The sequence below is a fragment of the Protopterus annectens genome, chromosome 1.part1 (assembly GCF_019279795.1).
Source record: "Protopterus annectens isolate FY-2018-M chromosome 1.part1, PAN1.0, whole genome shotgun sequence".
Lineage (NCBI taxonomy): Eukaryota > Metazoa > Chordata > Ceratodontiformes > Protopteridae > Protopterus > Protopterus annectens.
The window spans coordinates 955,337,209-955,913,924 of record NC_056726.1 but is presented as its reverse complement, the minus strand read 5'-3'; the positions used below and the strand labels follow the sequence as shown (position 1 = coordinate 955,913,924).

General features: G+C 43.9%; 1 protein-coding gene across 3 annotated transcripts; it reads right to left on the bottom strand.

Annotated features, from left to right (window-relative positions):
* Positions 1 to 116,546: 116,546 nt before the first annotated feature.
* Positions 116,547 to 382,551, bottom strand: YWHAQ (tyrosine 3-monooxygenase/tryptophan 5-monooxygenase activation protein theta). Of its 3 annotated transcripts, none has more exons than XM_044079179.1 (6): positions 382,529 to 382,551; positions 381,230 to 381,616; positions 290,852 to 290,975; positions 258,048 to 258,211; positions 189,237 to 189,332; positions 116,547 to 117,522 (listed from the first exon to the last, which is right to left on the bottom strand). In XM_044079179.1, exons 2-6 carry the CDS (start codon positions 381,527 to 381,529, stop codon positions 117,457 to 117,459), a joined length of 750 nt encoding a protein of 249 aa, XP_043935114.1. In that variant the 5' UTR covers positions 381,530 to 381,616; positions 382,529 to 382,551; the 3' UTR covers positions 116,547 to 117,456. The 3 variants fall into 3 exon arrangements, with proteins under 3 accessions (XP_043935114.1, XP_043935119.1, XP_043935126.1); XM_044079184.1 differs by lacking the exon at positions 382,529 to 382,551 and adding an exon at positions 382,348 to 382,480; XM_044079191.1 differs by lacking the exon at positions 382,529 to 382,551 and adding an exon at positions 382,414 to 382,472.
* Positions 382,552 to 576,716: the final 194,165 nt, after the last annotated feature.

The following is a 576,716-nucleotide window of genomic DNA, read 5'->3' as shown; positions in this document are numbered from 1 at the left end:
TCGAACAACTACATTTATGGTAAGTGTATAGAACTGTACTATGTTCTTCAGTGTTTCACTGCTGCAGTCACCACACTTGAGTTGATTCCCAAAGCTGAGGAAGGGTGGAGGCAGTCAAGAAGTATTAGGGCTGGCTAGCAGGCCTTGTAAGACTGCTGTGGCAAATCCAGCTCTGGATTTAGAAAAGATAGGCAAGTGGTAATGCTTGGTGAAGGCGTGTACAAAACTCCAGGTTGCAGCTTCCAGGATGCCTCTGGTAGGACCCCCCCCCAGAGAAATGCTGTAGAGGTTGAGGTAGCCCAAGTGAAATGAGTTTTGATCTCTTGTGGGGTAGGTTTTCCATGGTGTTTGTAGTAGAAATAGATGCAGTGTGCTATCCATTTGGAAATGGCCTTGCCCTTTGCCCCTGTAGCAAAGCTGATTAGCAGCTGGTCATTTTCTGAAAGGTTTAGTCCTGCCAAGGTAGAACCGGAGCTGCCTGTGCACGTCCAAAGAGTGCAGGATCCATTCCCCTTTATTCTGAGGATTAGCAAAAAAAAAGGTTGGTAAATGGATGGATTGGTTTAAGAGCCATACTAGATACCACCTTAGGCATAAACGATGGGTTAGTCCTGAGGGAAACCCTGTCCGCATGGAAGATAATGAAGGGTTCCACAGCCAAAAGGGCCTGTAACTAAAGACACTCTTCTTGCTGAAGTGATGGCTAGAAGTAAGGTTGTTTTCCAGGAGAGGAATATTAACTACTGTAGCAGCAGGCTCAAAAGGAGGAAGCGTGAACTTCTCTAATACAAAGAGAAGGTCCCAGGCAAGAGTGGGAGCTCTCCTCAGTGGCCTTAAATTGTTAGTTCCTCTCAGGAACTGATCAGAGGGTGAGAGAAGAGGGGTAAGCTTAGTATTGCAATGAGCAGAGATGGCAGAGGCATGAATCTTAGTTGAGGATAGACCTTTGCGGAGCAGCTCTGTTAGATAATCCAGGATTTGAGGCAAGGTGGGCACAGCTGTGTCGTTTACTTGAGACTGGCTCCAAGAACAGCATCTTTTCTACTTTTTCTGAATAAGATTTCCTATGGCTAGCCTTCCTGGCCTCAAGGATGACATCCAGCACCTGTTTGCTGAGGATTGCTGGTGATGTCACTCAAGGAATAAGCCAGGCTGCCAGGTTCAGGGTTTGCAGCTGAGGATTCAAGATATGTCCCTCCTGCTAGGACAGCAGAGAGGGAGTCTGATGTAGGTGCCAGGGTGGCACTGCTGCCAGACTGCATAGGAGCGGGTACCAGTGCTGGTGTGGCCAGTCTGGTGCAAAAAGGATTGTCCTTGGCCTACCTGTTTTATCTCGAGTAGTACTTTGGAGAGGAGGGGTAGAGAGGGAAGGCATAGATTGAAAGGCTCTCATGTAAAAGGATAGGGCATCCCACTTCCCATGCTTGGCTGTGGGGAGTTCTGGTGCAAAATTTGCTCAATTGATGGCTTTGAGGGGGAAGCAAAGAGGTCTACCTCTGGTGTCCCACACTTGGGGGTTAGAAGCTTGAATGAGTTGGGTTCTAGTTTCCACTCGTGTGGGTCCACCCCTTTCAATCCATCCTGCACTCATTCCCCATGCATAACACAAGGAAAGAAAGAACAAACCAAGAATGAAGGGAGCTCTAAAACCAGACCTAACCTCCAGATCCTCCAGGACGGGGGAAGGAGGGGGTAAGTAAGAATGTGAGGCGAGATGGACAACATATATCGAACGTTATGGTGAGTACATAACTTCTTGATGTTATGTAGTCCAATCTCGCCTACATTTTTACCCGTGGGACAGCATCCTTAGCACCTAAATCCTGGGAGGCTCAGTGGAATACTCCTGAGCACTGTGGAACCAAAGGAAGACCTGCCCCTAGATACCACATCCAACTTGTAATGAGTAACAAAAGGTGTAAGGAGATGCCCAAGTCGCCGCAGCACAAATATCATCCATAGACAATCTGCCTGAAAAGCTGTAGATGTAGACCGAGCAGAGTGAGCCTTCACCCGAAACGGTAAATCTTTAGCCCCTGAGGAATAAATGAAAGAAATATAGCTGGAATTCCACCTGGACAACGTGACTTTGGAGACAGGAGACCCAATTCTGTTTTCCGAAAAGGAAACAACTGATCAGATTTTCTGAGGTCTTTTGTTCCGTGCAAATAAAAATGTAATTGTCTGTGCACATCCAGTTGATGAAATTTGAGTACTGCCTTGTTTGAGAACTGGGGAAAGAAAGTACAGTTTTGTACCTACCATAAAATGTAGATGTCCGATAGATATGCAACTGCAGTCCTTACATATGGGTTGTCCTGCCTCAGGCAGCCCTTCGGTCAGCCGGATTCCAAAGTCTGGGTCCAGCGTCGGCTGATGCCTCCTCCCCGACGTCAGAGCGGCTGGGGTATAAAAGCATCAGCTGACACCATCTTCCTCAGTGTTTCTTGCCCCAGATGCCAGGTGCCCCTCCAAGGAAGGCTAAATTTAGAAACTGGATAAAAAATTCCAGACATACACAACAGTAATAAACAGATACACCATAACAGATATCCCCAGCTAATTAGAAAAGGAGGGAAGTGGACCCAATATACAGAGGGGTAGGAGGGAGGGAAAACCTGACTGCAGTTGCATATCTGTCGGACATCTACATTTATGGTAGGTACAAAACTGTACTATGTCCAAGAATGCAACTGCAGTCCTTACCATATGGGTTGAATACCGTAGCCAAGCTGGGGGTGGTAGGCTCTAAGATAAGGATGGTGTAGCTAAAATGCCCTGCAGGACTGCCGAAGCAAAGCCTGCTCGGGATCTGGAATATAAAGGCAGGTTGTAGTGCTTGGAAAATGTATGCACGGAGCTCCATGTAACAGCTTCTAGAATGTCCTTTGTAGCCACCCCTCTTAGAAAGGCTGTGGAGGTGGCTGTAGCTCTGGAGTATGGCCTGATATTGGCTGGCACACCCTTTCCATGGAAAAAATAATAGAATCTGATGCAATGTCCAATCCATTTTGAAATTGTTTGTTTGGAGATTGCCTTTCCTTGCACTCCAGCAGCGTATGCTACAAATAGTTGGTCAGACTTTCTGTTGGCCTTTGTTCTGTCCAAGTAGTAGCGCCGTTGTCTGTGTATGTCCAAAGTGTGCAGCAGCTTTTCCCCTTTATTTTGAGGGTTGGGGAAGAAGGTAGGGAGGTGAATTGCTTGATTTAGAGACACCCTGGATATCACTTTTGGCATAAAAGAAGGATTGGTTCTTAAAGAAACTCTGTCCTGATGAAAAATGAGAAATGGAGGTACTGCCATGAGGGCCTGTATCTCCGATACTCTTCTTGCTGAGGTAATTGCCAACAGGAAAACTGATTTCCAGGAGAGAAATTGCAATTCTGAAGATGCTGCTGGCTCAAAAGGAGGAAGAGTTAATTTTTCCAACACAAAGTTGAGGTCCCATGCAGGCACTGGTGGTTTTCTGGGAGGTTTGATATTCTTTATCCCTCTTAGAAATTGTCTTAGCAAAGGATGTGAGAACACAGGTGGATCAGTTTTGTATTTTGCTGAAATTGCTGAAGCGTGTATTTTTATGGAAGAATAGGAAAGTCCATTATGCAGCATTTCTGCCAAGTATTCTAGTATCTGTGGGATGCTCATTACTGATGCATCCTGACCCTTGTTGGCATTCCAGATGTTGAATCTCTTCCATTTGGCTGAATAGGTTTTTCTGGTGGAAGGTCTGCGTGCTTCCAATAAGATCTGTTGAACTTCCTTGGAGAGCGAGAAATGGGGAGAAATCATGGAACCCTCCATGCTGTCAGCTGCAGAGTTTGCAGGTTGGGATGAACCGCCCTGTAATTGTGCTGGGTCAAAAGCAGAGGCCATTGAGGCAGGGGCCACGGCTTGGTGCAAGTTATGCTCCTTAGTAATGGATACCAGTGCTGTCTTGGCCAATCTGGAGCTATTAAGATGCCTTTCGGTTGTTCTGCTTTGATCTTCAGTAACACCTTGGTCATTAATGGTAGAGGTGGGAATGCATAGATTGTTAGAGAGTTCCAGCTGAATGAGAGAGCATCCATTCTCCAGGCTTGTGGATGGTGTGTCCTCGAGCAGAACTTTTTCAGATGATGATTGAGGTGTGAGGCAAAGAGATCTATGCCCGCCTCCCCCATGCAGGAGTTATTTGTGCAAAAATGCAACATCCATTCGTGCGGGTCCAGGATGTTTCTGCTTAGACTGTCCGCCAGAACATTGTCCTTGCCCGGAACAAACTGGGATTGCATCTGTATGTTCAGTTTCAGGGACTTTTCCCAAAGAGCCATTGTTAGTCTGCAGAGGGGGTAAGAATGAGTACCTCCCTGTTTATGTACCACATAACAGTGGTGTTGTCTATCTTTATTAGTAGTTGACCTTGTTGAAGATATTTTCCGAAGGCCTCGATTGCATGAATTACTGCTAACTTCTCTTTTTGATTGATGTGTAGATGCACTTCCCGGGGGACACATTGCCCTTGAATGCATCTGCCCTCCATGTGCGCCCCCCATCCATGGTCCGAGGTGTCTGTTGTAATGGTTTGGCTCGTTTGAGGTTTGTTGAAAGGCATACCTTTGTTTAACTGGCTTGCTTGGGCCCACCACAAGAATTCCCTTTGTAGACATGGAATGAGTGGGATAATTGCTTCTAAGTTGTGGCTGTGTTGAGACCATAAACTTTTTAGGTACCATTGTAGCTTTCTCATGTGTAGTCTTGCCAGTGGAATCAATAGAATGCAAGATGCCATGAAACCCAGGGCCTGCAGGATTTCCCTTGCAGTCATCTGGGTGAGCTTTGCTAGGCTTTTGAAGTAATCTGGTAATTGTTCTTGCTTCTCTTCTGTGAGGAAAGCCATTTGTGATTTTGTGTCTAGTTTGGCTCCTAGAAAAATTATTTGTTGGGATGGCAGTAGTCTTGATTTTTGAATTTTGACTGTGTATCCCAAAGCCTGTAGTAAGTGAATGACATAATTCAAGTTTTTTGTCAAGGCTTGCTTGCTGCCCGCTTGTATAAGGCAGTCGTCCAGGTAAGGGTATATTTGTATCCCCTGGAGTCTGCAGTGTGCAATTACTGATGCCAGGCATTTCGTGAATACTCTGGGCGCAGTAGATAAGCCAAAAGGCAATGCTGAGAATTGATAATGCTCTGACCCTGCAAGAAATCTGAGGTATCTTCTGCAACTGTGTCTAATTGGGACATGCAGGTATGCCTCCTTGAGGTCCAGAGTAACCAGCCAAGACCCCTTGCGCAGCATGGGAAGGAGTTGCTGTAGTGTCAGCATTTTGAATTTTGGCACAATGAGAAAAGTGTTTAGAGCGGACAAGTCCAGTATAGGTCTCCATTGCTTTTCTTTTCTTGGAACAAGGAACAGTCTTGAGTAGAATCCCTGGCCTTGTTCCTGAGGAGGTACCTTTTTCTATTGCTTTGATTTGTAGCAGCTTTGAAACTTGTACGAGTACCTCTGCCCTTTGATTTTGTGGCAGGTTTGGCATGCTTTGTCTTGTTGGTAAAGTATGGAAGTGGAACCTGTAGCCTTGGTCTATTATGTCCAGAATCCATTTGTCCCTTGTTAAAACGTGCCAATTTTTTGAAAATAAGGATAATTTTCCACCTAAAGGTGCTTCTCTTTGAGCCTTGGTCGGTGGTGTCAAAGTCAAGTCATTATGATTGTCCCTGTGGAGCAGTAGAAGTCCCTGCGCCACTTCTATGATTAGTCGGTTGCCATTGGCGTCCCCTGTAGGAGCCTCGGTATTGCCCTCTCCCTCGGGCAAGCCTGTTTTCTCCCCTTTGGAACTTGTCAGTGTCTGGAAAGGACCAATTCTTCGAAGGCCAATTCCTGCTGAACCTGGAGGAAATCTTTGACTGTTTGCACTGATTTAGCCTTTTCTTCAGTTGATTTCAACACATCCTGAGCATTAGCACCAAATAGCTTGTGTTTTTCCAGAGGTGCATCGAGAAGCTTTACTTTAACATGATCTGGCAATGCCTGTTCTTTCAACCAAGCATGTCTACGTATGACGGCCCCTGTCATAGCTGCCCTACATGAAGCTTCCAATGCATCAGAACCACACTGAATGATTGTTAACCTGCTGTGTATTATGAACGAAATCCTGCAAGGCCTTTCTATCTAAAGGCTCAGGAGAGGCTAACTTTTTCTGCAAATCATCCATCAAGAAATCCTGATACTGAAACATGAAAAAGGCAATTAAGGGCCCTCATGGCAAGGGTGGTTGAGGTATAAACTTTTTTGCCCCACCTCTCCAGGGACCTAGATTCCCTGTCTGCGGGCAAAGGATTTTTGGCCGTGGAAGTGGCCACCCCTTTGGGCCCCTGGGAAATAGTTTCTAGATCAACAGAATGGGCCTTAAAGAGATGTTTATGAGTTTCAGGAACCCTGTAATATCTGTCTGGCTTGACAGGAGCAGGAGGGAGAGAATCAGGAGAAGCACTCGAATCTGAGTACACATCATCCAATACATCTAACACTGGAGGGATAGCTAAAGGCCTGTGCTGGGGAAGCTTAAGGAAGGTACGAAGCAGTTTCCTGGAGTCAGAGAATTCCTGGCCCTGCCACTGAAAATGCTCTCTCATGGAGTGGAGAATTTCCCCAAAAGAAATATCCTCAGGAGGAGAGGCAGTAGGAATAGATTCCTCAGCATCAGAATCCTCATAGGCCTAGAAGGACTCTTCCTGGGTATCTGAGTGATCAGAGTCACCAGAGGCTTCATCTGAGGAAAGGGTATCTGTCTGCTCAACCCTGGGCCTTTTGTCTGAAGGCGGCTGAGAACCTCTGTCAGGATGAGCCTGGGAACCTCTGATTAAGGAAATCAGATCTGCAGCTAAAGTCATGATCTGTTTATCAGAAGTGGGACCCTGAGGAAAAGATTTAGGAGGGTGAGACTTAGCCTGGCTGGCAGCCTTAGCACGTGTGTAGGCCTTGATTGACATGGACACCGGAGGCCTAGCTGCCCCACGTGCTTGAGTAACTTTGTCCACCGGTATGGTCTCAGGCAAATCTTGGGCTTCAGCTTCTGGAGGAAAATCAACAACCGGCACCGGCGGAGGCTCTGGGGCCGAAGTGAACGATAAAGCGGTGTCGTCGGTCTGGAGCGGTGGAATAACCGCCTCAGAAGAGACCGATGCACTCACGGTAGGTTTTGGCGTGGTGTTTGTGGAAGTCGCAGGCCGAGAATGTCGGTCCCGGTCCTTCCGTTTTTTGGAAATGTGTTGTCGGTTGTTCTGACGGCATGATATAGGAGTATTTTTCACCAAAAAAGTCTTCAGTAAATTCTGCCCGGCGCCTGAGTGTGCGCTTATTGAAGCAAGCACAGGCAGCACAGGCCGAGACGTCGTGGTCTGGGCCAAGGCAGGGAAGGCAGTAAGAATGGAAGTCCTTATGAGGTATTTGTTTACCACAAGACAAACAGTTATTAACTTTTGCAGTTTTATCTGACATCAGCTGAGGCAAGAAAAGGTTCCCCAACGGGGTACTTAGCTTTTTGATGACTTCGGTTACTGAAAACACAGGAGCTGGCCGACCGGCACTTGCGAACTGCTTCTGCTTTGGGCACTGCGCGGCAAGAAAGACTGGGGAAGATTGGTGTCGGCTGATGCTTTTATACCCCAGCCACTCTGATGTCGGGGAGGAGGCGACATCAGCCGACGCCGGACCCAGACTTTGGAATCCGGCCGACTGAAGGGCTGCCTGAGGCAGGACAAACCATATGTAAGGACTGCAGTTGCATTCTTGAAGGACATCACTGGTAATTCAATAGATTGGTTAAGGTTATTGACTTGATGCCACTTTGGGAAGAAAAGGGGTTCGGTCAGAGAAACCCTGTCCTTATGAAAAAACAAATAAGGGGGTTTGATTGATAAAGCTTGAAGCTCCGAAACACGTCTGGCTGACATGATGGCTACTAAAGACAGTCTTCCAAGTTAAGAATTTTAAATCACAAGTGGCTGCAGGCTCAAAGGGGGGTGAAGTAAGACCCTGTAGAACAAAGTTTAAGTCTCAAGGCATAACAGGTTCCGATACCAGAGGATGAAGTAACAAAGTACCCTTCAGGAAAGCCTTAGAGAGTCTGTGTGCCATCAGGCTAGGCTCATCTGCGACATGAAAGTTAGAAATTACTGCCAATTGGACTTTAATGGTTGCGGCAGCTGAACCCTGGTTAAAGAGCATAGACAAGAACTCCAATACAGATGAAATTGGAGCTGTGTAAGGGTCAATCTTTTTGGTATGCGCCCAGACTGAAAACCTCTTCCATTTGCTGAAATAAATCTTCCTGGTTGAGGGCTTATGAGAGGAAGATAAAATATGAACCACCTCCGGCAAAAAAGGATGAAGCCTAATGACAGAAGTGGAGTACCCATGCTGTCAACCGGAGGGTCCAGAGAGAGGGATGGAGCTGCCCTGACATGTGTCAGTAAGTCTGGTTGTGGGTCCAGAATCCAAGGAGCATCTGAGATGGGGATGGAGAAAGGGGAACCAAACTTGACTAGGCCAATGTGGGGCAATCAGAATCATTCTGCTTCCCAAGGATTGCACTTTCTGAATAACCTTTGACAGAAAGGGAACCGGAGGGAAGGCATATAGTAGACCGGAGGGCCAATCGATGACTAGAGCGTCCCTGGGTGACTCCCCTTGAGGGGGGATCAACTTGAAGTAGCTGCGGCATTTGGCATAGAGGGGGCTGGCAAAAAGGTCACAGCAAGGCTGACCCCACCTGCGGAAGATCTGTTTCGCAACTTGACAGTTCAGGGACCACTCGTAAGGCATCAGAATAGGTCTGCTTAGCCTGTCTGCGATCACATTGGACTTCCCCAGAATATGCGTTGCCACCAGAAAACATTGGGAAGACACTGCCCACTGCCACACCCGCATGGCCTCTCTGCAAAGGGGGTAAAGACTTGGTTCCTCCCTGCTTGTTCAGATACCACACCACTGACATATTGTCTGAGTGGACTGCAATAATCCTGAGAGGAAGAAAACTCTGAAATGCTTGCAAAGCTAGTAGCGCAGCTCTCATTTCCAGGACATTGATATGCAGATGCATCTCATGTTCTTGCCACGTGCCTTGGACTGTCCTGCCTAGATAATGCCCCCCACCCCATCTGGGAGGCATCCGTGGTCACCATGGCAATCAGGGGCACAGGAATGAAGGGCTTTCCTGCATCGAGGTTGTCGGTGCGAAGCTACCAACTGAGATCCTGTTTGTACCTGTCTTGAGTAGAATAGGGTGAGAAAGTGGAAGACGCTGAAGAGACCACTGAGCAAAGAGAAGCCACTGAAGGAGCCTCATATTTAACCTTGCCAGAGAGACTAAATCATAGCAGCCATCATCCCCAACAGTTGGAGGACCCATCTTGCCTTCGCTCTTCTCAGAGGGAGCAAGGCATGAACTTGTTTGTTGCAGGACCCTGATTCTTTCCTGTGGTAAAAACGCCCGCATGAGGACGGTGTCTAGTTTGGCGCCTATAAAAGTGACATGCTGTGAGGGCAACAAGGCAGATTTTTCCCAGTTCAATGTGATGCCCAACTGCTGACATAGGTTGATAGTAGCGTCCCTGGTCTGAAATATTAGATGCCTGGTGGTGGCAGTAATGAGCCAGTCGTCCAGATAAGGAAACACTTGGAACCCCTGACGTCTCAAGTGAGCAGTCACTACTGCCATGCATTTGGTAAACACCCTGGGGGCTGTGGTGAGACCAAAGGGCAGGACTCAAAACTGAAAATGACTGGCTTTCAGCTGGAAGCGTAGGTGACTTCTGGATGCCCTGTCCATCTATGTGGTAGTATGCATCCTTGAGGACGATGGAGCACATCCACACTTTTCCCAACAATGGGAGAATAGACTGCAATGTGACCATTCGGAACTTGGACATTTGCACGTGGGTGTTCAATCAGCGGAGATCCAATATGGGCCTCAGGTCCACTGTCCTTTTCAGCACCAAAAAGAATCTGGTGCAAGTCCCTAATCCGATCTGGTCTGAGGGGACATGTTGGATGGCTCCTTTTTCTAGCAGCTTTGAAACTTCTGAATTGCGTAATCCCTTTGACTGGGTGGAATATCCGGGATTTTCTTGATTGGAGGGGGATTTGACGAGAAGGGGGTGACATATCCTCCGGAAATTATCCATAAAACCCATCGGTCCTGGGTGATGTCTTGCCAGGCCTCCGGGTGTAATGAGATTCGACCCCCGACTGGCTCCGGAAACGCAGTCAGGCCTCCCATCAAGAGCGGGGGTAGGGAAAACCATGAAAGGAATAGTGGTCTCCTGAGTTGTGGGGGCCTCCTCTGCCCCTAGGGTGGCATCTCCCTGAATAACCACCCCCCGCCTCTGGAGGGGAACTCACCTTGTGCACCAGGGAAAAACCTGATTTCTTGAACCACATTTTGTCCCCCCTCTGGGCCTTGGGATAAGGCATAGAGGGAAGGGAAAAATGGACTCCGGCAGACAGAGTTTTGCCCTCCTGCTTGCACCTGGTGAGTGTGTCTTTCACCTTGGTTCCGAACAAAGAGGAACCATCAAAAGGGGCGGTGAATGAAGACTTGAAGGCCTCCGCAAAATGACAAAGGTGCATCCAGGCCTGCCTCCTAAGAGCACCCCCTGAACTTGCTGCCCTACTCGCTCCTTCGGCTGCATACGAGATTAGCCTCATGGAGGAGTTCGCAATGGAAATGAGGGTAGACATCTGAGCGTTAACAGTCTGGCCACCGCCTCAGAAACGTTACCCATGAGAGCATCTCCAAGCTCCCTGAGATCTCTCTGGAGCCATGTAAAGTGTGATAAATAATTCAGTGACCGTAAGTTAAACACTTCCCGTACTGGTCCATGGTCCTAGACTCCTTGTTAGGGGGATGGACGGTGGAAGAAGTCTCGGTTAATTCCTTCTGAGTAGCAGCTGCCACCATGATGGCATCCACAGGGACTCCCTTGGACAGAAATTCCTTATCAGGAGAAGCAGACAAATTTGAGTCTCCTGGGGACTGCTTCCACAGAGTCAGGGGTTTCTCACACCCCTCGACAAACCAAATCCAGAAGCTTGAAGGGTGGAGATACCCAGGAGGCAGAGGGCTGAGCACTAAAGGCCTTCAGGAAGTGACTCCTCCTTGGAGGGGGCTTTGGATGGTCAGTCACCTCTGTTTCAAACTCTCTAGGTTGTCAGAGAAAGAAACCTCCTCAGAGGATGACTTGGGTGACCCCTCAGATTCCTCGAGGTTGGTGTCGGATGGGAGAGACTCATCCTGGGAGTCTATGTGCTTCCTCTTGCATGTCTTCTTTCTGGGTGGTTCCTCAGGCAAAAACTGAGGGGCCCTCAGAAACATGGGTACCACTCATGGGGGTACTCTGAGGCCTTGGGGCTCTGCTGTCTAGAGATAGATGGCAATCAGAGACCTGCACCGGTGTAGTAGGGGACAGAATGACCGACCCACATGATGCCACTGACAACCTGGCCAGCGCGCTCCGCATGGCCTTGAAGGCTGCCCCCCCCCCCCAAAAGAACAACCAGCCTCTGAAGCCATGATAGGAGTCAAACTTCCCCGTGTCGAAGCACAGAGAGGGAGACTAGGAGCAGAGCTGTGTCCCGAAGCCTCTCTTGGGTATGACCGAAGAATCTTGAGTCCTGAACCCCGTGGACGGGGCCGACTGGATTGGGAGCCAACGTTGGCGCCGATAAGCCAGGAGGGGCTGTCGGAAACAACCTAGGGACATCACGCGGAGCAGAGCGCTCCGGCTCTGAAAGCTGAGGTGTGCTCAGAGGAGGAAGTATTGAAGCAGGTTGAGAGACCGGCTCCGGAGCTGATGGTCAGAGCAGAGAACAATTTTGCCGACTGAAGGAGTCTCTGCACCACTCTTATCGACGTCCACATCTGATAAGGTCCTGGAGGATTTAGAGGATAGAAAAGGAGATAGAGACCTCCTCTCCTAAGGGGACCTGCGAGGAGGGGATACTGGCCTAATGCTAGGTGATCAGCTCCGAACAGGTTCCAAGAAAATTGGAGCCGAAGCAGGTTCCATAACAGACAGTTCCTGTGGCCCCAAAGACAATGGAGCCAAGGATGCCGAAGCAGACTTTGCTATTTTCTCCGGTGGCTCCAAGGAGACTGATGGAGCCGGAGATCTTTTTTGATTTAGAAGATTTAGCCTTAGAGCTGGAAGCACTCTCCAGACCCTCCTCGAAGGAGGGTTTCAGAAGTCCCTTCAAAAATCAATTTATTCTTCCTTTCCTGAAGAACTTGCGGACTAAAAACATGACAGAAGCTGCACGACTCCTGGAGATGAATGGCTCCCAGACAATATACAGACGGAGTTGTCCATCGGTAATGGACATTTTGTAACTGCACCTAGAGCACTTCTTGAAGCCTGAGGGCTTGTGCTCCTTAGTATCTTTGGACATAGTTAATAACAAGGCACCAAGACAAACAATGAATAAAGGACCAACACGGTCAGTCACAAAGCAGGAAAAAACAACACACAAATACCACAAGATCTCCAAGTTAAACTATCCTTAGACACAAGCAAGGGAGAAAGGACTAATACCTCTAATTTAAACGGTACTTAGTCCCGGTAAACTTTAATGATGCAAGGAAAGCAAGGGGACAGACTAGGTCCTCTAACTGAAAATGGGCCTAGCCCATTGGAAACAGCTAGTGGGATACCACAGAACTATCCAAAACACAATTTTTTCACAAGACAAGAACACCCAATAGCTATTAAAATAGTTTTGTTTGCAACAAATTTCTCTGATAAGGAAGAAAAAGGGTACTTGGCCACAGCCAAGAGCGAGACCACGTCCGAGCTACACGAGCGGCAAATGAGATCTGGGGATAGAGAGCAGTGCAGCATGGGATACCATCTTAGCCCAGCCAAAAGAAAGACTTTGAGCTAAAAAAGTTGGCAGAGTCAGAGCAGACATTCGGCTCCGAACCCACAGGTAAGAATGTAGACGAGATTGAACTACATAACGTTCACTGTTTCCAGGTCCTGAGAAAGTTGACAGACTTAAGTACCATTGAAGTTTCCTCATATGCAGTCTTGCATATGGAATTAGGATGCATAAGGCCATGAACCCTAGTGCTTGCAGAATTTTCCTTGCAGATAGTTGGGTTTGGGTGGCCAGTATTTTGAAGTAATTTGTCAAATAAACCTGCTTTTCTGGAGTGAGGAATGCCATCTGGGAAGTTGTGTTCAAGCTTGCTCCCAGAAATACAATCTTTAGGCTGGGTACCAGATGTGATTTATTTTTTGTTGATGGTATACCCCAGAGAAGTTAGGAGTCTCTTTACAAACATCAGGTGCTGATGTAGCAATTCCTGACTGTCCACCTGAATCAGGCAATCATCCAAGTTATTGGTAAATTTGAATGTTTGACTGCAGTATGCAATGGCTGGAGCCAGGCATTTTGAGAGTACTCTGGGCGCAGCAGATAAGCCAAAGGGAAGTGCAGAGAACTGCATACAGCCTGCCCTGAAACGTAAATATTTCCTGCAAGAGTCCCTTATGGGGATGTGTAGATAAGCTTCTAAGTCTAGGGTGACCAGCCAGGAGTCCTTACCTAGCATAGGGAGCATCTGCTGTAGTGTAAGCATTTTGAATTTTGGTACCACCAGAAAGGTGTTGAGAATTGACAGATCCAGGATAGGGCAGCAAGAATTCTCTTCTCTGGGCACCAAGGACAGTCTGGAGTGGAAAAGTACAGTTTTGTACCTACCATAAATGTAGATGTCCGATAGGTATGCATTTGCAGTCATCACATATGGGTTGTCCTGCCTCAGGCAGCCCTTCAGTCGGCCGGATTCCAAAGTCTGGGTCCGGCGTCGGCTGATGTCGCCCTTTCCCCGATGTCAGAGTGCCTGGGGTATAACAGAGTCAGCCGACGCCATCTTCCTCAGTTTTTCTTGCCCCAGATGCCAGGTGCCCTCAAAGGAAGGCTAAATTTGGAGAAATGCAATAAATTCCAAACATGCACAGAATTTTATATACATATATATACATATACATACATATATATATATATATATATATATATATATATATATATATATATATATATATATATAAAACAAATACACCATAATAGATAACCCCAGCTAGCTAGGAGAGGGAAAAGTACCCAATAAATACCAGAGGGGAAGGAGGGAGGGTAAACCTGACTGCAGATGCATACCTATCGGACATCTACATTTATGGTAGGTACAAAACTGTACTATGTCCTTCAAGGATGCATCTGCAGTCATCACATATGGGTAGAATACCATAGCCAATCTGGGGGTGGAGGATCTATGTAAAGGATGGTGTAGCTAAAATGCCCTGCAGGACTGCCGTAGCAAAGCCTGCTCTGGATCTGGAATATAAAGGTAAATTGTAATGCTTGGAAAATGTATGCACGGAGCTCCATGTAGCAGCTTCTAAAATGTCCTTGGTAGCCACCCCTCTTAAGAAGGCTGTGGAGGTGGCTGTGGCTCTGGTGAAATGAGGTCTAATGTTAGCTGGCACAGTTTTCCCATGAAAGGAGTAACAAAAGCGAATGCAATTCCCTATCCATTTTGAAACTGTCTGTTTGGAAATTGCTTTTCCTTGTGCACCAGCAGCATATGCTACCAACAGCTGGTCAGTTTTTCTGCAACTTTTAGTTCTGTCCAAGTAGTAGCGCAACTGTCTGTGTATGTCCAGGGTGTGCAGAAGTTTCTCCCCTTTGTTTTGTGGATTTGGAAAGAAGGCAGGTGAATAGCTTGGTTTAATGAGACCCTGGATACCACCTTTGGCATAAATTAAGGATTGGCTCTCAATGAGACTCTGTCCTGATGAAAAGTAAGAAATGGCTGTACTGCCATGAGGGCCTGTAACTCAGATACTCTTCTTGCTGAGGTTATGGCCAGAAGGAAGGCAGTCTTCCAAGACAGGAACTGTAGTTCTACAGATGCTGCTGGTTCAAAGGGAGGCAGTGTTAGTTTTTCCAACACGAAGTTAAGGTCTCAAGTAGGCACTGGTGGTTTCCTTGGAGGATTGATGTTTTTAATTCCTCTTAGAAACTGTTTTAGGAGAGGATGAGAGAAGACAGGTGGATCAGTATTGTACTCTGCTGAAATTGCTGAAGCATGAATTTTAATGGAAGAGTAAGACAGGCCATTGTGGAGCATTTCTGCCAAGTATTCCAGGATATGTGCCATGTTCATCACTGTCGCATCTAGGCCCTTTGTGGTGCTCCAAGTATGAAATCTTTTCCATTTTGCTGAATATGCCTTTCTAGTGGAAGGCCGGCGAGCTTCCATGATGATATCCTTCACTCTCTTGGATAGCTTATCCTGAGGAGGAGTCAAGGTATTTTCCAGGCTGTTAGTTGCAAGGTTTTCAGGTTGGAATGCAGAGTTTTGTAATTCTGCTGTGTCAGGAGAAGTGGCCATTGAGGAAGAGGCCATGGTTTCGTGCGTGACATGCTCGAACAGTGTGTACCAGTGCTGTCTTGGCCAGTCCGGAGCTATCAGAATCACTTTTGGCTTCTCTGTCCTGATCTTCAGTAAGACCTTGGTCATTAATGGGAGAGGTGGAAATGCATACACTGTTAGAGCTCTCCAGCTGAAAGAGAGGGCATCCACTTTCCATGCTTGTGGGTGGTATGTCCTTGAGCAGAATTTCTTCAGCTGATTGTGGGGGGAGGCAAAAAGATCTATGTCCGGCCTCCCCCATGATTGTGTTATCTGTAGGAAGATGTCTGGGTGCAGCATCCACTCGTGTGCATCCATGATATTTCTGCTTAAGCTGTCCACCAGTATATTGTCTTTTCCTGGCACAAACTGGGATTGCAGCTCTATATTGAGTTTCAAGGAAAGTTCCCATAGATTCATTGCCAGTCTGCAAAGAGGGTAGGAATGGGTGCCTCCTTGCTTGTTTATGTACCACATAACTGTGGTGTTGTCTGTCCTTATTAGCAGGTGGCCTTGATGCAGAAAGAGTTTGAAGGCTTCAATTGCATGCATCACTGCCAGCATTTCCTTTTGGTTTATGTGCATGCGTAGCTCTTTTTGTGACCATAGTCCTTGAATGCATCTGCCCTCCATGTGCGCTCCCCATCCGTGATCTGAAGCGTCCGTTGTAATGGTTTGGCTGGCTATTGGTTTGCTGAAGGTCAGACCCCTGTTTGACTGGCTTGCTTGAGCCCACCACAGAAATTCCTTTTGAAGGCATGGAATGAGTGGTATCAAAGTTTCTAAGCTGTGACTGTGCTGAGTCTATAAACTCCTTAGGTACCATTGTAGTTTTCTCATATGTAGCCTTGCTTGTGGAATCAAAAGGATGCAAGAAGCCATGTAACCCAGGGCTTGCAGGATTTTCCTTGCAGTCAGCTGAGTTTGTCTTGTCAGATTTTTTAAGTAATCCGGTAGTTGACTGTTTTTCTTCTGTGAGGAAAGCCATTTGGGTGGTTGTGTCTAGATTTGCACCCAGAAAAGTTGTTCTTTGTGATTGAACAAGTCTTGATTTTTGAATGTTGACTGTATATCCCAAGGCCTGAAGTAGGTGGATGGCATAATTCAAGTGTTTTACCAAAGTTTGTTGGCTGTCCGCTTGTATAAGGCAGTTGTCCAGATATGGGTATATTTGAATCCCCTGAAGTCTGCAGTGTGCAATTACTGATGCCAGGCATTTCGTGAATACTCTGGGCGCAGTAGATAAGCCAAAAGGCAATGCTGAGAATTGATAATGCTCTGAACCTGCAAGAAATCTGAGGTGTCTTCTGCAACTTTGTCTGATAGGGACATGCAGGTATGCCTCCTTGAGGTCTAGAGTTACCAGCAAATACCCCTTGCCCAGCATGGGAAGGAGTTGCTGTAGAGTCAGCATTTTGAATTTTGGCACAATGAGATAAGTATTTAGTGCGGACAAGTCGAGAATAGGCCTCCATTGCTTTTCTTTTCTTGGAACAAGGAATAGTCTGGAATAAAATCCTTGGCCTTGTTCTGAGAGAGGAACCTTTTCTATAGCTTTCATTTGCATTAAGTTGGAGATTTGTTTCAAAGCCTCTGCCTTTTGATTCGGTGGCAGGTCTGGCATGCCTTTTCTTTTTGGTAATGTGTGAAAATGGAACCTGTATCCTTTGTCTATTATTTGTAGTGTCCATTTGTCCCTTGTAATACTGTGCCAATTTTTTGAGAATAAAGAAAGCTTTCCGCCCAAGGGTGCTTCCAATTGAGCCCTGGTTGGCGGTGTCAAAGTAAAGTCATTCAGTCTGTCCTTGTGCAGCAGTTGTAGGTCCTGCACTACCTCTCTGGTTGGGAGGCTGCGATTGACGTCCTCTGTAGGAGCCTCTAGCTTGCCCTCTACCTCTGCCATGCCTGTTCTTGCCTCTCTGAAACCTCTCTGTTTGGAAAGGACCAATTCTTGGAAGGCCAATTTCTGCTGAATCTTGGTGGTTGGACTTGGAGAAAATCTTTGACTGTTTGTACAGATTTTGCCTTTTCTTCAAATTTCTTTAAGACCTCCTGAGCAGTGGAGCCAAATAACTTTTGTTTTTCCAGTGGAGCATCCAGAAGCTTTGCTTTAACATGGTCTGGCAGAGATTGTTCCTTCAGCCAAGCATGCCTACACGTATGACTGCACCTGTCATAGCTGACCTACATGAAGCTTCCAATGCATCATAACCACACTGCAAGAAATGGTTGCTAACCTGTTGGGAGTTATGTACCAGATCCTGAAGTGATTTGCGATCTAGGGGTTCAGGTGAAGACAGTTTTTTATGCAATTCATCTAACAAATACTCTTGGGTACTGTATCATATGAAATTGACAATTTAATGCCCTCATAGAAAGAGTAGCAGAAGTATACACTTTTTTACCCCATCTCTCTAAAGCTCTGGACTCCCTTTCAGAGGGGAGAGGATTTTTAGTAGTGGCAGCTGCAACCCCTTTAGGGCCCTGGGAAATAGTTTCTGGATCAGCAGAGTGGGCCTTGAAAAGGAAAAGATGCGAGTCCGGGACCCTGTAGTACCTATCGGGTTTGACAGGAGCCGGAGGGAGAGTCAGGGGTTGTGCTGGACTCAGAGTACACATCATCAATGACATTCAAAATAGGAGGAATTGCCAAAGGTCTATGCTGAGGCAAATGCAAGAAAGTCCTTAATCTCTTCCTGGAATCAATTCCTGGCCCTGCCATTGGAAATGCTCTCTCATAGTGTGAAGTGTCTCCCCGAAGGACAGCTCTTCAGGAGGGGAGGCCGAGGGGATAGATTTCTCTGCATCAGAATCCTCGTAGGCTGAAAAAGCCTCCTCCTGGAAGTCCGAGAGAGCAGAGCCATCAGAGGAGTGGGGATCAGAGGGCTCAACCCTGGGCCTTTTTTCTGGAGGAGGTTGAGAGCCCCTGTCCGGATGAGGCTGTGAGCCCCTAATTAAGGAAATAAGGTCCTCTGCTAAACTAAGAATCTGTGAACCTGTAGTGGGTCCCTGAGGGATAACCTTGGGAGGCAAAGCTTTTGAGAGTTTAGCAGCTTTAGCCCTAGAGAATGCCTTTATGGACATGGATGCAGTAGGCCTGGCTGCCCCACGTGCTGGTGGTTTTGTCTAGAGGAATGGTGTCGGAAGGTTCCAGGACACCAGTTTCTGATGGAAATTCAATAACCGACTCAGCAGGGGCCTCCGGGGCCGAGGTTGTCGGTTGAGCGGATTCGGTGGTTGGAAGTACCAAGGACTCTGTTTCAGCAGAGGCCGAGAGAGACCCTCGCGGTAGGCCTGGCCGTGGTTTCAGCCGAAACCGCGGCCCGCATGTGTCAGTCCTTAAAATTCCGTTTCTTTGTTAAATGTAAAGTTGGAGTCTCCGACGGCATATTGTACAAAAAACTAGCCCCAAAAAATTCCTCTGCAAACTCCGCCCGACATCTAAGTGCGTGTCGGTTGAAGGAAGCACAGGCTGAACAGGCCGAGACGTTGTGGTCTGGGCCTAGGCAGGGGAGGCAGTAAGAGTGGAAATCCTTATGAGGTATTTGTTTCCCACAAGTTAAGCAATTATTAACTTTATCTGACATTGGCTGAGGCAAGAAAGAGTCCCCAACGGGTACCAGCTTTGAAGTCTTTGGTAGCTGAATTACAGGAGCTGGCCGACCGGCACTTGCGAACTGCTTCTGCTTCGGGCACCACGCGGCAAGAAAGACTGAGGAAGATGGTGTCGGCTGACTCTTATACCCCAGGCGCTCTGACGTCGGGGAAAGGGCGACATCAGCCGATGCCGGACCCAGACTTTGGAATCCGGCCGACCGAAGGGCTGCCTAAGGCAGGACAACCCATATGTGATGACTGCAGATGCATCCTTGAAGGACATCAGTCCTCTTTGCTCTGTTGGAACAGGTTGAATAGCCCTGATACTGAGGAGAGAAAGGGCTTGCTTTTGGACCTCTGCCCACTGGTTTGGAGGAGGTCTGGCAACCTGTTTGGGGTTGGCAGTGAGTGGAAGAATCTGAAGAATCTGTATCCCTGGGATATAATGTTTAAGATCCATCGGCCCTGGGTAATATACACCCAGTTTTTTTGCATGCAGGGTGAGTTTTCCTCCTAGGTGTGCAAGTACTTGGGCATGGCTAGGCAGGATGAAGGACAAGTCATTGTGAATTTTTTTCCATATAAGGGTGGCTTACCACTCCCTGTTTTTGAGGTGGGAGCACTCCATTGTTTAGATCTGTGCATACCCTGAGACTGTAGTCTTGGTGGTCTGTTGCCCCTGGGTTTGGACTGAGGTGGTCTGGGAGGGACTAGAAAGGACCAGTTTTTAGAAGGCCAATGCCTACTGAATCTAGGTGGCTACACCACATAGGTCGTAGAAGATAAAGGAAAGAAAATCCAGAATGATGGGGAATGGCAGGAGGGTAACCTGGATTGCAACAGTAACATCTACATTTATGGCAAGTGTACACAACTGTACTATGTTCTTTGTGCTTCACTGTTGTAGTCATTACATTTGGGTAGAATCCCAAAGCTATGGTTGGGGGGGCTGGAGCTAAACAGCATTAGGAGCAGCTATAAGGCCTTGCAGAAAGTACAGTTGTGTACCTACCATAAATGTAGATGTTAGAGTGTATTCACTGTTGCAGTCATTACACTTGGGTTATCCTGCTGGCAGGTGACCTGCAGTCGGCCCAAGTTCCAAAATCTTGGTCCGGCGTTGCAGTCGCCTCTTCCCTGACGTCAGTGCACCAGGGCTATAAAGATTGCAACCAATGCCATTTTCTTCAGTTTTTCATGCCCCAGATGTCAGGTGCCCCCAGATAGGAAGGCAGAAAAGATAAAAATATGCCAAAGAACCATGCATATATTACTATAAACATTTCCTTCATCTACAAGCAAATACACCACATAGGTTGTATAGAGTTGAGAAGTACAGAAAAGTCCCAGCAAAGAAAAGGGGGATGGTGGGAGGGTAACCTGGACTGCAACAGTGAATACACTCCAACATCTACATTTATGGTAGGTACACAACTATACTATGTTCATCGTGTTTCACTGTTGCAATCATTACACTTGGGTAGAATCCCAAAGCTGAGGTTGGGTGGCTGGGTCTAAATTGGATTTGGCGAGGCTAACAAGCCTTGCAGAACTGCAGTGGCAAAGCCTGCTCTGGATTTAGAGTAGAGAGGTAAGTGGTAGTGCTTGGTGAAAGTGTGCACTGAGCTCCAGGTTGCAGCTTCTAATATGTCTTTGGTTGGTACTCCTCTGAGGAAAGCTGCTGAAGTGGCTGCTGCTCTGGTAGAATGCCCTTAGGCACCGATTTGCCATGTGCATAACAGAAGCGGATGTAGTGTCCTATCCATTTGGAGACTGTCTGCTTTGCAATAGGCTTTTCCTTGTGATCCTGCAGCATATGCTACAAACAGTTGCTCAGTTTTTCTGAAAGCTTTTGTTTCGGAATCGTAGCTGCCTGTGTATATCCAAAGCATGCAGAAGTCTTTCCCCTTTATTCTGGGGATTTGGGTAGAAAGTAGGTAAATGAATGGTTTGGTTTAAGGCCACATTGGAGACCACTTTTGGCATGAATGTTGGGTTTGTCCTAAGAGAAACCCTGTCCTGATGAAAAATGAGGAAAGGTTCCACAGCCATCAATGCTTGTAACAGACTCTTCTTGCTGAAGTTATTGCTAGGAGCAGAGCAGTTTTCCATGACAAGAATTTTAGATCAGCTTTGCTGGCTGGTTCAAAAGGAAGCAGTGTTAGTTTTTCCAAAACAAAATTGAGGTCCCAAGTAGGTACTGGTGCTCTCCTTGGGGGTCTTATATTTTTTGCCTCTCTGAGGTACTGTCGTAGTAGAGCATGTGAAATAAATAGGAGGATCCGTATTGTAATGAGCTGAAATGGCAGAGGCATGGATTTTAATAGATGAAAAAGATAGGCCTTTGTCCAACATCTCAGTTAAGTATTGCAAAATTTGAGGTATATTAGGGACAAGTGGTTTGAGCCCTTGTGCCTGGTTCCAAGCACAGAATCTCTTCCATTTTTCTGCATAAGATTTCCTAGTGCTGGGCCTCCTGGCTTCCAAAATGACATCCATAACAGCTTTAGTGAGGGTGCAGTCTGAATGGCTACATTTATCTGCCATGCTGCCAGGTTCAAGGTTCTGAGTTGACTGCGCAGAATCTGATTGTTTTGCTGTGTCAGAAGATGAGGGATTTGAGGTAGAGGCCAAGGTGGGCCTTGGGACAAACTCTTTAGGATTGGGTACCAGTGCTGGCATGGCCAGTCTGGTGCAATCAGGATCATTTTTGGCCTGTCTGACTTAGTAGCACCTTGGTGAGAAGAGGCATCGGAGGGAAGGCATAGACTGTCGGGCCTTTCCAGCTGAATGATAGAGCATCCACTTTCCATCCTTGAGAGTGACAAGTTCTTGTGCAAAATTTCTGTATTTGGCAATTGTGCGGGGAGGCAAAAAGATCTATGTCTGGGCGTCCCCATTTCCTTATCATACTGAACACTTCTGGATTTAGCTTCCATTCGTGAGGATCCATGAGATTTCTGCTTAGTCTGCCAGTGTATTTTTTATTCCTGGCAGGAATTGAGCTTGCAGATGTACTTGGTAGGTCAGTGCTGTGTTCCACAAAGTCATGACTTGTCTGCATAGGGGTTAGGAATATGTGCCCCCTTACTTATGTACCACATAACTGTGGTATCAGTCTATTAATAATTGTCCAGGATGTATTAGGTCCTTGAAGGCAGTCAGGGCATTCTGTACAGCTAGCATCTTTTTGATTGATGTGAAGATGCATTTGTTCCTTGGGCCACGTGCCCTGAATACATTTTCCTGCCATATGTGCTCCCCAGGTATAATCCAATGCATCCGTTGTCTCCCTGGCTGTAGGTAAGGTGAAAGGCTGTCTTGTTGTGGTGACAGGCCTGGGACCACCATCGAAACTCCTTTTGTAGGGAGGGAATCAAAGTTGACTGTCTCTAGGCTGTTACAATGCTGAGTCCAAACACTTTTTAAGATACCATTGTAGTTTCCTCATATGCTGTTTTGCATATAGAATTAGTAGAATGTGGGATGCCATGAAGCCCAGGGCCTGCAGAATTTTTCTTGCAGGGCACTTGGGTTTTTGTTGCCATCATTTGAAAGTAATGAGTCAGCTGCCTTTGTCTGGCATGAGATAAGCCATCTGGACAGTTGTATTTAAGCTTGCACCCAGGAATATTTTCTCTTGACAGGGCACTAGTTTTGATTTCTTTTCGTTTACTGTGTACCCTAGGCAAATTAGCAATCTTTTTACAAACGCCAGGTGCTTTACAAGTGTCCTTGCTCTCTGCTTGAATAAGGCAGTCGTCCAAGTAGGGATATATTTGAATTCCTTTTTGTCTGCAAAATGCAACTACTGGTGCCAGGCATTTTGTGAAGACCCTAGGCACAGTAGATAAGCCAAAGGGCAGTGCAGAGAATTGGTAATGCATTGAGCCTGCTATGAATCTGAGGTATCTTCTGCATGATTGTCTGATTGGGACATGCAGGTATGCCTCCTTGAGATCCAAAGTAACTAGCCAAGCCTCCTTGCCCAGCATGGGCAGAAGTTGTTGGAGTGTTAACATTTTGAATTTTGGAACATCCAGGAAAGTATTTAGGATTGACAGGTCCAGTATTGGTCTCCAGGCTTTGTCTTTCCTGGGTACTAAGAAAAGTCTCGAGTAAAATCCTTGTCCCTGTTCTTGTGGAACTTTTTGAATAGATCCCATGTCCATAAGAGCAGCAATCTGTTTTTGTGCCTCTGCCCATTGGTTGTGTGGCAGGTCTGGCATACCTTTTGATTTTGGAAGCGTGTGGAAGTGGAACCTGTAACCCTGAGAAACAATATTCAGCACCCATTGGTCCTGGGTGATCATGTGCCAATTTTTTGAGAAAAGTTCTAGCTTTCCCCCTAGGGGTGCTGTCAACAGGTAAAAGCTTTGCATTTGCAGAGGGAAGTCATTGTGACAGTTTTCTATAAGGTTGTGATTTGTCTTCTCCTTTGGGGGCTGAAGCACCCCATTGTTTAGGTCTGTAGGAGCCTTGCCTTGAGGCTGAGATCGGCTTCTTGGGCGTCTGTATCTGCCTCTTTGTGGCCTGACACTGGAAAGGACCAATTTTTTGAAGGCCAGTTTCTGCTAAATCTAGGTGGTTGAACCTGTAAGAAATCTTTCACTGTCTGCATTGACTTTGCTTTATCCTCAATTTTCTTTAACACCTCTTCTGCCTTAACACCAAACAAAGTATCATGCTGTAATGGAGCATCCAATAATTTTACTTTAACATGGTCAGGTAAACCTTGTTCTTTCAACCAAGCATGTCTTTGAACAGAGCTTGTAACTGTGGCTCTACAAGAAGCCTCTAATGAATCAAAACCACATTGCAGAGTATGCTTTCCCACTTGTTCAACTGCATGCAATAAATCCTGCATTTTACTGTCAGGACTTTCTGTATTTGAAACCATTTTCTGCTTTAACAATGACATGAGGTACTGTTGATATTTAAGCATGTGAAACTGACAGTTTAAAGCTCTTACAGCTAAAGTAGCAGAAGTGTAAACTTTTTTTCCCCCATCTGTCCAGAGCTCTGGAATCCCTATCTGAGGGGACAGGATTTTTGGCAGTGGAAGCCTTAACCCCTGTAGGACCCTGAGAAATTGTTTCTGGGTCTGCAGCGGGGTTTTTGTAAAGAAATATATGAGAGTCAGGGACCCTGTAGTACTAGTCTGGCTTGACTGGTGCAGGGGGTAAAGAATCAGGAGACAGACTGGATTAAAAAAACATCTACAATATCAAGCACAGGGGGATAGCCAGGGGCCTGTGCTGATGCAATAAAAGGAAATCTGAGCCTTTTCTTGGATTCTGAATAATCCTGGCTCTCCCAAAGGAAATGCTCCCTCATGGTGTGCAGGGTTTCCCCAAAAGAATAATCCTCAGGCAGTGAGGCTGAAGGAATGGACTCTTCTGCATCAGAGTCCTCATAGGGAGGGAGAGAAGAGGAATCATAATCAGGGTCTTGCCTAGGCCTTTTGTCAGGAGGGGGGTGGGAACCCCTGATTAAAGTAATTAGGTCTTTGGCCATTTTAAGCATCTGTTTCTTTGGCATGGATGACTGTTCTGGAGAATGCTGCACTTGTTTCCTTGTCTTTAATGGTGTTTTTGACTTTACCTTTGCAGCTGTAATAGCCTTAATTGTAAGCTGTGAAGGTCAACATCCTCAGAAGCCTGCTCAGTGGTTCCGGACCCATCTGAGGGAATAATTTCCGTAGGCCCAATACCTTGAGTTTCCACAGGCCTCGGTGTCTCCACGTGGCTGTCGGTTACGGCCTGTGGCTTTGAGGTAGTGGGTGTCAGGGGCTGTGAAAGCGCCTCACTGAGAACCTGCGACTGGCCTAGAAGAGGCTTTGTCTGTTTTGGACCTCTGATGCCTGTCTTGTCTTTGCATTCTTTATATATTCCAGTCCGTTTCCTACGGCATTATATAATTAAACCTTCAGCCAAAATAATGTAAAGCAAAATCAAACTGACGTTTAATAGTGCGTTTATTGAATCTAGCACAAAACTGACAACTGGTAACGTCATGGTCAGGGCCTAGGCAAGGAATACAGCAACAGTGTAAGCCCTTATGAGGTATTTGCTTCCCACAAGAAATACAATTAACTTTTACCGACATTGGTCTGGAGCAAGAAAAAGTTTCCCCAAAGGGGTACTTAGCTTTATTGAAGGCTTTGGTTCTGAAACTCAATTTTGAAAATCTCAGGAGTCGGCTGACCGGCACTTGCGAACTGCTTTTGCTTCAGGCATCGTGCGGTAAGAAAGACTGAAGAAAATGGCATTGGTCGCACCCTTTATACCCCTGGCACACTGACGTCAGGGAAAAGGTGACCGCAACCAACGCCGGACCAAGACTTTGGAACTCGGGGCGACTGCGGGTCACCTGCCAGCAGGATAACCCAAGTGTAATGACTGCAACAGTGAAACACGATTAACATCTGCAGTTGCAAAGCCTGCTCTGGATTTAGAGTAAAGAGGCAAATGATAATGCTTTGTAAAAGTGTGAACAGAACTCCAAGTAGCAGCCTCTAGAATGCCTTTGGTTGGTACTCCCTTTAGAAAGGCTGCTAAAGTAGCTGCAGCTCTGATGTAATGAGACCCAATGCCCTTGGGCACAGGTTTACCATGGTGTAAGTAGCAAAAACTGATGCAGTGGCTTATCCACTTTGAAATGGTCTGCTTTGAAATAGCCTTGCCCTCTGATCCTGCAGCATATGTTGCTAGTAATTGCTCAGTTTTTCTTAGAGCTTTAGTCCTGCTTAAGTAGAATCTTAGTTGTCTGTGTACGTCCAAGGAATGCAGAATTCTCTTCCCCCTTGTTCTGCGGATTTGGATAAAAGGTTGGCAGATGAATTGTTTGGTTAAGAGCCACACTGGAAACCAACTTAGGCATAAAAGTAGGATTTTGTCCTCAGATACCCTTGTCTGGGTAAAATATAATAAAAGGCTCTATAGCCATGAGGGCTTGTAGCTCTGAAACTCTTCTTGCTGAAGTAATTGCTAGAAGCAAAGCTGTTTTCCATAAGAACTTTATATCAGCAGTAGCAGCTGGTTCAAATGGAGGCAGGGTGAGCTTTTCCAACACATAATTGAGGTCCCATGCAGGCAATGGCAATCTAGGAGGCCTTAAATTTGTTTCCTCCAAGATACTGCTTTAGTAAAGGATATGAAAATACTGGTGGCTCTATTGTAATGAGCCGAAATGGCAGAGGAATGTATTTTAATTTATGAGAAAGATAGGCCTTTGTCAAGCATCAGTTAAGTATTGCAATATCAGAGGAATAGTTGGTTCAGCTGCATCAGTTCCTTGTACTCTATTCCAAGCACATAATCTCTTCCATTTGTCAGCATAAGATTTTCTAGTGCTAGGCCTTCTGGCTTCCAAAAATGACATCCATCAATGCTTTACTGACAGGTGTTTGACTACATGATCAGCCATGCTGCCAGGTTCAGTGTTTGTAGTTGATTGTGCAGGATCCGATTGTTTTGCTGGGACAGTAGTTGTGGTCTTTGAGGCAAGGTCCAAGCTGGGTATTGAGACCAGTTCCTTAGGACTGGGTACCAGTATTGGCGGGGCCAGTCTGGAGCAATTAGTATCATCTTTGGTTTCTCTTGTCTGACTTTTAGGACCACCTTGGGGAGAAGAGGCAGAGGAAGAAAGAAACTGATAATAGGGCATCCACTTTCCATGCTTATCTGATAGGTCCTTGTGCGGAATCTTTTCAATTGATAATTTTGAGGCAAATAGATCTATGTCTGGGCTCCGCCAATTCTCTGTTATGCTGAAGACTTGTGGATTTAGTTTCCACTTGTGAGGATCCATAAAGTTTCTGCTTAAATCATCTGCCAGAGTGTTTTGTTTTCCTGGCAGGAATCGAGCTTGAAGATTTGATAGGTCAAAGCCATGTTCCACAGTGCCATGGCTAATCTTCAAAAGGGGTATGTGTGCCCCCGTTTATATACTACATGACTGGTGTTGTCCATCAGTAGTTGTCCTGGATGAAGGCTGTTAGGGCATTTTGAACAGCTAGCATCTTTCTGGTTGACATGTAGATTCACTTGTTTTGGTTCCATATGCCTCAAATGAATCTTCCTGCCATGTGGGCCCCCAGGCATAATCTGATGCGTCTGTTGTCATGGTTTGGCTGGCAGAGGGTAGAGTGAATGGCTGTCCCATGTGGTGACATGCCTTTGCCCACCATAGAAACTCCTGTTGCAGGCAGGGAATGAGAGGAATCATTGTTACCAGACTGAGAATGTTGACTCCATAAACTTTAGGCATCATTGAAGTTTCCTCATATGCAGTCTTGCATATGGAATCAGTAGGATGCAGGATGCCATGAAGCCCAGAGCCTGCAGAATTTGTCTTGCAGAAGACTGGGTTTTTGTTGCCATCAGTCTGAAGTAGTCAGTTGCCTTTGCTTGTCTGGCGTGAGGTAAGCAATCTGGGCAGTTCTATTCAAGCTTGCACCCAGGAATGTTATCGTTTGAGAGGGGTAACGATTGTGATTTATTTTCGTTTGTGTACCCTAGGCATGTTAGAAGCCATTTCACAAACGCCAGGTGTCGAATGTCCTTGAGTTTGAGAGAGTCGTCCAAGGATATATTTGTATACTTTTGTCTGCAAAAAGCAATTACTGGTGCCAGGCACTTTGTAAAGACTCTTGGCGCAGTAGATAAGCCAATGGGCAGTGCAGAGAATTAGTAATGCATTAAGCCAGCCTTAAAACCAGAGGCATCTTCTGCACGATTGTCTTACTGGGACATGCAGGTATGCCTCTTTTAGGTCTAAAGTCACCAGCCAAGCATTCTTGCCCAGCATGGGCAGAAGCTGCTGCAAACTCAGCATTCTGAATTTTGGAATGTCCAGGTATGTGTTCAAAATAGATAAATCCAGTATTGGCCACCAGGCCTAGTCCTTTCTGGGTACCAAGAAAGTACAGTTGTGTACACTTACCATTAATGTAGATGTTAGTGTATTCATTGTTGCAGTCATTACATTTGGGTAATCCTGCTGGCAGGTTGCCCTCAGCCAGCCTGAATTCCAAAGTCTTGGGCCCTGCTTCGGCTGCTGTCACCCCTTCCCTGACGTCAGGTCGTCAGGGGTATATAAAAAGAAGCAGCAGATGCCATTTTCTTCAGTTTTTCTTGCCGCAGATGTCAGGTGCCTCCAAAAAAGATAGCCAAATTTTATATATATATATATATATATATATATATATATATATAATTTCAGGAATACACCAATATAAATTTTACCTTCATCTATAAGCAAATACACCACATAGGTAGTATAAATCAGAGAAGGAAGGATACAATCCAAAAGAAAAAAGGGGGAAGGCGGATGGATAACCTGGACTGCAACAGTGAATATACTCCAACATCTGCATACAACTGTACTATCGTCTTCGTGTTTCACTGTTGCAGTCATTACATTTGGGTAGAGTCCCAAAGCTATGGTTGGGAGGCTGGAACTAGACAGCAGTACGAGCAGCTATGAGGCCCTGCAGAACTGTAGTGGCAAAGCCTGCCCTGGATTTAGAGTAGAGTGGCAGATAATGCTTTGTAAAGGTGTGCACTGAACTCCAAGTAGCCACCTCTAAAATGTCTGCGGTTGGAACTCCCCTGAGAAAGGCTGCTGAGGTGGCTGCAGCTCTGCTGGAATAAGGCCTAATGCCCTTAGGCACTGGCTTGCCATGGTGTTAAGTAGCAGAAACGAATGCAGTGGCCTAACCACTTATAGTCTGCTTTAAGATAGGCTTTCCTTGTGATCCTGCAGCATACGCCACTAGTAATTACTCTTGTCTTCCTGAAAGCTTTGGTTCTGTCCAAGTAGAATCTAAGCTGTGTACGTCCAAAGAATGCAGAATTCTCTCCCCCATGTTCTGTGGATTTGGGTAAAAGGTTGGCAGATAGATGGCTTGGTTAAGAGCCACACTGGACACTACTTTAGGCATAAATGTTGTTTGTCCTCAGGGAGACCTAGTCTGGATGAAAAATTATGAAAGGTTCCACCGCCATGAGTGCCTGTAGCTCTGAGACTCATCTTGCAGAAGTAATTGCTAAGAGCAGAGCTGTTTTCCAAGATAAAAATGCCATATCAGCAGTAGCAGCTGTCTCAGAAAAAGGCAGGGTGAGCTTTTCCAAGACATAGTTGAGGTCCCATGCAGAGTCTCCTTGGGGGCCTTAAATTTTTGGCTCCTCTGAATTACTGTCTTAATAAAGGGTGAGAAAAAAGTGGTGGCTCTGTATTGTAATGTGCCAAAATGGCAGATGCATGAATTTTTATTGATGAAAAAGATAGGCCTTTGTCCAGCATCTCAGTTGAGTATCGCAAAATCTGAGGAATATTTGGTACCGCTGTATCAGTTCCTTGTGCCTGGTTCCAGGCACAATCTCTTCCATTTTCCAGCATAAGACTTTCTAGTACTAGGCCTTCTGGCTTCCAGAATGACATCCATCACAGCTTTACTGAGAGGTGTTTTTTTGTGCGACTACATTATTCACCATGCTGCCAAGTTTAATGTCCCGAGTTGGCTGTGCATGATCTGATTGTCTTAGTAGTAGAGGTATTTGAGGCAAGGTCCAAGCTGGGTATAGAAATAAGTTTTAGTACTGGATACCAGTACTGGCATGGCCAGTCTGGGGCAATCGGTATCATCTTTGGCTTGTCCAGTCTGACCTTTAGGAGCACCTTGGGAAGGAGAGGCAGTGGCGGAAAGGCATATACTGATAGGGTGTCCACTTTCCATGCTTGTCTGTGATAAGTCCTTGTGCAGAATGGTAATTGAGGGGGGAGGCAAATAGATCTATGCCCGGGCATCCCCATTTCCTTGTTATCAAGCTGAAGACTTGTGGATCCAGCTTCCACTCATAGGGATCCATGAGGTTTCTGCTTAGTTCGTCTGCCAGAGTATTTTCCTTTCCTGGCAGGAATTGTGCCTGCAGATGTACTTGGTAAGTCAAAGCTGTGTCCCACAAAGCCATGGCTAGTCTGCAAAGGGGGTAAGTGTGTGCCTGTGTTGTCTATCAGTAGTTGTCCCGGATGAAGTAGGTCCTTGAAGGCTGTCAGGGCATTTTGAACAGCCATCTCTTTTTGATTGATATGTAGATAGATGCATTTGGTTTGAGGACCATGTGCCCTGAATGCATATTCCTGCCATGTGTGCTACCCAGGCATAGTCTGCTGCATCCGTTGTTAGTGTCTGCCTGGAGGTAATATGAATGGCTTTGTCCCTTGCTCTGGTGAGAAGCCTTTGCCCACCATCAAAACTCCCATTGCAGGCAGGGTATGAGATTAATGACAGTTTCCAGGCTGTGGCAATGTTGAGTCCAAACACTTTTTAGGTACCATTGAAGTTTCCTCATATGCAGTCTTGCATATGGAATTAGTAGGATGCCATGAAGCTTTCTTGCAGATAACTGGACCTTTGTTGCCAACATTTTGAAATAGGTAGTCAGTTGCCTTTGTCTGGTATGAGATAAGCCATCTGGGCAGTTGTATTCAAGCTTGCACCCAGGAATATTATCTCGTGAGGGTACTAGTTTTGATTTCTTTTTGTTGACTGTGTACCCTAGGCATGTTAGAAGTCTTCACAAACACCAGATGTTGAAGAAAAATGTCCTTGTTCTCTGCTTGAGACAGTCATCCAAGTAAGGATATATTTGTATTACTCTGTCTGCAGAATGCAATTACTGGTGCCAGGCACTTTGTAAAGACCCTGGGTGCAGTAGATAAGCCAAAGGGCAGTGCAGAGAATTGGTAATGCATTGAACCAGCCTTGAATCTTGGGCATCTTCTGCATGATTGCCTGATTGGTACATGCAGGTAAGTCTCTTTTAGGTCTAAAGTCCAAGCCAAGCATTCTTGCCCAGCATGGGCAGAAGCTGCTGCAAAGTCAACATTTTGGAATAGCCAGGAAAGTGTTCAAAATAGATTGGTCCAGTATCTGCCTCCAGGCCTCGTCCTTTCTGGGTACCAAGAAAGTACAGTTGTGAACACTTACCATAAAAGTAGATGTTAGAGTGTATTCACTGTTGCAGTCATCACATTTGGGTAATCCTGCTGGCAGGTTGCCCTCAGCCAGCCTGAATTCCAAAGTCCTGGGTCCTGCATCGGCTGTGGTCGCCCCTTCCCCGACACCAGGGGGTATATATAAAAGATGCAGCAGACAATTTTCTTTAGTTTTTCTTGCCCCAGATGTCAGGTGCCCCCTACAAGGGTAGCCAAAATATATATTTATACACATGCACCAATATAAACTTTACCTTCATCTACAAGCAAATACACCACATAGGTTCCATCAGAATAAAGGGGACGGCGGGTGGGTAACCTGGAATGCAGCGAATACACTAACATCTACATTTATGGTAAGTGTACACAACTGTACTATCGTCTTAGTGTTTCACTGTTGGTCATTACATTTGGGTAGAGTCCCAAAGCCAAGGTTGGGAGGCTGGAGCTAAACAGCATTAGGAGCAGCTATGAGGCCTTGCAGAACTGCAGTGGCAAAGTCTGCCCTGGATTTAGAGTAGAATGGCAGATGATGGCGCTTTGTAAAGGTGTGCACTGAACTCCAAGTAGCAGCCTCTAAAATGTCCTTTGTAGGTACTCCCCTGAGAAAGGCTGAAGTGGCTGCAGCTCTGGTTGAGTGTGGCCTAATGCCCTTAGGTACTGGCTTGCCACAGTGTACATAGCAGAAACGAATGCAGTGGCCTATCCACTTTGAAATAGTCTGCTTTGAGATGGCCTTTCCTTGTGATGCTGCAGCATATGCCACTAGTAGTCTTTCTGAAAACTTTGGTTCTGTCCAAGTAGAATCTAAGCTGTGTACATCCAAAGAATGCAGAATTCTCTCCCCCTTGTTCTGTGGATTTGGGTAAAAGGTTGGCAGGTGAATAGTTTGGTTGAGAGCCACACTGGACACCACCTTAGGCATAAATGTTGGGTTTGTCCTCAGAGACCCTGTCTGGATAAAAAAATAAGGTTCCACAGCCATAAGAGCCTGTAGCTCTGAAACTCATTTTGCAGAAGTTATTGCTAGGAGCAGAGCTGTTTTCCCAGATAAAAACTTTATATCAGCAGTAGCCGCTGGCTCAAAAGGAGGCAGGGTGAGTTTTTCCAAGACATACTTGAGGTCCCATGCAGGCATTGGTGACCACATTGGAGGTCTTACATTTTTGGCTCCTCGGGGGTACTGCTTTAATAAGGGATGAGAAAAGATTGGTGGCTCTACACTGTAATGAGCCAAAATTGCAGAGGCATGAATTTTAATAGATGAAAGATAGGCCTTTGTCCAGCATCTCATTTTGCAAAATCTGAGGAATATTTGGCACAGCTGTATCAGTTCCATGTGCCTGGTTCCAAGCACAGAATCTCTTCCATTTTCCAGCATAAGATTTTCTAGTACTAGGCCTTCTGACTTCCAAAATGACATCCATCACAGCTTTACTGAGGTTTGTTTTGTATTGCTACATTATTAGCCATGCTGTCAGTTTTAAAGTTCTGAGTTGGCTGTGTAGGATCTGTTTTGCTGGGACAGTAGCAGTGGTATTTGAGGTAAGGTCCAAACTGGACACTGAGACTAGCTCCTTAGTATTGGACACCAGTGCTGGCGGGGCCAGTCTGGGGCAATCCGTATCATCCTTGGTTTCTCCTGTCTGACCTTTAGGAGTACTTTGGGGAGGAGAAGCAGAGGGGAAAATGCATATACTGAGAGGGCGTCCACTTTCCATGCTTGTCTGTGATAAATCCTTGTGCACAATCTTTTTAGTTGGTAGTTGTGAAGGGAGGCAATAGATATCCGTGCATCCCCATTTTCTTGTTATGCTGAAGACTTGTGGGTCCAGGTGCCACTCATGGGGATCCATGAGATTTCTGCTTAAGTTTCTCTGCCAGAGTATTTTTCCTTCCTGGCAGGAATTGTGCCTGCAGATTTACTTGGTAAGTACGTGCTGCGTCCCACAAAGTCATTGCTAGTCTGCAAAGGGGGTAAGAATGTGCACCCCCCTTGCTTGCTTTATATACCACATGACCGTGGTGTTCTATCAGTAGTTGTCCTGGATGAAATTGGTCCTTGAAGGCTGTCAGGGCATTTTGAACTGCTAGCATCTCTCTGATATGTATATGCATTTGGTTTGAGTTCCATGTGCCCTGAATGCATTTTCCTGCCATGTGGGCCCCCCAGGCATAATCCGATGCACCCGTTATTAGTGTTTGCCTGGCGGTAATGTGAATGGCTGTCCCTTGTTTTGGTAACGAGCCTTTGCCCAGCATCAAAACTCCTGTTGCAGGCAGGAAATGAGTAATCATAGTTTCCAGGCTGGGGCAATGTTGAGTCCAAACACTTTTTATGTACCATTGAGGTTTCCTCATATGCAGTCTTGCATATGGAATTAGGATGCAGGATGCCATGAAGCCCAAAGCCTGCAGAATTTTTCTTGCAGATAACTGGGCCTTTGTTGCAAACATTTTGAAATGGGTAGTCAGTTGCCTTTGTCTAGCATGAGATAAGCCATCTGGGCAGTTGTATTTAAGCTTGCACCCAGGAATATTATCTCGAGAGGGTACTAGTTTTGATTTTTCATTAACTGTGTACCCTAGGCATGTTAGAAGTCTTTTCACAAATGCCAAATGCTGTAGAAGAATGTCAGTCGACCAAGTAAGGATATATTTGTATTCCTCTGTCTGCAGAACACAATTACCGGTGCCAGGCACTTTGTAAAGACCCTGGGCGCAATAGATAAGCCAAAGGGCAGGTGCAGAGAATTGGTAATGCATTGAGCCAGCCTTGAATGAGGTATCTTCTGCATATTCATTTGATTAGGATATGCAGGTATGCCTCTTTTAGGCCTAAAGTCACAAGCCAAGCGTTCTTGCCCAGCATGGGCAGTAGCTGCTGCAAAGTCAACATCTTGCATTTTGGTATATCCAGGAAAGTGTTTAAAATAGACAGGTCCAGTATTGGCCTCCTGGCATTGTCCTTTCTGGGTATAAAGAACAGTTAAGTAAAATCCTTGTCCCTGCTCTTGCTCTGGTACTTGTTGAATGGCCCCATGTCCATGAGGGATGAGACTTGTTTTTGTGTCTCTGCCCATTGATTTTTTGGCAGATCTGGCCAGCCATTTGCCTTTGGCAGGGTATGGAAATGGAACTTGTAGCCTTGTGACATGATATCTAGGACCCATTTGCCCTGGGTTATAATGTGCCAATTTTGCGAAAAAAGTGCTAATTTTCCCCTTAAGGATGCTGCCAGCTTGGTGCAGGCTGGGGGAAGTCATTGGGACCGTTTTCTGTATGGTTGTGATTTTTAATATCCAACTTTGGAGGTAGAAGCCCCCCCCATTGCTTTGCGCAGTATGAACCTTGCGCCTGGGATCTGCGTCTGGATCTGCCCCTTTGAGGTCAGACAGAAAAGGACCAATTCTTTGTTGGCCAGTGTCTACTAAATCTAGATGGCTACACTTGTAAAAACAGTGAGTGACCATTTGCATAGATTTAGCTTTGTCCTCCATTTTCTTTAACATCTCTTCTGCCTTAACACCAAATTATGCTGTAAAGGTGCAACTAGTAATTTAACATGACCAGGCAGATTTTGTTCCTTTAACAAAGCATGCCTCCTAATTACAGAACCCATAACTGCGGCCCTGCAGGAGGCCTCCAAGAATCAAAACCACATTGCAAAGCAGGTTTTCCAACTTGTTCTGCTGCATATAATAAATCCTGCATTTACCTTGTTTTCTGCACATTCAAAATTTAACATTTTCTGTTTAAGCAATCCCATGACATGTTGCTGATACTGAAGCATATGAAATAGACAGTTTAAGGCCCTTGTAGCCAAAGTTGGAAGTGTAAACCTTTTTCCCCATCTATCCAGTGCCCTTGAGTCTGTCAGAGGGGTTTTTTTTTGCAGTGGAAGCCTTAACCCCCTTTGGACCCAGAGAGTTTCTGGGTCAGCAGCAGGGTTTTTAAAAAGAAATGTGCGAGTCAGGAACCCTGTAATATCTGTCAGGCTTAACAGGAGCTGGGGGGTAAGGAGTTAGGGGGTCAAACTAGACTCCGTAAACACATCTACAATGTCTAACAGGTGAAATGGCTAGAGGTCTGTGCTGAGGTAGTAATAGAAAATCCCTGAGCCTCTTTAGATTCTGAAAAATCTTTGCTCTCCCAGTGAAATGCTCCCTCATGGTGTGCAAGGTTTACCCAAAGGAATAGTCAAGAGGAGACGCTGAAGGTATAGATTCGTCAGAATCAGAATCCTCATGGGGGGGATATCCCCGATCAGAAAAATCAGAAGAAATAGAAACCTGATCGGAAGATTCATAGTCAGTGTCTTGCCTAGGCCTCTTAACAGGAGGGGGATGGGAACCCCTGATCAAGGTAATCAAGTCTTCGGCCATCTTGAACATATGTTTTTTGGGCAGAGAGGCCTGTGCAAGTGGCTCGAGTGTTTCCTTGCTTTAGAAAGTGCTTTAGTCTTTGAAGCAGAGGTTGTTTTAATGTAAAGATGTTTAGGTCTGAATACACCCTCAGAAGCCAGTACCTGCTCAACAGCTCGACCCATCTGAGGGATTAGCGTCCACAGCTCCAATACTTTGAGTATCCAGCGGCATGGCCGACTCCATGTGGGAATCTTTAGCAGCCTGCGACTAAAGTAGCGGGCATCAAGGGCTGCAAAAGTGCCGCACTGAGAACCGGCGACTGGCTTAGAAGTTTCGGTTTTGGGCATCTGTGGTTTTTCTCTATCCTTTTATTTGCGTTTTTTGTAAACTCCGGTAGATGGATGGGTATCAGACGACATTTCAGGATAATGAAACTGGCGTCCAAAATAGTTTAAAAGCAAAATCATACACGCTTAATAGTGCATTGGTTAAATCTAGCACAAAACAGACGACCAGAAACGTGATCAGGGCCTAGGCAAGGAATACAGTAAGAGTGAAAATCCTTGAGGTATTTTCTTCCAACTTTTTTCTGACATCGGTCTGGAGCAAGAAAAAAAAAAGTTTCCCCAATGGGGTACTTAGCTTTATTGAAGACTTCGGATCTGAAAACTCATACGAAAATCTCAGGAGTCGGCTGACCGGCACTTGCGAACCGCTTCTGCTTCAGGCACCACGCAGCAAGAAAGACTTAAGAAAATGGCGTCAGCTGCTTCTTTTATACCCCTGACGACAGGGAAGTGGCAACAGCAGCCGATGCAGGACCCAAGACTTTGGAATTCAGGCCGGCTGAGGGCAACCTGCCAGCAGGATTACCCAAATGTAATGAATGCAACAGTGAAACACGGCCTTGTCCTTTCCTGTTCTGGTACTATCCGACTGGCCCACGTCCAGATTTTGGCAGATCTGGCCAACCATTGGCAGAGTGTGGAAATGGAATCAGTATCCCTGTGATACGATGTTTAGTACCCACTTGTCCTGGGTTAACTGCCAGTTTTGAGCAAAAAGTGCTAATTTTCCCCCTTATGGGTGCTGCCAAAAGGCAAGTGCTTGGTGAAGGCAGAGGGAAGTCATTGGGATTGCTTTCTGTAGGTATGCGCTTCATCTCCTCCAGATTTGGAGGTGGAAGCACCCCTTTGCTTTGATCTGTATGAATCTTGTGCCTGGTATCTGGAACCCTTAGGGCATCTGGATTTGCCCCTTTGAGCTGACACAGGAAAGGACCAATTTTTGGTAGGCCAATGTCTACTGAATCTTGGTGGCTGCACTTGTAAGAAGTCACAGTTTGCATAGGCTTAACTTTCTCTTCCATTTTCTTTAAAACCTCTTCTTCCTTAATACCAAACAGAGACTTATGCTGTAAAGGTGAATCTAGCAATTTAGCTTTAACATGATCAGGTACATTTTGTTCCTTTAACCAGGCATGCCTCCTAATCACTGATCCAGTAACTGTGGCCCTGCAAGAGGCCTCTAAGGAATAAAAACCACATTGCAAAGTATGCTTTCCAACTTGTTCAGCTGCATGCAATAATTCCTGCAATTCTTTATTTTCTGCACATTCTGAAATAATCATTTTCTGTTGCAGCAATCACATAACATGTTGTTGGTACTTAAGCATACAAAATTGACATTAAGGCCCCGATTGCCAAACTTGCAGATGTATAAACCTTCCCCCCATCTGTCCAGTGCCCTTTAATCTGTCAGAGGGGGTAGGATTTTTTGCTGATGAGGCCTTAACGCCCTTTGGACCTTTGGACCCTGTAAAATAGTTTCAGGATCAGCAGCAGGGATTCTAAATAAAAATTTAGAAATCAGGGACCCGGTCAGGCTTACTGGGAGCTGGAGGTAAGGAGTCAGGGGACAAGCGACTCCGAAAATACATCATCCACAATGTCTAAAACGGGGGAATGGCTAAAGGCCTGTGCTGAGGGAGAAGGAAATCTAAGCTTCTTCGATTGAGAAGTCTTGACTCTCCCAGTGAAAATGCTCCCTCAAAGTATGCATGGTTTCTGCAAATGAATAATCCTCAGGAGGAGATGCAGATGGAATAGACTCCTCTGCATCAGAATCCTCATAGGGAGGTATAAATAATTCCTGATCAGAAGAAATAGAAACCTGATCTGAAGATTCATAAGTGTCTTGCCTAGTGCCTCTTATCAGGTGGGGAATGGGTACCCCTGATCAAGGTAATAAGGTCTTCGGCTATTTTGATCATTTTTTTTTAGGCACAGAGGCCTGTGCATGTGGCTCATGTGTCAGTTTTTTTTATAGTTTTAGAAGTTGCTTTTGTCTTTGGTTTTGCAGCTGTCTGTTTGATATACAAATGCTGAGGTCTGAATACACCCTCAGAAGCCGGTGCTTGCTCAGCGGCTCCAGACCCATCAGAGGGAGATAAATCTGTCGGTCCAATACCTTGAGTATCTTGTGGCATGCCGGACTCCACATGGCCGTCAGTAGAGGCCTATGACTTGAAGGTAGCGGGTATAGTACAGTTTTGTACCTACCATAAATGTAGATGTTAGTGTATACCCTGCTGCAGTCATTACACTTGGGTTATCCTAGTCAGGCGGTCCCGCAGTCTGCCTGAATTCCAAAGTCTTGGTCCGGCGTCGGTTGCTGTCGCTTCTTCCCTGACCGTGCACCAGGTGTATACAAGAGGCATCAGACACCATTTTCTTCAGTTTTTCTTGCCCCAGATGTCAGGTACCCCCCCCCCCAAAAGGTAGTCAGGAGATAGTACCAATAATAAAAGTTTAGCACAAACAAAACATCCCTCCAGCTATAAGCAAATACACCACAAAGGTTGTATCAGATTTTAAGGAATTGAAAGGTTTCAGTTAGGTCAGAGGGGATGGAGGGAGGGTAACCTGGACTGCAGCAGGGTATACACTCAAACATCTACATTTATGGTAGGTACAAAACTGTACTATGTTCATCGTGTTACCCTGCTGCAGTCATCACACTTGGGTTGAATCCCAAAGCTAAGGATGGAAGTGGAGTCAAACAGGGTTAAAGGAGGCTAGAAGGCCCTGCAAAACTGCAGTGGTGAAGCCAGCTCTAGACTGAAGTGATAGTGTTTGGTGAAGGTGTGTACTGAACTCCAAGTTGCAGCTTCCAGACTATCCTTGGTTGGCACCCCCCTGAGGAAGGCTATAGATTTAGCTGCTGCCCTAGTGGAGTGGGGCCTTATGCTAGCAGGAACTGGTTTTCCATGATGGGTGTAGCAAAAACGTATGCAATGTCCTATCCATATGGAAATGGTCTGCGAGATAGCCTTTCCTTGTGATGCTGTAACATAGGATACAAAAAGCTGGTCAGATTTTCCGAAAACCTTAGTTTTATCCAAGTAGTAACGTAGTTGCCTGTGAATGTCAGAGTGCAGGAGTCTCCTTTGTTCTGTGGATTTGGGAAGAAGGTGGGTAAATGGATGGCTTGATTTAGAGCCACACTGGATACCACCTTTGGCATAAAGGAGGGGTTAGTTCGTAGAGAAACTCTGTCTTGATGAAAAACGAGAAAAGGCTCTACTGCCATTAGTGCCTGTACCTCCGAGACTCTTCTGGCTGAAGTAATTGCTAGTAGCAGGGCAGTCTTCCATGATATAAACTTTAAATCAGCTGAGAAAGCTGGCTCAAAAGGTGGCAGCGTAAGTTTCCAGAACAAAGTTGAGGTCCCAAGTTTGCATTGGTGCTGTCCTAGGAGGCCTCTGAGGTACAGTCTTAGAAGTGGATGTGAAAATAAGGGAGGATCAGTGTTGTAGTGAGCTGAAATAGCTGAGGTGTGGATTTTAATAGATGAAAAAGAAAGTCCTTTGTGTAACATCTCAGTTAAATATTGTACAATCTAAGGTATGTCCGGCTCGAGTATTTTGGCCTTTAGCTTGGTTCCAGGCGCAAAATCTTTTGCATTTGTCTGAGTAGGCTTTCCTGGTGCTGGGCCTCCTGGCCTCCAGAATGACATCCATAACAGCTTGTGAAAGAGGAGCTGGCTGGTTGCTTAGGTGATTTGCCATGCAGCCAAATTTAAGGTTTTGAGCTGGCTGTGTAGAATCTGACTGTGCTGTGTGAGCAGATGAGGAATTTGTGGTAAAATTCATGGTGGGCCGTGGGCCATGTTCCTTAGTAGTGGGTACCAGTGCTGGCGTGGCCAGTCTGGGGCAATGAGCATCATCCGGGGTCTCTCCATCCTGACTTTCAGCAGCACCTTTGTGAGAAGGGGCAATGGAGGAAAGGCATATACTATCAGCATTTTCCAACTGAATGAGAGCACGTCCACTTTCCAAGCTTGACTGTGAAATGTCCTGGCGCAAAATTTTGATAGCTGATAGAACTGTTTGCCAACCCCCAAAACTGTCTGGGCACCCCCATTTTTGAGTTATTGCAAATACTTGTGGATCCAGTTACCACTCATGGGGATCCATGGATGTTCCTGCTTAGGTGGTCTGCCAATGTGTTCTTTTTTCCTGGCAGGAATTGAGCTTGTAATTGAACTTGGTAAGCCAGTGCTGCATTCCACAAGGCCACTGTTTGCCTGCATAGAGGGTAGGAGTGTGTACCCCCTTGCTTGTTTATGTACCACATTATTGTGGTGCTGTCTGTCCTTATTATAAGGTGTCCTGGATGCAAGAGGTCCTTGAAGGCTGTCAGAACATTCTGTACAGCTAGCATTTCTTTTTGATTGATGTGCAGATTTCTTTGATCTGCAGTCCATATGCCTTGAACGCACTGTCCTGCCATGTGTGCCCCCCAGGCATAGTCCGATGCATCTGTTGTCAGTTTGCCTGGCTGGGGGTAAGGTGAAAGGCTGACCCTTGAGGTGACATGCCTGTGACCACCATAGAAACTCCTGTTGAAGGCAGGGAATGAGAGGTATCATTGTTTCCAAGCTGTGGCTATGTTGAGTCCATACACTTTTCAGGTACCATTGTAATTTCCTCATATGCAGTTTTGCAAATAGTATTAGTATGCAAGATGCCATGAAGCCCAAGGCCTGAAGAATTTTTCTTGCAGGGAGTTGGGTCTTTGTTGCCATTATTCTGAAGTATTGAGTTAGTTGTAGTTGTCTGGCGTCAGATAAGCCATCTGGGCCATTGTATTCAAGCTGGCACCCAGGAATGTCATTTTGTGAGGGCACTAGTTTTGATTTTGTTTACTGTGTACCCCAGGCAACTTAGGTGTTTTACAAAAGCCAGATGTAAGAATGTCCTTGCTTTCTGCTTGGATGAGGCAGTTGTCCAGGTATGGGTATATTTGAATTCCTCTGTCTGCAGTATGCAATTACTGGTGCCAGGCATTTTGTGAAGACCCTGGGCACAGTAGATAAGCCAAAGGGTAGTGCAGAGAATTGGTAATGGGTTGAACCTGCAATGAAACTGAGGTATCTTTTGCAATTTTGTTGGATAGGGACATGCAGGTATGCCTCCTTGAGGTCCAACGTTACTAGCCAAGCTTTCTTGCCCAACATCGGAAGCTGCTGCTGTAGTATTAGCATCTTGAATTTGGGTACTTGCAAGAAGGTGTTTAGAATCGAAAGGTCCAGAATGGGTCTCCAAGCATTGTCCTTTCTGGGGACTAGAAAGAGCCTAGAGTAAAATCCTTGGCCTTGCTCCTGTGTAGGTACCAGTTGAATGGCTCTCATGTCCATGAGAGCTGTAATTTGTTTTTGTGCCTCTACCCATTGATTGTGGCAGGTTTGGCATTCTTTTTATCCTTGGCAAGGTGTGGAAATAGAATCTGTATCCTTGTGAGATGATGTCTAGGACCCATTTGTCCTTTGTGATGATGCACCAGTTGTCTGCAAAAAGTGCTAATTTTCCTCCCAAGGGAGCTGCCAAGAGAGCTTTGCTTGGCAGTTTGAGGTTTAAGTCATTGTGTTTGTCTAGTAGTTTGGGACCAGTCTTCTCCTACCTTCTGTGTTGCACTGCCCCATTGGCGAGGTTTGTAAGGGATTTGTGCTTGACCTCTGCCCCTTGGGCATCTGTATTTCCCCTCTATGGTCTGTCAGAAGCTGGAAAGGACCAATTGTTTGTTGGCCAATTTCTGCTGAAGCGTGGGGGTTGTACCTATAAGAAATCTTTGACAGTCTGCATAGATTTTGCCTTATCCTCCATTTTCTTTAAAACCTCTTCTGCTTTAACTCCAAATAAGACATCCTGCTGTAAAGGTGCATCTAGTAATTGCTTTAACATGATTAGGCAGAGTTTGTTCCTTTAAACAAGCATGCCTACGTATAACAGACCTAGTAACAGCTGCTCTACAGGAAGCTTCCAAGGAATCAAATCCACATTGTAAAGTATGTTTGCCCACCTGTTCAGCTGCATGCAATAGATCCTGCATTTCCTTGAATTCAGACTGTTGAGGGTGCGTGCTCATCTTTTGTTTTATTTGAGACATTAGGAATTTCTGGTATTTCAGCATGTGAAATTGACAATTTAGTGCTCATAGCTAGAGTAGCTGAGGTGTAAACCTTCTTCCCCCACCTATCTAGTGCTCTGAGTCCCTTTCAGAGGGTACAGGATTTTTAGCCATAGAAGCCTTAGCCTCTTGGGTACCCTGGGAGATCAGCAACAGGGCTTTTGTAAAGGAATTTGTGCAAGTCAGGCACTCTAATATTGGAATCTTCAGCATCAGAATCTTCATAAGGGGGAAGGAGTAATCCTGTTCCTCAGAGGAGCCTGAGGAAATAGACACTTGATCAGAGGAGACAATCCTCTTGTCTAGGCCTTTTGTCTGGGGGGGGGGGGGGGTTGGGAACCTCTGATTAAAGAAATCAAATCTTCAGCCATTTTAAGCATCTGTTTCTTAGGAATGGGGCCTTGAACTGGAGACTGATGTGCAGTCTTTTTTTTAGAGGAGTCTTGAGCTTAGCATAAGACTTTATGGTGAGTGCAGTCTGAAGACACCTTCTGTAACCGAAGGTGTTTCCACAGCACCGGCTTCTTCTGCAATGTTGTCGGTAGGGCCTAACGAAAATGGCGGCGCCAGCCTAGAACTCTGAGAATCCGAAGCGGTCTGGGGTTGCAATTCTGCGGTCGCCAGGGGCTGTGTAGGAGCCTCACTGAAAACCAGAGAACCGGCGACCAGCCCAGCCGAGGCCTCTGAGTCTAGCTTGGATCTAGGCTGCCTATCTTTGCATTTTTTATGCACGCCAGTAGTCTGTTGCTTCGACGGCATAGTGTAATTAAATTTCCTACCGTAGTGTCGTGCAAAATCAAAGCGTCGCTTTATAGTTCGCTTATTGAACCTAGCACAAAACAGACAACCATTGACGTCGTTGGTCTGGGCCTAGGCAAGGTATACAATAAGAATGAAAGTCCTTAAGAGGTATTTGCTTCCCACAAGAAATGCAATTAACTGACATCGGACTGAGGCAAGAAAAGTTTCCCCAACGGGGTACTTAGCTTTGAAGACTTCGGACTGAAATTCGATTTGAAAATCTTGGGTGTTGGCCGACCGGCACATGCGAACTGCTTCTGCTTCGGGCACCGCGTGGCAAGAAAGTCTGGAGAAAATGGCGTCAGATGCCTCATATACCCCTGGCGCACTGACATCAGGGAAGAAGCGACAGCAACCGACGCCGGACCAAGACTTTGGAATTCAGGCCGACTGCAGGACCGCCTGACGAGGATAACCCAAGTGTGATGACTGCAGCAGGGTAACACTATGAACATCAGGGGCTGTGAAAGCACCAGAGTGGTACCAGCGAACCAGCGACTGGCTTAGAAGCTTAGTCTGTTTTGATCTCTGCCTTTCTCTGTCCTTTGCTTTGCGTTTATGTACTCAGGTAGTCTGATTGCTATCACACGACATTTCTGGGTAGTTAAATCAGTTTCCAAAACACTGATGCAAAAATATACAGATGCTCAGTGCGTTGGTTAAATCTAGCACAAAACAGCCAGGCACGTTGTGATCAGGGCTTAGGCAAGGAACACAGTATAAATGGAAATCCTTTGCTTCCCACAAGTAACACAATTAACAAAAGCAAGAAAAACAAGTTTCCCCAACGGGATACTTGGCTTTAGTGAAAACTTCGGTTCTGAAACTCAAACCTTGAAAATTTCAGTAGACTGCCGACCAGCACTTGCTAAATGCTTCTGCTTCGGGCACCATGCAGCAAGACAGACTGAAGAAAATGGAGTATGCTGCATGTTTTACACCCCTGATGACCTGACATCATGGAAGAGGAGACAGCAACTGACGCAGGACCCAAGACTTTGGAATTCAGGCTGACTGAGGGCAACCTGCCAGCAGATTACTCAAATGTAATGGCTGCAACAGTGAAACACATAGTACAGTTGTGTACCTACCATAAATGTAGATGTTAGAGTGTATTCACTGTTGCAGTCATTACACTGCCGGCAGGCGACCCGCAGTCGGCTCGAGTTCCAAAGTCTTGGTCCGGCATCGGTTGCAGTCACCTCTTCCCTGACGTCAGTGCACCAGGGGTATAAAAGTTGTAATGGATGACATTTTCTTCAGTTTTTCTTGCCCCAGATGTCAGGTGCCCCTAGATATGAAGGCTGAAAAGAAAAATATGCCAAACAACCATGCATATATTACTATAAACATTTCCTTCATCTACAAGCAAATACACCACATAGGTTGTATAGAGTTGAGAAGTACAGAATAGTCCCAAAGACGGGGATGGTGGGTGGGTAACCAGGACTGCAACAGTGAATACACTCCTACATTTATGATAGGTACACAAAGTACAGTTTTGTATCTACCATAAATGTAGAGTGTATTCACTGCTGCAGTCATTACACTTGGGTTATCCTGCTGGCAGGCGGTCCCGCAGTTGGCCAGGAGTTCCAAAGTCTTGGTCCGGCGTCAGTTGCTGTCGCTTTTGACGTCAGTGCACCAGGAGTATGAGGCCCTGCAGCACTGCAGTGGCAAAGCCAGCTCTGGATTTAGAGTAAAGTGTCAAGTGGTAATGCTTGGTAAAGGTATGTACTGAACTCCAAGTTGCAGCTTCTAAAATATCCTTTGTAGGTACTCCTCTAAGATAGGCAGTTGAAGTGGTGGCTGTTGCCCTGTGGAATGTGGCCTAATGTTGCTAGGAATAGTTTTTCCATGCTGTGTGTAGCAGAAACGGATACAGTGTCATATCCACTTTGAAATGGTCTGCTTTGAAATAGCCTTTCCCTGTGATCCTGCAGCATATGCAACAAATTGCTCAGTTTTCCTAAAAGCTTTTTTGTCCAAGTAGAAGTGTAACTGTGCATGTCCAATGAGTGCAGAAGTCTTTCCCCTTTATTCTGGGGAATTGGATAGAATGTTGGCAAGTGAATCGTTTGGTTAAGAGCAACACTGGATACCACCTTTGGCAACTCCCAGATATGCTCAGAACTAGTTCAAAATGATGTGAAGATTACTGATCCTACAGACATTGCCAACATACTGGCTGACAGGTTCAGTGCAAACTTCTCCCCCCCCCTCCCCCCCAAAAGGAGAGATATCTAGAGCAAGCGATTGCAGCCCCCCAAACATCTCCAACGCCCAAGTGAGAACTGCTCTCTCCAAAGCAAAAAACACAGCATCCATGGGACCTGATGGTGTCCCCGGCTGTGTGCTCCACGAACTCAACGAGGAATTAAACCCACAGCTAGGACAGCTGTTTAATCATAGTCTTACCTCTGGATATGTACCCAGGAAGTGGCGCACTGCAACTGTGGTCCCACTTCACAAAGGCGGTGCCTCCACCGACCCTGGAAATTACCGGCCCATTAGCTTGACAAGCCTTATCTGCAAAGCCATGGAGAGGATCATAATGGACCTCATAAATAAAGACATAGGGAATTTGCAGACTTTGGATCCATCCCAGTTTGGCTTTGTCAAAGGCAGATCATGCCTTCTAAACTTGGTTGACTTTTTCGAAACAGTCACCAAAGCCATTGATGAGGAAAGGCAGTCCATACAGCCTACCTCGATCTGGCGAAGGCCTTGATACAATACCCCACTCGGGTATCATTGAAAAACTCATCAGCTTAAATGTTAACCCATACATCACAAGATGGGTTGCAAACTGGCTGAGTGACAGAACCCACAGGGTCAGAGTTGCTGGCGCCATGTCAGACTCAAAGCCTGTCACAAGTGGTGTACCACAGGGCTCAGTCCTGGGCCCACTCTTGTTTGGCATCTACTTTTCCAAGTACAAGCAAACACAGGAGGGTTATGGCTGACAAAGTTTGCAGATGACTGCAAACTGGGCCATAGTAGAAAACACATCTGACACAGATATCCTTCAGAAGGGTCTCACAGAAACGGATAACTGGTGCCAGAGCCATGGCCTAAAGTTAAATGCCAAAAAATGCATAGTCATACCCTTCGGGAAAAACAGGGTTACCCCTAGCTACCAAATAGGTGGCAATCCACTGAGCACAGTAGAAGTTATCAGGGACCTGGGGACCCAGGTTGATAGTAGTCTGTCATTCGACACCCATGTAGCTAAAGTAGTTAGGAAGACCTTCTACATTGCCCACCTTATCATGAAGGGATTCTCATCTAGATCAAGGGAGGTCATAGTCTCCCTATACTCATCACTCAGACCAATGATTGAGTACAATGCCCCATTCGGAATGTATCTGACCCGACACTTGCAGCAGCTGAAGAGGCCACAAAAGTTCCTCACCAAAAGGATAAAGGGTCTCAAACATCTGTCCTATGCTGCCCGACTGAAAGAACTCCAGCTCTATTCAGTCGCCACCGCTTGCTCAGAGGTGACCTTTGCCTAACATACAAGGCCATGTCAAACCCAGATTTGATGAATATGCTTCACCTCAAAAATCTAGATCCGTCAGAGCCACAAGGCGGGAGACTTAAACCTCGACACGCTATTAATAGGGCGTGCTGGAGGGATAGATTCATCACCCAAAGACTCCCTATGCTGTGGAATAAAATCCCGGTATATGTGAGGCAGAGCACCTCGCTGGCCTTGTTCAAGAGAAATCTTGACCAATGGATGGGAGATCGCAGATATACCCCAGGGATTACCTCAGTGTCACTGCTCGACAGAGGCACAGCAAAATAATGGGTATAGTTCCCCATACTAAAGGGGTGGCGTAAGCCACAAAACTATGGGCTAGGCTTGTAAATGCCCTCTGGCAGATAGCCTAGTATGAACCTATGAACCTATGAACCTATAAATGTAGGGTTTGTTATTAAAGAAACCCTGTCCTGATGAAAAATGATGAAAGATTCCACTGCCATTAGTGCCTGTAACAGACTCTTCGTGCTGAGGTTAGCACAGCAGTTTTCCATGACACATTTTAATTCTGCTGTATTGGCTGGCTCAAAAGGAGGTAAAGTTAGTTTTCCCAAGACAAAGTTGAGGTCCCAAGTTGGTGTTGGTGCTCTGCGGGGCAGTCTTATGTTTTAGCCCCTCTGAGGTACTGTTTTAATAATGGATGAGAAAATTGGAGGATCCGTGTTGTAATGAGTTGAGATGGCAGAGGCGTGGATCTTAATGGATGAAAAGGATAGGCCTTTGTCCAGCATCTCAGTTAAGTATTGTAATAGCAGAGGAATATTTGACCAAGAGGGTCAAAGCTTTGAGCCTGGTTCCAGGCGCAGAATCTCTTCCACTTTTCTGTATAGGATTTCCTGGTGCTGGGCCTCGGTCTCCAAAATAACATTCATAACAGCTTTAGAGAGGTGTTGGTTGCTTGGCCAAGTAATCTGCCATACAGCCAGGTTTAAGGTTTTGAGCTGGCTGTGCAGGATCGGATTGTTTTGTGGAGTCAGAAGTTGAGGAATTTGAGGTAAAATCCATGCTGGGCTTTGAACCAAATTCTTTAAGATTGGGTACCAGTGCTGGCGTGGCCAGTCTGGGGCAATCAAGATAATTTTTGGCCTTTGTCTGGCTTTTAGGAGTACCTTTGAAAGGAGAGGCAGCACTGGGAAGGCAAACGTTTAGGGTTTTCCAGCTGAACGAGAGAGCATCCACTTTCTATGCTTGTGAGTGGTAAGTCCTTGTGCAGAATTTCTGCAGTTGGCAGTTGAGGGGAGGCAAATAGATCTAGGTCTGGGCACTCCCATTTTTGTGTCATCATGCTGAATACTTGCGGATTTAATTTCCACTCGTGAGGATCCATGTTTCTGCTTAAATCGTCTGCCAGAGTATTTTTCTTTCCTGGCAGGAATTGTGCTTGCAGATTAACTTAATAGGTCAGTGCTGTGTTCCACAAAATCATGGCTTGTCTGCAGAGGGGATAGGAATGAGTGCCCCCTTGCTTGTTTTTGTACCACAACTGTGGTGTTGTCAGTCTTTAGTAATAGTTGTCCTGGATGCAGAAGGTCCTTTAAAGCGGTTAGGGCATTTTGTACAGCTAGCATCTCTTTGATTGATGTAAAGATGCATTTTGTCTGCAAGCCACTTGCCACAAATACATTTTCCTGCCATGTGTGCTCCCCAGGCATAATCCGAAGCATCTGTTAGTGTCTGCCTGGTGCCTGGCTGTGGGTAAAGTGAAAGGCTGTCCCTTGTTGTGGTGACATGCCTATGCCCACCATCAAAACTCCTGTTGTAGGCAGGGAATAAGTGGTATTACTGTTTCCAAACTGTGACAGTGTTGAGTCCAAACACTTTTTAGGTACCATTGTAATTTCCTCATACGCAGTCTGGCATATGGTATTAGTAGTATGCAGGACGCAATGAACCCAAAGGCCTGCAAATTTTTTCTTGCAGGGAGTTGGGTTTTTGTTGCCATCAATTGAAAGTACTGAGTCAGTTGTCTTTGCTTGTCTGGCATGAGATAAGCCATCTGGACTATTGTATTTAAGCTGGCACCCAGGAATATTATCTCTTGAGGGCACTAGTTTTGACTTTTCATTTAGTGTGTACCCTAGGCAAATTAGCAAACTTTTTACAAACCAGATGCTTTAGAAGAATGCCCTTGCACTCTGCTTGAATAAGACAGTCCAAGTAGGGATATATTTGAATTCTTTTGTCTGCAAAAAGCAATTACTGGTGCCAGGCATTTTGGGAAGACCCTCGGCGCAGTAGATAAGTCAAGGGCAGTGCAGAGAATTGGTAATGCATTGAGCCTTATATAAATCTGAGGTATCTTCTGCAATTTTGTCCGATTGGGACATGCAGGTATGCCTCAGAGGTCCAAGGTAACTAGCAGAGCCTTCTTGCCCAGCATGGGAAGAAGCTGCTGTAGTGGCAACATTTTGAAACATCCAGGTAAGTATTTAGAGTAGATAGGTCCAGTATGGGTCTCCAGGCTTTGTCCTTTCTGGGGACCAAGAGTAAAATCCCTGTCCTTGTTCCTGTTGTGGCACTGTTTGAATAGCTCTCATGTCCATGAGGCTGTAATTTTTGTGCCTCTGCCAATTGATATTTTGGCAGGTCTGGCATTCCTTTTGGCCTTGGTAGAGTGTAAAAGTGGAACCTGTAACCTTGAGACAATATTTAGCATCCATTTTGTCTTGGGTTATTAGCCAATTTTGTGAAAAAAGTGCTAGTTTCCCCCCTAAGGGAGCGGCCAAAAGGTAAGTGCTTGGCATTTGAAGGGGGAAGTCATTGGGACAGTACTTGTCTTCTCCATTTTGGGTTGAAGCACTGTGTAAGAGCCTTGGGGTTGAGATCTGCCTCTTGGGCGTTTATCTGCCTTTGTGGCCTGACACAGGAAAGGACCAATCTTTAGAAGGCCAATTTCTGCTAAATTGAGGTGGCTGTACCTGTAAGAAATCCTTCACCGTTTGCAAAGATTTTGCCTTATCCTCCATTTTCTTTAATACCTCTTCTGCCTCAACACCAAACAAATATCATGCTGTAAAGGAGCATCCAATAATTTTGCCTTATGATCAGGTAAACCTTGTTCTTTTAACCAAGCATGCCTTCGAATCACAGATCCTGTAACTGTGGCTCTACAAGAAGCCTCTAAAGAATCAAAACCACATTGCAGAGTATGTTTTCCCACTTGTTCAGCTGCATGCAATAAATCCTGCATTTCCTTATAATTAGGACATTCTGAGCTTGTAAACATTATTTTAATAGAGACATTAAATATTGTTGGTATTTAAGCATGTGGAACTGGCAGTTTAAAGCCCTTACTGCCAAAGTTGCAGAAGTGTAAACTTTCTTCCCCCATCTGTCTAATGCTCTAGAATCCAGTCAGAGGGAATTGGATTTTTAGCAGTGGAAGCCTTTACCCCTTTGGGACCCTGGGAAATGGTTTCTGGGTCAGCAGCAGGGTTTTTAAAGAAATTTGAGAGAGTCAGGGGCTCTGTAGTACCCATCTGGCTTGACTGCTGCTGGAGGCAAATCAGGGGTTAAACTGGCTTCGGAGAACACATGATCCACAATATCCAACACAGGCGGAATAGCAAGGGGCCTGTGTTGAAGCAATAAAAGAAAATGAGCCTTTTCTTGAATTCTGAATAATCCTGGCTCTCCCAATGGAAATGCTCCCTCATGGAATGCAAAGTTTCCCCAAAAGAGTAATCCTCAGGAGGAGAGGCTGAAGGGATTGATTCTTCTGAAGAGGAATCAGAAGAAATGGAAACCTGGTCAGAAGAATCAGTCTGTATCCTGCCTAGGCCTTTTATCAGGAGGGGGATGGGAACCCCTGATCAAAGTAATTAGGACTTCGGTCATTTTGAGCATCTGTTTTTTTAGACATGGAGGCCTGTCCAGGTGAACGCTATACTTGTCTTTAATGGAGTTTTAGACTTAATTGTTTTGATGGTAATCTGTGAAGGTCTGAAAACACCCTCAGAAGCAGATGCCTGCTCAGCGGCTTCGGACCATCTGAGGGGTTAATTTCCGTAGGTCCAATACCTAGAGTTTCCAGAGGCCTAGTAATCTCCACGTGGGAATCTAAGGCAGCCTGTGGTTCTGAGGTAGCAGGTGTCAGGGGCTGCAAAAGCACCTCACTGAGAACCAGCGAGCGGGCGACTGGCCTAGAAGAGGCTTCATAGTTTGTTTTGGACCTCTGATGCCTGTCCTTGTGTCTTTGCGTTTGTGTATTCCAGTCGGTTGTTCCGACGGCATGGTATAATTGAACCTTCAGCCAAAATAAAAGCGAGCAAAATCAGACACTTAATAGTGCGCTCGTTAAATCTAACACAGACTAGTGATGTCGTGGTCTTGGCCTAGGCATGGAATACAAGAATGAAAATCCTTATGAGGTATTTGCTTCCCACAAGAAATGCAATTAACTTTTACTGACATCGGTCTGAGGCAAGAAAAAGTTTCCCCAATGGGGTACTTAGCTTTATTGAAGACTTCGGTTCTGAAATTAGACTTCGAAAATCTCAGGAGTCGGCTGACCGGCACTTGCAAACTGCTTTTGCTTCAGGCACTGTGCAGCAAGAAAGACTGAAGAAAATGGCATCGGCTGCATCTTATATACCCCTGGTGCACTGATGTCAGGGAAGAAGAGACAGCAACCAACGCTGGACCAAGACTTTGGAACTCTGGCCGACTGCGGGACCACCTGATGGCAGGATAACCCAAGTGTAATAACTGCAGCAGTGAAACACGAACATCTGTACTATGTTCATAGTGTTTCACTGTTGGTCATTACACTTGGGTAGAATCCCAAAACTGAGGTTGGGTGGCTGGGTCTAGATTGGATTTGGTGAGGCTGAAGCCCTGCAGAACTGCAGTGGCAAAACCTGCTCTGGATTTGGAGTAGAGGGGGCTCCACCTGGTAGTGCTTGGTAAGTGTACACTGAGCTCCAGGTTGCAGCTTCTAATAAGTCTTTGGTTGGAACCCCTCTGAAGAAAGCTGCTTAAGTGGCTGCTGCTCTGGTAGAATGAGGCCTAATGCCCTTAGGCACAGATTTGCCATGATGCACATAACAGAAGTGGATGCAGTGTCCTATCCATTTGGAGATGGTCTAGCTTTGTAATAGGTTTTCCTTCTGATCCTGCAGCATATGCTACAAACAGTTGCGCAGTTTTTCTGAAAGCTTTTGTTTTGTCCAAGTAAAATCGTAGCTGCCTGTGTATATCCAAAGCATGCAGAAGTCTCTCCCCTTTATTCTGGGGATTTGGGTAGAAAGTAGGCAAATTAAGAAGTTATGTAATCACCATAACGTTCCATCTGAGTAGGTATCTTCATTTGTCTGCAACCTTTGGGATCAGAGCCGGCAACTTCTACCACAGCATAGATCCGAGCTCCTAGCTCCTCCCTTTACCCATAATCCCCTACCAACCCTGACTGACCTCAGATCAAGTTTGCCTGATATAACCATTGTTACTGTGCCCCGGAAGGGGCTTATCTAAGATAGACCCCTAAACAGAATCCTATAGGTCAGGGGGAAGGAGGGGGAATGGTTGCAGACAAATGAAGATACCTACTCAGATGGAACGTTATGGTGAGTACATAACTTCTTAATCTGAAGTAGGAACTTCATTTGTCAGCAACCTTTGGGACAGAGTCCCCAGCTACCTGAATCCTGGGTGGCCTTTATGGAAGAATATTCTGTAGCACTGCAGAGCCAAAGGACGCCCTACCTCTGGAGACATCCAGTTTGTAATGGCTGATAAAGGTATGAGATGAGGCCCAAGTGGCTGCAGAACAAATATCATCCAAGGGAACCCTAGATTTAAAAGCAGCCGAAGTAGCGACGGCCCTAGTAGAATGAGCTCGGACTCCCTGAGGTGCAGACCTTCCCGAACTCTGATATGCCAAGAGGATACAACTAGCTAGCCACCGTGACAGGGTAACTTTAGAAATTGACTTGCCTAAATTTGTTTTGGCAAAGGAGACAAACTGGTCAGATTGCCTATGACCAGCAGTTCGATGAATATAAAAGTGTAATTGTCTGTGCACATCCAAGGAATGCAGTTTGTACTCTCCTTTGTTCTGGTAATTGGGAAAGAACATGGGAAGATTAAGATATTAGCTTCCGAAGTTACCTTGGGCAGAAAGGACGGATTGATCCTGAGGTAAACTATCCTGATGGAAGGCTAAGTACGGTGGTTTAACAGAGCCTGAAGCTCAGAGACCCTTTTAGCTAAAGTAATGGCCACCAAGAAGGCAGTCTTCCAAGAGAGGTATTTAAGATCAACCGTAGCAACCGGCTCGAAAGGGGGGCTTGTCAAGGCCTGTAGAACCAAAGATAAATCCTATGGGGGTACTACCTCCCTGACCGGAGGTCTGAGAAGGAAGGTACCCTTGAGGAAAGCTTTACAAAGCTTGGAAGTAATTAGAGGGCCCGATTCATGCCCTACTTGATAATGCGAAATCGCTGCTAGTTGTACCTTGACTGTAGAGCAGCTAGCCCCTTGATGAAAGAGTAGTTAGAAAATCCAAAACCGACGTAAGAGGTGCCGTGAAAGGATCTAAGTGATGGTGCTCCGCCCAAATGGAGAAACATTTCCACTTCGACAGACCCTTCTGGTGGAAGGTTTATGTGCTGTTACTAGGATGGCTTTGACTGGTGAGGAGATTCTGGGAGTCCTTATCAGGAGTGGAACTGGAGCAACCAAGCAGTCAGCTTGAAGTTGACCAGGTTGGGGGTCGGAAGACCCAGAGAGTGAGTAATGAGATCTGGGAAGGGATCCAAAATCCAGGGTGGATGAATCAAATGAGACCACAGGTACGGGAACCACGTTTGACGAGGCCAGAATGGGGCAATGAGGATCATTTTGCTCCCCAGCTGACTGGCTTTCTGTAAGTTTTAGCATCATGGGCAATGGAGGGTAAGCGTAAAGGAGACCGGGAGGCCAAGCATGTACTAGAGTCTCTCTCTGGGACTCCCCGAGGGGGGATTAAGAGCGAAGTAACTGTTGCATTTGGTATTTGAAGGAGAGGCAAAAAGATCGCAACAGGGTTGCCACCATTGGGCAAATATTTGTTTTGCTACTAGAGGACTGAGAGAACATTCGTATGGGGTCAGAATCGGACTGAGCCTGTGCTAAGATTTTGGACCGTCCTGGAATGTGCGTCGCAATGAGAAAGCGATTGGTGGATATAGCCCATTCCCACAATCTCATGGCCTCGCGACAAAGAGGATAAGACCTGGTCCCCCCGTTTGTTGATGTACCAGACAACTGACGTTGTCAGTTTGTACCGCAATCGTCCCAATCGGAAGGCGGCTGTGAAATGCCTGCAATGTCAAAAGCACTGCCCTCATCACTAGGACATTGATATGCAAGGAGGTCTGTCGTTCCACATGCCTTGGACCGTTCTGCCTGAATAGTGCCCCCCCCACCCCATGCGAGAGGCATCCGTGGTCACTGTGGCGATGGGGGAAGGCATAGAGAATGGTCGTCCCATGTGAAGACTCTGGGACTGGAGCCACCACATGAGCAACCCTCTGCAAGCCCTGCTTAGGGGAATAGGATGGGGCAGGGGCTTGCGAGACAGGGACCATTGTACCTGGAGGGTCCACTGCAGGGCCCTCATATTTAGATGGGTTAGGGGCAGCAGAGGAATTGCTGCTGCCATGGACGCTAGAGCCCTCAGGATCAATTCCACCAGTGGAGCAAGAAGCTGGAGAATGGCCTGAACATGCAACCTCAGGTTCTGAAGCCGATCGGGAGTCAGGAAGGCAAGCATCAGTCTGGAATCCAATCTCGCCCCTATGAAATCTATTACCTGTGTAGGAGCCAGAGAGGATTTGGCCATGTTGACAGTCAACCCGTAGGCGTGGAGCAAGACTGAGGAAATAATCCCTGCCTGAACAGAGCAGATGCCTTGTTGGGGCGATGAGCCAGTCGTAGAGGTATGGAAAGACCTGAAAGATCTGAATTCCCTGAAGCCTCAGGTGGGCTGCTATAACCGCCAAGACTTTGGTGAACACCCTGGGGGCTGAGGTGAGACCGAAGGGGAGGGCCCTGAACTGAAAGTGACTGGCTCCCAGCCAGAAGCGGAGGAACCTCCTGGAACGTCTGTCCACAAGAATGTGGTAGTACGCATCCTTGAGATCTATCGAGCACATCCAGTCATTCTCCCTAATGGGGAGAATAGATTGTAGCGTGACCATTCGGAACTTTTCTTTGGGTACTGCCAGGTTCAAGAGAGAGGTCGAGGATGGACCTAAAGTCCATCTTTTTTGGCACCAGAAAAAACCTGGAGTAAAACCCTGATCTGAACTGATCTGGGGGGACGGGTTGGATGGCTCTTTTGTAAAAGCTGCTGAATTTCTGTAGCAGCCGCCTCCTTCTGATTGGGTGGTACGTCGGGGAGGCTTCTGGTTTTGGGGGTTACAATAAAGGAATTTGGTAGCCTCTGGATATGATGCGAAGCACCCAGCAAACTTATGGACTTGCACATTTCTAGGTGTTTTGAAAAACGCCCCCCCCCCCCGACTGCCTCCAGAGTGGAGCAGCCAGGCAACCCCTCAGGAGTTCTGCGTGGGCCTCTCAGAGAAGGGTTCTCTGGGCCCAAAATTTCTGGGACCCCCTCTGCCTCTTGAGCGGCATCCTCCCTGTCCTCCTCTGCCACGAGAGGACTGGTTGTCCAGAGCAGACTGGGACTGATGCGATTTCCGGAACCACATCTTCTGACCCTTTTGGTTATTAGAAAAGGACCTCTGGGGAGCAGAGAAGCGGACTCCGACGGCAGACGTCTTCCTCGCTCTGGACTAAAGTGTCACGGTTTTGCCAAACAGTGCAGAACCATCAAAGGGGCATTCGCAAATGACGCCTTAAAGGGTTCCGAGAAGTCAATGTCGGAGCCAGGCTTGGCGCCTCATTACCAGGCCGGCTCCGCCAGCTCTAGCAGCTCCTTCCGTGGTGTGAGACAAGAGCCACAGAGGTGTTGGAAACTGAATGTAGAGTGGACATTTAGGAGTACAGCTGCTTGTCCCCTTCCGACATGGACTCTGGGGGGGGTGGGGGGCAGCGTATTCTTTTTAGATCTCGCTACATCTGGATGGTGTGTGCCATATAGTTCAGCACCCTCATGGAGAAGGTTGCTGAACTAAAGACCTGCTTCCCAAGCCGGTCCATCGCTCGAGACTCCTTGCTCGGCAGGTGGACCGTGGAGCTCTCGAGCCAACTCCCTCTCAGTGGCCGCCACCAACATGGCATCCACAGGGGGACCTCTGCTCTAGTGGGTTCTTTTTGCAGGGGGACTCAGGATCCTAGCTTGGGGACTGACTACAGTGTCCGGCTCCTTCCAAGATCTGGTGGAAATAAGGTCCACCAGGGGGTCGGGGGAGGGGACACCCAAGAGGTAGACGGCCCTGCTTCGAACGCCTCTAGGAATACAGACTAATCGGAGGAAGCCTTGGGGGCAGACCACCCTCCCCTAATCCTGAGCATTTCCATGTCGTCTCCAAAGGAGACATCCTCAGGGGGGGGTGACCTTGGGGAGCCTTCCCCTTCATCTAAGTCCGTATCTTCTGTAAGGGACTCTGGGGAGTCCACGCGTCTCCTCTTGCACTTAGCTTTGTGAGGGACCTCCTCGGGGGGGGCTGTCAGAGGAAGACTCACCAGCAATGTCACGTTCCAAAGGAACACCGAGGCGCTGAAGCAGGCTGCCCCGAAGGCCGGGTGATGGGAGCCTGGACCAGCTGAGGGAGTGCAGGGGGGGCTGAAGCCAGGACCGGAGGCCCGGATGCACTCAATGCCCTCTCCACCACCGCAAAAGCTGAGGGGGAGCCACTTGATAGGATCCGAGAGTAGACTCCCACTCAGATCCGAAGCGGGGACCGGATCTGGGGCAGAGACCCTCTGATCCGAAGGACCCATGTGCTCCGACCAGGACAGAGCCGAAGTCACACCGAATCCCTTGGATCCGGAGCTTAGCCCACGGCTCCGAGAGGTCGGATCCAACAAACTCAAGGGACCAGTCGGAGCCGAAGTAACCAGTACTATCTGCTCCGACCCACCCCCCGGATCCAACACGGCTCGGCTCCGAACCTGGAAAGCGGGTCAGAGGAAGAGCGATTGGAGCAAAAAATGGGGTCAAGCTTCCCTCCGGAGGGAGGGGGGCGCAAGAGCACTCCCATCTGCAGCTGGGCCTGGATGAACCTCACCATCCAGTCCATGTCTGCATCTGACATGCTAAAGGTGGACCTCGAAGAGGCCACCGAGGCAGACGTAGAGTGTAACCTCTATGACCTCGATGGGGACTGGGTCCCCTCCTCCCTGGGTCCCGGTGAGAAACAAGAGGACTGGAGCCGATGAGAAGGCGATCCAGAAGCTCTGGATGGAGAAGTCAGTTTGGTGGGCGGGGCCGAGGATTCCTCGGCCCGTCGCTTTTGGTGCTTTCCCGGCCTCCCTCTCCTCCGGAGCCGAAGCAGGAGGTTGAGTCCTGACCGGAGGGAGACAGGGGTGGCTACCACCAAGGGCTGGGTAGTGGCCACAGAAGTACCGGAGGCCGGAGCCAAATCCGGGGGCAAAAGGCCCGCCAGAATCAGCTTCAACCTCCGGTCCTCAAGTGCCCTGGGGTTGTACGCTGCACAAATTGCGCATCCCGAGGAGAGGTGTTCAACCCCAAGCCACCTAACACACCGGGTGTGGCCATCGGCCGGTGAAAGCTTATGGCCACACTCGGTGCACTTTGAAAAGATGGCTTTAGGGGCCTCCGACATAGTAATACAGAAAACACACTCACTAGGCCCCTACACACAAACACACTATGACCAGCGAGGGCAGGGAGGAAAAATAAACACAAAATAAGTTAAATAAGTTAAATATAGGATACCTAAACACTCGTTCACACTCACACAAGAAAAGGGAAGAAAAAATGTAAAGTTTTTCTCTCAAAACTTATCCAAATAGGAGCTCGAAATCCAGCTTGTAGCTTGAAGCATGGCAAACTAGATCTGAGGTCAGTCAGGGTTGGCAGGGGATTATGGGTAAAGGGAGGAGCTAGGAGCTCAGATCTATGCTGTGGTACAAGTTGCCGGCTCTGATCAGAGATCGGATCCGTATCCCAAAGGTTGCTGGACAAATGAAGTTCCTACTTCAGATTAATGGTTTGGTTTAAGGCCACATTGGAGACCACTTTTGGCATGAATGTTGGGTTCGTCCTTAGAGAAACCCTGTCCTGGTGAAAAATGAGGAAAGGTTCCACAGCCATTAATGCCTGTAACTTAGAATCTTCTTGATGAAGTTATTGCTAGGAGCAGAGCAGTTTTCCATGACAAGAATTTTAGATCAGCTGTGCTGGCTGGTTAAAATGGAGGCAGTGTTAGTTTTTCTAAAGCAAAACTGAGGTCCCAAGTAGGTACTTGTGCTCTCCTAGGGGGTCTTATATTCTTTGCCCCTCTGAGATACTGTTGCAGTAAAGGATGTGAAAAAAATAGGAGGATCCATATTGTAATGAGCTGAAATGGCAGAGGCATGGAATTTAACAGATGAAAAATAGGCCTTTGTCCAACATCTCAGGTATTGCAAAATCTGAGGTATATTAGGGACCAGTGGGGCGAGCCCTTGTGCCTGGTTCCAAGCACAGAATCTCTTCCATTTTCTGCATAAGATTTCCTAGTGCTGGGTCTCCTGGCTTCCAAAAAGTACAGTTTTGTACCTACCATAAATGTAGATGTCCGATAGATATGCAACTGCAGTCATAACATGGGTTGTCCTGCCTCAGGCAGCCCTCGGTCAGCCGGATTCCAAAGTCTGGGTCCGGCGTCGGCCGGTGTCGCCTCCTCTCCGACGTCAGAACGGCTGGAGTATAAAGGCATCGGCCGATGCCATCTTCTTCAGTGTTTCTTGCCCCAGATGCCAGGTGCCCTCCTAGGAAGGCTAAATTTGGTGAATGGATAAACAATTCCAAACATGCACAACAGTAACAAACAGATACACCATAGGAGATACCCCCAGCCAATAGAAAAAGGGGGTAGTGGACCCAAAAAGAAGGTTGCAGAGGGGTAGGAGGGTGGGAAAATCCGACTGCAGTTGCATATCTATCGGACATCTACATTTATGGTAGGTACAAAACTGTACTATGTCCTTCAAGAATGCAACTGCAGTCATAACATATGGGTTGAATACCAAAGCCAAGCTGGGGGTGGATGGAACTAAGAAAGGGATGGTGTACCTAAAAAGCCCTGCAGGACAGCCGAAGCAAAGCCTGCTCGGGATCTGGAGTATAAAGGCAGGTTGTAGTGCCTGGTAAATGTATGCACGGAGCTCCATGTAGCAGCCTCTAGAATGTCCTTTGTAGCCACTCCTCTTAGGAAAGCTGTGGATGTGGCTATAGCTCTGGTGGAATGTGGCCTAATATTGGCTGGCACACCTTTTCCGTGGAAAGAATAGCAGAATTTGATGCAGTGTCCAATCCATTTTGAAATTGTTTGCTTGGAGATTGCTTTCCCTTGTACTCCAGCAGCATAGGCTACAAACAGTTGGTCAGACTTCCTGGTGGCCTTAGTTCTGCCCAAGTAGTACCGCAGTTGCCTGTGTATGTGCAAAGTATGCAGTAGTTTTTCCCCCTTGTTTTGAGGATTGGGGAAGTAGGCAGGTGTATAGCTTGATTCAGAAACACCCTGGAAATCACTTTTGGCATGAATGAAGGATTGGTTCTTAGAGAGACTCTGTCCTGATGAAAAATGAGGAAGGGAGGTACTGCCATGAGTGCATGTATCTCCGAGACTCTTCTTGCTGATGTGACTGCCAATTTTCCATGATAGAAATTGCATTTCTGAAGTTGCTGCTGGCTCAAAGGGAGGAAGAGTTAGTTTTTCCAAAACGAAATTGAGGTCCCATGCAGGTACTGGCTGTTTTCTGTGAGGTTTGATATTCTTTATCCCTCTTGGGAACTGTCTTAGCAAAGGATGTGAAAACACCGGTGGATCACAATTGTATTTTGTTGAGATTGCTGAGGCGTGAATCTTTATGGAAGAATGAGAGAGACCGATATGAAACATTTCTGCCAAGTATTCCAATATCTGGGGTATATACTCAGTACTTTTGTATCCTGACCCCTGTTGGCATTCCAGATGCTGAATCTCTTCCATTTGGCTGAATAGGCTTTTCTGGTGGAAGGTCTGCGTGCTTCCAGTAAGATCTCGAACTGTTTTGGAAGGAGAGATAGTGGAAGGAGCTATGGTAACCTCCAGGCCGTCAGATGTAGTGTTTTCAGGCTTTGATGAACAGTCCTGTAATTGTGTTGTGTTAGAAGCAGGGGGCAGAGGCCACGGTTTGGTCAGAGTTATGCTCAACAGCAATGGGTACCAGTGCTGCCTTGGCCAGTCTGGAGCTATCAAAATGCCTGTTGGTTGTTCTGCTTTGATCTTCAGTATCATCTTGGTCAGCAGTGGCAGAGGGAATGCATAAATTTTTAGGGAATTCCAGCTGAAGGAGAGAGCATCCGTTTTCCAGGCTAGAGGATGGTGGGTCCTTGTACAGAACTTTTCCAGGTGATGATTCATGTGAGAAGCAAAGAGATCTATGTCCGGCTTTCCCCATGTCTTTGTGAGAAAATGTGAGGATGCAGCCTCCATTCATGTGGATCCAAGAAATTTCTGCTCAGCTTGTCCACCAGCACATTGTCCTTGCCTGGCACAAACTGGGATTGCAAATGTATCTTCAGACTCAGGGATTTTTCCCAGAGAATCATTGTTAGTCTGCAGAGGGGATAAGAATGAGTGCCTCCCTGCTTGTTTATATACCACATGACCGTGGTGTTGTCTGTCCTTATTAGCAAATGTCCTTGTAGTGATTTTTTGAAAGTCTCTATTGCATACATCACTGCCAACATCTCTTTTTGGTTTATGTGCAGATGCCTTTCCCTTGGTGTCCATTGACCCTGAATGCATCTGCCGTCCATGTGCACCCCCCATCCATGATCTGAGGCGTCTGTTGTAATCATTTGGCCTGCTTGAGGTCTGATGAAAGACATGCCTTTGTTTAACTGGCTTGCTTGAGCCCACCACAAAATTTCTTTTTTCAGACATGGAATGAGTGGGATTACGTCCTCTAGGCTTTGGCTGTGTTGGGACCATAAGCTTTTTAAGTACCATTGCAGCTTTCTCATATGAAGTCTTGCCAAGGGTACCAGAAGAATGCAAGATGCCATGAACCCCAGGGCCTGCAGGATTTTCCTTGCAGTCAGCTGGGAGAGCTTTGCTAGGCCTTTGAAGTACTCTGGTAACTGCTGTTTTTCCTCTGAGGTAGGCCATTTGTGTTTGTGTCCAGTTTGGCTCCTAGGAAAATAATCTGTTGGGATGGCAGTAGTCTTGATTTCTGAATGTTGACTGCGTATCCCAAGGCCTGAAGTAATTGAATGACATAGTCCAAGTTGATGCCAGGCATTTCGTGAACACTCTGGGCGCAGTAGATAAGCCAAACGGCAATGCTGAGAATTGATAATGCTCTGTCCCTGCAAGAAATCTGAGGTATCTTCTGCAGCTTTGTCTGATTGGGACATGCAGGTATGCCTCCTTGAGGTCCAGAGTGACCAGCAAAGACCCCTTGCCCAGCATGGGAAGGAGCTGCTGCAACGTCAGCATTTTGAACTTTGGCACAATGAGAAAAGTATTTAGAGTAGACAAGTCCAGTATAGGCCTCCATTTGTTTTCTTTTCTTGGAACAAGGAACAGTCTTGAATAAAATCCCTGGCCTTGTTCGTGAGGAGGATCCTTTTCTATTGTTTTTATACTTAACTGCCACATAACACATGCACTCAAGTCACTCCACAAGTACAAATATGACTGTCATTGTCCATGTTGGAGTGAATGACTTGAGACGTACCTCCCTGGACTACATGAAGAGACATGGAAGAGCTCTCGGATCATGTGGCCCAGGCAGGTATGACCCTAGCCCTGAGTAGCATCCTGCCTTCGCCCACAAAGATACCACAATATAAGGATAAAATGATTGACTTCAACAATTGGCTAAGCTTATGGTGTCATTCAAAGGGGATCCAGTATCCGTCTGCCTGGGATGACATGATTGACAGACCACGATGCTTTGCCAGAGATGGTCTGCACCTGTCACCCCTGGGATTCAGGTTACTGGCTAAGGCTCTTGCCACCCCTATAGTGCCTTTTTTAGGCAAACTTCAAAGGACAAAACCACCACCGTAACAGGTACAAGCATGCAAAATCTGAAGGTAATGCTACTCAATGCTAGAAGTCTAAACCTCAAAATACACTCTCTCGAGGCACTCCTAAAAATGGAGAACATCGATATCTGTGCAGTAACTGAGACCTGGTTCAAGGCTCCAGAGAGCACCCCTGCAATAACAGGCTACAACTCTTACCACACTTTTCGACCACCAAACCAGGACCGAAACACTAAAGGTGGAGGAGTGTCAATATTCACCAAGGATATTCACACCACCAGGCTAGTTGGCCAACACAATGTGTCTGAAATTCTCCAAGTGCAACTAACACTAGGTAAGACTGCAATCCAAATTGTAGCTTGCTACAGATCCCACACCATACCCCAAGATTCTCACTACACCTTTCTAAACATACTGGAAAATATTAAGATAGAACCAAACACCCTAATACTGGGTGATTTTAACTACCCTGCCATTAACTGGGAAAAAGTACAGTTTTGTACCTACCATAAATGTAGATGTCCGAACTGGATAGCATCTGCAGTCATAACAAATGGGTTGTCCTGTCGTCAGGCAGCCCTTCGGTCGGCCGGATTCCAAAGTCTGGGTCTGGCTTCGGCTGATGTCGCACTTCACCCGACGTCATCTCTGCTGGTCTTTGGGTATAAAGGCATCAGCCGACGCCATTTTCCTCTGTTTCTTGCCCCAGATGCCAGTTGCCCTCTTGGAAGGCTAAATTTTGGATAAATGCCAATGTTTCCAAAAAGATAGAAGGCAAACAAAAAATAAGCATGTATGTACATATATACAAACAAATACACCATAAGAGACTCCCCCAGCTAGCTATTAGGAGGGTAAATACCCTAGGAGTACCACAGAGGGGAAGGAGGGAGGGTAATCCTGACTGCAGATGCTATCCAGTTCGGACATCTACATTTATGGTAGGTACAAAACTGTACTATGTCCTTCATGGATGCATCTGCAGTCATAACAAATGGGTAGAATACCATAGCCAACTAGGGAGGAGGAAGAAAAATTATGGTGTGGTTAGGATCCCTTGCAGTACAGCAGTGGCAAACCCTGCTCGGGATCTAGAATACAGAGGTAAATTATAATGCTTGGCAAATGTATGCACGGAGGTCCAAGTAGCCGCCTCAATAATGTCCTTGGTTGCCACTCCTCGTAAGAAAGCTGTGGTAGTGGCTGTAGCCCTTGTAGAATGAGGCCTTATGTTCTGTGGAATTGGTTTTCCATGGTAGGAGTAACAGAATCTTATGCAATTTCCTATCCATTTGGAGATTGTCTGTTTGGAAATTGCTTTTCCTTCCCTTCCTGTTGCATAGGCTACAAAAAGCTGGTCAGTTTTTCTGTTACTTTTGGTTCTGTCCAGGTAGTAGCGTAGCTGTCTATGTACATCCAAGGTATGCAGCATTCTTTCCCTCTGTTTTGTGGATTGGGGAAGAAGGTAGGTAGGTGGATTGCCTGGTTTAAAGACACTCTGGATACCACCTTAGGCATAAATGTAGGATTAGTTCTCATGGACACCCTATCTTGATGGAAGATTAGGAAGGGTTGTACTGCCATTAAGGCCTGTAGTTCAGAAACCCTCCTTGCTGAGGTAATTGCCAGTAGGAAAGCAGTTTTCCATGACAGGTGCTGTAGATCTGCTGTTGCTGCTGGTTCAAACGGAGGGAGCGTCAACTTTTCTAGCACAAAGTTCAAGTCCCATGCTGGTAATGGTGGTTTCCTAGGAGGTTTTACATTCTTGATCCCTCTGAGGAACTGCCTGAGTAGAGGATGTGAAAAGACTGGTGGATCAAAGCTGTATTCTGCTGAAATAGATGATGCATGTATCTTGATGGAGGAATAGGACAGGCCTGTATGTAGAAGCTCTGCCAAATACTCCAGAATGTTAGCAATATCTATATTCGACACATCTTTTCCTCTTTCAGCACTCCAGACGACAAACCTTTTCCATTTTCCTGCATAGTTCCTTCTTGTTGAAGGTCTGCGGGCTTCAAAGATAATGTCTAACCCTTTGGGAAAGATCTGGATTAGTTGCTGCTATGTGATGTTCCAGGCAGTCAGTTGCAAAGTTTTTAGGTTTGGATGCATGATGCTGTAGTTGTTCTGAGTTAACATCAAAGGCATCAGGGGTATTGACCACATTTTCTCCCGAGACATGCTCCTCAGCAATGGGTACCAGTGTTGTCTTGGCCAGTTCGGAGCTATCAGGATTATCCTTGGACATTCCTCTTTGATTTTCAGTAATACCTTGTGTATCAAGGGAAGAGGTGGAAATGCATATGCTGTCAGACCTTTCCAGCTGAAGGAGAGAGAATCCACCTTCCATGCAAGTGGGTGGAATGTCCTTGTGCAGAATTTTTTGAGCTGGTGATTGAGAGGGGAAGCGAATAGATCTATTTGTGGCATTCCCCATTTCTTTGTGATGGTCTTGAAGATGTCTGGGTGTAGCATCCATTCGTGAGCATCCGAGGTGGTTCTGCTTAACATGTCTGCTAGGGTGTTCTTTTCCCGGTACAAATATTGCCTGTAACTGGATGTTGTAGCTGAGTGTCAGATTCCAAAGGTCCAAAGTCATTCTGCATAGGGGGTATGAATGAGTGCCTCCCTGTTTGTTGATGTACCACATGACTGTGGTGTTGTCTGTCCTTATCATCTAATGGCCTTCTTTGAGGAATGGTCTGAATTTTTGGATTGCCAGTTTTACTGCCAGCATTTCTTTTTGGTTTATGTGCAGGTGCAGCTGGTCCTGAGTCCACAATCCTTGTACGCATTTGTCCAGCATGTGCGCCCCCTATCCTAGGTCTGAGGCGTCTGTTGTGATGGTTTGGCTTGTTCGAAAGTTGTGGAAGGGTAGGCCTGGGTTTGACTGGCATGCTTGAGCCCACCATAGGAACTCCTGTTTTAGGCATGGGATTAGTGGTATTTCTGCTTCTAGGCTGTGCCTGTGTTGAGACCATAAATTCTTTAGGTACCACTGTAGTTTTCTCATATGCAGTCTGGCATGTGGGACCAAGATTATGCATGATGCCATGAAGCCCAAGGCCTACAGAACTTTTCTTGCTGTTAGTTTGTTCTGTTTTGTTAATGCCAAGAAGTAAAGAGGGAGTTCTTTTTGTTTTTCTGCAGTTAGGAATGCCATTTATTTTACTGTGTCCAATTCCGCCCAAGAATGTTCTTGTTTGGGATGGTATCAGCCTTGACTTTTGTAAATTGACTGTGTATCCCAGGGCTTGTAGCAAGTAAATGACCCTTTGTAAATCTGTTGTCAGCTTGCTTTTGTTGTCTGCTTGTAGCAGGCAGTCGTCCAGGTATGGATAAATTTGGATTCCCTGTAGTCTGCAGTGAGCGATTACTGATGCCAGGCATTTTGTGAATACTCTGGGCGCAGTAGATAAGCCAAAGGGCAATGCTGAGAATTGATAATGCTCTGATCCTGCAAGAAATCTGAGGTATCTTCTGCAATTTGGTCGAATGGGGACGTGCAGGTATGCCTCCTTGAGATCTAGAGTTACCAGCCAACACTCCTTGCCCAGCATGAGAAGTTGCTGTAGGGTCAGCATTTTGAATTTTGGGACAATGATATATGTGTTTAAGATGGACAGGTCGAGAATAGGTCTCCAACTTTTTTCTTTTCTTGGTACTAGGAAGAGTCTGGAGTAGAATCCTTTGCCCTGTTCTGTCATTGGTACTCTTTCCACAGCTCTCATCTTTGTTAATTCCGTTATCTGCTGTAGAGCTTCTATTTTTTTATTTGGAGGCAGGTTTGGCATTCCTCTTTTTACTGGTAAGGTGTGGAAGTGGAACCGGTAGCCTTGGTCTATGGTTTGCAAAATCCACTTGTCTTTTGTGATATAGTGCCAATTTTTCGAAAATAAGGCTAACTTTCCGCCTAATGGTGCTGCTATTTGCTCCCTGGTAGGCGGAGTTAGAGCCAAGTCACTGTGATTGTCCTGTTGCAGTGGTAGTGGTTGTGTCTGTGCCTCTTATTACCTTGCCACTGTCGTCCTCTGTAGGCACCTCCTCTGGATTGATTTCTGCCTCTGGAGCGTCTATTCCTGCCCCTTTGGGATCTTGTGGAGCCAGGAAAGGACCAATTTTTGGCAGGCCAGTTCCTGCTAAACCTTGGGGGCTGAACCTGTAAGAAATCTTTAACTGTTTGTACAGATTTTGCCTTTTCTTCCATTTTCTTCATTACCTGCTGGGCAGGTGTACCAAATAAACTGGCCTTATCCATAGGAGCATCTAATAGCTTTGCTTTAACATGATCCGGTAAGACCTGTTCTTTCAACCATGCATGTCTTCTTATCACTGTGCCAGTCATGGCTGATCTAAATGAAGCCTCCAGTGCATCATAGCCACATTTTAAGGAATGGTTACTAACCTGTTGTATGTTATTCACCATTTCTAATACATATTTCTTATCTAAAGATTCATCAGAGGATACTTTTTTAGTTAACTGATCAAGCATAAACTCTTGGTATTGGATCATGTGAAACTGACAGTTTAAAGCTCTAGCTGAGAGAGTAGCAGAGGTGTAAACTTTTTTCCCCCATCTGTCTAAGGACCTAGATTCCCTTTCTGAAGGAAAAGGGTTTTTTGCTGTGGTCGAGGCTACTGCCTTAGGCCCCTGGGAAATAGTTTCGGGGTCTGCCAGTGGGGCCTTGTATAGGTGGTGATGAGTGTCTGGTACCCTGTAAAATCTATCAGGTTTGGCAGGGGCTGGAGGTAAAGAATCAGGAGCAGTGCAGACATCATTAAATGCATCATCCACAACAGGCAAAACAGGAGGTATAGCTAAGGGCCTATGTTGTGGTAAGTGCAGAAAAGTCCTAAGCCTTTTTCTTGAATCTGAGAAATCTTGTCCCTGCCATTGAAATTGTTCTCTCATGGCATGTAAGGTTTCCCCAAAGGAAAATTCCTCTGGTGGAGAGGCAGCTGGAATGGATTCTTCAGCATCGGAGTCTTAAGTAGAAAAAGGATCCTCTGGCTGTTCTGTAATGTCGGAGTCATCCGCAGAATCATCAGGACACTGGCTCGGGGGGCTCTGTCCTAGGTCTCTTTTCTGGGGGCTGGGAGGCCCTGTCTGGGAGAGATTGGGATCCCCTAATTAAGGATATTAAATCTTCTGCCAGAGTAAGCATTTGTGAACTAGAAGTGGGTCTGTGTGAGGGAGGTTTAACAGGCACTGACTTAGCAGATTTGGCTGCTTTAGCCCTGGCAAAGGCCTTGATAGACATGGCTGCAGGGGGTCTAGCAGCACCACGTGCTGGGGTAGAGACATCCAAAGGGATGGTGTCTGATAACTCACTAGAAAGCACAGTTGTAGGCAAAATTTCTGAGGCCGATTCAGGTAAGGTAGCAGGAGCCTCAGTAGTAGCCATGGATTCGGCTGAAGATTGACCAGTTTTCTCGGTTTCGGCCGAAACAGAGACACTCGCGGCTTGCTTAACTGTGGTTTCGGCCGAAACCGCGGACCGCGAGTGTCGGTCTTTTTCCTTGCGTTTTTTAACAATTTGGGTAGTCGGAGGATCCGACGGCATAATGTACGCAAAGTCTGAGCCGAAAAACTGTTCAGCAAACTCCGACCGACGCCTTAGCGTTCGTCGGTTGAAGGAAGCGCAGGCCGAACAGGCTGCGCCGTCGTGGTCTGGGCCTAAGCAAGGCAGACAGTAAGAGTGGAAATCTTTATGAGGTATTTGTTTCCCACAAGTTAAACAGTTATTGACTTTTTCTGACATCGGCTGAGGCAAGAAAGAGTCCCCAACGGGGTACTTAGCTTTTAGAAGTCTTCGAAGTAGTATTCGGTAGTAGTAATCTCTGGATCTGACCGACCGGCACTTGCGAACAGCTTCTGCTTCGGGCGCCACTCGGCAAGAAAGACTGAGGAAAATGGCGTCGGCTGATGCCTTTATACCCGAAGACCAGCAGAGATGACGTCGGGTGAAGTGCGACATCAGCCGAAGCCGGACCCAGACTTTGGAATCCGGCCGACCGAAGGGCTGCCTGACGACAGGACAACCCATTTGTTACGACTGCAGATGCATCCATGAAGGACATCCTACTCATGTCCCAACACTTTTGCACAACGGTTCTTGGAATTCATAAATTCCAATGCTCTGGATCAACTAATCCATAGTCCCACCAGGGGCTCCAATATCCTAGACCTGGTCATTACCAACATGGGAAATCAATGCTCCATACCTATGGTCACCCCCTCGTTAGTCAGGTCTGACCATAAGCTAATCACCCTTAACATCCACATCCCACCTCCACCCCCCAGTAAAGAAACCACCATAAAAAAACTTCTCCAAAGCCAACTTCATGCTACTCAAGTCAGAAGTGACAAACTTCGTAACACCCATGCAGATGGGAACTGAAAGTTCAACTGCTGAATCCTACACTAAGGCACTGTACGAGCACATCCACTCATGCATGAATCGTGCCATCCCAAATAGAACCAAAATGCTCTCATCCAAAAAAAGGAAGCCGATCTGGTGGTCCCCTGCTATAAACAAACTTTACAACAAAAGGAAGAAACTATTGCAGAAAAGAGGAAAATCCCAGGATGCAAAAAACTCCCTTACTAGCCTCAGTAAGAAACAGATGCCTCAAAATCCTCCAAAGCTAGTTACGAAAATAAAATTGCCAAAGATTCCAAAGACAACCACAAAGCATTCTATAACTATGTCAAGAATCTAAATGGCAATGCTCAGATCTGCTCTGAGCTAAAACAGAATGGCATTAAATATACTGATCCAAAGGATATTGCCAATATCCTGGCAGATAGATTCAGTGCCAACTTCACCCCCCTCTCACCCCCTAAATGGCCCATCTCAATACCGGAAGATTGCCAAATTCCAGTAATAACGGCCACACAGGTACAAACGCACTCTCTAAAGCCAAGAATACAGCATCCATGGGACCAGATGACATCCCGGGCTGTGTACTACATGAACTACAATATGAACTGGCACCTCACCTAAGTGTCATGTTTAATCATAGCCTCACCTCAGGTTTCGTGCCCACTGAGTGGCGCAGAGCTACAGTTATCCCAATCCACAAGGGGGGATCCACCTTGGATCCCGGAAACTACCGTCCCATCAGTCTGACAAGCCTTATCTGCAAGGCCATGGAGCGTATTAACATGGAACTTATAAACAAAGACATTGGCAACCTTCAAACACTGGACCCCACCCAGTTTGGGTTTGTGAAGGGCCGATCTAGTCTCCTGAACCTGATTGACTTCTTTGAATCAGTCTCCAGAGCCATGGACAAGGGTAAGGTGGTCCACACAGCCTATCTAGACCTTGCAAAGGCCTTTGATACCATCCCCCACTCTGGAATCAGATAAACTTACTAAGTTGGGCATTAATCCCTATGTCACCCAATGGGTTGCTAAACGGCTTACTGATAGAACCCACACTGTAAAAGTAGCCGACTCCAAACCCAGCTCCAGACAAGTGACAAGTGGAGTACCTCAGGGTTCAGTCCTGGGGCCGCTCTTGTTTGGCATCTACTTCTCTAAGGGACTCTGGCTAACAAAGTTTGCAGATGACTGCAAACTGGGAGCAATTATTGAATCCCCAAATGATGTGGATACTCTACAAAAGGGCCTTACAGAAACAGATGTTTGGTGCCAGAGCCATGGGCTCAAGCTCAATGCCAAGAAATGTATTATCCCCTTTGGGAAAAAACATGTATCCATGAATTACCATATAGGTGGCAGTACACTAAACACAGAAAGTGTGAGAAGAGTCTTAGGGACACAGGTGGACAGTGGTCTCACCTTCGATAACCACATCGCCACAACAGTCAGGAAATTCTTCTATGTGGCACACCTCATCACGAAGGGCTTTTCATCCAGAAAAAAGGAGGTCATTGTCCCACTGTACTCATCACTCATTAGACCCATTATAGAATACAACGCCCCATTTGGTATGTACCTCTCAAGACATCTGCAACTGGAAAGGCCTCAGAAATACCTCACGAAAAGAATCACAGGCCTAAAGCAGATTGCCCTACGCTGACCGCCTTAAAAAAACTCCAGCTATACTCTGTTGCATATCATCTATTCAGAGGCGATCTCTGCTCAACATACAAGGCCATGTCAAACCCAGAGCTGTTGGACATGCTACACAAAGAAATCCCAATCCCTCAGAGCTACACGCTTCAGGGATCTAAACCTTGTCATCACAATAAACAAAACCTGCTGGAGGGATAAGTTCCTGACCCAGAGACTCCCCAGACTCTGGAATAGATTGCCCATACATGTCAGAGTGCCTCTTTATACCTCTTCAAGAGGAACCTTGACGATTGGATGGGAGAAAGGAAATTCACCCCAGGGATCACGTCAGTCGCCCTGCTAGACCGGGGTCCAGGAAAGTAAATAATGTGGGGAAGAAATAGCCAGGAATTGTTAAGGCTAGGCTTGTATAGGCCCTAGGGCTGATAGCCTAGTACCAACCTATGAACTTGAATGAGGGCCTCTGCCCTTTGATGTGGCAGGCCTGGCATGCCTTGTCTTATTGGCAAAGTATGGAAGTGGAATCTGTAGCCCTTGTCTATTAAATCCGGAATCCAGTTGTCGTTGGTTAAGATATGCCAGCTTTTTGAGAAGGATAATTTTCTGCCCAAAGGTGCTTCTTTTTGAGCCTTTGTAGGTGGTATGAAAGTCAAGTCATTGTAATTGTCCTTGTGGTGCAGCAGGGCTGCCTGCGCCACTTCTTTGATTTGGAGGTTGCCATTGGCGGCCCCTGTAGGAGCCTCGGTATTGCCCTCTACCTTGGGCACGCCTGCTTTTTCCCCTTTGAAACTTAGAGTCTGGGAAGGACCAATTCTTTGAAGGCCAGTTTCTGCTGAATCTGGGTGGCTGAACCTGGAGGAAATCCTTGACTGTCTGTACTGACTTAGCTTTTTCCTCAATGGACTTCAACACATCTTGTGCATTAGCACCAAAAAGCTTCTGTTTTTCCAGAGGTGCATCCAGTAACTTTACTTTAACATGGTCTGGCAGTGGCTGATCTTTTAACCAAGCATGTCTACGTATCACAGCCCCAGTCATAGCTGCCCTACATGAAGCCTCCAATGCATCATAACCACACTGAAGAAAATTACTGTTAGCCTGCTGGGTGTTATGTATTAGATCCTGCAATGCCTTTCTATCAATAGGCTCAGGAGAGACACATTTTTTCTGTAAATCATCCAGTAAAAAATCCTGGTACTGAAATATATGAAAAAGGCAATTAAGTGACCTCATGGCTAGGGTGGTAGAGGTATAAACTTTTTTTACCCCATCTCTCCAGGGACCTAGCTATGCCTTTCTATCAATAGGCTCAGGAGAGAATTTTTTTCTGTAAATCATCCAGTAAAAAATCCTGGTACTGAAACATATGAAAAAGGCAATTAAGTGACCTCATGGCTAGGGTGGTAGAGGTATAAACTTTTTTTTACCCCACCTCTCCAGGGACCTAGCTTCCCTATCCGCTGGCAGTGGAAGCAGCCACTCCCTTGGGGCCCTGTGAAATAGTTTCTAGATCCACAGAGTGGGCCTTAAAAAGATGTTTGAGAGTGTCCGGGACCCTATAGTATCTGTCTGGCTTGACAGGAGCAGGTGGGAGAGAATCAGGGTTAGCACTGGAGTCGGAGAAAACATCATCCAAAAAGTACAGTTTTGTACCTACCATAAATGTAGATGTCCGAGAGGTATGCATCTGCAGTCCTTACAAATGGGTTGTCCTGGCCTCAGGCAGCCCTTCGGTCGGCCGGATTCCAAAGTCTGGGTCTGGCCTCGGCTGATGTCGCACTTCACCCGACGTCATAGCTGCAGTTCAGCAGGTATAAAGGCATCAGCCGACGCCATTTTCCTCAGTGTTTCTTGCCCCAGATGCCAGGTGCCCTCTAGGAAGGCTAAATTTGGATAAATGCAAATGTTTCCAAACAATAGAGAGCAAATAGAAATAAACATGTATATACATATATACAAACAAATACACCATAATAGATTCCCCCAGCTAGCTACAAGATGGGCAAATACCCTAGGAGTACCACAGAGGGGAAGGAGGGTGGGTAATCCTGACTGCAGATGCATACCTCTTGGACATCTACATTACAAAACTGTACTATGTCCTTCAAGGATGCATCTGCAGTCCTTACAAATGGGTAGAATACCATAGCCAAACTGGGGGAGGAGGCACTAAGGAGGCACTAAGAGTTTATGGTGTAGTTAAGATCCCTTGCAAAACAGCAGTGGCAAAACCTGCTCGGGATCTGGAGTATAAAGGCAGATTATAATGCTTGACAAATGTATGCACGGAGCTCCAAGTAGCAGCCTCTAAAATGTCTTTGGTAGCCACTCCTCAAAGCTGTAGTAGTGGCTGTAGCCCTTGTGGAATGAGGTCTGATCTGGAGTTGCCTTTCCATGAAAAGAGTAACAATCTAATGCAATTTCCTATCCATTTTGAGATTGTTTGTTTTGAAATTGCTTTTCCTTCCATTCCTGTGGCATATGCTACCAGAAGCTGGTCAGTTTTTCTATAGTTCTTGGTTCTGTCCAGGTAGTAGCGCAATTGTGTACATCCAAGGTATGCAGCAATCTTTCCCCCCTGTTCTGTGGATTGGGGAAGAATGTTGGTAGGTGTATTGCTTGGTTTAAAGATACTCTGGAGACCACTTTTGGCATAAAGGTAGGATTAGTTCTCATGGACACTATCCTGATGGAAGATAAGGAAGGGCTGTACTGCCATTAATGCCTGTAATTCAGAAACTCTTCTAGCTGAAGTGATTGCAAGCAGGAATGCAGTCTTCCAAGATAAGTACTGTAATTCTGCTGTTGCTGCTGGTTCAAAGGGTTCTAGTGTTAACCTTTCTAACACAAAGTTCAAGTCCCATGTAGGCAATGGTGGTTTCCTTGGTGGTTTTACATTTTTAATTTCTCTGAGAAACTGTCTGAGTAGAGGTTGAGAAAAGACTGGTGGATCCATGTTGTATTCTGCTGAAATTGCTGATGCATGAATCTTAATGGAGGAGTAAGACAGACCATTGTGGAAAAGCTCTGCTAAATATTCCAGGATGTTAGCTATGTTTGCCAATGATGCATCTACTCCTTTTGTTGCACTCCAAATGAGATATCTTTTCCATTTTGCTGAATAAGTTTTTCTTGTTGAGGGTCTGCGAGCCTCCAAGATAATGTCTTTAACCCTTTGAGATAAATCTGGGTTATTTTGCCCAGGCAGCCAGCTGCAGTGTTTTCAGGTTTGGATGCAGGGTTTCGAAGTTGTTCTGTGTTAACAGTAAGGGAACTAGGGGCAGAGGCCATATTTGTTCCCGAGACATGCTCCTCAGTAATGGGTACCAATGCTGCCTTGGCCAGTCTGGAGCTATCAGGATGATCCTTGGACGGTCTTCTTTGATCTTCAATAGCACCTTGTGCATCAAAGGAAGAGGTGGGAATGCATATGCTGTCAGGTTTTTCCAACTGAAAGATAGGGAGTCCACCTTCCAAGCAAGTGGGTGGTATGCCCTCGTGCAGAATTGGTGGTTGGGTGGGGATGCGAATAAGCCTATTTCTGGTAGTCCCCATTTCTCTGTAATGGATTTGAAGATGTCTGGATGTAACATCCATTCGTGGGCATCCGTGGTAGTTCTGCTTAGGATGTCTGCTAGTATATTTTCTTTTCCTGGTACAAACATTGCTTGTAACTGAATGTTGAAGCTCAGGGCCACATTCCAGAGGTCCATTGCCATCCGGCATAGAGAGTATGAATGTGTGCCTCCCTGTTTGTTGATGTACCACATAACTGTGGTGTTGTCCGTCCTTGGCAATTGACCCTGTCGAAGAAATGGTCTGAATGTCTGAATTGCCAGTTTTACTGCCAGCATCTCCTTTTGATTTATGTGTAGGTTCAGCTGGTCTTGAGTCCATAAGCCTTGTATGCACTTGTCCAACATGTGTGCCCCCCAACCGAGGTCTGAGGAGTCTGTTGTGATAATCTGGCTTGGTTGAGTGCTGTGGGAAGGGCAGCCCTTTGTTCGATTGACAGGCCTGAGCCCACCATTGGAATTCTTGCTTCAGGCATGGAATTATTGGAATTTGGGTTTCTAGGCTGTGCTTGTGCTGAGACCATAAATTCCTTAGGTACCATTGTAACTTTCTCATATGTAGTCTGGCATGTGGAATCAATATTATGCAGGATGCCATGCAACCCAGGGCTTGCAGGACTTTCCTTGCTGTTAGCTGGTTCTGCTTTGCTAATTGGTTCTGCTTTGCTAATGCCATGAAATAGAGAGGAAGATGCTTCTGTTTTTCTACTGTGAGGGATGCCATTTGATTTGATGTGTCCAGCTCTGCACCCAAGAAAGTTATCCTTTGGGATGGTATCAGCCTTGACTTTTTTATATTGACTGTGTATCACAGGGCTTGCAATAGATGAATGACCTTTCAAATCTTTTTCTAATTTGTTTTTGTTATCCGCTTGTAACAGGCAGTCGTCCAGGTAAGGGTAAATTTGAATTCCCTGAAGCCTGCAATGAGCAATTACTGATGCCAGGCATTTCGTGAATACTCTGGGCGCAGTAGATAAGCCAAAGGGCAATGCTGAGAATTGATAATGCTCTGATCCTGCAAGAAATCTGAGGTATCTTCTGCAATTTGGTCATATGGGGACGTGCAGGTATGCCTCCTTGAGATCTAGAGTTATCAGCCAAGACTCCTTGCCCAGCATGGGAAGAAGCTGCTGTAGGGTCAGCATTTTGAATTTTGGAACAGAGATATGTGTTTAGAGCGGACAGGTCGAGAATAGGTCTCCATTGGCTTTCTTTTCTTGGCACTAGGAAAAGTCTGGAGTAAAATCCTTGCCCTTGTTCCATAGACTGTACCCTTTCTATAGCTCTCATCCTTAGTAAGTGGTGTATTTGTTCTAGAGCTTTTGTCTTCTGATTTGGAGGTAGGTTTGGCATTCCTCTCTTCCTTGGTAGAGTATGGAAGTGAAACCTGTAACCTTGGTCTATTGTCTGTAAAATCCATTTGTCTCCTGTGATGTGATGCCAGTTTACTGAAAATAAGGTTAGTTTTCCACCTAAGGGTGCTTCTAGTTGTTCCCTGGTAGGCGGTCTCAGAGCCAAGTCACTGTGATTGTCCTGTGGAAGTGGCTGGATCTGTGGCAGTACTTCGCTGGTTGTTAGGCTGCCACTGACGTCCCCTGTAGGCACCTCTGGATTGACCCCTGCCTCTTGGGCGCCTATTTCTGCCCCTCTGAGCTCTGGAGGTGTCTGGAAAGGACCAATTCTTGGAAGGCCAGTTCCTACTAAACCTTGGAGGCTGGACCTGTAAGAAATCCTTGACTGTCTGGACAGATTTTGCTTTCTCTTCCACCTTCTTCAGCACCTGCTGTGCAGGGGAGCCAAACAAATTGAGCTTATCCATGGGAGCATCTAGGAGCTTTGATTTAACATGGTCTGGTAAGGACTGCTCTTTTAACCATGCATGCCTTCTGATCACTGTACCAGTCATAGCTGATCTAAAGGAAGCCTCCAGTGCATCATAGCCACATTTTAAAGAATGATTACTGACCTGCTGAATGTTATGTACCATTTCCTGAACAGATTTTTTGTCTAATGGTTCAGACGAGGACAGTTTTTTAGTTAACTGATCTAACAAATTCCTGATACTGAATCATGTGGAATTGACAGTTTAAGGCCCTAGCCGAAAGAGTAGCAGAAGTGTAAACTTTTTTACCCCATCTCTCTAAGCTGCTACAGCCTTGGGTCCCTGGGAGATGGGATCTGCAAAAGGAGCCTTATACAAATGATAGTGTGTCCAGAACCCTGTAGTACCTGTCGGGCTTAGCAGGGACCGGAGGAAGAGAATCAGGAGCAGTACAAGCATCATTAAATGAATCATCCACAACAGTGAGTACTGGAGGAATGGCTAAAGGCCTATGCTGTGGCAAATGCAAAAAGGTCCTAAGCCTTTTCCTAGAGTCTGAAAAATCCTGGCCCTGCCATTGAAATTGTTCCCTCATAGCATGCAAGGTTTCCCCAAAAGAAAATTCCTCAGGCGGAGGCAGAAGGAATGGGGTCTTCTGCATCAGAGTCCTCATAAGGAGAATAAGGGCCCTCTGGAGGGTTTGTAATATCTGAATCAGAGGAGTAATCTGAATAAACTGGCTCAGGGGGCTCTGCTCTAGGCCTCTTCTCTGGAGGTGGGTGAGAGGCCCTGTCAGGGTGAGGTTGGGATCCCCGGATCAAAGAAATGAGATCTGCTAGACTAAGCATTTGAGAATTAGAGCTAGGCCAGTGAGAGGGGGTCTTAGCAGGCACAGTTTTGGTAGATTTTGCTGCTTTAGCCCTGGCAAAAGCCTTAATCGACATGGATGCAGGGGGCCTAGCAGCTCCACGTGCAGGAGTAGATATATCTAAAGGTATAGTATCAGATAAATCCTGTGAACCTGCAAGAGCAGGTGGGATTTCAGTAGCAGATTCAGCCATGCTGGATGAGGCCTCGGTAGGAGGCAAGCTTTCGGCCGAAGGAAGAACCGTGGACTCTCAGCCGAAACAGAGACACTCGCGGTTGACTTAACCGCGGTTTCGGCCGAAACCGCAGACCGCAAGTGTCAGTCCTTTTCCTTGCGCTTTTTAGTTAATTGTGAAGTCGGAGTTTCCGACGGCATATTGTAAGCAAAAGCGGAGCCGAAAAACTCCTCAGCAAATTCCGACCGACGTCTAAGCGTCCGTCGGTTGAAAGAAGCACAGGCTAGACAAGCTGCTACGTCGTGGTCTGGGCCTAAACAAGGTAGGCAGTAAGAGGGGAAATCTTTATGAGCTATGTTTCCCACAAGTTAAACAGTTATTCACTTTTTCTGACATCGGCTGAGGCAAGAAAGAGTCCCCAACGGGGTACTTAGCTTTTTAGAAGTCTTCGGTAGTAGTAGTAATCTCTGGTTCTGACCGACCGGCACTTGCGAACAGCTTCTGCTTCGGGCGCCACGCAGCAAGAAAGACGGAGGAAAATTGCGTCGGCTGATGCCTTTATACCCGCTGAACTGCAGCTATGACGTCGGGTGAAGTGCGACATCAGCCGAGGCCAGACCCAGACTTTGGAATCCGGCCGACCGAAGGGCTGCCTGAGGCCAGGACAACCCATTTGTAAGGAATGCAGATGCATCCTTGAAGGACATCATCCATAAAGTACAGTTTTGTACCTACCATAAATGTAGATGTCCGAACTGGATAGCATCTGCAGTCATAACAACTGGGTTGTCCTGTCGTCAGGCAGCCCTTCAGTCGGCCGGATTCCAAAGTCCGGGCCCGGCTCGGCTGATGTCGACTTCACCCGACGTCATCTCTGTTGGTATAAAGGCATCAGCCGACGCCATTTTCCTCAGTGTTTCTTGCCCCAGATGCCAGAAGCCCTCTTGAAGGCTAAAATTTTGGATAGATGCCAATGTTTCCAAAAAGATAGAGGTAAACACAAACATAAACATGTATGTACATATATACAAACAAATACACCATAAAAGACCCCCCAGCTAGCTATTAGGAGGGTAAACACCCTAGGAGTACCACAGAGGGGAAGGAGGGAGGGTAATCCTGACTGCAGATGCTATCCAGTTCGGACATCTACATTTATGGTAGGTACAAAACTGTACTATGTCCTTCATGGATGCATCTGCAGTCATAACTGGGTAGAATACCATAGCCAACTAGGGGAGGAGGATAAAGGTAAATTATGGTGTGTTTAGGATCCCTTGCAGTACAGCAGTGGCAAACCCTGCTCGGGATCTGTAATATAGAGGCAAATTGTAATGTTTGGCAAATGTATGCACGGAGGTCCAAGTAGCCTCCTCAATAATGTCTTTGGTTGCCACTCCTCGTAAGAAGGCTGTGGTAGTGGCTGTTGCCCTTGTAGAATGAGGTCTTATGTTCTGTGGAATTGGTTTTCCATGGAAGGAGTAACAGAATCGTATGCAATTTCCTATCCATTTGGAGATTGTCTGTTTGGAAATAGCTTTTCCTTCCCTTCCTGTTGCATAAGCTACGAAAAGTTGGTCAGTCTTTCTGCTATTTTTTGTTCTGTCCAAGTAGTAGCGTAGCTGTCTATGTACATCCAAGGTATGCAGTATTCTTTCCCTCTGTTTTGTGGGTTGGGAAAGAAGGTAGGCAGGTGGATTGCCTGGTTTAAAGACACTCTGGATACCACCTTAGGCATAAATGTAGGATTAGTCCTCATGGACACTATCTTGGTGGAAGATTAGGAAGGGTTGCACCGCCATTAAGGCCTGTAGTTCTGAAACCCTCCTTGCTGAAGTGATTGCCAGTAGGAAAGCCGTTTTCCATGACAGGTGTTGTAGGTCTGCTGTTGCTGCTGGTTCAAAGGGTGATAGTGTCAACTTCTAGCACAAAGTTTAAGTCCCAAGCTGGTAATGGTGGCTTCCTTGGAGGTTTTACATTCTTGATTCCTCTGAGAAATTGCCTGAGCAAAGGGTGCGAAAAAACAGGTGGATCAAAGCTGTATTCTGCTGAAATAGCTGATGCATGTATCTTGATGGAGGAGTAGGACAGGCCTGAATGAAGAAGTTCGGCCAGGTACTCCAGAATGTTAGGCATATCTATGTTTGACACATCTTTTGCTCTTTCAGTACTCCAAATGACAAACCTTTTCCATTTTCCAGCATAGTTCCTTCTTGTTGAAGGTCTGCGTGCTTCAAGAATAATGTCTTTAACTCTTTGGGAAAGCTCTGTGTTAGCTGCTGCTATGTGATGTTCCATACAGTCAGTTGCAACGTTTTTAGGTTTGGATGCATGATGCTGTAGTTGTTCGGAGTTAACATCAAAGGCATCAGGGGAATTGGCCACATTGTTCCGAGACATGCTCCTCAGTAGTGGGTACCAGTGTTGTCTTGGCCAGTTTGGAGCTATCAGGATTATCCTTGGACGTTCCTCCTTGATTTTTAGTAGTACTTTGTGTATCAAGGGAAGAGGTGGGAATGCATATGCTGTTAGGCCTTTCCAGCTGAAGGAGAGCGAATCCACTTTCCATGCTAGTGGGTGGAATGTCCTTGTGCAGAATTTGAGCTGGTGATTGAGGCGATGCGAATAGATCTATCTGAGGCATTCCCCATTTCTTTGAGATGGTTTTGAAGATATCCGGGTGCAGTTTCCATTCGTGGGCATCCGAAGTGGTTCTGCTTAGTATGTCTGCTAGAGTATTTTCTTTTCCCGGTACAAATATTGCCTGTAACTGGATGTTGTAGCCGAGTGCCAGGGTCCACAGCTCCAAAGTCATTCTGCATAGGGGATATGAATGAGTGCCTCCCTGTTTGTTGATGTACCACATGACTGTGGTGTTGTCTGTCCTTATCAACTGGCCCTCCTTGAGAAATGGTTTGAACTTTTGGATTGCCAGTTTTACTGCCAGCATTTCTTTTAGGTTGATGTGCAGGTGAAGTTGATCCTGTGTCCAGAGTCCTTGCACGCATTTGTCCAGCATGTGGGCCCCCCATCCTAGGTCTGAAGCGTCTGTTGTGATGGTCTGGCTTGCTTGACATCTGCGAAGGGTAGGCCTGGGTTTGACTGGCATGCCTGAGCCCACCATAGGAGCTCCTGTTTTAAGCATGGAATTAGTGGGATTTCTGTTTCCAGGCTGTGTCTGTGTTAGGACCATAAATTCTTTAGGTACCACTGCAGTTTTCTCATATGTAGTCTGGCAAATGGGACCAAGATTATGCATGATGCCATGAAGCCCAAGGCCTGGAGTACTTTCCTTGCTGTTAACTTGTTCAGTTTTGTTAGTGCCAAGAAGTAAAGAGGAGTTCTTTTGTTTTTCTGTAGTTAGGAATGCCATTTGTTTCACTGTGTCCAATTCCGCCCAAGAAGGTCCTTGTTTGGGATGGTATCAGCCTTGACTTTTTAAGTTGACTGTGTATCCCAGTGCTTGTAGCAAGTAAATGACCCTTTGTAAATCTGTTGCCAGCTTGCTTTTGTTGTCCCCTTGTAGTAAGCAGTCGTCCAGGTATGGGTAAATTTGAATTCCCTGTAGTCTGCAATGGGCGATTACTGATGCCAGGCATTTTGTGAATACTCTGGGCGCAGTAGATAAGCCAAAGGGCAATGCTGAGAATTGATAGTGCTCTGATCCTGCAAGAAATCTGAGGTATCTTCTGCAGATTGGTCGAATGGGGACGTGCAGGTATGCCTCCTTGAGATCTAGAGTTACCAGCCAACACTCCTTGCCCAGCATGGGAAGAAGTTGCTGTAAGGTCAGCATTTTGAATTTGGGGACAATGATGTATGTATTTAAGATGGACAGGTCGAGAATTGGTCTCCAACTTTTTTCCTTTCTTGGAACTACGAATAGTCTGGAGTAGAACCCCTTTCCTTGCTCTGCTGTTGGCACTCTTTCCACAGCTCTCATGTTTGCTAACTCCATTATCTGTTGTAGAGCCTCTGTTTTTTGATTTGGAGGTAAATATGGCATTCCTCTTTTGACTGGTAAAGTGTGGAAGTGGAACCGGTAGCCTTGATCTATGGTTCGTAGAATCCACTTGTCTTTTGTTATGTAGTGCCAGTTCTTTGAAAATAAGGTTAACTTTCCGCCTAAAGGAGCTGCTATTTGTTCCCTGGTAGGCGGGTGTAGGGTTAAGTCACTGTGGTTGTGTTGATGTGGTGGCAGAGGTTGTGTCTGTGCCTCTGTTACCTTGCCACTGTCGTCCTCTGTAGGCACCTCCTCTAGATTGGTTTCTGCCTCTGGAACGTCTGTTCCTGCCCCTTTGAGATCTTGTGGAGTCAGGAAAGGACCAATTTTTGGCAGGCCAGTTCCTGCTAAACCTTGGGGGTTGTACCTGCAAGAAATCTTTAACCGTCTGGACAGATTTTGCATTTTCTTCCATTTTCTTCATAACCTGCTGGGCAGGTGTACCAAACAAACTTGTCTTATCCATAGGAGCATCTAGCAACTTAGCTTTAACATGATCCGGTAAAGCTTGCTCTTTTAGCCATGCATGCCTTCTTATCACTGTGCCAGTCATGGCTGATCTAAATGAAGCCTCCAGTGCATCATAGCCACATTTTAAGAATGGTTACTAACCTGTTGTATGTTATTTACCATTTCTAATACATATTTCTTATCAAGAGATTCATCAGTGGTTAGCTTTTTAGTTAATTGATCAAGCATAAACTCTTGGTATTGTATCATGTGAAACTGACAGTTTAAAGCTCTAGCTGAGAGAGTAGCTGAAGTGTAGACCTTTTTACCCCATCTGTCTAATGACCTTGCTTCCCTTTCAGAAGGAATAGGATTTTTAGCTATGGTCGCGGCTACTGCCTTGGGACCCTGGGATATAGTTTCTGGGTCTGCAAGTGGGGCCTTGTAAAGGTGGTGGTGAGTATCTGGAACCCTGTAAAATCTGTCTGGTTTGGCAGGGGCTGGGGTAAACAACCTGGAGAGGAGCAACCATCATTGAAAGCATCATCCACCACAGAGAGAACAGGAGGTATAGCTAAGGGCCTGTGCTGTGGAAGGTGCAGAAAGGTCCTAAGTCTTTTTCTGGAGTCTGAAAAATCCTGTTGCTGCCATTGGAACTGCTCTCATGGCATGTAAGGTTTCTCCAAAGGAGAATTCTTCTGGTGGGGAAGCAGCTGGAATGGAATCTTCAGCATCAGAATCTTCAAAATTGGAGAAAGGAGCCTCTGGCTGGTCAGTTATGTCTGATTCATCAGCAGAATCAGAGGACACTGGCTCAGGGGGCTCTGCCCTAGGTCTCTTCTCTGGGGGCTGAGAGGCCCTGTCTGGGTGAGGTTGAGTTCCTCTGATTAATGAAATTAAATCTTCTGCCAAAGTAAGCATTTGAGAACTAGCAGAGGGCCTGGTAGTGGGGGGTTTAACAGGCACTGTTTTAGTAGTCTTGGCTGCTTTAGCCCTGGCGAAGGCCTTAATGGACATGGCTGCTGGAGGCCTAGCTGCACCACGTGCTGGGGTAGAGACATCCAAGGGAATGGTGTCTGATAAATCAGTGGCAACCACCGTAGTGGATAAAATTTCTGAGGCCGATTCAAGAGTGGTAGCAGGGGCCTCAGTTGTAGAGATGGATTCAGCTGTACTTTGAGCAGTTTTCTCGGTTTCAGCCGAAACCGGGACACTTCAGTTGCTTAACCGTGGTTTCGGCGAAACCGCGGACCGCGAGTGTCGGTCTTTATCTTTGCGCTTTTGGCAGATTGGGAAGTCGGAGGATCCGACGGCATAATGTACGCAAAATCAGAACCGAAAAACTGTTCTGCAAACTCCGACCGACGCCTAAGCGTCGTCGGTTGAAGGAAGCACAGGCCGAACAGGCTGCTACGTCGTGGGCTGGGCCTAAACAAGGCAGGCAATGAGAGTGGAAATCTTTATGAGGTATTTGTTTCCCACAGGTTAAACAATTAACTTTTTCTGACATCGGCTGAGGCAAGAAAGGTTCCCCAATGGGGTACTTAGCTTTAGAAGTCTTGTAGTATTCGGTAGAAGTAATCTCTGGATCCGACCGACCGGCACTTGCGAACAGCTTCTGCTTTGGGCGCCACGCGGCAAGAAACAATGAGGAAAATGGCGTCGGCTGATGCCTTTATACCCGAAGACCAACAGAGATGACGTCGGGTGAAGTGCGACATCAGCCGAAGCCGGACCCGGACTTTGGAATCCGGCCGACTGAAGGGCTGCCTGACGACAGGACAACCCAGTTGTTATGACTGCAGATGCATCCATGAAGGACATCTGGGGGAATAGCTAAAGGTCTGTGCTGGGGAAGCTTAAGGAAGGTTCGTAGTCTTTTCCTGGGAATCAGAGAATTCCTGACCCTGCCATTTAAAATGTTCCCTCGGTGTAGGACTGCACCAAACGAGAAATCCTCTGGAGGAGAGGCAGTTGATTCCTCAGCATCCGAACCCTCATAGGCCTGGAAGGATTCTTCTTTGGTATCTGAAAGCTCAGAATCCCCAGAGGCTTCATCTGAAGAGAGATTGTCAGTCTGCTCAGTTCTGGGCCTTTTCTCTGCAGGCGGCTGAGAACCTCTGTCTGGGTGAGGCTGAGACCCCCTGATAAGAGAAATAAGATCTGCAGCAAGAGACATGATCTGTTTATTAGAAGGGGCCTGGGCAGCAGGAGTAGGATGGGCCTTGGCCTGGCTGGCGGCCTTAGCACATGCAAAGGCCTTGATTGACATGGAAACAGGAGGCCTAGCAGCCCCACGTGCAGGAGTAACCTTATCTACAGGAATGGTGTCGGGTAGATCCAGAACTTCGGTTTCCGGAGGAAAATCAACAACCGGCACCGGAGTGGTCTCCGAAACCGAAGGACATGTTAACGCTGTGTCATCAGTCTTCCGAAGGGACCGAAACACTAGCGGAGGGTTTAGGAGTTGCATCGGTGGAGGGCGCGGGCCGAGGATTTTCGGTCCCGGTCCTTGCGGTTTTTGGAAGATTGAGTTGTCGGTTGATCCGACGGCATGATATACGCAAAAGATTCGCCAAAAAAGTCTTTGGCAAATTCTGCCAGGCACCTGAGAGTGCGCTTATTAAAGCAAGCACAGGCAGCACAGGCTGAGACGGCAGTAAGAATGAAGTCCTTATGAGGTATTTGTTTACCACAAGACAAACAATTAACTTTCTCAATTTGTTCTGACATCGGCTGAGGCAAGAAAAAATGTTCCCCAATGGGGTACTTGGCTTTTAGATGACTTCGGTACTGAAAACACAGGAGCTGACCGACCGGCACTTGCGAACTGCTTCTGCTTCGGGCACCGCGCGGCAAGAAAGACTGAGAAGATGGCGTCGGCCGATGCCTTTATACTCCAGCCGTTCTGACTGAGAGGAGGCGACACTGGCCGACGCCAGACCCAGACTTTGGAATCCGGCCGACCGAGGGCTGCCTGAGGCAGGACAACCCATATGTTATGACTGCAGTTGCATTCTTGAAGGACATTTACATCCATAACAGCTTTAGAGAGGTGCAGTCTGAGTGGCTACATTATCTGCCATGTTTAAGGTTCTGAGTTAACTGTGCAGAAGAGGATTGTTTTGCTGTGTCAGAAGAGGGATTTGAGGTAGAGGCCAAGGTGGGCCTTGGGACAAAGTCTTTAGGATTGGGTACCAGTGCTGGCGTGGCCAGTCTAGTGCAGTCAGGATTTTTGGCCTCTCGTCTGACTTTTAGAAGCACCTTGGTGAGAAGATGCATCGGAGGGAAGACAGACTGGCAGGTTTAAGCTAGAGCATCCACTTTCCATGCTTGAGAGTGATAAGTCCTTGTGCAAAATTTCTGTATTTGGCAATTGTGAGGGGAGGCAAAAAGATTTGTCTGGGCATCCCCATTCCCTTATGTTGAACACTTGTGATTTAGTTTCCATTTGTGAGGATCCATGAGATTTCTACTTAATCTGCCAGTGTATTTTTTTTTCCTGGCAGGAATTGTGCTTGCAGATGTACCTGGTAGGTCAGTGCTGTGTTCCACAGTCATGACTTGTCTGCATGGGGGGTAGGAATGTGTGCCCCCTTGCTAGTTTATGTACCGCATAACTGTGGTATTGTCAGTCTATTAATTGTCCTGAAGTATTGGGTCCTTGAAGGCTGGCAGGGCATTCTGTACAGCTAGCATCTCTGATGTGAAGATGCATTTGTTTCCTTGGGCCACGTGCCCAGAATACATTTTCCTGCCATATGTGCTACCCAGGCATAATCTGATGCATCTGTTATTGTCTGGCTGTAGGTAAGATGAAAGGCTGTCCCTTGTGGTGACAGGCCTGGGACCACCATCGAAACTCCTGTTGTAGGCAGGGAAGGAAGAAACTGTTGCAAAAGAGAAGAAAATCCCAGGATGCAAAAAAACAGCCTCAGTAAGAAGCTGAGATCCCTCAAAATCCTCAAAAGCTAGTTACGAAAATGAAATGGTCAAAGATTCCAAAGACAACCACAAGGCATTCTATAGTTATGTCAAGAATCTAAATGGCAATGCTCACATCTGCTCTGAGTTGCAACAGAATAGCATTAAATATACTGATCCCAAGGATATTGCCAATATCCTGGCAGATCAATTTAGTGCCAACTTCACCCCATTCACCCCCCTAAAGGGCCCATCTCAATACCAAAAGATTGCCAAATTCCAATAATCACGGCCACACAGGTAGAAATCGCATTCTCCAAAGCTAAGAATACAGCATCCGTGGGACCAGATGACATCCCAGGCTGTGTACTACATGAACTACAAAATGAACTGGCACCTCACCCAAGTGTGATGCTTAATCATAGCCTCACCTCAGGCTTCATGCCCACTGAGTAGAGCACAGCTACATTTATCCCGCTCCACAAGGGAGGATCCACCTTGGATCCCAGGAACTACCGTCCCATCAGTCTGACAAGCCTGATATGCAAGGGCATGGAACGCATTATCATGGAACTTATGAACAAAGACATTGGCAACCTTCAAACACTAGACCCCACCCAGTTTGGGTTTGTGAAGGGCAGATCTCCTGAATCTGATTGACTTCTTCGAATCAGTCTCCAGAGCTGTGCACGAGGGTAAGGCAGTCCACACAGCCTATCTGGACCTCGCCAAGGCCTTTGACACCATCCCCCACTCTGGAATCATAGATAAACTTACTAAGCTGGGCATAAATCCCTACGCCACTTGATGGGTTGCTAAACTGGCTTACTGACAGAACCCAAAGTAGCAGACTCCAAATCCAGCTCCAGACAAGTGGAGTACCTCAGGGTTCAGTCCTGGGACCACTCTGTTTGGCATCTACTTCTCTGCAGTACAGGCTAACACCAAGGGACTCTGGCTAACACCAAGGGACTCTGGCTAACACCAAGGGACTCTGGCTAACACCAAGGGACTCTGGCTAACACCAAGGGACTCTGGCTAACACCAAGGGACTCTGGCTAACAAAGTTTGCAGATGACTGCAAACCGGGAGCCATTATTGAATCCCCAAATTGATATTCTACAAAAGGGCCTTACAGAAACAGATGCCTGGTGTCAGAGCCATGGGCTCAAGCTTAATGCTAAGAAATGTATAGTTATCCTCTTTGGAAAAAAACATGTGCCCATGAATTACCTACCACATAGGTGGCAGGACACTAAACATCGAAAGTGTGATGACACTTGAGGACACAGGTGGACAGTGGTCTCACTCTCGATAACCACATTGCCACAACAAGTCAGGAAATCCTATGTGGCACACCATCACTAAGGGCTTTTCATCCAGAAAAAAAAGGTCATTGTCCCACTGTACTCATCCCTCATTAGACCCATTATAGAGTATAATGCCCTGTTTGGTATGTACCTCACAAGACATCTGCAACAGCTTGAAAGGCCACAGAAATACCTCACTAAAAGAATCACAGGCCTGAAGCAGATGCCATATACTGACAGTCTAAAAAAACTCCAGCTATACTCTGTGGCATATAGTCTACTCAGAGGCGATCTCTGCTTAACATACAAGGCCATGTCAAACCCTGAGCTGTTGGACATGCTCCACTTAAAGAAATCCCAATCCCTCAGAGCCACACGCTCCAGGGACCCAAACCTAGTCATTACAATGAACAAAACATGCTGGAGAGATAGGTTCCTGACCAGGGACTCCCCATACTCTAGAATAGACTGCCCATACATATCAAGCAGAGTGCCTCTTTGGCCCTCTTCAAAAGGAACCTTGATTGGATGGGAGATAGGAAATTCACCCCAGGGATCATGTCAGCCACCCTGCTAGACAGGGGCGTGGAGAAGTAAATATTGTGGGAAGAAATAACCAGGGAATTGTTATAGCTAGGCTTGCATAGGCTCTAGGGCCGATAGCCTAGTACCAACCTATGAATCAAGGTTAAGATTGTCTCTAGGCTGTGACAATGCTGAGTCCAAACACTTTAGAAACCATTGTAGTTTCCTCATATGCAGTTTGGCATATGGAATTAGTATGCAAGATGCCATGTAACCCAGGGCCTGCAGAGTTATTCTTGCAGGGAGCTGGGTTTTTGTTGCCATCATTTGGAAGTAATGAGTCAGTTGCCTTTGTCTGGCATGAGATCTGGGCAGTGGTATTTAAGCTTGCACCCAGGAATATTCTCTTGAGGGCACTAGTTTTGATTTTTCGTTTACTGCATACCCTAGGCAAATTAGCAATCTTTTTACAAATGCCAGATGCTTTAGAATATCCTTGCTCTCTGCTTGAATAAGGCAGTCGTCCAAGTAGGGATACATTTGAATTCCTTTTTGTCTGCAAAATGCAATTACTGGTGCCAGGCATTTTGTGAAGACCCTGGGTGCAGTAGATAAGCCAAAAGGCAGTGCAGAAAATTGGTAATGCATTGAGCCTGCTATAAATCTGAGGCATCTTAGACACTATTGTCTGATTGGGACGTGCAGGTATGCCTCCTTGAGATCCAAAGCAACTAGCCAAGCCTCCTTGCCCAGCATGGGCAGAAGTTGTAGTGTTAACATTTTGAATTTTGGAACATCCAGGAAAGTATTTAGGATTGACAGGTCCAGTATTGGTTGCCAGGCTTCGTCTTTTCTGGGTACAAAGAAAAGTCGTGAGTAAAATCCTTGGCCCTGTTCTTGTGGAACTTTTTGAATAGCTCCCATATCCATAAGAGCAGCAAACTGTTTTTGTGCCTCTGCCCATTGGTTTTATGGCAGGTATGGCATACCTTTTGGTTTTGGAAGAGTGTGGAAGTGGAACCTGTACCCTTGAGAAACCATATTCAACACCCATTGGTCTTGGGTCATGTGCCAATATTTTGTGAAAAGGGCTAGCTTTCCCCCAGGGGTGCTGTCAACTGGTAAGAGCTTGGCATTTGCAGAGGGAAGTCATTGTGACAGTTTCCTATAAGGTGGTGATTTGTCTCCTTTGGGGGCTGAAGCATCCCATTGTTTAGGTCTGTAGGAGCCTTGGGGCAGAGATCTGCCTCTTGGGCATCTGTATCTGCCTCTGTGGCCTGTGACACTGGAAAAGACCAATTTTTTGAAGGCCAGTTTCTAAATCTAGATGGTGAACCTGTAAGAAATCTTTCACAGTTTGCACTGACGTTGTTTGATGTTAAGGCAGAAGAGGTGTTAAAGAAAATGGAGAATATCATGCTGTAGTGGAGCATCCAATAATTTTACTTTAACATGGTCAGGTTCTTTCAACCAAGCAGGTCTTCGAATAACTGAGCCTGTAACTGCGGCTCTACAAGAAGCCTCTAATGAATCAAAACCACATTGCAGAGTATAATTTCCCACTTGTTCAACTGCATGCAATAAATCCTGCATTTCTTTACTGTCAGGACTTTCTATATTTGTAACCATTTTCTGCTTTAACAATGACACGAGACTGTTGATATTTAAGCACGTGAAACTGACTGTTTAAAGCTCTTACAACTAAAGTAGCAGAAGTGTAACCCCCCCCCCCCCATCTGTCCAGAGCTCTGGAATTTCTATCTGAGGGGACAGGATTTTTGGCAGTGGAAGCTTTAACCCCTTTAGGACCCTGAGAAATATTTTCTGGGTCTGCAGTGGGATTTTTGTAAAGAAAATTGAGAGTCAGGGACCCTGTAGTACCAGTCTGGCTTTACTGGTGCAGGGGGTAAAGAATCTGGAGACAGACTGGATTCAGAAAAACATCTACAATATCAAGCACAGTGGGGATAGCCAGGGGCCTGTGCTGAGGCAATAAAAGGAAATCTGACCCTTTTCTTGGATTCTGAGTAATCCTAGCTCTCACAATGGAAATGCTCCCTCATGGTGTGCAGGTTTTCCCCAAAAGTTATCCTCAGGCGGTGAGGCTGAAGGAATGGACTCTTCAGCAGAGTCCTCATAGGGAGGGAGAGAATAGCCCTGGTCAGAAGTAAAGGAAACGGAAACCTGATCAGAGGAATCATAATCAGTGTCTTGCCTAGGCCTTTTGTCAGGAGGGGGATGGGAACCTGATTAATCTTCAGCCATTTTAAGCATCTGTTTCTTTGGCATGGATGACTGAAGAATGTTGCACTTGTTTCCTTGTCTTTACGGATGTTTTTGACTTTGCCTTTGCTGCTGTAGTAGCTTTAATTGTAAGCTGTGAAGGTCTGAAAACACCCTCAGAAGCTGGTGCCTGCTCAGCAGCTCCAGACCCATCTGAGGGGATAGCTTCCGTAAGCCCAATACCTAGAATTTCCACAGGCCTTGGTGTCTCCACCTGGCTCTCAGTTACAGCCTGTGGCTCTGAGGTAGCAGGTGCCAGGGGCTGCAAAAGCGCCTCACTGAGAACCGGCGACTGGCCTAGAAGAGGCTTAGTCGGTTTTGGACCTCGGATGCCTGTGTGTTTATACATTCCTGTCGGTTGTTCCGACTGCATTAATTAAATCTTTGTCCAAAATAATGTAAAGCAAAATCAGACGTTTAATAGTGTGTTTATTGAATCTAGCACAAAACAGACTAGTAACGTCATGGTCAGGGCCTAGGCAAGGAATGCAGTAGGAGTGAAAGTCCTTATGAGGTATTTGCTTCCTTTTACGGACATCGGTCTGGAGCAAGAAAGTTTCCCCAACGGGGTACTTGGCTTTACTAAAGACTTTGGATCTGAAGTTCAATTTTGAAAATCTCAGGAGTCGGCTGACCGGCACTTGCGAACTGCTTTTGCTTCGGGCACCGCACGGCAAGAAAGACTGAAGAAATGGCGTCCGTTGCAACTTTTATACCCCTGGCACACTGACGTCAAGTAACAGGTAACCGCAACCGATGCAGGACAAAGACTTTGGAACTCAGGCAGACAGCGGGTTGCCTGCCAGTGGATAACCCAAGTGTAATGACTGCAACAGTGAAACACGAACATCCACTTGTTCTTGGAAGTAGAGGGTATGAAAATTTGCCTTGTACTCTGGGAAGCATTTCCCCCATCAGTCTGAAGATAGTCTGTGCAGAGGTCCTTAAAGATATTAAGTAAAAAAAATCTGGTTGGAGCATGATCCTGACAGATGTTGGGAGTCCAGAAAAAGCAGACCTGACCCAAAGTGTCATCCTAACCCTGTAAAACTGGTAGTGTTCAGAATATTCTTTAGCTTTCCACTGGAACGCTTCCTTAGTCTTGTAAATGATCTTCAATGGAAGATCAGTCTAGTGCAGTAACAAGTCAGTTTGAAGTAGTCTGCTTTCTGGCTTATATACAAGCTCAGCTTCAGAGTTGTAGGTATGAAAAAAGTAGTTTTGTACCCACCATAAATATAGATGTCCGATAGGTATGCAACTGCAGTCCTAACATATGGGTTGTCCTGCCTCAGGCAGTCCTTCGTTCGGCCGGATTCCAAAGTCTGGGTCCAGCATCGGCTGATGTCGCCCTTTCCCCGATGTCAGAGCCTGGAGTATAAAAGCATCAGCCGACGCCATCTTCAGTGTTTCTTGCCCCAGATGCCAGGTGCCCTCTAAGGAAGGCTAAATTTTAGAGAAAAAATTCCAGACAGGTACAACATAAAAACAAATACACCATAAAAGATTACCCCAGGTAGCTAAAATGAGGGGTAGAACCCAAAAGAAGACCAGAGGGGTAGGTGGGAGGGAAAACCTGACTGCAGTTGCATACCTATCGGACATCTACATTTATGGTAGGTACAAAACTGTACTATGTCCTTCAAGGATGCAACTGCAGTCCTAACATACGGGTTGAATACCATAGCCAACCTGGGGGTGGTTGGCACTAAGACAAAGATGGTGCAGCTAAAATGCCCTGCAGGACTGCAGAAGCAAACCCTGCTCTGGATCTGGAATATAAAGGCAGGTTGTAATGTTTGGAAAATGTATGCACGGAGCTCCATGTAGCAGCTTCTAAAATGTCCTTTGTTGCCACTCCTCTTAAGAAGGCTGTGGAGGTGGCTGTAGCTCTGGTGGAATGTGGCCTGATGTCAGCTGGCACAGTTTTTCCATGAAAAGAGTAGCAGAATCGAATGCAATTTCCAATCCATTTAGAAATTGTCCGTTTGGAAATTGCTTTTCCTTGCAATCCAGCAGCGCAAGCTACAAAAAGCTGGTCAGATTTTCTGAAAGACTTTGTTCTGTCCAAGTAATAGCGCAACTGTCTGTGTATGTCCAAGGTGTGCAGAAGTCTCTCCTTTATTCTGAGGATTGGGAAAGGTAGGCAGGTGAATAGCTTGATTCAGGGGCACCCTGGATACCACCTTTGGCATGAATGACGGATTAGTTCTCAAACTCTGTCCTGATGAAAAATGAGAAATGGTTGTATTGCCATAAGGGCCTGTAGCTCAGAGACTCTTCTTGCTGAGGTTACTGCCAGTAGGAAAGCTGTCTTCCAAGACAGAAATTTCAACTCTGAAGATGCTGCTGGTTCAAAGGGAGGAAGTTAATTTTTCTAAGCATGAAGTTGAGGTCCCATGCAGGCACTGGTGGTTTCCTTGGAGGGTTGATGTTCTTTATACCTCTTAGAAACAGTCTTAGCAATGGGTGAGAAAATACAGGCGGATCAGTGTTATATTTGGCAGATATTGCTGAAGCATGTATTTTTATTCTAGGCTCTGTGGAATGCTCATCACCGATGGGTCTTGACCCTTTTTGCTGTTCCAGATAAGAAATCTCTTCCATTTTGCTGAGTAAGTTTTTCTAGTGGAAGGTCTGCGCGCCTCCAGGATGATATATTTTACCCTTTGGGAAAGTGTTTCCTGAGGAATAGTCATGGAATCTTCCAAGCTGTCAGCTTCAATGTTTTCAAGCTGGGGTGTAGTGTCCTGCAATTGTGCTGTGTCAGAAGTGGCCATTGAGGAAGGAGCCACGGATTGGTATCAAGCTCCATTGTAGATACCAGTGTTGTCTTCACCAGTCTGGAGCCATCAGTATGATTTTCGGCTGCGCTGTCTTGATCTTTAGTAATACCTTGGTCATCAAAGGAAGAGGTGGGAAGGCATATAGTGCTAGGGAGTTCCAACTGAAGGAGAGAGCGTCCACCTTCCATGCTAGAGGGTAGTATGTCCTTGTGCAAAACTTTCAGATGGTGGTTGAGGTGGGAGGCAAACCGATCCATGTCCAGCCTTCCCCATGCTTGAGTTATTTGTAAGAAAATGTCTGGATGCAACATCCATTCATGTGGATCCATGACATTTCTGCTTGGGCTGTCCGCCAGAACATTGTCCTTCCCTGGTACAAACTGGGATTGTAGCTCTATTTTCAATTGAAGGGAAATATCCCAGAGATTCATTGCCAGTCTGCAAAGAGGGTAGGAATGGGTACCTCCTTGCTCGTTTATGTACCACATAACTGTGGTATTGTCTGTCCTTAGATGGCCCTGATGCATGAAGAAGGCCTTGATTGCATGTATCACTGCCAGCATTTCTTTTTGGTTGATGTGCAGGTGCTTTTCTTTGTGTCCATTGTCCTTGAATGCATCTGCCCTCCATGTGCGCCCCCCCCCCCCATCCATAGTCTGAGGAGTTTGTTATGGTTTGACTTGTATGAGGCTTGCTGAAAGGCAGACCTTTGTTTATTTGGCTTGCTTGGGCCCACTACAGAAATTCCTTTTGAAGGCATAGAATGAGTGGGATCAAAGCTTCCAGGCTGTGGCTGTGTTGAGACCATAGACTTTTTAGATACCATTGTAGTTTCCTCATATGCAGCCTTGCGTGTGGAATCAGAAGAATGCAAGATGCCATGAAACCCAGGGCCTGCAGGATTTTCCTTGCAGTCATCCGGGTATGTGTTGCTAATTTTCTGAAGTATTCTGGTAATTGTTTGTTTTTCTTTTGTCAGAAACGCCATCTGGGTGTTTGTGTCCAGTGTGGCACCCAGGAAAGGTATTTGTTGGGATGGTACGAGACTTGATTTCTGAATATTGACCGTGCATCCCAAGGCCTGCAGTAGGTGAATGACAGTCCAAGTTTTTTTTTAACAAGGCTTGTTGGCTGTCCGCTTGTATAAGGCAGTCGTCCAGGTAAGGGTATATTTGTATCCCCTGAAGTCTGCAATGTGCAATTACTGATGCCAGGCATTTCGTGAACACTCTGGGAGCAGTAGATAAGTCAAAGGGCAATGCTGAGAATTGATAATGCTCTGAGCCTGCAAGAAAGAGGTATCTTCTGCAACTTTGTCTGATTGGGACATGCAGGTATGCCTCCTTGAGGTCCAGAGTTACCAGCCAAGACCCCTTGCCCAGCATGGGAAGGAGTTGCTGTAAAGTCAGCATTTTGAATTTTGGCACAATAAGGTAAGTATTCAGTGCGGACAAGTCCAGCATGGGTCTCCATTGGTTTTCTTTTCTTGGAACAAGGAACAGTCTTGAATAAAATCCTTGGCCTTGTTCTGCAGAAGGAACCTTTGCTATTGCTCTTATTTGAAGTAGGTTGCTTACTTGAGTGCCTCTGCCCTTTGATTTGGTGGCAGGTTTGGCCTGCCCTGTCTTGTTGGTAGTGTATGAAAATGGAATCTGTATCCTTTATCTATTATGTCCAGTATCCATTTGTCCTTTGTAATAGTAATACTGTGCCAATTTTGTGAAAATAAAGATAATTTTCCGCCCAAAGGTGCTTCTAATTGAGCCCTGGATGGCGGAGTCAAAGTCAAGTAACTGAGATTGTCCCTGTGGAGCAGTGGAAGGTCCTGCCCCACCTCTCTGGTTCGGAGGCTGCCATTGACGTTCTCTGTAGGAGCCTCGAGATTGCCCTCTACCACGCCTGTTTTTGCCTCTGAGAAATTTGTCTGTCTGGAAAGGACCAATGCTTGGAAGGCCAATTCCTGCTGAATCTTGGAGGCTGTACCTGGAGGAAATCTTGACTGTTTGCACTGATTTTGCCTTTTCCTCTATTTTCTTTAAAACCTCTTGTGCAGTAGCACCAAATAGCTTATGTTTCTCTAGTGGTGCATCCAAAAGCTTAAATTTTCACATGGTCTGGCAATGTTTGTTCCTTTAACCAAGCATGTCTGCTTATGACCGCACCTGTCATTGCTGCTCTACATGAAGCTTCCAATGCATCATATCCACACTGAAGGAAATGGTTGCTAACCTGCTGAGTCTTATAAACCAATTCCTGTAACCCCTTTCTATCTAGTGGTTCAAGGGAAGCCAATTTCTTTTGCAAGTCATCCAACATGTATTCCTGATGCTGAATAATATGAAATTGACAATTTAATGCTCGCATAGAAAGGGTGGAAGATGTATGTACTTTTTTGCCCCACGTTTCTAAAGCCCTAGAATCTCTTTCTGAAGGAAGTGGATTCTTAGCAGTAGTGGAGGAAACCCCTTTAGGCCCCTGAGAAATAGTTTCAGGGTCAGCAGTATGGCCCTTGTACAGAAATTGATGCGTGTCTGGGACCCTGTAGTACCTGTCTGGCTTGACAGGAGCAGGGGGGAGGAGTCAGGGGAAACACTAGAATCAAAGTACATATCATCTAAAACATTTAAAACTGGAGGAATAGCTAAGGGTCTATGCTGAGGTAGCTTTAAAAATTCCATAAAACCTTTTCCTAGAGTCTGGGTATTCTTGGCCTTGCCATTTGAAGTGTTCCCTCATGGAATTAAGCGTTTCCCCAAAGGAAAACTCCTCAGGAGAAGCAGAGGGAATTGATTCCTCCGCATCAGAATCCTCGTAGGCCAGGAAGGCCTCCTCCTGGTAGTCTGAATGTGCAGAATCACCCGAGGCCTCAGAGGACTGGGGATCTACCTGCTCAACCCTAGGCTTCTTGACAGAAGGTGGCTGAGAGCCTCTATCGGGATGTGGCAGAGAACCCCTAATTAAGGAAATAAGGTCCTCAGCTAAACTTAAAATTTGAGAACCAGAAGTGGATCCCAGAAACAGATCTTGGAGAGACTTGGCCTGTTTGGCAGCCTTAGCACGTGTGTAGGCCTGGCAGCCCCGCGTGCTGGAGTAGTCTTATCCACTGAAACGGTGCTAGAAATATCCTGGGCTTCAGTCTCAGAGGGGAGAACAGAAACCGGCACAGAGCTGGCCTCCGGTACCGAAGTAACCGGTGGGGCAGTGTCGTCGGTCCGTACTGGTTGTGAAACCGGCTCAGAAGAGACAGAGACACTCGCAGTAGGCCTAAGCGTGGTGTCGGCCGAGACCGCGGGTGTCTGTCCTTGTCCTTCTGTTTTTTAGGTAAATGTGCTGTCAGAAGCTCCGACGGCATGATATAACCGAAATCTTCCCCAAAATAATACTGTGCAAACTCTGACAGACGCCTAAGAGTGCGTCATTGAAAGAAGCACAAGCTGTACAGGCCGAGACGTTGTGTTCTGGGCCAAGGCAGGGTAAGCAGTAAGAGTGGAAATCCTTATGAGGTATTTGTTTCCCACAAGTTAAACAATTCACTTTTACAGTTTTATCTGACATCGGCCGAGGCAAGAAAAGGTCCCCAATGGGGTACTTAGCTTTTTTGAAGACTTCAGTAGCTGAAAACACAGGAGCTGGTCGACCGGCACTTGCGAACTGCTTCTGCTTCGGGCGCCGCGCGGCAAGAAAAGACTGAAAATAGTGTCGGCTGATGCTTTTATACCCCAGGCACTCTGACATCAGGGAAAGGGCGACAACAGACGCCGGACCCACACTTTGGAATCCGGCCGACCGAAGGGCTGCCTGAGGCAGGACAACCCATATGTTAGGACTGCAGTTGCATCCTTGAAGGATATCCAAAGTATCCACATTTCCCTCCTTCAGGAGACTGACCTCCAGTATAGTCTGGCCTACTTTTACTGGGAAAGTCCAACCGGACAAGTCCATTTTCAATTGAGGCCCAGGGAGAAAAACTCCAGATCATACATCCAAATAGGATGAAAAACATAACATGTCAAGCAGTACACAGCAACCCACTTCGGATAACATTAGTCAGTTAAGAATACAAAAAAACCATGCAATACATATACATTTGTAAGAAAATCATTGATGGGATTATTTCAGGAAAAAATCTGCGAAAATGAGTCACTCATGTCAATACTTGAAACAGGATCAGACTTCACTCACTGCGATAGTGTCAGATGAAGGTAGTCAAACTGTTACCAAGTAAAAAGGGTAAAGCAGAGTACTGGAGCACTACAAATGTGAAAACAAAAAAAGTACAGTTTTGTACCTACCATAAATGTAGATTTCCTATAGGATGCATCTGCAGTCCTTAAATATGGGTTGTCCTGCCTCAGGCAGCCCTTCGGTCGGCCGGAATCCAAAGTCTGGGTCCGGCATCGGCTGATGTCGCCCTTTCCGACGTCAGAGCACCTGGGGTATAAAAGCATCAGGCTATGCCATCTTCCTCAGTTTCTTGCCCCAGATGCCAGGTGCCCTCTAAGGAAGGCTAAATTTGGAGAGATGCAAAAATTCCAAACATGCACAGCAATATAAAACAAATACACCATAATAGATAACCCCAGCTAGCTAGAATGAGGGATAAGTACCCAAGGAATACCACAGAGGGGCAGGAGGGAGGGAAAACCTGACTGCAGATGCATACCTATCAGACATCTACATTTATGGTAGGTACAAAACTGTACTGTCCTTCAAGGATGCATCTGCAGTCCTTACATATGGGTAGAATACCATAGCCAAGCTGGGGGTGGTAGGATCTAAGAAAAGGATGGTGTAGCTAAAATGCCCTGCAGGACCGCCATAGCAAAACCTGCTTTGATCTGGAATAAGGGCAAGTTGTAATGCTTGGAAAATGTATGCACGGAGCTCCATGTAGCAGCTTCTAAAATGTCCTTAGAAGCCACCCCTCTTAAGAAGGCTGTGGAGGTGGCTGTAGCTCTGGTGGAATGAGGTCTAATGTTAGCTGGCACAGTCTTGCCATGAAAGGAGTAGCAGAATAGAATGCAATTCCCTATCCATTTTGAAATTGTATGTTTGGAAATTGGTTTTCCTTCTTTACCAGCAGCATATGCTACAAACAGCTGGTCAGTTTTTCTGTAAGCCTTAGTTCTGTCTAGTAGCGCAACTGTCTGTGAATGTCCAGGGTATGCAGAAGTTACTCACCCTTGTTTTGTGGATTTGGAAAGAAGGTAGGCAGGTGAATAGCTTGGTTTAATGAGACCCTGGATACCACCTTTGGCATGAATGAAGGATTGGTTCTCAAGGAAACTCTGTCCTGATGAAAAATAAGAAATAGTTGTACTGCCATGAGGGCCTGCAATTCAGATGCTCTTCTTGCTGAGGTTATGGCCAGAAGGAAGGCAGTTTTCCAAGACAGGAACTGAAGTTCTGAAGATGCTGCTGGTTCAAAGGGAGGCAGAGTTAACTTTTCCAAGATTAAGTTAAGGTCCCATGTAGGCACTGGTTGTTTCCTTGGAGGATTAATGTTTTTAATTCCTCTTAGAAACTGCCTTAGGAGAGGATGAGAGAAGACAGGTGGATCCGTATTGTATTCTGCTGAAATTGCTGAAGCATGAATTTTTATGGAAGAGTAAGAAAGACCATTGTGGAGCATTTCTGCCAAGTATTCCAGGATATGTGCCATGCTCATCACTGTCGCATCTAGGCCCTTTGCGGTGCTCCAAGTGCGGAATCTTTTCCATTTTGCTGAATATGCCTTTCTTGTGGAAGGCCTGCGAGCTTCCATGATTATATCCTTCACTATTGGATAGATTTTCCTGGTGAGGAGTCAAGGTATTCTCCAGGCTGTCAGCCGCAGAATTTTCAGGCTGGAGTGCAGAGTTTTGTAATTGTGCTGTGTCAGAAGCAGTTGCCATTGTGGTAGAGGCCACGGTTTCGTACGTGACATGCTCCTTAACAGTGGGTACAAGTGCTGTCTTGGCCAGTCCAGAGCTATCAGAATCACAATTTTGGCTGCTCTGTCTTGACTTTCAGTAAGACCTTGGCCATTAATGGAAGAGGTGGAAATGCATACACTGTTAAGAGTATTCTAGCTGAAAGAGGGCGTCCACTTTCCATGCTTGTGGGTGGTATGTCCTTTAGCAGAATTTCTAAAGCCGATGGTTGGGGTGGGAGGCAAAAAGATCTATGCCCGGCCTCCCCCATGATTGCGTTATCTGAAGAATATGTCTGGGTGCAGCATCCATTCGTGTGGATCCATGATATTTCTGCTTAGGTTGTTCGCCAGTATATTGTCTTTTCCTGGCACAAACTGGGATTGCAGCTCTATATTGAGCTTTAGGGAAAGTTCCCAAAGATTCATTGCCAGCCTGCAAAGAGGGTAGGAATGGGTACCTGCTTGTTTATGTACCACACAACTGTGGTATTGTCTGTCCTTATTAGCAGGTGGCCTTGATGCATAAAGTGTTTGAAGGCCTCGATTGCATGCATCACTGCCAGCATTTCCTTTTGGTATATGCATGCACAATTCTTTGTGACCATAGCCCTTGGATGCATCTGCCCTTAATGTGTGCTCCCCATCCATGGTCTGAAGCATCCGATGTAATGGTTTGTCTGGTTATTGGTTTGCTGAAGGGCAGACCCCCGTTTGACTGGCTTGCTTGAGCCCACCACAGAAATTCCTTTTGAAGGCATGGAATGAGTGGTATCAAAGCTTCTAGGCTGTGACTGCTGAGACCATAAACTCCTTGGGTACCATTGTAGTTTCCTCATATGCAGCCTTGCTTGTGGAATCAGAAGAATGCACGATGCCATGTAACCCAAGGCCTGCAGGATTTTCCTTGCAGTCAGCTGAGTTTGTCAGATTTTTGAAGTAATCTGGTAGGTGTCCTTGTTTTTCTGTGAGAAAAGTCATTTGGGTGGTTGTATCTAGTTCCGCACCCAGGAAAGTTATTCTTTGGGATGGAACAAGTCTTGATTTGTGAATGTTGACTGTGTATCCCAAGGCCTGAAGTAGGCGGATGGCATAATTCAAGTGTTTTACCAAAGTTTGTTGGCTGTCCGCTTGTATAAGGCAGTAGTCCAGATACGGGTATATTTGAATCCCCTGAAGTCTGCAGTGTGCAATTACTGATGCCAGGCATTTCGTGAATACTCTGGGTGCAGTAGATAAGCCAAAGGGCAATGCTGAGAATTGATAATGCTCTGAACCTGCAAGAAATCTGAGGTGTCTTCTGCAACTTTGATCGGGACATGCAGATATGTATCCTTGAGGTCTAGAGTTACCAGCCAAGACTCCTTGCCCAGCATGGGAAGGAGTTGCTGTAGGGTCAGCATTTTGAATTTTGGCACAATGAGATAAGTATTCAATGCGGACAAGTCGAGAATAGGCCTCCATTGTTTTTCTTTTCTTGGGACAAGGAATAGTCTGGAATAAAATCCTTGGCCTTGTTCTGTGAGAGGAACCTTTTCTATAGCTTTCATTTGCAATAGGTTGGCAATTTGTTTTAAAGCCTCTGCCCTTTGATTCGGTGGCAGGTTTGGCATGCCTTTTCTTTTTGGTAATGTATGAAAATGGAACCTGTATCCTTTGCCTATTTGCAGTGTTCATTTGTCCCTTGTAATACTGTGCCAATTTGAGAATAAAGATAGCTTTCCACCCAAAGGTGCTTCCAATTGCGCCCTGGTCGGCGGGGTCAAGGTGAAGTCATTAAGTCTGTCCTTGTGCAGCAGTTGTAGGTCCTGCACTACCTCTGGTTAGGAGGCTGCCATTGACTTCCTCTGTAGGAGCCTCTAGCTTGTCCTCTACCTCTGGCACGCCTGTTCTTGCCTCTTTGAAATCTGTCTGGAAAGGACCAATTCTTAGGCCAATTTCTGCTGAATCTTGGTGGTTGGACCTGGAGGAAATCTTTTGAGTGTTTGTACAGATTTAGCCTTTTCCTCAAATTTCTTCAAGACCTCCTGAGCAGTGGAGCCAAATAACTTTTGGTTTTCCAGTGGCGCATCCAGAAGCTTTGCTTTAACATGATCTGGCAGAGTTTGTTCCTTCAGCCAAGCATGCCTACGTATGACTGCACCTATCATTGCTGACCTACATGAAGCTTCCAATGCATCATAACCACACTGCAAGAAATGGTTGTTAACCTGTTGTGAGTTATGTACCAGATCCTGAAGTGACTTGCGATCTAGGGGTTCAGGTGAAGACAGTTTTTTATGCAATTCATCTAACAAATACTCTTGGTACTGTATCATATGGAATTGACAATTTAATGCCCTCATAGAAAGAGTGGAAGTATACACTTTTACCCCATCTCTAAAGCCCTGGACTCCCTTTCAGAGGGGAGTGGATTCTTAGTGGCAGTTGCAACCCCTTTAGGGCCCTGGGAAATAGTTTCTGGGTCAGCAGAGTGGGCCTTGTAAAGGAAATGATGCGAGTCCGGGACCCTGCAGTACCCATCGGGTTTGACAGGAGCCGGGAGTCAGGGGTAATGCTAGACTCAGAATACACATCAATGACATTTAAAACAGGAGGAATAGCCAAAGGTCTATGCTGAGGTAAATGCAAAAAGGTCCTTAGTCTCTTCCTGGAATCTGAGAATTCCTGGCCCTGCCATTGGAAATACTCTCTCATGGAGTGAAGGGTCTCCCCAAAGGACAGCTCTTCAGGAGGGGAGGCAGAGGGAATAGATTCTTCTGCATCAGAATCCTCGTAGGCCTCCTCCTGGTAGTCTGATAGAGCAGAGCCATCTGAGGCCTCAGAGGACTGGGGATCAGTGGGCTCAACCCTGGGCCTTTTGTCTAGAGGAGGTTGAGAGCCCCTGTCCGGATGAGACAGAGCCCCTAATTAAGGAAATAAGGTCCTCAGCTAAACTTAAAATTTGCGAACTTGTAGTGGATCGCTGAGGAATAGCTTTGGGAGGCAGAGTTTTTGGCTGTTTAGCAGCTTTAGTCCTAGTGAATGCTTTTATGGACATGGATGCAGGAGGCCTGGCTGCTCCACGTGCTGGCATAGTTTTGTCTAGGGGAATGGTGACGGATGTTTGAGGGAAATTCTATAACAGACTCAGAAGAGGCCCCCGGGGCAGAGGTTGTCGGTTGTGCAGTTTCCACTGTCGGAAGTACCAAGGACTCTGTTTCAGCAGAGACTCGCGGTAGGCCTAGGTGCGGTTTCAGCCGAAACCACGGTTTGCGTGTGTCGGTCCTTGTCCTTCCATTTTTTGGTTAAATGAGAAGTCTGAGTCTCAGACGGCATATTATAACAATAACTAGCCCCCAAAAATTCCTCTGCAAACTCCGCCCAACGCCTAAGAGTGAGTCGATTGAAGGAGGCACAGGCAGTGCAGGCAGACGTCGTGGTCTGGGCCTAGAAAAGGGAGGCAGTTAAGAATGGAAATCCTTGAGTCATTTGTTTCCCCACAAGTTAAGCAATTAACTTTAAGCAATTAACTTTAAGCGTTTGATCTGACATCGGCTGAGGCAAGAAAGAGTCCAACGGGTACTTAGCTTTTGAAGTCTTCGGTAGCTGAAGTTACAGGAGCTGGCCGACCGGCACTTGCGAACTGCTTCTGCTTCGGGCACCACGCTGCAAGAAAGACAGAAGATGGCGTCTGCTGACGCTTTTATACCCCAGGTGCTCTGACGTCGGGGAAAGGGTGACATCAGCCGACGCCGGACCCAGACTTTGGAATCCGGCTGACCGAAGGGCTGCCTGAGGCAGGACAACCCATATGTAAGGACTGCAGATGCATCCTTGAAGGACATAAAGCACATTGTGGTTGACCATGTTGAAAGCTTTAGATAGATAAAAATATGGTAGATACAAGTAGTACACTGTTTCTGTGGTAGTTGACAGTGCTAGTAAAGGACAGTGCTGTGGAAGGGTCTAAAAGCTGTGCTGGGATTTAAAATTTAGGAGGTAGTTATTAGAGTGAACTCTAGTATTTCTGACAAGGGTGATAGAATAGCAGCAATTGGATGTTGTGCAGTGGTATTATATGGGTTCCCTTACAGCAGGTACTTTGCACTGATATATAGATAAAGGACATTAGCAACAAGATAGGCTACAGTCTCTGCAGCTAGCTGAAGGAATTCTGCTGGTAAACTGTCAGCGGCCAGGGTAGTTGAAGTTTATGGAGTTTTAAATTGGATTTAACAGACACTGTGCAAGCTAGTGGGAGATTCCATTTGCATTTGTACAATTGTGTGGATGCTAGGATAGGACAACCAGTATTTTGGGTATCTGCAAGTGCCTGAACTGTTTGTGCAACATTTACAGAACTGAGTGGGGAACAACGGCAAATTTATTCAAGCAGCTCAGCCAAGTACTCTAGGGAAACAAGACGTTGAATAGAAGTATTGCCTGGCCTACATAAACAGTTTGTGCTGTGTACCTCTGAACACTGGAACCTACTGGCCTGAGTGCCTCTAGCAGCACTTGGGAAACTGGTAACCTCAATGCAGTCAGATCTCCTTGCATGAAATAGTGGACATAGTATCTTCCCATTGTAGTAAGGCAACAAAGGGTCTACCACTAGTGGACACATGGGAAAAACCACTGGACTGGTGCTTGCAGTTATGTCACAGGACTTCGCTGAAACCCCTTCTGTAGGCAGGGGCTACAAAAGCACTTCAATGTGTGTGCAAGTTTGCAGGACTTTGGGAAAGCCCCCCCCCTACATCCTAAATATGGCTTTGCTTTGACTATTACACTTTGGGAGGAAGACTCCTGAAGGCTTGGTAGTTGCCATGGTAGCACAAAGTACAGTTTTGTACCTACCATAAATGTAGATGTCCGATAGGTATGCATCGGCAGTTCTCACATATGGGTTGTCCTGCCTCAGGCAGCCCTTCGGTCGGCCGGATTCCAAAGTCTGGGTCCGGCGTCCGCTGATTTCACCCTTTCCCCATCAGAGCACCTGGGGTATAAAAGCGTCACCAGAAGCCATCTTCCTCAGTTTTTCTTGCCCCAGATGCCCTCTAAGGAAGGCCAAATTTGGAGAAATGCAATAAATTCCAAACATGCACAGAAATTATATTATTATATATATATATATATATATATATATATATATATATATATATATATATATATATATATATATATATACATATATATATACATACATACATATATACATACATATATATATATATATATACATATATACACACATACATATATACACACACACATGCATATATACACATACATATATATATATATATGCACATATATATATATATATATATATATACATATATATATATATATATATATATATATATATACACACACATACATACACATATATATATATATTATACCCATACATCAAACAAATACACCATAATAGATAACCCCAGCTATCTATGAGAGGGATAAACCTGACTGCAGATGCATACCCATCGGACATCTACATTTATGGTAGGTACAAAACTGTACTATGTCCTTCAAGGATGCATCTGCAGTCCTCGCATATGGGTAGAATACCATAGCCAATCTGGGGGTGGTAGGATCTATGTAAAGGATGGCGTAGCTAAAATGCCCCGCAGGACTGCCGTAGCAAAGCCTGCTCTGGATCTGGAATATAAAGGTAAATTGTAATGCTTGGAAAATGTATGCATGGAGCTCCATGTAGCAGCTTCTAAAATGTCCTTGGTAGCCACCCCTCTAAAGAAGGCTGTGGAGGTGGCTGTGGCTCTGGTGGAATGAGGTCTAATGTTAGCTGGCACCGTTTTGCCATGAAAGGAGTAACAAATGCAATTTCCTATCCATTTTGAAATGGTCTGTTTGGAAATTGCTTTTCCTTGTGCACCAGCAGCATATGCTACAAACAGCTGGTCAATTTTTCTGTAACTTAGTTCTGTCCAAGTAGTAGCGCAACTGTCTGAATGTCCAGGGTATGCAGAAGTTTCTCGTTTTGTGGATTTGGAAACAAGGTAGGCAGGTGAAGCTTGGTTCAATGAGACCCTGGATACCACCTTTGGCATAAATGAAGGATTGGTTTTTAATGAGAACCTGTCCTGATGAAAAATAAGAAATGGTTGTACTGCCATGAGGGCCTGTAACTCAGATACTCTTCTTGCTGAGGTTATGGCCAGAAGGAAGGCAGTCTTCCAAGACAGGAACTGTAGTTCTGAAGATGCTGCTGGTTCAAAGGGAGGCAGTGTTAGTTTTTCCAACACGAAGTCAAGGTCCCATGTAGGCACTGGTGGTTTCCTTGGAGGATTGATGTTTAATTCCTCTTAGAAACCGTCTTAGGAGAGGATGAGAGAAGACAGGTGGATCAGTATTGTATTCTGCTGAAATTGCTGAAGCATGAATTTTAATGGAAGAGTAAGACAGGCCATTGTGGAGCATTTCTGCCAAGTATTCCAGGATATGTGCCATGTTAATCACTGTCGCATCTAGGCCCTTTGTGGTGCTCCAAGTGCGAAATCTTTTCCATTTTGCTGAGTAAGCATTTCTTGTGGAAGGCTGGCGAGCTTCCATGATGATATCCTTCACTCTTGGATAGCTTATCCTGGGAAAGAGTCAAGGTATTCTCCAGGCTGTTAGTTGCAAGGTTTTCAGGTTGGAATGCAGAGTTTTGTAAGTGCTGTGTCAGGAGAAGTGGCCATTGAGGAAGAGGTCACGGTTTCGTGAGTGACATGCTCTTTAACAGTGGGTACCAGTGCTGTCTTGGCCAGTCCGGAGCTATCAGAATCACTTTTGGCTACTCTGTCCTGATTTTCAGTAAGACCTTGGTCATTAATGGAAGAGGTGGAAATGCATACACTGTTGGAGTTCTCCAGCTGAAAGAGAGGGCGTCCACTTTCCATGCTTGTGGGTGGCATGTCCTTGAGCAGAATTTCTTCAGTTGATTGTGGTGGGAGGCAAACAGATCTATGTCCGCCTTCCCCATGATTGTGTTATCTGAAGGAAGATGTCTGGGTGCATCATCCATGATATTTCTGCTTTGGCTGTCCGCCAGTATATTGTCTTTTCCTGGCACAAACTGATTGCAGCTCTATATTGAGTTTTAGGGAAAGTTCCCATAGATTCATTGCCAGTCTGCAAAGAGGGTAGGAATGGGTACCTCCTTGCTTGTTTATGTACCACATAACTGTGGTGTTGTCTGTCCTTCTTAGCAGGTGGCCTTGATGCAGAAAGAGTTTGAAGGCCTCGATTGCATGTATCACTGCCAGCATTTCCTTTTGGTTTATGTGCATGCGTAGCTCCTTTTGTGACCATAGTACTTTAATACATCTGCCCTCCATGTGTGCTCCCCAACCGTGGTCTGAAGCATCCGTTGTGATGGTTTGGCTGGCTATTGGTTTGCTGAAGGGCAGACCACTGTTTGACTGGCTTGCTTGAGCCCACCACAGAAATTCCTTTTGGAGGCATGGAATGAGTGGGATCAAAGTTTCTAAGCTGTGACTGTGCTGAGTCAATAAACTGCTTAGGTACCATTGTAGTTTCCTCATATGCAACCTTGCTTGTGGAATCAGAAGAATGCAAGATGCCATGTAACCCAGGGCCTGCAGGATTTTCCTTGCAGTCAGCTGACTTTGTCTTGTCAGATTCTTGAAGTAATCCAGTAGTCGGTTTTTCTTCTGTGAGAAAAGCCATTTGGGTGGTTGTGTCTAGATCCGCACCCAGAAAAGTTATTCTTTGGAATGGAACAAGTCTTGATTTGTGAACGTTGACTGTATATCCCAAGGCCTGAAGTAGGTGGATGGCATAATTAAAGTGTTTTACCAAAGTTTGACTGTCCGCTTGTATAAGGCAGTCGTCCAGATATGGGCATATTTGAATCCCCTGAAGTCTGCAGTGTGCAATTACTGATGCCAGGCATTTCGTGAATACTCTGGGTGCAGTAGATGAGCCAAAGGGCAATGCTGAGAATTGATAATGCTCTGAACCTGCAAGAAATCGGAGGTGTCTTCTGCAACTTTGTCTGCTAGGGACATGCAGGTATGCCTCCTTGAGGTCTAGAGTTACCAGCCAAGACCCCTTGCCCAGCATGGGAAGGAGTTAATGTAGAGTTAGCATTTTGAATTTTGGCACAATGAGATAAGTATTCAGTGCGGACAAGTAGAGAATAGGCCTACATTGTTTTTCTTTTCTTGGAACAAGGAATAGTCTGGAATAAAATCCTTGGCCTTGTTCTGAAAGAGGAACCTTTTCTATAGCTTTCATTTGCATTAAGTTGGAGATTTGTTTCAAAGCCTCTGCCCTTTGATTTGGTGGCAGGTCTGGCATGCCTTTTCTTTTTTGGCAATGTGTGAAAATGGAACCTGTATCCATTGTCTATTTGCAGTGTCAGTTTGTCCCTTGTAATACTGTGCCAATTTTCTGAGAATAAAGAAAGCTTTCCGCCCAAAAGCGCTTCTAATTGAGCCCTGGTTGGCAGAGTCAAAGTCATTGAGTCTGTCCTTGTGCAGCAGTTGTAGGTCCTGCACTACCTCTCTGGTTGGGAGGCTGCCATTGATGTCTCTGTAGGAGCCTCTAGCTTGCCCTCTACCTCTGGCATGCCTGTTCTTGCCTCTGAAATGTCTGGAAAGGACCAATTCTTGGTAGGCCAATTTCTGCTGAATCTTGGTGGTTGGACTTGGAGAAAATCTTTGACTGTTTGTACAGATTTTGCCTTTTCCTCAAATATCTTTAAGACCTCCTGAGCAGTGGAGCCAAATAAAGTACAGTTTTGTACCTACCATAAATGTAGATGTCCGATAGATATGCAACTGCAGTCATAACATATGGGTTATCCTGCCTCAGGCAGCCCTCTGTCGGCTGGATTCCAAAGTCTGGGTCAGACGTCGGCTGATGTCGCATTTCTCTGTCAGAGTGGCTGGAGTACATAAGCATCAGCCGACGACATCTTCTTCAGTGTTTCTGGCCCCAGATGCCAGGTGCCCTCCAAGGAAGGCTGTAATCAAATTGGAAAATAAAACAGGTTTCCAGACAAATAAGCAATAAACAGATACACCACAACAGATATCCCCAGCTAAGGTTAACAGGGATAGGAGTGGACCCAAAGGATAGAGAAGGAAGGAGGGAAAACCCGACTGCAGTTGCATATCTATTGGACATCTACATTTATGGTAGGTACAAAATTGTACTATGTCCTTCAAGAATGCAACTGCAGTCATAACATATGGGTTGAATACCATAGCTTAGCTGGGGGAGGTGGAATGCTCTAAGAAAAGGATGGTGTAGCTATCAATCCCCGCAGGACTGCCGAAGCAAAGCCTGCTCTGGATCTGGAATATAGAGGAAGGTTGTAGTGTTTGGAAAATGTATGCACGGAGCTCCATGTAGCAGCTTCTAGAATGTCTTTTGTTGGCACCCCTCTTAAGAATGCTGTAGAGGTGGCTGTGGCTCTGGTGGAGTGTGGTCTGACATTGGCTGGCACACTTTCCATGGAAGGAATAACAGAATCTGATGCAATGTCCAATCCATTTTGGAATTGTCTGTTTTGAAATTGCTTTTCCTTTTACTCCAGGGGCATAAGCTACAAAAAGCTGATCAGACTTCCTACTGGTCTTGGTTCTGTCCAGGTAGTAGCGAAGTTGTCTGTGAATGTCCAAGGTATGCAACAGTCTTTCCCCTTTGTTTTTAGGATTGGGAAAAAAGGTAGGCAGGTGAATTGCTTGATTTAAAGAGACCCTAGATACCACTTTTGGGAGAAAGGTAGGGTTGGTTCGTAAGGAGACCCTGTCTCTGTGAAAGGTTATGAACGGTGGTATAGCCATTAGGGCCTGTAATTCCGAAACCCTTCTTGCTGAGGTAATGGCCAACAGGAAAGCTGGAAAGAAATTGTAAATCCACAGAAGCTGCTGGCTCAAAGGGGGGGGGGGGTGTCAATTTTTCAAGGACAAAGTTGAGGTCCCAAGCTGGTACTGGTGCCTTTCTTGGGGGCTTTATATTCTTGATTCCTCTAAGAAATTGCCTTAAAGGATGTGAAACACAGGGGGATCAGTGTTGTATCTAGCTGAGATAGCTGAAGCATGTATTTTTTTTAGAGTATGAGAGTCCATTATGTAGCATATCTGCCAAATATTCCTGGATGAGTGGGATGCTCAAAAGTGATGCATCATGGCCCTTGGTATTCCAAATGCAGAATCTCTTCCATTTGGCTGAGTAAACCTTTCTGGTGGATGGTCTGCGGGCTTCTGTCAGTATCCGCTGAACTTCCTTGGAAAGAGGTAGGTTGAGGTTATTCATGGGATCTCCCAAGCTGTTAGCTGTAGCGTCTGGATGTTGGATTAACTGTCCTGAACTTGTGTGGAGTCAAAAGTTGGGGCCATTGGGGGAGGGCCCACATTTTGTGACATATGCTCCGTATAAGTGGGTACCAGTGTTGTCTTGGCCAGTCTGGAGCTATTAGGATCCCCTTGGGCTGCTCTGCTTTGATCTTTAGTAACACTGTGATCATCACAGTGGCAGAGGTGGAAATGCATAGATTTTTAGGGAGCTCCAGTTGAATGAGAGCATCTGTTTTCCATGCTTGTGGATGATATGTCCTTGAACAGAACTTTTGTAAGTGATGATTGAGGTGGGAGGCAAATAGGTCTACGTCCGGCCTGCCCCATGTCGAAGAGAGTCGTATAAAGATTTCTGGATGTAACCTCCATTCGTGGGGGTCTAGGAAATTCCTGCTTAGACTGTCCGCCAGAACATTGTCTTTGCCTGGAACAAACTGGGATTGCAGCTGTATGTTTAGGCTCATTGATTTTTCCCAAAGATTCATTGTCAGTCTGCAAAGGGGGTAAGAATGAGTGCCCCCCTGCTTGTTTATGTACCACATCACAGTGGTGTTGTCTGTCCGTATTAGTAGGTGGGCTGGTTGTAGTTGTTGACCAAAGGCCTTGATGGCATGTATTACTGGCAGCATTTCTTTGGTTGATATGCAGATGTGTTTCCTTTGGAGACCATTGTCCTTGAATACATCTGCCCTCCATGTGCGCCCCCCATCCAAGGTCTGAAGAGTCTGTGGTCATGGTCTGTTGAGGTTTTTTGAATGACATACCTGTGTTTGACTGGCTTACTGAGGCCCACCATAGAAATTCCTTTTGAAGACATGGAATGAGCGGTATGGTTGCTTCTAGGTTGTTGCTGTGTTGAGACCATAAGCTTTTTAGGTACCATTGAAGCTTTCTCATGTGTAGTCTTGCTAGTGGAACCAGGAGAATGCAGGAACAAATGTAACCCAGGGCTTGTAGGAATCTCCTTGCAGTCATCTGGGTGAGCTTTGCTAAACTTTTGAAGTAGTTAACTTCTTTTGCTTGTCTTCTGTCAGGTAGGCCATTTGAGAGGCTGTGTCTAGTTTGGCTCCTAAGAAGGTAATTTGCTGGGATGGCTGAAGTCTTGACTTTTGAAAGTTGACTGTGTATCCCAGAGCCTGTAGTAACTGTATGACATAATTCAAGTTTTTTGTCAAAGTTAGTCGTCCGCTTGTATGAGGCAATCGTCCAGGTACGGGTAGATTTGAATCCCCTGGGGCCTGCAATGAGCAATTACTGAAGCCAGGCATTTCGTGAATACTCTGGGCGCAGTAGATAAGCCAAATGGCAATGATTTTGTGAATACTCTGGGCGCAGTAGATAAGCCAAATGGCAATGCTGAGAATTGATAATGCTCTGGCCCTGCAAGAAATCTGAGGTATCTTCTGCAGCTGTGTCTGATAGGGACATGCAGGTATGCCTCCTTGAGGTCCAGAGTAATCAGCCAAGACCCCTTGCCCAGCATGGGAAGGATTTGCTGTAGAGTCAGCATTTTGAACTTTGATACTATGAGAAAAGTGTTTAAAGCGGACAAGTCCAGTATTGGTCTCAGAGTTTTACTTGGAACAAGGAACAGTCTTGAGTAAAACCCCTGACCTTGTTCTTGTTGTGGAATTTTCTATTGCTTTGATCTGAGCAAGCAGAGAAATTTGCTCGATAGCCTCTGCCCTCTGATTTTGTGCAAGGTTTGGCATGCCCAGTTTTCTTGGCAAGGTATGAAAATGGAACCTGTAACAGTGGTCTATGATGTCCAAAATCCATTTGTCCTTTGTCAGTTTGTGCCAATTTTTTGTAAAGAGATAATTTTCTGCCCAAAGGAGCTTCTGCTTGCTCCTTGGTCAGCAGAACTAGAGGAAAGTCATTGAGATTGTCCCTGTGGGGCGGGAGAAACCCCTGTGTCACTTCTTTGGTTTGCTGGTTGCCATTGTCGTCCCCTGTAGGATCCTCTGTATTGGACTCTTCCTCGGGCACGCCTGTTTTTGCCCCTTTGAAATCTTTCAGGATTAGGAAAGGACCAGTTTTTAGAAGGCCATTTCCTGCTGAATCTGGGTGGCTGAACCTGGAGGAAATCTTTGACTGTCTGAACTGACTTGGCTTTTTCCTCAATGGACTTTAACACATCTTTAGCATTAGCACCAAAAAGCTTGTTCTTTTCCAAGGGTGCATCAAGCTTTGCCTTAACATGATCTGGTAAAGGTTGATCTTTTAACCATGCATGTCTACGAATGACCGCCCCTGTCATAGCTGCCCTACATGAAGCTTCCAATGCATCATATCCACAATGTAGAAAATGATTGCTAACTTGCTGAGAATTGTGTACAGCCTCCTGCAAAGACTTCCTATCTAAAGGTTCAGGGGAGGCCAATCTTTTCTGTAAATCATCTAACAGGAATCCTGATATTGAAACGTGAGACACAATTGAGAGCTCTCAAAGTAGTGGAGGTGTAGACCTTCTTCCCCATCTCCAAGGACCTTGCTTCCCTGTCGGAGGGCAAAGGGTTTTTGGAGGTGGTAGCTGAAACCCCTTTAGGCCCCTGGGAAATTGGGTTTCTGGGACCCTATAGTATGTCAGGCTTGACAGGAGCAGGAGGAAGAGTATCATGGGTAACACTGGAGTAGAGTATTAATCATCCAAAACATCAAGCACAGGAGGTATAGCTAAGGGTCTGTGTTGGGGCTTTTTAAGGAAGGTTCGAAGGCGCTTTCTGGAATCTGAATATTCCTGGCCTTGCCACTTAAAATGCTCCCTCATGGAATGCAGAACTTCCCCAAAAGACATATCCTCAGGAGGAGAAGCAGAGAGAATGGAATCCTCTGCATCTGAATCCTCATAGGTCTGGAAGGGCTCTTCCTGGCTTTCGGAATGAACAGAGTCCTCAGAATCTTCATCTGTGGGAAGAGGGTCAGAGGGTTCAACCCTGGGCCTCTTATCAGGAGGAGGCTGGGATCCTCTCAGGATGGGCCTGGGAACCTCTGATCAGGGAAGTTAAATATGCGGCCATAGCCATTGAGTTTCAGGAGTAGGCTGAGGTAAGGCTTTAGCAGAAAGATGCTTGGACTTGCTGGCTGCTTTGGCACGTGTAGGCCTTGATAGACATGGACATGGGAGGCCTAGCCGCTCCACGTGCAGGAGTGACCTTAACAGCAATGGTCTCAGGCATGTCCTCCGTTTCAGTATCCAGAGGAAAGTCAATAACTGGCGTCGGAGTGGCCTCCGGTATCGGAGGTATCAGTAATGCGGTGTCTTCGGTTCGGAGCAGTGGAATAACCGCCTCAGAGGGAACCGGAGCACTCGCGGTAAGTTTTGGCGTGGTGTCGGTGGCAGACGCGGGCCGAGGATGTCGGTCCAGGTCTTTTCATTTCTTAGGAGTCTGCGTTGTCGGATGTTCCGACGGCATTGTATAGTCAAATTTATCGCCGAAAGTCTTCAGCGAACTCCGCCCGGCGCCTGAGAGTGCACTTGTTGAAGCGAGCACAGGCCGAGACGTTGTGGTCTGGGCCAAGGCAAGGGAGGCAGTAAGAGTGGAAATCCTTATGAGGTATTTGTTTACCACAAGACAAACATTTACTTTCAGTAATTTCTGACATCGGCTGAGGCAAGAAAAGGTCCCCAACGGGGTACTTCGCTTTTTTGATGACTTCGGTTTCAAAGAATACAGGAGCTGACCGACCGGCACTTGCGAACTGCTTCTGCTTCGGGCACCGCGCGGCAAGAAAGACTGCAGATGGCGTCGGCTGATGCTTATGTACTCCAGACGCTCTGACGGAGAGAAATGAGACATCAGCCGACGTCGGACCCAGACTTTGGAATCCGGCCGACCGAGGGCTGCCTGAGGCAGGACAACCCATATGTTATGACTGCAGTTGCATTCTTGAAGGACATCTTTTGCTTTTCCAGTGGAGCATCCAGCAGCTTTGCTTTAACATGGTCTGGCAGAGATTGTTTCTTCAGCCAAGCATGCCTACGTATGACTGCACCTGTCATAGCTGACCTACATGAAGCTTCCAATGCATCATAACCACACTGCAAGAAATGGTTGCTAACCTGCTGGGAGTTGTGTACCAGATCCTGAAGTGATTTGCGATCTAGGGGTTCAGATGAAGACAGTTTCTTATGCAATTCATCTAACAAATACTCTTGGTACTGTATCATATGAAATTGACAATTTAATGCCCTCCTAGAAAGAGTAGCAGAAGTATACACTTTTTTACCCCATCTCTCTAAAGCTCTGGAATCCCTTTCAGAGGGAAGTGGATTTTTAGTAGTGGCAGCTGCAACACCTTTAAGGCCCTGGGAAATAGTTTCTGGATCAGCAGAGTGGGCCTTTTAAAGAAAATGAGTCTGGGACCCTGTAGTACCTATCGGGTTTGACAGGGGCTGGAGGAAAGTGTCAGGGGTTATGCTAGACTGTGTACACAATGACATTCAAAACGGGAGGAATAGCCAAAGGTCTATGCTGAGGTAAATGCAGAAAAGTCCTTAATCTCTTCCTGGAATCAGAGAATTCCTGGCCCTGCCATTTGAAATGCTCTGTGTGAAGGGTCTCCCCGAAGGATAGTTCTTCAGGAGGGGAGGCCGAGGGGATAGATTCCTCTGCATCAGAATCCTCATAGGCCGAAAAGGCCTCCTCCTTGTAGTCAGAGAGAGCAGAGCCATCAGAGGGCTCAACCCTGGGCCTTTTGTCTAGGAGGTTGAGAGCCCCTGTCCGGATGGGGCCGAGGACCCCTAATTAAGAAAAGGAGGTCCTCTGCTAAACTTAGAATCTGTGAACCTGTAGTGGGTCCCTGAGGAATAACCCTGGGAGGCATAGCTTGTGTGTTTAGCAGCTTTAGCCCTGGTGAATGCCTTTATGGACATGGATGCAGGAGGCCTGGCTGCACCACGTGCTGGTGTAGTTTTGTCTAGAGGAATGGTGTTGGAAGTTTCCAAGACACCAGTTTCTGAAGGAAATTCAATAACAGACTCAGAAGGGGCCTCCAGGGCAGAGGTTGTCGGTTGAGCGGTTTCGGTGGACGAAGTACCAAGGACTCAGTTTCAGCCGAGAGACACTCGGTCAGCCTAGCCGTGGTTTCAGCCAAAACCGTGGTCTGCGTGTCTGTCCTTGTCCTTCTGTTTCTTGGTTAAATGAGGAGTCTGAGTCTTCAACGGCACGTTGTAGGAGAAACCAGCCCCAAAAAATTCCTCTGCAAACTCCGCCAGACGTCTAAGAGTGCGTCAATTGAAGGCAGCACAGGCTGAACAGGCAGAGACGTCGTGGTCTGGGCCTAGGCAGGGGAGGCAGTAAGAGTGGAAATCCTTATGAGGTATTTGTTTCCCACAAGTTAAGCAATTATTAACTTTATCTGACATCGGCTGAGGCAAGAAAGAGTCCCCAACGGGGTTACTTGGCTGAATTACAGGAGCTGGCCGACCGGCACTTGATAACTGCTTCTGCTTCAGGCACCATGCGGCAAGAAAGACCGAGGAAGATGGCGTCTGCTGACGCTTTTATACCCCAGGCGCTCTGACGTTGGGTAAAGGGCGACAGCCGACGCCGGACGGGAAAGGGCGACAGCCGACGCCGGACCCAGACTTCGGAATCTGGCCGAAGGGCTGCCTGAGGTAGGACAACCCATATGTGAGGACTGCAGATGCATCCTTGAAGGACATCCTGGTTCCTGCCCCATTTCAAATGCAAACTCCTGGAAACAAGGAGGGTGAATCAACTGGCAAGACAAATACTTATGGGTTACTTCAGCCTGCTGGACTAAGGTTGACTCAAGTGCTACATGCAACTACTAATATGAACTACATGGAAAGAAAGATCTTAAGATGGTTGCAGTAGATTCTATCCCACTGCATCATCAATGGCATATAGCGCATCAACCACAGCCCCAGAGAATCAAAGCTATGAAACCTGACCAGTTACAAAACAGCTGTAGGCAGGACATTCCAATTTACAGGACTGCAACACTGAATACTGCAATGAACAAACATGAAAAATGCTTGCTGAAGACTGAACACTACCACTAGGTATGTTAACAGCAGCACTCCCCAACACCAACACAGCTAGTGGAAGCCATCCCCACCCACTTTAGAAGCAGTGGATGAAGTTTCTGCATCTCTAATCAGAAATGCTATTATCCATTTTTTCAGAACTAGAAAATGGATAGTTTCTGCTTTTCCTCTTTGTAAAGGAAGTTTCAATATTTGTGATGGGATTCCTAACAAAGACTTCAACCCTAAAGACACACGCATGAAAATCCTGAAGCAGGACTTGAGTTTCCAGAAACCCAACTCCATTCCCTTATCCATTTCCCAACCAAAAGCAAACTCTCCCAAGAGATTCAGAGCAACATTCACTCAAGTCAAAATAGCAACTTAAAGGAAAACACCTTAGGACTAAAAAACGTTTCTTTACCTATAAACCTCAAAACTCAAGTGCATTATTTGTAATTTAGTCTGCTTTCCACAACATGGCTACCAATGAGGCTTGATGCATCTTCAACCCTCTTTCCCATAATGCTTTGTATGACTCATGCCAGACATAAGTAACTGAATTCCCATGCCATTGACATAATAGGATTAGTCAGTCATCTTCTAGACTTTTAAAAGGGACTGCTGCTGCTTTCTCTAATCACCCTCATTTATGTTTGGCTCTGAGCTTTACGCTATACTTGTTATCCAGCTACAGCCAGAAAAGTAGCTAAATTGCAGGCCTTTGTAAAGGGTCTTTTGTAGTCCAACAGGAACTGACAGTCCCCTCTCCCTCCCACACTACTGCCCAGGCATTAAAACTGTCAATGCACCGAGACCCCCCTTGGAGAATCAAGTGCAATTGACAGCTCACAAATCTTTCCTTCCGTTTTGCTGCAATTTAACAAATCTGGAGACTAAAATATCAGGAAATTACAGAAAAAAATATGCCACAAGACAGGTGCTCCCTCAATGAAGTTACACAAACCTAAGTTACTGATTTGCAATACTATAAATGAACTGTTACTAGCAACACAAACCAAAAATAAAGTTGTTTCTTGCACCCAGAAAAAAATGAAACTTTATAGATCTTCCTACTGCAAGCTGAGGGAAAGATTTATATTGAAGTCCCTTTTCCATTTCAACTGCACTTGATTCTGCAAGGGTCTCTCGGTGTAGTGACAGTTTTAAACACCTCTGCAGTAGAATGGTGGGAGGGTGACTCAATTCCTCTTGGACGAGGAAAGAGAACCCTGAACACAAGCCTGCAATTTAGCTACTTCTCTGGCTGTAGCCGGATAACTTCCAAGTACAGTGTAGAACAAGCTCAGAGCCAAACAAATTAGCGACTAGGGTTGCTACCTTTCAGCTATTCTGGACTATCCAGAAATCAGACTGTAGTGTTTTCCAGATAAAGTCTGGTATTCTGTTTCAAAAACTCAGATCAGAGTTTATGCTTTCACAGAAAAGCTTAGCAAAAAATGCAAAAACAGCAGCAGGAATGAAAAAAAGTGTTACCCCTCAACCTTTAGAGCAAAAAGTTTGGACAAAGCCAAGCGAGACAAAGGCCCAAAAATAGGGACAAATTTTAAATATTGCTCTTACATAGGAACAAGGTTTTGTATTGTCAGATTTCTGAAGTGCATGAATTCTGATTTCATTCTGCAGTTGATAGGTGTGTCTCCCACAGGCTGACAGTGAAAAATGGGCAGAAAGTGGGCAGGAGAGGGGTGGTGTTAGACCGTGCAAGGGGTGTGACTGGTCTGGTTTTAGCCACAAAAAAAGGTGGCAGAGAGAAAAGGAGCAGTCTTTACAGAAGATAAGGTATGCCAATGGCATGGGAATTCAGTTACTTATGTCTGGCATGAGTCATGCAAAGCATTACAGGAAATGTAAAGGGTTGAGGAAGAACAAGATCAAATTGATACATAAAGCCCCATTGGTAGCCATTTGTGGAAAACAGACTAAAAATTACAAATAAAAAACCTAGTGATTTTGAAGTGTTAAAACAGGTAAAGAAACAGTTTTTTTAGTTATAGGGTGGAATTTTCCTTTAACAGCAGCAAGAGGAATAGACAAATAGTCCAGTTCTGCAACTGCTCACTAAAAATCTGACCAGGACCTGAATTAAGAATTTAATTTTCAGCAAGTCTAAATACTACTACCTAAAGCAGGGAAGCTCCACTTTATGCTTGCAGGAACATGGCAAACCAAGATGGAGAAAACTGGGTGCAGTGCACTATGGGAACTAGAGGAGTTGGTTTGAGCCTGGGAAATGAGGTGCTGAGCAACTGCTGTGGCATCTCGGTGTTGTGCAAAGGCTTCATGAAATAAAATACAAAACTGAAGCGTCTCAGATTTAAAAACTGCATTGTAACAAATTGAGGCATTTTCTAAGTGCACTTGTACCTTTGCAAACATCCCATTCTTTGACAGGTGAAGAAACTGACTATGGTAGCAAAAAAGCAGCAAGGAATTTAGCTGATTAACACCTCATAGGTAATTTATGGTTTATACATAACACCTCATAGCAATTTATGGTTTATACAGAAATCTGGTCAGACAGCAGTCTTGTCAGAAATAAACTTACATGGTACATGCCACCTTTCGACATCCTAGGAGATGACAACTAATCATTCAAGCTTTACTAAGTGCCTTCAGAAAATGAAATCGGCACTTAAGCCACAGAAACTCTCCAAATAGAAAAATTACTTTAGCACCATGCCAATTTTGCTGATATTGTGCTGGTTGGAAGTAAGCCTGAAAAGCTGCGTGTTATTCCCTCCACTAATAAAAGGCAGAAAGGCTTGCAGTTCACTACAGAAGGACCTGTGGTCAGCCAAGGTGGAGGTCATCCAGGGGAGAAGTGATAAACCAGGAAAAGAAAAAGGTTACCAATCCTTGTAGTCTAATAAATGTTTTGCACATGTCTGCAGATGAATTGAGCGGTTCTACCACACTATGTCATGCACATGCGTGTGCATTGAACACTGCTTCAGACAGGTAAAATCCAGTGTTTCTCTGATGCATTTGAAAATGGACCTAGGTTTAACGGACAATAGATAGGACAACTTTAGTGTAATTAACTTTTTTTCAGAGCAAGGATTGGAACCCACGTTACCCAGTTTTACTATTTAGTACTAAGCAAAAAGACCACAACCAACTACACAGTAAAGGCTAAATGATCTTGCTTTGTATTTTACTAAAAACAGTAGTAACACCCTGTAATGCTTAGTTATGCAGTGCCAAGATTAAATCAGATTTACACTGTTTAAATCCAACATACATGTATTTTTCATGAAATTGCAAATACCATCTTAACAGCATCTATAAAGAAATGGTTTATAAAATGTTTTATTTTGTTACACTGTTTTGACATAAGGACTTAACATTTTCACAAGACTCTTGGGGGGCTACAATCAATCTGCATAACAGCAGTCCACTTTTTAAAATTGTGTTCAACTGATCTGTTTTAAACATCCTCTTGCATGTGCACATTCTGCATGGAAAAGTATTAAATTCTGTTTTGTACCCCAATATAATTTAAATTTCCATGCTAGTGCATTAAAAAGGAACATGCAGTCTGGTCATGTAAAAGCACCAGGGAACATTCCTCAAACATACATAAACTGGCCCTCTCTGCATAGAAAATCTGAGCCAGAAAACCTTACAAAAGTTAACACATGAGTCAAGTAAAAATTACTCTGGGAAATTCGGAACTTATAAAAGGATAAACCAAATACCAAATGTGAATTACTTTTTGCAGTAATACAACAAGCATAACCTGCTGTTTACACATACATTTTAGTCCGCTTTCTGCTGAGGTTTGATTACACAAAGTGAAGCTATTAAATGCTTTTCTACAACAGTAACCGCACACCAGAATAGGCCAGGACAAAAAACACCACAAACCAGGGAATAGCAACTCTCTGTTTCCAAAGCTGCAGTGTGAAAGGACTACAAAGTGAATTTCCATAGGCTGTTGCTCAGTACGAATGGGTTCTCTGCAAAAGGAAATCCTTGTTGAACATTAAGGAATGGACATGTGTAAAAAGGTTCAGTATGGGGAGCAGAAGCACCACTATGCATTTTGGCCGTCTCCTGTACTTTCAGGATCACCTTCATCTGCATTTTCCGACGTCCATAACTAAGAAAAAAAAAAGGAAAAAGTCTTACTGTTGAGGACAAAAGTTGTAAAATATTCTATCTAAACGTCTATAAGCTTAAGCAGAGCCCTGTTAATGCTAGGACTTTCCAATGACTTCCAAAGTTAAAAATCCCCTGCCCAACCAAAGGCCAAATGGATGCCTACCACCCACCAGGATATTCCTGTGCAACAATTCTGATGTAGAATTCCTGCCTAGTGACATAGCAGGATATCCACCTTACCTTCTCGTAGACAAAAAAAGGTCCTAAAGCCAAATAGTTACATATGAACATTCACATAGAAATGTCTCAAGTGGATAGGTACATGCACAGTATCCCAACCCAAGGGCAGCAACAGGGGAAAGGAGAGGCAACCAGTAGTGTAACAGATCTACTGTATAAGGAAAACTAAATCACTGCTGTAGTCCAATCTATTACCAGGATGCTAGAACTCAATCAGCAGCCATCTCAATTCTTGCCTTAGCAATTGCTTAAATGCAATGGGCCAGCCAGTTTGCTTAGAAAATTATTCTCGCTGAATGCAAAGGACAAAGCTAATTTGATGCACAGAAGTTAATTTCAATTAATCTCAGATTACAGACAGTTGCAAAGTATGTTCAGGGGTTTAAGAAAACTGGCAAATGAGGGTCACTACTCACACATGAAAGCCTCTACCTTTGACATCTTAGCTAGACAAATTTTTCCAGTACAGACATTAAAGGGGGAAGGAGAAGCAGACTTGAGAGGTGGTTCCAGTACAGCAGCAATCTTTCCCTGTGGTCTTAAAATGAAAGACATGCAGAAAAGAAATTGGGAAGTGTAAAAAAGGCTGAAAAAATGCAAGGAGATGCACTGGTATGCAGGCTGAAATGCTTGAGGCACATCTCTACAGAAAGACATGCACACCCAAACTGCAGGGTTAGGAATACAGACTCCCTCTGCTAGAAAGTACAGTTGTGTACACTTACCATAAATGTAAACCTAAGTGTATTCACTGCTGCAGTCATCACATTTGGGTCATCTGCCTGCAGGTAGCCCTCAGCCAGCCTGAATACCAGAGTCACCAGATTTCTGTGTCTGATTTCTTCCATGACATCAGATACTCTGGGGTATATAAAACATGCAGCAACACCATTACATCAGTTTTTCTTGCCCCAGATGTCAGGTGTCCCCACAACAGGAAGCAATTATATGGTATGGCAAACCCCCATCAAAAAGCAAATATACCAGAAAAAAATATACCAAAGAAGGAAAGGTAGAGCCAAGAGATGTCAGGGGGCTGGAGAGAGGGAAACTAGAAACTAGGACTGCAACAGTGAATACACCAACATCTACATTTATGGCAAGTAGAGACAACTGTACTATGTTAGTGTTTCACTGTTGCAGTCATCATATTTGGGTTGATTCCCAAAGCTAAAGGGAGGAGGAAGTTAGGGCCAGCTATTAAGCCCTGCAAGACTGCAGTGGCAAATCCAGCTCTGGATTTAGAAAAGATAGGCATGTGGTAATGCTTGAAGGTATGTACAGAGCTCCAGGTAGCAACTTCTAGGATGTCCCTGATAGGGACTCTGAGAAAAAACAGAGGTAGATGCAGCCCTGGTGGAATGTGATCTTATCCCCTGTAGGGTAGGTTTTCCATGGTGCTTGTAGCAGAAATGAATGCAATGTGCTATCCCATTTGGAAAAGCTTTGAAATGGCCTTCCCCCTCTAGCCCTGCCGCAAAACCAACTAGCAGCTGTTCAGATTTTGAGGCTTAGTCCTGTCCAAATAAAATCCAAGTGGTCTGTTCACATCCAAGAGTGCAGTATTAGTTCCTCTGTTTTATGGATTAAGGAAAAAAGTAGGCAAATTAATGACTGATTTAGGGCCACACTAGACACCACCTTGGGCATAAAGGATGAAGTCCAGAGAGAAACACTGTCCTCATGAAAGATAATGAAGGGTTTTCACTGCCATGAAGGCCCTGTAATTCAGATACTCTTCTTGCTGAAGTGATGGCTAGAAGGAAGGCTGTTTTCCAAGAGAGGAATTTCAACTCTGCTGTTGCAGCTGGCTCAAAGGGGGGGGGGGTGAGCCTTTCCAATTAAGGTCCCAGGCTGGAGTGGGAGCTCTCCTGGGGGGGTCAACTGTTTGGCCCCTCTAAGGAAGTGCTTTAGTAAGGGGTGAGCAGAGGGGTGGCTCAGTATTAATGTGCTGAAATGGCAGAGACATGAATTTTGATTAGAAGGATAGGCCCTTATTCTACAGTACTTCAGAAATGCTCCATATGAGGTAAGCTGGGCACTGTTGTGCCCACCCCCTGAGCCTGGTTCCAGGAACAGTATCTTTTCCGCTTTTCAGGATAGGATTTTCTAGTACTATGCCTCCTTGCCTCCAGAATTACATCCAGCACCTGCTTACTGAGGGATGCTTGAGAGATCAAGCAATTAGCCAGACTGCAAGGTTCACGGTTTGAAGCAGAGGGTGCAGAATCTAACCCACCTGCTGGGACAGCAGGGAAGGGGTCTGAGGCAGGTGCCATGGTTGCAGCAGTGTCATACTGCACAAGAGGGGGTACCAGTGCTAGCGTGGCCAGTCTGGTGCAATCAGTATTGTCCCGACTCTGTTCAAGAGAAATCTTGAAGAGTGGATGGGAGATCGTAGGTTTACCCCAGGAATCTGTGTCACTGCTGGACAGAGGCACAGCAAACTAATGGGTATAGTATTCTCATCCTAAGGGGTGGTGAAAGCCACACACTCTGGCTAGGCTTATAAATGCCCTAGGGCAGATAGCCTAGTATGAACCTATGAACCTTAGCTTGCCCAGTTTAATTTTTAGAACCTTCGAGAGAAGATGCAGTGGGGGGAAAAGCATAAAGAGAGGCTTTCCCAGGTAAAGGACAGAGCATCCACTTTCCAAGCTTGACTATGGGGAGTTCTTGTGCAGAATTTGTTCAACTGGTAGTTCTGAGGGGAGGCAAAAAACAGTCTACCTCTGAGTCCCCCATTTGTTCAAGAGGTGGAATTTTTGGGTTCTAGTTTCCATTCACGTGGGTCCATGAGATTTCTGCTTAAGTCGCCTGCCAGTGACTTCCTGGCAGGAATTGAGCTTGCAGGTGTACTTGGTAGCTCAAGGCAGTGTTCCACAGAGCCATGGCTAGTCTGCAGAGAGGGTAAGAGTATTCCCCCTGGTTATGTACAACTGTGTTGTCTACAATAGTTGCCCTGGAATACAGTTTTTGAAGGCAGGCTGTCAGAGCATTCTGTACATTTCTTTGATTGTTATGCAGGTGCATCTGTCTCTGGTTCCATTTGCCCTGAATGCACTGCCCTGCCATGTGAGCCCCCCCAATGCATAATCTGATGCATGTTAGGGTTTGGGCAGCAGGGGGTAGGGTGAAAGGTAGTCCCTTGTGGTAGCAGGCCTCTGCCAACCAAAGAAATTCATATAAGGAGTGAAGAATCAGTTTCCAAGTCCTGAGAATGTGAACACCATAGGCTTTTTAGATCCCACTGGAGTTTCCTCATATGCAGTCTTGCATATGGAATTAGTAGAATGCACGAGGTCATGAAAGTAGGTTGTCACAAACTTGTTTCTCCGGAGTGAGGAATGCCACCAGGGAAATTGTATTCCTGGGAGCAAGCTTGAACACAATCTGTTGGCAGGGTACTAGTGCACCCCAGTGAGGTTAGAAGTTTTACAAATGCCAGGTGTTGTAATAGCAAGTCCTGGCTTTCTCCCTGAATCAGAATTGTCTGAAGTATGAGTAAATCTGAATATTTCTCTGCGTGCAAAATGCAATGGCTGTAGCTAGACACTGAATACCCTGGGCACAGTGCAGTAGATGAGCCAAAGGGAAGTGCAGAAAACAGTGTATGGAGCCGCCCTGAAGTATAGGCATTTCCTGCAAGATTCCCTTATTGAGATCTGCAGGTAAGTGTCAAGTTAGGGTTGCCAGGCATCTTTGGCTAGCCTAGGAAAAAGCTGTTTAAGAGTTAGCATTTTGAATTTTAGCACTACCAGAAAGGTGTTGAGAGGTCCATGATAGGACACCAGAAGTTGTCTTTTCTGGGTACCAGAAAAAAATAAAACCTTGTCCCCTTTTTTCTGCTGGGACAGGTTCAATAGCTCTGATAGAGAGAACAGAAGCTGCTGTTGGGCCTCCGCCCAATGATTTGGGGGTGGTAATGTGTGGAAGTGGAATCTGTATCCTTGGGAAACTATGTTCAAAACCCATTTGTTCTGGGTAAGGAGTTCCCAGTTTACATGCAGGGCGAGCTTTCCTCTTAAGGGAGCAGGGCTAGGAAGGGTTAAGGTGAAGTCATTGCGCCATTTTTCCATAAGGGGGGACTTGACTCCCTGCTTTTGAAGTGGGAGCCACCCAATGCTTAGGTCTGTGCATAGCCTGAGACTGTAGCCTAGGTGGTCTGCTGTTCCTGGATTTGGACTGAAGGCCTGGAAGGGACTGGAAAGGACCAATTCTTTGAAGGCCAATGCCTACTGAATTCGGGAGGCTGTACTTGTAGGAAATCTTAAGTTTGCATAGAGATTTCCTAGGCTAGCCAAAGATGCCTGGCAAAATGCAATGGCTTTTGAGGACTTCTGCCTTGTTGCCAAAAAGGCGGTCTAAGGGAGCATCCAGTAATTTAGCTTTAACATGATCTGGCAAGTTTTGTTCCTTAAGCCAAGCATGCCTTCTAAGTACAGACCCAGTGACAGCAGCCCTGCAAGATGCTTCTAAAGTGTCAAAACCACACTGCAAAGTATGTTTACCAACTTGTTCTGCAGAATGCATTAAATCTTGCAACTGTGTTGAGCACAGTCAGGAATCAATTTTCTGTTTTAGTCCCATAATATGCTGTGGATACTTGAGCCATTAGGGCTTTAAATTGCCAGTTTCATATGTTAAAGTAGCAGAAATGTACACCTTCTTACCCCATTCTAAGGCTCTAGAATCTATCAGAAGGGGTAGGATTTTTGGCAGCAGTAGCCTTAATGCCTTTTGGTCCTTGGGAAATGGTCTCTGGATCCACAGAAGGATTCTTTAAGAGGAACTTGAGTCAGATACTCTAGTACCGGTCAGGTTTTCTGGAAGCTGGAGTGTCTGGGGTAAGGCTAGATTCCAACAAAGCATCATCTACACTGTCCAGAACAGGAGGAACAGCTAAAGAGTAATCTTGGCTTTCCCCAGCAGAAATGCTCAAGAGTATGCAAGGTTTCACTGAAAGAAAGCTCTTCTGGAGGGGAAGCAGAAGGAATGGAATCCTCTGCATCAGAATTCTCATAAGTAAATAAGGGCAAATCCTGGTAATCAGAAGGAGCAGAAATATCAGATTCCTGACCAGAAGAATCAGAAAAATTCAGTTCTAGGTCTCAGAGGGGGGATGCTGCCCTCCCGTAATTAAGGGGATAAGGTCTTCAGCCATTCTAAGCATTTGTTTTTGAGGCATATGGGCTGAGCCTGCGGTTTGGCAGTCTGGTTTCTAGGCGTAGTGCGAGTTTCCCGCCTGGATGGCAATGATGGTGCTGGTTTAATATGAATGTCAAATACACCCCTCAGAAGCCAGTGCCTGCACAACAGCTCCGGAAACATCCAAGCTAGAGACATCCGCACATTCCATAGTCTAAGCATCTTGCGGCATACCAGAAGCCAAATGCATCTCAAAGGTCTGTGAATCTGAAGTAGCAAAGGCTGCAAAAGCACCTCACTGTGTACTGGCAGACTGGTGATTAGCTTAACTGAAGAGTCACCGTTCGTTTTGGACCTATGTGGTCATTATCCTTACGTTTTTTCAGAAAATCGGTAGTTGGATGGCTTAATCAAGCCACTTCGGAGTACTGAGAGAGTACAACAGGAATTGCCTGAAAAAAAAAAAAAGCCTGACAGTTCAGGGGTTTAACAAGGCACAAAACAGACAGTGATGGACATCATGGTCTGGGGCTAAACAGGGGATGCAGTAAGAATGAAAATCTGAGGTATTTGCTTTCCACAGGCAAGACCATTGTTAACTGACATCAGTTGGAGCAAGAAAAAGGATCCCCAACGGGGTACTTATCTTTGAAGACTTTGGGTCTGAAACTAAAATGAAAATTTCAGGAGACTGCCGACCAACTGCTTCTGCTTCAGGCACCATATAGCAAGAAAGACTGATTTAATTGCATCGGCTGCACGTTTTATACCCCTGACAACCTGACATCATGGAAAGAACGGCATCAGACGCAGAAATCCGAAGACTTATTCAGGCCAGCTCAGGGCTACCTGCAGGCAGATAACCAGAATGTGATGACTGCAACAGTGAAACAGAGCATGCATTGTTCCTTTCTGGATCACTAGAGAGAAGCTTCCATTTGAACAAAGTTATCTTGTGGCAACTTTGTTCAACACATTTCCACAAACTTGTGCCTGAAAGGCAAGAAGGTTGAACATATTTAGAACTGCAATATCTTAATACACCCCAAAATTAACAGTCAGGCAATCTGCAAAAATAGCACAAGAACATTTCACTCTGGACATCTAAAGAAACCATTAGCATCCTTTTGGCCCAGCCACTACTGACCGCATCCTTGGCTCCTCCATCCTTTTCTCTGTGGAAAACCCAGAGAGGAAATCAGGACTGCACCATGCTACTCCCATGGATAAACAAGTACAGTTTTGTACCTACCATAAATGTAGATGTCAGATAGGTATGCATCTGCAGTCATCACATATAGGTTGTCCTGCCTCAGGCAGCCCTTCGGTCGGCCGGATTCCAAAGTCTGGGTCCGGTCGGCTGATGTCGCACTTTCCCCAACGTCGGAGCTTCTGGGGTATAAAAGCATCAGCCGACGCCATCTTCCTCAGTTTTTCTTGCCCCAGGTGCCCTCTAAGGAAGGCTAAATTTGGAGAGATGCATTTAAAAATCCAAACATGCACAGTAATATAAAAACAAATGCACCATAATAGATCCCCCCAGCTAGCTATAAGAGGGGTAAGCACCCAAGAAATACCAGAGGGGAAGGAGTGAGGGTAAACCTGACTGCAGATGCATACCTATCGGACATCTACATTTATGGTATGTCCTTCAAGGATGCATCTGCAGTCATCACATATGGGTAGAATACCATAGCCAATCTGGGGGTGGAGGAGCTATTGAAAGGATGGTGTAGCTAAAATACCCTGCAGGACTGCTGTAGCAAAGCCTGCCCTGGATCTGGAATATAAAGGTAAATTGTAATGCTTGGCAAATGTATGCACGGAGCTCCATGTAGCAGCTTCTAAAATGTCCTTGGTAGCCACCCCTCTTAGGAAGGCTGTGGAGGTGGCTGTGGCTCTCGTGGAATGAGGTCTAATGTTAGCTGGCACAGTTTTTCCATGAAAGGAGTAAAAAAAAAACGAATGCAATTCCCTATCCATTTTGAAATTGTCCGTTTGGAAATTGCTTTTCCTTGTGCACCAGCAGCATATGCTACAAAGAGCTGGTCAGTCTTTCTGCAACTTTTAGTTCTGTCCAAGTAGCAGCGCAACTGTCTGTGTATGTCCAGGGTGTGCAGAAGTTTCTCCCCTTTGTTTTGTGGATTTGGAAAGAAGGTAGGCAAGTGAATAGCTTGGTTCAATGATACCCTGGATACCACCTTTGGCATAAATGTAGGATTGGTTCTCAGTGAAACTGTCCTGATGAAAAAGAAATGGCTGCACTGCCATTAGGGCCTGTAACTCAGATACTCTTCTTGCTGAGGTTATGGCCAGAAGGAAGGCAGTCTTCCAAGACAGAACTGTAGATCTGCATATGCTGCTGGTTCAAAGGGAGGCAGTGTTAGTTTTTCCAACACGAAGTTAAGGTCCCAAGTAGGTAGAGGTGGTTTCCTTGGAGGATTGATGTTTTTTATTCCTCTTAGAAACCATCTTAGGAGAGGATGAGAGAAGACAGGTGGATCAGTATTGTATTCGGCTGAAATTGCTGAAGCATGAATCTTAATGTAAGAGTAAGACAGACCATTGTGGAACACTTCTGCCAAATATTCCAAGATATGTGCCATGTTCATCATTGTCGCATCTTGGCCCTTTGCTGTGTTCCAAATGTGAAATCTTTTCCATTTTGCTGAATATGTCTCTTGTGGAAGGCTGGCGAGCTTCCATAATGATATCCTTCACTCTCTGGGAAAGCTTATCCTGAGGAGGAGTCAAGGTATTTTCCAGGCTGTTAGTTGCAAGGTTTTCAGGTTGGAATGCAGAGTTTTGAAATTGTTCTGTGTCAGTAGAAGAGGCCATAGAGGAAGAGGCCATGGTTTCGTATGTGACATGCTCTTTAACAGTGGGTACCAGTGCTGTCTTGGCCAGTCCGGAGCTATCAGAATCACTTTTGGCTGCTGTTCTGATTTTCAGTAAAACCTGGGTCATTAATGGGAGAGGTGGAAATGCATACACTGTTAAAGCTCTCCAGCTGAAAGAGAGGGCGTCCACTTTCCATGCTTGTGGGTGGTATGTCCTTGTGCAGAATTTCTTCAGTTGATTGTGGGGGGAGGCGAATAGATCTATGTCCGGCCTTCCCCATGATTGTGTTATGAGTAGGAAGATGTCTGGGTGCAGCATCCATTCGTGTGCATCCAAGATATTTCTGCTTAGGCTGTCCGCCAGTACATTGTCTTTCCCTGGCACAAACTGGGACTGCAGCTGTATATTGAGATATAAGGAAAGTTCCCATGGATTCATTGCCAGTCTGCAAAGAGGGTAAGAATGGGTGCCTCCTTGCTTGTTTATGTACCACATAACTGTGGTGTTGTCTGTCCTTAGTAGGTGGCCTTGATGCAGAAAAAGTTTGAAGGCCTCGATTGCATGCATCACAGCCAGCATTTCCTTTTGGTTTATGTGCATGCGTAGCTCCCTTTGTGACCATAGTCCTTGGATACATCTGCCCATGTGTGCTCCCCAACCTTGGTCTGAAGCGTCCATAGTAATGGTTTGGCTGGCTCTTGGCTTGCTGAAGGGCAGCCCCTTGTTCGACTGGCAGGCTTGAGCCCACCACAGAAATTCCTTTTGGAGGCATGGAATGAGTGGGATCAAAGTTTCTAAGCTGTGACTGTGCTGAGTCCATAAACTCCTTAGGTACCATTGTAGTTCTCATATGCAGCCTTGCTTGTGGAATCAGAAGAATGCAAGATGCCATGTAACCCAGGGCCTGCAGGATTTTCCTTGCAGTCAGCTGAGTTTGTCTGGTCAGATTCTTGAAGTAATCCGGTAGTTGTCTTTGTTTTTCTTCTGTGAGAAAGGCCATTTGGGTGGTTGTGTCTAGATCCGCACCCAGAAAAAAGTTATTCTTTGTGACGGAACAAGTCTTGATTTGTGAATGTTGACTGTATATCCCAAGGCCTGTAGTAGGTGGATGGCATAATCCAAGTCCTTTAACAAAGTTTGTTGGCTGTCCGCTTGTATAAGGCAGTCATCCAGATATGGGTATATCTGAATCCCCTGAAGTCTGCAGTGTGCAATCACTGATGCCAGGCATTTCGTAAATACTCTGGGCACAGTGGATAAGCCAAAGGGCAATGCTGAGAATTGATAATGCTCTGACCCTGCAAGAAATCTGAGGTGTCTTCTGCAACATTGTCCGATAGGGACATGCAGGTATGCCTCCTTGAGGTCTAGAGACACCAGCCAGGACCCCTTGCCCAGCATGGGAAGGAGTTGCTGTAGTCTCAGCATTTTGAATTTTGGCACAATGAGATAAGTATTCAGTGCGGACAAGTCGAGAATAGGCCTCCATTGATTTTCTTTTCTTGGAACAAGGAATAGTCTGGAATAAAATCCTTGGCCTTGTTCTGAAAGAGGAACCTTTTCTACAGCCTTCATTTGTATTAAGTTGGAGATTTGTTTCAAAGCCTCTGCCCTTTGATTTGGTGGCAGGTCTGGCATGCCTTTTCTTTTTGGCAGTGTGTGGAAATGGAACCTGTATCCTTTGTCTTATTTGCAGTGTCCATGTGTCCCTTGTAATGCTGTGCCAATTTTGAGAATAAAGAAAGCTTTCCGCCCAAAGGTGCTTGTAATTGAGCCCTGGTCAGCAGAGTCAAAGCAAAGTCATAGAGTCTGTCCTTGTGTAGCAGTTGTAGGTCCTGCACTACCTCTCTGGTTGGGAGGCTGCCATTGATGGCCTCTGTAGGAGCCTCTAGCTTGCCCTTTACCTCTGGTCTGCCTATTCCTGCCTCTCTGAAATCTTTGAGTCCGGAAAGTACCAATTCTTGGTAGGCCAATTTCTGCTGAATCTTGGTGGCTGGACTTGCAGAAAATCTTTGATTGTTTGCACAGATTTTGCCTTTTCTTCAAATTTCTTTAAGACCTCTTGAGCCGTGGAACCAAATAATTTTTGCTTTTCCAGAGGAGCATCCAGAAGCTTAGCTTTAACATGGTCTGGCAGAGATTGTTCCTTCAGCCAAGCATGCCTACGTATGACTGCACCTGTCATAGCTGACCTACATGAAGCTTCCAATGCATCATAACCACACTGCAAGAAATGGTTACTAACCTGCAGGGAGTTGCACCTGTCATAGCTGACCTACATGAAGCTTCCAATGCATCATAACCACACTGCAAGAAATGGTTACTAACCTGCAGGGAGTTGTACCAGATCCTGAAAGGATTTGCGATAAAGGGGTTCAGATGGACAGTTTCTTATTCAATTCATCTAACAAATACTCTTGGTATTGTATCATATGAAATTGACAATTTAATGCCCTCATAGAAATGAAGTATACACTTTTTTACCCCATCTCTCTAAAGCTCTGGACTCCCTTTCAGAGGGTAGAGGATTTCTAGCAGTGGCAGCTGCAACCCCTTTAGGGCCCTAGGAAATAGTTTCTGGATCAGCAGAGTGGGCCTTGTACAGGTGAAGATGCGAGTCCGGGACCCTGTAGTACCCATCAGGTTTGGCAGGAGCCGGAGGGAGAGAATCAGGGGCTGTACTAGAGTCAGAGTACACATCAATGACATTTAAAACAGGAGGTATAGCCAAAGGTCTATGCTTAGGTAAATGTAAAAAGGTCCTTAATCTTTTCCTGGAATCAGAGAATTCCTGACCCTGCCATTGAAAATGCTCTGTGTGTAGTGTCTCTCCAAAGGAAAACTCTTCAGGAGGGGAGGCCCAGGGAATAGATTCTTCAGCATCAGAATCCTCGTAGGCCGAATAAGCCTCCTCCTGGTGGTCTGAGAGAGCAGAGCCACCAGAGGACTCCTCAGATGAGTGGGGATCGAGGGGTAACCTTGGGAGGCAAAGCTTTTAAGAGTTTAGCAGCTTTAGCCCTAGAGAATGCTTTAATAGACATGGATGCAGGAGGCCTGGCTGCACCACGTGCTGGAGTAGATTTGTCTAAAGGAATGGTGTCTGAAGGTTCCAGGACACCAGTTTCAGTAGGTAATTCTATAACCTACTCGGCCGGGGCCTCTGGGGCAGAGGTAGTTGGTTGCGCGGTTTTGGTAATCGGAGGTACCAAGGACTCTGCAGAGACAGACACTCGCGGTAGGCCTGGCCGTGGTTTCAGCTGAAACCGCGGTCCGCGTGTGTCAGTCCTTGTCCTTCCGTTTAACGGAATGTGAAGTCAGAGTCCCCGACGGCATCTTGTAAGCAAAACTAGCCCCAAAGAATTCCCCTGCAAACTCCGACCGACGTCTAAGCGTTAGTCGGTTGAAGGAAGCACAGGCTGAACAGGCCGAGACGTCGTGGTCTGGGCCTAGGCAGGGGAGGCAGTAAGAGTGAAAATCCTTATGAGGTATTTGTTTCCCACAAGTTAAGCAATTAACTTTATCTGACATCGGCTGAGGCAAGAAAGAGTCCCCAACCTTAGCTTTTTAAAGTCTTCGGTAGCTGAATTACAGGAGCTGGCCGACCGGCACTTGCGAACTGCTTCTGCTTCGGGCACCACGCGGCAAGAATGAGGAAGATGGCGTCGGCTGATGCTTTTATACCCCAGACGCTCTGACGTCGGGGAAAATGCGACATCAGCCGACGCCAGACCCAGACTTTAGAATCCGGCCGACCGAAGGGCTGCCTGAGGCAGGACAACCCATATGTGATGACTGCAGATGCATCCTTGAAGGACATCTGCCTGCTGTACTTTGTTCTCACAATGCACACCCCAAAAGATTTTGTATTTGTATTTCTAATCTCTAGCAGTGTACATCAATCTATACTTGTGCTGCTTTACTATCTGCACAGCACTCTCAATCGTCCTCTAATGTATGCGATGTACCAACACCTTGTCTGCCTTATTAGTTTTGAGCACTAATCAAACTCTTTGAATTTCAATGTGGGCCCAGTGTGCAATAGGTGTATGCTACTGGATGTTAAAGTTTGATGTACACTTCTGTGCTGGGAGAGTCTCTAGGCACTGCTGAAAAGGTAGTCAGACTTATGCAACAAAATGCAAGCCCATTTGAAAGCATTCAGCAACCCAAAACTTTCAGCAACCCAAAACTAGTGTCTGGAGCAGAAATTCCTCAGCTGCTGCATACACACAAACTAGTCCATCCCAAAGACACCCTAGATGGGAACTAGGGCAACATTGCTGGATGCCATGTGTATCTGTGTGTGTGTGTGTGTGGGGGGGGCCAGGATATACTTTGCTGATAATTCAACGGAGATAGTTTAGGATGAACAGTAGTCTACCAGCCACACAGGAGCAGCTTGCATAAGGGATGACAGCATCCTCACTTGCTAGTTGATGTAATGAACATTTAGTAATATTGCCAGTTCTCATGTTCAAAACCCCTCAAGTGGCAACACTAGGGCATCAACTCCTTTTAAGATCAGAAACTCCCTTAGTTCTATATGATCTGGAGGACTACAACACTTGCTGTTTGGTAACATGTTAGTATACAGATACAGTGCCATTTCACATGTGCCTCTTCCTGGATAACTGCCATTCAGGCACTATTCCAAGAGGATGTGGGTAGAGCTGAGCAGTTTATGGACTGCTCTCAAAACAAAAATAGTGTCTCATCTTAAAGTGTTGTTCCTGGATGCCTTTTCAGATTCCTGCAGCCAGACAGTCCACCTTCAAAAATGAAACATCTGGCTCAACACTTCAGCAGATGGCAGTATAGTGGGCGACAGGGAATTCAGGAAGGGGTCCCAAGTGTACTGGCTTCCCTTGCAAGGATTTGTACAAGGAGGCTCCAGTTACTTGGTTCCAAGGACCTGGAGAGCAGACTGCTCCAGTATACCCAGGCAGTTTATTATGGATACAGCATTCAAGCCAAACAATGGGAAACCCCCAACCTCAAATTTGGGGAAGCACTTATAGCCCCAATGTACAGACAGGAGATAACAGGCATCCTAGATATACATGGTAGCCACCTTAATGGGATAATGGCAATACAAAAGGGCAACAGAGACACATGGAACCAAGGATCACTTGCTGTTTAATCCAGTTCTCCATTATGATTTTCATCACAAAAAAGCATATGACAGTATCCTATGTTCATGGATAGAAACACTTAAAGATGCACCCCACACTGATCAACTACATTACAGTTACCATGAAAGTGCCAAACAACTTTGCAGTTAAGCCACGATAAAGGACAAATCACTCCAAAGATAAAAATTAAAAGGGGGATATTCCGGGGTGACTCACTGCAGCTATTCTAACTTGCCCTTAACCCAATTAAGCAGCCCAATTAACAGCTTAAGGTCATGGCTATAATTTGGCTCCTAGAAAACAAGTGTAAAGACTTAATCTGTCAATCTGAAACTGTATAGCTCATCTCATGGCTATAATTTGGCTCCTAGAAAACAAGTGTAAAGACTTAATCTGTCAATCTGAAACTGTATAGCTCATCACATGAGGAACTGAAAGTACAACTGCAAGTTGTCAAAAGAATGTTATTTGGTCCTGATAAAAAAAAGGTGTGGAAAAGCAACCACAACGGCAGCACCAAGAAATCAGCAGCTTGGGACAAGAATCCAATACAAAAACTTGAGCAAAAGGGAGTGTATAAATATTTGGGAATTGAAGGGTCAACAAAACATGAACAAATGTGAATAAAACTAGAGTACTTTAGAAGACTTAATCCTGAAAACAGTGTTGACATCTAGGAACAAAATCCAAGCTATTTGCTCTTCCTGTCCCAACTTAGTTTTGGAGTGACTGACTGGCTGGCCTCAAAATGTGTAGATAGGATGCTTGATGCTCCATGCTCAAATGATTTATTTTTTTTTAATAAAAATCAGTGCACACCAATATTATATATTCCCTGTTCCAAAGGAGGGATGGACCTCATGGGAATCCACACACCTGCTGACCTTACAAGACCCCAATGTAGTGAAAGCTTTGAAACAGGAGAATAAAACTTAGGCTAGCAGAAGCACATTGGTATCAAGCAGGAATGGAAATCAAACCACAAGTGGATAAACACCAGGAAACTGAATGTGCAAAAAAAAATACAAGGTGAAGGCAAGAAGTGTGTAAAAATGTATAAATACAGTTGCGAGTATAGAAAACATCTGGAAGAGCCTCGTGTTGATAAAGAACAAATGCAGGACTGGTTAAGGAGAAGCAAACAGATGGAAAGGTAATTATTGGCGGTCCAACATAGTGAGCTACTTATAGGCTAGTTTACAGAGTCCATTGAAAATGTGGGAGAAGGATAATGTTGGTTTTGTAACAGAATAGGAAATAGTTTTACACCTTGTTGCGACACCAATAGCAAGAGGACTGTACACTGACAGGCATAATAAATGGAGACTGTTGTCCTGGGACTGTGCAAACATTATGGAACTGAAGTGGCTGAAACACTGGAAAAGTACAGTTTTGTACCTACCATAAATGTAGATGTTCGAAGATCCACATTGCTGCAGTCCTTACACTTGGGTAGTCCACTGTCCTCGGTCGGCCCGAATATCAAAGCATTAGGCTGACGTCTGTCAAGGCGCTTAAGACTGACATCAGGACGTCAGGGTACAAATGCGCATGACCGACGTCATATCCTCAGTCTTTTCTTGCCCCAGATGTCAGAAGACCCTAAACAGAAAGGTCAAAAAGTACAGTTTTGTACCTACCATAAATGTAGATGTCCGAACTGGATAGCATCTGCAGTCATAACAACTGGGTTGTCCTGTCGTCAGGCAGCCCTTCAGTCGGCCGGATTCCAAAGTCCGGGTCCGGCTTCGGCTGATGTCGCACTTCACCCGTCATCTTTGTTGGTCTTCGGGTATAAAAGCATCAGCCGACGCCATTTTCCTCATTGTTTCTTGCCCCAGATGCCAGTAGCCCTCTTGAAGGCTAAAATTTGGATAGATGCCAATGTTTCCAAAAAGATAGAGGTAAACACAAAAATAAGCATGTATGTACATATATACAAACAAATACACCATAAAAGACTCCCCCCCACCAGCTAGCTATTAGGAGGGTAACCACCCTAGGAGTACCACAAAGGGGAAGGAGGGAGGGTAATCCTGACTGCAGATGCTATCCAGTTCGGACATCTACATTTATGGTAGGTACAAAACTGTACTATGTCCTTCATGGATGCATCTGCAGTCATAACAACTGGGTAGAATACCATAGCCAACTAGGGAGGAGGATAAAAGTAGATTATGGTGTGTTTAGGATCCCTTGCAGTACAGCAGTGGCAAACCCTGCTCGGGATCTGGAATATAGAGGCAAATTATAATGCTTGGCAAATGTATGCACGGAGGTCCAAGTAGCCGCCTCAATAATGTCTTTGGTTGCCACTCCTCGTAAGAAGGCTGTGGTAGTGGCTGTTGCCCTTGTAGAATGAGGTCTTATGTTCTGTGGAATTGGTTTTCCATGGAAGGAGTAACAGAATCGTATGCAATTTCCTATCCATTTGGAGATCGTCTGTTTGGAAATAGCTTTTCCTTCCCTTCCTGTTGCATAGGCTACAAAAAGTTGGTCAGTCTTTCTGCTATTTTTTGTTCTGTCCAAGTAGTAGCGTAGCTGTCTATGTACATCCAAGGTATGCAGTATTCTTTCCCCTCTGTTTTGTGGGTTGGGAAAGAAGGTAGGTAGGTGGATTGCCTGGTTTAAAGACACTCTGGATACCACCTTAGGCATAAATGTAGGATTAAGTCCTCATGGACACTATCTTGGTGGAAGATTAGGAAGGGTTGCACTGCCATTAAGGCCTGTAGTTCTGAAACCCTCCTTGCTGAAGTAATTGCCAGTAGGAAAGCAGTTTTCCATGACAGGTGTTGTAGGTCTGCTGTTGCTGCTGGTTCAAAGGGTGATAGTGTTTTCTAGCACAAAGTTTAAGTCCCAAGCTGGTAATGGTGGTTTCCTTGGAGGTTTTACATTCTTGATTCCTCTGAGGAACTGCCTGAGCAAAGGGTGCGAAAAAACAGGTGGATCAAAGCTGTATTCTGCTGAAATAGCTGATGCATGTATCTTGATGGAGGAGTAGGACAGGCCTGAATGAAGAAGTTCGGCCAGATACTCCAGAATGTTAGGCATATCTATGTTTGACACATCTTTTCCTCTTTCCGTACTCCAAATGACAAACCTTTTCCATTTTCCAGCATAGTTCCTTCTTGTTGAAGGTCTGCGTGCTTCAAGAATAATATCTTTAACTCTTTGGGAAAGTTCTGGTTTAGCTGCTGCTATGTGATGTTCCATGCAGTCAGTTGCAACGTTTTTAGGTTTGGATGTATGATGCTGTAGTTGTTCTGAGTTAACATCAAAGGCATCAGGGGTATTGGCCACATATTGTTCCGAGACATGCTCCTCAGCAGTGGGTACCAGTGTTGTCTTGGCCAGTTTGGAGCTATCAGGATTATCCTTGGACGTTCTTCCTTGATTTTTAGTAGTACTTTGTGCATCAAGGGAAGAGGTGGGAATGCATATGCTGTTAGGCCTTTCCAGCTGAAGGAGAGCGAATCCACTTTCCATGCTAGTGGGTGGAATGTCCTTGTGCAGAACTTTTTGAGCTGGTGATTGAGAGGTGATGCGAATAGATCTGAGGCATTCCCCATTTCTTTGAGATGGTCTTGAAGATGTCCGGGTGCAGCTTCCATTCGTGGGCATCCGATGTGGTTCTGCTTAATATGTCTGCTAGAGTATTTTCTTTTCCCGGTACAAATATTGCCTGTAACTGGATGTTGTAGCTGAGTGCCAGGGTCCACAGCTCCAAAGTCATTCTGCATAGGGTATGAATGAGTGCCTCCCTGTTTGTTGATGTACCACATGACTGTGGTGTTGTCTGTCCTTATCAACTGGCCCTCTTGGAGAAATGGTTTGAACTTTTGGATTGCCAGTTTTACTGCCAGCATTTCTTTTAGGTTGATGTGCAGGTGAAGTTGATCCTGTGTCCACAATCCTTGCACGCATTTGTCCAGCATGTGGGCCCCCCATCCTAGGTCTGAAGCGTCTGTTGTGATGGTCTGGCTTGCTTGACATCTGCGAAAGGGTAGGCCTGGGTTTGACTGACATGCCTGAGCCCACCATAGGAACTCCTGCTTTAAACATGGAATTAGTGGGATTTCTGTTTCTAGGCTGTGTCTGTGTTGGGACCATAAATTCTTTAGGTACCACTGTAGTTCTCATATGTAGTCTGGCAAATGGGACCAAGATTATGCATGATGCCATGAAGCCCAAGGCCTGCAGTATTTTTCTTGCTGTTAACTTGTTCAGTTTTGTTAGTGCCAAGAAGTAAAGAGGGAGTTTTTTGTTTTTCTGTAGTCAGGAATGCCATTTGTTTTACTGTGTCCAATTCACCCAAGAATGTCCTTGTTTGGGATGGTATCAGCCTTGACTTTTGTAAATTGACTGTGTATCCCAGTGCTTGTAGCAAGTAAATGACCCTTTGTAAATCTGTTGTCAGCTTGCTTTTGTTGCCCCTTGTAGCAGGCAGTCGTCCAGGTATGGGTAAATTTGAATTCCCTGTAGTCTGCAATGGGCGATTACTGATGCCAGGCATTTTGTGAATACTCTGGGCAGTAGATAAGCCAAAGGGCAATGCTGAGAATTGATAGTGCTCTGATCCTGCAAGAAATCTGAGGTATCTTCTGCAGATTGGTCGAATGGGGACATGCAGGTATGCCTCCTTGAGATCTAGAGTTACCAGCCAAGACTCCTTGCCCAGCATGGGAAGAAGTTGCTGTAGGGTCAACATTTTGAATTTTGGGACAATGATGTATGTATTTAAGGTGGACAGGTCGAGAATTGGTCTCCAACTTTTTTCCTTTCTTGGAACTAGGAATAGTCTGGAGTAGAATCCCTTTCCTTGCTCTGCTGTTGGCACTCTTTCCACAGCTCTCATGTTTGCTAACTCCATTATCTGTTGTAGTGCCTCTGTTTTTTGATTTGGAGGTAGATTTGGCATTCCTCTTTTGACTGGTAAAGTGTGGAAGTGAAACCGGTAACCTTGATCTATGGTTTGTAAAATCCACTTGTCTTTTGTTATGTAGTGCCAGTTCTTTGAAAATAAGGTTAATTTTCCGCCTAGAGGAGCTGCTATTTGTTCCCTGGTAGGCGGATTTAGGGTTAAGTCACTGTGGTTGTGCTGATGTAGTGGCAGTGGTTGTGTCTGTGCCTCTGTTGTTACCTTGCCACTGTCGTCCTCTGTAGGCACCTCCTCTGGATTGGTTTCTGCCTCTGGAACGTCTATTCCTGCCCCTTTGAAATTTTGTGGAGTCAGGAAAGGACCAATTTTGGCAGGCCAGTTCCTGCTAAACCTTGGGGTTGAACCTGCAAGAAATCTTTAACCGTTTGAACAGATTTTGCCTTTTCTTCCATTTTCTTCATAACCTGCTGGGCAGGTGTACCAAACAAACTTGTCTTATCCATAGGAGCATCTAGCAACTTAGCTTTAACATGATCCGGTAAAGCTTGCTCCTTTAGCCATGCATGCCTTCTTATCACTGTGCCAGTCATGGCTGATCTAAATGAAGCCTCCAGTGCATCATAGCCACATTTTAATGAATGGTTGCTAACCTGTTGTATGTTATTTACCATTTCTAATACATATTTCTTATCAAGAGATTCATCAGTGGTTAGTTTTTAGTTAACTGATCAAGCATAAACTCTTGGTATTGTATCATGTGAAACTGACAGTTTAAAGCTCTAGCTGAGAGAGTAGCTGAAGTGTAGACCTTTTACCCCATCTGTCTAATGACCTTGCTTCCCTTTCAGAAGGAATAGGGTTTTAGCTATGGTCGTGGCTACTGCCTTGGGACCCTGGGATATAGTTTCGGGTCTGCAAGTGGGGCCTTGTAAAGGTGGTGATGAGTATCTGGCACCCTGTAAAATCTGTCTGGTTTGGCAGGGGCTGGGGTAAAGAATCTGGAGCGGAGCAGACATCATTGAAAGCATCATCCACCACAGAGAGAACAGGAGGTATAGCTAAGGGCCTGTGCTGTGGGAGGTGCAGAAAGGTCCTAAGTCTTTTCTGGAGTCTGAAAAATCCTGTTGCTGCCATTGGAACTGCTCTGCATGGCATGTAAGGTTTCCCCAAAGGAGAATTCTTCTGGTGGGGAAGCAGCTGGAATGGATTCTTCAGCATCAGAATCTTCAAAATTGGAGAAAGGAGCCTCTGGCTGGTCAGTTATGTCTGATTCGTCAGCAGAATCAGAGGACACTGGCTCAGGGGCTCTGCCCTAGGTCTCTTCTCTGGGGCTGCGAGGCCCTGTCTGGGTGAGATTGAGATCCTCTAATTAAAGAAATTAAATCTTCTGCCAAAGTAAGCATTTGAGAACTAGCAGAGGGCCTGGTTGTGGGGGGTTTAACAGGCACTGTCTTAGTAGTCTTGGCTGCTTTAGCCCTGGCGAAGGCCTTAATGGACATGGCTGCTGGAGGCCTAGCAGCACCACGTGCTGGGGTAGAGACATCCAAGGGAATGGTGTCTGATAAGTCAGTGGCAACCACCGTAGTGGATAAAATTTCTGAGGCCGATTCAATAGTGATAGCAGGGGCCTCAGTTGTAGAGATAGGTTCAGCTGTACTTTGATCAGTTCTCGGTTTCGGCCGAAACCGCGGACCGCGAGTGTCGGTCTTTATCTTTGCATTTTTTGGCAGATTGGGTAGTCGGAGGATCCGACGGCATAATGTACACAAAATCAGAACCGAATAACTGTTCTGCAAACTCCGACCGACGCCTAAGCGTTCGTCGGTTGAAAGAAGCACAGGCCGAACAGGCTGCTACGTCGTGGGCTGGGCCTAAACAAGGCAGACAATAAGAGTGGAAATCTTTATGAGGTATTTGTTTCCCACAGGTTAAACAATTATTAACTTTTTCTGACATCGGCTGAGGCAAGAAAGAGTCCCCAACGGGGTACTTAGCTTTAGAAGTCTTCGAAGTAGTATTCGGTAGAAGTAATCTCTGGATCCGACCGACCGGCACTTGCGAACAGCTTCTGCTTCGGGCGCCACACGGCAAGAAAGACTGAGGAAAATGGCGTCGGCTGATGCTTTTATACCCGAAGACCAACAAAGATGACGTCGGGTGAAGTGCGACATCAGCCGAAGCCGGACCCAGACTTTGGAATCCGGACGACTGAAGGGCTGCCTGACGACAGGACAACCCAGTTATGACTGCAGATGCATCCATGAAGGACATCCAAAAGACAGCAAAAAACAACCAACCACCCTTGCACTAATCATATGAATATATACAATATCCACAATATTTACAACCCAAACCCCACAACCGCCTCTAACAGAGGGGAAGGAGGGAGGGTAAATTGGACTGCAGCAATGTGGATCTTCGAACATCTACATTTATGGTAGGTAGATAACTGTACTATGTTCTTCATCTCACATTGCTGCAGTCCTTACACTTGGGTAGAATCCCAAAGCAGAGGTAAGGGAGGATGGCAAAACTATAAAGTAGTAGGAGCTGCCAAAATGCCCTGTAAAATAGCAGTGGCAAACCCAGCCCTAGATTTAGAGTAAAGTGGAAGGTGGTAATGCTTAGAGAAAGTATGCACTGAACTCCAAGTAGCTGCCTCCAAAATGTCTTTAGTTGCCACCCCCCGTAAAAAAGCTGTAGAAGTGGCAGTAGCTCTAGTGGAATGAGGCCTAATCCCAGCTGGAATCTCCTTACCATGATGGGAATAACAGAAAGCAATACAAAACCCAATCCACTTAGAAATAGTTTGTTTTGACAAAGGCTTGCCCTGAGAACCCAAAGCAAAAGAAACAAACTGCTGAGACTGCCTGAACCCTTTAGTTCTGCTCAAATAATATCGCAACTGCCTGTGTATATTCAAGGTGTGCAAAATCTTTTCCCCTTTATTTTGGGGGTTTGCATAAAAAGTAGGCAAATGAATAGTTTGGTTTAAAGCCACACTAGAAACCACTTTAGGCATAAAGGAAGGATTAGTACGTAAAGATACCCTATCCTTATGGAAAATTAAGGAAGGCTCAACTGCCATAAGGGCCTGTAATTCAGAAACCCTTCTCGCAGAGGTAATGGCCAACAAAAAAGCAGTCTTCCATGATAAATATTTCAACTCTGCAGTAGCTGCAGGCTCAAAAGGTTGTAGAGTGAGTTTCTCCAACACAAAATTGAGATCCCAAGCAGGAGTAGGAGCTCTCTTGGGGTCTTATATTCTTTGCCCCTCTAAGGAATTGCTTAAACAAAGGATGAGAAAACAATGGTGGGTCACAGTCATAGTGAGCAGAAATTGCTGCAGCATGAATCTTGATAGGAGAAGGACAAACCTTTGTCCAGTAACTCAGCAAGATATTGAAGAGCCACACTTAAATTAGGCTTAGCAACATCAAATTCCTTTGCTGCACTCCAAAATAAAAATCTCTTCCATTTATCTGCGTATACTTTCCTTGTACGAGGCCTTCTGGCCTCCAAAATAACATTCAAAACTTGCTGCAGAAGCTGAGACCCTCCAGGGTTTAAAACAGAATATGCCAGGCTGTTAGGTGAAGAGAGTGAAGTTTGACATTGAGTAAATGACTGTTCTATTGAGACAGCAGGTGTGGAATCGAAGGTAAAGGCCATGGAGGCTCCCGAACCAGACTTCTCAGTAATGGGTACCAGTGCTGTCGAAGCCAATCTGGAGCTATTAGAATCATCTTTGGCTTGTCCTGTCTGACCTTTAGGAGTACCTTTGGGAGGAGAGGCAGAGGTGGAAAGGCATACACATGAAGATTGCTCCAATTGAAAGAAAGAGCATCCACTTTCCAAGCTGTGGGATGAAACCTTTTTGTGCAAAACTTTGGCAGCTGGTAGTTTAGTGGAGAAGCGAACAGATCTGTCTGGAGTTCCCCATGACTCTGTCAATTTCTGAAATACATGAGGATCCAATTTCCACTCGTGGGGATCCATAATTCGTCTGCTCAACACATCTGCTAAGGAGTTCTGTGCTCCCGGCAGAAACCTTGCCTGAAGATTGAGCTGTAAACTGAGAGCAGTCTCCCACAAAATCATTGCTTGTCTGCATAGAGGATAAGAATGTGTTCCCCCTTGCTTGTTGATGTACCACATGACAGTTGTGTTGTCTGTTAGAACCAACACCTGCCCTGGAAGAAGTAAATCCTTGAAAGCTATTAATGCAAATTGGACTGCTAACATCTCCTTCAAGTTGATATGTAGATGTTGTAGTCTGGCAGGCCACGTGTCTTGTATCCACTTTCCATTTAGATGAGCTCCCCAAGCTTTGTCTGAGGCATCTGTCGTTAGAATCTGACTCTCCTCTGGCCGGGTCACAGAGAGTCCCTTGTTTGAGCCCACCACAAAAATTCCTTTTGAATGCAAGGTATTATCTGAATGACAGTGTCCATATCTTGGCAGTGCTGTGTCCATACATTTTTGAGATACCATTGTAGCTTCCTCATATGCAGTTTGGCATTGGGAAGCACCAGAATACAAGATGCCATGAACCCCAAGGCTTGAAGGACTGTCCTTGCAGTCAGCCTGGACTGATGAGACAAATGATGGAAGTAAAGGGAAAGATTCTTTGGTTTGTCCGGGGTCAAAAAGGCCATCTGGGATGCTGTATTCAGTCTCACACCCAGAAAGCACATGTCCTGAGAGGGTACTAGACTGGACTTTATTTCGTTCACAGAATACCCCAGGCATCTTAGCACTGCTATCACATATTGCAAATGATGAAGAAGCTCGTCCTTCCTTTGGCCAGAATCAGGCAATCGTCCAAATAAGAATAGATCTGTATTCCTTTTAGCCTGAAGAAAGCTATCACTGGAGCCAGAACCTTTGTGAACACTCTGGGCGCAGTAGATAAGCCAAAGGGCAATGCAGAGAACTGATGAGAAGTCCCAGCTCGAAAACGCAGATACTTCCTGCAACTTAGCCTGATAGGAACATGAAGGTAAGCCTCCTTGAGATCCAGAGTCACCATCCAGTGATCTTTGCCCAGCAGAGGTAAAAGCTGTTGTAACGTCAACATTTTGAACTTGGGAATGTCCAGATAAGTGTTGAGGATAGATAAATCCAAAATTGGTCTCCACGTGTTCCCTTTCTTGGGTACTAGGAACAGGCGAATAAAATCCTAGGCCTACTTCTGGCAGAGGGACCGGCTGTATGGCCCCTATTTGCAGCAGCAGAGAAATTTGTTTGTGAGCCTCTATTCTTTGCTGAGGAGGAACGTCTGGCATGCCTTTGAAAGGAGGCAAGGTAAGGAAATAAAACCTGTAACCTTGGTGTATAATATCCAATACCCATCTGTCCTGGGTAATTAAACTCCAATTTTCTTTGAAGAGTGCCAACCTTCCTCCCAAAGGTGCTGCCAGACAAGAAGGCTCTGGCAGCTGAAAAGGTAGTCATTGGGCATTGGGCGTGTTACGAAAGGACTGGCCCCTGCCCTCACCCGAAGACTGTGCAGGCGAACTCCCTGTTCTAGGTCTGAAAGAGCCCTGAGCTCTACCCCTACCACGTCTAGATCTTCCCCTAGACTGTGAATCATAAGGGTACGTCCACCCCTTAGCAGGCCAATTCCTACTAAACTTCGGAGGCTGAACTTGCAAAAAATCTTTAACAGTCTGCATAGACTTAGCCTAGTCTTCCATTTTCTTTAAAACTGCCTCCACAGGTGAACCAAACAATACATCAGACTGTAAAGGAGCATCTAAAATCCTTGTCTTAACATGGTCAGATAAGTTCTGATCCCTCAGCCAGGCGTGCCTGCGAAGAACTGACCCAGTGGCAGCCACCCTAGACGAGGCCTGTACAGCATCAAATCCACATTGTAAAGAATGCTTACCCACCTGTTCAGAAACATGTACCAAATCTTGTAATTCTTTACACTCAATGCCTTCCGCCAGAGCATCTACCTTAGACTTGAATTGAGAAAGAAGATAGTTTTGATATTTCAACATGTGAAACTGGCAATTCAAAGCCCTCATAGCTAAGGTGGAAGAAGTATAGACTTTCTTTCCCCATCTATCCAAAGCTCTGGCCTCTATCTGGAGGAACCGGATTTTTTACCACAGAGGCCTTGACACCCTTAGGTCCCTGACTAACTGTTTCTGGGTCCGCCCTAGGACTCATACAGATATTTATGAGCTTCAGGCACCCTGTAATACCTGTCCAGTTTAACAGGAGCAGGAGGCAAAGAATCAGGATTAAGTGAAGCCTCTGCAAACACATCTTCCACAACATCCAGAACAGGTGGTATAGCCAAAGGCCTATGCTGTGGTAAAAGCAAAAATTCCCCAAGCCTATTCCTGGAATCAGAGAAGTCCTGACCTTCCCACTTAATGTTCCCTCATGGAATGAAGAGTCTCTGAAAAAGAAAAATCCTCTGGAGGAGAAGCAGAAGGCGTAGAATCATCCACATCAGAATCAGAATAAGGAGAATACTCCTGCAAGTCTTCAGCCGAAGACTCTGAAACATCCGAAACCTGCTCAAAACTCCCCAACTCTGGTTCTACCCTAGGCCTCATCAGGAGGGGGCAAAGAACCTCTAATCAAAGTAATTAAATCTTCTGCCATTTTGAGCATGTGCTTCTTGGGCACAGATCCTGAAGAACTAGGAGTGACACCAACAGAAGCTAAACCTGGCCTGCCTCTGGGAGAAGCCTTGGAAACAGAAGGAGAGGGCCTAACCACCCTAGGAAGGGAGGGGAGTACAGTAACCTGAGAAACCCCTTCAGCCTGATCTGCCTCCTGAGAGGCCACATCCTGCAATATCAAAGTCTCCCCCTGGGACTCCAGAGAAGCCTCTGGCGGAACCACCGGTTCCACTGACGCCTCTAAAGAACCGGCGCCCGGTACAGATGACTCTTCTTGCCTGGGTTTAGCTGCTTTGTCTTTGCGCTTCTTCGAAGAAGCGGGCGTCGGAGCATCCGACGGCATATTGTATTTGCACCGCTTCCTGAAGACCAACCTGGCACAATCTAACCTTCGCTTAATAGTGCGCTTATTAAACCTAGCACAAAAGCGACACCCAACAATGTCGTGCTCAGGCCCCAAACAAGGAATACACAAAGTATGACAATCTCTATGCGGTATCTGTTTCCCACAAGAAATACAGTTATTCACTTTTCCTGACATCCGGTAAACCACTGAGGCAAGAAAAAAACTAAAATATTCCCCAACGGGGTACTTAGCCAACTTTGACTGTCTGAAACTCCGAATTCGAAAAATTTCAGAACGCCAACGGCACTTGCAACGCTGCTTCTGCATCGGACCATGCGGCAAAAAAGACTGAGGATATGACGTCGGTCATGCGCATTAGTACCCTGACGTACTGATGTCAGTCTTAAGCGCCTTGACCGACGTCAGCCTAATGCTTTGATATTCGGGCCGACCGAGGACAGCGGACTACCCAAGTGTAAGGACTGCAGCAATGTGAGATGAAGAACATCATTAGCCATAAAGCATCACAGAAAATGAAGTCCATCTACATCACATGGGATCATAAGAAGTGTTAGAAAACCAGATAGGGGCAAGACAAAAATAGCACTGATAAGTGAAAAACCCACACCCAGTGACTAGTGTCCTGCTGTCAAAAATCAGGATTTGCAAGCAGGAAAGAAAGTGGAATATACCCAGATACAGTTCCAACAGAAAGAGGAACGGGTCTTAAAAGTCTACAGTAATTTAGATATACTACCAAAATATACAGCTCCATACGAATTTCAGGAGTCATTACTAGGCACATTGTGGGTGCTGCGAAGAGCACTTTTGGCTGACAGTGAAATACTAATTTCATAACTTGTACTTAGACTTACAAATAGGGACCATTCCATAGTATTAGAAACCCAAAAGATATGGAGAAATTAAAAAAGGAATAATTCAGAAACCACAACAGGACAGAGCAATGGATATCCAAATCAAGGGAAACCAGTTGAAAGGGAGGCAATTGTCAGGTGCCATATGAAGTTATTTTGGAGCCTTAAAACAGGAATGTTCACTTGAAGCTGGACAGAACAGTTGTGTACACTTGCCATAAATGTAGATGTTAAGAGTGTAGTCACTGTTGCAGTCATTACATTTGGGTAATCTGCTGGCAGGTTGCCCTCAGTCAGCCTGATTAACAAAGTCTTGGGTCCTGCATCAGATGCTGTCCCTTCTTCCATGATGTCAGGTGTATAAAACATGCAGCCAATGCTATTACATCACTTTCTTCAGAGACAGAGCGAGCCTGAGACGCACACACACACACGACACCTCCAGAGACGCACACACACACGACACCTCCAGAGACGCACACACACACACACGACACCTCCAGAGACGCACACACACACACGACACCTCCAGAGACGCACACACACACACGACACCTCCAGAGACGCACACACACACACGACACCTCCAGAGACGCACACACACACACACACAACACCTCCAGAGACGCACACACACACAACACCTCCAGAGACGCACACACACACACGACACCTCCAGAGACGCACACACACGACACCTCCAGAGACGCACACACACACACGACACCTCCAGAGACGCACACACACACACACGACGCCTCCAGAGACACACACACACACCTCCAGAGAGACACACACACACCTCCAGAGAGAGACACACACACACCTCCAGAGAGACACACACACACCTCCAGAGAGACACACACACACACCTCCAGAGACACACACACACACACGCCTCCAGAGACACACACACACACGCCTCCAGAGACACACACACACACGCCGCCTCCAGAGACACACACACACACGCCGCCTCCAGAGACACACACACACACCTCCAGAGACACACACACACACCTCCAGAGACACACACACACACACACACCTCCAGAGACACACACACACACAGACGCCTCCAGAGACACACACACACACACACCTACAGAGAGACACACACACACACACACCTACAGAGAGACACACACACACACACACCTACAGAGAGACACACACACACACACCTACAGAGAGACACACACACACACCTACAGAGAGACACACACACACACCTCCAGAGAGACACACACACACACCTCCAGAGACACACACACACACACACACCTCCAGAGACACACACACACACCTCCAGAGAGACACACACACACACCTCCAGAGAGACACACACACACACCTCCAGAGACACACACACACACACACACCTCCAGAGACACACACACACAGACGCCTCCAGAGACACACACACACACACACCTCCAGAGACACACACACACACCTCCAGAGACACACACACACACCTCCAGAGACACACACACACACCTCCAGAGACACACACACACACCTCCAGAGACACACACACACACACACACACACACACACCTCCAGAGACACACACACACACACGCCCAGAGACACACACACAGACGCCTCCAGAGACACACACACAGACGCCTCCAGAGACACACACAGACGCCTCCAGAGACACACACAGACGCCTCCAGAGACACACACAGACGCCTCCAGAGAGACACAGACACGGACAAAATATACCTCCAAACAAAAGCAAATAAACCATAAAGGCTTTTAAGCACAGTAAAACAAAGGACAGGTATAGTAAAAGAAAAACTGGGCTGGAGGGTGGGTAACCAGGACTACAGCAGTGAATAGTAAAAGAAAAACTGGGCTGGAGGATGGGTAACTAGGACTACAGCAGTGAATAGTAAAAGAAAAACTGGGCTGGAGGGTGGGTAACCAGGACTACAGCAGTGAATACACTAACATCTACATTTAAGTGTACACAACTGTACTATGTTCTTAGTGTTTCACTGTTGGTCATTACATTTTGGTAGAATCCCAAAGCTATGATTGGGAGGATGGACTTTTACAGCATTAGGAGCAGTTATAAGGCCCTGCAGGACAGCAATGGCAAAGGCAGCTCTGGATTTGGAGAGGAGAGGTAAATGGTAATGTTTGGTGAATGTATGAACTGAGCTCCAGGTAGCAGCTTCGAGAATGTCTCTGCTAGGAGCCCCTTTGAGAAAGGCTGCAGAAGCCCTGGTGGAATGAGATCTAATCACCTCGGGGATAGGTTTACCATGGTGCATATAACAAACTAATGGCTTGCTCATTTGGAAATAGTCTGCTTTGAAATAACCTTTCCCTTTGCCCCCGCAGCAAATGCCACCATAGTTCATATTTTCTTAGAGATTTTGTCCTGTTTAAGTAGAATCCAAGTTGTCCATGTACATCGAATGAATGCAGAATCTGCTCACCCTTGTTCTGTGGATTGGGAAAGGTTAGCAGATGGTCTGATTAAGAGCCACACTGGACATCACCTTAGGCATGAAAGATAGACTGGTCCCAAAAGCCACTCTGTCCGCAGGAAAAATGAAATGCTGCACTGCCACACGAGCCTGTAATTTTGAAATCCTACAGGAAGTGACTGCTAAAAGGAAAGCAGTTTTCCAAGAGAAATTTTAGGTCTGCAGTAGCAGCTGGCTCAAAAGGAGGGAGAGACTAACAAAACTGAGGTCCCATGCAGGAGATGGTGCTCTCCTGGGAGGTCTTACATTTTTGGCCCCTCAGATGCTGCTTTAGCAAAGGATGAGAGAAGAGGGGAGGTTCTGTGTTGTAATGAGCTGAAATGGCAGAGGCATGGATTTTTATAGAAGAAAAAGATAGGCCCTTGTGAAGCATCTCAGTTAAGTATTGCAGATTGAGGAATGTTGGGCATTGCTGTGCTTATTCCTTGTGATTGGTTCCAGGCCCAGGCACAAAATCTTCCATTTGTCAGCATAAGATTTTCTAGTACTAGGCCTTCTAGCCTCCAAAATGACATCCATCACAGGTTTGCCGAGGGATGCAAAGGGTGAAATTAGTGAAATTAGTTGATTAGCCACACTGCAAGATTCAAAGTTTGGAGCAGAGTGTGCAGAATTAGGCAGTTCTGCCAAGATAGTAGGCAAAGTCTGAGGCAGGTGCCAGAGGAAGGTGCGACATTGCTCAGGAGTGGGTACCAGTGTTGGGTGAGGCCAGTCTGGAGCAATCAGAATCACTTTGTCCTGACTTGGTACAACTTTGGAGAGCAAATGCAGAGGGGGGAAATGCATAGACTGAGAGCATCCACTATCCAAGCTTTTGTGATCACTTCTTGCAGAATTTGTCCAACTGATAGTTCTGGGGTGAGGCAAAAAGATCTGTCTGGGCTGCCAATTTGGGTGCCAACATGTTGAAAAATTGTGGTTCCAGTTTCCATTTGTGTGGGTCCATAAGACTTCCGCTTAGTCTGCCAGAGTCTTTAGCTTTCCTGGCAGGAATGGAGCTTGTAGCCAATAGGTCAAGGCAGTGTTCCACAATGCCATGGCTGGTCTGCAAAGGGGGTAGGAATGTGTAGCCCCCTGCTCATGTACCACATAACTGGTGTTCTCTATTAGTTGTCCCGGATGAAGGTAGTCTTGAAGGCTCAGTGCATTCTGTACAGCTAGCATCTCTGATTTATGTAGGTGCATTTTATTTTGGCTCCATTTGTCCTGAATGCACTTTCCTGCCAGATGAGCCCCCCCCCACCCCCCAAGCATAGTCTGATACCTGTAGTTAGGGTTTGGGCGGCAGGGGGTGGAGTGAATGGTAGTCCCTTGTTTTGGTGGCAGGCCTCTGCCCACCATAGGAACTCTAGTTGCAGGCAAGGTATAATAGGAACTGTTTCCAGGCTGTGACAATGTTGACTCCATAAACTTAAGCACCACTGAAGTTTCTTCATATGCAGTCTTGCATATGGAATTAGAAGAATGCAGGAGGCCATGAAACCCCCAAGGCTTGCAGAATTTGCCTTGCAGATAGCAGGGTTTTTGTGGCCAGTCTAATCACCAATTGACTGCTTTTCTGGCGCAAGGCAAGTCATCTGGGCAGTTGTATTCAAGCTTGCACCAAGAATGTAATTTTTTTTGAAAGGAACCAGTTGTGATTTCTTTTCGTTTATTGTGTACCCTAGACACGTTTATTGTGTACCCTAGACACGTTAGAACCTTTCTACAAACGCTAGATGCTTTAGAAGAATACTCTTGTTTTCTGCTTGAATTAGACCATCGTCCAGGTATGGATATATTTGAATATTTGCCTGCAAAACTCAATTACTGGAGCCAGGCACTTTGGCTTATCTACTGCGCCCAGGGTCTTCACAAAGGCCAGTGCATAGAACTGGTAATGCAAGTAGCCTGCTTTGAAGCAGCTGTATCTTCTGCAAGATTCCCTGTTTGGGATATGCAGGCAAGCCTCTTAAGTCTAGAGTTACCAACCAGGCATCTTTGCCTAGCATAAGTAGTAACTGTTGAAGAGTCAGCATCTTGAATTTTGGAATGTCCAGAAATGTGTTGAGTGGAAAAGTCCAGAATTGGACGCCATGATTTGTCTTTTCTGGGTACCAGGAAAAGTCCAATAGAAACCTTGCCCCTTTTCCTCTTCTGGTACTGGTTGAGTATCCCCCATATTCATGAGGGACAGAACTTGTTTCTGGGCCTCTGCCCACTGATTCAGGGGCAGATCTGGCCATCTGTTTGGTACTGGCAATGTGTGGAAATGAAATGTGCATCCCTGGGATATATATTTGTGTGGGTCCATAAGACTTCCGCTTAGTCTGCCAGAGTCTTTAGCTTTCCTGGCAGGAATGGAGCTTGTAGCTGTATTTGATAGGTCAAGGCAGTGTTCCACAATGCCATGGCTGGTCTGCAAAGGGGGTAGGAATGTGTAGCCCCCTGCTTATGTACCACATAGCTGGTGTTCACTATTAGTTGTCCCGGATGAAGGTAGTCTTGAAGGCTGTCAGTGCATTCTGTACAGCTAGCATCTGATTGATATGTAGGTGCATTTGATTTTGGCTCCATTTGCCTTGTTTCCAGATTTGGAGGTAGAGGCACCCCATTGTTTTTGTTCTAAAAAGAACCTTGCGACTGAACCCTGGAGCCTTTGGAATGTCTGGATTTGACTTGAACAGCTCTCTGAGGGACTGGAAAGGACCATTTCTTAGTAGGCCAGTGCCTACTAAATCTTGGAGGTTGCACTTGTAAGAAATCTTTCACAGTTTGCATAGATTTAGCTCATCTTCCATCTTTAACACTTCTTCAGCCTTATTACCAAACCTGTAAAGGAGCATCCAACAATCCAACAATTTTTCTTTAACATGGTCAGGCAGAGTTTGCTCTGAGCCAAGCATGCCTTAGCACAGATCCAGTTACAGCAGCCCTGCAAGAAGCCTCCAAGGAATCAAAAATCACATTGCAAAGTAGGTTTTTCAACTTGTTCAGCTGAATGCAATACATTCTGCAAACAAAGAAGTTATGTACTCACCATAACGTTCCATCTGAGTAGGTAACCTAATTTGTCAGCCACCTGTGAGCATCTGATCTGACCCCGGATCAGAGCCAGCAGCTTTCCAAGCTAAAGATCCGAGCTCTCAGCTCCTCCCCCTTACCCATAATATCCTACCTCCCTCCAGTCCTCAGTTTGCCAAATTATCCACCAACAGTCAAACATACTCGAAAGAGTAACGCTAACCTGATGTGTGACAGAAGGAAAAAGTCATGAATATGACCACGAAACAGGCTAGGGGGAAGGGGGGGGTCTGTTGCCGACAAATGAAGTTACCTACTCAGATGGGACGTTATGGTGAGTACATAACTTCTTTATCTGAAGTAGTTAACTTCATTTGAACAGCAAGGCTGCCCTACCTCTGGATATCAGATCCAGCTTGTAATGAGAAATGAAGGTATGAGAAGAGGGCCAAGTAGCCACTGAGCAGATTTCATCTAAGGGAACTCTACCAAAATGCTTAAGAGGTAGACATAGAACGGGTAGTGTGAGCATGAACCCTCAAGGGTTCTGGCTGACAAGAAGCTGTATATGCATGCAAGATGCAGTGGGATATCCATCTAGCCAAGGTAACTTTCGTAATAAGCTTGCCTAAGGATGGCTTTGTGGAAGACATGAAAAGCTGCTCCGATTTGCAAGCAGCAGCTGTCCTGTGCAAGTAAACTCGCAATTGTCTATGCACATCCAAGTGCAGTCTGTATTCCCCTTTGTTCTGAAAGTTGGGGAAGAAAGCAAGCAAATCAATGGTTTGATGGATATTGGTCTCTGAGGCTACCTTAGGCAAGAATGAAGGATTAGTCCTGAGAGAAACTCTGTCCTTATGGAAGACCAGGTACTGGGGTTTTGTACAAAGGGCTTGAAGTTCAGATACCCTTCTAGCTGAAGTAATTGCAATCAGGAAAGCAGTTTTCCAAGATAAGAACTTGGAATCGACAGAAGCTGCAGGTTCAAAGGGTGGACCAGTTAGTGCCTGAAGAACTAAGGTTTAAGTCCCATGGGGGACCACATTCTTGACCGGAGGTCTTAACAGAAACGTGCCTTTCAAAAAGGTCAACTGAAGCTAAGGGACCAAGGTTGTCCCCAATGTGGAAATGAGAAATAGCAGCCATCTGAACCTTGACAGTAGAAGTACTGGCCCCTTGGTGAAAAATGTGGGACAAAAATTCAACTGCTGGAATGGGAGCCGTAAAATGGTCCAAATACCTAGGTTTGGCCCAGATGGAAAAACTTCCATTTACTCTTGTAGATCTTCCTGGTATAAGGTTTATGTGCCACTACCAGAATAGATTTTACAGAAGAGATACCTGGAGTCCTAGCCATTAGTGAACTGGATCAACCAAGCTGAGCTTGAGGTAGTCTAGGTTTGGACTTTACAACCCCGAAGAATGAGAAATCAGATCCAGAATGGGATCCAAGCCCCAAGGAGGAGCTATGATGAGAGACCGCAGGTACGGGAACCAGATCTGGCGAGGCCAGAACGAGGCTGAGGATTTTACTCCCCAACCGATGAGCTTTCTGCAGAAATTTGGTCATTAGCAGAAGAGGATAAGCATAAAGACTGGGCGGCCAAGCATGAACCAGAGCATATCTGGGACTCTTCCCCCAGTGGGGGAATTGGAGCGAAAAATTTGCTGCATTTGTTTGAAGGAGACTAAGCTTGCAGCAAGGCTGACCCCATCAGAGGAAGATCTGTTTTGCTACTAAGGGGTTTAGAGACTACTCGTAAGGTGAGAGGATAGAATGACTCCGCTTGCCCGCTAGGATGTTGGACCGACCCGGAATGTGCGTTGCTATCAGAAAGTGGTTGGGAAAGTGGTTGGTGGCAATCACCCATTCTCAAACTCTCATAGCCTCTCGACAAAGAGGGCAAGACCTAGTTCCTCGTTTGTTGATGTACCAGACTACCGCCATGTCTGAATTGCAATAGTCCCCGGAGGAAGGTGGTCTTGGGAAGTGCTTGCAATGTTAAATGCACCGCCCTCATCCTCATCTCAGAACAGTCTCTACAGGGGTCCATGTGCCTTGGACTGTTCTGCCCATGCAATGCCCCCCCCCCCATCTGAGACTAGAAGCGTCCATGGCCAGCGTGGTTTGGGGTTAAGGCATCATGAACAGTCTCACTTCTCTGAGCTCTCTGGAATGGATCCACCAAAGGGAGTTCCTGCAATCCCTGGCTTAGGGGACTATGTGAATCCAATGGGTGAAGGAGGCGGGACCATTGGACCTGAAGGGTGCATTGAAGGACTCGTGTGTAACAGAGGTGAAAGGCTGATGGCTGCAGCCATGGATCCTAGGGCTCTCAGGACTAATTCTTCGGGTGGGGTTGGGGACTGTAGAAGTGCTAAGGTGCGTAACCTGTCTGCTGTCAGAAGCGCCCTGGACTGAAGAGCGTTTATCCTGGCCCCTACGAAATCCAGAACTTTAACAGGATGAAGACACTTCCTGAAATTTATGGTAATGCCTAGATGGGCCAAGAGTAAAGAATCCCTGGCAGAACAGAGTAGATGCCTGGTGGGGGCGGTGAGGAGCCAGTCTAGGTATGGAAAGACCCAAATTCCCTGAAGTCTCAGGTGGGCTGCCACAACTGCCATGACCTTGGTGAACACCCTGGGGGCTGTGGTGAGGCAGAATGGAAGAACCCTGAACTGATGACTGGCCCCCATCTGGATAGTCTGTCCATGAGAATGTGGTAGTACGCATCCTTGAGGTCTATGGAGCACATCCAGTCTTTCTCCTGCAGGAGGGGGAGAACAGATTGTAGAGTGACCACCTGGAATTTCTCTTTGGGAATGAACAGGTTCACAATAAGTCTAGAAATCGGCCTTGGTAACCAGTCTTTTTTGGCACCAAAAAGAACCTGGAGTAGTTGCCTAACCTGGACTGCTCTGTGGGGATGTGCTGGATGGCACTTTTTTCTAACCACCATTTCTGAAGCCGCAGCCTTCCTCTGATTGGGTGGGACATCGGGGAGGCTCTTCCCTAGCGGGGGAAGATTCTGGAAGGGGATAGACTAACCTCTGGATATTATTCGGAGCACCCAGCGATCTGTAGTAATGGAATCCCAACCTGCTAGATGCTCTGAAAAACGCCCCCCCCCCTGCTATATGCTCTGAAAAACACCCCCCCCCCAAACTGCCTCCAGAGAGGGACAGTCAGGCAACCCCTCAGGGCTGCTGCGTGGGTCGGTTGAAGAGTTCTCTCAACATGAAATTTTGGCCCCCCTCTGCCTCTGTGTCCACCTTGTCCTCTGCCTCTGAAGGACGAAGGGTCAGGAGCAGGACGAAACTGCCAAGACTTCCGGAACCAGATGTGGTTCCGGAAGGACCTTTGAGGAGCAGAGAAGCAGATTGCGACCGCAGACAGAGTCTTCCCATCTTTTTCGCTCTGGAGTAGTGTCGGACAGTTTTGCCAAATAGCATAGAACAGTCAAAGGGAGCGTTTGTGAAGGACGGCTTGAAGGGTTCCGCAAAGCCAAAGACTGAGCCAGGCGTGGCACCGCAAGGCGACCCTGCTCTGCTGGCTCACCACCCCCTCCATGGCATGGGAGAGAAGCCGCACAGAAGTAACAGATTAGATATTGACTTTAGATCGGCCATGCAAGCCAAGATGGTCAGTTTGTCCTCCGCTGCCATGGACTCCAGGGGAGACCCAGAGTACTCTTATCAGATCCCGCTGAAGCCTAATTACGTGTGCCAGATAATTCACCGCCCTTATAGAAAATGTGGCCGAAGCAAACATCCGCTTTCCAATACGGTACATCGTCCGAGAATCAGGAGGATGGACCGAGAACTTTGTGCTAGTTCCTTCTTGGTGGCAGCCGCCACCACCATGGCATCTACCAGGAAACCTTTATTCCACGCTGGCTTGTCAGGTGGACAAAATTTTATCCGGTCTCCTAGGGATAGTCTCCAGTGTCCAGCTCCTTCCAACCCTGGTAGTAATGAAGTCTACCAGGAGGTGGACACCCAAGAGATACAGGCCTGCGAACGCCTCCAGAAACAGACTGAGGAAGGTTTCTGGGCTAACCACCCCCTTCTTATGTGCAGCATCTCCATAATGTCTCCAAAGGAGACATCCTCTGGGGGTGACCTGGGGGAACCTTCCCCTTCCTCTAAGTCAGTGTCCTCAGTGAGGGACTCTGGGGTGGGGAGTCCAAGTGCCTCTTACACTGGTTTGTGAGGGACCTCCTCAGCGGGGCAGTCAGAGGAAGGCTCACCAATGGGGTCCTGTTCCTCTATGGGAATTGGGGCACAGACACAGGCTTTCCCTGGGGCTGGACGATGGAAGACAGGTCCATATGTGAGGGAGTGAAGGGTGGAGCCTTAGCACGGACCAGGGACTTCAAACTGACAGCACCCTCTCCACCACGTCGAAGGTGAACCAATCTCCCCTGGCTCCGAAAGTAGTCCCGAGGCTCTGACATGAGGACCGGTGTCAGAGCAGACGCGATCAGACCAAAAAAATTGTGCTCAGACAGAGCCGAAGACACTCACTCTTGCGGATCCGAAGCTCTGCTCTCGGCCCAGAAAGCTTGGATCCGAAAGATAACCAGACAAACTCAAGGGTAAGGCCAGCGAAGTAGCAACCATCTGCGGCCCCGGCTCAGAGACTACTCCGCTCAGACGGCTTCGAAACCAGACAGTGGATCGGAGAAGGAGCAATGGGTGCAAAGAAAGGGGCTGAGCTCCCTCCCGGAGGGGGGCAGGAGCACTCTAACTGCAGCTGGGCCTGCAGGAAGACACACAACCGGCCCATATCTATGGACAGACTCCTGGTAGACCTGGAAGTTGTAGAGGCTGGCTGGGAAGGCCACCTAGATGACCTTGAAGGTGACCGGGACTCCTCCTCCAGAGAGAAGCATGGAAAACTGAGCAGAGAGGGCGAAGATCTGGAAACCCTCAGGGGAACAAATCAGTTTAGTCTGCAGAGCCGAAGGAACTGGTTCGGCCTGCTGCTTATGGCTCTTGTGCCTATCACTCTCCTTCTCTCTATGTCTTCTCTTTACTAGAAGAGTCCCTCTCCCTGGGAAGCAGCGGGAGGTAGAGTCCCAGCCAGGGAAGGGGGAGCTGAAGGCTGGACAGTCGCAGCTGCGACTGGCAGCCCAATGTTAAGTGGGCTACCCCCAGGCAAAGAATGCACTGGGTGTGGCCATCCGCTGGGACAGCTTATGACCAGCCTCGCAAATTTTGAAAAAATGTCCTTAGGGCCCTGGCCACACAAGCACACTCCTAACACAGTAAGGGGAAGGGGAAAACCCACTAATTTATTAGTGAATAAAAGTAAAGCACGGTTTAAACTATGGGTTTACCACACACAGCTATTTAAGAAAAATACTCCTAAATTCCTCTCACCTAAAACATTAAGTTTGTAGTTTGTCCCTTATGCTTCAGAAGCTGCGGCAAACTAGACCTGGGGACTGGAGGGAGGTAGCAGGGTATTATGGGTAAGGGGGAGGAGCCAAGAGCTCGGATAGCTGCCGGTTCGGATCCGGGGTCAGATCAGATAAATTTGATCAGCAACCTGTGGGTTAACTACTTCAGATCTTGATTTTCCACACAGATTAACAATTTTCTGTTTTAGTCCCATATGCTGTTGACATTTAAGCATTGACAGTTTAAAGCCCCGACTGCCAAGGTTGCAGACGTGTAAACCACCTTACCCATCTGTCCAGCACCCTAGAATCTATCCAGCGCCCTGGAATCTAACAGAAGGGGTAGGATTTTTAGCAGTAGAGGCCTTAATGCCCTTGGGACCCTGAGAAATGGTTTCAGGATCAGCAGTAGGGTTTGAAAAGAAATTTCTGGGAGTCAGGAACCCTGTAGTATTTGTCTGGCTTACTTGGAGCCGGAGGAGAAGCTGGAGTCGTACTAGATTCTAGAACAGGAGGTATAGCCAAAGGCCTATGCTGAGGAAGAAAATCCCCAAGTCTCTTTAGATTCAGAGAAATCCTGATTGCCAGTAGAAATGTTCCCTTAAGGTATGTAAAGTATTTCCAAAAGAAATACTCAGGGAAGGGATGGAATCTTCTGCATCAGAGCCCTCATAAGTAGGTATAGATAAATTCTGTTCAGTAGAGGAATCAGAAATAGAATCCTGATCTGAAGATTCATAGTCAATGTCTTGCCTAGGCCTCTTAGCAGGAGGGGGTTGGTTACCCCTGATCAAGGTAATTAAATCTTCAGCCATTGATAATTTGTTTTAGGCATAGGGGCCTGCACACGTGGCCCAAGCTTTGGTAGACAGAGAAGTAGATTTTGGCCTTAGTTTTGAAGATGGCTTTTAATATACAAATCAAAGCATCTCACAACATACCCGACTCCGAATGGGTCTCAGTAGAGGCCTGCAAATCAAAAGTAGTGGGCATCAGGGGCTGCGAAAGCACCTCACTGAGCAACTGTGAACTAGCGACTGGCTTCCTAAGCCTAGTAGTCAGTTTTGGACCTCGGTCTGTCTTTGCGTTTTTTTTTTTTTTTAAAGGTATTCTGGTAGACAGATTGCTAACAAATGTAATTTCTGGATAGTTAATTAGCGAGCCAAAATATTTAGAAGCAAAAGTACCGACGTTTAATAGTGCATTGATTAAATCTAGCACAAAACAGACAAGGTACCCAATGATCAGGGTCTAGGCAAGGAATTCAGTACAAATGAAAATCCCTGCAGTATTTGCTTCCCACAAGTAATGCAATTAACCTTTACTGACACCGGAAAAGAGCAAGAAAAAGTTTCCAACGGGGTACTTAGCTTTTAGTTGAAGACTGTTCTGAAACTCAAACAAAAATTTCAGGGGTCGGCTGACCAGCACTTGCTAACTGCTTCTGCTTTGGGCACCGCATGGCAAGAAAGACTGATGTAATGGCATCAGCTGCATGTTATACCCCTGATGTCATGGAAGGGACAGCAACCGACACAGGACCCAAGACTTTTGTTAATCAGGCAGACTGAGGGCAACCTGCCAGCAGATTGGCAGACTGAGGGCAACCTGCCAGCAGATTACCCAAATGTAATGACTGCAACAGTGAAACATGAAGATCAAGAAACTGGAAACTGAGTCAATGTTGAGGAGTGACAGGCCAGACAGCACAGGATGAAACTGGAGAGGATGAAACCACATCGCCACAACAGTCAGGAAATCCTTCTGTGGCACACCTCATCAAGAAGGGCTTTTCATCCAGAAAAAAAGGAGGTCATTGTCCCACTGTACTCATCCCTCAGACCCATTATAGAATACAACGCCCCATTTGGTATGTACCTCTCAAGACACCTGCAACTGGAAAGGCCTCAGAAATACCTCACTAAAAGAATCACAGGCCTAAAGCAGATGCCCTAAGCTGACCGCCTTAAACTCCAGCTATACTCCGTCGCATATCGTCTACTCAGAGGCAATCTCTGCTTAACATACAAGGCCATGTCAAACCCAGAGCTGTTGGACATGCTACACTTAAAGAAATCCCAATCCCTCAGAGCTACACGCTCCAGGGATCTAAACCTTATCACAATAAACAAAATATGCTGGCGGGATAGGTTCCTGACCCAGAGACTCCCCAGACTCTGGAATAGATTGCCCATCTATGTCAAGCAGAGTGCCTCTTTGGACCTCTTCAAGAGGAACCTTGACGATTAGATGGGAGAAAGGAAATTCACCCCAGGGATCACGTCAGTCGCCCTGCTAGACAGGGGTCCAGGAAAGTAAATAATGTGGGAAGAAATAGCCAGGGAATTATGGCTAGGCTTGTATAGGCCCTAGGGCTGATAGCCTAGTACCAACCTATGAACCTATGGAGAATGTTCCACAGGAAGATGCTATAGAACTTTATATAGAATAAAAATGCTCAGTTTAGAAGAAAAACAAGCTAAAAGGACAGCTGTCAGAAGTGTGACAGAACAAAAGTTATTGGGACTGTTAACAGTAATCCATGCATTACAAGTAAACAAGATACACTACTGTGCAGCTAAAACAGTAGTAAGGGAAAGGAAGAGTAAAAAACAGAATCGAAGAGAAAACTAAAGCAATTAAGATGGTCACTGTTAGACTATAGAAGGGAGAACAGATTTATTTTTATATTACATTCGTTTTTCTTGTATTAGTCCCAACTGGATACATGCCCATTTTCAGCAGAGGCCTGGGGAGAAAAACTCCCAAAGAAAAATTATCGTAAAAGCAAGCAAAGTTAAATGTTAATAGTATTAAGGTTACAAAAGTAGTAATTGTGAATAAAAAAAAAAGAGTACACATATGGTAGCAGAGGAGTCAGGATTAGAGCAAGGGGAAAGCCAGTGAGGGTTCCAGAGTAAGAGCAGCTGGGAGCAAATTCCAGGTTTTGCCAACTAAATTTGCAAACAGTCTCCAGATAGGTTACCTTTAACAGTTTGTACAGAAAGTTGTGTGAAGACTGATGTGGCCTAGGGTTTTTGTAGGTATGGACAATGAGTGAGGGCGTTTTTCCTGGATGGTTAAAAACTTTGAATGCAACAATGAGTTTGTTATACTGGAATAGTCTAGGGAGTTCTAGCCATCCCAAGAGGTTTAGATTCTCAGTTGTCACATACGCACTACCAGTGGCAAGCCTGGCAATTTGGTTATAGAAGCTGCAGAGTTTGCAGAGATCAGACTTGCTCAGGTTAGTAAGTATTGGACAGGTATAAAGGAGAGTTGAAAGTAGTATGGGCAACGGCAGTCCAAACTAGAGGGGCAAGGAAAGGTTTATTTATTTTTATATAGAGAGCAAAGTTTATCAATGGTTTTAATTGACATGCATGTTATACTTAAAGCCATTATAAAACTGTTTGGTATCTGGTGAAAATTATGTTGCCATTATTAAATGTTAAAGTAAATGAAGGTTGAAAGGACTTTAGTAGGGGAGAAAAGCAATAGCTTTGTTTTATTCGGGTTTCATATCAGTTGCTGATTAGAGCCAATTTTCAATTGTGTTGAAAGTTTTCTGGGTTAAAATTGAAGAGCTGTTTGGGAAGAGGGTAAGCAAAATCAGGGTGGAGTCATCGGCATATTGTACACAGGTTGCTTCTGGGATTAGTGCAGAGGCCATTGATAGAGAAAAAGGGGGCCCAATATAGAGCCCTGGGGACTCCCAAGGGCAATGGGAAGAAAGGTTGAGTTTGTCCTGCCATAGGACAGCCTGATGTCTTTAGAGATTAAACTGAAACCAATGTATAGCATGGTAGCTAACCTCTACATTTCATGGTAAGTGTACACAACTGTACTATGTTCTTAGTGTTGCACTGTTGCAGTCATTACATTTGGGTAGAGTCCCAAGGCTAAGGTTGGGAGGCTGGAGCTAAAAAGCATTAGGAGCGGCTATGAGGCCCTGCAAAACTGCAGTGGCAAAGCCTGCCCTGGATTTAGAGTAGAATGGCAGATGATTGTGCTTTGTAAAGGTGTGCAATGAACTCCAACTAGCAGCCTCTAAAATGTCCTTGGTAGGTACTCCCCTGAGAAAGGCTGCTGAAGTGGCTGCAGCTCCGAGTGTGCCTAATGCCCTTAGGTACTGGCTTGCCATGGTTTACATAGCAGAAATGAATGCAGTGGCCTATCCACTTTGAAACTGTCCGCTTTGAGATGGCCTTTCCTTGCGATGCTGCAGCATATGCCACTAGTAATTGCACTTTCTGAAAACTTTGGTTCTGTCCAAGTAGAATCTAAGCTGTCTGTGTACGTCCAAAGAATGCAGAATTCTCTCCCCCTTGTTCTGTGGATTTGGGTAAAAGGTTGGCAGGTGAAAGTTTGGTAGAGAGCCACACTGGACACCACCTTAGGCATAAATGTAGAGTTTGTCCTCAGAGACCCTGTCTGGATAAAAAATGATAGGTTCCACAGCCATGAGTGCCTGTAGCTCTACTCGCCTTGCAGAAGTTATTGCTAGGAGCAGAGCTGTTTTCCAAGATAAAAACTTTATATCAGCAGTAGCTGCTGGCTCAAAAGGAGGCAGGGTGAGTTTTTCCAGGACAATAGTTGAGGTCCCATGCAGGCATTGGTGATCTCCTTGGAGGTCTTAAATGTCTGGCTCCTCTGAGGTACTGCTTTAATAAGGGATGAGAAGATCGGTGGCTCTACATTGTAATGAGACGAAATGGCAGAGGCATGAAATTTAATAGATGAAAAAGATACGCCTTTGTCCAGCATCTCAGTTAAGTATTGCAAAATTTGAGGAATATTTGGCACAACTGTTTCAGTTCCTTGTGCCTGGTTCCAAGCACAGAATCTCTTCCATTTTCCAGCATAAAATTTTCTAGTACTAGGCCTTCTGGCTTCCAAAAGGACATCCATCACAGCTTTGAGGTGTGTTTTGTATGACTACATTAGCCATGTTGTCAGGTTTAAAGTTTCGAGTTGGCTGTGTAGGATCTGACTTTTGCTGGGACAGTAGCAGAGGTATTGGAGGTAAGGTCCAAGCCAGTGCTGGTGGGGCCAGTCTGGGGCAATCAGTATCCTTGGTTTCTCCTGTCTGACCTTTAGGATTACCTTGGGGAGGAGAGGCAGAGGGGGAAATGCACACAGTGATGGGTTTTTCCAGCTGAAAGATAGGGTTTCCACTTTTCCATGCTTGTCCAATAAATCCTTGTGCAGTTGTAGTTGTGAGGGGAGGCAAACGCATCTATGTCCGGGCACCCCCATTTTCTTATGCTGAAGACTTGTGGGTCCAGGTGCCACTCGTGGGGATCCATGAGGTTTCTGCTTAGTTCTTCTGCAGAAAGTATTTCCTTCCTGGCAGGAATTGTGCCTGCAGATGTACTTGGCAAGTCAATGAACTGCTAGCATCAGATGGATATGTAGGTGCATTTGGTTTGAGGTCCATGTGCCCTGAATGAATCTTCATGCCATGTGGGCCCCCCCAGGCATAATCTGATGCATCCGTTGTTAGTGTCTGCCTGGCTGGGGGTAATGTGAATGGCAGTCCCTTGTTTTGGTGACAAGCCTTTGCCCACCATCAAAACTCCTGTTGAAGGCAGGGAATATGAGTAAATTAGAGTTTTCAGGCTGTGGCAATGTTGAGTCCAAACACTTTAGGTACCATTGAAGTTTCCTCATATGCAGTCTTGCATATGGAATTGGTAAGATGCAGGATGCCATGAAGCCCAAAGCGTGCAGAATTTTTCTTGCAGATAACTGGGCCTTTGTTGCCAACATTTTGAAATGTTCAGTCAGTTGCATTTAAGCTTGCACCCAGGAATCTTTTGAGAGGGTACTTAGTTATGATTTCTTTTCGTAGACTGTGTACCCTAGGCATGTTAGACGGGTTTTCACAAACACCAGATGCTGTAGAAGAATGTCCTTGTTTTCTGCTAGAATTAGACACTCGTCCCAAGTAAGGATATATTTGTATTCCACTGTCTGCAGAATGCAATTACTGGTGCCACTTTGTAAAGACCCTGGGCGCAGTAGATAAGCCAAAGGGCAGTGCAGAGAATTGGTAATGCATTGAGCCAGCCTTGAATCTGAGGTATCTTCTGCACATATGTCTGATTGGGACATGCAGGTATGCCTCTTTTAGGTCTAAAGTCACAAGCCAAGCATTCTTGCCCAGCATGAGCAGTAGCTGCTGCAAAGTCAACCTCTTGAATTTTGGTATAGCCAGTAAAGTGTTAAGTCCAGTATTGGCCTCCAGGCCTGGTCTTTTCTGGGTACCAAGAACAGTAGAGTAAAATCCTTGTCCCTGCTCTTGTACTTGAATGGCCCCCATGTCCATGAGGGATGAGACTTGTTTTTGTGCCTCTGCCCATTGTTTTTTTTTTGGCAGATCTGGCCAGCCATTTGCTTTTGACAGGGTATGGAAATGGAACTTGTAGCCTTGTGACAATATCTAGGACCCATTTGTCCTGGGTTATAATGTGCCAATTTTATGAAAAAGTGCTAATTTTCCCCCTAAGGGTGCTGCCAGGAGACAAGTGCTTGGTGCAGGCAGGGGAAGTCATTGGGAGAGTTTCCTGTATGGTTGTGATTTTCAACTTGAGGTAGTAGCCCTCCACTGCTTTGAGCGGTATGAACCTTGTGCCTGGGATCTGCCTCTAGGGTGTCTGGATCTGCTGAGGTCTTTGTTGGCCAGTGTCTACTAAACTTAGGTGGCTGTACTTGTAAAAAAAATCTTTGACAGTTTGCATACATTTAGCTTTGTCCTATTTTAACACCTCTTCTGCCTTAACACCAAACAAAGTATCATGCTGTAAAGGTGCATCTAATAATTTGACTAACCCAAGCATGCTTCCTAATTACAGAACCTGTAACTGCAGCCCTGCAGGAGGCCTCTAAAAAAATCTAATCCACATTGCAAAGTACGCTTTCCAACTTGTTCACATGCATGCAATAAATCCTGCATTCCTCGTTTTCTGCACATGTTGCAGACATTGGAGCATATGACAGTTTAAGGCCCTTATAGCCAAGGTAGCAGATGTGTAACCCCCCCCCCCATCTATACAGTGCCCTAGAATCTGTCAGAGATGCAAGTTTTTTGCAGCGGAAGCCTTAACTCCTTTGGGACCCTGAGAAATAGTTTCTGGGTCTGCAGCAAGGTTTTTAAAAGGAATTTATGAGTCGGGAACCCTATCTGTCAGGCTTAACAAGAGTTGGAGGCAAGGAGGCAAGGAGTCTGGGGCAAGACTAGAACTCCCACATCTACAATGTCCAACAGGTGGGATGGCTAGTGGCTTGTGTTGAGGTAGTAAAAGGAAATCCCTGAGCCTCTTTAGATTCTGTAAAATCTTGGCACTCCCAGTGGAAGTGCTCCCTCATGGTATGTAAGGTTTCTCCAAAAGAGTCCTCAGGAGGAGAAGCTGAAGGTATAGATTCTGCAGCATCAGAATCCTTATTTGGGGGGTGGGGGGGATATTCCTGATCAGAAGACGAATCAGAAGAAATGGAAACCTGAAGATTCATAGTCTCTTGCCTAGGCCTCTTATCAGGAGGGGGATGGGAACCTCTGATCAAGGTAATAGTCTTATTTTGAGAATCTTTTTTGGACAGAGGCCTGACTACGTGGCTCGAGTTTGTTTCTTTGCATCTGAAGGTGCTTTAGTCTTTGCCCGTGAAGCAAGTCGGTTGGGTGTAAAGATGTTTAAGTCTGAATACACCCTTAGAAGCCGGTGCCTGCTCAGCAGCTCCAGACCCATCTGAAGGGATAATATCAGAGGCTCCAATACCTTGAGTTTCCAGCAGCATGGCAGACTACGTGTCGGTAGGGTCGCCGCGCTCTAAATTAAATTAGTGTCAGGGGCTGTGAAAGCACCTCAATGAGAACCAGCAACTGGCTTAGAAGCTTCTGTTTTGGGCCTCTGTTGTCTTTCCTTTTCTTTGCGTTTCTTGTGAACTCAGGTAGTTGGATGGCTATCTCTGGATAATTAAACCAGCATCCAAAATAGTTTAAAGCAAAAGTCACTGACGCTTAGTGCGTTGGTTAAATCTAGCACACCTACCATAAATGTAGATGTCTGATAGACGTGCAACTGCAGTCATAACATGTGGGTTGTCCTGCCTCCAGCAGCCCTCGGTCGGCCGGATTCCAAAGTCTGGGTCCGACGTCGGCTGATTTCTCTCAGACGTCAGAGCGGCTGGAGTATATAAGCATCAGCCGACGCCATTTTCTTCAGTGTTTCTTGCCCCAGATGTCAGGTGCCCTCCAAGGAAGGCTGTAATCAAATTGGAAGACAAAAACAGGATTCCAAACAAATAAATGAGCAATAAAACAAATACACCATAACAGATATCCCCAGCCAAGAGAAACAGGGATAGGAGTGGACCCTACGCATAGATGGGGTATGGAGGGTGGGAAAATCCGACTGCAGTTGCATGTCTATCGGACATATACATTTATGGTAGGTACAAAACTGTACTGTGTCCTTCAAGAATGCAACTGCAATCATAACATGTGGGTAGAATACCATAGCTTAGCTGGGGGAGGAGGAATGCTCTAGGATAAAGATGGTGGCAATCAAACCCTGCAGGACTGCCGAAGCAAAGCCTGCTCTGGATCTGGAATAGAGGAAGATTGTAGTGTTTGGAGAAGGTATGCACAGAGCTCCATGTAGCAGCTTCTAGAATGTCCTTAGTAGGCACCCCTCAAGAATGCTGTAGAGGTGGCTGTAGCTCTGGTGGAATGTGGTCTGACATTGTCTGGAACAGTCTTTCCATGAAAGGAATAACAGAATCTGATGCAATGTCCAATCCATTTTGAAATGTTTTGAAATTGCTTTTCCTTGGACTGCAGGGGCGTAAGCTACAAAAAGTTGTTCAGACTTCCTACTGGCCTTGGTTCTGTCCAGGTAGTAACGAAGTTGGCTGAATGCCCAAGGTATGCAGCAGTCTTTCCCCCTTGTTCTCAGGATTGGGGACGAAAGCAGAATTGCTTGATTTAAAGAAACCCTAGATACCACCTTTGGCATGAAAGTAGGGTTGGTCCTTAATGAAACTGTCTCTGAAAAATAATAAAGGGTGGTATTGCCATTAGGGCCTGTAGCTCCGAAACCCTTCTTGCTGATGTAATTGCCAACAGGAAAGCTGTCTTCCAAGAGAGAAATTGCAAGTCAACTGAAGATGTTGGCTCAAATGGAGGTAGAGTCAGTTTTTCTAGGACAACATTTAGGTCCCAGGCTGGCACTGGGGCCTTTCTTGGTGGCTTAATGTTCTCGATTCCCCTGAGGAATTGCCTTAGCAAAGGGTGTGAAAAAACAGGAGGATCAGTGTTTTATCTAGCTGAAATAGCAGATGCATGTATCTTTATGGAAGAATATGAGAGGCCGTTCTTTAACATCTGCCAAATATTCCAAGATGAGTGGGATGTTCAACAATTATGCATCATGTCCCTTGCTGGTATTCCAATTGCTGAATCTTTTCCATTTTGCCAAGTAAACCTTTCTGGTGGAGGGTCTTCGAGCCTCTGTTAGTATCCGCTGAACTTCCTTGGAGAGAGATAGGCTGAAGTTATTTATGGGATCTCCCAGGCTGTTAGCTGCATTGCCTGTAGATTTGGATGCACTGTTTCGAAGTTGTGTTGAGTCAGAAGTAGAGGCCATTGGGGAAGGGCCCACCTCCTGGTGTGACATGCTCCGTAGTAGTGGGTACCAGTGTTGTCTTGGCCAGTCCGGAGCTATTATGATTCCCTTGGGGGAATCTGCTTTGATGTTTAGTAATACTGAGGTCATCAGTGGCAGAGGTGGGAATGCATAGATTGTTAGTGAGTTCCAGTTGAATGAGAGGGCATCTATTTTCCAAGCTTTTGGATGGTATGTCCTTGTGCAGAATTTTGGTAGAAGATGGTTGAGATGAGAGGCAAATAGGTCCACTTCCGGCTTGCCCCATGTCGAAGTGAGTTGTCTGAAGGCCTTCGGATGTAACCTCCACTCATGTGATCTGTGAAATTCCTGCTTAGGCTGTCCGCCAATACATTGTCTTTTCCTGGGACAAACAGGGATTGTAACTGGATGTTTAGACTCTGATTTCTCCCAAAGATGCATTGTCAGTCTGCAAAGGGGGTAAGAGTGGGTGCCCCCTTGCTTGTTTATGTACCACATCACAGTGGTGTTCTGTCCGTATCAGTAAATGGCCTTGCTGGAGTTGGTGTTGAAAAGCCTCGATGGCATGCATTACTGCCAGCATTTCCTTTTGGTTTATATGCAGATGTGTTTCCTTTGGCGACCATTGTCCTTGTATACACCTGCCTTCCATGTGGGCCCCCCATCCAAGGTCTGAGGCGTCTGTGGTCATGGTCTGGGTTATCTGTGGTTTTTTGAATGACATACCTGTGTTTGCCTGGCTCACCGAGGCCCACCATAGAAATTCCTTTTGTAGGCATGGAATGAGCGGAATGATGGTCTCCAAGTTGTTGCTGTGTTGAGACCAAATGCTTTTTAGGTACCATTGAAGCTCTCATGTGTAGTCTTGCTAATGGAACCAGGAGAATGCAGGATGCCATGTAACCCAGGGCCTGTAGGACCCTCCTTGCAGTCATCTGGGTGAGTTTTGCTAAACCTTTGAAGTAATGAGTTAACTTCTCTTGTTTGTCTTCTGTCAGGTAAGCCATCTGAGAGGCTGTGTTTAGTTTGGCTCCTAAGAAGATTTGCTGGGATGGCTGCAGTCTTAACTTTTGGAAGTTGACTGTATCCGAGCTTGAAGTAATCATATGACATAATCCAGGTTTTTTGTCATCAATTTGTCATCCGCTTGTATGAGGCAGTCGTCCAGGTACGGGTAAATTTGTATCCCCTGGAGCCTGCAATGAGCAATTACTGAAGCCAGGCATTTTGTGAATACTCTGGGCGCAGTAGATAAGCCAAATGGCAATGCTGAGAATTGATAATGCTCTGGCCCTGCAAGAAATCTGAGGTATCTTCTGCAGCTGTGTCTGAAAAGGAGGCATACCTGTATGTCCCTGAGGTCCAGAGTAATCAGCCAAGACCCCTTGCCCAGCATGGGAAGGAGTTGCTGTAGAGTCAGCATTTTGAACTTTGGTACTATGAGAAAGGTGTTTAATGCGGACAAGTCCAGTATTGGTCTCCATTGAGATTCTTTTCTTGGAACCAGGAACAGTCTTGAGTAAAACCCCTGGTCTTGTTCTTGTTGTGGAACTCTTTCTATTGCTTTCAGAGTCAGCAGAGTGATTTGTTGGATAGCCTCTGCCCTCTGGTTTTGTGGTAGGTTTGGCATGCCTTGTTTTCTTGGTAAGGTATGAAAATGAAACCTGTACCCTCTGTCTATAATGTCCAAAATCCATTTGTCCTTTGTCAGTCTGTGCCAGTTTTCTGCAAACAGAGATAATTTCCCACCCAAGGGAGCTTCTATTTGTTCCCTGGTAGGCGGTAGTAGAGGAAAGTCATTGAGATTGTGGTTGTGGGGCAGGTGAAACCCCTGCATCACTTCTTTGGTTTCCTGGCTGCCATTGTCGTCCCCTGTAAGGGCCTCTATTGGCCTCTTCCTCTGCCACATCTGTTCTTACCCCTTTGAAACTTTTCTGTATTAGGAAAGGACCAGTTTTTAGAAGGCCAATTCCTACTGAATCTGGGGGGTTGAGCTTGGAGGAAATCTTTCACCATCTGAACTGATTTTGCTTTTTCTTCGATGGTCTTAAACACATCCCTAGCATTTGCACCAAAAAGCTTGTTCTTTTCCAAAGGTGCATCCAGAAGTTTTGCTTTTACATGATCTGGTAGAGGTTGATCTTTTAACCAAGCATGTCTTCTAATGACTGCCCCTGTCATAGCTGCCCTACATGAAGCTTCCAGTGCATCATACCCACACTGCAGGAAGTGGTTGCTTACTTGCTGAGGGTTATGTACAGCTTCCTGCAAAGCCTTCCTATCTAAAGGATCAGGAGTGGCTAGAGTTTTTTGTAAATCTTCTAAAAGGTAATCCTGATATTGTAACATATGAAAGGCAATTTACTCATAGATAAGGTAGTAGATGTGTAAACTTTTTTACCCCATCTCTCTAAAGACCTGGCCTCCCTGTTGGAGGGCAAAGGATTTTTAGAGGTGGAGGCTGAAACTCCTTTAGGCCCCTGTGAAATAGTTTCCAAATCAGCAGAATGGGCCCTGAATAAATGGGAATGAGTTTCTGGGACCCTGTAATACCTGTCAGGCTTGGCTGGAGCAGGAGGAAGAGAATCAGGGGTAGCACTAGTCAGAATATAGATCATCCAGAACATCAAGTACAGGAGGAATAGCCAAGGGCCTATGCTTGGGGCTTCTTAAGAAAGTCCTCAGACGTTTTCTAGAATCAGAATATTCCTGACCCTGCCACTTGAAATGTTCCCTCATGGTGTGCAGAACTTCCCCAAAAGAAATATCAGGAGGGGAGGCAGAGGGGATGGAATCTTCTGCATCCGAGTCCTCATAGGTCTGGAAGAGCTCTTCTTGGCCAGAGGGGACAGAGCCCTCAGTCTTCATCTGAAGGAATAGGTTCAGAGGGTTCAACCCTGGGCCTATTATCAGGAGGCTGGGATCCTCTCAGGATGGGCCTGTGAACCTCTAATCATGGAAATTAAATCAGCAGCCATGGACATAATTTGTGTCTCTGGAGTAGGCTGAGGTAAGGATTTAGAAGCAATATGCTTTGTCTTGCTGGCTGCCTTAGCCCTAGTGTAGGCCTTAATAGACATGGCCATAGGAGGCCTGGCAGCTCCACGTGCAGGAGTGACCTTGTCTACAGCAATGGTCTCTGGCATTTCCTCGGTTTTGGTATCCGGAGGAAAATCGATAACTGGCGGAGTGATGTCCGGAATCGGAGTAGTCAGTAACGCGGTGTCTTCGGTTCGGAGCGGTGGAGAGACCGTCTGAGGGAACCGGAGCACTCACGCTGGGTTTTGGCGTTGAGTCAGTGGTAGACGCAGGCAGAGGATGTCGGTCCCGGTCTTTTCGCTTTTTGGGAGTTTGCGATGTCGGAAGATCCGACGGCATGTTGTAAGCAAATTTATCGGCAAAAAAAGTCTTCAGCGAACTCCGCCCAGCGCCTGAGAGTGCGCTTGTTGAAGCGAGCACAGGCTACACAGGCCGAGACGTCGTGGTCTGGGCCCAGGCAAGGAAGACAGTAAGAGTGGAAATCCTTATGAGGTATTTGTTTACCACAAGAAAGACAATTGTTAACTTTTTCAGTTATTTCTGACATCAGCTGTGGCAAGAAAAGGTCCCCAACGGGGTACTTAGCTTTTTTGATGACTTCGGTATCGAAGAATACAGGAGCTGACCAACTGGCACTTGCGAACTGCTTCTGCTTCGGGCACTGCGCGGCAAGAAAGACTGAAGTGGCGTCGGCTGATGCTTATATAGTCCAGCCGCTCTGACGTCTGAGAGAAATGCGACATCAGCCGACGTCGGACCCAGACTTTGGAATTCGGCCGACCGAGGGCTGCCTGAGGCAGGACAACCCATATGTTATGACTGCAGTTGCATTCTTGAAGGACATCGTTGTGATCAGGGCCTAGGCAAGGAATACAGTAAGAATGAAAATCCTTAGGAGCAGACGCAGGGCGAGACTTTGGAATTCAGGCCGGCTGAGGGCAACCTGCCGGCAGGATTACCCAAATGTAATGACTGCAACAGTGAAACACGAACATCTTGAGAATTCTTTTAATAGATGAGAAAATAGTTGTAGGGACACTAGCTAGATTTTTAAAATAAAAATTTGAAAGATTCTGTCAAGAATCTATGCATTTTAAAAATCCAGGCATCAAGGGAACTTATCCATGCCTAACATTGTAAAGCCTGCAAGCACATTCAAGGAAATGTGCACACCACAGTTCCACCTGGAAGTACTTTTGAATATATATGCAGACGCAGTCACCACTGCTGTTCTGCCTTACCCTCAACTCACTATGTTGTCTACTTAGCTTAGGCCATGGCTATAATTTGACTCCTAGAAAACAGTGTAAAGACTGGTCTTTGAAGATTTAAAACTGCAGGCTCAGACAAGGAACTGAAAGTATAACTGCAAATAGTCAAAACTTTAAGACAAATGTCATTTAGTCTTGATAAACATGCAAAAGCAACATTTAAAGCAGGAAAACTGCAGCACCAGGAAAAAAATTGTTTGGGACAAGAATGTGATACAAGAGAAATTGAGCAAGTGGGAGTATACAAATATTTGGGAATTGAAGGAATAAAACGAACAAATTAAAATAAAACTAAGGAATACTTCAGACTTAAATCCTGAAAACAGCACTAACATCTAGGAACAAAATCCAACCTTTTTTTGGAGAGTGACCAGCCCCAAAACAGGATGGGCCTCCTTGAAATTACACGTATAGCTCTATCATGGGACTCTGCACATCTGAAGACCCAAATATAGTGAAAGTTTTGAAACATGAGAATAAAGCTTAACCTAGCAGAAGCATCTCTCAAGCAGGAATGAAAATCATACCAGAAGTAAATAAAAAAAAAAAAAAAAAAAAAAAAACAGGCAACTGAATGTGGCACAATAAAGGTGAAGGACCAGATGAGAAGGCAAGAAGTGTGAAAAATGCATATAGTTTTTAGTATAGTAAACTTCTGGGAGAACCTCATGTTGATCAAGAATGAACATAGGAATGTGCAAGAAGCAAATTCAAACCAAGGGATGAAAGGTTAATATTGGCAGCCCAAGACAGTGGGCTACATGCAAACTGGTTTACAAAGTCCAGTGAACATGCAGGAGAAATGTACGTTTGTAAAACCTAACTGGAAAGTCATTGCTGGTTATGACATACTAATACAAGTCATAACATGGCAAGACTGTTGCACTGGGAATTGTGCAAACATTATGGTATTGAAGTGGCTGAAACACTGGAAACATGAGCCACAAGGCATAATAGAAAATGTTTACATCACATGGGATCACCCATTACCAACAATTCAAGACATAGCCTAGTATGAACCTATCTGCCCTAGGGCATTTACAAGCCTAGCCAGAGTTGTGTGGCTTTCACCACCCCTTAGGTTGAATACTATACCCATTAGTTTGCCGTGCCTCTGTCCAGCAGTGATACAGAGATGATCCCCGGGGTAAACCTACGATCTCCCATCCACTGGTCAAGATTCCTCTTGAACAGAGCCAGCAAGGTGCTCTGTCCCACATGGACCGGGATTCTGTTTCACAGCATAGGGAGTCTCTGGGTGATGAATCTGACCCCCCAGCACATCCTATTTATATCCGTGTTGAGGTTTGTCTCTTGCTCTTGTGGCTCTGGTGGATTTGGATTTTTTGAGGTGGAGCATGTCCATTAATTCCAGGTTGGACATGGCCTTGTATGTCAGGCACAGGTCACCTCTGAGCAGACTGACTGAATAGAGCTGGAGTTTCTTCAGTCTGGCAGCATATGGCATATTTGAGCCCCTTTATCCTTTTGGTGAGGAACTTTTGGGGTCTTTCCAATTGCTGCATGTGTCTGGTAAGATACATTCCGAATAGGGCATTGTACTCCATCATTGGTCTGATAAGTGAAGAGTACAGGGGAACAATGACCTCCCTTGATCTGGATGTGAATCCCTTCATAATCAGGTGGGCAATGTAGAAGGTCCTCCTAACCACTTTGGCAATGAGTGTCAAAAGAAAGGTTACTGTCAACTTGGGTCCCCAGGTCCCTGATAACCTCCTCTGTGCTTAATGGATTGCCACCTGTGTGGTAACTTGGGGTTACCTTGTTTTTACCAAAGGGTATGACTACACATTTTTTGGCGTTAGTTACAAATACTACAAAACTGGATAGTGGTCCATGAAAAGTAGCACTGGTCATGAAATCACCATACCCAGTGACTAGCGTCTTGTGTACAGGGAGATAAAAAAAATCAGGATTTGCAGGCAGAAACTAGAGCAATGTGGAAGATACCCAGAGTTTCAATAGTAGTATGAGCAACGGTCTTATAAAAAAGATCTACAATCATATTTAGATGTTACCAAAACATGCAACCCCCATACGAATTGCAGCAAGTTGCAAGTGCTGCGAAGAGCACCTTTGGCCACGATTGAAACACTAATTGCATGAACTTTAATTGTACTTTGACTTAGGAATGTGGTCCATTCCAGTCATGGTATTAGAAACCCAAAGACTAAGAAATGAAAAGGAATAAACACTTTAATTGGAAATGCTTACATTTAAAAGCCAATCACTTAGACAGGTAGTCTTAACAGGTCCAAGATGGGCATATACAAGACATTCCTGCTTGTTATATGGAGACCTGCCACTATTCCTGGTGCTCAGTTAAGCACTTTGTTATCCCTCTGGGACATGGTGGAAATGTTTAAAGTTCCAGGTCCTCCTACAGCTGCTCTCATGGGGAGCAGGGCTCTGGGAGGTCAATGTCACTAGTCTCCCTGCAATTGTGCCACTGGCCCCACTTACCATTTAGTCTGCTGTACAAGGACCAGACTTCATAAAGGTGTGACAAGTTACTCAGACTGCAAAGTCTTCCCCCCTTCCTGCATTTTAAGTACTTTGACAGTGGGGTTGCAATTACATTCTCTATATCCAAACATTAAAGAGCTCTGCTTTGACATCCTCTGGCAGGGCCTGAAGCCTTAACCAGGTGCATCACTTGATCAGACCAATTGCTCTGACAATACCCATCCCTGTGGGTAGTCACCTGACCAGATGAGGGCCAACAACGTTGGCCTCATACCAAGAACCTTCCCCAAACTTCATCTGATCCAAAACAGCAAAGTAAATCTTGGTCATGCACTGTAAAGTACAGTTGTGTACCTACCATAAGTGTAGATGCTTGGTTCAATGTTGCAGTCATTACACGAGGTTATCCTGCTGGAAGGCTACCCCGCAGTTGGCCAGAGTTCCAAAGTATAGGTCCAGCGTCGGTTGCTGTTGCCTCTTCCCTGACGTCAGTGCGCCAGGGGTATAAAAGATGCAACAGACGCCATTTTCTTTTCTTGCCCCAGATGTCAGGTGCTCCCAGATAGGAAGGCTGAAAGAAAATATGCCAAAAAGCACGCATGTACTAATAAACATTTCCTTAGTCTACAAGCAAATATACCACATAGGTTGTATAGAGTTGAGATGTACAGAAAAGTCTCAGCAATGAGAAGGGGGATGGTGGGTAGGTAATCTGGACTGCAACAGTGAATACACTCCAACACCTACATTTAAGGTAGGTACACAACTGTACTATGTTAATAGTCTTTCACTGTTGCAGTCATTACACTTGGGTTGAATCCCAAAGGTGGCTGGGCCTAAATAGGCTTAGGAGAGACTACCAGGCCCTGCAGAACTGCAGTGGCAAAGCCTGCTCTGGATTTAGAGTAGAGTTAAGTGGTAGTGCTTGGTGAAGTGTGCACTGAACTCCAGGTTGCAGCTTTTAAAATGTCTTTGGTTGGTACTCCTCTGAGGCTGGTGAAGTGGCTGCTGCTCTGGTAGAATGTGGCCCAATACCCTTAGGCACAGATTTGCCATGCTGTGCATAACAGAAGCAAATGCAGTGTACTATCCATTTTGAAAGTATCTGCTTTGAGATGAGCTTTCCTTGTGATCCTGCAGCACAGGCTACAAACGGTTGCTCAGTTTTTCTGAGAGCTTTTGTTTTGTCCAGGTAGAATCGTAGCGGTTTATGTCCAAAGCGTGCAGAAGTCTCTCCCCTTTATTCTGGGGATTTGGATAGAAAGTTGGTAAGTGAATGGTTTGGTTAAGAGTCACATTGGATACCACCTTTGGCATGAATGTTGGGTTTGTCCCAAGAGAGACCCTGCCCTGGTGAAAAATGATGAAAGGTTCCACTGCCATTAATGCCTGTAACTCCCGAGACTCTTCTTGCTGAAGTTATTGCTAGGAGCAGAGCAGTTTTCCATAAGTATTTTATATCAGCTGTGCTGGCTGGATCAAAAAGAGGCAGTGTGAGCTTTTCTAAAACAAAATTGAGATCCCAAGTAGGTATTGGTGCTCTCCTTGCGGGGTCTTATGTTTTTGTCCCTCTGAGGTACTGCCTTAGTAGTGGATGTGAAAAAATAAGAAGTTATGTACTCACCATAACGTTCTGAATAGGTAGTTTCATTTGTCTGCAACCTGTGGGTCTTGGATCAGATATCTGATCAGAGCCGGCAACTTGTTTCAAGCTAATGGATCTGAGCTCCTAGCTCCTCCCTTCACCCATAGTCCCCTAACCCTCCATGACCTCAGATAGAGTTTGCCCCTCAATATATGCCCAAAAAAGGGTATCCAATTACCAGTAGATCCAAAGAAGGCCAGGGGGAAGGAGGGGGGATGGTTGTAGACAAAATGAAACAACCTACTCAGATGGAACGTTATGGTGAGTACATAACTTCTTAATCTGAAGTAGGGAGTTCAGCAACCTGTGGGACCTTGTCCCCAGCTACCTGCACCTTGGGTGGCCATCATGGAAGGATATTACGAAGCACCGCAGAGCCAAAGGATGCTCTCCCTCTAGAAAGCACATTTAGCTTGTAGTGGTTAATAAAGGTATGAGATGAGGCCCAAGTGGCTGCAGAACAAATATCATCCAATGGAACTCTAGACTTGAAGGCTGCAGAGGTAGAAATGGAGCGGATGGAATGGGCACGAACTCCTTCGGGTGCGGGTCTACCCGAGGCTTGATACGCCAATATGATGCATTGAGAAATCCAGCGTGATAGATACTTTTGAAATTGCTTTCCCCAGGTTAAATTTGGCAAAGGAAACAGCTGGTCGGATTGTCTATGGCCAGCTGTCAGAGTATAGAATCGAAGCTGCCTAGCAGCTTGTATTCTCCTTTATTTTGATATTTAGGGAAGAAAACCGGTAGATTTATGGATTGATTTATGTTGGCTTCCGACGCTATTTTGGGAAGGAAGGATTGATCCCGAGGTACACTATCTGGGTGAAAGATCAGGTAAGGAGGCTTCACCGAGAGAGCTTGAAGCTCCAACACTCTTTGCTGAAGTGATGGCAACAAGGAATGCTGTTTTCCATGACAAGAATTTGAGATCTACTGAAGCAGCGGGTTTCAAAGGGTGGAGCAGTCAAGGCTTGAAGAACTAGTGTAAGATCCCAGGGTGGTACGGCTTCTTTTACAGGGGGGGTCTAAGTAAAAAGGTGCCCTTGAGAAAGGTTTTACACAATTTGGCCGACAAAGGGCCCTGCATCATGTCCCACATGGTAATGTGATACGGCTGCCAATTGCACTTTGACAGTTGAACAACTAGCGCCTTCCTGAAAGAGTTCAGTTAGGAAGTCTAAAATGGATGGAAGAGGAGCTGTAAAGGGATCTAGATAATGATGCTCCACCCAAATGGAAAAACGTTTCCATTTACTGTGATACACTTTCCTGGTGGAGGGCTTATGCGCTGCCACGAGGATGGCTTTGACTGGTGAAGAGATACCGGGAGTCAAAACTAGGAGTGGAACTGGAGCAACCAAGCTGTCAGTTTCAAATTGTCCAGGTTTGGGGTCGGTAAGTTTGACGGATGGGAGATGAGATCCGGAGTGGGATCTAGAATCCAAGGGTGATTCACAAGGTGAGACCACAGGTAAGGGAACCAAATTTGCCAAGGCCAGAACGGGGCAATGAGGATCATCCTCTGCTCCCCAACCGTGAGGCTTTCTGTAAGAGTTGTAGCATTAGTGGTAGAGGAGGGTAGGCATAGAGTAGACCGGGTGGCCAAGCATGCACCAGAGCGTCTCTTGGAGTTTCCCCTGGAGGGGGGATTAGAGCGAAAAAATTGCCGCATTTGGTGTTTGATGGAGACTCAAAAAGATTGCAGCAGGGTTGCCCCCAAGCTGCGAATATCTGCTTCGCTACTAGTGGATTGAGAGACCACTCGTACGGGGTAAGAAGGGTGCGACTGAGCTTGTCCGCTAGGATGTTGGTCCTCCCCGGAATGTGCGTTGCAATTAGAAAGCGATTGGAGGAGATCGCCCATTCCCACACTCTCATGGCTTCGCGGCAGAGGGTAAGATCTGGTTCCCCCCTGTTTGTTGATGTACCAGACCACCGAAATGTTGTCCGACTGGATTGCAACCGTTCCTATGGGGAGGAGGTCCTGAAGTGCTTGCAACGCAAACAGCACCGCTCTCATCTCCAGAACGTTGATAATGCAGGGAGGTCTCTATCGTTCCACGTGCCTTGGACTGTCCTGCCTGAATAATGCCCCCCCCCCCCCCAAGGCAGGAAGCATCCATGGTCACCGTGGCAAGAGGTGCAGAAGGGACGGCCTGTACGGAGGTTCAAGTCTTGGAGCCACCATAGTAGCGTCCTCCTGCAAGCCTTGCTGATGGCAATGGGGTGGCGGAGAGGAAGGGATAGAAAAGACCATTGCACTAGAAGAGTCCATTGTAGTACCCGCATGTTCAAATGGGTGCATGGGAGCGTGATCGCTGCCGCCATGGAGCCTAGTGCCCTCGGGACCAATTCCGCTGTTGAAGTCTGATTGGAGGATAGCCCGCACTTGAGGTTCTGGGTTCTCTCGGGAGTTAGGAAGGCTCGCAACTCTTGGTGCCTATGAATTCTATGACCTGCGTTGGAGCCAGAAGGGATTTGTCGAGGTTGATAGTAATGCCCAACTGTGGGGCTAGAGAGAAAAATCTCTGGCTAAGCAAAGTAGATGCCTTGTTGGTGTGGTCAGGAGCCAGTCGTCCAGGTATCGAAAGACCTGTATTCCCTGGAGTCTCGGGTGGGCCACAATCACTGCCAATACCTTGGTAAACACCCTGGGGGCTGTGGTGAGGCCAAAGGGAAGGATCCTGAACTGACAGTGACTGGCCCCCAGCCGGAAGCAAAGGAACCTCCTGGATAGTCTGTCCATTAAAATGTGGTAGTACGCATCCTTGAGGTCTACGGAGCACATCCAATAGTTCTCCCTTAAAAGGGGGAGAATCGATTGAAGAGTGACGATTCGGAATTTTTCTTTGGTTACTGACAGGTTCAAGCAGGAAAGGTCTAGGATCGGTCTCAAGTCCCCCGTCTTTTTTGGCACCAAAAGGAACCTGGAATAGAACCCTAATCAGAGTTGGTCTTGGGGGATGGACTGGATGGCTCTTTCCCAACAGCTGCTGAATTTCTGCAGCTGCGGCCTCCCTCTGGTCGGGTGGTACATCGGGGAGGTTCCTGGATTTGGGGACATGGGAGTAATGGTATTGTGCACCCCTCTGGATATAATGCGAAGCACCCAGCGGTCTGTTGCGATGGACTCCCATGCCGCTAGGTGTTTCGAGAAGCGCCCCCCCCCCGACTGCCTCCAGAGTGGAGCAGCCGGGCAACTCCTCAGGGCTGCTGCACGGGCCGTTCAGAGAAAGGTTCTTTGGACCCAAAGTTTTTCGGAGCCCCTCTGCCCCTGGGGCGACATCCTCACGGTCCTCTGCCACGGTAGGACTGGTTGTCCGGAGCGGGTTGGGAATGTTGTGAATTTTCAGAACCACATCTTCTGACCCTTTTGGTTCCTCGAAAAGGACCGCTGGGGAGCAGAGAAGCGGACTCAGACGGCAGACTTAGTCTTCCCGTCCTTCTCACTCTGGACAAGTCTCTCGCAAACTGTTTTGCCAAAGAGGGCAGAACCATCAAAAGGGGTGTTTGCGAAAGATGCTTTAAAGGGCTCCGCAAAATCACAATGACGGAGCCAGGCCTGACCCGCTAGCCCTAGCGGCTCCCTCTGACGTGGGACAATAGCCGCATAGAGGTGTTTGAAATTGATCTCCGTGGCCATTCAGGTGGAGTAAAATTGTTTGTCATCCTCCAACATGGACTCAGGGGGGATGCAGCGTATTCTTTGATAAGATCCCGCTGCATCCTGATGACGTGCCATATAGTTCAGAGACCTCACAGAGAAGGTCGCTTAACTAACTCACTTCCCTAAGCGGTCCAAACGGGACTCTGCTCGGTGGATGGACTGAGGGGCTCTCCTGAGCCAATTCCCTCTTCGTGGCTGCCACTGTCAACATGGCATCTACAGGGGGCCCCTTACTCCAATGTGGTCAGTCTGAGGGGGGTCAAGAATTCTATCCGGGCATTTTGGTATTGGCTCCACGGTGTCCGGATTCTTCCACGCCCTGGTGGTAATGAGGTCCACCAGGGGGTCGGCCGGAGGGGACACCCAAGAGGTACACTGGCCTGCCTCAAATGCCTCCAGAAACACGGACTCGACAGAGGAAGACTTGGGGGCAGACCACCCACCTCTGATCCTTAGCATCTCCACGATGTCTCCAAAGGAGACTTCCTCAGGGGGCAATCTTGGGGAGCCTTCCCCTTCCTCCAAGTCTGTGTCCTCGATTAAGGACTCAGGGGAGTCCACATGCCTTCTTTTGCACTTATGCTTGCGGGGAAGTTCCTCGGGGGGGGGGGGGCTGTCAGAGGCCTCACCAGCAACATCTTGTTCCAATGGAACCATCTGTGACATCGAAGCACTGTCCCTTTGGCTGGGTGATGGAAGCCTGGCCCAGCAGAGGGAGTGCAGGGAGGAGCCGATGCAAGGACTGCGGGTCCGGATGCTCTCAGAGCCCCCTCCATAACATCGAAGGCAGAGGGAGAGCCACTATTGGATCCAAAAATCGGCTCCCACTCTGATCCGATGAAGGGATCAGAGCAGGCGCAGAGACCATCTGATCAGAGGGACCAGTGGGCTCCGACCTGGACGGAGCCGAAGGCACACTGAATCTCCCAGATCCGAAGCTCGGACCACGGCTCCGAGGTCGGATTAGATAGGCTCGAGGGCAGGGTCGGGTCCGAAGTACCAAGTACTGTTGGTGCAGACCCACCCCCGGCTCCAACGCTCCAAACCCGGATAGCGGGTCGGAGAAGGAGCAATAGGATGGAAAGGGTGTAGAGCTCCCCCCGGAGGGGGGGGGGGTGTGTGGGAGGCAAGAGCACTCCCATCTGCAGCTGGGCCTGGATGAATCTTCGCATCATCCGGTCCAAGTCTGCATCGGATATACTAAAAAGTAGATCTCTAAGAGGCCACCGAGGCAGGCCAGGAATGCTGCCTCGACCTAGACGGAGATCAGGTCTCCTCCTTCTCGGGCCCCAGGGAGAAACAAGGGGATCTGAGCCGAGGAGACCTAGAAGCAGTGAAGGGAGAAGCCCGCTTAGCTGGCGGGGCCGAAACGGAGGTCTCGGCCCGCCGCTTGTGGTGCTTCTCCCTCCTGGCCCTCCGACACTAGCGGGAGTTTTGAGTCCCGGACGGAGGCAGGGGGGCAGGAGTGGCAGCAACCACAGGCTGTGGTGGAGCCATGGGAGCAGCAGAGACAGCGGAGGCCGAAGACGAGCCCAGGGGTAAAAGTCCTGCAAGGACCAGCTTCGACCTCCGCTCAGTGCCCTGGGGTTGAACGCTGCACAGATGGTACAGCCTGAGGTAAGGTGTTCAACCCCAAGGCACCGAACGCACAGAGTGTGGCCATCAGCCGGGAAGAGCTTATGGCCACACTCTGTACATTTAGAATGTATGGCTTTTGGGGCCTCAGCCATTTCTTAAAGAAAAAAACTACACATAGGTCCCCAAAAAAACACAACACACGCTAACGACCAGCGAAGGGAGGGGGAACTATATTAAAGTAAAAATAAGGGAACCTAACACACACTTTTAATTGACAGGAAATACAGTAAAATTCCACTTAGCTGACAAGCACGAGGATCCAGCCATCCACAAGTGCAGCAAACTAGATCCGAGGTCATGGAGGGTTAGCAGGGGATTATGGGTGAAGGGAGGAGCTAGGAGCTCAGATCCATTAGCTTGAAACAAGTTGCCGGCTCGGATCTGATATCGGATCCAAGACCCACAGGTTGCTGACAAATGAACTTCCTACTTCAGATTAGGAGGTTCCGTACTGTAATGAGCTGAAATGGCAGAGGCATGGATCTTAGATGAGAAAGATAGGCCTTTGTCCAGCATCTCAGTTAGGTACTGTAATATCAGAGGTATATTTGGAACAAGTGGTTCGAGCCCTTGGGCCTGGTTCCAAGCACAGAATCTCTTCCATTTTTCTGCACAAGACTTCCTAGTGCTGGGCCTCCTGGCTTCTAAAATGACATCCATAACAGCTTCAGACAGGGGTGAGATCTGAGTGGCTACATTAATCTGCCATGCTGCCAAGTTTATGGTTCTGCGTTTACTGCAGAAGGATTGTTTTGAGTCAGAAGATGAGGAATTTGAGGTAAAGGCCAGGCTGGGCCCTGAGAAGAGCTCTTTAGGAATGGGCATCAGTGCTGGGGTGGCCAGTCTGGGGCAATCAGGATCATATTTGGCCTCAGTCTGACTTTTAGGAGCACCTTGGGAAGAAGAGGCAGTGGAGGGAAGGCATAAACTGTCAGTGCTTTCCAGCTGCATCCCCTTTCCATGCTTGTGAGTGATAAGTTCTTGTGCAGAATTTCTGTAGTTGGCAGTTGTGAGGGGAGGCAAAAATATCTATGTCTGGGCGCCCATTTCCTTATGCTGAACACTTGTGGATTTAGTTTCCATTCATGAGGATCCATGAGATTTCTGCTTAGTCTGCCAGTGTATTTTTTGTTCCTGGCAGGAATTGTGCCTGCAGATGTACTTGATAGGTCAGTGCTGTGTTCCACAAAGTCATGGCTTGCCTGCAGAGGGGGTAGGAATGTATGCCCCCTTGCTTGTTTATGTACCACAACTGTGGTATTGTCAGTCTTTATTAGTTGTCCTGGCTGTAGTAGGTCCTTGAAAGCTGTCAGGGCAGTCTGTACAGCTAGCATCTCTGATTGATGTGAAGATGCACTTGTTCCTTGGGCCACATGCCCTGAATACATTTTCCTGCCATATGTGCCCCCCAGGCATAATCTGATGCATCCGTTGTTATTGTCTGCCTGGCTGTGTGTAAGGTGAAAGGCTGCCCCTTGTGGTGACAGGTCTGAGACCACCATCGAAACTCCTGTTGCAGGCAGGGAATTAAGGTTATTAAAGTTAGTTTCCAGGCTGTGGCAACGTTGAGTCCAAACACTTTTTAGATACCATTGTTTCCTCATATGCAGTCTAGTAGAATGCAGGATGCCATGAAACCCAGGGCCTGCAGAATTTCTTGCAGGGAGCTGGGTCTTTGTTGCTATCATTTGAAAGTAATGAGTCGGTTGCCTTGGCTTGTCTGGTGTGATAAGCCATCTGGGTAGTTGTATTTAAGCTTGCACCCAGGAATATTATCTCTCGAGAGGGCACTAGTTTTGATTTTGATTTTGTGTACTGTGTACCCTAGGCAAATTAGTAATCTTAACGCCAGATGCTTCAGAAAAATGTCCTGTCTCTGCTTGAATAAGGCAGTCGTCCCAAGTAGGGATATATTCGAATTCCTGTCTGCAAAATGCAATTACTGATGCCAGGCATTTTGTGAAGACCCTGGGTGCAGTAGACAAGCCAAAGGGCAGTGCAGAGAATTGGTAATGCATTGAGCCAGCTATGAATCAGAAGTATCTTCTGCAAGATTGTCTGATTGGGACATACTTTGGACCTCAAGGAGGCATACCTGCAACTAGCCAAGCCTTCTTGACCAGCATGGGTAGAAGTTGCTGCATTGTTAACATTTTGAATTTTGGAAACATCCAGGAAAGCATTTAGGATTGACAAGTCCAGTATTGGTCTCCAGGCTGGGTACTAGGAAAAGTCTCTAGTAAAATCTTTGTCCTTGCTGTGGTACTCTGAATAGCTCCCATATCCATGAGAGCAGCAATTTGTTTTTGTGCCTCTGCCCATTGGTTTTGTGGCAGGTCTGGCATACCTTTTGATTTTGGAAGGGTGTGAAAGTGGAACCTGTAACCTTGAGAAACTGTATTCAGTACCCATTTGTCCTGGGTGATCATGTGCCAATTGTGAGAAGTGTTAGCTTTCCCCCTAGGGGTGCTGCCAAAAGGCAAGTGCTCGGCATTAGTAGAGGAAAGTCATTGGGACTGTTTCCTATAAGGTTGTGACTGGTCTTCTCCTTTGGGGGCGGAAGCACCCCATTGTTTAGGTCTGTAGGAGCCTTGGGGCCGAGATCTGCCTCTTGGGTGTCTGCCTCTGGCCTGACACTGGAAAGGACCAATTTGAGGGCCAGTTTCTGCTAATCCTAGGTGGTTGAACCTGTAAGAAATCCTTTACAGGCTGCATTGATTTAGCTTTATCCTCCATTTTCTTTAACACCTCTTCTGCTTTAACAACAAAGTATCATGCTGTAGTGCAGTATCCAATAATTTTACTTTAACATGTTCAGGTAAACTTTGTTCTTTCAACCAAGCATGCCTTCGAATGATGGAGCCTGCAGCAGCGGCTCTACAAGAAGCCTCTAATGAATCAAAACCACATTGCAGAGTATGCTTTCCCACTTGTTTAGCTGCATGCAATAAATCATGCATTTCCTTACTGTCAGGGCTTTGAGTTTGTAAGCATTTTCTGTTTTAACAAGACATGAGGTACTGCTGACATTTAAGCATGTGAAATTGGCAATTTAAAGCCCTTACAGCTAAAGTAGCAGAAGTGTAAACTTTTCCCCCCATCTATCCAGAGCTCTGGAATCCCTATCAGAAGGGACAGGGTTTTTAGCAGTGGAAGCCTTAACCCCTTTGGGACCCTGATTGTTTCTGGGTCCGCAGCAGAGTTTTTATGAGAGTCAGGGACCCTGTAGTACCAGTCTGGCTTGAATGGTGCAGGGGGTAAAGAAATCAGGAGACAGACTGGACTAAGAGAAAACATCAGCAATATCAAGCACAGGGAGAATAGCCAGGGGCCTGTGCTGAGGCAGTAAAAGAAAGTCTGAGCCTTTTCTTGGATTCTGGAGTAATTCTGGCTCTCCCAATGGAAATGCTCCCTCATGGTGTTGCAGGGTTTCCCCAAAAAATAATCCTCAGGCAGAGAGGCTGAAGATATAGATTCTTCTGCATCAGAGTCCTCATAGGGAGGGAGAGAATACCCCTGATCTGAAGAGGAATCAGAGAAAATAGAAACCTGGTCAGAGGAATCAGTCAGCGTCTTGCCAAGGCCTTGAATCATGAGGGGGATGGGAACCCCTGATCAAAGTAACTGGTTCTTCGGCCATTTTAAATATCTATCTGTTTCTTTGGCATGGTTGACAGTTCAGGAGAATGCTGTACTTGTTTCCTTGTCTTTAATGGCTTTTTGGACTTTGCCTTGGCTGCTGCAGTGGACTTAAGCTGCGAAGGTCTGAAAACACCCTCCGAAGCAGATGCCTGCTTAGCGGCTCCAGACCCATCTGAGGTAAGTCTCTGCAGGCCCAATACCTTGAGTTTCCACAGGCCTAGGTGTCTCCACGTGGGTATCTGATATGGCCTGTGGCTCTGAGGTAGTGGGTGTCACGGGCTGCGAAAGCACCAAACTGAGAACTGGCGACTGGCCTAGAAGAGTCGTAGATACCTGTCCTTTTCTTTGCATTTATGAATTCCGGTGGTCGGTTGTTCCAACGGCATTATGTAGTTAAACCTTCGGCCAAAGTAATGTAAAGCAAAGTCAAACGGACGCTTAGTGCGTTTGTTGAATCTAACAAAACGGACAACTAGTAACGTCATGGTTAGGGCGTAGGCAAGGAATACAGTAAGAGTGAAAGTCCTTACGAGGAATTTGCTTCCCACAAGAAATGCAATTAAACTTTTACTGACATCGGTCTGGAGCAAGAAAAAAAGTTTCCCCAACGGGGTACTTACCTTTATTGAAGACTTCGGTTCTGAAACCATTTCGAAAATCTCAGGAGTCGACCGGCACTTGCGAACTGCTTTTGCTTCAGGCACCACGCAGGCAAGAAAGACTGAAGAAAAAAATGGCGTCAGTTGCATCTTTTATACCCCTGGCGCACTGACGTCATTGAAGAGGAAACCGCAACAGACGCCGGACCTAGACTTTGGAACTCTGGCAGACTGCGGGTAGCCTGCCAGCAGGATAACCCCACGTGTAATGACTGCAACAGTGAAACCCTATGAACATCGGAACATGTGAGGTATGGTGGACCAACTATTTCAGTGCTAACCAAGGCAGTCACCTCCAGTCTAGTTTTGCAGGGAATGATACATTTGCTCACTATGTAAACCCTTTACAGACCCCATAACTTCATTAGTATAGTAGTGAGGACCCCCCAGTCACAGGAGACTGATTACATTGTCCAATAGGGGAGAAAGATGATCTTTATCTTTACTCCTCATAGTTGGGGGGGGGGGGGGGCTTGAGCTTGACCCTACAAGGCATACCATGATCCAGCCCAGATGAAAAAAATTAGCAACAAATTACACAAGGGTTACATGTTCTAGGGACCACACCCATTTAAGAACTTGGAGATTCATATCCCAAAGACTACCTAGTCTATGGACTACCTAGTCTATGGACTAAACTCCCCACTTAAAATAAAGCCTGTCCCTCTCCAAAAAGAATTTGAATAAATGGGAAAGTACAGTTTTGTACCTACCATAAATGTAGATGTCCGATAGGTATGCATCTGCAGTCATAACATATGGGTTGTCCTGCCTCAGGCAGCCCTTCGGTCGGCCGGATTCCAAAGTCTGGGTCTGGCCTCTGCTGATGTCGCACTTTCCCCGACGTCAGAGCGTCTGGGGTATAAAGCATCATCCAACGCCATCTTCCTCAGTTTTTCTTGCCCCAGATGCCAGGTGCCCTCTAGGAAGGCTAAATTTGGATAAAATGCCAAAAAATTTCCAAACATAATGCAAAAATATATACATATATATGTATCTATATACAAACAAATACACCATAACAGATTCCCCCAGCTGCATACCTATCGGAAATCTACATTTCTGGTAGGTACTAAACTGTACTATGTCCTTCAAGGATGCATCTGCAGTCATAACATATGGGTAGAATACCATAGCCAATCTGGGGGTGGAGGTACTAAGAAAATGATGGTGTAGTTAAGAAACCCTGCAGGACTGCTGTTGCAAAACCTGCTCTGGATCTGGAGTATAAGGGTAAATTGTAATGCTTGGCAAAAGTATGCACGGAGCTCCATGTAGCAGCTTCTAAAATGTCCTTTGTAGCCACCCCTCTTAGGAAGGCTGTAGTGGTGGCTGTGGCTCTCGTGGAATGAGGCCTAATATTCACAGGAACAGTCTTTCCATGAAAGGAGTAGCAAAAGCAAATGCAATTTCCTATCCATTTTGAGATGGTCTGTTTGGAAATTGCTTTTCCTTGTGTCCCATGTCCCAGCAGCATAAGCTACAAACAGTTGGTCAGTCTTTCTGTAGCTTAGTTCTGTCCAAATAGTAGCGTAATTGTCTGTGGATATCCAGAGTGTGTAGAAGTTTCTCCCCTTTATTTTGTGGATTTGGGAAGAATGTAGGCAAATGAATTGCTTGGTTCAAGGATACTCTAGATACCACCTTTGGCATAAAAGTTGGATTGGTTCTTAATGAAACTCTGTCCTGATGAAAAATAAGAAATGGCTGCTCTACAATTAAAGCCTGTAACTCAGATACTCTTCTTGCTGAAGTTATGGCCAGGAGGAATGCAGTTTTCCAGGATAGAAACTGTGGATCTGCCGATGCTGCTGGTTCAAATGGAAGTGTTAGTTTTTCCAGCACAAAGTTGAGGTCCCAAGTAGGTAAAGGTGGTCTCCTTGGAGGACTGATTTTTTTGATTCCTCTGAGAAATTGTCTTGAGAGGATGCGAGTAGACAGGAGGATTCACACTGTATTCTGCTGAAATTGCAGAGGCATGTATTTTAATGGAAGAATAAGACAGGCCATTGTGGAACAATTCTGCTAAGTATTCCAGTATATGTGACTGGTTCATCACTGTCACAACAAGGCCTTTTGTTGTGTTCCAAGTGAGAAATCTTTTCCATTTTGCTGAGTATGCCTTCCTAGTGGAAGGGCGGCGAGCTTCCATAATAATGCCCTTTACCCTCTGGGATAAGTTGTCCTGGGAAGGGGTCATGGTATTCTCCAGGCAGTCAGCTGCAAGGTCTAGTTGGGATGCAGGATCTTGTAAATGTTCTGCTTCAGAAGAAGAGGCCATATTGGGAGAGGCCACGGCTTCATCTGACAAGTTCTTCAACAGTGGGTACCAATGCTGCATTGGCCAGTCTGGAGCTATCAGGATCACTTTTGGCTGTTCTGCTCTGATCTTCAGTAAAACCTTGGACATTAATGGGATTGGTGGGAAAGCATAGACTTTTCTGGCTTTCCAGCTGAAAGAGTCCACCTTCCATGCTTGTGGATGGTATGTCCTGGTGCAAAAAATTCAGTTGATTTTGGGGTGAGGCAAAACCGATCTATCTCGGGCCTTCCCCATGTCTGTTATGAGTAAGATGATGTCTGGGTGCAGCATCCATGGTAGTTCTGCTTAAGCTGTCTGCCAGTGTATTGTCTTTCCCTGGCATGAACTGGGCCTGTAGTTGTATATTGTGTTTCAAACAAAGATCCCATAGATTCATAGCCAGTCTGCATAGAGGGTAGGAGCGAGTGCCTCCTTGCTTGTTTATGTACCACATAACTGTGGTGTTGTCTGTCCTTATTAGCAGGTGACCTTGCTGGAGAGGTTTGAAAGCCTCAATTGCATGCATCACTGCCAGCATTTCCTTTTGGTTTATGTGCATTTGCAGCTGCCCTTGAGACCATAGTCCTTGGATACATTTGTCCTCCATGTGTGCTCCCCAACCTCTGTCTGAAGCGTCCGTGGTGATGGTTTGGTTTGCTTTTGGTTTGATGAAAGGCAACCCTCTGTTGGTCTGGCAGGCTTGAGCCCACCACAGGAATTCCTTCTGAAGGCAAGGTATGATTGGAATCAGAGTTTCTAAGCTGTGACTATGCCGAGTCCATACACTCCTTAGGTACCATTGCAATCTTCTCATATGCAGCCTGGCTTGTGGAATTAGTATTATGCAGGATGCCATGAAACCCAGGGCCTGCAGGATTTTCCTTGCAGTTAGCTGAGTTTGTCTTGTCAGATTCTTGAAGTAATCTGGAAGAATTCTGCTTTTCTTCTGTGAGAAAGGCCATTTGGGTGGCTGTATCTAGATCTGCACCCAAGAAGGTTATCCTTTGGGATGGTACAAGTCTTGATTTTTGGATGTTGACTGTGTATCCCAAGGCCTGTAATAGCTTTATGGCATAGTCCAAGTCTTTTAACAAAATTTGTCTTGCTGTCCGCTTGTATCAGGCAGTCGTCCAGATATGGGTAGATTTGAATCCCCTGAAGTCTGCAGTGTGCAATTACTGATGCCAGGCATTTCGTGAATACTCTGGGCACAGTAGATAAGCCAAAGGACAATGCTGACAATTGATAATGCTCTGATCCTGCAAGAAATCTGAGGCGTCTTCTGCAACTTTGTCGAATGGGGACATGCAGATATGCCTCCTTGAGATCTAGAGTCACCAGCCAAGACTCCTTGCCCAGCATGGGAAGAAGCTGCTGTAGGGTCAGCATCTTGAATTTCAGCACAATGAGGTAAGTGTTCAATGCGGACATCGAGAATAGGCCTCCATTGATTTTCTTTCCTTGGAACAAGGAATAGCCTTGAATAAAAACCTTGGCCTTGTTCTGAGAGGCACCTTCTCTATGGCTTTCATTTGTAACAATTTGGTGATTTGCTTCAAAGCCTCCGCCCTCTGATTTGGTGGCAGATCTGGCATTCCTTTTCTTTTTGGCAATGTGTGGAAATGGAACCTGTAGCCTTTGTCTATTACTTGCAGTGTCCCATGAGTCCCTTGTAATGTAATGCCAATTTTCTGAAAATAAAGAAAGCTTTCCGCCCAATGGTGCTTCTAATTGAGCCCTGGTTGGCGGAGTCAAAAATAAGTCATTGTGCTTGTCCTGGTGTTGCAGATGTTGTTGCTGTTCCTGCACTACCTCTCTGGTTTGGTGGCTGCCACTGACTGCCTCTGTAGTGGCCTCTAGCTTGCCTTCTACCTCTGGTACGCTTGTTCCTGCCTCTGATCTTTCTGAGTCCGGAAAGGACCAATTCTTAGTAGGCCAATTTCTGCTGAATCTCTGTGGTTGTACCTGCAGAAAGTCCTTCACTGTTTGCACAGATTTTGCCTTTTCTTCAAACTTCCAAGACCTCCTGGGCCGTAGAACCAAATAATTTGTTTTTCCATTGGAGCATCCAGGAGCTTAGCTTTAACATGGTCCGGTAGAGATTGTTCCTTCAACCAGGCATGCCTTCGTATAACTGCCCGTCATTGCTGACCTACATGAAGCTTCCAGTGCATCATAACCACATTGCAAAAAATGGTTGCTAACCTGCTGTGAGTTATGTAACAGATCCTGAAGTGATTTACGGTCAAGGGGCTCAGGAGGAAAGTTTCTTATACAATTCATCTAACAAATACTCTTGGTAATGAATCATATGGAATTGACAATTTAATGCCCTCACGGAAAGAGTTGCAGAAATAAAGTTTCTTTCCCCATCGCTCTAAAGCTCTAGATTCCCTTTCAGAAGGTAAAGGATTTTTAGCAGTGGCAGCTGCCACCCCTTTTGGGCCCTGAGAAATGGTTTCTGGGTCTGCAGAGTGGGCCTTGTACAGGTGAAAATGAGAATCCGGGACCCTGTAGTACCTATCAGGTTTGGCAGGAGCCGGAGGGAGAGAATCAGGGGCTGTACTAGCATCAGAGTACACATCAATAACATTCAAAACAGGAGGAATTAGCCAAAGGCCTATGCTGAGGTAAATGCAAAAAGGTCCTTAATCTTTTTCTGGAGTCAGAAAAATCCTGGCCCTGCCATTAGAAATGTTCTCAGATTGCAGTGTCTCACCAAAAGAAAACTCCTCAGGAGGGGAGGCCGAAGGAATAGATTCTTCAGCATCAGAATCCTCGTAGGCCGAATAAGCCTCCTGCTGGTGCTCTAACACAGATTCATCTGTAGACTCATCTGAAGAGTGGGGGGTCACAGGGCTCAACCCTGAGCCTTTTTTCTGGAGGTGGGAGAGGGCCCCTGTCCGGGTGAGGTTGAGAACCTCTAATTAAGGAGATAAGATCCTCTGCTAGGCTGAGAATTTGAGTGCTGGTAGAAGGCCCCTGAGAGGTAAACCTGGGAGGCAAAGCTTTGGCAAGTTTGTCAGCTTTAGCCCTAGAGAAGGCCTTAATGGACATGGATGCAGGGGGTCTGGCTGCACCACGTGCAGGGGTGGACTTATCTAAAGGGATGGTGTCGGACATGTCCTGGACACTGGTTTCCGAAGGTAGTGCAATAACAGACTCGGCCGGAGCCTGAGGCAGAGGTAGTCTGTTGTAAGGTTTCGGCAACAGGAAGCAAGAGACACTCGCGGTAGGCCTGACCGAGGTTTCAGCCGAAACAGCGGGCCGCGAGGGTCGGTCCTTGTCCTTCCGTTTAACTACATGTGAAGTCGGAGTCTGACGGCATTTTATATGCAAAACTAGCCCCAAAATATTCCTCTGCAAACTCCGACAGACGCCTAAGTGTTCGTCGGTTGAAGGAAGCACAGGCCGAGACGTCGTGGTCCAGGCCTAAGCAAGGGAGGCAGTACGAATGGAAATCCTTATGAGGTATTTGTTTCCCACAAGTTAAACAATTTACTTTATCTGACATCGGCTGAGGCATGAAAGAGTCCCCAACGGGGTACTTAGCTTTTTCGAAGTCTTTGGTAGCTGAATCAAAAGAGCTGGCCGACCGGCACTTGAACTGCTTCTGCTTCGGGCACCGCGCGGCAAGAAAGACTGAGGAAGATGGCGTTGGCTGATGCTTTTATACCCCATATGCTCTGACGTCGGGGAAAGTGCAACATCAGCAGAGGCCAGACCCAGACTTTGGAATCCGGCCGACCGAAGGGCTGCCTGAGGCAGGACAACCCATATGCTATGACTGCAGATGCATCCTTGAAGGAAATCTGTAAATTCACTCCTGGGGCAGTCTAAAATGAATTGGGACTCCCAACACAAAACCCAATACCCTGATAATTCTGCAGATATATGCGGTATTACGATGGTCACATCCTGGGTCTTACTGGCTAGGCTTATAAAGGCTCTTGTGCCAATAGCCAGCTATGAACCTATAACCCTTACCACTACAGGACAGCAGACAGCCTGCCTTCAAGGGGGAAGGCACACTGCTCGAAGAAAAAAAAAAGACTTTCAACCACAAGTGATCAAAACTGCTAATGTCAAGTTTGTGTAAGACCACAAACAGTGGGCAAAGAAGCCCCTGTTCCCAGTCAGTATATAAACTGAGTGGGGGCACAGTCCACATGGAGACTAGTTGAGCTCCTCCCAGTACTTGCATATTGATAATTATCTTTTAATGTAAGTGTACTTTTGCATCTTGATGAATTACATAAGTCTACCTGGCCTGGAGGGGAAAAAGGTTTCCAGTGCCAGACTAGACATGAGGCTTCCTACCTGCAGCTAAATGTTCCAATATTAAGAACTACTGGAAACAGCAGCCTACATGCAGGTCACCATTAACAGTGCTTTACCAAAACCAGCTTTATACCCATGTGCTTAGAATGGGAAAAAGCTAGGAAGGAGTGCTGTATGGAAACAAACGTCATTTTACATTTGTGCTAAGGAAAATGTCTTTACTCAAGTGAAGTGTGGATACATACCAGTATGGTGTGTTAACATGCCCAAATGACCTAGGTGAAGCGGAAAGGGGGGACAAAACTGGTTAACAGTTTAAATATTTAGTGGGTCACTGCTTGTGAAATGACCTGGCAATATCCTAAAACTGGAAAAATTGAGAAAGTATCCCTGGTAAATACATACCGTTAAGTTGTCTCTAAGTAATTGCATGATCAGAGTACTGTCTTTGTAAGAATCTTCATTCAGTGTGTCAAGTTCTGCGATGGCATCATCAAAAGCCTGATTAAGAAAAAATTAACACAAGACAGGTCACTTCAGCTGGATATACAATTTCAGTCATATACTAAAACATTAAAAAGCTACAAAGTTACCAAATGTCTTCAGCCCAGGAACACGTCTATCTGCCAATTACTCGCTACACAGTATACACACACCAATTTAACTGCAGCACAATATACACAGGTGTGCCTTTACAGTATAAAACTGCTGCCTCCTCATGCTGAAGGGATTAATATGACAGAGTAAAGCAAGCATTCTGAAGTGTTAATTTTATGGAAGCAGCCAGAATACGCTCCCCCCACCCAAACATGGCCCTAAAAGCTAGTCTTCTCACTCAAAATCTCAAGACTTGCAAGTCACCATGTAGAGGCCTCCAACGTGCACAAGAGTGCCGTGCTGTGCCACCCCCCCACCCAACAGAAGCTGAAATACTACAACAAGTTCTTGGGGATGAGGAATGCTGGCCAGAAACAAATACTGCAGCAACAATTTTTTTATTAGAAGATCTATACTTGCGTTCACCACATGGATCACTGCTGTAAAGACAGCTTCATGGACAAGGGAATACTTAAGCATAGCAGTAGCATGACCAGAGTGCCCGAAGGAGATTATGTACCCCACAGAAATAGTGAACTCAGTGGAGAACTCTACCTTTCCCCTGGATTTAACAGTCACGAAGTATGGACTGCAGTTCAAATGGCCATTACACACGGACATCTTTGAAGAAAAAATGACAAGTCTTTCTCACTTGGCCTTGGTGTTTTCATGGTTGCTTTAGATGAAGGCTGGCCGCGCTGCACTACCTGGTCACCCAAGTAAAAGTAAAGGTTTAAACTGCCTCAAAATTTACAGCAACTTAAAACATCCATACCAAGTCTCAAATTGGAGGTGCTTCGCCATGGGCCACATCAACCACCAGTTTTGAATATTGCCTGTTGCCCCCCCCCCCCATCTCCAAGAATTCTTGTAGCTGCACACTGTTCAGAAATGTGCACTTTATTGTGCATGATCTTACAGAAGTGACGTTTCCCCAGACTATATTCAGATAAGCAGTACCTGTTAATAGGTTCAGTGTACAGCGTCTTCATAAAGGAGTGCAAGATTCTGCCGGAACAGAAGTCAGTGCTACTGTTGGGGGGGGGGGGGGGGGTCAGACTAAACATCTTCAGAGCTTATGACAGGACAGGTTATAAGGACAAGATCAGCTTCAGACTTATTTTCAGAATGGATAAGACATATGGGGGTGGCCTGCAGAAGTGCTGAGCTGTCAAGTGGATAACCATAACAAAGTGATGGATTATGCAGCACCTGGACAGCCACTCTTAAGGCTCTATAGGTTCATACTAGGCTCTGCCCAAGGGCATTTATAAGCCTAGCCAGAATGTTTGGCTTTCGCCACCCATTTTAAATTTATTTTGCTATGCCCTTTTTCGGAGTTGGTATACTGTGCCTCTGTCGAACAGGGACACACAAGTGATACCTGGGGTAAACCTACGATCTCCCATCCACTCAAGATTCCTCTTGGACAAGAAATGAGGGACTCTGCCTAAAGTGGACTGGGATTTTATTCCAGAGTGAAGGGAGCCTCTGGGTTATGAATCTGTCGCTCCAGCATGTCCTACTTATTTCAGTGCAGAGGTTAAAGTCTCGAGCGTGTAGCTCGATGGGATTTGGATTTTCTGAGGTGCAGCATGTCAATTAATTCCGGGTTGGACATAGCTTTATATGTCAGGCACAGATCGCCTCTGAACAGGTGGTATGCCACAGATTAGAGCTGGAGTTTCTTTAACCGGGCAGCATATGGCATCTGTTTGAGCCCTTTGATCCTCTTGGTGAGGTACTTTTGGGGTCTTTCCAGTTGCTGCAGGTGTCTGGTAAGGTACATCCCAAAAGGGGCATTGTACTCAATTATGGGCCTGATGAGGGAGGCACCATGACCTCTCCCCTGATCTAGATGTGAATCCCTTCATGATTAGGTGGGCTATATAAAATGTTTTTCTAACCACTTTGGCCACGTTGTTGTCAAATGAGATTGCCATCAACTTGGGTCCCCAGGTCCTTAATTACATCTTCCGTACTTAATGGAAGATCACCCATGTGGTAATTTGTGGGCACTTTTTTTCCAAAGGGGATGACTATACACTTTGGCATTTAGCTTGAGGCCATGGCTCTGGCACCAGTTGTGTTTCTAGAAGGCCCTTTTGGAGGATGCTTGGGTCGGCTGGATAGTATTACGGCACCCAGTTTGCAGTCATCTGCAAACTTGGTCAGCCACAGTCCTTCCATGCTGGCCTGTACCTCCAAGAAATATATACAGAATAAGAGAGGTCCCAGGACTGAGCCTCGTGGGACACCACTTGTAACAGATTTGGAGTCCGACATGGCTCCAGCAATTCTAACCATGTGGGTTCTCGGTCCTTGAGCCAGTTTGCAATCAGAGTGACATAGGGGTTTATATTTAAACTGGTGAGCTTATCTATAATGCCCGAGTGGGGTATTGTATCGAAGGCTTTTGCGAGGTCCAGGTAAGCTGTGTGGATCACCTTCCCCTTGTCAATGGCCTTTGTGACAGTTTCAAAGAAATCAACCAGGTTGAAGAGGCAGGATCTGCCCTTAAAGCCGAAAGTACAGTTTTGTACCTACCATAAATGTAGATGTTCGAAGATCCACATTGCTGCAGTCCTAACACTTGGGGTAGTCCGCTGTCCCAGTCGGCCCGAATACCAAAGTATAAGGCTGACGGTCAGGGCGCATTAGTCTGACGTCAGGACATCAGGGTACAAATGCGCATGACAGACGTCATATCCTCAGTCTTTTCTTGCCCCAGATGTCAGAAGACCCTAAAAAGATAAGGCCAAAACCAAAAAACACAAAACACTCCTGTACCAAATATATATACAATATATACAATTTACAAAAGTACAACCCCACCCACACAACCACCCCTAAACACAGAGGGGAAGGAGGGAGGGTAAATTGGACTGCAGCAATGTGGATCTTCGAACATCTACATTTATGGTAGGTACAAAACTGTACTATGTTCTTCATCACACATTGCTGCAGTCCTAACACTTGGGTAGAATCCCAAAGCAGAGGTAAGGGAGGCTGGCAAATCATAAAGAAGCTGGAGCTGTCAACATGCCCTGCAAAATAGCCGTGGCAAAACCAGCCCTAGATTTAGAGTAGAGAGGAAGGTGGTAATGCTTAGAGAAAGTATGCACTGAACTCCAAGTAGCTGCCTCCAAAATATCCTTAGTTGCCACCCCACTTAGAAATGCTGTTGAAGTGGTAGTAGCCCTAGTGGAATGAGGCCTAATCCCAGCTGGAATCTCCTTGCCATGATGGGAACAACAAAATGCAATGCAAAACCCAATCCACTTAGAAATAGTTTGTTTTGACACAGGCTTGCCCTGAGAACTCAAAGCAAAAGAAACAAACAACTGCTGAGACTGCCTAAAATCCTTAGTCCTGCTTAAATAATAACGCAACTGCCTGTGTACATCTAAAGTGTGCAAAATCTTTTCCCCCTTATTTTGGGGATCTGAATAAAAAGTGGGCAAATGAATAGTTTGGTTTAAAGCCACACTAGAGACCACCTTAGGCATAAGGGAAGCATTATTACGTAATGATACCCTATCCTTGTGGAAAATCAAAAAAGGCTCAACCGCCATAAGGGCCTGCAATTCAGAAACCCTTCTTGCAGAAGTAATGGCCAACAAAAAAGCAGTCTTCCATGACAAGTATTTCAATTCAGCAGTAGCCGCAGGCTCAAAAGGTTGTAGAGTAAGTTTCTCCAACACAAAATTGAGGTCCCAAGCAGGAGTAGGAGCTCTACGTGGGGGTCTTATATTCTTTGCCCCTCTAAGAAATTGCTTGAACAAAGGATGAGAAAACAATGGTGGGTCAAAATCATAGTGAGCTGAAATCGCTGCAGCATGAATCTTAATGGAAAAAACAAACCTTTGTCCAATAACTCAGTAAGATACTGAAGAGCCACACTCAAATTAGGCTCAGAAACCTCCAAATCCTTTGCTGCACTCCAAAATAAAAATCTCTTCCATTTTTCTGCGTACACTTTCCTTGTACTAGGTCTTCTGGCTTCCACAATCACATTCAAAACTTGGAGGAAGCTGAGACCTGCTGTGTTTCAAAACAGAATATGCCAGGCTGTTAGATGGAGAGTGAAGCTTGACATTGAGTAGATGACCGTCCCTCTGAGACAATAGGTGTGGAATCAAAGGTAAAGGCCATGGAGGCTTCCTTACCAGACTCCTCAGTAATGGGTACCAGTGTTGCAGAGGCCAATCTGGAGCTATTAAAATCATCCTTGGCTTGTCTTGTCTGACCTTTAGGAGTACCTTTGGGAGGAGAGGCAGAGGTGGAAAGGCATACACATGAAGATTTTTCCAACTGAAAGAAAGATCATCCACTTTCCAAGCTGTGTGATGAAACCTTTTAGGTGCAAAACTTTGGCAGCTGGTGGTTTAGTGGAGAAGCGAACAGATCTATGTCTGGAGTTCCCCATGACACTCAATTTCTGAAATACATGAAGATCCAGTTTCCACTCGTGGGGATCCATGATTTGCCTGCTTAACACATCTGCTAAGGAGTTCTGTGCTCGGCAGAAACCTTGCCTGAAGATTTAGTTGCAAGCTGAGCGCAGTCTCCCATAAAATCATTGCTTGCCTGCATAGAGGATAAGAATGAGTTCCCCTTGTTTGTTGATGTACCACATGACAGTTGTGTTGTCTGTTAGAATCAACACCTGCCCTGGAAGTAGTAACTCCTTGAAAGCCATTAATGCAAACTGGACTGCTAACATCTCCTTCATGTTGATATGTAGATGCTGTAGTCTGGCAGGCCACTTGTCTTGTATCCACTTTCCATTCAGATGAGCTCCCAAGCTATGTCTGAGGCATCTGTCGAAGAATTTGACTCGCCTCTGGCCGGGTCACAGAGAGTCCCTTGTTTAGGTGACATTCCTGAGCCCACCACAAAAATTCCCTTTGAATGCAAGGTATTATTTGAATGACAGTGTCCAAATCCTGGCAGTGCTGTGTCCATACATTTTTGAGATACCATTGCAGCTTCCTCATATGCAGTTTGGCATTGGGAAGCACCAGAATACAAGATGCCATGAACCCTAAGGCTTGAAGGACTGTCCTTGCAGTCAGCCCGGACTGAAGAGATAGTTGAAGTAAAGAGACAGATTCTTTTGTTTGTCCGGGGTTAAAAAGGCCATCTGGGCTGCTGTATTCAGTCTCACACCCAGAAAGCACATGTCTTGAGAGGGTACTAGACTGGACTTTATTTCGTTCACAGAATACCCCAGGCATCTTAGCACTGCTATCACATATTCCAAAAGTTGAAAAAGGTCTTCCTTTTCTTGAGCCAGAATCAGGCAGTCGTCCAAGTAAGGATAGATTTGTATGCCTTTTGTCCTGAAGTAAGCTATCACTGGAGCCAGAACTTTTGTGAATACTCTGGGCGCAGTAGATAAGCCAAAGGGCAATGCAGAGAACTGATAATGAGAATTCCCAGCTCGAAAACGCAGATACTTCCTGCAACTTAGTCTGATAGGCACATGAAGGTAAGCCTCCTTGAGATCTAAAGTTACCATCCAATGATCTTTTCCCAGCAGAGGTAAAAGCTGTTGCAACGTCAACATCTTGAACTTGGGAATGTCCAGATAAGTGTTGAGGATAGACAAATCCAAAATTGGTCTCCACGTGTTCCCCTTCTTTGGTACTAGGAACAGGCGAGAATAAAATCCTAGGCCCCTTTCTGGCACAGGAACTGGCTGAATGGCCCCTATTTGGAGTAACAGAGAAATTTGCTTGTGAGCCTCTTTCCTTTGTAGAGGAGGAATGTCTGGCATGCCTTTGAAAGGAGGCAAGGTATGGAAATAAAACCTGTAACCGTGGTGAATGATATCCAATACCCATCTGTCTTGGGTAATTAAACTCCAATTTTCTTTGAAAAGTGGCAGCCTTCCTCCCAAAGGTGCTGCCAGACGAGAAGGCTCTGGCAGCTGAAAAGGCAGGTCATTGGGTCTGTTTACGAAAGGACTGACCCCTGCCCTCACCAGAAGACTGAGCAGGTGAACTCCCTGTTCTAGGCCTAAAAGAACCTTGAGCTCTGCCCCTGCCACGCCTAGACCTACCCCTAGACTGGGAATCATAAGAAGGATATGTCCACCCCTTAGTAGGCCAATTTCTACTAAACTGGAGGCTGAACCTGCAAAAAATCTTTAACAGTCTGCATAGACTTAGCCTTGTCCTCCATTTTCTTTAAAACTGCTTCCACAGGCGAACCAAACATCAGATTGTAACTGAGCATCTAAAATCCTTGTCTTAACATGCTCAGCCAAATTCTGATCCCTCAACCAGGCGTGCCTGCGAAGAACAGAACCAGTGGCAGCCACCCTCGAAGAGGCCTGTACAGCATCAAAACCACATTGCAAAGAATGCTTACCCACCTGTTCAGAAACATGAACTAAATCCTGCAACTCTTTACACTCAATACCTTCTGCCAGAGCATCCACCTTAGACTTCAATTGTGAAAGGAGATAATTTTGGTATTTTAACATGTGGAACTGGCAATTCAAAGCCCTCATGGCTAAAGTGGAAGTATACACCTTCTTTCCCCATCTATCCAAAGCCCTTGCCTCTATCAGGAGGAACAGGATTTTTAACAGAAGCCTTAACACCTTTAGGCCCCTGAGAAACGGTTTCTGGGTCTGCCCTAGGACTCTTAAAAAGATACTTATGAGCTTCAGGCACCCTATAATACCTATCCGGTTTAACTGGGGCAGGAGGCAAAGAATCAGGGTTCAGGGAAGCCTCTGCAAAAACATCTTCCACCACATCCAGAACAGGAGGTATAGCCAAAGGCCTGTGCTGGGGTAAAACAAAATTCCCTAGCCTTTTCCTGGAATCAGAAAAATCTTGACCTTCCCATTTAAAATGCTCCCTCATGGAATGAAGAGTCTCTGAAAAGAAAAATCCTCAGGAGGAGAAGCGAAGGAGTAGAATCATCTACATCAGAATCAGAATAAGGAGGATACTCCTGCAAGTCTTCAGCCGAAGACTCAGAAGCCTCGAACACTGCTCAAAACTCTCAAGCTCAGGTTCCACCCTAGGCCTCTTATCAGGAGGGGCATAGAACCTCTAATCATAGTAATCAAATCTTCTGCCATTTTAAGCATATGTTTCTTAGGCAGAGACCCTGAAGAAATAGGAGAAACCCCCACTGAAGTTAAACCTGGCCTGCCTCTCAAGAAGCCTTGGAAACAGAAGGGGAGGGCCTAACCACCTTAGGAAGGGAGGGGAGAACAGCTACCTGAGAAGCCCCCTCAGCCTGGCCTACCTCCTGAGAGGAAACATCCTGTAACAGTAAAGTCTCTGAGACTGCAGAGAGACTTCTGGCAGAACCTCCGGCTCCACCGAGCCCTCTAAAGAACCGACGTCCGGGACAGACGGTTCTTCCAACCTAGGCTTTGCTGCTTCGGGCGGAGCATCCGACGGCATTTTATAATTACAACGCTTCCCAAAAACTAACCTGGCACAGTCTAGCCTTCTCTTAATAGTGCGTTTGTTAAATCTAGCACAAGAGCGACATCCAACAACGTCGTGCTCAGGCCCTAAGCAAGGTATACACAAGGTATGGTAATCCCTATGAGGTATCTGCTTCCCACAAGAAATACAATTATTCACTTTTTCTGACATCCGGTTAAATACTGAGGCAAGAAAAAACCAAAATATTCCCCAACGGGGTACTTTGCCAACTTTGATTCGGTCTGAAACTCCGACTTCAGAAAATTTCAGAACGCCAACCTGCACTCGCAAAACTGCTTCTGCATCGGACCATGCGGCAAAAAAGACTGAGGATATGACGTCGGTCATGCGCATTTGTACCCTGACGTCCTGACGTCAGACTAATGCGCCCTGACCGACGTCAGCCTTATACTTTGGTATTTGGGCCGACTGGGACAGCGGACTACCCCAAGTGTTAGGACTGCAGCAATGTGGGATGAAGAACATCTGGGTAGGATCCAGTGTCTGTAGGTCCCCAATATCTTTATTTATGAGGTCCATGATGATCCTTTCCATAGCTTTGCAGACCAAGCTAGTCAGACTTATGGGGCGATAGTTTCCAGGATCCGTTGAGGCACCACCTTTATGGAGAGGAATCATTGTTGCTGTACGCCACTCTGGGCACATATCCTGTAGTAAGGCTGAGACAGACTGAACAGTAGTTTTATGTTTGGGTTTAGCTCTTCTTGGGAGTTCATGTAGGACGCAGCCCGGGACACTGTCTGGTCCCATTGATGCTGTGTTTTTTTGCTTTGAAGAGGGCGGCTCACCTGAGCATCTGAGATGTCAGGGGGGCAGCACTCTGCTGGGATAGATATTTGCCCTTTTGGTGGGGGGGAGTTTGCACCAAACCTATCAGCTAGGATGTTGGCAATGCCTGTGGGTTCAGTGTATTTGTCATTTTGGACTAATTCTGAGCATATCTGGGAATTACCACCCAGGTTCCTAACAAAGAAAGCCTTGTGATTATCCTTAGTGTCCTGTGCAATTTTAATTTTTCTCTCAAAGCTGGCCTTAGACAAATTTTATGAGTGCCCGTAGTTTTTTGCTAATACTGATCAGTGATGCCATCCCTTTTTGGGATTTTGCTCCATCATTTAGTAGCTTTCTTCTATTGTATAGTTTATTTATGGCTGGGGTCCACCAACAGGACGTCTGCCTTTGGAGGACTGGGTCTTGGTTTTATCTGGGATCGCATGATCCATGCGTTCCTGAAGGTGTTCATAGAATGTGTTTATAAAGGATTCTGCGGTCTGGGCCATATTTTCCACAGGCCCAGGGGCTTTGAAGGATTCCACCTCGGTTTTGAGGAGTGTGAAATTTGCTTTAGAGAAGTTTTTCACTGTGGTTTTCTGGGCAGGGGGTGGGGTCGGGATGTGAATATCCCGTGAGAGTTTATGGTCTGATCTTACCAGTGAGGGATACACTTCTGGTCTGGAGCACAGAGTCCCCATGTTGGGGATTATCAGGTCCAGTACGTTTTCCCCTCTTGTGGGAGTGGTAAGTTGTTCCATAGCATTTGAGTTTATAAATTCTAGGAACCTTTGGGCTAGGGTGTTTGAGCTAAAGTAATGCTCCCAGTCTATGTTTGGGTAGTTGAAATCGCCCAATATAATGGTGTTTGGAGAGACCCTCATTTTCCAGTGTTCTCAGGAAGGCCGAGTGGGGTTCCTGGGTTTGGGAGGGTGGTCTGTAGCAGGCTATAAACTGGAAGACAGTTTTACCCACCATTAGTTGCACATGGATAGTCTGATGCTTCGTGCTTTGCCACCAACCTGGAGGTGTGGTGGTCTGATGAATATCGATACTCCCCCTCCTTGTGGTTCGGTCCAAGTTTTGGGGCCAAAAAGCATGGTATGAGGTCTAACCTGGTAGTGCTGGGGTGCTCTCGGGAGCCCTGAACCAGGTTTCTGTTACTGCACAGATATCCATGTTCTCCATGCTAAGGAGAGTTTCGAGTGCGTGCATCTTGAGATTTAGACTTCTGGCGTGGAGTAGCATTACTTAGTTTCTTATCCCTTGTGATATCTATGGGAGGTGGGTTTGCCTTTTGAGCCTTGCCTAAAAAGAGGCACTATGGGGGTAGCAAGAGCCTTTGCCAATATCCGAAAGCCCAGGGGTGACAAGTGCAATCCGTCCCTAGCGAAGCATCGTGGCTTGTTGAACATATCATCCCAAGCTGACAGGCATTGGATCCCCTACTATAAAGTACTTCAGAACAAAAAGCACCAAGTATGAAAGCTCTTCCAGTGGCTAAGTTTTACTAGTATTACTTCCCTGCCCAGATCCCACAATTTTGCAGGCTACCACATTATCTAGACAGACTATTCATATAAAAACTTGCTGCCCAATCATTCCTGCAAAACCCCACATCCAGATTTTAGCAGTCTGACGTAAACTAGTTTACATTAGAAAAGCATCTGTCCAACTTACAGACCAGCAGAGCATATTTTTAAAACCTACCAAGTGTAGCTTACTGGTACAGAACCCTTCTCAAACCCAGTTAACATGACAACCTCAAATATAAAATAACTGCAAATACTTTACCCAATTATATCCTTGAATTGGAGTCAGTTACCAATGGCTCAAATGTAATACTAGCATTTGATAGTTCAGTAAAGGCTGGTTAGGAGGAAACACAAAGGTTTACCAAGATCCACAAAAAGCAAGATGTTTACACTGATTAGAAATAAACGGGATCACACGTTGTCACATTTGGCCAACCCAAACAAAAACTAGTGAGCCAGACCAAGTTAGGCAACTCACTTGCCTTTAGTTTAGGTAGCATAGACAAATCGGTTTAAAATTGAAATGGTAGGCCTGATCCGATAGACCTTCACCCTCGTTTGATATAACATTCTTCCAAGTGCTGGTGCTTCAATTATCTTACACCTTTAGTTCCTCAGTTTTACTTTCGTCTGAATAGATAAAGCTTCAGTTGACATGCCCCCCCCTCTTTTTTTTTTTAAATACCTCCAAGAAAATTTTTTTCTCAATTACTGGAAGCCATCTCAAACAAAATCTGAAGATTGTACTGCTTTTTGCCCAACACCTGCAGGATTGGAACATGGGCTAAACTCTTGGTTAGGCTTGTAAGGCCCTCAGGGCCAATAGCCTAGTAGCTACCCATGATCCCTCCCAGGCAGTGTTCTTCCATCTCCCCCCCCCCCCAGATTCTTTGAATCCAGAAGTTTCAATGGCACTGGGAAAAGAAGAAATTAAACTGCTGATCAGTCTGCAGCTTGAAGTCCTGCATCAAGAATCTTGGGCAATTACTAGCTTTTTGCAGTCCCACACTGCCCATAAGGAGAGGTCCACTGAAGTTCTCCCAGGGGTATGGGGTCCGCCACCAGACTAGTCCTATGCAAAATTCTGGGATTGAAAACCAAAATGTTTCAACTCTTGTGGTTCCAAGGAAAAAAGTTATCCTCCGACAGTTTTGCCCTTCTACTCGCTCCTGGTGATCATATTCACAGCTTGAAGAGCAAACAGCACAAATGCTAGAATGTCTAACAACCAGGACAATAGGAAATGGACAGAGGTGCTCTTCGTGGAAAGAGCTGTGTAGCAGTCACTACTACAGGACCTATAGTGGGGCCTTTGCTCTAATACAGCCCATTCCTGTGAGAAACAGGATCGTCAGGTTATCTAGGAATCTGCTCAACTACATCAGGTTGCTTCAAAGCCTGATGAGACCAAATCAAGGAGTTAAATAGGCAGGACCAAGACTGCAGACAAGCCAGCCCCAAGGAAGAGGTAATATCAAATCATCAACAGCATTGTGCATCCTGGCTTTCAAGTTTAGCACCCATTTGGACTACCACTCTTTCTAGGGGTGGTAGGGGAGGGGCTCTGCAGAGTCAGAACTGCTCCTAGCTAGGAATGGAGCTACATAAGCCTGCTCTGCCACTTTACTCCTCTTTCTACTTTTCCCTTCAGCCTGACAAGCTCACCAGGTCAGTCTCAACTCTGGGGAGCTCCAAGTCTGCAACTTTGCATTACTTGAACTGCTGGCTAGTGGGGGCCGGTTCTTAAAGTTGTCCAAGGCCCTGTGAAGATTTCTGTCTATACACACTGAACAGAGTGGATGGGCGTTTACTACAACTCTGATCTGAGATATACAAGTATTTTGTTTGGATTTATACTGATTGTTTCTAGCAATTGCCTGCTGCATAGTTTTTAGTGTATTTTATTGCTATTAACTAATCTGCACGGGTAACTGATTTGTTTGCAGTTAAAAGCATTCTGTAGAGTCTCTGCACCTTTATCCGTTTAAAAATAAGTTATGTACTCACCATAACGTTCCATCCGAGTAGGTAAAATAGAAGCTTTGATCAAGTCCCTTTGATGAGTGAAATGGTACTTTTAAGTAATTCAGCGGCAGCATAGTAAGTAATAAGCTGAGGGATCCCATCCGCTTCCATTATCCATGGACCTAGATTCCTTGTTAGGTGGATGGACAGGCACTGAAGGATCAGCCAGTTCCTTCTTTGTGGGCGCTACCACCCAGCATCCCACAGAGACTCCTTTTGATAAAAATTCTTTGTCTGATGGAGCTGCTTCATTTGTCAGCAACCTATGGGTCTTCGGATCCGTATCAGATCCGGCAGTTTCCAACAGCATAGATAGAGTTCCAAGCTCCTCCCCTACCCACAATCCCCTGCCAACCCAACCTGACCTCAGACAGAGTTTGCCCACAGCTAGATAAGCATACAAACTCACCCGCAAAACTAGCTACATACCCTTAGGAAGGTAACATCTCGAACATCCGAAGGTCAGGGGGACTGAGGGGGGGGGGGGGTCGGTTGCTGACAAATGAAGTTTACCTACTCAGATGGAACGTTATGGTAAGTACATAACTTATTAATCTGAAGTAGTTAACTTCATTTGTGCATCAACCTATGGGACAGTCCCCAGCTACCTAAACCTTGGGCGGTCCTCAAGGAAGGATGTTCCGGAGCACTGCAGAACCAAAGGATGCTCTCCCTCTGGAGACCATATCCAGCTTGTAGTGATTAATGAAGGTATGAGACAAAGCCCCATGTTGCTGCTGAGCAGTATCATCCAAATAGAGTCTAGAACGAAAGGCTGCAGAGGTAGAGAGACTGGGTAGAGTGGGCATGAACTCCTAGAGGTGTAGGCCGACCAGTACTTTCATATGCCAACAAAATACACTGAGAAATCCATCTGGACAGTGTGACTTTGGAGACAGCCTTTCCCAAGTTAAATTTGGCAAAAGTGAACAGCTGTTCTGATTGCCTATGATCAGCTGTTGTGTGTAAAAAGCGCAGTTGTCTGTGCAGGTCCAACAGATGTAAATGTTCCCCTTTGTTTTGGTAGTTGGGAAAAAAACTGGTAGGTTAAAGTACTGATTAATATTAGATTCGGATGCAATTTTTGGAAGAAAGGAGGGACTGGTCCTGAGGTAGACTGTGGAAGGACAAATAAGGTGGTTTTGCACAAAGGGCTTGAATTTCGGAAACCCTTCGGGCTGAGGTGATAGCTACAAGAAAGGCAGTTTTCCATAAGAATTTTAGATCTACTGAGGCTGCAGGTTCAAAGGGAGGGGCTGTAAGTGCCTGCAATACCAAAAAGTCCCAAGGAGGGACTGCTTCCCTCACCGGGGGTCTGAGTAAGAAGGTACCCTTCAGAAAGGCCTTGCATAATTTGGAGATAAACGGTCCAAGGTCGCTTCCTACGTGATAGTGAGACAGCCGCCAACTGAACCTTGACTGTAGAGGAGCTGGCGCCCTGCTTGCAGAGTCCCAATAGGAAATCTAACACCGTAGGCAACGGAGCTGTGAAAGGATCTAGATCTCTTGTGCTCCGCCCACTTCCATTTGCTATCATAGACCTTTCTGGTGGAGGGCTTATGCGCCGCCACCAGAATAGCTTTGACCTGGAAGAGATACTGGGAGTTCTCGCTAAGCTTGGAACTGGATCAACCAAGCCATTGAGCTTGAGGTTGTCTAGATTCTGGGTCGGAAGATCCAATGGGTGGGTTATGAGATCCAGAATGGAATCCAGGGAAGATTCACTAAGTGAGACCAAAGATATGGGAACCAAGCCTGGTGAGGCCAGAATGGGGCAATGAGGATTATCTTGTTCTGCAACAAGACTGGCTTTCTGAAGAAACTTCATCAGCAGAAGAGGAGGATAAGCATAAAGGAGACCAGGGGGCCAAGCATGCACCAGAGCATCTTGTGGGGATTCCCCGGGTGGGGGAATTGGAGCGAAGTAGTTGCATTTTGCATTTGAAGGAGAGGCGAAAAGATCGCAACAAGGTTGACCCCAAGTGGAGAATATCCACTTTGCTACTTTTGGGTTCAGAGACCACTCTTACGGCTAGAGGATGGTGCAACTCAGCTTGTCTGCTAGAATGTTGGACCGTCCCGGAATGTGCGTCACTGAGAAAGCGGTTGGTGGAAATCTCCCATTCCCACACTCTCATGGCCTCTCGACAAAGGGGATAAGACCTAGTTCCTCCCTGTTTGTTGATGTACCAGACTACTGCCATGTCTGGTCTGGATTGCAATCGTTCCTACGGGAAGGCTCTGTAGTGCTTGCAACGCCAAAAGCACTGCCCTCATCTCTAGGACATTTATATGCAGAGAGGTCTGTGCTGTTCCACGTGCCTTGGACTGACCTGCCCGCACAATGCCCCCCCCACCTGAGGCGAGAGGCATCCATGGTCACAGTGGTTAGGGGAGGGGGCCATGGCACCCCTTCTGGAGCTCTGGGGATTGGAGCTACCATAAGAGGGCCTCTTTGCAAACCCTGCTGAGGGGAATAGGGTGGTAGAGGGAAGACCACTGAACTTGGAGACTCCATTGCAGGACTCCTGTTCAGACATGCTATCAGCAATAGGTTGATTGTGGCCACCATCGAAACCAAAGCCCTCAGGACCAATTCTGCCAGGGGTGCCTGGGGGAGGAGGATGGCCCGCACATGGAGTCCTGAGGTCCGCACTCTGTCTGGAGTAGAGGGCTAGATGCCAGTTTGTGTCCAACCTTGCGCCGATGAAATCTATGGTTTAAGTTGGAGAAAGGGAAGACTTCTCTAGGTTGACAGTAATCCCCAGCCGGGACGCTAGGTGAAGAAAGGAGTTTCTGGCTGCGCAGAGTAGATGCCTTGCCGCTAGGTGAAGAAAGGAGTTTCTGGCTGCGCAGAGTAGATGCCTTGTGGGGGCAGTCAGGAGCCAGTAGTCTAGGTATGGGAAAACCTGAATGCATGCAGTCACAGGTGGGCCGCTATCACTGACAGAACTTTGGTGAACACCCTGGGGGCTGTGGTGAGACCAAAGGGAAGGGCCCTGAACTGGTAATGGCTGGCTCCTAGCTGGAAGCAGAGAAACCTCCTGGCCGGAAGCAGAGAAACCTCCTGAATAGTCTGTCCATCAGGATGTGGTAGTATGCATCCTTGAGGTCTATAAAGCACATCCAGTCGTTCACCCGCAGGAGGGGGAGAATGGATTGAAGAGTGACCATCCAGAACTTTTCCTTTGTTACCGACAGGTTCAAGAGGGATAGGTCGAGGATCAGTGGCAGAGCCAGGCCTGTCGCCTCATAACTACACCTGCTCCGCTAGCTCTAGCGGCCCCTTCCGTGGTGTGGGACAGTAGCCACATAGAGGTGCTAGAGATAGACCTAAGAGTGGCCATTCAGGAAGAGTACAGCTGTTTGTCCTCTGCCGACATGGACTCGAGGGGCGACGCGGCGTACTAAGTTCTCGCTGCAGTCATATGACGTGCCATATAGTTCTGTGACCTCACCGAGAAGGTAGCTGAACTAAACCAGCTTCCCTAATAGATCCATCGACCGATGCTCCTTGTCTGGAGGATGGACTGAGGGACTCTCCTAGGCTAATTCCCTTAGTGGCCACCTCCACCAACATGGCATCTACAGGGGTTCCCTTACTCCAGTGAGCTGTCGAAGGGTGGACTAAGTATCTTGTCAGGTCTTTTTGGGACTGGCTCCACAGTGTTAGGCTCCAGCTGGAGGAGACCCCCGAGAGGTAGACGGGCCTACCTCAAACACCTCCAGGAACACAGATTTGTCAGAGGTAGGCTTTGGGGCAGACCACCCCCCCTAATCCTGAGCATCTCCATGATGTCTCCAAATGAGACGTCCTCTGGGGGGTGATCTTGGGGAACCTTCCCCTTCCTCCATTGCACTTGCGCTAGTTAGGAATCTCCTTGGGGGGCTGTCTGAGGAGACATCAGCAATGTCATGTTCCAACGGAATGACCTGGGATGTGGGAGCAGGCTGTCCCTGGGACTGGCTGATGGAAGTCTGGCCCATCTGAGATTAGGTGCAGGGTGGAGCCGTAGCCAAGGCCGGGGGTCTGGAATCCGACAGAACCCTCTCCACCACGTTGAATGCTGAAGGAGAGCAGCTCTCTTGGATCCGAGAGCAGACCCACCCTCTGATCCGATGGGTGGATCGGGGCAGACACGGTCAGATCTGAAGGTCCAGTATGCTCCGACTGGTGCAGAGCCGAAGGCACACAGACCCTCTGATCCAAAGCTCAGCTGAGACTTCGGATCCGAAAAAAGGGACCAGACAGACTCTAGGGCATTGGCGCCGAAGTACCCGGTACAGTCAGCGCCAATACCCCCCGGCACCAATGCTACCTGGCTCTGAAAACTCAGAACCCAGGAAGCGGGTCAGAGAAGGAGCAATTGGGGCAAAAAAAAGGTTGTAGAGCTCCCCCCTGGAGGGGGGGGGGGCAGGAGCACTCCCCATCTGCAGCTGGGCCTGGAGGAATCTTATCCGGTCCAAGTCTGTCAGTCAGGCTTTGGGTGGATCTGGATGAGGCCACAGAGGCTGGACGGGAGTGCCGCCTCGATGGGGGCTGGGCCTCCTCCAGTCCTGGTGAAAAAGTGGAGACGGAGCCAAGGGGTGGGAAGCTCGGAAGTCCTGGAGGGAGAAGACCATTACGGTGGGGCCGATGAAGAGGCCTCGACCTGCCACTTGTGGTGCTCCTTCCATTTTCCTGGACTCCCTATCCTCCTGGCCCGAAGTGGGAGGTTGAGTCCCGGCCAGAGGAAGGGAAGCAGGAGTGGCAGTAGCTGCAGCAGGAGCCACCGTGGGACTGGCGGCCGAAGCAGTCTGGGGACAGCTGTCACGCCAGAACCAGCTTAGTCCTCCGGTCCTCAAGTATCCTGGGGTTGAACGCCGCATATATATATAAGCAACCTGACAGGTGTCCAACCTCAAGGCACAACATGCACTGAGTGCGGCCATCTGCCGGGGATAGCTTATGGCCACACTCGGTACACTTAGAAAAAACAGCTTTTGGGGCCTCAGACATAATGAAAAGAAAACACACGCTAGGCCCCAACACAGAGCACACTCCCTAACACACCGAGGGTTGGGAAGGAAAACTAAGATTAACAGGTAAAGGGAATTTTGTACACAACACACGCACACTGAATTTACAAAGAGAAAAAGGTACATTTCTCACAAAAGATGCTTAAGCCTAGAACTTTGATCAAGCTGCTGGATGAAACCACGGCAAACTAGATCTGGGGTCAGGTAGGGTTGGGCAGGGGATTATGGGTAGGGGAGGAACTTGGAGCTCTGATCTATGCTGTTGGAAACTGCCGGCTCGGATCCAATATGGATACGAAGACCCATAGGTTGACGCAGAAAGTTAACTACTTCAGATCTTTCATTTTGTGGCTGTAGTGTTTGTCTAAACAGTGTAGGCTAACAGCTTTTGTATTGGTCCCCACCCTCCCGTTTCGTGTCTTGTTATATGTGGCTTTGCAGTTGCCCGCCCCTACTGTAAATTTGATCTGGGACACTCCTTTGGCATTAGGTAGAATGAGCTAATGACACTAGACTGGGAGAACATCTGAGGCGGCCTGTTTTTCCCTTTTAAAAAGAAAAAATTGCCTGAATCGCCTTGTGTTCCGACTGCTTCTCAAACATTCTGGAAATAGAGTATTTTAGAGCATTCATTGTAACTAATTGCCTTACAACTCCCTAGGTTGCACTGTATCTGAACAGTTTTAGCTGCTTTTCTGTATATATAGACTTCTCTATGTACTCTAGCTACTTATTCTGCTGTATTACTGCCTCTTAGTTTTGGTTGTGCACTTGCCTTGCATCATTAAAAAAGCTTTAAATTGCTAATTTTGTAGAGTTTTAATTGCATTTACTGTTTAGGATTACACATTCAAGTGCCTTTTCTGTGTTTATTTACTGTACTATTGCATTTAGTCTTACCAGCAACAAAAAAATACCATTGTTGCTTGTTTCCCACCTTTCCTAGCCAGTCCATATCCCAGGCTTCGCTCGTCTCAGGACTTTATTTTGTGTTCAAAGCTATCCAGACCTTGCTGTGGTAGAGGGAAGTCCTACTGCTTGCCAGTGGTGAGCATTGTACTGCCTAATGTTAAAGGAGTGGTTTCCAGCTCTGAAATTGTAATTTTATTAGCCTTTTCAGGCCGATTTCCACCCCTTTCAATTTTCTGGATTAAAAACGTGTTGGCACATTTTTTGCATCATGCAGCACTGAGGCTACAGTTAAACTATTCCAGGTGCCAGAAAGTGTGCTCAATTTTCCCTTAGAACTAGCTGGTTTCTCAGTAGTAGCACTAAAACCTGAACCCCTGTGACTAGCACTTGCTATAGAACCTGCTGGGAAAGCACTAGAAGCCTGAAACTGATACAAGCACTCAACTCTCCTTGTCAATAAGGAGAAATTAATCGTAAGCACTAAACAGCCTATAATTGCAAAGTACCTTGCAAAGGTAAGGGAAAACGGCTCTTGTACTTTGCAAAAAAGCACCTAAATGTACAGTTGTGTACCTACCATAAATGATGTTGGGGTGTATTCACTGTTGCAGTCATTACACTTGGGTTATCCTGCTGGCAGGTGACCCAAGTTCCAAAGTCTTGGTCCGGCGTTGGTTGCTGTCAGTCGGTTGCAGTCACCTCTTCCCTGAAGCCAGTGCACCAGGGGTATAAAAGTTGCAACAGACACCATTTTCTTGCCCCAGATGTCAGGTGCCCCCAGACAGGAAGGCTGAAAAGATAAATATACCAAACCATGCATATAATACTATAAACATTTCCTTCATCTTCAAGCAAATACACCACAGGTTGTATAGAGTTGAGAAGTACAGAATAGTCCCAGCAGAGGGGGATGGTGGGTGGGTAACCTAGACTGCAACAGTGAATACACTCATCTACATTTATGGTAGGTACACAACTGTACTATGTTCATAGTGTTTCACTGTTGCAGTCATTACACTTGGGTAGAATCCCAAAGCTGGTTGGGTGGCTGGGTCTAGACTATTTGGTGACGCTAACAAGCCCTGCAGAACTGCAGTGGCAAAGCCTGCTCTGGATTTGGTGTAGATAGGTAGGTGGTAGTGCTTGGTAAAAAAGTGTGCACCGAGCTCCATGTTGCAGCTTAATACGTTTTTGGTTGGTACCCTTCTGAGGAAAGCTGCTGAAGTGGCTGCTGCTCTGGTAGAATGAGGCCTAATGCCCTTGGGCACAGATTTCCCATGTTGTGCATAACAGAAGTGGATGCAGTGTCCTATCCATTTAGACATGGTCTTTGTAATAGGCTTTCCTTGGAATCCTGCAGCATATGCTACAAACAGTTGCTCAGTTTTTCCTGAAAGCTTTTGTTTTGTCCAAAGTAAAATCGTAGCTGCCTGTGTATATCCAAAGCGTGCAGAAGTTTCCCCCTTTATTCTGGGGATTTGGGTAGAAAGTAGGCAAATGAATGGTTTGCCACATTGGATACCACTTTTGGCATGAATGTTGAGTTTGTCCTAAGAGAAACCCTGTCCTGATGAAAAATGAGGAAAGGTTCCACAGCCATCAATGCCTGTAACTCATTCTTCTCGCTGAAGTTACTAGGAGCAGAGCAGTTTTCCATAAGAATTTTAGATCAGCTGTGCTGGCTGGTTCAAATGGAGGTAGTGTTAGTTTTTCTAAAACAAAACTGAGGTCCCAAGTAGGTACTGGTGCTCCCCTAGGGGGGGTCTTACATTCTTCGCCCCTCTGAGGTACTGTCGTAGTAGAGAAAGTGAAAAAATAGGTGGATCCGTATTGTAAAGAGCTGAAATGGCAGAGGCATGGATTTTAATAGATGAAAAAGATAGGCCTTTGTTCAACATCTCAGTCAGGTATTGTAAAATCTGAGGTATACTAGGGACCAGTGGGTCGAGCCCTTGTGCCTGGTTCCAAGCACAGAATCTCTTCCATTGTTCTGCATAAGATTTCCTTGTGCTGGGTCTCCTGGAATTACATCCATAACAGCTTTAGACAGAGGTGTAGTCCGAGTGGCTACATTATCTGCCAGGTTTTAAAGGTCCTGAGTTGACTGTGCATAATCTGTTTTGCTTTGTCAGAAGAGGAGGGATTTGAGGTAGAGGCCAAAGTGGGCCTTGGGACAAAGTCTTTAGGATTGGGTACCAGTGCTGGCGTGGCCAGTCTGGTGCAATCAGGATCATTTTTGGCCTCTCTGACTTAGAAGCACCTTGGCGAGTACAGGCATTGGGGGGGGGGGGGCATAGAGACCGTCAGGTTTTTCCAGCCGAATGACAGAGCATCCACTTACCATGCTTGAGTGATAAGTCCTTGTGCAAAATTTCTGTATTTGGCAGTTGTGAGGGGAGGCAAAAAGATCTGTCTGGGCATCCCCATTCCCTTATGTTGAACACTTGTGGATTTAGCTTCCATTCGTGAGGATCCATGAGATTTCTGCCTAGTTCATCTGCCAGTGTAATTTTTGTTCCTGGCAGGAATTGTGCTTGCAGATGTACCTGGTAGGTCAGTGCTGTGTTGGCTTGTCTGCATAGGGGGTAGGAATGTGTGCCCCCTTGTTTATGCACCACACAACTGCAGTATTATCAGTCTTTATTAATAGTTGTCCTGGATGTATTAGGTCCTTGAAGGCTGTCAGGGCATTCTGTACAGCGAGCATCTTTGATTGATGTGAAGATGCATTTGTTCCTTGGGCCAAGTGCCCCGAATACTTTTTCCTGCCATACGTGCTTGCCAGGCATAATCTGATGCATCCATTGCTATTGTCTGCCTGGCTGAATGTCAGGTGAAGGGCTGTCCCTTGTTTAGGTGACCGGCCTGGGACCACCATCGAAACTCCTGTTGTAGGCAGGTCAAGGTTATCATGGCTTCTAGGCTGTGACAATGCAGAGTCACAACACTTTAGATACCATTGTAGTTTCCTCATATGCAGTTTTGCATACGGAATTAGTAGAAAGCAGGATGCCATGAAACCCAGGGCCTGCAGAATTTTTCTTGCAGGGAGCTGGGTCTTTGTTGCCATCATTTTGAAAGTAATGAGTCAGTCGCCTTTGTCTAGCATGAGATAAGCCATTTGGGCAGTTTTCAAGCTTCACCCAGGAATATCATCTCTTGAGAGGGCACGAGTTGATTTCTTTTCGTTTACTGTGTACCCTAGGCAAATTCGCAATCTTTTTACAAACGCCAGGTGCTTTAGAAGAATGTCCTTGCTCTCTGCTTGAATAAGGCAGTCATCCAAGTAGGGATATATTCTAATTCCTTTTTGTTTGCAAAATGCTGGTGCCAGGCATTTTGTGAAGACCCTGGTCGCAGCAGATAAGCCAAAGGGCAGTGCAGAGAATTGGCAATGCCTTGAGTCTGCTATAAATCTGAGGTCTCTTCTGCACGGTTGTCTGATTGGGATGTGCAGGTATGCCTCCTTGAGATCCAAAGTAACTAGCCAAGCCTCCTTGCCCAGCATGGGCAGAAGTTGTTGTAGTGTTAACGTTTTGAATTTTGGAACATCCAGGAAAGTATTTAGGATTGACAGGTCCAGTATTGGTCTCCAGGCTTAGTCTTTTCTGGGAACTAAGAAAAGTAGAGTAAAATCCTTGTCCCTGTTCTTGTGGAACTTTTTGAATATCTCCCATATCCATAAGAGCAGCAATCTGTTGTGCCTCTGCCCATTGGTTGTGGCAGGTTTGGCATACCTTTTGGGTTTGGAAGTGCTTGGAAGTGAAACCTGTACCCCTGAGAAACAATATTCAGCACCCATTTGTCTTGGGTGATCATTGCCAATTTTTTGAGCAAAGTGCTAACTTTCCCCTAGGGGTGCTGTTAACTGGTAAGAGCTTAGCATTTGCAGAGGGAAGTCATTGTGACAGTTTCCTATAAGGTTGTGATTTGGCTTCTCCTTTGGGGGCTGAAGCACCCCATTGTTTAGGTCTGTAGGAGCCTTGGGGCCAAGATCTGCCTCTTGGGAGTCTATCTGCCTCTGTGGCCTGACACTGGAAAGGACCAATTTTTTTGAAGGCCAGTTTCTGCTAAATTTAGGTGGTTGAACCTGTAAGAAATCTTTCACCGTTTGCATCGACTTTGCTAATTAATATTAACATTATTAATAGAATTCTTGTTTCAAATGGAATATTTAGTTGCAGGACTAAGAGTAATCTATGCCATTAAATGTGGCTGCAATAAGTTTTATATCGGCCAGACAAAGCGGATGTTCAAGGTTAGGTTACTTGAACATTTAAGGGATATTAAGAACAATAAAATTGAGAGTCCAGTAGCCAAACATTTTTTTGAACATCATAATGGATCTAACGAAACTTTACAAGCTACAGTGTTACAACAACACGTAGCTGCTGAACATATTGATGTTAATGTGGTTGAAGCATTACTTTTAAAACAAGAAACTATTTTTATTTTAAAATATGGCACATTATGCCCTAGGGGGTTGAATGTTGATTGCAGTTGGAGAAGGGTTATGTAAAACAGTTTAATTAGCAATTAATTAATTGATTTTATTGTTAATAATTGAGAGTATATAATTGGAAGTGTGTAGTGATTTACTCCTTGAAGGCTTACTGTGGCCGAGGCGCTAGAGTGTATTGTTTGTACTTAAGTGAGCTGAATAAACGGATTCACTGGTCCAGTGGTTTTGTCGTGTTTTGAAATTGCTCCTTTATTGTTTCATCAAGTTTCTTTATGGCCAGTGATCCTGCCATAAATGTTAGACGCATTTTTAGAGAGGCTAGTGGTGGTGCCTCTCAATGAACAATAGATGGCTTTCTTAACATTCAAGATAGAGTTGCTGATCGGTCCGAAAGGACCAATACAGAAGGCGGTATGGATGTTCCAGTATCTGAGCGTTTCTTATTGGAAACACGGAATAAACGGGTAAATAATCCATTTGCCCATATAGGAAAACACTCCATGGACTTTCCAGCTGAGGTAAAGACTAAAGAGACAGCTGTTTATTACAACTGTAGCAGCTTACAAAGATATCTAGATCTTGACATTATTCCCAGGGGCTTAAGAGCTATTAAATTTCCTTCAGAGCCCTTTAATATGTCTTGTCACAGACAAGGCATTTAGTAACAAATGGGAATGTGTGGCTCATCAATGTTCAAGAGACTGGCTTAGAATTTTAATTTAAAGACGTTAAGCTGCTTAATTTAAAAAAAGATATAAATTCGACCTGCAATAATCTAGCGACTATAATTGATAGAGCTAGATTAGAATCTTGTTTAAAAGATATTAAAGATACTTAATGTTCTGGAAAAAAGAATCATAGAACAAAAGTTGAATACAATTCAAAGGGATATGCGTGACTTTGATAGGGGCAATGTATATCTCTTTAAAGCGAATCAACGTTCACGTTCTTTGGTGCGTAATTCTAATGTTATATACAGAGACAAAGCCAGACCAGTCAGCACTACTAGTGCTGAAACGCCAAACCCTGCTTTAGATAGACCTCAAAATATGGATTCCTATGAGTATCCTGAGTTACCGTCACCGGGGAATCTGTTTTTTTTTCCAGAGAATTTTCGGACAGACGCAGAAAGCAGTCAACAGCAGAAACGGGGTTTTGGTGAACGGGAATATCAGAGAGGAGGATCGCGAAGGCAGTGGCGAGGTAATAAAAGGACAAAATGGTACTAATGTATGTCAATGGACAATTGGTACTAAAATACATGAAGTTACTGATATGGTTGTCTGGTAGTGTTGTCTGACATTTCTATTTTAAATTGTGGGTTGAAATTTGTGCCTGTTTTTCCCAAATTATTTGAATATAAAATTGAATTGTTTTGTTAGGAAACTCCATCTTTGTTTTTTTTTTTTAACTGCACACAGTGAGAATAGTAATGATATACTTAATTTTAGTAATAATAATGGTGATATTTCTATTAATGACTCTGTTGAATCTGATGAATCATTTGTTTCTTGCGTCAGTGAACCCAATGCATATTGTCATACTGATACTTCTAGGGTGAATGTTAACAGTAGTTTTATGCCCCCCTTTTCATCATGAGGGGATTAAAAACTGTCATGGTATGGTTGATTTTGATGTTGAATGTATTATAAAAAATCTTGATAAAAAGTCAATTGAGTACAATTTAACTAAAGAATAGTTAGAACTTAAAAAATTTTCTAAGCAAAATGATTTGGTTATTAAGCCATCTGATAAAGGGAAAAGGATAGTTAATGCATTATAGACAATATTTGAATATGTGCCTAGACCTACTTATGGATGAGTCTGTATATTCTATAGTAGATGATAGTCAAGAGAAATATTTGAATTTAGTTCATAAAGGTTTACGGTTAGGCTATTGGAGTGAATTGGATGTTAAGAAAAAACTTGCATTGTGTGGTACCAGTCCAGCATTTTTATTGTTTGCCAAGAATTCACAAGAACTATCGTAAACCTCCTGGGAGACCTATAGTAAACCTCCTGGGAGACCTATAGTATCAGCTAGACATTTTTTTACATAATTTGGGTGTTATACTACATGGTATATTATTGAAAGAGATGATTAATCTTCCCTCATATATAAAGGATTCTTTTGATTTTTTAAATAGAGTCAAGGATGTTATGTGGACAGATAAGATGCATTGGTTAACGTTAGATGTGAAGAGTTTGTATACCAATATTCAACATAAGTTTGGTCTAGAGGCACTATTTAAAAGTATGGGTGAGTGTCCATTTACACGTGTGTTAGATTTAGTTCAATTTTAGGGGGCTATCTGCCGAGGTTCATATGCAAGCCTTGCCCCAGGGTTTTTAATGGCCCCTAGCTATATTTGACTTATGGGAATTATTTCAGTTATTAGTGACACTGAGGTAATCTCTAGGGGTATATCTAATCCTAGACATTATATCTGCATTGGTTTCTCCAACAAGGCCAATTTCTCTTGCCATCTGCATGGATTGGATTGAACAATGCATAGAAGCTCTGTTCCACAGCATAGGGGTGGTGATGAATCTGTCCCTATTAGCCGTGTCAATCCTTTAGCACGCCCCAATAAGTGGCTCTGATGGATCCTGAGTTTTTCTGATGAGGCATATTCATCAAATCATTTTGATCTTCAGCTTGTATGTATGTTAGGCAAAGGTCAGCAAGTCACAATGTTAGGCAAAGGGCTGACCGAATGGAGCTGGAGTTCAGTTCAGGGGCATAGGACAGATTTTGAGAGACCTTTAGCCTTTTGGTGAGAACTTTTTGGGCTCTCCAGCTGCTGCAAGTGTCGGGGGTCAGATACATTCGATAACCCTCCCTGTGTTGCTTGTACTTGGGAAAAGTAGATGCCAAACAAGAGTGGGCCCAGGACTTTGGAAAATAACTTTTTGTTTTGATCAGAAGACTTTTCATCAGTTAAAGGGAACAGCAATGGGTTCCCCATTCGCACCAATGTATGTTAATGTATTTATGGGGCTTGTAGAAAGTGAATGTATAATAGATTTTTTTAAAATACGTTAAACTATACTATAGATAAATTGATTTGATTTTTTTGTGAGGATGGCAAAAATGAAATACATAATTTTGTAAAGTCAATTCAGATGAATAGGTTTAATATTTCTTTTGAAGGAATGCAATTTGGTGAGTGTTAACTATCTGGATATTAAGTTGGTAGGCATCATAGGTAAACCAGTAGTTACTGGTCTACATAGGAAATTTGACAACACATGATTTTTTAGTAGCTACTAGCTGCCATCCTAGGCAGACTATTCAAGCCCTACCTTATGGTGATTTTTAGATCAAGGTTATGCAATAATAATGAAATATTCTTTAAAGAGATTCATTTAACTAAAGATATGTTTATTAAAAGAAACTATGAAGTTACACACTTGAATATGGATTTGGAAAGAGTAATGGGAATAAGACATAAGGAACTTAATGGGAAAGTGTTGGGTAGTAGTCATTTAAAAAGCTATTATGAGAGTAGAGCTAGTAATGACAATTTATACGTAGTATCAACTTACAATGTGTGCAGTAATAAAATCAAACAGTTTTTTATATTTTTGGAAATCTTTACAATTTTGGTAAATTGGATAAGTTAAAGAAAAAAATAATGTTTTCTTATAAAAGGGGGAAGAGCATTCGTGATATGGTGGTACATACCAAATTTTTTAGGCCTGAGAGATTTTTGCAACCTAAAGAAATGGGCACCTTCCCTTGTGGAAGGTGTAGTTGCTGTTCCTACATAAATAAAACATTTAATAGTATTAATAGAATTTGTTTCAAATGGAATATTTAGTTGCAGGACTAAGAGTAATCTATGCCATTAAAATGTGGCTGCAATAAGTTTTATATCGGCCAGACAAAGCGGATGTTCAAGGTTAGGTTACTTGAACATTTAAGGGATATTAGGAACAATAAAATTGAGAGTCCTGTAGTCAAACATTTTTTTGATCATAATTGATCTAATGAAACTTTACAAGCAACAATGTTACAACAAGTAGTTGAACATATTGATGCTAATGTGGTTGAAGCATTACTTTTAAAAAACTATTTTTAAAATATGGCACATTATGCCCTAGGGGTTTGAATGTTGATTGCAGTTGGAGAAGTGTTATGTAAAACAATTAGTTTAATTAGCAATTAATTTAAATTGATTTTGTTAATAATGGAGTACATAATTGGAAGCGAGTGTGTAGTCATTTACTCCTTGAAGGCTTACTGTGGCAGAGGCGCTAGAGTGTATTGTTTGTACTTAAGTGAGCTGAATAAACGGATTCACTGGTCCAGTGGTTTTTGTCGTGTTTTGAAGTTGCTCCTTTGTTGTTTCATCAAGCTTTAGAAGAATGTCCTTGCTCTCTGCTTGAATAAGGCAGTCGTCCAAGTAGGGATATATTCTAATTCCTTTTTGCTTGCAAAATGCAATTACTGGTGCCAGGCATTTTGTGAAGACCCTGGGCGCAGTAGATAAGCCAAAGGGCAGTGCAGAGAATTGGTAATGCCTTGAGCCTGCTATAAATCTGAGGTATCTTCTGCACGATTGTCCGATTGGGATGTGCAGGTATGCCTCCTTGAGATCCAAAGTAACTAGCCAAGCCTCCTTGCCCAGGGGTATGCCTCCTTGAGATCTAAAGTAACTAGCCAAGCCTCCTTGCCCAGCATGGGCAGAAGTTGTTGTAGTGTTAACATTTTGAATTTTGGAACATCCAGGAAAGCATTTAGGATTGACAGGCCAGTATTGGTCTCCAGGCTTCGTCTTTTCTGGGAACTAAGAAAAGTAGAGTAGAGTAAAATCCTTGTCCCTGTTCTTGTGGAACTTTCTGAATATCTCCCATATCCATAAGCGCAGCAATCTGTTTTTGTGCCTCTGCCCATTGGTTTTGTGGCAGGTTTGGCATACCTTTTGGTTTTGGAAGCGCGTGGAAGTGAAACCTGTACCCCTGAGAAACAATATTCAGCACCCATTGGTCTTGGGTGATCATTGCCAAAAGTGCTAGCTTTCCCCTAGGGGTGCTGTTAACTGGTAAGAGCTTAGCATTTGCAGAGGGAAGTCATTGTGACCGTTTCCTATAAGATTGTGATTTGGCTTCTCCTTTGAGGGCTGAAGCACCCCATTGTTTAGGTCTGTAGGAGCCTTGGGGCCAAGATCTGCCTCTTGGGCGTCTATCTGCAGCCTGACACTGGAAAGGACCGATTTTTTTGAAGACCAGTTTCTGCTAAATCTAGGTGGTTGAACCTGTAAGAAATCTTTCACCGTTTGCATCGACTTTGTTTTATCCTCCACCGTTTGCATCGACTTTGCTTTATCCTCCATTTTCTTTAACACCTCTTCTGCCTTAACACCAAAGTATCATGCTGTAGTGGAGCATACAATAATTTTACTTTAACATGGTCAGGTAAACTGTTCTTTCAACCAAGCAGGTCTTGGAATAACAGCCTCTAACTGCAGCTCTACAAGAAGCCTCTAATGAATCAAAACCACATTGCAGAGTATGCTTTCCCACTTGTTCAACTGCATGCAATAAATCCTGCATTTCTTTATGGTCAGGACTTTCTATATGTGTAACCATTTTCTGCTTCAACAATGACATGAGATACTGTTGATATTTAAGCATGTGGAACTGACAGTTTAAAGCTCTTACAGCTAAATAGCAGAAGTAAAATTTCCCCGCATCTGTCCAGAGCTCTGGAATCCCTATCTGAGGGGACAGGATTCTTGGCAGTGGAAGCTTTAACCCCTTTAGGATCCTGAGAAATAGTTTGGGTCTGCAGCGGGGTTTTGTAAAGAAATTTATGAGTCAGATACCCTGTAGCACCTGTTTGGCTTTACTGGTGCAGGGGGGTAAAGAATCTGGAGACTAGATTCAGAAAAAAAAAAACTATCTACAATATCAAGCACAGACGGGATAAATATCAAGCACAGAGGGGATAGCCAGGGGCCTGTGCTGAGGTAATAAAAGGAAATCAGTCTTTTCTTGGATTCTGAATAATCCTGGCTCTCCCAATGGAAATCCTCCCCAAAGGAATAATCCTCAGGCAGTGAGGCTGAAGGAATGGACTCTTCAGCATCAGAGTCCTCATAGGGAGGGAGAGAATAGCCCTGACCAGAAGAGGAAATGGAAACATAGTCAGTGGAATCTGTGCCTTGCCTAGGCCTTTTGCCAGGAGGGGGATGGGAGGCCCTGATTAAAGTAATAAGGTTTTCGGCCATTTTGAGCATGGGGTTTTTGACTTTGCCTTTGCTGCTGTAGTAGCCTTAATTGTAAGCTGTGAAGGTTCTGAAAATACCCTCAGAAGCCGGTGCCGCTCAGCGGCTCCGGACCCATCTGAAAAGAGTTTCAGTAGGCCCAATACCTTGAGTTTCCACAGGCCTTTGTCTCCACGTGGCTGTCTTGTTACTGCCTGTGACAGAGGTAGCGGGTGTCGGGGGCTGCAAAAGCACCTCAGAGAACCGGCGACTGGCCTAGAAGAGGCTTAGTTGGGTTTGGACCTCAGATGCCTGTCTTTGCATTTTTTATATATTCTGGTAGTCCGTTCCAACAGCATTATATAATTAAATCTTCGTCCAAAATAATGTAAAGCAAAATAAGTTATGTACCTACCATAACGTTCCACGTTAGTGTTCTTCTCGCCTTCTTTCTTGCTGAATGGGTTCGGAGCCAATCCTCTGCTCCGACTCGGCCAATACTAAAGCTCGAGAGCTAATTCCACCGGCTCTACGCTCCCCTATATCCCACAATGCTAGGCAGTAACTACTCAGATCTCGTTTGATAGCTATACCAAGCAACCCTAGTCTCCATAGAATGGAGTAGGGAAACCCACCTCAAAAACAACCTGCGTGAAAGGTATCGCAGACCTAAGAAAGGAGAAAGAGGTGGAAGAATGTGTGGGAATGACTACTTCCAGAGGAAGAACACAAACTGAATTCCTGTCTGTCCAGGCTTGGGGGAAGGAGGGTGGGACGCAAGAAAGAAGGCGAGAAGACAACTAACATGGAACGTTATGGTAGGTACATAACTTCTTAATGTTAAGTTGTCCATCTCGCCTTCATTCTTGCTGGATGGGACCGCGTCCCTAGCACCTTATCCTGGGTGGCCTATCTGAACAGACTCTTGAGAACAGTGGAACCAAAATTGGCACGGCTTCTGGAAACCATGTCCAATTTGTAATGTGAAATGAATGTATGAGAAGCCCAGGTGGCTGCTGCACAAATGGAATCTATTGGCAGCCTATCCTGAAAAGCTGCCGATGTAGCTAATGCCCTAGTTGAATGAGCTCTAGGTCTTGAGGGTAGTTTTTGATGTCTTACCTCATAGATGAAGGTAATTGTAGAGGTGAGCCATCTAGAGAGGGATACTTTAGTAACAGGAAGGCCCAATTTTCCTTCCGCATATGACAATTGATTAGATTTCCTGAATTGTTAGCCCTAAGTAATATCTAAGTTGGCGATGAACATCCAAAAAATGTAGCTTTTGTTCCGACCTGTTTGAATAGTTAGGGAAAAAGAAGGGGAGATCAATAATTTGGTTTAGGTTTACTTGAGAGGAAACTTTGGGCAAAAAGGATGGATTAGTACGGAGGGATACCCTATCTTTGTGAAACACTAAGTAAGGACGACGACTGCACAGAGCATGGAGTTCAGATACCCTTCTCACTGAAGTTATAGCTACTAGAAAAAGTGTCTTCCAAGAAAGCAACTTCAGAGAACATGAAGCTGCCGGTCCGAAGGGGGGAAGGATTAAGGATGCCAGAATAAGTTCAAATCCCATTGAGGCGGGGTTTAAGAAATACGCCCCTTAAAAAGGCTTTACAGAGTTTGAGAGCCATGATGCTAGACTCAGACACCAACATGAAAATTAGATATGGCAGCCAATTGAACTCTAATGGTAGATGCAGATGATCCTAAATGAGAGTTCTGCTAGAAAATCTAGAATAGACTGGATAGGTGCTGTAAAGGGATCTATGTTTTTTGACGTTGTCCAAAAGAAGCGTTTCCATTTGCTACTATAAATTTTCCAGGTAGAAGATTTATGAGAGGCTATCAAGATATCGCGGACCGAGCGAGATATTGAGGGAAGCCTGGCTAAGGTTGGAATCTGAGAAACCATGCTGTGAGGTTTAGAGAAAGCAGAGATTGGTGCAGCTGACCCGATTGGTGGGTTATCAGATCTGGTACTGGGTCCAGATGCCAAGGCTGCTCCAAAAGGTAACTATGAAGAAACTGAAACCATATCTGTCGAGGCCAGTAAGGGGCAATGAGGATCAGTCACTCTCAAGGCGATGGCTTTCTGAATTAGTTGAGATATCAGTGGAAAGGGGGGGGAAGGCATACAGAAGTCCCTGGGGCCAATCGGGAACTAGAGCGTCTCTGGTGGGATGGCCTGGTAACAGGAAGAGAGTGAAGTCGTGACACTTGCTGTTTTGGGAGTAGCAAAAAGATCGCAGCAAGGCTGGCCCCATCTTAGGAATACTTCTAGAACTGATTTCTTTAGAGACCACTCGTGGGGCATGAGAATTGCTCTGCTCAATTTGTCTGCAATAACGTTGGATTTCCCGGGAATGTGCGTTACTATCAGAAAACGCTGAGAAGAGATCGCCCATTGCCAAAGTGCCTCTCGACATAAAGGGTATGATCTGGTTCCACCTTGTTTGTTGATGTACCACACTACGGACATGTCAGTTTGAATTGCAATAGTCCCAGTGGGAAGAGTCATGAAGGGCTTGCAACGCTAAAAGCACTGCTCTCATCTCTAAGACATTTATGTGCAAGTGGCACTCGAAAGGTTGCCACGTGCCTTGGACTGTCCTGCCCTGATATTGCCCCCCACCCGATCAGGGAGGCGTCTTGTCAACATGGGGGGGGGGGGTGAAGGGTCTTCCTCTGAGAAGTTGGTGATGTGATCCACCAAGACAGTTGATTCTTGCATGGAGTTATCAAAATGGTATGGGACATCGGGAGCTGTTGAAAGGACCATTGAGTAAACAGCATCCATTGGAGGATCCTCATGTGAAAGCGAGCCAAGGGGAGAAGGGGAATAGCTGCTGCCATGAGTCCTAACCTTCAAAACTAATCTGGCTTTGACTTTGTTGCATTGTAAGAGAAGGGAAACTTGTTTTTGAATATCTGACACTCTGCTCTGCGAGTCTGGCTGAAAGATTGTGTGTTTAAGGTGGCGCCTATAAAGGTAAGATTGACAAGGCAACAAGGCAGATTTTTCGAAATTTATCTAAATGCCTAGAGCTTGGCAAGATTGGATGGTGAAGTCCCTGGATAGAAGAAGCTGATGTCTGGTGGTGGCGGTAAGGAGCCAGTCTAAATATGGAAACACCTGGAATCCTTGACGTCTCAAGTGAGCCGCGACCACTGCCATGCATTTGGTAAACACAATGGGGGGCTGTAGTGAGACCAAAGGGCAGGGCCCTGAACTGGTAGTGACTGGCTCCCAGCCGGAAGCGGAGATCTCCTGGAGTGTCTGTTCATCTTGATGTGGTAGTATGCATCCTGAAGATTTAATCGAGCACATCCAATTGTCCTGACCCAAGAAGGGTAGAATGGACTGAAGCGTGACCATCCGGAATTCTGTTTTCCTGATATACTTGTTTAAGTAGCTGAGATCCAGTATGGGTCTCCAGTTCCCTGTTTTTTTTGGTACCAAAAAGAATCTGGAGTAGATTCCGGATCCTTGCTGGTCTGCTGGGACTGATTGGATAGCTCTTTTTGATAGCAGCTTTGAAATTTCTAATGCTGCTTTGTTCCCTTAGACCGGGTGGAATGTCTGGAAGGGATCTTTTGGGTTGGGATGGGATGTGAATAAAGGGAATTTTGTAACCCTCGGATATGATAGACTGTACCCATTTGTCTTGAATAAGGGAAAGCCAGGCTTTTGGGTACAGGGATAATCTTCCCCTGACTGCCTCCGAAGGTGGACAGCCGGGCAGCCCCTCAGGGATGCTGAAAGGGTTTATCAGAGAACATTTCTCTGCTACCCTGGTTTTGCGGACCTCCTCTGCCTCTAGGGCGGAGTCTATTATCCCCCCCCCTGCCTCTAGAGGGGAATCGACCTTGTGCGTCAGATGAGACTCCCCTGGGATTGTTTGCAGAACCACATCTTTCCTCCCCTCTGACCTTTGGGATAGGGTCTAGAAGGGGTAGACAAATGGACTCCTACGGCAGAGAGAGTCTTACCCTCTACCTCGCACCTGGTCAATCTCACCTGGTCAATGTATCCTTCATCTGTGGACCAAACAAGGATGATCCATCAAAGGGAGAATTGGTGAAGGACGCCTTGAAAGGGTCCACAAAGTTGCATAGCCGCATCCAGGCGTGACGTCGTAAGGCAACACCTGTGCCTGCGGCTCTACTCGCCCCATCTGCAGCATGAGCCCAGCCGCAGGGAGGAGTTAACGATGGAATTCAGGGTTGCCAACTGGGAGTTCATTGTGTCTTTGAACCCCTCAGCTGTAGGATCCTTTATCAGTTCACCCATATCCTTGAGTAAATCTCTGGAGACTAGTGAAGTGGCATAAGTAATTCAGCAAACGCATTGAAAAGGTCACTGATGAGAACATCCGCTTGCCGTACCTGTCCATGGTCCTAGATTCCTTATTAGGAGGATGGACAGGAACTGAAGGATTGGCTAACTCCTTAGTGGCTGCAGCCACCACCATGGCATCAACAGGGACACCTCTGGATAAAAAATCTATCTCTAGGGGCAGTAATAAATTTAGATGGTCTCCTCTGGGTGGGTTCCACTGAATCAGGAGCCATCCAAGCCTTCCTTGCCACCACTTCCATAAGGGGGGTCAAAGGGAGGGGACACCCAGGAGGTAGAAGGGCGAGAGCCAAACGCCTCAAGATACACTTACTCATCCTTCCTCCGAAGGGTTAAGGGCTGGCCAGTTCCCCCTCTGAGGATCTCAAGGATGTCAGCAAAGGAGACATCCTCAGAGGGGGATCGAAGGGAACCTTCAGACTCAGTGTCAGAGGTGATAGACTCAGGGGGGTCAATGTGCTTCCTCTTGCACTGCCTCTTTCTAGGGGTATCTCCTACCAGGTCAGGAGAGGCCTCGGAAGAGGAGGAAATTCCCAATGGGGAAACTTGAGTTGGCTCTCTGCGGTCTAAGGCAAGGGGGCAAGTAGAAATCACCGCAGGCACTGTAGAAGGGGGGGCTGAAGGAGCCAACTGTGGGGCAGACCCTGGTTCTAGCACGCTCTGCATGACCTCGAAGGCACCCCTGTCAGGCAAGGCCAGAGGCCCCCGCTCCGAAGAGACAAGGACCTCCGCCGACACCGACAGGGATGGCTCCGAAGCCAATGTCGGAGCCGAACTCACCAGCGCCGAAGCCCCGAGAGGGAGAGCGGGGTCAGACAAGGGTCCGATGCCACTCTCCGACGGGGGAAGCTCGGCGCAGAGATCCCTCCAAGGAGGAGATCGGAGCAGACTGAGCCAAAAGGGAAGGTATCTAATCAGACAAGCCCTGGCTCCGAACTCAAAGGAGTCAGAGGAGGAATGTATTGGGGAACAGAAATAGCCACTGACTGCTGAGTCAGGCTATGCAGCATTTGGGCCAATGCCTCGGACTTAAGTCTACTCACTACCCTTTGCAAATCATGGTCAGATAACCTGGAAGACAGTGAGGAAGGAGTTGGATCCTGGCACCGAATGCACGGAGCCGAGAGGGGGATCTAGATCTCTTCCTAGACTGTGGATCCGATAAGAGTATCGGAGCCAACGGAGTTTTATCAGCCTCGGCTCCAGCCGGAGCTGAGGTAACAGTATGAGGCTTGGAAACATCGGCTCCGGCCGGAGACGATATCTAAGCAGACAACCTTTCCAGCAGTCGACAGAAACCGGAGCAGACTGGAAGTTTTAGAAGGCTTCCGACACAGACTGAGTCGTGGGGCCTTCAGGCTTTAATAAGCCCCGCAAGATTAATTTATTCTTGCGTTCCTGCAGGACTCTAGGGCTAAAACCATGACAAACTGCACAAGAGTCCTGCAGGTGCAAAGGTCCCAGGCAATACACACGTGACAGTCTGTCAGACATTTTCTGACAGCACGAGTCACACTTCTTGAAGCCAGAGACCTTAGCGTCTTTTGACATAGTGAAAGGAGTGCCTGACAACAACACAAACACACTACAGACACACCCTCTACCGAAGAAAATTAAATTAAGGCCAACACAAAGCCACAAACACACATACAAGCCCTTAACAAAAAAGGTACTAATTTAGTCACACTAAAGAACTGGGGGAAGGGGCCGAAGGCCTACAAGTTAAGGGAAGAAAAGGAAGGGAATATAGACCCGAAAAACAGGGGTCGATTTATCTAATTAAACTAAAAAGGTTATGGTATGAAAATAGAAATACCCATTACGGTAAAAACTCTCACTAACCTGCCTGAGCCGGTAGAAAAGCACCTTGTCGGCTACAGTGGCAAATGAGATCAGAGTAGTTACTGCCTAGCATTGTGGGATATAGGAGAGCCTCGAGCTGGTGGAATTAGCTCTAGAGCTTTAGTATTGGCAGAGTCAGAGCCGAGGATCGGCTCCGAACCCATCCAGCAAGAATGAAGGTGAGATGGACAACTTAACATTCGGACGTTTAATAGTGTGTTTGAATCTAGCACAAAACCAACTAGTAACATCACAGTCAGGGCCTAGGCAAGGAATGCAGTAACAGTGAAAGTCCTTATGAGGTATTTGCTTCATACAAGCAATACAATTAACTTTTACTGACATCGGTCTGGAGCAAGAAAAAAAAAGTTTCCCCAACGGGGTACTTAACTTTACTGAAGACTTCGGTTCTGAAATTCAATTTTGAAAATCTCAGGAGTCGGCCGACGGCACTTGCGAACTGCTTTTGCTTCGGGCAGCAAGACTGAAGAGAATGGTGTCAGCAACTCATACCCCTGGTGCACTGACGTCAGGGAAGAGGTGACCGCAACAGACACCGGACCAAGACTTTGGAACTAGTGCCGACTGCGGGTCGCCTGCTAGCAGGATAACCCAAGTGTAATGACTGCAACACAGTGAAACAAACATCAGGCATGTCCCAAGGGTGAGCTTCCGGTGATTTCTCCTGTCCACCTGAATCTGGGCATACTGGGGCAATGCAGCAACTGCCTCCTGTACACAAGACAATCCTCTTCTCCTACCACCCAACACTACAACCTGCGAGAGATTCACTTATATAGCCAAACTGGAATCAAAGCTCTCTCCGGCCAAGATTGTGCTTGACAGTCAAGACAAACACCTGCACTACACCTCAAACACAGCCCTTCAAAACCCACACCATCAACACCCACACATAGCAACACTAAACCCACATACGCGGAGGCCCTTAACATTAACCTGCTTAAGGAACAAGGACATCAGAAGCTGAAACGCAAACACCAGTCACAACCAAAGTGACAGCTCAACAGTGTGCCACCCAACAGCAGCTCCTAAGGCAAGACAACGTACTCAACGCTTTAGTCATAGGTGACTATAGTCAGAGCACACAGATGTCCCACTCCAGGCTGAACAAGAAACTTAGTCAGCTGCCTGTTGGGTGCCAGGATCCGCCACATAATGCATGCACTAGTCACTCCACAACAATTACAAATAACTGTCATTGTCCATGCTGGAGTGAAATGACTTGAGATGTACCTCCCTGCATTACATAGAGGCATTGAAGAGCTCTTGGATCATGTGGCCCAGGTAGTTATGACCCTAGCCCAGAGTAGCATCATCCTGCCTTCTCCCAGAAGGAGACCACAGTACAAGAATAAAAATTAGACTAATTGGCTAAGCTTCTGGTCTCAAAGGGGATCCAGTATCTGTCTGCCTGGGAAGACATGATAGACAAATCAATGCTTTGCCAAAGATGGTCTGCACCTGTCACGATCGACAAATCAATGCTTTGCCAAAGATGGTCTGCACCTGTCACCCCTGGGATTCAGGTTACTGGCTAAAGCTCTTGCCACCCCTACATTGCCTTTAGGCAAGGTTCAAAGGATAAAACCACCATCGTAAGAGATACAAGCATGCAAAATCACCCCTGCAATACCAGGCTACAACTCTTACCACACTTTCGGCCTCAAAACTAAGGCAGAAACACTAAAAGGTAGAGGAAAGTCCGTATTCACCAAGGATATTCACACCTCCAGGCTAGTTGCCCAACACAATGCATCTGAAATTCTCCAGGTGCAACACTAGGTAAGACTGCAATCCAAATTGTAGCTTGCTACAGATCCCCCACCATGGCCCAAGATTCTCACTACACCTTTCTAAACATACTGCAAATTAAGATACAACCAAACACCCTAACACTGGGTGATTTCTACTACCGCCATTAACTTGGGTGATTTCTACTACCCTGCCATTAACTAGGAAAACTACTCTGGTACCAACCCCTTTTCCCAACGGTTCTTGGAATTCATAAAATCCAACACCCTGGAACAAGTAATCCATTGTCCCACTAGGGGCTCCAATATTCTAGACCTTGTCATTACCAACATGGGAGATAGATGCTCCACACCAGTCTGACCACAAGCAAATCACCCTTTAGATCCACATCCCACCCCCCCATAAGGAAATCTCCTTAAAAACTTCTCCAAAGCCAACTTCATGCCACTGAAGTCAAGTGACAAACTTCATGACACCCATGCAGATGAGATCTGAAAGTTAGACTGCAGAATCCTACACTAAGGCACTGTACGAGCACATCCACTCGTGCATGAATCCTGCCATCCCAAACGGAACCAAGATGCTCTTCTCCAAAAAAAGCAAGCCAATCTGGTGGTCCCCTGCTATAAACAAACTATACATTTACAGTTTTGTACCTACCATAAATGTAGATGTCCGATAGATATGCAACTGCAGTCCTGACATAAGGGTTGTCCTGCCTCAGGCAGCCCTTTGGTCGGCCGGATTCCAAAGTTTGGGTCCGGCGCCGGCTGATGTCACCTCATCGACGTCAGAGCGGCTGGGGTATATAAAAGCATCAGCTGACGCAATCTTCAGTGCTTCTTGCCCCAGGTGCCCTCCAAGGAAGGCTAAATTTAGAGGCTGGATAAAAAATTCCAGACAAACAGTAATAAACAGATACACCATAACGGATATCCCCAGCCAATTTGAAAAGGGGAGTGGACCCAAAAAGGAGAATTACAGAGGGGTAGGAGGGAGGGAAACCTGACTGCAGTTGCATATCTATCGGACATCTACATTTATGGTGGGTACAAAACTGTACTATGTCCTTCAAGAATGCAACTGCAGTCCTGACATATGGGTTGAATACCATAGCCAAGCTGGGGGTGGTGGACTAAGCAAGAGATGGTGTAGCTAGGCCCTGCAGGACTGCCGAAGCAAAGCCTGCTCGGGATCTGGAGTATAATGGCAGGTTGTAGTGTTTGGTAAATGTATGCATGGAGCTCCATGTAGCAGCTTCTAGAATATCTTTTGTAGCCACTCCTCTTAGAAAGGCTGTGGATGTGGCCATAGCTCTGGTGGAGTGGGGTCTAATATTAGCTGGCACACTTTTTCCATGGAAAGAGTAACAGAATATGATGGTGTCCAATCCATTTTGAGATAGTTTGTTTGGCGACTGCCTTTCCTTGTGCCCCAGCAGCATAGGCTACCAACAGTTGGCCAGACTTCCTGGTAGTCTTTGTTCTGTCCAAGTAGTAGCGTAGTTGTCTCTGAATGTCTAAAGTATGCAACAGCTTTTTCCCTTTGTTTTGAGGGTTAGGAAAGAAAGTAGGCAGGTGAATTGCTTGGTTTAGAGACGCTCTGGATATCACCTTAGGCATGAACGAAGGATTGGTCCCAAGAGAAACTCTGTCCTGATGAAAAATGAGAAAAGGAGGAACTGCCATGAGGGCCTGTATCTCCGAGACTCTTCCAAGAGAAATTGCATTTCTGAAGATGCTGCTGGTTCAAAAGGAGGAAGAGTTATTTTCCAAGACGTAATTGAGGTCCCATGCAGGAATTTGTTTCCTTGGAGATTTGATATTCTTTATACTCCTTAGAAACTGTCTTAGCAAGGGATGCAAAAACACAGGTGGATCACAGTTGTAATGTGCTGAGATAGCTGAAGCGTGGATTTCTATGGAAGAGTATGAGAGGCCACTGTGAAACATTTCTGCCATGTATTCTAATATCAGAGGTATGTTCATCAGTGATGCATCCTGGCCCTTGTTGACATTCCAGATGATGAATCTCTTCCATTTGGCCGAATAGGTTTTTCTGGTGGAAGGTCTGTGTGCCTCCAGCAAAATTTCCTGAACTTTTTTGGAGAGGGAGTCATGGGTCCAGTCATGGAACTCTCCAAGCTGTCAGCTTTAAGGTTTGCAGGTTCTGATGAGCAGTCTTGTAATTGTGTTGTCAGGAGCTGAGGCCAGAGGCAAGGGCCACGGTTTGGTGCGAGTTATGCTCAGTAGCAGTGGATACCAGTGTTGCCTTGGCCAGTCTGGAGCCATCAAGATTCCTCTTGGTTGTTCTGCCTTGATCTTCAGTAACACCTTGGTGAGTAAAGGTAGAGGAGGGAATGCATAAATTGTTAGGGCGTTCCAGCTGAAGGAAAGAGCATCCGTTCTCCAGGCTAGAGGATGGTATATCCTTGTGCAGAACCTTTCCAGGTGAAGATTGAGATGAGATGCAAAGAGGTCTACGTCTGGTCTTCCCCATGCAGTTATTTGTGAGAAAATGCGTGGGTGTAGCATCCATTCGTGTGGATCCAAGAAATTTCTGCTCAATCCGTCTGCCAGAACATTGTCCTTGCCCGGGACAAACTGGGATTGCAGGAAGATGTTCAGTTTCAGGGACTTTTCCCAAAGAGTCATTGTTAGTCTGCAGAGGGGTAGGAGTGCCCCCTTGTTTATGTACCACATGACAATGGTGGTCTGTCCTTATTAGCAGATGACCTTGCTGAAGAGATTTTCCAAAGGCTTTGATTGCATGCATCACTGCCAACATCTCTGATTTATGTGCTGATGCATTTCCCTGGGAGACCATTGCCCTTGAAAGCATCTGCTGTCTATGTGCGCCCCCCATCCATGGTCTGAGGCGTCTATATGCACCCCCCATCCATAGTCTGAGGAGTCTGTTGTAATAGTTTGACTTGTTGGAGCTTTGTTGAAAGGCATGCCTTAGTTTAAGTGACTTGCTTGAGCCCACCACAAAAATTCCCTTTGCAGGCATGGTATGATATGTTTTCTAGGTTGTGGCTGTGTTGAGACCACAAGCTTTTTAGGTACCATTGCAGTTCTCATGTGTAGTCTTGCCAGAGGGATCAGAAGAATGCAAGATGCCATGAACCCCAGGGCCTGCAGGGTCTTCCTTGTGGTCAGGTGGGTTAGTTTTGCTAGGCCTTTGAAGTAATCTGTTAAATGCTCTTGTTTCTCCTCTGTGAGGTAAGCCATTTGTAGCTGTGTGTCCAGCTTTGCTCCTAGAAAAATAATCTTTTGGGATGGCAGTAATCTTGACTTTTGAATGTTGACTGTGTATCCCAAAGCCTGCAGCAATTGAATGACATAATACAAGTGTTTTATCAAGGTTTGTTTGCTGTCTGCTTGTATGAGGCAGTCGTCCAGGTAAGGCTATATTTGAATCCCCTGGAGTCTGCAATGTGCCACTACTGATGCCAGGCATTTCGTGAATACTTTGGGCGCAGTAGATAAGCCAAAACGGCAATGCTGAGAATTGATAGTGCTCTGTTCCTGCAAGAAATCTGAGGTATCTTCTGCCAGTGCGTCTGATAGGGACATGCAGGTATGCCTCCTTGAGGTACAGAGTAAGCAGCCAAGACCCCTTGCCCAGCATGGGAAGAAGTTGCTGTAACGTTAGCATTTTGAATTTTGCCACCATGAGGAAAGTATTTAAAACGGACAAGTCCAAAATAGGCCTCCATTGCTTTTCTTTGAACAAGGAGCAGTCTTGAGTAAAATCCCTGGCCTTGTTCCTGAGGAGGAACCTTCTCTATTGCTTTTATTTGCAACAGCTTTGAGACTTCTGAGTGCCTCTGCCCTTTGATTTTGTGGCAGGTTTGGCATGCCTTGTCCTGTTGGTAAGGTATGGAAGTGGAACCTGTAACCTCTGTCTATTATGTCCAGAATCCAGTTGTCCTTTGTTAATGTGCCAGTTTTTTTGAGAAGAGATAATTTTCCGCCTAGAGGTGCTTCTCTGAGCCTTGGTAGGTGGAGTGAAAGGCAAGTCATTGTGATTGTCCCTGTGGTGCAGGTGAACTACTCTGATTTTGTGGTTGCCATTGGCAGCCCCTGTAGGAGCCCCGGTATTGCCCTCTACCTCGTGCACGCCTGTTCTTTCCCCTTTGAAACTTGTCCGAGTCTGGAAAGGACCAATTCTTTGAAGGCCAATTCCTGCTGAAACTGGGTGGCTGAACCTGGAGGAAATCCTTTACTGTCTGTACTGATTTTGCCTTCTCCTCAATAGACTTCAAAACCTCCCGAGCATTGGCACCAAAAAGCTTCTGTTTATTCAGAGGTGCGTCCAGGAGCTTTACTTTAACATGATCCGGCAGTGGCTGCTCTTTCAACCAAGCATGTCTACGGATAACAGCCCCTGTCATAGCTGCCCTACATGAAGCCTCCAATGCATCAACCACACTGTAGAAAATGGTTGCTAACCTGCTGAGAATTAACAAAATCCTGCAATGCATTTTTATCTATAGGCTCTGGAGAGGCTAGCTTTTTCTGCAAATCATCCAGTAAAAAATCCTGGTACTGAAACATATGAAAAAGGTAGTTAAGTGACCTCATGGCAAGGGTGGAAGAGGTATAAACTTTACCCCATCTCTCCAGGGACCTTGCTTCCCTGTCAGCTGGCAGTGGATTTTTGGCTGAGGAGGTAGCCACTCCTTTGGGGCCCTGTGAAATAGTTTCTAGATCCACAGAGTGGGCCTTAAAGAGATGCTTGTGAATATCAGGGACCCTGTAATATCCGTCTGTCTTGACAGGAGCAGGAGGGAGAGAATCAGGAGAAGCACTGGAGTCTGAGAATACATCATCCAGGACATCCAAAACTGGAGGGATAGCTAAAGGTCTGTGCTGGGGAAGGTACAAAGCCTTTTCCTAGAATCAGAAAATTCCTGACCCTGCCACTAAAATGTTCCCTCATGGAGTGGAGGACTTCACCGAAAGAAAAATCCTCCGGGGAGAGGCAGAGGGAATAGATTCCTCAGCATCAGAGTCCTCACAGGCCTGGAAGGATTCTTCTTTGGTATATGAATGCTCTGAAACCCCAGAGGCTTCATCTGAAGAGAGGTTGTCTGCCTGCTCAGTTCTAGGCCTTTTTTCTGCAGGCGGCTGAGAACCTCCGTCTGGGTGGGGCTGAGACCCCCTGATAAGAGAGATTAGATCTGCAGCCAGAGACATGATCTGTCTATCAGAAGGGGCCTGTGAGGTAGGTTTAGGATGGGCCTTGGCCTGGCTGGCGGCCTTAGCACATGCAAAGGCCTTGATGGACATGGAAACATGAGGCCTAGCTGCCCCACGTGCAGGAGTAACTATCCACAGGAATGGTGTCGGGTAGATCAAGAACTTCGGTTTCTGGAGGAAAATCAACAACCGGCACCGGTGTAGTCTCAGAGACCGAAGAACGTGTTAACGGTGTGTCGGCCTGGAGTGTTTGCATAATCGCTTCTGAACGGACCAAATCACTGAGGGCTTAGGCGTTATATCAGTGGAAGACGCGGGCCGAGGATGTCGGTCCCAGTACTTTCGTTTTTTGGTAATTTGTGCTGTCGGTTGTTCCGACGGCATGATGTAAGCGTAGGATTCGCCAAAGTCTTCAGCAAATTCTGCCCAGCGCCTGAGTGCACGCTTATTAGAGCAAACACAGGCAGAGACGTTGTGGTCTGGGCCCAGGCAAGGGAGGCAGAAAGAATGGAAGTCCTTATGAGGTATTTACCACAAGACAAACAATTAACTCTCAATTTGTTCTGACATCGGCTGAGGCAAGAAAAAATGTTCCCAACGGGGTACTTAGCTTTTAGATGACTTCGGTAACTGAAAACACAGGAGCTGACAGACCGGCACTTGCCAACTGCTTCTGCTTTGGGCACCGCGCAGCAAGAAAGACTGAAGATGGTGTCGGCCGATGCTTTTATACCCCAGCCGCTCTGACGTCGGGGAGGAGGCAACATCAGCAGACGCCGGACCCAGACTTTGGAATCCGGCCGACCGAAGGGCTGCCTGAGGCAGGACAACCCTTATATCAGGACTGCAGTTGCATTCTTGAAGGATATCAGAAGGAAGAAACTGTTGAAGAGGAGGAAAATCCCAGGATGCAAAAAACTCAGCCTCAGTAAGAAGCAGAGATCCCTCAAAATCCTCAAAAGCCAGTTACGAAAATAAAATTGACAAATATTCCAAAGACAACCACAAGGCATTCTATAGTTATGTCAAGAAACTAAATGGCAATGCTCAGATCTGTTCTGAGCTACAACAGAATGACATTAAATACTAATGAAGGATATTGCCAATATCCTGGCAGATCGATTTAGTGCCAACTTCACCCCCCTCTCACCCCCTAAAGGGGGCATCTCAATACCAAAAGATAAAGTACAGTTTTGTACCTACCATAAATGTAGATGGAGTGTTCACCCTGCTGCAGTCATCACACTTGGGTTATCCTATCGTCAGGCGGTCCCACAGTCGGCCGGATTTCCAAAGTCTTGGTCCGACGTTGGTTGCTGTCGCCTCATCCCGGAGGTCAGTGCGCCAGGGGTACATATTGCATCAGACGCCATTTTCTTCAGTTTCTTGCCCCAGATGTCAGGTGCCCCCAAAAAGGTGATCCAAATCAGTACCAAAAAGTGAGAACACTGTACAGACAAAACCCCTTAATCTATAAGCAAATACATCAGTAAGGCATAGCAGAGGTTTAGCCAATAAATCAGAGGGGTTGGAAGGAGGGTAACCTGGACTGCAGCAGGGTGAACACCAACATCTACATTTATGGTAGGTACAAAACTGTACTATGTTCATAGTGTTACCCTTCTGCAATCACACTTGGGTTGAGTCCCAAAGCTAAGGTAGGGTGGAGGCATTATAGAAGGTTAGAGGAGGCAAAGGGCCCCATGCAGAACTGCAGTGGCGAAGCCTGCCCTGGACTTAGAATAAAGAGGTAAGTGATCGTGTTTGGTGAATGTGTACAGAACTCCCAAGTTGCAGCTTCTAAAATTTCCTTGGTAGGAACCCCCCTGAGAAAGGCTGTAGAGGTACCTGTTGGGACCTAATGGTAGGAGGAACTGGTTTCCCATGATGGGTATAGCAGAATTGTATGCAATGGCCTATCCATTTAGAAATGGTTTGCTTGGAAATGGCCTTCCCTTGAGAAGCTGTAGCATAGGAAACAGAGCTGGTCAGTTTTTCCGAAAGCCTTAGTTTTATCCAAGTAATATCAAAGCTGCCTGTGAATGTCCAACGAATGTAGGAGTCTCTCACCCCAGGTGAAAGTGGGTAGATGGATGGTTTGATTTAAAGCAACTCTGGAAACCACCTTAGGCATGAAGGAAGGATTAGTTCGTAGAGAAACTCTGTCTTGATGAAAAATGAGGAAAGGCTCCACTGCCATAAGTGCCTGCAATTCTGAAACTCTCCTAGCAGAAGTTATTGCAAGGAGCAAGGCAGTCTTCCAAGACGGGAACTGAAGGTCTGCAGAAAAAGCTGGTTCAAAGGGAGGCAATGTTAATTTTTCCAGAACAAAGTTGAGGTCCCATGTAGGTGTAGGAGCTCTTCTAGGTGGTCTAATGTTTTTTGCCCCTCAGAATTGCCTTAAGAGTGGATTTGAAAATAAAGGTAGATTCATGTCGTAGTGAGCTGAAATAGCTGAAGCATGGATTTTAATAGAGAAGGAAAGTCCTTTATGCAACATCTCACCTAAATACTGCAGAATGTGAGGCATACGAGGCAGAGTTGTATCTAGGCCTCTAGCTTGGTTCCAAGCAGAAAACCTTTTCCATTTGTCCAAGTAAGCCTTCCTGGTGCTTGGCCTCCTGGCTTCTAGAACATCCAGTACTGCTTGAGAAAGAAGGGCTGGTTGGCTACTTGATTTGCCATGCCGCCAGGTTTAAGGTTTTGATCTGGCTGTGTAGAATCTGCTTGGTCTTGCTGTGTGAGCAAATCAGGTATTTGAAGCAATATCCATGGTGGGTTGAGAGCCATATTCAATAGTGGGTACCAGTGCTGGCGAGGCCAGTCTGGGGCTATGAGAATCATTCGAGGTTTCTCCTTACCTTCAAAAGAAGGTGTGAGAAGAGGTAATTGAGGAAAGGCATATGCTGTCAGGTTTTTCCCCAAGTGAAGGAGAGAGCATCCACTTTCCATGCTTGGTGGAATGTCCTTGTACAGAATTGTCAGCTGGTAGTTTTGAGGACTGGCAAATGGGTCTATATTTGGGTCTAGCTTCCACTCGTGGGGATCTTTGATGTTTCTGCTTAGGTCATCTGCCAATGTGTTTTGCTGTCCTGGCAGAAAGTGAGCTTGTAACTGGACTTGGTAGGTCAGAGATGTGTTCCATAAGATCATTGCTTGCCTGCAAAGAGGGTAGGAATGTGTGCCCCCTTGTTTATGTACCACATTACTGTGGTGTTGTCAGTCTATATTGCCAGTTGTCCAGGCTGTAGTAGATCCTTGAAGGCTGTCAGAGCTTTCTGTACAGCTAGCATCTTTTTGGTTTATGTGCAGTTTTCTTTGTTCTGCAGTCCATAGGCCTTGAATTCATTTCCCAGTCATGTGAGCCCCCCCCAGGCGTAGTCTGAAGCATCAGTTTTCCTGGCTGGGGGCACGGTGAAAGGCTGACCCTTGAGGTGACATGCCTGTGCCCACCAGAGAAATTCCTGTTGAAGGCAGGGAATGAGATATATCAGTGTCCAAGCTGTGGCTGTGTTGAGACCATACGCTTTAGGTACCATTGTAATTTCCTCATGCAGTTTTGCATTCTGCAAGATACCATGAAACCCAAAGCCTGCAAAATTTCTTGCAGTTAATTGGGTCTTTGTTGCCATTGTCTTGAAATATCGAGTCAGTTGTAATTGCTAGTCTGGTGTAAGATGAGCCTTCTGGGCTGTTATGTCCAAGCTGGCACCCAGGAATGTCATTTTTTGTGAGGGTACTAGTTTTGACTTCTTTTCATTTACTGTATACCCCAGGCAATTTAGTAGACGCTTCACAAGCCAGATGTTGTATGAGAATGTCTTTTCTTTCTGCTTGGATGAGGCAGTCCAGGTATGGATATATTTGAATTCCTCTTTGTCTGCAGTATGCAATTACTGGTGCCAGGCATTTTGTGAATACTCTGGGTGCAGTAGATAAGCCAAAGGGCAGTGCAGAGAATTGATAATGGGTTGAACCTGCAATGAAACTGAGGTATCTTCTGCAACTTTGTCTGATAGGGACATGCAGGTATGCCTCCTTGAGGTCCAATGTTACCGGGCATGCTTCCTTGCCAAACATGGGAAGTAGCTGCTGTAGTGTTAGCATCTTGAATTTGGGAACTTGTAAGTGCTTAGAATTGAAAGGTCCAGAATTGGTCTCCAAGCATTTTCCTTCCTGGGTACTAGGAATAGTCTTGAGTAAAATCCTTGGCCTTGCTCTTGAGATGGCTCTCATGGCCATGAGAGCTGTAATTTGTTTTTGAGCCTCTGCCCTTTGATTGTGGCAGGTTTGGCATTCCTCTTTTTATTGGCAAGGTGTGGAAGTGGAATCTGTATCCTCGTAAAATTATGTCCAGGACCCATTTGTTCTTTGTGACCATGTGCCAGTCTACAAATGATAGTTCCCCCCCAGGGGGGCTGACAAAAGAGCTTACAAAAGAGCTTTGTTTGGCCAGTTGAGGTGCAAGTCATTGAGTTTGCCTTCTGGTGGCTTGAGACCTGTCCTCCTCTTTTCTGGGTTGGAGGAGTCCATTGGCGAGGTTTATACTGAGCTTGTGGTTGTCCTCTGCCCATTGGGCGCCTGTATTTACCCCTCTGAGGCCTGTCAGTGGCTGGAAGAGACCAATTTTTGGTTGGCCAGTTTCTGCTGAAGCGAGGGAGTTGTACCTGTAGGAAATCTTTGACTGTCTGCATTGATTTTGCCTTACCCTCCATTTTCTTTAAAACTTCTTCTGCTTTAACACCAAAAAGAACATTCTGCTGCAAGGGTGCATCTAGTAGTTTTGCTTTAACATGTTCAGGCAGACTCTGCTCCTTTAACCAGGCATGCCTACGTATAACTGATCCAGTGACCGCTGCTCTGCAGGAGGCCTCCAAGGAATCAAACCCACATTGTAAGGTATGTTTGCCCACCTGCTCTGTGGCATGCAACAAATCCTGTACTTTTCAATTCAGATTGAGGAAGAGTTATCTTTTGTTTTGAGAGATCAGGAATTGCTGATACTTAAGCATATGAAATTGACAGTTTAGAGCTCTTCTAGCTAAAATGGCAGAGGTGCAACTCCCCCCCCCCCTGTCTAGTGCTCTTGAATCCCTTTCAGAAGGTATTGGATTTTTAGCCATGGAAGCCTCAGCCCCTTGGGACCCTGGGAGATGGTCTCCGGGCCAGCTACTGGGCTTTTGTAAAGTAATTTATGGGAATCAGGTACTCTAATATCGGTCAGGCTTGGCCAGGGAAGGAGGCAGAGAGTCAGGGTTGAAACTGGATTCTAAATAAATATCATCCACAATGTCCAGAACAGGAGAGATGGCTAGAGGTCTCTGTTGGGGGAGTAAAAGAAACTGAGCCTTTTCTTGGAATCAGAGTAATCCTGACCTTCCCAGTGAAAATGCTCCCTCATAGGGTGTAAAGTTTCCCCAAAAGAGTAATCTTCTGGAGGGGAAGCTGAGGGAATAGAGTCCTCAGCATCAGAATCTTCATAAGGAGAGACTGAATAGTCTTGGTCTTCGAATCCGAAGAAATAGACAATTCTTCAGAGGAAGCAGATTCTTCCTCTTGTCTAGGCCTTCAGGAGGAGGCTGGGAGCCCCCTAGCGTCCTCTCCTGTTCAGCTGGTGAATCTGGGCATCTTGAGGCAATGTTACAATTGCCTCATGTACACAGACAACCCACTCCTTCTCCCACAAAACACAAATACATGAGATGCAACTATATAGCCAAACTGGAGGCTGAGCTCTCTCAACTCAGGACTGGCAAGACCAGACAGGAGGAGAAGGAAACCACGCACACCACAAACCCAGTTTCACATAGAACTATCACAACTGCAAAACAAACACAGACATACTCTGAGGCACTGATCAAAAATCTACCAAAACTAGAGAGGCCTCCAAAGCAGACACCCAAGCAACTGCCACCTCAAGACATAAGACATGCAACATATAGTTCTCAAAGTCAGTGTGCTAAACAGTCACAGACCTTAAGGCCAAACAATGCCAGACACACTTGTTATAGGTGACTCCATAGTCAGACACACTGACGTCCCACTCACCAGACTGAACCAGACTGAACAAGGAAAAGATCAGTTAGCTGCCTGTCAGGTGCTAGAATCCGCCACATAACACAAGCACTCATGTCACTCCACAGCAAGTACAAGTATGACTCAGTCATTGTCCATGCCGGTGTGAACGACCTGAGACGTACCTCCCTGGACTACATGAAAAGAGACATAGAGGAGCTCTCAGATTATGTAGCCCAGGCCGGTATGACCCTGACCCTGAGCAGTACCCTACCCTCACCAAGAATGATGCCACAATACAGAGACAAAATGATCAGCTTTAATAATTGGCTTAATTACTGGTGTCATTCTAAGGGGATCCAATGTCTGCCTGGGATGACATGCTTAAGCCACGCTGCTTCGCAAGGGACGGCTTGCACCTGTCACCCCTGGGCTTCTGGATATTGGCAAAGGCTCTTGCCACCCCCATAGTGCCTTTTTTAGGCAAGGCTCAAAATTATAAACCTACCGCCCTAGAAAACAAAAAGGAGAAAAACTAAGGGTAATACTGCTCAATGCCAGAAGTCTAAACCTCAAGATGCACGCCCTCTAAGCCCTCCTCAGTATGGAGAACATTGATGTTTGTGCTGCGACTGAAACCTGGTTCAAGGCTCCTGAGAGCACCCCAGCACTATCAGGTTATACCTCATATCATGCGTTCCGGCCCCAAAATCCAGACCGAACTACAAAAGGAGGGGGAGTATCCATATTCATAAAGGATACACACACCTCCAGGAGGTTAGTGGCAACGCACGAAGCATCGGAGACCATCCAGGTGCAATTAACCATAGGTAAAACTGCCCTACAGTTTGTAACATGCTACAGACCACCACCTCAAACTCAGGAAACCCACACAGCCTTCCTGAAGACACTGGAGAGTATAAATGTCTCTCCAAACACTATCATATTGGGTGACTTCCAACTACCCAAACAGACTGGGAACATTACTCAAGCCCCAACACCCTAGCCCAAAGGTTCCTTGAGTTCATAAACTCAAATGCTATGGAACTAGTCACCATTCCCACAAGAGGAGAAAATATACTAGACCTGATCACAAACATGGGGACAAATGCTCCACACCGGAAGTATATCCCTCATTGGTGAGATCAGACCATAAATTAATCTCACTGGAGATCCACATCCCGCCCCCACCCCCAGCAAAAAAGACCACAGTGAAGAACTTCTCAAAAGCAAACTTCACACTTCTTAAGACTGGAGTGGTATCCTTCAAGGCCCCCGAGCCAGTGGAAACCACAACCCACGCTGCTGAAACCCTTACAAATGCCTTCTACGAGCACCTCCAGGAATGTATGGATCAATCAATCCCTAATAAAATCAAGACCTTTTCCACCAAAGGCAGGTGCCCGGTCTGGTGGACTCCAGCCATAAACAAACTCTACAACAAGAGGAGAAAGCTACTACATGACAGAGCAAAATCCCTAAATGGGAAGGCATCTCTGATCAATACTAGCAAAAAACTACGATCACTCATAAAATCATCCGAGGCCAACTTTGAGAGAAAAATCGCTAATGACACAAAAGGCAATCATAAAGCCTTCTTTAGCTATGTTAGAAACCTGGGTGGAAACTCAGATATGCTCAGAATTAGTCCAAAATGATAAAAAAAAAATCACTGAACCCACAGACATTGCCAACATACTGGCAGACAGGTTCAGTGCAAATTTCTCCCTTCCCTCCCCCCCAAAAGGAGAAATATCTATCCCACCAGAGTCTAGCCTCCCAAACATCTCGATGCCCAGGTGAGAGCTGCTCTCTCTAAAGCAAAACACACAGCATCAATGGGACCGGACTGTGCCCCCGGCTGTGTGCTACACAAACTCAATGAGGAACTAAACCCACACATAAGGCTGCTGTTTAATCTTAGCCTTACTACAGGATACGTACCCAAAGAATGGCGTACGGCAACTGTGGTCCCACTCCACAAAGGCGGTGCTTCTACGGACCCTGGAAATTACCGCCCCATAAGCTTGACGAGCCTTGTCTGCAAAGCTATGGAGAGGATCATAATGGAACTCATAAAGACATTGGGGACCTACAGACACTGGATCCTACCCAATTTGGCTTTGTCAAGGGCAGATCCTGCCTCTTGAACTTGGTCGACCTTTTCGAAACAGTCACTAAGGCCATTGATGAGGGTAAGGCAGTTCACACAGCCTACCTTGACCTAGCAAAAGCATTCGACACAATACCCCACTCTGGCATCATAGAAAAGCTCACCAGCTTAGATGTAAACCCATATTGTCACAAGATGGGTTGCAAACTGGCTCAAGGACAGAACACACAGGGTTAGAGTTGCTGGTGCCATGTCAGACTCTAAGCCGGTCACGAGCGGTGTCCCACAGGGCTCAGTCCTGGGCCCCCTCTTGTTCGGCATTTATTTTTCTGAAGTGCAGGCAAACATAGGGGGATTGTGGCTGACAAAATTTGCAGATGACTGCAAACTGGGCACCATAATTGACACTCCAGACACAGACATCCTCCAGAAAGGTCTCATAGAAATGGATAACTGGTGCCAGAGCCATGGCCTTAAGCTAAATGCCAAAAAATGTATAGTCATACCCTTTGGGAAAAACAAGGTAACCCCTAATTACCACATAGGTGGTAATCCATTAAACACGGAAGAAGTTATCAGGGACCTGGGGACCCAAGTTGACAGTAACCTCTCTTTTGACACTCACATTGCCAAAGTGGTTAGGAAGACCTTCTACATTGCCCACCTGATCATGAAGGGATTCACATCCAGATCAGGAGAGGTCATTGTACCCCTGTACTCTTCACTTATCAGACCAATGATAGAGTACGACGCCCCATTCGGAATGTACCTTACCAGACACCTGCAGCAGTTGGAAAGACCCCAAAAGTTCCTCACCAAAAGGATAAAGGGGCTCAAACATATGTCATACGATGCCCGACTGAAGAACTCCAGCTCTATTCAGTCGCATACCGTCTGCTCAGAGGTGATCTGTGCCTGACATACAAGGCCATGTCCAACCCGGAATTAATGGACATGCTCCACCTCAAAAAATCCAAATCCACCAGAGCCACGAGAGCAAGAGACTTAAACCTCAACACGGATATAAATAGGACGTGCTGGAGGGACAGATTCACCCAGAGACTCCCTACACTATGGAACAGAATCCCAGTCCATGTGAGGCAGAGCCCCTCACTGACTCTGTTCAAGAGAAATCTTGACGAGTGGATGGGAGATCGTAGGTTTACCCCGGGAATCATCTCTGTATCACTGCTGGACAGAGGCACAGCAAGCTAATGGATATAGTATTCTCATCCTAAGGGGTGGTGAAAGCCACACACACTCTGGCTAGGCTTATAAATGCCCTAGGGCAGATAGCCTAGTATGAACCTATGAACCTATGAGTAATCAGATATTCAGCCATCTTAAGCATCTGTTTCTTAGGCATGGGGCCTTGAACAGGAGACTGAAGTGAAGCTTTTGATTTGGAAGGAGTCTTCGATTTCGTTTAGACTGTAAGAGTAGTCTGTCTGAAAACACCTTCAGACAGGATGCGGTTTCAAACACCGCATCCTTGGAAGGCAAGTCGGTAGGGCCTGAAGTAAAAGGCTGCGTCTGCCTAGTACATTCAGTCAAAGTATCCGGAGCGGTCTCTGGTTCCTCAACTGCGGTAGTCAGAGACCGCGGAGCCTCACAGATAACCAGAGACCTGGAGACTGGATCAACCGAGGCATCTGAATCAGGCTTAGGCCTGGGCCGTCTATCCTTATCCCTGCTTTTTTTGTGCACGCCGGTAGCTCCGATGGCATGTTATTAAATTTTCTGCCAAAAAGTGTTGTGCGAAATCAAATAGTCTTAATAGTGGGTTTATTAAATCTAGCACAAAAACGACAAGTGACGTCGTGATCAGGGCCTAGGCAGGGTATACAATAAGAATGAAAATACTGATGAGGTATTAGTTTCCCCACAAGAAATACAATTGTTAATTTTCTGACAGAGGCAAGAAAAGTTTCCCCAACGGGGTACTTAGCTTTATAGAAGACTTGGGTCTGAAACTCTAATTCGAAAATCTCAGGAGTCGGCCGACTGGCACTTGCGAACTGCTTCAGGCACCACGCGGCAAGAAAGACTGAAGAAAATGGCGTCTGTTGCAATATATGTACCCCTGGCACAATGACGTCAGGGATGAGGCGACGTCAACAGACGTCGGACCAAGACTTTGGAAATCCGGCTGACTGCAGGACCGCCTGACGACAGGACAACCCAAGTGTGATGACTGCAGCAGGGTAACACTATGAACACTTCTGGTAATCATGGCCACACAGGTAGAAACCGCACTCTCCAAAGCAAGAATACAGTATTCATGGGACTAGATTACATCCCAGGCTGTGTACTACATGAACTACAAAATGAACTGGCACCTCACCCAAGTGTCATGTTTAATCATAGCCTCACTCAGACTTCGTGCCCACTGAGTGGCGCACAGCTACAGTTATCCTACTCCACAAGGGGGGATCCGCCTTGGATCCCAGGAAAGTACAGTTTACCTACCATAAATTTTCACACTGCTGTAATCACACTTGGGGTTATCCTGCCGTCAGGTGGTCCCGCAGTTGGCCAGAGTTCCAAAGTCTTGGTCCGGCATCAGTTGCTGTCACTTCTTCCCTGACGTCAGTGCAGCAGGGGTAGGCAAGAGGCATCCGATGCCATTTTCTTGTTTTTCTTGCCCCAGATGTCAGGTGCCCCTTAGTAGGTGGGCAATACATATTGCCAATAAAACATGTACAGAAAATACCAAGAATACCTTCAGTTACAAGCAACTACAACACAAAGGTTGTATCAGATAGAAAGGTATAGAAAAGTTCAGCTAGTTCAGAGGGGATGGAGGGAGAGTAACCTGGACTGCAGCAGTGTGAACACTAACATCCACATTTATGGTAGGTACAAAACTGCACTAGGTTCATAGTGTTACACTGCTGCAGTCATCACACTTGGGCTGAATCCCAAAGCTAAGGATGGGTGGAGGAGTTACAGGGTTTGGAGAAGCTAGTAGGCCCTGCACAACTGCAGTGGCAAAGCCAGCTCTAGTCTTAAGAGTATAAAGGTACGTGATAGCGCTTGAAGGTGTGCACTGAACTCCCCAAGATGCAGCTTCCAAAATCTTCTTAGTTGGTACCCCCCTGAGAAAGGCTGTTGATGTTGCTGTAGCACTGGTGGAGTGGGACCCAATGCTAGCAGGCATCAGTTTCCCATGATGTGTGTAACAAACGTATACAATGCCCTATCCATAGCTTTTCCTTGTGATCCTGCAGCATAAGATACAAAGAGCTGGTCAGAGTTTTTGAAAGCCTTAGTTTTATCCAAGTAGTAACGTAATTGCCTGTGAATGTCCAAAGAGTGCAGGAGTCTCTCCTTTGTTCTGGGGGTTTGGGAAAAAGGTGGGTAAACGAATGGTTTGGTTTAGGGCCACACTGGATACCACCTTTGGCATAAAGGAAGGGTTAGTCCGCAGAGCGACTGTCTTGATGAAAAATGAGGAAAGGCTGCACTGCCATTAGGGCCTGTAGCTTTGAGACTCTAGCTGAAGTTATTGCTAGTAGCAGGGCAGTTTTCCATGATATAAACTTATCAGCTGAAATAGCTGGCGGCAATGTAAGCTTTTCCAGAACAAAAAAGTTGAGGTCCCAAGTTGGTGTTGGTGCTCTCCTGGGCGGTCTTATGTTCTTAGCCCCTCTGAGGTACTGTCTTAGGAGTGGATGTGAAAATAGGAGGATCTGTGTTGTAATGAGCTGAGGCGTGGATCTTACTAGATGTAACAGAAAGTCCTTTGTGCAACATCTCCGTTAAATATTGCAGAATCTGAGGAATGTTTGGAGCAAGGGGATTTTAGCCTTTAGACTGGTTCCAGGCGCAAAATCTTTTCCATTTGTCTGAATAGGCTTTCCTGGTGCTGGGCCTCCTGGCCTCCAGAATGACATCCAGGACAGCTTTAGATAGAGGTGTTGTCTAGTTGTTTAGGTAATTTGCCATGCAGCCAGATTTAAAGTCTTGAGCTGGCTGTGTAGAAGAGTGAGCAGGTGAGGAATTTGGGGTAAAATCCATGGTGGGCCATCTTCCTTAGTATTGGGTACCAGTGCTGGTGTGGCCAGTCTGGAGCAATGAGTATCATTTGTGGCCTCTCTAATCTGACTTTCAGCATTTGCTAGAAGAGGCAGTGGAGGAAAGGCATACACTTAATTTTTCCAACTGAATGAGAGGGTGTCCACTTTCCAAGCTAGTGGGTGGAATGTCCTTGTGCAAAATTTCCGAAGTTGGTAGTTTTAGGGGTTGGCAAACAGATGTCTGGGCGTCCCCATATTTCAGTTACTGCAAATATTTGTGGATCCAGTTTCCACTCGTGGGGATCCATGAGGTTTCTGCTTAGGTAGTCTGCAAATGTTTTTCCTGGCAGGAATTGTGCTTGTAGCTGAACTTGGTAAGTCACTGCTGTGTTCCACAAGGTCATTGCTTGCCTGCATAGGGGGTAGGAGTGTGCCCCCCTTGCTTGCCTGCATAGGGGGTAGGAGTGTGCCCCCCTTGCTTGTTTATGTACCACATTGCTGTGGTATTGTCAGTCTTCATTACTTGTTGTCCTGGATGCAAGAAGTCCTTGAAAGCTGTTAGGGCATTCTGTACAGCTAGCATTTCTTTTTGATCGATATGCAGATGCCTTTGATCTGTATCATTTGCTCTGAATGCACTGTCCTGCCATGTGTGCTCCCCAGGCATAATCAGATGCATCTGTTATAGTTTTTGCCTGGTTGTGGGCAAGGTAAAAGGCTGACCCTTGCTGAGGTGACATGCCTGTGCCCACCACAGAAACTCCTGTTGAAGGCAGGGAATGAGTGGTATTGTTTCCAAGCTGTGGTGTGTCCATATGCTCTTCAGGTACCATTTGTAATTTCTTCATATGCAGTTTTGCAAATAGTATTAGAGTATGCAAGATGCCATGAATCCCAAGGCCTGCAGAATTTTTCTTGCAGGGTGTTGGGTCTTTGTTGCCATCATTTTGAAGTATTGTCAGCTGTTGCTTGTCTGGCGTGAGATAAGCCATCTGGGCAGTTTTATTCAAGCTGGCACCCAGGAATGTTTTCTGTGAGGGCACTAGTTTTGACGTTTTCCATTTACTGTGTACCCTAGGCAACTTAAAAGGTGTTTGACAAACACCAGATGCTTTAAAAGAAGGTCCTTGCTTTCTGCTTGAATAAGGCAGTCGCCCAGGTATGGGTATATTTGAATTCCTCTGTCTGCAGTATGCAATTACTGGTGCCAGGCATTTTGTGAAGACCCTGGGCGCAGTAGATAAGCCAAAGGGCAGTGCAGGGATGGAAAAGGAGTTGAACCTGTAATGAAACTGAGGTATCTTCTGCAATTTTGTCTGATAGGGACATGCAGGTACATGCAGGTATGCCTCCTCAAGATCCAATGTTACTAGCCAAGCCTTCTTGCCCAGCATGGGAAGAAGCTGCTCTAGTGTTAGCGTCTTGAATTTGGGTACTTGAGGTAGGTGTTTAGAATTGAAAGGTCCAGAACGGGTCTCCAGGCTTTGTCCTTTCTGGAGACTAGGAATAGAGTAAAATCCTTGTCCTTGCTCCTGTGTAGGTACCTGTTGAATGGCTCTCGTGTCCATGAGAGCTGTAATTTGTTTTTGTGCCTCCGCCCATTGATTTGGTGGCAGGTTTGGCATTCCTCTCATCCTTGGCAAGGTGTGAAAGTGGAATCTGTATCCTTGTAAAACAATGTTTAAGACCCATTTGTCTTTTGTGATGTGCCAGCTGTCTGCAAAAAGTCTTCCTCCCAAGGGAGCTGCCAAGAGAGATTTGCTTGGCAGTCTGAGGGTTAAGTCAGTGTGTCTTCCGTTAACTTGGGGCCTGTCTTCTCCTTTCTGGGTAGCGACACCCCACTGGTGTGGTTTGTAAGGGCCTTGTGATGGACCTCTGCCCCTTGGGCATCTGTATTTGCCCCTCTGGTCTGTCAGATGCTGGAAAGGACCAGTTTTGTTTGCCAATTTCTGCTGAAATGGGGGTTAAACCTGTAAAAAAATCCTTGACCGTCTGCATAGACCTTGCCTTATCCTCCATTTTCTTTAAAACCTCTTCTGCTTTTACACCAAATAAAACATCCCGCTGTAAAGGTGCATCCAATAACTTTGCTTTAACATGATCAGGCAGGGTTTGTTCTTTTAGCCAAGCATGTCTACGTATGACAGATCCAGTCACTGCTGCTCTACAGGAAGCTTCCAATGAATCAAATCCACATTGTAAAGTATGTCTGCTCACCTGTACAGCTGCATGCAAGAGATCCTGCATTTCCTTGAAAACAGGCTGCTCTGAATGTGTGCTCATTTTTTGTTTTAATTGGGACATTAGGAATTGCTGATATTTCAGCATGTGAAACTGGCAATTTAAGGCTCTCATAGCTAGAGTAGCTGAGGTGTATACCTTCTTTCCCCATCTATCTAGTGCTCTTGAATCCCTTTCAGAGAGTACAGAAATTTTAGCAATAGAGGCCTTAACCCCTTTGGGACCCTGGGAAATTGTTTCTGGGTCAGAAACAGAGCTTTTATAAAGGAATTTGTGTGAGTCATGGTCTGGTTTGGCTGGAGCAAAAGGTAGAGTGTCTGGGTTAAGACTAGATTCTAAGTAAACATCATCCACAATGTCCAACATGTGAGGAATAGCAAGTCTGTGCTGGAGTAGTAAAAGGAACTCTGCCTTTTCTTCGAATCAGAGTAATCCTGGCCTTCCCAGTGGAAATGTTCCCTCATTGTACATAAAGTTTCCCCTTCTGGAGATGCTGAGGGAATAGATTCTTCGGCATCAGAATCTTCGTAGGGGGGGGGGGGTATTCCTGTTCCTCAGAAGAATCTGAGGAAATTGAAACCTGGTCAGAGGAAGCATAACCCTCTTGTCTTGGCCTTTTATCAGGAGGGGGATGGGAACCCCAGATTAGGGTAATTAAATCTTCAGCCATCTTAAGCATCTGTTTCTTAGGTATGGGGCCTTGTACTGGAGACTGATGTACAGTTTTTTGGTTTTAATGGAGTTTTTAGCTTGGCATAAGATTTAATGGCGAGGGTAGTCTGTCTGAAGACACCTTCTGCAACTGAAGGAATTTCTACTGCACTGGAATCCCCTGCGCTGGAGTCGGAAGGGCCTAAAGAAGGCTGCGGCGGCCTAGTACTCTCAGCTTGTGGATCAGCAGCAGTCTGGGGTTCTAAATCAGCAGTAGACAGGGGCTGGGTAGGCACCTCACTGAGAACTGGCGACAGGCCCAGCAGAGGCCTAGAGTCTGGTTTGGTTCTAGGCTGCCTATCCTTTCGTTTATGCATGCTGGTCGGTTGCTCCGACGGCATGGTATAATTAAATTTCCTACCAAAGTAATGTCGGGCGAAATCAGAGGTTTGATAGTTCATTTATTAAACCTAGCACAAGACAGCAAGCCTGCGACGTCGTGGTCTGGGCCTAGGCAAGGAATACAATAAGAATGAAAGTCCTTATGAGGTATTTGCTTCCCACAAGAAATGCAATTAACTTTTTCTGACATCGGACTGAGGCAAGAAAAGGTTCCCCAACGGGGTACTTAGCTTTATTGAAGACTTCGGTCTGAAATTAGATTGAAAATCTCAGGAGTCTGCCGACCGGCACTTGCCAACTGCTTCTGCTTCAGGCACCACACGGTAAGACAGACTGAAGAAAATGGCGTTGGATGCCTCTTGTACACCCCTGCCGCACTGACGTCAGGGAAGAAGCAACATATGCCGGACCAAGACTTTGGAACTCTGGCAGACTGCGGACCGCCCGACGGCAGGATAACCCCAAGTGTGATGACTGCAGCAGTGTAACACGATTAACATCCACCATCCCATCAGTCCGACGAGCCTGATCTGCAAGGGCATGGAACGCATAATCACAGAACTTGACATTGGCAACCTTCAAACACTGGATCCTAGTTTTGGTTTGTGAAGTGCTGATCTTGTGTCCTGAATCTGATGCAGTCACCAGAGCTGTGGACGAGGGTAAGGCAGTCCACACAGCCTATATGGACCTAGCCAAGGCCTTAGACACCATCCCCCACTCTGGAATCAGACAAACTTACTAAGCTGGGCATAATCCCAAAGTCACTTGATGGGTTACCAACTGGCTTACTGAGAACCCAGACTGTAAAAGTAGCAGACTCCAAATCCAGCTGCAGACAAGTGGAGTACCTCAGGGTTCAGTCCTGGGACCACTCGTTTGGCATCTATTTCTCTGAAGTAGAGGCCAACACCAAGGGACTCTGGCTAACAAGTTTGCAGATGACTGCAAACTGGGAGCCATTACTGAATCCCCAAATGTGGATATTCTACAAAAGGGCCTTACAGAAACAGATGCCTGGTGCCAGAGCCATGGACTCAACCTTAAGGCCAATAAATGTATAGTTATACATTTTGGGAAAAAAACACGTACCCATGAATTACCACATAGGTGGCAGTACACTAATCGAAAGTGTGATGAGACTTGGGGGCACAGGTGGACAGTAGTGTCTCTCAAAAACCACAAAGTCCTATGTGGCACACATCAGCAAGGGCTTTTAATCTAGAAAAAATGTTGTCCCACTGTACTCATCCCTCATTATACCCATTATAGAGTATAACGCCCCGTTTGGTAAGTACCTCAAGACATCTGCAACAGCTAGAAAGGACACAGAAATACCTCACTAAAGGAATCACAGCCTAAAGCAGATGCCATAGACAGTCAAAAACTAAAGCTACACTCTGGCACATAGTCTACTCAGTCTCTGCTTAACATACAAGACCATATTAAACCTTGAGCTGTTGGACATGCTCCAACGAAATCCAAATCCCTCAGAGCCACATGCTTCAGGGATCTACACCTTGTCATCACAATGGACAAAACACGGAGGGATAGGTTCCTGACCCAGAGACTGCCCATACATGTCAAGCAGAGCACCTCCTTGGCCCTCTTCAAAAGGAACCTTTATGACTGGATGGGAGATGGGAAATTCACCCAGGGGATCATGTCAGTTGCCCTGCTAGACAGGTGTCCAGAGAAGTTAATTATTGTAGGGAGAAAAGTTAATTATTGTAGGAAGAAATATCCAGGGAATTATGGCTAGGCTTGTATAGGCCCTAGGGCAGATAGCCTGGTACCAACCTATGAACCTACGGATGGGGGTGCTACCTCAAACATGCCTCCTTATAAAGGAGACAGTGTCAGCCGTCCTAAATGCAACCAGGGCAAAACTACACCAAGGAATGCTCCACAACCTGAGAGCTAGCACTGCATAAACCAATTCCTTCAAAATCTGATTTATATTTCACCTGATCTAGAGCTTGTGAATCACATGAAACAGCAGCTCAATACTCATGGCCAGGGAAATGACACAAATCCCCCAAAACTGGAGAGCTGTTCTTTTCAGAAGAGTTTTGTCAAGAGCAGTAATTGGGCCACTAAATCAGGGAGGTACTTAAGATCTGAAACCTTGTACAGGCATTTGTGGCATTCAAGCACTAATGAAAGTTGCTGGCTGCAGGGATGTTATGGATCACATCCAAAAGTCTCCAGCACTTAAAACTTTTTTGCTTCAGGACAAATGTTTAGTAGTAAAGGTAGATGGCATTGTCTGATTCCTCAAGGTGTCTGTACTTGAAAGGTAAAGACCTGCTGGACTGGTACAAAGACCTGCTGGACTGGTACTAAGCGGCCTTAAGATATTGCAGTAACAACTGATTAATCATCCATTAACACCCCCAAAGCTTTAGGGTGCTTTCCATGGGAAGCAGCCCATGTGGAAGCTTTAGGGTGCTTTCCATGGGAAGCAGCCCATGTGGAACAGGCAAGGACAAAACCCCAAGTCAAGTCACTGGAACAAAAACAAAGAAAAATACAGCACCAACAACCTCTTAGGAGGAGAGGCGCAGAATACATCTACACACTTCAGAATAAAGCAGCTATGAAAAGCTGCCACAACAGCTAGCTAGCATATTGGGAAAAAAAATCAGGGTGAAAGGAATACTGAACTGAAAATTTAAAAGCAAAATGGAAGCCTCAACAGAATCTCCTTAGCCAGGAAAGCAGACCAATTGCACTCTTTGGGGGAAGAAAGTTCTAAAGTTTGGCACCAACTTCCATTTCCATGTCTCTACACAGGCTGCAGCCATGGCACTTAGGGTATTCCAAGCTTCAGAGGTATGATTATCCTTGGCAGGACATCCCAACATAGCTTAGACTAACGCAGCAGTGATCTACTTATTACTCCCAACTGCCGAATTGTCAATGCGCTTTTCTACATTTGTAATTGCATCATTTTTTATGGCATATCCTAAAATACTAAGCTGTTTGTTACAGCTTGCATTCATGTCACCCGAGCCCAGACTTAAAGGCTTGAGGTAAGTTAACCTGACATGCACACCCCCATGGCATTTTGCTTCCTGACCTAGACAGTCAGTGAAAAAACTTGCGCAAACAAGACAACTGAGCTCCCTGAAAACTGCAGCAGAAATCGTAAGACAAACTATGCCTAAAACTATTAAAACTGCCAATTGTAAGACACATTTGCTTTAGTAAAAAGGCTTGTGGAAAATACATATATACACGTTTACAGGTACATGTATATACATGTGTACAGGTATATGTACGAGACCACAATTTCAAAACTTTCCCCACCTTTGTGATCTATAACCTGTAGAATAGAATTGAAAAAAATCTGTTAGGGAAAAAAAAAAAAACAGTACAATAAGCTGGTTGCACAAGTGCGCACACCCTTAAATACTTTAAAGCAATTTTTGATTTAATTACAGCATTTGTCTCCCTGGGTAGGAGTCATCAGCATGGCACATCTTGACTTGGCAATATTTGCCCACACTCTTCCTTGCAAAAGTGATCCAATCTGTCAGATTGCCTCTTGTGCACAGCCCTCTTCCAGTCACCCCACAGATTTTCTATTGGATTTAGGTCTGGGCTTTGGCTAGACCATTCCAATTTTCTTCTGGTGAAGCCATTCTTTTGTGGATTTAGATGTATGCTTAGGGTCATTGTGTTGACCTCAAGCATACATCTAAAACAAAAGAATGGCTTCACCAGAAGAAAATAAAAGTTTTGGAATGGCCTAGCCAGAGCCCAGACCTAAATTCAATAGAAAATCTGTGGGGTGATCTGAAGAGGGCTGTGCACAAGAGATGCCCTTGCAATCTGACAGACTGGAGCACTTGGGGTCATGGTGTTGAACCGGAGTTACACTGTAGCATACTATTACACTGTAGTATACTGATGGGGGAGGGTGTAAACTCTCAGGGCACAGCTTAAGCTACTCACCAATTTAAAAAATAGTCCATTACTAATAGAGACTACACCCCTATGTTTTGTGCAACTCAATTTTGGAAGCCTTTGCTTTACTCTGTTTATACTTTATGGTTAGCCACGGTGGTGCAGTGGTAGCGTTGTCACCTCACAGCAAGAGGTTCTCCTGTTATATTCTCAGCTGGGGCGTCCGCTGTGTGGAGTCTGCATGTCCTCCCTGCAGTAGAGTGGCGTTCACAAGAATGCGTGAATAGGTGTGCTTTTGTTGAAGGTTGGGTGTGGGGCTGGCACCTCGGCACCGTAAAAGACTGCCAATCATTAGCAGACAGTTTCACTGTGGCGACCTCCAACTGGGAAAAGCCAAAAGAAAACTTGGGGTCAGTGTTAAAAAGTGAAATTAGTCTTAATCTTCAGCTTTCTAGCAGACGCCTGAAGGTTGTGGACCAAAAGTGACTGGTATTTGGAACATAATTCACTCCACCTTGGCTAAAGCCCCAGTTCCAGATGAAATGTAACCCGAAAGCATGACACTGCCACCACCATACTTCACTGTGGGAAGGGTGTTTCTTTTGGGGATGCAAAGTTTTTGCACCAGATGTACCTTTTGGAACTGTAGCCAAATTCAACCTTTGTCTCAGACCATAACAGTTTCCCCACATGCTTTTGGGACATTGTATTTTGCAAATTTTAGCTGGGCCTGAATGTTTGTAAGAAAAGGCTTCCATCTTGCAACCCTACCCCACAGTCCAGACATATGGAGAATATTTGTCACATGTAGTATACAACCAGGACTTGCCAGAAACTTCTGCAGCTCCTTTGCTGTAGGTCTCTTGGCAGCCTCACTGCTGTGAAACTTCTGCAGCTCCTTTGCTGTAGGTCTCTTGGCAGCCTCCCTAACCAGTTAGTTTGGTCTTAAATTTTGGATGTCCAGTTCTTTGCAACATCACTGTTGTCCCATATTTTCTCCACTTGACAGTCTTCACTACGTTCCATGGTATATCCAATGCTGTGGAAATTTTTGTACCCTTCTGACAAATAAAGCAAAGGGATCTCGTTGAAGGGTAAGCTCTGCAAACTTTTAGTTATGTACTCACCATAACTTCAGATGTTTGGGATCCATCTCTCCTACATTCTGACTGATGGGTTCGGAGCCGATCCCTCAGCTCCGACTCGGCACGCTTATGCCAAAGAGCGAAGTCTTATTGGCTGAGCTTACTATATCCCAGGATGCACCACTACCAGTCCCCCAGATCTAGTTTGTCCGCATACATGCACACATGCACGCTCTGATTATATAACATCGTCAGATGAACAAGATAAAAACAGTAGAACTCAAACCGTTCAATCTCTTCTGATCTCCAAGGCAGGGGGAAGGAGGGTGGGTATTAGGAATGTAGGCAAGATGGATCCCAAACATCTGAAGTTATGGTGAGTACATAACTAAAAGATGTTATGTGATCCTATCTCGCCTACATTCTGACTGATGGGACAGCGTCCTAGCACCTGAATCCTGGGTGGCTCACTGGAAAACACTCCTGAGTACCGTGGAACCAAATGATGCTCGTCCTTTAGATGCCACATCCAATTTATAGTGGGAAATGAAAGTGTGCGGATTGGACCAAGTAGCATAGCACAAATCTCGATATAGCGAGCTTGGAATGAAAAGCTATAGAAGTAGCCATAGCTCTGGTAGAGTGAGCTTTGATAGATGTTGTAAGTTGCTTATTCGAAGAAGAATAAGCCTGAGTTATGCAATCTCTAATCCATTTGGAGATAGTAGCTTTTGTGATGGTTTTACCCAATTTATTGTCTGAGGACACAAACAACTGGTCTGACTTACGAAGTTGCTGAGTCCTGTCTAAACAGAAGCGCAATTGCCTGTGAACATCCAATTTATGGAGAGTGTATTCTGCTTCATTGGAGAATTTTGGGAAGAAAACTGGTAGCTCTAGAGACTGTTGGAGACAGAGATTAGAACAGACCTTAGGGACAAAGGATGGATTAGGCCTAAGTGATACTCTATCCTTGTGGAAAATCAAGTACGGTGGTTTAATAGACAGGGCTTGAAGCTCTGAAACTCTTCTTGCAGAAGTAATTGCAACTAAGAAGGCAGTTTTCCAAGACAGATATTTTAACTCACATGTAGCAGCGGTTCGAAAGGGGAAGATGTCAATGCGAAGCACTAAATCTAGATCCCGCGGAGGGCAGGATGAAAAACTGGGGTCTTAACAGACCGCACCTTTAATGAAAGTTTTGCATAGTCTGCTACTCATCAATGGAGGATCCATGGACTCGTGAAATTTAGAGATAGCCGCTAGTTGGACTTTAATAGTAGAGACAGAAGATCCTTGATTAAACAGGGATGTTAAGAATTTCAAAACCTCTGGGATAAGAGCAGTGATAGGGTCTAAGCCCCTGAGTTGAGCCCAGATAGCAAACCTCTTCCACTTACTGAGGTACAATTTCTTAGTGGTGGGTTTGTGGGCCGAAGATAAAATGTGAATAACTTCCGGGTCTAATGTGTGACTTCTGACTAAAATCAGAAGTGGAGGAGCCAAGCTGTCAACTTCAAGGAGTGAAGGGACTGGTGCTGTTGTCCCGACTGATGAATTAACAGGTCCGGAATTAGGTCTAAAGTCCACAGATCGTCCACCGCATGTTTCTTCAGGTAAGGAAACCATACCTGACTAGGCCAGTATGGGGCAATCAGTATCATTGCGGACCCCAATTGAGAAGCTTTTTGAATGACTTTGGAGAGAAGTGGTATCGGAGGAAAGGCATAAAGTAGCCCTGTTGGCCAAGGTTGTGCTAGAGCAGCCATAGCTGGTTCCCCTTGATGTGGAGTCAAGGAGAAGAAGCGTTTGCACGTGGTGTTAAGTGGTGTTGCAAAAGATCGCAGCGTTCCCCATCTCCTGAAAACCTGAGCTGCTACTGTTTAGTTTAGGGACCACTCGTGAGGAGAGAGAATTGTCCTGCTCAATTTGTCTGCCAATATATTTGATTTCCCGGAATGTGGGTCGCTACCAAGAAGCGGTTGGTAGCTACAGCCCATTCCACACCCTCATGGCCTCTCTGCAAAGGGGGTAAGATCTGGTCCCTCCTTGTTTGTTCAGATACCAGACCACCGACATGTTGTCTGTGTGGATGGCGATGATGCCCTGAGGAAGAAACTTGTGTAAGGCCTGTAGGGATAGAAGTACAGTCCTCATCTCCAACACATTGATGTGGAGAAGAGCTTCGTCTGGAAGCCAGGATCCCTGAACTAGCCTGCCCAGACAATGCCCCCCCACCCTATCTGGGACGCATCTGTCGTCAGGGTAACCACTGGAGAGGGTATAACAAAGGGGCTTCCTTGATTTAGATTGGATGTCTGAAGCCACCAGCGAAGGTCCCGTTTGCATGTTTCCGTAATCATGATGTGATGATTGAGGGGAAGATCCTGAAAGGACCATTGAGTTGACAATAGCCACTGAAGAATCCTCATGTGCAATCTTGCCAGAGGAACTAAAGAACGTGGCAGACATTGAACCTAAAACTTGTAGAACCATCCTGGCTGGGGCTTTGGATCTCGAGACCAGAGCTTGAACTTGGCCCTGTAAAGTTTGGATCCTTTCGGCAGGAAGAAAGACGCGCATCAATTTTGAGTCTATCTCTGCTCCTATGAACCTTATGCGCCGAGAGGGCAGCGAGGCAGACTTTGACCAATTGAATGTAATCCCCAGGGTAGCACCTAGGGAGATGGTGGCTTTGAGGTTGTCCATTAGTAGATGCCTGGTGGTGGCAGTCAGGAGCCAGTCGTCCAGATAGGGAAACACTTGGAATCCAAGACTTCTCAGGTGAGCCGTCACTACCGCCAAACACTTGGTGAACACCCTGGGGGCTGTGGTGAGACCAAAGGGCAGAGCACAAAATTGGTAATGACTGACTCCCAGGCTGAAGCGCAGATACCTCCTGGACGCCTGATGTATCGGTATGTGATAATAGGCGTCCTTGAGATCTATGGAGCACATCAAACATCCTTCAACAATGGGAGAATGGATTGTAGCGTGACCATTGAATTTGGATTGGACGGATTGGTTCAGTCTGCTGAGATCCAATATTGGTCTCGTCCCCTGTCTTTTGGCACTAAAAAGAACCTGGAGTAATTTCGGATCCGATCTGGTCTGTGGGGACGGTTGGATGACTCCTTTTCTAGCAGCTTTAAAGCTTCTGCGGCTGCAATTTCCCTTTGACTGGGTGGTGGGTCGGGATTTTCTTGGGCGGTGGTGGTGAGTATGTGAATGGGATGGTGTAACCTCCGGCAATGATCGAAGCACCCATCTGTCCTGAGTGATGGACTCCCAGGCTTTTAGGTGCTTAGCAAAACAACACCCGACTGGCTCGAGCAGCACAGCCGGGCAATCCCTCATGATGTGTGGGAGGCTGAAGAGCCACGAAAGGACTTCGCGGTCTCCAGAATTGCGGGGCCCTCTGCCGCCTCTGGGGCCGGCGTCTCCCAGAAAAATTTCCCGTCCTCTGCCTCTGGAGGAATCTTCCTGCTGTTGAGGAAAAACTTGCGTGATTTCCGGAACCACATCTTCCCCCTCCTTTGGCCTTGGGATAAGGCGAAAGGGAGGTGGAATATGAGCACCTACAGCAGATAAAGTTTTTCCCTCTTGCTCACAGCGGTAAGGGTGTCTTTAACCTTGGGTCCAAACAAAGAGGACCCATCAAAGGGAAGCGTCAGTGAAGGAAGACTTGAAGGCCTCCATGAACCGACACAAAGCGGAGCCAGGCTCGTCTCCGTAGAGCCACGCCTGTGCCTGCCGCTCTACCCGCCTTCGGCCGCATAGGAAATGAGCCTCATGGACGAGTTAGAAATTGGCGTAAGGATAGCCAACTGAGAGCTAACCGACTGGGCTAGCTGCTCAGGTAGGTTACCGAGAGGGAATCTGACAGCTCGTTGACCAGATCCCTCTGAAGTCTGGTAAAATGTGCGAAATAATTCAGAGACCTTAAAGTAAAGGCGGCTGAAGTCAGGGTGCGCTTCCGTACCTGTCCATGCTCCTAGACTCCTTATTAGGAGGATGGGCCGACGTTGAAGCCTCTGCCACGTCCTGTTGTGTAGCAGATGCCACCACCATGGCATCTACAGCCACGCCTTTAGTGAGGAACTCCTTCTCGGGTGGGGCAGACAAGAATTTATTAGGGCGAGAAGGGCCTGGTTCCACGCTTTCTGGATGTTCCCACGCCCTTCGACAAACTAAATCCAGAAGCTCGAAGGGCAGAGACACCCAGGAGGCGGAGGGCTGAGCCCCAAAGGCCTTGAGGAGCACTGACTCATCAGCAGAGGGTTTGGATATCCAGCCGCCTCGTTGTTTGAGGATCTCTAAGATGTCTGCAAATGAGACATCATCCGAGGGGCGACAGGGACCCCTCCGCATCATCAAGATCAGTGTCGATGTAATAGACTCGGGGAGTCCACGTGCTTCCTCTTGCACGATCTCTTCCTCGGGTTCCTCGAAGACAACTCAAGAACCCTCAGGAGGGAACCCCCAATGGGGGTAACCTCAGGCCCAGGGCTCCGCTGCCTACGGACAGGGGAACTGCCAAAGACCCAGTCTCCACGCCCAGGGAAGGTGCCGATAAAGCCGGAGAGATGGCCGAAGACTTGGCCAAGGCACTCCTCACTTAGCCCTGGCTTGGACCCCCAGAATCCTGGGAGTGTCCAGTCTCCGGAGCCATGATAGACGGCGGCAATCCCATAGCTGAAGCACCGAGAGGAGGCTCGGAACAGCATAGGCCCGAAACATCACCCCGGGTCCAGCGAAGAAGTCCGTGTACCAAACTTCGGACCGAAGGCCGGGTTGGAGTAAGGGTCGGAGCCGACCCAAGATCTCCACGGCTCCAACAGCATCTGCTCCAGCGGAGCCGAAGCGGTCGGAGGAGGAGGAACAGCCATGGGATGGGCATGGGCTATCAGCTCCAAAGCCAACTGGGTCGGAGCCGAAACAAATTTTTGAAAGACTGGGGACTGGAACAGTCTTTGGAGCACCCTGTCTATATCCGAATCCGACATCCTCGAGGACTTAGAGGATACTGAACGGGTTCGAGAAGGCCTCTCCAACGGCCCCAAAGGACTAGGGGACCGGCTCCGAGGCGACTCGATTATCGGCGCCAAGGGAATACCCACAGTAGATTCCATCGGTGCAGAGGAGGAAGTGTCTGAGCGGGCAACCTTAGTCGGCTCCGAGACCAGTGGAGCCGACGAAGGTGACCCGCCTCTCGATGCCCCAGCCATCGGCTCCGAAGCCCGAGGAGTCGAGACTGGTGGCATCGAGGCAGACCGTTCCGCCCTCGGCTCCGAAGTCCTTGGAGCCGAAGGAGAAGCCTGCCTATGTCTTTTGGCGGCCGGATCCGACGGACTGGTGAACCCGGCGCCTTCTTTCAGTTGGAGAAGGAGAGGATGCTAGAGCTTCTTCGAAGGAGGGTTTGATTAAGCCTTTAAGAATAAGCTTATTTTTCCTCTCCTGGAGGACCCTAGAGGAAAAAGCGTGACACACTGCATGACTCCTGTAAATGTTTTGCACCCAAACAATAAACACAGAGAGTGGTCATCTGTGATTGACATTTTAAAATTACATTTGGTGCATTTGGGATGCAAAGTGTTTTTGCACCAGATGTACCTTTTGGAACTGTAGCCAAATTCAACCTTTGTCTCAGACCATAACAGTTTCCCCACATGCTTTTGGGACATTGTATTTTGCAAATTTTAGCTGGGCCTGAATGTTTGTAAGAAAAGGCTTCCATCTTGCAACCCTACCCCATAGTCCAGACATATGGAGAATATTTGTCACATGTAGTATACAACCAGGACTTGCCAGAAACTTCTGCAGCTCCTTTGCTGTAGGTCTCTTGGCAGCCTCCAAACTAGTCCAGACATATGGAGAATATTTGTCACATGTAGTATACAACCAGGACTTGCCAGAAACTTCTGCAGCTCCTTTGCTGTAGGTCTCTTGGCAGCCTCCCTAACCAGTTAGTTTGGTCTTAAATTTTGGATGTCCAGTTCTTTGCAACATCACTGTTGTCCCATATTTTCTCCACTTGACAGTCTTCACTACGTTCCATGGTATATCCAATGCTGTGGAAATTTTTGTACCCTTCTGACAAATAAAGCAAAGGGATCTCGTTGAAGGGTAAGCTCTGCAAACAATGGATTTTACCGTAGCAGGCAACTGAGTAAGTGTCAGGCAAGTCATCCTACTAGGACAGCTGAACTTTGAGGTCAGGAATCTGATATCTGGTGTACCCCCAATACAACAGAACGCTTTAAAGTGAAAAGGTGCTTCACAGTTTAAGGATGTACACACATGGCCAAAGCCAGACTACAGCCCAGGTAACTGACTAGCAGCTCAAAATCACTTCATGTGAGCAGGGAGGATGGGTGTGCCCAAATGTGTGTGGGAGTGGTGAGACTCACCTGGCACACCAATGCACCAATGATATTGTTCAATGCCAGAATGAACAGAGGCCAACAACTGCATGGACAGCCCAGTTTGAAAAACTGGTCAGAGGATGGTGTCAGCAGGCATGGGGACAAAACAGATTAAAATAAACCACTTTATGTAGAAAAAATTTGATCTTACCTGTTTTGCCAGATGACAGGCCTTATCTGGACTGTTGAGGATTTCATAATAAAATACAGAAAAGTTTAGCGCAAGACCCAGACGAATTGGATGTGTAGGTTGCATATTATTTGTGCTGATATCAAATGCTTCCTGATAAGCCTTCTGAGAATTCTCTACAGATGCTAGAAAACAAAAAAAAAAACACACTGACTGTACTTTAACCAAAAGCAAATTGGCTTTAAGCATTCAAACACATACCAATTACCTCAATAATGAAGTATGCATATACTGAGAAAAGCTTCAAGTGACTTAGAAATGGCACAACAAAAACCAGCTCTCTCAAATTATGCATCACACAGACTAAATTATCTGGAGTAGAGGCTTTCCTAGTCAAGTTTAAAGAATACTCCTGTTCAGGGTTATGAAACCCACTTCACTAATACCTTGGCTCTGCAGCATACGAAGGACAAAGCCTGTACGGTAGCCAGAGCTTTAACTGTCTCAAACAGCCTGGGAGAAGCTGGGGTGGCATCTGGTTGGTCAACCACTAAAGCAGAGGCATACAAGACTAGACCAGCAAGTCATAGGCATAACAGGAAAACCTGTGGTAGAAGAACCAAACCTAGGCCCTTGTTGTAAAGGTGCTCAGACCTACTTCTAGAAGTGGGGCTAGGCACAAGAATCAGCCCAATGGCAAAGGGCACCCAGAACAGACCAAGTTTTGCACTCAATAGTCTGCACTGCCTAGAGTACATTTTGTAGTCCCTCCAGATCCAACAGCCTTCATGAAAACTGCTGCTCTACAGAGCATAAAACAGGCTCAAAAGGTTACTAGGCAGCTGATCTTAACGGCCCACAAGAAGCCTAGATAAACGCAATGTTTCACGTTGCCAAGTATTTGGGGCCAGCCCAGATATCCACATCATTTGGATACATTCATCTGGGCTTTATCTGTAAAGGAAGTGTTTTTGGATGTGCACGCTTTTGGGGGGGGGGGGTCTGGTCAGTCTACAAGAAAAGTTTAGGAATGCATCACTAGCCAGTTCCATTTGTTTTGGGGAAGTTTAGGTCTCTACCATTACTGGTGTACAGCTGCAGGAAAACTACTAGCAAATGCTCTAGTAGGATCATTGTTATAGAAGACCAAATTGGAGCAGATTTCCCCCATGCACCCCCTGCAAACTGACAGGGTTAACATGAATGGATAGCCCAAGGTATTCTTAAAATATCAGGACTGCAACTCTAAACCCTGACCCGACCCCAGAACATCTCCAGTCATAACCAGGTGGCATTGCACAAATGGTTTAAGGTCAGGCTTTAAGTTGCAAGAGACTGCTCTCGTGGAATGCAAGTAAAGATGTTCTTGCACAATCCTGCCCTTTTTACAGCAGAAGACCAAGTTTGCTAGCCACTCTAGTACCTCTAACTTCAGAGTGAAGTTATGGAGACCCGACACCAAGATAGCTTTCGATGATGAAATCAGAATGGCAAGGAAGCCAACTAAAAAGCAGAGTTAAAAAAAGATAAAGGATGGCACCTTTTGTTACTGCAAATGAAACTAGCATTGTTTAGCCCACTAAAATAAATAAAGCGCAAGGCAAGCAGATATAGTCCCTCCTTTGTAGAAGTTTCTCTCATCCTTACTACTCTTGCAGACAGAGTCCAGGTTTTTATGTCTACTTCAAAAAAGACTAGGCACATTATGAGAAAGAGGTTTTGAAGAGGAATCAAGATTCTGGTTTTCCAAAACGAGACCAAAGCAAGCTAGTGCTGCCAGCTTAACAATGGTATGAAAACAGGACTGGGTTACTGTCTACAGACCTTCACTACTCACAGGAATCAGTATCAAGGACAAAGGTATACAGAAATCTATACCACTGCTAGAAAGATAGAATTCATCCTACAAACCTTGCTGCAGAGAATGTTTAGTCAATAGACCAAAAGGTATTCAGGGAGGTCAGCCCAGTTACAGGAGAGCAGATACAGCTATTACCTGTTGGAAGATTTTGTTCAGCTTCTACTCTTTACTGGAGGAGTGGAGTTAAAGCCATCTATGGCACTGCTGCACTCTGGACAAGGGGTATGGCCTTACAGGTACATGATGCACAAGAGTGACATTGCTGTTTAGGGAACAGTCAGCTCCAGTGCTCAGAACTAGGGAACAGTCAGCCCCTCCTTCAGATGGGCTGTTGTAGTTCAGGAGTCTTGACCCATTTGTAAAAAACTGCAAGTGCAGCAGGCATAATTAGTGAAGGACCAAGTTTGGCTCAGGCTGGAATATACCCACCAAAGAATCTCTACAAAAATAGCAATTTCTGGAAATCTGGTTCTAGGATGCATGGAGAAGCTACTGAATTCTGCCCCTATGGCTATATGGAAACCATCAGTACATACCAGCTAGCAGTGCCAGTTTTGGTTCTACTGCACAAGAACTCCTGGGCCATGCATAGGCTGGAGACACCCAGGAGTAAGGCATCCTATAATCTGTTCCCTCTGGATGCCAGAGGGCCTGCAAAAGTCAAAATGCCACAAATATCCAGGTAAGTTTCTCAGAGTTCAGACTTGGGAATTTATGGAAGTGTCTACACCCAGCCCTAGGATGCCCACAGAAAAGCCAAAAAGGAATGGAGAGGAAAATTAAAAACATGAATCTTAGGAATGGAGAGGAAAATTAAAAACATGAATCTTACAGTTCCTTATCACTGCTACAGTGGACAGAACACTGGGGCAAACCCTCAAAGCCCATTACTGCTGTGGAGACATGTCAATGGCACACAGCCTACTTTACCTCTGGAAAGTAAACATGGGCAAGTGGCTCCCTCTTGTAGCCCTTCTAGAAAGTAGCCTAACCTATCCAATGAAAGTTTTTTTGAACTGAATAGCAAGAGTGCCAACCATTTACATGCATGCCAGTTTCCTTGCCAATGGTTGCAGAACATTCTCAACTTGGTCTTCACAACCAAGGAACACAGCTCATTTGTTCAGAGGGTCATAAATGCTAGCCATTGTACAGACTGGTACACTATTAGGCATAAGAGTTGAGCAAGTTGACTCGGTCCTTGTGGAAGGCTAGAAGGGTGCCTTACACTTAAAGCTCTGAAGTCTGGTTTGTTACAGTTCCTAAAAAGTCACCTCCCAGATTCAAGAGAGGTGGCAGCCAGTTCAAAGGGATCCTCAGAAAACATTCCAGGTAAACATTAAAGCCCCAAGTAGGAGTTGCCCATTTCATGGATTATGTGCAGCAATTGTTTTAACTTGTGGTACAGTCTACATTCATGCAAGTCCATAAATATACCTTCAACTGAGGCAGAACAGTCACTACAAAGACTGGACATGTACTGCATAAAGTACCTCTAGTTTTAGGCTTCCTGCTTTGAGGAAGGAACTAGCTCCAAAAGGGTAGCGATATAACCAATGCTCTATGCTTTTGGTAGTTTGTCTTTTGGCTTCTCCCAGTTAGGGGTCGCCACAGCAGAACTCTGGTCCACTAATGACTGGCAGTAGGTTTTTACGGTGCACAGTTGCCAGCTCAACGCTATGCTTTTGGTGCTGAAAGAAAGGCAGCCATAGTCTTACACCACCAATTAAAGCTGCAAATTCACATAAGCACACACCAGTCAACATTTAAATGCAGAATTGTTGTTTTCCCTTAAATCTCACTCCTGATTCAATACTGTTCCACAAACAGAATCTCATGCAATTTGCTGTTTTTCTGAAGCAGAAAACTTCCAAGTCTTACACTATTCAACACTCCAAAATGAAGTTTCCATTTTCTAGCAACTGCTTTATTTGGTAACAATGCCATGCAGCCCATATTTATACCCCAGTGCAACAGTTTGGGGAGGGGTCTGCACTCGAGCAAGCTGTGCTTTGTATATTAGCTAACCCATGGCCCACTGCCAGAGCTTATAGCTTGGGTGCAGGAGAACGCAAAAACCCCACAGCACTTATTGAAAGTAAAGGTAAATTTCCCAAGGTCCTGGCCATGTCAGTAGAAATCCATCTCAGATTTCCCCAAAAAGACTGCAAGCTTTCAAGTTCTTGAAGTACTGCAGTGCAAGTTTGGGGAAACATGAGGGACAATAGCTCCCTCACTCTTGCGTACTCTAACCTGGCTCAAGTAGGTGCTTCAAACTATACGCACCAGATACCTTTAATTTTAGGATGAAAGGTTGGAACTACTTGAAATGTTGGCATACCACAACTCCAGTTAATTGCATACAGAAACTAATCGGAACCCACCAAGCTTAAAATTTCCTCCCTACAAGGCAAGCATCTGGCCTTATGGGGGGATGATCACAGGATCAAAGAACATCAAAGGCAGAGTAGGACAGGATAAGAGCACAATGTAAAAGTTACTCCTAGTCTGGGCCTCTAGTCCATGCTCCTCTAAAAATGGAAGGCTTTTGGAACCCCACCCCTCTGTTGACATTCTGTTCCTTATCACCAATGAGTGGAAGAGGGGATTCCAGGTTTTAAATGTATACAAAGAATAGGAGTCACCAAGGAGCAGTACCGGACTTCTAGCATGGGACAAATCTTCAGCCAGCCATACGAATAACCCTGTGGCAGAAAGCCTGACCACAGCCCCACTCAAATGTCCCATAAGAGTTTAGGACAGTGAGCTTTTTCATACCATCCTTGATCCAACCCCCCAGCTTACTCCCAACTGCAAAGCTGACCATGACACCAGACTGTATGGGTTTGACAATACAGAACTCCAAAATCAATACTCTTCCCTAGAAGTTAACACACACTGGTCTTCAGAAAGACCAATGGATCTCATTACAGAATTGAACCTTTCTGCAGAATCTAAGACACCACTGCTGATCCACTATGGTATTTTTAGCCAAAGACACCCTTACAAAATAAAAATCAAGTCAGGAATCTTGGTTCTAGGAATGCAGTTTAGGAAGCAACACTCCAACACTGGAGAAACTACCAAAAGCATTTGGGCGTTCAAGCCCAAAAGCTAAATTCTGTCACCTCTCTAGCTTAGCATCTGATTAACATTTACTACACTGTAGCGGCAACTCAAGCTAGTTGAATAGATTACCACAGCTTGGGAACAAGGAGGAAAGGTGGAAAACCAAGTAGGAAGGAAACCAGGAGCCCCTGCAGAATAGATTCCTTCCAGGTCAAGCTTTGCTAGGACTAATCTGCAATGCTTTGTGAAAGCAACATGTACGGAGGATCACACTGCTGCTGTAGAACACTTCCACCTCTGTCTGGAAAGAGAAGACAGAAGTCAAAGCTCTGGCACAATGGACCTTTAACATGCCTGGCTTAAGGTAAACTTAAGTGGTGGAAAATGAGTTAGGGTTAGCTCACTATAACAGCTTAACTCGACACAAGCAGATGTTAAGTAGCAGTTTTCCACATTAAGAACCTGAAGTCAGTCTGACGAGCTGCTAAAGAGTCTGTGCATGAAAAACTACCAAGGTGGGGCCCACCTGGTAGGATATTAACCCCTTTCAAAACTGCTTCATTTTAGGACAGGAAGGGGGAAGGAAATCAGAGGGGAGGTCTAGCAAGATCCACCAAGAAGCCAAAAGGATTCACGCAAACCTAAAAGCTGGCAACTTGGCCTTCAGTGTCCTGGTTCCTGGAATGGTACCAACTAGAAAATGGTAAACAATTGATCCAACTTGCGGAAGGGTTTAGTCCTAGGGAGGTAAAAATGAAGCAGTCTATGGACATCCAATAAAAATAGAAGTTATGTTCTTACCATAACGTTCCATGTTAGTTGCCTTCTTTCTTGCTGGATGGGTTCGGAGCCGACCTCGGCCACTCTAAAGCTCGAGAGTTGGTTCCACCGGCTTGAGGCTCCCCTTATATCCCACAATGCTAGGCGAGAATTACCTCAGATCTCGTTTGTGAGTTAGGCCCAGCTAATAACCAGAAAAACTGGAAAAAGAATCCACCTCTATAAACAAGGGGAAGAGGAAAGATGACCTAAAGCCTGATCTAGGAAAATATGCACAGCAGAGCATATACCTATAGCAAAGAGGTGGTAGAAAGAGAGGTCACAATCAAACTCCTCTAGGTCTGTCCAGGCCAGGGGGAAGGAGGGTGGGACGCAAGAAAGAAGGCGAGAAGAAGACAACTAACATGGAACGTTATGGTAAGAACATAACTTCTATACGTTAAGTTGTCTATCTCGCCTTCATTCTTGCTGGATGGGACCGCCCCTAGCACCTTGTCCCGGTGGCCTAACGGAACAGACTCTTGAGAACAGTGGAACCAAAGTTAGCTCTATGCCTAGAAGCTAAATCCAACTTATGAGAAATGAAAGTGTGAGGAGTAGCCCAAGTAGCCGCTGAAATGGTGTCAATAGGCAGTCTGTCTTGGAAGGCTATAGAAGTAGCCAAAGCTCTGGTGGAATGGGCTTTAGGTTTGTTAGGCAGCTTTTGGTGTCTAATTTCATAAACAAGGGAAATCAGAGATGTTAGCCATCTAGATAAGGATACCTTTGAAACTGAAAGTCCCTTTCTGCCTTCTGCATAGGAGACAAACAGCTGGTCAGATTTTCTGAATTGTTTGGTTCTATCCAAATAGTACCTTAACTGACTATGAACATCTAGCCAGTGTAATTTTTGTTCAGACCTATTGGAATATTCTGGAAAAAACACAGGGAGGTCAATGCTTTGATTTAGGTTAGACGCCGAGGCTATCTTAGGCAAAAAAGAAGGGTTGGTTCGTAAAGATACCCTGTCCTTATGGAACAGATAAGGAGGTAGACAGCTGAGTGCATGAAGTTCTGAAACTCTTCTAGCTGAAGTAATAGCTATCGGAGAGTCTTCCATGATAGCAAATTTAAAGAACAGGAGGCTGCAGGTTCGAAAGGGGGAAGAATCAAAGAACTAAGAACTAAATTTAGGTCCCAAGGAGGAGGAGGATTTCTTATAGGAGGTCTGAGTAGAAAAACTCCTTTCAAAAAGGCTTTGCAAAGCTTGTGGGACATTATGGCAGATTCTGAAATACCCACATGAAAATTAGAAATAGCTGCCAGTTGAACTTTAAGAGTAGAAGGAGATGAACCTGCATGGAAGAGTTCAGCTAGAAAATCAAGGACCATTTGGATGGAAGCAGTGAAAGGATCTATGTCCCTTCCTTGAGCCCAATAGGCGAAACGTTTCCACTTGCTCAAATAAATCTTTCTAGTGGAAGATTTATGGGAAGCTATCAAAATATCTCGAACAGAGTGAGATATTTGAGGAAGCCTGGCTAAGGTTGGAATTGGAGGAACCAAGCAGTGAGGTTCAGAGAGGACAGGGAGCGATGAAACTGACCCGACTGATGGATCAAAAGATCTGGAACTAGGTCCAGATGCCAAGGTCGCTCCAACAGAAAATGATGCAGAAAGGGGAACCAAACCTGTCGAGGCCAGTAAGGAGCAATGAGGATCAACGAGGCCTTCTGAGCGATAGCTTTCTGTATCACTTGAGAGATTAGTGGGAAGGGAGGAAATGCATACAGAAGTCCCCGGGGCCAAACTTGGACTACAGCGTCTCTGCTGGGCTGGCCTGGTAAAGGGAATAGGGTGAAATAATCTCTGCACTTGCTGTTTTGGGGAGTAGCAAAAAGGTCGCAGCAAGGCTGACCCCACTTGAGAAAAATTTCTCACAACAGAGTCTTTCAGAGACCACTCGTGAGGCATGAGGATAGCTCTGCTCAACTTGTCCGCGATTTGATTGGACTTCCCGGGGATGTGCGTTGCTATCAGAAACCGCTGAGAAGAAATCGCCCATTGCCACAGTCTGAGTGCTTCTCGACACAGGGGGTAGGACCTGGTTCCGCCTTGTTTGTTGATATACCACACTACAGACATATTGTCCGTCTGGATTGCTATCGTTCCCAAGGGAAGAGAGTCTTGAAGGGCTTGCAACGCTAAAAGCACTGCTCTCATCTCTAGAACATTTATGTGCAAGTGGCATTCTTCTGGTTGCCATGTGCCCTGGACAGTTCTGCCCTGATAATGCCCCCCCCACCCGATCAGGGAGGTGTCCATCGTCAGTGTAGCAACCGGAGGGGGAGGAACAAAGGGTCTTCAAAGAGCTGAGGGGAAGACATCCACCACAGAAGATGATTCCTGCATGTTTGCGTGATCATAATGGTGTGGGACATCGGAAGTTGCTGGTATGACCATTGTGTGAAGAGCATCCATTGAAGGATTCTCATGTGGAATCTGGCTAACGGAAGCAAAGGAATGGCAGCCGCCATAATCCAATACTTTCAGAACTAACCTGGCTTTGACTCTGTTGCTGCTGAAGATGAGCGAGACCAGTTTTTGTATGTCTGTTATCCTCTGATCTGTTAGCCTCGCAGACATGTTGACTGTCTAGAATTGCGCCTATGAAGGTAACACGACAAGGCGACAAAAGACTTTTCGCAATTTATTGAAATGCCTAAATTTTGACAAATGCAAAAGGTGTAGTCCCTGGCCAATAGAAGAAGATGCTTGGTGGGAGCTGTGAGGAGCCAGTCGTCCAAATATGGAAACACCTGGAATCCTTGACGTCTCAGGTGAGAAGCTACCACTGCCATGCATTTGGTAAACACCCGGGGGGCAGTGGTGAGACCAAAGGGCAGGGCCCTGAATTGAAAATGACTGGTTCCCAGCCTGAAGCGGAGGAATCTTCTGGAGCGTCTGTTCATTTTTATGTGATAGTACGCATCCTGAAGGTCTATAGAGCACATCCAGTTTCCTTTTCCCAATAGGGGAAGGATGGACTGCAGCGTGACCATCCGAAATCTTGTTTTCTTGACTGACTTGTTCAAGATACTGAGATCCAAAATTGGTCTCCAGTCCCCTGTTTTCTTTGGAACTAAAAAGAACCTTGAGTAGATTCCGGATCCTTGCTGGTCTGCTGAAACTGGCTGAATTGCTCTTTTTGCAAGCAGCTTTGAAATTTCCAAAGCTGCAAGATCCCTTTGAGCGGGTGGAACACCTGGAAGGGATTTTGATTGGTTTGGAATGCGAACAAAGGGAATGGAATAGCCTTCGGAAATGCACTGTACCCATTTGTCTTGAGTCAGGGATAGCCAGGCTTCTGGGTACAGTGACAATCTTCCCCCGACTGCCTCCGAAGGTGGGCAGTCGGGCAACACCTCAGGGATGCTGAAAGGGCTCATCAGAGAAGGCTTCGATTGCCCTGGTTCTGCGGACCCCCCCTGCCTCTAGGGCGAAGTCTACCATTGTTGTTCCCGCCTCTGCCTCTGGCAGGGAACCGACTGTGCGTCAGGCGAAGACCCTTGAGATTGTTTGCGGAACCACATTTTTCCACTTTTCTGACCTTTGGGGTAAGGCCTAGAAGGAGTAGAAAAATGGACTCCGACGGCAGAAAGAGTCTTGCCATCTGTCTCACACCTAGTCAAGGTTTCTTTCACTTGAGGACCAAAGAGAGATGATCCATCGAATGGGGAATTAGTGAATGACGTTTTAAAGGGGTCCGCAAAGTTGCATAGCCGCATCCAGGCATGCCTACGTAAGGCCACACCTGTCCCTGCGGCCCTGCTCGCTCCATCAGCTGCATAAAAGAGGAGGCGCATGGAGGAGTTGGCTATGGAGTTCAGGGTAGCCAGCTGAGTGTTCATCTTGCCTTGAAAACCCGCAGCCGTAGGATCCTTCAACATGTCACTCGCTTCTTTGATAAAGTCCCTTTGAAGACGAGTAAAATGGCATAGGTAGTTCAGCGAACGCATTGCAAATGTCACTGACGAGAACATCCGCTTCGCGTACCGGTCCATGGACCTAGATTCCTTGTTAGGTGGATGGACAGGCACTGAAGGATCAGCTAGTTCCTTCTTAGTGGCAGCAGCAACCACCATAGCATCCACAGAAACTCCTTTTGTCAGAAACTGTTTATCTGCTGGTGCTGCAATGAATTTTGAGGGTCTCCTGGGAGTGGGGTCCACTGAATCAGGAGCAGTCCATGCCTTTTTTGCTACCACCTGCATGAGGGGGTCAAAGGGGGGAGACACCCAGGAGGTGGAAGGACGAGAGCCAAACGCCTCAAGGTACACAGATTCATCCTCCGAAGGGTTGAGGGCTGGCCAATTTCCCCTCTGCTTAAGGATTTCTAGAATGTCTGCAAATGAGACATCTTCAGAAGGGGAACGGGGGGAACCCTTGGAATCCTCTAAATCTGTGTCAGAGGTGATGGACTCAGGTGAGTCTATGTGTTTCCTCTTACACTTTCTCTTCCGAGGGGGCTCTTCTGCCAAATCAGGAGAGGCCTCGGAAGAGGATGAGATCCCCACAGGGGATTCCTGAGGAGCTGGCTCTCTGCGGTCCGGGATGAGGGAGTGAGTCGACTTGACCTGAGGCACCGAAGGGGGGGGGGCGGACGGAGCAGACTGTGGGGTAGAACCAGGTTCTAACACTCCTCATGACCTCGAACGCACCCCTGTCAGGCAGAGCCAGAGGTCCCCGCCCAAAGCTAAAACCTCCCTCTGCACCGACAGTGATGGCTCAGAGGCGATGTCGGAGCCGAACTCACCAGCCAAGCCCGAGAGGGAGAAAGGGGTCGGACAATGGTCCGATGCCACTCACCCCCTCGGAGCCGACAATGGAAGTCCGGCGCAGAGATTCTTCTAAGGAAGAAATCGGAGCCGATGGAGCCAAGACAATTGTATCGGCTCGCGCTACCACAGTCTCGGTTCAAACGCCCGGCTCAGAGCGCAACGGAGTCGGAGGAGGAACATATTGAGGGACAGGGGCAGGCATCGACTGATGAGTCGGGCTCTGAAGCATTTGGGCCAGTGCCTCGGACTTAAGTCGACTCACTACCCTCTGAAGGTCATGGTCCGACAGCCTCGATGACCTAGAGGAGTGAGATCTATGGCTCCGTTCAGACAGCAGAGGAGATGCTGGAGCCGAATGAACGGAGCCAAGGGATGGTGACCTAGACCTCTTCCTAGATGTCGGTTCCGAAGGTCTGGTCGGAGCAGACACTGGAATTTCTAATACCTCGGCTCCAGCCGGAGGAAACCACAGAAACTGTAGACTGAGACTCATCGGCTCCAGCCGGAGCAGATGTAGACGGAGGTTTCGTAGCCTTAGGTCTCGGCTCAGTAGCTGGAGCAGAGGACCTAGAAGCCTTGGAGGGCTTTCCCGAAGAGACAGTAAGGGAACCCTCAGGCTTGAGTAAACCTCTCAGAATCAGTTTGTTTTTTCTTTCCTGCAGGACCCTGGGGTGTGAACTTCCGTGGCATACAGCACAGGAGTCCTGCAGGTGCAAAGGCCCCAGGCAGTAGACACAAGTGTGACAGTCTGTCAGACATTTTCTGACAGCACGAGTCACACTTCTTGAAGCCTGAGACCTTTGAGTCTTTAGACATTTTAGAAAAGTGTAATCACACACACCCAGTCAAACACACTGATTACACCCTATCCTATTTTAAACTCAAAAAATAAAACTACCAAAGTTTTAAATTATGAGAAAAAATACACACACACCACTAGGGGATGGAGGAAGAAGGCCTGAAGGCCCGAGGGAAGAACTTATAAGTTCTTGTGGAGAAAAAATGGGATTTTAGAGAGAAGGTGGGGGAGATTCCACTAAACTAAGGGAAACAAGTGTTAAAATTAAAATTAAAGGGGTTTAAGTATACTAACTTTAATCCAAAGTTACTCACCAAGAAGCTGGTAGAAAACCAACACCCCGATCGCTGTAGCAGCAAACGAGATCTGGGGTAATTCTCGCCTAGCATTGTGGGATATAAGGGGAGCCTCGAGCCGGTGGAACCAACTCTCGAGCTTTAGAGTGGCCGAGTCGGAGCCGAGGTCGGCTCCGAACCCATCCAGCAAGAATGAAGGCGAGATAGACAACTTAACATTGAAGCTTACATTCACCTCCATTCTGAAAATTTGGGAAGACTGGCAAATTTAGATTGGGAAGAAAAGGGTTCGTATGCAGCGAAACCCTATCCTTGAAGAAAACCAAATAGGGAGGCAAGTGATGGCAACCAAGAATGCTGTCTCTTCCAAGACAAAAACTTCATCGGAACAGAACCAGCTGGCTCAAAAGGGGGAGAAGTCAAAGCCTATAGGACCAAAGTCAAATCCCAGGGGGGCACAGTTTCTTTAACTGGTCAAAATTAAAATGTGCCCTTCAGGAAGGCTTTACACAGTTTGGCAGAAGCCAGAGCGACCTTATTTTCACCTACATGAAAATTGGAGATAGCAGCCAGTTGAAACTTTATGGTGGAAGCACTTGCGCCGGACTGAAAAAGATCTGCCAAAAAAATCCAATATGACCGAACAGGGGCTGTAAATGGGTTCTGATTGCACTGAGAGGCCAAAACACAAAAACGTCTCCACTTGCTATTGTAAAGTTTCCTAGTGGAAGCTTTAAGAGAAGCTACTAGAATATTCTTGACAGGGGACGAAAGTCCGGGAGTCCTGATTATCATGGAACTGGAGCAGCCAGTCAGCTAGAGACTGTCCAGGTTAGGCAGGGGCAAGCCCGACAGGTGAGAAATTGGATTCTGACATAGATCTAAGAGTCCATGGAGGAGCCAACAGGAAGAGAAACCACACTATGCGGCCAGAACAGAGCTGAGAATAGACACTGCACTGCAGCCAGCAAGCTCTCTGAAGGAACTTCAGAATAAGAGGTAACGGGGGATAAGAATATAGTAGCCCAGGAGGCCAAGCATGGACTACAGCGTCCCTGGAGACATCCCCCAGAGAGGGGATCAGAGCGAAGAAGTTGCTGCACTTCGCACTGGAAGGAGATGTGAAGAGATCGCAGCACGGTTGAACCCAAACAGATCTTCTCTGCCACTGCTCATAAGGAAGGATTACTCTGCTGAGACTGTCCACTAGAACGTGGAGTGTCCTTGGATATGCGTCGCTATGAGAAAATAGCTGGTGGATATGGCCCACTCCCAAACACTCATGGCCCTGCGACAAGATATAGGATCAGGTCCCTCCCTGTTACCAGACTACAGATGTCAGATTGAATGGCTACCGTTCCTGGAGGTAGGACAGGATGGAAGGCTCAACGCCAAATGCACTGCCCTCATTTCCAGGACATTTATGTGTAGCTTGGTCTCTGGAGGGGACCACGTGCCTTGGACAGTTTTCCCAGGAAGTGCCCCCCCCCCCACCTGAGCTGGGAAGCACCCATGGTCATCGTGCCTTGAGCCGGATGGGCTAGGAAGCTGCACCCCTCAAAAAGGTGCACTGATTGAAGCCACCACTGGAGTGACTTTCTGCATGTCCGATTGAGTTTCCACATCCGAATCGGAAAGTCTAGCCAAGACCATTGAACTGCCAAAGTCCACTGAAGGACTCGTGTGAAGACGTGCAAGAGGGAGGAGAGAGATTGTGGCTGCCATTGAACCCAGGGCCCCCGAGAACATTGGCTGCTGACACTACACAGTGCTCCAAGATCGCCAATACAGGGAGTCTGATTAGGAACCTTTCTGGGGTGAGAAAAATCTTACTGAAATCAAATACTGGCTGCTGACACTACACAGTGCTCCAAGATCACCAATACAGGGAGCCTGCGATTAGGAACCTTTCTGGGGTGAGAAAAATCTTACTGAAATCAAATCCAACCGTGCCCTGATGAAGTCTTATGACCTGAACTGGAGTCAGGTGGGACTTTAGGTTGATCGTGATGCCAAACTTGAGCCAGACCGAGACAGTAGTGTAGGGCCCGACATGAGAGGTTTGGTGGATGCAGCAAAGCTTGTCGTCTAGGTAGGGGAATACCCAAATGCCCTGAAGTCTCAGGTGAGCCACTACAACCGCCATAACCTTGGTGAACACCCTGGGGGCAGTGGTGAGACCAAAGGGTAGGGCTCTGAAGTGAAAGTGACAAGCTGGATGCGGAGAAACCTCCTGGAGCTCCTGTGGACCTTGATGTGATAGACCTCCAGGGCGCTTACTAACAAGCACATCCAGTCACATTCTCTCAAACTGTAGAATGGACTGTAGTGACCATCCGGAATTTGACAGGATGAGGATAGATAGGTCCAGAATGGGCCAGAGGTCCCCCGTCTTTGGCACTAAAGAAAGTAGTTTTGTACCTACCATAAATGTAGATGTTAGAGTGCCAATACAGCTGCAGTCATAACAGATGGGTTCTCCTGCAGTCAGGCGGGTCCTCAGTCGGCCGTATTCCAAAGTCTAGGTCTGGTGTCTGTTGTAGTCGCTTCTTCCCTGACGTCAGTGCAACAGGGGTATAAAAGAACAAGCAGTGCCATTTTCTTCAGTTTTTCTTGCCCCAGATGTCAGGTGCCCCCAGAAAGAAGGCAATACATATAATTATGTAATAATGCAATGCAAAATAATCAAAGACCAGTAGTTGCAAGCAAATACACCATAAAAGACCCCTAGAGGGGAAGGAGGGAGGGAAACCTGGACTGCAGCTGTATTAGCACTAACATCTACATTTATGGTAGGTAGATAACTGTACTATGTTCATCGTGCATACAGCTGCAGTCATAACAGATGGGTAGAATCCCAAAGCTAAGAAAGGGGTGGTAGGCACTAGGTGGAGCTAGGAGGAGCCAAAATGCCCTGCAAGACTGCAGTGGCAAAGCCTACTCTAGATTTGGAGTATAATGGTAGGTTGTAGTGCTTAGAGAAGGTATGCACAGAACTCCAAGTGGCTGCTTCTAAAATATCCTTGGTAGAAACTCCTCTGAAAGGCTGCAAAGGTGGCTATGGCCCTGGTAGAATGGGTTCTAATGCCTGTAGGTACAGTTTTGCCATGAAAGGAATAGCAAAAGCGTATGCAATGGGCTATCCATTTTGAGATTGTCTGGATATTGACTTTCCTTGAACTCCTACCGCATGAGCCACAAAAAGCTGTTTTCTGAAAGGTTTTGTTCTGTCCAAATAACGCAGTTGTCTGTGGATGTCCAAAGAATGCAGTAATCTCTCCTTTGTTTTGAGGATTAGGATAAAAAGTAGGTAAATGTATGGCCTGTTTTAAAGCTACCCTGGATACCACTTTAGGCATAAAGGACGGGTTGGTACGTAATGAAACTCTGTCCTGATGGAAGATAAAAGGATGGACAGCCATAAGAGCCTGTAGTTCTGAAACTCTACGAGCTGAAGTGATAGCCAGAAGGAAAGCAGTTTTCCAGGTCAAATATTGTAAGGAGGCAAAAAGTCAGTTTTTCCAGAATGAAATTAAGATCCCAAGCAGGTATTTGGTTGTTTTCTTGGAGGTCTTAAATACTTAGCCCCTCCAAGGAACTGTCTTAGAGGGTGAGAGAATAAAGGCGGGTCAGTGTTTTATTCTGCAGAAATGGCAGAGGCATGGATTTTGATGGAGAACGAAAGTCCACTGCTTAGCAGTTCAGCCAAATATTGTAGTAGGAGGTAAATTCAGTTTTCCAGGGCACTGGCCCTTTTTCTCATTCCAAACAAAAACGTTTCCATTTGGCAGAGTAAGCTTTTCTAGTTGATGGCCTTTCTGGCCTCCAAAATGACATCCTGCACCTCCTTTGAGAGCAGGGCCTGCTGCGATGCTAAGGAATCTTCCATGCGGCTAGATTGAGTGTTTCCAGCTGACTGAAGAGTTTTGAAGCTGTGCTGAGTCAGAAGAGGCATTAGAGGCAGGGTCCATGGTGGGGAATGAGTCAGGCTCCTCAGGAGTGGGTACCAGTGTTGCCTTGGCCAGTCTGGAGCAATGAGGATCATCTTTGGTCTGTCTGTTCTGGTCTTCAATAGGACTTGAGGCAGCAGAGAAGAGGTGGGAAGGCATAAACTGTCATTGATGCCCAACAGAGAGCGTCCACTCTCCAGGCCTTTGGATGGAAGATCCTTGAGCAGAATTTTGTCAATTTATGTTTTTTGTGGGAGGCAAAGAGATGTCTGGCCTTCCCCATTCCTGGATTATTTCTGTAAAAACTTTTGGATGCAACTTCCATTCGTGTGGATCTGTTCTATTCCTGCTTAGGTTGTCTGCCAGCGTGTTTTCCTTGCCTGGCAAGTACTGTGCTTGTAGTTCCATTTGCGAGTCCATGGCCATGTTCCAAAGTGACATGGCCAGTCTGCATAGAGATTAAGAATGTGTTCCTCCCTGCTTGTTTATGTATCACAACTGTGGTGTTGTCTGTTCTTATCAATAGCTGACCTGGTTGTAGAAGGTCCTTGAAAGCTGTAATAGCATTTATCACTGCTAGCATTTCTTTTTGATTGATGTGAAGGTGCTTTTCTTTTTGGGTCCATTTGCCCTAACTGCGCCGGTCTGTCATGTGCGCCCCCCAGGCATAGTCCGAGGCGTCTGTTGCGACGACTATTTGCTTGAGGCTTGCTGAACGAAAGACCTGTTTGGCATGCTTGAGCCCACCACAGAAATTCCTTTTGCAGACATGGAATTAGTGGTATTATGGTTTACAAACTGTGGCTGTGTTGAGACCATATTTTTTTTAGGTACCATTGTAGTTCTCATATGCAGCTTTGCACATGGGATTAGTAAGATGCAAGATGCCATGAATCCCAGAGCCTGCAGGATTTTCCTTGCAGTCAGCCTGGTGCAATTTGCCAGTGTTCTGAAATATTGAATTAGTTGCCCCTGCTTCTCTGGCGTGAGGTAGGCCATCTGGGTGTTTGTCTCTGGCACCCAGGAAAATTATCTTCCGAGAGGGTGTTAGTCTTGATTTCTCTGTTGACTGTGTATCCTAGAGAGTTAAAGTACAGTTTTGTACCTACCATAAATGTAGATGTCCGATGGGAATGCATCTGCAGTCCTTACAAATGGGTTGTCCTGTCGTCAGGCAGCCCTTCGGTCGGCCGGATTCCAAAGTCTGGGTCTGGCCTCGGCTGGTGTCACTTCACCCGACGTCATAGCTGCAGTTATTCGGGTATAAAGGCATCAGCAGACGCCATTTTCCTCAGCGTTTCTTGCCCCAGATGCCAGGTGCCCTCTTGGAAGGCTAAATTTGGATAAATGCCAATGTTTCCAAATAGTAGAGAGCAAACAAAATAAGCATGTATGTACATATATACAAACAAATACACCATAATAGATCCCCCCCAGCTAGCTATAAGTTGGGTAAATACCCTAGGAGTACCACAGAGGGGAAGGAGGGTGGGTATCTGCAATCGGACATCTACATTTATGGTAGGTACAAAACTGTACTATGTCCTTCAAGGATGCATCTGCAGTCCTTACAAATGGGTAGAATACCATAGCCAAACTAGGGGAGGAGGAAGAAGAAATTATGGTGTAGTTAGGATCCCTTGCAAAACAGCAGTGGCAAAACCTGCTCGGGATCTAGAGTATAAAGGTAAATTATAATGCTTGGCAAATGTATGCACGGAGGTCCAAGTAGCAGCCTCTATAATGTCTTTGGTAGCCACTCCTCGTAAGAAAGCTGTGGTAGTGGCTGTAGCCCTTTTAGAGTGAGGCCTGATGTTCTCTGGAATTTTCTTTCCATGATAGGAGTAACAAAATCTAATGCAATTTCCTATCCACTTGGAGATTGTCTGTTTTGAAATTGCTTTTCCTTCCCTTCCTGTTGCATATGCTACCAGTAGCTGGTCAGTTCTATTGCCCTTGGTCCTGTCCAGGTAGTAGCGTAACTGTCTATGTACATCCAAGGTATGCAACAGTCTTTCTCCCCTGTTCTGTGGGTTGGGGAAGAATGTAGGTAGGTGGATAGCCTGATTTAAAGAGACTCTGGATACCACCTTAGGCATAAATGTAGGATTTGTTCTCATGAACACTATCTTGATGGAAGATCAGGAAGGGTTGCACTGCCATTAATGCCTGTAGTTCAGAAACCCTTCTTGCTGAAGTGATTTCCAGCAGGAAAGCAGTCTTCCATGATAAGTATTGTAAGTCTGTTCAAGTCCCATGCTGGCAACGGTGGTTTCCTAGGGAGGTTTTACATTTTTAATTCCTCTCAGAAACTGCCTGAGCAGAGGATGTAAGACAGGAGGTTCCACTCTGTATTCTGCTGAAATAGCTGATGCATGTATCCTGAATGGAAGAATAGGACAGGCCTGTGTGGAAGAGCTCTGTCAAGTATTCCAGGATGTTGGCTATGTTTACCAGTGACACATCTTCTCCCTTTGCAGTACTCCAAATGAGATCTTTTCCATTTCGCTGCATAATTTTTTCTTGAGGGTCTGCGAGCCTCAAGGATAATGTCTTTAACCCTTTGGGATAAATTTGGGTTAATTGATCTTATGTAATGTTCCAGGCAGTCAGCTGCAGAGTTTTCAGGTTTGGATGCAGGATGTTGTAGTTGTTCTGTGTTAATAGCAGTGGAACCAGGGGTAGTGTCCATATTTGTTCCAGAGACATGCTCCTTAGTAATGGGTACCAATGTTGCCTTGGCCAGTCTAGAGCTATCAGAATGATCCTTGGACGGTCCTCTTTGATCTTCAATAGCACCTTGTGCATCAAAGGAAGTGGTTGGAATGCATAGGTGGTCAGGTTTTTCCAACTGAAAGATAGGGAGTCCACCTTCCAAGCAAGTGGGTGGTACGTCCTTGTGCAGAATTTCTTTAGCTGGTGATGGCGTGGGGATGCAAATAAGTCTATTTCTGGCAGTCCCCATTTCCTTGTAATGTCTTTGAAGATGTCCGGATGCAGCATCCATTCGTGGGCATCCGTGGAAGTCCTGCTTAGTATGTCTGCTAGAATGTTTTCTTTTCCCGGTACAAAAATTGCTTGTAACTGAATGTTGTAGCTCAGAGCCACATTCCATAGGTCCAGTGCCATCCGGCATAGAGGGTATGAATGTGTGCCTCCCTGTTTGTTGATGTACCACATAACTGTGGTGTTGTCTGTCCTTATCAATTGACCTAGGAGAAATGGTCTGAATGCCATTTTTACTGCCAGCATTTCCTTTAGATTTATGTGTAGGTGCAGCTGGTCTTGAGTCCATAAGCCTTGTATGCACTTGTCCAGCATGTGGGCCCCCCAACTGAGGTCTGAGGAGTCCGTCGTGATGGTTTGGCTTGGTTGAATGCTGTAGAAGGGCAATCCTGTTTGACAGGCCTGCGCCCACCATAGGAACTCTTGCTTCAGGCATGGTATTATTGGAATTAGAAGTTATGTACTCACCATAACGTTCCATCTGAGTAGGTGTATTCATTTGTCTGCAACCTGTGGGTTATGGATCCGATATCGGATCCGAACCGGCATAGTTTCCAGCTATGGATCCAAGCTCTCAGCTCCTCCCCTCACCCATAATGCCCTGCTCTACCCTCATGACCTCAGATCGAGTTTGCCAAAGCAACAATACCCTCAAAAGGGTAACCAGTAATATGCAGGAAACTGAAAGGCCAGGGGATAGGAGGGGATGGTTGCAGACAAATGAATACACCTACTCAGATGGAACGTTATGGTGAGTACATAACTTCTAAATCTGAAGTAGGGTATTCATTTGTCTGCAACCTGTGGGACAGAGTCCCCAGCTACCTGAATCTTGGGCGCCATCATGGAAGGATATTCCGAGCACCGGAGCCAAAGGATGCTCTACCCTGGATGCAAGATCCAACTTATAGTGAGAAATAAATGTATGAGACGAAGCCCATGTAGCTGCTGCACAAATATCATCCAGAGGAATCCTAGCCTTGAAGGCTGCTGAGGTAGATACTGACCGGGTTGAATGGGCATGAACACCTCGGTGCGGGCCTTCCTGACGCTTGATAAGCCAATAAAATGCACTGTGAAATCCAGCGGACAAAGAAACTTTGGAAATTGGCTTGCCCAAATTGAATTTTGCAAAGGAAATAAACAGCTGGTCGGATTGCCTATGACCAGCTGTCCTGTTGAGATAAAATCTTAGTTGCCTGTGAACATCTAGTGAGTGTAGCCTATATTCACCTTTGTTTTCATACTTAGGGAAGAAAACAGGGAGGTTAATAGATTGATTGATGTTTGCTTCAGAAGCGATTTTAGGAAGGAAGGACGGGTTGGTCCTGAGGAGACACGGTCCGGATAAAACCAAGTAAGGAGGTTTAGCTGATAAAGCTTGAAGTTCAGAAACTCTCTTGGCTGATGTAATGGCTACCAAAAAGGCTGTCTTATAAGACAAGAATTTGAGGTCCACTGTAGCTGGCTCGAAGGGGAGCGGTCAAGGCCTGTAGGACCAGAGAAAGGTCCCAAGGAGGAACTGCTTGCTTAATAGGGGCCTGAGAAGGAAAGTACCTTTAAGAAAGGTTTTGCACAATTTGGCTGACATAAGAGGATTAGACTCTTGACCAATGTGATAGTGAGAAATTGCCGCCAGTTGAACTTTGACTGTGGAACTGCTGGCACCATCATTAAAGAGAGAGGTTAGAAAATCAAGCACTACGGGAGAGGAACCGTGAAGGGATCTAGGCCTTGCCTCCGCCCACACAGAGAACGTTTCCATTTGCTTCGTAAACCTTTCTAGTGGCTGGTTTATGAGCCACCAAAATAGCCTTTACCGGTGAAGAAATACCGAGTCCTTATCAAGAGTGGAACTGGAGCAGCCAAGCGGTCAGCTTCAGGTTGTCCAGGTTCGAGGAGGAATGCAGGATGGATGGGATATCAGATCCGGATGGGATCTAGAATCCAAGGAGGATTCACCGAGTGAGACCTTAGGAAGGGGAACCAGATCTGTCGAGGCCAGAATGGAGCAATGAGAATCATTCTGCAACCCACCCGAGAGGCTTTCTGAAGAACTTGCAGCATCAGAGGCAAGGGTGGATAGGCATACAGAAGACCGGGTGGCCAAGCATGCACCAGAGCGTCTCTTGGGGTACCTCCGGGAGGAGGTATCAGAGCGAAAAACTGTCGCACTTGGTGTTTGAGGAGAGGCAAAAGATCGCATGAAGGAGTTCCCCACTGCGAATATGCGTTCCGCTACTTGACAATTGAGAGACCACTCGTAGGGGTCAGAATGGTGCGACTGAGCTTGTCCGCTAGGATGTTGGACCGACCGGAATGTGCTGCTATGAGAAAGCGATTGGTGGAGATTGCCCATTCCCAAACTCTCATGGCCTCTCGACAAAGAGGGTAAGACCTTGTTCCCCTTGCTTGTTGATGTACCAGACAACAGACATATTGTCCGACTGAATCGCAATTGTTCCCAAGGGAAGAAAGTCCTGAAGTGCTAGCAACGCCAAGAGCACCGCCTCATCTCTAGAACATTGATATGCAGTAAGGTCTCTGCATCGCTCCACGTGCCTTGGACTGTCCGGCCCGCAAAGTGCCCCCACCCGAGGCGGGGCGTCCGTGGTCACCGTGGCGAGGGGGAGAAGCACAAAATGGGCGACCTCGTGGAGATCCGGGAGTGGAGCCACCACAAGAGGGACCGCTTGCAAGCCTTGCTGATCGCTATGGGATGATACATGGGAGAGCAAGGTAAGACCACTGTACTAAGAGCGCCCACTGTAGAATGCATATTGAGCCTGGCAAGAGGAAGAAGAGCTATCGACGAAGCCATGGACCCTAGAGCCCTCAGGACCAACTCCGCTGGAACAGAACATGAATGGAGAATGGCCCGCACCTGGAGCTGCAGATTCAGAATCCTGTCCGCAGTAAGGAAGGCTCAGAACTCCTTGTGTCTAGTCTGGCCCCTATGAAATCTAAGAGCTGAGTGGGTGCCAGGTTGGACTTTTGTATTTATTGTGATGCCCAGAAATGGAGCAAGATGGAGAAAGGAGTCTCACCAGAGAAGTAGATGCCTTGTTGGGCGGTAAGGAGCCAGTCGTCCAGGTAGGGAAAGACCTGCACCCCTGAAGCCTCAGGTGGGCCGCTACCACTGCTAGTACTTTGGTAAACACCCTGGGGCTGTGGTGAGACCAAAGGGAAGGACCCGAACTGGTAGTGACTGGCTCCCAGCCGGAAGCGGAGAAACCTCCTGAGCGCCTGTCCATTAGGATGTGGTAGTACGCCCTTGAGATCTATCGAGCACATCCAGTGGCATTCTCCCAGAAGGGGAGAATAGATTGTAGAGTGACCATTCGAATTTTTCTTTGGGGACTGCCAGATTCAGGAGAGAGGTCTAGGATTGGTCTTAGTTCCCCGTCTTTTTGGCACTAAAAGAACCTGGAGTAGAACCCTGATCCGATCTGGTCTGGGGAACGGGCTGGATGGCTCTTTTCTAGCAGATGGCCAATTTCTGCAAGCGGCCTCCCTTTGACCGGGTGGTACGCCTGGGAGGGACTGCATCTTTGGAAGGTGAAGGAAAGGAATGTGATATCCCTGGATATGATTTGGAGAACCCAGCGGTCCGATGTTATGGACTCCCATGCCGCTAGGTGCCCGAACGCCCCGACTGCCTCCAGAGTAGAGCAGTCGGGCAGCCCTCAGGGCTGCTGCTGGGCCGCTCAGAGAAAGGTTCCCTGGACCCAAGTTTCTGGGAGCCCTCTGCCTCTAGGGCGGGCCCTCCTTGTCCTCCTCTGCCACGGAAGGACTGGTTGTCCGGAGCAGGCTGGGACTGCTGCGACTTCGAACCACATCTTCTTCTGACCCTTTGGTTCCTAGAATAGGGCCTCTGGGGTGCAGAGAAGCGGATTCGACGGCAGACAGCGTCTTCCGTCCTTCTCGCTCTGGGTCAACGCCTCGCGAACGGTCTTGCCAAACAGAGCAGAACCATCAAAGGGGCGTTGCAACGACGCCTTGAAGGGCTCAGAGAATCGAGTGGCGGAGCCAGGCCTGACGCCTAGCGACCAGTCCTGTCCCGCAGCTCTAGCGGCGCCCGTAGCATGGGAGAGTAGCCGACAGAAGTATTCGTGACTGACCTTAGAGTGGCCATTTTGGTGGAGTGCAGAGCTCTGTCCTCCTCCGAAATGGACTCAGGGGATGCAGCGACTTTAATAAGGTCTCGCTGCATCCGAATAACGTGCCAAATAGTTCAGCGCCTCACCGAAAAGGTAGCCGAACTGAACATCCGCTTCCCCAAGCGGTCCATCATCCGAGACTCCTTGCTCGGTGGGTGGACTGAGGGACTCTCCTGAGCCAGTTCCTCTTTGTGGCCGCCATCAACATGGCATCTACAGGAGGCCCCTTACTCCAATGGGTCCTGTCAGAAGGCGGGCTAAGGATTTTGTCAGGTCTTTTGGGAATTGGCTCCACGGTGTCCGGTTCCTTCCACGCCCTGGTGGTAATAAGGTCCACCAGGGGTCGGCAGGGGACACCCAAGAGGTAGACGGGCCCGCTTGAATGCCTCCAAGAACACGGACTCGTCCGAGGAAGACTTGGGGCAGACCACCCCCTGATACGGAGCATTTCCATGATGTCTCGAAGGAGACATCCTCGGGGTGACCTTGGGAGCCTTCCCTTCCTCCAAGTCCGTGTCTTCAGTGAGAGACTCAGGGAGTCTATGTGCCTCCTTTGCGTATGCTTGCAGGAGCCTCCTCTGGGGGCTGTCAGAAGAGTCCGCAGCAGCCAATTGCTCCATAGGAGCAACTTGGGGCACAGAAACGGGCTGTCCCAGGGGCCGGATGGTGGAAGCCTGGCCCAGTGCAGAGGGAGCTGGACGGAGCCGGCAAGTGCCGGGGTCCGGAGACCTCAACAGAGCCCTCTCCACTACATCAAAAGCCGGGGAGCCGACCTCGACCAAAGGATCCGACAATCGGCTCCCTCGGATCCGAAGAGTGGATCGGAGCCGCGCAAGCACTCGGATCCGGCGACAGTGCGCCCGACACAGACGGCGCCGGGAGCACTGATCCCCGGATCCGGCTCGGATCCAGGCTCCGAGAGATCGGGTCCGACGCACTGAGGGCATGGTCGGATCCGGCACCCAGTACTATCGGATCCGACCTCCCCCGCTCCGGCTGCTCGGCTCCAGCTGCTCCGAACCCGGAAGCGGGTCGGAGAAGGAGCGATAGGCTTGAAAAGGGTGTTGAGCTCCCCGAGGGGAGGCAAGAGCACTCCCATCTGCATCTGGGCCTGGATGAACCTTCGCATCATCCGTCCAGATCAGCATCCGAAAGGCTATGGGTCGATTTCGAGGCTACCGAGGTAGGCCTGGAATGCCTCCTCGATAGCCTCGCTGAGATCGGGTCTCCTCCTCCTCAGGACCCGTGAGAAGCACACAGGTGACCGGAGCCGAGAAGGAGGAGACCGCCAACAGGAGCCGGGAGAAGCTTGGCAGGCGGGCCGAAACAGAGGTCTCGGCCCGCCAGGTGCTTCTCCCTCCGTCCTTAGAAGCATCCCTCCTGTCCTGAAGCGGGAGTTTGAGTCCCAGGAGCAGGAGGGGTGCTACAGGGAACAGCTGCAGCCGCAGGAGTCCCCGAAGGAGCGGGGGTCGGAGCCGAGTCCGGTAAAAGACCCGCCAGGACCAGCTTGGACCTCCGCTCCTCAGTGCCCTGGGGTTGAACCCTGCACAAATGGAACAGCCAGATGTGAGGTGCTCAACCCCAAGACACTTAACACACCGAGTGTGGCCATCAGCCGGTGAGAGCTTATGGCCACACTCGGAGCATTTAGAAAAGAATGACTTAGGCTGGTCAGCCATAGTCAAAGCTTCCCAAAAGTTACCGAAGTAACTTAACAAAACTAAAACAAGCACACAGGCCTCACACACACACTCTACGCACAGCGAGGGAGGGAATAAAAATACTACTGTAAATTAAATTTAAACTAAAAACAGTCAATACACAAAGGAACCTACAACTCTCACACAAAAAGTTTAAAGAAAGCAAAAAATTTCTATTTTTATACAAGAAAAATACCACTTAGCTGAGAGCTAAAGACACCACATCCAGTTACCAGCGCGGCAAACAAGATCTGAGGTCATGAGGGTAGAGCAGGGCATTATGGGTGAGGGGAGGAGCTGAGAGCTTGGATCCATAGCTGGAAACTATGCCGGTTCGGATCCGATATCGGATCCATAACCCACAGGTTGCAGACAAATGAATACCCTACTTCAGATTTTTGGTTTCTAGGCTGTGCTTGTGTTGAGACCACAAATTCTTTAGGTACCACTGTAGCTTTCTCATATGTAGTCTGGCATGAGGGACCAGTATTATGCAGGATGCCATGAAGCCCAGGGCTTGCAGTACTTTTCTTGCTGTTAGATGGTTCTGCTTTGTTAATGCCAAGAAGTAGAGAGGTAGTTGCTTGTTTTTGTGCAGTTAGGAATGCCATTTGTTTTGATGTGTCCAGATCTGAACCCAAAATTATTCTTTGGGATGGTATCAGCCTTGACTTTTTTATATTGACTGTATATCCCAGGGCTTGTAACAGGTAAATGACTCTTTGTAAGTCTTCTGTGAGTTTGTTTTTGCTGTCCGCTTGTATCAGGCGGTCGTCCAGGTAGGGGTAAATTTGGATTCCCTGAAGCCTGCAATGCACAATTACTGATGCCAGGCATTTTGTGAACACTCTGGGCGCAGTAGATAAGCCAAAGGGCAATGCTGAGAATTGATAATGCTCTGATTCTGCAAGAAATCTGAGGTATCTTCTGCAAATTGGTCGTATGGGGACGTGCAGGTATGCCTCCTTGAGATCTAGAGTTACCAGCCAAGACTCCTTGCCCAGCATGGGAAGAAGCTGCTGTAGAGTCAGCATTTTGAATTTTGGAACAATGAGGAATGTGTTTAATGCGGACAGGTCGAGAATAGGCCTCCATTTGCTCTCCTTTCTTGGTACCAGGAAGAGTCTGGAGTAAAATCCCTTTCCTTGTTCCATAGATGGTACCTTTTCCACAGCTCTCATCTTTAATAATTGGTTTACTTGTTGTAGAGCTTCTGCCTTTGATTCGGATGTAGGTTTGGCATTCCTCTCTTCCCTGGTAGAGTATGGAAATGAAACCTGTAACCGTGGTGTATAGTTTGCAAAATCCACTTGTCCCTTGTGATGTAATGCCAGTTTTTTGAAAATAAAGCTAGCTTTCACTAAGGGTGCTTCTAGTTGTTCCCTGGTAGGCGGTGCCAGAGCCAAGTCACTGTGATTGTCCTGTTGCAGTGGTGGTGGCTGCGTCTGTGCCTCGCTGGTTGTTACCCTGCCACTGGCGTCCCCTGTAGGCACCCCTGGATTGGTTTCTGCCTCTAACGCCTATTCCTGCCTCTCTGTGCTTTAGAGGAGTCTGGAAAGGACCAGTTTTTGGAGGGCCAATTCCTGCTAAACCTTGGAGGCTGGACCTGTAAGAAATCTTTCACTTTGTACAGATTTTGCCTTCTCTTCCATCTTCTTCAGTACCTGTTGTGCAGGAGAACCAAATAAATTGGCCTTGTCCATGGGAGCATCTAATAGTTTTGATTTGACATTGTCCGGTAAGGCCTGCTCTTTCAACCATGCATGCCTTCTGATAACTGTGCCAGTCATGGCTGATCTAAAGGAAGCCTCCAGTGCATCATAGCCGCATTTTAAAGAATGGTTACTGACTTGCTGAATGTTATGTACCATTTCCTGAACATACTTCTTATCAAAAGGTTCATCAGAGGACAGTTTTTTAGTTAACTGGTCTAGCATAAATTCTTGATATTGGATCATATGAAATTGACAGTTCAAGGCCCTAGCTGACAGAGTAGCAGAAGTGTAAACTTTTTTACCCCATCTCTCTAAGGATCTTGATTCCATTTCGGAGGGCAGGGGATTTTTAGTAGAGGTAGTTGCTACAGCCTTAGGTCCCTGGGAGATAGTCTCGGGATCTGCAAAAGGAGCCTTGTATAGATGGTGATGTGTGTCGTGAGACTAGTGCCAGCTTTACTCCTAAGGGGGCTGCCATTTGAGACCTGGTTGGCAAGCAAAGGGGAAAGTAATTGGTTTTGCTTTCTGAATCTGTGTAGGAGCTTGCCATTGTCTGCCTCTGTACGAGCCTTGTGTTTATCCTCTGCTCCTCTGGCGCCTGTATCTGCCTCTTTGGGGTCTGTCTGTCAGGAAAGGACCAGTTTTTGGAAGGCCAATTTCTACTAAAATGTGGGTTGAACCTGCAGAAATTCAGTTTGCATTGTTTAGCCTTTTCCTCCATTTTCCGTAATACTTCCTCAGCATTTGCCCCAAATAGTACATCCTTTTGAAGGGCGTCTAGTAATTTAGCTTTGACATGATCAGGCAAGGCTTGTTCCTTGAGCCAGGCATGCCTACGTATGACTGAGCCTGTAACAGCAGCTCTACATGAGGCCTCTAGAGCATCAAAAACCACATTGTAAGGTATGTTTACCCACTTGTTCTGCACTATGCATCAAATCCTGCAACTCCATGTCTGGTTGTTCATGTTGTGACATTTTGAAACTTAGTATTTTAGCATATGAAACTGACAGTTTCAGGCACCCTGTAGTACTTATCAGGCTTAACTGGAGCTGGAGGAAGAGAGTCCGGGTTAAGGCAGGCCTCTGAGTAATCTAGGATGTCCAGGACAGGAGGTATAGCCAGAGGGCTGTGCTGGGGTAACAAAAGAAATTCCCTGAGCCTTTTCTTGGAATCAGAGTAATCCTGGCCTTCCAAGTGGAAGTGTTCCCTTAAGGTATGCAGAGTTTCACCAAATGAGCAATTCTCAGGGGGGGGATACAGAAGGAATAGATTCCTCTGCATCAGAGTCTTCAAAAGGGGAGTAAGACTGTTCCTGATAAGAGTGCTCTGAAATAATGGAGCACTGACCAGAGGGGGAATCTTGCTCCACTCTGGGTCTTTTGTCCGGAGGTGGCAGAGAAACTCTGATTAGTGTAATTAAATCCTCAGCCATTTTAAGCATCTGTTTCTTAGGCATGGGGCCTGGAGATGGGCCCTGTGTAGCTGGTCTCTTAGGATGCATGGTAGCTTTAGACTTTGTGAAAGCCAAGAGGAAGGTCTGAAGACACCTTGAGTGGAGGTGGACCTGTCCACATTGTTTCAACGCCAAGCGTGGCTTCGGTATCTGTAGTCCGGGTGTGGGCAGAGGAACCTGCGACCTCGGGTACACGAGAAGTGTCATCGGTAATCAGGGGCTGTGTAGGTGCCTCGCTGAGAACTGGACCATGCGTAGTCGGCTTTGGCGTGATGTTGCTAGAGGCAGTGGACCTCGAGTGTTGGTCCTTGTCTCTGCATTTTTTGACAAAACCTGAGTCGGAGTATCCGACGACATAGTATAGTTAAATGCTTTCCCAAAATAATGCTGGTCGAACTCCGCCAGACGCTTATGAGTTTGTTGAATGTAGCACAAAAGCGACAGACCGAGACGTCGTGGTCTGGGCCTAAACAAGGTATACAGAGGGAATGGAAATCCTTGTGGTATTTGCTTCCCACAAGAATACAATTATTAACTTTGTCTGACATCGGTCAGAGGCAAGAAAAAGTTTCCCCAACGGGGTACTTGGCTTTTAAGAAGACCTAAGTTCCAAATTTTTCGTAATCTCAGGAGCTGGCCGACCGACACTTGCGAACTGCTTCTGCTTCGGGCACCGCGCGGCAAGAAAGACTGAAGAAAATTGCGCCGGCTGTTTTTTTATACCCCTGTCACACTGACAGGCTAGAAGCGACGACAACCGACGCCGGACCTAGACTTTGGAATTCGGCCGACCGAGGACCTGCCTGACTGCAGGAGAACTCATCTGTTATGACTGCAGCTGTATGCATGATTGGAGTGGATGCCGGATCCGGATTATCTGGGGGGACTGGCTCGATGGCTAGTTTTTGTAGCAGCTTCGAAACCTCTAAAGCTGTAGCCTCCTTGTGAGCGGGTGGAACATCTGAAGGAGAGCTGGAGTTATGTGATGTGAAATGAAGGGGATAAACTTCATATCCAGAGGATATTCTAACACCCAGTGGTCTGCAGTAATGGACTCCCATGCCGCTGGATGCAAGGAAAATCTTCCCCGACTGCCTCCAGAGTAGAGCAGCCGGGCAACTCCTCAGGGTTGCTGAGTAGGTCTGTCGGAAAAAGGTTCCCTAGACCCAAAGTTTCTGGGAACCCCTCTGCCTCTAGGATGGCATCAGTCTTGTCCCCCTCTGCCTCTGGGGGACAAATATACCCCCCCAGTGTCAAAAAAGGAATTTCCGGAACCACATCTTTTGCCCCTTTTGGTTCCTGGAATAGGACCTCTGGGTTAGAGAAGCAGATTCAGATGGCTGACATTTCCGTCCTGCTCACTCTGGTTAGTGTCACGTACAGTCTTCCCAAAGAGGGATGATCCATCGAATGGGGCATTGATGAAAGACGCCTTAAAGGGGTCCGCAAATTTACACAGCCTGATCCAGGCGTATCACCTTAAGGCAACGCCTGTACCAACAGCTCTAGCGGCTCCCTCCGTGGCATGAGAGGAGATGCAGACAGGTATTAGTCTTTGCGGTAAAGGACTGCTTGTCCTGCTGCGACAGACTCCGGAGGCGACTCAAGTTGGTCTCTGCAGTCGGATGACATGTGCCAAGTAATTCAGCCTACAGATAGAAAATGTTGACTAGTACATGCGCTTCCCAAAGTGATCCATCGACGGACTTTTGTTTGGTGGATGGACTGAGGAACTCTCCTGTGCCAGTACCTTCTTTGTGGCAGCTGCAACCACCAAAGCGTCTACTGGGGCTCCCTTGGACCATGCCTGCCTGACGGCAGGGAAAGAATTGTCTGGCCTTTTGGGTATAGGCTCTACGGTGTCAGGATCCTTCCAAGCCCCAGTGGTGATGAGGTCCACCACAGGGTCAGCTGGAGGGGAACCCAGGAATTAGATGGGCCCGTGCCAAAGGCCTCCAGAAATACTGACTCATCCGCAGAGGTGGGCCCGTGCCAAAGGCCTCCAGAAATACTGACTCATCCGCAGAGGGTTTGGGGGCTGACCAACCTCCTCTTTGGCAGAGGATCTCCATAATGACTCCGAACGAGATGTCCTCTGTAGGTGATCTGGGGGAACCCTCTCCATCCAAGACCTATAAGTGGTAATGGACTCAGGGGAGTCCAAGTGCCTCCTCTTGCACTTACGAGGTTCCTCTCTAGTGCGACTTTGGAGAGGATTCGTAAGACTCAGAGAGTTCCCTGATGGAACAACCTGGGGTTGCCTTGCCACGGGCTGTCCGAGACAGGGCAATGGGAGCAGAATACGAAATCAGAGGGATCTGGGTGGGATCAGAGGATGTGAGCAGAGGTCTCAACCCCTGGGAGAGGACCCTTTCCACTGCCCTGAATGCCAATTGAGAGCACACTTCCGTAGGACGTAAGGAAATCTCCATGGCACCAAAGCAGGGACTGGAGCAGACGGCGGGGTAGTCTGGGCACAGAGGGTAGGATCCGAAAGAGCAAGATTGACCCTCTGGTCCTACTCCCCAACCATGGCTCCAAGAGTACCCTGGATCAGAGATCAGAGGAACTTCAAGGTGACTGCCGGTGTAGAGGAAATTAAAGCCATCGGTGCCGACCCCACAGCTCCGAAAGGTCTCTGACCAGAGAACCCCGAAGCATCGGATCAGCAAAGGGGCAATAGGGTGGAACATAGTAGCAGAAAGACCCTCACCAATGGGAGACTGCCCTGGTAAGTCCCCCATCTGAATCAGGTTCTGGGTGAACCTCCTCATAAGCCTGTACATATCAAGTTCGGATACACTCCAAGTCTATCTGGAGGAAACTACAGAGTGGTCTGGGTCGGATCAGAGGAGTGCCTTAGCTCAGGCGAGAAACTGGGAGAGCAGAGGAGAACGAGACCTGGGTACCTTAGAAGTGGGGCTGGAGAAGAGACCTTTTTCTAGGCCTGTCCCTCTTGTCCCTACCTCCGAGATGACTCAGAAGCAGGCCTGGCGGGAGGTTGAGTCCCTGCCTGCACAGAGTCACCAGCTGGGGAGGAAATGGTGGCAGACTCCAGGGCAGAAGCTGGTAAGACCTTTAGCCACAAGCTTAGCCTGACTATCCTTCAATGCCCTAGGGTTAAAACCCGAACAAATGTCACAGGATGCAGACAGATGGGCGATCCCTAAACATAGAACAGAGTGTGGCCATCGGCTGGAGAAAGCTTATGACTACACTGTGCACTTTCTAAAGAGAACTTTAGGCTGTTCAACCATAGTATAGTAGACAAAAAAAGCCCTAGGGCCCACACACTTCACAGGGATTGGGCCTAGGCGGGAACACGCCACACACACGCCACACACAGGCAAACCAGATCTGGGGCTAGACAGGAGGAAGTGATGCAACAGTCAGGGGAGGAGCTTGGAGCTGATGCTTGAAAAATTTTGCCGGCTCTGATCCGTATACCTATATGTGCAGAAAGAATGAAGTCAACTACTTCAGATCATAGCAAGCAGACAGTGGCAGAATCAACTTTCTTCCCAAATGGATTAACGTACTCCCCCCATTACAGCTCTTTCAACAATTTTAACTTGGTGGGTGCAGCTTGAGCCTTTGAAATATGAAGTTGCCTTCCAGTTCAAATATTCGTATCTCTGAAAAAATAAGTTACTAGAAACCTGTAAATGGCAAGATACATTAAATCTTTGCATTGGACACTCACTGTTCAATACTTTAAGGTGGATTTACAAGCTAAAATAGAGGCAGTGAATATTAAATTTTGTAATTTTTTCTACACAGCTTCTGAACCATTCGAGCAAGACATACTGCCAAGCAGGCAGTTAGCTGAGCTTTGAGGAAAAGCAATTTTTAACTTGGAATACACATTCAAACATCTCCAAGTTTTGATATTTAACTATTGTACAGTGCAGCTAGTTTATTGTTATGCACACTTTAAGGCATCTTCCAATACCTTGTATGTAACATGGTTGAACAAGCAACATTTGACGCATTGACATCAGGTTGTCACAAACCTCCTGAAGGTGCACTCTGCTGTAATGAGTGCACAGAGGCTAAAAAATATGTTAGTTTGATGTTTCTTGTACAACAGCTTAAACTTCGTAAAAGCAAGAGTAAGACACTCTGGTAAACTACAAGCTTTGAGGAAATCTCTCAAAAGCAGGTAACAATAGTCAAGACAGAGGAACCTCCCAACTATGACTAATCCTATTTCCCAACAATTGTAAGTTGTACTGGAGTGAAATCTGAAAACTCAGAAAACTCAGTTTGTGAAGATCTTTAAGCAATGTTCTCCCTGTATCTGTTCTGAAAACAGGATACAAAGCCTTCTGAACAGATAGACTGAAGTTATCCCACAGAGGGGCGAGGTACCCAGGGCAACTCTGGGGTGCACCTGCTGGCCTAGTGCATCACAGTGGAAGGGATTCTTCAATTGCATACAGCTACACATGTTGCCAACATTACTTGTATTTTGAGCCTTCGAGAATATAGAAAGACTACAAGCGGCACTAGATTGCTGAACCAGCTAAATCACTTTCCAAATAAAACATGCTCTGTTTACAGTATGCTAACTTGGAGCAAGCACACATTCAGAATAAGCAATGCCATGGGGAGATGACACCAGAAAGGTCAAGGTCCTCTGGATGGACAAGACAAAATGGTGCTAAAAGCAGAGATGCTAGAGAAGTGCAAATAGTGAAGACAGCTTATTGGATGCCAAGGCCAATGAGTCTTCCATCTTACAAAAATAAGAAGTCAGACTTAATCCACTGAAGGGGCATAGAGATACCAAGGGTCTTTACATCAAAGCATAATCTTTACCAATTTATAACCCAGGAATGCAACAGGAACATTAAGACCTCTGTGTAGCTTGGCTGGAATTGGGTAGCAGGAACCTCAACAGCTACGGTGACCACTGCGACAAATGGTACATTTAGCATCTTAACAGTACTAGAACTTTATAGGACTTCATATTCAACTAGTCAACTTCCTTGCCACTTTTACAAGCACTTAGCATGGTTGTAAATTACTTGTAAGTAGACTAACTTGTACCAGGGTTGAGTCTACATATTTTGCTTGACCTGTAGTTACACTACACTAGTAAGAAACCTATTCCACAGTGAATCACATCTGCATAGCAGATTTGCATCTTTTGAAGCTTAAACCAAAACAAATGAAAATCTAACAGAATATAAAGCAGAAATGCAGCTTACTTTTTTTTGTTTCTTCATTTGCTACCTCAGCAAGGTATCTGTAATAGTCCCCCTTCATCTTCAAATAGAAGACCTTGCTTTCATCTTGTGTGGACTTCGGAATTAAATGGCTATCCAAAAGGTTCTAGTGAAGGGAAGAAAAAAAAATTGACATTTTACACTGGTAAAATACCATACAGCAACAGGTGTGAGAAACATCCTCTAACAAAATCTTAATTGGATGAGTTTTCACAATAGTACATTCACATGACATTTCAGGAAAAAACAATTTAAATGCACTCACCATATAGCTCAAGTACAACCAGACCCAATATCCCCATAAAGATCACAGCAGTGAAGCCAGTCAAGTTGCCAGTCACTCTAATCTTTAGAAAAGCCCAATTAAATTGGAGATTTGCACAAAGTACATTACATTCCTTACAAAGGAAATCTAGTACATTTGACTAATGGTGACTCCCATTCAGACTGGCTATTTAAATTAGAAATTCCCATGAAACAGACACATGGCTTGCTTAGAACAGTCAAATCCAATGTCCTGGGATGAAAAAAAAGCAGACTTGTGAATTGCCTTAGTTTTAGCCAAACAGTACTGGAGCTGTCTGTGCAACTCCAGGGTATGCAGGTTGCTCTCACTAGCACTGAGAAGTTGAAACAACCGATTTGCTTCTTTGAGCATAAATGGATTAGTATGAAGGGACACCCTGCCCCTGCGAAGGAAAAACAAATACCATAGGGGCCAAGAGCTCAGAAACCCTCTAAGCTGGTCCAGCAGCAACAGTCCTCTAGGTACAATGCAGCAAAGTAGCAGAATCTACAGGCTCAAAAGGACAGATTTTTCAAATTATCCCCATTGATAATGGGTCTCGAGAATGGTATCAAGAGACTTTTCAATTTAGAAAAGTTTTTCAGGTTGAGTGTTTCCTTGCTTCCTGTAGAGGCTCTAGCACATTCTTGGAGAGCTGCCTAAAATGTTCATATGTTGGTACTAGGCTATTGGCTCTAGGGCCTATACAAGCCTAGCTAAACAATTCCCCAGATATTTCTTCACACAATATTTACTTCCCTGGACCACTGTCTAGCAGGGTGACTGACGTGATCCCCGGGGTGAATTACCCCATCTCCAATCAAGGTTCCTTTTGAAGAGGGCCAAGGAGACTGACATGTACAGGGAATCTCTGGGTGAGGAACCTATCCCTCCAGCAGGTTGGAGTATGTGGCTCTGAAGGATTGGGATTTCTTTAAGTGGAGCATGTCCAACAGCTCAGGGTTGGACATGACCTTGTATGTTAAGCAGAGATAGCCTCAGAGTAGACGTTAAGCAGAGATAGCCTCAGAGTAGACGATATGCCACAGTATAGCTGGAGTTATTTTTAGACTGTTAGCATATGGGCATCTGCTTTAGATAGTGGATTCTTTTAGTGAGATTTCTGCAGCCTTTCCAGCTGTTGCAGATGTCTTTAGGTACATACCAACAGGGAATTGTACTCTATAATGGGTACAATGAGGGATGAGTAGTGGGACAAAGACCTTTTTTCTGGATGAAAAGCCCTTAGTGGAGGTGTGCCAGAGAATCTGGACTGTTATGGCAGATTTTCTGACTTATGGCAATGTGGTCATCGAAGGCGAGACCACTGTCCACCTGTGTACCCAGGTCTCTCACCACTGTTTAGTGAAAATTCAAGGGTACATGTTTTCTCCAAAGGGGATACCTACACATTTCTTGGCATTAAGCTTGACCCATGGTTCTGGCACCAAGCACCTGTTTGTTAAGGCCCTTTTGTAGAATATCCACATCATTTGGGGATTAATAATGGCTCCCCGTTTGCAGTCATCTGCAAACTTTTGTTAGCCAGAGTCCCTTAGTGTTGACCTGTACTTCAGAGAAGTAGATACTAAAGAGCGGTCCCAGGACTGAACCCGCAAGTACTACACCTGTCACTTGTTTGGAGATGGATTTGGAGTCCGCTACTTTTACAGGTCTGGGTTCAGTCAGTAAGGCAGTTGGCAACCCATCGAGTGACAGGGATTTATCTGGTCCCATGGATGCTGTATTCTTAGCTTTGGAGTGTGGTTTCTACCCATGTATTTGGCATTTTGGTATTGAGCTGGGCCCTTTAGGGGGGAAAGGGAGAGCTAGGGGAAAGGAGAGCTAGGGAAAGGAGAGCTAGGGGGGAAAGGGAGAGCTAGGGGGAAAGGAGAGCTAGGGGGGGAAAGGAGAGCTAGGGGGGAAAGGAGAGCTGGGGAAAGGGAGAGCTGGGGGAAAGGAGAGCTGGGGAAAGGGAGAGCTGGGGGGAAAGGGAGAGCTAGGGAAAGGGAGAGCTGGGCCTTAGGGGAAAGGGAGAGCTAGGGGAAAGGGAGAGCTGGGCCCTTTAGGGGGGAAAGGAGAGCTGGGCCCTTTAGGGGAAAGGGAGAGCTGGGCCCTTTAGGGGAAAGGAGAGCTGGGCCCTTTAGGGGAAAGGGAGAGCTGGGCCCTTTAGGGGGGGGAAAGGGAGAGCTGGGCCCTTTAGGGGGGGAAAGGGAGAGCTGGGCCCTTTAGGGGGGGGAAAGGGAGAGCTGGGCCCTTAGGGGGGAAAGGGAGAGCTGGGCCCTTTAGGGGAAAGGAGAGCTGGGCCCTTTAGGGGGAAGGGAAGGAGAGCTGGGCCCTTTAGGGGAAAGGGAGACCTGGGCCCTTTAGGGGGGGGAAAGGGAGAGCTGGGCCCTTTAGGGAAAGGGAGAGCTGGGCCCTTTAGGGGGAAAGGAGAGCTGGGCCCTTTAGGGGAAAGGGAGAGCTGGGCCCTTTAGGGAAAGGAGCTGGGCCCTTTAGGGGAAAGGAGAGCTGGGCCCTTTAGGGGGAAAGGAGAGCTGGGCCCTTTAGGGGGAAGGGAGAGCTGGGCCCTTTAGGGAAGGGAGAGCTGGGCCCTTTAGGGGGAAGGAGAGCTGGGCCCTTTAGGGGGGAAGGAGAGCTGGGCCCTTTAGGGAAAGGGAGAGCTGGGCCCTTTAGGGGAAGGAGAGCTGGGCCCTTTAGGGGAAAGGAGAGCTGGGCCCTTTAGGGGAAAGGAGAGCTGGGCCCTTTAGGGAAGGGAGAGCTGCCTTTAGGGGAAAGGAGAGCTGGGCCCTTTAGGGAAAGGGAGAGCTGGGCCCTTTAGGGGAAGGAGAGCTGGGCCCTTTAGGGGAAGGAGAGCTGGGCCCTTTAGGGGAAAGGGAGAGCTGGGCCCTTTAGGGGGAAGGGAGAGCTGGGCCCTTTAGGGGAAAGGAGAGCTGGGCCCTTTAGGGAAGGGAGAGCTGGGCCCTTTAGGGGAAAGGAGAGCTGGGCCCTTTAGGGGAAAGGAGAGCTGGGCCCTTTAGGGGAAGGAGAGCTGGGCCCTTTAGGGGAAGGGAGAGCTGGGCCCTTTAGGGGAAAGGGAGAGCTGGGCCCTTTAGGGAAAGGGAGAGCTGGGCCCTTTAGGGGAAAGGAGAGCTGGGCCCTTTAGGGGAAGGAGAGCTGGGCCCTTTAGGGGGGAAGAGAGCTGGGCCCTTTAGGGGAAGGAGAGCTGGGCCCTTAGGGGGAAAGGAGAGCTGGGCCCTTTAGGGGGAAAGGGAGAGCTAGGGGGGAAAGGGAGAGCTAGGCCCTTTAGGGGGGGAAAGGGAGAGCTAGGCCCTTTAGGGGGGGAAAGGGAGATTAGTCTGCCAGGATATTGGCAATATCCTTGGGATCAGTATATTTAATGGCATTCTGTTGCTCAGAGAAGATTAGCATTGCCGTTTAGATTCTTGACATAACTACAGAAGGACTTGTGGTTGTCTCTGGAATCTTTGGCAATTTTCGTAACTAGCTTTGGAGGATTTTAAGAGGATCTCAGCATCTTACAGACTCTGGTAAGGGAGTTTTTGCATCCTGGGATTTTCTTTTCTGCAACAGTTTCTTCTGTTGTATAGTTTATGGCAGGGGGTCACCAGATTTTGGAGGGGAGTGTCTTGGTTCTATTTGGGATGCACGGGTGGATGTGCTCGTACAGTGCGTGGGTGCCATGAAGTTAGTCACTTCATGACTTAGTAGCATGCTTTGGAGAAAGCATTTTTTTTTTTTTCCTTAAGAGGTTTCCTTACTGGTGGGAGGGATGGGATGTGGATGTCAAGGGCAATTTGCTTATGGTCAGACCTGACTAGAGGTGACCACAAGTGTGGAGCATCTCCCAGGTTGGTAATGACCAGGTCTAGGATATTGGAGCCCCTGGTGGAACAATGGATTAGTTGATCCAGGACATTGGAATTTATGAATTCCAAGAACCCTTGTGAAATGTTTTCCCAGTTAATGGCAGGAAATCACCCAGTATTAGGGTGCTTGGTTGTATCCATATTTTCCAGTATGTTTAGAAAGCTACAATTTGGATTGCAGTAAGCTACAATTTGGATTGCAGTAAGCTACAATTTGGATTGCAGTAAGCTACAATTTGGATTGCAGTAAGCTACAATTTGGATTGCAGTAAGCTACAATTTGGATTGCAGTAAGCTACAATTTGGATTGCAGTAAGCTACAATTTGGATTGCAGTAAGCTACAATTTGGATTGCAGTAAGCTACAATTTGGATTGCAGTAAGCTACAATTTGGATTGCAGTAAGCTACAATTTGGATTGCAGTAAGCTACAATTTGGATTGCAGTAAGCTACAATTTGGATTGCAGTAAGCTACAATTTGGATTGCAGTAAGCTACAATTTGGATTGCAGTAAGCTACAATTTGGATTGCAGTAAGCTACAATTTGGATTGCAGTAAGCTACAATTTGGATTGCAGTAAGCTACAATTTGGATTGCAGTAAGCTACAATTTGGATTGCAGTAAGCTACAATTTGGATTGCAGTAAGCTACAATTTGGATTGCAGTAAGCTACAATTTGGATTGCAGTAAGCTACAATTTGGATTGCAGTAAGCTACAATTTGGATTGCAGTAAGCTACAATTTGGATTGCAGTAAGCTACAATTTGGATTGCAGTAAGCTACAATTTGGATTGCAGTAAGCTACAATTTGGATTGCAGTAAGCTACAATTTGGATTGCAGTAAGCTACAATTTGGATTGCAGTAAGCTACAATTTGGATTGCAGTAAGCTACAATTTGGATTGCAGTAAGCTACAATTTGGATTGCAGTAAGCTACAATTTGGATTGCAGTAAGCTACAATTTGGATTGCAGTCTTACCTAGTGTTAGTTGCACCTGGAGAATTTCAGGTGCATCGTGTTGGGCAACCAGATGGGAGGTGTGAATATGGACACTCCACCTTTAGTGCTTCACTCAGTTTGGTGGGTGGCCGAAAGGTGTGGTAAGTTGTAGCCTGGTATTGCAGGGGTGCTAGAGTCTTGAACCAGGTCTCAATTACTGCACAGATATCAATGTTCCATTTTTTAGGAGCGCCTCGAGAGTGCATTTTGATAAACCCCCACCCCCCAATCACCCGGTGTCAGCTGAAGAGTGGAGAGGATGAAGGAGGGACCTTGTCCTGTGGGAGGAGATCCAACCAGTGAGGTAACAAGTTATGCACTCACCATAATGTCCGATGTAGTACATCTCGCCTCACATTCTTACCCGTGGGTTCGGAGCGGAATATCGGCTCAGACTGATTTTACTAGCTCGAAGTCTTATTGGCTGGGCCAAGTGGGTATCCCATGGTGTGCTGCTCCACATACCCAGATCTAGTTTGCTGTGAAAATAATTTGTACTCCATACACACAACACGTCCATATAAAGAATAAGCTAATCAAAGGTACTCTAGATGACAATGTAGCCTCCAAATCCTCCAGGAAGGGGGAAGGTGAAGAATGTGAGGCGAGATGGACTACATGCATCAAACGTTATGGTGAGTACATAACTTGATTTATGTAGTCCTATCTCGCCTACATTCTTACCCGCTAGACAGCGTCCCTAGCACCTACATCCTGGGTGGCTCATAGGAAAATACTCCTGAGAACTGTGGAGCCAAAGGAAGACCTGCCCCTGGAGACCACGTCCAATTTGTATGAAAAAAAAGTGAAAAGCCCAAGTAGCTGCAGCACATATCATCCATTGACAATCTAGCTTGACAGGCTGTGGACAGCCCGAATAGACTGTGCCTTGACTGGAAATGGCAGATTTTTACCTCCTGCCTGATAGATGAGAGTTACAACTGGCTATCCATCTAGAAAGCGTGACCTTGGATACCGGAGAACCCATTTGGTTTTCGTAACTGTATGTACATCCAATTGGTGAAATCTAAATTCTGCCTTGTTAGAAAAGTGGGGGAAGAAAACAGGCAACTCAATGGACAGATTCATGTTAGACACGGAAGCCACTTTAGGAAGTAACGAGGGGTTTGTTCTAAGAGACCCTATCTTTATGGAAGGGTAAATATGGGGGTTTGATGGAGAGGGCTTGAAATTCCAAAACCCGCCTCGCTGAAGTGACTGCTGTTAAGAATGCCATTTTCCACGTCAAGAATTTTAATTCACAGGTAGCTGCAGGCTCAAATGGTGGTAAAGTAAGGGCTTGTAGAACAATCAGGGCAAGATAGGTTTAGACACTGGGGGACAAAGCAACAGAGCACCTTTAAGGAATGCTTTGCATAGAGCCATGAGACTAGGTTCATTCGCTACGTGGAAATTAGATATTGCCGCCAGATGAACTTTGATGGTGGCTGATGCAGACCCCCGATAGAAAAGCATAGACAAGAACTCCAGAACTGAAACTATTGGAGTTGTGCAAGGATCACTGCCACTAGTATGTGCCCAGATGGAACCTTTTCCATTTACTAGAATAAACCTTTCTAGTGGATGGTTTATGAGAGGACGACAATATATGGACCACTTCCGGTGAAAATTAGTATGTTTAACTATGGAAGTGGAGTAGCCAGGCTGTCAACCGGAGGGTCAGAGAGGGGTGGAACTATCCCGACATGTCAGTAAATCTGGTTGAGGGTTCAGAATCCAAGGAGTGTCCACACTGTATGGTTGAAGAAAGGGGAACCGGACTTGACGAGGCCAGTGTGGAGCAATCAGAATCATTCTGCTTCCCAAGGATTGCACTTTGAATCACCCTTGACAGCAGGGGAAACTAAGCATAAAGCAGACCAGAGGGCCAATCGTGAACTAGAGCGTCCCTGGGTGATTCCCCTTGGGGGGGGGGGGGGGATCAGTGTGAAGTAGTTGCTGCATTTCGCATTGAGGGCTGGCAAAAAGGTCGCAGCAAGGCTGACCCCATCTGAAGATTCGCAACCAGGCGATTAAGGGACCACACTTAAGGCATCAGAATAGCTCTGCTTAGCCTGTCCGCTATGCAAATGTATCTAGTGTTCTTGCCACGTGCCTTGGACTGTCCTGCCAAGATAATGCCCCCCACCCCATCTGGGAGGTGTCCATGGTCACCTTGGCAATAGGGATGGGTGGAACAAAGGGCTTTCCCCCATTCAAATTGTTGGTGCACAGCCACCAACGGAGGTCCTGCTTGCACCTGTCCGTGAGTAAGATGGGATGAGATAGTGGGAGTCTTTGGAGAGACCATTGAACAAAGAGGAGCCACTGAAGAAGTAGTGTAATCTCGCTAGAGGGACCAACATGATAGTTGGGAGAACCAGTCTTGCCTTCGCTTGTCTCAGGGGCATCAGCATGTGTATTTGCTGTTGTAATACTGTGATCCTTTCTTGTGGTAAGAATGCTCGCATTCGAATGGTGTCTAAATCTGCTCCTATAAAAAGGTGACACTGAGGGCAAAAGGCAGATTTTTCCCCAACTTACTGTTATGGCCAGCTGGTGACAGATTGATGGCAGCAACCCTGGTTTGAACTAGTTGATGCCTGGTGGGGGCATTAAGGAGCCAGTCGTCCAGGTACAGAAACACCTGGAATCCCTGACGTCTCAAGTGAGACATCACCACCACCATACATTTGGTGAAAACCCTGGGGGCTGTGGAGAGACCAAAGGGCAGGGCTCGAAACTGGAAGTGACTGGCTCCCAGCCATAAGCATAGGTGACTCCTGGATGACCTGTCCATTTTGCCATGGTAGTAAACATCCTTGAGGTCGATGGATCACATCCATACCTCCTCTCCCAACAATGGGAGAATAGATTGTAGTGCGACCATACGGAACTTGGACTTGCGTATGTGATTGTCGAGTTGACAGATCTAGTATAGGTCTCAGATCCCCTGTTCGGCACCAAAAAGAATCTTGAGCAAGTCCCTAATCCGATTTGGTCTGAGGGGACACGTTGGATGGCTCCTTATTCTAGCAGCTGGGAGACCTCTGAGGCTGCTTGATCCCTTTGACTAGGAACGTCTGGGATTTTTCTGATTGGCAGGGGCACTGAAGAGAATGGAATGAAGTAACCTCCGGAAATTATTAATACCCATCTGTACTGGGTAATGCTCTCCCAGGCTTCTGGGTACAAGGACATTCGACCCGACTGGCTCTGGATAAGTGCAGTCGGTCACACCCTCAGGAATGAGAGTATGGAGAGCCATGGAAGGAGTCTCCCGAGTTGCAGGGACCGCCTCTGGGGTGATGTCTCCCTGAATAACCCCCCCTCCCCTGCCTCTGGAGGGGGGGCTCACCTTGTGCGGCAGGAAAAAAACCTCAGATTTCTTAAACCACATCTTAACCCCCCCCCAGTGGGCCTTGGGATAAGACCTAGAAGGAATGAAAAACAGACCCCTACGGCAGACAGGGTCTTTCCCTCTTGCTCGCACCTGGTGAGGGTTTCACTTTGGTCCCAAACAAGAAGGAACCGTCAAAGGGGGTGTCAGTGAAGGAAGACTAAGGCCTTTGCAAAGTGACACGGGCGCAGCCAGGCTTGCCTTCTAAGGGCAACCCCCGAATTTGCTACCCTACTCACTCCCTTGGCTGCATACAAAATGAGCTGTATAGACGAGTTAGCAATGGAGTTGAGGGTAGAGACCTGGGCATTAACAGTCTGAGCCACCACCTCAGGTATGTTGCACACAAGAGCATCTCCCAACTCTGAGGAGATCTCTCTGGAGCAGAGTGAGACATAATTCAGCGACCTTAAGAGTGAAGGTTGCTGAAGATAGGGTATGCTTCCCGTACCGATCCATGGTCCTAGACTCATTGTTGGGAGGATGGACGGATGAAGACTCTGCTACTTCCTCAAACGACTGTTTTAGAAGTCCCTTCAATATTTATTCTCTCTCCTGGAGCACCCTAGGACTGAACGTGTGGCAAAAGCTACACTACTCCTGTAAATGGATGGCTCCAAGGCAGTAAACTGTCTGTGATGGACAACTTATATCCACACTTGGAACATTTTTTTAAAGCTAGAAGGCTTATGCTCCTGATCCTTAGACATCTTATTACTAGCGCCAAGAGAAAACACCTAGACACAAATCACAAAAAAGGGCGGGAACACAAAGTAGATGCACCAGAAAAACTCTACTCGACACAATCTAAGAACCTTTAACTGAAACAGTTCTAATGGTTCTTCTAAGGGGACATGCAGACAAAACCCAGACTAATAGTTTAACAGAGGGGAGGACAAGGTCCTCTAAAACAGGCCTAGCCTGCTGGAACAGTTAGGGATACCCAAAAACACTACCACACTTAAACACAGCAACAAAAAATAGCTATCAAAATAGCTTTTGGGTATGAAATAAGTTTGAGAAATAAAAAAAAAAAAAAAAAAAAAAAAAGAGGGTACTAGGCCACAGCCAAGTGAGACCATGTCCGAGCTACACAAGCAGCAAACGAAATCTGGGGGATGTGGAGCTGTGCACTATGGGATACCCACTTGGCCCAGCCAATGAGACTTCGAGCTAGTAAAATCAACCTACTGGTAAGAATGTAGGCAAGATAGGACTACATAACATCTTGTGGTTACTGCTCCTGTCCATATGCATTAAGAGGGAGAACCAGCACAGTCTTGGCCAAAAGTGAGTTGCTAGTAAGACTTCTGGGAGCTTAGCTGCATCTTCTCTGCAGGACTCTTGGAAGCATAATATAAACCTCTTCCAAAAGAGAGGTCAGTCTTAGAGGAAACCAAGATCAACCTGATGAATACTACAACAGACAATGGCCAGAAACATTTCTGTAAAGCATCCATACATGTTCGTTTTTAGCCTGGTCAGAGTCTGCCACTAGATTGCGCTATGAAGGAAATGCATACAGCTTGAAGAGTTAACTGAACAGCCACCTCCCAAGCAAAGCTAGAAGAGCCACACTGCAGATGTGGTTAAGATTTTTGTACCTCCCCGCTTGACATACCACATCACTGTGGTGGTGTACACCCTCAATGAGCCTGAAGAGAACATGGGGTGAAAAAAGCCTGAAGGGACAACCAGAGCTAGTCTGTTTATATGGTTTGACTTCTGATGGGAGCCAGACACCATTAACTTTCAGGTGACCAAAAGAAGCCCCCCCACCCATGTCAGAGGCATCAGTTAGCAGTTCTTCACAAGGAACTAGAGGCTGAAAGGGCAAGCCTGGGGTTGAAAGCAAACTGTTAATCACCCAAATTTCTTGACAGGGAACAAATGGTGCACTGAAATACAGAGGGTGAATACTGCAGACAAACTGAGGTACCACTAAAGCTTCCACATACTGAAAGAAGGCAGTCAATGATAACTTTTGGAGGTGGAGGACAAGCCAAAACTTGCAGTGTTGGAATCCTGCATACCAGATGCACATGACCCTGAGGAGTTAAGGAGTTGAGACTTCTGGAAGCAGAGAGCTCCAGACAGATTGTGAACTTCAGATCCTGTAACAAGTAACTAGGAGAAGGTGCCAGAAGCAACAGGTCTACACAAGAAAAGTTTGAAGGTCTTGGAGCCTGCAAAAAGCCATCACAGGAGCCAAAGCATTTTGAATACACTTGGGGCAGGGGGCAGCAGAGGTGCCAAATGGCAAAGCAGAGAACTGACTACACCGAATAGGTATATGAAGGAAAGCATCCTTCAGATCCAAAGATACCAGAAAAGCCTGGGGGTAGAGGAAGCATCAAGAAAGGGACCTTGAGAAAGGTGAGCCAGGAGAAATACAGGCCTCCCAGTGCTCCTTTTGAAGAGTCAGGAACATCCTGGAATAAAAGCCCTTTCCTACTTGGAGAGATAGGTGGAATGGATCTTTGATGCACCAGGGACCCTAGAACCTCTGGGAAATGAGAAGTTGCTCTAGAGCACGGGTTCCCAAAGTGTGCTGCAGCACCCTGGGGAGCCATGGCTTCTCAAGGGTGCCGCAAACTAATAAGCTTAGCCACTATGAACAGATGAGACTACATACAAATGCAGTAATAAAAATACCAGGAAAAAAAAAAAAGAGAAAAATGTGCAGAAAAATTGTAGGAGTGGATACAGGCCAGAAACAAAGGGAATAGCGATAAGGTTCCAGTCGGCAAAGTAACTTATCCAGCTCCCATGAGCAATTACTACTCAAATTTGAAACCCACTTTTTTTTGAAAAATGTTTAAGATTAAGCAAATATTAACATCCGTATCCATTCCGTTTACAACTCTAACATTACTCTCATCCCCAAGATACCTGTTGGATATGCACTTGGCATTCATTTTGCAAGCCTAGTAAGTTCTGGGGATTGCCCTAACTTGGGATGTGCTATGGAGTATTTCACAACCCTTGCCAAAAACAAGACCAAAACTAAAACGCATTCTTTATATTGCTTGTTTATATGTTCTTTCAAAGTAGTAGATACAGCCACGAATACTAGAATAGGCTTAAAAATACATCCAAGATGTGCATTTCAGAGAAATCTAGTCAGTTGGCACTGCAAAAATATTGGTACAATATAACAGTACCTCACAGGATGCGCAGTAGCAAATCCTGCCCCAACCCCACCTCCAGCCCAGCAATAGGCAGTTGAAGCTGAATATTCATTTGTGCCAAAAACGGAGATACGAATGAGGTACCAGTTTAAGAACTGTATGCTTGGAAACCATTTCCAAACAGAAGACATTCCCCTCGTTACAAAACAAAGAAAAAGGCAACAGCACACCCTTTCAGATCGTTGAAGTGTAAAATGTGAGGATGGAAACAGAGTTGCATGCTAAAGTAAAATCCTCGTAATTAAAATCCCCTTTACAGTAAAAACTAACCAAACTATTTGCCTTACTATAGTTACACTTCATAAAATCATAAACACCCTAAATCAGCATGGCTAAAACATCATGACTAGAAAAGTGCAGTTGTGTACACTTAGCATAAATGTAGATGTTAGTGTAGTGACTGTTGCGGGCATTACATCTGGGTAATCTGCTGGCAGGTTGCCCTCAGTCGGCCTGATTAACAAAGTCCTGTGTCGGTTGCTGTCCCTTTCATGACGTCAGGAGTAAAAATATGCAGCAGACACGATTACATCAGTTTCTTGCCCCAGATGTCAGGAGCAAAAGAAAGTAGAGGTATAGTAAGAGAAAAACACTGAGCTGGAGGGAGGGTAACCAGGACTGCAACAGTGAATACACTAACCTCTACATTTATGTAGAGTGTACATAACTGTACTAGGTTAGTGTTTCACTACTTCAATCATTACATTTGGGTAGATTCCCAAAGCTGTGGTTGGGAGGATGGATTTATACAGCATTAGGACCAGCTACAAGGACCTGCAAAAAAGCTCTGGATTTAGAGAAAATTTGTAAGTAATAATGCTTGGTGAAAGTATGAAATGAACTCCAGGTAGCAGCTTCTAGAACATCCCTGGTAGGAACACCTCTGAGAAAGGCTGTTGGAATAGACGCAGCCTTGGTGGAATGAGATCGATCCCCTGGGGGATGGTTTTCCATGGTGCTTAGAAATGAATACAATGGCTTATCTATTCAGAAATTGTTTGCTTTGAAATAGCCTTCCCATCTGCCCCTGCTGCAAATGCTACCAGTTCAGATTTTCTTCGAGATTTAGTCCTGTCCCAAGTAGAGATTTAGTCCTGTCCCAAGTAGAATTTAAGTTGTCCGTGTACATCCAATGAAAGCAGATTTCGTTCCCCCATGTTCTGTGGATTGGAAAAGAAAGTTGGCAAATGAATGAACTGATTAAGAGCCACACTGTCCTGCGTGACACCCTGTCCACACGAACAATGAAAGGCTCCACTGCCATAAGGGCCTGTAATTCAGATAGCCTTCTAGCTGAAGTGATTGCTAAAAGGAAGGCGGTTTTCCAGAAAAGAAACTCAAGTCTGCAGTAGCAGCCGAGGCAGAGTGACTTTTTCCAATACAAAGTTAAAGGTCCCAGGCAGGGGTTGCTCTCCTGGGTGGTCTCAAGTTCTTTGCCCCTCTGAGATGTTGCTTTAGAAGTGTGTGTGTGTGTGTGTGGGGGGGGGGGGGTATGTGTGTTGTAATGAGCTGAAATGAAAGGCATGGATTTTTATGGAAGGCAGGCCCTTGATGCTTCTCAGTTAAGTAATCGCAAAATTGGGCACTGCTGTGCTCATCCCACGAGATTGATTCCAGGCACAGAATCTTTTCCTTCTGTCAGCATAAAATTTTTCTAGTGCTAGGTCTTCTAGTCTCAAAAAGGCGATAACATCACAGGTTTGCTGCAGGATGCTAAGGGGGAATTTAAATGATTAGCCAAGCAAGATTCAATGTTTGGAGCTGAGGGTGCAGAATCTGGTTCTCCAGCAGAGACAGTAAGGAAGGCATCTGAGACAGGTGCCACTGTGAAATGTGACACTGCTCAGGAGTGGGTACCAGTGTTGGCAAGGCCAGTCTAACAATTTTTGGTTGTCCAGTTGGACATTTAGAACTTTGGAGAGCAGATGCGGAAAGGCATAGACTGATAGGTTTTTCCAGCTGAAGGACAGAGCATCCACTTTCCAGGCTTGACAGAGCATCCACTTTCCAGGCTTGTGATGAGTTCTTGTGCAAAATTTGTCCAACTGGTAGTTCTAGGGTGAGGCAGAGATCTATGGCTCTAGGCTCTAGGCTCCTCCATGTGTGTGTCAACATGAACATCTGTGGTTCCAGTTTCCATTCGTGTGGGTCCATGAGATTTCTGCTTAGGTAGTCTGCCAGAACATTCAGCTTTCCTAGCAGGAGCTGAGCTTGTAGATGCACCTGGTAGCTCAAGGCAGTGTTCCACAATGCCATGGCCAGTCTGCAGAGGGGGTAGGAATGTGTATCCCCCTGCTTGTTTAATGTACCACATAACTGTGGTGTTGTCCATCTTTATCAGTAATTGTCCTGGATGAAGGTAGTCTTTGAAGGCTGTCCGTGCATTCTGTACAGCTAGCATCTTTTTGCTTGATGTGAAAGTGCAATTGCTTTGGGCTCCATCTGCCCAGAATGCACTTCCCTACCAGATGAGCCCCCATGCATAGTCTGAATCTGTAGTTAGGGTTTGGGTGGCAGGGGGTGGTGTGAATGGCAATCCCTTGTTTTGGTGGCAGGCCTCTGCACACCATAGGAACTCTAGGTGCAGGCAAGGAATAAGAATCATTGTTTCCAGGCTGTGAATGTTGACTCCATAAACGTTTTAAAATACCACTGAAGTTACCTCATATGCAGTCTTTCATATGAAGTAAAAGAATGCAGGAGGCCATGAATCCCAAGGCTTGCAGTATGTCTTGCAGATATAGCAGGGTTTTTGTAGCCACCTGTTTGAAGTTACCAAATGAATTTGCTTTTCTGGCGTAAGGAAAGCCATCTGGGCAGTTGTATTTAAGCTTGCACCCAGGAATGCAATTTTTTTTTGAGGGTACCAGTTGAGATTTTTCGTTTATGGTGTTATGGTGTACCCTAGACAGGTTAGAAGTCTTTTTACAAAGACCAGATGTTATAGAAGAATGGCCTGGTTTTCTGCCTGAATTAAACAATTGTCCAGGTATGGATATATTTGAGTATTTCTTTGCCTGCAAAACGCAATTACTGGAGCCAGGCACTTTACAGACAAGCCAAAGGGCAGTGCAGAGAACTGAATGCATGCAGCCTGCCCTGAAACATGGGTATCTTCTGCAAAATTCCGATTGGGATATGCAGGTAATCCAAAAAATCTAGAGTTGCCAACCAGGCATCCTTGCCTAGCATAGGAAGTAACTGAAGAGTCAGCATGTTTAATTTTGGAATGTCCAGAAAGGCGTTTAGAATACACAGGTCCAGAATTGGACACCATGATAGTCTTTTCTGGGTACCAGGAAAAGAGTAGAAACCTTGTCCCTTTTCCTCTTCTGGTACTAGATGAATAGCCCCCATGTTTAGGAGGGAAAGTACTTGTTTCTGAGCCTCTGCCCACTGCTTTGGGGGCAGGTCTGACCACCCGTTTTGAGTTGGCAGCATGTGGAAATGAAATTTGTATCCCTGGGACACCATTTAAAACCCATTTGTCTTGGGTTATAAATTACCAGTTTAAATGAAGAGCCAACTTGCCCCCAAAGGGGCAGCTGAAATGCAAGTTTACCATTGGGTGGTGCCTTGTTTCCAGATTTGGAAGTGGAAGCGCCCCATTGCTTAGTTCTGAAAGTTCCTTGGGACTGAAACCTGGTGATTTTGGAATGTCTGGGTTTGGCTGGAGTGGCTCTGGAATGAGCTGGAAAGGACCAGTTCTTAGTAGGCCAACACCTACTAAATCTAGGGGTAGGTACTTGTAAGAAGGCTTTCACAGTTTGCATAGATTTAGCTTCATCTTCCATCTTTTTTTAGAACTTCAGCCTTATTGCCAAACAGGCGGTCCTGCTGTAAAGGAGCATCCAGAAGTCTTGCTTTAACATGATCAGGCAGAGATTGCTCCTTAAGCCAAGCATACCTTCTAAGCACAGAGCCAGTAAAGTACAGTTTTGTACCTACCATAAATGTAGATGTTGAGTGTTCACCATACTGCAGTCATCACATTTGGGTTATCCTGCTGTCAGGCGGTCCCACAGCCTGCCCGAGTTGCAAAATCTTGGTCTGGCATCGGTTGAGTCTTCCCTGACATCAGTGCGCCAGGGGTATACAAGAGGCATCAGATGCCAGTTTTTAGACAGACTTTCTAGATAAAAAAAGTACAGTTTTGTACCTACCATAAATGTAGATGTTCGAAGATCCACATTGCTGCAGTCCTTACACTTGGGTAGTCCGCTGTCCTCGGTCGGCCCGAATATCAAAGTATAAGGCTGACGTCGGTCAAGGCGCATTTGACTGACATCAGGACGTCAGGGTACAAATGTGCATGACAGACGTCATATCCTCAGTCTTTTCTTGCCCCAGATGTCAGAAGACCCTAAAAATAAAGGTCAAAACCAAAAGACAGCAAACAACCAAACCACCACCCTTGCACTAACAATATGTACAATATATACAAAATACACAAAATGTACAACCCAACCCATACAACCACCTCTAACTACAGAGGGGAAGGAGGGAGGGTAAATTGGACTGCAGCAATGTGGATCTTCGAACATCTACATTTATGGTAGGTACAAAACTGTACTATGTTCTTCATCTCACATTGCTGCAGTCCTTACACTTGGGTAGAATCCCAAAGCAGAGGTAAGGGAGGATGGCTAACTACAAGGAAGCAGGAGCTGCCAAGATGCCCTGTAAAACAGCAGTGGCAAAACCAGCCCTGGATTTAGAGTAAAGTGGCAGGTGATAATGCCTAGAGAAAGTATGCACTGAACTCCAAGTAGCTGCCTCCAAAATATCCTTGGTTGCCACTCCTCAAAAAAGCTGTTGAAGTGGCAGTAGCCCTAGTGGAATGAGGCCTAATCCCAGCTGGAATCTCCTTGCCATGATGGGAATAACAGAAAGCAATGCAAAACCCAATCCACTTAGAAATAGTTTGTTTTGACACAGGCTTGCCCTGAGAACTCAAAGCAAAAGAAACAAACAACTGCTGAGACTGCCTGAACCCTTTAGTTCTGTCCAAATAATATCGCAACTGCCTGTGTACATCTAAAGTGTGCAAAATCTTTTCCCCTTTATTTTGGGGATTTGCATAAAAAGTAGGCAAATGAATAGTTTGGTTTAAAGCCACACTAGAAACCACCTTAGGCATAAAGGAAGGATTAGTATGTAATGATACCCTATCCTTATGGAAAATCAAGAAAGGCTCAACCGCCATAAGGGCCTGCAATTCAGAAACCCTTCTTGCAGAGGTAATTGCCAACAAAAAAGCAGTCTTCCATGACAAATATTTCAACTCAGAAGTAGCTGCAGGCTCAAAAGGTTGTAGAGTGAGTTTCTCCAACACAAAATTGAGATCCCAAGCAGGAGTAGGAGCTCTTAGAGGGGCAAAGAATATAAGACCCCCACGAAGAAATTGCTTGAACAAAGGATGAGAAAACAATGGTGGGTCACAATCAGTGAGCCGAAATTGCTGCAGCATGAACCTTAATAGAAGAGAAAGACAAACCTTTGTCCAGTAACTCAGTAAGATATTGAAGAGCCACACTCAAATTAGGCTCAGAAACATCAAAATCTTTTGCTGCACTCCAAAATAAAAATCTCTTCCATTTATCTGCGTACACTTTCCTTGTACTAGGCCTTCTAGCTTCCAAAATCACATTCAAAACTTGTTGTGGAAGTTGAGGCCCTCTATGGTTCAAAACAGAATATGCCAGGCTGTTAGGTGAAGAGAATGAAGTTTGACATTGAGCAAATGGCTGTCCTCTGACAGGTGTGGAATCAAAGGCAAAGGCCATGGAGGCTTCCGTACCAGACTTCTCAGTAATGGGTACCAGTGCTGTCGAGGCCAATCTGGAGCTATTAAAATCATCCTCTGCTTGTCCTGTCTGACCTTTAGAAGTACCTTTGGGAGGAGAGGCAGAGGTGGAAAGGCATACACATGAAGATTGCTCCAATTGAAAGAAAGAGCATCCACTTTCCAAGCTGTGGGATGAAACCTTTTTGTGCAAAACTTTGGCAGCTGATGGTTTAGTGGAGAAGCGAACAGATCTATGTCTGGAGTTCCCAATGACACTGTCAATTTCTGAAACACATGAGGATCCAATTTCCACTCGTGGGGATCCATAATTCGTCTGCTCAACACATCTGCTAAGGAGTTCTGTGCTCCTGGCAGAAACCTTGCCTGAAGATTGAGTTGTAAAACTGAGAGCAGTCTCCCACAAAATCATTGCTTGCCTGCATAGAGGATAAGAATGCGTTCCCCTTGCTTGTTGATGTACCACATGACAGTTGTGTTGTCTGTTAGAATCAACACCTGCCCTGGAAGAAGTAAATCCTTGAAAGCTATTAATGCAAACTGGACTGCTAACATCTCCTTTAGATTGATATGTAGATGTTGTAGTCTGGCAGGCCACTTGTCTTGTATCCACTTTCCATTTAGATGAGCTCCCCAAGCTTTGTCTGAGGCATCTGTCGTTAAAATCTGACTCGCCTCTGGCCGGGTCACAGAGAGTCCCTTGTTTAGGTGACATTCCTGAGCCCACCACAAAAATTCCTTTTGAATGCAAGGTATTATTTGAATGACAGTGTCTAGATCCTGGCAGTGCTGTGTCCATACATTTGAGATACCATTGTAGCTTCCTCATATGCAGTTTGGCATTGGGAAGCACCAGAATACAAGATGCCATGAACCCTAAGGCTTGAAGGACTGTCCTTGCAGTCAGCCCGGACTGAGGAGATAGCTGATTGAAGTAAAGGGATAGACTCTTGTTTGTCCGGGGTTAAAAAGGCCATCTGGGATGCTGTATTCAGTCTCACACCCAGAAAGCACATGTCTTGAGAGGGTACTAGACTGGACTTTATTTCGTTCACAGAATACCCTAGGCATCTTAGCACTGCTATCACATATTCCAAATGACGAAGGAGCTCTTCTCTTCCTTGAGCCAGAATCAGGCAATCGTCCAAATAAGGATAGATCTGTATTCCTTTCAGCCTGAAGAAAGCTATCACTGGAGCCAGAACTTTTGTGAACACTCTGGGCACAGTAGATAAGCCAAAGGGCAATGCAGAGAACTGATAGTGAAAAGTCCCAGCTCGAAAACGCAGATACTTCCTGCAACTTAGCCTGATAGGAACATGAAGGTAAGCCTCCTTGAGATCCAAAGTTACCATCCAATGATCCTTGCCCAGCAGAGGCAAAAGCTGTCAACATTTTGAACTTGGGAATGTCCAGATAAGTGTTGAGGATAGATAGATCCAAAATTGGTCTCCACGTGTTCCCCTTCTTTGGTACTAGGAACAGGCGAGAATAAAATCCTAGGCCCACTTCTGGCATAGGGACCGGCTGTATGGCCCTAGTTGAAGTAACAGAGAAATTTGCTTGTGAGCCTCTATTCTTTGTTGAGGAGGAACGTCTGGCATGCCCCTGAAAGGAGGCAAGGTATGGAAATAAAACCTGTAACCTTGATGTATGATATCCAATACCCATTTGTCTTGGGTAATTAAACTCCAATTTTCTTTGAAAAGTGCCAACCTTCCTCCCAAAGGTGCTGCCAGACGAGAAGGCTCTGGCAGCTGAAAAGGTAGGTCATTGGGTCTGTTTACGAAAGGACTGACCCCTGCCCTCACCTGAAGACTGTGCAGGAGAACTCCCTGTTCTAGGCCTGAAAGAGCCCTGAGCTCTGCCCCTACCACGTCTAGATCTACCCCTAGACTGGGAATCATAAGAAGGATACGTCCACCCTTTAGCAGGCCAATTTCTGCTAAACTTTGGAGGCTGAACCTGCAAAAAATCTTTAACAGTCTGCATAGACTTAGCCTTGTCTTCCATTTTCTTTAAAACTGCCTCAACAGGAGGACCAAACACATCAGATTGTAAAGGAGAATCTAAAATCCTTGTTTTAACATGTTCAGACAAATTTTGATCCCCAAGCCAGGCGTGCCTGCGAAGAACTGACCCAGTGGCAGCCACCCTAGACGAGGCCAGTACAGCATCAAAACCACATTGCAAAGAATGCTTACCCACCTGTTCAGAAACATGTACTAAATCTTGCAACTCTTTACAATCAATACCAACTGCCAGAGCATCAACCTTAGACTTTAATTGTGAAAGGAGATAGTTCTGATATTTCAACATGTGAAACTGGCAATTCAAAGCCCTCATAGCAAGAGTGGAAGAAGTATAAACTTTCTTTCCCCATCTATCCAAGGCCCTAGCCTCTTTGTCTGCAGGAACCGGATTCTTAACAGAAGCCTTAACACCTTTAGGCCCCTGGCTAACAGTTTCTGGGTCTGCCCTAGGACTCTTAAAAAGATACTTATGAGCTTCAGGCACCCTGTAATACCTATCCGGCTTGACAGGAGCAGGAGGCAAAGAATCAGGATTAAGAGAAGCCTCTGTAAAAACATCTTCCACTACATCCAAAACAGGAGGTATAGCCAAAGGCCTATGCTGGGGTAAAAAAAATTCCCTAAGCCTTTTCCTGGAATCAGAGAAGTCCTGACCTTCCCACTTAAAATGCTCCCTCATGGAATGTAGAGTTTCTGAAAGAAAAATCCTCAGGAGGAGAAGCAGAAGTAGAATCATCCACATCAGAATCAGAATAAGGAGAGTACTCCTGCAAGTCTTCAGCCGAAGACTGACATCTGAAGCCTGCTCAAAACTCCCCAGCTCAGGGTCCACCCTAGGCCTCTTATCAGGAGGGGGCATAGAACCCCTAATCAAAGTAATCAAATCTTCTGCCATTTTAAGCATATGCTTCTAGGGCACAGTACCTGAAGAGCTAGGGGTAACACCTACTGAAGCTAAACCTGGCCTGCCCCTGGGAGAAGCCTTAGAAACAGAAGGAGAGGGCCTAGCCACCCTAGGGAAGGGAGGGGAAAATAGTAACCTGAGAAGCCCCCTCAGCTTGACTTGCCTCCTGAGAGGCCACATCTTGCAATACTAAAGTCTCACCCTGGGAACACAAAGAAACCTCCGGTGGAGCCACCGGCTCCGACACCTCTAAAGAACCGGCGTCCGGTACAGACTGTTCTTCCAGCCTAGGCTTAAATGCTTTGTCCTTGCGCTTCTTCGAAGCGGGCGTCAGAGCATCCGACGGCATTTTGTAATTGCACCGCTTCCCAAAGACTAACCTTGCACAATCCAACCTCCTCTTTATAGTGCGTTTATTAAATCTAGCACAAGAGCGACAGCCAACAACGTCGTGCTCAGGCCCTAAGCAAGGAATACACAAAGTATGATAATCTCTATGCGGTATCTGTTTCCCACAAGAAATGCAATTATTGACTTTTTCTGACATCCGGTAAATCACTGAGGCAAGAAAAAACTAAAATATTCCCCAACTGGGTACTTAGCAAACTTTGAACTCGGTCTGAAACTTCGAAATAGAAAAATGTCAGAACGCCAACTGGCACTTGCAATACTGCTTCTGCATCGGACCATGCGGCAAAAAAGACTGAGGATATGACGTCGGTCATGCGCATTTGTACCCTGACGTCCTGATGTCAGTCAAATGCGCCTTGACAGACGTCAGCCTTATACTTTGATATTCGGGCCGACCGAGGACAGCGGACTACCCAAGTGTAAGGACTGCAGCAATGCGAGATGAACATCAATACCTTTAGGCACAAGCAAATACACCAGAGGTTGTATAGGATAGAGTGGTATAGATAAGTTCATCTAGTTGAGAGGAGTGAGGGTAACCTGGACTGCAGCAGGGTGAACAACATCTACATTTATGGTAGGTACAAAACTGTACTATGTTCATAGTTTTACCCTTCTGCAGTCACACTTGGTTGAATCCCAAAGCTAAGGGATAGGAGGTGGAGTTACAGGGTTAGAAGCTATTAGGCCCTGCAAAACTGCAGTGGCAAAACCAGCTCTAGTCTTAAAATATAGAGGTAAGTGATAGTGTTTGGTGAAGGTGTGCACTGAACTCCAAGTTGCAGCTTCCAGAATATTCTTGGTTGGCACTCCCCTGAGAAAGGCTGCTGATTTAGCTGTAGCCCTGGTGGAGTGGGACCCAATGTTAGCAGGTACCCGTTTCCCCATGATGCGTGTAGCAATGTGTACACAATGCCCTATCCATTTAGAAATGGTCTGTTTTGAGATGGCTTTTCCTTGTGATCCTGTAGCATAGCCTACAAAGAGCTAGTCATTTTCTGAAAGCCTTAGTTTTATCCAAGTAGTAACGTAATTGGCTGTGAATGTCCAAAGTGTGCAGGAGTCTTTTCTCCTTTGTTCTGGGGATTTGGGAAAAAGGTGGGCAAATGAATGGTTTGGTTTAGGGCCACACTGGATACCACCTTTGGCATAAAGGGTTAGTTCGTAGAGACTGTCGATGAAAAATGAGGAAAGGCTCCACTGCCAGTGCCTGTAGCTCTTAGACTCTTCTAGCTGAGATTATTGCTAGTAGCAGGGCAGTTCTCCATGAAAGAAATTTTAAATCAGCTGAAAAAGCTGCTTCAAAGGGCAGCAGCTTTTCCAGAACAAAAAGTTGAGATCCCAAGTAGGTGTTGGTGCTCTCCTTGGCGGTCTTATGTTCTTAGCCCCTCTGAGGTACTGTCTTAAGTGGATGTGAGAATAAAGGAGGATCAGTGTTGTAATGAGCAGAAATTCCTGAGGCATGGATCTCAATAGATCCAAAGGAAATTCCTTTGTGCAACAGCTCAGTTAAATATTGTAGAATCTGAGGAATGTTTGGTTCAAGGGGATTTTGGCCTTTAGCCTGGTTCCAGTCAAAATCTTTTCCATTTGTCTGAATAGGTTTTCCTGGTGCTGGGCCTCCTGGCCTCCAGAATGACATCCATAACAGCTTTGGATAGAGGTGTTGGCTGGTTGTTTAAGTAATTTGCCATGCAGCCAGTCTTGAGCTGACTGTAGAATCTGATAGTCTCACTGGGTGAGCAGGTGAGGAATTTGCAGTAAAAATCCATGGTGGGCAGTGGGCCATGTTCCTTAGAATTGGATACCAATGCTGGCATGGCCAGTCTGGTGCAATGAGCATCATTTGTGGCCTCTCTAATCTGACTTTCAGCAGTACCTTTGCTAGAAGAGGCAGTGGAGGAAAGGCATACACTTGTTTTCCAACTGACAGAGGGCGTCCACTTTCCAAGCTTGTGGATGGAATGTCCTTGTGCAAAATTTTTGAAGTTGGTAGTTTTGGGGGCTTGCAAACAAATCTATGTCTGGGTGTCCCCATTTTTGAGCAATCATTGCAAATACTTGTGGATCTAGTTTCCACTCGCGTGGATCCATGATGTTCTGCCAATGTGTTTCTTTCCTGGCAGGAATTGTGCTTGTAATAAAACAGTGCAGTGTTCCACAAGGTCATTGCTTACCTGCATAGAGGGTAGGAATGTGTGCCCCCTTGCTTATGTACATTACTGTGGTATTGTCAGTCTATTAGTTGTCCTGGGTGTAAGAGGTCCTTGAAAGCTGTTAGGGCATGCTGTACTGCTAACATCTTTGATTGATATGCAGATGCCTTTGATCTGTAGTCCATTTGCCCTGAATGCACTGTCTTGCCATGTGTGCTCCCTAGGCATAGTCCGATCCATCTGTTGTCATAGCTTGCCTGGCTGTGGGTAAAGTGAAAGGCTAACCCTTGAGGTGACATGCCTGTGCCCACCATAGAAACTCCTGTTGAAGGCAGGGAATGAGTGTACCCATTTCCAAGCTGTGGCTGTGCTGAGTCCATACGCTTTTCAGGTACCATTGTAATTTCCTCATACGCAGTTTAGCAAATGGTACTAGTAGTATGCTAGATGCCATGAATCCCAAGGCATGCAGATTTTTTCTTGCAGGGAGTTGGGTCTTTGTTGCCATTATTTTGAAATATTGAGTCAGCTGTTGCTTGTCTGGCGTTGAGACAAGCCATCTGGGCTGTTGTATTCAAGCTGGTACTCAGGAATATTATGTTTTGTGAGGGCACTAGTTTATTTTTCGTTTAGTGTACCCTAGGCAACTTGGGTGTTTGACAAATGCCAGATGCTTTAAAAGAATAACCTTGCTTTCTGCTTGAATAAGGCAGTCGTCCAGGTATGGGTATATTTGAATTCCTCTTTGTCTGCAGTAAGCAATTACTGGTGCCAGGCATTTTGTGAAGAGCCTGGGCGCAGTAGATAAGCTAAAGGGCAGTGCAGAGAATTGATAATGCACTGAACTTGCAATGAAGCGGAGGTATCTTCTGCAATTTTGTCTGATAGGGACATGTAAAGTTGGACCTCAAGGAGGCATACCTGCTAGCCAAGCATTCTTGCCCAGCATGGGAAGCTAGGTGTTCAGAATTGAAAGATCCAGAATGGGTCTCCATGCTTCGTCTTTTCTTGGGTCTAGAAAGTAGTGTGTAAAATCCTTATCCTTGCACCTGTGTAGGTACCTGTTGACGGCTCATGTCCATGAGAGCTGTAATTTGTTTTTGTGCCTCTGCCCATTGATTTGGTGGCAGGTTTGGCATTCCTTTTATCCTTGGCAAGGTATGAAAGTGGAATCTGTATCCCTGTAAGACCATGTTTAGGACCCATTTGTCTTTTTTGTGGTAATGTGCCAGTTGTCGGGAGGAAAATTAGCATTTTTTGCAAAGGGAGCTGCCAGGAGATATTTGCTTGGTAGTTTTGAGGATTGAGTCATTGTTTGTCTTCTGCTAGCTTGGGGCCTGTCATCTTTCTGGGTAGCAGTACCCCATTGGCAAGGTTTGTAAGGGCCTTGTGACTGGCCTCTGCCCCTTGGGTGTCTATTTGCCCCTCTGATCTGTCAGAAGCTAGAAAGGACCAGTTTTTTGTTGGCCAATTTCTGCTGAAACAAAGGGGTTGTACCTGTAAAAAAAATCCTTGACAGTCTGCATAGATGGTGCCTTATCCTCCATTTTCTTTAAAACCTCTGAATTGACACCAAATGCATCCTGCTGTACAGGTGCATCCAATAATTTTGCTTTAACATGACCAGGTAGGGTTTGTTTTAACCAAGCATGTCTACGTAACAGATCCAGTAACAGCTGCTCTACAGGAAGCTTCCAATGAATCAAATCCACATTGTAAAGTAGGTTTGCCCACCTGTTCAGCTGCATGAGACAGATCCTGCATTTCCTTGAATTCAGACTGTTCAGTTATGTGTGCTCATTTTTTTTGTTTTAATTGAGACATTAGGAATTGCTGATATTTCAGCATGTGAAACAATTTAATGCTCTCATAGCCAGAGTTGCTGAGGTGTATATTTTCTTTCCCCATCTATCTAGGGCTCTGGAATACCTTTCAGAGGGCACAGGATATTTAGCCACAGAAGCTTTAGCCCCCTTGGGACCCTGGGAAATTGTTTCTGGGTTAGCTACAGGGCTTTTACAAAGGAATTTGCGAGAATCAGGTACTCTGTAGCATCTGTCTGGTTTGGCTGGAGCAGGAGGTAGAGAATCTGGATTTATACTAGACTCCCAAGTAATCATCATCCACAACATCTAAAACTGGAGGGATAGCAAGTGGTCTGTGCTGGGGTAGTAAAAGAACTCAGCCTTTTCTTAGAATCAGAGTAGTCTTGGCCTTCCCAGTGGAAATGTTCCCTCATGGTATGTAGTTTCCCCAAAGGAGTAGTCTTCAGGGGGAGATTGAGGGAAGAAAGTTTTCAGCATCAGAGTCCTCATAAGGGGGAATAGTGTAATCCTGTTCCTCAGAAGAAACTGCGGAAATTGAAACCTGGTCAGAGGAAGCATAATCCTCCTCTGGTCTTGGTCATATCTGGAGGGTGATGGGAACCCCTGATTAGGGTAATCAAATCTTCAGCCATCTTAAGCATCTGTTTCTTAGGCATTGGGGCCTTGAACTGCAGACTGATGTACATCTTTTTTGGGTTTAAAGGAGTTTTAAGCTTAGCATAGGATTTAATGCGAGTGTAGCCTGTCTGAAGACACCTTCTGCAACCAAAAAAGAGTTTCCACAACACCGGGGTCTCCTGCTCCGGTGTCGGAAAGGCCCAATAAGGATGGCTGCGTCAGCCTAATACACTCAAGCTTTATTCCACAGCTGTCTGGGGTTCCAATTCTGCGGTAGTCAGGGGCTGCGTCGGCACCTCACTGAAAACCAGAGAACCGGCGACAGGCCCAGCACAGGCCTCAGAGTCTGGCTTGTTCCTAGGCTGCCTGTCCTTATCCTTGTGTTTTTTTATGCATGCCGGTAGTCGGCTGCTCCAACGGCATGATACAAGTTAAATTTCCTACCAAAGTAATGCTGAGCGAAGTCAAAACAGTGTTTGATAGTTTATTAAACTAAGCACAAAACAGACAACCTGGGACGTCGTGGTCTGGGCCTAGGCAAGGAATACAATAGAGGTATTTGCTTCCCACAAGATTGCAATTGTTGACCTTTTCTGACATCGGACTGAGGCAAGAAAAGGTTCCAATGGGGTACTTAGCTTTATTGAAGACTGACTGAAATTAGAATAACTGCTTCGGGCACCGCATGGCAAGAAAGACTGAAGAAAATGGCACTGGATGCCTCATATACCCCTGGCGCACTGTCAGGGAAGAAGCGACAGCAACCGATGCCAGACCAAGACTTTGGAACTCAGGCAGACTGCAGGACTGCCTGACGGCAGGATAACCCAAGTGTGATGACTGCAGCAGGGAAACTAGCGTTGCCACCCCTCCGTTTTTTTTCCGGAGTGCCCGGAAATCAGTAGGGCACTCCGGTTCTTGTAATCTGAGTCCGGAAATAGCGACGTCAGGCTCGTCAGCGCATATTAAAAAAACAAACATTCCCGTGACCAGTCTTGGACTCTCGTTGATTGGCTGCTTGCTGCAGACGAGGCTCATGCAGCAAGCAGCCAATCAACACGTTTAGTTAGTAGTCAAAGCCTTGCAAAGCCCGCGAAAATTTAAGAATATAAAGCGGTGCTTCAGCATAAGTTTTTTACCTTTTACTTTTGTAGTACAAAGGGTGCTGCTTAAGATCGGAAATTCTTGCTTGGAGCCTTGGACATCGTCTTCAGTGGATTGCCTGCTGCCTGGAAGCCCTGCTGCTTGCCTTGCTTGCTGGAGGAGAAGTGCTGTGGACTGGGTGGTGGTGTGTTCCCCTGCTTGCTGGCCCTTTAGCTGCCTGTTCTGTTCTGCTGCTGAGAGCTTGTTTCAGTAGCCCTGCTGCTGATTTTTCTGGAGGTAAGTGGATTTTTTTTTAATGGTTTAATTCTTTGGAATTAAGGTAGATTTTCAAAGATTAGTGTGACAAGGGGAATGAAATATTGCCAGCACAGCTACTAGTGAATTTTTTAAATATTAAATTTATATTAATTCACTAGCTGTGCTGGCACTATCTCATTCATTGATGGTGACAAGATGTGTGTAACTATCTAGATGTTCAACATGTGGTGATTAACTAGAACAGTTTCTAATCTGGTTTTGGACTTGGTTGCAGTGAATGTATAATGACTTCATGATTTGTATAAGATGCTTGGACTGTAGATCTGTCTTTCTAGTCTGTCATCACCGTGATGTTTACCTTGACCTGTGTTTCTTCCTAGGGTGTCTTTCTAGGGTGTACAGTCTTCGTAGTATAGTGAGGCTTAAATGTAGCTTTTTTGTCATCACAACTACAACTGTTTACCTTTTATCTGTGTTTTCTAGGGTATAGCTCATTTGATGTTACAGTGAATATATGATTACATGATTTGTATAGGATGCTTGGACTGTAGAACTGTCTTTTCTAGTCTATCATCACTGTGATGTTTACCTTGACCTGTGTTTCTTCCTAGGGTGTCTTTCTAGGGTGTATCTTGTCAGTCCACAGTATGCCTGAACTTTCTTGCTGTGTTCAGACTCAGCTGGATAACATTTGCACTAGGTTCTACATAAAAGTAGAGGGTCTTAATTTGGTGCATTGCTGTAGTGTCTGACCCATGTGTTTTACACACAGAATGCCTTCTGTGCATATTCTGCTGTCACACCAGGTTCATGTGTAACAGCTGCAAGTCCCTCAGACAGGAGTTGCTTCTGCCTTTCATTGCTTTACCTTCACTGTAATTTTTCATGAGGAGTCTCTTTTCCCTATACCAACTTGGTATTACTAGGGTGTGAAAGTCTGGAGATTCACATGTGAATGTGAACTCGGCTACTGACTGACAGGCCCCACCAGGCACTGGTGTTGGTCACAAGTGTTTTGATTTTCTATTAATAGCTGTTTTGGTTTATTGTAGTGTTTAGCAAGGATCCTACAGTCATCATGTTCAGGAAAAGGTCAATGGATCATCAAGAAGAGGCTGAAAGCACGTCTAAGAGGTTTTTCTGCAGTTATAATAAGGTGTGGGAGCAAAGCTACTCATGGGTGCGACCTGTTCCAAATGCAGATGCCATGGCAAAGTGCACATCCTGTGGAACAACTTATCACTGTAAAATGGGATGGGGAAAAGGCATTAAAAAGCCATCAGAAGTCAGACAAACATCATCAAAGTCTTCAGCTCCAGAGGCAGAACCTCGTAATGACCAAGTTTATTCAGCCACGTAGTGTAACCAGTGAAGCTTCCAAAGTCACTGCAGCTGAAGTGACAGCAGTCTATCATGGAGTGAAACATGGTCACTCATATGTATCCATAGATTGTGGAGGTAAGCTGGCACCGACAGTCTTCCCTGATTCTACTTTGGCTTCGAAATTCACCTGTGGGAAGACAAAATCTGAGAGCATTGTCATGAATGTTCTTGCACCTCATTCAGAGGAGCTCCTTCTGCAGGAACTTGGCAATTCCTATTTCTCAGTGGGATCAGATGCATCCAATAAAGGGAACAGAAAAATGTTCTTTAGTTATTCAGTACTTTACTCACACCCATGGCACACAACAGAAACTCCTTGATTTCTATGAGGATCATAACGAAAGTTCTGAATGTATCTTTACTAGAATAAAGGACATCCTTGTGCATAAAGGACTCAAAGTACAAAACATTGCTAGCTATGCTGCAGACAATGCCTCAGTCAATTATGGAAAGCACAGGTCTGTTTTTAAAAGTTTGAAATCAGAGGTGCCTCACATCATTGCAGCAAACTGTTTATGCCATGTAATACATAACTGTGCCAAGCATGCAAGCAAGGCCCTTGCAAAGTTTGATGTGGAGACTCTGGTTTTGAAAATACATAGTGAGTTTTCAGCATCTGCTAAAAAAATGGTACTGTTGAAAGGCTTCTATTCTTTCCTAAACCAGGACTTTAAGGAAATAATGCAACATGTTGTAACAAGGTGGCGGTCTGTTCCCAGCTGTGGCAAGGCTGGTAGAATGTTGGCCTGCTATTAAAAGTTACTTTATTAGTCAAGGGCCTGAGGACCGTCACCCCCTTATCTGGAAATTTGTGGAGGCCGATTAGGATGGCATCAGTGGGGATGTGTCTGAGGCAGAGTGCTACATACATTTCATGCACTACATCCTGCAGGTATTCCACAAGTCTATAGCAAAACTTGAAAGTAACACACTCTCTGCTCCAGAGTTGTACACCGTGATGAAAAGTCTAAAAGATGAGTTGCAGAGAAGGCTAGATGACCAGTTTTGGTACTAAAGTTTCATCTGCCTTACAGCACTTTACTCCAGCTGTCGCACAGCAGGTCTGTAGGACCTTCTGTAATTTTTACAGTAAAGCACTTTTGTTACCTACAGAAGTGGTTTGACTATGATAATAGTCCTTTTAAAGCTATGCAGGTCCTCAGCCTCCAACATCCTGTAACTTGGCCAGAACTGCGTACAGTTGCAGACCTCTTCAAATTGGATGTGGACATTGAAGCACTTTACTCAGACTACTGTACTTTAACTGCTGCATTGCCAGCCCTGTTACAGATGAGAGGCATCTGTAAGTGATCGCTGGGTGACTTTTTTAGTAAAGCTCCAGACTGCAAGCCACTTTACAGACTGGTGCAGTTTGCTCTTTCAATCCCCCCCAGCAATAGCTTTGTGGAAAGGGTTTTTTCACTTATGGGGAATGCGTTGACTGATGTAAGAAATAGAATGCTTGTGTCACTTGTGAAAGAAGAGTTGCAGGTCAAGCTAAACTTTAACATGAGTTGTTCGCAATTTTATTCATTTGTGAGAAATAACCAGCCATTACTTGAGGCTGCTAGATCAAATGCCAAATACAGCTTCAAGTATAAGCAATGATTTCTAGCAAAACTGAAGATACTTTAAACAGCTGCTTTTCTTTTACTATTGTGTGTGGTGAACCCTTAATGTACTGCTTTGAATGAACTGGCGTTTTTAATATCTAATTGTATTTCCATTTTAGTACTACCTGTGATATGAGACTTGGGCTTAGTTTTCCCATGCTTGTGTGTGATGTACTGTTGTATGTAGTGAACCTTTTGAAGTATTGCTAAATAAAGTTTTTTTTATTTACTTTTTGACTCGCACATTTTTCTACTTATTGGTAACTGTATGTGATATTAAAGACTTATGCTAAAGGGTGGAGTAAAGGGGTGTGGCTATTAAAAGGAATGGGTGTGGCTTGATTGTGCATGGGGCGGGGGTTGTCAGGAAATGGCACAGTAGAAAGGTGGCAACCCTAAGGGAAACACAAACATCCCCACTTACACACTGTAGCAAATGTTACTCATCAGAACCATAAGCCAAAGGCATCTAAGACTAGGACAAAGATCTCTCAGGAGTAATCTGGCTCCCCAAGCAGTTTAGAAGGGGTAAATGTCCAAAGAGGAGGAACTAAAACCCCTTGGAAGCTTTAGGGCCTTTAAGGCAGAAACATGTCCCGAGCAAACTCTTGCCACTTCCTTAGGGCATTCCAAAACATGCTTCATTTTTGTCTTTCAAAGAACAGCCTTAAAATACAAGAGAATCCAATAACTGGCGAGAGCCCTGAATCTCCTCCCTAGCCAATATCTGTGGAATCCCTCTAGAACCCTCAGAGGGACTATGGCCCCCTATCTACAGCAGACACCTGCATAACCTCAAAACATTTGCGCAGTCCAACAGGGTTGCAGCAGAGGAATGCAATGTAGATGCCAAATGACCAGCAGCACCATTGCCCGCTTCTAGATGGATGCCTGGTGGAGGCTGGACACCTAAAAGAATCTCAGACTTCTTTGCCTTCTTACCTAGTGGGAGTACCTTAGGGTTAAAGAACACTGCCATGGTACCCTGGACTAAACTGGCTTTCAAGGTTAAATGGCCAGAGAAGACAAGACACGTTACAGATGCTACAAGAGGCACAGTCGTGGGAAGAACCACCATGGGATGATCTTTATGGGGAATTATGCCTCCCACACTCTTCCGAACACTTCACCTTGTTCCTGTACTTGGAATCTGTGGCGTTCAGACCAATCAATAATGGCGTTTGAACTGGCAGCAAAAAATTTAGGGCAGTTGTCTGTACGTCTATTTTATGCTACATTTTCTGTGCAGGGAGCACAAGGTGCGACATACATTAAATTTCTGTACACTGGCCAAATTGTGTATTCACTGTTGCAGTCATTACACTTGGGGTCATCCTGCTGGCAGGCTCCCCGCAGTTGCTGGCAGGCTACCTGCAGTCAACCTGAATTCCAAAGTCCTGGTCCAGCATCGGCAGCAGTCACCTCCTCCCAGACATCAGTGCGCCAGGGGTACAAAAGATGCAGCAGATGCCATTTTCCCCCAAAAGCGTAGGCTATAAATTCTGTTCATAACAAACATTGCCTTCATCTACAAGCAAATACACCACATAGGTTGTATAGAATAGAGAAGTACAGATAAGTCCCAGCAAAGAAAGTGGGATGGAGGGAGGGTAACCTGGACTGCAACAGTGAATACTATCTTATGGTATATGGAATACTTATGGTAGGTGCACAACTGTACTATGTTCAGTGTTTCACTGTTGCAGTCATTACACTTGAGTTGAATCCCAAAGCTGAAGTTGGGTGGCTGGGCCTAGATAGAATTAGGAGTGGCTATGAGGCCCTGCAGAAAGTACAGTTTTGTACCTACCATAAATGTAGATTTTAGAGTGCTAATACAGCTGCAGTCATAACAGATGGGTTCTCCTGCTGTCAGGCGGGTCCTTGGTCGGCCGAATTCCAAAGTCTAGGTCCGGTGTCTGTTGTAGTCACTTCTTCCCTGATGTCAGTGCGACAGGGGAAGCAAGGAACCAGCAGATGCCATTTTCTTCAGTTTTTCTTGCCCCAGATGTCAGGTGCCCCCAGAAGGAAAGCAAAACATACATTTGTGTGATAATGCAGTGCAATATCAAAATACAGTAGTTGCAAGCAAATGCATCATAAATGAAAACCCCAGTTAGGTTGTATGAGGATGTGTTAGCCTATAGGGCTGCCCCAAGAGGGGAAGGAGGGAGGGAAACCTGGACTGCAGCTGTATTAGCACTCTAACATCTACATTTATGGTAGGTACAAAACTGTACTATGTTCATCGTGCATACAGCTGCAGTCATAACAGATGGGTAGAATCCCAAAGCCAAGAAAGGGGTGGTAGGCACTAGGTGGAACCAGGAGGAACCAAAATGCCCTGCAAGACTGCAGTGGCAAAGCCTGCTCTAGATTTGGAGTATAATGGTAGGTTGTAGTGCTTGGAGAAGGTATGCACAGAACTCCAAGTGGCTGCTTCCAAAATATCCTTGGCAGGAACTCCTCTGAGGAAGGCTGCAGAGGTGGCTGTGGCCCTGGTGGAATGAGTTCTAATGCCAGTAGGAACAGTTTTGCCATGAAAGGAATAGCAAAAGCATTTGCAGTGGGCTATCCATTTTGAGATTGTCCGTTTGAAAATTGGCTTTCCTTGAGCTCCTACCGCATAGGCCACAAAGAGCTGTTCTGATTTTCTGAAAGGCTTTGTTCTGTCCAAATAACACAGTTGTCTGTGGATGTTCAAGGAATGTAGTAATCTCTCCACTTTATTTTGAGGATTAGGATAAAAAATAGGTAAAGGTATGGCCTGATTTAAAGCTACCCTGGATACCACTTAGGCATAAAGGATGGGTTGGTTCGTAAGGAAACTGTCCTGATGGAAGATAAAAGGCTGGACAGCCATGAGAGCCTGTAGTTCTGAAACTCTATGAGCTGATAGCCAGAAGGAAAGCAGTTTTCCAGGACAAATATTGCAAATCTGATGAGCAGGTATTGGTTGTTTCCTTGGAGGCCTTAAATTCTGAGCGACACACACACACACACACACACACACACACACAGAGCGACAGACACACACACAGAGCGAGAGACACAGACACACAGAGAGAGAGACAGACAGACAGAGAGAGAGAGAGACACACAGAGAGAGACACACACAGAGAGACAGACACAGAGAGAGAGAGACAGACAGAGAGAGACACACACAGAGAGAGACAGACAGAGAGAGAGAGACAGACAGACAGAGAGACAGACACACAGAGACAGAGACAGACAGAGAGAGACAGAGACAGACAGAGACAGACAGAGACAGACAGAGACAGACACAGACAGACAGAGACAGACAGAGACAGACAGAGACAGACAGAGACAGACAGAGACAGACAGAGACACACAGACACACAGAGACAGACAGAGACACACACAGACAGACAGAGACACACACAGACAGACACAGACACACACAGAGACACACACAGAGACACACACAGAGACACACAGAGACACACAGACACACAGAGACAGACAGAGACAGACAGAGACAGACAGAGACAGACACACACAGAGACAGACACACAGAGACAGACAGACACACACAGACACAGACAGAAACAGACATAAGCAGACAGACACAGAGAGACAGACGCACAGAGAGACAGACACACACAGAGACACACAGAGACACACAGAGACACAGACACACAGAGACACACAGACACACAGAGACAGACACACACAGAGACAGACACACACAGAGACAGACACACACAGAGACAGACACACACAGAGACAGACACACACAGAGACAGACACACACAGAGACAGACACACACAGAGACAGACACACACAGAGACAGACACACACAGAGAGACAGACACACAGAGACAGACACACACAGAGACAGACACACACAGAGACAGACACACACAGAGACAGACACACACAGAGACAGACACACACAGAGACAGACACACACAGAGACAGACACACACAGAGACAGACACACACAGAGAGACAGACACACACAGAGACAGACACACACAGAGACAGACACACACAGAGACAGACACACACAGAGACAGACACACACAGAGACAGACACACACAGAGACAGACACACACAGAGACAGACACACAGAGACAGACACACACAGAGACAGACACTAAAGGTGGATCACTGTTGTATTCTGCAGAAAAGGCAGATGCATGGAGTTTGATGGAGGAGAAAGTCCACTGCTTAGCAATTCAGCCAAATATTGTAGTATTTGAGTTGTCCTGGCCCTTTTTCTCATTCCAGACAAAAAGGTTTCCATTTTGCGGAGTAAGCTTTTCTAGTTGATGGCCTTCTGGCCTCCAAAATGACATCCTGCACCTCCTTGAAGAGTAGGGCCTGTTGTGATGCTAAGGAATCTTCCATGCGGCTAGATTGAGGGTTTTTAGCTGGCTGTGAAGAGTTTTGAAAGTGTGCCGAGTCAGAAGAGGCATTAGAGGCAGGGTCCATGGTGGGGAATGCGTCAGGCTCCTCAGGAGTGGGTACCAGTGTTGCCCTGGCCAGTCCGGAGCAATGAGAATCATCTTTGGTCTGTCTGCTTTGGTCTTTAATAGAACTTTGGGTAGCAGAGGAAAGGCATAAACTGTCACTGATGTCCAACTGAAAGAGCGTCCACTCTCCAGGCCTTTGGATGGAAGATCCTTGAGCAGAATTTTGTCAATTGATTCTTGTGGGAGACAAAGATCCATGTCTGGCCTTCCCCATTCTTGGATTATTTCTGTAAAAACTTTTGGATGCAATTTCCATTCGTGTGGATCCGTCATATTCCTGCTTAGGTTGTCTGCCAGTGTGTTTTCCTTGCCTGGCAAGTACTGTGCTTGAAGTTCCATTTGTAAGTCCATGGCCATGTTCCAAAGTGACATGGCCAGCCTGCATAGGGGGTAAGAATGTGTTCCTCCCTGTTTATGTACCACATAACTGTGGTGTTGTCCATTCTCATCAATAGTTTACCTGGTTGCAGAAGGTCCTTGAAAGCTATAGCAGCATTTATTACTGCTAGCATTTCTTTTTGATTGATGTGAAGGTGCTTTTCTTTTTTTGGGACCATTTGACCTGAATGCACCGATCTGTCATGTGCGCCCCCCAGGCGTAGTCAGAGGAGTCTGTGATTACTTTATTTGCTTGAGGCTTGCTGAATGGAAGACCTGTGTTTGACATGCTTGAGCCAACCACAAATTCCTTTTGCAGACATGGAATTAGTGGTATTATTGTTTCCAAACTGTGGCTGCATTGAGACCATATGTTTTTCAGGTACCATTGTAGTTTCCTCATATGCAATTTTGCACATGGGATTAGTAAGACGCAAGATGCCATGAATCCCAGAGCCTGCAGGATTTTCCTTGGTCAGCCTGGTGCAATTTGCTAGTGTTCTGAAGTATTGAATTAGTTGCCCCTGCTTCTCTGGCGTGAGGTAGGCCATCTGGGTGTTTGTGTCCAAATTGGCACCCAGGAAAATTATCTTCCGAGAGGGTATTAGCCTTGATTTCTTTTTGTTGACTGTATCCCAGAGAGTTCAACAACATTATTACACAAGCCAAATGTTTCAGAAGAACATGCTTGCTGTCCACTTGGATCAGGCAGTCGTCCAAATAGGGGTATATTTGTATCCCTTGAAGTCTGCAGTAGGCAATTACTGATGCCAGGCATTTCGTGAATACTCTGGGCGCAGTAGATAAGCCAAAGGGCAATGCAGAGAATTGATAATGGGTTGAACCTGCAAGAAATCTGAGGTACCTTCTGCAATTTTGTCTGATTGGGACATGCAGGTATGCCTCCTTGAGGTCCAATGTTACCAGCCAAGACTCCTTGCCCAGCATGGGAAGAAGTTGCTGTAGAGTGAGCATCTTGAATTTTGGTACGAGTAGAAATGTGTTTAGGATGGATAGATCCAAAATAGGTCTCCAATCTTTTCCCTTCCTTGGTACCAGAAATAGCCCGGAATAAAAACCTTGACCTTGTTTGTGCATAGGTACCTCTTTAATAGCTTTCATGTTTATGAGATCTGTAATTAGCCTTTGTGCTCTGCCCTTTGATTGTGGCAGGTTTGGCATGCCTCATTTTTGGAAGGGTGTGAAAATAGAATATGCAGCCTCTGCTTATAATGTCCAGGATCCATTTGTCCTTTGTGACATACAAATCCTCCTAAGAGGGCTGCCATAGTCATTGGGTTTGCTTTCTGAAAGCTTGCAAGTTGTCCTCACCACCTCTGTGTAGGAGCCTGCCATTGTCTGCCTCTATACGATCCTTGGGATTGTCCTCTGCCACCTGTATCTTCCTCTTTGGGGTCTGTCTGTGGCAGGAAAGGACCAGTTTTTGGAAGGCCAATTTCTACTAAAACGTGGGGGTTGAACCTGTAGAAATTCAGTTTGCATTGATTTAGCCTTTTCCTCCATTTTCCTTAATACCTCCTCAGAATTAGCACCAAATAGTACATCCTTTTGAAGAGGGGCGTCTAGTAATTGACTAGATCAGGCAAGGCTTGTAACAGCAGCTCTACACGAGGCCTCCAGAGCATCAAAACCACATTGTAAGGTATACTTACCCACTTGTTCTGCACTATGCATCAAATCCTGCAACTCCTTAAAGTCTGGTTGTTCAGGTTATGACATTTTACTTTTCAATTGCGATAACCGTTGGTATTTTAGCATATTAAACAGTTTAAGGCCCTCATGGATAAGGTAGCCGAGGTATATACCTTTTTCCCCCCACCTTTGTAAGGATCTGGAATCTCTCTGAAGGCAATGGATTTTTGGCAATGGAGACCTTAACTCCCTTGGGGCCCTGTGAGATTGTTTCTGGTCAGCAGCATGGCTTTTGTATAGAAATTGGTGCGAGTCAGGAACCCTGTAGTACCCGTAAGGCTTAACTGGAGCTGGAGGTAGAGAGTCCAGGTTAATGCAGGCCTCTTGAGTAAACATCTAGGATGTCCAAGACAGGAGGTATAGCCAGAGGCCTGTGCTGAGGTAACAAGAGAAATTCCCTGAGCCTTTTCTTGGAATCTGAATAATCCTGGCCTTCCCCAGTGGAAGTGTTCCCTTAAAGTATGCAAAGTTTCCCCAAATGAGTAATCCTCAGGGGGGGGATACAGAAGGGATGGACTCCTCCGCATCAGAGGATTCAAAAGGGGAGCATGAATGTTCCTAATCAGAGTGCTCTGAAATAATGGAGCCCTGATCAGAGGAGGGGGAATCTTCCTCCACTCTGGGCCTTTTGTCTGGTGGGGGCCGAGAACCTCTGATTAGAGTAATCTAATCTTCAGCCATTTTAAGCATCTGTTTCTTAGGCAGGGGGCCTGGAGATGGGCCCTGTGTAGCTGATCTTAGAGTGCATGGATGCTTTAGACTTTGTGAAAGCCTTGGAGAAAGAAGGGTCTGAAGACACCTTGAGTGGAGGTGGACCTGTCCACATTCTGAGTTAATGCCAAGAGTGGCTTTGGTATCTGTAGTCGGGGTGTGGGCCGAGGAGCCTGCGACCTCGGGCACAGGAGACACCATCAAGTGTAGTTGGTAATGTAGTCGGGGTGTGGGCCGAGGAGCCTGCGACCTCAGGCACAGGAGACACCGTCAAAGTGTAGTTGGTAATCAGGGGCTGCGTAGGCACCTCACCAAGAACCGGACCACGTGTAGTCTGCTTTGGCGTTGTGTCGGTAGAGGCCGCGGACCTAGTGTCTGTCCTTGTCTTTGCATTTAGACAAGTGTGTCTGTCCTTGTCTTTGCATTTAGACAAAACCGAGTCGGAGTATCCGACATAGTATAGTTAAATGCTTTCCCAAAATAATGCTGGGCGAACTCCGCCAGACGCTTAATAGTGCGTTTGTTGAATGTAGCACAAGTGACAGACATCGTGGTCTGGGCCTAAACAAGGTATACAGAGGGAATGGAAATCCTTATGCGGTATTTGCTTCCCACAAGAAATACAATTATTAACTTTGTCTGACATTGGCCTGAGGCAAGAAAAAAAAGTTTCCCCAACGGGGTACTCGAGCTGGCTGTCCGGCACTTGCGAACTGCTTCTGCTTCGGGCACCCAAGAAAGACTGAAGAAAATGAGTCGGCTGATTCCTTTATACCCGTCGCACTGATGTCAGGGAAGAAGCAACGACAACTGACACCGGACCTAGACTGGAATTCGGCCGACCGAGGGCCCGCCTGACGGCAAGAGAACCCATCTGTTATGACTGCAGCTGTATGCACGATGAACATCTGCAGTGGCGAAGCCTGCTCTGGATTTAGAGTAAAGAGGTAAGTGGTAGTGCTTTGTAAAAGTGTGCACTGAAGTCGAAGTTGCGCCTCCAAAATGTCCCTGGTTGGTACTCTGAGGAAAGCTGCTGCTCTGGTTGAGTGTGGCCTAATGGCCTTAGGCACTGATTTGCCACAGGTTCATACTAGGCTCTGCCCTGAGGCATTTATAAGCCTAGCCAGAAGGTTCATACTAGGCTATCTGCCCTGAGGCATTTATAAGCCTAGCCAGAGTGTTTGGCTTTCGCCACCCTTTGATTAGAGTTTACTGAGCCCTTACTAAGGTTAGTTTACCGTGCCTCTGTCTAGAAATGACACTGAGTAATCCCTGTGGTAAACCTACGATCCCCCATCCACTCATCTAGATTTTTCTTGGAGTCAGTGAGGGGCTGTGTCTAACATGGACTGGGATTTTATTCCAGAGCAAGGGGAACCTCTGGGTTGTTAATGTCCCCCCAACATGTTCTGTTTGTTTCTGTGCTGAGGTTCAGATCCCTCGAGCGCGTAGCTCTAAGGGATTTGGATTTTCTGAGGTGGAGCAACTTCATTAATTCTGGGTTGGACATATAACGCTGTCAGGCATAGATCGCCTCTAAGTGGTACGCAACAGAGTAGAGCTGGAGTTTTTTTTTTTTTTTAACCGAGCTGCGTATGGCATCTGTTTGAGTCCCTTGACTTTTTGTGAGGTACTTTTGGGGTCTTTCTAGTTGCTATGTGTTTAGGTACATCCCAAAAGGGGCATTGTATTCCATTATGGGCCTAATTAGGGCTGCATAAAGGGGCACTATGACCTCTTGATCTGGATGCAAATCCTTTCATAAGGTGGGCTATGTAGAAGGTTTTTCTAACCACTTTGGCAATGTGGTTGTCAAAGGAGATCAACTTGGGTCCCCAGATCCCGATTACTTCCTCCATTACACTTCCTCCATGCTTAATGGGTTTCCTCCCATGTGATAATTTGTGGGTACTCTGTTTTTGCCAAAGGGTATGACTACACTTTTTGGCATTAAGCTTTAGGCTGTGGCTCTGGCACCTTCGTCTCGGTGAGACCTTTTTGAAGGATGCTCGTGTCAGCTGGAGAGTATTATGGCTCCCAGTTTGCAGTCATCTGCGAACTTGGTCAGCCACAGTCCTTCCGTGTTAGCCTGTACCTCTGAGAAATATATACCAAATAAGAGGTCCCAGGACTGAGCCCTGTGGGACACCACTTGTGACCGGTTTTGAGTCAGACATGGCTCCAGCAATTCGGACTCTGTGGGTTCTGTTTTTGAGCCAGTTTGCAACCCATCTTGTGACATAGGGGTTTATATTTAGGCTGGATAGCTCATCTATGATGCCCAAGTGGGGTATTGTGTCAAATGCCTTAGCGAGGTCCAGATAGGCTGTGTGGACTACCTTCCCTTCATCTATGGCCTTGGTGACTAATTCAAAGTAGTCGACCAGGTTCAAGAGGCAGAATCTGCCCTTTACAAAGCCGAATTGGGTATGATCCAGTGTCTGTAGATCCCCAATGTCATTGTTTGAGAGTTCCATGATTATCCTCTCCATAGCCTTGCAGTCTAGGCTAGTCAGGCTTATGGGGCGGTAGTTTCCAGGGTCCGTTGAGGCACCACCTTTGTGGAGAGGGACCACTGTTGCTGTACACCATTCATTGGCTACATATCCTGTAGTAAGGCTGAGATTATACAGCATTTTTACATGTGGATTTAATTCTTCTTGGAGTTCATGTAGCAGCAGCCCGGGACACCGTCCGGTCCCACTGACGGTTTTTTTGCTTTGGAGAGGGCGGCTTTCACCTGAGCATATGAGATGCTAGGGGAGGGGGGGGGCTCCACTCTGCTGGGATAGATATTTGCTCTTTTGGGGGGGGTTGCACTAAACCAGTCTGCCAGGATGTTGGCAATGTCTGTGGGTTCCGTGAATTTTGTGTCATTTAGAATCAACTGAGCATATCTGGGAGTTGCACCTCAGGTTCCTAACATAGCTGAAAAAAGTCCTGTCTATTATCCTTAGTGTCTCGTGCAATTTTTTTCTCGAAGCTTGCCTTTGAGGATTTTATGAGGGATCTTAATTTGTTGCTAGTACTGATAAGAGATTCCTTCCCTTTTAGGGATTTTGCTCTTATGTAGTAGCTTTCTTTTGTATAGCTTATGGCTGGGGTCCACCAGGCTGGATGCCTGCCTTTGGATGATTGGGCCTTGGTTTTGTTTGGGATAGCATGATCCATGCATTCCTGGAGGTGTCCATAGAATAGGATTCAGCTGTTTGGGCTGTAGTTTCCCTTGGCCCAGGGGCCTTGAAGGATTCCACCTCTGTTTTGAGAAGTGTGAAGTTCGCTTTTGAGAAGTTTCTCTGTGGTTTTCTGGGCTGGGGAGGAGTTTTGGATGTCTAGTGAGATTTGTGGTCTGATCTTACCAATGAGGGGTTTACTTCTGGTATGGAGCACAGAGTCCCCATGTTGGTGATGATCAGGTAGAGTAGGTTATCCCCCTCTTGTGGGGGTGGTGTTCCATGGCGTTTGAGGTTATAAAAAAACTAGGAACCTTTGGGCTAGGGTGTTGGGGCATGTGTAATGCTTCCAGTCTATGTTTGGGTAGTTGAAATCACCCAATATGATGGTGTTTGGAGAGATCTTAATGTTCTCAAATGTTTTCAGAAAAGCAGAGTGGGCTTCCTGATTGAGAGGGAAGTCTGTAGCATGCTATAAACTGAAACGCAGTTTTGCCCACTGTTACACATGGATGGTCTCAGATGCTTCGTGCAATGCCACTAACCTGGAGGAGAGTATCCTTTATAAAAATGGATACCCCCCCCTCCTTTTGTGGTTCGGTCTGAGTTTTGGGGCTGAATGCATGGTACGAGGTATAACCTGGTACTGCTGGGGTGCTCTCTGGAGCCTTGAACCAGGTTTGTCAATGCACATATGTCGATATTCTCCATGCTGAGGAGAGCTTCGAGTGCATGCATCTTGAGGTTTAGACTTCTGGCGTTTAGCAGCATTACCCTTAGTTTTTTGTTCATTGCGCTGTTCATGGAGGTGGGTTTGTCTTTTGAGCCTTGCCTAAAAAAAGGCACTATGGGGGTGGCAAGAGCCTTTGCCAATATCAGAAAACCCAGGGGTGACAGGTGCAAGCCATCCCTAGCCAAGCAATGTGGCTTGTCGAGCATGTCATCCCAGGCTGACAGACACTGGATCCCCCTTTGAATGACACCAAAATTTTAGCCAATTGTTAAAATCATTGTCTTTGTACTGCGGCATCATTCTAGGTGAGGGTAGTATGCTACTAAAGATCAGGGTCATACCAGCCTGGGCTACTTTATCAGAGAGCTCCTCTGTCTCTTCATGTAGTCGAGGGAGGTACGTCTCAGGTCATTCACACCAGCATGTACCAAAAGTCATATATGTACTTTGGCGTGACCAGAGTGCCTGCGTTATGTGCGGATCCTAGCGCCAGACAGGCAGCTCACTGTGACCTTTGTTCAGCCTGGTGAGCAGGAGTGTCTTGACTATAAAAATCACCATGTTGTGAATAGCAGAAATGAATGCAATGGCCTATCCATTTTGCAATAGTCTGCTTTGAAATAGCTTTTCCTTGTGATCCTGCAGCATTTGCCACTAAGAATGGCTCAGTCTTTCTGAAGGCTTTAGTTTTGTCCAAGTAGAATCGTAGCTGTGTATGTCCAAAGAACGCAGAAGTCCCCCCCCCCCTTATTTTGTGGGTTTGGATTAAAGGTAGGCAAATGAATGGTTTGGTTAAGAGCTACACTGGACACTACCTTAGGCATAAATGTTGGGTTTGTCCTTGGAGAAACCCTGTCCGGATGGAAAATAAGAGGTTCCACAGCCATTAGTGCCTGTAAGACTCTTCTTGCTGAGGTTATTGCTAGGAGCAGAGCTGTTTTCCCTAACTATTTTATCTCCGCTGTATTGGCTGGCTTAGAATCTCTTCCATTTTTCTGTATAAAAGATTTTCTGGTGCTGGGCCTTCTAGCCTCCAAAATAACATCCATAACTGCTTTAGAGAGGTGTTCTGAACTATCAGCCATGCAGCCAGATTAAGGGTTCTGAGTTGGCTGTACAGGATCTGTTTTGCTGGGTCAGCAAATGAGGAATTTGAGGTAATGTCCAGGCTGGGCCTTCAGACAAGCTCTTTAGGATTGGGTACCAGGGCTGGCGTGGCCAGTCTGGGGCAATCAATATCATTGGCTTCTCTTGTCTGACCTAGAGTACCTTGGAGGACAGGCAGTGGAGGAAAGGCATATACTGTAAGGGTTTTCCAGCTGAATGATAGGGCATCTACTTTCCACTTCCATGCTTGTTTGTGATCTCTGTAGTTGGCAGTTGTGCGGGGAGGCATCCCCATTTCCTTATGCTGAAGACGTGGGTCTAGTTTCCACTCGTGAGGATCCTTGAGATTTCTGCTTTGTCTGCCAGAGTATTTGTCTTTCCTGGCAGGAATTGTGCTTGCAGGTGTACTTGATAAATCAATGCTGTGTTCCACAAAGTCATGGCTTATCTGCAGAGTGGGTAGGAATGTGTGCCTCCCTGCTCGTTTATGTACCACATGACTGTAGTATTGTCAGTCTTTACCAGCAGTTGTCCTGGATGAAGTAGATCCTTGAAGGCTGTCAGAGCATTCTGAACAGTTAGCATCTTTTTGATTGATATGAAGATACATTTGGCTTGCATCAGATTATGCCTGGGGGGGCACACATGGCAGGAAAATGTATTCAGGGAGAATGCATCTGTTAGTGTTTGCCTGGCCGTGGGTAGAGTGAACGGCTGTCCCTTGTGGTGGCAGGCTGTGCCCACCACCGAAACTCCTATTGCAGGCAGGGAATGAGGGTAATGTTTCCAGGCTGTGGCAATGTTGAGTCCAAACACTTTTTAGATACCACTGCAGTTTCCTCATGTGCAGTCTTGCATATGGAATTAGTAGAATGCAGGAAGCCATGAAGCCCAAAGCCTGCAGAATTTTTTTCAGATAACTGGGTCTTTGTTGCCAACATCTCAAAGTAAGACGTCAGTTGCCTGTCTGGCGTGAGATAAGCCATCTGGGCAGTTATATTTAAGCTTGCACCCAGGAATATTATCTTGTGAGGGTACTAGTTATGATTACTTTGTTTACTGTGCACCCTAGCAAACTAGTAATCTTTTTACAAATGCCAGATGCTTTAGTAGAATGTCTTTGGTCTCTGCTTGCATAAGGCAGTAGTCCAAGTAGGGATATATTTGTATTCCTCTGTTTGCAAAATGCAATTACTGGTGAAAGGCATTTTGTGAAGACCCTGGGTGCAGTAGATAAGCCAAAGGGCAGTGCAGAGAATTTGTAGTGCATTGAGCCAGCTATGAATGAGGCATCTTCTGCAAAGTTGCCTGGGACATGCAGGTATGCCTCTGAGGTCCAAAGTTACAAGCCAAGCCTTCTTTCCCAGCATAGGTAGAAGCTGTTGCAGAGTCAACATTTTGAATGCTGGTACGTCCAAAGTATTTAGGATAGACAGGTCCAGAATTGGTCTCCATGCTTTGTCCTTCCTTGGTACTAAGAAAAGTCTAGAGTAAAATCCTTGTCCCTGCTCCTGTTGTGGCACAGACTGAATGGCCTTCATGTCCATGAGAGTATGAGCCCTGGGACTGTTGCCTGCCTCTAGGGAGTCTTATCTGCCTCTGACACGGGAAAGGACCAATTCTTAGGCCAGTTCCTGCTAAATCTTGGTGGCTGTACCTGTAAGAAATCCTTCACTGTCTGCATAGATTTAGCTTTATCCTCAATTTTCTTCAACACCTCTTCTGCCTCAACACCAAGAGTATCATGTTGTAATGGAGCATCCAATAATTTTGCTTTAACATGATCAGTCTGTTCCTTTAACCCAAGCATGCCTTTTAACAACAACCTGTTAGAGCGGCCCTGCAAGAGGCCTCTAGTGAATCAGCCACATCGCAAAGTATGCTTTCCCACTTGTTCAGCTGCTGCATGCAATAAATCCTGCAAATCTCTCAGGACATTCAGAATTGTCAACATTTTCTGTTTTAACAAAGACATTAAGTATTGCTGAAATTTGAGCATATGAAACTGACAATTTAAAGCCCTTACATCCATGGTAAGAAGTGTAGACTTCCCTCATCTGTCCAGTACCCTAAATCGGAGGGAACAGGGTTTTTAGCAGTAGCAGGGTTTTTATATAGAAATTTACGAGAATCTGGTACCCTGTAGTATCTGTCCAGCTTAACAGGTGCAGGAGGTAAAGTCAGGCCGGACTCTGAAAATACATCTACAATGTCTATCTAGAACAGGTGGAATTGCAAGAGGTGTGCTGAGGTAATAGAAAGTTTAAGCCTTTTCTTAGAATCTGAAAAATCTTTGCTCTCCCAGTGGAAACACTCCCTCATGGTATGCAGGGTTTCCCCAAATGAGTAATCCTCAGGAGGAGAAGCTGAAAGAATAGATTCTTAAGCATCAGAATCCTCATAGGGAGGAATAGAATATCCCTGTTCTGAAGAATCAGAGGAAATGGAAACCTGATCAGAGGAATCATTCAGCGTCTTGCCTAGGCCTCTTAGGAGGGGGATGGAGACCCCCTGATAAAAGTAATTAGGTCTTTGGCCATTTTGAGCATCTGTTTCTTAGGCATAGAAGTCTGTCCCATTTCCTTGTCTTTAAAACTGTTTTAGATTTGGTCTTTGATGCTGAAGTAGGCTTGATATAAAGTTGTGTAGGTCTGAAAACACCCTCAGAAGCAGATGTCTGCTCAGTGGTTCCGGACCCATCTGAGGGATTAGTTTCCGAAGGGCCAAGTATCCAGAGGCCTAGCTGTCTCCACGTGGGAGACAGAGGCGGCCTGTGGCTCTGAGGTAGCAGGAGTCAGGGGCTGTGAAAGCACCTCACTGAGCACCGGTGACTGGCCTGGAAGAGGCTTGGTCAGTTTTGGACCTCAGATGCCTGTCCTTTTCTCCTTGCACCTTTTATGAATTCCAGTCGGCTGTTCAACGGCATTATATAGTTAAACCTTCGGCCAAAGTAATGAAAAGCAAAATCGTTCCGACGCTTAGTGTGTTGGTTAAATCTAGCACAAAACCTACAACTAGCAATGTTGTGGTCAGGGCCTAGGCAAGAAATACAGTAATGAAAATCCTTATTTGCTTCCCACAAGAAATACAATTAACTTTCTGACATCGGCCTGGAGCAAGAAAAAAAAAAAAGTTACCCAACTGGGTACTTAGCTTTATAGCAGACTTCTGAGATTCGAAAATTGAATTTCAGATCCGAAGTTGGCAGACCAGCACTTGCTAACTGCTTTTGCTTCGGGCACCACGCAAAAAGACTGAAGAAAATTGTGTCGGCTGCATCTTTTGTATCCCTGGCACACTGACGTCAGGGAGGAGACAGCAGCAGACACCAGACTGGGACTTTGGAATTTGGGCAGACTGCGGGTAGCCTGCCAGCAGGATGACCCCAAGTGTAATGCCAGCAACAGTGAAACACGATCATGTAGCAGTAGGCTGAAACTGTTTGAGCAGCATTCCAGCAAGGCATAAGCTATGGCTCCTCTGCTGTACCAATCTATGGTACCCCTACTCCAAGACTCAAAAGGCATTTGGGTGAGGTTTCCTTAGGGGAAGATTGCCCATTACTTAAGGTATCTGTCTTAGTGCTTTGTAAAAGGTATTCAGAGAAGATCAGAACACTGACTATAGAATCCACCCCTTTCCAATATGCCATTTAAGACTAGGCCTTAACTAGACTGTGCCTTAACTGCCAGAAATGTATTTGCCATGGTGGGAACAAAGCAAAAGCAGATGTCATCTACACAGTGTTTAGACAGGATGCCCTCCTATGAGGGAACTGATCAGCTTTTTCTTAAGGTTTCTATCAAGAGCTGCACATGCACACTATACAGAACCATTTTCAAGTTTAGGTCTGTGTAGAATACTTTTGGAGAGCCAACCCCCTAGTTAACTGAAAACACATTGGGCATAAATAGGTGTTTATTCTTAAATAGACACTCTGGGCTTGCAAGTCAGATACTCTCCTTGCAGATATCTGAAACTGTAAATACTTACCCAAGTAAAAGAACCTTGCATGACAGTCAACTTTTCCATTACAAAGCTGAGATCAAGGAAGAGCAACTCATTTGCTAGGAGGCTGTGTAAACAACTTTCAGAAATGTTACCACAAATAGGATTTGCAGGCAGATGTACTGAAATTGCCACAAGATGAATCTCTAGGACGAACAGGCCAGAGGCAAGCAACTCATTTGCTAGAGCACCAGTGGTGCAAAAATCCCTGGTGCATAAACAAGCAGCCCACCCCCCCCCCCCCCCATCAGCTACAAGTCTTCCACTTGCCAATACAAGATTTTCTAGTAGCAGAAATTGACTTCAGTACCTGCTTAAGCACATCGAATAACTGCATAGATTCGATATGCAAGGAAGCTTCTTATGGAACTGGCCAAGGGAATTATCAGAAGACTATTACCACAATGACAGTCCAGAATCTTCAGAACTCCTTAAAAATCAGTGCAAAGGGTGGAAATGCATAAAGGAATATTTGACAGAATGCAGATACATTTACCAGGCTTGCTTGTGTGGAGCCCTTGTGCAGATTATAAAGTCTGTTACTACAAGTAGAAACCTTGGACAAAGTCTTTCAGGTCTTCAGATAAACTTAATTTCCTGTGAAGGTAAGAAGGTAACTTGTGGCAAAATAGGAGTTATGTACTTGCCATAATTCGGCATCTGTGTTATCCTACATCACTTCAGGGTCTTGGATACTATATCAGATCAGAGCTGACAAACTACTACACACTGATCCAAGACTCTAGCTCATGCCTTTCCCCACGGTGCCCTGCCATCCTCTCACCACCAGACAGTTTGCTACAAAGATTCTCAATAAGACTCGACTGGTGGGAAACTCCAACTTCCTCCCCGATCTACACGGTAGGGTGATGGCAAAGTAAGAAGCGATGAAGAATGACAAGATAAAATAGATGCAAAGTTATGTTAAGCACAACTCCTAATCTGATCTTAAAAAACATCACTACCAATCTGATCTTAAAAAAAATCACTACAGGGTCAGAGGGCCCACCTACCATCAACCCTGGAAGGCCTCAAGGACATGGAGCACTGTGGAGCCAAAGGAAGCCCTGCTCCTACAAACCAGATGAAGCTTAGTGAGAAAAACATGCGAGGGTTGGACCAAGTGACAGCAGCACAAATATCATACAAAGTCTTCCTGCAAAGTCTGAGGAAATTGCTAGACCTAGTAGAATGACATTTGTCACCTCAAGGTGATTAAGATTACAGATCTAGAGATGCAGCTAGGTATCCATTTAGAAAGTGACCTTGGAAGAGGTAAGGCAGCTGTTGCAACTTATGGAGACCTTTCCTATGCATGTAGAAACAATTGTCAGTGAATGTCCAATGTAGGTAGGATATACACCCTTGTTGGAATAGTTAAAGAAAACCAGAAGTGGAATACATTGGTTTGGACAATTCTGAAGTAATCTTGGGCAAGAAGGGAGAGTTTTGTCCCAAGAGAGACTGCCCTTGTGAAAAATTAAAGGCGCAATTGTGAGCACCTGCAACTCAGAACCCCCCCCCCAACCCGAGTAATAGGAACCAGAGGTCACTAACAGGAATTTATAGTGGAAGACTGACTAAAGCAGTATACCCAATCCAATGGCCTCTTACTTACCCCTACAGTACATTTCCAGGTCTTTACCCAGTGCTAAAGACTATTTCACAGCAGTTCAGACACTGGAAATGAAGAGGAAGTGGCCAAAAGGGCAGTAGTCAGAGGAAAGTACAGTTGTGTACACCTACCATGATGTTAGATCTGCTTGCAGTAACCCTCAGTCAGCCCGATCAACAAAGTCTTGGGTCCTGCGTCAGATGTTGTCTTCCCTGAAGTCAGGTAGTCAGGGGTATAAAACATGCAGCAGACGTCATTACATCAGTTTCTTGCCCCAGATATCAGGAGCCCCACTCGTGGGAAGCAATTAAAATATATAATTACAAGGATATACCTCCAACAAAAAAGCAATACACCAAAAAGCTTTTTGAGCATAGCAAGGGAGAGTAGAGGTATAGCCAAAAGAAAGGGGGCTGGAGGGAGGGTAACCAGGACTGCAACAGTGAATACACCAGCATCTACATTTGTACACAACTGTACTAAGTTCGTGTTTCACTGTTGGAGTAATTACATTTGGGTAGATTCCCAAAGCTATGGTTGGGAGGAGGAAATTAAATAGAACTAGGACAAGCTATAAAGGCCCTGCAAGACTGCAGTGGCAGCGCCAGCTCTGGATTTAGAGAAAACTGGCAAATGATTATGCTTGGTTAATGTACAGAACTCCAGGTAGCAGCTTCTAGGATGTCCCTGGTACTCCTGAGAGGCTGTAGAGGTAGATGTAGCCCTGGTTGAATGGGGTCTGATGCTCTGTGGGGTAGATTTTCCATGGTATTTGTAGCAGAAATGAATGCAGTGGCCTATCCATTTTGACATGGTTTGCTTTGAAACCGCTTTCCCCCTCTGTCCCAGCAGCAAATGCCACCAGCAGTTCAAATTTCCTTTGAGGTTTAGTCCTGTCCAAGTAGGATCCAAGTTGTCTGTGCACATTTGTGCAGTATCTGTTCCCCTTTGTTCTGTGGGTTAGGAAAGAAGGTAGGCAAATGAAAGGACTGATTAAGAACCACAGTGGATACCACCTTGGGCATGGAGGGATCGGTTGAGGGACACCCTGTCCACATGAATGATGATGAAAGGCTCCACTACCCATAAGGGCCTGTAATTCAGATACCCTTCTTGCAGAAGTGATTGCTAAAATGAAAGCAGTTTTCCAAGAAAGGAATTTTAAATCTGCAGTAGCAGCTGGCTCAAAAGGAGAGGAAGAGAGTTTCTCCAAGACAAAGTTAAGGTCCCAGGCTGGAGTGGAGTTCTCCTGGGTGGCCTTAATTTTGGCCCCTCTGAAGAACTGCTTGAGCAGTTGGAGAGAGAAGAGGGAGGCTCTGCGCTGTAATGAGCTGAAATGGCTGAGGCATGAATTTTGATTGAGGAAAAGGACAAGCCCTTATGAAGCATCTCAGTCAAGTATTGTAGAGTCGGAGAAATTGGGCACTGCTGCACTCACCCCTTGAGATAGATTCCAGGCACAAAATATTTTTCAGCATAAGATTTTCTAGTACTAGGCCTCCTTGCCTACAAAAGGATATCCATCACTGATTTACTGAGGGATGGTAAAGGACAAATTAGCCAGGCTATGTTCAGGGTATGCAGCCGAGGGCATAGAATCTGGTTCTGCTGAGAGAGAAGGAATCTGAGACAGGTGCCATGGGGCCAAGCGTGACTGCTCAATAGGGGTAACAGTGTTGGTATGGCCAGTATGGTGCAATTAAAAATAGTCCATGGCTTGTCCTGTTTTACCTTTAGTAGTACCTTTGAGAGCAGAGGAGGAAAGGCATTCCAGCTGAAGGAGAGCATCCACTTTCCAAGCTAGCTTGTGGGGAATCCTTGTACAAAATTTGTCCAATTGATGGCTCGAGAGGGGGGTGGGGCAAGCAGTTCTACATCTGGGCTCTCCCACTTGCTTGTAATTATAAGAATGCAGGAGGCCATGAACCCAAAGGCTTGCAGTATTTGTCTTGCAGATAGCTGGGTTTTTGCTGGGTTTTTGCAGCCACTTGTTTGAAGTAGGTTGTCAAAATGAATCAGTTTCTCTGGTGAGGAAAGGCATCTGGGAAGTTGTATTCAAGATTGCTCCCAGGAATGTAATTTGTTGACTGGGTACTAGGTGTGATTTTTTTTGTTTATGGTGTACCCCAGACAAGTCAGCACCCTTTGAACAAAGGCCAGATTATTCAAAAGTATGTCCTGGCTTTCTGCCTGAATTACATAATCATCCAGGTATGGGTATATTTGAATATTTTTTTCCCTGCAAAATGGAATGACTGGAGCTAGGCACTTTGTGAATACTCTGGGCGCAGTAGATAAGCCAAAGGGCAGTGCAGAGAACTGATGGAGCATGTAGCCTTGCTTTGAAGCGTAGGTATCTTCTGCAAGACTCCCCGACAGGGATGTGCAGGTATGCTTGTCTAGTGTTGCCAACCATGCACCTTTGCCTAGCATAGGAAGCAGCTGGTGAAGAGTCAGCATTTTGAATTTTGGAAACACCAGAAAGGTGTTGTTACAGGATAGGACACCATGTATTGCCTTTTCTGGGTACCAGGAAAAGTCGAATAAAAACAATGTCCCTTTTCCTCTTCAGCCCCCAACTGAATAGCCGGTAGATCTGGCCACCTGCTGTGTGTTTGTAACGTGTGGAAGTGAAATCTGTATCCTTGGGACACTACTTAAACCCATTTGTCTTGTGTAATAAGTTTCCAGTTTTTGGCCTGCAGACCAATCTTTCTACCTAAAGGAGCATTCAGTTGGGAAGTGCTTGAAGTTTTAAAAAACAAGTCAGACATTTTTCCATAGGGGGGTCTTACTCCCAGATTTGGGTGCAGTAATCCCCCACTGCTTAGTCTAGTGTCCCCTGGGACTGAAATCTGGAGTTTCAGTTGTCTGGGTTTGGCTTGAGAAGACCTGGGAAGGGCTGAAAAGAACCAATTCTTAAGAGGGCCAATGCCTAAATCTAGGAGTAGGAACTTAAGAAATCTTTAACCGTTTGCAAAGATTTAGCTTCATCTTCCATCTTAAGAACTTCCTCAGCTTTGTTGCCAAAGAGGTGGTCCCGACTTAAGGGAGCATCCAACAGTTTAGCTTTAACATGATCAGGCAAAGATTGCTCCTTAAGCCAACTATGCAATCTGAGCATAGACCCAGTAACAGTCCTGCAAGAGGCCTCCAATGGCCATGGCTGCACAAGTGTAAACCTTCTTACCCCATCTATCCAGCGCCCTGGAGTCTCAGATGGGGTAGGATGTTTAGCAGTAGAAGCCTTAATGCCCTTGGGTCCCTGTGAAATAGTCTATGGAACCACAATAGGATTTTAAGAAAAATGTGTGAATCAGGAACCCTGTAATATCAGTCAGATTTTCTGGGAGCAAGAGGCAAAGAATCAGGAGCCAAACTAGATTCTGAAAAGGCATCAACAATGTCAAAAACACAAGGGGTATAGCTAAAGGGCTATGCCAAGGCAGGAGTAAGAAATCCCTAAGCCTCTGGGCATAAAAATCGTGGCTTTCCCAGTGGAAATGAGTATGTAAGGTTTCACCAAGAAAAATCCTCTGGAGGGGAAACTAGAGTCCTCTGCATCAGAATTCTCATAAGTAGACCAGGGCAAATCCAGATCAGAAGAACCTGGAAAAATCAGAATCCTTGTCAGAAGATTCATGAACGAGTCTTAGGTCTCTTAGAAGGGAGAGGATGGCTTCCCCCGAGTTGTAAGATCTTCAGCCATTCTTGGCATTTGTTTTTAAGCATAGAGGTCTGAGCATGTGGCCTGGGCGTCGGTTTCTTAGGCAAGACAGACACTTTAGCCTAAATGAAGGAGGCGTCTGTTCAATATGCAAGTCTGTAGGCCTTAATACACAACCTGGTGCATGCACAGCGGCTCCAGACCCATCCAAGGTAGACACATCCACAGATTCCACAGTTGGAAGCATCTTGCGGCATAACAAGACTCTGAATGCATGTCAGTAGAGGCCCGAGAGCGGGTATTAGGGGCTGCAAAAGCACCTCACTGCGTACCAGCGACTGGCTTAGAAGCGTCGTTGGCAGCTTTGGACCTAGGCAGCCTGTCTTCATCTTTGTGTTTCTGGAAACTTAGTTATGTACTCACCATAACTTTAGATGTTTGGGATCCATCTCGCCTACATTCCGTACTGATGGGTTCGGAGCCGATCGGCTCCGAACCGGCACGCTTATGCTATAGAGCGAGGCCTCTTATTGGCTGAGCTATCTTTATCCCAGGATGCACCACCACTAATCCCCCAGATCTTGTTTGTCTGCATTCATGCACAACTTGTTTATATAACATTGTTAGAGGTTTCAAGATGAAACAGGATTCGGACCTTCTGATATCCTCTGATCTCCAAGGAAGGGGGAAGGAGGGAGGGTCATTAGGAATGTAGGCGAGATGGATCCCAAACACCATGAGTACACAACTAAAAGATGCTATGTGATCCTATATCGCCTACATTCCGTACTGATGGGACAGCATCCCTAGCACCTAAATCCTGGGTGGCTCATTGGAAAACACTCCCGAGCACTGTGGAACCAAATGAAGCTCGTCCTCTAGATGCCACATCCAATTTGTAGTGGGAAATAAAGGTGTGCGGGGAAGACCATGTAGCTGCAGCACAAATGTCACCAATAGCAAGCTTAGAATGAAACGCTATCGAAGTAGCCATAGCCCTTGTAGAATGAGCTTTGACAGAGGTGGTAAGCTCTTTGTTAGAATAAAAATAAGCTTGAGTAATACAGTCCCTGATCCATTTGGCAATAGTGACCTTTGTGACAGCTTTGCCCAATTTATTGTCTGCAAAGGATACAAACAACTGATCTGTTTTCCTAGTTTGTCTGGTCCTGTCTAAATAAAAACATAACTGCCTGTGGACATCTAGTGTGTGGAATATTAACTCCACTTTGTTAGAGTATTTTGGGAAAAAAACTGGAAGTTCTAACGATTGTTGTAAGCAGAAACTAGAACAAACTTTAGGGACAAAGGAAGGATTTGGCCTGAGGGATACTCTGTCTTTGTGAAAAACCAAGTACGGGGATTTTACTGACAAAGCTTGAAGCTCTGAAACTCTTCTGGCAGAAGTAGCAGCCACCAGAAAAGCTGTCTTCCATGATAGAAACTTTAGATCACATGTAGCTGCCGGTTCAAAGGGGGAAGAAGTCAAGGCATGTAACACTATATCGAGATCCCATGGAGGTGCAGGATGAGAAATATGAGGTCTTAATAGAGCAGCACCTTTCAAGAAGGTCTTAAACAATCTGTTGCTCATTAAGGGTGGGTCTATGGATTCGTGAAAATTAGAAATTGCTGCCAATTGTACCTTGATGGTAGAAACTGAAGCGCCTTGATTGAAAAGAGAAGTTAAAAAATTTTAGTACTTCTGCCATGGGAATAGAAATGGGGTCCAGGCCCCGGAGTTGAGCCCAAATAGCAAATCTTTTCCATTTGCTAGAATACAGTTTCTTTGTAGCAGACTTATGGGCCGAAGATGTGTACAACATCTGGATCCAATGTATAGTCGGAAGAGGAGCCAAGCCGTCAATTTTAAGGTGTGTAGGGACTTGTGGAAAAGTCCCGACTGATGAACCAGTAGGTCTGGAATCTGATCCAGGAACCATGGACCTTCCAGAGCATATTTCCGAAGATAGGGAAACCATACTTGACGAGGCCAGTAAGGAGCAATTAAGATCATTTTGCTCCCCAAGAGAGATGCCTTGTGAATCACCCTGGGAAGGAGAGGAACTGGAGGGAAGGCATAAAGCAAGCCGGTGGGCCAAGGACGGACTAGTGCATCCATGGGGCTCTTCCCCAGAGCCGGGGTTAGGGAGAAGAATTCTTTGCACTTCGCATTCAGAGGAGTCGAAGAGGTCGCAACACGGAACTCCCCATTTGTTGAAAATCTGACTTGCAACTGTCATATTCAGAGACCATTCGTGAGGAGAGAGGATTGTTCTGCTCAATGTCGGCTATCACACTGGACTTGCCTGGTATGCGAGTAGATGTGAGTAGCCACTAGGAAGCGTCTGGTCGAGACTGCCCATTCCCAAACTCTCATGGCTTCTCTGCAAAGAGGGTAGGATCTGGTCCCTCCCTGTTTGTTCAGGTACCAGACAACTGACATGTTGTCTGAGTAAACTGCAATTACGCCTTGAGGGAGATAATCGTGAAGGGCTTGAAGGGACAGAAGTACTGCCCTCATTTCTAAGATGTTATGAAGTAAAGTCTCTTCTGGGTGCCATTTGCCTTGGACTGACCTGCCCAGGGAATGCCCCCCCAACCCCATCTGGGAGGCTTCCGTGGTCAAAATGGCCGCCGGAGGTAGAACAAAGGGTAGTCCCCGATCCAAATTGGAGGGCACTAGCCACCAGCGAAGGTCCCGTTTGCAAGATTCTGTGATCCATATGAGGTGACTGAGGGAGAGTTCCTGAAAGGACCACTGAGCTGAAAGAAGCCACTGGAGAATTCTCATGTGCAACCTTGCCAAGGGGACTAGAAGAACCGTGGAGGACATGGATCCCAATAGCTACAGGACCATCCTGGCTGGAGCTTTGGACCTGGGAAGTAAGGCTCGAACTTGAGTCTGTATGGTTTGTATTCCGTCTGTCGGTAGATAGACCCGCATTTGGTTCGAGTCTCTCTCTACCCCTATGAATCTTATTCGTTGAGATGGCAGCAACACAGACTTTGGCCAATTGAAGGTGATTCCAAGGGAACTGCCCAGTGATACTGGCTTGAAGGCTCTGCAGTAGTAGATGCCTGGAGGTGGCAGTTAGGAGCCAGTAGTCTAGATACGGAAACACCTGGAATCAGACTTCTCAGGTGAGCAGTCACGACTGCCAAACACTTGGTGAACACCCTGGGGGCTGTGGTGAGACCAAAGGGCAGCGCACGGAACTGAAAATGACTGCCTCCTAGGCTGAAGTGCAGAAGTCTCCTGGACGCTTGATGTACCATGATATGGTAATAAGCATCCTTGAGATCTATGGAGCACATCACCCTTCTCCAGCAATGGGAGAATGGTTTGTAGGGTGACATTCGGAACTTGGACTTTGACGGAACGGTTTAGGATGCTGAGGTCCAAAATGGGCCTCAAGTCCCCGGTCTTTTTTGGTCTGGTCTGCGGGGACCGGTTGGATGACTCCTTTTTGCAGCAGCTTTGAAACTTCTGAGGCTGCAGTATCCCGCTGACTGGGTGGTGAGTCCGGGATTTTTTTTGGACTGAGGGGGGGGGGGGATGAGAGAATGGGATGGAGTAACCTCCGGTGATAATTCGAAGCACCCATCGGTCCTGAGTGATACCTTCCCAGGCTTTTAGGTGCTTAGAGAAACGACCCCCGACTGGCTCCGGAGCTGCACAGCCGGGCAATCCCTCAGGGACTATGAAAGGCTGAAGAGCCACGAAAGGACTCGCAGTCTCCAGTGTTGCGAGGGCCTCTGCCGCCTCTGGGACGGCGTCTTCCGGAAGAATTTCCCCTTCCCCTGCCTCTGGAAGGGGAATCCTCCTGCTGAGGGGTAAGGCTTCTGAGATCTACGGAACCACATTTTCCCTCCTCTTTTAGCCTTGGGATAAGGCCGAAAGGGAGTGGAAAATCTTGACCCTACGGCAGTCAGAGTCTTACCCTCCTGTTCACAGCGGGTTAGTGTGTCCTTTACCTTGAGGACAAACAGGGAGAACCCATCAAAGGGGGCGTCGGCAAAGGAAGACTTAAAGGCCTCTGCGAAATGACACAGGCGGAGCCAGGCTTGTCTCCGTAGAGACATGCCTGTACCCGCCGCTCTACTCGCCCCTTCGGCCGCATAAGAAATGAGCCTCATGGAAGAGTTTGAAATGGACGACATTGTAGCCAGCTGAGAGCCAACCATCTGGGCCAGCTCCTCAGGCAGGTTACCCAAGAGGGTATCGGATAGCTCCCTAATCAGATCCCTCTGAAATCTGGTAAAGTGCGTAAGGTAGTTAAAGGACCTCAATGTAAAGGCCGCTGAACTGAGGGTGCGCTTTCCATACCGATCCATGCTCCTAGACTCATTAGGAGGATGGACGGACGTCGAAGCCTCTGCTACATCTTGCTGGGTAGCAGATGCCACCACCAAAGCATCTACAGCCAAACCTTTAGTTAGAAACTTTTTCTGGGGGCGCCGAGAGGAACTTATTCGGACGAGCAGGCACTGGTTCCACAGAGTCTGGGTGTTCCCACGCCCTTCGACAGATCAAATCCAAGAGCTCATCGAAGGGCGGAGACACCCAGGAGGCGGAGGGCTGAGCCCCAAAGGCCTTCAGGAACACAGACTCATCAGCAGAGGGAGGTTTGGACTGCCAGCCTCCTCGTTTTAGGGCTTCCAGGATGCCTGCAAAGGAGACATCATCCGAGGATGACTTAGGGGACCCCTCGTCATCATAGAGATCAGTGTCTGACGTAAGAGACTCATCAGGGGAGTCAACATGCTTCCTCTTGCACGATCTCTTCCTGGGGGGGGGGTCTACTGAAGAGGCTTCAGAAGGACCTCCAGGAGGGGGAGAAACCCCAGCGGGGGTAACCTGAGGCCCGGGGGCTCCGCTGTCCAAGGACAGGGGAACAGCCAAAGACCCAGTTTCCGTATGCAGGGAAGGAGCTGGGGAAACCGTGGAGGTAGCCAAGGAAGATTTGGCTAATGCACTCCTCATAGCCCTGAAGGCGGGACCACCAGAATCCTGGGAGGGTCCCACCTTCATGGCCACGACAGTGGACGGCACTCCCACCACCGACGCACCAAGAGGGAGACTTGGGACCGAAAGCATCAATCCCGAAGCCTCCCCCCCAGGGCCGAAGGAAGAAGTCAGTGTACTGAACTCAGACCCCAGAGCCGGAGTTGGAGCAAGGGTCGGGCCCGACCCTAAAACCTCCACCGGTTCCACCAGCACCGGCTCCAACGGTGCCGAAGCTGTTGGAGGAGGAACCACAGTAGGGGAGTGGACCATCTGCTCCAAAGCCGAATGGGCTGGAGCCAAAACTAGCTTTTGGAACACTGGAGACTGTAAGAGTCTAAGGAGCACCCTGTCTATGTCCGAATCAGACATCTTGGATGATCGAGGATACTGATCGGGCCCGAACCGATTTCTCCATCGGCTCCGAAGGACTCTGGGACCGGCTCCGAAAGGACTCTACCACTATCTGCTCCGAGGGAGATCTCAAGGTAATTTCCCTCTGTACCGATAAGGACTTCGGCTCCGAGGGGGAAGAGTCTGAGCCGGTAACCCTTATCGGCTCCAATATCAGTGGAGCCGATGGTGACCCGCCTCTCGATGCCCCAGTCCTCGGCTCCGAAACCAGAGGGGTCGAGGCTGGAGGCATCGAGGCAGACCGTTCCGCCCTCGGCTCCGAAGACCGTGGAGCTGATGAAGAAGTCTGCTTAGATTTTTTTGCAGTCTGTTCCGACTGACTGGTCGGAGCCGACGCTTTCTTCTTTTTAGAAGGAGAGGAAGATAAAGCCTCCTCGAAGGATGGCTTGATTAACCCTTTCAGGATTAATTTGTTCTTCCTCTCCTGGAGGACTCTTGATGAAAAGGCGTGACACGCTACACGATTCTTGTAGGTGCTTGGTGCCTAAGCAATAGACACACGAGGAGTGGTCGTCCGTTATGGACATTTTAAAACCACACCTCATGCATTTCTTAAACCCGGAGGGTTTGTGTTCTTTCGACAGTCAAAAAAGTCAAACACAGTTGTCCACAGTCAAAAAGAAGGGCTCGTCACAGCAAATAAATCTTTTTTTTTTTTTTTTTTTTTTTTTTTTTTAAGAATACCAGTATTGTAAAACGAAAAAATTTCACAGAAGAAAGAGAGATAGAGAGGGTCAAGACCCTCTAACTTAAACGGGTACTTGACCCACAAACAAAAAGCCAAGGTAGTAGAAACAGGGGAAGGCCCCTCTAACTTAAACGGGAAACCTTCCCTGACAGGAAAAAACACGAATTCCTCTACAAAAACTACCAATACACACTCGTATAACAGCTGTTAAAACAGCTTTTGGATTTAAATAAAGCAAATTTCTGACAGGAAAAAAACTAAATAAATAGTATAGCCCAGCCAAGTTGTGACCACGTCTAAGCTTTGTAAGCGGCAAACGAGATCTGGGGGATTAGGATTAGTGGTGGTGCATCCTGGGATAAAGATAGCTCAGCCAATAAGAGGCCTCGCTCTATAGCACAAGTGTGCCGAGTCAGAGCCGAGGGATCGGCTCCGAACCCATCAGTATGGAATGTAGGAGAGATAGGATCAGATAACATCCAGGTATTCTGATGGCCAACCGATGACATTTCTGGATAATTAAACAGAGACCCGAAATATTTAGAGGCAAAATTATACAGACGACTGACAGTGCGCTGATTAAATAAAGCACAAAACTGACAGCAAGGTACGTTTGTCAGGGCCCAGGCAAGGAATACAGTACAAATGAAAATCTTTGAGGTATTTGCTTTCCACAAGTAATGCTCCTTACTGAGGTCCGTAAAAAAGTTAATTGCAAGAAAAAAAACTCTTCGGTTCTGAAACTCGAAAACAAAAATTTCAGGAGTCTGCCAACCGGCACTTGCGAACTGCTTATGCTTCAGGCACCACACAGCAAGGCAGACTGGAGTAATGACATTAGCTGCACGTTTTATACCCCTGACTACATGGAAGAAAATCCGACAGGACCCAAGACTTTGTTAAATCAGACCGACTAAGGGCTACTGCAAGCAGACAACTCAACTGTAATGACTGCAACAGTGAAACACCAAGATCAACCAATGGCCACTGCAGGTTCACCCACTACTGGCTGAGGTGTAGATAGAGCCCACAACTCAGGAAAAATTTCCTTGGTAAATTTTTCCTTACTAGGTACAGGCAGGAGAGGGACCAGCATAAAAACTCAGTCTTCACACAAATGCACAAGCAGCACACAAATCTAATTTGGATAGGAACAAGTTGAGATTCCTCCAAGTTGCAATTCAAGCACTGGCAAGTTTTCTGCAAAGAGTTCCAAAAGGAAGTTCAGTATTTTTTCATAAGAGTTTAAAGGGAAAAGCTACTTTCATTCCTATTTCCCCTTGAGGCTAGCCAATTAGCTGTCAGCATTTTGGGGGCCCCCAGGCACTTCTAGTATACAAGTATCATCCTGTCAATGCCACACCTCCCAAGAAATATTTTAGTTTGCGCTGCAAACTTAGAAGCAAGCAGACAGACCTGTAGCTACAAGCTCTCATTACAAGAGGCCTATATACCACACTGTTGACCTGTCTAATAAAGCACTTGATATTTATGGTACATTACAGTAACTTATGTACAGGAAGTACTGACTAGGCCCGTTAAACCCCTGCTCACCCTCCAGTCCTCTCCAATGACCCACCCCCTTTGGGCTCCTCATACCATGCACATTACTTTTTACTTCCTTCTCACATTTTGCCTTACTCAGCTTTTTCAAGAAGCCATAACTTTCTATTTGCTCTGAAGTACATTTCAATTTTTTTTTAAACAATCTTTTAACCCAGTAATAGCTTGAACAGAAATTAAAGGAAAGAAATTCATGGTTGCTGTTCAGCTTTAGTTTTCCTTGCATCCTTTCAGCACACCTTTCCTGACAGACAGCTCAGTAACAACCATTTCGGAAATCAATTAAGCTGGTACCCCCAAAACTGTAGGGGTTATATTTGCACCCTGTAATGCAAATTAGAGCCATCAGCAAATTTATCCTAAAAAGGTCATCTCAGCACAGTTCAGATTAAACTGTGCAGTCAGAAAATTGATTTTGTCCTCCAACCAGCAACAGCTTTTGTGGGGGTCCCCACAGAGTCAATGGTGATTAAGGGAGCCCCCAGTATCCATTTAGAGTCTGGTGAGTGGAGACCAGACTCCAAGAAGAGACAGACATAGTTTGTCCTTATTCCAGGAAAAAGCAATACATTTTCTCAAACAAAAAAAATCCTTCGTTTTCCCAACTCTCCTCGACTAGTTTAGACCAGTATACAGGCTTTGCTGTATTCTGGGCTGTGGTGTAGTTCCTGTGTTGTCCATTGCCTTACTTGGCTAGAAGAAAGTTGCTCACCAGTGGGAGTGGGGAGCCTTGAGCAGCCTATCTGTCCCTGAAGGAGTGACCTCAGCACAAGAGCTTGTAGTAATTGGTTGTTTTGGACCATTTCTAGCTCTTTTGAAGTTCCCTGTTTAAAATCCGCATTTGTTAAACAAGGTTAAACTTTCTGGCTCCACCAAGTCTGCTCTTCAAATTTTCCCTTAAGAAATCTCTATTCTTATAATAAGAGATATCGCTTTATTATAAACCTAGCACTTGTTCTCAAAACCTCTCCAAGTAAGCACTCGTCAACTAAGTAAGCACTACATCCACCTACCTTCCCTGTGAGTACCCACTTCCCTTAAAGGCACAGCACTCCCTTATAATATTCTAGCATGTCGAGTGGTAGATTACTAGCATACTCTCCGGTTCAGCTGGTTAATATGGGAATCTTGAGACAATGCTAAAATTGTCTCATGTACACAGACAACCCTCTCCTCCCAAACACAAATACATGAGAGATGCAACTATATAGCCAAACTGGAGGCTCAACTCACCACACAGGAGAAGGTAACCACACACACACACACACACACACACACACACACACACACACACACACACACACACCAAACCCAGTCCCACAGACCTACCACAACTGCAAACCACACACAACAAAGACATACTCGGAGACCAACAAAAAACTTACCAAAACAGAGGCTCCCAAAGCAGACACCCAAAAATCCATCACCTCAAAACATAACATATACTTCAATAAATCAGTGTCAATCACAGCCCTTAAGGCCAACCACCATGCCTGATACACTAGTAATAGGTGACTATAGTCAGACACACTGACGTTCCGCTTACCAGGCTGAACAAGGAGAGAGAGGGTAACTGAGCTGCCTATCGGGAGCTAGGATCCACCACATAACATGCACTCAGGTCACTCCAAAGCAAGTACAAATATGACTCAAGTCATTGTCCATGACTGTGAATGACCCGAGACGTACCTCCCTGGACTACATGGAGACAGGAGCTCCGATTATGTAGCCCAGGCTGGTATGACCCTGACCAGCATCTTTCCCTCACCAAGAATGATGCCACAATATAAAGAAAAATGATCATCTTTAATTGGCTCAAATACTGGTATCATTCTAGGGGATCCAATGGCTGTCTGCTTGGGATGACATGCTGGACAAGCCACGCTGCTTCGCAAGGGACTGCTTGCATCTGTCAACACTGGGCTTCCAGATATTGGCTAAGGCTCTTGCCACCCCCATAGTGCCTTTTTTAGGCAAGGCTCAAAAAGACAAACCCATCTCCTTAGAAAACAAAAATGGAAAAAAATTAAGGGTAATGCTGCTCAACGCCAGAAGTCTAAATCTCAAGATGCAGGCTCTCTAAGCACTTCTCAGTATGGAGAACATAAATGTCTGTGCAGTAACAGAAACCTGGCTCAAGGCTCCTGAGAGCACCCCAGTGCTACCAGGCTATACCTCGTATCATGCTTTTCGGCCCCAAAACTTGGGCCAAACCAAAAAGGGAGGTGGAGTGTCCATATTCATCAAGGGCACCCACACCTCCAGGTTGGTGGCAACACATGAAGTATCAGAGACCATCCAGGTGCAACTAACCGTAGGCAAAACACTATACAACTGGTAGCATGTTACAGACCACCCTCCCAATCTCAGGAACCCCATTCAGCCTTCCTGAAGACATTGGAGGATATGAATGTCTCAAACACCATCATATTGGGAGACTTCAACTACCCTAACAGACTGGGTGCATTATTCTAGCCCAAACACCCTAGCCCAAAGGTTCCTGGAATTCATAAATTCAAATGTAATGGAACAGCTAGTCCCCTCTCCCACAAGGGGAGATAATATACTAGACCTGATCACAAACATGGGGACAAAGTGCTCCACACCGGAAGTATACCCCTCACTAGTGAGATCTGACCACAAACTAATCACCCTGGATATACATATCCCACCCCCCCCACCACAAAAGACAACAGTGAAAAACTTCTCAAAAGCAGACTTTACACTTCTTAAAAATGAGATGGTATCCTTTAAGCCCACTGGGCCAGTGGAAACCACATCCCACAACAGAATCTTTCACAAATGCTTTCTACGGACATCTCCAAGAATGCATGGATCATGCAATCCCAAATAAAACCAAGACCCTCTCCACCAAGGGCAGGTGTCCTGTCTGGTGGACCCCAGCCATAAACAAATTGTATAACAAAAGGAAGCTACTGCACGACAGAGCAAAATCCCATAAAGAGAAGGCATCTCTGATCAGCACTAGTAGAAAGCTACAGTCTCTCATAAAAACATCCAAGGCCAACTTTGAAAGAAAAATCGCTATGGACACTAAAGATAACTACAAGGCCTTCTTCAGAGTTAGTTCACAATGACAAAAAATACTCAACCCACAGATATTGCCAACGTTCTGGCAGACAGGTTCAGTGCAAATTTCTTCCCTCCCTCACCCCCAAAAGAAGAAATACTTATCCCAGCTGAATATAACCTCCCTGTCATCTCAGATGTCCAGCTGAGAACTGCCCTCAGCAAAGCTAAAACACAGCATCAATGGGACCAGACGGTATCCCGGGTTGCGTACTACATGAACTTGAGGAGCTAAACCCGCACATAAAAATGCTATTTAACCTTAGCCTTACTACAGGATATGTACCTGAACACTGGCGTACAGCAACAGTAGTCCCACTCAAAGGAGGCACCTCTAGGACTTAGACACTTGATCCCACCCAGTTCGGCTTTGTAAAGGGCAGATCCTGCCTTTTGAACCTGGTTGACTTGAGAGTCACTACAGCCATTGACTAGGGCAAAGCAGTCCATACAGCCTACCTGGACTTGGCTAAAGCTTTTGACAATACCCCACTCTGGTATATAGACAAGCTCAACAGCTTAAATGCAAATCCATATGTCCCAAGATGGGTTGCAAACTGGCTACAGGATAGAACCCATAAAGTCAAAATCGCTGGAGCCATGTCAGACTCAAAGCCAGTCACAAGTGGTCTCACAGGGCTCTGTCCTGGGACCCCTCTTGTTCGGCATTTATTTCTTAGATATAAAAGCAAACATGGGAGGGTTGTGGCTGACTAAGTTCGCAGATGACTGCAAATTAGGCGCCATAGTCTATACACCAGCCGACACATACATCCTACAGAAAGGCCTCACTGAAACTGACAACTGGTGCCGGAGTCATGGCCTTAAACTAAATGCCAAAAAAATGTATAGTCATCCCCTTTGGGAAAAACAAATTACCCACAAATTATCACAGACTAACCCACTGAGTACGGAAAAAGTAATGAGACCTGGGGACCCAAGTAGATAGTGACCTCTCATTTGACACCCACGTTACCAAAGTGGTTAGAAAGACTTTCTACCTTGCCCACCTTATGAAGGGATTCACATCCAGATCAAAGGAGATCATTGTACCCCTATACTCCTCCCTTATCAGGCCCATGATAAGAGTACAATGCCCCATTTGGTATGTACCTCACCCGGCACTTGCAACAGCTAGAGAGACCCCAAAAGTACCTAAAGAGGATCAAGGGTCTCCCAACATGTGTCATATGCTGCCAGACTAAAGAAACTCCAGCTCTATTCAGTAGCATACCGCCTACTCAGAGGTGATCTGTGCCTGACTTACAAGGCCATGTCCAATCAGGAATTGATGGACATGCTCCACCTCAAAAAATCCAAATCCATCAGAACCACGAGAGCTAAAGATTTAAACCTCAGCACAAATATGAATAGGACATGCTGGAGGGACAGACTCATAACTGAGGCTTCCCATACTCTGAAACAGAATCCCAGTTCAAGTTAGGCAGAGCCCCTCACTGACTGACTCTTCCAAGAGAAATCTTGACAAGTGGATGGGAGATCGTAGGTTTGCCCCAGGAGTCATCCGCCTCACTACTAGACAGAGGCACAGTAAACTAATTCTATTATGTAAGGGGGTCTTCACTGTGTCACTATTAGACAGAGGCACAGTATTCTAAATCTATTCTGTACACTTTTGTACCTTTACATGGGGTGGCGAAAGCCACATCAATATAGCTAGGCTTATAAATGCCCCAGGGAAGATAGCCTAGTACTAAACTATGAAACTAGTACTGCCACACTAGACCATAGACTGCTGTTTAGCAGTTAACAGCAGCAGGGGTAATTCACTTCCTTACCTCACAGAGTAGTAATGCATACCAGTCTGTCCCAGATTTCAAAGACGTTCCATGATTGTCATAAGTTTGCTTTCTTTGTAAAATGTTTAGTTTGCTGGTAAACCAATCCAGACAGTTTTAAACTTCTTGTCCAAAAATTACATATTGATGCAAAAGGTGTTACACCATCTTTAGTGCATTTAAAATGCAGTCCTGATTCTGAACCTTCTATTTTTGGGACTACACTGAATTCTTAAGCAAATTCACTGAGTTACAGTATCTGATGTTCTGCTTATCCGTGGTGGTGGTGCTGCGGTAGCGTTGTCGCCTCACAATAAGATGCTGTCCGGTTCGATTCTCAGCTAGAGTGTCTTCTGCGTGGAGACATGCGTGAATGGGCCTGCGTGGAGACATGCGTGAATGGGCATACCTTTGTTGAAGGTTGTCAGGGCTGGTAACTCTGCACGTAACACTACCAGTCATTAGGAGACCGGAGTTCCGCTGTGACGACCCCTAACCGGGAAAAGCCAAAAGACAAGTATCTGATGTTCTGCTTGCGTTTACAACCCCCCCCCCCCAAAAGAACCAACCTCGATTAGAAATATCAGCTCTTAAAATCCAAATTTTGCACAGAGACAAGCCACTCTGGGCTGCTGACCTCTCGAGTGCTTACTTTGCTCATGTTCATTATCAGCTTCATCCTAACAAGGTCATATCACAGCCCTGTTCAGGTTAGAGCGCAAAATTAACAAATGCATGTTATTTCTCATTTTCCCCCAACCAGCAGCAGCTGCTGTGGGGCCCCCACACGGTCAAGGATGATTAAGAGAAGCCCCCCTGCAGCCATGGGTATAACAGGGACCTAAAGCTGGCTATGTGGTTATAGTGAGGAACATGAACAGCAGGATTCAACTAAGCCAGGGCACCATGTCAGTAGTAAAATATTGAATGGAATTCTGATGCCAGTTACTTGAAACATTGTTACAACCAGAAATATGGGTCCTCTCCTGTTTGGCATCTACTTCTCTGAAGTGCAGGCTAACAAAGTTTGCAGATTACTGCAAACTAGGAGCCATAATCAAAACTCCTAACGATGGGGACAAACTACAAAAGGGCCTCACTGAGACAGAAGTGTATTGTCATCCATTTCGGTAAAAACTCTGTACCCATGAACTACCACATAGCTGGTAGTCTACTTAATGCCGAAAATGTGATGAGACCTTGGGACACAGGTGGACAGTAGTCTGATAATCACATGCCACAGCGGTCAGGAAATCCTTCTACGTGGCTCATCTCATCACAAAAGGATTCTCATCCAAGAAAAAAAAAAAAAGTCATTGTTCCCCTCTACTCATCACTCAGACCCATTAGAGAGTACAATGCCCCTTTTGGTATGTACCTCACAAGACAACTGGAAAGAACACAAATACCTCACAAAGGGGATTACTGACCTCAAACAGATGCCCTACACAAAAAACTACAGCTTTACGCCATTGCATATCACCTACTCAGGGGCAATCTCTGCCTAACATACAAAGCTGTGTCAAACCCAGAGCTGTTGGACATGCTCCACTTAAAGAAATCCCAATCCCTCAGAGCTACATGCTCTAGGGACCTAAACCTTGTTACCACAATAAACAGAACATGCTGGAGGGATAGATTCCTGTCCCAGAGACTTCCCATACTTTGGAAGAGACCTAAGTAACAGCTCCTCAAGAAAAGTCTTGATTGGATGGGAAATTCACCCCCAGGGATCACTTCTGTGGCTCTGCTAGACAGGGGCACAGGAAAATAATTTTCCTGGGTGGCAAAAGCCAGGGTACATTTTTTGGCTTGGCTTATATAGGCCCTAGGGCCAACAGCCTAGTACCTACCTATGAACCTATAAATAAGTTATCCGTGGTTTATCAAGTATAAGAATGCTGTACTAGCTTTTGTTGGTTTGGCAGACAGGTTACAAAATTGTCAGGATAACTTGCTGTGGTTAGGGGCCACCCAGCGACCACAGGGTTCACTGGTGCCTTAAAGCCAGCTATGAGTGAGGCAAGGTTAAAGTTTTGACAAGAGAAATTGCCCTGAAGGCAGTGGAGTAGCATCCACTATGGGGACGGTACATGGTCAGATAGCTTTCAGAGACCTCAAAATGCAGCAAGACTGAAAGCATGCAAGACAGTTTACAAAACCTTCAGACCATCTGCCCAAGAGCAGTCATTCTTTCCCAACATTCCAGCAAATTTGTAGAACTAAACATTCTTGTGAAAAAAAACAGGAAGAATTTGAAGTGTGCATCCAAGACAACCCCCCCCCCCAGTGATGGCTCTAGAAAGCACCAACAGCTCCCCAACACAATCCACAAGACATCCATGCCGGATGACAATAGACCAAGTTGCGGTCCCATGGTGAAAGGCTGCCCCATTAAAGAAAGAAGAAAAGAAAAACAAAGAATAAATCCAACTGCATGGCCCTCAGGAAAAACAGTTTAGGATAGCTTACAGCAAAGAAAAATACCAGAACCTGTTGTATGGAGATTTTTGAATATGCACAAGGCCAAACCTGAAATTTGCCTGGTAGGCCCTCCTACTTGGATGCCCACAGAATCCTCAGGGGGGGGGTAAAAAAGGCAGAGACTGTGCCCCCAACAGGGGCACAAAGCACAGCAGACTTCATCATGTCAAGAGATTGTTAAAATCAACAAATGCTGAGCCCAAAAGGCAGGCATCAACTCAAACATTCTTTATATAGGGAATCAATTAAGACAAACTGTCTTATGAGGGTGAGCAAGGAACGTGCAATGTTAGTTGCTTGACTGCTCTGCGTCTCCAAGGCAGGTATGAGCAAAGCATTAAGCAATATTCTATCTTCTCCAGGGATGATACTGCGATATGAGCAAAAGTAATTTACTAGCTTACTTTTTACCATATAAAACAAAAAAAGGTCCAATACTAGTCAGCCTGGGAGGATATCAGCAGAACCCTGCTTCTCCAGGGACAGCCGGAACCCATCCCCTCTAGGATTTCAATTACTGGCATACTGTCCACGCCATAGTGCCTTTAGGCAATGCCAACCTGATAAACCTACAAATGAACATGCAAAGGAAACTGAAGGTGTTACTGACCAATGCTAGAAGCCTGAACAGTTTTAAAAACAGTAGAGAACACTTCTGCTGTGCAGAGCTACAACTCCTTCCATGTGTTTACATCACATACTAAGCAAAGGGAAGAGGATATCACTAAAGACCTCAGAAGAGATCAAGGATGGTAAAGCATAACTGTGTACTCTTGTCCAAATAACCATCAGAAATGGCTTCTCAAATGCACAGATTTGTGCTTCAAAAATTTGGTCTGTTCCTCAATGTAGTTTGTCTGTTCCTCAAAACATGGTTTTCTAGCAAATTACTGTGATTATCCGAGGAATGAAATCACCAAGTTAGACAATTGAATTTGACTTCATATCCTTTAGAAAATTCAACACAAATCCTGTTATGCCAGCTACTTCCCAAGTTTATAAGAACATTAATGGAGTGTCAATATTTTTGGGCCTTTGCCACCCTCCCCCCATTATACAAGGCTCTGTCCAGATTTCTTGGGCAAGGGGTATGCCAAAAATCACCATCACACTAGAGTACATTTTCCTAGGTGAACTAGAGATTACTGGACTATCAATACAGATTTTGCCCGTACCCTGTAAAAGGGAACATCTTTGATTTTGTCCTTGCACCGTATCCCTGGCACAGTACCAAAAACAAACCACAAAAGCTAAATAAACTGGGAATGGACCTTCATGTTATCCAGTGGATTACAAACAATCAAAATGGAGGAGGCACCCCCATGGTTCTGTGTCCGCCATGCCAAAAGGGCACTGGCTGACCAAGTTTTAGGACTGCAAACTACTCCCAAACTATCTTAACTGGTACCAAATTCGTAGTAAATGCCCAAGATACATTTTACTGTATCCTTTGGTAATCATTGGACAATCCACTCTAGGAGTTAACAGTGACTCAACTTGACGAAAACATGCACTGCTCAACTCTTACATTATATGGTCTACTCCCACTGTCAAGCAGTAATCGGAGACAAAATAAAGGGCCTCCCTGAATCCAAAAGGAAGGGGTGAACAGCACTGATTGTCACACTGGGCAGCACTTACTACAGGGTGCTAGTGAGAGGAGATTCCTTTTAAGGACACCTTTCTATGGCAGAAACCACTACAGCATTGAACCTACCACCAGGTTATCTAGGAAGTCAGACATCCAAAAATGGTGGATGGGCTGTATCACAACATACCCCATTCACCACACCCATCTTCCATCTTTTCTGTGGACAATCTAGAAGCTGGAAATGAACTGCCAACAGTAAAAGCATTCTGGAACACCCCCCCCCAAAAAAGAAGCTATTTCCCAGAAAGCTGTGCAAGCCAAAATCCCATTTCCAGATCTCTAAAGCAAGAGTAGCAGCCATAACCATCACCAAAAAGGATCCTTCCAAGCCAGTCAGAGGAAGGTGGGTACAGTGACAACTGCCAAGGGGAAGGAGACTAGTAGTGACACCAACTGTAAGATTATGCATTTTGTTACAGCAAGTTTTGAGACCAGGAGTTCTCAATTTCAGGACAGTCTCAAGCCCTTCCTCCTGGGCAGCTACTCATCTGACACCACATGAACACTGAAGTCACCTTATGTGACACCAAAGAAGCAGCTATACAAATCCTCAAACTATGCCTAAAATGTCCTAAAATGTCCACTATCAGAAATAAACTACTCAAACTTAAACATGGCAATGAAACAAGCCCCCTACCTGGCAGGTCACCCAGTTTCAACTACCAGATCCATTTTGAAGCATAGGAGACTTCTGAATTTGTTCACCGTTCCAACTTTGAGAAAGGACAGAAAGCATTTTACCCAATATGACTGTACTTACGTAGAATAACTCAGGTTGTCCTTTAGGATTAGATGCTGCTAAGCCTGATCATGCAATCTGGGTCTCCGGACTGAGATCACGCAGTAAGGGACTGAACAGACAGATACCAAAAGGAATCTCTGAATTTGGGAGATCTACCAAGGAAATTGTACTTTTGTTTGGGGGGGGGGGGGGGGATCTGATTGAGAACATCTGACAACACTGAGCCCAAAAAATCTTGCCATCTTGCCAACAAGAAGCTTCCGTGTCCCTCTACCTGTACAAGGGGATGGCCAACTTGAACTTCAGCTCTAAGAATTTCATCCAACTTGCTACTACTGCATGGCCCTGTAAGATCACAAGGATTTCATAGAGGAGATTGTTCTTTAAAGGAATACCAGAGAGACTCGCAGCTACCCTGAAGACTGAATTACCAATACCTTAAGACTTGACATTTCCTACCCCTGGATGCCTCTGAAACTGGATAGACTGGACAAGCAATTCACAAAGACTAAGTGTTTACATAGATATTTTAAAAAGCCTGGAAGTGTTTACATAGATATTTTTATACCCCAAGTAGACATGTGACTGGAAAAAATGAGGTAGCTGGGAACATTTTTGGGAATGTAGAGAGCTGGCAGACTTTAGGGATTCCCTGCAGACTTCTCTGGAGATGTTGGGTGAACACAAGAGTTGACATAGTAGAGGCCTTGCCAAGTCCAATTATGGTGGCTGGCAACCAACTTTACCAGAATAGTAGATAAAATGGAATTGGGATCTTCAGAAAGTTGCAAACTACATAAGAGAAATGGGAATTGGGGAATACATGCAGAGTAGAACGAGGTTTAAGAGGCAGGATTTGAGAGTGAGCCATACAATGCTTAACAGACAATAACTGGATGGTTTTATAAGTGATGTATAATGTTTGCACCTACAGCTGTTTCAATGGTGTCTGATCGCAACTAAAGTGGTATTTCATAGGGTCATAGAAGTTATGAGGTAGTGGCCCAAAAGCCCTTATAAGCAGAGCCAAGAATTTTGGCCAATGTTTAGACAAGCCAGCACCAGACACCCCTATCCGGCAGGGACACTGGTGAAATCACAGGGATGCATTTGTTTCCCCATCCAGTTATCCAGGTTGCGCTTAAGGAGCAAAGAGGTACTCTTTGCAATATGGAGAGGGAGTCTATTCCACAGATAGGGGCACTCCGACAAAAATCTGTCCAGCCAGCAAATTTCTTGATGTCAGACCAGGTTGAGGCAGTGCAGCAGGTAAATAGAGTGGAGTTCAACTTGCAGATGTGCAGCAGCCCCATCATGCCGGGGTCCAAGATCACCTTGTATGCCAAACAGATACAGTTCGGAGTCTTAATGAAACAGTGTGTGTGTGTGTGTGTGTGTGTGTGTGTGTGTGTGTGTGTGTGTGTGGGGAGATAGGGGTTTTAGCCTATGTTATCGTAAAGTCCCTGGATTCTCTGAAGAACCTGTGGTCTCTCCAGCAGGTGCTCTGCAAGGTACATTCTGGGACAGGGTGCTGTACTCAACAGGCCTGATAAAGAGTGATGTCATGACCCCCTTTTCCCTGAATGAGATACCATCTTGGAGGTTTACAATCACCAGGGGAACTGATAACGGCACCCAGCTTGCAGTCCTCTCCAAGCTTGGTCAGCCATAGCCTGCCGTTTTGACCGGCACCTCAGGAGTATATTCCAAATAACAGGCCCCAAGACTGAACCCTGGGGTACGCTGCTTGAAGTGGCTTCCCCCAATTTGATTAGGTTGGTTCTCAGTGATCCAGTTAGCTACCCATCTGGTAATAAAAGATAAATGCCTGGTTGTTTATACCACAGTGGGAAATGGTGTAGAAGGCATTGGCCAGGTCATGGTAGGTGGTGTGCACCATCTTCCCCTCGTCCACAGCTTTGGCGACTTCTCAAAGCAGACCAAATTTAACATGCATGACCTCTCCCAGAGAAACCAAACTGCCTGGGAGAGTGTTTGGAGGTCACCTATGTCCTTGTTAATGATGTCCATAACCCATTCCATGGGCTTGCAGATCCAGCTATTTAGGCTAATGGGTATAATTTCTTGGACTGGTGTATACTCAACCTTTATGCAAAGGGAGGACAGTGGTGGTCCTCCACTCAGCTGGGACAAAGCCAGTACTCAGGCTTTGGTTGAATAAGGTACCTAATGGTGCTGCAAGTTCCTGCCCAGGTTCATATAGGATGCAGCCTGGACGTCATCAGGTCCCATGGAGGCTGTACTTGTTGCCTTTGCGATTAGCAGTGATTACCTGTTCCCTAGATGGAAGGGGGCAGGTACTGCCAATGTCCTGATTTACCTATGGGGGGTGAAGTAAGCCAGCAAGTTTTATAATACCTATGGCATTTTTATGTATTGAATTTATATTTCTTTCAGACAAAGGCAGTATTTGGAAGAGGGAAAACAAGTACCAACTGTTCCCCGGGCAGTCTGCAAACATTAAAAATTACACAATGAACATACCAATGTTATCCTGTGAAGCCAGAACCTCCCATCACAGAAATTATACAAAATATTGGAGAAATCAGCTACAAAAGGAAAAGAATCACACAAATGTAGGCTAGCTGAAAAAAAAGTACAGTTATGAATTTTGCAGCACCATTCCAATCCAACACATTGCCAATTTACTACCGCATGAGCTGGCTACAAACGTCTCCCAAAATTACCCCCATACCAAGCATGTGCCCCCCCCCCCAAATCATTTCAAAGTACTTTCAAAAGACAAACACCTCTTCAATGAGTTCCGACAATATATCAGGTTATCCTCTGCTTAGGTTGCTCAAATTCCCAAATTATAGCCTGCTGTAGTGATGCCCCTCCATAAGGGGCATCTCACCAGTGAGGGAGGTAACTACAGACTTATTAGCCTCCATCTGAAGCCATGGAATGCACTACAGAAACCAGGACGAACAACGATTCAGATTTGACCCTGCTTGACTCAATTCTGACGTTAGAATAAATCATGCAGAGTTACAGTGGTCACACTGAATGCTTAGACCTGGCAAAGGTGTGTGCTGTCCTTGAGCCAGCTTGCAAACATGTTCAGGGTAAATAAGGTCTCACTTATTAAATCTGAGAAGTGGTGCTCCCCAGGGTTCCTGACTAGGCCTCCTTCAGCATTTCACTGACAAAGTGCTAAGTGACCAAGACCAATGATTGTATGCTGGTCACAACTGTTCAGTAAAAAGATAACCAACGCACATTCACTTCTAGTGCACTAGAGAGGTGCACACTCCCATCAGAAAACATACCTACCACATCAGCAGCCCAACCACTAGCAAGTCTGATAAAGGACTTGCGCACCTAGGCTGATGCCCCCCTCTTAGAGGTGTAGGACAGGTCACAAACAGCATCTCTAAAAACCAAGACAGACTACCCCCACACACACACACACACACAGTCATTACAGAATATAAAAGCACCCTTTGTATCTCAAGACAACACCACAAACCAGGAGAAGTTCCCAGCAGACTGAGGATTGTGAACCTTTAGGTTATCAAGTCAGGCTGGAATTACCACCCCCTGTACTCCATATCATACAAGAGTGAGGGAAGGGACCCTATTTTCCAAAAGCCTTTCTTGATGCAAATAAGGTGCACTAACTTCTAAGCCGCACATTCCTCATTAGAGCCTGCAAAGTGGGACAAGCATGTGAAGTGCTCATTTCCTACAATTTCTAGTAAGCGACACTTGTTGGAAATGAGCAATGCCTAGGAAAGCACAGTCACCAACATTGTGGTTAGAGGAATGATGCATCAGCACTGCATGCCAAAGGGAAGCCCCAAGAGAGACTGGCACCAAAACCAAATCCACAGGTCAGCCTAACCAAAGTTTTCTTGAAATGTCATCCTGTATCACAAAAATAGGACATGAAGGCCAGGCCTAGCATAAAATTCCTAATCCCCATCCACTTGTTTAGGCTGTGCTTAAACTGGGTAATAGATAAACTCTGGCACACATTGGTAGGAAGCCTGTTCCCAGGGAGGAGTCTCTGGGACACATCTCTCTTCAGTTATGTTTTAAGTAGAGAAAATTCAGGTCACTAGACCTAATTTCTGGTACATGGTGCATCTGTACCATTACACATTAGGGGCAATACTAACTCCAGTGTTGAAGAGTAGGACATCTGCAGTCGACTATTTTGGACCAGACACTAGAGCAGTTAAAAAAAAAATGGTCTCTTGAAATCAAACTATGCTGGAATGGACTGGCAAACTAGACAATTCCAGACAGCGAGGAGTTTCCCCTGGCAGCTAGTGCTAGAGACAGGGGAAGCCACACAAACTAGGATTTGGAGGAAAAGACTGTGCCTTCTAACATTTGATTTTGTGCCATTCCAGTCCCAACTAAGTTAATTCTCAGATTATTGGACTAATTAAGTAGCAAACAAAATAGGGCGTTGTCCTTTAATGGGGCCAGAAAATCTCAGGAGAAAAAGAAAAATTACACAACCGCACCATACAAGTTATCCAAGCAAATGAGCTAGCCTTGGACTACCAATATTGTTGGGGTAGACTCCCAATATTAATGGAAAAATCAATGGGCAGAAGTGACCTAACCTGGAACATGCTAACCTTTCCAAAGCATGAAACACTGCACACAAGCTTATATCCAATGGAATTTGTGCCAGTGTCCATCAAGCTACATACACCCCAAGTGCTACATCTTCAGGTATACATGTTTATGAAAAAAAGAATCTTAATAGGTTCATGTGTGTGTATTGGGCTAAAGGCCCTGGACCCTTTACAAGCCCTGGCATGCCACCAGACCTTAGTTCCCAGTGTCTCTGTAGAGGCATGCCACTGGAGTGATCCCGGGGTGAATTTTCAATTTCCCAGCCACTCAAGATTTCTCTTGGAGGGCCAGAGCACTGCAGAACTTTATTTTACATTTGCTGACCGGGCTAGTGTAACTGGACACATGTCCATTTTCAGTAGAGACCCAGGGAGAAAAGCTCCACATTTTTTCAACTGTAGGAGACATTGCCATCACTAGCAGAGTGGCCCCAGAGTTTGGCTTCAGCTATGAAGCAGGCTTGGCAGTAGCCCCCTTCAGCCAAATTAACCAAGACACTACAGAATGTTACAGTCGAAACAGCTAATTATGTGGAGTCATGCAAGATGCAGTCAGAGGATTCGAGGAATATACAGAAACTGCCCAAGTATCAAAATGTGCCATCTTAAAAAGGCATTAGAGGGAAAGCCTGATTCTGATTCCAAGTCCACCAACTCAAAAGGAGTTGGCAGCAGTGGTCTTTCCATCTTAATTGGGAAAGTAGCATACAAATTCCCCAGCAGATTTATGCGGTGGAGACTGCCACTAGCCTGCTCATAAGAAAACATGAGCAACACTGGCAAAACCTATGGAAGCAGGAAAAGTACACTGGGCAGTAGTAAACAGGCAAGTTGAAGTTCCTGTAAGTTTCAGAGAAAAAAGTACCTCTATTCTGATGATAGTTAAAATCATCCAGAATAAAAACATCCTACTGCTACAGTCTTAACCAGTAGCATTTTAGTACCTCAACTACTGCACTAGTAGAAAAACAAGCTGAGGCAGGGATTCCTGATAAACACTGCAAAGTTCTGCAAGCCACGTTAAAAACTCAACTGTAATCACATCATGAAGGCAGTGATATTGTATCTATAGAACCTACCACAATTTTCAGGAGATGTAATTTAGAAAAATAAATTTTCAGTGATGGTTTATCCCTCACTGGTAAGATGAGACAACAAAACTAATCTCACTGGATATTCACATCCCGACTCCACCCCCTGCCCTGAAAACCACAGTGAAAAACTTCTCTAAAGCAAATTTCACACTCCTCAAAACAGATACGGCCCAGACCGCATCCTTTATAAACACATTCTATGAACACCTTCAGGAATGCATGGATCATGCAATCCCAAATAAAACTAAGACCCAAGCCTCCAAAGGCAGATGAGGAGGAAGCTACTACATGACAGCAAAATCCCAAAAAGGGAAAGCATCTCTGATCAGTATTAGCAAAAAACCACAGGCACTCGTAAAATCGTCTAAGGCCAGCTTAGAGAAAAATTACACAGGACACTAAGGATAACCACAAGTCTTTTAGTTGTTAGGAAACTGGGTGGAAATTCCCAGATATGCTCAGAATTAAGTCAAAAAGGACAAAAAAATACACCGAACCCACAGACATGCCAACATCCTAACAGACTCCCCACCAAAAGGGCAGAGTGCTGCCCCCCTGACATCTCAGATGCTCAAGTAAGACCTGCCCTCTCCAAAGCAAAAAACACAGCATCAATGGGACCAGACTGTGTCCTGAGCTGCATCCTACATGAACTCCAAGAAGAGCTAAACTCAAACGTAAAACTACTGTTTAATCTTAGCCTTACTACAGGATATGTACCCAAAGAGTGGCGTACAGCAACAGTGGTCCCTCTCCACAAAGGTGGTGTCAACAGATCTTGGAAACTATTGCCCCATAAGCCTGACTAGCTTGGTCGGCAAAGCTATGGAGACGATCATCATAGACCTCTCATAATTCATAGATTAGTATATAGATTAAAATATTGGGGACCTACAGACACTGGATCCTACCCAGTTCGGCTTTAAGGGCAGACCCGGCCTCTTAAACCTGGTTGATTTGAAACAGTCACCACAGCCATTGACGAGGGGAAGGTGGTCCACACAGCCTACCTGGACCTCGCAAAAGCCTTTGATACAATACCCCACTCACGCATTATAGATAAGCTCACCAACTTAAATATAAACCCCTATGTCACTAGACGGGTTACAAACTGGCTCAAGGACAGAACCCATATGGTTAGAATTGCTGGAGCCATGTCAGACTCCAAACCAGTTACAAGTGGCATCCCACAAGGATCAGTCCTGGGACCGCTCTTGTTCGGTATACATTTCTTGGAGGTACAGGCCAACAGAAGGACTGTGGCTGACCAAGTTTGCAGATGATTGCAAACTGGGCGCCATAATAGACTCTCCAGCCAACTGGGCGTCATAATAGACTCTCCAGCCAACACAAGCATCCTCCAAAAGGGCCTCCTAGAAACAGACAACTGGTGCCAGAGCCACGGTCAAGCTAAATGCCAAAGTGTATAGTCTTCCCCTTTGGCAAAAAAAGTGCCCACAAATTACCACATAGGTGGTAATCCATTAAGTATAGAAGTAATTAGAGGGACCTGGGGACCCAAGTTGATAGCAATCTTTCATTTGACAACCATGTGGCCAAAGTGGTTAGAAAAACATTTATATATCCCACCTAATCATGAAGGGATTCACATCTAGATCAGAGGAGGTCATAGTGCCTCTTTACTCATCCCTCATCAGGCCCATAATTGAGTACAACACCCCTTTTGGGATGTACCTTACCAGACACCTGCAGCAACTGGAAAGACCCCCAAAAGTACCTCACCAAGAGGATCAAAGGGCTCAAACAGATGCCATATGCTGCCTGGTTAAAGAAACTCCAGCTCTACTCAGTGGCATACCACCTGCTCAGAGGCGATCTGTGCCCAACGTAAAAAGCCATATCCAACCTGGAATTAATGGACATGCTGCACCTCAGAAAATCCAAATCCCATCGAGCTATGCTAGAGAGACTTTAACCTCAGCACTGAAATAAATAGGACATGCTGGAGGGACAGATTCATAACCCAGAGGCTCCCTTCACTCTTGAATAAAATCCCAGTCCAGGTTAGGCAGAATCCCTCATTGACTCTCAAGAGGAATCTTGATGAGTGGATGGGAGATTGTAGGTTTACCCCGGGTAACACTTGTCACTGTTAGAGGCACAGAGGCACAGTATACTATCTTCGAAAAAGGGCATAGCAAAATTTAAAATGGGTGGTGAAAGCCAAACACACTGGCTAGGATTACAAGTGCCCAAGGGCAGATAACTATAAAAACATTGCATGCAGATCTCTAAAGGTGAAACTGATTTGCAAAAAGTTAAGCACATCGCCTTGGGGGAACCGTTTAAGGACACCAACAGCTCTGTTAACATTACCAGGCCAATGGCCCCAGGGACCTTGCATACCTGGCTTAGAGTTTAGGCCCAAAAGGAAACCTCATATCACCTGTTGCCCCAAATAAGGGCAAGAGGTGGAACCCCTGGGACAAAACTGTTTCCCACCCAGTCAAAAGGTTGCACTTTGAGGGTCAGCAACGTACTTGACAGGTATGGGGAGTCAATTACAAAGACAGGGCAGCTTATGGAAAAGGCTAACCTGTCTTCCAGCAGGTTTTGTTTAACGTTACATATTAGATTTAGGTCTTTATCAGGTAATGTGTGAGGAGTTACACTTACAGATATGGAGCATCTCTAGTAGGACACGGTACACACACAAAAAAAAAAAAAAATTTCGCTGGAGACATATCACCTTGAACAATTTGTAAGATATACAAAGTACAGGGAGTGATGCGAGCCGGTCCACAGCAGACGTTGAGATATTTGTGGCCTTTCCAGGTGGCACAGGTGTTTTGGAGAGGTACATACAAAATAGGGCATTGTACTCAATTATCTGCCTAATGACAGAAGAGTAGAGAGTCAATAGCCTTTTTTCTGGATGCAATCCCTTTACTTAGGAGATGAAGTAAAAAGGCTTTTCTAACCACTGCTGCTACATCGTCAGAGTGCGAGACAGTCAAACCTGTGTACCCAGGTTTCTCAGGTTTTGCACTTGGGGGGGGGGGGGTAACAGTAGAAGCCATGTTTTTGCCAAATGGTATGATAATACATTTGCATTTAACTGAAGACCATGACTGGTACCAGTCATTTGTTGCTGCGAGACCCTTTTGTAGTAAGTTATCTGAAGCAGTGACAGCACCCAACTTAGTTGTCCAAGGCCTTTGTCTCTGCCTGTACACCCCTGAGAAGTAGATGCCAAACAGTAGGGGTCCCACTAACTGGGGAACACTACTAGCTACAGGTCTGCTGTCTGAGGTGGAGGCACCTATTTTGACCTTAGAAGCTGAAGTACAAACTTGCAGTTTTAAAGACTTTATTTTTCTGTCTAAATTTTGCCAGACTTAAAATTGCCCGACTGGTCTTGTATATTTCCGGGCACTGCTTTGTCCCAAAAAAAAAAAAAAAAAAAAAAAAAAAAAAAACACAAACTTACCATGACGTTCCATCCGTGTTGTAGATCTTTGTTCATTCATTACAGCTAGGACCTCTGTCCAGTCCCCAGACTGGATACAGCCATTTCCCAGCTCGCACAAGCCAAAAACTCTCAGCTAAGACCTACCCATAATGCCCCTCTAACTGCACCAGTTTGCCTAACCTAGACAAAAGATGTAGTAATAAAGATAGAAAGAGGCTCTGTCTGAGCAAATATCCTAACCAGGAGTTCCTGAAGTGCACCAGGAGTCCAGGCAGGGGAAGGAGGGCAGGAAGTAATGAATGAACACAGATATACAACACAGACTGAACATAAGACTACTTTATCCGATGTTGTAAATCTTTGTTCTTTAGAGTCCTGGGTGGCCCTAAGGAAGGATATTCCTGTGCACCATAGAACCAAAAGATGCTAGTCCCTGGATGTCAAATCCAGTTTGTAACGAGATTTGAAGTCTTGCCCAAGTGGCTGCTGTGCATACATCCAGAGGCTCTGGAATGAAAAGCTACAGATCTGGTAGAATGAGCCTTTATTCTGGAAGGTAAGGATAGCTTATCCTGTTGGTAGATAAAAAGGTAATGACCTTTCTAAGCCAACAGGATAAAGTCACTGGAAACAGGTTTAGCTAATCTGGGTCTTTCAAAGGCCACAATTAATCTATAGACCTGTCCAAATAACAATGAAGCTGCCGATGCACATCAAGGGTGTGCAAAAAGTACTCCCCATTAGAATTGAGGGAAGAAAACCGGCAGGTCAGTGCTACTAGAAGTATGGTTTTCCATGACAAAACTCTCAAACCACATTAATCAAAGGGTTCGAAGGGAGAACCAAGTTCCAGGGTTCTAAGAGAAGCTTGACCGGAGGTTTAACATGCAATACTAGAGGGGGGGGGTCTTGCATACGCAGTATGACATGGTCTTCGGCCCAAATGGAGAACCTACTCCATTTACTAGAATTTTTTCTTGTGGAAGGTTGAGGCCTGAAGAATTTCACGAACAGGAGATGGGATGTTAGGCAATCACTGGAAGTGGAGTTGCAGTACAAGATGTGATGGTACATAGGTCTGAGGAAGGTGGTCTTGGGATTTGGTTTTCAAAAGACTGTTGGGGGGGGGGGGGGGGAGAAGCTTGACAGGATGTGGTATCGCAGACCACTCCAATAAATTCCAGTGTCTTCGTTGGGGACATGGGGATTACAGTAAACAAATCTCAAGTGAAAAGTTAAGAGTTTGAGGGGCTGCGGACTAGAAGATTCTTAGTTGGAGCAGTAAGGAGACAATAGTCTAGATAGGGAGACACCTGGAATCCTTTCAAAGATGAGCTACCACAACTGCCATACATTTGAACACGGGGGGGGGGGGGGGTGTTGAGACTGAATGGCAGTACCCTGAACTGGCAGTGATTGGCTCCCAGATGGAAGTGGAGAAACCTCCGGGAGTGGTGATCCATCCTGTGGTAGTACACATCCTACGTCTATAGAGCACACACATCCTACGTCTTAGAGCACATCTAGTTATCCCACCCTAGGAAGGGAAGATTGGACATAAGGCAGCTGTTCAATCTCAGCCTTACCACAGGAAACTTGCCCAAGGAGTGGCGTACAGCAACTGTGGTCCCACTCCACAAAGGCGGTGCCTCTATGGACCCTGGTAATTTGGCTTAGTCAAGGGCAGATCATGCCTTTTGAACTTGGTCGACTTCTTCGAAACAGTCACCAAGGCCATTGATTAGGGAGAGGCAGTCCATACAGCCTACCTTGACCTTGCAAAGGCCTTCGACACAACATGTCACAAGATGGGTTGCAAACTGGCTTAAGGACAGAACCCACAGGGTTAGAGTTGCTGGCGCTATGTCAGACTCCAAGCCGGTCACAAGTGGTGTCCCACAGGGCTCGGTCCTTGGCCCCCTATTCGGCATCTACTTCTCAGAAGTACAGGCCAACATGGGAGGACTTTAGCTGACAGTTTGCAGACTACTGAAAACTGGGCGCCATAGTGGAAAGTGCATTGGACACAGATATCCTTCAGAAGGGACTCACGGAAACAGATAGCTGGCGCCAGAGCCATGACCTGAAGTTAAACACCAAAAAAATGTATAGTCATACCCTTCAGGAAAAACAAGGTAACCCCAAGCTACCATATAGGTGGCAATCCACTAAACACAGAAGAGGTTATCAGGGACCTGGGGACCCAGGTTGACAGTGGCCTTTCATTTGACACTCACGTTGCTAAAGTGGTTAGAAAGACCTTCTACATTGCCCACCTGATCATGAAGGGATTCACATCCAGATCTAGTGAGGTCATTGTTCCCCTGTACTCTTCACTTATCAGACTAATGATAGAGTACACCCGACATCTGCAGCAATTGGAGAGACCCCAAAAGTTCCTCACCAAAAGGATAAAGGGACTCCAAAATCTGTCATATGCTGCCAGATTGAAGAAACTCTAGCTCTATTCAGTTGCATACAGTCTGCTTAGAGGTGACATGTGCCTGACATACAAGGCCATGTCCAACCTGGAATTAATGGACATGCTCTACCTCAAAAAATCCAAATCCACCAAAGCCACTAGAGCAAGCGACTCAAACCTTAGCACGGATATAAATAGGACGATCCATGCGAGGCAGAGCACCTCGCTGGCTCTGTTCAAGAGAAATCTTGACCTGTGGATGGGAGATGATGGTTTATCCTGGGAATCATCTGTGTCACTGCTGGACAGAGGCACAACAAACTAATGGGCACAGTATTTTTTCATATAAGGGGTGGCGTAAGCCACAAAAATTTGTGCTAGGCTTATAAATGCCTTAGGGCAGATAGCCTAGTATAAACCTATGAACCTATGTATCGTGACCATCCGGAATGTTTGATAAATTTGCTCAACAGGCTGAGTTCCAGGACTGGTCTCCAGTCCCATGTCACTTTTTGGCACCAATAAAAGAACTAGAGTAAAACGGATCCCGTCTGGTTGGAGGACTCTTTTTCCTTAGCAGCTTTTTTCTCTCTTAAGGCTGCTAATTCCCTCTGATCGGGGATTCGTTTGACGGGTCTGGGAATCACGACTAAAGGTATTTGGTAGCCTATGGATATTTCTACACCCAAACATCGGTAGTAATAGGATGTCAGACTGGCAGATGCAGAGAACCCCCCCACCCCCCCAACAGCTCTAGAGGGAAGCAATCAGGCCACTGCTCAGGAGCAGTGAGGTTCTCTCTGGCAGACCCTACAGCACCCTGGTTACAGACCCCCTCTACCCCAAAAGGGACGTCTTCCATACAAGTTGCACCCTCTGCCCAGTGGGGATTGTTAGAGTCACGAAAAGGTCCTTGGGATTTCTTGAACCACATTTTTCCTTCCAGTTCCTGGAGTAGCACCTCTGGGGGTTGGAAAGGCATATGCCTGCAGCAGACAAGGTCTTTCAGTCTTACTAAGAGTGTCTCGTACTTTGGGTCCAAAAAGTGCAGATTTGTCGACAGGTGCATGGACGAAGATTTAAAGGGGTCTGCGAAGTCACAATTGCATCCAAGTGATGTCTCATGACAACACCTGATGCCACAGCTTGAGCTGCCCCCTCGGTGGAGTGAGATCTCAGAGCGGCTAGAGGTGGACTCAAGAATAGCTAGCTGCAAGGTGACAGCATCATACCTCAAGACAGTACCCCACCAAAGAGGAAGACATTTCAGAAATTAGGTCTCTTTGGAGAGGAGTAAAGTGTGCCAAATAGCGAATGTCTCTGAAGCATAGGTCAGTTTCCCTAGTCCTCCATGGTACAAAACTCTGGAGGATGGATGGTGAACTTCTGCCAGTTCCCTCTGACCACCGCCACGACCATAGAACCAGTCAACTGCTAGGACCAGTGGGGCTCTTCAGGTGGATACAAATTTGTCTGGCCAAGGGACAGGTTCTATTTTATCTGGGCCTTCTAGGCACACTGCACAATGAGTTTAACAAAGTCATCTGCTGGTGGAGTCATGAAGGAAGTAGGTGGCAGAGCACAGAAGGCCTGCAGAACACTTCCTCAGAAGTGTTATAGGAAGTCTCCCTGCTGCTTGAGGATCGAATGAGATGTAGTCTTGGGGGGGGGGGGGGGATCTCCCCCCCAGTGTCTTTGGTGCACTCTGGGAGGGGAGGCTAGATGCTGCCCTTCTGAGCTGGGAATTTCTGGTTAAATGCTTATTGTGCCCGCTTACAACTGTTTCTAAAATTTGCTGCAGCATAGACTGGATTCAGGCCCGCTGAATCTAGCTTTGTATTACTTTAGCACTAATCCAGGCCATCTCTTTTGAAGATTCCCCTGCATCCTAGTGGCAGGAGTGTGCAGTTGGAACTTGTCCGGACTCATGTATTTAAGCTTTACTGGTTAATTGATCAGTTTCCTCATCTATGATTATAGAAAAATTGCACTTTATTAATCTGCTTTTACTGTGTTTCTTTCTCCCTTACTTTAATTTTCCTACCCATTAAAAATACTTAAATGTATTTATCACTGCTTGTTAGTAGTCAGCTTAAAATTGCAACTGTTATTCTAAGCCTTTCGGTTTAAACACTTGGGCTTCAGACCAGTTTTACATTAAGGTTTGTGGTCTTCACTGTTGTTGCAGAACAGGTAGCTTACATCTTTCAACTTGGGAGTTGCTGGTTGAAGGCTTAGGGGCAATTATTCTAAAAGTGTATTAGCTCTGGTTTAAGCGCTTGGGCTTAAGGCCAGTTAGTTTACATCAAAAAGGTGTGGTCTGCACCCTTGTGGGAGGAAAGGGTAGATTCTGCCCTTCTGAGCACAGTTTCTGGTTAAAGGCTTATTGTGCCTGCTTATGTGAAGTGTTTCTGAAATTGGGACGCTTTGTTTGCTCTCGCACAAGTCTAGGTTCAGACCTGCTGAATCTAGCTTTGTTTATATAACCTGAGCACTAATCTAGGCCATCTTTCTGGAGAAGAGCCCCCTGCACCCTAGTGGCAGGAGTGTGCAGTTGGAACGATGCTTGGTTTTTAGTTTACTGGTTAATTTTTTTCTCTGGACAAGTGAGGAAAGTAAGTTTCTAGTACTCCTATCCCAGCATGTCTAAGGGTCAGCTCCCAGTGTTTCTCCAGTCTACCTGACTGCAACCTGAGAGATGCACTTACATAGCCAAACTGAAGCAAAGCTCTCATCACCCAAGGCTGGACTAGACAGTCAAGAGGAGAAGGTAAGACATGCACCACACTCAGTCCCTCAAAACCTACACCAACACTCTTTCATGAAGACTCAAATCTGCCCAAGCAACAAGAGACCTCCAAAAGCAGAGCAATCTCCATCCCCAACACAAAAATGAGACTGCCCACAAACTTAGTGAGCCACTCAACCACAGCCCATAACACATAACGTGCCCAACACTCTATTCACAGGTCAGGTACACTGATGTTTATCCTGGTTTCCACTGGTGAGCTAAAGTCAGCTGCCTGATGTCAGGATCCGCCACAACGCACACACTCAAGGTCACTCCACAAGTACAAATATGACTTGTCAGTCCATGTTGGTGTGAATGACCAGAGATATACCTCCCTGGACTACACTGAGTGGTCACAATCTTTTAGCCCAGGCAGGTATGACCTAACCCCCAGAGTAGCATCCTGCCATCACCCAGAATGATACCACAGTAAAAGGACAAAATGATTGACTACAACTGGCTAAGCTTCTGGTGTCATTCTAAGGGGATCCAGTATCTGACTACAACTGGCTAAGCTTCTGGTGTCCAAGGGGATCCAGTATCTGCCTGGGATGACAGACAAAAAAAAAAAAAAAAAAAAAAAATAAAAACACTACCAGTCACCCTTGGGAATCCAGATACTGGCTAAAGCTCTTGCCACCCCTATTGCCTTTAGGCAAGGTTCAAATGAAATTCACCACCGTAATAGGTACAAGCAAGCAAAATGAGGATATTCAATGCTAGATGGTTGCACTTTAATAATCTCGGATGCATTAACTCTGGGCAAGACCACAATCCAAACAGCTTTCTACATCTCCCATCATGCCCCAGGATTCGCACTCACTTCTTGATACACTGGAAAATAGGGTAATAGGGTACAACCGAACACCTTAATAACGGATGATTTCAACTACCCCACCATTAACCGAGAAAAACACTCATGTACCAACTCTTTTGCTCAACGTTTTCTGGAATTAATCAATTCCAATGCCTTGGATCAACATCCACACCCCCCACCAGGGTCAGCAATATCCTAGACCTGGTAATTACCAACATGGGTGACCAGTGTTCACACCAGTAGTGGATTCATCATTGGTCAGATCAGACCACAAGCTAATCACCCTAGACAGCCACATCCCACTAGGGAAACCATCCTAAAAACAAACAGTCTCCAAAGCCAACTTCACAGTTCAACAGAAGTTGCAAACACTTTATAAGCAGAGTGCATGATCATGCATCCTCCCTCAAAATCCTATAAAGCTAGTTATGAAAACAAAATCACCACGGTTTCTAAAGACAGCCACAAAGCATTCTATAGCCATGTCAAGAATCTCCATTGGCAGCACTCAGATCTGCTCCAAGTTACAGCACAATGGTCCTAAACATACAGAACCAACCAATTCAACATCCTGGCAGACCACACTTGTTCAGTACCAACTTTAACCCCTCACCCCCTAAAGGGCCCATCACTATACCAGAAGAATGCAAAGTTCTGTAATCATGGCTGCACAGGTAAAAAACCACTCTTCAAAGCCAAGAGCACAGAATCCATGGAACCTTACCCCAGAATGAACTGGCACCCAACTAAGTACTATGTTCAATCAACCTCACCCTTAGGCTTTGTGCCAACTGAATGTCACAGTGACAAGTTATCCCACTCCACAAAAGGGGGAGCCACCACAGACCCCAGGAACTACTGCCCCATTAGCCAAACACGAGCCTGGTCTGCAAGGCCATGGAATGCATCGTGGAACTGTAGCAATGATCTCCAAACTCTGGAGATCTCCCAGTTTGTGTTGGTAAAAGGCATATCATGTCTCCTAAACCAGACTGCTTCAGTCACCAAAGCCACAGATGAGGATAATAAGATGGTTCACGCAGCCTATCGAGATCTCTCACCAAGGCTTTCAACCCCCCCCCCCACTGTGGAATTCTAGATACTCACTAAACCCCCATACTACAAGATGGGTTGCCAACTGGCTCACTGACAGAACCCACACTGTGAAAGTAGCACGCTCCCAATCTGACTTCAGACCAGTGACAAGTGGAGTACCACAGGGTTCAGTCCTGGGTCCTCATTTGGCATCTACTTCTCTGAAGTACAGGCTAACAGATTATCTTTGACCAATGAAGTCTGCGGATATCTGCAAACTAGAAGACATAACTGAAACTCCTAACAATGTGGACATCTTACAAAAGGGAATTACCGAGACAGAAAACTGATGTCAAAGCCATGGCCTCAAGCCCAAATGCCATAAAGTGCATAGTCATCCCTTTTGGTAAAAACTCTGTACCCAAAAACCACCACATAGTGTTAACACCAAAAGTGTGATGGGACCTTGGGACAGGTGTACAGCGGTCTCTCCTTTGATAACCACATCGCCACAATAGTCAGGAAATCGTACGTGGCATCACAAAAAAAAATAAAGTCCTCTCATCCAGGGAAGAGAAGGGAAAAAAAAAAAAAAACACAACTGCTCCCCTCTACTCAGATCCATTAGAGAGTACAATGCCCCTTGGCATGTACCTCAAGACATCTACAACTGGAAAGGTATCAAATGTCAGTCTACTCAAGAGGCGATCTCTGCCCAACATACAAAACTATATCAAACCCAGAGCTGCTGGACACGCTCCACTTAAGAAATCCCAATCTCTCAGAGCTACATGTTCTAGGGACATTAACCTTGTCACCACAATAAAACAGAACATGCTGGAGGGATAAATTCCTATCAGAGACTTCTCATACTCTGGAATAAATTACCCAACTATATCAAACAAAGCTCATTAGCAAGAAAAATCTTAGATTGTATGGGAAATAGGAAATTCACCCCAAGGATCACTTGTGGCTCTGCTTGACAGATGCACAGGAAAATAATTTTCTTGGGTGGCGAAAGCCAAGGTACCCTTTTGGCTAGGCTTATATAGGCCCTAGGGCCAATAGCCTAGTACCTACCCATGAACCTATTATCAGTGAGTCAGTTGGCCACTCACCTGATAAGGCTAAACTTGGTGTAAATCTGTTCAATGATGGCTGGGTGTGGGATTGTATAAAAGGCTTTGGCCAAGTCAAGACATGCTGTATGTACCAACTTTCCCTCATCCAGGGCCTTTGTGATGGTCTCAAAAAGGTCAACCAGGTTCAACAGGCAAGATCAACCCTTGACAAACTCGAACTGGGTGGGGTCAAGTGCTTGGAGACAGCCTATATCCTTGTTTACAAGGTCCATAATACACTGTATGGCCTTACGGATGGGGAGACTTTCCAGGGTCACTAGTGGCACCACCTTTGTGCAAGGGGATAATACAATAGCAGCACTCCATTCTGCAATGGTTGAATAGGTTACTCAGTGAGGCTAGTTCTTGCTGAAGTAGTATCCCTTGCTGTATTCTGCGCCATCAGGTCCCATGGAAGCTGTGTTCTTTGCCATGGATAGGGCCTTTAACACCATCTATGGATATGTGAGGATCAGTTTAGGTCGTACTGTTAAGAATCAATTCTGAACTAACCTGGGCTTTGCCATGAAGGTTGCTGATGCAACTGTAAAGGGCTTTGTGGTTACCCTTTGTTGTGGAGGCTAGTTCTGAGATTTTCACTAGTGATCCAGTTTGCTTGAGGGAGAGTGTTTTTCCAATTGAGAATTGGTCTCTTTACAACAAAAGCCTGTCAGAGAGGATTCACTACATAAGTTTAGTAGTGTGTTTTGAGGAGCAGGTTGTAGTTAAGTTTTGTTGGGAATGGCTCAGTCCACGCAGTTGTACATGGCGCACTGTTCAGCAGTTTGTCTGCATCATGGGGGGGGGGGGGGGGGGGTTTGGAAAAGATAAAAAACTTTGAATAAGACAGACTATGGTCAGATCTCACCAAGTATGAGCTTACTATTGGGGGGGTAGCAGTCGCCCATGCTGGTGAGAAGTCTTGAATGTTACCCCCCCTTCTGGGGAGATGAGACAAACTGGTCTAGGTTTTACAACTAAAGTCAAGGAATCGTTAGGCGAGTGCATTAGAGCAGGAATAGTTCACCCAGTCTATGAGAGGTAGTTGTAGTCACCAAGGATTGGGGTGTTAAGGGTACCTTGGAGTCAAGGTGGTCCAGGTAGGAGGAGTGGGTGTTCAGAGTCATGGATCTACAGCTGACTATAAAACTTGGATGGGCATGTTGCAATTCAGTTGCACCTGGAGTAGTGTTATCACACTGGCAAATCAGTCTGGAGGTGTGCTTGCCTTTAATGAACACACTCCCACCACCCTTACTCTTCCCAACCTTTTTTGGGGGTTGGAATGTGTGGAACAGGTATAGCCTGGTAAGGCATGCTTGCTCTCCATAGCCTTGAACCAAGCTTCCATGACTGCAGATGTTGGCACCTTCCAGTGTGAAGAGAGCCTCCAGAGAGTGCATTTTCAGGTTAAGGCTCCTAGCGTCAAGCAAAATGACCTTCAATTTGCTTTGACAGATCTTGTGTTAGATTTGTCTTTGGGACACTACCTTTAAAAGGCACAATGGTGGAAGGCAAAAGCCTTGGCCAGAATCCTGAATCCCAGGGGTGACAAGTAGAAGCCATCTTTGGCAAAGCATAGAGGCTTACCAGCTGTGTCATTCCAGGCAGACAGATACTGGATCCCCTTGGAATAACTAAGCAAATTGAAGTCAATTCTTTGGTGGTTGTGGTATTCTTGGTTAAGGCAGGATGCTTAGGGCTAGGGTCATACCTGCCCAACACACTCTAGCTCAAATCACATCTTTCATAGTTCAGGGAGATTCATCTCAAGTCATTCATGCCAGCATGGACAATCAAGAGTCATAACTTGTACCTGCCGTGGGAAAAATTAAGTGTGTGTGTGTGTGTGATGTGGCAAATTCTGGCACCTGACAACCAACAGTGACCTTGTAGAGCATGGTGAGACAGGACATTGGTGCGTCTCACAATAGACCAGGCAATGACTGGTATGCTTGGTTTATTGTTATGCCTTATGGGCTGCACTTGACACTGGTGCGTTTGGTGTGTGTGGCAATTGCCTCTGTCAGTAGTACTGATTGTGGTGTGAGAGAGCATAGAGTCCAGTTACTGATATAGATGCACTTCTAACAAGTACAGCTGTGCTACAAGAGGGTTGTCAATGAACATGAGGCAGTTGCTACACCATCTCCAGTATGCCCATGGTGGCCAGGCTGGCAGGAGAAAAACTTGGGAGGGTTTTGACAAGGGTGTCCACAATATAGTGTAGAACAGGAAAAAATCATCTTAATTAAAATAACTGACCAGAAGCCCAACTGCTAAAACCAAGAGGCTTAGAATAGACCAATTTAAATTGGGCTACTAACAAGCAGTGATAAATACAGCAGAATAAAAGCACTTTAGGATGAGTGGCCTTAAAGAATTGTGCCAGAAGAGGTTAATGAACATGAGCAATTACCTAATGGTAATCGCAATTTAACAAATAGGACATAACTGAACATACCATGGATGCTTTACTATGTTAAGAGATGTTTTAGCATCTCTTTCTGAACAATGCACACCATGGGAATGAACTCCCTTGACTTGAGATGTGCTGCTTGCTTTATGGCAAGACTCTCTTGCAGAATACAAACATATCATTGGACTGGCAGTTATGATCAAACCACAAAAGAATTTACACCTTTAGTGCCATTAAGCATGTTCCCACAACCTGCAGAGACCTCAGAGCTTAACTTTCACAATTACCAAACCAATGTTGCTTTTTCATTAAGCTGTTGTACACTATACTTGTACATTCTACAGACTTAACACACCCCCATCCAAGCTGCTAGCATTTCAGAAGAGTAAGGGATGCAAATAGGGTGTCAGCCAAAACAAAAATGACACACCTTGGCAGACTTATCTGAAAGCTGCCCCGACACTTAGAACGATGCACAAAGTCTCAAGGCAGACACTAACAGCCCCTTACAATGACTCTGGGATGGGATTTAAGAAAGCAAAAAGAATGCAATTGATGCTTGACAAAATTAATGTTGAGCATCAAATGCAATGAATATCTCAGCAAACATAAAATAGTAAGGGATGTATGTAAATTCTTTAGCAGTAGCTGCCTCCTGTTCCCCTGTACTCATTCCCATACTACTAACTACAAGGCTGATGCGGTTCAGTAATTAAAATTACCTGCAACAAAGCTAACGCTGTCCTATCTTAGCTGTCAACAGAAGCATGATTAGAAACCACTCAGTACACACTTCGCATACTCATTTTGACCACTGCACAAATCTTACTCAACCAAGAATTCATTTTTAATCGTAATATTTGTTTACCACAAAATATATAATTGTTCTATTAAGGGAGCAAAGCCTATAGACGAGGCTCAGTTATATCATACTAGAGTTTTTTCCCCCCAAGGGAGAGCAGAAATCATCCTGACAAAGTCCAAATACGCAAAAATGTTTCTTACAATATCAATACACCATATAGTTCACTAAAACTGGCCACAAATACTTTAGACTGCTGACATCCTCTGCATTATTTCAGGTACAATGTCCACGGTCAACCACATTGGCTAGACAAACTAAACTCCGTGCTCATATTCACCACGAAGCTTCTGCCCCACCCAAACGGAGTCTTCCTTGCCAACTTTTACCTTGAAGGTAGGTAGTTCACCAGTGACTACACCCCATACGCATGGCGGCTGTTATACGTGAAGCCACGCTCACACCCCCATGCCTACGCCCCAGCTCTCACTGCTGGCTACAGTGTTATAAACAGGAAATCTCACCTGAAACACTGCAAACGTTTGACTTCGTGTGAAGGCCGAACAAACGACATCTCCGACACAACTCTCAGAAGGGAAGCCAAAGCTAAGAGTCTTCCTTGTCACACAACCATTTAAAAAATCCACCATACCGTACGACCGAAAATGTGTCTTTTACAAAGGCTACCAGCTTCCCAAGAATTCACCAGTTACAGTACAGCACTACGACGGAGCAGCAGTTCAGTTATACAAGGCATCCATCTAAGACAGCGGCAGGACCACTCGGCAATATTACCCATTACTCATACCTGCAGTTTTGTAGCTAGATACAACAAAATACAATTGCTGATACAAGCAAAAGCTTAAATGCGTTAGCCATTCCTCCACTTTGTCATTCATATACTCACCAAAACCTCGCCGCAGATGTCCTTCAATTCATTCTCCACAGTTTCCTTATAAGCCTTCGCCTGTTCCGCCTTTTTCTCACACCCCTCCGTCTTCTGCTCAATGCTAGCAAGAACTCTCCAAGACGATCGGCGAGCCCCAACAACATTCTTGTAAGCAACAGACAACAAGTTTCGCTCTTCGTTTGAGAGTTCGACCCCAACCTGGGTCACTGCTTTCATAAGTTTAGCCATATCATCGTATCGCTCAGCCTGCTCAGCGAGTTTCGCTTTTTGAATTTGGGCACTTCTATCATTCTCCATTTTCTTCCGTGAAGTTTGTAGGAAATACTATTAGATTACAAACACGAAAAAACAAGCCAACTTGCAAGTTTCCGCTAGTACAAGTGTCTAGACAGGAGAGAAAAAAAAAGTGACTGGTTTAAATAACTTAGCAAGACTGCCGCAATTTTAACAGTTCAGATGTCTCAACATTATGCCATCAATAATGTGCACTTTACAGGCGTAGCTTCCTTCACACTGCTCAAATTCTTTTTAAGGCAAGTTTCGGGGGGTACAAAGAATAGCTCATGCGATCGTAACTGTTAATGCTACGCGGTTTATTATTTTTTTGAGTTTAGGATACAGTTATATACACAAGCTAATTCAGTTATCAGAAATATTACGAAATAAACTAGACTCAAACGTAGATAAATTCATATATGTTCTTGTATCCGAGCTCTCCAATACCAAGACCCTGGTAGTATCGCATACCAACCCACCATACATTCCATACTAGGAAATGCGGAAACACTGTCTTTCATGACCGTAAAGCCGCCAACAAAACGTGCATTACCGGATAAGCCAATGCATTTCCCAAAACTAATACATTTCCACACACTATCAAAACACTACAAGATAGATTTTAGCCGGAAAGGTCAAATAATACATAAATGCGATAAATCGAATCGACAGAGCTACATCGTCTATAAAAACAGAATACCAAAATGGTTGCGGCAAACTGTGCCAAGGTCTTCAATAAAACAAGCGACTATGAAAATCACTATAACCACATTACTTGCAAAAAAATAACAACGTTACGGAGAATAGACCAATAAGTTATTAACATGCAAAATATTCACCTTTCCTGTATCAGAACAAGTCCTCACATTAGTATAACCGTGGGTTTGAAAAAAAAATCAGCTCACCTCAGCCTACCCTTGTGGCTAAAGAAAACTCTGCAGTAAAACAAACTGAAGGCAACACTCACCTATTGAGTACTGATTTCTCTTCCTACACACTGCTAACCAAAAATCTACTTACCAATGGGTGCAGAGCGCGGGGAGAAAAGGTGGATCTACTCTTCATGTTAGGTTTACTAGTAGGCTGCAGCTTGGGCCACGGGGTTTCCTCCAATTAGAACCAGGGTGGAATGACGTCAAAGTTACCATGGATATTCTGTTATAGCACATCTTCCCTTTTGCCTGCAAGCTCCAACGGGTTTAGGCGTGGCAGTTTGTAGCTTGTGTTGGCTATTAGATGTAATATTTTGTAGAAATCGTTGAAATTTCAAGTCCCGCTTATTAGTCGCACACCTTTGCTCATATATGTATTGTTACATCTGTACTTTTGGCATATCCCGCTAGTCCAGCCAGTGATTCAGAGTGGCACCCAAGCATATTTTTTGCTTGGTACTTAACTAGGGGTTGGCACAAGGATGTGTCTTCATAACGCATCGTGTTAGCCTTGATTTTTTAACATTTCCGCCAGGATGTCTTGCAAATTTAAGACGACAGTTATTTACTGTCAAATGCTTACACTGCTCAACTGTTAGGGTCTAGGCATAGTGTTGATATTTTATCTCAGTTCATACTTAGCATAAGAAATATGGACAAAGTCAAAAATATTTGTGTGACAAAGAGGCACGTTTTAAATATTGCGCGTTGGGTGGGTCTGGCATAATAGTTAGGAACGTCACCTCACAAAGTACAATGACTTATTCTTACCTAGGGTTATTGTTCAGCTTCTAAATGACCCTTTAGAACAGTTAGCCTAATGTAAACATATAAACTTAAGAATTATTAGAATAAAATATGTAGTGTTGCCATGTGTTTTCTGAATGATATGAAGTTTGAAGCTTAAATGTCGGTCATTATTTAGTGAATTCAGTCCTTCCTGATTTGCCAGAAAGCCGCAAGTTTTATGAGGAATAAACCCACAATATCATACAGAAATGTGGACATTCTTCGAAAATCTGAACTGTTGAGAGCTATGGCTCAGTTTTTGTCTTGCTTCTGCTAGATTTACTTAATTTTATCTGATGTTTTTCAGAAGTGTATAAATCATTAAGTAACTTGAGTAAGCATGTATAAAGATCACTAATTATATGAAGAATAGTATCTAGAGATTATATGTTTCAAAAATATATTTCTTCTCTTTTTGTTCCTCTGTTGTGATTTTTAAAGGGCAATACTATGATTTTTAATGCTCAGAGGGAGGTTGAGAGGCATGCATGTGGTTGTTAGCACTTTACTCAGAACGGTTGCCTATGCTCAGAACGGTTGCCTATGCTTGAGCTGTACATATGATTGTCTTTGCGCCAGTGTAAACGAGCATACAGGCATACAAACCTTTGCCTTAATATTTGTGAACAAATACCACCCCACCCAAATTAGAGGCAGTTTAAAGTAAATACATGGTTGTCTTTCTAATATGATGTAAGAGTGTGGCTGTGACGATGTGAATTATGCATTTGTAGTCATATCTGAGGCTCTTTTCTTAGCATGTTTTTAAACCATTGCCATATTAATCTGTAATATTAGAATAAATGTAGATAATCAATGTACCTTGGAGCTTGAAACCTGGATTTGTGAACAGTGTTATACTGGGTTCAACATCAGCTGGAAAAGATTTCAGACTTTATGGGAAAGCAGCAGACAGGTCACAATACCCATAGGAGGTAATCACTCTCTTTATTTGGTCAACTCCAACTCTAAGACAAGAAAGACAAAAGCACCTGCCCCCCTCCCCCCATGCACAGTAGTTTTATAGATTTCTTGAAGCAGTGGTATACTTTATATTACACCCACAAAGCTAAAGATGTTCATATAAAGCATAGATAGTACAATTGCATAGCTATGTGACTAGGATCACTGTTGCTGTTACCATCTTTGGGAGCTCTGTCACAGATGAGATTCAACATTCAGACTATTTTCAGAACTTTGCACCTTTCTCACAACCAGGCTGGCATTTCTTCCAAGGGCATCAGCACAACCTAAGTAGAAATATTGACATCAGCCCATGCTATCTTTAGTTCTTTCTTGCTTAGGATCCCTTTATGTCAAGACATGTACTGTTTCTTACACATTTATATCATGTTCTTTGTATGGATTACTGTTGCAGTCATCACATTTGCAAAGATTCCCAAAGCTTAGCTTATTTGCTGGAGGATTGACTGAGTTCCCAAGGCAGACTGTTGGATACCCTGTAGGATTGCAGTGGCAAAGCCTGTCCTGCCTCTAGGAAAAAAAATATCCAGCCTATTGTGTTTGAAAAAGTATACACAGTAGACAAAGTAAGTGCCTCCAGATTAGCTTGGACATCTTGTTTCTCTAATATAGGCAGTAGAAGTTTACAGTGGCTATAGTAGAATGTAGCTGGATATGATCCTTCATAATTCTTTCATGGACAAACTACACAATTTCAGTATAGTGATCAAACAGTTTTGAAGTAGTTTGTTCAAATGCTGGACTGTTTTCCTTATTAGTTGCAAAAGAACAAAGCAGATTTATCAGCTTTCCCTGTCTGATTGGCTTTATGTGGGTAGTACCTGAATTGCCTATGAACATCCATGGAATACAGAATCTTTTTCTCATTATTTTGAGGGTTAGGGAAAAGCACTGATAAGTGAATAGATAGACACATGGTTCTTTTACCACTTTTGGCATAAAGGGTGGGATAATATACAAAGTAATGCTGTCCCTGGGAAAGACTAAGATTGGTTCTTTTCATATGAAGGCTTGGAGCTCAGATATTCCTCTAATTGAGATGATTGCCACTAAAAATGTAGTCTTCCATGTCAGGAAATCGAGAGGTTCATTGTCCTCTGTTTCAGAGAGAGAACCCAAGTCAGTTTCTCCAACACATGATTCTTGTCCCACAGTTGAGTCACTGTTTTTTATGGTGGTCTTAGGTAAAGAACCTCTTTGAGGAACTGCTTTATGGGTAGCAAGACTGCCTACGGAGTAGGGCATCCATGGGTGGACTGGCTGAGATAATTAACAAATGTGATTTTACAGAAGCATAGTCTAGTCATGCTGTAAAGAGATTAGATAAATACTAGAAAATCAGAGGAACTCTAGATAAATCGGGGTCTTAACTCATTATTTGGTACCAGAGGGAAAATCTTCTCCACTTTACGTAGTAGTATTTTGTAGTAGTGGGGTCTTTAGCTTCCTTCATGATCTTCAGCATGTCTTCTGAAAAGGTGGTGCCTGTAGACTAATAGGGTTAGATCATCCATGCTGTCAGGTTGAGAATATGCAGGTTCAAGTGTGCCAAAGGTCTCTTGCACTATGTCAACAGGTGTACCTGCTGAGGCAGAGTTACATGTTTTTCCTTTTTCATTTGCATCAGCATGGAGAACCAATGCTGACTTGACTAAAAGAGGACAATGAACTGTGTTTTTAGCCTCTTCCCCTTTGCTTTTGTGAATCCCCTTGGAGAAAAGGGGGATTATAGAATAAGCATAATAAAATAGACCTACCTAGTTGAAGTAGATGTCGTCTACTACTCAAGCATATTTGTATGATGCTCTGGTGCATTATTTCTTCAGTTGTCTGTTGTATGGGAAATCAAAAAGGTCTATTTCAGGTGTACCCCACTTCTTTGTGAGCAGACGGAGTGCAGGTTAGAAACCGACTTCCCTACCAGGAATTGCTGTTAAGACTATGGGCATAGAGAAAGGAATAGGAGAGTGCTAAGTGAAATACCAGCTCTGGTAGAGTTTTTAGTTGAATATAGAAAATAAATTTATGTTAAAGGAATAATTAGGAATATGCAGTATTATATAAGAACTGTACAAATCAATTGAAAAGATTAGCAAAGATGCAAAGAGGAAAAGCAATTTAGAAGGGAACAGTAAGAGGATATCTGTTTGGATCCCAAGTATGCAAAGAAATCCAGAAGGCTTAAGATTTTGCTTGGAAGTGTTTGTATAGGTATTTTTACACTCCAGGTGGATTTCAGAGAATTTATTTCCTCTGGAAGATAGCAACTGCTAGAGATATGATGAGAAAGAGAATTGTAACTGGGTACATGTATTTTAGGAGTGTAAGTACTTAGAAAATTTTGGGGGGAAAGGAATTTGAAGATTGCTGCATACTATTTCATCTCTCCCAGTGGTGAAAACAGAAACTCAGAAAATAGAGCCAGTGGATTTGTCTTTTTGTGTACATTTCAGTTACTGGCTATTAAGCATACTGCCTAGATGCCAGGAAAGAAAAGGAGAACCTGGAAGAAAATCATCTGCAAAAGGTGAGGAGAAAAAATTGGCTGGGAAGAAATTGAATCCTGCAACAGTTCATCAAAAAGCAGTTGAAGCTCCAGCTTTGGGGCAAGACATGACTTTCAGTAATCTAGAGGAAAAAATAAGTCAAATGTGTTCAGAGCTGACTAAAATTAATGGAACACTGAAGGAGTACATAAACTCGAACAACAAAAGGCTGGAAAAAATGGAAGAAGCTGTAAACAGATATTCAGATGAGCTGATAAAACTGCAAACACCAGTGGCTGAACTGAATAAAAGGCTGTCTGAGTATAAGACTGCTCAAGAAGAGATGTTTCAAAAATGGTAGAATAAGAAGACACAGCACATAGGGGAAACCTGAGATTTTATACTGTATCAGAGAAACTGGAAGGAACAGACTGTATTAATTTTATGAAAACACAAATAAGCAACTGGACTGGCATTCCATAGCAAGCATTGTTAATTGAAAGAACACATCATGTTTATGCTCCAAACCTGGAAATGAGAAATCAGCTAAGACCCCTAATAGTAAAGATGCAGTCCCACCAGCAAAAAGAGTTGATTCTGACAAAACTATGGCAGAAGGACAAAGTACTAAAAGTTGCAGACAGCAGAGTGGAGAATGATTACTCATTGTACACAAGGCAGAAGTGAAATACATTTATTCCAGCAATCGGGGAATGCTGAGAGGCAAGTGTGAGTTTCAAGCTGCTGTATCCAGCTATCTTCAGATTTTTTTTTTCCTGGTGGGTCAAAGTCATTTTTGATGCAGAACATGCTAAGGAAGAAATACAAAAGTTTGACAAACAAAAGGTAAACTGTCAAACAGAAGGGGACTCTGTTTATTATCCTTCTGATAATAATGCCCATTGAGAGACTATGCTAGTGAAACCTTTTCCAGTGTTCCAAAGGAAAATGCTTGAGAGACAGAAAAGCACAGGAGTTGACTAGAAGAACCAGGAATATGTTGGAAATGAACCAGAGACTGGAGTTGGGATTTGGAGCACAACAGGAAGAAAACCAACAACTCAGGAATTAATGACTAAACGTGGGACTACAAAATATCAGTCACATTTGTGAAATATGACTTTATGAGAACACATGGAAATATTGGACTTTTTTGGCTTTGTTAAACTTATAGGGGACTCCAAAGCATATGCCCTACCTCATGTCATTAATGTTTAGAATAACATTAAGGAGAGAAGAAGAAGAGGAAGTAAAGAGGTAATGGTAACTGTAAGTAAAACGTTTGTTCTTAACAGTAGTCTTATAAAACATGACATATACTTCGTTGTACAATAAGGTGTTTTCTGTTATTTTTGTGTGCTATTGGGACACTAAAGTAAACAGGCGCTTTTTTCCCTTATTTCTTTCTTAATTTAGTTTTATGAACTCTAGGCACTGCAATGTAAAAAGAGAAAAAGGCTTGGACAAAAGCATGTTTAAGATTACAGACTGTAATCTTAGGTTATGAGATGAGGGACTGGTTGTAAAAGTATGCAGATCATGATCAAAGTAAAATTGGTATGCTTTTTCTTACTTTTGCATAGAGGAATGAGTGGATTAAGGTTCTTGGCTTGATCTAACAACAACCTTTAAGTGGAAGTAAGTAAATAAAAGAATGCTGAACGTAATGAAAAGTTTTCCTTTAGCAAATAAATGTACACAGTGCAACATGAGCCGCTTGTAGCTTAAGACAACCGTGTATCTGGTGCTCATGTTTCTGTGGAGGCAAGCTGATAAAAGGGCAGTAAAATGAATATTTGTTTTGAATGCTAGGAGATAATGTTTTCTAAAAGCATTCAAGTTATTTTTTACATCTGGAAGAGTAATAAAAATAAGAGAAAAACAGACAGCACTTAGTGTAAATGTGGCTTAGCATGGATAATCTTCATTATAGGTCAGTTAAAGCCTGTGACTGTAGCTATCAGTCTGGGACATTTTTTTTTCTATTAGGAGGGTTAAACTTAATTATTTGAACATGTACATAATTTGTGTGTTTGTATTAAGTTAATAGGTTCTAGGAGTGTGCTTATTTTATTTTTTTGTTTGAGAGTTTTCATTAAAACAAAAAGTCTTCTAAGATGTGTGACATAGGTTCAAATGGATACAACAAGAAAGATCAACCTCACAACCATTAATGTATGCATGGAACACAAAAGCTAAAGCTAGACATTTTTAAAAACAACTGTTACACATAACAGGGATAAATAATAAATTCTTATCATAGTGCAAGCACTTTCCATATTATCCTTGAGCATGAATGGTCTCCCAGGTATACACAAAAAATAAAGAGGAGTGAATTATATTAAAAATGCAGAGAGCAAATAGCTATGCTACAGCAGACGCATTTAGAAAGAACTGAGCTTGTGAATTTGATAAAGAAAGACTTTCAGGATAGTTATTCAGCGGAATATTTGGGATAAAGGAAAAGGAGAGAACTTATATTAATTGCTATAGCATTGCCAGTAGCGATAGAAGGGGGAAATAATCATAGGTTTGTAGTAGTAAGAGGCTACTGGCAAGAGATGTGGATTATGCTGGCATGTATTTTTATTCCACCTAGAACTGCAAGAGTGGAGCTTAAGAAAATTCTGGGAGAAATAATCAGTTTTCAGCAGGGAATATTACTTATAGATGGGGACTAGAATTTGATTTGCAAGAATGAGGATGTACCTGGGGGAGCTTAGAAAGGAAAATCTAACAAAAGAGGGTACACTTCTAAAGAAATTTATTAAAATATTTGGTGTGGAAGATGTGAATTCAGTAGTAGAAGTTCTGAGAGAATTTACATATTATTCCCCAATGTTCAAAAACTGGATTAGGCTAGACAGAAATTTTATTTCACAGGAACATGTGTGTTTAATTGAACATTTTGACATGCATCCAATGACTATTTCAGATCACGCATCTAAAATAACTAAACTAAAAATGAGACGCATCCCCACCTATCTGTTAAACAGAGATGAATTTAAGGAATTGGTAGTGGAAATTATTTGGGAGTTATTAAGGAGGATATAAATTTCTTTAGTAGATTTAGCTCGGGAGTGGAATAAAATGAAAGTGGAGTTTAAAATAGGATGGAAATAAAAGGAAAGGAGATATGGTTAAGAAGTAACAATAATTAAGTTTGACTGAAAAAGATTAACGTATTGCAATATAGGGGAATCTCACAGAACAAGAAGAAGTGCAATTGCAAAGGGCTAAAGAGAAAATAAGGGGCTACCTGGATAATATACATGAGTTTAAAAAGATTGCTGTTACGCAACTGTTTTTTGATAACTCCAGAGCACAAAAGCTTTTAGCACTACGGCTTATGCAACAGAAAGTAGAAAGGGTTGCTGCCAAGCTTAGGAAGCCTATATCATGGAAAATAACCAGAGATCCTGCAGAGGCACTTCTATAAAAAATCTGTATAAAGCAGAATAAATGTGGAAATCATGAAAAAGTACAAATAGAAATGTTTATGGAAGACTTAAATATGCCAATGTTAGAGGTAGATGAGGCTCAATTATTAACAGTTAGGAGAGGAGGGGATGAGATAAAAATGGTGATGTATAACCAATGTAAAGGAAAGTCTTCAGCAATAGATGGTATTTCTTTGGAAGTTTGGATGCTAGGATGGAAGAAAGTGATAACGATCTGGAAGGTTTTGTTTAAAAGTATTTTAAAGGAGTAGAAGCACCAACATCCTGGAAGAAAGCTATGGTGGCTGTAATACGTAAAGGTGATAAAGACGCATCATATTCAGCTTCATACAGGCCTAGTTCAATTCTACCCATGATTACAAAGTGTGTATGTTTATAATAGCTAAAAGAATGGCAAATGTGACGCCAAATTGATTGATATGGATCAATGTGGTTTTGTGGAGGGGAGGCAAACATCTGAGAACATTAATAGAGCAATGATGATTCAAAGGGAAGTAGAATGTAAAAAAAATACCACTGTTGCTGTTGGGTGTTGCTGCAGAGAAAGCATGTGACAGAGTAAACTGGTGTTTTTATGAGTAGGGCAATGGAAGCATTTGCATTTCCTGATACAATAATAAGCTTAACTAGGAGGATATATGAGGGATTAGAAGTGAAAATTCAAGCAGAGGGAGAGTCCTCTCTGATAAGTTCTGTTTGACTAGGGGAACTAAACAGGGGTGTCATTTTTCCCTTTTGTTATTTGCATTATTTTAGAACCATTTGGTAAAAAAATAAGGAACTCAGAAATTCAAGGATATAATTGGTATGTTTACCAAGAAACATTGGCTTTATTTGCAGATGATATTATTTTTACCTGATAAAACCAGAAAAGGATATTTCAGTGTTGTGGAATATCCTGAGACAGTTTCAAGTCTTTCCTGGATACAAAAATGACAATAAAAAAGGCAGTAGCTGTAAAGTATGTATTCACACATGAATTGGTTCAGCAATACCATATCTATGGGGACATAATAACATGAAGTACTTAGGAATACAGGTTAAAAAGGATTCTGTTATGGCAGCTAAGGATATGTGGAAAGAGACTAAACAGAAGGTAATACAAAAACTGAGAAATTTGAAGCTATGTTTTATGGATTTAGATAGCAAGATATAAGCAGTGAAAATGCCTCGCACTCTCAAGTTGGCTGAGGTGCTCCCTAGGCATCAGTTGTCAGAATATGAGCCCCTTATGCTTGTCTAAAAGGGACACCCAAGTTCTTTTGATTTGTAGATTCCACCATGCAATTTCCTGCTTTATGTAGAGGACCATAAGAATAACTTTGAAGGACTAGCTGTGCTTTTGCCATATATTTCTGAGGTACTACTGGAACCTTCAAATGTGTAGCCTTGCTAGAGGAACCATGATGGTTGATGCCTTGTACCCTAGTATCCTCAATAATTTTTATTTTACATTTGTTGACCGGGCTAGTCTAGCTGGAAGAATTTCCATTTTCAGTAGAGGCCCGGGGAGAAAAGCTCCACAAAGTGAGATACATTCTAAGAAGAAGAGGAGCAAAGCCAGTGATTTTGGAAATGCCTTTTAATGTTTTGTTTGAAGAGGAAAGGTCTGATTGATATAAGGATCTATCTTTCTGTTAACTAACTTTATGGAGTGTTTGTGTGTAGAACCATGTTTCTACTGTTAGTGAATACTTTTTGGGTGAGGTTAGTTTCTCTGGGTAGAAGGAGCTGAGCAAATGAGTGTTGAATCATCTGCATATGAATTGCAGGTTGCTTGAGGGGTTGTAGTTTGAAGATCATTAATGAAGATGGAAACCATTTAATATGGATTAGTAATAAAGGGAATGTTATGGTGTCGAGATTATTTGGAGAGGTCAGAGAAGAGGGCGAGAAGAGAGAAGAAGAGTTATTCTTGTTCTGGTTTATGTAAAGGTTAAAGTCTCTACAAGGAAAGAAAGGCAAGAGTGAGTACTGTGATGTGTGGTCCTGGAGCCATGTTGGCAGTTAGCTATTATGTTATGTTTTGAGAGATATTGCAGGTTGAAGGTGGATACATTTTTTCCAATTTTGGACAGCGGGAGGAGGAAGAGAGGCTAGGCTGCTATAGTTGAGTAGTCGTTTCCAGTTTTGTGAGTTGAAGAGAGATTATATGAGATAGATCTTCGGGGATGATGATTCAGCCACCATCAATAATTATTTATTATAAGAATGAATAGAGGATATGCAACAACCTTAGCAGCCTTTTTGAAAAAAAGAGAAGAGGTTCAACAAGAGGAGGGTAAGGTTTTAGCTTAAGAAGTAGTCTGAGAATATGTGATGGAAGAAGAGAATTTAAAAGATGGTTTTGAGGGTTGATGTGTAGAATCTCTTTTTATTTTTATCAGCTGCTTTTTTTTTTATTTTTTTAGTTAGATTCTAAAGTTGGAGATCTGTTTTATTTCTTCTGGGGGATCTCTCCCAGATAGACTTTATTCCTTCCTAGAATAGATTTTTTTTTTTTTCATGGAGAGCCAAGGGGCTGTGTATTGGATTTTATTCTAATAGCACGTTCTGGTGCATGTGTGTCAAGAATGGATAGAAATATTTTGTTAAAATGTAGTACTGCATCTTCAAGAGGAAGATGCTGATACCCTTTCTCTTTTGGCCATATATTGAAAGAATTGGGTCAAATGACCATGTTTTACTTGCAGGAGAAAGGTTTCTCCTTAACAGTGTCTAACATGGCTCCTGTGAATGCTGTTTTTCTTGAAAGGGCTAGTTTCAATGTAGGTAGGTAGGCAGGGAGAGAGAAAGAGAAAGAGAGAGAGATATTGTAAAAATTGCTAAGGGAACCACCAATCTTGTAGGGGGTGAGGGGCAAAGAAGGGAGGGGGGTCTAAGAGCTCCAATGGGATTTTTAGTGGGAGAAGGATAAGGAGAGACAGGGCATAATCACATTTGCTCCCTGTCAGTGTCATCTATTTGCTAGAGGAAAACTTTTCCTTACATATTAGACCAAGCCAAAGGCCTTAATCCAGTCATTCTTCTAGGCAAAAGTAAGAAAAAGCACATTAATTTTACTTGTATCATGCTTGTTTGCCCAGACTTTCTTCTCTTTTTTAAATTGCAGTCCCTACTTGCCTGCATTTCATAAAAGCGAACAGGAAGAACGAAAGAAGAGAGGAAAAAGGGGCATCTGTTATCACATAAAAAAATAACTCAAAAAGTTTTACTTTATAACATGTAGTATATGTCTTATTTTACATAAATAGTGTTAAGAATAAAAATTGTATTACTTACAGTTACCTATTTCCTTCTTCTTCTTCCCCTTTCCTTAGTGTTCTTCCAAACATTAATGATATGAAGTAAGATGTATGCTTTGGAGTCCCCTAAAGGTTTAACATAGTAAAAAAGCCCAATATTTCCAGGTTTTCTTGCTCTGCCATATTTCACAGATGTAACTAATGCTTTGCAATCCCACATTTATTCATTAATTTTTGAATTGCTGGTTTCCTTCCTGTTGCTCTGCATCTCCCAAATCCAGTCTCTTGTTCATTTCCAATGTACTCCTTGTTCTTCTGGTCAATGCATGTGTTTTTTCTGTCTCTCAAGCATTTTCCTTTGGAACTTTGGGAAAGGTTTACTGGTGTGGTATCTATATGAGTTTTATTATTATAAGAATAAGAAGCAGAATCCCCTTCTGTTTGATAGTTCACTGTTTATTGGCCAAACGTTTACATTTCCTCCAGGAAAAAAAATATTCTGAAGATAACTGGTTACAGCAGCTTGAATCTCACACTTGCCTCTCAACATTCCCTGATTACTGAAATACATTTACTACTCTTCTGCCTGGTGTATAGTGAGTAATCATTTTCCAGAAATACTCTGTTGTCTCCAACTTTTAGTACTTTTGTCCTTCTGCCACAGTTTTGCCAGAATCAACTGTTTCTGATGGTAGGATTGCATCTTTACTATTAAAGATCTGGGTTGCCTTCTCATGGCCAGATTTGGAGCATGCACATGATATGCTCTTTCAATTAACACCTCCTGCTGTGGAATACCAGTTCAGTTTATTATTTATGCTTTCATAAAATTGATACAGTTTCTCTGGTACAGTAGAAAATCTAAAGTTTTCCCTTTGTGCTCTGTCCTTTAATTCTAGCATTTTTTGAAACATCTCTTCTTGAGCAGTTTCATACTCATCTAGCCTTTTCTTCATTTCGACCTCTGAATTTTGCTGTTTTATCTGCTGATCTGAATATCTGTTTAAAGCTTCTTCTATTTTTTCCATCCTTTTGTTATTTGACATGATATACAGTACTTCAGAGTTTCATTTATTTTAATCAGCTCTGAGAACATTTGACTTATTTTTTCCTCTAGATTACTGGAAGTCATGTCTTGCACAAAAGCTGGAGCTTGAAATGCGTTTTGCTGAATATCTGCATGATTCTTCCCAGCCAATGTTTTCTTCCCCTTTTGTGAATAATTTTCCTTCAGGTTCTCTGAATTTCTTCTTTGCTGGCATCTAGGCAGTACACTTACTAGTCAGTAACTGAAAATGTACCCAAAAGACAAATACATTCTCTCTTTTCTGCATTTCTGTTTTCACACTGGGAGGGTTGTGTGCGCAATCATCTTGAAAGTTGAATGTAAAAGAGATGTTGATACTCATAAATGCTTTCATCACTCTCAATCATTTATGGTCCCCAAGACAATTAAGAGTTTACAAACGACACCACAGTGATATGGTACATAAACAAATGGGGGAACCAGATCCTGCTATCTGTGCAGACTTGCCATGAAAAACTGGGATATAGATTTTTAGCACAATCTCACTCTACAGCCATCCTATACACTGTCAGAGCAAAATATTGTGGCAGACAAGCTTGTCAGAATAGACCCTCACAAATGGAAATCGAATTTGGGGGTCTTTTAGCAATTGACCCAGCAGAGGGGAACACTTGAAATTTATCTTTTCACTTCCACTTACAACACTTGGGAAAGTTGTGCTCTAGGACTCCATGCAAAAAGGCATGTAAAAGAGAGGATTTGTCTTTTCTTTGGACAGGAATGTCCCCATTTGCTCTTCTACCCTTTCCACTAATATCCAGGGTCACTCTGAAGATTCAGAAGGACTTTCCAGAGATCACTGTGGTGACTTCTTCTGGTCCAGGGAACACTGGTTCTGCCTTTTAATAGAAGAGTCCAAAAGCAGTTACCACAAATTTCCTCATAGACTGGACCTACTCATACAAGAACAGGAGAGTTTGATGCATCCCAAACCCAAACAACTTCAGCTGACTGTGTGGATGATGGGGTCTTATTACCTTTCAGGCACCTGTTTTCTTAGGATGTGCAGCAGGTATTAACAGAGACAAGAAAGTCTGCTACTAGAAAATCCTATATAAACAAATGGAAAATGTTTTCTAGTTGGCCGTAGCAAAATTACCAGCACCTATTGGTCATGGTACAGAACTTACATAATGTGGAAGGATTGTTAGGTGTGCAATAGAAGGCATACAGTTGGCTATAGAAACACCAGCAAGTGTGGACAGCGTGGTATATATGAAGACAGACACAGCACCTTTAAGTGAATGCTTTTGTGGCAGCAATTTCTTTTCACATAAACTTAAAATATAGTTTAAATAAACAAGAGACAAAGACATTTGTTTGGCCTGCCTATCACATTATGTAGCATAAATCATACCTTATCATATTCATACTTTAGGCCTCCTTACTCCCCCTTCTTCACTCACTTCCTAACTTTAATCAGTTTCTCATCCCTGAGACTCTATCTAATATGCCTTAAAAATAAGTTATGTACACATTTCATCTGTATTATTCATTTTCATTATTCCTCAGTGATTGGGTTCAGGTCCAACTTGGCTGCTTTTTACAGCACATGTAACACTGAAAGCTCTTGAGCTACTCCCCTACCCATAATGCATTAGTCCCCTACTATACCTCAGATCTTATTTGCTGACTTTAGTGAATACAGGAAATGTATCTATACAGTAAACTCTCTGTTAACTGGAGCTCAAGCAACCAGCACTCTCAAGCAACCAGTAAAAAAATATTGAAAAAATAGAGTAGAATTTTCATGTGTTGCACTTTCTGTCCCCCCCCCCGCAGAAACATACCATACATTTTTTAGAGTTTTAAAGTTTTGAAAAGGAAGATAGGAATAAATTCTCTCTCTCCCCAACCTGAGAACAAGTCAAACCAAACAAATAGTATAGGGTACAGTATTAAGTCAGGCCTATTTTAAATACTAACTCTCAAGCAACCAGAAACTACAGTTATCCAGCATCTACCAATCCCCATGGGTGCTGGTTAACTGACAGTTTAATGTACCAGTATCTGGAGGCTCAAACAAAGGAACATTTATTCCTTTATCATCTTCTGATCCTTCCAGAAGTTAACTTGATAGGGGGTTGGAGGGAGGGAAGTTGAGTAAAAATGAAAATGAGCATCACAGATGGAATGTTATGGTAAGTACATAACTTCTTTATCTGATGTTGTCATTTTCATTCATTCCTCAGTGATTGGGACAAAGTCCCCAGCTACCTCAATTCCAGGAGGAATGTAAGGAAGGATGTTCCTGAGCACCACTGAGCTGAAGGCTGGTTCTCCCATAGAGACCAGATCTAATTTGTAATGAGCATTAAAGGTATGAGGGTTAGCCCAAGTTGCAGCTGCACAAATATCATCTAAAGAAGATCTGGACAGAAATACTGAAGACGTTGCCATAGACCTTGTGGAATGAGCTTTTAGAGGTTTTGGCAAAGACAAATCCAATTTGATGTAAACAAAGGAAATACAATCCATTAATGATTTGGCTAGGGTCACTTTGGTAACTGATTTGCCCAAATTTGAGTTCAGAAAGGAGACAAATAATTGCTCTGATTTCCTGAAAGCTTTTGTCATATGAAGATAAAAACGTAACTGTCGGTGGACATCTGACAGGTGCAACATGTACTCTCCTCCTTTGTTTGAGAAATTTGGAAAGAAAACTTGGAGGTTGATAGTTTGATTGATATAGGATTCTCACACCACCTTAGGAAAGAAGGATGGGTTGGTTCTTAAGGATAGTTTATCCTGATGAAAAATCAAATAAGGAATCTTAGAAGATAAGGCTTGACATTCTGAGACTCTTCTAGCAGAGGTAATGGCCACTAAAAATTACAGTTTTCCAAGTTAAAAATTTTAGTTCACACTTGGCCGATAGCTCAAAGGGAGATTCAGCCAAAGATTGCAACACTAAACTTAAATCCCATAGGGGAGTGGGATTTTTAAAAGGAGGTCTGAGAAGAAAGGTACTTATAAAAGCCTTACAAAGTTTGGAAGAGGCTAAAGATGAATTATTGATTCCTATGTAAAAAATTAGAAATGGCAGCTAGTTGTACCTTAACAGTTGAGGAGCTAGCTCCGTCTTTAACAATTGTAGATAAGAACTCCAGAACTTTTGGAATTAGTGCAGAATAAGAGTCAATATATTTTTTGCTGTGCCTAAAAAACAAACCTTTTCCATTTGCTTTTGTAAAGTTTTCTAGTGGAAGCTTTGTAGGATAAGAGAATGTGAAGTAAAGGAGAAGAGAGCCTGGGCTGTCTAGCTATCAGCGGAATTGGAGAACCATGCAGTCAACTTTAGGCCTAGAATGTCCAGGTATACTGAGTCTCTTCGGTGAGACAGGAGGTCCAGAGTAGGATCCAGAGTCCAAAGTAGGCAAAGGAGATGAGGCCAAAGAAAGGGAAACCAAATCTGACAAGGCCAATGAGGGACAATGAGGATGACTCTGCTCTTCAATCATGATGCTTTCTGAAGAAATGTAGGGATTAGAGGTACTGAGGGCAAGGTATATAGGAGACCGGGAGGCCAATTGTGGAGAAGACCATCTCTCGGTGACACCCCTGGTAGAGGGATCAGGGCACTTGTTGTTGAGGGGAGGTGCAAAAAGATTGCAGCAAGGTTGGCTCCATTGATAATAAATCTTTTCACTTTCATGTTGAGAGACCACTTGTAAGGAATTAAAATGGACCTGCTCAGCTTGTCTGCTATCACATTGGATTTCCCCAGGATGTGTGTTGATGTCAGAAATCATTTGGATGAGACTGTCCTTTGCCACACACTCTATGCTTCTCAACAAAGGGGGTAAGATTTGGTTTCTCCTTGCTTGTTGATGTACCAGACCACTGACATCTGTCCATCTGAAACACAGTGGTCCCAGAGGGGAGAGTGTTTTGGAAGGCCTGCAATGCTAGGAGAACTTTCATTTCTAGGACACTGATATGTATATTGACCTCTTCGTGAGACCACGTGCCTTGGACTGTCTTTTCCAAGAAGTGCCCCCCACCCAATTTGAGAAGCATCCGTGGACACTATGGCAATGGGCTGAGGAAGAGTGAAGGAGAAACCTAGAAGAACTTGATTGGAGTAAATCTACCAAAGGAGGTAATTTTTTAATATGTGAGTTATCTTGATCTGGGTGGATAAAGATTGGTGGAGAATAGACCACTGAGTTGGTAGTGTCCACTGAAGGATTTGCATGTTATATCTTGCTAATGGAACCACAACTATCACAGCAGACATTGACCCCAATGCTTGAAGAATCTTTTGAGCTGAGAAAGAAAAATTTTGAATAATTTTTTGACTTGGAATTGTATCATTTAAACCCTTGGAAGAGCAAGTGAGGCTGTCAAGGAAGACATGTTGAACAAAGCTCCTATGAATTGCAATATCTGGGTTTGCGTTATTTGAGATTAGTTGTAAATGATAGTAATTCCTAGTTGAGAGCATACTTGGAGTACATGATCTCATGTTTTGATCAACTGATGCCTGGTCAGAGTGGTTATGAGCCAGTTGTTCAAATAAGGAAACACCTGGAACCCTTGCAGTCTCCTGTGAGCTACTACCCCTGCCATGCATTTGATGAACACCCAGGGGACTGTGGTGAGACCAAAGGGCAAAGCTCTAAACTGGTAATGTCTGGCTCCCAGCCAGAAGCATAAGTATCTTCTGGATTGTCTATTCATTTGGATATGATAGTTTTCAACCTGAATATCTGTTGAGTACATCCAATCATCTTGATGCAGAAATGGCAGACTGGACTTAAACATGACCATTCTGAACTTTGTGTGGTGGACTGACTTGTTCAAATTGCTGAGATCCAAAATTGATCTCCAGTCCCCTGTTTTCTTTGGCACTAAAAATAATCTTGAGTAAGGTCCAGACTCTTTCTGGTCTGGGGAAGACCCCCTATGTGACTCTCTTTGCTAGCAGTTTTTTTTTTATCTCTAGTACCGCTGCTTTCCTCTGGCTGGTTGGAACATCGGGAATTTTATTTACTGTACAGGGAGGAGGAAGGAAAAAGGGAATTGTATAACCTCTACAAATACTCCTCTGTACCCATGAATCTTTTGGAATCTGTGGCTATGCTCTCTTGTGCAGGGACAAACAACCTCCAACTGCTTCCAGAGGTGAATAATTGGGCCTCCTTTCAGGACTGCTAGTAGGATCTGTCAGAGAAATTATCCTTGTTTCTGTGGGCTACCTCTGCTGCGTGGATGGCATCTTTCATTAGAGTTCCCCTCTCTGCCTCTGGGAGAACTCTCTCCATATGGATCTTGGAAGGGACCCTGAGACTTTTTGAACCACATTTTTTGTCCACCCTATTGATTCTTGGAAGATGTCCATTGAGGGGTCAAAAAACATACTTCCACAGCAGACAGGGTTTTACGTTCCTTGTCACACCTGGGTAGTGTGTCTTTAACCTTTGGGCTAAATAATGGACTTCCATCAAAAGGAGCATTGATGAAAGAAGCCTTGAAGGGCTTCACAAAATCACACAAGCTCATACAGGCATGCCTCCTAATGGAAATGCCTGAGCTCGCTGCCCTTGTGGTACCTTCAGCTGCATGTGAAATGAGCCTTGTTGACGAATTTAAAATGGAGTGTAGGGCAGCCAACTGTGAGGTAATATAACTTTCTGCCTCAGAAGTAATAGTCTCTGAGAGGGATTTGGTGAGTTCTTTAATCAAATCCCTCTGAAGTCTATTAAAGTGTGCCAAATAGTTCAGCAATCAAAGAGCAAATGTCACTGAAGCATATACATTCTTCGCAAATCTGTCCATCTCCTTACACTCCGTTAGGAGATTGAACAGGTGGACTTTGTACCACAAGTACCTTCTTCGAGACCGCCACTATGACCATAGCATCCACAGGTACTCCTTTACTCAAAAACTCCCTATGCTTGGGCAGTGCCAGAATTCTGTCCGGTCTTTTGGGGATTGGCTCAATGGAGTAAGGTTTCTTCCACACCCACTGAGAGATCAAATCAATGAGATCATCAGCGGGCCGAGTCACCCATTTGGTAGATGGGCCAGACACAAAGGCTTCCAGGAATACCGATTCCTCTTAGGAAAGGTTGTTGGTAGAGCAACCACCTCTTTGTTTTAGGATCTCTAGGATCTAGGATCTCAAAAGGAGACATCCAGTGGTAATCTTGGAGACCTTTCCCCTCATTAAAATCAGTGACAGACTCCTGAGGGGAATTTAAGTGCCTCCTTTTACACTTTCTCTTCCTAGGGACTTCTTTAGTGGGATGTTCTGGAGAAGTATCGGAAGAAATCAATATACCCTGTGGGGTATCCTGGAGACTTTGAGCTGGCTGTCCTTGTGGAGTAGGATGTTGAGGCTCTTGATGTAAAGACAAGTGGGTTTGGGAACTGGAAGCCGAAGAAGGTAGATGCGTCCTTTCTCTAGGAACAGGAAAAAAAATCTCTCCACCAACTTGAAGGCAGAACGCCCTAGGGAGGAAGAAGCCAACGGCTCTGAGAAGATGTGCTTCCTCACCTACGGCTCCATCTTACCCGAAGGCAAATCACTCTGCTTCCATTAGTGTCCAGCACAACATAGTGACTGCATGCCCTGAATAAGTCTATAGACTATGTATATCAGCTTGGAATGGCTTATCTGGATATGATAAAATAGCCTGTTCACCTCATATCTGTTGGATATTTGCCCACTTTCTAAATTCTTTAAATCTTTTTTGCTAATGCAACCATGCTGACAATTTCTGATGCAGGTGTGACCCATTTCTGTTCGCTACTCATCAAAGATACCTCTATTACACTTTAACATTTCATAAGCACGTCAATTTGACAATATCTAAAATCTTACAGCAGTTTAAGATAGCTTAAAATATTTATCATGTACTTACTACTCTAGACAAGTTATTGGCATCACTGTTTTACTCCCTGGACTTGAGTACACTGTGGCCATTATTGCTTCTCTCTTAGTTCAGAACACTGTTGTACTACAAACAACTGAAAATAGGATTCTCAGATTCATTCACTTAGCAAGTTCATCTGAACATCATTGCCTGTCATTTCATACTGCTAAGTATCTTTTCATCCCTGCCAGGTCCAGTTTCTTACTTAATTCACTCGCATTTAAACTTCAACAGCACTCTTCACCTTAGGTAAGCAAACTACATATACACAAAACCAATAACTTTCTCAGAAGTTCCTCTTCAGTCAAGTTAAACAGACCTCAGTTCTCACTTGCTACTTATGAAAGATCCTTTGACAAACTTTCTCTAGCTGCATGTTAGATTCTTCCTAATGATATTACCACTACTGATGAAGTCACATTATTTAAGTAAAAGTTGAAGCCAGACTTAACCCGGAAATATGTGTGTTCTTTACAGATGCTGCATTTTCTATGACAGCTATACTGTTCTTAAAGTGATATTGTATTATTTCAAATTCTTCTAATTTTTGTTAAACTTTGCTAGCATTGTATATAGGACTGACACTTTCCACTGTATAGATACTGTTTACCTGGCAGTTGAACATTACTGTTGTTACTTAAATTTACGGCTGTGTGCTTATGTTCTTTTTTATTCATGTTAATGTTCTCTTTTTATGTATCTGTTGTTTCTGACTAATAGTCGGGGCTAAGCCCACTTGGTTAGCAAACAATAACATTTCCTTTTTTACCACCTGTTTTGTAATTTAATAAAGTGCTGGGCACTGAAGATGAACTGATGTTAGACAGATATTATATTAAAATTAAATTTAAATAGAGCATTGTGTCTTTTTATTTCTTTCCAGATGATCCCTTGTGTGAGCTCAGGTTGAGTCTTACTGTGGATTGTGCTTTCTTGCAAGTTTTCGTGATGGTATATCTCCATTCAAAATGTTGTTTTCCTACATTCTGATAACAAAGCCATCTTTGTTTACAGAAGATTTGTGTCTGCACCATATTGTGATATTGCATTTTGTCATTATTCAGCAATATTGGATAATTTTACTGTTTTGAGACAGAAATTACATTGCAATGTTTTTGTTCTTATACTGATTTTTGCTTGTGTTTTTGCATTATTTGCTAGTGGTATACCTGTAAATGTTTTTTCCTAACTGCATACCAAAACATTCTATCCACTGCTTACTGATATATCTCCACTGCAGTGCTTTGTAAATCTGGCCTGACTTTCAAAGGCCACACCCGATGCTGCATTCCAAAAGTCACCACCCTGATACATTTAGCAGCATATTACCAGGTATCTGGACTTTCGGGAAATTCAGGTATTGCACATAGTTTGTGTAAGTATTTATTTGCAAATAATTCCATACCTGCTGTTCAGTCATGCTCACGTTATATAATATTTACTAGAGTGGAAGGATAAGTGGTGAGTTTGGGAGGTGACATCAGTGGATTTTTAAGAAACTGTGTTCTCTTTAATTAAACTGCATGTAAATTAAGTGGTGTGATGGTAACAGCACTAGGGTGGTGAATGCAGAGAAAACATTTAGTTCCTTTTTGTGCATTCTTTTGACCTGTGATAACTTCTGTCTAATAATTCATATTTCTGATGTTGCTAGTTTCAGGAGTTTACATTAACTTATAATTGCTACATTATGTTTATTGATTTATGAGACAATATTGTTTCATTTTTGCTGTTTATTTATTTTTTTATTTATTTACATTTGTTACCAGGTGAATGTCCAACTGGGCTGAAAGCCCATTTTCAGCGGAGACCCAGGGAGAAAAGCTCCATTTATATGAAAAAATAATCGGTTAACAAACTATTATAGTGTTTTACAACTTATAAATAGGATGCATAATAGAAGTTACACAAAGTAAATAAGTAACAGATAGTTATACAAGGTAAATACAACAACAAGAAAAAAATATAAGATACAAGAAATAATGGAGTAAGCAACTAACAGATCATAACTGTACATTGAAATACAGTAATATGGCAGATGAATAAAGCAACTGTAAGACTAGCTAGAGCAAATGCTGGGATATGAAACTCCATACCTAGGGTATGAAACTCTCCACCTGGGGTATATTTAAAGAATGGTAGGCAGAGACAATTGAAAGCAATAAAATATAGTTAACAGGAGTCTGAATTAGTGGAGAAGTAGGATCCTTAGTCAGGATTAGAGCATGGACAGAGCCAATGGTTGGTGAGGTATTTTCTCAGGCTTTGTTTGAATATGGAGGTGTTATTAAGTTTAAGAATGTGCTTTGACAAATGGTTCCAAGACTTGGCAATTTCGTTAGAGTAGAGTGAGTTGCCAAAACTGTTTGCAGATCTGGTTACTTTTAACAGAAGTTTATCAGAGGATTAAAGGTCTCTGAGGTTAATATTAGTTTTAACTAAGTCTTTTAGAGCTGGGCAGGCATCGAGTCTGTTTAAAATGTTGTGGGCAAAGGTGAGTTGGTTTAGTTGTAGCAAATTGGATAGTTCAATCCAGCTGAGCATTTTTAGGGCTACGCAATGGTGCTCCCTGTATGGTAAGTTTACTCCAAATTCGGCTATTTTATTATAGCATGGCTGTAGTTGGGTGAGTTCAGCATTTTGTAAATTAATAAAGATTTATGATGAGTACAGGAGAGTGGAGAGAAGAAATGATCTGGCTGAGGCTAGTCTGGAGACATTTGTGAGATAGGATTTGGCTCTGTATGCTATCCTAATTTTATGTGAACTTTTTTATAGATACTGCTATGTGTTTGTCAAGTTTTAGTTGATAATCTTTGTGACACCAAGTCATTTGGCGTGATCTAAGGGTTCAGTAACAGTTTGGTTTGAGGAACAGATGATAAATGAAGGGCACTTAGAGGCTGACCTATTTTGGGTGAATACCATGAGCTTTGTTTTATTTGGATTGAGAATGAGTTCATACTCTGCTAGGTAGGTTTCCATGTCAAGCAGTGATTTTTGTGTTTTTTCCTGGAGTTTGAGAGTGGATTATGGTAACAGAGGTGAGCAGGTTATTAGTAAATATGGTGAAAAGAAGGGGTCCTAAAGTAGAACCTTGTGGTACACCTACTAAGATAGGGAGGAGCAGTGAGGGATTATTGGCCCATTCAGTGGCTTGTTGTCTGTTGGAGAGGTAACTATGAAACAAGCGAAGGGATGTGGTTATGTGCAGCTAGTTTATTGAAGAGTTTTTGGTGGGAGAAGGTGTCAAAGGCTTTTCACATGTCAAGAAAGACTGAAGAGACAAAGAGGCCTTTGTTTTTAAGGAGGTTAACAGTGTCAGTGAAACTAATCAAGACATTACTGGTACTGTGCTTGGGTCTGAATCCATGCTGCATATTTGAAAACATGTTGTTATTCAGTAAGTAATCAATGAGTTGGAGGTGGATGCATTTTTCTAATATGTTGGCTAGGGAAGAGAGAAGAGCAATGGGGTGATAGTTGGAGGGGTCAGTAGATTGGCCACCTTTGTGAAATGGTATGATTTGAGAGATTTTCCAAATATAGGGGACATAGCTCTCAGAGATGACATGATTGATGAGTATGGAAACAGGATAGCACATAGATGAAGCTGCTAGTTTAAAAAAAAATAATTTGGGAGAAGGCCAGCAGCAGGAGATGAGGGTTTAAGCTTGGTGAGAAGCATTTTGATTAAACTAGTCTGGACAGGTAGAAATGTGAAAGGGTATGGGAAATTACTGGGATTAGGTATGGTTAGAGGTTTGATTGGCTTATTTTGTAAGAGTTATTCTATAGAGTTGATGAAATGTGAGTGAAGCTGTAGGGCTAGGCTGTCTGTAGCATTGCAGGTGGTAGGAGGTGGGATGAAAGGTTTGCTGGGTTTCAGGAGGTGATTAATGCTTTGCCAGAATTTTTGAGGGTTTTGTATGTTTTCTTGTTGGGCTTTGAGTAAGTAAGGCTTTTTGTCAAGAATAATCTGTTTTTTGGCTTTGTTCTGAAGTTGTTTGCATGCAATGGAGGTCTGATGTTTTTAGTTAGGTGGTAGGTAGACCAGGCTTTGTCACATTGCTTTAGTAGGTTTTTGGTGCCAGAAGTTAGCCAGGGTGTGTTTTTAGATTTAGTGCAAATTTTTCTAAAGGTGGCTAAATTATTAAGTATATTCAAGAAAGCATTGTTAAAATATTGGACTGCTAAATCAAGTTGGAGTGTTTTTAGGGGGTTCCAGTTATACTGTTGTTAAATAATGAAGGAGAAAAGTTTCTCTTGTTGCAGATGAGTTTGAAGGTAATATTGTTGGGGTTGTGACATTTTTTTCTGAGGATAATAGTAGGTGTATGGTCGCTAAGTGTATTAGGCAGGCAGTTTTATTGATGAGAATTCAGTCAAGGATGGACTGCTTTTTGGAACATTTATCAGTACAGGTTGGAGATTGAATCATTTGGGTGAAATTATAAAGGTTGATAAAGTTAGAGGGGTTATCAGATGAGCATGTATGCAAATCAAAATTGAAATCACCTAGGACAATGGTTTCTTGGGTGAAGTTAGTAGATATCCAGAACAGGATGTTTTCTATTATTGTTAGATTGCTGCCAAGGGGGATGTAAGTTGCTATGATGGTTAGGATTTTGTGGGAGTTAACTATGAGGTGTGCTACTATTAGTTTAATGTTCGGGAGTTCTGGAAGGGAGCAGTTGATTTGCTCCAGTTTAAGGGTGTCTTTGAAAAAGATGGCAATTCCTCCACCACGTTTCACTGTTCTGTCATGGTGAATGATACTGTAGCCAGTGGGTAAGATCTCTTCACCATTAATATATGGCTTAAGCCAGGTTTCAGTTACACTGGCAACATCAGGGGAGTATAAAGCAATGGCAGCATGGAAGTCATGAATTTTATTGAGAATGCTTCTTATGCTAAGGTTGATTAGGAGTAGATCAGGATTGTTTGATTTGGTATATGGTGGACTGCTAGGGTTGATGTTGAGGTGCTGGGGAATGTGTTTTAAGTTCAAATTGTGATGATCTGTTTTATGAATACCTCTCACTGAACCTAAAAATGGTAGGGTTACCACCTGTCCCTCTTTGCAAGGGACAGTCCCTCTTCAGGCAGTTGTGTCCTGCAAGAAAAACTAAAACATGGCAATTGTCCTGAGATTTTAGGACAAAAAAATGTCATAACTTTTCTTTATTAGTTGCATAAAGTAGTTATTTTGTATTTGAAACACCTAAATGTTACATGAAATTGCATAAGCAACTCAAAATACTATAAGAATAAGCTTTTATTTTGGCAAAAAAAAGTAAAGTTATGCCCCTTGCGCTAGCTGTGAGTATGTTTTGTCCTGCAAAATCTCATCTATTTACAGAAAATGTCCCACTTTGGGTATTTGAAAAGGTGGCAACCCTAAAAAAATGGTCCACTGAAATATCAAATGTCCTGCCATGGCTAGCAACCAAAATAAAATAAATTGCTCAATAGCACATTTCTTGTGTTGTGTGTGCATGTCCATATCAATATCTATCTGTGCTTGCATGATCATTTTCTGCCTGTTTCTGAACTGAACCAAGCCTTTGTAGCTTGCACTTATGGAACTGGAATCTTTTTTCAAAAAGCGTGTTTGTCATGGACAATGGAGTATAACTTTCTAGGAGATAGAACCAAATGAATGGCTAAACAAACAAACAAAGTATAATGCAACTATTGTAGTCTAACAAAATGCAGGCACATGGAAATGAAATGCCCTAAAATCTATTATGTGCAAGAACTTTGACATTTTGTAGAAACACTGCAGATAGGAAGAAATGCTTAGAAACATGATAGCTGCAAATGATAGACCCTTTAACAGAATGTTTGGCAAACACAAATATTGGTCGTAAATGCTAAAATGGCAGGAAATAAGCTATGTTTTCTTAGAAACATTACTGTTTTTGGGGTTTGGATAGGAAATGTTGCAAATCTATTTACTCAAATTACTTTTTACCAACTCTTACAGCCACTTTTCTTCCCAATTTTTTTTGTACCTCATTGCTCCTTCCCATACTGCAATTATCTCCTAAACTCTTACTTTTTTTCCTTCTCTCACATCCCACCACTAACTACAATTCCTCCTCTGCCCATTTCCATAACCTCCTTTCATATCTCTCATCATTTTAAGCTACATTTTACTTGTCTGTCAATTGTTACTAAACTTAAAAAAAAGTTTGTTATTTTCCCCACTGCCACCAGGCTATAAATATATGAATTCATATTGTATGTTATTTCTCTATTCAATAATTATCCAATTTATGTTAACTGTTCTCTTTTTTGTTTTAAAATGCTATGCTCATATCGGAAATGTTTAACAATACTTAAAATCATGTAAATCAGAATCAGAATCACATTTATTGGCCAAGTATGCATGCATACAAGGAATATGACTCCAGTTTCAGTGACTCTCCAAGTATGAATTACATAATTCATAAAACAACATACATAGAACTATTAAGAAGAAGACAAATAACATACATACAACTATTAAGAAGAAGACAAAAAAGTAAATATAAGCTCACATATAAATGTTTTTACCCTGTAATTATAAATGCATACATACAAGGAATATGACTCCAGTTTCAGTGACTCTCCAAGTATGAATTACATAATTCAAAAAACAACATACATACATACAACTATTAAGAAGAAGACAAATAACATACATACAACTATTAAGAAGAAGACAAAAAAGTAAATATAAGCTCACATATAAATGTTTTTACCCTGTAATTATAAATGTTCATCATTTGTAACTTAAATGTGGTACTTTTCCTCCCCAGGCGTCCGCTAAAAATGTGTTTTACCCAGTCTGACTTCTCCTGATCAACAAATACAAATAAACAAACAAATAAATAAATAATCTGAAGTAGTTTACTTCATTTGGTCTTCAACCTGTGAGTATACGGAGCCGTATCAGATCCGAGCTGGCAAATATTACTAGCATCAGCTCCGAGCTCTAGACTCTTCCCCTTACCCATAATACACCTCCACTGCCTTCCATCCCCAGATCTCATTTGTCGCGATTTGAAATACATCGTGTCTCTAGAGTTCCAGCTAGCAGTGGGTGATTTTTACTGTAAGTTTTCTAAAATTTCTGTTATTTTAGCTGATTCAGGTTAGTCTAGGTACCCTTTCTCCCCTCTCATCACTTTAGCATCGAGTGTAGGTTTGCAGTTGTAGTTAGAGTAGTTTGTCTGTGGTGCCCCTCCCCCCTTTGTGTTGTCTATAGTCTTGTGTGGTGAGTGTGTGTGTGTGTTTGTTTAGTTTTAAGGAAAGAAAGTTTGCCTGTCCTTTTTTTAAGGCTTCTTTCTTTGTAGAATGGCTGAAAAGCTTATTTTTAAGCACTGCACAGAGTGTGGCCATAAGCTCTCCCCAGCGGATGGCCACACTCTGTGTGTGTTGTGCTTAGGTGTGGCCCACCTTAGCGTGGATTGCTCCATTTGTGTGGGGTTCAATCCCTGACCTTTGAAACCTCAAAGGTCTTCTGCCTGCCACTGAACCTCCTTCCCAGTGGCGACTGATGAGTTCAAATCGAAGGGGGGGGGCTGCAGAAGACAGCTGAATGGGTGGGGCCAATGGGAAGGGATGTGGTCAACTAGAAAGGGAGGAACTATGCTCAAAACCACAAAAACTAGAACTTTAATTAAATACGCTGCCCTGGGTGCTAAACCGTCATTATGAGAATCTAATCAAGACAATGTGAAGTGTAGAATAATATTTCAATGCATTAGCTGCAGGACCGCTTACTTAATATCTAGATGGAAACAAAAAGGCTGTGAGGCATGAAAAAATAAATTACTTGTTAAATACATTACTGGAATGCCAGTCAAAATCAAGTACAAGAAAAACAAGCAGCACTCAACTCAAACCACGTCTCCTTGCACTGCAGTTCTAATTATAATTTATATTCAGCTTTATTAAAGTACCAAGTAACATGCTGAAAGTAGCAATCTTTGTGATACTCCACTTGTAAAAATGTTTCTTATCCAAAAAAGACCTGCTGCCTGACAGCAACTATCTACTTGTTTCATGGGGAAAACATGATCAAAGTAAAAAATGAAAAGCAAACAAGAAACAAGCTCAAGATACATTGCTTAAAGGATTACTGTACAGGTAATGGACCACACATGATAGACTGTCATTCTGTTTGGTTTACAAGTAAAGCCTGCAAAGATGACTGCAAGTCTCCAACAAATGTAATGAGCTTCTTAAAATAATGTAATCCTGTCCTTTATTACAAATACTGTAATATGCATTTCAATACCTAAGGCTTATATGTTATCTAGTTATGTAAATATTCTCTGCGTGGCAACAGAAAGGCTTTCACTGTTGGCAATTCTTTAACAGTATGCTTATTAAAGCTTACTTGCATCTTACAATCTCAGACAAGCTTACTTGATGGTTATTAAAGCATTGCTACTTAAACACAGAGCAACAGGCACTTTCTGAGTAATAATAAGCATAAATCTACAGTATAAAAATATGACAAACCAGAACATTCTGCAAAATCAAGGACAGAATAAAAGTAGTACTTGTGTCTACCTTGGATGGGGGGATACTCTGCACATTTACACAACATAACTGCTCCTTGCCTTGCTTGGACACATCCAGAGTCACACTACATGGGGCAGTGGGGTGCAACAAGTATGTCACAATTTGAAATGTCTCTGGCTGTTTGTGATGGCCCTGACACATTTGTCATACCTCTCAAGCTCAGAGCAAGAAATCTGGACAAAGCCATACATAGAAGTGGGACAAGGCCCCAAAATAAGGACAATTTTAAATATTGCTCTTATAAACTCAGAAAGGTAATAGAGTAGTAGGTCTTGCATTAGTATGCATTTCTGAAGGGTATGAAATCTGAAAAACAAATGTCTGTCATTATTTTCTAACTTCAGTCTTTAATGATTTGCTACTAATTTGCCAAAAAAACACATTTTTATGAAAAATGGACTAAAAATGTGATGCAAAAATATAAAATAGCCACACAATACAGCTGGGAACCAGTCAAAGAAGGGACACTTTTTCTAAAATTAGTACTGCTAACCTGAGCAGCTGACAAAATAAAAGAATCTACATGCATATCTGAAATAAAAGTAATCTATAACTCTGATTATTACAATTATTTCTTAATTGTAAACCCTCCACGTTTTCTTCCAAAATTGCCATTTTGCGGCAGGATTTTTAGGGGAAGAGCAACATTTTGAGCCAAAATCGGGGACAGTTGAGAGGTTTGGATATGCTTAATTCTTTAAAGCAATTTATTTGCACGTACCTCTCAACCTGTTAATGCAGGAAATCTGGACAAGGCTAAATATACTTATAAACAGTACAAAAAATTGCTGTATAAACTGAGACAGTTGATAGAATAACAGGTCTTGTTTTAGCATGCATTTTTCTGAAGGTTATGAAGTCTGAAACTCAGTGTCTGTCATTATTTAGTGAATTAATTCCTAAATTATTTGCCAGAAAACCACACATTTAATGAGGAACAAACCAAAAATAAGAAGCAAAAATCTATTAATTCTGTGAAAATCTGGACAGTTGAGAGGTATATTTCAGCCGGGGCTGTCTTTGAGTTTGCCATTCCATTCAGCTATTCCAATGAACTATTACTTGGTTATTTCACCCCATTTACCATAAACAGTAATCTGCATACTGCTTTACTTCTACAATGATTTGAACTTCATTTGAAAGTTTTATTTTGCATTTTACAGCACAAACACTAAGACATCTGCTAAACAAAGCAATGCAATCTCACAATGAAAACAGACTTAGCATTAAAACTTCTCTGCCCTTAAAACTCGCATTCATTGAAACAGCATTGAAACCCACATTCAAAGAAAATACATTTTGCCAGTGACAGATAAAGATTAACTTTGAGCTTTTTTCAGATCATAGGCCCCTTGCACATGAAACATACACGTGGATTTGATACACCTTTCTGATTTAATTAAATTATATTCCTTGTACAATATAGTACAGTTGTAGAGGACATTTTAAATTTGTTTTGAACATTTTCCAGTAAACTATGAAAAATAATGCATGCACCAATAATGACAAAACTGCCCAATTCAGAACATTTCTATCATAAAAGTCTACTCAAACATCTACAGTCCACCATTATCAGTAAATATGCACAATCTCTGAAGAAGTAAAAGTCATCTAAATAATTCCACATTAAAGAAATATGTAACCAATGAAGAGGTTGCTGCTAGCAAACAACTTTATATTTCATTGTTTCATCTACAAATAAAGTGCCTAATGCCCTTGAGGAATAAATTGCCTATGTTTCATTAAAAAACAATAAGCTAGTAATATTGCAATAGGGAATGGATGCCAAACTGATAACAGGTTCAGAGTTACTAGGTATCTTCACCAAAAAGGACTGCAGCATCCATCTCCTTTACAATACAGTACAGTATCAGCAATGCATCTACCTACTGTGGGAGTAGAACACACAGCCTTCTGCATCAAAAGCAGGTACACTACCTGTTGTGCTATTAACAATGCAAGCTGACTCAGCATAAGCATCACTAAACATTTGTTCCCCTGTAGCTCTCAGCTTCTTGTAAAATCTACTTGACACTCAGCTGTATCTCTGAACTTTGCAACACAAGAAATCTGGAAAAAGCCAAAATTTAGGGGGGGGGGCAAAAGACCAAAAAAAAGGGACACATTCTAAACATTGCTTGTATAATGCTGAAAAGTTGCTAGAATATAATGCTGTATTATCACAATACATTTCACTGCCAAGTATTGAACGCATGACCCTGTGCAAAACAGTCAGAGCAACATACCACTATGCCAAATCAATAATCTATTTTATGAAAGAGGAAGACTGAAACTTAAATGGCTACATTCAGTGAATTCAGTTCTCACCATAGCTGTCAACATCTTAGCACAAAACACCTGAACAAAGCCAAAAATGGGGGAATACAGCCCCCAAACATATTCAGTGAATTCAGTTCACACCATAGCTCTCAACCTCTTAGCAAAAACACATAGACAAAGCCAGTAATGCAGGAATACAGCCCCCAAACATATTCAGTGAGTTCAGTTATCACCATAGCTCTCAAGCTTGGCACAAAAAACCTGGACAAAGCCAATAATGGGGGAATACAGTCCCAAAAATAGGGACAAATTTCAAATATCCATCTTATAAACTTAGAAACTTGCTATAATAATAGGTTTTGTGTTACCATGTACTTTCTGAAGAATATGAAGTCTGAAATTCCAGTGCTTGTCATTTTTATTTATTTAACATTTGTTAACTAGGAAAGTCTGATATGAAACAAAAGCCAGTTTTTGGCAGAGGAAGAAACACTCCAGACACATGTCTTTGTAAGATGAGAGGACACCAGAGCAAACCCACACAGGACATGCAGACTCCACATAGAAATCACCCCAGCCAAGCACTAAACCAGACAACCTGTAGCTGTTAGGCAACAATGCTACCACTGTACCACTGTATGACTGGCTGTGTTGAGAAACAAAAATACAGAAACCACAGATTTTATGAGGAACAGAACAGATATGAGGCACAAATCTGCATTTTTTTTTTACAAATAGTGGTGGGTAGGGAATTCAGGCTCTTGCCATTTGGGCCCAAGGTATAGGGTTCAAGCCTTATTCTCTACCCACCACCATGTAGTGACTGGGGCATTACACACACACACACACACACACACACACACACACACACACACACACACACACACACACACACAGCCCTTATCTGCAAAGTCTGTCAAAAGCAGCAAGCTCCATCATTGCTGAGCTGTTCAATCCATTCCTGCACCATCATCGCTGGCCGAGATGTTAAATCCATGCAGTAGGCAAACCCTTCCCGTGAGAGCACCTAAGGCTTGTCCTATCTGTCCTGCAAGACCACCCTGCCTGCGGATGTTGCAGCCTAATCCCCTTCCAGTCTATGCAGTTCTGACTGCATAGACTGCTGGGAAAATGTAGATGTACATGTTGTCTTTGTAATCACATTCAGTCTCCTGGGCCTTGGTTCCCTGACCTGCCAGGTTGGAGTCCGTGGCCTTGCCATGGTTGACCCATTCTCTATTGGACATGGATTATCCTAATCTGGACTGCTGGTGGATCCAGTCTGGATGCTCCAGACTGGTTCACCAGCAGTCCGAATATCAGGAAATGCTGTGAATGCGCAATGTTCTGGGACTCGTGGTTGCTTTTATTATTTTCTTTTTGTTATTTTATTTTATATTTTGTTTAATTTTTCTTGTTTTACAGCTGGGAGGACTGCAGTCCAATAGCACGAGCTGCCCATGCTCTTTCCTTGTCTTCAGCTTCAGTCACAGCGGCTGCTGTGACTGCCTCTCCCGCTTTTCTTCCTCTGGCCTCCCCTCCCTCCCAGGCTGGGACTCAAACTCCTGCATCTAAGCCTGTGGTAGTGGAGCAGAGGAGAGGTAGAGAATGGGAGAGAGAGTTGAAGATGAAGGAAAAGAGGAAGAGGTCCCTGGACCTCACGTCCCCAAGCAAGTCTGCACGGATCCGTGACTTCCCTTGGCTCCAGTCTCCGAGGTTCTCCCCGGAGCCAGAGGAGGCATGTTCAGTCTTCCGGGCCTATGTTTCCCGACCTGCCAGGTCGGAGTCCATGGCCTCGTCATGGTCAACCCATTCTCTATCGGACATGGATCTGGATAAGATGATGAGGCACTTTATCCATACACAGATCCAGATGGGGGGTCTTGCCAACCCCCTCCTCCCTCAGGAGGGGTAGCTCCCTTCCTTTTTTTCAACCCATTTCTCCTTCCCCGATCTGACCTTTGGCTTCAGAGTTCTCGGATCCGAGGTTGGTCTTGGTCAGGGGGACGGCACCAATGGTCCTTGCATCCTCGATGCTGACAGCTGCCTGGAGCATCTCGGATCTGACCAATTCGGATCTGAGCCACTCTCAGAGCCGGAGCCTGGGTGTTGGATCCGAGGGAGTGGAACCTTTTCTATCAGCTCTGACATTGTCGGGCCAGGTTCCCTCCCTCGGAGCTCCATTCACTTCGGGTACAGCTCCGATTCTCATATTGGACCTGGGGAGACTGGCCTCCTTATTAGCTTCCCAGGAGGTCCACTCTCCTTCAGCATTCGAAGTGGTAGAACAAGTCCTCTCCATCAGATTGAGGCCCCTGACCACCTCCTTGGACTCAGCCCAGACCCCCTTGGCTCTGTCTACGGTCCCCATTGTCTTACCAGAGGGGCAACCTGTGCCTGGAGAGCCCCAGACAGTTCCCCCAGAGGAACAGATGGCTTGCAAGCAGTCCTCTGAGAGTCCCACTGGAGATGTGCCTCGTAAGCACATGTGCAAGAGGAGGCACTTGGACTCCCCTGAGTCCCTAACCGAGGACATAGATTTAGATGATGGGGAGGGCTCCCCAGGACAACCTCCTGACAATGTCTTCTTTGGAGACACAATGGAGATCCTGCACCACTGGGGAGGTTGGCCTGCCCCAAAGCCCTCCTCTGATGAGTCTGTGTTTCTGGAGGCTTTCGGCACAAGCCTGTCTATGTCTTGGGTGTCCCCTCCTGTGGATCCTTTAGTGGATTTGATCACCTCGCGGGCATGGAAGGAACCAGATACCATGGAGCCGATTCCCAAGCACCCAGATAAGGTTTTAATTCCCCCCATTGACAGGCCTTCCTGGAACAAGGGCTCCCCGGTGGATGCCATGGTGGTAGCAGCAGCAACAAAGAAGGAATTATCTCAGGAAAGTTCCTTGGTCCACCCTCCTGACCATGAGTCACGGATGATGGACCGCCTAGGGAAGCGGGTGTATGCTTCAGCTACCTTTTCAATAAGGGTGCTGAATTACTTGGCCATGTCACAAGACTCCAACGTGACCTAGTGAAGGAGCTGGAGGAGTCTTCACCCAAGTCCATGTCACAGGAGGACAAGGCTTCATTCTCCATGAAATTGGCCACTCTGAGAGCAGTATCAAATAAGTCCATGCAACTCCTCTCCCATGCTACGGAAGCAGTGACTAGGGCAGCTGGGTCCAGCATGTTCCTGAGGCGTAATGCCTGTCTCAGGTTGTGCCATTTTACCAAACCCTTTACGGCGTCCTTTGCCAATGCCTCTTATGACTGCTCGACTCTTTTCGGTAATACCGTCAAGGAAATACTAGTCCAGAGTGAGAAGGTTGGGAAGACACTGTCTGCTGTCAGGATCTGCTTCTCTAAACCTCAAAGGTCCTTTTCCCGGAACCAGAGTGGGGAAAAGAAGATGTGGTTCTGGAAGTCTCAGTATTCCCAGGACACTCAAGGCTTTTCTTTCCTTAGAGGCAGAGGGGGACAGAATGGATGCCAGCCCAGAGGCCGAGGGGGTCCACAAAACTTTGGGTCTCGAGAACCATTCTCGGGCAGACCTGGGCAGCAATCCTGAGGGGTTGCCTGGCTGATCTACTCTGGAGGCAGTCGGGGGACGATTGCCCTTGCACACAGTGGCATGGGAGCCCACAACAATGGACTTCTGGGTGCTTCAAATAATATACAGAGGATATTCTATCCCCTTCGTGGGTTACTCCATGTGTCCCAAACACCTTCCAGATGTTCCACCCACACAAAGGGAGGCAGCAGCACAGGAAATTTCCAAGCTGCTAGGAAAATGAGCTATCAAAACTGTCCCCCCAGATCAGGCCGGATCGGGCTTTTACTCCAGTTTCTTTTTGGTGCCAAAGAAAACGGGGATCCTAAGGCTCATTCTGGACCTCTCTACCCTGAACCCGCCAGTTGCCAAAAAGAAGATGTTCTTCATATTTCACTGTTGCAGTCATTACATTTGGGTAATCTGCTGGCAGGTTGCCCTCAGTCGGCCTGATTAACAAAGTCTTGGATCCTGCGTCAGTTGCTGTCCCTTCTTCCATGACATCAGGTCGTCAGGGGTATAAAACATGGTACCCCGTGGGGGAAACTTTTTCTTGCTCCTTACCGATGTCAGTAAAAGTTAATAATTGCATTACTTGTGAGAAGCAAATACCTCATAAAGATTTTCACTTGTACTGTATTCCTTGCCTGGCCCCTGATCACTATGTACCTTGCTGTCGGTTTTGTGCTTTATTTAATCAGCGCACTATCCGTCGTCAGTACATTTTTGCCTCTAAATATTTCGGTTCTCAGTTTAATTATCCAGAAATGACGTCGGTTAGCCATTCGACTACTGGAATACCGGAAAAACGCAAAGAAAAAGACAGAAACAGGCTGTTGAGGTCCAAAACTGCTGACGACGCTTCCCCTAAGCCAGTCGCCAGTTCGCCGGTACTCAGTGATGTGCTTTCGCAGTCCCTGATACCCGCTACTTCTGATTTGCAGGCCTCTGCTGAGACCCATTCGGAGTCCGGTATGCTGCGAGATGCTTCACCTGTGGAACCCATGGATGTCTCTACCTTGGATGGGTCCAGAGCCATTGTGCAGGCACCGGCTTCTGAGGGTGTATTCAGGCCTACAGACTTGCATATTAAACCAACTTCACCTTCAATGCTAAGGCCTAAATTTCGATCTATGTCTAAAAAAATGATGCCCAGACCACATATTCAGGCCCCTATGCCTAAAAAAACAAATTATCAAAATGGCTGAAGATTTATTTACTCTAATCAGGGGTAGACAACCCCCCCCCCTTCTAAGAGGCCTTGGGCTAAGCTGGACTATGAATCTTCTGAACAGGACTCTGTTTCTTCTGACTCTTCTAATGCCCTGGATTTGTCCATACCTACTTATGAGGATTCTGATGTAGGGGATTCCATTCCCTCTGCTTCCCCCCCTGAGGACTTTTATTTTGGGGAAACTTTACATACCTTAAGGAAGCATTTCCACTGGGAAAGCCAGGAATTTTCTGAATCCAAAAAGAGGCTTAGGGATTTCCTTCTTCTTCCTCAGCATAGGCCTTTGGCTATACCTCCTGTACTAGACATTGTTGATGATGTGTTTTCGGAATCCATTATGGCCCCTGATTCCCTGCCTCTGGCTCCTAGTAAACCAGACAGATACTACAGGGTTCCAGAGTCCCACAAGTTCCTTTTCAAAAATCCTGTTGTGGACCCAGAAACCATTTCTCAGGGGCCCAAGGGCATTAAGGCCTCTACTGCTAGAAAACCTACCCCTTCTGATAGAGACTCCAGGGCACTGGATAGATGGGGTAAAAAGGTTTATACTTCTGCAACCTTGGCAATCAGGGCTTTAAACTGTCAATTTCATATGCTGAAATATCAACAGCATATCATGGGACTGCTTAAACAGAAAATGATGTTGATTTCTGACTTTGTGGAAAATAAAGATTTACAGGATTTATTGCATTCAGCTGAACAAGTTGGAAAACATACGTTGAAATGTGGTTTTGATTCCTTAGAGGCCTCTTGCAGGGTCTGTGCTTAGAAGGCATGCTTGGCTTAAGGAGCAATCTCTGCCTGATCATGTTAAAGCAAAATTGTTGGATGCTCCTTTGCATCAGGACCATCTGTTTGGCAATAAGGCTGAAAATGTTCTAAAAAAGATGGAAGATAAAGCTAAATCTATGCAAACTGTGAAAGATTTCTTACAAGTGTAACCTCCAAGATTTAGTAGGCACTGGCCTACTAAGAACTGGTCCTTTCCAGCTCCTTCCAGATCCACTCAAGCCAAACCCAGACACACCAAAAGCATCAGGTTTCAGTCCCAAGGGACTCTCAGAAATAAGAAATGGGGTGCTTCCACTTCCAAATCTGGAAATAACAAGACACCACCCTATGGTAAACAGTCTCAATGACTTTCTTATAAAATTACCAAGCACTTACCTCTCAGGCACACCTTTGGGGGTGGATTGCTCTTCATGCAAAAAACTGGCAGCTCATAACCCAGGACAAATGGGTTTTAAATATAGTGTCCCAGGGATAAAGATTTCATTTCCACACATTGCCAACTCCAAACGGGTGGCCAGACCTCTCCCCAAATCAGCGGGCAGAGGCTCAGAAACAAGTACTTTCCCTCTTAAACATGGGGGCTATTCAAACAGTACCAGAAGAGGAAATGAGACAAGGTTTCTATTCCAGACTTTTCCTGGTACCCAGAAAAGACAAATCATGGTGTCCATTTCAGGACCTGTCTACTCTAAACACCTTTCTGGACATTCCAAAATTCAAGATGTTGGCTCTTCACCAGTTACTTCCTATGCTAGGCAAGGATGCCTGGTTGACAACTCCAGATTTAAAAGAAGCTTACCTGCATAACCCAATCAGGAAATCTTGCAGAAGATGCCTATGCTTCAAAGCAAGCTACTTACATTATCAGTTCTCTGCACTGCCCTTTGGCTTGTCTACTGCGCCCAGGGTATTCACAAAGTGCCTAGCTCTAGTAACTGCATCTTGCAGGCAAAGAAATGTTCAAATATATCCATATCTGGACGATTGTCTAATTCAGGCAGAAAACCAGGCCATACTTATAAAACATCTGGCATTTGTAAAAAGGTTTCTAACTTGTCTAGGGTACACCATAAACGAAAAGAAATCACAACTGGTACCCTCTCAAAAAATTACATTCCTGAGTGCAATCTTGAATACAACTGCCCAGATGGCTTTCCTCAAGCCAGAAGAGCAAATTAATTTAATGACTTACTTCAAACAGGTGGCCACAACCCCCCCCCCACTATCTGCAAGACAAATACTGCAAGCCTTGGGGTTCATGGCCTCCTGCATTCTTCTAATTCCATATGCAAGTCTGCATATGAGGAAACTTCAGTGGTACTTAAAAAGTTTATGGAGTCAATATTATCACAACCTGGAAACAATGATTCCTATCATACCTTGCCTACTCCTAGATTCCTATGGTGGGCAGAGGCCTGCCACCAAAACAAGGGACTGCCATTCACACCACTCCCTGCTGCTCAAACCCTAACTACAGATGCATCAGACTATGCATGGGGGGCTCATCTGGCAGGGAAGTGCATTCAAGGCAAATGGAGCCCAAATCAAATGCACCTACATATCAATCAAAAAGAAATGCTAGCTGTACAGAATGCTCTGACAGCCTTTCAGGGCTACCTTCATCCAGGACAACTAATGGTAAAGACGGACAACACCACGGTTATGTGGTACATAAACAAGCAGGAGGGTACACATTCCTACCCCCTCTGCAGACTAGCCATGGCATTGTGGAACATGGCCTTGAGCTACCAAGTACAACTACAAGCTCAATTCCTGCCAGGAAAGCTGAATATTCTGGCAGACGAACTAAGCAGAAATCTCATGGACCCACACAAATGGAAACTGGAACTATGGATTTTCAACATGTTGAAAAGCAAATGGGGGAGCCCAGACATAGATCTATTTGCCTCCCTCCAGAACTACCTGTTGGACACGTTTTGCACAAGAACTCTTCACAAAAAAGCCTGGAAATTGGATGGTCTGTCCTTCAGCTGGAAAAACCTATCAGTCTATGCCTATCCCCCTCTGCCTCTGCTCTCCAAAGTTCTGCTAAAAGTCAAACAGGACAAGCCAAAATGATTTTGATTGCTCCAGTCTGGCCACGCCAACACTGGTACCCACTCCTGCACAGTGCGTCACTAATATCCCCATGGCACCTGCCTCAGACACCTTCCTTACTGTCTCAGCAGGAGAACCAGATTCTGCACCTTCAGCTCCCTACATTGAACCTTGCAGCTTGGCTAATCACTTAAATTCACCCTTAACATCCCTCAGCAAACCTGTTATGGATGTCATCTTGGAGACGAGAAGACCTAGTACTAGAAAATCTTATGCTGACAGATGGAAAAGATTCTGTGCTTGGAATCAATCTCAAGGAATGAGCACAGCAGTGCCCAATTTACCTCAGATTTTACAATATTTAACTGAGATGCTTCACAAGGGCCTGTCTTTTTCCTCCATTAAAATCCAGCCTCAGCCATTTCAGCTCATTATAACACAGAACCTCCCCTCTTCTCTCATCCTCTGCTCAAGCAGTACCTTAGTGGGGCCAAGAACTTGAGACCACCCAGGAGAGCTCCAAACCCTGCCTGGGACCTTAACGTTGTATTGGAGAAACTAATTCTGCCTCCTTTCGAGCCAGTCCATTCATTTGCCAACTTTCTTTCCCAATCCACAGAACAAAGGGGAATGGATTCTGCATTCACTGGATGTGCACAGACAACTGAGATTTTACTTGGACAGAGCTAAAACTCGAAGAAAATCTGAACAACTGCTGATAGCATTTGCTGCAGGGGCAGAGGGAAAGGCTATTTCAAAACAAACCATTTCTAAATGGATAAACCATTGCATTAATTTCTACTATAAGCATCATGGAAAGCCTATCCCCCAGGGGATCAGATCTCATTTCACCAGGGCTGCATCTACTTCTACAGCCTTTCTCAGAGGTGTTCCTACCAGGGATATTCTAGAAGCTGCTACCTGGAGTTCAGTTCATACTTTCACCAAGCATTACCATTTACCAATTTTCTCTAAATCCAGAGCTGGCTTTGCCACTGCTGTCTTGCATTGCCTTATAGCTGGTCCTAATGCTGTATAAATCCATCCTCCCAACCATGGCTTCGGAAATCTACCCAAATGTAATGACTGCAACAATGAAACATGAAGAACATAGTACAGTTGTGTACACTTACCATAAATGTAGATGTTCAAGTGTATTCACTGTTGCAGTCCTGGTTACCCTCCCTCCAGCCCCCTGTTTTTTCCTCTGACTATACCTCTACTTTCTGTTCCTATGCTTAAAAAGCCTTTTTGGTGTATTTGCTTTTGATTGGAGGTATTTTGCTGTAATTTAAGATTATGTTTTGCTCCCCATTTGGGGGGCACCTGACATCTGTGGCAAGAAAAACTGAGGTGATGACGTCAGCTGCATGTTTTATACCTCTGACAACCTAACGTCATGAAAGAAGGGACAACAACTGACGCAGGACCCAAGACTTTGTTAATCAGGCCGACTGATGGCACCCTGCCAGCAGATTACCCAAATGTAATGACTGTAACAGTGAATACACTCAAACATCTACATTTATGGTAAGTGTACACAACTGTACTTTCCGGATGGTCACACTACAGTCCATCATGCCGTACCTGCAAGAGAGCGACTGGATGTACTCATTAGATCTCCAGGATGCTTTCTATCACATAAAAATGCACAGAAGCTCCAGGAGGTTCCTCCACTTCCAACTAGGGGTCAATCATTATCAATTTTGAACCCTACCCTTTGGTCTCACCAAAGCCCCCAGGGTGTTTACCAAAGTGATGGCAGTTGTAGCGGCTCACCTGAGGCTTCAGGGGATTCAGGTCTATCCATACCTGGAAGATTGGCTCCTCACTGCTCCCATCAGGCATTTACTTTCCCAAACCAGGGATTACTTTCTGACACTTGCCCTGAGTTTGGGTATCACAATCAACACATCCAAATCTCTACTAGAGACTGTATAGGTAATAGATTACATTGGTGCCAGGATAGACACACTCCAGTGCAAAAGTGTTCCTGACCTCGGAGAGAGTTCAAAACCTCAGGATACATGTCTCCCTGATTTACCATTCTCACCTCCTGACAGTGGAATCAGTGTTGAGGGCCCTAGGCTCGATAGCGGTGACCATAACTCTTCTTCTGTGTGCTCGGCTACACATGCGGATTCTTCAGTGGACTCTAGCAGTTCAGTGGTCCCTGTTGGAATTGCCACTAACCTATCCTATTCACCTAAGTCAAGTGTGTTGGTCATCCCTCATATGGTGGATGAATTCTCCGGACATTTTGGAGGGACGACCCTTTGTTCCAGCTCCGGCCCAAACCACAGTGTCCATGGATGCCTCCCAACTCGGGTGAGGGGGTATTGTTCAGGCAGGACAGTCCATGGCCTGTGGTCCCCCCATAGAGACCAGCTTGCATATCAATGTCCTAGAGATGAGGGCAGTCCTTCTAGCGTTGCAGGCCCTTCATGCCTTTCTTCCTCTGGGGATGATTACCATTCAATCAGACAACAGTTCAGTAGTCTGGTATATCAACAAACAGGGAGGGACCAGATCTTACCCCCTTTGTTGCAAGGACATGAGAGTGTGGGAGTGGGTGATCTCCACCGGTCGCTTTCTCATCGTAATGCACTTTCCGGAATGGTCCAACATTCTAGTGGACAGGCTAAGTCGGACCATTCTGATGCCTTACAAGTGGTCTCTGAATCTGTCAGTAGCGGAACAGATCTTCAGCTAGTGGGGTCAACCTTGCTGCGATCTCTTTGCATTTCCTTCCAACACGAAGTGCAGCAGGTTTTTCACTTTGAACCCCTGCTGGGGGAGTCCCCCAGAGATGCTCTAGTTCATGCTTGGCCTCCCGGTCTTCTGTATGCTTATCCTCCAGTCCCTCTTATTCCGAGGTTCCTGCAGGAAGCTTGTTGATTGGGGAGCAAGGTGATCCTCATTGCCCCATTCTGGTCTTGCCTTCCCTTCCTTTGGTCTCACCTTCTGGCTCCACCTAGGATATTAGATCCCATTCACAATCTAATTTCACCCCCGATGGGTGTGAAATCAGATCCCATTCAGGATCTGATTTCACACCTATGGGGGTGCCTCATCCAAATCTGGACAGTCTGAAGCTCACATCTTGGCTGCTCCAGTTCCCGTGATAGCTAGGACTCCCGGACTTTCCCCCTCAGTTAAGTCTATTTTGGTAGCTGCTCATAAGTCTTCAACCAGAAAGGTTTATCACAGCAAGTGGAAATGTTTTTCTTTCTGGGCCTCTTAGAGGAGTTTAGACCCTTTCACAGCTCCTATTTTTGCTATTCTTGATTTCCTAGCTGATATTTTCCAGCATGGAGCTAGTTCTTCTACTGTCAAAGTTCAGTTGGCTGCCATTTCTCATTTTCATGTGGGCGAGAATTCTGCATCCTTGGCATCTTCTAGACTGTGTAAAGCCTTTATTAAAGGTACCTTTTTACTATGCCCCCTGGTCAAAGATTCTGTCCCCCCGTGGGACATTACTATGGTTCTCCAAGCTCTGGTCGCTCCGCCCTTCAAGCCTGATACAACTGCAGATCTAAAATTTCTATTGTGGAAAACAGCTTTTCTGGTTGCTATTACCTCTGCTAGAAGAATTTCAGAGTTACAGGCCTTGTCCATCAAATTTCCGTACATGATTTTTCATAAAGATAGACTTTCCCTTCGAACCAACCCATCTTTTCTTCCTAAGGTGGCATCACCAGTCAATATCAATCAAACTACAAATTTGCCTGTGTTCTTTCTCAATTTTACCAACAGGATGGAATACAAGCTACACATGTTGGAAGTTCATAGACAGTTATGATTCTATTTACACAAGACAAAAAATTTTCGTAAATCTGATCAATTGTTTGATTCATTCTATAGACCCTTTTTCGGCAAACCTATTTCCAAGGTCACTATATCTAGATGGATTTCTTCGTGCATCCTGCAGGTCTATAAGGACAAAGGCATGTCTCCTCCAGATCAGGTTAAATCTCATTCCACTAGGTCCATGGCTACATCTGCAGCTTTCTGGTCTAGAGTGTCTTTGGATGACATTTGCTCTGCAGCTACTTGGTCCTCATCTCATACGTTTATTTCTCATTACAAATTGGATTTGACTTCTAGAATGAGAGCATTATTTGGCTCAGCGGTGCCCTGGAATATCCTTCCATGAGGGCCTCCCAGGAGTTTAGTAGCTGGGGACTCTGTCCCACAGGTTGAAGACCAAATGAAGTAAACTACTTCAGATAAAGAAGTTATGCACTCACCATAATGTTCCATCTGAGTAGTTGTACTTCATTTGTCTTCAGCCATCCCACCCTACTTCCCCCCCTGGACCCTGGCGCATGTTCAGCCTACGGGCTGCAGTATAGGTCACAAGTATGTTATCAGGTTGGGTTCTAAGTATGAGTTCAGCAAACATGATCTGGGGATGGAAGGCAGTGGAGGTGTATTATGGGTAAGGGGAGGAGTCTGGAGCTCAGAGCTGATGCTAGTAATATTTGCCAGCTCGGATCTGATATGGATCCGTATACCCACAGGCTGAAGACAAGTGAAGTACAACTACTCAGATGGAACGTTATTGTGAGTACATAACTTTTTTTCTTACTTTGCCCACCAGGAACAGTAGCACTAATGATTTACACTGCATCAGAATGTCCTCCAAGCTGCATGAATTGAACAGAGTAATCTATGATTGAGTTTTTTCTTGTTTCAACCTTTCCATAGTGAACTTTTAAAAGGCAAAGCTACCCAGAAGTTATTTCAGTGTTTCAAATGGCATTCACCTACAGTGACTTTGATGTGCTGTCCCATGGTGTGTTTTTTTTTGTTAAAAAAATACAAAAAAAATCATAAAATGTGATACAACCAGTTCAACAAAAGATATCAACAAATACAAAACTAGATTTAACAAGGAGTAGAAACGACATATAAAGCAGAATAAATGTAAAAAAAATATGAATTTGGTGACTCTTATGAACAAAAATACATAGAATACTTACCAATCTTTATTTCCAGCCTCAAATCTTTCTTGTAAAGATATTATCAAAGCATAAATCATTCAGAAGTGTCATTATTGCATTAATAAATGGAAGTTTGTCCATACAGCTGTAAGACAGTATTCAACTAAGAAATCTGAAACCAGGACAACTAATGGTAAAGACGGACAACACCACGGTTATGTGGTACATAAACAAGCAGGAGGGTACACATTCCTACCCCTCTGCAGACTAGCCATGGCATTGTGGAACATGGCCTTGAGCTACCAAGTACAACTACAAGCTCAATTCCTGCCAGGAAAGCTGAATATTCTGGCAGACGAACTAAGCAGAAATCTCATGGACCCACACAAATGGAAACTGGAACTATGGATTTTCAACATGTTGAAAAGCAAATGGGGCAGCCCAGACATAGATCTATTTGCCTCCCTCCAGAACTACCTGTTGGACACGTTTTGCACAAGAACTCCACAAAAAAGCCTGGAAAGTGGATGGTCTGTCCTTCAGCTGGAAAAACCTATCAGTCTATGCCTATCCCCCTCTGCCTCTGCTCTCCAAAGTTCTGCTAAAAGTCAAACAGGACAAGCCAAAAATGATTTTGATTGCTCCAGTCTGGCCACGCCAACACTGGTACCCACTCCTGCACAGTGCATCTCTAATATCCCCATGGCACCTGCCTCAGACACCTTCCTTACTGTCTCAGCAGGAGAACCAGATTCTGCACCTTCAGCTCCCTACATTGAACCTTGCAGCTTGGCTAATCACTTAAATTCACCCTTAACATCCCTCAGCAAACCTGTTATGGATGTCATCTTGGAGACGAGAAGACCTAGTACTAGAAAATCTTATGCTGACAGATGGAAAAGATTCTGTGCTTGGAATCAATCTCAAGGAATGAGCACAGCAGTGCCCAATTTACCTCAGATTTTACAATATTTAACTGAGATGCTTCACAAGGGCCTGTCATTTTCCTCCATTAAAATCCAGCCTCAGCCATTTCAGCTCATTATAACACAGAACCTCCCCTCTTCTCTCATCCTCTGCTCAAGCAGTACCTTAGTGGGGCCAAGAACTTGAGACCACCCAGGAGAGCTCCAAACCCTGCCTGGGACCTTAACGTTGTATTGGAGAAACTAATTCTGCCTCCTTTCGAGCCAGTCCATTCATTTGCCAACTTTCTTTCCCAATCCACAGAACAAAGGGGAATGGATTCTGCATTCACTGGATGTGCACAGACAACTGAGATTTTACTTGGACAGAGCTAAAACTCGAAGAAAATCTGAACAACTGCTGATAGCATTTGCTGCAGGGGCAGAGGGAAAGGCTATTTCAAAACAAACCATTTCTAAATGGATAAGCCATTGCATTAATTTCTACTATAAGCATCATGGAAAGCCTATCCCCCAGGGGATCAGATCTCATTTCACCAGGGCTGCATCTACTTCTACAGCCTTTCTCAGAGGTGTTCCTACCAGGGATATTCTAGAAGCTGCTACCTGGAGTTCAATTCATACTTTCACCAAGCATTACCATTTACCAATTTTCTCTAAATCCAGAGCTGGCTTTGCCACTGCTGTCTTGCATTGCCTTATGGCTGGTCCTAATGCTGTATAAATCCATCCTCCCAACCATGGCTTCGGAAATCTACCCAAATGTAATGACTGCAACAGTGAAACATGAAGAACATAGTACAGTTGTGTACACTTACCTTAAATGTAGATGTTCAAGTGTATTCACTGTTGCAGTCCTGGTTACCCTCCCTCCAGCCCCCTGTTTTTTCCTCTGACTATACCTCTACTTTCTGTTCCTATGCTTAAAAAGCCTTTTTGGTGTATTTGCTTTTGATTGGAGGTATTTTGCTGTAATTTAAGATTATATTTTGCTCCCCATTCGGGGGGCACCTGACATCTGTGGCAAGAAAAACTGAGGTGATGACGTCAGCTGCATGTTTTATACCCCTGACAACCTAACGTCATGAAAGAAGGGACAGCAACCGACGCAGGACCCAAGACTTTGTTAATCAGGCCGACTGATGGCACCCTGCCAGCAGATTACCCAAATGTAATGACTGTAACAGTGAATACACTCAAACATCTACATTTATGGTAAGTGTACACAACTGTACTTTCCGGATGGTCACACTACAGTCCATCATGCCGTACCTGCAAGAGAGCGACTGGATGTACTCATTAGATCTCCAGGATGCTTTCTATCACATAAAATGCACAGAAGCTCCAGGAGGTTCCTCCACTTCCAACTAGGGGTCAATCATTATCAATTTTGAACCCTACCCTTTGGTCTCACCAAAGCCCCCAGGGTGTTTACCAAAGTGATGGCAGTTGTAGCGGCTCACCTGAGGCTTCAGGGGATTCAGGTCTATCCATACCTGGAAGATTGGTTCCTCACTGCTCCCATCAGGCATTTACTTTCCCAAACCAGGGATTACTTTCTGACACTTGCCCTGAGTTTGGGTATCACAATCAACACATCCAAATCTCTACTAGTGACTGTATAGGTAATAGATTACATTGGTGCCAGGATAGACACACTCCAGTGCAAAAGTGTTCCTGACCTCGGAGAGAGTTCATAACCTCAGGATACATGTCTGCCTGATTTACCATTCTCACCTCCCGACAGTGGAATCAGTGTTGAGGGCCCTAGGCTCGATAGCGGTGACCATAACTCTTCTTCTGTGTGCTCGGCTACACATGCGGATTCTTCAGTGGACACTAGCAGTTCAGTGGTCCCTGTTGGAATTACCACTAACCTATCCTATTCACCTAAGTCAAGTGTGTTGGTCATCCCTCATATGGTGGATGAACTCTCCGGACATTTTGGAGGGACGACCCTTTGTTCCAGCTCCGGCCCAAACCACAGTGACCATGGATGCCTCCCAACTCGGGTGAGGGGGTATTGTTCAGGCAGGACAGTCCATGGCCTGTGGTCCCCCCATAGAGACCAGCTTGCATATCAATGTCCTAGAGATGAGGGCGGTCCTTCTAGCGTTGCAGGCCCTTCATGCCTTTCTTCCTCTGGGGATGATTACCATTCAATCAGACAACAGTTCAGTAGTCTGGTATATCAACAAACAGGGAGGGACCAGATCTTACCCCCTTTGTTGCGAGGACATGAGAGTGTGGGAGTGGGTGATCTCCACCGGTCGCTTTCTCATCGTAATGCACTTTCCGGAATGGTCCAACATTCTAGTGGACAGGCTAAGTCGGACCATTCTGATGCCTTACAAGTGGTCTCTGAATCTGTCAGTAGCGGAACAGATCTTCAGCTAGTGGGGTCAACCTTGCTGCGATCTCTTTGCATTTCCTTCCAACACGAAGTGCAGCAGGTTTTTCACTTTGAACCCCTGCTGGGGGAGTCCCCCAGAGATGCTCTAGTTCATGCTTGGCCTCCCGGTCTTCTGTATGCTTATCCTCCAGTCCCTCTTATTCCGAGGTTCCTGCAGGAAGCTTGTTGATTGGGGAGCAAGGTGATCCTCATTGCCCCATTCTGGTCTTGCCTTCCCTTCCTTTGGTCTCACCTTCTGGCTCCACCTAGGATATTAGATCCCATTCACAATCTAATTTCACCCCCGATGGGTGTGAAATCAGATCCCATTCAGGATCTGATTTCACACCTATAGGGGGTGCCTCATCCAAATCTGGACAGTCTGAAGCTCACATCTTGGCTGCTCCAGTTCCCGTGATAGCTAGGACTCCCGGACTTTCCCCCTCAGTTAAGTCTATTTTGGTAGCTGCTCATAAGTCTTCAACCAGAAAGGTTTATCACAGCAAGTGGAAATGTTTTTCTTTCTGGGCCTCTTAGAGGAGTTTAGACCCTTTCACAGCTCCTATTTTTGCTATTCTTGATTTCCTAGCTGATATTTTCCAGCATGGAGCTAGTTCTTCTACTGTCAAAGTTCAGTTGGCTGCCATTTCTCATTTTCATGTGGGCAAGAATTCTGCATCCTTGGCATCTTCTAGACTGTGTAAAGCCTTTATTAAAGGTACCTTTTTACTATGCCCCCCGGTCAAAGATTCTGTCCCCCCGTGGGACATTACTATGGTTCTCCAAGCTCTGGTCGCTCCGCCCTTCAAGCCTGATACAACTGCAGATCTAAAATTTCTATTGTGGAAAACAGCTTTTCTGGTTGCTATTACCTCTGCTAGAAGAATTTCAGAGTTACAGGCCTTGTCCATCAAATTTCCGTACATGATTTTTCATAAAGATAGACTTTCCCTTCGAACCAACCCATCTTTTCTTCCTAAGGTGGCATCACCAGTCAATATCAATCAAACTACAAATTTGCCTGTGTTCTTTCCCAATTTTACCAACAGGATGGAATACAAGCTACACATGTTGGAAGTTCATAGACAGTTATGATTCTATTTACACAAGACAAAAAATTTTCGTAAATCTGATCAATTGTTTGATTCATTCTATAGACCCTTTTTCGGCAAACCTATTTCCAAGGTCACTATATCTAGATGGATTTCTTCGTGCATCCTGCAGGTCTATAAGGACAAAGGCATGTCTCCTCCAGATCAGGTTAAATCTCATTCCACTAGGTCCATGGCTACATCTGCAGCTTTCTGGTCTAGAGTGTCTTTGGATGACATTTGCTCTGCAGCTACTTGGTCCTCATCTCATACGTTTATTTCTCATTACAAATTGGATTTGACTTCTAGAATGAGAGCATTATTTGGCTCAGCGGTGCCCTGGAATATCCTTCCATGAGGGCCTCCCAGGAGTTTAGTAGCTGGGGACTCTGTCCCGCAGGTTGAAGACCAAATGAAGTAAACTACTTCAGATAAAGAAGTTATGCACTCACCATAATGTTCCATCTGAGTAGTTGTACTTCATTTGTCTTCAACCATCCCACCCTCCTCCCCCCCCCCGGACCCTGGCGCATGTTCAGCCTACGGGCTGCAGTATAGGTCACAAGTATGTTATCAGGTTGGGTTCTAAGTATGAGTTCAGCAAACATGATCTGGGGATGGAAGGCAGTGGAGGTGTATTATGGGTAAGGGGAGGAGACTGGAGCTCAGAGCTGATGCTAGTAATATTTGCCAGCTCGGATCTGATATGGATCCGTATACCCACAGGCTGAAGACAAGTGAAGTACAACTACTCAGATGGAACGTTATTGTGAGTACATAACTTTTTTTCTTACTTTGCCCACCAGGAACAGTAGCACTAATGATTTATACTGCATCAGAATGTCCTCCAAGCTGCATGAATTGAACAGAGTAATCTATGATTGAGTTTTTTCTTGTTTCAACCTTTCCATAGTGAACTTTTAAAAGGCAAAGCTACCCAGAAGTTATTTCAGTGTTTCAAATGGCATTCACCTACAGTGACTTTGATGTGCTGTCCCATGGTGTGTTTTTTTTTGTTAAAAAAATACAAAAAAAATCATAAAATGTGATACAACCAGTTCAACAAAAGATATCAACAAATACAAAACTAGATTTAACAAGGAGAAGAAACGACATATAAAGCAGAATAAATGTAAAAAAAATATGAATTTGGTGACTCTTATGAACAAAAATACATAGAATACTTACCAATCTTTATTTCCAGCCTCAAATCTTTCTTGTAAAGATATTATCAAAGCATAAATCATTCAGAAGTGTCATTATTGCATTAATAAATGGAAGTTTGTCCATACAGCTGTAAGACAGTATTCAACTAAGAAATCTGAAACCAGGACAACTAATGGTAAAGACGGACAACACCACGGTTATGTGGTACATAAACAAGCAGGAGGGTACACATTCCTACCCCCTCTGCAGACTAGCCATGGCATTGTGGAACATGGCCTTGAGCTACCAAGTACAACTACAAGCTCAATTCCTGCCAGGAAAGCTGAATATTCTGGCAGACGAACTAAGCAGAAATCTCATGGACCCACACGAATGGAAACTGGAACTATGGATTTTCAACATGTTGAAAAGCAAATGGGGGAGCCCAGACATAGATCTATTTGCCTCCCTCCAGAACTACCTGTTGGACACGTTTTGCACAAGAACTCTTCACAAAAAAGCCTGGAAATTGGATGGTCTGTCCTTCAGCTGGAAAAACCTATCAGTCTATGCCTATCCCCCTCTGCCTCTGCTCTCCAAAGTTCTGCTAAAAGTCAAACAGGACAAGCCAAAAATGATTTTGATTGCTCCAGTCTGGCCACGCCAACACTGGTACCCACTCCTGCACAGTGCGTCTCTAATATCCCCATGGCACCTGCCTCAGACACCTTCCTTACTGTCTCAGCAGGAGAACCAGATTCTGCACCTTCAGCTCCCTACATTGAACCTTGCAGCTTGGCTAATCACTTAAATTCACCCTTAACATCCCTCAGCAAACCTGTTATGGATGTCATCTTGGAGACGAGAAGACCTAGTACTAGAAAATCTTATGCTGACAGATGGAAAAGATTCTGTGCTTGGAATCAATCTCAAGGAATGAGCACAGCAGTGCCCAATTTACCTCAGATTTTACAATATTTAACTGAGATGCTTCACAAGGGCCTGTCTTTTCCTCCATTAAAATCCAGCCTCAGCCATTTCAGCTCATTATAACACAGAACCTCCCCTCTTCTCTCATCCTCTGCTCAAGCAGTACCTTAGTGGGGCCAAGAACTTGAGACCACCCAGGAGAGCTCCAAACCCTGCCTGGGACCTTAACGTTGTATTGGAGAAACTAATTCTGCCTCCTTTCGAGCCAGTCCATTCATTTGCCAACTTTCTTTCCCAATCCACAGAACAAAGGGAATGGATTCTGCATTCACTGGATGTGCACAGACAACTGAGATTTTACTTGGACAGAGCTAAAACTCGAAGAAAATCTGAACAACTGCTGATAGCATTTGCTGCAGGGGCAGAGGGAAAGGCTATTTCAAAACAAACCATTTCTAAATGGATAAGCCATTGCATTAATTTCTACTATAAGCATCATGGAAAGCCTATCCCCCAGGGGATCAGATCTCATTTCACCAGGGCTGCATCTACTTCTACAGCCTTTCTCAGAGGTGTTCCTACCAGGGATATTCTAGAAGCTGCTACCTGGAGTTCAATTCATACTTTCACCAAGCATTACCATTTACCAATTTTCTCTAAATCCAGAGCTGGCTTTGCCACTGCTGTCTTGCATTGCCTTATGGCTGGTCCTAATGCTGTATAAATCCATCCTCCCAACCATGGCTTCGGAAATCTACCCAAATGTAATGACTGCAACAGTGAAACATGAAGAACATAGTACAGTTGTGTACACTTACCATAAATGTAGATGTTCAAGTGTATTCACTGTTGCAGTCCTGGTTACCCTCCCTCCAGCCCCTGTTTTTTCCTCTGACTATACCTCTACTTTCTGTTCCTATGCTTAAAAAGCCTTTTTGGTGTATTTGCTTTTGATTGGAGGTATTTTGCTGTAATTTAAGATTATATTTTGCTCCCCATTCGGGGGGCACCTGACATCTGTGGCAAGAAAAACTGAGGTGATGACGTCAGCTGCATGTTTTATACCCCTGACAACCTAACGTCATGAAAGAAGGGACAGCAACAGACGCAGGACCCAAGACTTTGTTAATCAGGCCGACTGATGGCACCCTGCCAGCAGATTACCCAAATGTAATGACTGTAACAGTGAATACACTCAAACATCTACATTTATGGTAAGTGTACACAACTGTACTTTCCGGATGGTCACACTACAGTCCATCATGCCGTACCTGCAAGAGAGCGACTGGATGTACTCATTAGATCTCCAGGATGCTTTCTATCACATAAAAATGCACAGAAGCTCCAGGAGGTTCCTCCACTTCCAACTAGGGGTCAATCATTATCAATTTTGAACCCTACCCTTTGGTCTCACCAAAGCCCCCAGGGTGTTTACCAAAGTGATGGCAGTTGTAGCGGCTCACCTGAGGCTTCAGGGGATTCAGGTCTATCCATACCTGGAAGATTGGCTCCTCACTGCTCCCATCAGGCATTTACTTTCCCAAACCAGGGATTACTTTCTGACACTTGCCCTGAGTTTGGGTATCACAATCAACACATCCAAATCTCTACTAGAGACTGTATAGGTAATAGATTACATTGGTGCCAGGATAGACACACTCCAGTGCAAAAGTGTTCCTGACCTCGGAGAGAGTTCAAAACCTCAGGATACATGTCTCCCTGATTTACCATTCTCACCTCCCGACAGTGGAATCAGTGTTGAGGGCCCTAGGCTCGATAGCGGTGACCATAACTCTTCTTCTGTGTGCTCGGCTACACATGCGGATTCTTCAGTGGACTCTAGCAGTTCAGTGGTCCCTGTTGGAATTACCACTAACCTATCCTATTCACCTAAGTCAAGTGTGTTGGTCATCCCTCATATGGTGGATGAACTCTCCGGACATTTTGGAGGGACGACCCTTTGTTCCAGCTCCGGCCCAAACCACAGTGACCATGGATGCCTCCCAACTCGGGTGAGGGGGTATTGTTCAGGCAGGACAGTCCATGGCCTGTGGTCCCCCCATAGAGACCAGCTTGCATATCAATGTCCTAGAGATGAGGGCGGTCCTTCTAGCGTTGCAGGCCCTTCATGCCTTTCTTCCTCTGGGGATGATTACCATTCAATCAGACAACAGTTCAGTAGTCTGGTATATCAACAAACAGGGAGGGACCAGATCTTACCCCCTTTGTTGCGAGGACATGAGAGTGTGGGAGTGGGTGATCACCGGTCGCTTTCTCATCATAATGCACTTTCCGGAATGGTCCAACATTCTAGTGGACAGGCTAAGTCGGACCATTCTGATGCCTTACAAGTGGTCTCTGAATCTGTCAGTAGCGGAACAGATCTTCAGCTAGTGGGGTCAACCTTGCTGCGATCTCTTTGCATTTCCTTCCAACACAAAGTGCAGCAGGTTTTTCACTTTGAACCCCTGCTGGGGGAGTCCCCCAGAGATGCTCTAGTTCATGCTTGGCCTCCCGGTCTTCTGTATGCTTATCCTCCAGTCCCTCTTATTCCGAGGTTCCTGCAGGAAGCTTGTTGATTGGGGAGCAAGGTGATCCTCATTGCCCCATTCTGGTCTTGCCTTCCCTTCCTTTGGTCTCACCTTCTGGCTCCACCTAGGATATTAGATCCCATTCACAATCTAATTTCACCCCCGATGGGTGTGAAATCAGATCCCATTCAGGATCTGATTTCACACCTATAGGGGGTGCCTCATCCAAATCTGGACAGTCTGAAGCTCACATCTTGGCTGCTCCAGTTCCCATGATAGCTAGGACTCCCGGACTTTCCCCCTCAGTTAAGTCTATTTTGGTAGCTGCTCATAAGTCTTCAACCAGAAAGGTTTATCACAGCAAGTGGAAATGTTTTTCTTTCTGGGCCTCTTAGAGGAGTTTAGACCCTTTCACAGCTCCTATTTTTGCTATTCTTGATTTCCTAGCTGATATTTTCCAGCATGGAGCTAGTTCTTCTACTGTCAAAGTTCAGTTGGCTGCCATTTCTCATTTTCATGTGGGCGAGAATTCTGCATCCTTGGCATCTTCTAGACTGTGTAAAGCCTTTATTAAAGGTACCTTTTTACTATGCCCCCTGGTCAAAGATTCTGTCCCCCCGTGGGACATTACTATGGTTCTCCAAGCTCTGGTCGCTCCGCCCTTCAAGCCTGATACAACTGCAGATCTAAAATTTCTATTGTGGAAAACAGCTTTTCTGGTTGCTATTACCTCTGCTAGAAGAATTTCAGAGTTACAGGCCTTGTCCATCAAATTTCCGTACATGATTTTTCATAAAGATAGACTTTCCCTTCGAACCAACCCATCTTTTCTTCCTAAGGTGGCATCACCAGTCAATATCAATCAAACTACAAATTTGCCTGTGTTCTTTCCCAATTTTACCAACAGGATGGAATACAAGCTACACATGTTGGAAGTTCATAGACAGTTATGATTCTATTTACACAAGACAAAAAATTTTCGTAAATCTGATCAATTGTTTGATTCATTCTATAGACCCTTTTTCGGCAAACCTATTTCCAAGGTCACTATATCTAGATGGATTTCTTCGTGCATCCTGCAGGTCTATAAGGACAAAGGCATGTCTCCTCCAGATCAGGTTAAATCTCATTCCACTAGGTCCATGGCTACATCTGCAGCTTTCTGGTCTAGAGTGTCTTTGGATGACATTTGCTCTGCAGCTACTTGGTCCTCATCTCATACGTTTATTTCTCATTACAAATTGTATTTGACTTCTAGAATGAGAGCATTATTTGGCTCAGCGGTGCCCTGGAATATCCTTCCATGAGGGCCTCCCAGGAGTTTAGTAGCTGGGGATTCTGTCCCGCAGGTTGAAGACCAAATGAAGTAAACTACTTCAGATAAAGAAGTTATGCACTCACCATAATGTTCCATCTGAGTAGTTGTACTTCATTTGTCTTCAACCATCCCACCCTCCTTCCCCCCCCGGACCCTGGCGCATGTTCAGCCTACGGGCTGCAGTATAGGTCACAAGTATGTTATCAGGTTGGGTTCTAAGTATGAGTTCAGCAAACATGATCTGGGGATGGAAGGCAGTGGAGGTGTATTATGGGTAAGGGGAGGAGACTGGAGCTCAGAGCTGATGCTAGTAATATTTGCCAGCTCGGATCTGATATGGATCCGTATACCCACAGGCTGAAGACAAGTGAAGTACAACTACTCAGATGGAACGTTATTGTGAGTACATAACTTTTTTTCTTACTTTGCCCACCAGGAACAGTAGCACTAATGATTTACACTGCATCAGAATGTCCTCCAAGCTGCATGAATTGAACAGAGTAATCTATGATTGAGTTTTTTCTTGTTTCAACCTTTCCATAGTGAACTTTTAAAAGGCAAAGCTACCCAGAAGTTATTTCAGTGTTTCAAATGGCATTCACCTACAGTGACTTTGATGTGCTGTCCCATGGTGTGTTTTTTTTTGTTAAAAAAATACAAAAAAAATCATAAAATGTGATACAACCAGTTCAACAAAAGATATCAACAAATACAAAACTAGATTTAACAAGGAGAAGAAACGACATATAAAGCAGAATAAATGTAAAAAAAATATGAATTTGGTGACTCTTATGAACAAAAATACATAGAATACTTACCAATCTTTATTTCCAGCCTCAAATCTTTCTTGTAAAGATATTATCAAAGCATAAATCATTCAGAAGTGTCATTATTGCATTAATAAATGGAAGTTTGTCCATACAGCTGTAAGACAGTATTCAACTAAGAAATCTGAAACCAGGACAACTAATGGTAAAGACGGACAACACCACGGTTATGTAGTACATAAACAAGCAGGAGGGTACACATTCCTACCCCCTCTGCAGACTAGCCATGGCATTGTGGAACATGGCCTTGAGCTACCAAGTACAACTACAAGCTCAATTCCTGCCAGGAAAGCTGAATATTCTGGCAGACAAACTAAGCAGAAATCTCATGGACCCACACGAATGGAAACTGGAACTATGGATTTTCAACATGTTGAAAAGCAAATGGGGGAGCCCAGACATAGATCTATTTGCCTCCCTCCAGAACTACCTGTTGGACACATTTTGCACAAGAACTCTTCACAAAAAAGCCTGGAAATTGGATGGTCTGTCCTTCAGCTGGAAAAACCTATCAGTCTATGCCTATCCCCCTCTGCCTCTGCTCTCCAAAGTTCTGCTAAAAGTCAAACAGGACAAGCCAAAAATTATTTTGATTGCTCCAGTCTGGCCACGCCAACACTGGTACCCACTCCTGCACAGTGCGTCTCTAATATCCCCATGGCACCTGCCTCAGACACCTTCCTTACTGTCTCAGCAGGAGAACCAGATTCTGCACCTTCAGCTCCCTACATTGAACCTCGCAGCTTGGCTAATCACTTAAATTCACCCTTAACATCCCTCAGCAAACCTGTTATGGATGTCATCTTGGAGACGAGAAGACCAAGTACTAGAAAATCTTATGCTGACAGATGGAAAAGATTATGTGCTTGGAATCAATCTCAAGGAATGAGCACAGCAGTGCCCAATTTACCTCAGATTTTACAATATTTAACTGAGATGCTTCACAAGGGCCTGTCGTTTTCCTCCATTAAAATCCAGCCTCAGCCATTTCAGCTCATTATAACACAGAACCTCCCCTCTTATCTCATCCTCTGCTCAAGCAGTACCTTAGTGGGGCCAAGAACTTGAGACCACACAGGAGAGCTCCAAACCCTGCCTGGGACCTTAACATTGTATTGGAGAAACTAATTCTGCCTCCTTTCGAGCCAGTCCATTCATTTGCCAACTTTCTTTCCCAATCCACAGAACAAAGGGGAATGGATTCTGCATTCACTGGATGTGCACAGACAACTGAGATTTTACTTGGACAGAGCTAAAACTCGAAGAAAATCTGAACAACTGCTGATAGCATTTGCTGCAGGGGCAGAGGGAAAGGCTATTTCAAAACAAACCATTTCTAAATGGATAAGCCATTGCATTAATTTCTACTATAAGCATCATGGAAAGCCTATCCCCCAGGGGATCAGATCTCATTTCACCAGGGCTGCATCTACTTCTACAGCCTTTCTCAGAGGTGTTCCTACCAGGGATATTCTAGAAGCTGCTACCTGGAGTTCAATTCATACTTTCACCAAGCATTACCATTTACCAATTTTCTCTAAATCCAGAGCTGGCTTTGCCACTGCTGTCTTGCATTGCCTTATAGCTGGTCCTAATGCTGTATAAATCCATCCTCCCAACCATGGCTTCGGAAATCTACCCAAATGTAATGACTGCAACAGTGAAACATGAAGAACATAGTACAGTTGTGTACACTTACCATAAATGTAGATGTTCAAGTGTATTCACTGTTGCAGTCCTGGTTACCCTCCCTCCAGCCCCCTGTTTTTTCCTCTGACTATACCTCTACTTTCTGTTCCTATGCTTAAAAAGCCTTTTTGGTGTATTTGCTTTTGATTGGAGGTATTTTGCTGTAATTTAAGATTATATTTTGCTCCCCATTCGGGGGGCACCTGACATCTGTGGCAAGAAAAACTGAGGTGATGACGTCAGCTGCATGTTTTATACCCCTGACAACCTAACGTCATGAAAGAAGGGACAGCAACTGACGCAGGACCCAAGACTTTGTTAATCAGGCCGACTGATGGCACCCTGCCAGCAGATTACTCAAATGTAATGACTGCAACAGTGAATACACTCAAACATCTACATTTATGGTAAGTGTACACAACTGTACTTTCCGGATGGTCACACTACAGTCCATCATGCCGTACCTGCAAGAGAGCGACTGGATGTACTCATTAGATCTCCAGGATGCTTTCTATCACATAAAAATGCACAGAAGCTCCAGGAGGTTCCTCCACTTCCAACTAGGGGTCAATCATTATCAATTTTGAACCCTACCCTTTGGTCTCACCAAAGCCCCCAGGGTGTTTACCAAAGTGATGGCAGTTGTAGCGGCTCACCTGAGGCTTCAGGGGATTCAGGTCTATCCATACCTGGAAGATTGGCTCCTCACTGCTCCCATCAGGCATTTACTTTCCCAAACCAGGGATTACTTTCTGACACTTGCCCTGAGTTTGGGTATCACAATCAACACATCCAAATCTCTACTAGAGACTGTATAGGTAATAGATTACATTGGTGCCAGGATAGACACACTCCAGTGCAAAAGTGTTCCTGACCTCGGAGAGAGTTCAAAACCTCAGGATACATGTCTCCCTGATTTACCATTCTCACCTCCCGACAGTGGAATCAGTGTTGAGGGCCCTAGGCTCGATAGCGGTGACCATAACTCTTCTTCTGTGTGCTCGGCTACACATGCGGATTCTTCAGTGGACTCTAGCAGTTCAGTGGTCCCTGTTGGAATTACCACTAACCTATCCTATTCACCTAAGTCAAGTGTGTTGGTCATCTCTCATATGGTGGATGAACTCTCTGGACATTTTGGAGGGACGACCCTTTGTTCCAGCTCCGGCCCAAACCACAGTGACCATGGATGCCTCCCAACTCGGGTGAGGGGGTATTGTTCAGGCAGGACAGTCCATGGCCTGTGGTCCCCCCATAGAGACCAGCTTGCATATCAATGTCCTAGAGATGAGGGCGGTCCTTCTAGCGTTGCAGGCCCTTCATGCCTTTCTTCCTCTGGGGATGATTACCATTCAATCAGACAACAGTTCAGTAGTCTGGTATATCAACAAACAGGGAGGGACCAGATCGTACCCCCTTTGTTGCGAGGACATGAGAGTGTGGGAGTGGGTGATCTCCACCGGTCGCTTTCTCATCGTAATGCACTTTCCGGGATGGTCCAACATTCTAGTGGACAGGCTAAGTCGGACCATTCTGATGCCTTACAAGTGGTCTCTGAATCTGTCAGTAGCGGAACAGATCTTCAGCTAGTGGGGTCAACCTTGCTGCGATCTCTTTGCATTTCCTTCCAACACAAAGTGCAGCAGGTTTTTCACTTTGAACCCCTGCTGGGGGAGTCCCCCAGAGATGCTCTAGTTCATGCTTGGCCTCCCGGTCTTCTGTATGCTTATCCTCCAGTCCCTCTTATTCCGAGGTTCCTGCAGGAAGCTTGTTGATTGGGGAGCAAGGTGATCCTCATTGCCCCATTCTGGTCTTGCCTTCCCTTCCTTTGGTCTCACCTTCTGGCTCCACCTAGGATATTAGATCCCATTCACAATCTAATTTCACCCCCGATGGGTGTGAAATCAGATCCCATTCAGGATCTGATTTCACACCTATAGGGGGTGCCTCATCGGAATCTGGACAGTCTGAAGCTCACATCTTGGCTGCTCCAGTTCCCGTGATAGCTAGGACTCCCGGACTTTCCCCCTCAGTTAAGTCTATTTTGGTAGCTGCTCATAAGTCTTCAACCAGAAAGGTTTATCACAGCAAGTGGAAATGTTTTTCTTTCTGGGCCTCTTAGAGGAGTTTAGACCCTTTCACAGCTCCTATTTTTTGCTATTCTTGATTTCCTAGCTGATATTTTCCAGCATGGAGCTAGTTCTTCTACTGTCAAAGTTCAGTTGGCTGCCATTTCTCATTTTCATGTGGGCGAGAATTCTGCATCCTTGGCATCTTCTAGACTGTGTAAAGCCTTTATTAAAGGTACCTTTTTACTATGCCCCCTGGTCAAAGATTCTGTCCCCCCGTGGGACATTACTATGGTTCTCCAAGCTCTGGTCGCTCCACCCTTCAAGCCTGATACAACTGCAGATCTAAATTTCTATTGTGGAAAACAGCTTTTCTGGTTGCTATTACCTCTGCTAGAAGAATTTCAGAGTTACAGGCCTTGTCCATCAAATTTCCATACATGATTTTTCATAAAGATAGACTTTCCCTTCGAACCAACCCATCTTTTCTTCCTAAGGTGGTATCACCAGTCATTATCAATCAAACTACAAATTTGCCTGTGTTCTTTCCCAATTTTACCAACAGGATGGAATACAAGCTACACATGTTGGAAGTTCATAGACAGTTATGATTCTATTTACACAAGACAAAAAATTTTCGTAAATCTGATCAATTGTTTGATTCATTCTATAGACCCTTTTTCGGCAAACCTATTTCCAAGGTCACTATATCTAGATGGATTTCTTCGTGCATCCTGCAGGTCTATAAGGACAAAGGCATGTCTCCTCCAGATCAGGTTAAATCTCATTCCACTAGGTCCATGGCTACATCTGCAGCTTTCTGGTCTAGAGTGTCTTTGGATGACATTTGCTCTGCAGCTACTTGGTCCTCATCTCATACGTTTATTTCTCATTACAAATTGGATTTGACTTCTAGAATGAGAGCATTATTTGGCTCAGCGGTGCCCTGGAATATCCTTCCATGAGGGCCTCCCAGGAGTTTAGTAGCTGGGGACTCTGTCCCGCAGGTTGAAGACCAAATGAAGTAAACTACTTCAGATAAAGAAGTTATGCACTCACCATAATGTTCCATCTGAGTAGTTGTACTTCATTTGTCTTCAACCATCCCACCCTCCTTCCCCCCCTGGACCCTGGCGCATGTTCAGCCTACGGGCTGCAGTATAGGTCACAAGTATGTTATCAGGTTGGGTTCCAAGTATGAGTTCAGCAAACATGATCTGGGGATGGAAGGCAGTGGAGGTGTATTATGGGTAAGGGGAGGAGTCTGGAGCTCAGAGCTGATGCTAGTAATATTTGCCAGCTCGGATCTGATTTGGATCCGTATACCCACAGGCTGAAGACAAGTGAAGTACAACTACTCAGATGGAACGTTATTGTGAGTACATAACTTTTTTTCTTACTTTGCCCACCAGCAACAGTAGCACTAATGATTTACACTGCATCAGAATGTCCTCCAAGCTGCATGAATTGAACAGAGTAATCTATGATTGAGTTTTTTCTTGTTTCAACCTTTCCATAGTGAACTTTTAAAAGGCAAAGCTACCCAGAGGTTATTTCAGTGTTTCAAATGGCATTCACCTACAGTGACTTTGATGTGCTGTCCCATGGTGTGTTTTTTTTTGTTAAAAAAATACAAAAAAAATCATAAAATGTGATACAACCAGTTCAACAAAAGATATCAACAAATACAAAACTAGATTTAACAAGGAGAAGAAACGACATATAAAGCAGAATAAATGTAAAAAAAATATGAATTTGGTGACTCTTATGAACAAAAATACATAGAATACTTACCAATCTTTCTTTCCAGCCTCAAATCTTTCTTGTAAAGATATTATCAAAGCATAAATCATTCAGAAGTGTCATTATTGCATTAATAAATGGAAGTTTGTCCATACAGCTGTAAGACAGTATTCAACTAAGAAATCTGAAACTGAAAAATTCCTAAGAAAGACTGGCATCCATGATCATTTTGCTCAATAAACTTGTCCTTTTAGTTTATCAGTTAAATAATTCCATATGGATATACATTACCAATTAAATAATTCCATGTGAATATATATTTCATTCACTTCATAATTTTTGTAACACAAATGTATTGCCTACAAATGAGTATCCTCTTATCCCTCATTTGAAGGTAAATGAGTAAAAATGTGGTCATCCAGTTGCTGACCTTTTGTGCACTGTTCCATACTTCTTGCATCTATTTTAACGGAGTAAGAAAGACAAGTGTTGACTTTATACCACCATGAATATTTTCTGTTTAAAATAAGTTAATGCTGACAAGAAATTGCTTGAGGAATGAATGTATTCATAAGGAAACCAATTATTGTAATGCAAGAAAATGTCTTCAACTTTGTTCTCTAGTTTGTTTTCTGGCCTGGACACCTACTAAGAACTTTGCATTTCCTTCCGGTGTATGGGTAGTTCTTTTTGATGGTGGCTGTAGTGTCCACTCTTGCCCTAGAGGTATGTGAATGTGTGTGTGTGTGTGTGTGTGTGTGTGTGTGTGTGTGTGTGTGTGTGTGTGTGTGTGTATGTGTGTGTGTGTGTGTGTGTTTTCTGAGAGGAACTGGCATTCTGCCAAGGACTAGTTTCTTGCATGTTGTTTGTCAAGATATACTCATGACTCTCTTTTGACACTGAAATGCATAAAGCAGGCACTGGAAATGACAGAGAAATAAAAGAATGAATGAATAACCATTTACTGACATGGACATGTCTGAAAGTAACACATGCATTCTGTTCTTTGTGTGGTATGGAACAGGGTGGATGCGTGTAATGTACTGTTTGCAATGAAGTGCAGGTACTTTTTCTTTACATCAGTCCTTAGCAAAAAAATAAATAAATATATGTGTGTGTGTGTGTGTGTGTGTGTGTGTGTGTGTGTGTGTGTGTGTGTGTGTGTGTGTGTGTGTGTATATATATATATATATATATATATATATATATACATATATATATATATATATATATATATATATATATACACATAAATATATATATATATATATATATATATGTGTGTATGTGTTTGTATGTGTATGTATATATAGGTTTACTATCAAAATGCCGCCGTGCAATTGCACGGCTATGAAGTATTCGAACAACATATATTCGAATACTTCATAGTTCGGCAGATTATGTGAGCGAACGTTATCATTGCAAATGGACTGTGCATTCGCAGTTATAATGTTCGCTCATGTAAGGGGATCGCGGTACAGTGCGTTTAGGGAAATACATCCCTTTCCTCACTGTAGTGTGATCTCGGAGTTGGAATATTAAGTTGGGGGTGTGTGAGGGGTGCAGCCCCCCACAGGGGGGTGCAGGGGGGCTTGCCCCCCCCGCATAGATGTGAGTTTAGGCTAGTTAGGTAGGGAGTTAAGGGAAGGGAGGGAGTAGCTGTTTTCGACATTAGGTACATACAGAAATGTTCATTTTCAATGTTAAAAGTCAAAGTTTCGTACATTTTTTTTTTCATTTTCGATTTTTTGATAGTAAACCGTATATATATATATATATATATATATATATATATATATATATATATATATATATATATATATGTGTGTGTGTGTGTGTATATATATATATATATATATATATATATATATGTATATATGTATATATGTACTTAGTTTATATTCCCAAGCAGTCACTTTATTAAAGTGAAAGGTAACAACAGTTACATCAAACATTTCAGTGCATGCTGCAGTGTTTAGGGTAAACCATTTTTTTCATCTTACCTTTAAGCATCTATTGCAAAACCATCAGTTAATGGAGAGCCCACATTCTGCCTCTTAGCAGTCATCTTGGGATTAGTGCTTGTTTTCTCCTGGTGAGAGAAGGAGTACTGTGGCATTATTTTCTGAAGACTGCTGATCACCGTAAAGCCTAATAACTGCTTTATAGGTGACAGCTTGGAATGTGTGCTTATATTCTGATCCCAGTGACAGTAGGGGCAGTGTGCATTGATTCCTGACTGTTTCTGGTTGGAGAGTGAGTGTCTCTGCTTAACGTACCTGACTGGTCTGGTTGCTATTTGCGGCATCTACCAGAAAAAGGCTACAAGCCTACAGACCCTTGCATCATCTCGGACAAGACTGTGGATCACAAAAAGGCTGTGGCCTGCTTCTCTTCTTGGGATTGGTGCTAACATTTTGCTTCTGGTGAGAGAAGAAGCAAAGGAGTATTGCATCCCAACAGAGTGAAGCTGTGCTGAGACCAGCATTAGTAGTAGTCAGGCAGTAGCCATTCATGTGACTCCCCTCTTTTCATCATTGTTGACAAGCCAATTCTTTGTTTTCAGTAAGTATTGCTTTATTAGTTTCTAACTTCAGAATATCTGCCTAAATACTTCAGCCTTAAATTTTCAGGGTCTACGTATTAGTTTCCCCTCAGGTGTTTGGCAGTGCTCTGTAAAGACTCAAGACACCTTGAGTGACATTTTTCCTGTAAAAGCACAACTGACATTTCTCCAATATCTAGTTGCACACAGGACAACTTGTTTGCAGTGACAAACACTGTCCACATAGTTGCAAACCAGATACTCCTGACAGTGATTGATATTCTCATTCCAACAATCTAATCAATAAAAAAGGGTCTGTTGTCATGGATATGAACTTTCCTACTGTCTACGTTACCAGCTTGGTGAATATGGGCATCCTGAGGCAATGTAGAAATTGCCTTATGTTTACTGACAACCAGTTAATTCTCAAACAAACTGATATGGTATGTGAGAGATGCATTTGTACAATGTCCCTGGTAGCAAAGCTCTCACATAAAAGTAATCCTAATGTCAATAAGGTTGTCAGTAGTACACATGCTGCACCCATCACGCACAATTCAAAGCAGGCATATAGACCCACATATACTGAGGCACTTACATGTAACCTTCCTAAACCACAAACACCTCCTAGACAAAGTACACATAAGAAACACCCTCAGCAGCCCCAAACACTCTTTCAAAACAGTACCCACATCAACACATAGAGCTACATCTCATGGAGCCTCTCCCTCTAAGTTCATAAGGCAAGTCACCACACAATCCCACATTCTAGTCATTGGCGACTCCTTCATGAGACACACTGATGTCCCTCTTACCAGGCTGATTGGACCACAATTACCAGTATGAGTCGGTAATAGTCCATGTGGGAGTAAATGATCTGAGACATACCTCCCTAGACTATATGAAGAGAAAGACATCATAGAACTCTGAGAATATGTGTCTTAGGCTAGTATGAGCCTAGCATTGAGCAGCATTTTACTTTCTCCAAGGATGATGCCACAATACGAACAAAAGATGTTTGACTTAATAATTGGCTTAGTTTCTGGTGTCATTCTAAGGGGGTGCAATATTTGTCAGCATGGAAGGAGATGGTCAACAGACCACGCTGCTTTGCCAGGGATGGTCTGCATCTCTCCCCTCTAGTCTTTCGACTATTAGCTAAGACATTGTCTTCTCCCATAGTACTTTCTTTAGGCAATGCCAAATTGAAAGTACTTCTGACATAGCAAATCAAAGCCAAGAAAATCTATAGGCATTACTGCTCAATGCTAGGAGTCTAAACAAAAAACTCCACTCCCTAGAAGCTCTCTTTACCCTAGAGAATGATGATGTATGTGCAGTCTCTGAGACATGGTTTAAAGTTGAGGAGAGCACACCAACAGCACAACGTTATAGTGCCTTCCACACATTTAAACTAGCTGCTTCACAGGCTGGGACTAAAGGTGGAGGTGTCTCTATTTACATAAAAAATAAATATACTTCAAAGCTGGTCAAACAGGATAATGCACTTGGGCTGCTCCATGTTCAAATCCAGTACTACTTCCTTGCAAGCTATAGGTCCCCCTCTATGACCCAGGAAACTCATACCATGTTTTTAAACTTATTAGAAGCACTAACCATCCAACCCAATACCATATTCACGGGTGACTTTAATTACCCCACTATTAACTGAGAATCCTATATGACATCAAACATACACGCACAGAGAATCCTGGATTCTGTAAACACAAACTCCCTGGATCATATAGTCAGTACACCAACAAGGAGTGCAACCATACTGGATCTGGTCCTTACTAATGTGGGAGATTGCTGCACATCTCCTACTGTAATGCCTTCCCTGCTAAGGTCAGACCACACAATGGCTCCTTTGAAGTAAAAATAAAACCTGGACCCCAGCTAAACCAGGAATATTCAGGAACTATTCTAAGGCTAACCTCCTGATATTAATTGAGAACCTGGCAAAATTTCAAGCCCCCATAAAACCTGAGAACACTTCTACCTATGCAGAAATGTTAACAGAAGCCCTGTACAAGTATGCTAATAGCTGCATAGAGGCAGCTGTGCCCACCAGGAAGAAGTACAGAACTAACTCAAAAAACAAGCCACCCTGGTGGAATCACAAAATCAATCAGATGTATAACAGGAGGAAGAAAATCATGGCAAAAATTAGGAGGTGCAGCACCCAGCAGGATAAAAGTACTCTCATCCAATTAAACAAACAACTCAGAGGACAAATGAAGTCTACCAAAGCTAAATTTGAGGTAAGTTTGGTCTTCCAGACCAAGAACAACCACAAAGCATTATTTAACTATATCCGCAACGTCAAAGGCAATACACGATTGTGTGTAGAGCTCATTGTAAATGGAGTCAACGTATACTGAGCCAGAAGATATAGCAAACCTCCTGGCTGATAAATTCAGCTCCATCTTTACTCCTCTCTCCTCCTCAACCTTCCCTCAGGAAATGGCATTAAATATAACTCCCCCTACTATCACTAGGTAACAGGTCCTTAATGCTGTCTCCAAGAACAAGAACACTACATCAGTGGGCCCAGATAATATCCCAGGATGCCTTCTAAATAGCATGAAATATGACCTATCAGAGCCTCTGGAATTACTGTTTAACTGTAGCCTCCAAACAGGCTTCGTGCCTCATGAATGGAGAAAGGCAACAATCATCTCTCTGCAAAAAGGTGGGCCATCTACAGACCCTGGAAGCTACAGACCCATAAGTCTCACTAGTCTTATATGTAAAGCCATGGAGATGATCAATATAGATATAGTAAACCTCCAGATACTGGACCCAACCCACTTTGGTTTCGTCAAGGGCAGATCATGCCTACTCACCCTGTTGGACTTCTTTGAGAAGGTCACCAAAGCAATGGATGAGGGCAAAATTGCTCATACTGGCTAACTTGACCTGGCCAAGGCATTTGACACAATACCTCACACGGGCATTGTTGACAAACTCAAGAGGTCATTTACAAACCCACATGTCACCCGGTGGCTAGCCAACTGGCTCACAGACAGGACCCAGGAAGTTAGAATTGGGGAGTCCACCTCTACAAAGAGGTCAGTCACAAGTGGAGTCCCTCAGGGATCAGTCCTTGGACTGCTCCTTTTTGGCATTTACTTCTCAGAAGTCAAGGCCAATGTCAGTGGTCTCTGGCTGACTAAATTTGCAGATGATTGCAAATTAGAAGCTGTTATTGAATCTCACACTGACACAAATGTTCTCCAGAAGGGGCTGACACAGATAAACAACTGGTGTCAGAGCCATGGACTAAAACTAAATGCCAAGAAATGCATAATAGGTCTCTTTGGGAAGTCATCCATCCCTAGTAACTATCATATTGAAAACACACCCCTTAGAGTTGATCCAGTAGCAGGGACTTAGGGACACACATAGATAGTATTCTAGTCTTTGATCATCACATGTCTACAGTGGTGAGGAAATCATTGTATGTTATTTATTTTATTTATTGACATTTGTTAACCGGGTTGGTCCAGCTGGGTTTTGTGACCCATTTTCAGTGTAGACCTGAGGAGAAAAGCTCCATTAAACACATAGTTTACAGAAAAAGAAATCTTTGCATGAAAAAAATCTAATTAACAAAAAACAAGTAGAACACACAACAGGAAGATATAAAAAGCATGCAGTGTACAGGTAACATTTTACAGAGTAACAATGTATTTACATATTTACAAGAAGAGTTTAATCATCAGAAAAAATGTAACAGAGATAAGAACGTCTCTGTGATAGAGACATACAAGTTGTATGTGGGGTAGATTAAGGAGGGGAGAGGAAATTTTAGGTTGGGGCTTGGCAGGGACAGATTTTAGAGTTAAGTAGATGAATTTTGAGTTTTTCTTTAAAGTGGGATGAGTGAATGATGGAACATATGAAATTTGTTCCAAACTTTGGTAATGGCATATTTATAAAGGAGTTTGCTTATTGTTTTTTTGGGTTGGTACGTATGTAGTAGTAATTGATGATGTACAGAGAGTATGAGAAGAAGAATAGATTGAGATGAGGGAAGTGAGAGCAGGGCAGGATAAAGGTTTGTAAAGAATGGAGTGTAGCATTTGTAGTTTTGATAATAACAGTAAACGGGGGAACTCAAGCCAATGGAGAGAATTTAAGGATAGGCAGTGATGTGCGTTATAAGGAGCGTTAGTGATAAATCCAGCTGTCTTATGATAAGTTTGTTGAAGTTTGTTTAAGGTTGTACTTTGAATGTTGGTAAACACAAGGGCTGCATAAGTGAGGGAGGGTAGAAGAAAGGCTTGGGCAAGCGAGAATCTCACATATGGAGTTAGGAATCTTTTGTTGTGGTAAAGTAAACCCAGTTTCTGATGTGTCTTTTTTATACTTTGGGGTATGTGCATATTGAATTTGAGTTCATCGTTGATGATTACACCTAAGAGTTTAGTGTGTGTTTCTGGTTTGATAATAGTGTTAATTGAGGAAGTGATGATAAAGGTGGATTTGTGGAGAGCGAGTGAACGGGGACAAAATACTAAGAGTTTGGTCTTTTTAGGGTTAAGGATGAGAAGGTTACTGGTTAGCCATTGTTACGTAGATAGGAAGACCTGTTGAGTACGAGTGTGGAGTTCAGAGATGTTGTTAGAGATGGTGATGAGAGTAGAATTGTCGGCATATTGGATGAGGGAGGATTGTTTGCATGATTTGTGGAGGTCATTGGTAAAGACATTGAACAGGAGGGGACCCAGGAGGGAGCCTTGGGGTACTCCTGTTGGGACAGGTATGAAAGGAGAAGAGGAAGAGAGACATTTAACAGATTGTTGTCTGCAGGATAAGTAGCTGGAGAACCAGGGAAGGGAGGAGGAGGATAGATTGAGATTGGCAAGTTTAGATAGCAGAAGGCGATGGGAAACTGTATCAAAGGCCTTGGAAAGATCAAAGAAGAGACAGGAAATGAGTTTATTATTGTCTAGGGCCTCTGCAATGGTATGGGTGAAGGATAGGAGGGCAGTAGTGCTGTGGGTGGGACGAAAAGCATGCTGGGTGGGAGTGAGAAGATTGTGTGTGAGGAGGTGGTTTAGTAGTTGTGAGTGGATACATTTTTCAAGAATCTTGGAGAGGGGTTATAGGATAGTTATGGGGTGGTTGTTAGATGGCTCAGTAGAGTTACCACCTTTATGCAGTGGGATGGTGAAGAAGGGTTTCTAGAGGGTTGGGACAGTGGATTCCTGTATAGATTGATTTATTAGTATGGACACTGGATAAGCTATGGTGCCAACAGCTAGTTTGAGGAAGGTAGGAGGTAGATTATCTGTGGAGGGAGAGCAGGGTTTGAGCTTATAAAGATGAGATCAGATATAGGAAGTAGAAACAGGATGTAAAGAGAAAGGAGGTATATTAGGTAGGTTGGGAGGGACAGACAAAAGAGAAGTGTTACCGTTTGATGGTATGAGTGTCTGGATGGTATCTATAAAGTGTTTATTAAGTAGGGTAGCTGTTTCTAGAGGGGATGTGTTGGGGTAGGGGCAGGGGTTTGAGGGACGGCCTGGTGAAAGATTTTTGTTAATAGTGGACCAGAACTTTTTCAGGGTTGGATTTGTTATTGAGCTGGGTAGAATTGTAGAAGGACTTTTTATCTGTATTGGTTTGTTTTTTAGTAAGATTTCTGAGATGTCTATAGCTGTGGAGAAATGATAATTCTTTGGTTTTGATCCAGGTTTTCCAGGCTTTGTCTCTTTTGAGAATAAAGGACTTAGTTTCTTTGGAAATCCAGGGAGCAAAATTGGATTTTATTCTAATCTTTCTGGGAGGAGCAAGGGAATTTAGGGTGTTCAGGAAGATGCTATTACATTTATTTACTGTATCATTTAGTGGGATTAGTTTAAAGAATGACCAGTCAGTGAAAGATAGTATAGAGTTAAATTGAGTTAGATTAAAATTAGAAAGTTTACGGCAGTCTTGATTAAGGTAAGGTTTGGGAGGTTGGGTGGAGTATCTGAGCACAGAGATGGGGAGATGATCACTAAGTTGGTCTGGCAGAGTAGTGGGATTGTGGTAGAGGTGAGGGGAGTTGGTGAGTATCCAATCTGTTATGGAGCCATAGGATGAATTTTTGTGGAGTCGGGTGGGGGAAGATATCAGTTGATGGAAACCATATAGATTGATACTGGTTTGCGGAGAGTCAGTTTTAAGTTTGGCCCAGTCTAAGTTGACATCTCATAGGATGATGGTTTCATAGGGTATATTAAGGGAAACCAGGATAGCATATTTTCAAGTGTGGATAAGTTGTTACCAGGAGGGATATAGATGGAGGCAACAGCTATTTTTTGTGGGGGTTGAGGTGGTAGTTAAGGATGATAAGTTTGGCTGGGTGAAAGTTGGGGATGGTTGTGGGGAAAGATGAGAGGTTGAGGTTGTCAGAATGGAGGATGGCAACACCACCTCCTTTCTTTGGGAATCTATCTGAGCGATAGATATTATAGCCCGGTGGGAGAATTTCATTGTTGGTGATATGTGGCTTAAGCCAAGTTTCAGACAAGGTAAGGATATGGGGGTTTGTATGGCCTATCCAGGCATGGAAGTCAGTAATTTTGTTGGTTAGGCTTTGAATATTCATGGAGTAAATGGCTAGGTGTTTGGATATAGATGAGTTAGTTATAATAGGCTGGGGAGGACGAGGGGTATTTGGAGAAGGAGGGGAGGTAGAAGCTAAGGGGTGTGGGTGACTAGGTGGAGAGGAGGAGGGGCCAGGGTTGGGGTGGATATCTCCGGATAAAAGTAAGTTATTAGAGGGTATGGAGAGTATAGGCATACATAGAAGTAGTTTGTATAGTTTGGGTTTAGATTTGTAGGTAGGAGGGAGTGTTTGCACACTAAATAGTTTGTGAGGACTTGAGTTGGGGAGGTTAAATAGGGTTGGAGAGATATTGTAGAAGGAGGGTGTTGAGTGAGTTGTAAAAGTATGGGAGGTTGGAGAGTAGAATAGTGGCTAAGGAAGGCAGAAATGGTAAGAAGTCAGGGTAGCAAGAAAGTAGAGGAGTGAAGTGGTAATAATAAAATACTGCATTTTACAATAGGATAAGGTGTAGATGTGTCAGTATAGAAGTAGCTTAGGAAGGAAGTGATGTAGATAAGAATAAGTTGTGCAACTTATAAACAAAGGTATGACATCCATATCCAAGGAAGTCATTGTTCCACTGTATTCAGCATTTATCAGACCTGTCATTGAGTACAATGCCCCCTTTGGTATGTACCTAACCAGGCATATCCAACAACTGGAATGTCCACAGAAGTTCCTCACTAAAAGAATACAGGGCATAAGTAATATGTCCTATGCAGACCACTTCAAGGCCCAATTCCTGTATTCTGTCTCCTACAGGCTTTTAAGGGGAGATCTATGCCTGACATATAGGGCATTGTCAGACCCCACTCTGACAGACCTCCTGCATATTCACAAAACAAACATTACCATAATTACTCATTCTAAAGACTTAAACCCTTCCTGCGATATAAATAGGACGTGCTGGAGAGATAGGTATGTATCCCAGAGACTACTCCATCTATGGAATAGGCTCCCCATCTATGTGAAGCAGAGTTCCTCCCTAACCCAATTCAAGTGCAACTTGGACAATTGGATGGGAAACCGGAAATTCATCACTGGTTTGGCACCTATGTCTCTAATCCAAACAGGTAAACTGTAAATGGTTCATCTCCCAGGCCCATGCTTACACTTATCAAGGGTATTGGAACTTGTCAGAGGTTTGGGATGCATGGTTAGGCTTAAAAAGGCTCTTGTGGTCGTTAGCCTAGTAAACACGTATGAACCTATTTTGTGACTAAAAGTCAGATTTCCCCTTTAAGAAACACAATACTTTTTCACAGTTTCAGACGTTTCCTGTCAGGAACCACAATTTTGATCTAAGGGTTGATTTGGGGGCTATTTTTGTGTTAAAAGTATAGTGCTTATGCAAATTTTTCATATATTTGTGAGAATTTAAAGACTGGGAAGTGTTTTAAATTGGCAGAAAATGCTTGTCATGTTTTTAGTGCGTGTGTACACTTCATGAAAACTTACCTCTTATTTTTTCTGTCAAGGAGCATTCTGTAGTGGTGTTTTAATTCTTACAGGATTTTTGTATTTTACAGATCCTTTTATACTAAAAGGTACTGTGTGGAGCTGTGTAAGTGTGTGAGTGCCACTTGTGAACATTGGCTTTACAACTTAACTTCCAACTGATTCATTCCAGCTCTGCTTATCAGCATTCAGGCCTCTCCCTCAGCAGCAGCATAGATACTTACTCTGGTCCTGCTGGCTTTTCTCCCACTATACCTAAAAAGAAGAAATAACAGAATAAAGGAGCCCTTACCATAAATTCATGCACAGACAGTGCCTCAGCCATTGGTGAGTGAACCCATAGTGTCCAACCAGTATTCCTCAGACCACTCACTTGCCTTTCCAGGCTCCTGTGGTGTAGTCCATTCAGCCACATCCTCTTCAGCTGTTCCAGTGTCCAAAGTGGGCATGGAAGAAATATTTTCTTTGGGTCTGGAAGACTCTTCTGGAATGCCTCTTGAGATAACCGAGGAAAGAGATGTCTTGTCAGGGCTGATCTGCCATCTTTGAGTCAGTCATCTTACAAGGTGTTATCTGCAAAGAAAGAACAGAATGTTAGACATTGTTCACCTGAAGGGATGGTGTCTGCTTGAAAATATGATTTTCTTACCCCAGTCAGACAGTTATTACAGGCTGTTTATCCTAGTGCTCAGAAATTTTTACCTGTGGGCAATGTTACTGAAAAAAATCCTGAGGAAAATTTGTCAGAGGATTCTGACATAGAAAGAGCCAGGGCTTCTACTCCTGTAGATTCCCAAACCCATAACACACTGATTCTGGGGACACTTGGTCCTCTCTACCTCCTTTGGAGAATTTTATTCTGTCAGAATATTTCCAGAATAAAGGAGGTATTTTTGTGGGAACAGGTGGCTGTTCCCCCAGAAATGAGGAGATAGAATAATATGTTATAAGTATGTATACCTCATTCTACATCCATCCCTCCCATTTTGTCAGCCTTAGAGGATGTTTTTAATGTTGCCTGTAATAATCCTGACACTCAACCTTCAGTTCCCAAAAAAAAAACAGATAGACTGTATAAAATATCTCAGACTAACAAGTTTTTGTTTTCTCATCTTAGATCAGATCCAGTTGCTTTATCTACCTCTATGCCAGCTGGAAACAGACTGTTAGTTAATACCAGTCCCTCCCCTGTGGACAAAGAAGTCAAGGTACTGGGCAAGATTTGGTAAGAGAATTTTCTACTTCTTCCACTTTAGCTTGTAGAATTCTTAACTACCAGGCACATATGCTGAAGTCATTCTGTTTTGTGCAGACAGTTTGAAGTAATATTCTGCCTCACTTCCTTCAGGAGCTAGCTCCTTTCTTAATCTTATTGTTCCTAATCTTTTTCAAGTATTTAACCATGCTTTGAAGAGTGTTTATGATTGTGCAGGTACTGTGTCTAGCGTCACTGCTACAGTTTTGAGAAGATATATGCCTGAGTACATAACCAAAAGTTTGCTGATGAAGTAAGTCCAACATTTTTAATTCTGCATTATATAAGGATGTTTTCTTTTACCCTTCTGCTACTCAGATCATCAAACAATTTGGTGAAAGAGGGCAGTTAATTTGGGAGTGCCTAAGGTTTTTCAAGCTCCCCCACTACAAATTTCACAAATCCTATTTTCCTTTAAAAAAAATAAAACCAGAAATACCCACCAACTCTAGACAAACAGGAAGGAAACAAAAAAAGATAGATGGATATAGGGGAACAACAAGAAAGAGGCATCCTTTCCAAAAAAGGGACAGTCTAATACTTCAGAATGACTATTTCAGCATAATTTCCCCATACAATCCCCTCCTACTCCAGTCTCTGAAAATCTGTCACAGAAACCATCTCGTTAAATTTCCCTTGACAGCAGATTGTTTCAGTCTCTTGGGTGCTAAAAGAAGTTCAGTAGGGTTACAGTAGGCACTGGGTACAAATATCTCCTTTCAAGGAATTCCTCCCCATTCTCTGAACTAAGTTTTTTTCCTCAGGTTATTCAACACTTACTCACAATTGGAGTCACAGAACCAGTGCCTTTAGACCAAATGGGCAAAGCTTCTATTCCAGAATGTTTCTGGTACCAGAAAAAGAGCCTTCATGGAGACCAGTTCTAGAGCTTACTTTCTCTATCTGTTGTTCATCTGTCATTGTCGATGATGACCAAGGACATCACATTGAGGAGTTTGACTGAGTACAGTGTGTCCAGCTGTGGCTGATCAGCCCGATGTGAGCTCGGAAAGCTCTGCTGCATGTCGGGCACAAATGGTCTGTTGAGTTGGTTGGTAAAGAGTTGGCTATGGATTTACGCAGCTCACGCTTCCTCTGCACCTCTGCAGTTCTGCTCTGCTTGTAGGAAGTAGCACCTTTGCTGATGCAGCTTCACCAGGTGGGACAGTCTTGCAATAGAGTTTCCCAGGAATCCAGATCAATGTAAAAGCTCTTCAGAGAGATTTACAGAGTGTCCTTGAAGTACTTTTTCTGCCCACTTTGTGTACGTTTGCCTTCCACGAGTTCACCATAGAACACTCTCTTGGGGAGGCGTGTGTCTGGCATATGTACAAGGTGGCCTGCCCACCTGACTTGGGCTCTCTTCAGCAGGGTGTAGATACTTGGCAGTCCAGATTGAGAGAGCACAACTGTGTCTGGAACTTTGTCCTACCAGGTAAATTTCAGTAGCCTTTGTAAGCAGATCACATGAAAGCAATTCAGCTTTTTGGCATGATGCTCATACACAGTCCATGTCTCACAGGCACACAGTAGTGTGGGCAGGACAACTGCCTTGTACACCTTTGGCCTTGTGGACAGTTTGATGCTTCTCCTCTCCCAGACTAACTCCAGCAGCTGTCCAAATGCAAAGCTTGCTTTGGCGATGTGTGTATCTGCCTCATCATCAGTGTTCACAAATTTGGAGAGTGTGCTGCCGAGGTATGTAAACTTGTCATCAGCCTTCAGGATATCATCTTCAGTGGTGATAGTTGGTTCCACATACATCTTTTGCGGAGTGGGCTGATGGAAAACCTTAGTCTTCTTGGTACTGATTATGAGGCCAAAGTTTCTGCAAACAATGGAAAAGTGGTTCATGCTCTGCTGCATCTGGGTCTCTGTGGCAGCATTGAGTGTGAAGTCATCTGCGAACAGGAAATTGTGCACAAAATCCTCTTCAACCTTGGTCTTGGCCAGTAGCCTCCACAGGCTGAAGAGCCTGCCATCAGTCCTGTATCTGATCTTAATGCTAGTTTCTTCATCATTGCAGAAGCCATCTGACAACATGGCCAAGAGCATCATGCTGAATAGCATAGGTGCCAGTACACAGCCTTGCAGAGATGGACAATGGAGGCATCCTTAAGCTCTTGAGGGATAACTTCCTGTTACAACATGGTCTGGAAGAGCTTAGAGAGCTTCTGTATGTGAAAGTACAAGTACAAAAATTCAAAATGCTGACCCTTAGGTTCATAGGTAAGTGTGTGGCTAGTTAGCCTTGTGGGCAATTTTAAGCCTAGCCAATTTTCCTTCTTGTGCTCCAAATAACCTATCCCATTTTGTTATAGATCGGTCTTACCCATCACATGGTTGCTAATTATATATTACCCCTAATAGGAATAACTGGAATCATACCCTAGATAATTTGAGGAAGCCCATGCATGGGATAAAGCATTTAGGAGCTGCCTCTGTTCATTGGTAGTACAGGAAGCAGTCCTGGGGTAAATATTTTTTCCCATCCATAGATCTAAGTTGCACAGGGATGAACTTTGTTTTATGTGGATGGGGGAGAGTCTGTTCTGGGTCTATATTATGGTATCGTCAATGTGGTAGTTCCCTGGTGATAGACAACTTCCCAAATTATACAACAATTAATTTTTTGGCATTTAGTTTCAGTCCATGATTTTGGCACCAATTATTTATTTGGGACAAACCTTTCTACATGATGGCCAAATCACTTAGGGATTCAATGACTGCTCCTAGCATCCAGTCACCTGCAAAGTTAGTCAGCCAGGGCCCTTTGGTATTGTCATTTACTTCAGAATAATAGATGACAAAACAGGAGAGGTCCCAGCACAGAACAGTGGGGAGGCTACAATGGTGACTGGTCTCTTTGTGGAGGTAAATTCCTCCATTTTGATTATTTGCATCCTATCTGTGAGCCAGTTTGCAATCCAGTAGGGGACATATGGGTTTATTCACAGTTTATTTCGTTTTTTTACTAGCTAGAATGGGGAATTGTGTCAAAAGGTTTGACTAGTTCAAGATATGCTGTGTGTACCATTTGCCTTCATCCATTGCTGTGGTGACCTTTTCAAAGAATACATCAGGCTGAGTAAGCATGACCTGCCCTTGATGATCTAAACTGAGATGGAGGGTGTGTTTGGCAATTCCACATGTCATGATTGATTAGTCCCATGGTAATTCTTTTCAAGGCTTTGCACATGAGACTGGTCAGACCTACAGGTCTGTAATTGCCTGGCTCTGTGGAAACCCCCCCCCTTATGCAAGGTAATGACTGTAGCTGTTCTTCATTCACTTGGTACAAAGCCCAGATGGAGGCTGAGATACAATAGTGTTGCTAGGGGCATGGTTAAATCTTGCTTCATGTTATTTAAGATGCATCCAGGAATATTGTCAAGATCCAATTATGCTGTATTTTTAGCTTTGATAAGACTTTTAGGACTTGGTTTTGTGTGATAGCTGGAGGCAAGCTAGTTTCAGGTATATCTTGAGGGACAGAGGGAGGGGAGAGAGGGATAATGTTAGAGCTAAATTTAAAAGCCAAGGTTGGGAGGGTGGCCTAATGGTTAAGGTGCTTGCCTTGTAAGCACAAGGTGCAGGGTTTGAGTCTCACAAGGGATAATTGGCTAGGCTTAAAATGGCTCTTAAGGGCAGTTAGCTTAGTACTAATCTATGAATAGGTTCCCTACATCTTCAGCCTCATTGCAGGTAACATCATTCACAATTAGCTCAGTGCATTGCTGCATTGTGCTTTTGAGATTACGAACCTAACTGAAAAATACCTTGTGATTGTCTTTGGCTTGGGTAGCTATTTTAGCCTCAGACATAGCTTTGTGGATTTTATTAATCTCCTGAGGTGTTTGTTTCAGTGACAAGGGCTCTAACATTCTGGGAATTGCTCTTCTAACTTTTGGTCAAAATTATTTTCATTTTATTATAAAGTTTGTTGATATTATAGTTCCTCCTTCTGTGTTTGCCCTGTTGTTCCTACAGGGTACAGCTGCATCTGTGCAGTTGTTTATATGCTGGTATGGCATGGTGGTATACATTTCAGCATATTCATTGGAGTTAACTGGGATTGGTGGGGATTTGAAGCTTGCCAATGTATCACTTAGGAATAGGTTGTTTGTCTTAAAGACATTTCAAAAAGTACCTTGGGTGGAAGGGATCTCTGTGATTTCAGTTTTATTTCAAGGAGGCTGCTTTATGGGCAGACCTAACAAGTGATAAAGATACACAAGGAATGGTGCAAGATGTTCCCATATTAGTAAGGACAATATGCAAAATGTTATGCTGCATACTGGGAACACTTCAAACTCTGTTACCTCTTATTCTTTCTTAGAGTGTCATGGTAATATTTGACCTAAATGATGCTATTACATTCCTATAGCCACAGGTTTCAAGAAATTTCTTAGATTCTCTGTATGTGGGTCACATTATCATTTCTCTGCATTACCTTTTGGATTATGTACAGCTCCAAGGACATTTACAAAGTATTTGTCTCCAGTGATAGCTCGTTGCAGACTTTAAGGCATTAATGTATTTTCTTCTTTAGATGACTCACTTATCTTTGTGGTCTTTTTTCCCAAACATCTTTATTAAATTTACAGATACAACAAAGACAATTTTACATTTATATAAATGAAAAACATACAAAATGATATCACTTTAGTTGCAAATAGTTTACATCACAGATACCATTGAAACAACTGTAGTTGTAAACATTATACATCATTTATAAAACATCCAGTCATTGTCATTTAAGCATTATATGGCTCATTGAAATCCTGCCTCTTAAACCTTGTTCCTGTTCTGCATATATTGTTCCCACAATTCCCATTTTTTTCTTATGTAATTTGCTCCTTTCCTTTTCTAAAGATCCCAGTTACAGTTGTTTTACCTCTGTTACTATATTCACTACTTCTAGTAAAGTTGGTCTAGACTTTGATTTCCATTTTTTAGTAATTGCTTTTTTTGGCAGCCACCATAATTAGACTCAACAAGTATTTACTATGTCTAGGCAATTCCAATTCTGCAGCATAACTCAGAAAAATCATCTCCCCAGTCAGTCCAATCTGCTCACCCAGCATCTCCGACAGAGCAGCCCGCAGGGAATCCCAAAAGTCTGCCAGCTCATTACACTCCCAAAAAATATGTTCCCTGCTACCTCTTTCTTGCCTGTCACACCTCAACATTTGCTATTCACCTGAAGAAAAATTCTTTGGAGTGTACTTGGGGTATAAAAATATCTATGTTCCAAACACTTGCAGGCAAAGATACTAAATCTTCTAGACTTTGTTGCCTATTTGGGAGATATACATATATCCCCCCCATTGTCTCTTTGTGAATTGCTTATCCAATCTCTCTTGCCAATCCTTTTTAATCTTCTCTGATTTTTTCTTATAATTATCATGCAATATTTTATATACTTTACTAATTATTCCTTTTTTAATGGCAGCTTCTATTTAAAACTCTACCAGTGCTGGTCTTTCATTTAGGAGCCCCTATTTCTTTCTATTTACCTATACCAATCCTTGATAGGGAAGGCAGTCTCTAACCTGCAGTCCAAATAAATTCTTGGCCTCTTTCCTTTCTATTACCTTTCACTTTCTTGTTATTTGCTCCCAGTTCCTTGATTCCTTTGCCAGTTTTTTTCCAATAAATTCCAGCCCCCTCTTGCCTATTATCTTTATCCATGACCAGAGTTAACCCTATCAGCAAAATCTCTTTTCTTCATTCTCATGTTGGTTTGGTTCTCAGAATACTCTCTGCTATTTTATGAATATAATACTCTGCATGATTTTGGTTGTTCTCCTTATTTATTGATCTTCCTCCCTGTGTCAGCATCATTCCTTTCCACATTGAATTATAGATTTCTGCTTGTGCTATGCATAACAGCCTTAACTGTGTTGCTCTAAAATACCCCCTTAAATTAGGAAATCCTAGTCCGCCTTGATCCATTGGTAGAATCAGCTTATCCCACTAAACCCTTGCTATCTTTTCCTTCCCAGATAAAAATCCTTTAACTCTTTTTTAATTGCTATACACAACTTCTCTTCCAGTTGATCAAAAGTATGCTTGACCTGTGTATAAGACTAATGGGACTAAAAATATTTTAATGGCTTGTATCTTAGTATCCATATCCATATAACAAAACTTCCAGTTTCTCAATTTTTGTATTATCTTCTGTTTAGTTTCTTCCCACATATCCTTAGCTGCTAACACAGAGTTATTTCTAATCCATACTCCTAAGTATTTCATTTCATCATGTCCCCATAAATATGGATATTGTTGGACCAATTCATGTGTGGGCAGATAATTTACTGCTACTGCCTTTGTCTTAGCTTCATTAATTTTGTATACCGAGAAGATCTTAAAATTTTCTACAACACTGTAATGTCCCTTTCCGGTTTTGTCATGTATAAAATAATACCATCTGCAAACAGAGCCAGCTTTTCCTGACTACCATACTAATTATATCCTTGAATTTCTGAGTCCCTTATTTTCTTTGTCAGTGATTCTAAATATAATGCAAACAACAAAGGGGACAGCAGACAACCCTGCCTGGTTCCTCAGTTCAGGCAGAAATTATCTGAGAGGACCCCACCCATTTTAATTTGTGCCTCTGATCCCTCATATATTCTTCTAATCAACCTTATAATTGTATCAGGGAAAGCAAATGCTTCCATTGCCCTGCTCATGAAGTCCCAGTCTACTTTGTTAAATGCTTTCTCTGCATCAAGACCCACCAATAAAAGTAGTACTTTCTTACATTCTGCTTCCCTCTGGATCATCAGTGTTCTGTTAATATTGTCAAATGTTTGCTTCCCCTCCACAAAACTACACTGATCCATATCTATCAATTTTGGTATCACATTTGCCATTCTTTTAGCCATTATAGACATAAACACTTTATAATCATGGTTTAATATTGAAATGAACCTGTATAAAGCTGGATCTGATGGATCTTTACCCTCTTTAGGTATTACCATTGCCACCGCCTTCTTCCAGGATGCTGGTACTTATCCTCCTCTTAAAATGCTGTTAAACAAAACCTTCCAGATCTTTATCAGGTTTTCCCTCCTAACTTCCAAAGGAATACCATCTATTCCTGGGGACTTTCTGTAGATTGGTTATACATAGCCATTTTTATCTCTGTTAGTAATTGAGCCTTATCTACCTCTAACTATGGCATATTTAATTCTTCCGTAAACATTTCCATTTGTACCTTTTCTTGATTTCCATATTTCTCTGCTTTATACAAAATTTCATAACATTTCCAAAATATTTCTAATACTTCTACAGGGTCTCTTGTTATCTTCCTTGTTATAGGCTCCCTAAACTAGGTGACTGCCCTTTCCACTTTTTGTTGCCTGAGTTGTTGTGCTAGAAGTTTTTGTGCTCTAGAATTATTATCAAAAAACAGTTGCTTAACAGCAGTCTTTCTAAACTCGTGCATATTATCAAGGTAATCCCTTATTTTCTATTTGGTATTCTGCAGTTCCTCCTTTTACTGTTCTGAGAGATTCCCCCTATTTTGCAATACTGTAACATTTGTCAATCCCTCTAAATAATTATTATTACTGTTTAACCATATCTCCCTTTCCTTTATTTCTAACCTAGTTTTAAGCTCCACTTTAATAATTTTATCCCACTCCTTAGCTATGTTTTCAGAAGATAATTCTATCTTCTCTATTAACTCCTAAATTAATTCCGCAACCCATTCCTTAAATTCCTCTCTTTTCAACCGGTAGTTGGGAAAGCGCCAATGTCTCATTTTCATTTCATTACTGTACATTTTTATTTTAGTTATTATTGGTGCATGATCTGAAACAGTTATTGGGTGCATTTTAAGACCTTCAATTAAATGCACGCATTCCCGTGAGATATAAAATCTATCTAGCCTAGCCCAGTTTTTTGTATCTTGGTGAGTAATATGTAAATTCACCCCAAACTCCTTGTACTGAATTCCCATCTTCCATGCCAAACATTTTCATAAATTTCTTCAAAAATCTACCCTCCTTTGTTATATTTTCCCTTCTAGGCCCCCAGAAACATCTTCACTGTTGCAAACCAAATTCCAGTCACCACCTATAACTAATATTTCTTGCTGAAAGCTGATTATTTTTCCCAGAATTTTCTTAAGCTCTATTATAGCAGTATTGGGAGGGATATAAATGCATACCAGTGTAATCCTCCTGCCTAGCCAGTAGCTCCTTAGTGCTATGTATCTTCCTTTCTCTATCACTATCCTCTCTATTCCTCCCTTCCCTACTACCATAACTCACTTAACTGCTCTGTATTGTATAATTACCCTCTGAAGATAACCCACTGTGTTATGTAAATTCATTCACATGTTTTATTGTATATTTCTGTGCTATGTTTTTTCTTCAATGTTGTAATGCCTCTTACTATATTATACTGTGGAGCTTTGTCTACATTTGCTTAACTATTTTATTGTAAAATTTTCAGTGTATTCATTTTCAATCTTGTACATTTTCTTGCTTACTTGTACTGTGGAGCTTTTCTCCCCGGGCTGCCACTGAAAAAGGGATTTTGCTCAGATGGACTATCCCGGTTAACAAATGTCAAATAAATAAATAAATTATTCTCCCCTCTTTTATCACTATTGGAGCTCTTCTTGCAATTAATATATGTACTCCTCTTTTTCTTTGCCCCAGATATTCTGCTGAATAACCATCCTGAAAAATCTTTCTTTATCAAATTGACATGTTCAGTTCTTTCCAGGTGTGTCTCCTGTAGCATAGCTATTTGCACTCTACATTTTTTAATATAGTTCACTACTCTTTCTTTTTTATATTTATCTTTAAGACCATTTAGATTGAAAGGCATTACCGAAAGCATCATTTTCTTATATAGTTATTATTACCACCTTTTATATATAACTGTTTTTTGCTAAACATCTACTTCCAACTTTTATGTTACATGCATATACTGTTCGGCAGGTTGGTCTTTTATGCAGTTGCTTCATGTCATATCCGTTTGCATCCATGTCACATCTTACATTACTTTTTTTTTTAAAACCCTCAAACAGAACAAACAGCCCCTCCCAAAACCCTCCTAAAATCTATTAACTTTACAGTAACACATAAAACTATGTACATCTTCAAATATTAAAGTTTTTCTTCCTAATAAGAAAATAAATTTCCAAGACATGCAGCTGGAGCATTTCTCCCTGGGCCTCCACTGAAAATTGGCTTTGTTCCAAGACGGACTTACCCAGTAAATAAATGTTAAATAAATAAAATAAAAATAAAGTTGATAGCTACACAGACAGGCTAAATGTAACCAAAAAGAAAAATTAGTCATGCTAAGATGAATGGTTCACCTGTTCTATTGGTAAATGCTATTTGATTTTTTTATATCTTTAAAACTCTCCCAGTTGAGAAAACACTTTAATTCTTTCAGGAAACACATTCTCCAAGCCATTTATGAAATTGTCTTCTAGTGACATGCAAACTAGACACAAAACTGCTAAGGGTACCTTGTTTATCAGAAAAAGCCTTACAATATTCAATATTCTTTTTCATTTACATGCTTTGTAATAAACTTGTTACTAGATAATGCCTAGGGTTTTTACCCAGCCATTTCCCTATGCACGCATGGGGAAAAGCACACTGATTTTTCTTTTGTCATACTCTCTTAACCAGACCCTTCCGCTCTCCCCAATCTCATCCCCATCTCATGTTTTTCCATTGCAGTGCCTACATTTCTCAAAACTGAACAAAGAAAAGAGAGAAGAAGGGTGAACAAGAAATAAAAAACAAAAGCACCTGTTTATATTGGTATCCTCATTGCATTTTAAAAAACTGAGAGAACTTTACTTCAAGTCTAACTGGTTTTGTATTATCTTTAAAGCTGTCACAACTGAGAAAACCCCTGATTGTTTTCAGGGAACATTTTGTCTTGGTCAATTTCTCTGTTCTTTTTTCTTTTCCCTCAGCCAGTCCCCATCCACCAGACTGTCTCCAGTTTCTCTTTAACAGATTGTCTCCGTGGCAATATGAAGACCAGCTGCAGAAATGCTACTTAGTGTACATGTTTGCAAGTGCTAGAAAAAAACTTATAATATTCAATATTTTTTTTCATTTATTTGATCTCTGTCTTAAAACAAAGGTCCTTAATCAGATCAGTTACTACCACATGCAAGAATGAAAAAAGCACATTAATTTGAACTCTGTCATGCCCCATTAACCAGGCTCTCTTTTTCCTTTTTTTTTAATAATTACATTGCCTATGTTTCTCAAAGCTGCACAAGAAGAAAAAGAGAAGAGGGGAAAAAATAAAAACAACATATGTTTACAATCCTCATTACACCCAAAAATAGCATGCAAAGAAAACCATGCAATACAGACACAACACTATTAAGAAAGGGTTGTTTGTTTCTGATAACTTGTTGCAGTTAAACTATTTTTTCTAGATGCTCCTTTAGCTGTTTAAAACTTTCATTTAAAGGCTCACTGCTGCTTTTCAGCTGTGAGAAACATTTCTGCAGTTTGTTTCCCACCCTCCCTCCCTGTTGAAATAGTGTTTTTATAGTTGGTGGCTTTGCAGTTGCCCTACCCTAGTGTAAATTTGATCTGGGACCCTCCTCCCAGTCTAGTGTCATTACTTCATTCTACCCAGTACAGGGAAACATTTGAGAAGGCCAATCAGCTTAGTTTCTGCTACTCCTTTCTCTCTTTCCTTTCTCACTTTCCACTTAAAAAAAAAATCTGCTTTTACTGTATTTGTGTTTCTTCCTACTTTATTTTGCATTTGCGTCATCTTAAAAGTGCTCAATTGTATTTATTACTGCTTGGTGTAACTCATTCTAAGTCTTTTAGTTTAAGCACTTGGGCTTCAGACCAGTTGTTTTTCATTAAGAAGGTTTGTGGTCTGCACTGTAGTGGCAGAACAGGTAGCTTACATCCTTCTAAGTTGGGAACTGCTGATTGAGTGCTCAGTGTCTGTTATTCTAAAAGTGTATTAATTCTGGTTTAAGCACTTGGGCTTCAGGCCAGTTATTTTACATTAAGAGGGTTCGTGGTCTGCACTCTTGTGGGAGGAGAGGCTGGACTCTGCCCTTCTGAGCTGGGAATTTCTGGTTAAGGGCTTATAGTGCTTGCATATTTGAACTGCTTCTTACTGAAATTGGTACACCTTGTTTGCTGTAGCATAGACTAGATCCAGGCCTGCTGAATCTAGCTTTGTTTGTATAACTTGAGCACTAATCCAGGCATTCTTTAAAGTATTCAATTGTATTTATTACTGCTTGGTAGTAACTTGATTAAAGTGTAACTATCATTCTAAGTCTTTTGGATTAAGTACTTGGGCTTCAGACCAGTTGTTTTACATTAGGAAGGTTTGTGGCCTGCACTGTGGTGGCAGGACAGGTAGCTTACATCCTTCTAAGTTGGGAACTGCTGATTGAGGGCTCAGTGTCTGTTATTCTAAAAGTGTATTAATTCTGGTTTAAGAACTTGGGCTTCAGGCCAGTTATTTTACATTAAGAGGGTTCGTGGTCTGCACTCTTGTGGGAGGAGAGGCTGGATTCTGCCCTTCTGAGCTGGGAATTTCTGGTTAAAGGCTTATAGTGCCTGCATATTTGAACTGCTTCTTACTGAAATTGGTACACCTTGTTTGCTGTAGCATAGACTAGATCCAGGCCTGCTGAATCTAGCTTTGTTTGTATAACTTGAGCACTAATCCAGGCATTCTTTAAAGTATTCAATTGTATTTATTACTGCTTGGTAGTAACTTGATTAAAGTGTAACTATCATTCTAAGTCTTTTGGATTAAGCACTTGGGCTTCAGACCAGTTGTTTTACATTAGGAAGGTTTGTGGCCTGCACTGTGGTGGCAGGACAGGTAGCTTACATCCTTCTAAGTTGAGAACTGCTGATTGAGGGCTCAGTGTCTGTTATTCTAAAAGTGTATTAGTTCTGGTTTAAGCACTTGAGCTTCAGGCCAGTTATTTTACATTAAGAAGGTTCGTGGTCTACACTCTTGTGGGAGGAGAGGATGGACTCTACCCTTCTGAGCTGGGAATTTCTGGTTAAAGGCTTATAGTGCCTGCATATTTGAACTGTTTCTTACTGAAATTGGTACACCTTGTTTGCTGTAGCATAGACTAGATCCAGGCCTGCTGAATCTAGCTTTGTTTGTATGCTTGTTGTTTGTTTGCTTGTTATTTCCCTGAAATGCTAATTCCACCTAAAACATGGCTTTTCAGCGCTTCTGTGGATCCCTAGTGATATCTGCATTGCTTACTGTACTTATTTCCTTGTTTCACTTGAAAGAAAGTTACTGTTTGTCATTTTTGCATTTAAGTTACCTGTAACACATTGGATTTAAGTTACCTGGCACCTGATCACTAAGTCAGCACTAAAAAATTAAAAGCACTACACCCTCACAAACTCCCCATTGAGTACCTTGTTCCCCATTGGCCCTTTTTTCAATTATAAAGGAATTCCCAATACTATTCTAGCATGTCCAAAGGTCAGTTGTCAATCTCCTCTCCGGTCCAGCTGGTGAATCTGGGAATCTTGGGGCAATGTTACAACTGCCTCATGTACACAGACAACCCTCTCCTCCTCCCAACAAATTCCAACACATGTGAGAGATGCAACCATATAGCCAAACTGGAGGCTAAGCTCTCTCAACTCAGTACTGGTGTAACCAGTCAGGAGGAGAAGAAAACCACACTCACTACAGTTCCAGTCTCACACAGACCTACCACGACAGCAAACCAAACACATAAACACACAAAAACATACTCGGAGGCTCTAAATAAAAATCTGCCTAAGCAGCAGAGACCTTCAAAGCAGACACCCAAGCAACCGCTACCCCAAAACAAAACATGTGCAACACATAGCTCACAAAGCCAGTGTGCTGAACAGTCACAGCCCTTAAGGCTAAACAAGACACCTGATGCACTTGTAATAGGTGACTTTATCGTCAGGCACACTGATGTCCCACTCACCAGGCTGAACAAGGAGAAGGTCACGGTGAGCTGCCTGTCAGGCGCTAGGATCCGCCACATAACACAAGCACTCAGGTCACTCCAAGGCAAGTTCAAATATGACTCAGTCATTGTCCATGCTGGTGTGAATGACCTGAGACATAACTCCCTGGACTACAAGAAAAGAGACATAGAGGAGCTCTCTGAGCATGTAGCCCAGGCCGGTATGACCCTGACCTTGAGTAGCATCTTACCCTCACCAAGAATTATGCCACAATATGAAGACAAGATGATCAAGTTCAACAATTGGCTTAAGTATTGGTGTCATTCAAAGGGGATCCAATGTCTGTCAGCCTGGGATGACATGCTCGACAAGCTACGATGCTTCGCTAGGGGTGGCTTGCACCTGTCACCCCTGGGCTTTCGGATATTGGCAAAGGCTCTTGCTACCCCCATAGTGCCTTTTTTAGGCAAGGCTCAAAAGACAAACTCACCTCCATAGGTATCACAAGGGATAAGAAACTAAGAGTAATGCTATTCAACGCCAGAAGTCTAAACCTCAAGATGCATGCACTCTAAACTCTCCTTAGCATGGAGAACATCGATATCTGTGCCGTAACAGAAACCTGGTTCAAGGCTCCGGAGAGCACCCCAGCACTACCAGGTTATACCTCATACCATGCTTTTCGGCCCCAAAACTTGGACCGAACCACAAAAGGAGGGGGAGTATCAATATTCGTCAGAGGTACCCACACCTCCAGGTTGGTGGCACAGCACGAAGCATCAGAGACTATCCATGTGCAACTAACAGTGGGTAAAACTGCCTTCCAGTTTATAACCTGCTGCAGACCACCCTCCCAAACCCAGGAACCCCACTTGGCCTTCCTGAGAACACTGGAAAATAAGAAGGTCTCTCCAAACACCATTATATTGGGTGACTTCAACTACCCAAACATAGACTGGGAGAATTACTCTAGCTCCAACACCCTAGCCCAAAGGTTCCTAGAATTTATAAACTCAAATGCTATGGAACAACTTGTTACCACTCCCACAAAAGGGAAAACATACTGGACCTGATCATCACCAACATGGGGACTCTGCTCCAGACCAGACGTGTATCCCTCACTGGTAAGATCAGACCATAACCTAATCTCACTGGATATTCACATCCCAATCCCACCCCCTGCCCAGAAAACCACAGTGAAAATATTCTCTAAAGCAAATTTCACACTCCTCAAAACCAAGGTGGAATCCTTCAAAGCCCCCGGGCCTGTGGAAAATATGGCCCAGACTGCAGAATCCTTTATAAATGCATTCTATGAACACCTTCAGGAATGCATAGATCATGCAATCCCAAATAAAACCAAGACCCAATCCTCCAAAGGCAGACATCCTGTCTGGTGGACCCCAGCCATAAACAAACTATACAATAGAAGGAGGAAGCCACTACATGATAGAGCAAAATCCCAAAAAGGGAAGGCATCTCTGATCAGTATTAGCAAAATACTACGGGCACTCATAAAATCGTCTAAGGCCAGCTTTGAGAGAAAAATTGCACAGGACACTAAGGATAATCACAAGGCTTTCTTTAGTTATGTTAGGAACCTGGGTGGGAATTCCCAGATATGCTCAGAATTTGTCCAAAATGACAAAAAATACACAGAACCCACAGACATTGCCAACATCCTAGCTGACAGTTTCAGTGCAAACTCCCCCCTCCCTACCAAAAGGGCAAATATCTATCCCAGCAGAGTGCTGCCACCCTGACATCTCAGATGCTCAGGTAAGAGCCACCCTCTCCAAAGCAAAAAACACAGCATCAATGGGACCAGACGGTGTCCCGGGCTGTGTTCTACATGAACTCCAAGAAGAGCTAAACCCAAACATAAAACTACTGTTCAATCTCAGCCTTACTACAGGATATGTACCCAAAGAGTGGCGTACAGCAACAGTGGTACCTCTCCACAAAGGTGGTGCTTCAACAGATCCTGGAAACTATTGCCCCATAAGCCTGACTAGCTTGGTCTGCAAAGCTATGGAAAGGATCGTCATGGACCTCATAAATAAAGATATTGGGAACCTACAGACACTGGATCCTACCCAGTTTGGCTTTGTTAAGGGCAGATCCTGCCTCTTAAACCTGGTCAATTTCTTTGAAACAGTCACGAAGGCCATTGATGAGGTGAAGGTGGTCCACACAGCCTACCTGGACCTTGAGAAAGCCTTCGATACAATACCCCACTTGGGCATTATAGATAAGCTCACCAGCTTAAATATAAACCCCTATGTCACTAGATGGGTTGCAAACTGGCTCAAGGACAGAACCCACATGGTTAGAATTGCTGGAGCCATGTCAAACTCCAAACCAGTTACAAGTGGCGTCCCACAAGGCTCAGTCCTAGGACCTCTCTTGTTCGGTATATATTTCTCGGAGGTACAGGCCAACATGGAAGGACTGTGGCTGACCAAGTTCACAGATGACTGCAAACTGGGCGCCATAATCAACTCTCCAGCTGACACAAGCATCCTCCAAAAGGGCCTCATAGAAACAGACATCTGGTGCCAGAGCCATGGCCTCAAGCTAAATGCCAAAAAGTGTATAGTCATCCCCTTTGGCAAAAACAAAGTGCCCACAAATTACCACATAGGTGGTAATCCATTAAGTACAGAAGAAGTAATTAGGGACCTGGGGACCCAAGTTGATAGCAATCTCTCATTTGACAACCACGTGGCCAAAGTGGTTAGAAAAACATTTTATATAGCCCATCTAATCATGAAGGGATTCACATCTAGATCAGTAGAGGTCATCGTGCCTCTTTATTCATCCCTCATTAGGCCCATAATTGAGTACAATGCCCCTTTTGGGATGTTCCTTACCAGACACCTGCAGCAACTGGAAAGACCCCAAAAGTACCTCACCAAGAGGATCAAAGGGCTCAAACAGATGCTATATGCTGCCCGGTTAAAGAAACTCCAGCTCTACTCAGTGGCATACCGCCTGCTCAGAGGCGATCTGTGCCTGACGTATAAAGCCATGTCCAACCCGGAATTAATGGACATGCTGCACCTCAGAAAATCCAAATCCCATCGAGATACGCGCTCGAGAGACTTGAACCTCAGCACTGAAATAAATAGGACATGCTGGAGGGACAGATTCATAACTCAGGGGCTCCCTTCACTCTGGAATAAAATCCCAGTCCAGGTTAGGCAGAGTCCCTCATTGACTCTCTTCAAGAGGAATCTTGATGAGTGGATGGGAGATCGTAGGTTTACCCCGGGTATCACTTCTGTGTCACTGTTAGACAGAGGCACAGTATACCAACCTCGAAAAAGGGCATAGCAAAATTAATTTAAAATGGGTGGCGAAAGCCAAACACACTCTGGCTAGGTTTATAAATGCCCTAGGGCAGATAGCCTAGTATGAACCTATGAACCTAAGTGTTTTCTTTACTTACAGATAGCATTCTCCCCAAAGCATTTTTCTGAACATTAATGAGATGAAGTAGGGCATATACTTGAGTCTCCCACTCAGCAAACACATTTTGAAGAAGTCCAATATTTCAAGATTTTCTTGTGCTGACATAGTTCCAAATATAATTATTGCATTGTAATCCCACATTAAGTTACTGATTTTTTTACTGTTCTTCTCTATCACCCAAATCCTGTCTCTGCTTCATTTCCAATGTACTCTTGATTATTCTCGTCAACTCTCATGCTCCCCTCCTTCTCTCCAACATTTTCTGTTGAAATACTGGAAAAGGTTTCACAGGTGCAGTCTTTCTGTGGTCTTTACTATCAGAGGAAAGAGAAGCCAAATCTCCTTCTGTTTCACAGCTCAGTTTTTGTTGGACAAACTTTTGTATTTTCTCCTTAGCATGCACTTCAATGATTTTGTCCCTCCAGGGAAGAATATGTTGAAGACAGCTGGATACAGCAGTTCGAATTTCACACCTGCGTCTTGACATTCTGTGAATAGAGAGATGAATTTACTTCTTTTTTGCCTGGTGTACAATGAGTAATCATTCCACAAACACTCTGCTGTCACCTACATTTAGTATTTTGTCCTTCTGCCACAGTTTTGACAAAATCAACTCTTTCTGCTGGTAGAGCCAACCACAAACAAACAACTAAATAAAAACGATAAAAACTAGAATAAAACAAACAACAGACTATAGATCCACAAAAAAGTTTAATCTTCTCTAGCGCCTTGGTCACAAGACCTTCAAGGAGTAACAAAGCACATGTAAAAACATTCTTATGTATATATTATGCTGGTAGGATTGCATTCTTACTATTAAAGGTCTAGGTTGCTTTCTTATAGCTAGACTTGGAGTATGCACACGATGTGCCCATTCTACCAATAAGTCCTGCTGTGGAATACCAGTCAACTTGCTTATTTGTGCTTTCATAAATTTAATGCAGCCTGTTCCTTCCAGCTTCTTTGGTATAGTTGAAAATCTCAAGATTTCCCTATGTGCTCTGTCCTCTAATGCTATTATTTTTGAAACATCTCTTCCTGAGCAGTCTCATATTCAGGCAGCCTTTTTTCATTTCAACCTCTAATTGTTGCAGCTTTATCATATATATATATATATATATATACATATATATATATATATATATATATATATATATATATATATATATATATATGGATTCACTTCATAACACTGAAACTTCAAAATACTGAAAATGACAAAACTTCATAATACTGAAGACCAAAATACTGAAAGCTCAAAATACTGAATACTCAAAATACTGAAACTCAAAATACTGAAAGCACATATTATGCATAAACTCAGCTTAAACAACATAAATCATAGCAATTTCTACCAAATATATGCGGGGCAAGCCCCTGCACCCCCTGCTAATTATATATATCTACTCCAAGATTGCACTTAACTACACTATGTGCAATCTTGGAGTTGATATATTTCATTAGCAGGGGTGCAGGGGGCTTGCCCCCCTGCATATATTTGGTAGAAATTGTTATTATTTATGTTGTTTAAACTGAGTTTACGCATAATATGTGTTTTCAGTATTTTGAGTTTCAGTATTTTGAGTTTTCAAGATTTTGAAGTTTCAGTATTTTGGTTTCAGTATTTTGAGTTTCAGTATTTTGAAGTTTCAGTGTTATGAAGTGAATATATATATATATATATATATATATATATATATATATATATATACATACACACATACACACACACATATATGTATAATATCTCTATATATATATATATATATATATATATAGTTCATATGTGTTTACTAGGCTAACAACCACAAGGTCCTTTTTAAGCCTAGCCATACATCCCAAATCTCTGACAAGTTCTGATACCCTTGGTAAGTGTAAGCATGGGCCTGGGAGATGAACCATTTACAGGTTACCTGTATCCATCAGAGACATAGATACCAAACCAGGGATGAATTTCCGGTTTTCTATCCAGTTGTCCAAGTTGCACTTGAATTGGATTAGGGAGGAACTCTGCTTCACATGGATGGGGTGCCTGTTCCATTGACAGGGTAGTTTCTGGAATGCATACCTATCTCTCCAGCAGGTCCTATTTATATCACATCTGAATATCTGTTTAAAGCTTCTTCCATTTGTTGCAGCCTTTCGACATTTATGTTAATATACTCTATCACTGTTTTATTTATTTTAAGCAGATCTGTATACAGTTGTCTTGTATCATTCTGTAGGTTATTGAAAGTCATGTCTGAAGGTTGCATTATTTTTTGCTGAACAGCTGCAGAACTCTCACAAGTCAATGTTTCTTCCTCACTTTTTGTAGCTAATTGTTTTCCAGGTCTTCTGTATTTCTTTATTCCTGGCATCCAGGCAATGTCCTTATTTAGCCAGTTACTGAAATTCACCCATAAACACAAGTATACTAGCCTTCTGTGCTAAGTTTCTGTTTTCACACTGGGAGAGCTAGAAACAAGCTATTACTCACTGTGCAGCCATCTCAGAACTCTCTGTCTTTGCAAAGTCTTTTCTGAGATGTCAGAAGTCCTCAACATGGGTTTCTGTGTACCTGTGATGCTGCACCACTGGTCCAGTAATCAAGGAGCCTCAATCCTCACCACTAGCAGTAGTGGAGGACAAATTGGGAGGATGACAAGTACACACACAGTATTTCCACATGGAGCTCTCTGCATCAAGTGCACTTTCCCTTAAGAGCACACAGAGACCACAATCAGTTTGGGGCTGGTTTCTCCTCTTTCTCCAGATCCCCAGTAAGACTCCCCACTGGCACAGCTATATTGTTGAGTTCCCAGCTGAGTGGACAACCCAAGACCTCCAGCACCCTTTCTGTCTAACCAGTGCTTCATGTTCCTGCCCAAGTAGCTGACACACACACACACACACACACACACACACACACACACACACACACACACACACACACACACACACACACACACACACTTTGAGGTTTGATTTATAGATACACACACACACACACACACACACACACACACACACACACACACACACACACACACACACACACACACACACACACCTGTTAAAGGCTGGCACAAGTTTACTAGCTATGCCCGCTTCTGCCCAAAGTATAAGGTAGTTATTACTACCACCAGCCACATCCTTATCAGCTACTTTAAAGCCCTTAACAAAGGGTGTCCAATCTTACTGTGTAATGTTACTATCAATACAAATGGTAGTTTGACCAAGAGCAAGGCTATTAAGAGTGGCCTGCAGTGTGACCAAATAAATATGCAAGTACTCTCAGAACTTAAATATGTCTCACAGATATCAGCCACAATGTTGTTGTGTCTTTTGGCTTTTCCCGGTTAGGGGTCGCCACAGTGGAACTCCGGTCCGCTAATAATTGGCAGTTGATTTTTACATGCTGAGTTGCCGGCCCTAACGCACAACCTTCAATGAAGGTACACCCATTCATGCATGTCTCCACAGAAGATGCTCTGGCTGAGAATCGAACGGGACAACGTCTTGCTGTGAGGCGACAATGCTACCGCAGCACCCCCACCGCAGATGAAAGATTTAAATGTATTTAATAATAAATAATAAAAGAACAAGAAAATACTCAGTATATAATCAGTTACATCAGAATTCAAAATCACAGGAAATATTTAAAACAACATTGCAGGACAGTCTCAAATAAATGAAGAAAGCATTTAAACTATACTTTACTATATTCCTGACTGTATCTAAGAGAAATTACTATACCCTAGTTAACTTACAGAGCAACAAGGCAGATGTGGTGAGTAGATCTTCTTGTCAGGTCAAAGACAAAATACAAAATGCTATCTCTCTCTCAGAGATGTCTTAAATTAATATTTCAAAAAGTATTGCTGGGGTAGCTTGCAGCATGACATCACTTCTTGTCATCTGACTCTATCCCAGCTGAAAACCCCCACTGATGCAGCTGGTAGCATTTAGCATCTACATGTAAAAATACATAAACAAGGACTTCTCTTAGATCTAAAGCAGATCCTGGAAGTTATAAAACAATAAACACTTCCAAGACAATAAAAAAACTTCTATTTCTAGACATTGTGTCTGTTACTGCACTGAAACTGAGAGATAACATCTTTTGTTTATGGCCCAGCCATAAAGTAACTTAATTTCAACTATACTTCTGAAGTTTTGCAAGATAATCTCCTGTGTTCCAGTTTCCCCTGTTAAAATATATGCATTTAAACAGTTAGAATAGTGTATATACATTTCTGCTCAGTACTTTACAAAATATCTCTTCAGCACACATCTGTATAAACATCTTATATAACATACAGTTCTAATATATTTGTAACACAAGCATATGAATCATGCTGCTATTCACAAATTACATATAATTATTTACAAAATTCCAGATAGCTGGGCTGGTAGTAATCTCCTTTTGTGACACCTCCCCGAAGACTCAAGCTAGTTTTTCAGGTTACTGTTGAGAAACACTGCTTGAGAGGGTTGAGCCTATTTGGAAATACATTATCCCATTCCCTGTCTTGGGATCCCAGCTGCCTTGGCATTGCTGACCACAGTACTGTGCTACAGTGTCCTATCATATGTCTGCAACCCTAGGCTCTGCCATGGTAACTTGGGGTTTTGCTGGCTGGCTCCCTGCAGCCATAGATCCCCCCTCAGACTCCTCCTGCCTCTTACTGCAAATACTTAGTACCAGGACCTCCCTATCATGGTAAGGTTTCTTCATGTTAACATGGTGTAATGTATGCCCCTGCCTCCTGCCTAGCAGTTCTATTATGTAGTTAACATCACTGACCTTCCTTAACACTTTGAAGGGTCCCTCCCAAGCTGTCTGCAGCTTGTTGTATCTGACAGGAATGAGAACATAACCTGCTGTCCCACAGCATACTATCTAGCTTGAGCATTCCTGTCATACCAGACCTTTTTCTACTGTTCGGCTTCTGCCAGGTTCTCCTGGGCCAAGCCCATGAGTTCCCTGAGCTGCTGACGTTCGGGACATATGCCACAACAGATTCCTTATGGGATTCACATTCACCCTCCCACTCATCATGAATCAAATCTAGAGGTCCCTGCACCCTATGCTCATACAGCAACTCAAAGGATGAAAAAAATGTGGATTCCTGGGGCACCTCCTTGTAAGCAAACAACAGATGGGGCAAATATTTGTCCTACTCCCTCTTAAATTGGTCTGCAAATGCCCATAGCATGGTCTTGACTGTAGTGTTTAACCTCTCAACAAGACCATTAGTCTTGGGATGGTAGGGGTGTTCTTTAGGTGTTTCACCCCACAGTGCTTCCGCAGACAAGCCAGCAGGTATGACATGAAATTGGCATCTTTGTCAGTCAGTATTTCTTTTGGAAAACCTACCTTGTTGAAAATCTCTTACAAAGTATTAGCCACTGTTTCTGCCTCACTGGAGGATAGGGCCACTGCTTCAGGGTATCTGGTAGCATAATCTACTACCGCTAGCATATACTTTTTCCCTGTAGAACTTGGGGTACTCAGAGGCCCCACTGTATCCATAGCTACCCTCTGAAACGGCTCCTCAATCACAGGAAAGGCATGAAAGGAGCCTTCACTTTGTTTCCTGCCTTGCCTTCCTTTTGGCACTGCTCACAGATCCTGCAGTACTCTGTTACATCTCTGGAAATCCCAGGACAATAAAAGGTCTGCATAATATATCTCTTGGTATGCTTTTTGCCCATATGACCTGCAAAGGGAATATCATGGGCTATGCCTAGAAGTGCCAGATAGTAGGCTCTCCTCACCTTCTAGCCCTCCCTCAAGAGTCCACTGTCAATACAGTAACCCTTTGTCCCAGTATACAGATTCGTCCTTCCCTTGAAAATCAGGTGTGTCACTAGCTACCTCCCTCAGGCCTTGTAATATAGGGCCTGAGAGCTGAACCTGTCTCAACTCTCTCTTTGTAAGCCTTCCCAGCTCCCCTTCCATAGGAGGTCTGACATTCTCTGACAGTGGTGCCTCACTAACAGCCTGGGTACTACTACTTACCTCTGCCCTTGCAGTCACTCTGTCCAAGGGGGCATTAGTACCCACAAGCAGCTGTGGCTCTCCTTCAGTCTCACTGCTTCTGGGTAGCTCCTTCCCTGAAGTAACCACCACACCAGTCCTGGCTTCAAGTCTGCAGTCTGTCTGGGTCCCCCCAGGCTACCAGACCCACAAGCTTGTCTCCAAGCCTGACTGCATGTAACTGCATGCACACAAGGTACTGTACTATCAAAATCATTCCATATCAGGACATCTGCTGGAATATCCTCAAACACACCTACTTGCTTGATTCCTTTTCCACCCTCACAGTTAAGATGAATCCTAGCCAAATGTATTTGGAATGGGATCCGTCCTAAAGCTCTGACTGGAGTAGACTGCCCAAGAAAGTAGTGCTCCTCTTTAACCATTGCAGCCTTCACAATGGTTAGGTCAGTGGCTGTGTCTCTCTTAGCAGTGGCCTCTTTCCCATCTACTAAGATAGGATATAACCTCTTGTGGTAGTTTGGTACCCTTGTCTCCAGACAACTCACTGCTGGCATTGTGTCATTCCCACTTACTGGCTCTCCCACCTTTTGTTCCTCACCTTGCCTCAGTGGACATCTATATGCTACATGGCCACACTGGTTGCACTTAAAACATTTAACCCTGGGTCCTGGACATGTATCTGGACTAGTAATCTCCTTTCATGACAATACCCATCTGGGATTCTATATAAATGTACAAAAATCCTCCTTAACTCCATCAAACAGGACTGTGTTTCTGTGCTGCCTTATAGACACATTTCACACAGAAATGGGGAGGCCTGGATTTGGAGCCATTTGCTATCACCACCAGTATAATTCCTTTTGACAAAGCTCAAAATGGAATCTGAAATTCCAGAGGATGAAGATGTGGAGATTAAATATAAAGATGAAATCATCAAGAAAATGAGAATAGTACTGCTGGAACTGAATTCATCCTCAAGTCTTGTTGAATACCTTCATGTGTTAGACCCCATTTTCACAAAATGTCACAAAGATGATACTGATTTTTAGACTGTAGTTTATATAGCATATGTCATAGAGAAAGATGGGTTATAAATAAAGAAGACAGTTGGCTGCATAGGTTCCAGGATAAAAATACCCACTCCTGGTGTACTCATTAGTGCCAGGACTGGGAAAAAGGGAGTGCAGTATCCTCAAGACAGGAAAACATTCCTACTGCAGGGTTAGGCAAGGCCCAGGAGGAAGATGTCCTTTGTGTTATAGAATGAGGAAGGTGTCCACTAAAACTGACTGGCCAAAAAGGAGCCATAGAGATGGCAAAGTAGACTGTTGAGGATAATAAGGAAGAATTATGAATTGCTACTATTATGCAAGAAGACCAGAATTTCCAAAGGATATGCAGAAAGATTAAAAGAGAAATTAAAAGAAAGAAAAATATTTGCAAAAGAAAATCTGACAATTGTTTCAAATTAAAGGTTGTATTCATTAGTACAACAGCTCTATAAAAAACATTGCATAGATATAGGAATTTTGGACCACCTGGAAAAAGAAGCAACAGAGGAAGTGAAAAAAATATTTTGAAAGGTATAAAAAAAGAAACATGGACAGTGGAATAAAAAAAGAGATCTGGTATGGTGCAATATTTATGCAAAGGAGAAAGCTAAACTAAGCCATACAAAAAACAGCTATGAAGATATATGAAGGAAATATAGACAAAGGCACCAGGATACGGAACATTTCACAATGCAAAAGCAAAAAAATTTAAGAAAACAAATGGAGAATATAGAAACAAGGATTGGTAAGGCAGAAATTAATCAAATAGAAATTGAAGTTATGGATTTTCTGCAAAGTGAAGGATTTGGTGTGGGGAATCCATCACAGGCAATGTTGTAGCATGATGGAATTATGGGTCTCCAGTTTAAGGAGCAACAGATGGAGCAGGAGGCAACTGAAGAAGATCTGCATCATGATGATGCACTGGAGATTTCTGTACTAGGTTAAACATACACAGCAAGAAAGAGTGGCAACTCTGAGGCAGCTAATGTTGTGGAGTGATGGACCAAAGGGTTCCAAAATGAAAGAGCAGCAAATGAAGCAGGGAGAATATGAACAGGATATGGCACATGAAGATATCTGCACCATCTGTAGGTTAGTTGCAAGAAACAGAGTACAAAGAAGATGCTCTCAATCCAGAAGAAAATGATTTAAGGGAAGACCTGCTAAATTTAATAGAGATGGATAAACATATACATGAAAGAAATTGATTTCAGACAGTAAATAAGACCCACAATTTGGTAAAAAAAAGGTGAACACGTCAATCATGACTGTTAAGAGAAATTAATGCAATATAACAGAAATAAATACACTATATTACTGTGCAGCTAAATTAATAACTGATAGAGTGCTACCACAAAAATGTAGAGTAACAGAGGAAAGGATGGATAGGGTGGGTATAACAGTTAAGGCCTTTACCTCTCAGATACATAGTACAGGGTTTGTTTTTCAGCTTTGGAAGGGAATTGACTAGGTTTAAAATGGCCTGCAAAGGCAGCTAGCCTAGTATTTACCTATTAATCTATAAATAAAATGCCACCATGGAAGCATTGAATAGAGAAAACTATAAAGCAGTTAAATCAAGTATCAAATGTTAGAAGAATACACAAAATGGGAACAGATCACCAAAAATACTTAGAAAGACAGATGTGGTAAAAGCAAGACTATTGCCAAGAATAAACTGAAACAAAATCATCACAGGCAGAAAAATATAGAAGGTAAGCCAATAAATGCAAAGGTAAAACACAAAATAAGGAATTCATTGATGATCCAAAAATATTTTATTGACAATTTGGAAACAAAGCAAAAGGAATATAAATATCACCAAGAAGAGAAGAAATAGGCACATTTTGCAGAAGAATTTATGAAGACCCCACTGAACTTAACAAAAATGTTGAATGGATATCAAAATTAAATGAAACAATAAGGAGCTCTAATGTAGAGGATATGAAATGGGATGAAGTAATTATAAACTGAGACAAAACTGTGAAAAGCTCTTAACTGAAAAATCCCAGGCCCAGATTTAGTACCTAACTTCTGGCTAAATGCATTAACACCTTTACACAAAGATGTAGTCCTGAGAAAGAATACTTGTATATGCATAACAATTGGAAAAGCATTCTACTCCTCAAGAGTGAACCTGGAAGCCATGCTGAAAACTAAACCACAGACCAATAACTTACCTTACAACAAAACACAAATTACAAACTGGAATTGATTAGATTAAAGCCTATAGTCATTTAGAAAAAAAACTCAATTATTTCAATAGAACAAAGGGGTAGCAGAAGAAAATCATACTGAACAAAGGATCATTTGTTACTAAATAAAGCCATTAAAGAGAATTGTGAAAAAGGGGAAAATTTAAGTATGGCATGGATATATTACAAAAAAAAAAATTCAACAGCATTCCACATTCACGTATAAAGGAAAGCTTAAAGATGTATGAGATACACCATACATTGATCAATTACATTACAGTGACCATGAAACAGTGGCAAACTACTTTGCACCAGAACAGTAACACTGGGCAAATTATTATCCCAAGGATAAAAATTCAAAAGAGGATATTTCAGGATGACTCTTTGTCACCACCACTGTCTTGTCTTGCACTTAACCCATTAAGCTGTTTATTTATCAGATTAGTTTATGGTTACAATTTGGCTCACAGAAAACAAACTTGTTTATAAAGATTTCTCATCTACTTTTTGTGGATGACTTAAAACTGCATACCTCATAGTTGAAGGCACAACTACAAATGGTTAAAACTTTCTCAGATGATATAAGAATGACAGTTGGTCTTGATAAATGTACAAAAGTGACATTTAAAGCAGGAAAGCTGCAGCACCAAGAAAATATTAATTTGGGACAGGAATGTGATATAACAGAAATTGAGCAGAAGGGAGTATTTAAATATTTGGAAATAAATGGATGATTTGCAATAAAGCATGAACAAATGAAAATAAAACTCAACAAGGCATACTTCAGAAAACTCAAAATAATATTGAAAACTGCCTTGACAGCAAGGAATAAAGTCCAAGCTATAAATCAATTTGCTGTTCCTGTTTAACTTATAATTTGGGGTGATCAATTGGTTCCAAAAAGTAGTAGATCATTTGGACAGAAAAGCAAGAAAATTGCTTCATGCTTATCAAATGCTATATAAAAATCAATGTATACTAAGACTATATATATTCTTCATTCTGAAGGAGGTATGGGCTTCCTCGAAATTATTACATATATAAATCTGCAGTCGTGGGAATACATACATATCTCCTAACTTCACCAAATCCAAATATAGTGAACGTTTTAAAACATGAGGAAAATCAATCTAAGATGACATCCTTACTAAGTTTAGCAGATACTTTTTGGTGTGAAGCAGGAATGGCTAAAAAAAAACATTAGTAGACATAAATAAGACAACAACTGAATGTGCTAAAAAAGAAAGAAAGAATTTAAGAGAAGGATCAGATGAGAAAAAAAACATGCGGAAAACCCGAAAACCATAAATAAAGTGACAAGTACAGAGATCTCCTGAAGCAATCTCATGTTGACCAAAATTTGATGCAGAAATTGTTAAAGAGAGGTGAATTGAAACCAAAAGGTTAATAATGGCATCCCAAGATAGTGGTCTACATACATATAGGTTTATAAAATCCATTGAAAATGAGGAAGAAGCAAACAAACACAGGTTCTATAAAAAGATCTGGAAACAGTCTTATTGTTGGGTATGATACACTCAGAGCAGATGGCCTATATAATGAAAGGCACAATAATGTGGCAGACTGTTTCACTGGGGATTGTGTAAACACTACAATATAGAAGTAGATGAGAAGCATTGCAAGCACAAAACACAAATCATTATGGAGAGTGCTGAAGTGTATATCACATGGGATTACCTACTACAGCAGTTCAAAAAACAGATGCAAGAAAACCAGATATAGTAGTCCATGAAAAAAAAAAGACAGAGGTAGCATTGATCATTGAAACTGCTACACCCATTGATAACAGTATCTAATGTACAAAGAGACAAAAAATCATAAAATATCAGAATTTGCAGGCAGAAACCAGAGCTGTGTGGAGGAAAAATACTGAGACAGTTCCAGTAGTAGTAGCAGAAGGAATGGACCCAATAAAAAAAAAATTACAAGTCTATTTAGATATGCTACTAATGCAAGTAACCCCATATGAATTACAGAGACAATTCCAGGCATGTTGTGAGTGCTGAGAACACTCTTGGCTAACACCTAAGATTGAAGCAATACTAATTTCATGAACTCTAATCATACCCTTACTTAGGAATGTGGTCCATTACATTATGGTGTTAGAACCCAAAAATAATTTGACAAATTGAACTGACAAAGTAGATTTTTATCTGGAAACTTTCCTGATCTTCTCCAATTAATCTCATTCTTCTGCAAGACAATATTTCTAGATTATAGGGTTCAAGGCTTCCATTGGTCTCATGATTTCTCTCCCTGTATTACACACGAGGAAAATTCAGTGGCTGGTAAAAAACATATGGACTCACTATTTTTGTCCTGTGGAATTTCAGATTCAAATTTTGGGCTTTGTCAAAAATGAAATGCACTGGTGGAAACAGCAAATGACTCTAAACCCAGGTCCCCCCTTTTCTTCTCAGATCCCATGTCATTCTGTAATTACAGATGCCTCAGATTTTGCTTGGGGAGCAGCTTCTATGGGGATAAAGATGCAATGCCTGTATAATGCCTCAGAAGGGTCCATGTTAAAAGATCGACTTTTGAGATAGTTGAATTTCATATGAACAAACTCGTATAACAGACTATTTAAAAAGTTGAACATATCCCTATTCACTTAAAAGCAAATTGCCCTGAGATCATGGTACAGTGGGGATAAAGAAATATGCCATTTTCCCCACTGTAGTGTGATCTCATAGTTGGTATATCTTCTTCTTTCGGCTTTTTCCTGGTTAGGGGTCGCCACAGCAGATCACCTGTCCGCTCATGACTGACAGTGGAGTTTTACAGTGTCGAGTTGCCAGCCTGGCGCCCACCCTTCCACAGAAGACACACACACACACACACACACACACACACACACACACACACACACACACACACACACACACACACACACACACACACACACACACCTAGGGCCAATTTAGAGTGTCCAGTCCACCTACAGCATGTCTTTGGGATGTGGGAGGAAACCAGAGCACCCGGAGGAAACCCACGCGACCACAGAGAGGACATGCAGACTCCGCACAGAAGGCACCCCATCTGAGGATCGAACCAGAGAACCTCTTGCTGTGAGGCGGCGACTCTAACTGCTGCACCACAATGGCTGCCCGGAGTTGGTATGTATATATATATATATATATATATATATATATATATATATATATATATATATATATATATATATATAATCTATACCTATCTATATCTATATTAGCAAGGGGTGTGGGGTGCCTCTGCTAAAATGCTGTTTTTGAGCTATTACATATGTTTGACTTTTTAAATAATCGATCATATAGGTTTGATCATATGAAATTTTATTATTTTATAAGTTGATCATATGACATAGATTGTCTCAGACCAAAGCACATAAATGTAAAAGAGATGTTGGCTGTGATCCACACCTTAAAATCTCTTCATCAGCTTTGGTACCCTGGACCATTTCAGCTAATTACAGACAGCACCACAGTGATATGATACATAAATATGAGGGGGGGGGGCACCAGGTTGTATCATCTATGCAGACTGACTGTAATGGCATGGGAGGTAGCTATGTAGCATTCCTTAACCCTTATATTCTGTCATAGAAAATATAGTGGCATACAAGCTGTACAGGACCAGATCATGTCCTAACAAATGAAAATGGAACAAGGGTGTTTTCCAGGAGTTGATTCAAATAGCTCAGTTTGCCTCCTTTCAAAACAGGCAATTGAGCAAATTCTGCTCCAGGGCTGCTTATAGGCAAGTATGGAAAACAGATTAATTTTTATTTCTGTGGTTGGGAGAGTTCCTTTATGCATTTCTACCCTTTCCACTGTTGCCTAGAATAATTCTGAAGATTCAGAAGGACTCTCCAAAATTATTGTGGCGACTCCCTTTTGACTTAGACAACATTACTACTCACTTCTTATGAAATTGGCCTAGGACAATTACCACAAACTTCCTCTCAGTCTTGACCTACTCACTAAAATGGGGGGGTTTAATACACGCCAGTTTCAAACATTTTTATTCATTTTAGGCAACTTTGTCATGAGGACTAAAGCTAGTACTAAAGAAGTAAGAAAACCTGCTACTAGGAAATCTTATATTTGCAAGTGGAAACTATTTTCTAGTTGGTGCCTAGCCAATAACCAGAACCCTATCAGGGATTATGTACCACTAGTTCTAAAGTATCTGTGAGTCATTTTCCACTGGCCTGAATTATTCCTCTATCTAGGTACACCTTGTAGCTGTTTCAGCATGTCTGCCCATGGGTCCACCCCTTTCCTCTATCTGTATGGTAAAATAGTTTCTGAAGGGGGTTTACATCTTAAAACGCCTAGAAAATGGGTGGCTCCTTACTAGGATCTTTACTTTGTGAAGGAAAATCTAACTGTCACCCTTTCAACCAGCTTATCAGGTGGATTTAAGGATGTTCTTCATATTGATCACTGCTGCAGTAACATAATATGTTCAACATATTGGTTACTGCTGCAGCAACATAGCATTAACTGTATGGGCTATGGCCTGCCAAGGTATAACAGCTGGCTAGCTTCCAAAGCTTCAGTGCTCCTTCTGTGTGCCCAAACTGACAGGCAGTTTGAGCTGAGCTGACTAAAAGACATGTTTGGGTGAGAATCCCTTCAGAGCTTTACTGCTGCCAAAGAGTATGCTCCTCTGAGGCTTTTGAGGATCCATGGTCAGCTTGTGCTTTCCTTTGCTGGGCAGAAAAATTCCCTTTAAGGAGAAAAAAGGCTTACATTTTCTTAATTTTGTTGATGTTTTATTACTTTCCTCTTCAGGAAAGTTATTTTAAAGCTAGGAGCATTGTGTTTTAATGGACTGTCTCGAGACTGTAATGTACTTTTAAAATGAGTGCTTTTTTATGTCAGCTTAAAAGGGGTGTAAAGTAACTGAAAACATTTTTTTCTGTGGAGAAATTGTGTTTATTTTACTTTTTCGTGTGGCTGGCATAACATCTTTAAGTGCTTTTACTGTGTTTTTCTGTCAAAAAAGTAACTTTTCTGAACTGGCAGTGTTTACTGGTAATTCCTGCTTGTCCTCCCCATGAAGAATCACTATTTTGGTTTGACCATGGAACAAAAAGGAAACATTAAGCAAACAGTCTTTGCCACCATTGCAAGCTAGCAACTGGCATCAGCTGCAGGTGGGTGACTCTGCTGTGGCCATTTATTGTACCTCAGACCACTCATCTTTACCCTGGATATCTCTGGTGTAGCACCTAGCTACTACAGGGGGCAGGAGGGGTTAGCCACATCCTTTGTAGCTGTTTGGGTCCCTTCAGTGTACAAATGAGAGCGACTCTTGTCAGTCCTGTAAGAGGGAACAGGGAAGCTTTCCCTGTTGTGTCAGAATGCTCTGCCCATCCCTGGAGAGGCTGCTGCTGCCATTAGTAACAGGGTTGCCCCATTTTTCCTGTCAAAAAGTAACAGAAAACCAAGCATGTATCTACTCATCCTTATATTCTTTGGATAGAAGTAGATGACTGGGTCTGGCTCAGGGTTTAATTCAGGCTATTGATCCTTCTTGTAAAGTAGTTTCTGGTAAAAGAAGGAGGGATTCTTCTTTCCTGAAGAGATTCAAGATTCTGAATCTGAACAGGAGGATGCGGGAATGGATACAATTTTTTTCCCTCAGATTTTGGACTCAGAGTAGAGCTCATTTTCTGATTCTGCCTGTGGGATTTTCTCTTTTCCTGAGACTATTCCTAGAATATGCCAGTATTTTCAGTGGGAGAACACTGAGCTTTCTCAGTCTGTCAGACAATACTGTGAGTTGTTACAGAAGGATTTTCCAGAACCTATACCCATTATTCCTGTTCTGACAGTTTTAGAGGCTATATGTGTTACTGCCTGCAGTTTTCCTGATAGTCAGGTAGCTGACCCTAAAAAAGCAGATAGTATGTATAAAGCTCCTCAGTCTTTTACATTTTTATGCACTATTTCCAAACCTGATCCAGCACCTATAGCTTTACTTGATCCCACTGCTGCCAAGCACTTAGTTACTTCCAATCTTATTCTTTCTGATAAAGATGGGAAATTATTGATAAGTATGGGTAAAAAGGGTATATTGTCTGCAACTTTGGTTTTCAGAAATATGGAATTGTTAGGTTCATCTGTTAAAGTTTTTGTCTGGGAAATCTTGAAAGTATGAGGAATGTTTTATCTGCAGTTTCATCTTGTGAGGAAAAGTTTGCTTTAAATAACTAAGTTTCTTATTTTGCACAGGTCACTACTCGTTGCTTGCAGAGTGTGTGTATGACTGTTGATATTTCTTCCAGGACTGAAAATGCTTGGAGACCAATTTTAGATCTTTCTTTTCTAAATATGTTTGTGATAGTGCCCTCATTCAAAATGATGTCACTTCACAGCCTGTTACTTCTTTTTCCACTTTCAAGTTTTCTGTTAACACTAGCCTTATAAGATACTCATAGGTTGCCACCTGTCCCACTTTGTGAGGGACAGTCCCTCTTTGGGCAGTTGTGTCCTACAAAAAAATTGTCAAAATTGCAAATGTCCTGAGATTTTAGGGCAAAATTATTTTCTATATTTTATGTAATAGTTTTATAAAACAGGTATTCTGTATCTGAAACACCTAAATGTTATAAGAAACAGAATAAATAACTAAAATGCTACAAGAATAAGCTTTTATTTAGGCAAATAAGTGAAGTTATGTCCTTTGTACTGGCTGTGGGTATGTTTTGGCCTGCAAAATCTGAAGTTTGTACCAAAAATGTCTCACTTTGAGCATTTGAAAAGGTGGCAACCCTATCATCACATCTCTATTCATTCAGACTTTAGAAGTTTCTTAAGGTTCTGTATGCCTGGATCACATTATCAGTTCCCTACCTTAATCTTTGGACTATCCAGTGCATCAAGAGTGTTCACAAGGTGTTTAGCTCCAGTTATGGCTCATGGAAGGCTACAGAGTATCCACCTTTTTCCAATATTTAGACAATTTGCTTATCTTTGCAATCATTTTCAAAGTGTCAGTAATCTCACTGTCTTGGGTGAGAGATATTTTACACAAGCTGTGATTCCAAGAGAACAGTCAGACATCTTTCTTGACTCTCTCACACAGGATTGTGTTTCTGATGCTAACTAGTCACCTAAGTTCAAAGAGCTTTTCTTCCACAGGGAAAATAGATCCTTATTTACATCTGTTTGTAAGGTTTTCCAGTCAGACTTTGGTCACTGTGAGGCAATACCTCTGGATTTTGGTTCTCATGGCATCTATGATTCTCATAACACCTATGATTCTCATAACACCCATGATTCTCATAACACCCCTGGCAAGACTCCACTTGAGATAGATAAAGTGGTATCTGGAGTCATTTTGGTCCCAACATCAGCACACCTTTTCAAATCTCAGTGCTAGAGTTTTTCAGAAGCTAAATATTTTGGTGGAAAGAATAGATATCTTGGTGATGGACTACATTAGCAAACAGATCAGAGGAGACAGAGCAACAAAGTTGTCGTATGCAGACAATGTGGCATTACAGGCAGACTCTGAGCAAGAGCTTCAGCAAATGATAGGGGAATGAAATGCAAAACTTAGGGAACATGGGATGAGACTTAATACTGATAATACAGTTGCAATGGCAACAAATGGTGGAATTCAGAAGAAACTAAGAATTGAGATAGAAGGAAAAATATTAGAGCAAGTTAACAGCTTCAATTATCTAGGAGGGGTGGTTGAGGAGAAGGGAAATCTGAATGAGGAGGTCAAAGCTAGAATCAGATGGGCTGCAGCCAAATGGCACAGAGTGTCAGGTGTAGTATGTGACAGAAAAATGCCAAAGAAGCTGAAAAGTAAGGTGCTCAAAACAATGGTGCAACCAGTACTATTGGATGGTACAAAAACCTGGGCAATAAAAGCAGAGCAATTGAGGAAGCCAGAGGTAATAGAGATGAACTACCTGAGATGGGTGCTAGGATGCACACTGTGGGACAGATGAAGAAATGAAGATATAAGAGCAGAATCCAAAGTAGCTCCAATTGCAGAAAAGGTCAAAGAGAACAGAATACAGTAATTTGGGCACATGTGCAGAAAAGCAAAAGATAATCTCTAGTGAAGATGATTTGAGACAGACAGGAAGAAGGCAAGAGGAAATGAGGGCATCAAGCAAAGAGGTGGATGAATTGTATGAGACAAGACCTGTGACAATCATGCATGAGTGTTGAAGAAGGCAGAAAAGTAGCACTGAATAGAAAGATAGTTAGTGACAGTTGGCACAACACCACGACTCCACGTAGAAAATAAAAGAGGGTTGATGATAGTGAACAGATATCCTTAAATCTAGGTCTTCTCTTCTCCCTCCTGCTGCATAGCAGCCAGTCACCACAGATTGTTTAGACTTTTGGGGAGCAGTTTCAGGAAGAATCGAAGTACAGGGGTGGGACACCAATGACAGACCCAAGCTCATAAATATCTAGGACATGCTTGACCTGATCAAGGCACTCAAATCTCTGAAACATCTTTGGCCCCCAGGAACTGTTCAAAGTGATTTTAGACAATACCACAGTCATGTGATAGATAACAAAAAAGTAAAAGGGGAAACCATGTTGTACTCCCCTTGCAGATTAGCCACATTAGGTTGAACTATACCATTACAGCACAGTCTCATGCTACAAGCTTCATACATTATGTCAGAGCAAAATTATGTGGCAGACAATGCAGATCCTCACAAATGGAAAGTAGATCAGGAGTCTTTAAAGATTTGATCCATCTGTGGGATTTCCTCAAGTACACCTTTTTGTCTTCTCTTGGAACAATCAGTTGGCAAAATTCTGCTTCCGGACTCAATGTAAGAAGGCCTGGAAGACAGATGCCTTTTTTTTTTCCTTGGACAGGAATGTTCCTGTTGTATGCTTTTCAACTGTTGTCACATCTAGGTCACTTATGAAGTTTCAGAAGGAATCCCCCAAGATCACTCTGGTGACTCCCTTATGGCCCAGGCAACAGTGGTTCTCCCTTCTTTTTGAAATGGCCAAGGGCAATTGCCACAGGTTTCCTCACAGACCAGATCTACTCAACATGAAAACATAGGTGTTTGATATATCCCGACCCCCAGACAACTGCAACTGCCTAAATGATAGGGTCTTAATACCTTTTAGGCCCCTGTTTACTGAAGATGTGCAACATGTACTAATGGAGGCAAGGCAGCCTGCTACTGGAAAATTGTATATTAGCAAATGGAAAAGATTTTCCAGTTGTTAACAACAACATAACCAGCATCCATTCAGGCATAATGTTTCTCTGGCTTTACAATATTTGTGTGAGTTACTTTCCTATGGCCTGTCTTACTGTTATATCAAGGTTCTTGCATTGTCCACTTCAGCATGTTTGTCCATGAATCCCCCTCTTTCAAGACATTCAGAATGTTTTTAAAGGGGTTTTACATAAGAAACCTCCAAGAAAACTAGTGGTTTATCCTTGGGATTTTCATTTTTTGCTAGAGGAGCTAATAGTTGCTCCATTTGAACCAGCTTGTCTAGATAATAAGGTTCGTAACATGGAAAACAGTTTTACTGGTTACTCTGACCTCTGCAAGAAGTGTAACTAAGGTGCAAGTTCTTCTGGTAGGTCAGTCTTATCCAATTTTTCATTGAGACATGGTTTCCTTGATAACTAATTATTCTTCATGCCCAAATTGATATCCACATTTACTTTAAATCAAATTATCCTTCTCAGTATGTTCTTCCTTGAACCCCAAAATGGGAGAGAAAAGATCTTTTGTACCTTGTATGTCCACAGACAACTCAAGTACAATCTTGACTGCACAAAATCTTTCAGAACTTTCATTCAGTATTTCAATTCCAAATGGTTGTCTTGGGCTATTACCTTTTGCTATTCCCACCACAATAAAACTATTCCAAGCATATTTTACTAGAGGCTTGGCTTCATCTGTGACTGTTGGAAAGGGCTGGACTCTAGAAGTGTTCTAGAATCAGCAACTTGGTCTCTGTACATACTTTTATAAAGCACTACAAGCAGTATTCATTCCCCAGGTCTAAGTCAGGCTTTGCTAGGAGCATTCTCAAGAGGCACCTGGACCCTTCTCCGTCCACCTCCCAGCTGTTCTATGCTATGGTAATCTACCCACAAAGCTTAGGCTACTGTAGTAGTGATCAATATAAATATCATAGTACAGTGGTGTTAATTAACTTACAATAATAGTAGATGTTCTGATAATCACTGCTGCAGTAGCCACTCCCTCCCTCTATTCCCTAATTTTTTGGTGAGTTTTTATGTCAGAGTATGGACATTTATTTTTTTGTTGTTCCTAGAAATATCCTCTCAGGGCTCAGCCTCCTTCTCTCAGTTTTCATGAACAATCTGAAGGGCATAGCATCCAAACTTGACTTTTTAGTCAGCTGAATTCAAGCTAACAGTTTGGGCACATGGAAGGTACCCTTACACTTTGGAAGTTGACTGGCTGTTATATTATATGCAAGGTATAACCCATATAGCTTAGACTGCTGCAGCAGTGATAATCTGAACATGTACTATTATGGTGAGTTTACTTAGACAACTGTACTTTAATTACATGGAAGACTGTACTCCTCATTGGTCTGATTATCTGCAAGTTTCAAGTTGTCATAGTGAGTGAACCCTATCTGGTCATCCACAGAGATAGAGTCACATTAACTCATTCCCTCCATTACAGCCTTTTTGAGTATGTATTTTTAACTCACACTAGGTGTGGCATTAGCCTTTAAAAATGAAGTTATCCCCTTACAGTTCAAACAAATATTCATATCTCTGGAACCATAAGTGTTACAAGAAAACTGTGAATAACAAACTATTCAGGATAAATTAATATTTACATTAGTGACATTCATTCAGTTTGATGCTTTAAACTAAATTTTATAATCCAAAATAAAGGAAGTGGATATTAATTTTGTAATGTATAAACAGCTTATGATATTTCAGTAACCATTCAAGCAAGATGCATACTGCCAGCAGAATTTTCTTCATATAGCTGTGAGCTTACTTATGAGGCTATGCAGTTCTGTCTGTGTTACCTAAATTTTGAGATATTTAGAGAAAATTGAAAATTATTACAATACAAATAAACAGTATAGAAATAATATTCAATATATCTTTAACTGCATTAGACAGAGGTCGTATATCAATACAATTGTGTTTGCCATCACGTATGCTTTAAGATGAAATCTTCTGGTACCTTGTATGCAGCATGGGTTTGGAATTATTTATTTACGTTTGTAAAGAATTTTTTTATTAATTTAACATATTTACAATATATACATAAAGAGAAAGAAATTCAACTTCACATATTGTTATGCAATGATAAGAATACATTGAATCATCAATGTAATCTTTTATAACTAGCACATTAAGGATCTTGGTATTTCAATAGCAACATTTCAAGGTCATCCCAAAAACTAAATGTCTTACTATGATGTATAGGTCTTATTCTGATTACATCTTTTTCAGTTTTACATACTATTTTTGTTAAATTTAAAAATTCTTCTAACATAGGAACTAAGTTCAATTTCCAATTTTTTGTAATAACTTTTCTGGCAACTGCCAAGAGAGCCCCAAAGAGTCTTTGCTCTTTGGCTTTTACAGATACAGGAAGTGGAACATTCATTAGTATTACAGATCTAGTTAAAGAACAATTATCAGACCACTACCCCTTAAAATATACTTATATATTTCCAATATACATTTAATTTTCACAATCCATAAACATGTATGTCCAAATCAGCTTTTACATCTTTACTACTTCTGCAACAAACTGAAGAAGTCATTTTACTAAACTTAGAGATTTTATATGGAATAACAAACTTTTTGTGTATATATTTCCAAATAAAAACTTTCTAGTATAAACTTGAAGATGTTTGACTAACTGATTTAAGTATCAAAGCTTTATTCTTACTATCTATTGAGTCACTCAATCCACCACTATCTAAAAAGTTCTAGAAATTTGCATCAAAATTATTATTATTTATAATTAACTTATATAGCTTGACAGGCTACATTTGTATGTCAACCATCCTTCAATAACAGCATTAATATATTCATATAATGGAGGAATAATGTTCTGTTCCTTTTCACTCATATTATCCACAAATTAATTTAATTTCTTACTGATAGATAATATTAACTGGTTAGCAAATGCATTCAATTTATATTATTTCATGAAATATTGTGGGGACTTGGCTTTTTCTTTATCAAAGCAATCAGACCACAATACTAATCCATTATTTTGTAGTAAATTCATTTTAGCATTGTTCCAAGTATCCTTAAATCTAGAGAGATATATGCAATAGGAAAACACACAAAAAAATCCCATTTTGATATTAATAGAGTTTTAAAACATATTTCTTAACTGTTTAAAGAATTGATTTCATATATGGAAAGTCTAAAGATTGAACTGAATTTCCTTCTAAGGTAAAATTTGTCAACCAGATGAAAGGATTATTACATATTTCTAATTTATCATCTTTAATAAACGTATAATAATGTAATATAATCTGCTCATGGATGGTTTTCCATTGACTAGTGTAAGTTGAGTCTATCCAGAGTATAACAGAGTTAAAACCTGCAGCAATAGAATAAGATTATACACCTGGGAAGCTAATACAACCATACTCCCATAACATTATATGATTTTTATAACCAATTCTCGGATTTTTTATGATACCATAAGAATGAAGTTAACATTTTTTCCATTTTCTTTAAATGTTTTTAGTCAGGTATTAAAGGTATTGAATGCAATATAATATAATAATTTAATAAACATTAATCTATCCTCAAAAGTAAAGACAACAATAATTTTATCCTTTAATAAGAAGTAACACTTCTACAATTACTTTTTCAAAATTATTAATAATCTTACTTACGTCTGGATATATTTTTATTCCTAAATATTTTAATTATTTTCCTTCCCAATTATATGTATATTTATCCTTAAACTTATTATCTAGTAATGTATTTAACACTAAAGTTTCAGTTTTATTGGTATTAAATTTCATCAGTAATACTTCTTGAAACTTTTCAATTAAATCATCTATTTCTTCAATTGAATAATTTAAGTCTCCTACAGTTAGTTAAATATCATCTACAAAAAGCTGTATTTTAGATTGACAATATTAATTGAGAATCCATAATTTTTCCATTTCTTCTTATAGTATTAACTAAGGGTTTTATAACTGATGCAAATAATAAAGGGGACAAGGGACACCCTTGTTTTGTGCCTTTGTTTATGTGAATCCTTGAGAAATGCAAGATGGATATGCTTTGGAGTCTGTATACAAGCTTTTTAAATATTCCAATAAACTGTTCTGGAAATGCAAACACTTCTAAAGTTTTAAATCTCTATACAAACTTTTTCAATATTGCAATAAACTCTTCTGGAAATGTAAACACTTCTAAAGTTTTAAACAAGTAGTTCCAATCTACAGAAACAAAAGCTGTCTTGATATCTAAGCTGATTAGGGCCAATTTCTTGTTCATTCTATTTGCTAAATTTAAGAAAGTTACTACCCTTTTTATATTATCATACATTAATCTATTGACTCTAAATCCTGTTTGATCTTTATAAATTAATCTACTATAGCTCTTAATCTTCTGAAAATGTATATATATATTTTATAGTCTATATTTAATAATGAAATTGGTCCATATGAGGAGACTCACTTATTATCCTTTCCTTGTTTAAGTATAGGTGGAATTACTGAAAATTTCCATGGAAGATGAATTATTTAATCACCTGAATTATCCTGAAAACATCACTCAGTAATTCTAAAATATTTAACAGAAACAGACTATATAAGTTCATATTTAAACCATCTAACCCTGGAGCTTTACCATTTTTACCTTTTTTAAAGCTTTTGTTAACTTCTATCTGGGTAATAGGCTTATTCAACTGAGATATTTGTTGGTCATTTAGCTTACAACTAACATTTTTCTTTAAATAATTGTCAGTTTTGTAATAATCAGGATTATTATTTTTATCTTTATTAAGATCCTCATGGACTTTTTAAAAAAAAATATTAAGCATTTCCTATATATCTGAAGTAAGCTTATTAGTGTGAGGATTTCAGATATTATTGATTTGTGCCTTTTTGCTTATCATCTTACTACTATTGGCTAATCTATGTAGATTTTTTGAAGTCATCACATAACTATGACATTTTATTTTTTCTAAAGCTATCTCCACTTTATAGGTTAAAACTGTTTGATATTTTGTCATTAATTCTTTAATGATTTCAGTATTATCTAATTTCTTTATTTGTTGTTCAAACCTCACTTTGTGTATTTCATTTGTATTTCTAACAACTCTTTATCCCATTCTTTTATTTTATTACTAGCTTAGCTTCCCATTCTATCTTTAATATGCATTTTAGGGGGTCTCATGGTATGACTTTACTAACCTGACCATTATCATTCAAAGAGAAGAAAAGATGTCAATTTGCTCCTTAAGATAACTCTTAAACTCTTTTAATTTCATCATATATACTGAGATTCTATAAATAATTTGAAATGTCCTTATATCCATTACTATGCTTTATGTATTTAGTGTATTATGATCAGATGGAATAAACGGAATAGTTTTAAAGTAATTCACTTTATTAAGTAAATTTATAGAGGCATAAATCCTATCAAATCTAGTTTGCATCCCACCCACATAAGAATAATGAGTGAAGAACAAAAGACTTATATTCTGCTTTTACTAGTAATAGCCAGTAATCTCCCTTATCGAAGACACCACTGCCTTTCTCTAAAAATACTTCACTGGCTTGAACTCCAACACCAAGTCCTCCTGCCATAGCTTCAACTGACCCATACTATCCTTCACCATCCCCTTGCTTGTCCATCTCTGACTAATGTTATCTCCCCCTATATCCCTATGTGCAGCCTACATAGCTCTGAACAACTCCTATTATGTATCTCCAAACCTAACAAATCCATTGGTAAGATACTGTACAGCCACTCTGTCACCTCAGACTGGAACAAACTTCCTCTTCATATACGCTCACTTGACAATACCCATAGTTTTAAAATAGCACTAAAGGAATTCTTGCGTACCTCTTGGATCTCTCCTGCAATGACCCCACCTAAACATCTTCCCACTTGCCTCTCCCTTAACTTCTAAGGCCCCATCATCCTTCTACTTAAACTGCCAAAGTAACTCAAATTTCTGATCTTACTTCCTTCACAACTAACTTCCATTCAGTCTATCTTTCTTCACCACTAACTTATCTCCAATCAATCTCTTCTCTCGGCTACTCCTCAAGTTTCTGAGTCCTCTAATTGTATCTCAGTGCTATGACTATTCTGCTGTTTTCTTATGACATAGATTGTTTTAAAATCCATGTCATTCATAATTAGTGTAAAATGTTCTTATGGTTAATTTACGTCTTTTCTTTGTACTATGTATTTTTTTAGTAGCTCTGTATAATGACTAATTGCAATGTTCCTCAATTTTTGTACTACTCACTGTATTGCTAAATTTTTTGTAATGGAGCTTTTCTCCTCGGGTTTCTGCTGAAAAAGGGCATTTCACCCAGCCAGACTAACATGATTAACAAATGTCAAATAAATAAATAAATAAATAAATAAATAAATAAATAAAATCAACTAAATTATTATTACTAATCCATCTATTTAGTGCTTTAGCTGATGTCAGCATTTTAGTTTTCTTCTGTTCACTTGTATCTTCTATACTACATATGCAGTTAAAATCCCCTGCTAAAATCAAACTACCCTTCCAATGACTTTGTAGTAAGTTTAAATGATCTTTAGCCACTCTTGCACCTATTACAGGGATCCAGCAAAAATGAGCTAGTGTATAGAGTTTGCCATTATATTTAACTATTACAAATGTGTACATTCCTTTAGGATCATTAAAGGATTCTGTGACCTTAAGCATTACAGTAGATTTTCTCCAAAGTATAGCAGTTCCTCTCCTCTTTTTGCTAAAAGAAGCAGATGATAACATTTCATAACCTAAGTTATTTAAATATTATATATCTTTATCTGTCAAGTGAGTCTCCTGCAAGAATACGGTGTCACCTCTATTTAATTTTAGATATCATGTTAATGATTTCATTTTGTTGCCATTATTTAGTTCATTTACATTAATAGATAACAGATTAAAACTAGTCATATGGTGAATTTAAATAGATTTATTTTAAAATATAATATGATGCATTTATCCACCATATTAATTTAAATATATATATATATATATATATATATATATATATATATAAGAGTATAGTGTATTCCCCTGACACTATCTTGACATTCCAGATTTTTTTAATTCTTCCTTTCTACAAACTAAACTACTAAAAATGTAAAAATAACTAAAACAAACACAAGTCTGCAACTATAACAGTATATAATACTAATAAAACACAACCTACCATGGATACCAAAGTTCCTAGTCTGCCTATTAAATAGTCAAACTACTAAATTATTGCTCTATCTAGCAACACCTAAAAATTCATCCAAAAACTAGCCAAAAGCTATAGTGGCTTACAAATAATTAGTATAATATTATGGGTTCCGTACTAATCCCTGACGCACTTTTTCACGAATCAGTCATCGCCGAACATAGTTACATGAAAATGCTGTTCGCAGAAGCAGCATTTTCATGTAAGTATGCTGTTGTGGAGGCCGTACTACAGTGCAGATAAGGGAAGATTCCCTTTTCTCCACTGTAGTGCGGTCTTGGAGTGAAAATATTAAAGTGTGGGTGTGTGGGGCACAGCCCCCCACATGGGGGGTGCAGGGGGCATAGCCCCCCTGCATAAATGCTTTTTTAATTTCTTTTTTTTTTTTATACATTTTAACGAAAGTGCTTTTTCGGTAAAAGCACTTTTGTTAAAATGTGTTCGGTGATGTTGGGTTCGACTATTGCAGCTTTGTGCAATAGTCCTAGACCCAATATTATATATAGGCAAAATAATAAGAGGCTATAAATTTTGCCATTTAAAACTATTTCCCCATTGCTGCATACAAGTTTAAAAATCCTCTTCTATTTATCGTAGACATTAAATAATCTAACAAATAGTATATTATCTACCTATTTATATAATGGTAGTATAAATTACCAATTTAATATTCCTAAATTATTCACTCATTCAACATTATTATAACTGTATCTCTAAATAAATAATTATAACAGAGTGGGACCTGAAGAGATAAAGACATATATAAACTTACAGGTCACAGGTAATCTTATCATACTAAACTATAATACAAAAGAGAGATCAATCTGTATATATCTTTATCATGTCAAAAGAAACACACATATTTTATAGCTCTAACAAAAAACTCCAAATTGTTTTTTAAAGTACAATGCCTATATTTAAAATTTCTGTAATACTTTTAACACATCAAATATCAAAATATATATTTTTTTAAAGTTAGCTTATTAAAGCACTTCATAAAAATGTGCACATTACTGAGGTCGAAGAGAATGTCTTACTATTTCTATGCAGTCAAATAAATGCATTCTATATTGTACTGAAATGTCCAAAGTGTTCATTTTAAATGCCATTCTCATTTCCCTGATTCAAACATAATGAAAAATCTGCTTTACTTTCTATCAAAATGAATGTACTAATTCAGCAATAAAATACTCGTGTTTCAACTTTGACTTATGAAATGAGTTATTTCAGGTAGTCCTAGTGAATTTAATAATATTCAACATGTAAAAAGCTTCAATGTTCACATGACCAAGCTTCAAATTTCAACTTGCATATTATTTTGAAATATTTTATGATTTTCTACATCAAGTATATGAGATCTTGTACATTCACATTTCTGTCATATGCAGGTATATGCAATAAACCTCTTTCTTAAAAGCAGTTTATTTAAATATATTTGTGTTATTGTCCCACTAGTATTCTACCTTATTCTATATATCTTGTATTTTTAAAATCTCCCATCAAGAGCTATTTAATCATCAGTTTTCTATTAAATATTATAGTATGTGTACATATTTCTTAATTACTGATACTGATCTTTTATTAATCTTACATAGTAAATATTGCATTCCTTGTGTATAAGCATATTCATAAGATGTTTACTCTTTATTAATTCTAATATTACAAGCAATTTTGATTATATGTAAAGGAATTCCTGTTTATTTAATTTGAATATGTGTGTTTAGCCATTGTGAACTGCTGTTCTCATCCATCAGAATCTGGCTACAGCATGTGAAAGTGACAACTCACAACACACAGTAGCTTCTAATTTCCTCTTTCTTAGTTCTTTTAAGTTGTTCTAATTAGTAACAAACATCTAACTTTACTTCCTTCGTTTAATATGTATGGTTAATATGTATAGTTAACGTTAATAACATTGCAGCATAAACTGTTAACAAGTGAAATGTTAGCAAATTATATGCTGCAACATTAATATATATTATATTATAACATTACTATAGCTTTTGTCTTTCCAATTCTTCACTTCTACACAAAGAAAAGAGGTGCTATTTTGAGCAGATTTCTCACATATATACTTGAGAAAAGAAAAAAAATAGAAAGATCTGTTTTTCTTCTTTCATAGACGTAAGTAATGAACTCTGACCTAGATTTTCTTCAGCAGATCTCAAGGCAGGAAACTTGTAGCATTTGGAAGAGATGGAAGATTATTTTGTTCTCAAGCTTTCTCAGTGTGTCTGTTATTTCATAAATGACATGTGAAAGGAATGTGTTACACAGGAACAAGGAAAACAAGATCACCAGCACCTCAACACCTCCAAACAGCACACCACCCAGATCTGACATCCAGGCAACCCAGCAATGCACATATCAAGTGATGCTGAATAAATAAAACACAATTCTTAACTTATATAGCTTTAAAGTTATCATTGCTTATAATATAATGACATTTTCTTACAGAAAGTATTTAAGATTTAGAAACACACTTATACGTTTAGTTAAATGAAAGATATTAAGTATTTCACTGTAAATATAGTAAAGCAGTAAAGTTACCCCTTTATATGCCTCATCATGTAAAAATGCTTTAGCTTAAAATATAAATACATACTTACATATGTTTTGAGGCTTAAAGTCCAGTACAAACATTTTACTTAAAAGGCAAATATATTGTTTCAGAAAATAATAGTTTAGGAATCAGTGAATAAGACTCACCTGTTTCTAGGCTGTTTAGTTTTAGAAGCAGTTTTCCAAGAATTCAGCTCCCTCTATCTCTTCAGACGCTTACTTTTCCACTCCATTTCTTCAGCATTAAGAATTGTATTGCTGTTAACAAAAGTGGATGCCTCCTCCAGCATATTAAATATTTTGGTTTCTTCAGAAAGGAATAATTTGATCTTTGCAGTAAACGCCAAAAATAGCTTTACTATTGTTGTTGTTAAGTTCCTTGATCAGTGGTAAACAGGATTTTATTGTATTTATTACTTTGCTGTAATAGTCACTGTCAAATCTGACTACATGTTCAACTATTTCAATAAGGGGGCTGGACCATTCTAAGCTAGACCTGAACTAAGCTATAATTGAGCATGGTGGTGAGTTTTCTTTCTTAGAAAATGCTCTCAGGGATCTATAGGCTCTTTCTATTCTAAAAGATAAAGTTTCAGGTAGATTTAATGTTTTATGTAGCCAGGTAGTTAAGACGTTTATTATATTGTCTCCTTCATACTTTTCAGGTATACCATACATTATAATGTTATTTCATCTCAGTCTATTTTCAAAATCATTGAATTTTTCTATGGGTCAGTTATTTTGTTTTCAAAGAAATTCAGTCTGAGGCCAGGGTTGCCAGATTTCCAGCCCCCTAGGTAGGGACAAAAAAAAAAGAAGGTCTCTCATGGCAAGTGAAGACCAAAAAAAAGGTCTTTCACAGTAAGTGAAGACCAAAAAAAAAAAGGTCTTTAATGCGGAACACAGTTCCACATTAAAGAACAGTAGTTCAGTAGCTCTGCACTAAACACGGAGATTCTCATGTTTAATGCATTGCAGTTCAACACAAGTAGCTCCGTGTTTAGCGATTTTTGATTGGCCCGTATACCGGCATATGGGCCAATCAAAAATCGCTAAACATGGAGCTTCTTGTGTTTAATGCGGAACACAAGAAGCTCCATGTTTAGCAATTTTTGATTGGCCCGTATGCCAGGTATACGGGACAATCAAAAAAAAAAACAAACAAATAAAGCGGAGGCTGGCCGGGATTTAAACCGGCAGGGCGGGACTCGGGATCAGGCTGCTGATCTCGGGACAGTCCCGCCCAAATAGGGACGTCTGGCAACCCTGTCTGAGGCTCACCTTGAGTTATTCTGCTTTATTAATCATTCAAAGTCTCTTCCATACTGCTGATTTTTGCCCCTTGTTGTTTCATAATAGCTTCAAAATGTTCCATCCTCTTTCTGGTTTCTTCTTTGAAAATTAAAGTTTTGTATTCAGTTTGTCCTTTTACAGTAATATATCCTGTATACTAGATAATATTGACTATCTTTTTTAACACAAGAATCCTGAATACCATTTCTTGAATGACTCATGTTCAAGTCTCTTCCCTCTTAACCAAATAGTTGAAATTCTGACAGAAAAACTATTGCTTTTAAAGAACTTGAAGCTATAACTCTTTTCTCTGACTATTAATGAATAAAATTAGCTAGCAAGTATCTTTAAATTTTAATTTTTTGATTACTTTTTTTGGAGAAATGTTTCCAGTCACAGAGCTTTCACCATTTGCTGCTGTCAGTTAGTTATCTTGGTCCCACTAGTTTTGGAATTATTAATGTAAATACGAACAGGCGATATTTGACACCTAGAGGCATCAGTCATTAGGAGGAACTGCAGAAATGCCTGAAGGGCACTCGGCTGTAATGAATTAAGAACAAATTTCTCATTTATGCCCAAAGTTGTTTCAGAGTTTATTTTGAATCAAGCCATCAGTTTCCCTATGTTTTATTTAAATCCTCAGAACCAAGGAGAAAGGATTCTACACATTCTGGATGATCATAAGCAGCTCAGGTGCTATCATAATGGAACAACGTCCTTTTGAAAAAATGATCAGCTGTTTATTTCCCATGATGGGACAAAAATGGGAGAACTCATAACCAAAAATCATCTGAAAGCAGATGTAGACAAAATGGAGAACAAGCACACATACTGCAAGGCTTCGTCAAAGCACCTAAAATTTAATTTAAGTTAACCTTTTTTGTCTTACTGTTATCAGGACTTGATCATTATTTTGTACATTTATTAACCTGGGAAACCCAGTGGACATGGGTGTCCCTTTTTAGGGGTGAACTGGGAGCACTGTTTGGTTAACTAATGTGATTAGAATTATACAGCTGGCAAATTTGCCAGTAATGACAGAGAATGACCCTTAAACTCTACCACCTAACACTGCATTGGTATACATATGAAACCCAAAAAGGAAAGGATCCACTGAGCACAAAAAAGTGTATGTCACAGCTTCAGCGCCTGCACATATTTCCTTAATATTTAAACTATTAATATATCAGCAGTGTCAGTGGTGCAACAGGTCACATACTGGCCTTTAGTGCTGGAAGACCAGTAGACTACAGGTTCTATTCCCACTCCAAGTGATTGGATTGTTGACACTAAAGGTGGAGGAGTGTCCATATTCATCAAGGATATTCACACCTCCAGGCTAGTTGCCCAACACAATGCATCTGAAATTCTTCAGGTGCAACTAACACAAGGTAAGACTGCAATCCAAATTTCAGCTTGCTACAGATCCCTGCCATGCCTCAAGATTCTCACTACACCTTTCTAAACATACTGGAAAATATTAAGATACAACTAAACACCCTAATACTGGGTGATTTCAACTACCCTGCCATTAACTGGGAAAACTACTCGGGTACCAACTCCTTTTCCCAACGGTTCTTGGAATTCATACATTCCAACGCCCTGGATCAACTAATCCATTGTCCCACCAGGGGCTCCAATATCCTAGACCTGTTCATTACCAACATGGGAGATAGATGCTCCACACCAGTGGTCACCCCCTCATTGGTCAGATCTGACCATAAGCAAATCACCCTTGACATCCACATCCCACCCCCACCCCCCAGTAAGGAAACCTCCTTAAAAAACTTCTCCAAAGCCAACTTCATGCTACTGAAGTCAGAAGTGACAAACTTCACAACACCCATGCAGACAGGATCTGAAAGTTTGACTGCAGAATCCTGCACTAAGGCAGTGTATGAGCACATCCACTCGTGCATGAATCGTGCCATCCCAAATAGAACCAAGATGCTCTTCTCCAAAAAAAGGAAGCCAAACTGGTGGCCCCCTGCTATAAACAAACTATACAACAGAAGGAATAAACTGTTGCAGAAAAAAGGAAAATTCCAGGATGCAAAAAACTCCCTCACCAGCCTCAGTAAGAAGCTGAGATCCCTCATAAAATCCTCAAAAGCTAGTTACGAAAATAAAATTGCCAAAGATTCCAAAGACAAACACAAGGCATTCTATAGTTATGTCAAGAATCTAAATGGTAATGCTCAGATCTGCTCTGAGCTACAACAGAATAGCATTAAATATATTGATCCCAAAGGATATTGCCAATATCCTGGCAGATCGATTTAGTGCCAACTTCACCCCCCTCTCACCCCCTAAAGGGCCCATCTCAATATCAAAAGATTGCCAAATTCCGGTAATCACGGCCACACATGTAGAAACTGCACTCTCCAAAGCTAAGAATACAGCATCCATGGGACCAGATGACATCCCAGGCTGTGTACTACATGAACTACAAAATGAACTGGCACCTCACCTAAGTGTCTTGTTTAATCATAGCCTCACCTCAGGCTTCGTACCCACTGAGTGCCGCACAGCTACAGTTATCACACTCCACAAGAGGGGATCCGCCTTGGATCCTGGGATCTACTGTCCCATCAGTCTGACAGGCCTGATCTGCAAGGGCATGAAACGCATTATTATGGAACTTATAAACAAAGACATTGGCAACCTTCAAACACTGGACCCCACCCAGTTTGAGTTTGTGAAGGGCCGATCTTGTCTCCTGAATCTGACTGACTTTTTCGAATCAGTCTCCAGAGCTGTGGACGAGGGTAAGGTGGTCCACACAGCCTATCTGGACCTCGCCAAGGCCTTCAACACCATCCCCAACTCTGGAATCATAGATAAACTTACTAAGCTGGGCATAAATCCCTACATCACTCAATGGGTTGCCAACTGGCTTACTGACAGAACCCAGATTGTAAAAGTAGCTGACTCCAAATCCAGCTCCAGACAAGTGGAGTACCTCAGGGTTCAGTCCTGGGACCACTCTTGTTTGGCATCTACTTCTCTGAAGTACAGGCCAACACTAAGGGACTCTGGCTAACAAAGTTTGCAGATGACTGCAAACTGGGAGCCATTATTGAATCCCCAAATGATGTGGATATTCTACAAAAGGGCCTTACAGAAACAGATGCCTGGTGCCAGAGCTATGGGCTCAAGTTTAATGCCAAGAAATATATAGTTATCCCCTTTGGAAAAAAACATGTACCCATAAATTACCACATAGGTGGCAGGACACTAAACATCGAAAGTGTGATGAGAGACTTAGGGACACAGGTGGACAGTGGTCTCACTTTCGATAACCACATCACCACAACAGTCAGGAAATCCTTTTATGTGGCACACCTCATCACTAAGGGCTTTTCATTCAGAAAAATGGAGGTCATTGTCCCACTGTACTTATCCCTCATTAGACCCATTATAGAGTATAATGCCCCATTTGCTATGTACCTCACAAGACATCTGCAACAGCTGGAAAGGCCACAGAAATACCTCACTAAAAGAATCACAGGCCTAAAGCAGATGCCATATGCTGACCATCTAAAAAAACTCCAGCTATACTCCGTGGCATATCGTCTACTCAGAGGTGATCTCTGCTTAACATACAAGGCTATGTCAAACCCTGAGCTGTTGGACATGCTCCACTTAAAGAAATCCCAATCCCTCAGAGACACACGCTCCAGGGATCTAAACCTTGTCATCACAATGAACAAAACATGCTGGAGGGATAGGTTCCTGACCCAGAGACTACCCATATTCTGGAATAGACTGCCCATACATGTCAAGCAGAGCACCTCACTGGCTCTCTTCAAAAGGAACCTTGATGATTGGATGGGAGATAGGAAATTCAGCCCGGGGATCATGTCAGTCGCCCTGCTAGACAGGGGCCCAGAGAAGTAAATATTGTGGGAAGAAATATCCAGGGAATTGTTATGGCTAGGCTTGTATCGGCCCTAGGGCCGATAGCCTAGTACCAACCTATGAACCTATGAACCTATGTGAGTGTGTCATTCTTCAGATGAGATGTTACACCAAGGTCCTATTTGCTTGAGTTGGTAGCAGCTCAGGTGGTAAAAAAGATTGTATGTAACCTCTTGAAAAGAGCACAGAGGAAATCCCCCAGTGCTATGGCCAAATTCCCCTTGTAGCAGAAATTCCCTTTGGGTCTCCTGTGAAAAGACGCCTCAAACCTAGTGGGACTAATGTGGTCAAGAAAGGCTAAGTAAGTAAATAAATAAATGCACTTCAAGATTAGTATACTGAGACACATGCTGAAAAATAAAGTATTGTACCATCTCTAGTTTCACTTAATGTGATAAACATCAAAGTGTCTTATTAAAGTTAGTTCCTGGTAAACAGGGACATTGTGCACAGATGTGGATAGGCTGTGGTTCCTAGACCTGAATCATTGCTGTCCACAGCAAAATAAAACATCATGGTTTCTTGACTTATGCACTGGAGTGTACAGTATACTAATGCATACTCATTTACATGGGATGAGGAGGGGATGCTGTCTAGCATGGGAGTGTTACACAACACTGCAGTGACATGCACCTTAGTAAGGTATACTGTACCTTACTAAGTAGCTAAGTGTACCTACTTAGTAAGGTATACTATATCTTACTAAGTAGCTAAATGTACCTACATAGTAAGGTGTGCAATACCTACCTAAGATAACTTTAAGTGCTGCCCTGTGATATCCACCATGGCTAGGAATGATTCATACAAATGTTTCATTCCTTAAACATGAAGGCAAATGGGGGGGGGGGTCATTACAAGAATAAGGTAATGAGGGGGATCTGGTGTGTGTGAGTCCCATCTAGCAGGAGCTTACTGTTTATCACTGTTTGGAGTTGTGACAAGTTTGCTTGAGGCAGATAGTTTTGTTGCACTGTAGATAACTCTCTTGCCAGTAAGGATTTTTCTACCATTCAGTGGAGGTGTGTGTATTTTCTCAGCACTAATATATTGTTCAGTGCTGAATGCTGCACAACATATTAACAAGAAATAGCAATCACCACACTGCCTAGCAAACCACCATTGAACTGTATGTGGTTCTTGTACCATAGTTTACCCCACTGGGACCTACTGGTAGTAGCTTGCTAAATCATGTACATTTGGTGAGGGTGGGGGGGGTGCCTATCTATTCCATGCATGGAATACAATGCCTACACTGCAAAACAAGTCTGTGTACATGGTTTGTCCTATTATGTGCACAAATCTTTATGAATTGCTAAAGGCTTGGTATGTACATAGTACCACTCTACTCTACTGCACATCAACATTTATTAAAATGGGCCCTTTATCTGCAGCACTGTCTCAATGCAAAGTATACCATCCTTGATTCTGTTACTTTTAACTGAACTCATATTCTGCAGACTAATTCAGTTTGTCATCCAATTATTTTTTTCTGATTTGTCTTTTTATTTACCTAATCAAACTCCTCTAACTAAATTGTTCACCTTCGGTCACACCAATAAGCGTTTGCTGCCCAAAAGTCGAATGAAATGCTGGACAAAGTCAGTAATCCACGGTAGCTGGATAAACACAAAATTTATTGAACTCACGACACTACAATATAAAACGACTGCATAAACGTGAACTCAAATCCTGGTGAGCGGAACACTCACAGGGAAAGAAATAAATACAATCAAATACTGTGCACAACATAAAAAAATATACTGGTTAAGCGCTTTCAACCAAAACAAATGGTCTTCATCAGAACTAAAGGAGAATGCAAAATCTACTTAATTTAAAAATGTTTTGGCGCCAAACAATTTTCAAATATTTAAAGGTATACCACAGTACACATAAAATGTTACGTTGTCATGTCATAGTGTCTGTTGATAATAATATTAAACATTAACAACCTGACAATCTACTTAATTATAACAGGATGGTGCAAAATAATGGGTGATGTACGAAACAGTTATATAGTATAATATAAATAAGAATCAATGTAATATAAAACAGTGTATATTGACTTAAAAGGCATATACTTTTTTTACACGTATCGCATTTATATGTGACCAGTTTAATAAGTGCTGAATACATTACTTATAATGAATTTTATGAATAACTTATATGTTGATAAATAGAAATGTAAAATATTATTATAAAAATATATGTTGATGTTATATTGATAGTATGTGAACCCATATATGCATATATTAACAATTAATTTACACATATATAAATACAAATAGAAATAAGAAATGTTATATAAATAATGTTGTACAAAAAATATATATAATAAGGAATGTATTGTATATGTGTTTATTTCATACTTCCTCATAAATTGATAATATTATAATAAATATATATATAAATAAATAATTAATAATATATATGCATATTCAATAAAAATATTAATAAAAATATTATCTAATCTGTTCCATTATTATAGTAACTGTCCAAGATAAAGAATGTATATACCAATGGATTTGAATATTGTGCAATACATAAATATGAATACTTGTTAAAAAACATTATTATACAATGTTGCTTATTATTGAGTTGCTTATATACTCTACTCTATTGCACATCAACATTTATTAAAATGGGCCCTTTATCTGCAGCACTGTCTCAATGCAAAGTATACCATCCTTGATTCTGTTACTTTTAACTGAACTCATATTCTGCAGACTAATTCAGTTTGTCATCCAATTATTTTTTTTCTGATTTGTCTTTTTATTTACCTAATCAAACTCCTCTAACTAGAGAACATTATCACTGTGTAAAATGCATTCAAAGATATCATAAATACATCCGTTGGCTAGAAAGAGGGATAAGATGTACTTAGCTTGGGAATACTGGTTCTGGCAGGGGGAAGTAGAGTGACTGTGATGGCAAGCTTCATGTATAGGTAAGGAACATGTATGGAAGTGAAGGGACAAGGGTTATTTTTTTAAACTGGTCATTCTATCTCATAGCATTCTTGCAGCTTTTTTGATTTCACCATCTTCCATTACTGTGTGGAAGAATGTTGTTTTCTAAATACATCTGTGGCAGTGCCACAAGTTTTCTTCTTTTAAAGATACTTAACACTGGATGAACAGTAATCTGTGTTTCCATGTGTGTTCTGCACGGCTTTACTCATGTGCAGCTTGCAGATCGGGTATGAGTAAATAGCAGCATAGCCTTCACCAAATAGGGTTTATTGCTATGCCAACTACTTATAAACAAGACCATGCTCAGGCAAAAACTGGTCACAACAGCCAAACAAAAGAAAATAAAATGTTATTTTCAAGGTTCATCTAACTTTTAATAATTGTTGCTTGTTTGCCTTAGGCATGCACTCTTCAGATTTATAACAATCGAGCACTTTAAGTTAAAAATAAATAGAATGCTTCATGAAATAATGTCTGAATATCAGAACAGCCAGTAGTCATCTTAAAACATAACAGTTATTTTTGAGTATAATAAGATGCATAATAACTTCAGTTCATTACTTCAGTGTATATCTGTTTTCTTTTATAATAACAATGATCAGCTGAAAGAAAATTTAATTAAATATTTGCCAGTGGCTTTGGAAGGTTGGAACAGGAGAAGTTTTGTCTTACTTGGGTTGAGTAGGAGCTGAGCGTTGGATAGCCAGCTTTCTACAGAAGAGAATGATTCCTATGTGATTTGTTGTAGTTCTGGCAAAGTGGGGGCAGAGCAGATGAAAGTAGAGTCATCTGCGTACTGTATAAGAGATGCTTGTGTGGTGGCAGTATGTAGGTTATTAGTGAGAAGTGAGAATAGCAGAGGGCCAAGGATAGACCCTTTGACAGAAAAAAGACAGAAAATCCACCCAAGGATGGCCAATCAACGAAATCCACAAGTGTTCCAATTAAAATGTAGTCCTTTAATACGAATAAAATTTCTACTTGAAAATAAAATGAAAAATAAAAAAGCTCAAAACTGCCCCTTGAAGATATCCGATAAGCGCTTTTGACTGTTGTCTTCCTCAGATCGTATACGATACAATCTTGTGTATGTGCAGCAGGCTGAAGTCTATGCTGCTGCTTCTGCTAATAGATGACAACCAAGAAGGGGAAGAGGTTTCAGATCTTGTTTAAGTTATCACAGTCTGCATGATATGGAAATTGTAGAGCGCTACAGGGTGGATAGACACACTACAGTTACTCTGCAACCTCTGTCATCCTCAACACAGACCCAGGGCAAACCAAGGGGAACTCACACCAGTGGAGACAAGGGTATGTGGAGCACTTATAATTTTAGCTACAGGAACCTTTCAGAGACAAACAGGGGACATGCTGGGGGTGTCACAGGCATCAACATCCAGGATCGCCCATCAATTCCTGAATGCTATGCTCCAACATGCAAGTGTGCACATGTATTTTCCCCTTAATCCTGAGTAGAGGGCCACAAATATGCAGGAGTTCTACCCTGTAGCACACTACCCTGAAGTACTGGGCACCATAGATTGTACATATACAGAAATTAAGGCACCACCTGGAGAACAGGGAAGGCTCTTCATAAATAGAAAGGACATCTACTCTGTTAACTGTCAAGTTGTGTGTAATACCAAGGGAATCATCTTGAACATGTGCACTGGCAACTCAGGCAGTTACCAGGACTCACATATCTGGCACACCCCCCAGCTGTATCAGATGCTCACTATGGGGGATATCCCACAGTGTCATTTAGTGGGGGATGCAGGTTACACATTGGAACTGTGGCTGATGATGCCCATCAGAAATGCACGCACACCTGCTGAAGAATGCCATAATGAGGCACATGGTCAAACCAGAAATATCACAGAGCATGGGTATGGTCGCAGTTCCAGTGCCTAAATACATCTGGGGGAGCCCTGCAGTACAATCCACATGTACTGAAATAGTCACCATCTGTGCTATGCACAACATCATCCTGAGAAAGCAGCTTCAGCAGAATCAAAAAGGGGAAGGGGCACACATACCACCACCAATGTTAAGGCCATCACAGCCACACACAGATGAAGAGTCAGAGGGGGAACCAGCAGCTGCTGTGGGTGTAGGCAGATTTAGGCATGCTCAATATGCCCTCGCATTGGCTAAGAGGCAACGCACAGCACACTCACTTACCACCTAAGGGGCTAAAGCCTTCATCCTACACACATACATATAGTAACATTGATGCCAGGCAATACTCACAACCTTTACCTACCTATGTAACGGCTGTGTACTGCTAGCATCAGACAAAATCAGCCCTGAACTAAAACTGTTGCAACTGCTGGATTTACAAGGTAAGTGTTGAACCTGGAGTGTATTGTGTAATAATACAAATGAATGGCATATGCTTCCATGCTGTTACTTGATAAGCAAGTCAAAGGTAGGTGATCTGTATAGAAATGACTTTAACATGTGACAGCAGAGAATTATGTTACTACATGTGTTCTCTGTCAAGTAGTAGGCCTCAGGCATCAAATATTCTCACATTCATACCTCTCAAAAGTACTGATGGTGACTGAATGTCTTCAGTTTAACACCATACATTTGTATTGGAAAATCATTAAAGAAAGAAGTTAGAAAGTAATGAGACACATTTCAATTTCAGACTTCACAACCCTCAGAAGATTATTAAAAATACTGACAAAAAAATGTCTGATTCTATCAACTGTCTAACTTTCTAAGACCAAAATATCTCAAAGGTACAATTAGCAAAACAAAATCACAAATGCAGATATACTAAGCACTAAGTCAGCTATGCACCTTGAGCATCAGACACAAATGTTATGTATCCCTGAATCCAAAATATAGAAAACAAGGATATGGCACAGTTATCATCACTTGCACAGGGTGCTGTGTGTGTATGTGTGTATGTGGGGCAGGAAGCCTAGGCTGACACAAAAAGTCAGGGGGGCGTGAATGTAAGAAAGAAAAGCAGACAGACATTTGAATAAAATAACAAATGGCCATTGAGACAAAATAAGCTTTAAGCTTCACTGTTGAACCATGTTTGTGTGTGTGTGCGTGTGTGTGTGTGTGTGTGTGTGTGTGTGTGTGTGTGTGTGTGTGTGTGTGTGTGTGTGTGTGTGTGCGTGCGTGTGTGTGTGTGTGTGTGTGTGTGTGTGTGTGCGCACGTGTGCATACGTGTGTGTGTGTGTGTGTGTGTGTGTGTGTGTGAGAGTGGGTCCTCCAAGTGAAACTGGTATGTGAGTGTCTACATGACCACAGCCAAGCTCTGTGCTAGCTCTACATCTTTGTATGTTGGACAGGTGTGAGCTGTGCATGGTAGAGGTGGCAGTTCATCATTGTCATACCCAGTCACAAGAAATGGCTATGCCAGGAGTTGCACTAGCACTTCCACACCCATGGTCAGCTGCATTGCTGCTACCTGAATGTGACAGATGTCTGATGAATGAGCTCCCCCTCACAAGGGCACCAAGGACCATGACCACATCCTCATGGCATGCAACATCTGGGTGTGGACACCTCAACCTTGGTTGGAGCAGTGGAAGTACTGCCACTATGGGAGTGTGATTGAACACAGCCACATCGACTAACAGCAGATGATGTGGTTGACCTATGCCCACAAGGGTGCTGTCCCCATCCCAGTCATCATTCCATGACAGAATCCACATGTTCCAAATTGTCATTCATCCAATCCACTGAATTGGCAACATGGTGGAGGCAGTCACGGCTGTCAGCCTGTACCACATCTGCAACCCTAAACATTTCTCTGGAGGACCTACAGGAAAGTGCCTGTGCCTTCATGATGATCCTAAACATACTTCAAGTGGCATGGGAAGACACACCTGGATCAGGTGGAGGATGGACAGCAGGCCTAGTCCAAGCACTACTAACAACCCTCCTGCATGGCACCTTGCCCACACTTTGGCTATGGACACAGTCAACAGGCACTGAATCTGCAATAACCACACTTTCCTGATTGAGTACCTCACCTTCCACCTGTCCAGTATGTCAGAGCTCACTGGAATGGGTTGGTGTAAGCCTGCTGGCTGTGTCTGATGGAATTACAGGGGATGCCTGAATGTCATCCAGTGTCAACAAGTCAATCTCTGCACCCCCCCCCTAACTGCACCTCTGTTTGGCCACCATCATCATCAGTGTCTGCCGGTACTCTGACATCAGATGGTAAGAATCCTATACTTCCACAGTCAGGATCACCTGTGATAATTAGCAACAAACAGTAAATAAATTAATAGCTACACTACTATAGTCAAATGTATCCTAACAAACTAACAGTGGTGCCACTACTACAGACAATACAGGAATACACATAATCCAACACCCGCATCACATATATGGATAAAATATATATTTCTTTGAACTGCTCATCACTACTGACAACCACAAAATATTTGGCTTACCATGTGCAGATGATGCTATGCTTCCCATGGATGATGGTCATGAAAGAAGTTAAGCAAAAGGTATGGTCAACGTCATCACAATTAACAGTAACACAGGGTGTTAAAAACTTTTTGCCCTTTATATATGTATTAACAATACTTTTAACAAGAACTTGGATGACAAGTCCAACCTAAGCCCATGTATAATTAATCAGAATGTGTTGTTAACTGTATCAATCTACAACTCTCCCCACAAATGAATTTATTGTTAAACAGAACTTACATACTGCTATCGATATTTTACTCTACAAGAATATTTAAAAATTGAGATATGTAAGCCTACCTGGAAGCTCATCCTGGGACATACTTGTTCTCCTGAAACAGTAGCACCAATGTCAATTGACATGCTTTTCTACACTTTCCAGAGAGCTTTCTGGATCCCTGACGGTGGACCACAACTCTTCATTTGCTGTTAGTGGTGGCTCTGTAGCAGGCCCTCCTACCCATCTGATCATGTGCCACTGCAGCTGCTTTCCTCCATGTAGATGAAATCACATCAGTGGCCCTATGGTGCACCTGATCATATGTCTTGATGTGGCTGCCTACTGCATTCACATCAACAACTATCTGCTGCCCAATATGCATTGTGCCTGACATATCTCCATGTCCCCTCTCAAGCAGAACGGCACCATGTCACCTAAAAGCTTCCAAAATGACCTGATTCTCAGGGTCACTGAAGGGGAGGTTTTGGGGATTGGGATGCCTGGGTGTCATAGTCCTAGGTGACCTAAAACACAACAGAAGGATAATACACATAGCATTACAAAAACTAAAGGTCCTGTTTCCAGATACCACACTATCCACTGGAGAAACATAAAACAGTCAAGATACTGAAATATAAAAAAGGGCATTGTGTGATTGTTAAATCTTGAGAGGGAAATCAATGCAAAGAACCAGACAGAGGCATGACACAGATGGAAAAAGTTCCCCCACTACCACCATCTTCACAGAAACCCTTGGCTACCAGGCAGCACACCTCAGAGGTTCAATGAGGGGCAGGGTTACCTAGATCAGAACCAGACCCAGAATCACAGAATGGACCAGAACCATCAGAGAGATATGGCAGAGGAGCACCTGAACCAGAGCCAACACCAGATCCAGAACCGACAGGACAGCCAAGACCAAAGACAACACGGCTACCAAGAGCAGCATCTGAAACACTGAGATCCAAACCACCAAGAGGCACATTACCATCAGTACAGACATCAACCACAACACCAACAACAGGACCAGTACCAATACCAATACCAGGATCAACATCAGAGCTCCAGAGGAGGACAATATAATCAGAGTCACCAGGAAGACTACCACTACAATTCCCTGAGTCTCCAGAGGGCACAAGAGGTTTTCAGTGATCCCCAACCCCAGACAGAGCCCTTCTGGAAGATTGAAGAACCAAGCAATGGACAGAAGTGAGGGAAATGAAATATTTGGGGAAGCCCAACTACACCCCAGGACCCAGAACTAGATTGAGAAACTAGCTATGCTATTGACTTACCCTGTTATCTGGAATCACTCCAAAAAAGAACTTACTGACATTGAGATTAGTCTGCTTTCTAAAGGATTAACTTTTGTACTGGTTGATTTAAAATCCTATGTCAGAAAATTGAATCTGAAAGTTCTTTACCTTGGCAAATCTGATACCACTGAGAAAAAACCTGTGGAGGAAACAATAAAAAGACCCAGTAATTACTGTCCTCCCTTACACCAAACATTAGCAGCCTTTGAGGTCAAATGTGAAATGGATATCAGGCAAGTACTACAAAAACCAGATGGGAGAAAGTTCTAAAACCTTAACAAAGGTGAGAAAAAAAGCATTGTTAGAGCTAGGCAGAGATAAATCTCGATGGGTTATGAAGGCTGACAAGGGAGAGGGTATTGTTGTGACTGATACTAGTGGCTATAACCAGAGGACCGAAAAAAATGCTGAATGACACTAACTATTACGAGTCTTTAACTTTAGAAGAGATTAAGGCATCATACAACTGGTACACAGCCTTGACTGCACTTTATGATAATGGTTTGTTAACAAATAACTTGTTTGACTATTTGCAAACACATTCCCCCTGCTTGCCTAAATTCTTTGGAATCCCTAAGCCATATAAAAATAGAGAAAAACCTCCTTACAGGCCAGTGGGTACAAGCAGGGGGTCCCTGACTGAAGCTGCTGCCATCTACCTGGAATGTTTATTACAATCTCTGGCTGAGAAGAACATTTCAACATTTCTGTCTTGTATGACTCTTTGATTTCAATAAATAATTTGTAAATCCTCTGAACTTCATCTACCTGGATTTTTTGTTACAACCTCTGTCTGAGAAGAACATTTCAACAGTTCTGACTAGCATTACTCTTTTTGATTTCAATAAATAATTTGTAAATCTTCTGAACTACATTGACTTTTCTATATCAGTTAAAATACTGTAGGTATACTACTAACACCTAACCAGATTGTATAAAACTTTCTACTCAGTGTATTTCTGATCACTAGGAAATTGTATAAAAAAAATTTGTACACTGTTTTATGATTGTAAATATTATCTTGCTGTAAAATTTCTGATCTGTAACCAGAGCTTCTCTCCCTAGGCCTCCACTGAAAATGGGTTTCTGACCCAGTGGACTTTCCTGGTCAACAAATGTCAATAAATAAATAAATAAAATACTTCACTTTTTTTTTAAAGAAAATAAAAATGTTACAATTGATGCTGTTAGCATTTTATTAACAATCGATGTTGAATCATTTATTTATTTATTTATTTAAATTTGTTGACCGGGAGTGTCCGACTGGACGTAGGTCCATTTTCAGCGGAGGCCCAGGGAGAAAAGCTCCACAGTTAAAATAAACAGACAGTATTTACATTGGATTACATAGTGATTAACAATTTACATAACTATTACTTACAACATATTTACAGATGAAGAACATAGTACATCAGTAGACAACTAGAATCTTTATCTGTGAAGTGCATACCAGACATTAACAAATGTTACAAGAAGAAGAAGTTTGTGCTGTATAATAAGTACTGGCATATGAGCATCTGAGCTTGCTATAATCAAGGTAGTTAGTGGAGTGGAAAGAAAGGTAGTGGTTGGATGGGGTGTATGATATTAGAGTGGGAGTTGCAAGGGCATAGCCAGCATGTTTTTAGTTGCACTCTTAGTAAAGTTTTGAAGTGGGTGCATGATGGTATGGAGGTAATTGTGGGTGGGAGTGAGTTCCATAATTTGGCTATGGCGCAAGAGAATAGTGCTTCACCAGCAGAGTTACTGGCTTTAGTGATCTTCAAGTGATTTTTGCTGCTGGATCTTAGTGGTCTGGTGGTGCGATAGGGTTGGAGTAGATTCTGGAGGGATGGGACATTTAGTGGATGGTTTACTAGTTTGTGGGCGAGTGAGAGTTGATACCACTGAAGGAGGTGAGGGAGTTCAAGCCAGCCCAGTTCAGCAAATGAGAGACAGTGATGACTACGGTAGGATGCCCCTGTGGCGAATTTGGCGATTTTGTTGTAGCAGGTCTCTAGCTTGTTTAGATCACATTGCCTTAGGTTGGTATATATTGGAGAGGCATAAAGTAGGTTGGAGATAAGGTGGGAATTTGCTATTGAAATCTTTGCTGCTTTGGTCAGAAATTGCTTATTTCTGTATAACGCTCCTAGTTTTTTGTGGACTTTTTTTATAGTCATGGATATGTGAATGCCAAATTTTAGTTTATTGTCTATTTCCACTCCTAGCAATTTGGTGTGTTCAGTTGGGTATATAGTGGTGTTGTCTTTTGCCGTGATGTTAAAGTGAGAGTTGTTTTGAGTATGTTTGGTGGGTTGGAAGATGAGTAGTTTAGTTTTGTTTGGGTTGAGTATTAATCGGGCATCAGATAACCATGTTTCAACAGAGGAAAAGGCTTCCTGTGTGACTTTTTGCAGTTTTGGTAGGGACTGGGCTGAGCAGATGATGGTCGAGTCATCTGCGTATTGTATGAGTGTGCCATGTTTGGTGGCAGAGGATAGATTATTGGTGTAAACAGAGAAGAGTAGGGGTCCAAGGATGGAACCTTGGGGAACCCCTATGAAGACAGGTAGTTGGGGAGATATGTCATTCTGCCGTACAATGGATTGTTGGCGGTCAGACAGGTAACTCTGAAACCAGTTGGTGACCGATTGTGAGAAGGATAGGTTATTGAGGACAGAGATAAGTTGTTTGTGTGGGACCATGTCAAATGCTTTAGATAGGTCTAGGAAAGTAGCAGAGGAGAGATAGCCATTGTTTTTATGCTGAAGGATAGTGTTAGTAAAGGAGAGTAAGGCAGTGGTGGTGCTATGGTTTGGTCGGAAACCATGCTGAGTACTGGAAAGGAGGTTGTTAGTAAGGAGGTAGTCTGAGACCTGAGGGTGTATGCATCTCTCTAGTATTTTGGGGAGTGGAGAGAGAATAGCTATGGGGCGGTAATTGGTTAGTTCTGTGGAGGGTCCGCCTTTGTGGAGGGGAATTTTATGCGATACTTTCCACAGTGTGGGAACATAACTTTCTGACAGAGATCGGTTAATCAAGATGGATACTGGGTAGGCCAGAGCATCAGCTGTGATTTGTAGGTATTCACTTGGGAGGCTGTCTGCTGCTAATTTGGTGGGTTTAAGTTTAGTTAAGAGTTTTTTTATGTTGGAGGTAGGTACAGGAGAAAAAGAGAAGGCAGTGGGGAGATTACTAGTTGAAGGTGTGGGTTGGAGGGGAGGGGGGTTGTGTTGTTTAGTTAGTGATAGTATGGTTTGGGTGAAGTGTGTGTTGAATGAGGTAGCAATATTTTCTGAGGAGTGAGGGATGTTAGGAGGAGGGGTACTGACTTTACCTGGGTGGAGGATGGAATTTATGGAGGACCAGAATTGTTTGGGGCTGTGTTGTGAGGAGTCTAGGGCAGACTGGTAGTATTGGGATTTGTCCTGTTTTATTAGCTTTTGACTCTATTGCGTAGTTCTAGGAATTTCTGTCTAGCTGAGGGGTTTTGGTTTTGCACCAGTGCTCCCAGGCTTTATCCCTGTTTTTCATTTCTGACTTAGTGGTTTTCTGTAGCCATGGGGAGGGTTGTGCTTTGGTTGTGGAGAATCTTATGGGGGCATGGTAATTAAGGATGTTCAGGAAGGTAGTATTAAAAAATTCAACTGCATCATCTAGACTGAGGTACTTTAGAGGATGCCAGTTACATTCTTTGAGGGATGAGATGAATGTGAGTGGGTTAAAGTTTAGTTTTTTTACGTATTTGACGGTAGATGACAGGTTTAGCTTGGTATATATACATATATGCCAAGGTGTATATATATATATATATATATATATATATATATATATATATATATATATATATATACATATATACTTGGTATATATATATATATATATATATATATATATATATATATATATATATATATATATATATATCATTATATACTATACTTCCACATAATTATTGTATTGAAACAGCAATTGATTCATACAAGAAAAACAACAATGGCACACCAGCACAACATGAAAGAACAGGTAAACTTTTAGATATGGTGCTTAGCTATATATTTTTTATGTTTAATGGAAATTACTATAAACAAAAGACTGGTATAGCCATGGGACAGCTATGGCCCCTAGCCTAGCCAACATAGCCCTAGGCAAGTGGGAGAAGAATTATTTTTTAACAACAGAGAATACAAGCAACATATCAAAGTGTATTTGCTCTTTATTAATACTATTTTTATTGTGTGGAAAGGAGATGGTGCTAAATTAGAAGATTTTATCAACTATCTGAATCAAACTACCAGCTTCCTACAATTTCACCTCTTCCCACAGCCTCACTTTGACAGTCTTCTTAGATATGCAGAAAATTGAAGACTTGGACCAAGGTAAAATGGACAAAGATCTTTACAGAAAACCTACCAGAGTAAACCTCCTGCTACATAATAAGAATCTTCATCCCACCAGGGAAAAATATAACTTTGTTAAGTCCCAGGGCTATAGGATGGCTACGATCACCATGAAAATGGAACCCTTCCTTAAGAACCTAAATGATATTGAAAATTATTTTTGGGAAGGAGATATGAAAGCAATATGTTAAGAAGCATTCTGAAACCTATAATTGAACTAAAACGTACAAATTCACCAGCATTTAACAGTCCTTATAGGAGAGTGTTAAAGAAATTTATGAACAACAAATCTAAAGACAGTTGTATCTTGACTTTTACTGTTGACTATCACAACATCATTAATATTATTAGAGAGGACTGAGCCATAATTACTAAAAGCTCATATTTAATGGACATCCTTGGAGAAGCTCCTTCCTTGGTGTATAGGAAAGCCAGAAACATCAGGAGCAGGGTTGAAGGTAGGACCAAACCACTGGATATATGCACCAATAAGTGTGGAGAGCTAACTGTGTCTTTTGTCAGCACATACAAGAGGGAGACATGTTTTTCTGCCCTTATTTAAAGAAACCAATTAAAACCAATGCAGGTAGTGACTGTAACTCAATGTAGGTGGTTTACAGAGCTAGCTGTAATGACTGTGAAGCATTTTATGTGGGCCAAATGCTCAACAGACTTAAAAGAAGGATTTCTGGCCATCTTTCCAAAATTAGAGCTAAGTGCAAGAATAATGCACTGGCTCAGCACCGGGCGCTTCACAAAAGACACATTGGCTTTAAATTTCAAATTACTGATTGTGTGGACCTTTTAGAACTGGAATGAGACATCTGTGATGTCTTAGAAAAATGTGAAATATTGTGACAACTGAAACTGAACTCTTTTAGAAAACCACATACTAAAACTCACAAAAATGCCCCACGGTTTAAAAGAGTATTAAAAGTCTGATATTGGACTGATTAATACTGACATTACATGCTAATACTGCTAAAAACAAATATCAAACATTATAAATATTTTACAATGAAAATAACTGCCAATGGTGCTGTTTTCTGATACTCTTGAGTGCACTTTTACTCATTCAAACTAAGTGCTTTCTTTGTTAGATGCCACACTTGAACAGATCCCCAGGACCTTAATGCTTTATTTTTAACATTTTGTACTGTATTTCCACCTTAGCAATTATAGTTATGGTTTTCAGCCTACTTAGATGCTTACTTGTAGATTTATACATGTGTTCATTAATATTATATGTTTTTTTACGGGAGCCGTTTATAATCCAAAATACTGAAATGTCGAATTTCAGTATCTCGAGACTATAAACCCAAATGTTTAAAATAGTGAAAGTTCATAATCGCGAATTTGAATATCTTGAAATTGTGGTTATGGCCTTACGCTACGTGATTCTGGGATTGTGTGTTTATGGTGCGCAGTGCCATGTGTGGATCTAGGTGTTTTGTCAGGTAAGTGAGTGTTTTGTAAGGGATTTGAGTGGGGGTTTAGAGTGTGTTTGAGTGTGCTGATATGTTTGATGTGTGTGTGAGGGACTGAAGAATGAACATGTGTGAGTTTGCTTTTGTTTCCTGTTTGTGTGATCTTGGAGTTAGTATATAAAAGTAGAGGGGTGAGGGGGGGCACAGCCCCCCACATGGGGGGGTGCAGGTGGGCTTTCCCCCATGCTTATGTGTGTATGAGTTGTGTATGTGTGTAGTTTTTGTTTGTTTATGTTGTGATGTGGGTGTTGTGGTGTATGTATGGTGTAGTGTATGCGGTTTGTTCAGTGTTTTGAATTTCGTGGTTTTGGGCTTGGAGTTTTGTAGTTTTGGTGTTTTGTGGATTTGGTTTCATAGTTTTGAGATACTGAAATTCGATGTTTCAGTATTTCGGGATTATGAAGTGAATCCGTTTTTTACACACAAACCTAAAGAAGTATTTATTTGGTATGATTTTTGTTAAAAGTGTTTCAGTTTATAAGTATCAATATTTACTCTGATAGATGTCTAGTGGTAGATATTTCTTGTTCGTTAGTCATTTTGTTAGTGAGCTAGTTTCTTAATTAATAAAGTTTGGATCTGTAGGTTAACCTTAATAAGCTGTTCTTATATTACATACTTTAATTTGTCTCTAGCTTTTTAGTTTTGGTTCTAAGGTAGCACAGTCACAGTTTACACTATGATGTTAAGGGGGAGGGGGACTCAGTTAAAATAATTTGTTTAATGCTTTTATTGCTCTTAACAGAACCACCCTCTGTAACCACTCCCTTACACCAAATAATCTGCTCATATACAAATAATGAATGTTTTTGATACTTTTCATTATACTCAACTAGGATCATTTATTTTTGTGTTTTAATAAAGGATACTCCATTTTAACTAAACTGTGGACTACCTACTGTTTTCTATTTTATTATTTTTAGTATGTATTTTACAGTTTGATTTTTATTAGTGAACTAGGTGCATAACATAATTGAAGGAGTGAACTTTACACCGTCCACACTGTGAAGTCTCATCTTGGTTTGTTTTTGACCCAGTATAGGTTGCATATTGGGTTTTCTGAGACTTTGAGGGATACCACAGATTTTTCCTTTTAACATATCACAATCACACGCAAAGCAAGGTTGGATCTAAAACAAGGAGGCTAACAATAGCAAAATATCTTGTTTGTGCCAAAACAGAAATGCAACTTTGCCCCCTACCCCCAAAAGAACAGGCAAATGAAACATTTCGCTAACAAACCATTAGTGAAATGCTAAAAGTGCTATCAAATGAACTGGCCCTGAAACATGTGTACGGATTTAACACAGAACATTCCATTTTAAGCTATTGCCAGTCATGTAGACCTGTGGCCAGCACTCCCCTAGATGTGTGTATAGTTCGTCCTAGTAAGCTAACATTTCATGGATATAAGAATAGAAGAATGTACACACAAAAACAATTGTAACATTAGCACTTGTGATGACAGTTAATAATACTGAACATCTAAGAAAGTGAAATGCACTGACAAACATGTCCATGCCATCAGTACACTTCTAAGAACTGCATACAGATCAAAGTAGCATTTGCTTATTTATATATATATATATATATATATATATATATATATATATATATATATACACACACACACACACACACACATATATATATATATATATATATATATATATATATATATATATATATATATGGGTCTACTTCATTTGATCGAAAAAACATTTGACCTAAACCCATTTGATCGAAATTTCATATGATTGAAAACCAGTATTCAAGGCAAATAACAGGGATTTGTCCCCCTCCCCAATGTCGTGCGACCCTGGAGTTGGTATATATATATATATATATATATAGTTAGGGGTGTGGGGGGGGGGCGAAGCCTCCCACCTATTTTAGTTTACAATCTGTACTTTTTGTTTTCATAGGTTCATAGGTTCATAGGTTCATACTAGGCTATCTGCCCTAGGGCATTTATAAGCCTAGCCAGAGTGTGTGTGGCTTTCACCACCCCTTAGGATGAGAATACTATACCCATTAGTTTGCTGTGCCTCTGTCCAGCAGTGATACAGAGATGATTCCTGGGGTAAACCTACGATCTTCCATCCACTCGTCAAGATTTCTCTTGAACAGAGTCAGTGAGGGGCTCTGCCTCACATGGACTGGGATTCTGTTCCATAGTGTAGGGAGTCTCTGGGTGATGAATCTTCTTTTAAAGGAAACTAGGTGGGGGGATTCACCCCCCCACCCTCTAACTATATATACCAACTCCAGGGTCACATGACATTGGGGAGGGGGCAAATCCCAGTTTTATGCCTTGAATACTGGTTTTCGATCAAATGAAATTTCGATCAAATGGGTTTAGGTCAAATGGTCTTTCGATCAAATGAAGTAGACCCATATATATATATATATATATATATATATATATATATATATATATATATATATATAAACACACACACACACACACACACAGATATATGTATACATTTATTAACATATTTTTCTTAATGACATTTTAGCACATGTAGTATATAGCTGAAAAATGCAAGCATACCTTATCAAGGTCAGTAGTCTTCTGTGTAGATATATCTCAGAGTAATACCCTCTTCTGTGTTATCCACATAAACAAATCTCCTCTTCAGGTTCCCTTCTTATAGTGTAGATTCAGGGCTGTGAACATGGTGAATATGCAAATAAGGTGCAAACTCATTAGAATTGCTGAATCTCAATTATTTGGCTCTGTGTATCAAATGTAAATATAGTGCAGACACTCCCTCAGTGTTTGTTGCTGATGGATTGCAACTGTGAATGATTACTGGTAGGGAGAAGGAAAACACACCAGCAATTCAGACTGGCCTACCTCCAGTGGGTGTGTCAGCCATGTTAGACTTTCAAAGTGAAGAAGTAATTGTATCAAGGTTTTAAATGTAAGCAGCACACATTTTACAGTTTCTGTTCAGTAGCATCCAACCTCCCCTTCATTTGTTGACAGCTGTATATTATTGACATTTAATATTCAAACACATTTTAAGGACAATGATAGAGAATACCTTACGGACTGCATGTCTCAGATTACTGCTCAGCTAAGACAAGAATGAGCAACAATCACAGAGAGACAAGACAGAGCTGCATTTTTGCAATCAATAGCTATAAATAGTTCTGTGATCACTCAGTGCACTCCATCTGAAATTAATACACTGTGTACAAACATCTGTCATATGTTTTGTTAGTACTGTGGATGATGTTGCAGTTGGTTGTATGCAGAATTATTTCAGTTCCCTGCATCAAAGCTGTTTGTGTAGCGAAGAGAGATAAGACACCCTTAGTGTGTTCTGAAGGTTCATTGCAGTGTGAGTTTAAATCCAGACCTGTGTAAAAAGTATTTAATGTGTACCAACAAACATTTTGTAGTGTTTATTTCATAGATTGCTTTTCTTTATTTCAACTAATTATCCCTTTACTTTTTTAATGCTAGTGTTTACTCATTGCGAGGCTTAGTGTAAACAAGGGAAACAGAGAGAGACACAATGAAAGTCAGGTTTAGCTGTGCTTATCTTGTTTGCATGATGCCTAGCAGTAGTCCATACAAGAAGCAGATAGAACACCTGCAGACAGGATGTAGACAGTGTAAAGGTCAAAAAGGATAAATTGTTGCAAGTTTTGCTTTCTATCATGCAATATCGCTAAGTAATGTTGCAAGGCAGTTAGCAAGGTTCCCCAACACCAGCAGCCATTGAACTCCTGCAGACAGGATGCAGACAGTCAATAATTTAACATGGATACACTCTGTTAATTTTGTTGGGCACCATGCAAACACACTAAGCAGTGTTGTGCTGTGATTAACACACAAAACTTAAGAATGAATAGGGACTTATACAACTGTCATTTTAACTATTCCTGTTGCAGCATGTATAAGTGTAGGGTTGTAATACAGATGGTCCTGGCTTCTAATACAGGAAGTACAGCAGATTTTTACTGTTATAACAGTCCAGTTTATAGTAATGAAAAGAAAAATATACAACTGTTATTTCAACATTCTTATTGGAACAGGTGTAAGTATAGGGCTGTCATACACATGGTCCTCCTGAGTTCTAATACAGGACATTCTAGACATTTTTACTGTTGTTCCATTTCACATTATATTCAATCCCTCTTATAACACTTTAGATAGTAGAACTTACATGAATTATATGTATGGAGGATAAGACACCCTTATTGTGTTTTCAGATGTATGACTGAGGGTATATGGTCTAACATGTTTCTATAAGTATAATTCTGCTATCTGGACTTGGATGGCTTTCACACTTAAATAAAACACATACACAAATAAATCTATATACAAGAACCTTACAAGTTCATACACATATATGGTTAATACTTCAAGCTGTCAGCTGTATTTATGAATGATTCATGATTATGTCTAAGCAGCACTTCTTCTATGGCAAAGATGGAAAATCACTGCTGTGGAAGAAAATATTTTGTCCCTTATGCATAGCTTTGAATCCCACACTTTAAAAAATCAATTTTATCAGTGTATAAAGCCAAAGCAAAAATGTGTCAGGTCATGGAATTTATGCCCCTAGTGCATGCCTACAACTTTAACTCACCTAACAGTTACAACAGCAGACATCCCTCAAACTAATTTCAAGAGTCAGATTAACCTTCCAATTTCAAAAAATGCTTTCCTCCCTGCTTGGCACTGTTGCTCTCCACTTAACATCATGCAAACATGGTTGGCATCACTTCTTGGGTTTGTGCACTACCAGTAAACATGATAACATGAATTGGTGGGAAATCATTTGTTGCCATTTCACTACTTTTGGTATTAGACATGTCTGACATTAGAGGGAAATGTGCCCAGTTCTGGGCACAAAGTTGGGATGTTCAGGAGTTCAAGATATTTATTGGACTCAAGGTTAAGTGCCAAAGCTAAAAGCTTCTGCAGGGGAACTATGCTGGCTCCTAGTACAACTCTAAGGCTTGGAGTAGTTTGGCTAAAGCTGTATCCAGTGTGACTGGCATCTCACGCATTGCAGAGCTGTGTAGGCTCCACTTCAATGACTTACAAAGGCAGAACAGGGATATGCTCCACCAGTGGTTGACTGAGTTTCACATTTCTGACATCCCACAGTTATGTAAGTTTGCTAATAAAGAGAATTTGCAATACATAGAAAGCTAAGTATAGACAAGACTAGTATGCATAATGCTCTTCTGTTCTTTCCTTCTCACAGCTAATGTTGAAATTTACTTGAATCAGCAGGCTCATGCTGATCATCTGGAGTGACTGAGAGAAGCAAGTGGTATGCATGCAGCACAAGAGAAGTATTATTGTAGCTTTAAAAGTTACTGATGTTTTTGTATTTCATACAGTAGTAACAAAGTGAGCATGCATATCCTAACTGTAAAAGCAAGTATGCATGCATAAGTCTGTAGTACAAACCAACTTTAGGAGTCAAGTGTAAGATTGTAGTCAGAGGTTGTGGGCTCAAATACTATGAGTAGCAACTATATAATACTGCATTTCCTTCATAAAATTCCATAAATTAAACTTTATACAAGTGGCATAAATGCCCTGCTGTTAAATGTGATTAGTATACTTGGACCAAGCATATTTACAATATATGCACATTGCAAAAATTACTTTGAGCAATCCGTAATGTTGATAGGGTGTATAATTAAATATAATAGTACAGGTAAAATAGTTGTATAATTGTGATAGCGCATTGTTTGTCACATATTATGGTACTAATTTTATCTCTTTTCTTTCTCTCACCCCAACTCTTTTTTCATTTTTGATTATGTGTTGTCAAAGCGTCTCTATGTCATCCATCTGTAACAAACCACTAAATGCTTCACAGCACAGTGAGGTAGACCAGTCCCAGTGGGTCAGCCTGCCCCCCCGCTCTACTGGCTCCAGCACCAATGCCCAGCACATCTGGAATGCAAGCTGGTGGCACTGTCTCTGCTGCCCCTGCACTACCTGCACCAAGTAGCACTGCCCTGGCAGCTGGTGCTGTGGTACCCCCCAGGAGTAGTGGTAGAGGTGGGGATTTCATCACACACCAGAAGATGCCTGGGCTGGTATGTAGGGTTGTGCACAGCACCATTGGTGTATGCCTATGCTGGATGGAGAGGTTCTCTCCCTCATGGGCCACAGGAGGACAAGATGTCAAGCACTCCAGCACCCAGCAGGGTAGGTGGACAGTGATGACAGTCCTGCGGGTGAGGACTAGATTCTCACTGTCTCCATGTTTGATGGGCATGAGCTTGCATTGCTCTCTCCCTCTACCCAATCATGGTGTCTCCCAACCTTTTGTGTCCCTCACTGTCCCTGTGTCTTGTCTTGTTTGTTTGCATTTGCCTCCTTACCTACCCAACTTACCTGACCCAGAAATACAAATGTCCCCTTACCCAGCATTCCTCCGTACTGAATTAAAAAAGGGCACTTGTCCCACAAAAAAAAAAATCATCCCATACATAGCTCTCCATTTTTTGCACGTTTTCCTGACACACTTGATTTGGTCCATTTGGCTATACAACACAATTGCTTTGCTGTCACCCCTCTTTGTGGTAGTGACAATCCAAATTCAGCTAATATTCTGTACATATTTTCAGTTTACACTGTTAAAGAAATGGATAGCTATGGTTCTTTCCTACCCCCTCCTGTGCATTTCTGTATTTCTTTCCTTTTGTTCTTCCCCTGCTTGCTCTCCATTTCACCACTTTCCTGTCTGCTTCATTTTAACATCTATAATCTTGTCAAAAAAAGAATCACACACAACACACATAATTACAAAAAAAAAAGGAATGGAGCCCTTCACTTTTTGGCTTCTATGTTTCAGCGGAGTTTGGCATCTCTCTCCAATGCCAAGAGATGGTGAACTGCTCTTCAGTGGTGCAGTTTACCTCTGCACAATGCCACTTAAACATTCAACACTAAGGTAAAGCACAGTAATACATGGTGAATATAGTATAAATAATAATTTCATTGCATTATCACTATTTATTTAAAAGTATTATATATACCTGGTTTCAAGCCTAGTATCATCTGGGGTCAAAAAGAAATATGGCAATGCATTTGTATCTGCTGCCACAGAGTCAGCTAAGCAGTAGATGTGTTTCATGCACTTAATACTAACTCTCATAATTTTAGCAATGAGCCTCACTTTTGCACACTGCTTAACTATGTGCAAACAGGGAAAACAGTATAACTGTGTCTCATGCATGTGCAAACACTTCTCCAACCATCGCACAAGCCCACTGCTCAATATTGTGCCATGCAAAGTAAATTTTAGTATGCATTAGTTCTGTTTACTGTCCATTTAGTCTTCATGCCATGCAGTTATATGTGGAAGCATAAAAAATGAAGGCCCTATCTAAGAATATGTCAGATTATTAGAATGCAGCCATGTGTTACCTCCCCCATGCAGTGCAACCCTGGTCTCTCACTACTTGTTGACAAATATTTATTTATTTTACATATGTTAACCAGGATAGTCCACTGGACACAGGTCCATTTTCAGTGGAGGCCCGGGGAAAAAAGCTTCCAAAACAACAATAACATGAAATATAGAATAATACAAAGTTTGCAAAGAAAATTAACATTCAAAATGCAGTGAGTTCTAAATCAAGTACTATTGATTCAATTACACTACATAAATTAATAACAAATGTGTGATATACCATGCATGTCTTTAGAATGACAATACACACTTAGATTTTTAAATACTTGTAGTAATGAGGACACCTATTTGCATATAGTTTATAAAGCTGTCTCTTAAACTATACCTGCATGTTGGAACACAATCACCACATACTACTCATTGCACACTCCTCAATCTAGTAACATATAGAACTTGAACTATCTTGACAGTTGAACATGCCTACATGCCCATTTCATCCAGGCCTCCCAACATTTTCTTTCCAACATCCAGTGCTAATGTCACCCACCACAAGTTGTTCTGCAGCCTTGCAAAAGTCAGACTTGAGCTGTAGTGCTTGTGTAAAGTACTATGTTTTCTAGTCAGTGTACCTGGATAGGTAGGAGTTCTGTTCTCACTGCAGTCAAGTGGAAGGTGTGTGTGTGTGTGTGTGTGTGTGTGTGTGTGTGTGTGTGTGTGTGTGTGTGTGTGTGTGTGTGTGTGTGTGTGTGTGTCTATCTAGCCAGAAAAGCATAAGTGTGTATCTGACAGTTACCACTCCAATTCCATGGACTGACAGTATTTTGGCACTTGTATAAGTATACACATCTAGTTCATGCAGGCCACCCAGCATCTTCTCCCAAACATCCAGTGCTGATGTCATCCACCATAAGTTGTCCTGCTGCCTTGTAAAAATTGAGCTGTGGCACTTGCGTAAGGTACTGTGTTCTCTAGTCAATGTACTTATACAGGTAGGGGTTCTGTTCTCACTGCAGTAAACTGGGGTGTATGTGTATTTGTGCTTCACTTGACATTACAGAGTGCATTTCACACCATCATGTGAGACGCTGCTATTAGCATTTTCTCCTCACCAGAAAATAGATGTCAGCAGCTATAAAGGGTTGTCTGACATTCTCCAAGTCAGACTTGAGCTGTGGTGCTTGCTTAAATGCAGAGTTCTTTACTCAGTGTACTTAGAAAGGTAGGGGTTATATTCTCACTGCAGTCAACTGGGGTATGTGTGTGTGTTTGTGAACTTGCTTGACATTACAGAGTGCATTTCACATCCGCACATGGGACACTGCTATTAGTATTTTCTGTTCACCAAACACTGTTGTCATCAGCTATAAAGTGTTGTCTGACACTCTCCAAGTTACACTTGAACTGTGGTGCTTGCCTTAAATACAGAGTTCTCTAGTCAGTGTACTTAAGTAGGGGTTCTGTGCTCACTGCAGTCAATGGGGGGTGTTTGTGCCCTTGTTTGACATTACAGAGGGTGTTTTACACCAGCATGCGGGACACTACTATTACCATCTTCCTCTCACCAAATTCTGCTGATGCTGTCAGCTAAAGCTGATTTGTGTTTGTGAAGTATTTCCACCAGGGCAGGGTCAGAGACTGATCTGGAGACCAGGCACAAGTCATCTTATCCTATACAATACAGATTACAATGACAGGGCTTTCAGTCTATCCACATACATCATGGCATGGTTTGTAGGTGCTGTATTTTCTTGGTGAGAAACCCCCTGTGGTCTCTCCAGCTGCTGCAGGTGTCTGGTGAGCTACATGCAAAAAGGAGCATTATACTCTATTAGCGTTCTGATGACATTCAAGTACAGTGCTGTTATATAATCCTGAGATCTGAATATGATGGCCTGACTTATGAGGTACACAACATAGCCTTTCCATACCACTGTGGACACTTGCTGATCAAAATTCAGATTGCAATCTAAGTGTGTTCCCAGGTCTTGCACCACTGAGTTTCAACATAGAGAGAGTGTTGTCAATGCTGTAATTAGCAGGGAATTCTACTTTGCAGAAGACCAAAATAAAGACACATTTTTGCATTTATTTGTAGACTGTGTGGCTTTGGCACCAATCATTTGTTTGTGTTCGCCCCTCCTGTAGTATGTTATTGTCATTGGTGAACTCAATGATTGGACCCAATATGCAAGAATCAGCAAACCTGGTAAGCCAAATGATGTACACTTTAGCCTGGACTGTCAGGAAATAGATTCCAAACAGTGAGGGGTGAAGCACAGATCCCTGGGGCCACGGCATTTGACACAAATCCACACTGAGGTATTCACTCAACACTGTCAGATGTGGCCATAAACACCTATATCACCAAGTGGGTAGACTGGTGAATCATATACATGGCATCTAAATATGTTAAAATGTGTGAAGTGACTTAAATCTCAGGTCCAGTGAACAGGTCCATACATCAGGGCTGTTTGTTAGGCCCTTTCCTGTCTATTATTTAAGTCACAGACATCACAAATGACATACACATCCTGTGTCCAAACAAATGTCTGAAGGACTACAGATTGTGGACAATCACTAACTCCAACTGTGATATTAGTATAATACAGACAGTGTCAATACACACCAAAGATTGCTGCCAATAGCCATGACAACACATAAGATGAAAGAAAAACATGGGGGGATTTGTTACGTTATGAAAACAAGTGCACAACCCAAGGACAATGAAGACCCTATAAGCAAACCAACTGGTATATGATCTGTGTCCTTGGATAGATGGTATGTGAATGTCCACCAGCATGTGGCCACAGTGCTGACTACTCCCTTGTATGTAACACAACTACTGAGTATGTGAAGGACATCCACAGCAAAGGCCATAATACCTCCATAGTTCACAGCTTTCATCACACCAGTAACTGAGTACAATGCATGCTTTTTCATGTACCTCCCTACACATCTTCCACTGATATGCAATTGAAGTGTGCCACCTTTGCCACAGTGAGCTGTCACACACCTTATTGGCCATACCTAGGTATGCTTTTTTTGCATATTGTCTGATGGTGCTGAACACCCATCAAGGTGTTAAAACAGATGCATTTGTAATACTTGTTTTGGTGATGTACACAGTACATACATAGTTGTTTGACAACATTGACAGCATGGGTTACATTTATGGCAGTCTGGATTGTGCCATATATATCTGCCATGTACACCAGTCAACTAGTCTGTAGTGATCTTAATGTCACATACAGGTATAGCATTGTCCCTCCTAACACCTCAAGCAGATGTTACAGTGTCAGGACGGTGTGCTTGATTACATTCGTAGATTCATGGCATGTCATACTAGTTGTACAGGTATGTCTGTGCAGAACTATCCATGATCACTCAGATTCACATATGTTGTGTCAGAGACATGGGATTCCTGGTGGTATTACTCTGATATTGTCCATGATAGTGCATGCTCTTTAGCTGTTGTCCATGAGCCTGTAACTGTGTCTCACTTGGAGACCTCTGCTGACATTACACACATATTGAGGCAAATCAGTTTGCACAGCTTCACAATATGCACCCAACCCCAGTTGTATATAACGTCCCTGATAGATGTCTTCTGCTTTGCTCATGTCAGGATGCTTCTCTCATGAAGAAATGTTCTCCATTGTTATGTCACCTTGTGTGACAGTCACATAATATACATTTTCATTGTGCAGTCCGTACTGCACCATACTGATATGTGATTAGTCTTCCTGCTAAAACTGTCTTCCATTGACATGCCCTCATTTGCTGTACATTAGAATGTTTCACCTGTCCTCTTTCCCTGTGTTCATTTCTACAATTTATCTTTGTGCCCCTATTCAATACACACACTTCCCTTGACTGTTTATTTTAAATGGCAGTCCATCTGCCCTTACAGATCATTTACACAACTTTTGTACAGAATGCCTGGAATGGGATTTCAAAATACTCTGCACTGTATACACTGTCCTGTACCATTTTTGTCCCATATACATTACTATATGTTAAACCCTGGAAATCGCTGTGTCATTCCACACAATCCTGCTAACTCAGTTTGCTCTACTGTAATGGATGGCACAGTGGTGCAGCAGTAGCATTGTCATGTCACAGCAAGATGTTCTCCGGTTCGATTCTCAGTTGCAGTGTCTTCTGTGCAAAGTCTGCATGTCCTCCCTGCATTTGTGTGGGTTTTCTCCTGGTGCTCCAGTTTCCTCCCACATTCAAAGACATGCGTCTGCAGCATTTCTCTCCAGGCCTCCACTGAAAATTGGCTATGTTCCAAGTCGGACATTCCAGGTTAACAAATGTTAAATAAATAAATAAATACTCTAAACATGTTTGCTATCTGTGTTGCTTTATATGGTTTCCTGGCCAGCAACAGTGTTGCCAACCATGAAACCATGCTTGTTTACTTTAAATGACGCGCACAGCATGAAATTGTAATTAACACTGCTGCTCACCACACAAACATGTAAACTCCATGTAGGCTTTGTGCAAAGCCTACACAGACATTATCAAATCCATTGGTGCATCCAATATTGTCACATGTTCAGTTATACAAGTTGGGTTGACAGCTGTCACAATACTGTGCTATTGCTTTGTGTTTATGTACTCTACAGAGCTCAGGTTGTAGCTTGCAAGGCTCTATGGACTATACCACCTAACCTGGATAACACATTAGAAAGAAAGTAAAGAAATTGCTTCAAATTGGTCTGGTATGTGAGTTGAAGGGGAAAGCACTAGGGATTATGACACTGTGTTGTGTAAATGCAGAAAGAATACAATGGTTACCACACCATGGGCTCGATTTTCAAAGTTTGTACTCAATAGCTTATAGCTGATCCATAGTACAACACAAGCATCATGACTTACACAACTCATGGTAGTTTCCCAAATCTTTTGGAATACTATTGTTAGGGGAATGCGCAATTTTGTACCTGGAAGTGTCAATCTACACAGTTCAAATGCAGATGAGGAAGATCCATAAAACAGTATGTAACTTCTAAAACTTTCAACGGTGTATACTAAGCTAAAAACCACTGGGGCATTTATGCATCCCAAATGTAGCCCGCAATATTTTTTTTTTTTTTTTTTTTTTGTGAATCTCATCTTACATTGTAGATTAGGGGTAGGGACCTATGGTGATACAGGTGCACCCTATGGGGCACATACAAATCTATGTAATGCTATGATGATATTGCAGATGTGATATTTTGTGTAGCTTAACATATCTTAGCAACAGTGTTGGCCTGTCAATGAAGAAAGAACTTGCAAAGTGAAAATAAACACATCACACTGTAGATTAGGAACAGGGATTCTTGGGGATACAAGTGCACACCAAGGGCACATCAAATCTATGTAATGATATGATCATATTCCAGAGGTGATATTGTGTATAGCTTAATATGTCTGAACATAAATATTAGCCAGTCAGTGAAGAAGAGGCTTGCAAAGTGAAAAATAAAACAATTATACTTTTTTGCACACAACAGTAGTACATTGCTGTGCATACCAACAAAGTAGCACACCCTGTCCTGCTACCACTCACTGCCCAGTTATATAACACATCTCTCTCCAGTGGGAGACCACAAACCACTTGAGCCCCATAATTATTTGAGTTGCGCCCTATCTGTCATCATGCAAATGACATGGATATCTTTATGAATCATCCCCTTCCAAGACAGTGGAACTGGAACACTGCTTCTTGTGCTGATGTCCATAGAGGGACCAGGGTGATAGCTAAATGTAAGAAGTGGTATTGAACTACTGAGATACTGACACACTGGTCTACATTAAGAATTGCCATCCTAACTGATCCTTGTTTTCAGGAATACATTAAGTATGTTTTTTACAGTAGTGAGATATAAACACATGGCTATAGTGCTGTTGATATGTTTTGTTTCCCTCTTCCCCATTCTCCTAGTCTACTGCTGTTGTAAGGGATCTTCACAGTTGTCAGACATTTTTTTCTTTTGTCTGACAAATACGAGTAGATGAAGTGAGAAGAAGAAGTCATGGGATGAAAAATGCAAATAATCTGAACAGAGGGAGACTTTACATAGAATATCACCTGTATGAATTGCCCATCGGACAGTTTAACAGATGACTGCAATATTTAGAGTTGTGTGGAAGTTAAAATGTTAGAACTGCCACCACCTATAGTGTGTCTGTCAGGAACTTACAAAGAGCTAATTTGCTGTAACAGCTTGGGAGTTTTGCTAAAGCGACAAAACCCCTCCCAACCAAACCAGGACATGCATGAGCCCTTGGTACACCATAGATATCCTGGGGAATCACACGAGAGAGCAATGTGTTTGCTAACCAACATTAGAGTATTTCATTTTCATGAATCTCACTATTGCCTGGACTTTTCAGTAACAAGGGGTCAGACAATTACTGCATGCCACTGCCTTCCATGTTTGTGAATATAGCAACATATATATATGTGCTGTGAAAGCACTTTGATAAACAATATATCCACTATGAAAAATTTATTTTGTTGGCAAAAAAAAAAAAAAAAAAAACAAATGCAAATGTGAGACAGTTAAGAATCTAAAAAAAACATACTTTTTTCTTGGTATCATAGAGAGTACAAGGCAGAATCAATCCAAAAACAATGAATGTATAGCCAGAACCCAAACTCAGTTTGGCCAGGGAGGAATTTATGGATATCCATCTAATTGTAAAGATTCTTCTCAGAGGCAGCTAAGGTATCATTCTGTTCAATATGTATATGTAATTTATCAACAATGTATCTGCTGTTCTTTCAGTCATTTATTGCAGTAATGTCTACACTTGCACTGACCTTCTGGGAAAATTAACATTACATACAGTGCAGTCAAGATTGTAGATGATAAAGTCCTTCATCAACCAGTACTACAACTGCATGCTTTCAAACACCTTGTCATCGTGAAACTTTCCCAGTGTACCAGCTCCTCTTCTTTGCCAATAATGCAGTGTGCTCTAGCGTCCTCTGTAGATCTTATGTTTTTTTTTTTCTTTTGAGTTGCACACCTGAGATCTAGTGCATAAACAATTCTTGGTAACAGACAAGAACTGGTAACTTTGTAAAGTTTCAGATGCCAAGCTGACTGAAAGTGAACAATTACAGCTCTTTTTGCTAATGAGAATGTATCTGTTCACCCAGACAGCTCATTCAGGAAGGTACATAATTTTGGTTTATCTCTCTCTCATGTAAATACGTTTTGTCTTGACAGAGAAATTAGTGTCTTGGATGATAAGCTGCATTACAGAGATATGGAGTTCACTTTATCTGTTTTTTCAAGATGCAGCTGTACACAGTCCTAATAAGGATGTAAACGGGTACATGAGTGAAATATTACATGTAGTTAAGGATGTAAATTGGTGCAGATGTGACATATTATATGCAGTTAAGGATGTTAACAGGTACAATTTAACAAAGATATTTGACACAATTTAATAAACAGCTGTTATGTAGATAAGTAATAGCCCATTCTTTAGCATGGAACCATCTTTTTAAACATAAATGACAGTCAATCACTGAACTGTAGCAAGGTGTTGGATACAGCAAAGTGCTATTATATAAATATACTTAGTGTAGAGGGCTAAACTCTTTGCTATTAATGAGTTGCTTCCTCTTCTCAAGTATACATGGTTTGATTCCTTCCCCATGCTATTTATCTATTTTGTAATTCTGAGCAAGTTACAGTGATCTCAACTAACCCCTGAAAAGGGGCATTTGGGTCTAGTGCTCTTATTTACTTAATAAATGAATGCAAATAATAGTGTTTGATTAGAAAGTAAACTGTATGATAGAGACTTCTTTTTAGTTATTTTTACTGAGGGTACTTTGAATTTCTGTTAAGTTTTAAGTTTGGGTGATGGGGAATCTGTCTTGAGATGATGGTATCCCACATAAATTCTGACAGTCTTCTACAGTTTCCAGTGGGTCTGAAAGAGTGGTATGCACAAAAATCAGCAGTAAAAGGAATATTGTCAATACATTGTAACCAAGTTAAATATGCAGATATGAATGTGCTCAAAAGAGTTAAAATGGACACACATTTGAGTATCTTTTTGCTTTGACTCCCTAGCATTAAGCAATACTAATTTACTATTGTCTGAATTAGAATGTTCTTTGTTGGGATATTCATGAGATGGAGCCTGTTAAAATCAGACTATGGATGTATAGCAAAAGTTTTAGCCAGCAGACAAAAGCAACGGTGAGAGTGTCGCAAGCCATTCGTGGCAAAACATGAAGGTTTTTAAGCACCAACTAACACAAAAAGTCAGTGGACACCACCAAAGGCCCCCATTGGTAAATAATCACATGAATGTCTGAAATGTCACTGAAAAAAATCTGTTTAAATGGTCATATGCTTGTAGTTATAACAATATCTGTTGTCTTGGCCAACTGTCTTCTATTTCAGCCATTTATGTGATGACTTCTTGAAAACAGGAAGACTTGATGGTCATCACTTCCCATATTGATACAAAATGGGCCTCTCTAGAATAACACCAAGTATATGTCTAACTGTTATTATTTTGTTTTTGATATGACGCATCCTTCTTGGAAGTGACAGAATACTGTTCAAGACCACTGTCTTCTCTGACTCAGAAACATGGCTAACAAGCTTTACTTTTTCTTTCAGCCTCTTCCAGTAGGTAGAATTCCAAAGATCATTTACTCCCACATGAGCAAACATCAGGTTGTGCTCATACTTACTGGGATGTATGGAACTAAAGGCTCTCATCAAATCATAGCTTACCATCTTTTTCTTGTTCTTGTTGACTCCAGTGATGATTGACTTAGTGTCCTTAACTATGAAGTCACCAATAACTAGGACATTATCATGGGTGGGTGCAAAGCTTTGTGGACCTTAAGAGTTTAATCTTTCAGCTCTGCTGACTTTTGGAAGTGGTATGTGTACAATATAGAGGTGTTGGTGGTGTGACTATATATGTGATACAGTTCTCTTGATATGGTGCGTACGAGTCTTTAGGATTTCTTAACTATCTCTGCTTAAGTTAATATTGTGGTGTTTTGTTCTACAGAACTGTCTCAAAGTGCAAGTACAGAGAGGCTGACAATAAAAAGGGTTAAGACAGACTGAGATGCCAAGGTAGGCTACTAGACTTGTATGGTAACAGTTCTAGTTAGGTACAGGCCAGATAGATTAATGGGTTGGTATGAGTAGGATACAAACTGGTACAGCTAGGAAAAGCTACTTTACGTTAATAACAGCTACAAGGTTAAATCTCAGTTAAAGGGCTTGCTAGGTAAATGCAGGTACAAGGTTGCAACTTAAGTTAAATTGAGTGCTACAGTAAAATGTAGCTATTATAATCTCTACATTAGATGCAGTGTATAACAGTCTACTGTGAGGTATAATTTCCACTTAAGTACAAGGAACACAAGCAAAGTAACAGTGACTGTTGGTAACCTCAACGCCATATTACACTATAGTAAAGGCAATTGATCAGTGCAGCTGCAAGGTGAAGTGCAATATTCTTATAATAACAAGTCTGATGGAAAGAATTAATCACAACACTAAACAGAATCCTACGTAAAAATGTCAACAATCAACCATGTGTAAGTTCTACATTTGTGTGATGCCAATTCATTCAGAAGCAATTGTTAACAGTAAGGAACTTGTTGTGAGGTATCTAATAGCAGCAGTTAATCTGGAAAAATAGCGCTGCCAATAATAACTGATAGCAGTAGTGTAGTATAACAAATAACAACTAAATTAATCAAATAAGAAATTAAAAAATAGTAACTGAATGGCAACAACAGAATTAATCAAATAGAAACAACTGAAGAGCTTGAAGCTACACAACAGTAGATGGACAGCTGGCAATACTTGATAATTAAAGGTGAGGAACAGTGAGCCAGAGTGCTTATATGGAGTATTCATGTATAATCTGGTGTCAAGGTTAATAAAAGCTAAGTACTTGCCTTTTGTTGGAGTCAGATACATTTTGTGGAGTTAAGGTCTGTGAAAACAGAGAACTTACCTTAGGTTAGATTGATAGTTACGGAAAGGTTAACCTGTTGGAGTTGACTTGTGGGTGTGCAGTTAAAACCACTAACTGCAGATAAACATATACTGGATGATGGGAGTGTCAGAGGCAGCTCTTCTTCTGGGTAACCTTCTTACAGTAGACTCCCTCTTACCTGGTCTCCCTTTAACCGGACTCCTCTTTAACCGGCCATATTTTCATCAAGATTTTTTCCGTGAATCAAATTTCCGTTGCCAATTCTAGGAAAAAGTACAGTGCCCTGTACTACAAGACAATGTATTACTTCGATCAGAAAGTAAAGTTAAATAAGAGCACTGGTAATCAATACAACATATATCATATATTTTTAAATCTGATTTACAACCTATAAATGGTATTTTGTACGCTTTTTTGGATTAACTAGCCATTCATTTATCCAGCCTAAGGTCCGGTCCCAGTAAGACTGGATAAGAGGGAGTCTACTGTATTGGATAATTTTAGCCAAATTTATTGTAGAGAGTATGAATTTAATTGTATTTGGTGTATGTAAAGTATTCTACCAATGCTGTGACACTGTGGTTAGTACAGCTAGGTTTTTACCCAGTTGGCAAAAGATTTGTACTCAAATTCCTCATCTGTCTTCCACATTCTTGGTTAGGGCACAGCTTACAGCAGCTCAGCAGTATAGATTGCCTGGTTGTGCAACTGTCCTGTTTTAACAGATTTCAAAAACAAGCAACAGCCAATCAGTAATGGCCTCAACAAGGAAGCACATGAGTTCTAGAAAAGATAATAAGGCTAATAATGCTAATGATATTAATACTAATAATAGGCTATGTAGCGAATGGGGAGAGACAGGCGAAGGCTGCCAGCCTAGTCAAATAGAATTTAATACATAATTCTATAATTTGTATAAATAAATGTAAAATACAGGCGTGTGTTTTTAAATGAAAGAAAAACACTGTAAAATGTGAACTTCAAGATTGTTACAATATTGCCCCCTTGCTCTAAAGAATAACTAAGTCAAGCCTTTCAAATGTATCTTTTGAAATTGAAATGATTTTATGACATTCTTTGATCTTTAAAGTTGGTTCCGGTCAGGCTGGTTGAAGACATTCTGTCTACTGTGTTAACTAAGGACTAATTGCTGGAGTGTATATGTGAAATGCCTTTTAGTGTTGTATTCTCCTGTGCAGGTGTTAGCTTGCTAAATAATGTAAATGGAGTTTTTATTAGCCTGGGAACTCAGAGCAGGTGTCAAGATGATGCAATATGAATACTGGGAAAACCTAAGTGTAAAAAATGATGTAATCTGGGGAGGACCCAGAGACATGTTTGCTAGTGATGTTTTATAAACTATTTCTCACAAGAGACTTGAATCATTTTGACTTTGGACATCTAACCCAGCACTGCCTATGCTCTTTATGTATGTAAGTAGGATTGTGTTTTCTCTAAGATTAGCTAAAGATTAGAAAGTTAGATTAAGTATTTTTCTGTGTAAATCAGACTTGTCCTACTGTATTATTTTAAGTTTCTGTGTGATCTGTGAACTCTTAGATATCTCTGTGGTGTAGTAGTTTTGTCTTGTATTTTAATTATTTATTATTAAATATTTTTAAAACCTTCTACCTGTGTCTGGTTTGTGTAGAGATATGCTTTAGAGTACATTATATATTTATAGAATTTACTGTTTAAGCCCTTCCAATAAGCCTTAGACTGAATAGTCACATTACCATTGGATATTAATATTGCACAGTAATAATTGGACACCCTTTTAAGGGCCTTTTAGTAGCTGATATTATTAACTGGGTGGTGGCAGTAATTACTGCTGTATAGTCTGGGTAAAGGGGCACAGTTGGAGAATCTGTGTCAGCCTTTCCCAGGAGTGTCTGTGAAGTTGTATAAATACTTATCTCAAAGTGTGTGTGTGTTGTGTCAGCTACTTGGCAGGGACATGAAGCACTGGTTGGACAGAGAGGGTACTAGAGGTTTTAGCTTGCCCAATTAGGCTGAGACCTGGACTCTATAGCTGTGCCAGTGGGGAGTCTTATTGGGGACCTGGTGAGCAAGGGAGCAGCCAGCCCCAGACTGACTGCACTTAAGGGAAATTGTACTTTACTGTGTATATTAGTTATCCTTTTCTCTTCTATGAGATGACCTCCCTGGTGTTAGTGGTGAGGATTGAGGCTCCTTGATTGCTGGGCCAGGGCACGGTCATCACAGTTTATAATAAGACAGACACAATTTATTCCTAGACAAGTAATTTACAAACAATTTTGCAACAAAACAATTCAGCATAGAATAATGTAACTCGATCCTCTCTTAATACAATTGGAACCTACTAAAACCTCTACCCATAGACAAAGCAGTCACCCACTGTAACCTGATATTTTTAAAACTACTAAACAAAAGAGCCCTACAGGAATGCAGAACCCTACAAAACTATCTAAGCTGCAAATACCAATGACAAAAAAATCCTATTTCTCAAACCTTCAAAAACTCACATCATAACAACTCCACTTTCTTCTAGTTATCTATTAAAAAAAACTATTACACCCAGGGCAAACTTCCACCCCCTCTTGAACAATCAATAAGGACTCAGACAGCATTCCAACTCAATTTACCCCCCCCCATTAACTCAATTCTAGCAATTACTAGACAAAAGTAAGCAGAGTTCTTCCCTAACCCAGTTCAAGTGCAACTTGGGCAATTGGATGGGAAACCGGAAATTCATCCCTAGTTTGGCACCTATGTCTCTAACGGACACAGGTAACCTGTAAATGGTTCATCTCCCAGGCCCATGCTTACACTCATCAAGGGTATCAGAACTTGTCAGAGATTTGGGATGCATGGCTAGGCTTAAAAAGGCTCATGTGGTTGTTTGACTAGTAAACACCTATGAACCTATAAAACTCCAACCTACTATCCAACAATCCCAAAAAAAAACACAATGCTACACAGCGGTTCATGCCCATACCTTCCCTACTGCAGCAATAAAAAATATTTACTAAAATTAAAGCCAACAACCATAGCAGCTGACAGCCTGCCAACCGAAGACTTGAAAATTGCAGGTGCATTCATGGCATTCACATCTCCATCCTATTCAAAATATCTATACATGAAAAGTATGTGACAACAATCTGGAAAAAATAATTATAATCCCCTTCCATAAAAGCTGCGACTTAACAGACCTGACTAAGTACCAACATATAACAATCCTGTCACCCCTATCCAAAATTCTGGAAAGATGTATACACTCCCAACTAATCAAAGTTCTCAATAACCATTTCTTACTTTTGCCCGCAAAACACAGATCCCAGCCAGATCACAGCCCTCCTCAGTGACCAACACAATTAGTCAATAAACAGTGGGGGTGCAGTCTCATCTATTTTTCTTGACCTGTCAATAGCATTTGACATGGTATGACATCATAAATTATACTATGAACTAGCATCTCTTGGTCTAAACAAATTACTTCTAACCTTTTTCCATAGTTATCTGTCAAATAAGCAGCAAGCAGAAAACAGTTAAATGGAAGACATACCTCTCAACTTTCCTGCCATTTACAGTTGGGGTTCAATACTTGGGCTTCTCCTTTTCATCAAAAACTGCATACTGCTTCTCAAAAAGCAATCCGTATTCAAAATGCACATAATGCAATACTCATCTGCTGTGCACAATCACTGCATAGCCTACAATATATCACTCCACAGACTTTCCTATCCACAAAATCCTGATCCATCAATGCAAACCTGCTCCTCAGACCCAAAAGACATAACTAATGCTCCTTACCCCTCAAAAGTCTTACAGAATAAAAACAAAAATTCCACATCATGTCATCTGACAGCACAAAACTTGAATGTGTACTACAAACATAGCTACTCAGAGTCTTACTTGATGACAAACTTAAATACAAGCAACACCTGCTCCTGGCCATCAGAAAAGCCCACTGGAAACTAGGATCACTATACAGAGCAAAATGTTTTCTCAAAGTCTTCAAGAAAATCCATAGCCACTGCCATCCTACTTCCATCCATTGAGTATACATCCCCCATCTTTACAAATATCAATACCACCCTTAAAACTAAAGTTGACACATGCTACAATAAAATACCCAAATATGCAGAAAATACCCCATTAAAAACCCACCACTGCATAGCCTTTAGAGATTTACTCTGGCTAGAACTCCTCCACTACTGTACATACTCATAACTCAAGATAGTCCACAACTTAATTAATTTCTCTGAAAGATGCCCATCACTGAAAAATATTCTCCAGCCATACTTAAACTACTTCTGTCAAGTAAAAACCTCTCCTCTCCGTGTTCAAAACAAGTACCTCAGCTGAGGATTCTCTATACTCCCACCAAGTCACTAAAATTGGAACTCTATCCCGCAACAAATAAAACAGACTGACAAGACATGTACCATCAAACTACTACTAAAACATTATATTAGCAAAAATTGCCTCTTCTACTGCTCAGTTCCTGACTAGAATAATTTTTTTGGCTGCGCCTTCTATTTTCTCCAAATTCTTGTTTTTTCCACCAACCTCTTTTCTCCATCAGGCCGGAAAGAGACTCAATAAACCACAAGGCGTAACATTGCTTGGATAAATTATTTCAATTGCAGGCTGTGAATGGCAAGACTCAATCACTTCTTCTCTCTAATTAGATCAACCCCTATCTCACCATCACCCATCTGTCACAGTTGCATCACTCTCTCCTCATTTATCCAAAACCAATACTGTCCAAGGAGCCCCAATCTTTCTCACTTTCCTAAATCTACTTCTCAATCTTTAAAAAATGTAATAATACTTTCATAGTTGCTCTGCTACTAATAACCACCTCCCTTCCTTCTAATACTTCCATATTTAAAGTGCCTCTTAACTGCAGGTAATATTATAGTATCTTTTGCAATGTTACAACTCTCTTTGGTATATCCATGCCTGTGTCTATTTCAAATGAATGTTCAACATTATACATACCTATGAAAGCTATGTACACACTCTGTTTCTAAATTATGTTTATGGAAGCTATTGTAAAGCCTCTACTTATCATGTATGTACATCTGCCTAGATTTTTTATTCCTTCTGATAGCCTGTAACTCAATTTTATCTATATGTCAAAACTGGTGTTAAATGTGGAGCTCTTCTCCCTGGGCCTCTGCTGAAAAAGGATTTTATCCCAGTGGGACTTCCTCAGTAAACGAAGATAGATTAAAACAAGTAATAAAACAAACTAAGTAAATAAATATATACTCCCACAAACAGCAGCAAGTCAGTCCTGTCACTGCACAAAAAAGACAGACTGGCCCTAGAGATCACACAGACACTGAAGTCCTTACCCAGATGAAATAAGGGCTTGTATTTGAATTCTTCCTCTGTCTTATGACTGCTCAGTAGAATAGAGCCTGGACTAGCGTGGGAAAGTATTGTAGAAAGGAGTATAGAAATAGAACAGGGATAACTGAAGCAGTATGGAAGGTGGCATGAGGCTAGTTTGATATGTGGCAGGTAAAAGTAAGGCACATGCCAGTTCATAGCACAAAGCTAGTATTTAGTGCACGTGCCATCATCTTGCCCTGCAGTCATGATGATGACTGTTATATCACCAATGTGTTGGTAGCTGCATGGCAGCAGTGGCCTTAGGTCAATTGGTGCCCTAGGCAAAAGGGCTCCCTGGCACCCCCACTACACCACCCGGTGCCCCCATCCTGGTCTACCTACCCCAAATAAATACTGGAAAAGCACTCCTGCTAGAGCAGCTCCCTAGGCGGCTGCCTAGTTGGCCTGTGCCTAAAGCCAGCTGTGCTGCATGGATACTGTAGTCTGGGTTCATATTTGTCATACCACAAGCACACTTGAGAAAGGCAAACAGCTGTGCAATAACCCACCTAGAAAAATGAAATCAAACCCATATTACCTATGTAGTCATGAGGAGATGGCTGTGCTAACAGCTTCCATCAGTTTCATAGTTGTACGTTTGTAGAATTATTCAAGGATCACCTACAAACGGAACTCTTCACATTTGTTAGTTGTACAAACCCTTTCACCTGTTCCCTGTAAATTCTCCCCAGAAATGAACCTTATTTCCTTCAGTGTGTTTCCTTATAGGCTTACACCAACTGATGTCAGAAGCTGAAATTTGGATTTCTTTTCAGTGAGTTTAAATTCTCTTTCTGGTAATCTATGAAGTTAAAGATTCACAGTATCTTGGTTATTAGGCATTGTTACATAATGTTTCCACTGACAGGGATTACAGTATCTGGTTGTGCTAAAACCTTTATAATCCAAATCTGATATATATATATATATATATATATATATATATATATATATATATATATATATATATATATATAAAACACTGTCTTTGTTGGGGTGCTCATTAGTAAACATAAACACATAAAAACATGAAAGCTGCATGAAAAGATAAAGTCTGGTTCGTGCAGTGCAAAATGGTGTTTCATTTGTTTATACTTCTCAAGATGGCAGCACAGAAGATTAAAGCTATAAGGTGTTAATGAGCTGCTTCTTATAGTCCAAAATTCAAGTATCTTAGACTTCACTTGCCATGTGTGTGACACTGAACAAGTCACTTAACCAGATAGTACTCGGGGGGGGGACTGGACTAAGACCCTCAATGGCTTTCTGGACCACATGCCTAGTAACTATTTATGAATGTATCATGACTGACATTTCTTCTGGAACTGGAACCTCTGAAACAGAAGTAGATGAGTAGTTAAAATGACAATCAAACTTTACTGCAATATTCAGGAAGTATGACATTGCAAGCATTGCTACTTATTTCATTATGTATTATGTAGCAAGTTGTCTCTTTTTTACCTCCGTGCTTACCTAGATAATGATATTTTTAACAGATACATAGTCTGATTGCAAAGTATTTGGGTCAGTGAATGAAGAAAACGGTGTTGACTGTAGTAATGTAGTAGATGAGGAGAAATACTTGGCTTGTAGATGTCCAATCGCATGTGAGAATAGGGAATAGCCAATTGCATTGTTATGTCAGTTGTTTTGAAGGAGTTTATAAGCCCACAAATGAAAAAATCATGCCAACATAAGCAATTTTAGAAATGGTTCATAAGTTCATTCAAGTGGTCGAAATGTGATAACCACTCTTGGATTGTAAAGTATAGTAAGCTATGGGAGATATTGTAGTTAGCTGTGGGAGATAGCCAGACAGGAAATAGTCAAAGAAATATTTGCCTTAGTGTTTGGATTTTATGCTGATACTATCAAGCAGGGTAAAAGCAATGCAAAGATAGTGGTTACTTTTGTTGTGAATCAGTATAGCATTTAAAAAGTGACTGCTAATAAATTTTATCTTGTAGTTCTGAGCTTGATTCCAACAGTCTGCACTTGCATATTATACAGCTATAAATAAGTCACTTAAGTAGACCACTATTCTCACGGTGCTCACCTGAAAGAGGCTTTTCTGCACTGTGGGTCTTAAATGGTTAACAAATGAATTTAAAAAAGGCAGCCCACACTGCTAGGTCTCAGCAGAACACATTGCCTGGTAATTGACAAGCTTCTGCTGACACACCAAACGTTGATGAAGACAGCATAGCTCGAGAAATAGCATCTTACATCCAGCAGTCTGTAGTATTCCTTTGGGTGCAAAGTACTGTTAATATTGTTAATATAGTTTGTTCTTTGTCAGTGCAAATGCAGTGTCAACATAGCCATGAACTATCCCTTAGCAAGATATGTATGCACACACCTGCAGCGTTCCATAATGACCTGTAAAAGAGTATAGCAAATATATTAATATTCAAAGGTATGACAACCAAAAAATAATGTAACACGAAGAGAAATTACCATTGGGATGAGTGGATGCAGTATACTTATAAACATACTGTTGTATACCAGACTGAATAGAAAGACGAAGCTCACAGGGGTAAGACTATGAGCAGAAGAAACTGGAATACGGTATAGTTCTACAATAATAGGCAGGGACTAAACATGAGAGACAAATGAAGCCTGCAAGCAATCTATATCATTTCTACAGCATCAATTGCAAACGCAGTGCAAGGAAATATCAGAAATGACAGAATGCAAATAAATGTGATTTATCCTCTGCGTCTTTATCAGAAAACAATATATATATTTGCTAGAATCTGAGCAACTATGACAAAATATGCAAGCCAGTAACATCTTTCACTGACCACCATTTAATGACTTGGATTTACAATTAGGATATTAAGGGGTTACTCCACCCATGCACCCTCCTTTATTATATTATTGCTTCTATGTCCTGAATAAATGGTAAATGCGTGTTACTGAAAATAATTTGTCCACTCGCATTTTCAGTAGATGAACTGGCAATGCAGTTTCAGGATTCTTATATTCCTGTGAGAGCAATGTTCATTACTCACCTCTCAGCCATTTACAGTCTCCATTATTTATCCTGTAGCCTTGCCTTATTTATGGACTCTCTTAGATGCTCTCCATTACTTTGTCACACATTTATCACTGCATAATTCTATGCCATTTCCAAGATATGATGTAATAGTTCAAGGCCTGACAGTGTTATGTAGGCAGAATTAGTGCTAATGAATTTTATACTCCATTTCCTCTATTGTGCAGAGGATAAAGCATAAGATATATCCAAGTATTCATCTGTACATATGATTTTGATGGAATCTTGCAAGATTGCTGATGTCATATGCATCTGTACTGCTTGGTTATATATGCCCACATTAGCATGGGTTTCTGTACTACTGTGGTATCCCTACCTCTCAACTTCTCAGAGCACGAAATCTGGACAAAGCCATGCATAAAATGGGACAAAGGCTCAAAAGTAGGGAGAATTTTTAAATATTGCTCTTACAAACTTAGAAAGTTGATAGACGAATAGGTTTTGCATTAGCATGAATTTACTGAAGGGTATGAAGTCTGAAACTCAAATGTCTGCCATTATTTTCTAACTGCAGTCCTTAATGATTCACCACTAATTTGCCAGAAAACCACAATTTTATGAAAAATGGACCAAAAATATTAGTCAAAAATCTGGACATTTTGTGAAAATCTGTACAGTTGAGAGGTATGGTGGTATCTTAAGACATCCTACAGAAATATGAGATATGCAGCACTTTGATGTGCCCACCATGGCAACTCTCCAACAGAGTAGTAAACTCACACTTTATTCAGTTGTTGATGGTGTAGCAAATAGGTTATAAACATAAGGTTGTATAGCTATGTAATGCCATAGCTACATCTACTGCATTTAGATGACCTTTCTTAAAATAAGACATCAGGAAATGTAAACAGATAAAAGGTGTTAAATAATGAAGGCAGAAATGATAAGATGCTTTTTGGTAATATCAGGTTTTCCTGCAAGTACACACATCTTCAAAAAGCATTCAGACTGGAACTGTATACAAGTATGACTGATATGATACATGCAGATTATGTCCACCTCACAAGACTAGAAACAGTCCTCCTTATCTGAGTTAACGTAGCAATGTTGCAAAATATTGTACCAGATACAAGGAAGACACAAAATGAACTGCAGGATTACTTCCCCAAAATCACAGATAGCCCTGTCTGTCACCCTCATCTTGATGTTGTATTTGCAGAAGCTAGCTTTAAATGGGGCTAACTGCTTCTGAACATTATCACTCTTCCTTTGCTGACATTATTATAACAATATTACTCTCTGTTTGCCAGTAACTTGACTGGAATGTGGTGAGCAGCACATGTAGGTTACCTTATCACGTATTTGCACTAACTGGATGCTTGTTTCTTTGTTACACACTGTGTGGCAAAGCACACAAACACCACAGAGATAAAGACCAACAACAGCTACAGACTAGTTATGTTTCATGGGAAGTACAGTGATACTTGTTCAGCATGCAATCAAATAAATGAGTAAAATAAATGCAGCGACACTTGTTCAGTGCATCGTCAGTGAATCAGTAACAGAAACTCGGTGATACTTGCTCAGTGTGTCGTCTGTGAATTGGTAACACAAATGTTGTGACACTGTTCAGTGTGCTGTCAATGGATCAGTAACAGAAATGTTGAGACACTTTGATTCACTGGCAGTACATTGAACAGTAACAGAAATGCAGTAATACTTGCTCGGTGTTCTGCCAATGAGTCAGTACCAAAAAGCAGTGATATTTGTTCAGTACACCATCAGTGAATTAGTAACAGAAATGCAGTGATACTTGTTCAGTGTGTCATCAGTGCACCAGTAACAGAAATACAGAAATTCAGTGATATGTATTCGGCATTCCATCAGTGAATCAGTGACAGAAAGGCAGTGACATGTTCAGTGTACCATCGATAACAAAAATGCTGTTAACACTTTCTTCACCAAGTCGTCAGTGAATCAGTTAACAGAAATGCAGTGATATTTGTTCAGTGCATCATCAGTGCATCAGTAACTGAAATGCAATGATAGTTGTTCAGCTTGCAGTCCGTGTACCAGTCACAGAAATGCAGTGGTACTTGTTCAACATGCCACCAGTGATTCTATAACAAAATTATGTTGATAATCATTCAGTGTACCTTCTGGGAATCAGTAACAGAAATGCTGTGACACTTTGTTCAGGGTGCCATCAGTGAATCAGTAACAGAAATGCAGTGATACTTGTACAGCTTGCTATCAGTGCAGCAGTCACAGATATGTGGTGATACTTGTTCAATTTGCCATTAGTGATTCTATAACAAAAGCGCTGATAATTTTTCAGTATGCCTTCTGGGAATCAGTGACAGAAATGCTGTGACATTTTGTTCAGGGTGCCATTGGTGAACTGGTAACAGAAATGCTGTGACACTTGTTCAGGGTGCCGTCAGTGAATCAGTAACAGAAATGCAGTAATACTTGTTCAGTGTATCATTAATGCATCAGTAACTGAAATGCAATGATACTTAGCATATCATCAGTGTGTCAAGAACAGGAATGAAGTGAGATTTGCTCAGTGTGCCTTTAGTGCACCAGTCATAGAAACTCAGCTATACTTATTCAGCATGTCATCAGTGCACCAGTAAAAGAAAACAGCCCTGTACTTGTTCATTGCACCATCAGTGCATCAGTAACAGAGATGCAGTGATGTTTGTTTAGTGTGCTATTATTCCATCTATAGCAGGAATATTGTTCTGCATCTTTGATGTTTTTAACAGCTGAGTAGGCATAGAAGATTATGATCACTGATCATAACCAACTTATGTCCTTGAGCCTTAGCTACCAAGAAATTAGCTCTGAGACCAAAGCTCAAGAAGTGAATCTTGGAATCCATGTTGAGACCATATAATAATGGCTGTGAATGGTGAGATCCGATCATAATTATTTGTAGTGCACGGAGCTTTATCTGCTCCATGCACTACATTTTACAGACAAAAAAGCATAGGGACCCTTGAAAGCTGGTAAAACTCTTAATGCTGCTAAACAGACAGCAGGCAGAAATTACATTATTTCTTTGGCACCAGTATGGTATTCCAATACTGAGGCCTTCTTTTCTTCCTGGGGTGCTTCTCTTTGTTGTTTTTTTCTTCTTATAAATACACTATGATTTCAGGTGTGTTTTACCTCTTGCTTAGTTAGTTCTCCCTAAAGCGCTGTCTGGTTCTTAGGGACTTGTAATATTTGCTCTTCCGATGATGAGTATTTTTTTATTTTCCTCATCCTGCACATCATACAGACACCATCTCTGACTTTAATATGAACATGGGACCTAGTAAATCATTTCATCCCTCCCGGTCTTGAAGAAAAGACGTGTTAATAAGGAAGCTTTGTTTTTCATTTCAGCTTCTCTGCCTCAGTCCCTGGTGAATGACTGTACTGTGGCCTTGAGCTGTTCCTCAGATCATTAATTTTCTTCTCTTGGTCCCTCTGGTGTTGTTCCAAGTCATTAAAGACCTCTGTTTGGCTGTTCAGTTACCCTTGTTGGGACAGGGAGAATCACCCTTGTTGGTACTGGGGAAAGGACTAGGATTCATTTCTCTATTATACTTTGCTGAGAAATGTTTTTCCTGTGGTAGGGACTGTTTATTTGGCCATACGTTGTGAGAAAGGTCTCCTAGGGAAATGAAACATAAGACTAAGCATAACTCTCCACCTGTTTTTGAGGACTGGTTACACTTTGCTAAGGGATTATTTTTGACTTTTCAGTCTTTTGGAACAGACTTGTCCCCTCCTGTGAAGTGAAGGAAATTGGCTCCCCTTTCAGATTCTGATTTCCTACCAGAGCATAAGCCTTTACAATGGAATTTCGCTGGTCTGAATTTCTCTCTTGTCCAGGGACAGTCTGACCTTGAAGAAAACCACTCCTTGGATTCCTGTGTGAGTTTTGTCTTTTTTGGATACTTTCACTAAAATGTGGGACTTGTTCCACTGGGAACAAACTGATGTTTCTGATGAAATATGACTTACTGCAGGAAGCCCTTCCTCAGACAGCTCCTATTTTTCTGGTTTTACCTGCCATAGAGGATGTCTTTTTGGCAGCTTATATATCTCCTGACACACAGTATTCTCTTCCCGTGATGCATGATAAATTATGTGTGCTAGTCTCACAGATGCACACACACTCACACACACACACACACACACACACACACACACACACACACACACACACACACACACACACACACACACACACACACACACACACACGCACACATATAGATAGATAATATATTTATATTTACTAATTCTAGAGCAGATCCAGCAGTGTTTACCTTGTCCAAATCCACTTTTTCTAAACTCATTACAGATGCTCATCCAGTCTCCCCTGATAGACTGAGTAAAACATTGGATAAGTTTGGTATGAAGATTTATGCTTCTTCCTCCCTAGCTTTTCGAATTGTGAATTGTCATGCTCATATGTCTAGATTTCTCCTGGCCTGTTTTCAGGTTATGCAGAAGTTACTTACTGACCTTAATATCTCAGAGATCTCAGAGCCCAAGGTATCTTTGTCTGAACTTCTGTCTTCTGTTTGTCAAGTGAGAAAGCATACCTTGAAATGTGCTTATGACCCAACTGCTTCATTTCCAGCTCAAATGCTATGAGTTCTGTCCTGCAACGTTATGCCCAGTTACATTCTCAAAATTTCCCTGACTCTAGTGGAAAATAATTAATAAAGAGTTGAAGGATTTTATCTGGGAAGGGAAAAGAGCAAGGGTCAAGTGGGATAAGTTGATCTTTCCAATAGAACAAGGTGGTTTAGGATTACCCGGTTTGAATTTAAAGTGGAAAGGGATGATGATGAAGTGGAGTAGGGGTGGGGAGTGGATTCAAGAAATAAGATGAGAGTGGACTTTTGGATGCAAATCCTAAAGGAGAATAACAACAGCCATACAGAATATATTAACAATAAAACATGAACAAATGCAAATAAAAATTAGTAAGGAATACTTCAGAAGACTTAGATTAATCCTGAAAACAGCACTGACATCTTGGAACATAATTCAGTTTATAAACCAATTTGCTCTTACTGTCCTAACTTACAGTTTTGGAGTGATTGACTGGCCCCAAAACATGCTGGATAGATTAGACAGGAAAACAAGAAGGATGCTTCATGCTCACCAAATGATTTATAAAAATCAGTGCATACCAAGATTATATATTCCCATTCCGAAGGAGGGATGGGCCTCCTTGAAACTGATTACATGTATAGATCAGCAATCATGGGACTGCACACATATCTGGTGACCTCACAAGACCCAAATGTAGTAACGTTTTGAAATATAAGGAGAATAAATCTAAGATGACTTCCCTGCTTAGTCTAGCAGAAGCATATTGGGGTCAAGCAGAAATGGAAATCAAACCAGAAGTAGATAAAAATCAAGCAGCAACTGAATGTACCAAAAAACAACATAAAGAATATAAGGTGAAGGACTAGATGAGAAGGCAAGAAATGTGGAAAATGCATAAATATAGTTGAAAGTATAGAAAATTTCTGGAAGAACCTCATGTTGATCAGGAACGAATACAGGAATGGTTAAGGAGAGGTGAATTCAAACCATGAGATGAAAGGTTAATACTGGAGGCCCAAGATAGTGCACTATGTACACGTTGGTTTACAAAGTCCATTGGACATATGGGGAAACAGACAAATGTAGGTTTTGTAATTGGTAACAGCTGCACACCTCATTGCTGGCTATGACATACAAATGGCAGAAGGACTGTATAATGAAAGGCATAATAATGTGGCAAGACTGTTGCACTAGGGATTGTGCAAACATTATGGTATTGAAGTGGCTGAAAAACACTGGAAACATGAGCCACAAAGCATCATAGAAAACAATGAAGTCTACATCACATGGGATCACCCATTACCAACAGTTCAAAAGACAGATGCTAGAAAACCAGATATAGTGGTCCAGGAAAATAAGATAAAAGTAGCACTGATCATTGAAATCACCACACCCAGTGACTACAGTGTCTTACGTACAGAGAGAGACAAAGTCATAAAATACAGGATTTGTAGGAAGAAACTAGAGCAATGTGGTAGAAAGATAAAGAGACAGTTCCAATAGTAGTAGGAGCAACAGGTCTTATAAAAAAGAATCTACAATCTTATTTAGATATGTTACCAATACATGTAAATCCATACGAATTGCAGAAGGAGTCATTACTGGGCACACTGCGGGTGCTGAGAAGAGCACTTCTGGCTGACATCAAAGATTGAAACAATACTAATTTCTTGAACTTTAATCATACTTTGACTTAGGAATGGGGTCCTTTGCTGTCATGGTATTAGAAACCCAAAAGATGTGGAGAAATTAAAAAAAACAATTATATTCATAAAATAACAGAAAGTATTCTAAGAACTAAGCCAACAAGAAAATGAAGAAAGGAAATTTTGCAGATAGAGATGACTGGAATTAGGGATGCAGAGAATAGGCAAGAGGGGCTAGTATTTACCAGAGACAACTTGAAAAGGAAACAATGTATTGAGAGCAAATAACTGCAGAGGGAAAGGTAACAGAACGGGAAAAGGTCAAAAAGACATTTGAACTGCAGGCCAGAGACTGCCTTCCCTATCAGGTATTGATATAATAGTATAGGCAAACAGAAAGGGATAGGGGAATCCTAAGTGAAAGACCTGCTCTGGTAGAGTTTTTAGTGGAATCTAGAACAGAAGCTGCTGTTAAAAAGGGAATAATTATTAAGGCATATAAAATATTGTAAGATAACTATAGGAATTAATCAGAGGAGGTTAGAAAAGATTAGAAAGAGAGACTGGATAAGACAAGGAAACAATGGGAGGTGATATGTATGTAAATGTGCAACAGAGTCTAGAAGATTTCGTTTTTTTTTTTTTTTTTGCTTGGAAATGTTTTTATAGGTATTTTTATACCCCAAGCAGACTCCAAAGATTTCTTTCCTCAGGTAAATGGCAAATTGGAGGTGTGATGGGAAGGAAGAGGTAACTGGGAACATATATTTTGGGGTGTAATCCATTGGCAGACTTTAAAAATTCCCTACAGAACATTCTGTAAGAAATGTTGGGTGAACAAATGGGTGTAACTAAGGAAATTTTTTTTTGAGCTGGGTGACAAGATCTGAATTGCCTAGAGACAGTAAGACCTTTTTTTAAATTTAATTCTGGTGGCTGCCAAAAAAGAAATTACTGGAAAATGAAAATCAAAGCGTAACTGTGTTTGAAGTATTGAATATTATAACTGAGTTAAAATGAAGTGGAAGTGGGATCTTTAGAAAAGGGTAGGAGCAAATTATCTAGAAAAATGTAAATTGTGGAAACAATACATGCAAAATAATGTTTTGGAGGAGGAGGAGTGAGGTTTAAGGGAAAGCAGGAATTGATTGATTTATGTAATGTTGGATTTCTGATAATTATACAAAAGAATATATGTGATGTATAATCTTTGCAACTGGGAATATGTTAATATGGCTTGTTTTATTTTATATAAATGCATGTTTGCCTGTGCCTTAAGTGATAATTCAATAAAGGTGTTAACAAATTCCTACTCGGTTAGTTTAGAAATTCTTAATGCCCCCTTGAATACAGACCTACTGTTTAGTCCTTCTTCTGCACAGTATCTTAAATCATTTGATGAATGGAGGAAATTAATCCAAGCCAATACCCAGATTTTTTTGCCCTCTTTTTAGAGTTCATTTAGGCAGCTTTCCCCTAATGCAAGCCCCCCATTAAGATCTGAGTGTAGGCCTTTCCAGAAAACTTCCAGTAAGCAAGGTTGTAGGAAACAATGGAAAGACAGATCCAGATGTAAAGGCCGTATCTCTCAGGCTCAAGATCAGCCTAAAAAACAAAAAACTGACTATATTTTTCATTCCCTTCTTTCCTCTCTATACAGGCAATCCTGTAAACTGGTCCCATGTTCTGGACATTCATTGTCCTCCTTTGCAATGTATAACATCAGATTCTTGTGTGCTACACATCATTCATGAAGGTTACCATTGGCAGTGGGAATTCCCTCTTTTTTTCAGGGGGTTCCCCCTTACCCTTCCTCACAGACCTCTGTCTTCTCTCCTATTCCCATCATATGTTCCACAGACCCCATGCTCTTCTCTGAAAAAGGTCAGGCCTTTTATTCACAACTGTTCCTGTTGACAATGTCAGGAGGTTAATTGAGACCTGTTGTAGAACTTTCCTTTCTGAATCTTCATATCAAAATTCGAACTGCTCTCTTTTCATTTGGTATTGCCTCTAATTTCCTCAGGCAGCTTCCTGATAAATTTGGATTTAATGGATGCTTATCATCACATTCCAATCTGCAATGGTTTTAGACAATTTTTGCATTTCTCTGTGGCTGGGTCCCATTTTCAATTTTCTGATTTGTCATTTGGGTTCTGTACCACCCCTGGGGTATTGATAAAGTTAATATATTAATTTCTCTTGTTTTTCTGTGTTAAAATGCTATGTTCATGTAAGAAATATTTAAAAATATTTAAAAATCATGTAAATAAGCTCATGTATAGAAGTTTTACCTTGCAATTATAAATGTGCATCATGTGTAACTTAAATGTGGAGCTCTTCTCCTCAGGCCTCTGCTGAAAATGGGTTTTACTCAGTCAGACTTTTCCCACTCAACAAAGATAAGTAAAATAAATTAATAAATAAAGTGTCTAGATGCAGTAATAGCACATTACAAGTTTGCAAGACCTTCATGTTATTCCATTCCTACATGACTGTCTAATAGTGGCAAAGCCCTTCAAGCTTTGTCAAACGTCCCTCAAGTTGGGACTAAATCTTTTTCCTCAGCCTGGGATTTCTGAAAAAAAGGGAGAAGTTCTCTTTTCTGGATACATTTCTCATGAGGGCTTTACTTGCCAAGACAAAGTACTCTGTTATTTGATGCATTTTCTAGAATTCTCAGAGCCAACTTGGGTGTCAACCAGGGACTGTCTTAGAATTTTGGGACACGTGGCTTGTACTATTCTTATGATTCCTCTAGCCAGACTTCATATCGGGAAAATTCAATGGTTCGGCAAAACTGTCTGGACTGAACATCAGCATCCCCTGTCCTTTCAGATTCTTGTTGTAGGGTTTGTGAAAAGGGAGCTACATTGATCTGTGTGTATTACTTGAGCCTCAACCCAGAGCTTCCTTTTGCCTCACAGCCTAACATTTTGTTGTTGGCAGCGGATGCCTCAGACATCACTTGGGAGTGCGGTGTCCAGTGGAACAAAGGTTCATGGCCTTTGGATCACATAGAACAGGTTGAAACACATAAATGTCAATGAATGCTAGTCCTTCTGCATACTCTCTGATTCTTAAATCATTTCTAGGTACCAGGTCCTTTGCTTCTCATCACAGGCATTACCACAGTGATGTGGTACATAAACAAAGGAGGGAGCAGATCCTTCCCCCTCTGCATACTAGCTTTGGAGGTCTGGGATTTGGCAGTTTAGTACAGTTTATCCCTCCAGTCAACTTATGTTTTGTCAGAGCAGAACACTGTGACAGACAAGCCGAGCTGAACAGACTAGATCCACATGAATGGATGTTGAACCCACAGGTCTTCCAGGAATTGGTCCTTCCATAGGGAACTCTGCAATTTGATCTGTTTGCCTCAAGTAAAAGCAAACAGTTGAAGACATTAAGTCGCAGAAATCAGTGGATTGGAAGATGGATGCATTTTCATTTCCCTGTTCAGGAATGTTCCTCTATGTCTTTCCATCCTTTCCTCTGACAGCCAAAGTCCTGTTAAATATTCAAATGGACTTTCCAACGATGTTTGTCCTGAGATTTTACCTGCTGTTATTCCCATTACAGATGCTCACTTCCAGGCATACTCGGGACTGAATCTACTCTTTGGATCCTTCTGTGGCATTTTGGAAAGGGTGGACTGTAGAAGCATGCTTGAGGAAGCGATTTGGCCATCATTTTACATGTTTACCAAGCATTACAAACTGGACTCCTACTCTAGATCCAAGGCAGGCTTTGCTGAAACTGCTCTTCAAGGGCTGTTGGATTCTGACCCACCTTCATCTTCCTGTGCTCACTAATCATCCATTATAGCTTAGGCTACTGCAGCAGATATCTAACAAAAACATAGCACAGTCATTTAAGTGCTCTTCCCATAACAGTAGATGTTCAAGTAGATCACTGACGCAGTAGCTGCTTCCACCTTTTGACCTACTAGATTTGCATTGCTTTTGATACAGTATGTTGTTTAAGTTTCTTTAGAAAATGATACTGATTTCTGATTATTTTTTCTGGGGTAAGAAAGCTGTAAAGTTCGGCACTGTAGCTGCTCTTTATTTCCTACATTTGCACCTCTTTTTCCAGGACTTCCACATATTGGTGAAAACTCTTGCTGTCCCCGTTGTGCCTTTTAGTCAGGGTCCATCTGGTGGACATGCCAATGTAACTTCCAAAGCAACTCAACCATTGGCCTATATCAAGGAGGCTTTACTTAATGCTAATGCTCCATTTGGAAAACATCCATGTATGTGTTGTTAAAAAAAAAAAAAAAAACGGTTTGATTGCCCAAAGAACACTCCCACGATACCTAGATTTTGTGCTCACCTTTTATTTAGACTGGATAGAAACTGTGGTGTATCTATATTTATTAGAGACCACATTACATCAAAACAGATAATTACAGACCCACAAGTAGAGCTTATAGAAATTCAGATTATGCTAAATACGATTAGCTATCAGATCATAGCATGCTATAGAATCCCCTCTCACAACATAACAAATATTCTTGATGAATTCCCCCATAAGTAGGAATGATGTTATCCTAGGTGATTTTAACTTACCATCAATGTAGGATATGCACAAAAATGCACAAAAAATTTAGATTTTATAAACAAGAGCTCCCTACACCAGATTGTTAATGAATCCACTGGAAAACAGAATACACTTGACCTGATAATAACAGACTTTAAATGTGTATGTACCATTCTCAAGGTATTCCCCTCACTAGTCAAGTCAGACCACAAACTAGAACCCTTCTCTATCATAACCTCCAAGTGCCAGGAACAAATATTGCAGAGTTGAAGGACTTCAAACGTAAAAATCTCCGACAAGTATATGATGAAGTATCTAAATTCAAGTATAAGGGTATTACTCATGATGTTGATACTGCAAAGAATTATGCAGACAAGCTCTACTTGCACCTGAATAAATGTATTAAATTTGCAGCTCCAACTAGATCCAAGTGAATGGGGAGGTTTATAAGTAAACTAGTGTGGTGGTCCTCAAGCATTAATAAACGATATAACAGGGGAAAAAATCCTAAACCTGTTTAGCTGAACAAAAGACTTGCAAAATTAAGGAGGTCATCAAACAACTAGATAGAAAACTAGAAAGGGACATAAAAAAATTAAGGCATCTTTACTAAATATATCATGCAGTTGGAATGACCCCAGAAGTCTGTAGCTAAAAGGATCATGGGCTTAAAAGATCTGAACCACCAAAAAAGACTGAAGGCTTTATCCCCATACTCAGTTTCATACAGACTCCTTATAGATGATCCATGCCTTGCTTATAGGGATCTAAGGGAACTCTAATACCTCAGTAAATCAAACAGTCCAGCTAACACTAGAGCCAGAGATCTAAATCTATTCCAATAAATAAATAAATAAATAAATAAATAAATAAATATATAAATAAAACAAAGTAGAGGAACAGATTTGTCACACATCACCTACCCCTTCTCTGGAACAAAGTCCATCTCTAAGTTAAGCAGTGTGACACTGTCTGCCTTTAAAAAGGGGCTGGGCAACTGAATGGGTACTCATAAATTCACCCCAGTATAACTGGCCTGACCTTTCTTGAAAAGACTAGCAAGGCCTGAAGGTGGGTAAGGGCAAAAGGAAAATGGCCTCTCAGATTAGTTGCCTTGTAGCTCCTACGATCCTCTACTAAGACTGTAAAAAGTTACTAATGAAGCCTTTTAGGGTTAAGAAGACTAGGGTTTAGCAGATGTCACCACCACAACATCAGCACCATGCTCGCACATATTAAAAGGTCATAGGAAGAAGACTCCAAAAAATCTAATACCTCAAATTCCATGAGTAAAAACAGTAACCTCTTACTAACTGGTGATTCTGTTATCAGGCACACTGAGACCAAACTTGCAAAACTTAACAAAGACAGGGTTATAGTTAGTTTTGTTTCTGATGCCAGGATCCATAATATCACAAGGATTAATAAACCGTCTCTCTCTCTCTCTCTGTCTCTCTCAGCAAACAACTATTATTATGACCTAGTGGTAGTCAGTGTGGATGCGGATGAATTAAGGTGCATAACTCTGGAAGACATGCAGAGACATGTTGAATTTCACCATGCAGGTGTTCAATGCAGGAAAGATACTGGTCCTGAGGGGAATCCTTTGCTCAGCATATCCGTAAACTAGGAAAAGATAATAGGCTTCAACAGTTGGCTTAGTAAGGCAAATCATGAACTTAAATTAGCTTCTGAAGCCAAGGGGCTAGTAAGGCAAATCATGAATTTTAATTAGCTTTTGAAGCCAAAGCTATTTATAAGTCCTTATTTAGTTACAGAAGGAAACTAAGTAATAACAACCATCAATGTTCCAAACTTATCCAAAATGGCAGCACCCACTCAGATCCAGTGAGCACAGCAAATATACTAGCAGACATACTTAGTGTAGACTTTCAAAAAATCTTAATTCTACAAATTTTCAAATCTCTAATAACTCCTAATATCTCAAGGGAACAGGCATTGATGGTGATTTGTAAAACTAAAGGTACAACCTCCTTGAAGCCTGATAATTTACCTGGATGCCTAATAAATATCACCAAGCATGCCCTTGTGGAGCCCTTCCTTAAATTGTTAACTTGAGCTTCGCTACAGGATTTGTCTCCAAAGTATAGCAAGCTGCAGTGGTGATTATCTTACATGAGGTCAGCCCTACTACTGGCCCGGGAAACTATAGATCCATTAGCCTGACTAATCTGATTTGCAAAGCCATGGAACACATCATATCTGACCTCATAAAATATATCAAAAACCTTACCAGGCTAGACCTACATCAGTCTGGCTTTGTTAAAGAAAGGCCCTGTCTAGTCAGTTTAGTTAACTTCTCTGTGAAGATCACATGGGCTGTTGATGGTGATCATTATCTTCACACAGCTTACTTGGATCTGGCCAAAGTATTTGGCACTGTACCCCATGCTGGCATCATAAAAATGCTAAATGCCTTAAAAGTAGAGTCATACAGAGGGTAAGGTGGATGGCCAACTAACTAAAATTTAGAATTCGCATAGCTAAGGTGGCAGGTACCTCTTTCATAGATTCATAGATTAGTACTAGGCTAACTGTCCTTGCAAACCATTTTAAGCCTAGCCAATTATCGATTGTGAGATTCAAACCCTGTACCTTGTGTTTGTAAGGCAAACACCTTAACCATTAGGCCAACCACCCAACCCTTTCTTCAGAAAGTAGGAATGTAATTATTAATATGCTCTGGGCTCAGTACTGAGACCCCTCCTTTTTGAGATCTGTTTATCTGATCTCCATACTGGGAAAGGGGACCTTTGGTTAGTTAAGTTTGCAGATGACTGGAAACTGGGCATTATTGTCAAATCGACCTCTGATACTCATTCATTACAGCAGGAACTAACTCTTGCAAAACATGTATGGTAAAGAGTGAAAGTTAAATGTGAAAAAAAGTGTAGCATTGTCATATCTGATAAACAACTATTCCCTTTTTGTACAGTTTAGCAAATGCCCCAATCAAAAATGAAAATGCGGTTGGGGATCTTGAAACCCGGGTTGATAATTCCTTCTCCTTTAACCACCATGTAGCAGTAGTAGTTAGACAATATTTCTTTTTAGTACAACTAATGTCAAAAGGCACATAATCCATGTCAAAAGAAGTTACCATCTCACTTTATTTAACCCTAATATACCAATTATTATTGAGTACAATGCCACTTTGGAAGTACCTTTCTAGACAAATTAATAATTGGAAAGGCCCAGAGGTTACTAACCTAGAAGATTGTTGGCCTAAAGTCTCTGATCCCCTAGAGAAGACTTGAAGAACTACCCCTTTACTCAGTTTCTTGCAGCCTGTTGCATGGTGATCTATACCTTGCATTCCATTTCATTACAGACGCCATCATCATTGATTACAAGTCAAATAGCTCCCATAATACCAGAACTTGGGATTTAAATCTCCACCAGCATATGAATACAATTTACCAGAGAGACAAATGTATTACCTATTGCATGCACCACCTCTGGAACAAACTTTCTCTGAAATTCGCATAAACTAATACATTAGCTTCCTTCAGAATAAACCTAGAATATTGGATGGATATCCATAAATTTACTCTGGGACTGACTTGCTTTGCCTTCTTACAAAGGGGGTGTAGCACTAGGGTGGGTCTTGCCAAGGCATAAATGGTCTTTATATCTCAATTGCCTTGTATTTCCTATGATTATCTATAATCATGTCACAGTTTACCCTTTGAAGTAAGCTGCATTTCCAAAGTAAAACACTTACATGTCCTTTGCAATCATTTTACATAGTCTTTTGCAAACTATCCTAATTAACCATCTACTGTACATTTTCAGAGAAAGCATAGATGAAAGTTGTATTCACTTTTTTATACATGTCACTGCTTTGCTACACTGTGAGTAAAAGCAGCTTTTATCTTATATATATTTTTTTACTTAAGAGGAAAAAAAGAGTTGCGGGTTCAATCACACATTTATCTTTACAACTTCCTTACAACTGGTAAAATTGAGAGCTTTATCTTGTGACTCAGCTTTCACTTCACTATGACATCTCCCTTTTTCAGAAGCAAAAATAAATATATTTGTATTGCAGAATTTTGCAATAAAATTCATTAAAATCCACAGATTGTAAACTGTTTCTGTATATTTTTCCATAATTTTTTGTCACTGTTTTTTAAATGTGTTTCTGAGTAGTACCCCACATTCCTACTGTACACAGAATGATTTTATGCTAATAAACTATCACGATTTTTGTCTGGATACCTATTTTAAGTGTCTGCAGGTTGAGAGGCAAGCCAATCTATTTTTTGAGTGAGGAACCTTTGAATCATGTTCAGTTGAACTAGGAGTTTAGTCACGAGACTGCAGAAGAAAGAATTTTAATCTGTGACCATCTGGATGAGATAGAGATGTACAGTAGAATGATAAACTCCCTGACTAGTTAGAAATTCTCTTAAAGGAAAACTCCACCCTAGAACTAAAAAAATCTGTTTCTTTCACTCTATCTTTGCTTCCTGACCTATTTCCATACTCACTCTAAGTGATTTAGTTGTAATTTTAGCCTGTTTCCACAACATGGCTACCAATTGGGTTTGATATATCAATGTGATCATGTTCTCCCTCAACCCTTTCTCTTACCCATAATGCTTTGTATGACTCATGTCAGACATAAGGAAGTAACTGAATTCTCATACCATTGACATGTAATGGGATTTGTGTGGATCACTGTTATCTTCTTTACCTTCTGTAAAATGACTGCTTCTTTGCTGTCTCTACTCAACTTCATGAATGTTTGGCTCATAGCTTGTTTTACACTATACTTAGAAGTTATCCAGCTACAGCCAGAAAAGTAGCTAAATTGCAGACCTTTGTTCAGGGTTTTCTTTTGTAGTCCAAGAGGAATTTAACAATCCCCTCCTCCCACACTACTGCAGAGGAGTTAAAACTATCACTGCACTGAGGGACCCTTGCAGAATCAATTCCTCTTGGACTACAAAAGAAAACCCCGAACAAAGGCCTGAGATTTAGCTACTTTTCTGGCTGTAGCTGGATGACTTCTAAGTATAGTGTAAAACAAGCTCTGAGCCAAACATAAATGAGGGTGATAAGAGACAAAAAAGAAGCAGCCCTTTTACAGAAGGTATAGAAGATGACAGTGACTCACACAGATCCCATTATGTCAAAGGCATGGGAATTCACACTTACTTCCTTATGTCTGGCATGAGTCATACAAAGCATTATGGAAAAGAGAAAGGGTTGAGGGAGAACAAGATCACTTTGATTTGAGGGAGAACAAGATCATGTTGATACATCAAGCCCCATTGGTAGCCATGTTGTGGAAAACAGGCTAAAATTACAAATAAAGCACTTAAGAGTAATTTTGATTGGTTAAAATAGGTCAGTAAACAGATACAGAGTGAAAAAACAGATTTTTTTTTAGTTCTAGAGTGGAGTTTTCCTTTAAATATCATACGGAACTTTTCCTGCCCTTGGTCAAGTGTAAACTTGGAGAAATTTTAATTAGTTTGACCAGATCCAATAAACCCTACATGGTCTGTTTGCACTGTGTGAGCATCACCCAGTGGCGTGCACATGATACTGCACTGCTTTGGATTCAGTAAGTGGCTCTACACTGTGTGTAGACCACGCAAACAAAGGAAACAATGTGGCATGCTAATTACAGCATAAGCAGCTGAATTGTATGCTAATCAACCAATCCAAGCTGGAGGAGCTATTCAACAAACTATAAAGCAACCACGTAGACTCAGTGCTGGTTTTTCCTGTGAATTCCAAAACCTACTGAAATACAGCCATGGAAAGGAGTCTACACAGAAAGAATGTTAGGGGTTGCTGTTGCTTTAATTCATGTGTATGTGCAACAGGCTGACATCTATGCTGCTGCTCTTGCTAATAGACCACTGCCAAGAAGGAGAAGAGTTTTCAGACCCCATTTAACTTATCACAATCTGCATGATGTGGGAATTGTACAGTGCTACATGGTGGATAGAGGTATACTATAATAACTCTGCAACCTCTGTTGTCCTCAACTCAGACCCAGGGCAAACCAAGGAGAACCCATACCAGTGGAGACAAAGCTATGTGCAGCACTTAGAATTTTAGCTACAGGAACTTTTCAGAGACCAACAGAGGACATATTGGGGGTGTCACACACATCAGCATCCAGGATCCTTCATCAATTCCTGAATGCTATGCTCCAGCATGCCAGTGAGCACATGTATTTTTCACATACTCCTGAGGACAAGGCCACAAATATGCAGGAGTTCTACCTTGTAGCACACTACCCTGAAGTACTGGGTGCCATAGATTGTACACATATAGAAATGAAGGCACCACCAGGGAACAGGGAAGGCTCTACATAAATAGAAAGGGCTTCCATACTATTAACTGCCAAGTTAACTGCCAAGTTGTGTGTAATGCCAAGGGAATCATCTTGAACATGTGTGCTGGCAACCCAGGCAGATACCATGACTCACATATATGGCACACCTCCCAACTGTATCAGATATTCACTAGGGGGAATATCCCACAGGTCATTTACTGGGAGATGCAGGTTATGCACTGGAACTGTGGCTGATGATGTCCATCAGAAATGCACACACCCCTGGTGAAGAACTCCATAATGAGGCACATGCTCAAACCAGAAATATCGCAGAGCATGTGTTTGGGCTGCTGAAGTTGTGGTTTTAGTGACTAGATAAATCTGGGGGAGCCCTGCAGTACAAGTACATGTACTGAAATATTCACTGTCTGTGCCATGCTACACAACATCATCCTGAGAAATCGGCTTTAGTAGGATCAACAAGGGGAGGGGGCACACATCCCACCACCAATGGCAAAGTCACCGCAGCCACACACAAGTGAGGAGTCAGAAGGGTAACCAGCAGCTGCTGTGGGTGTAGGCAGACATAGGTGTCCTCAATATGCTTTTGCATTGGCTAAGAGGCAACACATAGGGCACTCACTCACCACCTAAGGGGCTAAAACCTTCATCCTTCCCACATACATATAGTAATATTGATGCCAGGCAATGCTCACAACCTTTACCAACCCATGTAATGGCTGTGTACTGCTAGCATCAGACAGAGTAAGCTCTAATATAAAACTGTAGCAACTGCTGGATTTGCAATAAGTATTGAACCTGGAGTGTATTGTGTAATAATATGAATGAATGGCATATCCTTGCATATTGTTACTTGGTAATATAAGTAAGTAAAAGGTGGGTGATTTCTACAGAAATGACTTTAACATGTGATGGCAGAGACTTATGTAACTACATGTGTCCTCTATCAAGTAGTAGGCCTCAGGCATCAGATTCACACATTCATGCCTCTCAAACATACTGATGGTCACCAAATGTCCTCAGTTTAGCATCATACTTTTGTATTGGAAAATCATTTAAGAGAAAAGTTAGAAAGTAATGAGACACATTTCAATTTCAGACATCACAACCCTCAGAAGATGAATAAAAATACAGACTCAAAAAAAGTTTCATTCTATCAGCTGTCTAACTTTCTTAAAAGAAAATATGTCAAAGGTACAATTAGCAAAACATCATCATAAATGCAGATATACTAATCACTAAGTCAGCTATGCACCCTGGGCATCAGACACAAATGTTATGTATCTCTGAATCAAAAATATAGAAAACAAGAATATAGCACAGTTATTATCACTTGTATAGGGTGTTTTGTGTCGGGGGGGAGCAGGACGTCTAGGTTAACACAAAAGGTCAGTGAGTGGGAGTAAGAAAGAGAAGCAGGCAGACAGTCAGATAAAGTAACAAATGGCCAGTGAGACAAAATAAGCTTTAAGCTTCATGGCTGAACCATGTAACTGTTGTGTGTGTGTGTCTGTATGGATCCTCCAGGTGAAACTGGTGTGCGAATGTCTGCATGAACACAGCCAAACTCTGTACTAGCTCTTCGTCTTGGTATGTTGGACAGCTGTGAGTCATGCATGGTAGATGTGGCAGTTCATCGTTGTCAATCCCAACCATGAAAACAGGCTCTGCCAGGAGTTAAACTGGCACATCCATGTCAGATGCACTGCTAATACCCTCATGAGGACACCCAGGACCATGGCCCCATGGCCTGCCACATCTGGGTGTGGACACAACTACTGATAGAGCAGTGGAGATAATATCACTATGGGAGCATGATCGGGCACGGCCATATTGCTAACATCAGATGATGTGGCTGACCTGCACCCACAAGGATGCCATCCACCTCCCAGCAGACATTCCCTCACAGACACCGCATGTTGCAGCATGTTATTCATCCGATTCACTGAACTGACAATATGGTGGAGGCAATCATGCATCTCAGCCTCTGCCACATTTACAACCCTAAGCATTTCTCTGGAGGACCTATGGGGAACATGCCTGTGGCTCCATGATAGCCCTGAACATATGTCATGTGGCACGGGAAAACACACCTGGATCTGGTGGAGAATGGATAGCAGGCCTCCTCTGAGTACCCCTAACAACCCTCCTGCATGGCACCTCACCCACAAACTGGCTATGGCCAGAGTCAACAGGCACTCAAGCCACACTAACCACACTCCCCTGATTTAATGTCTCACCCTCCACCTGTCCAATATCTGAGGGCACGCTAGAATGGATTGGTGCAGGTGTACTAGCTGTGTCCAGTGGAATTACAGCGGGCAGCTGAATATCAACTTTATTGTCAGATTCAACCTCTGCACCTCCCAACTGTGCCTCTGTTTGGCCACCATCATCACCCGTCTGCTGATACTCTGACATCAGGTGGTAAGAGTCCTACACTTCCACTGTCAGGATTACCTGTGATAATAAGCAACAAACACTGGAAAGAAATTAATATCTACACTACTATAGTCAAATGTGTACTAACAAACCAACAGTGGTGCCACTACTACAGACAGTACAGCAATACACACAACAGTCCAACACCCACATCACATGTATGGATGACTTATATATTTCTTTGAACTGCTCATCACTACTAACAAAAAAATATTTAGCTTACCATGTATAGATGATGATATGCTTCCTAAGGATGATGGCCCTGGAAGACATTTAGCAAATGGTAAGGACAACATCTTCACAATTAACAGTAATACAGGGGGTTAAAACTTTTTGCCCTTTATATGCCCATTAACAAAATGTTTAACAAGAATTGGGTGACAAGTGCAACCTAAGCCTGTGTGTAATCAATCAAAATTTGTTATTAACTGTATCAATTTACAACTCATCCCCAAAACAAATTGATTGTTAAACAGAACTTATGTACTGCTGTCAATATTTTACTATGCAAGAGTATTTAACAATTGAGATACATAATCCTACCTGTAAGCTCCTTCTGAGACATACTCGTTCTCCCTGAAACAGTTGCACCAATGTCAATTACATGCTGTTCCACAGTTTTCAAGGAGCTGTCTGGATCCCTGACAGTGGACAGGGACTCTTCATTTATTGTTACTGGTGGCTGTATAGCAGGCCCCCCCCCCAGTGCCCATCCAGTCCCGGGCCACTACAGCTGCTCTCGTCTGTGCAAATGAATTAATGTCAGTGGCCCTACAGCGCACCTGAGCATATGTCCTGCTGTGGCTGCCTACTGCAGTCACATCAGCAACTAACCGCTGCTAAATCTGCATTCTGCCTGATATATCTTCATGTTCTCTCTCAAGCAGAAAGACACCATTTCACTTAAAAGCTTCTACAATTACCTGGTTCTCAGGGTCAGTAAAGGGATGGGTTGTGGCTTGGGATACCTAGGTGCCATACTCCTAGGTGACCTAAAACACAACAGAAGGATAATACACATAAGTATCACATAACTAAAAGTCCTGTGTCAAGGTAGCACAAAAAGATAGCATTTCACTATTACCCACTGGAGAAACATAAACAGTCCAGATATTGAAATATAAAAAAAGAAATTGTGTGGTTGTAACATATTACAATCATACACAAAACAAAGTTGGATCCAAAACAAGGAGAGTAACAATAGCAAAATATCTTGTTTGTGCCAAAACAGAAATGCAACTTTGCTCCCCCACCCCCAAAAGAACAGGTAAATGACACATTTTGCTAACAAACCATCAGTGAAATGCTAAAAGTGCTATCAAATGAATTGTCCCTGAGACATGTGTACAGTTGTAACAGAGAACATTCCATTTTAAGTGATTGCTATTCATGTCTGCCTGTGGCCAGCACTCCTCTAGAGGTGTGTATGGTCCATCCTAGAAGGCCAACTCCTCTGTGTCATTGACAATATAGGACATTTACATTTCACAGAAATAAGAACAGAAGCATGCACACAGGAACACAGTTGTAATATTAGCACTTGTGATGACAGTTAATAAGGCTATGCATCTGAGAATGTGAAATGCCCTGACAAACATGCCCATGCCATCAGTACAGTTCTATAAAATGCATACAGATAAAAGTAGCATTTGCTAATGCATAGCTAACAGATTTTTCTTAATGACATTTCAACTACAAAATTAATACAGATAAAAGTAGCATTTGCTAATGCATAGCTAACAGATGTTTCTTAATGACATTTCAGCATATGCAGTATATAGCTGAAAAATGCAAGCATACCTTATCTAGGTCAGTAGTCTACTGTGCAGATATATCCCAAAGTAATATTCTCTTCTGTGATATACACATAAACAAGTCTCCTCATCTTCAGGTTCCCTAGCTACACAGTTCTGTTTTTATGGTGTAGATTCAGGGCTATGAGCACAGTGAAGATGTAAATGAGGTGTGAACTCATTAGACTTGCTGAATCCCAATGACTTGGCTCTGTGTAGCACATGTAAACATAGTGCAGGTACTCCCTCAGTGTTTGTTGCTAATGGATTGCAACTGTGAATAATTACTGGTAGGGAGAACGAAAACCCAACAGCAATTCAGACTGCCCTATATCTAGTGGTTGTGGCAGCCAGGTTAGACTTACAACATGTAGAAGTAATTGTAGCAAGGTTTTAAATGTAAGTAAGCAGCACACATTTCACAATTTCTGTTCTGTAACATCCAACCTCCCCTTCTTTTGTTGACAACTGCATATTATTTCCATTTAATATTCTCACACATTTTCAGGACAATCTTCCCGAATGCCTTACAGACTGCATGTCTCAGATTATTGCTCAGATAAAACAAGAATGTGCAACAAACATGGTGAGATAAGACAGAGCTGCAGTTCTGCAAGCAATAGTCATAAATGGATATATGATCACTCAGTGCACATCTAAAAGTAATACATGTACAAACAACTGTCATATGTTTTGTTAGTACTGTGGATGATGTTGCAATTGGTTGTATGCAGTATGATTTCAGTTCCCTGCTGCAAAGCTGTCTGTGTAGCAAAGAGGGATAAGACACCCTTACTGTGTTCTGAAGGTTCACTGCAGTGAGAGTTCAAATCCAGACCTTTGTAAAAATATTTCATGTGTACCAAGAAAAACTTTGTAGTGTTTATTTTATAGATTGTTTTTCTTCATTTCAACTAAATTTGTTTTTGTTATGCCGGTGTTTGTGCAGTGAGTGGCTTAATGCAAACAATGGAAACAGAGAAACACACTGGATGCCAGGTTTAGCTATACTTATCTTGTTTGCGTGACTCCTAGCAGTGTGCAAACCTGGACTACTAGCCCACACAGGAAGCAGACAGAACATCTGCAGACACGGAGTAGAGAGTGTAAAGGTCAAAAAGGATACATTGTTACAATTTTTGCTTTCCATCTCACAATGTCACTTAGCGACATTGCAAGGTGGTTAGCAAGGTTCCTCAGCACCTGCAGCCATCGAATACCTGCAGACAGGACACAGACAGTCAATAATTCAAAACAGATACATTCTATTAATTCTATTGGGCACCGCAAAAACACACTAAGCAGCATTGCATGGCAGTTAATATACAAAACCTAAGAATGAATAGGGAATTATGCACTGTCATTTAACTATTCCTGTGGTAGCCAGGTGTAAGTGTAGGGCTGTAATATAGATGGTCCTGGGTTCAAACATAGGAAGTGTAACATGTTTTTTACTGTTGTGACAATCCAGTTTATACCAATGAACAGAAAAATACACAAGTGTTGTTTCAGCATTCTTGTGGCAACAGCTGTAAGTGTAGGCTGCCATACACATGGTCCTGGGTTCTAATACAGGACATTCTAGACATTTTTACTGTTGCTCCATTCACATTATATTCAGTACCACTTATAGAACTTTAGTGGCGCATATATGAATTATATGTACGAGGGATAAAGGCACCTGTATTGTGTTTTCAGATGTATGACTGAGGGTATACTGTCTACTATATTTCTATAAATATAATTTTGCTATGTGGAATTGGATGGCCTTCACACTTAAATAAGACACATACACAAATCAATCTATATACAAGAACCTTGTCAGATCTCACACACACACATGGTTAACACCTCAAACTGTCAGCTGTATTTATGAGTGATTCATGACTATGTGTAAGCAGCAGTTCTTTTGTGGCAAAGATGGAAAATCACCAATGTTGAAGAAAATGTTTTGTCCCTTATGCATAGGCTTGAATCCCAGACTTTAAAAATCAGTTTTATAACTGTATACAGCCAAAACAAAAATGTGACAGGTCATGAAATGTATGCCCCCAGTGCATATCTGCAAAGTTAACTCACCTAACAGTTACAGCAGCAGACACCCCTCAAACTAATGTCAAGTGTCAGATTAACTTTCCAGTTTCAAAAATTACTTTACTCCCTGCTTAGCACTGTTGCTCCCCACTTAACATCTTGCAAACATGGATGGTGTTGTTTTCAGGTTTGCGCACTACCAGTAAATGTGATAACAGAAATTGGAGGGAAATCATTTGCCATTGCTCTACATTTGGTATTAGATAGCTCTGATGTTAAAGGGGTAGGTACCCAGTTTAGAGTGCAGAGGTGGGGTGTCCAGGAGTCCGGAATATTTACTGGATTCACAGTAAAGTACCACTGCCAAAGGCTTCTGCAGAGGGACTATTCTGGCTCCCAGTACATGTCTGAGGCTTGGAGTAGTTTGGTTAAGGCTGTATCCAGTGAGACTGGCATCCCACACACCAGAGAACAGTGTGGGCACCACTTCAACAACCTACAAAGGTGCAAGAGGGATAAGCTCAACCAGTGGTTGACTGAGTTTCAAACTAGTGACAGCCAACAGTTGTGTAAGTATGCTAATAAAGAGAATTTTTAATACATAGAAACCTAAATATAGGCAAGACTGGTATGCATAATGCTCTTCTGTTATTTTGTTTTCACAGCTAAAGCCAAAATTAAGTTGAATCGGCAGGCTCATGCTGAATGTCTGGAGAGACTGAGGGAAGCAACTGACATGTATGCAGCACAACATAAGTATTACTGTAGCTTTAAAAATTAATGAGAGATTTTTTTGTATTATATACAGTAGAAGCAAAGTGAGCATGCATATCCTAACTGTAAAAGCAAGTATGCATGCATAAGTGTGTAGCACATACCAGCTTTAGGAGTCAAGTGTAAGACTGTAGTTAGAAGTTGTGGGTTCAAATACCATGAGTCGCAACTATACAATACTGCATTTCCTTCATAATATTACATACATTAAACTCTATACAAGTGGCATAAATACCCTGCTGTTAACTGTAGTCAGTTTACTTGAGCCAAGCATATGTGCAATATATGCACATTGCAAAGATTACTTTGAGCAATCCATAATTATAGTTTGTAGTTGATAGGACATATAGTTAAATATAATAGTTCAGATAAAATAGTTGTATAATTGTGATGGTACTAGTTTTATTTGTTTTTTTCTTTCACCCCAACCTTTATCTCCTTTTGTTTTCTATTATGTGTTATCAAAATGTCTCCATGCCATCCATCTGTAACAAATCACTAAATGCTTCACAGCACATTGAGGTAGGCCAGCCCCAGTGGGTCAGTCTGTCCCCACTCCACTAGCTCCAGCACTGATGCCTAGCACATCTGTGACCCAACCTGGCAGCACTGCTTCTGCTGACCCTGCACTACCTGCACCCTCAGTTAGTACTGCCCTGGCAGCAAATGCTGTGGTACCCTCTGGGAATAGTGGCAGAGTTGGGGATTTCATCACCTACCAGGAGATGCCAGGGTTGGTGTGTAGGGTTGTGCACCACACCATTGGTTTATGCCTACACTGGATAGAGAGGCTGCTCTCCTTCATGATCCATAGGAGGAGAAGATGTAAAGCACTCCAGCAGCCAGCAGCGTAAGAGGGCAGTGATGACAGTCCTGTGGATGAGGACTAGACTCTTACTGTCTCCATGTTTGATGGTCATGAGCTAATGGTTGTCTTGTCCCTCACCCCAATCATGGTGTCCCCAACCTTTTGTGTCCCTCATCATTCCTATGTCTTGTCTCATTTGTTTCATTTATTTGCATTTACTTCCTCACCTCCTACCCAACTTACCTGACCCAGAAATGCCACCATCTCTTACCCAGCATTCTTCTCTTACTGAATTAAAAAAAGGCACCTGTCCCACAGAAAAACTCCCCATACATAGCTCTCCATTTCACACGTGTCTTCTTGACACACCTGGTTTGGTCTAATTGGCTATACAATATGATTTCACTGTCACCCCTCTTTGTGGAGGTGACAGTCTAAATGCAACTAATATTCTGTGCATATTTTCAGTTTATACTGTTAAAGAAATGGATATCTGTGGTCCTTTCCTACCTCCCTTCTGTACATTACTGTATTTATTTCCCTTTTTTCTTCCTCCTGCTTGCTCCCAATTTCACCACTTTCCCATCTACCCCATTTTAACACCTATAATCTAGTCAAAAAAACTTATAAACAATGGTATGGCATCTAAGTCCAAGGAAGTCATTGTTCAACTGTATTCGGCATTCATTAGACTTATCATTGAGTACAATGCCCTCTTTGGTATGTACCTAACTAGGCATATCCAACAATTGGAACATCTGCAGAGGTTCCTCACTAAAATAATACAGGGCATAATTCATATGTGATATGCAGACTGCCTCAAGGCCTTATCCCTGTATTCTGTCTCCTACAGGCTTTTGAGGGGAGCTATATGCCTGGCATACAGGGCATTGTCAGACTCCACTCTGATGGACCTCCTGCATATCCAGAAAACAAACAGTACCAGAATTATCCATTCTAAAGTCTTAAACCTTGCCTGTGATATAAATAGGACCTGCTGGAGAGATAGGTATATATCCCAGAGACTACCCCATCTATGGAACAAGCTCCCCATCCATGTGAAGCAGAGTTCCTCCCTAATCCAATTCAAGTGCAACCTGGACAGTTGGATGGGATGGGAAACCATAAAATCATCCCTGGTTTGGCACCAATGTCTCTGATGCAAACAGGTAACATGTAAATGGTTCATTTCTCAGGCCCATGCTTACACTTATCAATGGTATAAGAACCTGTCAGAGATTTGGGATAAATGGCTGGGCTTAAAAAGGCACTTGTGATCATTACCCTAGTAAACACCTATGAACCTAATCCATTTTATGCTGCCCTTCCAACATATTCTTTCCAACATCTAGTGATGATGTCATCCACTATATGTTACCCTACAGCCTTGTAAAAGTCGGACTTGTACTGTGGCACTTGTGTAAAGTCCTGAGTTCCCTAGTCTGTGTACTTAGATAGGTAGGGGTTCTGTTATCACTGCAGTCAACTGGAAGGTGTTTGTGTGTGTGTGTGTGTGTGTGTGTGTGTGTGTGTGTGTGTGTGTGTGTGTGTGTGTGTGTGTGTGTGTGTGTGTGTGTGTGTGTGTGTGTGTGTGTGTGTGTGTGTATGTCTATCTATCCAGAAGAGCATAGGTGTTTATCTGACAGTTACTACTCCAGTTCCATGGTTTGACAGCATTTTGACACTTGCACAAGCCTACACATCCATTTCATGCAAGCCTCCAGATCTATTATCTCCAACATCCAGAGCTGATGTCATCCACCATAAATTGTCCTGCTGCCTTGTAAAAGTTGAGCTGTTGTGCTTGCATAAAGTACTGTGTTCTCCAGTCAATGTACTTAGATAGGTAGGGGTTCTGTTCTCACTACAGTCAATTGGTGTGTCTGTGTGTTTGTGCCTTACTTGACATTAAAACATGCATTTTACACCAGCATGTGGGGCACTGCTATTACCATTTTCTCCTCACTAGACACTGCTGATGTCATCCGTTATAAAGTATTGTCTGATACTCTTCAAGTCCAACTTGAGCTGTGGTGCATGCCTTAAATACAGAGTTCTCTTTGAGAGGTAGGGGTTCTGTTTCCATTGCAGTCAACTGGTGTGCATGTGTGTGTTTGTGCACTTGCTTGTCATTCGAGAGAGCATTTTACAACAGCATGTGGGGCACTGCTATTACCATTTTCACCTCACCAGACTCTACTGATGTCATCAGCTACAGCTGATTTGCAGATGTGCAGTATTCTCATCAGGGCAAGGTTAGAGACTGGCCTGTAGGCCTGGCACAAGTCACCTCATCCTGTACAATACAGACTACAGTGACAGGGCTTTCAGTTTACCACAGATGTCATGGCATGGTTTGTAGGTGCTGTATTTTCTTGGTAAGAACTCCCTGTGATTTCTCCAGCTGCTGCAGGTATCTGATGAAGTGCATGCAAAAGGAAGCATTATACTCTATTAGTGTTCTAATAAGGTTCAAGTACAGTGCTGTTATATCATCCTCAGATCAGGATATGATGGCCTGACTTATGAGGTGCACAGCGTAGCCTTTCCACACCACTGTGGACACTTGGTGGTCAAAGTTCAGATTGCTACCTATGTGTGTTCCTAGGTCTTGCACCAATGGATTTCAGCATAGGGGGGATTGTTGTCAATGCTGTAATTAATTGGGAATTCGACTTTGCAGAAGGACAAAATAATGACACATCTTTGCATTTATGTGTAGAAAGTTTGGCTTTTGCACTAATCATTTGCCTGTGTTAGCTCCTCCTGTAGTATGTTATCATAATTGGTGGACTAAATGATTGTACCTAATATGCAAGAATCAGCAAACTTGGTAAGCCAAAGGCTGTATACTTTATCGTGGATTGTTGAGAAATAGATTCCAAACAGGAAAGGGTCAAGCACAGACCCTTAGACCCTTGGGTATGCCAGTGGTGACAGCTCTACTAGTAGAGGTTGATTCACCAGCTTTCACAGTATGTGTACTGTCAATGAGCCAATTAGTTAACCATCTAGTGATGCAATGGTTACTCCTCAGCTGGGAGAGTTTCTCAATGATACCTGAGTGGGGGATTGTGTCCAATCCTAGGCCAGATCAAGATAGGCAGTATGCACTGTCTTACCTTCATCCAGACCTATCACACAGAATCAATGGAGTGTGACAACATCGCAGATCATCTATAGCATGACTCAGAACATACACCTACCTGACACGGTTGGATACATCCTTCAACACACTCTCCTTATGGACTATGTTCCCATAGAAGGGTGTACATCAACATGCATCCATCTGAGTTTGGGGGGGACAGCACATGATGCATGTATGTATAGACACATCCTGACATCCCTCATCTGTGAGGTAGACCAACATGTAATCATGGAACTTTTATAAATGGACACTAGTAATATCTCAGCTGTGTGCAACAGACATGTATGAGTTACTAATGCTACATCCATGTCTGTTACATCTGTTAGATGTTCTTAAAGAGGACATCGAGGGCATGCATGATGACAACATAATCATCCTGTGGAACTTGACCAGGCTAAGGCATTTGACACAAATCCACACTGAGATATTCACTCAACACTATCAGATGTGGCCATAAACACCTATATCACCAAGTGGGTAGACCAGTGGATCACATAGATGGCATCTAAATATGTTGAAATGTGTGAAGTGACCTATATCTAAGTCCAGTGATCAGGTCCTTACATCAGGGCTGTGTGTAGGCCCTTTCCTGTCCATTATTTAAGTCACAGATGCCTTGAATGACATACACATCCTGTGTCCAAAAGCTGTCTGAAGGACTACAGATTATGGGCAATCATTGACTCCATCTGTGATATTAGTATAATCCAGACAGTATCAACACACACCAAAGATTGCTGCCACAGCCGTGACAACACACGAGATGAAAAAAAAAACAGGTAGATTGGTTACATTATGAAAACAAATGCACAACCCAAGGATAATGTTCATAGGTTCACAGGTTCATAGGTTGGTACTAGGCTATTGGCCCTAGGGCCTATACAAGGCTAGCCATAACATTTCCCCAGCTATTTTACTAGGAATTTTACTTCCCTGGTCCCCTATCTAGCAGGGTGACTGACATGATCTCTGGAGTGAATTTCTTATCTCCCATCCAGTCATCAAGGTTCCTTTTGAAGAGGGTCAAAGAGGCGCTCTGCTTGACATGTATGGGCAGTCTATTCCAGAGAATGGGGAGTTTTTGGGACAGGAATCTATCCCTCCAGCATGTTTTGTTCATTGTGATGACCATGTTTAGATCCCTGGAGCATGTGGCTCTGAGGGCTTGGGATTTCTTTAAGTGCAGCATGTCCAACAGCTCTGGGTTTGACATGGCCTTGTATGTTAAACAGAGATCACCTCTGAGTAGACGATATGCGACAGAGTATAGCTGGAGTTTTTTTAGATGGTCAGCATAGGACATCTGCTTTAGGCCTGTGATTCTTTTAGTGAGGTATTTCTGCGGCCTTTCCAGCTGTTGCAGATGTCTTGTGAGGTACATACAAATGGTGCGTTGTACTCTATAATGGGTCTAATGAGGGATGGGTACAGAGGGACAATGACCTCCTTTTTCCTGGATGAAAAGCCCTTAGTAATGAGATGTGCCACATAGAAGGATTTCCTGACTCTTGTGGCGATGTTATCAAAGGTGAGACCACTGTTCACCTGTGTCCCTAGGTCCCTTATCACACTTTCAGTGTTTAGTGTATTGCCACATATGTGGTAATTCATGGGTACATGTTTTTTTCCAAATGGGATAACTATACATTTCTTGGCATTGAGCTTGAGCCCATGGCTCTGGCACCAAGCATCTGTTTCTGTAAGGCCCTTTTGTAGGATGTCATAGGTTCATAGGTTCATAGGTAGGTACTAGGCTATCAGCTCTGGGGCCTATACAAGCCCAACCAACAAAGGTACCCTGGCTTTTGCCACCCAAGAAAATTATTTTCCTGTGCCACTGTCAAGCAGAGCCACAGAGGTGATCCCTGGGGTGAATTTTCTATTTCCCATCCAATCATTAAGATTTTACTTGAAGAGTGCTAATGAGGAGCTTTGATTGATATAGATAGATAGTTTATTCCAGAGTATGGGAAGTCTCTGGGACAGGAATCTATCCCTCCGGCATGCTCTGTTTATTGTGGTGACAAGGTTTAGGTCCCTAGAGTGTGTAGCTCGGAGGGATTGGGATTTCTTTAAGTGGAGCATGTCCAACAGCTCTGGGTTTGACATAACTTTGTATGTTAGGCAGGGATCACCTCTGAGTAGGCGATATGCGAGGGAGTAAAGCTGGAGTTTTTTGAGATGGCCTGCTTAGGGCATCTGTTTGAGGCTGGTAATCCTCTTTGTAAGGTATTTCTGCAGCCTTTCCAGTTGTTGTAGATGTCTTGTGAGGTACATACCAAAAGGGGCATTGTACTCTATAATGGTCTAATGAGTGATGAGTAGAGGGGAACAATGACCTCTTTTTTTCTGGATAAGAAACCTTTTGTGATGAGGTGTGCCACATAGAAGGATTTCCTGACTACTATGGCGATGTGATTATCAAAGGAGAGACTACTGTCCACCTGTGTCCCAAGGTCTCGTATCACACTTTCGGTGTTAAGTATACTTCCGCCTATGTTGTAGTTCATGGGTGCAGTGTTTTTACCAAAGGGGATGACAATGCACTTTTTGGCATTAAGCTTGAGGCCATGGCTTTGACACCAGGCATCTGTCTCAGTGAGGCCCTTTTGTAGGATGTCCACATCGTTAGGAGTTTTGATTATGGCTCCTAGTTTGCAGTCATCTGCGAACTTCACTAGCCAAAGACCTTCTGTGTTAGCCTGTACTTCAGAGAAGTAGATACCAAACAGGAGAGGACCCAGGACTGAACCCTGTGGTACTCCACTTGTCACTGGTCTGAAGTTGGATTTGGAGTCTGCTACTTTCACAGTGTGGGTTCTGTCAGTGAGCCAGTTGGCAGCCCATCTTGACTTAAGGGATTTATACCTAGTTTAGTGAGTTTATCTATAATTCCAGAGTGGGGGATGGTGTTGAAAGCCTTGGCAAGATCTAGATAGGCTGTGTGAACCACCTTACCCTTGTCTACGGCTTTGTTGACTGCTTCAAAGAAGTCTATCAGGTTTAGGAGACATGATCTGCCTTTTACAAACCCAAACTGGGTGGGGTGCAGAATTTGGAGATTACCAATGTCTTTGTTTATAAGTTCCACAGTGATACGTTTCATGGCCTTGCAGACCAGGCTCATCAGGCTAATGGGGCGGTAGTTACCGGGGTCCATGGTGGCTCTCCCCTTGTGGAGTGGGATAACCGTCGCTGTGCACCATTCAGCAGGCACAAAGCCTGAGGTGAGGCTATGACTGAACATGGTACTTAGGTGGGGTGCCAGTTCATTCTGTAGTTCATGTAGAACGCAGCCTGGGATGTTGTCTGGTCCCATGGATGCTGTGGTCTTGGCTTTGGAGAGTGTGTTTTTTACCTGTGCAGCCATGATTAAAGGAACTTTGCATTCTTCCAGTATAGAGATGGGCTCTTTAGGGGGGTGAGAGGGGGGTAAAGTTAGCACTAAACCTATCTGCCAGGATGTTGACAATATCAGTTGGGTCTGTATATTTAGTGCCATTATGCTGTAGCTCAGAGCAGATCTGAGTATTGCCATTGAAATTCCTAACATAACTAAAGACTGCTTTGTGGTTGTCTTTAGAATCAGTGGCAATTTTTTTCATAACTAGCTTTGGAAGATTTTATCAGGGATCGCAGCTTCATACTGAGGCTGACCAGGGAGCTCCTCCACTCATGGGATTTTACTCTCTTTTGCAACAGTTTCTTCCTTCTGTTGTACAGTTTGTTTATGGCAGGGGACCACCAGATTGGCTTCCTTTTTTTGGAGGATAGCGTCTTGGTTCTGTTTGGGATAGCACGATCCATGCACTCATGTAAGTGCTTATAAAGTGCAATTGTGTAGGATTCAGTAGTCATAACTGTATTGTCCATCTGCATGGGTGTCATGAAGTTCACCAATTCTGTCTTAAGAAGCATGAATTTGGCTTTGGAGAAATTTTTTACCATGGTTTCCTTAGTGGGGGTGGGGGCAGGATGTGGATATCTAGGGTAATTAGCTTATGGTCAGATCGGACCAATGAGGTGTTGACTTCAGGTGTGGAACTCATGTTGGTAACGACTAGATCTAGGATATTGTTGCCCCTGGTGGGGGTGTGGATAAGTTGATCCAGGGCATTGGATCCAGGGCATCCACATCATTTGGGGATTTGATAATGGCTCCCAGCTTGCAGTCATCTGCAAACTTTGTTAGCCAGAGTCCCTTGGTGTTGGTCTGTACTTCGGAGAAGTAGATGCCAAACAAGGGGTGAGAGGGGGGTGAAATTGGCGCTGAATCGATCTGCTAGGATATTGGCAATATCCTTGGGATCAGTATATTTAGTGCCATTCTGTTGTAGCTCAGAGCATATCTGAGTGTTGCCATTTAGATTTTTGACATGGTTGTCCTTAGAATCTTTGGCAATTTTATTTTCATAACTAGCTTTGGAGGATTTTATGAGGAACCTCAGCTTCTAACTGAGGCTGGTAAGGGAGTTTTTGTATTCTAGGATTTTCCTTTTTTCTGCAACAGTTTTTTCCTTCTGTTGTATAACTTGTTCATCTTGGTTCTATTTGGAATGGCACGATTTATGCATGAGTGGATATGCTCGTACAGGATTCGGCAGTTGAACATTCAGTTCCCGTTTGCATGGGTGTCATGAAGTTTGTCACTTCTGACTTGAGTAGCATGAAGTTGACTTTGGAGAAGTTTTTTATGGAGGTTTCCCT

Bases quoted from the DNA above. Each gene is read 5' to 3' on its own strand.
- YWHAQ (XM_044079179.1), bottom strand. From the start codon at position 381,529: ATGGAGAATGATAGAAGTGCCCAAATTCAAAAAGCGAAACTCGCTGAG. The intron at 290,976-381,229 runs GTGAGTATATGA...TCCCTTCACTAG, and splicing joins ACATCTGCGGCGAGGTTTTG to AACCTTTTGGATAGCCATTT. The intron at 258,212-290,851 runs GTAAGCTGCATT...TTTGTTTTCTAG, and splicing joins AAATGAAGAAACAAAAAAAA to CATCTGTAGAGAATTCTCAG.